This window comes from Dendrobates tinctorius, unplaced genomic scaffold (assembly GCF_039654945.1).
Source record: "Dendrobates tinctorius isolate UK_male_01 unplaced genomic scaffold, ASM3965494v1 ptg000138l, whole genome shotgun sequence".
Lineage (NCBI taxonomy): Eukaryota > Metazoa > Chordata > Amphibia > Anura > Dendrobatidae > Dendrobates > Dendrobates tinctorius.
Genome location: NW_027361806.1, coordinates 18,094,267 through 18,637,329, shown reverse-complemented (window position 1 = coordinate 18,637,329; position 543,063 = coordinate 18,094,267). Strand labels below are relative to the sequence as shown.

The 543,063-nt window shown below is 43.6% G+C and overlaps 2 protein-coding genes and 1 long non-coding RNA gene across 11 annotated transcripts; 2 read left to right on the top strand and 1 right to left on the bottom strand.

Annotated features, from left to right (window-relative positions):
- The first annotated feature begins 9,531 nt into the window (after positions 1–9,531).
- Positions 9,532–49,426, top strand: LRRC40 (leucine rich repeat containing 40). The gene is made up of 15 exons (XM_073544775.1): positions 9,532–9,867; positions 15,474–15,655; positions 16,386–16,459; positions 16,552–16,681; positions 17,569–17,692; positions 18,219–18,361; positions 18,883–19,055; positions 31,269–31,359; positions 32,627–32,678; positions 35,666–35,774; positions 46,141–46,248; positions 47,764–47,874; positions 48,206–48,283; positions 48,725–48,910; positions 49,204–49,426. The coding sequence occupies exons 1-15, from the start codon at positions 9,717–9,719 to the stop codon at positions 49,307–49,309; spliced, it is 1,818 nt and encodes a 605-aa protein (XP_073400876.1). The 5' UTR covers positions 9,532–9,716; the 3' UTR covers positions 49,310–49,426.
- Positions 49,427–67,337: 17,911 nt separating this feature from the next.
- LRRC7 (leucine rich repeat containing 7) lies at positions 67,338–513,115 on the bottom strand. 9 transcript variants are annotated; one of them, XM_073544765.1, is made up of 28 exons: positions 512,729–513,115; positions 430,068–430,168; positions 256,341–256,543; positions 230,054–230,171; positions 220,568–220,646; positions 219,091–219,180; positions 216,208–216,264; positions 194,474–194,537; positions 192,606–192,680; positions 190,469–190,613; positions 185,652–185,724; positions 183,044–183,173; positions 180,291–180,406; positions 175,142–175,211; positions 170,620–170,719; positions 169,686–169,813; positions 148,894–149,094; positions 148,395–148,517; positions 147,931–148,042; positions 146,754–146,919; positions 140,412–142,071; positions 125,095–125,130; positions 124,795–124,929; positions 112,077–112,193; positions 105,283–105,537; positions 93,123–93,215; positions 90,883–90,957; positions 67,338–69,592 (listed from the first exon to the last, which is right to left on the bottom strand). In XM_073544765.1, the coding sequence occupies exons 2-28, from the start codon at positions 430,165–430,167 to the stop codon at positions 69,485–69,487; spliced, it is 4,629 nt and encodes a 1,542-aa protein (XP_073400866.1). In that variant the 5' UTR covers position 430,168; positions 512,729–513,115; the 3' UTR covers positions 67,338–69,484. The 9 variants fall into 9 exon arrangements, with proteins under 9 accessions (XP_073400866.1, XP_073400874.1, XP_073400868.1 ...); XM_073544773.1 differs by having other exon boundaries at positions 90,883–90,940; XM_073544767.1 differs by having other exon boundaries at positions 105,283–105,498.
- LOC141048777 (uncharacterized) lies at positions 416,617–466,946 on the top strand. Its single transcript, XR_012220140.1, has 3 exons — positions 416,617–416,779; positions 464,800–464,950; positions 465,258–466,946. It is a non-coding gene; the product is annotated as an uncharacterized lncRNA (long non-coding RNA).
- Positions 513,116–543,063: the final 29,948 nt, after the last annotated feature.

Genomic DNA, 543,063 nt, shown 5'->3' with positions numbered 1-543,063 from the left:
AGCCGTCCGTCAAATCGACTTTAGTCAGAATGCAACACAAACGCCTCAAAATTCCCGTCAGAAACCGTGGCCGTATCCATAGGCGTTTCTGCTCAACAAAACGCTCCAGATTTTGACTACTGTAATCGATACGCTGCTCCACGCACAAAAATTTGACGAAAACATTTAAGTATTTTTATTTATTTTACAGACAAAAAAAGAAAATCAAAATAAAAAAAAAACCCATTGACCCGAATCATCGCTGGCGCTGACATCTTTATCTTGTGTTTGTTGAGTTGTTTTTTTTTGCCCCAAAATTTTCATGATTGTCTTTAACCCCTTAACCCCCGGAGGTATTTTCGGTTTTGCGTTTTCGTTTTTCCCTCCCCTTCTTCCCCCCCGCGCCATAACTTTTTTATCTTTCCGTCAGTATGGCCGTGTGAGGTCTTGTTTTCTGCGGGACAAGTTGTACTTTAAACGACACCATTGGTTTTACCTTGTCGTGTACTAGAAAACGGGAAAACAATTCCAAGTGCGGTGAAATTGCAAAAAAAAAAGTGCAATCCCACAACAGATTTTTTTTTTTTTTTTTACCACATTCACCAAATGCTAAAACTGCCCTGCCATTAGGATTCTCCAGGTCATTACGAGTTCATAGACACCAAACATGAAAAAAAAATTCCAAACTTTGATTAAAAAAAAAAATTGCGCCATTTTCCGCTGCCCGTAGCGTCTCCATTTTTCATGATCTTGGTTTGGGTGTGGGCTTATTTTTTTGTGCACCGAGCTGACGTTTTTAATGATACCATTTTGGTGCAGATACGTTCTTTTGATCGCCCGTTATTGCATTTTAATGCAATGTCACGGTGAACAAAAAAATGTAATTCTGGCATTTTGATTTTTTTCTCACTACGCCGTTTAGCGATCAGGTTAATCCTTTTTTTATTGATAGATCGGGCGATTCTGAACGCAGCAAAAACAAATATGTGTATCTTTGATTTTTTTATTGTTTTATTTTGAATGGGGAGAAAGGGGGGTGATTTGAACTTTTATTTTTTTTTAAACTTTTTTTTTTTTGTTACTTTTGGCATGCTTCAATAGTCTCCATGGGAGACTAGAAGCTGCCATAACCTGATCGGCTCTGCTACCTACAGGGGATGATCAGTTCGCCTATATGTAGCTGAATTACTCACTTGTTTGAGTGCTGACCACTGGGTGGCGCTCACAGCAAACCGACAGTGACAACCATAGAGGTGTCCAGGAGGCCTTTGGTTGTCATGCCAACCCACCGGTGACCCGAGATCACGTGACGGGGTCACCAGTCTGGCGAATTTCCAGTACGATTGCCGCAAGACCATGTTAAATGCCTCTCAGCGTTAGCCGCGGGTGGATCGCGATTCCACCTGCGGCTATTCCGGGCACATGTCAGCCGTTCAAAATAGCTGACATGTCCCGGGAAAGATGTGGACTCACCGCCGGAGCCCACATAAAAGGGAGGGAGTCTGTCATCGGCGTACTATTACACCCGGTGTCGGAAAGGGGTTTACCTTTTAGGAGCAAAAAGAAAGTCGCGTATTCACACTATGGGCAAATAAATTTCAGATGAACATAAAATAATTCCAGGAGGCGACCTACAGACATTTGGGGAAGGTTTCCAAACCTTTTCATCAGGACCACACCACAAAAGCTAGACTGCAGTTTGCCAAAATGTACGCGAGTAAGCCAAAATCCTTCTGGGAAAGAGTCTTGTGGACAGATGAGACCAACAGAGCTTTTTGGTAATGCACATCATTCTACTGTTTACTGAAAACGGAATGAGGCCTACAAAGAAAAGAAGGAGGAAGTGTATCCAGCTCCAGGTAAAACCAATGCACTTACTGATGAAAAAAATGCTTAAAAATTACATCCTTGACAGGAAGGGGGTAAAGGGGTAGGCAAAGCAACGCCTTTCGAAAGCAACTTCGGCATTCTTTGTCACACCTCCCATTACTCAGTGCGAGCAGCCACTATATCCCGGCGCTAATTACAAACAGGTGTAACATCCTGAGTCATACGATGTAAGGTGAGTGACCGCAGTCCAGAACGGATGATGCAAAAAGGCAATTCCCATAAATACAAAGGTTGTATGTTAGCAGAGAAAAGACAGAAAATAAGAAACTAAAATCATGCAAAATGGTAAAATCCAATAACATCAAAACGAGAATCATAAGATTTATAATGACACATAATTTCCTTGCGCCTATTCAAACCAACAGGGGTTCGGGTATCTAGGTTATAGATCCAAAAAGCTTCCCATATGATTACCACCCCATCCACGGACGCCTAATATTATTGTCCCATACAATGTATAGATGTGTCAACACGTTTCTGCTAGTGTGTATCCACTGGGCACGTAAAGAGGCTAATTCATTACTCTTACTTAATAGGAGTATGAATATGGCACTCTAGCCCTTAAATAAGCACTCCTCCTACCATCAACATTTTTATCCTCAATATATTGAAGTCATCATATTATACTGCACTGTGTACTTACAATTGCTCATTTTGCTTTTTACCCCTTAGGTCTATGACATCACATGATTAAAAACTGACAAGCTGAATCCTCCTAAGCTCTATGTAGAAACAGGAGGTCAGTTTTCCCAGTATAACACATATGTCACTGCAAAAATCTACAGCATGGGAAAGGGGCAGATATTTGGGTCAGGAGTTGAAGATGGGAGTATAAATGCAGGAACAAGAGACCCCTTGTTGCTACAAAGAGCAGAGAAAATAAGAATTATATGGGTAGAAAGGCAAAATTAGCAATTGTAAGTAAGTACACAGTGCTATATGACAGCAATATCTTAAGAGGATAAAAGCTTTGATGGGAGGAGTGCTTTAAGTTGCGTATGAATGTACCATAAATAAAATAAAGATATATATGCTAAACCAGGGGTGGGAATTTAGTGTTCCCAAGGGGCCACGCAAGAGACTGTGACTGTTGTAGAAGCCGAACCAACAGGCTGAAAGTAAGTCTGCTAAATATGAATATAAACATATTACATAATTATTATTTGATATTACGGTAATTGTGTCACTTAATATTGAGCAGAATTAAGTACGGTGACATCCCCATATATACAGTATGACCCACACACAGCCGCTCATATACAGTATGAGTTCCCATATAGTCTCCCTATATACAACGAAACCCAAAAATAATGTCAAAATTGCGTTTAGTTTTTTCCCATTCCATTACAAGGCAATTATTAAAAAATACAACTTATCCCATGAAAATTGAGCCTTGGTAGCGCCTTGTTGATGGAAAAATAAAAAAGTTTATGGCTTTTAGGAGAGGAAAAAAGCGAAAGAGCAAAAACTGAAAGTTTCTGGGGTTATTGAGTTAGGTGCATCCATTCTTAACCCTTTTAAGGACAGAGACAATTTTTGGATTTTCATTTTTTTCCTCTCATTCAAATAACTATCGCTTTTTTATTTTTGTGTCCCCACAGTAAAATGAGGAATTTATTTTTCTGAGATGAATTCCAGTTTTGTAAGACACAGTTTATTTAACCATACTATGTCCTGAAAAACGGGGAGAAAAATCCAAGTGCAGTGACAAAAAACACAATTCTGCCGTTGTTTTGGGGTTTTATTTTTATGACATTATTGGTGCAGTGAAATTGGCCCGACATGATTTTCCAGCTCTGTACGATCGCGGTGATACCAAACATACGGTATATCGTCTTTAGTGGCTTAACCCCTTTCTGACATTGGACGTACTATACCGTCCATGGGACCCGAGCCCATATGACCATGGACGGGATAGTACGTCATCGCGATCAGCTGCGCTCACGGGGGAGCGCAGCTGATCGCGGTCGGGTGTCAGCTGATTATCACAGCTGACACCCGGTACTATGTGCCAGGAGCTGTCACGGACTGCCTCCAGCACAATAACCCCTGGCACACTGTGATCAAACATGATCGCAGTTTGCCGGGGGCATAGGGAAGAATCGCTGCTTCCCTGAGACCCTCGGAACATTGCGATGTGCTCACGTTGTTCCGAGGGCCTCCTTCCTGCAGGCCCCCAGATCCAATATGGCCATGGGGGCCTTCGGGGTCCTGCAAGTAGGCGGCCTTCTCAGTGCCTGCTGAGAAAGCCTCCTGCAGTGCCTGTCAGATCGCTGATCTGACACAGTGCACTGCGAAGTGTCAGATCAGCGATCTGACACTATACATTGATGTCCCACACTGTGACAAAGTAATAAAGTAAAAAAAAAACAAGTGTAAAAATAATTTTTTAAAAATTCCTAAATAAATAAAAAAAATCCCTAATAAATTCTTTTTTTTGTAAATAAAAAAACAAAAATAAGAGTACACATATTTAGTATTGCTGCCTCCGTAACAACCCGCCTATAAAACTGTTCCACTAGTTAACCCTTTTAGTGAACCCCTTCAAAAAAAAAAACAAAAAAAAAACAAGACAAAAAACAATGCTTCATCATCATACCGCCGATCAAAAAGTGCAATAACACGTGATCAAAAAGACGAATATAAATTCATGATATGCTGGTTTTTGTTCATTCTGCATCCCAAATATCGGAATAAAAAGCAATCAAAAACTGTCACATGCCCGACAATGGTAACAATAAAAATGTCAACTCGTCCCGCAAAAAATAAGACCTCACATGACTCTGTGGGTCAAAATATGGAAAAATTATAGCTCTCAAAATGTGGTGATGCAAATACAATTTTTACAATAAAAAGCGTCTTTTTAGCGTGTGACAGCTGCCAAACATAAAAACCCACTATAAATAGTAAATCAAACCCCCCGTTATCACCCCCTTAGTTAGGGAAAAATAATAAAATTTAAAAAAAAATGTATTTATTTCCATTTTCCCATACGGTTAGGGCTGAGATTAGGGGTGTGTTGGGGTTAGGGTTGGAGTTAAAATTGGGGGGGTATTCACTGTTTGGGCACATCAGGTGCTCTTCAAACGCAACATGGCGTCTGTTCTCAATTTCAGCCAATTCTGCGTTGAAAAAGTCAAACGGTGCTCCTTCCCTTCCAAGCTCTACCATGCGCCTAAATAGTGGTTTACCCCCACATAATGGGGTGTCAGCCTACTCAGGACAAATTTTACAATAACTTTTAGGGTCCTGTTTCCCGTTGGAAAATAAAAATTGGGGGTGAAAAGATCATTTCTGTTGAAAAAATATGATTTTTTAATTTTACGGCTGTATGATATAAACTTATGTGAAGCCCATGGGGGTTCAAAGTTCTCACCACACATCTAGATGTGGCACATCAGGGGCTCTCCAAATGCGGTATGGCGTCAAGCCAATTCTGCGTTGAAAAAGTCAAACGGCGCTCCTTCCCTTCCGAGCTCAGGTATCAGGGTACTCAGGACAAATTGCATGATAACTTTTCCAGTCCAATTTCTCCTGATACCCTTGGTTGAAAAAAAAAAATAATGGATCAGACGTAATTTTTTTGTGAAAAAAAGTTAAATGTTCATTTTTTTTTAAACATTCAAAAAATTCCTGTAAAGCACCTGAAGGGTTAATGAACTTCTTGAATGTGGTTTTGAGCACCTTGAGGGGTGCAGTTTTAGAATGGTGTCACTTTTTGGTATTTTCTATCATATAGACCCCTCAAAGTGGCTTCAAATGTGATGTGGTCCCTAAAAAAAAAATGGTGTTGTAAAAATGAGAAATCGCTGCTCAACTTTTAACCCTTATAACTTCCTAACAAAAACAATTTTTGGTTCCAAAATTGTGCTGATGTAAAGTAAACATGTGGGAAATGTTATTTATTAAGTTTTTTGAGTGACATACCTCTGTGATTTAAGGGCATAAAAATTCAAAGTTGGAAAATCGCAAAATTTTCAAAATTTTTGCCAAATTTCCATTTTTTTCACAAATAAACGCAAGTTATATGAATTAAATTTTACCATTAACATGAAGTACAATATGTCACGAGAAAACAATGTCAGAATCACCGGGATCCATGGAAGCGTTCCAGAGTTATTACCTCATAAAGGGACAGTAGAACTGTAAAAATTGGCCCCGTCATTAACATGCAAACCACCCTTGAAGGTAAAGGGGTTAAAAAATGCAGAACATTGTAAAAAAAATTAGGTTAAATAAATAAATTTGGTTTGTGACACAATTTTTCAAGATCTGTAATATTTATATTTTTCTGTTAATGGAGTTGTGTGAAGGATGTGGGCAGTGGCAGATTATAATGTCAATCTGGGCAGTAGCCCAGGGCCCTGTGGTGTGGGGGGGCCCACCAGCCCAGGGTAAATTGTCCCATTATAATCTGCCACTGGCTTCAGGACGTGCAACTTTACCGTTCACCTATACTGGTTACCAGGGATGCTGTCTCTTTAAATTAAAAAACCCACTCATTTAATCAAGCTGCACACTTTACGCATGCGTTGTCCCGTGCTGCCCAGTTGCATTACGGGAATTGTAGTCCCCTCCGCCTTGGAACATCACTGCTTGGGCCGCTCTGTGACACTACAGTTCCCGTGGTGCTTTGCATCTCAGGTGGGCAGACCATTGCTGTAGTAGATACTAAACTAACTTGAATGCGGCGGTGGGAAGGGGTTGTAGTAATCAGGGAGGGAGATGTGTGATACCCGGTAGCTGCTCTGCACCCAACAACGGCGCTCAGCGGTAGTGTAAGTATCTCCCTGTGACCATTGCTGGGGCTGTGGCTGCATGGCAGTCATCCTGTGTGATCGCGGTACATGGCCGCTTACTAGCGCTCTGCTGTGTGTCATAAGCCTGGTATAGTGTATACAGTCATTGTGGTGTAATGCACACATTGCGGCTCTGGCTTCCATTTATTGCGAATACATGTGGTGCTGTATACCATGTGCCGCTGCCTGTATACCATGTGCTGCAGCCTGTATACCATGTGGTGCTGTATACCATGTGGTGCTGTATGCCATGTGCCGCTGCCTGTATACCATGTGCTGCTGGCTGTATACCATGTACCGCTGGCTGTATACCATGTGCCGCTACCTTTATACCATGTGCCGCTGCCTGTATACCATGTGGCTGTGTTATATACCATGGGGGGTACATTATGTTCTATGGGGAGGCCACATTATATTCTATGGGGAGGTGGGCTGTATTATATTCTATTCGAGGCTACATTATATTCTAATGGTGGCTGTTTTATATTTATTATATTCTATAGGGGGTGATTACATCATACTCTATGAGGGGGCTACATTATATGAGGAGGCTACATTATATTCTAGGGGGCTAGATTATATTGTATGGGGGCTTCATTATACTTTTTGAGGGGGCTACATTATATTCTATTGGGGCTGCATTATGCTATATGAGGAGGGCTAAATTGTATTCTATGGAGGGGCTATATTATACTATATAAGGGGCTGCATTATATTCTATGGGGGGCTGTATTATACTCTATGAGGAGGCTGCATTATATTCTATGGGGGGTTACATTATATTCTGTGTGGTGGCTGCATTATACTATAAGGGGTGGCTGCATTATACTATAACAGGGGGTCTGCATTATATTCTATGGGGGGTTACACTATATTGTATGTTGGGGCTGCATTATACTCTATGGGTGCCTGCCTTATACTATATGTGGGCTGCATTATACTGTATCGAGGACTATGGGAAATACATTATACTATGTGAAGAGCTATGGGAAGTGAATTGTGCTACATGGATGAGTAGTGGTGTATTATACTACATGGAGCACTATGAGGAGTGTATTATACTATATGGAGGACTATGGAGAACATTATACTATATGGAGGACTATGGGGTATAAACTGTAGATGTGCTGTTGATAACATGATACTGTATGGGGACAGATTGATCCATTAGTGATCGTTCTGTCCCCATCATTCTTTCTCAGACGGTGGAAAGAGGCCGGGAAACAAGTGTTGAATGATTTCAGCATTGTCGATCACACTCGTTTAGTGGCCTGAACTCAGCGCATGTAACTACAACCGAAATGCTTCTGTGTGATGTGCAATATGTGAGTATTTGGGGCCCCATTTTAAGCTTTGCCTAGGGCCCCACTTTGCTTAAAACCGGCCCTGATTGCGATTTAGAGGGACCTGATTTACCTTTATTGATTTATTGGGCTACTGGACCTCCATGTACTGGTTGCTCAGCTGATTGGGGAAGGGGTGGAGCCTTGCACATTGGAACAGGTTAATCCGATCGGGTCGGTGGCACCTGGTGCAATTTTTTTTTCTTCCTAACTGAAGGGTAAATTGACTAGATCAAGGGATGTTTGACAGGTTATAGTTTCACTCAGCAACTATTTTTCTGGAATAATCTGTTTCAGGTATATGGTCACCCCGTCACATGACCGGGGGGCGATTGGTACTAGAGGGAACGGTGTGATTGTTACCTGTGGGGACGGTGTGATCGGTACCAGGCTGTGGGGACGGTGTAATTGGTACCTGTGGGGACGGAGTGACCGGTACCTGTGGGGATGGTGTGATTGGTTCCTGTGGGGACGGTGTGATTGGTACCTGTGGTGACGGTGTGCCCAGTATCTGTGGGGACGGTGTGATTGGTACCTGTGGGGACGGTGTGATTGTTACCTGTGGGGATAGTGTGATCGGTACCAGGCTGTGGGGACGGTGTCACTGGTACCTGTTGGGATGGTGTAATTGGTACCTGTGGGGACGGAGTGACCGGTACCTGTGGGGATGGTGTGATTGGTTCCTGTGGGGACGGTGTGATTGGTACCTGTGGTGATGGTGTGCCCAGTATCTGTGGGGACGGTGTGATTGGTACCTGTGGGGACGGTGTGATCGGTACCAGGCTGTGGGGACGGTGTCACTGGTACGTGTGGGGATGGTGTAATTGGTACCTGTGGGGACGGAGTGACCGGTACCTGTGGGGATGGTGTGATTGGTTCCTGTGGGGACGGTGTGATTGGTACCTGTGGTGACGGTGTGCCCAGTATCTGTGGGGACGGTGTGATTGGTACCTGTGGTGACGGTGTGCCCAGTATCTGTGGGGACGGTGTGATTGGTACCTGTGGTGACGGTGTGCCCAGTATCTGTGGGGACGGTGTGATTGGTACCTGTGGGGACGGTGTGATCGGTACCAGGCTGTGGGGACGGTGTCACTGGTACGTGTGGGGATGGTGTAATTGGTACCTGTGGGGACGGAGTGACCGGTACCTGTGGGGATGGTGTGATTGGTTCCTGTGGGGACGGTGTGATTGGTACCTGTGGTGACGGTGTGCCCAGTATCTGTGGGGACGGTGTGATTGGTACCTGTGGGGACGGTGTGATTGTTACCTGTGGGGATAGTGTGATCGGTACCAGGCTGTGGGGACGGTGTCACTGGTACCTGTTGGGATGGTGTAATTGGTACCTGTGGGTTAGTGGACGGTGTGATTGGTGGTATCTGTGAGGAGACTGTGACCAGTTCTTGTGCTCGATCAGCACTGACAGTCTGACAGCAGCAGTAATGACTACAACTCCCGGCATTCCCTGGTACAGTCAGGCTGTGAGGGTATCCTGGGACTTGCAGTTTCCGGACTGTAGCAGCGGCTGTAGTCTGTCCCTCTCCGTACCCCGCTCTCCCCCTTTATCTGTGCGGCAGGTCGGGTCGGTCACATGACTGTACTTACCAGGCTCGTGTATTCACCTCACGCAGCCGCAATATCAGCCGCGCCGCTCTCCGGCGCCCTCTAGCGCCTGCTCCGGCCAGTGTCGGGCGCGTTACCTGCAGTCATGTCTCGCTTCAGGAGAGGCGGAATAACCGGGGATCCCCGAGCTGGGTTCCGAGACCAGAAAGACAAGGAGCCAGCCGTCCCTCAGGGACTGATAGCGGCGGCGAGGAAGAGCGGACAGCTGAACCTGTCAGGAAGAGGCCTGGGCGAGGGTGAGGGCAGGGGCTGTGGGTGCAGGAGTCGGGGGCTGTGGATTGAGACCCCCATGAAGTCACAACTTGGTGTCAGTCACATGATGTCACGATGGTGACACGACCGGTGGAGAACGTGAACCAGCTGCACTTTGAACCCCCACATTTGCCATCATTGGGGCGAGGTGGTGGTCGTACATCACAAGTATGCACAGCCCCATTTTGAGGCCGGGATCAGACACATTGAAAACGGATCATTTGTGTCCTTAAGTTCCTGACTTGGTCGTGTCCGCCTGACGCGCTGAGTCTCCTGTGTGTGACCCTCATGTGTTGTCCGCCTGACGCGCTGAGTCTCCTGTGCGTGACCCCCATGTGTTGTCCGCCTGACGCGCTGAGTCTCCTGTGCGTGACCCCCATGTGTTGTCCGCCTGACGCGCTGAGTCTCCTGTGCGTGACCCCCATGTGTTGTCCGCCTGACGCGCTGAGTCTCCTGTGCGTGACCCCCATGTGTTGTCCGCCTGACGCGCTGAGTCTCCTGTGCGTGACCCCCATGTGTTGTCCGCCTGACGCGCTGAGTCTCCTGTGCGTGACCCCCATGTGTTGTCCGCCTGACGCGCTGAGTCTCCTGTGCGTGACCCCCATGTGTTGTCCGCCTGACGCGCTGAGTCTCCTGTGCGTGACCCCCATGTGTTGTCCGCCTGACGCGCTGAGTCTCCTGTGCGTGACCCCCATGTGTTGTCCGCCTGACGCGCTGAGTCTCCTGTGTGACCCTCATGTGTTGTCCGCCTGACGCGCTGAGTCTCCTGTGCGTGACCCCCATGTGTTGTCCGCCTGACGCGCTGAGTCTCCTGTGCGTGACCCCCATGTGTTGTCCGCCTGACGCGCTGAGTCTCCGCTGTGTGACCCCCATGTGTTGTCCGCCTGACGCGCTGAGTCTCCTGTGCGTGACCCCCATGTGTTGTCCGCCTGACGCGCTGAGTCTCCTGTGCGTGACCCCCATGTGTTGTCCGCCTGACGCGCTGAGTCTCCTGTGCGTGACCCTCATGTGTTGTCCGCCTGACGCGCTGAGTCTCCTGTGCGTGACCCTCATGTGTTGTCCGCCTGACGCGCTGAGTCTCCTGTGCGTGACCCCCATGTGTTGTCCGCCTGACGCGCTGTCTCCTGTGCGTGACCCTCATGTGTTGTCCGCCTGACGCGCTGAGTCTCCTGTGCGTGACCCCCATGTGTTGTCCGCCTGACGCGCTGAGTCTCCTGTGCGTGACCCCCATGTGTTGTCCGCCTGACGCGCTGAGTCTCCTGTGCGTGACCCCCATGTGTTGTCCGCCTGACGCGCTGAGTCTCCTGTGCGTGACCCTCATGTGTTGTCCGCCTGACGAGCTGAGTCTCCTGTGCGTGATCCCCATGTGTTGTCCGCCTGACGCACTGGGTCCCCTCTGCGTGACCCCCATGTGTTGTCCGCCTGACGCGCTGGGTCCCCTGTGCGTGACCCCCATGTGTTGTCCGCCTGATGCGCTGAGTCCCCTGTGCGTGACCCCCATGTGTTGTCCGCCTGAAGCGCTGAGTCTCCTGTGCGTGACCCCCATGTGTTGTCCACCTGACGCGCTGAGTCTCCTGTGCGTCACTCTCATGTGTTGTCCGCCTGACGCACTGGGTCCCCTGTGCGTGACCCCCATGTGTTGTCCGCCTGACGCGCTGAGTCTCCTGTGCGTGACCCCCATGTGTTGTCCGCCTGACGCGCTGAGTCTCCTGTGCGTGACGCTCATGTGTTGTCCGCCTGATGCGCTGAGTCTCCTGTGCGTGACCCCCATGTGTTGTCCGTCTGACGCGCTGAGTCTCCTGTGCGTGACCCCCATGTGTTGTCCGCCTGATGCACTGAGTCTCCTGTGCGTGACTCTCATGTGTTGTCCGCCTGACGCGCTGAGTCTCCTGTGCGTGACCCCCATGTGTTGTCCGCCTGATGCGCTGAGTCTCCTGTGCGTGACTCTCATGTGTTGTCCGCCTGATGCGCTGAGTCTCCTGTGCGTGACCCCCATGTGTTGTCCGTCTGACGCGCTGAGTCTCCTGTGCGTGACCCCCATTTGTCCGCCTGACGCACTGAGTCTCCTGTGCGTGACCCCCATGTGTTGTCGCCTGACGCGCTGAGTCTCCTGTGCGTGACCCTCATGTTCTCCGCCTGACGCGCTGAGTCTCCTGTGCGTGACCCCCATGTGTTGTCCGCCTGACGCGCTGAGTCTCCTGTGCGTGACCCCCATGTGTTGTCCGCCTGACGCGCTGAGTCTCCTGTGCGTGACCCCCATGTGTTGTCCGCCTGACGCGCTGAGTCTCCTGTGCGTGACCCCCATGTGTTGTCCGCCTGACGCGCTGAGTCTCCTGTGCGTGACCCCCATGTGTTGTCCGCCTGACGCGCTGAGTCTCCTGTGCGTGACCCCCATGTGTTGTCCGCCTGACGCGCTGAGTCTCCTGTGCGTGACCCCCATGTGTTGTCCGCCTGACGCGCTGAGTCTCCTGTGCGTGACCCCCATGTGTTGTCCGCCTGACGCGCTGAGTCTCCTGTGCGTGACCCCCATGTGTTGTCCGCCTGACGCGCTGAGTCTCCTGTGCGTGACCCCCATGTGTTGTCCGCCTGACGCGCTGAGTCTCCTGTGCGTGACCCCCATGTGTTGTCCGCCTGACGCGCTGAGTCTCCTGTGCGTGACCCCCATGTGTTGTCCGCCTGACGCGCTGAGTCTCCTGTGCGTGACCCCCATGTGTTGTCCGCCTGACGCGCTGAGTCTCCTGTGCGTGACCCCCATGTGTTGTCCGCCTGACGCGCTGAGTCTCCTGTGCGTGACCCCCATGTGTTGTCCGCCTGACGCGCTGAGTCTCCTGTGCGTGACCCCCATGTGTTGTCCGCCTGACGCGCTGAGTCTCCTGTGCGTGACCCCCATGTGTTGTCCGCCTGACGCGCTGAGTCTCCTGTGCGTGACCCCCATGTGTTGTCCGCCTGACGCGCTGAGTCTCCTGTGCGTGACCCCCATGTGTTGTCCGCCTGACGCGCTGAGTCTCCTGTGCGTGACCCCCATGTGTTGTCCGCCTGACGCGCTGAGTCTCCTGTGCGTGACCCCCATGTGTTGTCCGCCTGACGCGCTGAGTCTCCTGTGCGTGACCCCCATGTGTTGTCCGCCTGACGCGCTGAGTCTCCTGTGCGTGACCCCCATGTGTTGTCCGCCTGACGCGCTGAGTCTCCTGTGCGTGACCCCCATGTGTTGTCCGCCTGACGCGCTGAGTCTCCTGTGCGTGACCCCCATGTGTTGTCCGCCTGACGCGCTGAGTCTCCTGTGCGTGACCCCCATGTGTTGTCCGCCTGACGCGCTGAGTCTCCTGTGCGTGACCCCCATGTGTTGTCCGCCTGACGCGCTGAGTCTCCTGTGCGTGACCCCCATGTGTTGTCCGCCTGACGCGCTGAGTCTCCTGTGCGTGACCCCCATGTGTTGTCCGCCTGACGCGCTGAGTCTCCTGTGCGTGACCCCCATGTGTTGTCCGCCTGACGCGCTGAGTCTCCTGTGCGTGACCCCCATGTGTTGTCCGCCTGACGCGCTGAGTCTCCTGTGCGTGACCCCCATGTGTTGTCCGCCTGACGCGCTGAGTCTCGTGTGCGTGACCCCTCATGTGTTGTCCGCCTGACGCGCTGAGTCTCCTGTGCGTGACCCCTCATGTGTTGTCCGCCTGACGCGCTGAGACTCCTGTGCGTGACCGCCATGTGTTGTCCGCCTGACGCGCTGAGACTCCTGTGCGTGACCCCCATGTGTTGTCCGCCTGACGCGCTGAGTCTCCTGTGCGTGACCCTCGTGTTGTCCGCCTGACGCGCTGAGACTCCTGTGCGTGACCCCCATGTGTTGTCCGCCTGACGCGCTGAGTCTCCTGTGCGTGACCCCCATGTGTTGTCCGCCTGACGCGCTGAGTCTCGTGTGCGTGACCCCTCATGTGTTGTCCGCCTGACGCGCTGAGTCTCCTGTGCGTGACCCCTCATGTGTTGTCCGCCTGACGCGCTGAGACTCCTGTGCGTGACCGCCATGTGTTGTCCGCCTGACGCGCTGAGACTCCTGTGCGTGACCCCCATGTGTTGTCCGCCTGACGCGCTGAGTCTCCTGTGCGTGACCCTCGTGTTGTCCGCCTGACGCGCTGAGACTCCTGTGCGTGACCCCCATGTGTTGTCCGCCTGACGCGCTGAGACTCCTGTGCGTGACCCCCATGTGTTGTCCGCCTGACGCGCTGAGTCTCCTGTGCGTGACCCCCATGTGTTGTCCGCCTGACGCGCTGAGACTCCTGTGCGTGACCCTCGTGTTGTCCGCCTGACGCGCTGAGACTCCTGTGCGTGACCCACATGTGTTGTCCGCCTGACGCGCTGAGGCTCCTCCACGTGTCCCTCGCGTGTCCGCCTGATGTGCTGAGGCTCCTCTGTGTTTCCGCCTTAACGTGCTGAGGCTCCTCAGCGTGTCCCTTGGGTGTCCGCCTGACATGCTGAGGATCCTCCGCGTGTCCTCCTGACGTGCTGAGGCTCCTCCGCGTGTCCCTCGCGTGTCCGCCTGATGTGTTGAGGCTTCTCTGTGTGTCCGCCTGATGTGTTGAGGCTTCTCTGTGTGTCCGCCTGACGTCCTGAGGCTCCTCCGCGTGTCCCTCGCATGTCCTCCTGACATGCTGAGGATCCTCCGCGTGTCCTCCTGACGTGCTGAGGCTCCTCCGCGTGTCCCTCGTGTGTCCGCCTGATGTGCTGAGGCCCCTATGTGTTTCTTGCATCCCTTTGTGCACTGTGCATGATGGCTCTCTGTGTTCCGTGTCTGGTCCGGAGCGTCCATGGATGGAATATACGATCGTCTGACCAGACCCTTCTACAGACCCCCAGTAAGGACCTGTAACGAGCAGGAAGCTCCAGCATTGGGGCCATTTTTACATTTATTGCTACTTTCTTTTTATTAGACAAAAACATTTTTTGTTCCCCCCCCCAGAAAATAATCACAATAAATGCAAAAACTCATCCAACACGGTCGTCTCCATAGTGTGTGCACCGCCGTGGGATGTCATGGACGCATTCTAGCCATTAAAGGGATTCTGCGCTTTATATAAAAACCCGTCCATATGATCTGCCATATTGGTTTACATTAGTGCATGTTCCTCCTGTATAAAATGCATAAAAATCTGATGGCAGAGACACTCATGGGAAAGAGTCCTATGTGATTTATAACCCCCACTAGCGCCTGTATATACCGGGCAGCAGCAGGGCCTGAGCACACAGGGCCGTATTCGTCTGACCTTAGGCTTCATTCTAACATCCATTTTTCTCAGAACACAAGCTCATTACAGTCTATGGAGCTGTTCACATGCAGGTGGTTTTCTGCAGGCCATGATTCTGCAAAAAATAACGTTTTTAGTTTTGATCAGTCATGGATCAACCTCACTCCTTCAATCAGCTCTTTAAAAAATAAAAAAAAAAGCAGCGCACACAGATGTCTTCAGGGTGTCGTCGTTTAAAAAAAAAACAACCCGGAATATTTATTTAGTCTTTCATTGCCACACTGTTGGTTTAAGGAAGGATTTGATGAATGTTTGCCAGCGTTTTAGCACGGAATCTCTCTGCTTTTCTCTCCTAGTTCCATTGAGCGTCTGGAGAATCAATTTGGACACCCCGGAGGAGGCTCACACCAATGTCCAGTTCGATGCTTCTGACCGCTGGTGGGAACAGACCGATCTGGTGAAACTGTTTCTCTCCTCCAATAAGCTGCAGATGCTGCCCGATGATCTCAAGCTTCTTCCTGCCCTCGTGGTGCTCGATGTGCGTATGATTTATCATAGAGGTGAACGGGATCAGAGGCAAAATATAGTGTAAATCACATACCATAGAAGAAAAGCAGGAGAAAGGCACAGCTGTATGACCTCGGGTTAATGAAGCTCCACACACATCAGGGAATACGGGTACCACTTCCGAGGAAAAAAGTCTGTGTATCCATAGAGAAGAAAGCAGATAGGCACAATCCGTCACGTGCAAAAAATATCCTTTATTGTGGCATCATATTACCAACAGCAGGCAGATAAAACGATGGAGCAAATACAGACGATGATCGTTTCGCACTTGCATTGCGCTTCAACAGGTCCACAATACAGGATATTTTTTGCACGGGACGGATTGTGCTTATCCGCTTTCTTCTCTAAAATATAGTGTAAAATCTTTCCCAGGATCCCCCCTCCATCTACCATGTGGTTATGTATAATCCTGACCCGGCTCGGGTCCATGTGCTGATGTATGGTGAGGGCTCGTAAGTGCTTCACTTCTCAGACCCACTGCGGTTCAACTGGGATGACAGAGATATAAAGCACAAATGCATATATGCAGCCGTGACAGCAGATTGTAGGGGTACATTAGTGATGGATTCACAGTAACCCCTTTCAAGACACTTTTTCATTTTGGTACTTTTTTTTTTTTTTATTCCTCCCAGACCCATAACTTTTTTAGTTGGAGTAACACTACAGACAGGTCGAGCGTTAACCCTCTGCTGTTTTCACAGGTTCATGACAATCTCCTGTCGGAGCTTCCGCAGGCCGTTGGAGAGCTGGTGAACCTGCAGAAGCTGAATGTCAGGTACATGTGGTGACGGACATCCTTTGATTACCATCCTCTATTAAGCCTTCTCATCATATATTTTTCATACTGATTTCTTGCATTTTCTCCAGTCACAATAAGCTGAAGTCGCTGCCCCAAGAGCTGACGCAGCTGCAGCATCTCAAGAGCCTCCTGCTCCAGCACAACCAGTTGGAGGAAATGCCTGTTGCACTTGGACGGCTGGCTGATCTGGAGGAACTGGTATGCTTTTTTTATTATTGAGGTTGTAGGAAACTAAAGTCACCTCCTATTATATAGAAACACAATTATAATGTACAGGAGTCATAATCATGCATTGCAGATTCTTCATGTGAGGTGCTTTGTCCTGCCGACGTTATTTGTGCACTAGCGGTCCAATGGTCTTGCTCTGCTTCCGGGGCTCCCAAATTCGGTGCAGTAACCTGTCCTGTAGGATGCTATGTGATTGTACAAGGCATGTTATATAAGGGAGACTAGGAAGTGGTGGATGTATGAAACCTATAGATGTGAGCAGTCTGTAGCATGGAGGTTGGCAGGTCCATGCTGCGAATCAGGAGAAGGACCTACAGTGGTGGTTTTGTAGACCGAAATAAAAGATAGGTATGGCTCTAAGGGATTAAAAACATCCTGTCTGTCTGCCACGTTTCCAAATTTTGTGCCATTTTATTGGAGGTTGCTACCCTATAAGTTAACGATGTTGTCGCCTTTCAGAAAATTTTAACCACTGGCTGCAGTATAAAATAACAAACCTTTTCTTAAATCCCTTTCCCCAGGCTTGCCCTGAGCCCTCTGTCCCTGAGCCGCTCTATTAATGTGTCCTGTTGCAGCTAATAGCAGACATAGGAAGCAGCGACAGAGACTCTGCGCTGGACACGGGGAAGTAAAGATCAGATTATTTTGAAACAAACTACAGCTGGGGAGAAAGATTATCTGAAAAGTGACAACCCCTTTGAGGTCCAGCCCTTTAACAAGCTTTGCATCATGACTATAGATATGATCCAGGCCAGATCCCCCATCTCATGACAGGTTTGCAGCATTTAAAGTAATTCACTGGGTGCTTTACTGTAAGATTTCTGTCATAATGGGTAAAAAGTTTGTCCAATTTTCAGGATCTTTCCAATAATAGTCTGCGGGACATTTCGGGATGTCTTGGAGGTCTCATTCACCTCAGTCGGCTCAACTTGTCCAACAACAAGCTGAAAGCCCTTCCTACCGAAATCAGCTCCTTGAAAAGTAAGATGTAATATAGGCCGTGCTTGCTTACACTCTCCGTACCGTGATAACTTATGGTTTGGGGAGTAACCCATTAGTTATCCTCTCTCCATAGGACAGGGGATAACTTGCTGATTGCTGGGACCCTCTATGATCTTGACAAAAGGATCTGAGAATCGGTTCCTGCAGAATTGGCCAGAGTTGTGGATGCCTAAACTGTACTCCATTCATTGTCTATGAGACTAGCGGAACGCTGTTGTCTGTTTTCCTCAAGACAGTGAATAGAACCGAGGGGTCTAGGGCCACATTCTCGTATCGGTGGGGGTCCCAGCAGTTGGACCCCTGGAGATCAGCGGGTTATCCCCTATTGTATGGATAGGGGGTAACTTATGACTTTGAGAATAACTCTTTTATTTTGGAGTATATTTTGCCATATGCCTGAGTTTTGCTAACCTATACAGGCCTAGAGTTAAATCTTTGTCTTTAGTGTGGGACACTACGTGCGGGAACTTCTAAGTCATTTTACTGTTATCTTTGATTCCTGAAGGCCTAAGACAGCTGGATTGTACATCGAACCTGCTGGAAGATGTCCCCACATCATTATCGGGAATGGATTGTCTGGAGCAGCTGTACCTAAGGCAGAACAAGCTGACATTTCTGCCTGAGCTTCCCAACTGCAGGCTCCTGAAGGTGATGTGCGCGCTCGCCGCTGAAGGTGATGTGTGTGTGTGTGTTGTGCGTGCTGCTGACGGCGATGTGTGCGTGCTCCTGAAGGTCATGTGCGCACTCGCTGCTGAAGGCGATGTGTGTGTGTGTGTGCGCGTGCTGCTGAAGGTGAGATGTGTGTGAGTAAGTGGGGTTTCACCAATCCTGAGAGGTTGTGTCCTCTCCTTTAATGGCGTTGTAATTGGAAGACACTGCTGCATTGAAAGTATGAGACTGACAGCGACAGTCGAGCGCTGTACTCTAATATCTCTGTCAGTGCCTGAGCCTTTGAATAGAGCGGCCCTGTACATGCGCATCCTCCCTGGAAGTGAGATCTATTCTCATGGTCTCTGAAGTCCCAAGTGGACCCCAGTGATCACCTGTCCTGTGCGAAAGTCATAAGTTGTGTCAACACCTCTTAATGGATGATCCTTGTAGGCCATTGTGTAACATTTTAATAATTCTTATTAACCGATAATCTGATCCACACCACATTAACCCTTCAGGAGCTGCATGTCGGTAACAATCAGGTCCACACGTTGGACCCCCAGCACTTGTCTCACCTAAGCTGTCTCAGCATATTGGAGCTGCGGGATAATAAACTAAAGCGCTTACCCGATGAAATTGCTTTACTGAAAGGACTGGAGCGGCTGGACTTAACCAATAATGACCTGGGCAGGTGAGAGACGTGACCGCAGCGTTACTATGTGATGTATATCTGCGAACTGGGGCGGAGAGGGGGCCACCAAATCGGGAGAATTTACAACTGACTGACTGAAACAAGAACACGAGTAAGAGCGACTACATGAAGACATTTGTAGTGGGAAGAGGCATCATTAGAGGGGTCCTGCTCCCCTTTAGAAGAGCTTACATAGCAAAGCGATTCTTAATTAAAAAAAAAAAAGATGGTTTTGCAACTTAGAGAAATGCAGTACACTGCAGAAAGGATGTGGATTTTTGTCCGCGCTGCCCAAATAATAAATTTCCAAGATGTAGTAGAAGTTCAATAGTGGTTTAATCGACGCGTTTCAGGGTTAATACGACTCCTTCCTCAGGAAATTCCACATATAACTACAAAGTTAAGTTGGGCAGCGCGGACAAAAATCTGCATCCTTTCTGCAGTGTACTGTATTGTCTGGTCGGTGACCGACCTGTGGTTCTATGGCAGCCTATCCTCACTACATGTGCTTTGACCACCTATTGCCAGGTGAGCAGTTTTTTACGTAAAAGTGCTAACTTATTGTTAGATAAGACCCTATTTGCGCTTTGTGTCTCCCTTGCCTTATCTGCTAACTTAGAGAAATGGTCAGAAATTGGAAATATGAATAAAAACACCCTGAAAGCTCCTTACAAGTCAGATTTATTGAACGGTATGTTTTAATAAAAAGAACAAACACATGAAATGGTTCACTTTGACCTACCCATAGGTAAGCACAGCTGCTGAATACATCTAAAACATTTATCCGATTACTTATTAGTGTGGTTTAATTCATTGTTTGTGTACGGTTTTTTTTTGGGGGGGGGTAGTTTGCACTTCTTTGAACATTTTGCACGCTGCTGTACTGTATATGCAGACAGATGTAGTGAAAAATGCTACAGAGTAAGAAACTTTTGCAAATAGACGTGTTTAATAGTTTGAATCTTGCTAGTTGATAAAGTGAATCCCTGTCTATGGTTTAATAAACGAATTTAAAAAAAAAAAATTCAAAGTGAATGAACAAAAGAGAAATGTAAATCTCATCAGTATCTGGTGACCACATCAATTCTTGTAGGTAGACTTTGGCAGGAGGTTGTTCCAAATATCTTGGAAAACTGACCCCAGATCTTCTGTGTAAGAGACTTGTGCGGATCCTCCATCTCTTCATGTGATCACAGACAGATGGGGTGATGTGAGATCAGGGCTCTGTAGGGCCGGATCATCCATTCCGGTACTGAAGATGGTTCTGTAGCCAGAAGTCATTTTCATGGAGGAACTGCAACCAAAAATGAACTTTCTACATGGAAACAAGAATATGCGAGTCAACTATGCTTGAAAACATCGGAACTGGGTGCAGAGAAATGGCAGCAGGTGCTCAGTACTCTGGATCGAGGAGTAAAATGTGAAATATTTTGCTGTAGTAGAATTGTTCACTGGAGAGCGACTCAATAATGAGGAGGCAGGAGCAGTGAAGGGGGTGGAGGGTCCAGCAAGTTTGTGGCTGCATTTCAGGAAATGGAGTTGTGGATCTGGTCATGATTAATGATGTCCCCAATGCTGAGATATACAAGCAGATACTTATCCATCATGGAAGCCGTCTGATCGCTCCAAATGTATTCTTCAGCTGGACAACAACCCAAACCTCCAGCCAATGTCATTAACCCCTTCACCCCCAAGGGTGGTTTGCACGTTCATGACCGGGCCAATTTTTATAATTCTGACCACTGTACCTTTATGAGGTCATAACTCTGGAACGCTTCAATGGATCCTGGTGATTCTGACATTGTTTTCTCGTGACATATTGTACTTCATGTTACTGGTAAAATTTCATTCGAATAACTTGCGTTTATTTGTGAGAAAAACGGAAATTTGGCGAAAATTTTGAAAATTTCACAATTTTCCAACTTTGAATTTTTATGCCCTTAAATCACAGAGATACGGCACACAAAAAACTTGATAACTAACATTTCCCACATGTTTACTTTACATCAGCACAATTTTGGAACCAAAATTTTTTTTGGTTAGGAAGTTATAAGGGTTAAAAGTTGACCAGCGATTTCTCATTTTTACAACACCATTTTATTTTTAGGACCACATCACATTTGAGGTCACTTTGAGGGGTCTATATGATAGAAAATACCCAAAAGTGACACCATTCTAAAAACTGCACCCCTTAAGGTGCTCAAAACCACATTCAAGAAGTTTATTAACCCTTTAGGTGCATCACAGGAATTTTTTTGAATATTTAAAAAAAAAAATGAACATCTAACTTTTTCACAAAAAAAATACTTCAGGTTCAATTTTTTTTTATTTCACCAAGGGTAACAGGAGAAATTGGACTGCAAAAGTTATTGTGCAATTTATCCTGAGTACGCTGATATCTGATATGTGGGGGGGAACGACTGTTTCGGCGCATGGCAGAGCTCAGAATGGAAGGAGCGCCGTTTGACTTTTTCAATGCAAAATTGGCTGGAATTCAGATCGGACGCCATGTCACGTTTGGAGAGTCCCTGATGTACCTAAACAGTGGAAACCCCCTACAAGTGACCCCATTTTGGAAACTAGACCCCCTAGACTAGACTAGATATGTGGTGAGAACTTTGAACCCACAAGGGCTTTACAGAAGTTTATAACGTACAGTGGTACAATTAAAAAATCATATTTTTTCCACAAAAATGATCTTTTCACCCTCAATTCTTATTTTTCCAAGGGTAACAGGACCCTAAAAGTTATTGTGCAATTTGTCCTGAGTACGCTGATACCCCACATGTGGGGGTAAACCACTATTTGGGCGCATGGCAGAGCTCGGAAGGGAAGCAGCGCCATTTGACGTTTTTGGCTGGAATTGAGATCAGACACCATGTCGCGATTGGAAAACCCCTGATGTACCTAAACAGTGGAAACCCCCCACAAATGACACCATTTTGTAAACTAGACTCCCCCAAGGAACTAATCTAGATGTGTGGTGAGCACTTTGAACCCCCCAGTGCTTCACAGAAGTTTATAACGCCCGGGCGTGAAAATAAAAAATTCGTATTTTTTCCACAAACATGATCTTTTAGTCACCATTTTTTTATTTTCCCAAGGGTACCAGGAGAAATTGGGCCCCAAAAGTTGTTGTCCAATTTGTCATGAGTATGCTGATACCCCATATGTGGGAGAAAACTACTTTATGGGCACACGTCGGGGCTCGGAAGGGAAGTAGTGACGTTTTGGAATGCAGACTTTGATGGAATGGTCTGCGGGTGTCATGTTGCCTTTGGAGAGCCCCTAATGTACCTAAACAGTGGAAACCCCCCACAAATGACCCCATTTTGAAAACTAGACCCCCTAAGGAACTTATCTAGATGTGACGTGAGCACTTTGAACCCCCAAAGGCTTCACAGAAGTTTATAATGCCAGGGCATGAAAATAAAAAAATCGTATTTTTTCCACAAACATGATCAATTAGTCCCCAATTTTTTTATTTTCCCAAGGGTAACAGGAGAAATTGGACCCCAAAGGTTGTTGTCCAATTTGTCATGAGTACGCTGACACCCCATATGTGGGAGAAAACTACTGTATGGACACACGTCGGGGCTCGGAAGGGAAGCAGTGACATTTTGGAATGCAGACTTTGATGGAATGGTCTGCGGGTGTCATGTGCGTTTGGAGAGCCCCTGATGTACCTAAACTATTGAAACTCCCCACAAGTGACCCCATTTTGGACACTAGGCCCCCCACGGAACTTATCTAGATGTGTGGTGAGCACTTTGAACCCCCAAGTGCTTCACAGAAGTTTATAACGCTCGGGCGTGAAAATAAAAAAATCATTTTTTTCCACAAAAATGATATTTTTGCCCCCAATTTTTTATTTTCCTAAGGGTAACAGGAGAAATTGGACCCCAAAAATTGTTTTGCAATTTGACCTGAGTAGGCTGATACCCTACATGTGGGGGTAAAACACTGTTTGGGCGCATGGCAGAGCTTGGAAGGGAAGGAGCACCATTTGACTTTTTCAACTCAGAATTGGCTGGAATTGAGATCAGACGCCATGTTGCATTTGGAGAGCCCCTGATGTGCCCAAACAGTGGAAACCCCCAATTCTAACTCCAACCCGAACCCCAACACACCCCTAACCCTAGCCCTAACCCTAATGGAAAAATGGAAATAAATACATTTTTTTTATTTTATTATTTTTCCCTAACTAAGGGGGTGATATCGGGGGGTTTGATTTACTATTTATGGCGGTTTTTATGTTTGGCGGCTGTCACACGCTAAAAGACGCTTTTTATTGTAAAAAGATGGATTTTTGGTTCTTACCGTAAAATCTCTTTCTTGGAGCCTTCATTGGGGGACACAGATTACCATGGGGTGTATGCTGCTGCTGCTAGGAGGCTGACACTATGCAAAAAACAAGAAAATTGACTCCTCCCCGGCAGTATACACCCACCGACAGATACCAAGTACCTCAGTTGGTGAGAAAGCAGTAGGAGAAGCCACGGAACTATAACATATGTACCAACCCAACAAGGGACTCAAGGACCCAACACGGTACAACTTAAACAGGGAGGGTGCTGTGTCCCCCAATGAAGGCTCCAAGAAAGAGATTTTACGGTAAGAACCAAAAATCCATCTTTCTTTATCGCCTTATTGGGGGACACAGATTACCATGGGACGTTCCAAAGCAGTCCCAAGAGCGGGAACAGCAATAAGGAACGAAAGAACAGGAAGGGCTTAGGTCGGCCGATGCGCCACCGCCGCCTGCAGGACCTTCCTACCAACGACTGCATCAGACGAAGCCTGGGTATGAACCCTGTAGAACCTCGCGAACGTATGCAAGAATGACCAGGTCGCGGCCCTGCAAATTTGCAGAGCCGAAGCCTGGTGTCGAACGACCCACGAAGCTGCCACCGCCCGGGTGGAGTGAGTCCTCACTCCCGGAGGCGGCCGTTTTTCCTGAAGACGGTATGCTTCCAGAATAGTAGAACGAATCCAGCGAGCGATCGTGGATTTGGATGCCGGAAGCCCTTTCCGGTGACCAGAGATGACCAGCAATGAATCGGATTGACGAAGTGAAGCAGTCCTAGCGAGATAAACACGCAAGGCTCTAACAACGTCCAGTTTGTGGAGTGACTTCTCAAGAGGGTGAGAAGGAGCAGGACAAAATGATGGAAGAACGATATCCTCGTTGATGTGGAAGGAGGATACCACCTTTGGGAGAAAAGAAGAAACGGGCCTGAGGACGACTTTATCCTGATGGAGTACCAGCTAAGGAGAACGACATGACAGGGCCGCTAATTCAGAAACTCTTCTGATGGATGTTATGGCAATCAGAAAGGTTACCTTCCATGAAAGAAAAGACAAAGGGATGTCCTGGATGGGCTCAAACGGCGCTTTTTTGGAGAGCGCTAAGAACGAGATTGAGATCCCACGGTTCTATCGGTGAATGATGAGGAGGGGCCACATGAGCGACTCCTTGGAGAAATGTCTTAACCTGCGGTAAAGAAGCGAGCTTCCTTTGAAAAAGGATAAACAAAGCGGAAACCTGGCCGTTGAGGGTACTGAGAGACAGACTCGAATCTAAGCTAGGCTGGAGAAACCCAGTATGGACGGAATAGAAAAGGACATTGGAAAGACTCTTTTATCGTCGCACCAACGGAAAAAGGCCTTCCAATGCCTATGGTAGATGCGGGAAGTGGCTGGTTTCCTGGTTTTGACCATCGTCTGAATCATCTGGTTGGAAAAAAAACCTGATTCTCTTAAGGTTGCGGCCTCAACGGCCATGCCGTTAAATTCAGAGACCGAGAAGTCTCGTGGTAAAGGGGGCCTTGCGAGAGAAGATCCGGACGGTCTGGAAGCCTCCAGGGGACGTCCACGAGCATGTTCACCAGTTCCGCACACCAAGGCCTTCTTGGCCAGTCTGGAGCCACAAGAAACACTGGCACGCCTTCCGATTTTATCTTCTTGACCACTCTTGGAATCAAGGCAAGAGGTGGAAACAGATAAGGGACTTGGAACTGGGACCACGGAATTACTAGGGCGTTGCAAGCGACGGTTAGAGGGTCCCTGGACCTGGCTACGAAACGAAAGTTTCGAATGTGGAATGTGAACAGCGGAGATTGCTGGAACGTACTGTACTGCCCAGCGCAGTATCTTGGCCACTTCGGACATCACTTGGTTGCTGCGCGTGCCGCCATGATGGTTTATGTACTCCACAGCCATGGCGTTGTCCGACTGAACGCGGACCGGCTTGCCGACGAGAAGAGGTTGCCAGCGAAGAAGGGCCAGGAAGATTGCTCTGATTTTGAGAAGATTGATAGGGAGCAGAGCTTCCTGTGGATTCCAGCGTCCTTGGGCCGTTCCCTGATGGAAAACCGCTCCCCAACCTAGAAGGCTGGCATCGGTGGTAATGACTTGCCACTGGAGCGGGAGGAAGGACCTCCCCTGGAGGACTGATGTAGGCATTGCCCACCAAGTCAGGGAATGCCTCACTCTGAGAGGGAGGAAAATCGGGCGGTCTAAAGACATCGTCGTCTTGTCCCAAGCTGAGAGGAGGGACAGCTGAAGGGGGCGAAGATGAAACTGTGCAAAAGGCACTGCCTCCATGGAAGCCACCATCTTCCCCAGAACTTTCATGCAGAGCCGAAGGGGAATGGGCTTCGGCCGTTTGAGAGCTTGAATCTCTTTGGACAGAGACGCAAATTTTTCCCTCGGAAGAAACACCCGGGCCAGATTCGTGTCGAATTCCATGCCTAAGAAGGTCAGACGCTGAATGGGTCTGAGAATGGACTTTTCTTTGTTGACTAACCATCCGAGACGGCCGAGGGTATCCAGGGTTATGTGAAGACTCAGGAGAGTCTTGACGGGACGAGCCTTTGAACAAGAGATCGTCCAGATAAGGGATGATGAGAATCCCCCTGGATCGAAGGATGGTCATGACCGTCACCATCACCTTCGTGAAAACACGGGGAGCAGAGGCTAGGCCGAAGGGAAGAGCCGTGAATTGATAGTGATTTCCCTGAATCACAAACCGAAGATATTTCTGATGTTGCAAACAAACAGGGATGTGAAGATAAGCATCCCGTATATCCACAGAGCAGAGGAATTCTCCGGGTTCCATTGAGGCTATCACTGATCGAAGAGCCTCCATTTTAAAGTGGAGAATCTTCACATGGCGATTGAGCAACTTGAGGTCCAGGATTGGTCGAAGCGTCCCGTCTTTTTTCAGGACTACGAAAAAATTTGAGTAGAACCCTGAAAACCGTTCGTCTGAGGGAACGGGGACAATCACTCCGGCGGAAAGAAGGGAGGAGACGGCTTGAAAGAAACCTGGAACGTGGGACCGCTGTCTTGGGGGTCGAGACAGGAAAAAACGTCTGTTTGGCTGGGAAGCAAATTCGATCTTGTATCCAGATGCGATGATTTCCCTGACCCAAGCATCGTCGACAACAGACAGCCAAGCGTCCGCGAAAAAGGAAAGTCTGCCTCCCACCCTGGAAAAAACTTCCAGGTGGGGGTGACCCGTCACTTGGAGGAGAACCTTGCTGGGTAGATTTTTCTGTGGATGAGAAGGCAGGAAAGGGCCTAAACGGCCGGAAACCCTTTCTGTTAAAAAAGCGTTTTGGCCTAGACTGAGGGAGAGAAGTGCTCTTACCACCAGTGGCATCCAAAATTATTCGATCTAGCTTGGCTCCAAAGAGCCGAGAACCAAGGAAAGGCAGATTGGTACGCGACTTTTTAGAGGTGGTATCTGTATTCCATGACTTTAGCCAAAGGACTCGGCGTACGGCTATTATGTTGCTGTTAGCCCTTGCTACGCACCCAGCCGCATCCAAAGAGGTATTTACCCACATGATTAATTTGATCTGCTAGATCTGCCAGCTCGTCCTGGAGAGCTGCCGCTAAGATGCCTCTGCGAAGAGTATTTGCCCAAGCTGAAATGACTTTTGCCACCCAGGAGGAAGCGAAAATAGGACAGAGAAAGGCGCCGGATGCCTCAAAAATAGACTTAGCCAGAGATTCTATCTGCCTGCCTGTTGGATCATTAAGCGATGCCCCGTCCGGAAGGGATAGAACCGTCTTAGAGGCTATACGAGAGACGGGAGGATCCACCTCGGGGGCTTTGGTCCATTTTGTGAGCAGATCTACATCAAAGGGATACAGGACATCTAAGTACCTGCGGCCTGAAAAGCGTTGTTCAGGGTGCTCCCAATGTTTGGTTAGAGTAGTATCGAACTCCTTGTGGTTTGGAAGGGTTCGGGATGGAGGCCTCGCTCGTTTAAATGGAACAGAACATTCCTGAGGAGGAGGTTCGACCTGCTTAATTTCCAAGGTTTGGAAGATGGCAGAAAGAAGACTATCGACCATATTCCGCGTTTTAGATATATTATCTGCTTCTGAACTGGATCCCGATTGGGGATCGTCGTCAGACCTAGGGCCGTCCTCTGAAGACGGAGAAGAACACCTGGGAGAAGCCGACGGGCCTAGCGAACTGGAAGACGAGCCAGACAGAACATGCTTCCCAGAAATCCTACTCGGCCTGTCCCTCTGAAGGTCGCGGTCAGGTGCGGATGACTCACCCTGAGAGGCGGTCGGTGCACAGGTGACTGTAGATAGCTGAGGCTAACGTTCTAGGACCTGGACCAGGGACTGAGAGACTTTAGTCAGATCGAAGACCGACTGGGACATTGCAACGGCCCACTCTGGGAGAGGGGAAGTGCCCTCATCCCGGGAATCGGTGTGCTCCTGAGAGGCCGACATAGCTGAAGGGCTGCAGGACAGGCAGAGGGGAGACGACTGACCTGACGCCCACTTCCTTTTACAGCGTGCACAAGCGTAGTGGATAACGGTGGGCGTGAAAGATAGCGCCGTTGAAGGGTTAAACATAGGTATGTTGAGCACAATGGCTGCACTAAAGGCTGCACTAAATAGTAGGGCTGCAGAGGAGAGACAATTTTTCCATTAAGCGCCGAGCCTACCGAAGTTCTGACGAGCTGGACCCTGACGTGTCCCCCAAGCAGCGCAGGAAGCCAGTGAAATTGCAGAAGGAAGCTGGCTGTGATCTCGGTGGGCGGTACGTGGCGTCGTGGCGACTAGGCAATGGCAGAGGAGGGGCGCGGTAAAAATGGAGATTGACATCCTTAAAAAGAAAGTAACGCTGTGATTATGTGAAATGGGCGCGAGAAAAAAGCGCGCCCAGAGTGGAAATTCACGCCCAGAGAAAAGGGAGCGCGCTCAGAACAGGGAGGAGGGAGCGCGCTGAAAGTGAAAGTGAAACCATGTCTCCCTCCCCGCCGAGCTCTTATACTGATGCCCGCGGCGCCGATAATAAAAGGTGAGCCTGCGTTGAACCGCTTCTTACAAGGACCCCCCTGTGTCCTAGTAGACCTTGTGTGCCTTTTTCCCTGATCCTCGTATTACCGGAGCGTGGCTGCGATGTGAGGCGCGCGGCTGCAGTGGGGGAGTAGAGGCGGGAAATTCAAAGTTTGAAACCACTGCTTGTGAAAACATACGAGGCTAAAGGGATCGTTCGGATCTTACCTGACGTCCCTGAAGAGGATGACCGCAGGGGCATGCATAGCAGACAGGCCGCTGGGAGAGGTCCTCTTACCCGTGTCACGTAGAAGACGGCGTCCTTTTGTTGGGAGCAATGGCGACTACCGTCTTCCTCTCAGCCCTGTCCTGGGATAGGGATGAGGAGTTGTTTTGGCAAGGACCGGCCACCTGTCGTCCGCCCATAGCAGCGAATGGTGATATGGAAAAAGTCCTGCCTGCGATACTGAGAGTTGCGATGTGGGCGACACCACACTGCTCGCTCAGCCGCATGATATGGGAAAGCAGGGTGAACATTTACCCCCTGTTTCCCGATGTAGAATCTGGAAAATAAATGGGAAAAGATTAATACACACACACAAAACCTAAAAGAAAATGGTTAGATGCGGATCTGGGGAGATCCCGGTCTGCCTCCTACAGACACTAAGCACAAACTGAGGTACTTGGTATCTGTCGGTGGGTGTATACTGCCGGGGAGGAGTCAATTTTCTTGTTTTGCATAGTGTCAGCCTCCTAGCAGCAGCAGCATGCACCCCATGGTAATCTGTGTCCCCCAATAAGGCGATAAAGAAATAGTTTTTGCATCACCTCATATTGAGAGCTCTAATTTTTCCGTATTTTGACCCACCGAGTCATGTGATGTCTTATTTTTTGCGGGACGAGTTGACGTTTTTATTGGTACAATTTTCGGGCACGTGACATTTTTTGATCGCTTTTTATTCCGATTTTTGGGACGCAGAATGAACAAAAACCAGCGTTTCATGAATTTCTTTTGGGGGGGGTGCGTTTACACCGTTTCGCGTGCGGTAAAATTGATAAAGCGGTTTTATTCTTCGGGTCAGTACGGTTACAGCGATACCTCATTTAGGTCGTTTTTTTATGTTTTGTCGGTTTTATGCAATGAAAACTTTTATATAAAAAATAATTTTTTTTGCATCGCTTTATTCTGCGAGCTATAACTTTTTTATTTTTTTACGGATGATGCTGTGTGGCGGCTCGTTTTTTGCGGGACAAGATGACGTTTTCAGCGGTACCATGGATATTTATATGCGTCTTTTTGATTGCGCGTTATTACACTTTTTGTTTGGCGGTATGATAATAAATCATTATTTTTTGCTTTGCTTTTTATTTTTATTTTTTAAGGGGTTCGCTAAAGGGGTTAACTAATAGGACAGTTTTATAGGGCGGGTCGTTACGGACGCGGCGATACCTAATGTGTACTTTTATTGTTTTGTTTTGTTTTTATTTCTAAAAAATGGATTTATTTGGGGGAATATTTTTTTTTTTTTTTCTAATTTATTTGGCGATTTTTTTTTTTTTTTTTTTTAATTCATTTTAACACTTTTTTTTTTTTTTTTTTTTTTACTTTTATTAAATAGTCCCAGGTGGGACATCACTGTCCTGTGACAGATCGCTGATCTGTCACATCACAGATCACTGTGACAAATCAGCAATCTGTCACAGGCACTGCAGAAGGCTTCCTCATGCCTGCGCTTTGCAGGCACTGAGGAAGCCAGCTTCCTGCAGGCCCCCATCGCCATCTTGGATTCGGGGGCCTGCAGGAAAAGAGCCCCCGGCAGCAGCGCTGCACATTGCGCTGCCGTGGGGGGCTCAGGGAAGCACGGAGGGAGCCCTCTCCCTGCCGATGCTTCCCTTTAACTCCCGGTACACCGCGATCGTGTTTGATCGCGGTGTACAAGGGGTTAACGTGTCGGGGGCGGTCCGTGACCGCCCCTGACACATTGTGCCGGGTGTCAGCTGTGATAATCAGCTGACACCCGGCCGCGATCAGCGGCGCTCACCACGTGGGCGCCGCTGATCGCGGTAGACGTACTATCCCGTCCATGGGCATAGGGGCCCTGGTCCCATGGACGGGATAGTACGTCTCATGTCAGGAAGGGGTTAAGAATGAGGAGCCTTGATGATCCGGCCCCGGACCCCTGATCTCATATCATCCTGTCTGTCTGGGATCAGATGAAGAGACAGAAAGGTCCGCACAAGCCTCATACACAGAAGATCTGGGGTCAGTTCTCCAAGATGTTTGGAACAACCTCCTGCCGAGATCATCCATAACCTGCATACAAGTGACGAGAAGAAGTGATGGAGTCGACGGGCGGCCACCAGATACTGATGATGGAGGTGACAGGAGGCCACCAGATACTGATGACGGAGGTGACGGGCGGTCACCAGATACTGATGATGGAGGTGACGGGCGGTCCCCAGATACTGATGACGGAGGCGACGGGCGGTCCCCAGATACTGGTGACGGAGGCGACGGGCGGTCCCCAGATACTGGTGACGGAGGCGACGGGCGGTCCCCAGATACTGGTGACGGAGGCGACGGGCGGTCCCCAGATACTGGTGACGGAGGCGACGGGCGGTCACCAGATACTGGTGACGGAGGCGACGGGCGGTCACCAGATACTGGTGACGGAGGCGACGGGCGGTCAGCAACTATTCATGGAATTTATTTTGTCTTTTGATCATTCACTTTGAATTTTGTTAATTCATAAAAATAAACTATTAACAATTCTAATTATTAAAGCTTCTTCCTCTGCAGCATTTTGCTCACCTCATCCTAAAACTTTAGTGCTGTTTCTTCTTTGAGGTAGTTTCAGGTATGACCTCTTTTGCTCTTATTGCTGTTTTTTTTCCTTGCAGTCTGCCCAGTTCTCTTGCAAATCTGCCAAATTTAAAATCCCTTCAGCTGGAGGGCAATCCCCTGAGGGGCATCAGGAGGGACCTGCTGAGTGTAAGTAACACTGCAGACTCTATACATTTTGGGTGCATTCTTCCTGGAGCTGTATATAATGCTGGTGTCATATATAAGGGTTTTATTACGTCTTAGGAGTTATGGTTGGGTCCATCTGCGGCAGACGTGCTGCTGCTGCCTGATATTCATAAGAGCTGCAGTTGGTTTGATTTTATTAACCCCTTAATGACGACCAATACGTCTTTTTACTGACCTGAGATATAAGAGAACAGCATCCCCACACAGGTGACAATCCAGCAGCTGTCGGCTGTACACTGACAATTTGATGCATTAGCCCCTGTTTAACCCCTTAGATGCTGCTGTCAAAAGTGACTACATCATATAAATGGTTAACAGTGTGGGGGCTTCCTATTTAACCCCATTGGCACCCAGAGATCATGATTGTGTGGTCCTGATGTTTGCCATGGCAATTCACAGCCAAATAGCGGCCTTAACATCTCCTGGCTATAGTGGCCTGTTCAGAAGTTAGCAACACTTAGGAATGTAAAAGTCTATTTTTACCACCTATCATGCCACTTTGCATTAATTCCTGAATATCACTTGAAGGTTTAATACATTGACAGCAGTTTTCATTATGTTGAGGGGTGCAGTTTTTAAAATGGCATCACTTTTGGGTGTTTTCCAGTATATAGGACCCTCAAAGTCACTTCAAACCTAGATAGGTCCCTAAAAAAAATAAATGTTGAAAGTTTCCTTGAAAAAAACGAAAAATTACTGCTATATTTTTAAACCTCCTAAAATACTAACAAAAAAAATAACCTTTTACAAATTGTGCTGATGTAAAGCAGACATGTGGGAAATGTTATTTCTTTTATGTTTTTCTGTGGTATGGCTATCTGGATTAAAGGGATAATCATTGAACCTTTGAAAATTGCACTTTTTTTTTTTTACATTTGTCAAATTTTTAATTCAAAGAATATCTAAACACAAAACATATCGACCTAAATTTACCATTATCATAAATTATAATGTGACAAGAAAAAACAGTCTCAAAATCATTGGGATTCTTTTAAGCGTTCCAGAGTTATCACCACATAAAGTGACAATGGTCAGATTTCAAAAATGTGGCCCAGACACTAAGGGGATATAATTAATATATCCTGTTTGTTTTTTAGAGATACAAGTTTATTCATATATTATTCATTATATCAAAACCTTCTAGAGCAAGATTTCCCTCTTCCATAAATATTGGTGAAACTCTGGGAAACTAGTAATCTAATTATTTTGTGCCGTTTCCAAATTTTAGAAAGGTACCCAGGAACTACTGAAGTATTTGAGAGGCAGAATGCAAGTCCCAGGTAATCCTATTCTCTAGCAGGTTGGGAAGTGATATTATTATTATATTTTTTATTTGTTTTTTTCCCTCATTCGCTTGCTGAGTTTCATGACATGACCTGATTCACAATTGTGCATGTTGACAAGTGTGATCAGAAACTATAAAGCGATCCTGTGAGCTATCAAGGTGGTGTCAAAGGTCGACCCACATATTGCATGAGTAAAGTTCACTTGATGTTTAACAAAGGTGGAAAGTTTTGGCAATGCTAAGGTGTAGAAAACATAATCCCTCTTTAACTACCAATTTTCATTTTTCCACTTTTGTTTTCCTCAAAATCCGTATGAAAACTTTTTTTTCTTTTTTTTGCAAGTTTGTTTTAGGATACCATTCACTTTACGATCCAAGTGTCACAAAGTGGAAAAAAAAAATGACAGTTTCACATTTTTTTCGGTTCTATTTTCATGGCAGTCATCGTGTGGTAATAATGATCAGGCAGTATGATTCTCAAGTCAGTGCCATTACTGTGATTATTTAAGTTCTGTCATGGATTACAAGGGGCAGTTAAAGGGCTTTTTTAATCTTATTAGGTAAGGTAAACTTGCAAAAATGCTTGTAAAAACAAACAACTTTACAACTAAAGGCCCCGTCTCACTAAGCGATCTCTGTAGCGAGATCACTGCTGAGTCACAACTTTTGTGACGTAACAGCGATCTCACCAGCGAGATCGCTGTGTGTGACAGCAATCAGCGAGCGGCCCCCCTGCCGGTATCGCTGATCGCTGGAAGAAACGTCTGGACATTTCTTTGGTCGCTGGTCTCCCTGTAGCCAGCACGCATCGCTGTGTGTGACAGGCGGGAGACCAGCGATCAGGTGTAAAAAATAATAAAAATATATAGTTATTCTCACCTTCCGACGTCCCGTTCAGCCATCCCGCCTCTCTCCACGCTCCGGTCCCAGTGATCCTTTGCACGAATGACCGCGAGACTTTGTTATCCCTCGAGACCGTGACATCTCGCGGTCATTCTCGCAAAGGATTACTGGGACCAGAGCATGGAGAGAGGCAGGATGGTTGAACGGGACGTCGGAAGGTGAGAATAACTATATTTTTTATTTTGACTCTATTTTTTACAGCGATGGCAAGCGATGCCGGGCGTTCAGCATCGCTGTGCTGATCGCTGGTGAAGCTGTCTGTGTGACAGCTCACCAGCGATCACATAGCGACTTACTAGCGATCCTGACACCTTGATATCGGTGTCGGGATCGCTGGTAAGTCGCTTAGTGTGACGGGGCCTTTACGTCTCCTTAAAAAATCCTCTTCAAAAATTGAGGGATTTTTATTGTTGTAGTTTATGGTTACCTAGGTTACCAGCCACCTCTGCAGTCTAGGAGTGTCCGGTTTTTTAGATAAGGAGTAAATGCCACTTGTAGGCTCTAGGCTTTGGAGCCTACCAACGCTGCTGTAAGGACCAGCGATGTGACCATGCAGCTGCAAGTCTGAAGTGTCCATCAACAGGAGTGCACCATCCCTCTGAAAACTGGGAGGCTGGGAACGGTGAGCTCCTGAAGACAGAAGATTGACAAGCCCTTCAGGTGATTAATCATCAGAGATGGGTTAAACGACGGAGCTAGCTGTATAACACAGCCAGCACCCTCTGTGCGTGGAACAGATTCGGCTCCTGAGTTGACACCGTACACGTACACCCGCCCCGTACCTGTGACGTGTATGTAATATAACAAGGATGTTGGAAAGAGATATGAAAGGAGAGACAAGCGGCGCAGAGTGTAAGTGTAGGTGTATATTCACTGCAAGAAGATATATATTGTTGCACTCACCCTTTGGATGTCTTGTATGTACATTCAATTGATCCGTATGATGGATCCCCACTCCTTATAATCTTCCGGTATGCAGCACAGTTGCAGGAACTGTGCCAGCCTTGATCCAAGTATTGATTAAAAAAAAAAACAATATATCCTTTCTTGGCGCTTCCGGAGGACTAGGATAGTTTAGAGGTTGAGATGATTTGCTCAGTAACAAATTTATTAGGACACTTTAATAGGAACAAAATAACGCGTTTCAGCCCACAACGGCCTTCATCAGGTATAATATGTGCTTTTAAAATTTTTTTTAAAAGTTGTCTTTATAGGCTGGCATATAAACACATAGCAGGGGTGTGCCTCAATTGATTGGGATTAACACCCCACCACAAGTGGGTCAGTGTGAACTTAAACTAAAGGCACCGTCACACTAGGCGATCTCGCTAGCGAGATCGCTGATTTTGTGACACATCAGCGATCTCGCCAGCGAGATCGCTGTGTGTGATGGGGATCAGCGACCGGCCCCCGTGCCGGTTATCGCTGATCGTGCTCGAGCGGCCTGGGCCGTTTTTCGATCGCTGGTCTCCCGCTGCCCAGTGCGCATCGCTGCGTGTGGCAGCGAGAGATCAGTGACGCTAGACGCTGGTTGCTAATGTAAACGTCGGGTATCCAGGAGCCGCGGCTCCTGGATACCTGCTGTTTACCTTGGAAACTGGCGTACACGCTGGTTTCCAAGGTAAACGTCGGGTATCCAGGAGTCGCGCGGCTCCTGGATACCAGACGTTTACATTAGAAACCAGCGTCCAGCTTCGCTGGTCCTGATCGCTGGGGCTGTCTAACGGTGTCCCAGCCATCCAATCATGTCGGATCGTTGGTGGGATCGCTGGGACATCGTTTAGTGTGACGGGGCCTTAATCCTGGTATATCAGAATGGTATAATGGTATATGAGGGAAAAAAAAACAGAGAACAAATATATAAAAAAATATATATATGCAAAACTTATTATAAATTGGAAAATTACACAGTGAATCCTGTAATTCTTTCCACAAGTATTTATAAAACAATTAAATTATATGTATGTAATATATAAATCACAGGTTGTTGAGGTGTTAAGCACACTTACTCTTGTATAAGACTCCAAAAACTGATTAAAGATATTTGTGCCCAGGATAAGACATTTGCTTGTATTGCAGATCCAAAGTCTGTGCCAGGAAATGCACCTGCACAGACGGCCATGACGATGCCAAGTGATGCCCTTGTGAATACTCATGCCATCGCCACATTGAAGACTCTGGAGTACAGGTAGAATAATGCTGTAGGGTTTTTTTTTTTTCACAGTTTTTATGTAGGAAAAATAAAAATACATAAAACAGATTTGGTGAACAAAAACAAGTTCCCTTTGCAGTGGGTCATTGAGACACATGTAGAATATTCTCTTCTTGTAATAATAATTTAGGCAATTTGTACTGAAAAGAGTCTAATCTTTTATATCAAAGACAACCAAAAAGGAGGGCGATTAGGGGAAAGTTAGGGATGAAGAGAAATACTGGGCCTGAATGTCAATAAAATTAACCCCAAGCTGACAGGTTATCAGCCAGAACTCCTGGAAGTTTGCTTACTTTTCGATAAGTTTCTGATCTGGCGGATCTGTATGACCTAAGGGGTCTTAAAGATACCCAACCCTTGCCCCCTTCCTCAACAAAAATGAGGGGGCTGGAGGCTCGGGGGGGGGGGGGGGGGGGACATAGCAATAGGGATTATTCTAGTAAGTGGTGACGGATTTGCTCATAAGATGGAAGCATTGTCTTGGACGCCTCCACAGTATGATGGGGCTGAGTTTTCTTAGACTAGAAAGGAAATTGAATATTTAAGGGCCTAAGTAGAAAGGACTCGATGCTTTCCCGCAGGGATACCTCCAATTTCACATTTATAATAGCGGGAAAGACGTGGATCTGATGAAGCACGAGTCTTCTGTGGCCATGCATTTGTTTCTTGATACAAGGTGTTGGCTCAAATAAATATGCAGATAATTGCTTTGTGTCCTAATATCTCTGGGTCTAAATTGAGCATGGTGATAACCTAAAATATTATATTTATATTGCTAAGTGTCCATTTTACTGAATCCATACGCTCAGTCCAGGAGAGGGATTTGGAGGAGAGGGATCAACCATTAGTTTGATTGGAGGTGGAGATTCGTTTTGGTTGTGCCTTGAATTCAAAAGTGGAATTTTTTTTTTTTTAATCCTTTCTGGGGTTTTTTTCAGATGGATCCACTAAATGTGATCTAATGTCATTAGACAGACCATTACAATTTGGTTTTAACAGCAGACATTGGGGCTGCAAAGTAAGCAGGCGACTTGCATATCAAGACAGGTGGAGACAGGCCGGCCGACTCTGCACTCTAACAGGCAGGTCCTAAATGGGAGACCCCACTATATAACGTCCCAATGAGAGGAAAGTAGGAATGAGGTTATATCTGGGCACATAAACAGCCAAGGATAGTGAGTAACCTATTATATTATCCATATGATCTTGGAGGGATGGGCATGATGAACCTCTTGGCATATCACAGAGCATTTGTTCTAACTGGACTCAGGGACTGGTGGCATATGGACAGGGACCACAGATGGCTTCAAATTGAAATATTCTATGCTAAAAGGAACTCTCCTCGCCTAGTTTTGGAAGCTGAAGCTATTAAGATTAGCCAGTATACACCAGGTTTGCCAACAATGGTAGCCGCATTACAGTATTGGAGGAAATTGGCCCCGTCCCTAATTAAAATCCCCCTAAGTATTGTGTCTTTGAGAGCTCTTGAGGCGCATATTCCATATATATACTTACAAGTCTTGATAACGGCAGGGATTAGGAACCTTCAGGACTTGATGGAGAGCTCTGGGATTCTGCCCTTTGATCACTTAGTATCCAACCACCCAGGTATACGCAGATATTTCTATCAATACTTACAGATACGCCATCGTTTGTCAACTGCATCGGAATCACCCTTTTTTAACTCCAAAATAGATCGCAGAGCTAATGGATATTTCTTAATACCAGTATCCGGCCCCAAAGGAGTGTCCATTTTATACAAGGCTCTGAATGATCCTGATGTGGATATAAAACTTCCTTATATGTCTCTCAGGGATCGTTCACTGGGTATATCCCTGGAGCCGGGGGCTTGGAGAGATGCTCTGGGAGAGGTGTTACGGGTCTCATCATGTCTTAACCATCTTGAACAATTGAAAAAAATTCACCTTCGTTGGTATAGGTTTCCGGTATAAGTGGCTCACTTTGGCTCGGACTAATCCCCATTATGTTGGAGGAGATGTGGGCTTCCGGGGACACTAGAACACATGTGGTGGGACTGTCCAGCTCTGAATAATCTATGGAAGGACATTGCCAGATTAATACTAGAAGTCCTTGGGGTAGGCCTGACGCTGTCTCCTAGCCTGGTAGTCTTACATATTGGAACAGAGGAGTTTCCGCATATGATTAGGGGGGGCCTTGTCTCACATACTGATAGCAGTTAGATTGCTAGTGGCGGCTAAATGGAAATGTGCTGCAGTTTTGACCATTACAGAAGTAGTTGAAAAAATTCCACTGTGAGCATGAATTAGCCCTTACACAAACCGCCTCTGCAAAAAAGAAGACTCAGCGTATATGGGATCCCTGGCTGCAAAGCCAGTATTCAAATGTGTCGAGGTCATGTGATGTATAACATACGTTTGAAAACTGGTTTGTTATGATTGAGTCACCGAGGAGGAAAAATAAAACACAAGCTCAGCCGAGAAAATCAGAGAGGTTGGAAACTAGCAGATTGCAGACCCCTAATCCTATCACACAACTAGCAGTAGCCGTGGAGTGTTCCTACGGTGATCCTAGACACCTCGTCACAGCCAGAGATCTACATAAGCCTAAAGAGAGAAAAGGGAAAAACTGACTGCCCCAGAGCAGACCCCAAAGCAATAGGCAGCCCCCAACATATAATGACGGTGAAGCAAGATGAAAACACTAACACAGATAGAAAGATAGGTTGAGCAAATGATGGGGCCCAAGCTAACTAAAAAGGACAGGATAGAAAATCTGCTGTCTGCAATCCGAGAAAACCCTGCTCAAAAATATTACCAACACAACTGATAAGCAAAAAGGACCCTTAAGTCACTAGACTTCAAACCCTAAATCAGCACTCAGAATATTCTGGAAGCAGAGCAAAAGAGAACACTGATCAAGGAAAAAGAATCCAGCACACCCCCGGCCGGGGATGGCTGAACTCCGAAAAACAAGGTAAACAAAACCAAAACTAATAAGTTCAATAGCAGAGCAAAAACTTATCTTTGGGAAGCAGGAATCAGACTGGTCTCCAAGAATCCAGCAGAGAAATCACCAGCGACTCAGAAGGGCGTCGGCTGCCTTATCCACTCTGAAGTTCCCGTTACCCAGTCACCATCCACCTGACCAGGTGTTTGGTAATCAGCCTCACTACCTTCCTTCACCAGAAGAGGGAGATCCTCGGACACAAAAGATGAATGAACAGATGAGCTCACAACACTGGTTCTACTGTTTTGGTGTTTGGGGTTTGGGTCCTACCTTTGAAATACATCCGATGGCAAGAGACTTATTACACTATCATTCCGGGAGTTAAGCCTGAGTTGTTTTTTTTCTCCTTCGCCTCATTGGGGGACACAGATACTGTGGGTGTATGCTTCTGCCGCTAGGAGGCTGACACTAAGTGAAAAAAGTGGTTATCTCCACCTCCGTGGTATACACCCTCGCCCCTATTGCGGGCGGAACTCAGTTTTTTGCTTAGTGTCCATGGAGGCACACATGTCTGGTTTTGCTCCAGACTTTCCCTTTTTTTTTTTTTTTCCATGAAGATGAGACAAGGGCAACGGATCCTATTGAAAGGGTCCGATTTCCCCAAAGCATCAACGGGCGAGCACGTGCGAGTGTCCCTCCACGTATCCTCTCCCGCGACGTGGGACACAATGCCGGACTTAGCCCTGACCACCCCTAGGTATTGAAACCATAGGCTGTACAGAGGCACAAGACTAGTCCGTGCGGGCCCCACTGCTCTACCAATGCTTAGACTGCAGTGCTGCAAGGCGGTGGACGGTCCCTCTCCTCACCCCCTGAAGGGGTTAGATGGAGCTAGGGTGCCTGCACCATCCTATTTTGGCAAGGCCCCCTCACATACCTGAGCTGGGAAGCTGAAGAGGATCGACAGTGAGGAGAGGGCCTGGGAGGGCTCCTGCGGTAAAGATCCGGGGATGGAGCCCTTAGCTGTCAGATGCCACCGGCCAGTGGCTGATGAGCGGTTTGGAGAGGTCCGCGCCTGTAAGTAGCGCCATTTTTTGTGGCGCCATGGAGTTTGCGCCCACCCCGTCGCAGGCAGGGGATAAATTGAGGCCGCGGCTTTAGCTGAAGCTAGGCCACGACTGGAAGTTCCGCCTCCGGGCCGCGTGTCACTTCCGGCGGCCCGCCCCCCAGGCCTGGGCGGCAGTGGATAAATTTAGTCCACGGCTTCGGAGCGCGGCTAGGCCGCCCCTGGACCGGTTTATATGCTGGCGGTCCGCCCCACAGCTGGTGGCGTGCGATTTTTTTGTGCGGAGGCGTCCAGGAATGGGGGGGGCACAGGACGGGTAAGTGCTGCCCGGGAGACCACAGTGAAAACGAGGTGCTACCTCCTTCCCCCCCATCCCCAGCAGCGGACAGATACAGCATGTCCGAAAAAGCAGCATGCATCTCTTGTCAGGCTGCGTTTCCGCGGGCGCAGAGCAAGCGATTATGCAAAGCCAGCAATTCCAAACGCGCCCAGGAGCCCTCCCCTGCGACTGCGACCGTACCCACAATGCTGGTGTGGGCAGACCGCAGAGGACAAGGCTCGGGATTCCCGCTGTGCAGCACCCGGAACCCGACGCATAACAGAACCTCAGTGTCCGTCCTCCCCTGCGACCGCGACCAATGTGCCAAGTCCCCCAGAGTGGGCCCTATCACTGTCACAGTTCATGCAATTGAGTCCCTTCAAGCCCCAGATGGGGGAAGGGACAATGGCTCGCCAGCCTTAGAGGGGACCTCCACCTCACAAGAGCCTCTCGCCTGCAGGGGCCGCTCTCACTCCAGGCAGACCCGAGGGGAACGAATCCACACAGTGTCACCCAGTCCATCCGGTGCCTTGGCATCCGTAAGTTCTGCTTCTCGCTCCCCGTCACCAGTGGTTGATAGCGAGCAGACCTCAGAATTCGACTCAGACGAGCCCCTTGACCTGGACGCTCCAGGGTCGCGTGAGACAGTGGACAGCCTCATAGAAGCCGTCAATCAGACCTTGGGGATTGAGGATGATCCCGCAGCGGCTACAGGGCATAAGATGGCGTTTAAGCGAGTGAAGCGGCCGCACAGAATTTTTTCCTCTCACCTTGAGTTTGAAGACATAGTGCAGCGACACAGGGAACGACCAGACAGGCGTTTCTCGGGTCAAAAGGCACTCGAAGCAAGTTATCCATTTTCCCTGGACCGCCGTAAAAAATGGACAGAATCCACCGGTGTCGCGCCTAGCCACTATAACCCTGTTATCCGGGCCTAGCGTTTCCTCTATTAAGGATCCCACGGATCGCCTCATAGAGAGCTCAGTGTGCTCAGTATATGAGGCGTCAGGATCAGAGCTCTCTCCCTTGTTCGCAGCAACTTGGGTAGCCAAGGCCATGATCTCATGCTCAGAATCATTAAACAAGGTCGCGCAGGAGCAAGAGCATACCTGCAGAGAGATCGGAAATCGCGAGTCAGATCGCAATGGCCGGAGATTACGTAATCATTGCGTTTTTGGATGCGGCCAATTGCTCGGCACTTGCGGCCGCTAACGCAATTCTATCAGAAGAGCTCTATTGTTAAGGACATGGCATGGCCGTGGAATCTTGAAGTTGGATAAACTTATCTCTGACTCCACAGGAGGAAAGAGAGGTTTTCTTCCTCAACAAAAGGTCAAACCGCCTTTTCGCCACCCTTTTCAGGCACATTTTTGGCCTTTCGCAACCCCAGGTGGACCACAGTGGCCAATTCCGCCGCTTCAGGCCGCCCCAACCAGGATAGGGGCGGCAGGTCTCAAAAGAACCAACCCATTGGGAGAATGCGAACTCAACAACAGCCAGATCGAGGGGATCCAGATCCCAAAGATCGTCAGAAAAATGACTCAAGGCGCTTGCCAGATAACACCAGCAAGGTGGGCGGCAGGCTACTCTGGTTTCGCCGCGTCTGGTTCAGTGTCACGCACGACGCATGGGTAAAGGAGTTGGTGGCCTCAGGTTACAAAATCGAATTTGTCAGATACCCTCAAAGACGGTTTTTTTTCTTTCTCCTCTTCCCAGTGTGGATATCCAGGCAAGGCCTCTGTTGGAGCCATCGAATCGTTCCAGCGCAATGGGATTATTGTTCCCGTGCCAGAGCACGAAAGGACTCAGGGCTTCTATTCCAACCTGTTTGCGGTTCCCAAAAAGGACGGGTATGTCAGACAGATTTTGGACCTCAAACATCTGAACAAATTCATCAGGATCAGGCATTTCCGGGTGGAGTCTCTCCGTTCAGTCATATCGGCCATGGAGCAGGGAGAATACTTGGCCTCGATCGACATCCACGACGCATATCTGCATATTCCCATCTTTCCTGCTCAACAAAGGTTACTGTGTTTGGCCATCAACAGTCAACATTGTCAGTTCGTGGCGCTTCCTTTCGGGTTAGCCACGGCTCTCGCAGTGTTCACAAAGGTTATGGCAGTTGTCATGGCCATACTGCATTCTTGAGGCTTAGTCGTCTTGCCTTACTTGGACGACCTATTGGTCATAGGCCCTTCAATACGGGCACGCGAGGAAAATGTCAGCATCACGCTAGATACTCTTGCCTGCTTAGGGTGGCTGGTCAATGCGAAGAAGTCATCCCTTGTGCCAGCTCAGAGGATCTCCTTCTTAGGAATGATCTTCGACACTTGCCGAGGGTTGGTAATTCTCCCTCAGGAAAAAGCCCTATCTCTCCGGCAGGCAGTCCGGACTCTTAGCCAACCAGTCCCTCATACCATTCGTTTCGGGATGAGGATTCTAGGGAAAATGGTGGCAGTAATGGGATCGGTACCGTTCGCCCAGGTTCATTTTCTCCCCCTGCAGCACGCCCTCTTGGCAGCCTGGGATAAGAATCCTTTCACACTTGATCGGCGGTGCCGACTGTCCTCTCAAGTCAGGCAGTTGCTCGGATGGCAGATAACAAGTTCGTCTCTGACCCAGGGGAAACCCTTCCTCCCAGACCATTGGTTGGTGGTAACAACCGTCGCCAGTCTCCTCGGCTGGGAAGCGGTGTTTTGCCACCATACAACCCAGGGACGGTGGTCGCCACAGGAGGCACATCTCCCGATCAACTTATTGGAGATACGAGCGATTTGGCTGGCTCTGCAGCAGTTTCATCACTTCTTAGCAGGCCGCCCCGTCCGGATTCAATCGGACAACGCCACGGCGGTGGCTTACATAAATCACCAAGGGGGCACCCGCAGCAGAGCAACTATGCGCGAGGTGGGGCACGTTCTTCAGTGGGCTGAAGCAAACCACCCAAGTGATTTCGGCAGCCACATCCCGGGTGTGTAGAACTGGGCGGCAGACTTTTTCAGCCGGCGGGGTCTTGCATCCGGAGAGTGGTCACTACATTCTGAGATCTTCCAGCATATTTGTCAACTGTGGGGAACTCCGGATGTGGAACTGATGGCTTCCAGGGTGAACGCCAAGGTACCCACATATGTCGCTCGGGCCAGGGACCCGCAAGCGATCGCTGTGGAGGCGTTGGTTCCGCCATGGAAACAGTTCCGCCTCCCATATCTGTTTCCCCCGCTGCCACTACTTCCGAGAGTTATCAAAAAGATCAGGATGGAAAGGGTTCTGGCGATTCTGCTGGCCCCGGACGGGCTCGTCGAGCGTGGTACGCAGACCTAATGCAGCTGCTCGCCAACGTTCCTTGACGACTGCCAGGGAGCCCAGATCTACTTTCTCAAGGGCCGATCTGCCACCCGAACTCAGGGGCCCTGTGTTTGACGGCATGGCCGTTGAATCTTGGATTCTAACCCAGGCACGGTTCGGGAGCAAGGTGGTCGCTACAATGGTTAGCGCCTGGAAGCCGGCTTCAGTACGAATTTACCACCACACCTGGAAGGTGTTTCTTTGCTTGATGTCGAGGCCGCGTTGTTTCTCCGCTGAGATTCTCGATCCCCAACATCTTGGCTTTTCTTCAGTCGGGCCTAGACTCGGGCTTGGCCCCAAGTTCCCTCAGGAGACAAATATCGGCCTTATCCGTCCTGTTCCAGCACAGAATTGTTACCAATTTGCAGGTGAAGCCTTTCATCCAGGGAGTCTCCCACTTGGTACCTCCCTATAAGGCGCCTATGGACACCTGGGACCTTAACCTGATCCTAAGTGTTCTGCAGGAAGCTCCATTTGAACCGCTTCAGGATATCTCCTTCAGGTACCTTTCCTGGAAAGTGGTGTTCCTAGTGGCCATCACTTCTATCAGGCGAGTTTCAGAGCTGGCGGCCCTATTCTGCCGAGCTCCGTTTCTCACTTTCCATAAGGATAAGGTGGTGCTCAGACCAGCCCCTCCTTTTCTGCCGAAAGTCGTGTCCTCATTTCACATTAATGAGGCTGTTGTCTTGCCTTCATTTGGTCCAGCACCGGTGCACCGTATCGAAAAGGCTCTTCACACGTTAGACCTGGTAAGAGTCCTCCGGAGGTACGTGTCGCGGACGGCGCCCTTACGTCAGACGGACACGCCGTTCGTGCTCCCTGAAGGGCGCAGGAAGGGACTCGCTGCCTCAAAATCGACGATAGCCAGATGGATTCATTTGACTATTCAGGAGTCCTACCGCATTAGAGGCACGCCGATCCCAGCAGGGATCAGAGCGCACTCTACTCGGGCAGTGGGCGCTTCGGCATCAGGCTTCAGTGGAACAGGTTTGCAAAGCAGCAACCTGGTCCAGCCTGCACACATTTGCCAGACATTATAATAGTCATACTCAGGCCCCGGCGGATGCGAGCCTGGGTAGAAGGATCCTCCAAGCAGCGGTGGCACACCTTTAAACAAGAGGTGCATGTATGTTTTGAGCTCATTTTCTGCTCCACCAGTTGAGAGTTCCCCTTCCGTTCTCCCTCTGGTGGTGACGGGGGCTGGTGATTCTGTTATGAACGGGTAGCCGAGGAGAAAATAAACAACACAAGCTAAGTCTCAGAAAACCGAAGAGGTTGGTAACTATGCAGACTGCAGATCCCTGATTCTAACCACACAACTAGTAGCAGTCGTTCATAACACATGTAGCTTGGATCGGTGAGTCAATCTCCCACCCAGGGACTGCTTTAGGACGTCCCACAGTATCTGTGTCCCCCAATGAGGCGAAGGAGAAACATGGATTTTTGTGATAAACTGACCGTAAAATCCTTTTCTCCGAGACGCTCATTGGGGGACACAGCACCCACCCTATTAGCCAGTTGGCTCTGTTTTTGTTTAATACGCTTTTATTTCTGTGATATAAGGGTGGTCCTTTTCTGGACATGTGGTGCCTGTATTAATGCTGATTTTTTTGTCCTCCTACTGCTTTGGCACCAAACTGAGTTCTGCCTGCAATAGGGGCGAGGGTGTATACAACGGAGGAGGAGCTAACCTCCTTTTTTTAACTTAGTGTCAGCTTCCTAGCGGCAGAAGCATACACCCACAGTATCTGTGTCCCCCAATGAGCGTCTCGGAGAAAAGGATTTTACGGTGAGTTTATCACAAAAATCCATGTTTTTCCTGTTTTAATTTTAATGCAAGACATTTACTGTATGTTAATGCTTATGTCTTCTTCTGTCATGTTATGTGCTAATGTTGTAGCACTGATGTTTTTTATGTCAGTTTTTGTTAGTCATGTTTAAACACCAATAAAGATTGGATCAAAAAACTGCGCTGCTGACGAGAACTGAGTTGCAGGATAAAATCAGCGGATTTTATTAAAAGATTTACAGGTCAATGCGTTTCAAGGTCACACACAACCTCTTCATCAGGACAAATACCTAACCTTAGGTTTTGTCCTGATGAAGAGGTCATATGACCTTGAAACGCATTGACCTGTATACCTTTTAATAAAATCCGTTGATTTTATCCTGCAACTCAGTCCTTATCAGCAGTGCAGTTGAAGACACCTCCTTCCTACTTTCCATTTACCCTGGGCACATTTGTGACCGGTGTCCTGCAGCAGCTGTTTTACGTGCCTATCTCAGGTTGCGATTTGCGACCCCATCAGATGAGTGGTCTCGCATTAATATTCTCCCATTATAATCAGATAAAACATTATTACTCTCCTTTCTGTCTTCTAGTCCTTTTTTGCCCTAATGACAGGACATATGGAAATGGTATATCATTATGTGATTGTCCCCTACCTCCTTGTAGTTCTTCCTAATATCATGTAGTGTGATACAGAGAAAGGCAAAATCTGTCTGTTAGGTTGTATAAACTGATGGAAAAATCGAGTTCTGTTTTGTCCATTAGAGACTTCAGTGCGGTCAGTCTCCAATTTTTGCATATATGTCATGTTTTATGTGTGACCCAGAACAAATTGCAGAAAAGCTGTGACAGACCCTGGTACGTGGAGGCTAAAGTCTGATTGTTATTTTTCTTCCAGTGAGAAGCAAGCTGCGTTCATTCCTGATGCCGTATTTAACGCCATTGGGAGTTCCCACATCACAATTGTAAACTTCTGCAAAAATCAGCTGACTGAGGTCCCTTCCAGGTAAAATGCCACGTATGATGTTCCGTATAAACCTGTCTCTCCACTACATAAAACAGGACATATAGTAGCTGCTATCCAGCACTCCCAGGAATGTCAGACGGGAGCAAGTGCATTTTTATTTTAAAGAGGTAGGCCTGAAACAAGTTATCCCTAATCCATTAGATAGTGGATAACTTGCTGATCACTGGGAGTCTGACTCCTGGAGCCCCTAGCAATCCTGAGATCGGGCTCTGCAGCCCCTTCTGTAATCGAGCAATGTTGCTCGTGCTCAAGCTCTGCTCTGCTCCATTGTCAATAAGGCTTCCGGAGAAAGCCGTCCTGCACTCTGCTATTTCCAGGAGGTAGGTTGATCGTGTGCACCTCTGCTCCATGCAAGACGTTTATAATAAATGTATATGTATCACTCTTCTGTTGTAAAATGGATGAACTACAGTAAGGTGTCAGAATCTTTCCAGGAAATCCTTGTAGTTTCCCTCACCAAACCTCTTATAGATGAATGAGGTTTATGAACACCAGCGATATTGTAAGAATTGGTAAAATATGGGAAGTAGAATCCAAATGATATTCTGATATCTTTACGAGCGCCGGGGGAAGCAGCGGATAATTTCCCAGCACTTTCAGAGTCGAGAGCCTACCTCGTCGAGAGTCCTTGACACGAATTTTAAAACCTTCCCACTTAGTGTAGAGAGATTTCCAGGTTTTCTCCTGGGTGTCTTTACCTTGCAGGGATGGTTTATCAGCTGCACTTGTAGCTGGTTTATTTTTTCATCAGCTTGTCCCAAAACAGAGAGGAGGAGTTTGCATAGTGCACTTGACATGGGGGCGGCTTTAGTCCTCGGGTGGTCAGAGCGCTGATGTGCAGGGACGAAAACAGTGAGATGATAGTGGGCATAACTCACTGCAGAGATTCAGATCCTTGAATTTATTGGTAAGTTGTTGCTCTAGAATTGCTGTTATTTTCTCCTTTACACTTAAAAAGCTTTTATGTAAAAAATATCGCCAAAGTGACCGGTATGGTCCTGGTAGATCCAGCCTTCATTACCGCCAATCATCATGAGAGTAAACTGGTGATTTAGAGCAGTATCCACTCTTAAAGTTTCATTGCACATCAACACAATTTTACCATGAACAGCCTGATCACCAGGGGTGGCGCTGTGGAAAAGAAAATGTGCACCAGGCAAAACTGCTACCCCTTTATTCTCACTATTGTTTGGCTTCTCAGAGGCTGATCTTAGCAATATGCCATAATTTATGACCAATGATTTTCAGGATAAAGGGTGTTCACAGATCTCGGACCCCTCTCTGATAGAGGCTTCAGTGGATCTCGGTGTCAGCTCTCATTTTCTTGGCTTCTTTCAGCTTTTACATGTACAGCTGCCTTTGTGGATTGGAAAATGTGAAATGTGGCAAATTTTCAAGGCACGTCTCAGATGTTACTAAAGGAAGTTCAGACCTGAGAAGTATCGTAAGAGACAGCGTTCACGGGTTATGTCTCACTTTTTGTTTTATTCACAGGATTCTAGAACTGAAAGACTCCCTGTGCGACGTCAGTTTTGGCTTCAATAAAATCCCGACAATCCCCCTCCATCTGTGCATGCTGCAGAAGCTGACACACATAGACATGAGGTGAGTGCTGCCGTGTGCTATATGCCATGATGAGCTCTCCGGCTCTGTACAGTCGTCTTTGTCCGTGGACTGTGGTGGTTCCCAGAGTGGGGCAACCACAGCCTGTAGATGAGGGGAGAAAAGACTCTTTTTGCAAATGTTCTCTATCCTAAGTGCATGTCCCTGTTTTTTGGCTGCGGGATAGGCTACCATGGCCTAGATCGGCACATGACCTGGTGACATGAAAATGCAAGGTGGCAATTTATTGTTCACTGCCCGGTGTGATATCCATGTATTACCGAGTCTATATATTCATATTGGATAGTTCTCTATATATATTTTTTATATTTAGGAATAACCTTCTTGTGTGTCTCCCTGATGAGCTGGAGGCGCTGATTCGGCTGCAGTCAATCATCCTTTCTTTTAACAGGTTAGTAAATCTTTTCTCTGTTTTGCCACTGCTATGTATTCTGGTGGATGGGACCTTTACTGCAAATGATTGGACCTGACAATCCAGAACACAATATCCTGGAACTTATCAGGGAAAGGGCTTATTGATGTTGTGCTATCCTTTTGTGCTGCGGAGAGCACACAGACCAATAATAGTTTATGTGCCAGTGTACATGAGCAATTTACCACATGGACCGACTGCAGCAATTGAAGAAAGCTCTTGTTCCCGGTTGAGCGTGCATACAGCGGCATACTTGCCCATACGCTTCCTATTGAGCCTGATACCCTGCATGAGCATGCACACAGCAGTGTATAACGTTTAGTAAGAAACATTTTTATCTAAGTTGTACTTACAAGTAAAGCATACAGTAGTAAAATTGTCAAATATCCTGGTTCTTATTCTTGCATTTTTTTTTTTTAGATTTAAAACATTCCCTGATGTTCTGTACCGGATCCCCACCCTGGAGACCATACTCATCAGCACCAATCAGATCGGATCCATCGATCCTTTCCAGCTAATCAAACTTACCAAACTTTCCACCCTGGACCTCCAGAATAATGACCTCCTGCAAATCCCTCCAGAGCTGGGGAACTGTGAAAGTCTTAGGTGAGAAGTGAAGTTGAAGGAAGAATTATGTAACCAATATTGGCAATACTTTTGTCTAAAAGGGATTGTCTTATGAGATGAGGGTCAATCCCTTTAATTCTTGGCTGTCCCCCCTTGGTCGCACCTGTCATAGTAAAGGTTCTTGCCTGGCAATTGGTCAGCAGAAGACCAAGCAAGCGATCTTCCAAAATATCTGCTAATTTATGGAGCAGCTTCGTCCTGGCTAATTGAGAGAGGGGTAATATTATTAATGTTTCTGAATGGTCTTAGTAATAATGTTTTCTTGTCCACAGATCTCTGAATCTGGAAGGAAATCCCTTCCGAACTCCCCGAGCTGCTATATTATCCAAAGGAACGGCGGCCGTTCTGGAATATCTGCGCAGTCGTATTCCCACCTGATCAGCGTCTTAGGACTCATATGTTGGTGTGACCACATACACAGTGATGGTGGAGTACCTGGTATACTGCCATCTCTTATCTTCATATTGTTTGTATCCAATACAGCCATAATCCAGAGCAACCGCCTCATAAAGTTTCTAAAATGTAATAAATGGAGCCAAAAATTAAAGGGATGGTAACGGGGTTAGAAAGCTTATAGCCGTGCTCTTAGAATCAGCGCCTCACATGTCCAGAGGTTATTGCATTTTAACCTAATCTATTTTAATGGAATAGATGCAATCTATAGCAGATGTGGCTCTATTTCTGAAAGAAAGTAGCCATGTTTTTCTAATAATGAACAACCTCTTTAAAGGGGTTGTCCGGGCTTTTCACATAATCTCAGTACATATCTGGGCTGCAGAATTATGACAATAAGTAATTTACTTTCTGTCACTAGTTTGCACGGTTTTCTAGATATTCTGAACAGAACGTCCAAGGGGGGGGTGTTATGGCATTGAAATGAGAACTAGTCGTAACCTCCTACTCTACTCCAAACATGCCCTCTATAGCAACAACCCCACCCTCCATAGCTACAGGCCCTCCCCATCCACATGAAGAAGCCCTCATCACACAGTAACAAATCCTCCCCCTCTAGCAGCCTCACTGCAGAGAGCAGACCACCCAGCTGCTCCTCCCCCAGACACACAGTGATCTATGGAAAGTGAAAGTAGTGAGGAGGGAAAAATCGTCCTGTATTCTGGGCCACTCCATGATTACAATACATAACTCATTATCAGTGATTCCTTCCCTCACTGTCCCAGGCTGCTGGCAGCAGTGAGAACAGACTGTGTGATGGCCAGTGATGGGGGTCTGCAGCTTCTAATCTGCACAGGGGATGGCAGTCACTGATGTAATCTGTTCTGTGACAAAGCCTCTGCTGTGTGAATGAGACAGCTCTGTGTCACTGATGTCTTCACACAGCAGCAGATTTGGTGCAGTGTATGTGTGAGCACTGTGTCTCTAATGACACAAATACTGATGGGAGCAGCCTGTCCAATCAGCAGCTGTAACAGTGTGAAGTGTTGGGGGGGTGTATGTATGGAGATATATATGATACTAAGGATTCTGATACTATAAATAAAGGGCTTGTTTGTGTTGTTGAGGAGCCCTTCCTTCATTCCTTCCTAGCTTTTCACTATTCCTTTCTGACTCTGGCATACCTCCAGCCTGTGTAAGGTGTGTACCTATATCCTATCGATTTATAATGTTTCTAGCAGAAATACATAACCGGTGCACGCGGACCATTCACCTCTGCCAGTGCTGGGGAAGACCAGCTGCAATTTATTTATGTATTTTCCCATCACCTCTGGGCAATTTTCTGTTTTTTGTTTTTCCCTCTCCTTCTTCCATAACTTTTCTATCAGGGTCAGAAAGGAATAGTGAAAAGCTAGGAAGGAATGAAGGAAGGGCTCCCCAACAACACAAATAAGCCCTTTATTTATAGTATCAGAATCCTTAGTATCATATATATCTCCATACATACACCCCCCAACACTTCACACTGTTACAGCTGCTGATTGGACAGGCTGCTCCCATCAGTATTTGTGTCATTAGAGACACAGTGCTCACACATACACTGCACCAAATCTGCTGCTGTGTGAAGACATCAGTGACACAGAGCTGTCTCATTCACACAGCAGAGGCTTTGTCACACAACAGATTACATCAGTGACTGCCATCCCCTGTGCAGATTAGAAGCTGCAGACCCCCATCACTGGCCATCACACAGTCTGTTCTCACTGCTGCCAGCAGCCTGGGACAGTGAGGGAAGGAATTACTGATAATGAGTTATGTATTGTAATCATGGAGTGGTCCAGAATACAGGGGAGGATTTGTTACTGTGTGATGGGGGTTTCTTCATGTGGACAGGGAGGGCCTGTAGCTATGGAGGGTGGGGTTGTTGCTATAGAGGGCATGTTTGGAGTAGAGTAGGAGGTTACGACTAGTTCTCATTTCAATGCCATAACACCCCCCCCTTGGACGTTCTGTTCAGAATATCTAGAAAACCGTGCAAACTAGTGAGAGAAAGTAAATTACTTATTGTCATAATTCTGCAGCCCAGATATGTACTGAGATTATGTGAGAAGCCCGGACACCCCCTTTAAATCATATAAATATTTTCAGTAGTAGAGCGACATAGAAGGCAAGTTGTATAACTCACCCACTTGGGGGAATCATACACAACATGGACCCTTTTTGGGGTCATGTTGTATCTGTTCTGTGACGTCTTCACAAGCATCCACCAAAATATTAAATGTATTATTTAACAATTATGGTGACTTTTTTAATCGGCACTTTATGTTAAATGTAAAGTAATCCTCTACTTTTGTACTTGCTATTTGCTTTATATATAAATTGACCAGCGTTCACATATCTTGCTCCAAACTGGCTAAAGAGATCTGCACAGATCCTACAATGCATTACGACATTGAAGAATACAGCTGAAGATGCTCTGCATAGACACTGAACCAGCAGGATATTGCTGTTAGATGTGAGATCAGAAATTCAAAAAAGCAGAATTGTGAATGCAGCTCTGGTTGTGAATAGAGAATATGGCATGCTATAAGTCAGGATCCCAATGAGATAAGTGTATTTGCACCAATAGTCAATATTTTAAAGAAGGTTATACTGTAAATGAAGTTCTGCTTTACTGACAGATATTTCATCTTTTAATTTTTGTTAAAATCACAGGTTTCTTCCATCATCCCTAAGTGACTTTTGCAGTTTTTTTAATTGCTGTTCTCCTTCAAGGTGGAACACAGAGGTAAACGTGGAAATAAGCACACTGAGCACTTATGTAAAGGCAATATGTATATTTATAATATGTCACTAGGGGGCGCTCACTGCAGACACTTTATTCAGCATCCATTGGATTCAATGATACACCTTATGCGTGGATCTCCCTCTAGTGGTGGATGCAAGCAACGCAAATTTTATTACAAGTGCTTGTTGTGTTTCTATGTGAATATACTGGAAAAGTGACACATTGCTGAAGTTTTAAAGGATTTTCCTGCGGTAGCAATGGATGGCTCGTTACGTGGGTTGGTTGCTGATCAGTAGATTTGAGGATTGCAAAAAATGAACAGGCTGAATGACTGATACTGTGCAAGGCGCTATTGGGAAGGAGCTGTGATGCTCAACAAACAGGGACATGGCGTCACTTGCTAGAATATGTAGCAGCCAGAATATGGGGATAGTACATCACAGCACACATACCTGCTCTTTATAGAGCTGCTTATATCAAGTTCCTATTTAAAGGGACAGTATGTGCTGTTAACTTTTTTTTTTTTTATAGTTTTAAGATTTGCTCATTTTTCATTGCTCCGTTAAATCTAAAATTAAAAATCTCAGTCCTAAAAAAAAATATATACACACTCATATATAAACAGTTTTGTGTGCATAGTTCTCATGCAGACAAATGTGTTGCCATTATTACAGACTAGAACAAGCCCAGTGTGCAGTCTAATTTTGAAGCTATATACCACTATACTCCCTGCGTCCCTTCTTCTACACTTTGAGTATTAAGCAGTTCTGTTTTTATTTTAGAGATGTAGAAGCAATGCAGAAGAATAATTCAGTAGTCAGTAAGTCCTATGTGTGAACAACTTTTTAAAATATTTTTAATATTAAAATAGTGCAGTTTTCATTTTGTCCACAAGATGTCACCACAGTAACCACTTATCTCTTTACAGTATGCTGCAAAACAAGATTTATCTTGATTAAACAAGCTTTAAAATTATATTATTTCCTTCCATATTTATGGGGGCCTTGCATGATAAAAAAAAAAAAATCACTGCTGAAATACTGCAGTCTTCATACTGGCACTAGAAGTAATCACTCAGATCTTGTTTTACAGCCTGTGGTGAAGATGTGGTGACATCTATTGGCAATTGTGAAAACTGCAATGATTTATCATTGTTTTTTGATGATGCAAGGCCCTAATACATATGGATGGAAAAATATTGTGAAGTCCTAGAGCACAATGTAAAACAAAATCAAATAAACTTAGACAAAATATTGTGACTTCCGTATTTATTTGGGCCCTGCATAGAAAATCAGGAGTTCTTCTATCGACCACTAGATGTCACTGACTTGGTTATTTTTAGATCATTTACTGCCTGTTCTCAATCAGATTTAGCAAGATGAATCACACAGAATAAAAACCAAACATCCACCAACTTGTACAATAAACTGACATTTTATTTTTGTACAATACTTTTTTTATTCTTTTGTATACGATACTGAAAAAGAGTTAGAACTTCAAAGCCTTAAAAATGGGGGGTGCTGTACACTGCACAGCATTGATCAAGTCCCTGTATTTGTTTTTATATACAGAAAGCGTCTCCAAAAGTTTTTGCACACATCCCTCATCATAAAATCATGTAAGTCTACTCTCTGCCATGTGCAAAATACCCGACCAGAAAATCGATTGCACAAAATCAATAAAGTGTAAAATATAATATATAGTCTCTGTCCCCTCCCCCCCTGCACATCGTACAGTAAAAGCAGCGTTCAAGTTCAGTAAATTTTCTATACATCAAAAAAAACGTGTAATACATTCACAAATTGTTGGTGTGAAGCGGAAACCTCTCCGCTGTCACCACCTCGCCTATATTTACATCCATGAAATGAAAAGTACATTGGTCTTTATTATCATATCGCATTTCTGAAACACTTACAAAATGACAAATCTTCAGATTTATCCCAAAACCACAACTTTTTTTATGTTAAAAAAAAAAAAAAAAAATTTCCAAAAATTGCCTGCATCAATGTTACACTTTTTTTTGTACATTTTCTTTTCTACTCATCGATTTTATATTTTTGGATTTATGTGTATAAAAATTCTGATCTGGAATATTTTTTTTTTTAAATAAAAACAAATATTAATTTGTTGCAATTTGTGGATCCAGAGACTTCATTAATTTAGGAGGATTACAGAAAAAATACAATTCTAGTAGGATTACCAAAGAATCGCCTGCTGGCAGGATGGAGATGAGGACTATCTGATCTGCACAAATGCTGAAGGTCTTTCATGCAATGATTAGCAACGTGGGAGATGTGAATCCTACGGCCTCTCTTATGTCCTTATGCCATGTTGTTCACTGCAGTCTATTGCTCTCTGCGATCAGCCAGCAGTGATCTGTTGCTCTCCGCCATCTGCAAAGAGCATGTTTGCAAAGCAGAATCCAAGACATTTTGATCATGTGCCCAATATGGCCACTTTGGTTGGTGGGTTAGCTAATTCCCAGCCTTTGGGCCCAAGATTAAGTAGTAGAGGAACACATCGCTGCAGGATCTGACTACAGACATTTTGCTCATAGTCTGTATCCATGAAAACACATAGGTCTGCAGAGGGGGCTGTACACGCAAAATGGAGAGAGAGATTTAATTACAATAATTTTGGTATGTTGTTCCATTTTTTAATTTAGATGCATCAAACCAATAAAAATAGTAAAGACTTGAATATATCTACTTAACTCCAGAAATCTGCCTCTCTTCCCAGTAATTCACCACGGTGGGACGGCTGTGTGGTTGGAAATTGACACAAGATTACTTGAGCATCTGGATGGGTTTTATTTGCCTCCTGAGACATTTAATTGAGTCTTTGTTGGAATGAGCATAATCTGGCCATCGGCACCACCTATCGCACGGATGTACATTACCTGACATCACATGGAAGGACCGGCGGCAGCACAAAGCCAAGCTGCGTTTTTGTTTTTTTTACTGTCTGGCTTTTTGAGGCAGCGGATGTGAGTGCTCATTATGAGCCGTCTCCTCTGTAGGCGTCTTCAGGTGAATTATGTTCATCCTCGGTGGCCTCGTTCAGACCTTCTGATGTCTTTGTGAGAAAATGCCTCTGAAATTGGGCACCAGTCCACAAGCAAAAGCGCACATCGGTCCAAGAGCAGTCGCAGTACGCAAAGAGAGGCCACTTTAATTTGGGATACATTAAACCGCTCTGACCTTGGAAGGGAAATGTGTCCTGGGAATATAATCAATGGTCCCTCCTGTAATGGGTTTCTCTATAAAAAGTTGAATCACTTTGTAATGACTTCACATTACTGGACCTGTTCTGTCCTGACGTGTGCAGTCTCAATGGAGCAGAGGCGTGCGAGCAGCACTGGGCTGTCTGGTTGCCCCATTCTTGAGATAGGCAGGGCCCCCTAGCAATAGGCAAGTTATCGCCTGTCCTGTTGGATAACACCAATGCTTCAATTCATTCACTGGACATAACAAATAAAAAGCCTGAGGCTGCACCACTGAGAGGATCTGACCCCTGACCCGAGTTGGATCAAAATCGTCATCTACAAAAATCACATCCTCTAGCCAAGTCGGGTATAGATGATATTCTGAATGACCAAACACAACACTAAGGTCATAACAAAAATCAATAGGAAATGTGCTCAGAATATCAGTAGTACAGCCTCAGGCGTTGGAAATGGACAAGAACGTAAAATATTTTACCAACAGATTTCTAACAGCACAGTTATATCTATGAGGCTCAGCCAGACCACCGTATAACACGGACGACGATCGCAATGCACGGACTGGCCGGCAGCTCTCATGACCAGTGCGTGACAGCTGCATAGAAAAACATGCTGTAACGCTTGAGTGGGGAAAGCCGCCAGCCAGTCCGAGCACTGCGATGCGATTGTCATCCGTGTTATACGGCCGTCTGACTGTGCCCTAAGACACACAATATCCTTGTAGGAGGTTATTAAAGCTGATCTGTCACAACCCGAATCACAATACAAGTTGCAAAAATAATTCGATTGATCTTAGATGTGATGAGGTAGGTGTGGTCACTATTAAAATTAAATTCAGAATGGCAGTATAATCGTTTATCACAGTTTACCTAAAGCTGCACCTGATTGACAGCTCCTCAGTGTCTCTCTGGCTACGGCTTGTACTGAGCGCCGTGTCCGTCACACTGGATAGCAGAGATTTCATTCTATTGCCAAACTCATAAAATGCTTATTTTAATACCTAAAAATCTATAGCAAAATGTCCCTATAATCCAAAGTAAGGACATCAGCCTCATCAGGTCTAAGATATATTTAATAATAAATGCAGGTTATATTGTGATATCTGGAGACAGATCTGCTTTCAGGTAGTGGTGGGCAACTGGCGACCTGCGGGGGATGCATATGGTCTGCAGGTCTGCCACTTAGCTGGCATATTTGTGACTCTTCTAGTTAGGCCAGCATCACATAGTAATATGGTGACGAGGACAAAAGCTGCAAGAAGGGGGTCAGATTACGAAAACTGGGGTTTCCTGCCCCTGTGTGAAGCTCTGTACAGCTAGAACATGCACTACAACTCCCATCATACTCTAGCTGAGCTCCATACTCCTCTCCAGCAGGTCCATAGCAATTGAATAGAGTATAGGTCCACAGAGAGCTTTCCCGAGCCGGACCGTCAGGGGAGCCAAGGGTGTGTCCAAGCTCAAACCCTGAAAAAGTAGTAAGTAATCCCCTATTACAGTATATCAAACACTCTGACTTATAGGGGGGGCTTGTTGCTGTAATCTATATAGGGGTTTGATGGGAGCGGTGGAGGGTCGGTAGCGATCACTGGACTCGTCTGTACAAGTACAGTACCTTGCGAAAGTATTCGGCCCCCTAGAACTTTTCAACCTTTTCCCACATATCATGCTTCAAACATAAAGATACCAAATGTAAATTTTTGGTGAAGAATCAACAACAAGTGGAACATAATTGTGAAGTTGAACGAAATTTATTGGTTATTTTAAATTTTTGTGGAAATGCAAAAACTGAAAAGTGGGGCGTGTAATATTATTCGGCCCCTTTACTTTCAGTACAGCAAACTCACTCCAGAAGTTCATTGTGGATCTCTGAATGATCCAATGTTGTCCTAAATGACTAATGATGATAAATATAATCCATCTGTGTGTAATCAAGTCTCTGTATAAATGCACCTTCTCTGTGATAGTCTCAGGGTTCTGCTTGAAGCACAGAGAGCATCATGAAGACCAAGGAACACAACAGGCAGATCCGTGATACTGTTGTGGAGAAGTTTAACGCCGGATTTGGATACAAAATGATTTCCAAAACTTTAAACATCCCAAGAAGCACTGTGCAAGCGATCATATTGAAATGGAAGGAGTATCATACCACTGCAAATCTACCAAGACCCGGCCGTCCCTCTAAACTTTCATCTCAAACAAGGAGAAGACTGATCAGAGATGCAGCCAAGAGGCCCATGATCACTCTGGATGAGCTGCAGAGATCTACAGCTGAGGTGGGACAGTCTGTCCATAGGACAACAATCAGTCGTACACTGCACAAATCTGGCTTTTATGGAAGAGTGGCAAGAAGAAAGCCATTTCTCAAAGATATCCATAAAAGTGTTGTTTAAAGTTTGCAACAAGCCACCTGGGAGACACACCAAACATGTGGAAGAAGGTGCTCTGGTCAGATGAAACCAAAATTGAACTTTTTGGCAACAATGCCAAACGATATGATATGTTTGGCGTAAAGGCAACACAGCTCATCACCCTGAACACACCATCCTCACTGTCAAACATGGTGGTGGCAGCATCATGGCTTGGGTCTGCTTTTCTTCAGCAGGGACAGGGAAGATGGTTAAAATTGATGGGAAGATGGATGGAGCCAAATACAGGACCATTCTTGAAGAAAACCTGTTGGAGTCTGCAAAAGACCTGAGACGGGGACGGAGATTTGTCTTCCAACAAGACAATGATCCCAAACATAAAGCAAAATCTACAATGGAATGGTTGACAAATAAACGTATCCAGGTGTTAGAATGGCCAAGTCACAGTCCAGACCTGAATCCAATCGAGAATCTGTGGAAAGAGCTGAAAACTGCTGTTCACAAACGATCTCCATCCAACCTCACTGAGCTCGAGCTGTTTGCCGAGGAAGAATGGGCGAGAATTTCAGTCTCTCGATGTACAAAACTGATAGAGACATACCCCAAGAGACTTGCAGCTGTAATCGCAGGAAAAGGTGGCGCAACAAAGTATTAAGTTACAGGGGCTGAATAATATTGCACGCCCCACTTTTCAGTCTTTGAATTTCCACAAGCATTTAAAATAACCAATAAATTTTGTTCAACTTCACAATTGTGTCCGACTTGTTGTTGATTCTTCACCAAAAATTTACATTTGGTATCTTTAAGTTTGAACCATGATATGTGGGAAAAGGTTGAAAAGTTCCAGGGGCCCGAATACTTTCGCAAGGCACTGTATTTGCATCATATAGCTGTCACTAATGAGGGCAGCAGAAACCCCTAAGAAGGCGAGCCCACAGGAACACAAGCCTGCCGGACTGCTGTGAATTGTGGATGGAGCAGGGGGCCGCGTCTGAGACCCTCTTCATGTGTTCAGATAACTCCCACTACTATAAACCTGGTGGGGGCTGCATTATAAGAGGAACTATAGCAAATGACAATCCATCACCGCTGCTGACAAAGGCTCCATGAGAAAATATCAAATCCTCGCCGGCATTGTAATCCAGGCTCAATGACAATTCAGCTGTCTCAATAACAATTTGCGAGAGAGAGAAAAAAAAAATCCAAGTACAGTCGTGTTCCTCGTCTTCTGAAATTGTTACCACGGAAACCGCTGCAGAGACAAATGGTGAAATGGGCAAAGCAGCGAATGCAATTTCAATGTTAATCTCAGTTGTTTAAGAAACAGCAACTTCCAATATAAGAGATGACCGATCGGCGCGGCCGGGGGCTGAATGTCACCCGTCCTCATTGCTCCGCGCTGCGTATCGACTTTCACCTGTAACATTCACTATGAAATGATAAATATTTCAAGCAAAATAAGTGACGTCCCCAGGAAATATCCATTTACTCTGATTGCATTTTTTGGGGGATGGGTATTTTTTGTGAAGAAATAGTCAGGAAAAAAATCCATCCTTCATCAACTATTCTTCGAATGTTTAAATTACTTGAATAAAGAAACGAACATCACAGAAAAAGTTACATCAGCGTGTAAATATATGTATGGGATTACTGATCCTGAGTTACATTCCTGTATGATACTCCAGAGCTGCACTCACTATTCTGCTGGTGCAGTCACTGTGTACATACATTACATTACTGATCCTGAGTTACATCCTGTATTATACCCCAGAGCTGCACTCACTATTCTGCTGGTGCAGTCACTGTGTACATACATTACATTACTGATCCTGAGTTACCTCCTGTATTATACCCCAGAGCTGCACTCACTATTCTGCTGGTGCAGTCTCTGTGTACATACATTACATTACTGATCCTGAGTTACATCCTGTATTATACCCCAGAGCTGCACTCACTATTCTGCTGGTGCAGTCTCTGTGTACATACATTACATTACTGATCCTGAGTTACCTCCTGTATTATACCCCAGAGCTGCACTCACTATTCTGCTGGTGCAGTCACTGTGTACATACATTACATTACTGATCCTGAGTTACATCCTGTATTATACCCCAGAGCTGCACTCACTATTCTGCTGGTGCAGTCTCTGTGTACATACATTACATTACTGATCCTGAGTTACCTCCTGTATGATACTCCAGAGCTGCACTCACTATTCTGCTGGTGCAGTCACTGTGTACATACATTACATTACTGATCCTGAGTTACATCCTGTATTATACCCCAGAGCTGCACTCACTATTCTGCTGGTGCAGTCTCTGTGTACATACATTACATTACTGATCCTGAGTTACCTCCTGTATTATACCCCAGAGCTGCACTCTCTATTCTGCTGGTGCAGTCACTGTGTACATACATTACATTACTGATCCTGAGTTACCTCCTGTATTATACCCCAGAGCTGCACTCACTATTCTGCTGGTGCAGTCACTGTGTACATACATTACATTACTGATCCTGAGTTACATCCTGTATTATACCCCAGAGCTGCACTCACTATTCTGCTGGTGCAGTCACTGTGTACATACATTACATTACTGATCCTGAGTTACCTCCTGTGTTATACCCCAGAGCTGCACTCACTATTCTGCTGGTGCAGTCGCTGTGTACATGCATTATATTACTGATCCTGAGTTACATCCTGTATTATACTCCAGAGCTGCACTCACTATTCTGCTGCTGCAGTCACTGTGTACATACATTACATTACTGATGTTGAGTTACATCCTGTATTATACCCCAGAGCTGCACTCACTATTCTGCTGGTGCAGTCACTGTGCAATTTGTTTATTAATTAAAACATTAGATGCCTGTAATAAAGACTGAATTTCCTAAAATGCAAATCGCCATAGTAACGTGCAGATGCTGAACAAGCAGGGAAAAGGAGAGTTTCAATTTGATGCCTGCAGAATACTGAGTCTGGCATTTAGGATAAGTTCAGAGTAAGTAATGTAATGTATGTACTCAGTGACTCCACTAGCTGAATACTGAGTGCAGCTCTGGAGTATAATACAGGATGTAACTCCGGATCAGTACAGGATTAGTAATATATGTAAATAGTGACTGCACCAGCAGAATAGTGAGTGTAGCTCTGGAGTATAATACAGGAGGTAACTCAGGATCAGTAATGTATGTACACAGTGACTGCACCAGCAGAATAGTGAGTGCAGCTCTGGAGTATAATACAGGATGTAACTCAGGATCAGCAATGTATGTGCACAGTGACTCCATCAGCAGAATAGTGAGTGCAGCTCTGGAGGATAATACAGGATGTAACTCAGGATCAGTAATGTATGTACACAGTGACTGCACCAGCAGAATAGTGAGTGCAGCTCTGGAGTATAATACAGGATGTAACTCAGGATCAGTAATGTATGTGCACAGTGACTCCATCAGCAGAATAGTGAGTGCAGCTCTGGAGGATAATACAGGATGTAACTCAGGATCAGTAGTGTAATGTATGTACACAGTGACTGCACCAGCAGAATAGTGAGTGCAGCTCTGGAGTATAATACAGGATATAACTCAGGATCAGTAATGTAATGTATGTACACAGTGACTGCACCAGCAGAATAGTGAATGCAGCTCTGGAGTATAATACAGGATGTAACTCAGGATCAGTAATGTATGTACACAGTGACTCCATCAGCAGAATAGTGAGTGCAGCTCTGGAGTATAATACCGGATGTAACTCAGGATCAGTAATGTAATGTATGTACACAGTGACTGCACCAGCAGAATAGTGAGTGCAGCTCTGGAGTATAATACCGGATGTAACTCAGGATCAGTAATGTAATGTATGTACACAGTGACTGCATCAGCAGAATAGTGAGTGCAGCTCTGGAGTATAATACAGGATGTAACTCAGGATCAGTAATGTAATGTATGTACACAGTGACTGCACCAGCAGAATAGTGATTGCAGCTCTGGAGTATAATACCGGATGTAACTCAGGATCAGTAATGTAATGTATGTACACAGTGACTGCATCAGCAGAATAGTGAGTGCAGCTCTGGAGTATAATACCGGATGTAACTCAGGATCAGTAATGTAATGTATGTACACAGTGACTGCACCAGCAGAATAGTTTGAGCAGTATTAAGGGCGTTTTTGCAACTGCATTTTTACTACCAAGACATGCAGAAATGGTGCAGAAATTCCTGCATCCATTTACTGAACATGTGCACATAGCCTTAGTGTAGTTTTATTCAGTACTATTCACTCTTCAACAATGACTTTACAACACAAGAATGAAAAGTTGTGGAATTTTGAAAATCATAGAATAGGCATGTTAACCCCTTCTTCCAGAGCCATAACTTTTTTATTTTTCAGTCAATATGGCCATGTGAGGTTTTTTTTTTTTGCGGGACAGGTTGTACTTTTGAGCGACACCATTGTTTTTAACATATCATGCACTGGAAAAAGGGAAAAAATTCCAAGTGCGGTAAAATTGCAAAAAAAAAGTGCAATTCCACAGTTTGTTTTTTTTTTTTTTTTTTTACCATGTTCACTAAATGCTAAAGCGGACCTGCCATTATGATTCTCCAAGTCATTACGAGTTCATAGACACCAAACATGTCTAGGTTCTATTTTATTTAAAGGGAATCTGTCACCCCTTTTTTGAGATATCATATAATGATATCATTGAATTGTGTGTCACATAAGGATTCTCTTAGTACTTTTGCTTCCCCCTGACCCCGCACCTTTCATTCATAAATACATTTTTTATATCGGTTCAGATGTATGTAAACTGCCGCTGTCCGGTCCGATGGGCAGGGCTTATTCACCTGCTCCCCCCTCCCTGTCTTGCTCTACGCATTTCTTCTTGTGTAGAGCAAGACAGGGAGGGGCGAGCAGGTGAATAAGCCCCGCCCATCAGACCGGACCGCGGCAGTTTGCATACATCTGAACCGATATAAAAAAAAAAGGTATTTATGCATGAAAGGTGCGGGGTCAGGGGGAAGCAAAAGTACTAAGAGAATCCTTATGTGACACACAATTCAATGATATCATTATATGATATCTCAAAAAAGGGGTGACAGATTCCCTTTAAGTGGTGAAAAAAAAATCCAAACTATTGTTAAAAAAAAAAAGCGCCATTTTCCGAGACCTGTGGTGTCTCCATTGTTCGTGATCTGGGGTTGGGTGTGGGCTTATTTTTTGTGCGCCGAGCTGACGTTTTTATTTATATCATTTTGGTGCAGATACGATCTTTTGATCGCCCGTTATTGCATTTTATTGCAGTGTAGCGGCGTCCAAGAAAAGCATAATTTTGGAGTTTAAATTTTTTTTTCCTTGTTATTCCGTTTACTGATAGGGTTAATTCTTTTTTTTATATTGATAGATCGGCCGATTCTGAACTTGACGATACCAAATATGTGTGTGTGTGTTTTTTTATTGTTTTATTTTGAATAGAGCGAATTTGAACTTTCATTTTTTTACTTTAATATTTTTAAAAACATTTCTTTTTGCTTCAATAGTCTCAATGGGAGCCAAGAAGCTGCAGTTGTCTGATCAGCTCTGCTACATACAGGCGATCATCAGGGCGCCTGTATGTAGCAGAAATGCTCACTTTCTATGAGCGCCGGACTAATGGGCTGTGCTCATAGCCATCCGGCTATGAAAATCATAGACGTGTGCTGGAGAACTCTGGTTTTCATGCCAACTCATCAGTGACCCGCGATCACATGATGAAGTCACCGATAGGCGGGATTTCTGGCACGCTTGCCGGAAGAACGAGTTAAATGCCGCTGTCAGAGATTGACAGCGACATTTAACAGGTTAACAGCCGCTGGTACATCACGATTCCATGCACTGCTGTTAGGCACATGTCAGCTGTTTAAAACAGCTGACATGTGCCAGAAAAGATGTCGGCTCAGCACGTGAGCCCTCCATCAAAGGGAGGGATTCGGACATGAGCGTACTATTACGCCCAATGCCAGAAAGGGGTTAATGATCTGCAAATAATGAAAAAATTGAAGCAACATTTTCAAAATGTCTAATTTTTTATAGTCTTAAGCAAGAGCACCAGGTGCATTCCATCACTTACAACCTTGTCTGCTATAAATAAGGTTATTAATGGTTTTCTGAAGAAGGTTCTGCCACGCTGAATGCACTTGGACAAATCATCAAGATCCACTTCTGGCAACTGACAGTACACAAGCAACATGCTGCTCAGTGTTGTGTTGAAAAATTATCCATCATGTGATTTTTCATAATTTCTTCTTGGTGTTTCAGTTTCAATGTTGAGGAGAATCATAGTTTGATTTTTGTACATAGGGGAAGTATTATAATGGTTATATTATAATAATAGTACATATTCTTGTACATAGGGAGCAGTATGATAGTAGTTATATTCTTGTATATAAGGGCAGTATTCTAGTAGATATATTCTTGTACATAGGGGGCAGTATTATAGTAGTTATATTCTTGTACATAGGGGGCAGTATTATAGTAGTTATATTGTTGTACATAGGGGCAGTATTATAGTAGTTATATTCTTGTATATAAGGGCAGTATTATAGTAGGTATATTCTTGTACATAGGGGGCAGTATTATAGTAGTTATATTCTTGTACATAGGAGCAGCATTATAGTAGTTGTATTCTTGTACATAGGAGCAGTATTATAGTAGTTATATTCTTGTATATAGGGGCAGTATTATAGTAGTTATATTCTTGTACATAGGAGCAGTATTATAGTAGTTATATTCTTGTACATAGGAGCAGTATTATAGTAGTTATATTCTTGTATATAGGGGCAGTATTATAGTAGTTATATTCTTGTACATAGGGGGCAGTATTATAGTAGTTATATTCTTGTACATAGGGGCAGTATTATAGTAGTTATATTCTTGTACATAGGAGCAGTATTATCGTAGGTATATTCTTGTACATAGGGGCAGTATTATAGTAGTTATATTCTTGTACATAGGAGCAGTATTATAGTAGTTATATTCTTGTATATAGGGGCAGTATTATAGTAGTTATATTCTTGTACATAGGGGGCAGTATTATAGTAGTTATATTCTTGTACATAGGAGCTGTATTATAGTAGTTATATTCTTGTACATAGGGGCAGTATTATAGTAGTTATATTCTTGTACATAGGGGCAGTATTATAGTAATTATATTCTTGTACATAGGGGACAGTATTATAGTAGTTATATTCTTGTACATATGAGCAGTATTATGTTATATCTTCAGTTTATACCCCTGAGACTCATAATTACAGCAATTTCAGCCTATAGAATCCCACTGATTAGGAGACCCATCACTGTTAATTACATTTGATAATATTTCTAAAAGTGTACTACTGTAACAGGTAATAGTCACGATAGATACACACGTGCTCAAGCTTGTTGGTCCCCCTCATTTAATGACAAAAAAACCCCACAATGGTGACATAAATAACTTGAATCTGACAAAAGTAATAATAAATCAAAAAATCTATGAAAATTAACAGATGAAGGTCAGACATTGCTTTTCAGCCAGGCTTCCACAGAATTTTAAAACAGAAAACTCATGAAATCGGCCTGGACAGAAATGATGGTTCCTTAACTGAATATTTTGTTGCACAACTTTTTGAGGCAATCACTGCAATCAAACAATTTCTGTACTTGTCAGTGAGACTTCTGCACCTCTCGACAGGTATTTTGTCCCACTCCTCAAGAGCAAACTGCTCCGGTTGTCTCGTGTTTGAAGGTTGCCTTTTCCAGGCGGCATGTTTCAGCTCTTTCCAAAGATGCTCAATTGGATTTAGGTCAGGGCTCATAGAAGGCCACTTCAGAATAGTCCAATGTTTCCCTCTTAGCCATTCTTGGGTGTTTTTAGCTGTGTGTTTTGGGTCATTATCCTGTTGCAAGACCCATGACCTGTGACTGAGACCGAGCTTTCTGAGACTGGGCAGCACATTTCTCTCTAGAACCCCTTGATAGTCTGGAAATTTCATTGTACACTGCACAGATTCTAGACACCCTGTGCCAGATGCAGCAAAACAGCCCCAGAACATAACAATGCCTCCTCCATGTTTCACAGTAGGGGCAGTGTTCTTTTTTTGATATGCTTCATTTTTCCGTCTGTGAACATAGAGCTGATGTGCTTTGCCAAAAAGTTCCATTTTTGTCTCATCTGTCCATAGGACTTTCTCTCAGAAGCTTTGTGGTTTGTCAACATGTAGTTTGGCAACTTCTAGGTTTTTTTTTTTTAATTTTTTTTTTCAACAATAGTGTTCTCCTTGGTCGCCTCCCATGAAGTCCACTTTGGCTCATACAACGATGGATGGTGCGATCTGACACTGATTTTCCTTGAGCTTGAAGTTCACCTTTAATCTGTTTAGAAGTTTTTCTGGGCTCTCTTGTTACCATTCGTATTATCCGTCTCTTTGATTTGTCATCAATTTTCCTCCTGCGGCCATGTCCAGAGAGGTCGGCTACAGTCCCATGGAGCTTACATTTCTGAATAATATGTGCAGCTGGAGTCACAGGAACATCGAGCTGCTTGGAGATGGTCGTATAACTTTTACCTGTAATATGTTTGTCTATAATTTTCTTTCTAATCTCCTGAGACAACTCTTCCCTTCGCTTCCTCTGGTCCATGCTGAGTGTGATACACACCATGTCACCACACAGCACAGCGAGGATCTGTAGCCTCTATACAGGCCACTCACTGATTCCAGGATTGTAGACACCTGTGATTTATCATGTCCCTTTTGTCACATAATTTTCAGGGGTACCATGATTTCTGTCCAGGCCTATTTCATGAGTTTTATTTATTTTATTTTTTTTTAATTCTGTGGAAGCATGGCTGAAAAGCAATGTCTGACTTTCATCTGTTCGTTTTCATAGATTTTTTATTTATTATTACTTTTGTCAGATTCAAGTTATTTCTGTCACCAATGTGGGTTTTTCTGTCATTAAACGAGGGGGGACCAACAATTTTGATCAAGTGTGTAAGCCCCCCACTATCATACCTCCGTGTGCTGACTTACACATTACTTTTTTATTCTTTTGTAGATTCACCAATGATAAAATAACAAATGTCTTACAGAGAATCTCAAGAGTCTTGACTACGCTGCACACAATATTGAGGGCTGACAGATTGTCCTTTTAGATTTGATGTCCCTTTTTCTCCATCTTTTTCTATACCCTACTAAAATGCTGTCAGGGACCATGTAAACGTAAACCGTTTTTTTTTTCTAATTCCATATAATCTTCCTGGATTGTAAAGTGTATCTCCAGTTGAAGTGTCATCCCTGTGATCAAATATCAATGGCCTATCCTAAAAATATTCTAGGAATATTAAAGTGCCATAAAAATGTCTCTCTCTATGCGACACAGACTGTCTGTTGTAGAGCAAATTACAGAAAAAGAAACTGTAAGAAGAGCGAAGAGTCGTTGATTCTCTCACTATACTCTGCAGATGTAGCTCACAGGAGTGCAGTTTTGCTTTCTATAGATAGCATACATTCATAAATGTTCTCACCCCTATGTTTAAAAAAAAAAAAAAAAAAAAGACCAAAAGTAAACATAAGGAAAAAGAAGGAAAAAAACAAAAAAAAAACAAACAGGCTACAAATTTCTGGCTGTTACATTGTTACTAAAGATCTGAATCAATTTTATTCAAAATCTTCCACAGAAGCGCTTCAAAGCATGGAAAAATATCCTAGTAATAAACAAAGCCAAAAGGGTAAAACAGATCACATGCCGTTGAATAGCTAACAGTCCTCGGTGCTCCATCTTGCCACAACATAAAAAATATACAAAGATTTTATAAACATTAATGAGCTCCATTTCACCCAGAGAAAAATAATAATTCTTGAGTCTTAACATTCATTGAAGTTCATAGGATCGTTGGGGAGAGTAGAGGAAGCAGTCCGTACACCGGTGGGAAAGCTTGCGATTGAAGTAGAGGGCAACGGCTCCAATGCTGACGGTCAACTGATTAATTGCATCTTCAGGCCTTGATTTCTGGCACCGATACCAATGACTGATGCATTTTTGGACCGTAAAATGATTTTTTGTATTGTAAACAAAAAAAGATAAAGGGTATACACTTCTTTAAATATTTTCTGTGCCGTAGCTCCTTCCATCTGGTGTTCCCCACCAACGTCTTCTGCCATGTCACATTGTATAACGGTGCACCTACCCTTTAATGGACTTTTTTCTAATTTAAAATAAACCATTATTACGATGCACAATAAAAAAAAAATTATATTGTGGTATCGTGTTACCCAGAAAAATCTATGTAAATGTATCTATGCCAAAAAATGCTAGATACCTTTATTGGTGAGCACTCCTGGAATACTTTTTTGGCATTAAAGAAAAAAAATGGGAAAAAAAAAAAATATTGTTTAGGTTATCGTGATTTTTATTTCTTTTAAATTAAATTTAGCTCCTTATTGGTACGGTTGGTGATATCCAATATGTCCGCCACAAGGCTTGGTACTAGGGGTAGATTAAGAGTAATTTGGGCACACTCTGCCATTAGAGGTCATAGGTCACTTGCCAAAAACTGAAGCCATGACATACTGTAACTGTCATGGCCTTAGAAGTCCACACTTTGTGTACAACCCATTAAACATGTAGCAGCAGTGATCTGCTGATCGAGGAGAGGAAGTTGCTGATAGCTGCTCATTTCTCCAGCAGCGGCCACTACAGGAGAAATGCAGTATTGCATGTGGTCATTTAACTGAATGGCTCTCCCTTTAATAAATACATAGACTGGATCTGTCAGAGCGGGGGCCACTGCCTGTTAGTGGCTCTCCAGTATATCCCAGTGGGGCATATAGATGCAATTTATTGAACTAAGACAACCTATTACCCATCTGGCCATTCCTTAATGTCTGAATGATCAGTCAACTATATTTAGTACACAGCTTTCCTAGAATCCTGAGCATAACATTTGCCTTATCAGGATCCAGATGAGTGTAGGTCATGGGCAGACATATTCATTATCAACCAAATATTTTTTTGGGGGGGATTGTCCATTTTATGCCGACCCTCTATGCCCCCCGATCTTGGACCTATTTCCATATTACCACCCTGTACAAGTGAGATGACCTAACGAGCTCTCCTCTATGTCTTAATGAAGTCAAACTAATTAAACTCAATTAAGTCTAAACATTTAAAGTGGTTTCCATAAGGCATACGTATCTATTGTTTTATTATATATATATATTTATATGTATAAAAAAGGGAAATATTAATTCAGCATAACATCTACATCTTTAATAAATACTTTCTTATCAATTTCTTCGTAAGTTAAGAAAATATTCTTCTGCTTTGTAATCTTTTTTTTGTATACAAGTCAAAATATGACTTGCGATTCCTTCTAGATAATTTTTTATGTTCTGTATAAAAGGCATATACAATGTTGAGGCAGTGCTTCATGGCGGGTTTTTTTTTTTTCAGGAACCAGAAGAGCAGCTCGTGTGCTTCCACGCTCGCTATATGGTAAAATCCGCTTTGGGAAGAAACATTATTGGTTTTATAAAATTGCACCAAATGCTCAGCCTCAGGCTAATGGTAAAATAGATACAATATAATATCAGAATACGCGTTAGGTTTCCTATGTGTCTCGCCTCATCATGTGTCAGTCAATAGGCAACATTTATCCTACATTTGGCACTGAACTTTGCCATTGATCCAGCAATTGGCAAAAAAAAAAAAAAACGTCTTAGAAGAAGGAGATCTGTCTGATATCATTATCAATTATAAAAATATTTAGACAGTAAGCTCACGTTGAATTACAAGGTCCACTGTGGTTGGAAAGTTCTTCAGGAGCGAGACAGCCATCTCGTGCTCCATATGTACAAAGCTGTGTCCGTTCACCTATAATGGAAAGGAAATGTATCAAAAATGTCCCATAACACATATGTCATCGATCCATGTATCTCCAATTAATCTATATCATATGCATTTGGCAATCATATTATCTATACATTTATTTAACTATGATAAAGTAGTGGAGCAGCACAATAATATGCAACAGTAGGTCATGCTAAAGCCTCCTAGACATGTACACGATTTGTCAATGAAATATAATGTAAGTGGACTTTTATTACCCATGTTGTGACGTTTTGGTCCCATCACCGAACTCATAGATAGATATCTATCTTCTATACTAAACTATTGGGTTCCAGGGACTGTCTGGTGGCGTTAAGTCACTAAAATAAGAGTCTGATCTGGAAACTAAACCATTGAACTACATGGACTGTGAGACATTAGATTATTGGAAGTCAAAGTTTGCAAAGCACTAAACCACCCAAACTCCGGGGAATATGGAGCTTTAACCAGGTGCACATCAAGAGCTAGTTCTGGCACTAAACCACCGGACGTTAGGTAATGGCACATCAGGCACTCTGGAGACACCAGGAGATAGGTCTGTCACTAAACTACTGGACGTTAAATAACAGCACATCAGGGACTGTGGAGACACCAAGAGATAGGTCTGGCACTAAACTACCAGATGATAAGCTGCGGCACATCAGGGACTGTGGAGACACCAGGAGATAGGTCTGTCACTAAACTACTGGACGTTAAATAACAGCACATCAGGGACTGTGGAGACACCAAGAGATAGGTCTGTCACTAAACTACTGGACGTTAAATAACAGCACATCAGGGACTGCGGAGACACCAAGAGATAGGTCTGGCACTAAACTACTGGACGTTAAATAACAGCACATCAGGGACTGCGGAGACACCAAGAGATAGGTCTGGCACTAAACTACCGGCACTAAACTACCAGATGATAAGCTGCGGCACATCAGGGACTGTGGAGACACCAGGAGATAGGTCTGTCACTAAACTACTGGACGTTAAATAACAGCACATCAGGGACTGTGGAGACACCAGGAGATAGGTCTGGCACTAAACTACCAGATGATAAGCTGCGGCACATCAGGGACTGTGGAGACACCAGGAGATAGGTCTGTCACTAAACTACTGGACGTTAAATAACAGCACATCAGGGACTGTGGAGACACCAAGAGATAGGTCTGGCACTAAACTACCGGCACTAAACTACCAGATGATAAGCTGCGGCACATCAGGGACTGTGGAGACACCAGGAGATAGGTCTGTCACTAAACTACTGGACGTTAAATAACAGCACATCAGGGACTGTGGAGACACCAGGAGATAGGTCTGGCACTAAACTACCAGATGATAAGCTGCGGCACATCAGGGACTGTGGAGACACCAGGAGATAGGTCTGTCACTAAACTACTGGACGTTAAATAACAGCACATCAGGGACTGTGGAGACACCAAGAGATAGGTCTGGCACTAAACTACCGGATGATAAGCTGCAGCACATCAGAGACTGTGGGGACACAAAGAGCTGGTTCTTGCCATAAACCACTGGATCCCGGGGAATAAACTACTGAAAACTAAAAACTATCTGAAGCCTGTAAGCAGAGGACACCTGGGTCACTAAAACACTGACCCTTCTGGGACAGGTGAACTGGCAATAACTCACAGGATGCTGAAAGTTGAGCTACGTTATCAGTCCAGTAATTCCTATGGAATAGGAAAAAGTGCTGCCATCTGCAGAATGCCTGCTAAACCTGGACTGTACGAATAGGGACTTTTTATGTAATTCTCTGTGGTTGTTGAGTTTAATATAGCAGAATTCATGAAAAGGTATCATTGGTCACACAGCAGCCATGGACGCAACTGTGCAACAAAATCCAAACGTGTTGTATTGCAAGCTTACGCTTATTAGTTGTGTTAGCAAGTCCTGGCCACCAGATGGCAGCAGTGATATTAGGAAATCTATACATCAAGATTTATGTTTTCATTATGTCTAAGGCCTCTTTCACACATCAGGTTTTCGCCGTCAGGCGCAATTCGGCTCTTTTGACAAAAACCGGATTCGGCGAAATGCAATGCCGGATCCGGTTTCCCCCCATTGTCTTGCATTAGCACCGGATGGCCATGCGCTTCGTCCGGTTTTCACCGGATCGGGCAATGTGTCGCAATCCGGCGTCTGGAAAAAACGGCTACTGTAACGTTTTTTGTCTCCGGCGAAAAAGCCGGACCCGCCGGATCCGGCGCGTCCGGCTTTTTCACACAATGAAAGTCTATGAGCGCCGCAATGTGCCTGATCCGGCGGCCGGATCCGTTTTTTTGGGTCTGAGCATGCTCAGTAGCTCTGCCCACAGCACACATATATAAAAGCATGACAGTGGGACCCTCAGCCACACCCAACATGCCACCCAAGACAGGAACCAGCCGCAGGAGAAGGCAGGAGGCAACTGCACCACCACCACCCCAAATGGAGCAAAGCGACCATGCAGAAAACCGGAGGGGAGTCCACCAGCAGATGACAGACGGTTATTATCAAATCCCCCCATTCCTCAAAACTAGGGCCATGGAATATCAAGATATTCATTGGCCCTTTGTTTCTCTTTATTCAACAGCCACCCAAGAGATGCAGCAGCACTGGCAGCAGCAGCACCACCCACAGCCATGGAGTCTGGCCAGCAAGAGGACACCACATCTTCTTCTGGGAGCCCTCCCTCGCATCGTCAGCGTTTGACGGTAAGTTTTTATTTCCAAAATCCATCATCTCTGTAATATATGTCTATTCATTGGCTTTTATTTCAAAACAGGAATCACAAGCTGAAGAGGAGCTCCCAGAAGAAGAAGGAAGGGGTGGACAGACACCTGGAGTGGGCTCACAATTCGTAAGTTTCCTGCATCAAACGCAGAAACACAACATCACACTACACACAACACATAGAAAACAATGTACCGCAGACATCACACAGCAAACAAATGCCTACATCCAAAGACATAAATTGTTTTCTTTTCTTCTCTAGTCTTCCCAATCTGGTGCTCGGCCAAGAGGTCCTCGCAGTGCCTCCCAGGGTCGTCGGCGACAGCAACGCGGCGGTCACCAGCGTGTAAGTATAATATTTAAGTTAAATTTTGGTACACTTTTTATTTCATGTCTTAAGTGTGGTGACTAATTTTGCTATTTTTCTCTTTTACTTTAACAGCCTTCACAGCGTGCTCCCGACTCTGACGGTGAGGATGGAGGAATTGATGTTGACCAGCTAATCGATCTCGTCAGAGAAAGGGAGCCGCTATGGAATATGGCTGACCGCCGCCATGCTGACCTGATTGTTACCCGACGGGAGGAAATCTGTTCGCTCCTTGTGGACCGCTGGGAGGACCTCGATGCTCGGGCCCAGATTAAAGAGCGTAAGTATATACAGTACCGGTTGCTTGATGTAAACCAGTGTTTCCCGAACTCCAGTCCTCGTGGTCCCCACGGATCATGTGTTCAGGATTTCTATTTACTATGGAAATCCTGAAAACATGACCCCTGGGGACCACGAGGACTGGAGTTTGGGAAACACTGATGTTGTATACTAACCCCTTTGTCCTTTCTCGTTTCAGGGGAGAGAATTGTGAAGCTGTGGCGGTCTGTGAGGGATCGTTTCAAGAAGGAGTTCAATAAAGAGATGCGGGCCCCGAGTGGATCTGGAGGACACAGGAGCAAGTACTAGTACGCACGAGCCCTGTCGTTCCTCCGGGATACAATGGTCACCAGAAGGTAAATATTACACACCACATGTGACAAAAAAATGTTTAGATGTAACAATTTTTTTTCAGCCAGGGCCATATCATGTCACTATTTTAATTGTTTTTTTTTCTCTTTATTCCACAGCACGGTGAGCAGCACTCGGGAGCCTGCACGATTGGACCCTTCTGAGGCGATCCCTGAGGAGACCGGCACCGAGGGACACTTCGACCACCCCGGTACATCTGCACCTTCCCACACATTAGACCCATCTGTCCAAACCACCAGCGCAGGAGCATCGTGGCCGACAACATTACATGGAGCTGCTCGTGAGGAGATCGCTTTCCCTTTACCCCACCCTTCTGCCCCTGCCACCTCTAGTACACCTGCGGGTACTGGGCGGCAGCGGCAGAGGGGTCAGGAAAAGACTTATGCGCCAGAGTTCTTGCATCTGAATGCATCTTTACAGAACTGTCTACAAGTCTTGTCAGAGCAAATCTCTGCAGGCTTTCAGCAGATCAACTCCAGCATTCTGGAGGTGAAGACACTTCTGCAAACCATGCATTCAGAAGCAAGATCTTCGCCAAACCACACCTTTTTCAGGTCTATTGTGGAGCTCTTGGAAACGCTCTCTCCTACCCAGCAGATGCATGTAATGCATTCGTGCCACGGTGCTCTCCAGCACGTTACCTCCCAACCTCCTCCTCCCACCCCAGTAGTTCCTCCACCTGCACCCCCTCCAGCCACTTTCCATCCTCCCCCTCCTATTACATCTGCACCCCCTCCAGCCACTTTCCCTCCTCCCCCTCCTATTACATACCAGCCACCTCCCCAGTACCAGCAACCTCCCCAGTACCAGCAACCTCCCCAGTACCAGACATCTCCCCACTTCCAGCAACCTGCCCCGTACCAAACTCCTTCCCCGTACCAAACTCATTCCCCATACCACTTTCCATCCACATCATCTGCTCCTACAGTCCCTGCCCAACCCTCCACTCCACCGCCCACCACCTCTTCTGCCTCCCACATGTCCACCCATTCTGTAGCTTTTTCCACACCTTCACCTCTAACTGTTCCTTCCCCACCACGATCCCAGTCCTCTCTCCACACTCCCAGTGTCGAAGTGTCCCGCAGCCCCTCCAGCAGTATTTCCACCCCACACTACACAAATTTATAAAAATGTGTGTTTTTAAATAAATGACCAATTTTCTGGTTTAAAAGGTTTATTAAAAAAGTTTATTTAAATTTCAAAAAAGTTTTATAAAAAAAAAGTTCAATAAAAGTTAAATTATTGTTTTACACTGGTTGTCTGTCATTTCTTTCTGCGGCGAAATACGGTAAAAAAAAAAAGGTTAAATACAGGGTATTTAAAAGGTGAAATGGTATTCAAAACCAGGTATATAACTGTGGGTAAATTTGACCTTTTTGCCACAGTTGTGTTCCTGGTTGTGTTTGAAGCAAAGTATTTCACCTAAAAAGTTGTGTTTATTGTTGGTGATTTCCTAACAATGTACACAACTTTTGTTAAAAGGTGAAATACTTTGCATAAAACACAACCAGGTACACACCTGTGGCCTAAAGCTAAAAATAGAGACCATGACAAGATAGCCAACTTTGGTTGGCAAAGGTATATACTGTTGGTACAGAAGGTACACAAGTTTGGTTAGGGCACAAATCTTTCACACTCTGTCATCCTGCCAGTGTACTCTGCCTTGAGGTGACATAAAGTATAGTGCAAAATTGTCCCTCATTACTGAAACCGTCACAGAACTTCTAGTGGTAATGTCCTGGTAATCTTGCAAGGTGGTTTCTTCAGAGGTGTCCTCAATGGAAATGGGTTCCTTGCAGATAACAAAATTGTGGAGTACCACGCACGCTTTGATCACCTCGTCCACAGTTTCTGTCTTGAGGTTGATCGCAGTCAATAGGACCCGCCATTTGGCTGTCAGAATACCAAAGGTACATTCCACCATTCTTCTTGCTCTTGTGAGGCGGTAATTAAAAATGCGTTTTGTTCTTGACAATCCTCTGCTACCGTACGGTTTCAAAAGGTGTTCTGACAGCTGGAAGGCTTCATCCCCTACACAGACAAATGGCATAGGTGGACCAGATGTTTGCGGCAGCGGTCTAGGGGGTGGGAACTGGAAGGTGTTTCCATACAGTTTACGCCCCATGGCAGACAGTTTGAAAACTTGAGTCATTGGAGCGGCCATAGGCCCCAATATCAACAGCAATAAATTTGTATTCCGCGTCAGCGATGGCCATGAGGACAATGGAGAAATATTTCTTGTAATTGAAATATTCCGATCCCGATCCGGCTGGCTTTACAATGCGGATATGTTTCCCGTCCACAGCGCCCAAGCAGTTGGGAAACTGACATATCTGTTGAAACTTTTCTGAAATTTCAATCCACCTCTCTGTTGTGGGCTCTGGTAAAAACTCTTCAGCTAAGGAGTCCCACAGTGCACGGCATGTGTACTTCACAATTCCAGATATGGTGGAAATCCCGAGTCTGTACTGGAAATGCAGTGACGAAAGGGATTCTCCAGTTGCAAGAAATCTGTGGGGAATTAAAAAACAATAAATTAGTTTTAAATCACAGCATTACATACCAAAACTGACCTATAACACTTGGAGATACAAACTACCACCAACAAGATTGCAGTGAAAGTGTGCTCTGATGCGATCACATCCAATAAATGTGTCTTACCTTAAAGTCACCATCAGACGCTCTGCGGGTGAAACAGAGAAGCGGCAATAGGTGTCCGCTTTTCTTATGAGGTGTGCAATGCGCTCCACCAAGTAATCAAAATTCTCCATTTTCATCCGAACATATCCAAAAAATTTCTCCGGGTTTCGTCGAAGGTCCATGCAGAGTGTAGAATAGACCCCACGCGTCATTCTCTTGGCTGTGATGGGGTGGATCCACAAACGTCGTCTACGATGCCTGATGCGCTGCTGTCTCGCTCTCTCCTTCTCCAGAACAATCACCCTCAAACGATTCGCCTCCGCTGTAAAATCCACCACATTCTTCAAAATATTTCCAATCACAACATCCACCTTCGCCAGTCACTTGCTCTTCTCTCCAACCTGCACTTTCTCCTCTACAACCTGTCAAAGAAGGGCTGTAGGAACATGCTATATATAGTTTTTCAGTAGCCAATCCCGTTCGGAAGGCCACAAGGGGCGTTTTTAAAAACCGGATCCGGCGTAATCCATCGAAAACGGATCGAAAACCGGATGAGACGGATCCGGTTTTGGCTGTCATGCGCAAGACGGATCTAGCAGAAAACCGGATCCGTCACATCCGGTTTTACAAAACATTTGCCGGATCCGGCGCAACGTGCCTGACGGCGAAAACCTCATGTGTGAAAGTAGCCTAAGGGATAATGTTTCTCCTTGTGGATTGTGACATGTCAAACCTGGCGTCAGAGTGAGGAGACCTAAAAGCCATGCATGCCCCTCTGGGAAAATAAATATGCAAATTGTCTCTTGAGAGAGGAAGAGGACTAGAACTCGGACTCCACCTATTGGAAGCAGCAATCCTAAAAGTCATTATCGACCCTTCAGCGAGCCTTGTAATATGACTTAAGATAAATGCCAAAGCAGAAACTCAATTTGCAGACCCAGCGTTTTGGGGTGTTGATCCTCGTTAGTGCAAAGTATGATACCTGATTTGGCTAGTTGAAAGGCCATGGACTAAGGCATAAGGTTTCTTCTGTAGAGAGTGACATGTTAAGCCTGGCATGTCAGAGTGAGGAGACTTATAAGCCGTGCATGCTGTTCTGGGAAATTAAATATGCAAATTGTCTCTTCAGAGATGAACAGTAGAGATGGGCAGACCCCTGGATGTTCGGGTTCGACTGAACAGTTAATAAAAAGTTCAGATTTGGGTGCCAGAACAGTACCCGAACCCGGACCTCATTCACTCGAATGGGGGGCCCGAAGATCCAGTGTTTGCCACGCTGTCATGTTGTATCAAAACGTTAATAGAAGAGAAAATTATCTGTACAAACATGGAAAACTATACAAAAAAATCAGAGGCCAGGAATGTTGCTAGATAGACAGCTGGATGCATAGTTCACACATTCAGAGTTCAGGAGCATTAGCCACACTACCCGGACATGGCAGAATGACGAATTTGTCACTGGCTGACACCAGATTATTGAGGAGGCAGGTGCTCAAAAACCATTGGGTGACTGCATAATATCTGCAGCAAGATTTGGTGGAAGCAGGTGCTGAGGACACAGCTGTATTATGTAACTGGTGACTGCTTTTTTTCATTTTTTTTTCTTTTTTTTTTTTTAAATCCCTGTATTCTGAGAGCTATATCTGTTTCATCTGTCATTTGTGGCCGCCATACCAGGTCATGCTTTATTTTTTTATTTGATGCTTCAGACGAGTTGTATTTTTTAATGTACCTTAATAACGAAGTTATTTAAGACTTTTGTAGTGTATCTAAAGGCAGACATTGTGGATACAACCCAGCTTTCCCAGAATGAGATAAAACAAGGCATCAGCTGAGCAGGATCTTATAAAAATTCCCTGTGACATAAATAATAATCTAAAATATTTCTCATCCACAAGAACCCGGCAACATGCAAAACAGAAAGCAGATGGACCTGATTATAGTTAATGATGCCCTTATGCTCCAGTTTTCATTTGTTTAGTTACGGATCTGTTTTCTACGTGATTTCTGTTTCTCTGCTCCTAAGGCTATGTGCACACGTTGCGGATTTGTTGCGTTTCCGCAGCTGTTTTTCCGCTCGGAAATGCTCCAAAAACGCAATGGATTACTTAAGCAACGTTAATCAATGGCATTCCTGAAGTGTTGTGCACATGCTGCGGAAATTTCCATCCATATTTGCAATGTTTTATTTTCCACTGCATGTCAATTCTTTTTGCAGATCTGCAGCGTTTTTCACCCATTGACTTCTATTGATTCAGTCAAAACCTGCAGCCAAACCGCAGGTGTAAAAGGTTTGTGGATTTGCTGCAGATTTGCTGACAAAAATACTGCAGAATTGTCAAAGGAAATCTCAGAAGGAGGAAGATTGTGTGGATGGAGAATATGTGCGTGTCTGTCTGCAGGAGTGTGCGGGTGTGTACCCATGCGACAAACAGCCCATAGTGATTGCACTTAGGCATGATCTGATGGGACTACTACTCCCATCCGGCTATGTCTGCTGTCACATATAAAAGACACAGCATGAGCCGATGATGGGAGAGTAGTCTAGTCATTCGGCGCCTGGGTTCAATTGTAAAAAAATAAAATCAAAACATTGACGTAATCACATACAATATACATACTCACCGAACACCTAATCCCCGACGCCCGCTTCTCCTGCAAGCAATCAAAAATAATAAACCAACATATACTCCCTGTCCACTGTGGTCCATTTCTTACCGAATGTCCCACGTCGATGTTACCCGGCCTCCGGCGATACACTGACAGGAGGTAATCGCTACCGCAGTGTATCACTGAGCCGCCGTCGGAGTTCACCGGAGTACATCAGCTCCGGCGCTCTCACGGCACCGCTGCATGAGAAAGTTCTCACACAGCAGTAGTGCCATGAGAATATTGGAGCTGATGAACTCCGGTGAACTCACGGCAGCTCAGTGATAAACTGCAGGAGGGATTACCTCCTACCAGTGTATCGCTGGAGGCCGGGTAGAGCAGTCACATCTCCCAAGATGACTGAGATCGTCGAGGGACACTCGGTATTAAATGGACTACGTCGGACAGGATAGTATTATATGTTGGTTTATTATTTTATTTTTGTTGCAGGAAACGAGGGAGTCGGGGATTACACGTTCAGTAAGTATGGTTAATTAAGATTCAATAAAGGAGTCTGTTATTAATTCAAATAAAGAACTTTATTCTGGCTGTGTGTTTATTTTCCATATAACTATAGGATTAGTAATAGATAGGTGTCTTATAGATGCCTCTCCATTACTAACTTGTGGGCTTGATGTCACCTGACAATACAAAGGTGATAACCCCTCAAATATGAACCCCACTTGCCACCGCTACAGGGTAAGTGGGAAGAGCGAGGCTAAGTGCCAGAATTGGCGCCTCTATAAGATGTGCCATTTCTGGGGCGGCTGAGAGCTGATGTTTTTAGCTTGGGGGGTGCCAATATACATGTCCCCTTCCCAGGCTATTAATATCAGCCCACAGCTGTCTGCTAGCTTTTGTTGGTTTGATTTTATAGAGGGACCCCATGTCAATTTTTTTTCTGGGGTTCCCCTGTAAACTAGCCAATAAAGGCTAAACAAACAGCTGTGAGCTGATATTAACCCCTTTCCTACATTAGACGTACTATTCCGTCCATGTGACCTGGGACCTAAGTCCCAAGGACGGAATAGTACGTCATAGCGATCAGGGGCACCCCCCGTTGGGAGCGCCGCTGATCGCGGCCGGGTGTCAGCTTCTTATCACAGCTGACACCCGGCACTATGTGTCAGGGGTGGTCACGGACAGCCCCCGGCATGTTAACCCCTGGCACACCGCGATCCAACACGATCGCAGTGTACCGGGGGCATAAGAGAGAAGCGCACAGGGAGGGGACTCCCTCCGTGCTTCTCTGAGACCCCCGGAACAGCGCGATGTGCTGTGCTGCTCTGGGGGCCTCCTTCCCTGCAGTCCCCGGATCCAATATGGCAGCAGGGAGCCGGCTTCCTCACTGCCTGCAGAGCGCAGGCGTGAGGAAGCCTGTACAGCGCCTGTGTCAGATCGCTGATCTGTCACAGCGATCTGTGATGTGTCAGATCAGCGATCTGTCACATGACAGTGATGTCCCCCCTGGGACAGTGTAATAAAGTTAAAAAAAAGTGTAAAAATAATTTATAAAAAAAAATCGCTAAATAAATAAAAAATATATATTTCCTAATAAGTTCATTTTTTGAAAATAAAAAAAACAAACAATAAAAGTACACATATTTGGTATCGCCGTATCTGTAACGACCCGCCCTATAAAACTGTCCCACTAGTTAAGCCCTTTATTGAACCCCTTAAAAAATTCAAAATAAAAAACGAAGCAAAAAATAAAACTTTATCATACCGCCGAACAAAAAGTGCAATAAAGCGCGATCAAAAAGACAGATATAAACAACTATGGTACCGCTGAAAACGTCATCTTGTCCCGCAAAAAATGAGCCGCCACACAGCGTCATCAGCGAAAAAATAAAGTTGTAGCTCACAGAATAAAGCGATGCAAAATAATTTTTTATATAAAATTGTTTTCATTGCATAAAAGCGCCAAAACAAAAAAATGACCTAAATGAGGTATCGCTGTAACCGTACTGACCCGAAGAATAAAACCGCTTTATCAATTTTACCGCACGCGGAACGGTGTAAACGCACCCCCCCAAAAGAAATTCATGAAATGCTGGTTTTTGTTCATTCTGCGTCCCAAAAATTGGAATAAAAAGCGATCAAAAAGTCACGTGCCCGAAAATGGTACCAATAAAAACGTCAACTCATCCCGTAAAAAATAAGACCTCACATGACTCTGTGCGTCAAAATATGGAAAAATGATAGCTCTCAATATGTGGTGATGCAAAAACTATTTTCACAATAAAAAGCGTCTTTTAGCGTGCGACAGCCGCCAAACTCGTAAAAACCGCCATAAATAGTAAATCAAACCCCCCGTTATCACCCCCTTAGTTAGGGAAAAATAACAAAAAGAAAATTTATTTATTTCCATTTTCCCATTAGGGTTAGGGCTAGGGTTAGGGCTGAGATTGGGGTTAGGGGTGTGTTGGGGTTAGGGTTGGAGTTAGAATTGGGGGGTTTCCACTGTTTGGGCACATCAGGGGCTCTCCAAACGCGACATGGCGTCTGATCTCAATTCTAGCTAAAAAAGTCAAATGGCGCTCCTTCCCTTCCGAGCTCTGCCATGCGCCCAAATAGTGGTTTACCCCCACATATGGGGTATCGGCATACTCAGGACAAATTGCACAATAACTTTTGGAGTCCAATTTCTCCTGTTACCCTTGGTAAAATAAAAAAATTGAACCTGAAGTAATTTTGTGTGTGAAAAAAAGTTAAATGTTCATTTTTTTTTTTAAACATTCAAAAAATTCCTGTGAAGCACCTGAAGGGTTAATAAACTTCTTGAATCTGGTTTTGAGCACCTTAAGGGGTGCAGTTTTTAGAATGGTGTTACTTTTGGGTATTTTCTATCATATAGACCTCTCAAAGTGGCTTCAAATGTGATGTGATCCCTAAAAATAAAATGGTGTTGTAAAAATGAGAAATCGCTGGTCAACTTTTAACCCTTAAAAATTCCTAACAAAAAAAAAATTTGGTTCCAAAATTGTGCTGATGTAAAGTAAACATGTGGCAAATGTTACTTATTAAGTATTTTGCATGCCGTATCTCTGTGGTTTAAGAGCATAAAAATTCAAAGTTGGAAAATTGTGAAATTTTCAAAATTTTCACCAAACTTCCGTTTTTTTTCACAAATAAACGCAAGTTATATGAATGAAATTTTACCACTAACATGAAGTACAATATGTCACGAGAAAACAATGTCAGAATCACCGCGATCCATGGAAGCGTTTCAGAGTTATTGCCTCATAAAGGGACAGTGGTCAGAATTGTAAAAATTGGCCCGGTCATGAACGTGCAAACCACCCTTAGGAGTAAAGGGGTTAATAGCCTGGGAACCTTTATGACTATTTCCTCCTTCCCAAAATATTAACATCAGCCGTCTGTGGGAGCCCACGCAATTTTTATTTTTTTTTTTTAATTTTTTGAAAACTAAACAAATATTGCGTTTCACGCAGATTTTGTGTGTGTGTTTATTTAATGCTCCGTTTTATTAATGAGGGCATCTGGCTGACACCCGTTGATTACTAAACCTCGGGCATGGCGTTACATATACAGTACAAACCAAAAGTTTGGACACACCTTCTCATTCAAAGAGTTTTCTTTATTTTCATGACTATGAAAATTGTAGATTCACTCTGAAGGCATCAAAACAATGAATTACCACATGTGGAATTATATAATTAACAAAAAAGTGTGAAACAACTGAAAATGTCTTATATTCTAGGTTCTTTGAAGTAGCCACCTTTTGCTTTGATTACTGCTTTGCACACTCTTTGCATTCTCTTGATGAGCTTCAAGAGGTAGTCACCGGAAATGGTCTTCCAACAGTCTTGAAGGAGTTCCCAGAGATGCTTAGCACTTGTCGGCCCTTTTGCCTTCACTCTGCGGTCCAGCTCACCCCAAACCATCTCGATTGGGTTGAGGTCTGGTGACTGTGGAGGCCAGGTCATCTGGCGTAGCACCCCATCACTCTCCTTCTTGGTCAAATAGCCCTTACACAGCCTGGAGGTGTGTTTGGGGTCATTGTCCTGTTGAAAAATAAATGATGGTCCAACTAAACGCAAACCGGATGGAATAGCATGCCGCTGCAAGATGCTGTGGTAGCCATGCTGGTTCAGTATGCCTTCAATTTTGAATTAATCTCCAACAGTGTCACCAGCAAAGCACCCCCACACCATCACACCTCCTCCTCCATGCTTCATGGTGGGAACCAGGCATGTAGAGTCCATCCGTTCACCTTTTCTGAGTCGCACAAAGACACGGTGGTTGGAACAAAAGATCTCAGATTTGGACTCATCAGACCAAAGCACAGATTTCTACTGGTCTAATGTCCATTCCTTGTGTTCTTTAGCCGAAACAAGTCTCTTCTGCTTGTTGCCTGTCCTTAGCAGTGGTTTCCTAGCAGCTATATTACTATGAAGGCCTGCTGCACAAAGTCTCCTCTTAACAGTTGTTGTAGAGATGTGTCTGCTGCTAGAACTCTGTGTGGCATTGACCTGGTCTCTAATCTGAGCTGCTGTTAACCTGCGATTTCTGAGGCTGGCGACTCGGATGAACTTATCCTCCGCAGCAGAGGTGACTCTTGGTCTTCCTTTCCTGGGCCGGTCCTCATGTGAGCCAGTTTCTTTGTAGCGCTTGATGGTTTTTGCCACTGCACTTGGGGACACTTTCAAAGTTTTCCCAATTTTTCAGACTGACTGACCTTCATTTCTTAAAGTAATGATGGCCACTCGTTTTTCTTTACTTAGAATTTGTATTATGGCAAGAAAAAAGCAGCCAACAGTCTATTCAGTAGGACCATCAGCTGTGTATCCACCAGACTTCTGCACAGCACAACTGATGGTCCCAACCCCATTTATAAGGCAAAAAATCCCACTTATTAAACCTGACAGGGCACACCTGTGCAGTGAAAACGATTTCCAGTGACTACCTCTTGAAGCTCATCAAGAGAATGCCAAGAGTGTGCCAAGCAGTAATCAAAGCAAAAGGTGGCTACTTTGAAGAACCTAGAATATAAGACATATTTTCAGTTGTTTCACACTTTTTTGTTAATTATATAATTCCACATGTCTTAATTCATAGTTTTGATGCCTTCAGAGTGAATCTACAATTTTCATAGTCATGAAAATAAAGAAAACGCTCTGAATGAGGTGTGTCCAAACTTTTGGTCTGTACTGTATATTCACTTATATTTGTTTTGTGTGTGTAAACATTATAAATTTGAACATGGTATGTAATGAATGACATTATGGTCTTCAATGAAGAATGAAAAAAAAGAGGTTGGACAAGGAAATAACATCACAATTTTTTTTTTTTTTTTTTTAAATAATGTATCTTTATTTAACTCTATGGATTTACAAAACCGCATGAAAAATCACAACAAAAACGCATTAAAAAAAGCACAGATTTTCCACTGCATCTTCTGCCAAGAGGTGCACAAATTTCTGCAAGCAAATCCGCAATGTGCGCACATAGCCTAAAATGTAACTGAAAATGCAAGTGTGAACAGAGCCTAAACTTTAGTTACCAAGAGTTGAGTGGTAACCGATGGATCTAGAAGCCACTTATCTATCTTTCCCCATACAATTAGCATGCATGCTCAGCTAGCAGAAAGGTGTTTTTCTTATCAATTCACTGAGGATAGACCGCCATCCCCACTATAAAACGGGGTCCCACTTGTGCAGGGAAGAGCGCAGCACTCGTCCGCTTCTATTGGACCCACAGCTCTTCACGTTCCTCCTTGTTCTGCGGAGGGATAAGGGGCTTAACCCCTGTTCTAGTAATCAGTGAGGTCCAGCAGTAAAACATTTATTATCTATTCTGTGGGAAGGAGATTGCAGGATTATTCTCATCATGTTAAATAAGTAAAATTGCTCCTAAAAACAATCAAATTTGCAATTTACTTATTAAAAAAATCTCTGTTCTAAAGCAATGGAGGGATTTTTAATTTAATTGTTTACGACTCATTGCATAGGTTACCGGCCACCTCTGCAGACTAACAGAGGTGGCCAGTTTCTTAGGCAAGGAGTGCAGCGCTTACGTGCAATTTGGTAGAGAGCTTGTAAGTGCTGCTCTGAATCTGGATCCAGACAACTTGTTGCCACTACTCTCCTTCCCTGCTGCAGAATCTGCACTGATACATTGTGGCAAGAAGAGGATATGTTTCCAGGTGCCGACCACCCTGTCTGCCTCAGTTACAGGATGCCAGATTAAAGGATTTATTTCAATGGGACAGAGATCCTCAAACCCATGCAATAAATGGAATCAGTAAAAAAAATTACTTTAAAGATGTGACTTTCTCGGGGAGGGCAGTAAATTAGACGCCGTTACTTGCTGCTCCTTATACGTGCTGCCAAGAAACTGCCGAGCTCAGGAGTCTTCAGGACGGCTGTTTAATGGCTGTAAACTAATTTAATATGCGTTACTGCAAAGCATAATTGGCAGAATAACATGGCCGGCTCGGATACTGCGGAGGAACCTTCTGCCGCGCACGGATTTGCATACAGTGTTTTACTGTATAAACAGAGCCGGGCGTTCGCCTTAGGAAAGTGCGCGGCCGCGGCATCCAGGGAGAGCGGCGCTCTTCAGGCTTGAAGGTCGCGCTTATTTCACGGTTCACCTACGCAACGCAACAATATACCACTTACATCGACGGAGAGAACTTTTCAAAAGAAATAATGAGCTCGGCCGTAAAAGCCGATCGTCTCTGCTTAAATGTTATTTCCACGTAACCTTGACACATTTCAATAGGAATGCCATCAGTCAGGCATGTTACCTAGCAACTAAAGACCTTGCACCGTCCTGTTTTGTGGGGATTTATAAAGACGAAACGCTCTATGTTTACTAACACAAAAAAAAAAAAGGATTAACCCATTCTGGGGGTTCACCTCAACAACCAATCAAAATACATTTTATATTTGTACAGCGTTATTTTTCTGTGCCGATAACGTTTCCTAATATATCTTCATAGGCGCGAGGGCGGCTTTATTTTATTTATTTAATCTTCTGCATAAAGTTATGTGATCAATTTATGAAGGAGCTCAAGAGCTCACTGCATACAGTCCATACATTGGGCTCCATAATAACACAGTATGCAGAACGCTCCCGAGCTCCCTCTAGTGGTGGTTGGCAGACAGACAGAATTTTATATTTTTTATATTTTTTTTCCTAAATTTACCTAAATTTAATTGAACGATCTTAATAAATTACTTTTATTTTCCCTCAATACTTGTATTACCCTTTTTCTATAAATGTGTATTTCACAGTCCATCTGCCATTTTGTTTGCTCCTTCATCTAAAAGGTGAAATCATCTCTCAAAGTATGCTAAAACACATTTACTTAAGGGGTTGAAATTGAAAACTACAACTTCCATGATGTCCCACAATCTGGAAATTAAATAACCAAAGAAGGTAAGGAAAAAGAGCATAAAATCCATCCAAGCACTTCATGGATAGAAATGTAAGTCAGACATAAACTATACTTCTAAATATCGGTGCACAAATATGCCGATTTCTGTGTGCCCACCAGCTACAACAAAGTGACCCTTTTTGATGGGACCCCAACACTTTCTATCAGACATGATTTTCCCAGGCCAAAAGTCTACAAATTTATATGGCAGGTAGGACCCAGCACTAACTAAAATGGCATAAGTCTACGTTCACACTGCATATTTTTCTTGCTATCAAAAGCATCCGTTTTCAAGCAGAAGATGCTTCAGAAATCGCTCCTTTCCTTTGCCTTTTCTTTTTAATCCTGAAGTGCCTTTTTTTAAAGATTTTTTTGGTTGTCTCTAGAGCGTTTTTGAATTTTTTTTCCTGTTTTTTATTTTGCATTTTTTGGGGGTAAACCTCTTAGTGACCTTTTTTTTTATTACAAATTAAGAAGACGCTAGTGTTATTTTTCAGCAAAAATGCTGACAAAATGCTCAAAAAGACGCCCTGACCTCTTTGTAGCCTTCAGCATTGACTTGCGTTATTAAATATATTGCTTCCATATTTAGTTAGCACTCCTCCCATCAGCGTAAGGCTCTGTTTACACCTGCCAACCAGTGGCACTAAATGTCCACCGATAAGCAACTTGTTTTCTTACACAGGCACTTCACATGCACACAGAAGGACCTGCTATTATTCTCATACACAGAACGATGTGCTGCTGAGAATGATGATCTTTAGTGCAAACCAAAAGATCATTTCACCCGACGAACGAGTGTTTTGCTTATTCGTTAGGTGATTGGCAGTCCTTAACATTTGTAGGCTTTTGGCCTGGGAAAGTGACGTTTGATAAAGTTAGGGTCCCATCAGAGAGAGGTCACACTGGCCGGGCACTGAAGAATTGGCCAGTTTGTGCCCTAAGTACCCCATTGTATAAGTGCTGCTGTATTATTTGATATGTATAGTATGCGATCATAGCAGCTTTCACCTATTCACTCTTCATTCTGGTAGGAGGTGCTTGTTATTTTGTATCTAGTTATTTATTTTACTCACTTATATAGATACATTAATGTCTCAGCACTTTCCATACATCATAATCTCTGTCCCCATTGGACCTCACAAGCCACATTCACTATCAGAATGTGTTTGGAGTGTGGGAGGAAACCGGAGAACCGGAGGAAACCTACACGGACACGGGGAGAACATGCAAACTCCTTGCAGATGTCTTTGGAATTTGAGCACAGGACCACAGAGATCAAAAGCAACAGTGAAAATCACTAAGTCACCATGTTATCATTTACATAAAAACAAAATCTGACCAGCACCTCCTAATAGAATAAAGCAAGTGTGAACAGATATCAGCTGCTGTGACTGCAGTAAATACAGACCGGATATTGTTTGCCTCCATACTCCTCCTCTCATCCACCTGAGACTGCTTTTGATAGACCCTGGATCCTTGCTGCCCTATACATTTGTACAATTTTGGTTTGATGGAGTTAGGGTACCATCAGAAAAAGGTCGCCTTGTTGTGGCTGGTGGGTTCTCACGAATTGACCAATTTGTTCCCAAAGTACCTATATTTTATAAGTAAATTCTATATGGCATTAATGTAGTTTATATTCCATGTATTCAATGTTTGCATATTTCTCGTTGCATAGAGAGGCTGCTGCACGTCGGTGTGCATATAAAACAGTTATTGCGGTTTTTACCTGTTCACATTTGCTTCATTCTCTTTCAGATTTGTATTGTTTATCAATCTATTTATAGAGAAATAAAGCAGCACAAAATGCAACAACAAAAAAATGTTTTTAGACTCCCGGTGCGAGCCTCCTGGACTAATAATCTAATAATCTAACAAATATGTAAAGATAAAAAGAGGCAGCACTCCATTAATAGGCACATGGGTTAATAAAGTCCACACTTCTTGCCTATTAATGGAGTGCTGCCTCTCGTTATCTTTATCTATCTATCTACATTGGGGAAAATAAGTATTTGATACACTGCCAATTTTGCAAGTTTTCCTACTTACAAAGAATGGAGAAGTCTGTAATTTTTATTATAGGTACACTCCAACTATGAGAGACAGATTCTTAAAAGACAAATCCAGAAAATCACATTGTATGATGCTTACATAATTAATTTGCATTTTATAGCATGAAATAAGTATTGGATACAATAGAAAAACAGAACTTAATATTTGATACAGAAACCTTTGTTTGTAATTACAGAGTCAGACGTTTCCTGTAGTTCTTGACCATGTTTGCACACACTGCAGCAGGGATATTGGCCCCCTCCTCCATACAAATCTTCTCCAGATCTTTCAGGATTCGGGGCTGTCACTGGGCAACATTAAGTTTCAGCTCCCTCCAAAGATTTTCTATTGGGTTCAAGTCTGTCAACTGGCTAGGTCACTCCAAGACCCTTGAAATGGTTCTTACGGAGCCACTCCTTAGTTGCCCTGGCTGTGTGTTTTAGGTTATTGTCATGCTGGAAGACCCAGCCACGGCCCATCTTCAATGCTGTTACTGAGGGAAGGAGGTTGTTGGCCAAAATCTTGCGATACATGACCCCATCCATCCTCCCTTCAATACGATGCAGTTGTCCTGTACCCTTTGCAGAAAAGCACCCCCAAAGTATGATGTTTCCTCCGTCATGCTTCACGGTTGGGACGGTGTTCTTGAGGTTGCACTCATCTTTTTCTTCTTTCAAACACTGAGTGGAGTTGATACCGAAAAGTTCTATTTTGGTCTCATCTGACCACATGACCTTCTCCCATGCCTCCTCTAGATAATCCAGATGGTCACTTGCGAGCTTCAAACAGGCCTGGACATGTGCTGGCGTAAGCAGGGGAACCTTGTGTGACCTGCACGATTTTATTCCATGATGGCGTAATGTGTTACTAACAGTAATGTTTGAGATTGTGGTCCAAGCTCTCTTCAGGTCATTGACCAGGTCCTCCCATGTAGTTCTGGGATGATTCTTGACCTTTCTCAGAGTCATCCTTTCCCCACGAGGCCAGATTTTGCAAGGAGACTCAGACCGAGGAATATTGACAGTCATCTTGTGTTTCTTCCATTTTCTAATGTGCCAAAAGTTGTTGCCATCACACCAAGCTGCTCGCCTATTGTCCTGTAGCCCATCCGAGCCTCGGGCAGGTCTACAATTGTGTCCCTGGTGTCCTTAGACATCTCTTTGATCTTGGCCATGGTGGAGAGGTTGGAGTGTGATTGATTGTGTGCACAGATATCTTTTATACAGGTAACGAGTTCAAACAGGTGCAATTAGTACAGGTAATGAGTGCAGAGTAGGAGGCTTCTTAAAGAACAAGTTCTGTGAGAGCAGAATTCTTACTGGTTGGTCCGTGATCAAATACTTATTTAATGCAATAAAATGCAAATTAATTATGTAATGATCAGACAATGTGAATTTCTGGTATTTATTTTTAGTTTGTCTCTCACAGGTGAAGTGTACCTACAATAAAAATTACAGATCTCTCCATTATTTGCAGGTGGGAAAACTTGCAAAATCGGCAGTGTGTCAAAAACTTGTTTTACCCACTGTATCTATTATCTATCTATCTATCCTGCTCAAAAAAATAAAGGGAACACAAATGGTCTGTTGCAAATGGAATAGTGTTCCCTTTATTTTTTTGAGCAGTATATTATCTATATATATATATATAGATCTATCTAATCTATTTATCTATCTCCTATGAATTGATCCTTAAGGCTGTGTGCCCACGTAAGCGTTTTTTTGGCGTTTTTTAATTGTTTTTCCTGGTAGAAATGCTTCAAAATCGCATACAAGAAGTATCCCATTCATTTTAATGAATTCCGTGCTTTTTGGGCACATTGATGCGTTTTTTTCAGCGAAAAAATCGCTTTGTGGTAAAAAACGCAGCATGCTCATTAATTTTGTGGAAAAGTCCGCGTTTTTACCTGTTTTCTATGAGACTGAAGACGCGCGGAAAACCGGAAAAAAACGCACGTTTTCTGGGAAGGAGTCCAGTTTTCAAGCAGAAATTTTCTGCATACGTGGGCACATAGCCTAAGGGTTGAGGTCTTTTACTTGCGATTTACAAATCATCCTTTCTCGTTTGCATCCTCCATACACAATCTAAGGTTACTGAATTGAATACAATAATGGGAGCACTTGTTGCCAGGCTGCAGAATACAGGCTGCCATGAACTTCAGAATATTGGATGCATTCGAACATCTATGCAAATTACCATACTATAAGAGGAATTACTATCTGTGCATGGAGCTACACTCTGTACCCCCCATTTCCTCTACCTAGTATTTCTGGGGACTCAGGAGACATAGTGGGCACGGTACCCTGGGCAATGGAAAGAAAGGTAGTGAGCCTGATTATCAAGCACCTGAGCCTAATGATGATGACTGGCTGAGTGGAGTGACTGACTGGATATAAGGCCGCCGACGCCCTTCTGCCCTGCGGGTGATTTCTCTGTGGGATCCTTGTGTCCATGATTTAATCCAGCCCCGGTTCGGACACCTCTAGGTCAAGGGTATAGGAGTTACTCACCCTTCACAGGTAGAGGTCTATTACCTTTAGGGATCTCAGTTCACCTTTGGAAATTGCATGCATTCACCATATACGGTATATGTTGCCCGATCCCAATATACCAATGTACTGTCCTTTACATCTGAGGCTGGGACAAGTCTTGGCAAAATGCTGCCTAAATGTGTGAGTTGTGGAATCATTTCCAGACGGTCCTGGGGCCAGGTTCACATTTTCCCTTGCAAACGCTGGTAAATCGGAATGAATCCAAATCCATAGAAGTAAGTTAGGAGAATCGTACCTGTAGGATCTTATCCCCGGGCCGGAGCACACCGTATGCTGGTCCATCAGGTTGAACCCTAGTAACAAAGATACCCTATAAGTCAGAAGTAACAGAGGTTAGGAGTCTTTCACTAGTCCTCTACACTGAATACTACTCAAGCTTGATGCCTCTGGGTGTCCAGCAAAAGAAATGGAGACGGCTAATACCAGAAGATGTGATGTTAGGAGGACGATCAATGACACGGACAGGATACACAATGGCGACCTTGACTGCACACAGATGGTCATTCACATGGGGCTACTATGGATCTGATGATCATATGGAGAACAGTAATCAGTTGCCATCCCCCATTACTGTGCTTGTTGATCCTGGCTCAGTAAATTCATCCCAGTGCATGCTTACTTAATCAGACCCAGGCTTTTACATAACCATTCAATCTGCAGGACCATGCATAGGGATGGATGTCTATGTCCAACCCTGTAGCTTTTAGCAGCGCTACAGTGCATCCAACACAAAAAAAATACATATTTTTTCATGTGGTTTTGCTTTAAAATACCCTACAGTTTTGTGTAAACAGCTCCTATGCAGACCTTACGTGTCTCCATGGTAACAGACTACAAACCAGTCACTGTAGTCTGATTCAGCAGGCTGGTGTTATACCACTTTTCTTTTTATTAACCTGCAGGCTGTAGAAGAGGAAGCAGATGATAGCCAATAATTCCTGACCATGGGATCTGACTACACTGGGTTTGCATGTAGTCTGTAACCTTGGAAACACAAAGATCTGTGGAGGAGCTGAAGTCACATTTTAGAGTTTTGTTTTTTTTAAATCACGCATATGGTCAATGTTGCGTGGTATTTTATTTCTGTACTGGAATAATAACAAATTGGATGCAAAAGTATTCCTAAACCATAAGGGAAAAAAAAAATCTAAGGTATCAAAAGGAGTCTATCCAAAAACAATACTTTTGAAAGTTAATTTATATGGTTCGACAGCCTACATCAATCCCTGGAGGTGATCCGATCAATATACCAAATATAAAACCTGTGCACCTGTCCTTAATCTTTAGATTGCTGTCTGCAAACCCTGTCATTATCATAAGGGTATAGTGCCCTACTAAGGGAAAAGACTAAACTGGTCATATTGGATTTTACAGGTTGGTTTCATTGTGTCCCTACCCCCTTACTACCTTCATATAGAATTAATAATTATAAACTCATGGACTTGATTGATTCATTTAAAAACAGTTACAAAAAACAAAAACACAAAACAAAAACAGCACAAAACATAGCAGCACAGAGGAACAAGAAACTGAAAAAGAAATTTGCCTCTTTTGTTTCTGCCATATCACCCTCTAAGGGAGGGGGTGCGCTTATAACAAATCTATGTGGTCTGATTGTTAACGTATCCCATAATACCATGGTCCACATAGAAGTGCATTAAGGAAAGAGCGGACTGCCTGAAAACTGCAGGACTGCATCTGAAACGCTGTATACTGCAGTATGTGTAGAAACGCTAAAGTTTGTCTTCTTTTCCAGGACAGAGATCTCCAAGGATCATGTAACCAGTCGTACACCTAGGCCATTAGATTTGGCGCCAGATCACCGATCATTTGTAATTTTCTCCGGCCGCCAGATGTAAACACAATGAGTGTAACTGCAACGATTACTCTGTCCTATGTGTGGCACCCACTGCCACGTACAGCAGATCAGTCCCTGATCAAAAGAATAAGAGCTCATCTGCAGCAGCCAGCGGAGGCCTCTACAACGGTTTGCAGCTCCATTGGGAGTGTTTACATCCACTGTCACCGGAGCTTATAGCAGCTGATCGTGGAGGTGCTGGGTGTCCGATCCCCGCGGTCTGATATCTATGACCTATCCTATCCATAACTTATCAATATGCTATGACCCCTTAAAGCGGCTACTGTGAATAATTATCATGGCTGTAGAAGCAGTCAATGAGACTACTATGTGGACCATGGGGAGGTGATCAGATGTCAGGTTTATTAGTGAACATGTGCATGGCTCGCCACCTACATTGGTGGAAGGGTCATACCAAACATGTCTCCAAACTTCAGAGGTGCATGTCAGAGCATCATTACTATCTATGATTCTGTATTTTGGGTGAACGTACCTTTCCTTCAGTTCCTATCTACTTGTAATGACTAAGTTCTTTACCTGCACTTATCATAGCAGGATCCTTTCAATGGCATAAAATGAATAACTGTGGTGGTGATACAGTGATGCCCCCCACTCACTTTATCGGATGGTTTGAACGGATTTCCTTGTCCACTTAATCCACCGCTGATACTGAAGCCGAGGCCGGGATTCTTCTCTATCCTCACACAGTACTGGGGAGAAATGGAGGAAGACAGTCACAGGTATGTCAGGTATGAGGAGTATGACCACATTATCTACGGTAAATGCTCACATTACAAATTTTCTCACTGGGTGTAAAGGGTTTGTAAAACTTTTATGTAGATGCAAATCTCAGCCATAAAGGGAAAAGATGGAACTCTGTTTTCCCTAGGCTCTGAGGCTCCCCCTAGTGGTGGCTGTGTGAAGCCAGAATCTTCTCACTTACCCCTATATGACTGTGTGAATTATAGCAGGAGATTTGGGTCTCTGTACGAGCTCCCTAGTAAAATACATTATCAAATTTTTCTGAATGGAATTTTGGATTTCCTGCATTTATATGAGTTATACCACAATCATTTTTTTTTCTTTTTCAAAGAGGTCTGTACATTCATAACATCTAAAAAGAGATTCCCCTAGAAATCTACTGTGTGTTTTGTTTTCCTATACAGTCATCACTTATCTTATTCAGGTAATTTCTGGACAGAGCAGACTGTTGTCCTTTTCTGAGACCAAGGCCTTTATTTATTTTTTTTTTCATTGACTTTAGTGGATTTTATTCTGTTTAAAATGCATCCCAACTTTTGATCATCCTGTTAATTTTAGAGCCAGCATGCTGAGCTGATGAAATGGCAATGTCCGCCATATACTGTCATGGATGAAAGTGTTTACGCTCTTGAAATTGTTCCAGAAAATGAAGTATATCTCCAAGAAAATTATTGTAATTACACGTTTTGTTCTATACATTTTTTTGTATATAATTTCACACAAAACCCCAAAAATGGGCCTGACAAATTTGATTATAGGTACTGAGTTCTTTTCTTTGTAGGTCTCATTCCATTTTCAGTAAACACTAGAATGATGTGCTTTACCAAAAAGCTCAATCTTGGTCTCATCTGTCCACAAGACGCTTTCCCAGAAGGATTTTGGTTACTCGCATACACTTTGTCAGACTGCAGTCTAGCTTTGCTATGTCTGTGTCAGCAGTGGGGTCGTCCTGGGTCTCCTGCTTTAGCATTTCATTTCATTCACATGTGGATGGATAGTTCGCACGGACACTGATGCACCCTGAGCCTGCAGGATAGCTTGAATTTCTTTGGATCTTGATTGGGGCTGCTTATCCACCAACCGGACTATCCTGTGTTACAACCTTTCATTAATTTTTCTCTGCTATCCATGCCCAGGAAGATTAGCTACAGTGCCATGGGTTGTAAAATTCTTGATTATGTTGTGCACCGTGGACAAAGGAACATCAAGATCTCTGGTGATGGACTTGTGACCTTGAGATTGTTGATATTATTCAACAATTTTGGTTCTCATGTCCGCAGACCGTTCTCTTCTGGGGTGGGGTGGCGACTGACAAGCCACCGGCTGTAACAGGGAGTACGAGGCGGGCGACGGCCCGACTCTTGCCACGGACTGGAGCGGGGAACTAGTGGCTGCCGTCTGCAGTGAACTGGCCGCAGCCGCCGTTGGGAGTGGGGCGGCTGCGGGCGGCGAGGGGTAGGCCGCAGCCGCGGGCTGGAGTGAGGCGGCAACGGCCGCGGGCAGGCCGCAGCCGTGGGCTGGAGTGTGGCGGCAACGGCCGCAGGCATCCACGGGCAGGCCGCAGGCTGGAGTGTGGTGGCAACAGCCGCAGATGTCCGCGGGCAGGCCGCGGGTTGAAGCGGAGCAGCGGTTCTCTGACGGCCGACTCGGCGGCGTCCCCCTGCGGTCCAGTGTAAGTGTCCCTCTTGCTTCTGTCCTCTCGGGCCTCTGTACGTCGCTCTGGCTCTCACACACACCCACGGTCTCCTGCTCCTTCTTCCCCGTTCTGCTGACTCACTCTGACTGGCGTTCTCCTCCCCTTTTATATTGGCTCCTCCCCCAGCCCATCTGTCAGTCTCAACGGTCCGGCCCTGAACTCTGTCCCCCGGAAACAACCTGCCCCGGAACCTAGATGACGGTCCCCTTGGTTCCGGCCCGGACACTCGATGGGGGCCCCTTCTCCCACACTTCCCCATCCTGTATGCTCGCCAGTCCTCTGGCGAGGGCCTTAGTCGGCTTGAAGTGGTCTTTGGAGACGACAGTTCTTGTCGCCATACGAATTGGTCCTGTTCGAAACGTTCGGGGGGGTTTGTCAGCTGTTGACCGCTCGAAGCGTCTGAGTTCAACTGTGGTGGAGCCTTCTGGGGTGGTGGAGGGTGGTTGGCTGGTCGACTCTGGCGGGCTGACTGAGTCTACTGCCATGTCCCTACTTGGAGGGTCCACTGATATGACTGGGCAGTCCTCTTCGTCATCTAGGTCCCAGACTGTTGGCGGAGGGTCGGGGACCTGAGGGATAGGCTCGGGTCACGTGGGGTCGGTGGATGCACATGGACGTAACATATTACGGTGCACGGTACGAGTGAGGGGTACACCGTCCTTCTCAGATTGTATTTCATACACAGGTCCATCGGGGCTTACTCTGCATAACACTCGATAGGGGTTTTCCTCCCACCATGGGTCTAACTTGTTTTGCGGCCGCTGATCTAGGACGAGTACTCGATCTGCAGTTCGGAAGTCAGTGGGTGGAGGCAGCGCTCCCCCTGGGTGCTCCAGGTCCTGAAGTTTTGTATGGACGATTCGGTGGAGGGTTTGTAGCCGATGCTGGTGGTTTCGGACCCATGATGATACTCCGGTCCAAGGTTGGGGTTCTTCTGGGTTTAAGTCCACTTCCGTGATTCCTTTGCCTTCTCGACCAAATAGCAGCGAGTAGGGGGTGTATCCGGTCACCCGATTCACCCACACCATTTCAGGGACATACTCAGGCCAGCGGGCCTTTCGGTCACTCTCCAGCGTGCGCAACATTTGGATTAATGTCCGATTAAATCGCTTGCAGGCTCCGTTTCCCTGCGGATAATAAGGCGTAGTTCTGGACTTGTCGATACCATAGAGTCGATGCAATTCTTCCATGACTTTTCCTAAGAAGCACGCTCCCTGGTTTGAGTGTATTCGTTGCGGGCAGCCGTATACTTGGATGAAGTTTTTACAAATTGCATAGGCGGCCGACTCCGCAGATTGGTCTCGGGTGGGGGTGACCACGGCGAACTTAGTGAAATGATCCACCATGACGAGACAATGTTCATACCCCTGGTATGCGGGACCCATGGTTAAATAGTCCACCGTTAGGAGCTCAAGGGGAGCTGAAGTCACTATTGTTTGCACCGGGGCTCGTTGTGCGGATGGTTTGACGAGCTCACATGGGCGGCAGGTCCGGCAAACTTCTTCCACGGCAACGTGCAAGCGTGGATGGTAAGCGATCTGTTGCAACCATTGCAAAGTCTTTTGAGCACCAAAGTGAGCCCCCTTTTCATGGGCTTCCCTAGCCAGCTCGGCTAGTAGGGCTCCAGGCACGACCACCTGCCAGGTTGTATCAGACGACATCCATGACACTGCTTTACGGTACAATAGCCCTTTCTTGATGGTGAATTTTTCCCATTGGCGTAACATCAACAACATGTCCTGAGTCAGAGTCTCTGTGAATCAGTGGGCAGTTTGCCGGTGGTCACCCATCGGCGCAGGAGCCCAATTTCTCCATTTTCCTTCTGCTGTTGGATCCATTTGTCCCGTGGTTGCTCCAGCATCCCTGTGAGGGTCCTGAATGGGATGCCTCCTTTGTGCTCGCTGTAATCACGGCATGGATAAGGGCGAACGGCGTCTCTTCCCCTTCCAATTCGTCGACTCGACTCCTCCCTGGAGTTGTATGCCGAGTTCTGGAGAGGGCGTCAGCATGTACATTTTCGGCCCCTCTTTTATAGAAGATCTTATAATTGAACTTGGCCATTCGAGCCACCCACCGTTGCTCCAGGGCTCCCAACTTGGCATTTTCCAGATGGGCCAGCAGGTTGTTGTCTGTCCGCACTACTACCTCGGAGCCCGCCAGGTGCTCTGCGAATCGCTCCATCATGGCTCACACTCCCGCTAGGAGCTCGAGCTTAAAGGAGCTGTAATTGTCAGGGTTACGCTTGGAGTCATGCAGCTGTAACGAATGGAAGCGGAGGCAGAGATGGTAATGCGCTGGGTCCTGGATCCGGTTAGTTGGTAAGGAGTCGATTCCAGTGATCTTCACACAGTCCTTGGACTCAGATGGCTGTAGGTGGAACGGGATGGCTTAGGCCCATATGGTTGCTGATATAACCAGGTAACACAAGATACTGATATGCTGTGGAAACAGAGAGCATTAGACAATGCACAGAGACTGCAGATGCAGCGCAGACAGGTTAGCATGAGGACCGGATGTAGCAATGATAGATACTCATTGCTCTGGCGCTCTCCCTATGGAAGAGAGGCCAGAAATAGCAGCCAGTGCGCTGCCATTGGTTGACTGCATTTTTTGAATAATGCAAGCCGCCCCTTTAAGAAGGCAAGAGAGTGGGCGGGCGTGCCCTAATAGTCTTAGCTGCAGATCTCCTCACAGGACGCCAGGAGGAGGAGGCAGGAGGAAGGACAGAACGCTGAGCAGCAGCATGAGAGGCTCGAGGTGAGTGCCCAGAACGGAGAGCAGCGGCAGTCCTGGGCACAGCGCCAGGACGAGGGCCAGGTGTAACAGCGGCAGACCTGGGTGCAGTGCCAGGACGGGGACCGGGTGTAACAGCAGCGATCGGCTACCATAGGCGATCACTTTCTCCCGACCATCCTGAACCTGCGACAACACAGCCCCTAGTCCCTGGAGGCTCCCGTCAGTGTGCAGTATGAACGGTTGCGAGAAATCCGCATACGCTAACACCGGGGCTCCTGAGAGTGCAGCCTTAAAGTCTTGAAACGCATATTCTTACAGTTGCTGCCATTGAATTTTCCGTCCATTCGTCCCGGCAGGAGCCCCCTTTAGCAGGTCCTGCAGGGCTCGGCGTGCAAAATTCTTCACGAACCGACGGTAATAGCCGGCCAACCCCAGGAAGGCCCGCACGTCTTTCACCGTCTCGGGGGTAGGCCACCCCTGGATGGCAGCAATCTTTTCCAGGCACGGCGAACGCCCTCAGCCGAGACTACGTTCCCCAGATATTTGATCTGGGTGCGAAACAGGTGGTATTTCTGGGGCTTTACCTTAAACCTGTACTTCTGCAGCCGGCCGAGCACCTGCCCCAACCGCCGCAGGTGGTCCTCAAACATGGCGGAATAGATGATGATATCATCCAGATACTGTATATCAAAGTGGCTTCGAAGTTGAGATCTCCCAGACACTGCTCTATCAACCGCTGGAAAGTTCCTGGGGCGTTGGCCAGCGCAAACGGCATTCGGTTGAATTCAAACAGTCCCATAGGGAGAATAAATGCCGTCTTGGCTCTGTCTTCCTCCGACATTGGCACCTGCCAGTACCCACTGGCCAGGTCTAGAGTAGAGAAGTACGTTGCTTTTCCCAAGGCGGACAGAGACTCTTCTATGTGGGGCAGCGGATACGAGTCCTTAATGGTGCAGGCGTTCAGCTTCCGATAGTCCACACAGAACCGAAGGGTACCATCCTTTTTGCGGACCAGCACGATGGGAGCCGCCCAGGGGCCCTGGCTTTCTCGTATGACCCCTTTCCGGAGCATTTGTGCTAGTAGAGATTTCACCTCCTGATATAGCTGTGGAGGGATTTGTCGATATCGTTCCCAGACTGGGGCCGTTCCTGCTGTGGGGATTCCATGTGTGATGGCGGTGGTACACCCAAAATCATCCTCGTGGCTAGCGAATACTTCGTAATACTGTCCAAGAAGTGTTTCTACCTGGAGATGCTGGGCTGATGTCAGGCCGGAGAGTTCGGCCCGCATTCTTTCCAAGACGGTTCGACCTTTCTCCTGGCTCGAGGTTTCGGCCATTTGTATGGTTCGTATCGTTACTGCCCACGGATCCTCGGGTTGCACCTTTAACTGGACCGCCGGGACTGGCGGCACCTCCTCCAAAGGCTTTACTAGCTTGGCCACTTCGGCCTGGGGCTTCAAGACGATATCTTGGTCTTCCAGGTTAACGCAGCGCACCAGGACGGTCCCTCCTCGCACCGTGGCCAGGGAGCGAGCTACCAGTATGCCAGGGTGCGAGCTACCAGTATGCCAGGGTGCAGACGTTCCGAGAAGCATGGCTCTACCTGCATCTCCACGCCCTCCAATGGTATCGGGGTGCGGATCGGTAGGGCCACCACTGTCTGCCCGGGGGGAAGCTCGAGCGGGGGAGCCGCAGGCGCGATGACTTTGCCCAGCGCCTCGCCCTCCTGGCAGTCCTGGAGTACTCGCGCCTCCTGCACCAGCTGCTGGAAAACCTGCCCTTGGGCCGTGCGGGAACCCCACTGGTTCAAGGGTCTCTTGCGTGGGGTCATTGAGGAGTAGATTGCCAAACTCCCACAGTATGTTCATGCCCAGGATAACTGGATGATGGTGGTTAGTTTCTCCTTGGGTCAGGACCACTCCCCGGCGGCCAAGAGATTTACCACACAGCGTCATTTGTAGCCATACCACTCCGGCGACAGGTACTGGAAGTTGGTTAGCGGCTACCAGTCTTATCATGGATCCCCACTGGGGCCTTGCTGCTTCAGGGAAATGCTGCCGAAAATAAGTTGCCGGCATGGTCGTCACTTGTGACCCCGTGTCCACTAGGCACCATACGGCACGGCCCTCGACCTCTGCCCATGCCACTAGACATTTTGCGACCAGATTTTCGGGACTTCCACCACCCCTCGTTGTGTATTCTGGCTCCGAGCGGCATCCCCCCTGCCCGGAGCCCTCTAGTTTAATGGCCGTCGGGGTGGGTATCTCCCACGCCGCGGACACTCATGTGAAGTGGCCCGGCTCCCCGCACTCATAACACCGGGATTGCGAGGTACGGCCACGCCGAGCATTGGAACTAGGCCGCCCAGTTGTGGATTCGGTTCTCCTTTTCACTTTGGCCAACTTGCCTCTGATGTTCTTCAGCTCTTGTCTCATCTCTTCGATCCACTGGGGTTCAACAGCGCTTACGGAAGCCTCCATGCCCCGGACCTTTCCCACAGGGACCGTCATTCCCTGCTCCTGCTCTCGTACTCGTGCCTGACTCCCCACCTCAGAGAAGGCCATACGTGGGTTCACCCGGACCTGCTCCCGCAATGCCTGCTTGATTAACCGGTCTTGGAGTCCAGTCACTATCAGGTCACGTAAGGTAATGTCGATGGGTCCCACCCCCCACACCGTCCTTCCGTTCGATGGAGGACATTCATATACTGGGTGATGGTCTCCCCCTCTCCCTGCATTCGACTGAACAACCGGGTCCTCAACTCTCCCGCATTGGTTGGATCCCCATGGGTTTCTTCCAGAATCCGCAAGACCCTAGCAAAGGTGTTACGGTGTCCCGGGGGCCTCAACATTACTGAATTCCGGGCCTCCCCATCTAAGGCCATGAGAGCTACCTTGGCTTCTAAGTCAGGGGTCATCGGATGCATGCGGAAGAGCCCTCGCATGTGCTCTGTCCAGCTCCACAGCATGGTATTAGAGCCTGAAAACCGTGGCAGGTTGCTTAGCATAGCCCCTAAAGAAATGCTGGACCGGGGGCCTCCGTTACCTGCGTCACCTACGGCCCGACTTGGTCGGGTGTGCCGCTGTCGGCGCTCGGAGACTGCATCCTGCCGACTACGCCAAATGCGGTACCGGCAGGTACGCGGGATGCAGTGACGAGACGCGAGACTTTATGCTTTTGGTGATAACTTTTTATAAGTATAGATCAGGTGACTAGTCTAAGCAACCAAACGGGTAACAGGGATTGTCCTCGCAGGGACTCAACACAAGCAAACACGGATATATATGAACACGACTACCCCGGCAACGGCCGGTCACTATAGGAATGCGGTATGGCCGACTACGGGTCCTTAATTATATAATGTCACTTATCCGTCCTGACGTCTTCGGCGTCCTGGGTGATGGTTCTTCGCTGGACCCAGCTGCTGAAGAACTGGCGAAGTCTTCGAGCGTTCCGAGGCGAAGCAGGGGCACAACAGGCCCCGGAAGAGTTCTTGGACAGGTGGGCCGCAATCCCCGGACGGGGGTAAGCGGTCGCGAAGTGGGGTGGTGATTGACAAGCCACCGGCGCAGGCTGCAGCTGCGGGCTGGAGTGTGGTGGCAACAGCCGCAGGTGTTATGATTGAGTCACCATAGGAGGCAAAAGCAGAAATACAAGCTAAGTCCAGAAAACCAGAGAAGTTGGCAACTATCAGATTGCAGACCCCTGAACCTATCAACACAACTAGCAGTAGCCGTGGGGGGTTCCTACGATGCCCTAGACCCCTCGATCACAGTCGGAGAAATACATAGGCCTAAAGAAAGAAAGGGGAAATCTAAACTGCCCCAGAGCAGACCCCAAAGCAATAGGCAGCCCCCAACATATAATGACGGTGAAGCAAGATGAAAATACTAACACAGACAGAAAGATAGACTGAGCAAAGACGGGGCCCCAAAACTACCTAGATAGGAAAGGAAAGGAAGGCTGCTGTCTGCAATCTGCCAAAACCCTATCAAAGACAAAAGCCAACCAGCTGATATGAAAAAGGCCCTGAAGCAGCTAGGCTTCAAAAACTGAATCAGCACTCAGGTATTTTCAGAAGACAGAGCTAAATGAATTCAGCACACCCCAGCAGGGAATGGCAAAATCCAGAAAAACAAAGCAAAAACAAAATCAAAGCACAAAAGCAAAAGGCTGAGCAGCAAACTTAGCTTTGGAGGAGCAGGAATTCAGACTGGTCTCCAAGGATCCCACAGAGAAATCACCCGCAGGGCAGAAGGGCGTCGGCAGCATTATATCCAGTCCGTAACTCCACTCAGCCAGTCACAATCATCAGCCTCAGGTGTTTGACAATCAGGCTCACTACCTTTCTTTACCAGAAGAGGGAGTTCCTCGGGCCTCAGTAATGAAGGGGAAAATGAACTCACAACACGCAGGCGTCCGCGGGCAGGCCGTGGGCTGGAGTGTGGCGGCAACAGCCGCAGGTGTCCGCGGGCAGGCCGCGGGTTGAAGCGGAGCAGCGGTTCTCTGATGGCCGACTCGGTGCCGTCCCCCTGCGGTCCAGTGTAAGTGTCCCTCTTGCTTCTGTCCTCCTCTCGGGCCTCTGTATGTCGCTCTGGCTCTCACACACTCCCACGGTCTCCTGCTCCTTCTTCCCCGTTCTGCTGACTCACTCTGACTGGCGTTCTCCTCCCCTTTTATATCGGCTCCTCCCCCAGGCCATCTGTCAGTCTCAACAGTCCGGCCCTGAACTCTGTCCCCTGGAAACAACTTGCCCCGGAACCTAAATGACGGTCCTCTTGGTTCCGGCCCGGACACTCGACGGGGGCCCCTTCTCCCACACATACAAAAGAAATAAAGTTGTGTCTAACAAAACGTGTAATTGCAATTATTTTCTGGGAGAAATACTTAATTTTCCTTTGCTGCATGTACAGCAGATGTGTGCACTTACTCAGGAGTTGAGCCCACTCCGTACAGTGCGGGTGTCGGCTGTGTTATACAGCTGGCACATCTCACAACAGTCACAGCATCAGACTGCTTAGGAATAGGAGGGGCTGCCTCTTGTGGTCACCGGCCCCTTGTGATGTGATCAAGGAGTGCTGATGAGTTTCTGCTGTGTTAATCTGAATAAATAATATCTCATAAGATTTATCCCCTGTAGTGAATGACGAAACAGTAAAGTGGAAGAATTGATGTTTTTTTGTTCGTCACCGCCTATGTAAAAAATTTTTAAAAAGATCAGCAAGTTATACGAACTCAAAAATTAATTGAAAAGAAAACCATACAACTTATACTGCAAAAAAAAAACTTCATATAACTTTATCAGCTATAGTATAAAAAGGTTATGGCTATTAGAAAGCAAAAGAGAAAAAAAAAGTAGAAAAAGAAAAACAAAATGAAAAATTGAAAAATGTATGTGTCTCTAAGAGAGTTAATATATCTTTATGGGTATTAGAGCTCCAAACTCTCTTCATAGACATAATTTTTAAATATAACACATGAGCTACCTGTAGCTAACACTAGGGAGCTCACTGTACTATTATTGAGTCCAATGTATAAACAGTATGCAGAGAGCTCCCCCTAGTGGCAGCTGCATGCAGTCAGAATGTTATCTTTTAAAATGGTGTAAGCGCAGCAAAATAAAGCATTGGTGGCATAATGATGTACTAATAAATTAATTCAATATTTTTTGTGGATGGACATTCACTTTAAGACTATCAGGCAAAAATGTAACTCTGGACTAAGCTGCTATTCTACAGGAATGTCTGTTCCCACCAAAAATCATACACTTGCAGACAATATAAAAATTATGTCCAAATATGATACAAAATACATTTTTAGGATTGGTGCTTGAGGCGGAATTAAAAAGATATGAAAGCATAGATCAAGAGAAAACTGTCAATTTTATGGCATTTCCTATAATTTTATCAGGACGTAATAAAGCGGATCGCCTGAGTCTTAAGTGCGGTCAGTGTCTTTGCCCTGGACGGCTGATTTACGGCTTTGATAAAGTGTGTGATTACACACTGCACAGCTCACAGCATCTGCACCTTATATTAAATAAAGATGTAATGTGACATCATATATAGATAATCTAGAACAACGGCATCTCAAGAGGAAAAGCGTGATGGAAAATCAGAAGGAAAAAATGCTAAAAGAAAAAATAAACGAAAACTAAAATGCATGCTAAGGCTATGTGTACTTAAATGTCTGTCATCCTTTATACACTTTCCTATTTTGGGCTTTATATCTGCATGAATTTTTCCAGTTTTTTTACATGGCGGCACACTGAGACAGAAAACTCTTTATTCTTTCTTTGAGAGAATGTCTTTTTGCAGTATGTATGAGTTATAATTTTAATTGCAGTATTTTTGGACTTCATATAAATTGTTAATTAACTTTTATTAACTTTTTTCTAGTGGGAATTAAAGGGAATCTGTCACCCTTCTTTTGGACTATGAGCTGCCGGCATCGACATCAGGGGCTTATCTACAACATTTTGTAATGCTGTAGATATGCCCCCGATGTAACCTCAAAGATAAGAAAAAAAAGTTAGATTATACTCACCTCAGCGTCCGGTCTGCTCCGATGGGTGTCGCGGTCCGGTCCGGCACCTCCCATCTTTATACAATGCTGTCCTCTTCTTTCCTTCCTGTCGTGGCTCCGGCGCAGGCGCACTGCTCTGCCCTGTTGAGGGCAGAGCACAGTCCTGCAGTGCGCAGGTGTCGGGAGAGGTCCGGCACCTGTGCACTGCAGTATTCTGCTCTGCCCTCTACAGGGCAGAGCAGTGCGCCTGCGCCGGAGCCACGACAGGAAGGGAAAAAGAGGACGGCATCGTATGAAGATGGGAGGCGCCGGACCGCAACACCCATCGGACCAAGAACGGACCGCCCCCCGGTGAATATAATATAACTCCTTTTTCTTCTCTTTCAGGTTACATCGGAGTGTTATATACAGCATTACAGACTGCTGTAGATAAGCCCCTGATGTCGATGCCGGCAGCTCATAGTCCAAAAAAAAAGGTGACAGATTCCCTTTAAAGAAAAAAAAAAGCAATTCTGCCATAGTTTGAGCTTTTAAGATTTTCATCATTCGATACTTGTTATAAATAATTTATTCTATAGGTTGGTGTGCGTTTTTTATGTATTACTACCTTTGCACAAAACTAGCACATTTATAGAGGAAAAAGAGCAACGTTTTACTGTAAATGGGTAGTTACAAATATAATAATACTATAAAAATGCAAGGAACTGCATAGAATTCTGAAGCTGAGCTTGCTCCTTACGCAGCGGGAGATTACTGTTATACAAAGCTAGGCTCCAACTACTATGGTCGAGATGGGAGATAATGGTGATCCTGGCCAGTAAACCACTTAGTTGCAATAGTCAATAGGCATCTAGGCGGTTAGTCAGTGGTAGTTGACCCAGTCTTTCTATGTGCCCCGTGCCCCAATTGGGTGGTGCTATGAACTGTAATGTAAGTGAAGGGGCTAATAAAGACCCCCAGCTGTGCCATCTTTGTACTCATCCTTGGTATTAGTATGTCCATAACACTCCACAATATTAAAATTAATATATAAACAGAGGCAAGAAGTGATCCCACCTGCTCAGGATATCCATCCATACTCCTCTGTCCTTTTGTTTGTATCAAGCAGCGTCCGGACTGAGGGCCTCTTTGTGCAGCTGGGATCTGGATGGGCAGTGGAGATTGGTACTGCTGAATGGTCACTTTGTTCATGCCAGCGTCATAATGCGGTTGCTCCCTTGACCTGTGCTGCAGGCTCTGCGATCCCATCAGCGTTTGGATATGGCTACCTGCCTGTGGGTAATGTAACCCGTTAGGCAAAGCTTCAGGAAGCTGAAAAGAAGCAATTGTTACAGTACATCTCACTCGTTCTGCTAGAAGGGGACCTCTCGTGTGCATGATACCTGACCGTCATCCACCCCCTTCAGACATCTATAGAAGTTCCCGATCTATGGATGCAAAGGAGGCTATGCTACCTGCTACACTAAATGGGCCAAGATTGTCCCTCAGGAAACACTCAAGAAGGATCTGGGCCACAGTTGCCCAGAGACTTTTGATTTTTCACCCATCACAATGTTACGTTACTTCAGGAGCAATCTCTAAACTTGGAGGGGGCCTCTCATTTTTTTCCAGGGTATCATCTGAAAAATTGGCAATGGCAAAGAGGAGGATTTTAATTAGGGGTGCAAAGTCCTAATCCCATCAAAAAGACATGCAATAAGGCATGAAACCACACCCACATAAAGTCCTAATATCAAGAGAACAAGCAAAAGAGAGTTCCTAACCGAGACGGAAAGTTGAGACACTCGGGGTTCATTGGAATAATAACCCAACATTTTGGGTAGGCCTGGAGTCGAAGTTCTCCTCACCCATAAAGGGGCTATCTCAAACAATAATTATACACAGAATAGATGATAAATGATCGCTGCATATTTGGAAGCCAAGACCCTTACTATTGTCAAGAACAGTGGTCCCAAAGTTCCCTACATATGGAGCAATAATGAGCATATGTGACCAGCATGCCTTTAGCCAGACGGTCACACATGCTCACTACCAATCCAAATAATGGGGGTCCCAAAATCCCTATGTCAGTGGAGTAGAAGTGAGTATGTGTGACCAGTACTCTCATGGACGATATATTGAGTTGCTGTCAAACTTGCTCCATTCACACAGGGACTTTGGGTCCTCCCATTCTTATGATCGGTGGGGTCTGCAAAATAGATTATAATTTTATCCATGTCATTTTAAACATTCTGGAAAACAAGTGACCGCCCCGTGGGTGGTGGAAGTTGCACAGGTTTGGATTTTAATTGTAACGTCAACCCACCTATATTGACCCAACTATTTGGGTAGATCTCCACTTCAAAATTATAACTCATCGGCAAAGCTGGTGCACTGGTCATCAGATCATAATTTGGAATATTGTGGGGGTTTTTTTTTTTTTTTTATATAAATTCTTTATTTAAGAATTTTTTATCAAACAGGAAAAACATAAAAGAAAGAATACATGGCATCTTTTCCATGTCATGTAGAACAAGTTACTATTTGCATGGCCAAATGTATTCAGAAACTAAACAGAGGTCACTAACTAAGTGAGAGTAGAGAGGTAGAGGGGGTTGACACTTGGGGGAAGTTGGAGGGTGGGGTTAAGGGTTTCAGAGTGTCCTGCTTAAGATGATAATGCTGAATAAGAGGTTTGAGAGTGCAGTCTTTCCGACGAAGGTATAGACATGAGGAAATGTTAGGATTGTAACGGGTTATGAATTTTCTTCTGGTGGTTTTTCTGAAGTAATTAGCCATCGGGTCCAGGAGTCAATAATTTTTGAGTTTTTGGAATTAAATAGTCTAAGTTTTTCATATATGCCTATTTGATTTGTTTCTTTTAACCATTCTTTACATGAAGGGTTTCAGCTTCTTTCCAATGTCGTGCAATGGGTTATTTTAGCGGCATTGATCAAGTGAGGAATTAGTGGTTTCCTTCTTAGCAATATATTGGAAGGGTCCAAGTTGAGAAGAATACAGACTGGTATTATTGGTAGGTCTATATTAAGGACGGGTGTTATTGGTATGTCTATATTAAGGACGGGTGTTATTGGTATGTCTATACTAAGGACGGGTGTTATTGGTATGTCTATACTAAGGACGGGTGTTATTGGTATGTCTATATTAAGGACGGGTGTTATTGGTATGTCTATATTAAGGACGGGTGTTATTGGTATGTCTATACTAAGGACGGGTGTTATTGGTATGTCTATATTAAGGACGGGTGTTATTGGTATGTCTATATTAAGGACGGGTGTTATTGGTATGTCTATATTAAGGACGGGTGTTATTGGTATGTCTATATTAAGGACGGGTGTTATTGGTATGTCTATATTAAGGACGGGTGTTATTGGTATGTCTATACTAAGGACGGGTGTTATTGGTATGTCTATATTAAGGACGGGTGTTATTGGTATGTCTATATTAAGGACGGGTGTTATTGGTATGTCTATACTAAGGACGGGTGTTATTGGTATGTCTATACTAAGGACGGGTGTTATTGGTATGTCTATATTAAGGACGGGTGTTATTGGTATGTCTATATTAAGGACGGGTGTTATTGGTATGTCTATACTAAGGACGGGTGTTATTGGTATGTCTATATTAAGGACGGGTGTTATTGGTATGTCTATATTAAGGACGGGTGTTATTGGTATGTCTATACTAAGGACGGGTGTTATTGGTATGTCTATATTAAGGACGGGTGTTATTGGTATGTCTATACTAAGGACGGGTGTTATTGGTATGTCTATATTAAGGACGGGTGTTATTGGTATGTCTATACTAAGGACGGGTATTATTGGTATGTCTATACTAAGGACGGGTGTTATTGGTATGTCTATACTAAGGACGGGTATTATTGGTATGTCTATACTAAGGACGGGTGTTATTGGTATGTCTATATTAAGGACGGGTGTTATTGGTATGTCTATATTAAGGACGGGTGTTATTGGTATGTCTATACTAAGGACGGGTGTTATTGGTATGTCTATATTAAGGACGGGTGTTATTGGTATGTCTATATTAAGGACGGGTGTTATTGGTATGTCTATACTAAGGACTGGTGTTATTGGTATGTCTATATTAAGGACGGGTGTTATTGGTATGTCTATATTAAGGACGGGTGTTATTGGTATGTCTATACTAAGGACGGGTGTTATTGGTATGTCTATACTAAGGACGGGTATTATTGGTATGTCTATACTAAGGACGGGTGTTATTGGTATGTCTATATTAAGGACGGGTGTTATTGGTATGTCTATATTAAGGACGGGTGTTATTGGTATGTCTATACTAAGGACTGGTGTTATTGGTATGTCTATATTAAGGACGGGTGTTATTGGTATGTCTATATTAAGGACGGGTGTTATTGGTATGTCTATACTAAGGACGGGTGTTATTGGTATGTCTATACTAAGGACGGGTGTTATTGGTATGTCTATATTAAGGACGGGTGTTATTGGTATGTCTATATTAAGGACGGGTGTTATTGGTATGTCTATACTAAGGACGGGTGTTATTGGTATGTCTATATTAAGGACGGGTGTTATTGGTATGTCTATACTAAGGACGGGTATTATTGGTATGTCTATATTAAGGACGGGTATTATTGGTATGTCTATACTAAGGACGGGTGTTATTGGTATGTCTATATTAAGGACGGGTGTTATTGGTATGTCTATACTAAGGACGGGTGTTATTGGTATGTCTATACTAAGGACGGGTGTTATTGGTATGTCTATATTAAGGACGGGTGTTATTGGTATGTCTATACTAAGGACGGGTATTATTGGTATGTCTATATTAAGGACGGGTGTTATTGGTATGTCTATACTAAGGACGGGTGTTATTGGTATGTCTATACTAAGGACTGGTGTTATTGGTATGTCTATACTAAGGACGGGTGTTATTGGTATGTCTATATTAAGGACGGGTGTTATTGGTATGTCTATACTAAGGACAGGTGTTATTGGTATGTCTATACTAAGGACGGGTATTATTGGTATGTCTATATTAAGGACGGGTGTTATTGGTATGTCTATATTAAGGACGGGTGTTATTGGTATGTCTATATTAAGGACGGGTGTTATTGGTATGTCTATACTAAGGACGGGTGTTATTGGTATGTCTATATTAAGGACGGGTATTATTGGTATGTCTATATTAAGGACGGGTGTTATTGGTATGTCTATATTAAGGACGGGTGTTATTGGTATGTCTATATTAAGGACGGGTGTTATTGGTATGTCTATACTAAGGACGGGTGTTATTGGTATGTCTATATTAAGGACGGGTATTATTGGTATGTCTATATTAAGGACGGGTGTTATTGGTATGTCTATATTAAGGACGGGTGTTATTGGTATGTCTATATTAAGGACGGGTGTTATTGGTATGTCTATACTAAGGACGGGTGTTATTGGTATGTCTATACTAAGGACGGGTGTTATTGGTATGTCTATATTAAGGACGGGTGTTATTGGTATGTCTATACTAAGGACGGGTGTTATTGGTATGTCTATACTAAGGACGGGTATTATTGGTATGTCTATATTAAGGACGGGTGTTATTGGTATGTCTATACTAAGGACGGGTGTTATTGGTATGTCTATATTAAGGACGGGTGTTATTGGTATGTCTATACTAAGGACGGGTGTTATTGGTATGTCTATACTAAGGACGGGTGTTATTGGTATGTCTATATTAAGGACGGGTGTTATTGGTATGTCTATACTAAGGACGGGTATTATTGGTATGTCTATATTAAGGACGGGTGTTATTGGTATGTCTATACTAAGGACGGGTGTTATTGGTATGTCTATATTAAGGATGGGTGTTATTGGTATGTCTATACTAAGGACGGGTGTTATTGGTATGTCTATACTAAGGACGGGTGTTATTGGTATGTCTATATTAAGGACGGGTGTTATTGGTATGTCTATACTAAGGACGGGTATTATTGGTATGTCTATATTAAGGACGGGTGTTATTGGTATGTCTATACTAAGGACGGGTGTTATTGGTATGTCTATATTAAGGATGGGTGTTATTGGTATGTCTATACTAAGGACGGGTGTTATTGGTATGTCTATACTAAGGACGGGTGTTATTGGTATGTCTATATTAAGGACGGGTATTATTGGTATGTCTATACTAAGGATGGGTGTTATTGGTATGTCTATATTAAGGACGGGTATTATTGGTATGTCTATATTAAGGACGGGTATTATTGGTATGTCTATATTAAGGACGGGTATTATTGGTATGTCTATATTAAGGACGGGTGTTATTGGTATGTCTATACTAAGGACGGGTATTATTGGTATGTCTATATTAAGGACGGGTATTATTGGTATGTCTATATTAAGGACGGGTGTTATTGGTATGTCTATATTAAGGACCTTTTTAATAAATGCTTTAATATTTACCCAAAATTGTTGGATTTTTGAGCACTCTAGCCAAATGTGTGTTGGGGTACCTCTTTCTCCGTTGCATCTCCAGCATAGAGAAGAGATAGAACTGTTGATTTTAATTAGTATATCCGGAGTTCTGTACCATCTTGAGATCATTTTGTAATTAAGTTCTTGAAACTTCAAGGAAAAGGCTAGCCAATGAGTATTTTTAAATATTGTGTATATTTCCTCAGTGTGGAATTTTTTTGTTTAGCTCTAATTCCCATTTTTTTTATAAAGCCTGGAATATCATCTGTTTTGGCTAAATTTCTATTGATTTTAGCTATTATTTTCCCGTTACCTTTTGTGTTTATAAACAGTTTAAGGAATGGCGGGATTGGTTGTGGAGCAGAGATATTAGGGAGATTAAGTTTGATTTCCTCTTGCAGTAACTCTATTTCAGCGTCGTTCAAGAGAGTGAATTTGTTCTTACACTTGTTCTTATGGACAAAGGAATCTATTGGCATCTATGTGGGAGATTGAGGACAAGAATTTTTTTTTTGGAGAGTCCTATATCTGTTGGGGATCAGATGCAAAATAGGAGTGATTTGGCATACGTTTGAAATTAGATTTTTGTTTTTATTGGCTTTGTGCCATAATCTGAGGGTTATGTTGGTATAAGGGTTTTTGATATTGTTATATTTGAATCTATTAAATGAGGTAGGCCATAAATAGTGTGAGAAACCTCCATTAAGGAATATTGGTTTTTTTATGGTTTTTACATCAGTAACACAACTGACCATAGCGCAGCAATACAGGTGTCATATGTAGTCAGACCCAAAAAAATCCAAGAAGGAAAATTCCCCTTTATACTATACGCATTAGTTGATGCTTTTCTTGTGTTATTTTTAAAGATGCCTTTGAATAGACCGGGCACTCGATGTATTTCAGCGGCACACAGTCTGCGGTGAATTAGAAGACTTTTGTATTGTACGGGGGGCTGCACCCTGAGGGTCTGAGTGAAGCTATTAATTCAGATGCCCGCTGTTGGCTCTCAGCAGCAGCGTTACAGTATAGACCTCATGCAGTCAGTGCATTACATGGGGCGATGCATTCATGTGCCACCTGTAATTAGATTGGTCACGGCTCACGCAGAGCCAGAATAAATAAGAAAGCGAAACACAACATGGAGGAAATCCTGCACAAAGCACCAGAGGTTACAAAACTGGGTTTTCGTTGCTATGCAGATCATGTTGCAATCTGCGAAATAATTTATACAAGTTTGCGATTTGTTTTTGGTGAATTAAAGGGGTCCTAATGTTACTTTTATTATAGGGTCTTCCAATACATCGGTCTTGGCCATGGGATGGACGCACAGATATAAGGTTGCATCAGGGTTTTTATGGGGAGGGGGGTCAATACTTGTCACTCATGTACCTTCTTAGTGACCGTTTCAGGTGGTACGTCTCTTCGTCCAAGTGGATACGGATTCCACTGACTGATAGATATATCTTCTTGCCCGTTGTCTAGGATGTTGCTCTGCTGCGATGGAGTCTGCGTGTAAGAAAACCAAAACGTCACTAAATGCAGAAAAGAAAAGTAGCAATAAGAAAACCAGGAGTAACTTCTAAACCAATGCAAAGTGTAGGGATGGTATCATCAGTACTTCTCAGACTGGCAGGATAGATCGAGATATGAGATAATGATTGATAAGTGATAGAGATAGTTAATGAGACATAGCCAATAAATGGAGGAATAATAAGATAAATAGGTGATCGATAAACCGATACAAAGATTGGATAGATTTTAATAAAATCTGAATCAATACCTATAATTCTGCTTATTTTTTAAAACTTTATTCTGACTTGCAAATAAATATTATCCCATGACGTTGGCGATTTGATTTGTCCCCTCAGGATAAAGTAAAATGAACTCCCATGTATCTGCTGAATCACAAGACGCGGACAGAGTGGCACCTCGCCTCACAACTATGTGTGATTCGGGTAAGGATATTTTTAATTTCTGATATATTTGCTAAGGAGACAACACCTTCCCCCACATGGCTGCGAAAACACTTGACGAAAAGCAAGTCTCACTGTAATATCCAATATTTCTGGAAACACAAGACCCTCTGCGGGTGCGCAGCTTACTAATATCTCATACATCAACATGGACCCAAATATCTGCATTGGCATAGATAGGGGTTGAATACTTTTGCCACACACTGAACTCCCAGCAGCACCATTCCATTGCATCTCCTAGGTGGCAGAATGTGACCTTAAAATATTAAGCAGGACATGAGTTGGTTTATGACTAAGGAAAGGAAGATAAAGAAATATGAAGTAAAGTCTGCTGTGACCCGTGAATCTGAGACTTAGGACTAACAGCCCCTGAACCGCTAAATTACTGCGTGCTGATTCATCCGGTTCCCAATTACAGATGACAGCGGCAGCTTCTGCCTCCTACACAGGATTATTACCAGTTGTGCCACGCTGGAGTTTGATCTTTCCCGACCAGAAGAAATTTTATGATTTTTCATTTTACAATATATCCTCACAAGTCATTTTTAGAACAGCTCGACAGTGACCGATTCTGATACAGAGCGCCAATTCCCATGCACAGACACATTAATAATATACATACTGCCTGCAGCCACCACTAGGGGGAGCTCAATGCGTGCTGTGTTAACCCCTTCATGCCGCAGCCCATTTTCTTTTCCATTTTATCCTCCCCTTTTCCCAGAGCCATAACTTTTATTTTTCTGTCCACATCTATTTTATCTTGTGTCCACTCCTAGGGGGCTGCAGATTGTGGAGAGTTGTCTGACAGGGCTATTTGTACACTGTGTGTCACCACTTCATCAGCATCAAAAGAAGGCCTGTGTTTGCAATTAACAATATCAGAATGGCAGGAGAGGATAGGAAAGGCTGCGGCTTCATTACCCCTTCCCACTTACCATCCCTAGCAGAGATTGTGGACTGCACAGGGCACCATCCATCATAGTAAGCCCTTGTCTTGGTTCATGCCACCAATCTCCTTCTTCCCAAGACAAGAATGCTGGAAGCTTCATTCTCCCACCTTCACCATCCCTGGTAGAGAATACGGTCCGCTGGATCCTTTTTTCTTATTACTATGGTTCACACTGTGAGCTGTAGTCCCACCCTATAGGGTCCCTACATTTTTTGTCTTACCAATATTAGCACAGAAAAGGGTCCGGATCACAAGGTTATTAAGCTTCGGACATCAAGTTCGGCTTGTATGGGACTTGGGCCACAATGCCTTATTAATTAAAATCCTATTCATTTTTGGAGAGTGGTTTGTGGCCACCAGAGAATTACACAGATGTATCTATTACATGGAGAATTAATCACATAGATCAATTACTATTGCAACTGGGGGACTGATACTTAATAACGAGGGAAGTCTCATACATTCCTATATAAAATGTATATTATCACACGATGATACCTTCTGTTACTTTTAGAAATCTGACCACCAGCATTGTGAGCTGCGGCTACAAAAAGGAACTGGGCTCAATGTCAAGTCTACATGCCGAAGAATACATTGATAAATACACATTCAGTTGCCAAAAAATATGATGTGTTTAGGGATAAAATTATTCTTATCATAAAAATGCCTCATGTGTCCCATAAAGGGGCATACAGATGCTTGTAACCAATCTATGGCTAGAACATAAGCCATCCTGACATGGTAACTGTTCTGCGGTCTCTTGCTGCACCGTCTCTAAAAAAATAAGTGCAAATATAGGTACTAGAGCCTGGGAAACCACTAGGAACTTTTGACCAGAGATAATGGCACCATTAATCATGTGTTTTTTTTCTCATCACCTTTGCTTCGTAAAGATTACCCCACTACAGTTTACAATCACTCCACCTAATGTGGCACTAGGGTGTGAAAAGGCACTAGTTATGGGGGCAATCTGGACAAAGCTCCCTATTAAGAGACAGACCCCAGTGTTCCTGCGCGGATTCTCCTCTCCACTGTTGTACATCAGGTTTGCCTTTCTTAACCCATCATGAGATGGGGTGCAGCATCTCACCTACTACATATTTATTTGGCCAGATGACATAAAAGTGATAGACTGATGATGATACGTTAGCTTTGATCATGGGGCTTCCTAGAGTAACAGACAGACCACAGATACAGAAATACAGATGGCAATACACAGTGTATCTGCTTACTATATAACCTGAGGATCTCTACGGGAGGGTATAATAAGCTACACACATAGACACACAGTGCGGAGACAAAGAGGGTCAAGGGAAGTGAGAACTCTTATAATATAGATATTAGATAAACTCCTCAACATTGAAATTGTAACACCAAGATGGAAAAGTGAAATTATGGAAATAACAGGATGGAGACATTACTGATCTGCAAATGATTAAAAAATGGAAGCAATTTTTAAAACATCTGGATTTATTCAGTCTGGAGAATAAGCATCATGTGCACAAATCCCGGCACTTACAGCCTCGGCTGCTATCATTTAGATACTTAGCGGTTGTCTGAGAACTGTCCTGCCAAACTGAATACACTTGAGAAAATCATCAGGATCCGCTGCTGGCAGCTCCTGTGTAATTGCCGACCAATGAAGGCCCTGATGTGCTTGGTGGAGACAAGTGCGGAGACTCTGTAGACCATGGTTACAAGTTTAGGTCACACAGGCTGCTCACAGTAGTACAAACAACGAACAAAAAAGGATTCATGGAACACTTTCATGTTCCCTCATGAAGTCCTCTTTATGACATTGCCCACATGGTCTCCAGATTGATCTTTCTATCCAAGACTAAAGTAGGACTCATCACAGAAAATGACAGACCTCCAATATCAGCCTTCATTGAGGTCCTGCTCTGCACCATGATGGCCTTTGAGAGCGGTGGCATGAGGTCAGTGGACCCCTGTAGCTGGACGTCTCACTCATAACCCAGTGTCATGCAAACACTTTTTGATGGTTTGTGTGGTTTCGGTATTTGACATGAAAATTTCACTTGTACTGAATAGATCACTACTCGCTGTTCATCCAGTCTGCCGAGACCATGTGGGCAATGTCATGAAGAGGTCTTCAAGAGGGAACATCACACCAGTTCTACTACTGGGATTATAGTGGGGTCGCAAAATGTACAATAGCTGGATCCCTCTAGTCTTCATTCCACGTTCACTAATAACTCGATGTTACATTGATTTGGCACGGCCATTTCTCCAGAGTGTTCCAGCAGCCGTTTTTCAACACAACTCCTGGCCTCAAGTTGCTCATGCTACTGTGAGCAGCATGTGTGGCCTAAATGTGCTACTAAGGCTGCAGCGTCTCCGGATTTGTCTCCCATCTATCACATTTGGGAAATCATTGATCGGCAATTGAACAGGGAGCTACCAGAAGAGGATCCCGATGATTTGCCCGATTGCATTCATCTAAGCATAACATTCCTCAGACGACAATGAATGATGGCCGTTGAGGTTGTAAGTGCCGGGATTTCTGTGCGTGGTGCTCATAGTCTATACTGAATAACTCCAGATGTTTTGAAAATTATGCTTCTATGTTTTCATTATTAACATGTCTATCGAACCTGTGATTTTCATAATTCTACAACTTTTCCCTATTGGTGTTGGAATTTCAATTTGAGGAATATATGTTATATAAGTGATGCAGTGACCCCCTGTGACAGCTAGGGGGCTCTGTATGGGCTGCTCGGGATATGCATGCAGGCATTCCCTTTGTTGTGATGAGAAAATGGTGAGCGGCAGGATTATAAATGGCCGATATGTATCAAAAGGGTGGGAGCCTTGTGATGGAAGCTGGATCGTGTATTGATCAGCAGAGGTACTGCTGAGAGTTTGCTGCAGTGTATTGGGAAAGCTTCCAGGTGACTTGGTGAGATGGGTGGGACCAGTCACCTACAAACCCACCCAGGGGCGTGTGTTGTGAGTTCATTTTCCCCTTCACTACTGAGGCCCGAGGAACTCCCTCTTCTGGTGAAGAAAGGTAGTGAGCCTGATTGTCAAACACCTGGGGCTGATGATGATGACTGGCTGAGTGGAGTTAATGACTGGATATAAGGCTGCCAACGCCCTTCTGGCCTGCGGGTGATTTCTCTGTGGACTTCTAGGAAACCAGTCTGATTCCTGCTCATGTAAAGCTAAGATTTCTGCTTTGCCTTTTTGCATTAGTGTTTTGTTTTCCTTGCTTTTCTGGATTCTGCCATTCCCTGCTGGGGTGAGCTGAATCTCCTTTTGCCTGTTGCTGTGTCTTCAGAATATTCCTGAGTACTGACATAGCCTTTTTGAAGCCTAGCGTCTTCAGGGCCTTTTTTACTGTCAGTTTGTTGGCTCTTATTTTCATAGGGTTTTTTCACAGATTGCAGACAGCAGCCTTCCTGTCCTTTCCTATCTAAGCTAGCTTGGGCCCCATCTTTGCTCAGTCTATCTTTCTGTCTGTGTTTTGTTCTTTCTTCTTGCTTCACCGTCATTATATGTGGGGGGCTGCCTTTTGCTTTGGGGTCTGCTCTGGGGCAGTTTAGATTTCCCTTTCTGTCTTTAGGCTACGTAGTCCTCCGGCTGTGATCGAGGGGCCTAGGGCATCGTAGGAGCCCCCCACGGCTACTGCTAGTTGTGTTGATAGGTTCAGGGGTCTGCAATCCGATAGCTGCCAACTTCTCTGGTTTTCTGGACTTAGCTAGCATTTCTATTTTTGCCTCCTACGGTGACTCAATCATAACAGAATCACCCGCCATACCGCAGATCCTAGGGTACTCAATTGCAGGAAAGAATTGTATAAAAAAAAAAAAAAGTGTGTATATTTTTTCCTCTATATCTCTGAGGCCGTAGGGGGAATTTTTTTTTCTCTCAATGGAGATAAAGCAATTGTCTGATCGTGTGGAGCAGCTCGCTGCGGAAGTGCGGGGAATTTCCGCCTACCTTGCTCATTCACATGCTGCTGAACCAAAGATTCCTACACCTGATGTATTTTTTGGGGATCGGTCTAAATTTTTGAATTTCAAAAATAATTGTAAATTATTTTTTGCCTTGAAGCCTAACTCGTCAGGGAGCTCCGCGCAGCAGGTTAAAATTGTCATCTCTTTGCTGCGTGGCGATCCCCAGGATTGGGCGTTTTCTTTGAAACCAGATGATCCTATTCTGACTAATGTGAACGCATTTTTTCAGGCCTTGGGGTTGTTGTATGACGAACCTAATGCCATTGATCAGGCTGAAAAGACCCTGCTGGCATTGAACCAGGGTCGTGATTCTGCAGAATTGTACTGTCAAAAATTACGAAAGTGGGCAGTACTTACTACCGGGAATGATAATGCCTTGGCTGCTCTCTTTCTGAAGGGGTTGTCAGAAGCCGTAAAAGATACTATGGTGGGATTTCCTGTTCCCTCTGGTCTTGACGATTCTATGTCTGTAGCCATTCAGGTTGATCGGCGTTTGCGCGAACGCAGAGCTGCACGAGAGGTGTTGCCACCTGTTGAACTGATGTCTGAACCTATGCAATGTGATAGAGTTTTTTCCAGAGAGCAGCGTCAGGAGTTCAGAAGGCGTAATAAGTTGTGTTTTTTCTGTGGAGATGCCTCACATATTATTTCTGTCTGTCCTAAACGCGAGAAACGCCTTGCACACACGTTTTCTGTTGGTGGTGTTCAACCTAAGTTTCTTCTGGCTATTACTCTGATCTGCTCCCTGTCCACATTTTCCGCCAAGGCTTTTGTGGATTCGGGAGCAGCTCTAAACCTAATGGACTTGGATTTTGCTAAACGTTGTGGATTTCCGATGACACCTCTGCAGACGCCTATCCCTTTGAGGGGGATTGATGCTACTCCTTTGGCTAAAAATAAACCTCAGTTTTGGACCCAGGTGGTAATGCGGGTCGCCCCAGACCATCAAGAAAATTGCAGATTTTTGGTGTTACATAATCTGCATGATACTATTGTTCTGGGGTTTCCCTGGTTACAAATTCATAATCCAGTTTTGGATTGGAAATCTGTGTCTGTGGTGAGTTGGGGTTGTCGGTGTGCCTTTAGTGAGGCTCCGGTGTTTTCCACCTCTCCTCAGTCGTATGATGTTCCTGATTATTTGGCGGACTTTTATGATGTATTTAGTGAGAATGAGTCTGCGTCTCTGCCTCCTCATAGGAGTTATGACTGTGCAATTGAACTGAGCCCGGGGTGTAAATTTCCCAAGGGTCGGCTCTTCAATTTATCTGTACCCGAGCACGAGGCTATGCGATCCTATATTAAGGAGGCATTGGAGAAGGGTCATATTAGACCATCCTCGTCACCCTTAGGTGCCGGGTTTTTTTTGTAGCCAAAAAGGATGGATCATTAAGACCTTGTATTGATTATCGTGCTCTCAACAAAATTACTGTTAAATATCAGTATCCGTTACCACTTATTTCTGATCTATTCTCCAGAGTTAAAGGTGCTTGCTGGTTTACCAAGCTTGACCTCAGGGGGGCGTATAATCTTATTCGCATTAAGCATGGGGATGAATGGAAGACGGCGTTTAATACTCCGGAGGGACATTTTGAGTACCTGGTGATGCCTTTTGGGCTCACTAATGCCCCTTCTGTCTTCCAGTGCTTCATGAACGATATTTTCCGAGATTTTGTCGATAAATTTTTGATTATCTATCTGGATGATATTTTGATCTTCTCCAAGGATTGGGATTCTCATGTGGAACATATTCGGACTGTGTTCCGGATCTTGAGGGAGAATTCCCTGTATGTCAAAGGATCTAAATGCCTTTTTGGAGTACAGAGGATTTCTTTTTTGGGATTTATTTTGTCCCCGTCAACTATTGAAATGGACCCGGCCAAGGTACAGGCCATTTACGATTGGGTTCAGCCCACTTCTTTGAAGGCCCTCCAGAAGTTTTTGGGTTTTGCTAATTTTTATCGGAAATTTATAGCAAAATTTTCTAGTATTGCCAAGCCATTGACTGATTTGACTAAGAAGGGTGCTGATGTGTTAAATTGGTCTCCGGAGGCTGTTTCTTCCTTTCAGGAGCTGAAGCGAAGATTCACCTCCGCCCCGGTTTTGCGGCAACCTGATGTCTCACTTCCGTTCCAGGTAGAGGTGGATGCTTCTGAGATTGGTGCAGGAGCTGTTTTGTCCCAAAAGGATCCTGTAACATCTAAAATGAATCCCTGTGCTTTCTTTTCCCGAAAGTTCTCTCCATCTGAACGTAACTATGATGTGGGGAATCGGGAACTGTTAGCCATGAAATGGGCATTTGAGGAGTGGAGACATTGGTTGGAGGGAGCTAAGCATCAAGTCGTGGTCTTCACTGACCACAAGAATTTGATTTACCTAGAGTCGGCTAAGCGCTTGAACCCTAGACAGGCTAGATGGGCCTTGTTTTTTACACGTTTTGATTTTGTGGTTTCTTTTCTTCCTGGAACTAAGAATGTCACAGCTGACGCCCGCTCTATGAGCCTCTTTGCTGATTCTCCTGTGGTGACCAAGCCTGCTAACATCTTAGGCGAAGGGGTAGTTCTTTCTGCCATCTCGCACGATTTGAGACGTGCTCTGGAAGAGTTCCAGGAGGACAAACCTGAGCGTTGTCCCAGTGGAAAGTTGTATGTTCCTGACCAGTGGAAGAAGAGAGTGATGTCTGAAGTTCATTGCTCTGCTTTGGCTGGTCATCCAGGTATTTTTGGTACTAGAGATCTGGTGAGTCGGTCTTTTTGGTGGCCTTCCTTGTCTCGTGATGTCAGGAATTTTGTGCAGTCCTGTGGGACTTGCTCCCGGTCTAAATCGTGTTCTCGCTCTAGTGGGTTGTTGATGCCTTTGCCTGTCCGCAAGAGGCCATGGACACATATTTCAATGGATTTCATCTCTGATATGCCTGTCTCTCAAAGGATGACTGTTATTTGGGTGATTTGTGATAGGTTCTCTAAGATGGTTCATCTTGTACCACTCCCTAAGTTGCCATCTTCCTCTGAATTGGTGCCCCTGTTTTTACAACAGGTGGTTCGCTTGCACGGGATTCCTGAGAACATTGTATCTGACAGAGGAGTCCAGTTTGTGTCTAGATTTTGGAGAACTTTCTGTTCCAAGCTGGGAATTCAGTTGTCCTTCTCCTCTGCTTTTCACCCTCAGACCAATGGGCAGACAGAGAGAACAAACCAGACCTTGGAGTCATATTTGAGATGTTTTATTTCTGCTGATCAGGATGATTGGGTTTCATTTTTGCCCTTGGCCGAATTTGCTTTAAATAATAGAGCTAGTTCTGCCACTTTGATGTCACCTTTTTTTTGTAACTTTGGGTTTCATCCTCGATTTTCTTCAGGGCAGGTGGAGCCCTCTGCCTGCCCAGGTGTTGACACTGTGGTGGAGAGAATGCACCAGATCTGGGACCAAGTGGTGGATAAGTTATCTCTCTCCCAGGAAAAGGCCCAGCGGTTTTCCAACCGACATAGGACCATTGGTCCCCAGTTTAAGGTTGGTGATATGGTGTGGTTATCATCAAAAAATATTGCTATGAAGGTGGCTTCTCCTAAGTTTAAGCCTAGATTTATTGGACCTTACAAGATTTTGGAGATTATTAATCCGGTCTCTTTTCGTTTGGCTCTTCCTGTCACATTTAAAATCCATAATGTGTTCCATAAATCTTTGTTGAAGAGGTTTGTTGAACCTGTTGTTCCGGGGGTTGCACCTCCAGACCCTGTATTGGTTGAAGGTAACATGGAATATGAGGTAGAGAAAGTACTGGATTCCCGTCTGGCTAGACGGAGACTCCAGTATTTGGTTAAGTGGAAGGGTTATGGTCAGGAGGATAATTCCTGGGTCTCTGCCTCTGATATTCATGCCAAAAGATTGGTGCGTGCCTTTCATCGGGCTCACCCTGATCGCCCTGGTGGCGTGGTTGAGGGTTCGGTGACCCCTCCTCAAGGGGGAGGTACTGTTGTGAGTTCATTTTCCCCTTCACTACTGAGGCCCGAGGAACTCCCTTTTCTGGTGAAGAAAGGTAGTGAGCCTGATTGTCAAACACCTGGGGCTGATGATGATGACTGGCTGAGTGGAGTTAATGACTGGATATAAGGCTGCCGACGCCCTTCTGGCCTGCGGGTGATTTCTCTGTGGACTTCTAGGAAACCAGTCTGATTCCTGCTCATCTAAAGCTAAGATTTCTGCTTTGCCTTTTTGCATTAGTGTTTTGTTTTCCTTGCTTTTCTGGATTCTGCCTTCCCTGCTGGGGTGAGCTGAATCTCCTTTTGCCTGTTGCTCTGTCTTCAGAATATTCCTGAGTACTGACATAGCCTTTTTGAAGCCTAGCGTCTTCAGGGCCTTTTTTACTGTCAGCTTGTTGGCTCTTATTTTCATAGGGTTTTTTCACGGATTGCAGACAGCAGCCTTCCTGTCCTTTCCTATCTAAGCTAGCTTGGGCCCCATCTTTGCTCAGTCTATCTTTCTGTCTGTGTTTTGTTCTTTCTTCTTGCTTCACCGTCATTATATGTGGGGGCTGCCTTTTGCTTTGGGGTCTGCTCTGGGGCAGTTTAGATTTCCCTTTCTGTCTTTAGGCTACGTAGTCCTCCGGCTGTGATCGAGGGGCCTAGGGCATCGTAGGAGCCCCCCACGGCTACTGCTAGTTGTGTTGATAGGTTCAGGGGTCTGCAATCCGATAGCTGCCAACTTCTCTGGTTTTCTGGACTTAGCTAGCATTTCTATTTTTGCCTCCTACGGTGACTCAATCATAACAGGCGTGTGTCTGAATGTCCAGGGTAAAGCCTGTGTGTGTATCACTGGGTGTGTTGAAATAGGACCTTTAGTGAGGTCATGTCCATGTGATCCATACCTCACCTGTGGCTGTGGTTATGGACCATATAAGGTGCCTGAGGTCTGGTCACATGGGAGAGAGTGTGTGTACCTGAATGGTTCAGGGTGCAAGGTGCTGGAGGGTCTAGGTGTTGGAAGGTGTGCTGCCTTCCTGAATAGCACCTGCTGCGACCTTAGACCTGGTGAGGCCGGTGTGTTGGGAGTCACTGGGAGTAGGGACGGATCCCTGAATTGCACCCGGTGAGGCGTGAGTGTTGGACGGTCTCAGGAGGGGACGGACGTCCTGAATAGCACACGCTGAGGCCCTAGACCAGGTGAGGCCGGTGTGGTGGGAGACCCAAGGAGTAGGGTTGGATCCCTGAACAGCACCAGGACCGGCCACGTGTGTGAGCAGAGTCTGTGACGGCCTGCGTTTGGGGAAGCCACTGCCCGACTGTGGTTCTGGAACTGTGGGGCGGCCTAGTGAATAAGGCACTGTCCGGATCGGTGAGCCCAGTGCGGCCACTTCCCCGGGAGAGAGGACTACCAAAGAGTCAGCATCTGGAGCAGGAGCTCCTGCGAAGTAACCCCGGACATGGGGATATAACTGTTGGTGCCTGTGATATTCTATGGACATTAATGAACGGTACGGCGTGCGGTCGCCCACGGTAACTGGACAGTGAGGAGGCCCAGCGTGTTTAGGAACTGCAAGGAAAGGCCATATGTTGAAATGTTATGGACTATGTGTAAGCCTGTGAAGTATAACATGGCTTACGGTGCGGTTTATGATGCCATAATAAACTGCATTGGACTGTTTTAAGTGAAAGTGTTCCTGTGTGCATCAATATCGCAGCCAAGTGAGTGTCCCCCAACACACTCAGTAAGCGCTACCTTACAATATATATATATTCTTCAACATGTTTTCCTAAGTATAACATCACCTATCCAAAGAGAAAGGGAAAATGCATGATTCTAGGGGAAGCAAGTCACCCATCAGCATAACTTCACTGCAGAGTTGAAGATTAAATGGAGCAGCGGGCCAACTTGTGACCTACAGCTTTATTTATCTATCTATCTATCTATCTATCTATCTATCTATCTATCATAGTAATTTAAGTATTCATCTAATGTAACAGTCCTCTGTAGAAATTGAATATAGATGTAGGTCACATTCTTCTATTTATTAGTGACTGCCGCTGAACTGAAGCTAATTAGACAGTATGCTTTCAGTCCAGCTAATGGAGGACAAGGATAGAGCCCAATTTACCCTAAAATGCCTGCAGAGAAGCTTCCACGTGGCTGGACAGCAATGCTTAACATCTTTCCCAGAATAAGAGCATACAGCTTAGAAGGAGATTAACTTTTAATGTAAAAATATATATTTTTTTGTATGTATTGAGGTATTGTCACTCAGTATGTTTGGGCACTGCTTCTACTATCCATAAGGGAGCCATGTGCTTTCACATGGTTGCATTGTAAGACATTTTTATTGTGCAGAGTATGACTGGATATTTGAAGTTTCCAAATACTGAAACTTAGATAAGTGTTTTTCACGTTAAGATAAGTTGTTCCGAAATGCTTTGATACTTGTGAAATAAGTCTTCAATGGTCTTGGTTAACAAACACTTACATTTTGGTCATTGGAAATTGCCTATACAATCTAGATAGTTGGATTTTTGCTGAGCCAACTGCTGAAAAGCCCCAAGTCTAAATGGGAGAGGAATTGTCAGGCACATGGAAGATCAGTTATTAAGTATTGTGATGTCTAATTTTTTACCTTCAGGTGAATCGAGCCTTACATCAGATGCACCTGTTCAGCAAATGAGCAACTCTTTACTTACTAGCCTCATAAGCTTTGCAGCACCTTCTGCTGATGCTAGCATTATATAAGTACATTAGTCAGAAGCTTAGATTAAAAGCATAAGCTTCAACAATGAGATGAATGCAATGTCCCCATGGTTGTCCCTAAAATTATCACTACAGACAATCCTGGGGTATACATTACCCCCATGGCTGTCCCTAACATTATCATGTACAACAGTGAATAGCTGATACCTTGCACAATAAGTTTGCCAAATGATTTCATTGTATGACATAATGCTTATGTGTAAGTATTTTTAAAAAAGTTTATGTGAAAATATTGCAATCATGGCAAAATAAATAAATCTCCCATTGCTGTCTCCAAATGGGAACATATTTCTAATCAGAGGCTAAATATGTGTCATAAACCTGTCTCTTTTACAAAACCCTACAGCTCTAGCAAACAGCAAATGATCACAATGTTGCTCACTAGCAGCTATCAGGGATCTTATTTGCAATGAATCTCACTCTAGACATTTTTTGTAGAATCATTTAGATCTATGTTCGTTCAGCCATATACTTACGTAGTAGAGAGGTATATCTTGGTAGTTAGCTGAGTGAGGCATGGTATAAGTCATGCTTTTGCCATCATGCATTGCTGGGAGGTTTCCAGAGTGCAGCATGCCAAGGCTTATGGTGTTGTGCTTATATGCAGCATTCTGAATGGAGACAATGGGGTGACAGGGTATGAACACACATGCTGCACTTCAAACTGCACAAACAAGGCTAAAAGAGTTAACAGAGGTGAAGCACATTCTGGGTTAGACATTAGCAAACAAAGATCATAACACACCGATACATTACAATAAGACTGATACACTTACAGAACTGACATAGAGAGATCCATTCTGTTTAACTGCCTGGAAAACCACAATGCAGGATTTAGTGTTTACTGGTGAAAGCTCAGACTCACAATACGGAATAACAGTCCAGTTATAAGAATTATGTGTAGAAAATGAGCGTATTCCAAACTCTATAGTGATTCATTCTCTATTTTCCATCATACAAAACAGTTTTTAGACAACAATCTTGTACATAGGGGGCAGTATTATAGTAGTTATATTCTTGTACATAGGAGCAGTATTATAGTAGCTATATTCTTGTACATAGGGGCAGTATTATAGTAGTTAGATTCTTGTACATAGGGGCAGTATTATAGTAGTTATATTCTTGTACATAGGGGGCAGTATTATAGTAGTTATATTCTTGTACATAGGAGCAGTATTATAGTAGTTATATTCCTGTACATAGGGGCAGTATTATAGTAGTTATATTCTTGTACATAGGTGCAGTATTATAGTAGTTATATCCTTGTACATAGGGGTAGTATTATAGTAGTTATATTCCTGTACATAGGTGGCAGTATTATAGTAGTTATATTCTTGTACATAGGGGCAGTAATATAGTAGTTATATTCTTGTACATAGGGGGCAGTATTATAGTAGTTATATTCTTGTAAATTGGAGCAGTATTATAGTAGTTATATTCATGTATATAGAGGCAGTATTATAGTTATATTCTTGTACATAGAAGCAGTATTATAGCAGTTATATTCTTGTACATAGAAGCAGTATTATAGTAGTTATATTCCTGTACATAGGGGCAGTATTATAGTAGTTATATTCTTGTACATAGGAGGCAGTATTATAGTAGTTATATTCTTGTACATTGGAGCAGTATTATAGTAGTTATATTCTTGTACATAGGGGACAGTATTATAGTAGTTATATTCTTGTACATAGAGGCAGTATTATAGTTATATTCTTGTACATAGAAGCAGTATTATAGTAGTTATATTCTTGTACATAGGGGCAGTATTATAGTAGTTATATTCTTGTACATACGGAGCAGTAATATAGTAGTTATATTCTTGTGCATAGGAGCAGTATTATAGTAGTTATATTCTTGTACATAGAGGCAGTATTATAGTACTGTAGTTATATTCTTGTACATAGGGGGCAGTATTATAGTAGTTATATTCTTGTAGATAGAGGCAGTATTATAGTAGTTATATTCTTGTACATAGGGGGCAGTGTTAGGCTAGGTTCAGATTTGCGTTCAGAATGGCTGCCTACATCCCCTCTTCTTCCTCTCTGAAGCTCCATCTATGCTCTGCCTACTTCTGTATGCATCTCGCGTTTCCCTGCGTACCTATCTTTAATATTGGGTACACAGGGACATGCGGATGCGTCTGCATGCGGCGATTTGACATGTGCGCCGACCGTACAAAAACGCAAAATAGCCTTATAGTAGTTATATTCTTGTACATAGGAGCAGTATTATAGTAGTAATATTCTTGTACATAGGAGCAGTATTATAGTAGTTATATTCTTGTACATAGGGGCAGTATTATAGTAGTTATATTCTTGTACATAGGAGCAGTATTATAGTAGTTATATTCTTGTACATTGGAGCAGTATTATAGTAGTTATAGTATGTATATAGGGGCAGTATTATAGTAGTTATATTCTTGTACATAGAGGCAGTATTATAGTAGTTATATTCTTGTACATAGGAGCAGTATTATAGTAGTTATATTCTTGTACATAGGAGCAGTATTATAGTAGTTATAGTATGTATATAGGGGCAGTATTATAGTAGTTATATTTTTGTACATAGGAGCAGTATTATAGTAGTTATATTCTTGTACATAGGGAGCAGTATTATAGTAGTTATATTCTTGTACATAGGAGCAGTATTATAGTAGTTATATTCTTGTACATAGGAGCAGTATTATAGTAGTTATATTCTTGTACATAGGGAGCAGTATTATAGTAGTTTTAATCTTGTACATAGGGGCAGTATTATAGTAGTTATATTCTTGTACATAGGGGCAGTATTATAGTAGTTATATCCTTGTACGTAGGGGGCAGTATTATAGTAGTTATATTCTTGTACATAGGTGCAGTAATATAGTAGTTATATTCTTGTACATAGGGGGCAGTATTATAGTAGTTATATTCTTGTACATAGGAGCAGTATTATAGTAGTTATATTCTTATACATAGGGGGCAGTATTATAGTAGTTATATTCTTGTACATACAGTAGGTGCAGTAATATAGTAGTTATATTCTTGTACATAGGGGCAGTATTATAGTAGTTATATTCTTGTACATAGGTGGCAGTATTATAGTAGTTATATTCTTGTACATAGAGGAAGTATTATAGTAGTTATATGTATATTCTTGTACATTGAAGCAGTATTATAGTAGTTATATTCTTGTACATAGGGGCAGTATTATCGTAGTTATATTCTTGTACATAGGGGCGGTATTATAGTAGTTATATTCTTGTATATAGGGGCAGTATTATAGTATATTCTTGTACATAGGAGGCAGTATTATAGTAGTTATATTCTTGTACATAGGGGCAGTATTATAGTAGTTATATACTTGTATATGGGGCAGTATTATAGTATATTCTTGTACATAGGAGCAGTATTATAGTAGTTATATTCTTGTACATAGGGGCAGTATTATAGTATATTCTTGTACATAGGAGGCAGTATTATAGTAGTTATATTCTTGTATATAGGGGCAGTATTATAGTAGTTATATTCTTGTACATAGGAGCAGTATTATAGTAGTTATATTCTTGTATATAGGGGCAGTATTATAGTATATTCTTGTACATAGGAGGCAGTATTATAGTAGTTATATTCTTGTATATAGGGGCAGTATTATAGTATATTCTTGTACATAGGAGGCAGTATTATAGTAGTTATAGTCTTGTACATAGGGGCTTATACTCTTATACTTATAAACATCCACTAATATATGACATATTGGTCTCTTGTGTGTACTTATACTTATAATGACCAGTACAAGCAGCCTTAGAAATGATAAAAGCATATACGACAAAGTAATTTGTTCGGCCTCTTACTCTCCTTATCCTGTATGTCTTTATCATACTGTATGTCATTGTCTGCTTTCAGTTTACTATTATACTCAGTTTTAAAATAAATCATTTTCATATTCAATATGCATGTGTGACAGATATGGTCAATATTGTAAAGTACTAGCAAAGCTTTTCTTATTGTAGCTTGTTTGGCAGTTTTTATATTTGCTATGCGTAGATGCTTCCAAGTTTCTTCCGTGTAACTTCCATTGTCTTTAGCTGAGTGTGACTACTAATACACAGCTACTATGCATGAAATCTTGGGGTGGACTTCCTGTAATTTGATTTATGACATCTTTCTGATACAATATGGCACTACAGTCTACAGTGTCGACCCCAAGAAGACAGAGTGCCTATTTAATTTGTCATTTTAACTCTTAACTGGCTGGAATAACCATACCAGGAACACTTGCAGTAATGAGTTGACCAGCTGACTGACTTATCTGTTCATCAAAAGTCCCATTAAAACTTGGTGGACTATTTATCCATGCTAGATGCAAATACCCTTTTTTCTTTAATGTCACTTACACAACGTCTTCCTGGGAAATAAACGATGTATTCTCAATCACTGAAGTAGTGTCATTGATTGATCCACATATCTAAGGTGTTATGATATATTGTTAACCCCTTAACCCCCGGAGCGTTTTCCGTTTTTGCGTTTTCATTTTTCGCTCCCCTTCTTCCCAGAGCCATAACTTTTTTTTATTTTTCCATGAATATGGCCATGTGAGGGCTTATTTTTTGAGGGACGAGTTGTACTTTTGAACAACACCATTGGTTTTACCATGTCATGTACTAGAAAATGGGAAAAAAAGTGCAATCCCACACTTGTTTTTTGTTTGATTTTTTACTAGGTTCACTAAATGCTAAAACTGACCTGCCATTATGATTTTCCAGGTCATTACAAGTTCATAGACACCAAACATGTCAAGGTTCATTTTATCTTAGTGGTGAAAAAAAATTCCAAACTTTGCTTAAAAAAAAATAAATTAAAAATTGCGCCATTTTCCGATACCAGTAGCATCTCCATTATTCGTGATCTGGGGTTGGGTGAGGGCTTATTTTTTTCCCGCCGAGCCAGTGTTTTTAATTACACCATTGTAGTGCAGATACGATCTTTTGATTGCCCATTATTACATTTTAATGCAATGTTGCGGCGACCAAAAAACGTAATTCTGGCATTTTTACTTATTTTCTCGCTACAACGTTTAGCAATCAGGTTAATCCTTTTTCTATTGATAGATCAGGCAATCCTGAATGCGGCGATACCGAATATGTGTATGTCTGATTTTATTTTTATTGTTTTTTTTTTTTAACTGGGCGAAAGGAGGGTGATTTGAACTTTTATATTTTTTTTACATTTTTAAATAATTTTTTTTTTTACTTTTGGCATGCTTCAATAGCCTCCATAGGAGACTAGAAGCTGCCACAACCTGATCAGTTCTGCTACATAGAGGCGATGGTCAGATCACCTCTATGTAGTAGAATTGCTCACTTGCTATGAGCGCCGACCACTGGGTGGCTCTCACAGCAATCAGGCACTGACAACCATAGAGGTCTCCAGGAGACCTCCAGTTGTCATGCCGACACACCGGTAACCCACGATCACGTGACGCGGGTCACCTGTGTGCGTATTTCCAGCGTGATTGCTGGAAGTGCTTGTTAAATGCCGCTGTCAGAGTTTGACAGCAGCATTTAACTGGATAATAGCTGCGGGTGGATCACGATTCCACCCGTGGCTATTGCGGGCACATGTTAGCTGTTCAAAACTGCTGACATGTCCTGGGAAAGAGGTGGGCTCACAGCCGGAGCCTACATCAAAGGGAGGGAGTCCAACATCGGCGTAAATATACGCCCAATGTCGGAAAGGGGTTAAAAACCATTATCAGTCAATTGATGCTAGTTGTAGTTAGGCAACTTTTGGAAAATCACTAGTTTAAGACCACTAAGGTGAGGAAATCTGACTAAGTGGTTGACATGACTGTCCTTCAGCACTGGAATACATGGAGTAATTTGCACTATGACATCCTGTCCCTGGTGTTCATATGTTCTCTTCCCTAATCCAACAAAAAAAATACGATGGACGCTATTTACTGCCAATAGGTTGCTATGAGCAACAGTTTTCCTTGCAACCAATCACTAAGCATCTTTCATTTCACCAGAGCTGTTTAAAACATGAAATATGAGCTGTGATTGGTTGATATGAGCAACAGTTTTCCATGTAGACAGTTGTGGTAACTGAGTCCTATTATTCTTATCATTTCTATGGTGTTATCGTCCTTCTTCTGTAAAGCAGGAAATAACACAATTTATTACCGTGCCGACACAGACCACCCTCTGACACAGACTGCAGGGGGAGCCCAGTATCACACAGGATAGGATTAGACACAAGGCTCAGCAGTCAGTATCACACAGGATCGGATTAGATACACAGCTCAGCAGTCAGTGTCACACAGGAGAGGATTAGATACACGGCTCAGCAGTCAGTATCACACAGGAGAGGATTAGATACACAGCTCAGCAGTCAGTGTCACACAGGAGAGGATTAGATACACGGCTCAGCAGTCAGTATCACACAGGAGAGGATTAGATACACAGCTTAGCAGTCAGTATCACACAGGATTAGATACACAGCTCAGCAGTCAGTATCACACAGGAGAGGATTAGACATATGGCTCAGCAGGCAGTATCACACAGGATAGGATTAGATACATGGCTCAGCAGGCAGTATCACACAGGAGAGGATTAGATACACAGCTCAGAAGTCAGTATCATACAGGAGAGGATTAGATACACGGCTCAGCAGACAGTATCACACAGAATAGGATTAGATACACGGCTCAGCAGGCAGTATCACACAGGAGAGGATTAGATACACGGCTCAGCAGTCAGTATCACACAGGATAGGATTAGATACACCGCTCAGCAGTCAGTATCACACAGGAGAGGAATAGATACACGGCTCAGCAGACAGTATCACACAGGATAGGATTAGATACGCAGCTCAACACACAGTATCACACAGAATAGGATTAGATACACGGCTCAGCAGTCAGTATTACACAGGATAGGAATAGATACATGGTTCAGCAGACAGTATCACACAGGATAGGATTAGATACACGGCTCAGCAGACAGTATCACACAGGATAGGATTAGATATATGGCTCAGCAGTCAGTGTCACACAGGATAGGATTAGATATACGGCTCAGCAGTCAGTATCACACAGGATAGGATTAGATACACGGCTCAGCAGACAGTATCACACAGGATAGGATTAGATATATGGCTCAGCAGTCAGTATCACACAGGATAGGATTAGATATACGGCTCAGCAGTCAGTATCACACAGGATAGGATTAGATACATGGCTCAGCAGACAGTATCATACAGGATAGGATTAGATACACAGCTCAGCACACAGTATCACACAGGATAGGATTAGATATACGGCTCAGCAGTCAGTATCACACAGGATAGGATTAGATACATGGCTCAGCAGACAGTATCATACAGGATAGGATTAGATACACAGCTCAGCACACAGTATCACACAGGATAGGATTAGATATACGGCTCAGCAGTCAGTATCACACAGGATAGGATTAGATACATGGCTCAGCAGACAGTATCATACAGGATAGGATTAGATACACAGCTCAGCACACAGTATCACACAGGATAGGATTAGATACACGGCTCAGCAGACAGTATCACACAGGATAGGATTAGATACACGGCTCAGCAGACAGTATCACACAGGATAGGATTAGATACACAGCTCAGCACACAGTATCACACAGGATAGGATTAGATACATGGCTCCGCAGTCAGTATCACATAGAATAGGATTAGATACACGGCTCAGCAGACAGTATCACACAGGATAGAATTAGATATATGGCTCAGCAGTCAGTATCACACAGGATAGGATTAGATACACGGCTCAGCATACAGTATCATACAGGATAGGATTAGATACACGGCTCAGCAGACAGTATCACACAGGATAGGATTAGATACACAGCTCAGCTGTCAGTATCACACAGGATAGGATTAGATACACGGCTCAGCAGTTAGTATCATAGAATAGGATTAGATACATGGCTCAGCAGACAGTATCATACAGGATAGGATTAGATACACGGCTCAGCAGTCAGTATCACACAGGATAGGATTAGATACACGGCTCAGCAGACAGTATCATACAGGATAGGATTAGATACACAGCTCAGCTGTCAGTATCACACAGGATAGGATTAGATATATGGCTCAGCAGTCAGTATCACACAGGATAGGATTAGATACATGGCTCAGCAGACAGTATCTTATAGGATAGCATTAGATACACGGCTCAGCAGACAGTATCACACAGGATAGGATTAGATACACTGCTCAGCACACAGTATCACACAGGACAGGATTAGATACACGGCTCAGCAGATTGTATCACACAGGAGAGGATTAGATACACTGCTCAGCAGACAGTATCACACAGGATAGGATTAGATACACGGCTCAGCACACAGTATCACACAGGACAGGATTAGATACACGGCTCAGCAGTCAGTATCACACAGGATAGGATTAGATACATGGCTCAGCAGACAGTATCACACAGAATAGGATTAAATACACAGTTCAGCAGTCAGTATCACAAGAACAGGATTAGATACACAGGTCAGCAGACAGTATCACACAGGATAGGATTAGATACACGGCTCAGCAGACCGTATCACACAGGATAGGATTAGATACATGGCTCAGCAGACTGTATCACACAGGATAGGATTAGATACATGGCTCAGCAGACAGTATCACACAGGATATGAATAGATACATGGCTCAGCAGACTGTATCACACAGGATAGGATTAGATACACAGCTCAGCAGACTGTATCACACAGGATAAGATTAGATTCATGGCTCAGCAGACAGTATCACACAGTATAGGATTAGATACACGGCTCAACAGACAGTATGACACAGGATAGGATTAGATACACAGCTCAGCAGATGGTATCACACAGGATAGGATTATATACACAGCCCAGCAACACGATGTGCCAAAGGAGAGGACATTTGCATTCCAATAATTCCGCTCATTCCAACTGATTTGCCTTTTGATTTTAAACGCCTACAGTTTCCAGTTCAGCTGGCATTTGCAATGTCCATTAACAATGCTCAGGGACAGTTCTTGAAAGTAGTAGGGATTGATTTGCAATCTCCATGCTTTTCTCATGGTGAACTTTACATGGCCTGTTCAGGAGTTGGAACTGCCAAAAATCTATTCATCTTTTCACCGAAAGGAAAAAACAAAAATGTTGACCTTGTGATGTAACTGACACATTTCAAAAGTGTGAAAATAGTGCAACACTAATAATAGACTAAAAAAAATCTCCACTAAAACTTTTTCAGAAAACTTTCCTGAAGTTTGGCCAATCTTAAAGTTTCCCTTATATAAAAAGTAACTGCTGACTACAAAGTTACTTAACTGCCATTTACAGTGGGTAAGGAAAATATTCAGACCCCTTTAATTTTTTCACTCTTTGTTTCATTGCAGGCATTTGGTAAATTCAAAAAAGCTCATTTTTTTTTCTCATTAATGTGCACTCTGCACCCCATCTTGACTGAAAAAAAACAGAAATGTAAACATTTTTGCAAATTTATTAAAAAAGAAAAACTGAAATAACACAGGGTCATAAGTATTCAGACCCTTTGCTCAGACACTCATATTTAAGTCACATGCTGTCCATTTCCTTGTGATCCTCCTTGAGATGCTTCTACTCCTTCATTGAAGTTCAGCTGTGTGTAATTAAACTGATAGGACTTGATTTGTAAAGGCACACACCTGTCTATATAAGGCCGGTTTCACATTTGCGCTTCAGGGCGCAGCGACGGCCTGCGCACGGCCGCCGCTAAGCCCCGCCCACTGCCGCGCCTCCGCCGGTAGCTCCGCCTCCGGGCGCATGGCACTGCATGCGTCCCCTATCTTTATCACTGACGGTGCGCCGACCAGCGCCAAACGCAACCTGTTGCAATTTGGTTGCGCTCGGCGCACCGTCAAAAGGACCCAGGCGCCGCCAAACGCATACTGCGCACGGCCTGCGTCCTCAGTGATAAAGATAGGGGACGCATGACGCATGCAGCGTCATGCGCCCGGAGGCGAAGCTACCGGCGGAGGCGCGGCAGGGGCGGGGCTTAGCGGCGGCCGTGCGCAGGCCGTCGCTGCGCCCTGAAGCGCAAATGTGATACTGGCCTAAGACCTCACAGCTCACAGTGCATGTCAGACCAAATGAGAATCATGAGGTCAAGGGAACTGGCCAAGGAGCTCAGAGACAGAATTGTAGCAAGGCACAGATCTGGCCAAGTTTACAAAATAATTTCTGCAGTACTCAAGGTTCCTAAGAGCACAGGGGCCTCCATAATCCTTAAATGGAAGAAGTTTGGGACCATCAGACGTCTTCCTAGACCTGGCCATCCAGCCAAACTGAGCAATCATGGGAGAAGAGCCTTGGTGAGAGAGGTAAAGAACCTCAAGATCACTGTGACTGAGCTCCACAGATGCAGTAGGGAGATGGGAGAAAGTTCCACAAAGTCAACTATCACTGCAGCCCTCGACCAGTCGGGCCTTTATGGCAGAGTGGCCCGACGGAAGCCTCTTCTTTGTGTCAACATATGAAAGCCCGCATAGAGTTTGATAAAAGACACATGAAGGACTCCCAGACTATGAGAAATAAGATTCTCTGGTCTGATGAGACGAAGATAAAACTTTTTGGTGAGAATTCTAAGGGGTGTGTTTGGAGAAAACCAGGCACTGCTCATCACATGCCCAATACAATCCCAACAGTGAAACATGATGGTGGCAGCATCATGCTATGGGGATGTTTTTCAGCTGCAGGGACAGGACGACTGGTTGCAATTGAAGGAAACATGAATGCGGCCAAGTACAGAGATATCCTGGATGAAAACCTCTTCCAGAGTGTTCTGGACCTCAAACTTGGCCAAAGGTTCACCTTCCAACAAGACAATGACCCTAAGCACACAGCTAAAATAACAAAGGAGTGGCTTCAGAACAACTCTGTGACCATTCTTGACTGGCCCAGCCAGAGCCCTGACCTAAACCCAATTGAGCATCTCTGAAGAGACCTGAAAATGGCTGTTCACCATCCAACCTAGCGGAACTGGAGAGGATCTGCAAGGAAGAATGGCAGAGGATCCCCAAATCCAGGTGTGAACAAGTTGTTGCATCTTTCCCAAGAAGACTCATGGCTGTACTAGCTCAAAAGGTGCTTCTACTCCACACTGAGCAAAGGGTCTGAATACTTAAGACCATGTGATATTTCAGTGTTCTTTTTTAATAAATTTGCAAAAATTTCTACATTTCTGCTTTTTCCGTCAAGATGGGGTGCAGAGTGCACATTGAGAGAAATTTAACTTTTTGAATTTACCAAATGGCTGCAATAAAAAATGAGTGAAAAATTTAAAGGGGTCTGAATACTTTATTTACCCACTGTATTACATATGGGTAATCAATGGTATTTAGGAGTGTCAGGTAACATCCAACTTTGGAAAAACAAAAAAAGTGCACAAAGTGTGTCTGAATTTACCCTTGAAAGAACAGTTACAAGAGCATATTGCCATTGGATGTCTAGTAGATTCCACCAAAATAATCAATAACTTAAGCCTGAATGATTATTAACCCCTTCCTGACATCCGACGTACTATCCCGTCCATGGGACCCGGGCCCCTATGCCCATGGACGGGATAGTACGTCTACCGCGATCAGCGGCGCCCACGTGGTGAGCGCCGCTGATCGCGGCCGGGTGTCAGCTGATTATCACAGCTGACACCCGGCACTATGTGTCAGGGGCGGTCACGGACCGCCCCCGACACGTTAACCCCTTGCACACCATGATCGCGGTGTACCGGGAGTTAAAGGGAAGCATTGGCAGGGAGGGGGCTCCCTCCGTGCTTCCCTGAGCCCCCCCACGGCAGCGCAATGTGCAGCGCTGCTGCGGGGGACTCCTTTCCTCCAGGCCCCTGAATCCAAGATGGCGACGGGGGCCTGGAGGAAGCTGGCTTCCTCAGTGCCTGCAAAGCGCAGGCAAGAGGAAGTCTTCTTCAATGCCTGTGACAGATTGCTGATCTGTCACAGTGATCTGTGATGTGACAGATCAGCGATCTGTCACAGGACAGTGATGTCCCACCTGGGACTATGTAATAAAGTAAAAAAAAAATAAAAAAAAAGTGTAAAAATAATTTAAAAAAAAAATCGCCAAATAAATTAGTAAAAAAAAAAATATTCCTCAGTAAATTCATTTTTTGAAAATAAAAAAAACCCAAAACAATAAAAGTACACATATTAGGTATCGCCGCGTCCGTAACGACCCGCCCTATAAAACTGTCCCATTAGTTAACCCATTTAGCGAACCCCTTAAAAAATAAAAATAAAAAACGAAGCAAAAAATAATGATTTATTATCATACCGCCAAACAAAAAGTGTAATAACGCGCGATCAAAAAGACGCATATAAATATCCATGGTACCGCTGAAAACGTCATCTTGTCCCGCAAAAAACGAGCTGCCACACAGCATCATCGGCGAAAAAATAAAAAAGTTATAGCTCGCAGAATAAAGCGATGCAAAAATAATTATTTTTTATATAAAATAGTTTTCATTGCATAAAACCGACAAAACATAAAAAAAACGACCTAAATGAGGTATCGCTGTAACCGAAGAATAAAACCGATTTATCAATTTTACCGCACGCGGAACGGTGTAAACGCACTCCCCCAAAAGAAATTCATGAAACGCTGGTTTTTGTTCATTCTGCGTCCCAAAAATCGGAATAAAAAGCGATCAAAAAATGTCACGTGCCCGAAAATGGTACCAATAAAAACGTCAACTGGTCCCACAAAAAATAAGACCTCACATGACTCGGTGGGTCAAAATACGGAAAAATTATAGCTCTCAATATGTGGTGATGCAAAAACTATTTTTACAATAAAAAGCGTCTTTTAGCGTGCGACAGCTGCCAAAAATAAAAACCGCCATAAATAGTAAATCAAACCCCCCGTTATCACCCCCTTAGTTAGGGAAAAATAATACAATTAAAAAAATGTATTTATTTCCATTTTTCCATTAGGGTTAGGGCTAGGGTTAGGGCTAGGGTTAGGGTTAGGGCTGAGATTAGGGTTAGGGGCGTGTTGGGGTTCGGGTTGGAGTTAGAATTGGGGGTTTCCACTGTTTGGGCACATCAGGGGCTCTCCAAATGCAACATTGCGTCTGATCTCAATTCCAGCCAATTCTGAGTTGAAAAAGTCAAATGGTGCTCCTTCCCTTCCAAGCTCTGCCATGCGCCCAAACAGTGTTTTACCCCCACATGTAGGGTATCAGCCTACTCAGGACAAATTGCAAAACAATTTTTGGGGTCCAATTTCTCCTGTTACCCTTAGGAAAATAAAAAATTGGGGGCAAAAATATCATTTTTGTGGAAAAAAATGATTTTTTTATTTTCACGTCCGAGCGTTATAAACTTCTGTGAAGCACTTGGGGGTTCAAAGTGCTCACCACACATCTAGATAAGTTCCGTGGGGGGGGTCTAGTGTCCAAAATGGGGTCACTTGTTGGGAGTTTCAATAGTTTAGGTACATCAGGGGCTCTCCAAACGCACATGACACCCGCAGACCATTCCATCAAAGTCTGCATTCCAAAATGGAACTGCTTCCCTTCCGAGCCCCAACGTGTGTCCATACAGTAGTTTTCTCCCACATATGGGGTGTCAGCGTACTCATGACAAATTGGACAACAACTTTTGCGGTCCAATTTCTCCTGTTACCCTTGGGAAAATGAAAAAATTGGGGACTAATTGATCATGTTTGTGGAAAAAATACGATTTTTTTATTTTCATGCCCGGGCATTATAAACTTCTGTGAAGCCCTTGGGGGTTCAAAGTGCTCACCACACATCTAGATAAGTTCCTTAGGGGTTCTCGGTTCCAAAATAGGGTCATTTGTGGGTGTTCCCACTGTTTAGGTACATTAGGGGCTCTCCAAAGGCAACATGACACCCGCAGACCATTCCATCAAAGTCTGCATTCCAAAACGACACTACTTCCCTTCCAAGCCCTGACGTGTGTCCATACAGTAGTTTTCTCCCACATATGGGGTATCAGCATACTCAGGACAAATTGGACAACAACTTTTGGGGTCCAATTTTTCCTGTTACCCTTGGGAAAATAAAAAAAATGGTGACTAAAAGATCATGTTTGGGGAAAAAATACGAATTTTTTATTTTCACGCCCGGGCGTTATAAACTTCTGTGAAGCACTGGGGGGTTCAAAGTGCTCACCACACATCTAGATAAGTTCCTTGGGGGGTCTAGTTTACAAAATGGTGTCATTTGTGGGGGGTTTCCACCGTTTAGGTACATCAGGGGTTTTCCAATCGCGACATGGTGTCCGATCTCAATTCCAGCCAAAAACGTCAAATGGCGCTGCTTCCCTTCCGAGCTCTGCCATGCGCCCAAATAGTGGTTTACCCCCACATGTGGGGTATCAGCATACTCAGGACAAATTGCACAATAACTTTTAGGGTCCTGTTACCCTTGGGAAAATAAAAATTGGGGTGAAAAGATCATTTTTGTGGAAAATATATGATTTTTTAATTGTACCGCTGTACGTTATAAACTTCTGTAAAGCCCTTGTGGGTTCAAAGTTCTCACCACATATCTAGATAAGTTCCTTGGGGGGTCTAGTTTCCAAAATGGGGTCACTTGTAGGGGGTTTCCACTGTTTAGGTACATCAGGGACTCTCCAAACGTGACATGGCGTCCGATCTGAATTCCAGCCAATTTTGCATTGAAAAAGTCAAACGGCGCTCCTTCCATTCTGAGCTCTGCCATGCGCCGAAACAGTCGTTCCCCCCCACAAATCAGGTATCAGCATACTCAGGACAAATTGCACAATAACTTTTGCAGTCCAATTTCTCCTGTTACCCTTGGTAAAATAAAAAAATTGAACCTGAAGTATTTTTTTTGTGAAAAAAAGTTAGATGTTCATTTTTTTTTAAATATTCAAAAAAATTCCTGTGACGCACCTAAATGGTTAATAAACTTCTTGAATGTGGTTTTGAGCACCTTAAGGGGTTCAGTTTTTAGAATGGTGTCACTTTTGGGTATTTTCTATCATATAGACCCCTCAAAGTGGCTTCAAATGTGATGTGGTCCTAAAAATAAAATGGTGTTGTAAAAATGAGAAATCGCTGGTCAACTTTTAACCCTTATAACTTCCTAACAAAAAAACATTTTGGTTCCAAAATTGTGCTGATGTAAAGTAAACATGTGGGAAATGTTAGTTATCAAGTTTTTTGTGTGCCGTATCTCTGTGATTTAAGGGTATAAAAATTCAAAGTTGGAAAATTGCGAAATTTTCAAAATTTTTGCCAAATTTCCATTTTTTTCACAAATAAACGCAAGTTATTTGAATGAAATTTTACCACTAACATGAAGTACAATATGTCACGAGAAAACAATGTCAGAATCACCGAGATCCATAGAACCGTTCCAGAGTTATGACCTCATAAAGGTACAGTGGTTAGAATTGTAAAAATTGGCCCGGTCATGAATGTGCAAACCACCCTTGGGGGTGAAGGGGTTAAAGAATAATTATTGAAACGGTGAATTCCAAAATTGCAAAATTTTCACCTATCCATATGATTGGTTTTAGTTTACTGATCGCCAGGGTCTTATGGCCCCATTAAACCCAAGGACAGGGCTCAGGACTGCTCCATTAGAATGGAGCAGTGCCAGCATGAGCACCATTGTTCATAGGGTTGCCATAGACAGCAGAGCAGGAAACCAGCAGTTGGACCCTAAGTTGCCAGAAAGCTGTGAATAACCACTTAAAGGGGTTGTTCATAAATAACATTGAGTGCATGTCCATAATCCAGATGATAAATGTCTAATTTCTGGGGTTATGGCTATTACAAAATACATTTGTCTTGAGAATGGGGGTCCTAATGTTCTTTATGTGAATGAAGTGCTAGTGAGCATGTGTGACCACCACTCCTATAGACAGTTAATGAAGCAGCGGTCGCACATGCTCACTAATGCATTATTCCTCTTGAGGAATTTGTGACCCCTGTTTGTATACGACAATACTTTGTTGGCTTTTACAAGTTAATAAATATTGTGATAATGAACAGGTGAAACTATGAATAAGTTCCGTTAATTAGACATACCCTATCCAGTCTTCTAGCTTCTATGTGTCTGAGTAGTTGCTGTCTCCAGTCTGGTGGCATTTTATTGCAGCCATCGTCTACTTTTCCCTGATTCTGCCTGCTCTTCATGTCGCTGTCGGAGGTCTTATCGCCATAGTTAACCAAGTTATAATCAGACGGTATTTTTTCAAGCAATGCTGCCATTGTTGGCCTAGCAGAAACCGGACGGGTCTGAGCAGTCCCATAGGTCTCAGTGCTGTAGCTCCTTGCAGACAATGGCCGTCTTTGCGTGAGAGTTTTGACTTGATAGCTGCTTCCTTGAGACTTCATGTCTGGATAGGAGCTGTGATCATCTTCATAACGACCATTTCTTTTTAGAAACTGAGATTCGGCCACTGACATGCTGCTTTGTCGTTCAATAGCCCCAAGGAAGGGAGGCCTGCCATACCGGTCAGTCTGTGGAAGTTCATGTGGCTCGCTCACCCTTCTATACATTTGCATCTCTGTGGCACTTGCCAAAGAGTCTGCCCTTTTCAAGAATCCTGGCCTTGATCCTTGACTTGTAAACTGAGGAGGAATGGAATCTTCATTGACTGAAGGTTGAGAAAAGGAAAACATCTGTTCCATGGGTGGGTATCCTCTGTAGGCTCTGGGGCTGATCAGATCTTTTGCCATGCTCTTTGTTTGCTGAGAGGAGTAGTCAGGGTTGTATGAAAATGGAGGAGGTACTCTCTTCTCTGGTTTAACTTCGACAGCACCTGTTGGGTTAAAACTTTGGTCAAACTGGTAGACTTTCTTGGTGGTAGGCTTCTGTTGCTGCCCTCTGCTAGTTCCGTAGCCCAACATCTCATCATCAAGCATTGGCACTGACTGACTACGAGACATACTTTGCTCCTGCAACAAACCCAAGTCTGGTCTGGCATGGCTTCCGTGCATGATGTTTCTTGGATCATAATTTTGTAAGGGGATGTTGTACACTTTGAATGCCCCAATATCTATTTCATCTATACTCTGAGACTTTTTGAACCTGCCCGTCTTCAAGTCCTTCATTAACGGCGAGAGTCTTTCGGTACTTTTGCTCACTGATATGGTATTTTTGGCAGACTCAGGACGGCAATGGCTATGTGGAAATACATTTCCTATGTTCCGGTTAGAGCTGGTGTCATGAAACTCCCACGATGGGCCTGAAGAGAATGTGCTTGGATTTTCTAATGACTGTGGCTTATGTTCTTTTCGTTCCGGCAATGGACTATTGACGGGGGTGGTTTCAAGTTTTGAAGGAAATGCTGTCCTGTCTTCAAATGGACTGGGAGTCCGAGTCCAATTTTGCCAAGGATTGCTTGGTGAAACATCTGCTTCTTGAGAGTTTCTCTGTGATGGCTGCTCCAACTCCAGTGGTATTCCAATAATTCGGTCTTGCCTGATTAATGGCCGCCTTCCGTGTGAGGATGTGCTTCTTGATTTTGAAGACAGCATTGGGTTACCCCCTGCATTCTCCACAGCATTTTCTTCGGCCACGAATCCGGTGTTGTCATAGTGCGAGCTGTTGTTCCAGTTTTCGGTGAATGAGTCATTGAGGTTCTGGCGGTCATTGCGCTGCTGAAGATTTCCTATAGGAGCTGTCTCCCGCTGGCTCAGCAATGGCTTTGTTTCAAGGGGTTGTGGAAAAGACTGAGTCAGTCTGAAAAAAAACACAGGAAAAAAAATATCAGTTTCCATTGTGTAATATTGTAACCAGACAGTCAGAGACAACTTGCACCATCTTGACCACAGAGAATGCCGATTTTTTTTTTCCCAAAAACAGCACCTCTCTTGTCTTTGTGGCCTTATCTGATATTGCAGCTTAAACTTCCTCCTGCTCTGCACAATTTAGTTAAAGGATTGCTATAGCGTCACTCACCTCACCAGCAGCTGAGCAGCACAAATGCCATCTCATTGACCGGTGATGGCCAGGATATTGTGCCCCTGTGCTATTCATTAGTATAGGATGCATGCTTATTGATCTTTGCTAATCATAAGAGGTGACTTAGATGCCGGCAGGTCGGAGCAGGTTTGCATACCATTGTGTTGTGAGTTCATTTTCCCCTTCACTACTGAGGCCCGAGGAACTCCCTCTTCTGGTAAAGAAAGGTAGTGAGCCTGATTATCAAACACCTGAGACTGATGATGATGACTGGCTGAGTGGAGTTACTGACTGGATATAAGGCTGCCGACGCCCTTCTGCCCTGCGGGTGATTACTCTGTGGGATCCTTGGAGACCAGTCTGAATTCCTGCTCTTCTAAAGCTAAGTTTTCTGCTCGGCTTTTTGCATTTGTGCTTTGACTTTGTTTTGCTTTGTTTTTCTGGATTTCTGCCATTCCCTGCTGGGGTGTGCTGAATTCCTTTAGCTCTGTCTTCTGAAAATACCTGAGTGCTGATTTAGTTTTTGAAGCCTAGCTGCTTCAGGGTCTTTTTCCATATCAGCTTGTTGGCTTATGTCTTTGATAGGGTTTTGGCAGATTGCAGACAGCAACCTTCCTTTCCTGTTCTGTTTAGTTAGCTTGGGCCCCATCGTTTGCTCAGCCTATCTTTCTATCTGTGTGAGTGTTTTTTCATCGTGCTTCACCATCATTATATGTTGGGGGCTGCCTTTTACTTTGGGGTCTGCTCTGGGGCAGTTTAGATTTCCTTTTCTGTCTTTAGGCTATTTAGCTCTCCGGCTGTGATCGAGGGGTCTAGGGCATCGTAGGCACCCCCCACGGCTACTGCTAGTTGTGTTGATAGGATCAGGGGTCTGCAATCTGATAGTTGCCAACTTCTCTGGTTTTCTGGACGTAGCTTCTATTTTTGTGTCTGCCTCCTACGGTGACTCAATCATAACACCATTGATACAATGGCCACTCGCTGCTGATGTCCTGTGAAATCATTTTGCTCAACTTTAGTACATGGGCAGCCGGTATCATGCTCCTGGCCTTTTCATTAGAATAGGATGCCTGCACCATATCTAACGATACCGGATGAGAAATCTGATCTGTGCTTACCTCCCGATGTGCAAGTGAGAGGCCCTGGACCAAACAAGGTGTGGGTGAGAGGTCTTTTTTGTGAGCTGACATAAATTTAAGAAACATACATGGTGCAGTCTACGCAGCTAAGCCCTAGTCATCCACAGCGGGTTGTCCATTCTAGCAAGCAGGATCAGAGATAATTCCAATCCCAGTTGTTTCTTGCTTCATGCAACAGGAAGAGCAAGTGGTGCAAAAACGACAGGCCTCATCAATACTGCTCACCTCCTGATGCAGAAGTGAGAGGCACTGGTGCAACCCTTTAAATTTTGGGGTGGGAGGTCATTTGAGGTGCCATCCATTTATAGTACTTGCATGACATAAGAGTAGGAACTGAGCCCCTGACATCCACAGCGGATTGTCCACTCCAGTTTGGCCAGGATCAGAGCTGGTTGCAATCCCATCAGAGCTGTTACAGCAGGGTCGCCTGCTCTAACAGCCAGGATCAGAGTTGCTTACAATCCCAGCTGTTAGAGCAGGATCGCCTGATCTAACAGCCAGTATCAGAGCTGCTTGCAATCCCATTTGTTAGAGTAGGGTCACCTGCTATAACAGCCAGGATCAGAGCTGGTTCCAATCCGAAAGTTATATGTACAACAAAATGATGCTTTTGAAATACAGACACGCATCTACAACTTTGTGTGTCTCGGCTTCCGGCTTATTTAAAGGACACCAGAGATACTATCAAAAGTTTTGAATTGGTGAAGTGGGCTCATAATTGTTTTTTGGGTACTTTGGATATTAAGTCCTTGTACACTGTCATTGATCAAGAAAAAGGGTGTGATGCTGCTGATTATTTTCTTCACAAATTCAAAATTTTCAATCCCCTTCAAATATCTTTTATAGTAGATAGTATGAGATTCATTTTAAAACATAATTATTTAATTTATTGTAGTCAGTTCTAGCTGCAGACTTGGGGCACGGCTATGGGTACAAAATTTGCCCCAAGTTATGCAAATTTATTTGTTGGAAGGTGGGAGGAGTCCAATATTTTTTGTAATGGCCATTTGAGAGAGGGATTATTATATTGGCGGCGCTTCATTGATGATGTGCTTTTTATTTGGCAGGGGTCCCAGACTAGTTTAGATTCCTTTTTGAAAGAGATTAATGACAATTCGTTTGGTTTAGAATTCACCTCCAGTATTAGTCCCACTAACATCAATTTTTTGGATCTTAATATTTTTGTGGAAAATAACTCCATTTATACCAAATGTTATCATAAGGATGTGGACTGTAATAGTTATATTCATATGAATAGTTGTCATCTCCCTTTGTGGCTTTCAAATATTCCAAAGAGCCAATTCATGCGCATCAGACGCAATTGTACTAAAGATAGTGATTTTGATATTGAAGACAGTTTTTTACAAGCTCAATTCGTAGAGAAAGGGTATGATGTATCCATTGTAGATCAAGCAAGACTTGTAGCAAAATCGGCTTCTAGGAGTAGGCTGATTAATGGAGAGAAACAGGCCTTGGATATTCCGGATATTAAACAAGAGATTGGTAAATTACCCTTTATTACTCAATTTCACAATAATCCCAGAGCTTTTACCAAGATTATTCAGAAATATTGGCCCATTCTAAAGAAAGATAAATTGGTGGGTGAATTTTTGCCTGAGAAACCCAGGTTTGTTTACAGAAGGGCTCAAAATATTGGCAATTTGCTAGCACCCACCCAGAAAAAGGGTTTAATAAATGGTAGTAATATATCAAATGGGAAATACTCCAACACTACTGGGGGCTTTACCCCGTGTGGTAATTGTTCATGCTGTGTGAAGGTGAGAAATAAGAGAATCACGCAGACTACTTTTTGGAATATGGAAAAAACTGAGATGTTCCATATTAAGGACAATTTAACATGCCACTCTACGGGGGTCATTTATATAGTAAAATGTCCCTGTAATAAGTTTTATGTTGGTCGTACGAAAAGAAAACTAAAAGAGAGAATAAAAGAACATTTGAACAATATCTCTAAGGGATTTTTAGGACATCCACTGTCACGCCATTTCGTGGAGAAACATGGCAAGACAGGCATGGGGTCCACCTTTTTTGGCATTCAAAAGGTTCAAAAAAATCCGAGGGGTGGTGACTATATTAAGAGTATGTCGAGGGTTGAATCCAGGTGGATTTTTACATTGGATAGTTTGGTGCCAAATGGGCTTAATCATGAAATCGAACTTTATGCTTTGTGATCCATATACATTATCCCTTTTTTTCTTCTTGTATGTAGGATTCTTTTCCCTATAATAATAATAAAAAGATCTTTTCTGGCTTCTCTGCAGTTAAGAAGGACTGCCCCCTCTGGATATTATTTAGTATTTATTATTTATTGTTGGAATTATAACTACCAACTGAAACATTTTGGAGGGTGTGGAGTCTGGGTTATTTGTATTATAACTGATTTTAAGTAATCTGTATTCGGTTTTAATGGTCATAATTTTTGTTTGAATAAAGTTTAGTTTTTTATTGTTTTTTCAGTAATATTCATTCTGGAGGCATTGCGCTACATAATGGGTTAAGTGTGCGTCTTTTTCTTGTGGAGGCAGGGGTATATAGAGTGTGGGCGATAGTGCAAGATCCATACCTTTGAGGAAGGGGGACGGCTCCCCCGAAACGCGTCAGGATTGGTCCTTGCACGGTGACGTCACCACCCACAACTCACGCCCCTCGCCAGTCACGCCCCTTGCTCACCACGCTACTGTTCGGCGGCGCCATCGGCCGTGGCTGCCCGCCGCCCAGGGGGACGCGCTATCTTGCAGGGAGCTGGTTCTTTTTGCAAACGGGAGGACTCTCCCTGTTTTTTGCTTCAGTTCAGAGACTCTTCTTTCTAATAATCGTGATTTTAAGAGTGTTATGATCAGCTACAATCAGTCTTCGCAATAGTGAGTAATGTTTGTCTTTTAAAGTTTGACTGCCATTTTTAGTTTGTTTTTTCATTTATTTATCACACAGCGTTTTAAGCGCGGCCACTTCCAGTTTAGTCGCAGTTGTTGTTTTCAGTGGCAGATAGCACACAATCTGCCAGGTGTGCCAGCAGCTTATGCATTGACTGTGTATTTGCAGCGCCGGTGTGTATTTGTCTTTTTTTGAAATACAGAATTTGTTCCACAAAAATACAAGCCCTCATGAAGATATATCAACAGTAAAAAAGGAGTATTTTGGAAGTGGAGATGAAAAGTGAAAAAAACGATGTCTCGCACGCTGTGTCCTTAAGGGATTAATGACAATTCTGGACCCATTCCATCACTGCCCATTGGTATATACCCAATCTCGGCTGTGACTGTACCCACATCAGTAGGTGTAGCTGAGGATTTGACAAACCTGTTACCCCACAATGAGCTATTTACAGCCTCCTTAGCAGTAATCTGCACTTTCACACGCGCATTAGATGATCCAGAAGAAGCTTGGGAAGGTGAGTAGTCAGAATAGGTCCCTGATGACACACTGTTATGATGGTGCTTATCCATCTCTGAATCATCTGTGGACTCTGTAGATACAAAAATTAGGTTTAGTGAGGCAGCGTCAGACACTTTTTGGAAATCTCTAATTGTGAAATGCCATTAAAAGCCTCCTCTACATTCGATATATATGTCGTGAGACACCACTGGGAAAACTGGGGACTAGCACCAATAAATGGACATCACCATTTCTGAAATCTGTCATAAATGTAAACCTGGCCATACACGTAAAATAATTGTAAGTCTGGGTTCAAACCTCGTCTTGTACCTCGTTTATGACCTAGGTGGCGGTTTCTGTCCAAATATGATACGAACAATGTGGTATAAGTGGTATTCAGACATCCCCGTAACAGAGTAGAAGTCAGTGGCTTTATTGTTGGCTTTAGTCTGGCTGCTTTAAAAATGAAAAGGTAGTTGAGAACGGGAACCAAGACATCGTGTGAACCGGCCTAACACTCTTTTGTCCAACGATTATTTTTCTTGACTCCATAAAACTGCAAGCTGAGCTCAAAATATGTAGCCATGTTTATTTTAATGGGGACAGGCAAATGACCCCACAGCAGTGGAAAGTAAAGTATTGGGCAAGCCCAAATCCAACATGTTCGATCCTTCGTATTTTATGATTGCTGAAGTCATGTGAGTGTGGGGTTGCTACCATAAATATTAGACTGTTGGCCAATCCTGCTGAAAAACAATTCACCAAATTGTGTTTTACATACTTGGGCACCAATAGTCAAGTTTTCTAAATTTAAGGTCCCATTAACCAAACTGACTGCAGATGGATTTTGGCCAAACTAACGGGTACCTATGAATTAGACATCATCGATGTACCCAGTGGCATGACTAGAAGCTTGTAGGCCTCAGAGCAAACTCTTCAACAGGCCCCCTGTCTAAAATGGGTTATTAATACTATTGTTTTTCTCATATGGTCCAAAAATACTTTCTGGGCCCATTAGACTCCAGGGGTGAATGCAAGCCCTGCACCCACTATAGGTATGCCCCTGGATGTATCCTAAATAAAGTTATATAATAAATTCTACCTTTCTTATCTTTTCCAAGTAGCACCAGTTTTGGTGGATACAGTGGGGTCTCGATCAGTGATGGACGCAGTTCAGCCATGCGCATTTCAGTCGGACGATGTACAAAGGGCTCCTGAAAAGCGAAAAATTGCTCATGAAAGGGCAAAGTGCTTTATGTAGGGCAATCACCTGGCGCTAAGACCAAGTAACAATTGGCAGAAGTCATAAAGAACTTTTCTTCCACTAAAACCAAACACCTGAAATATAAGACTGAAGAGGGAATAGCTTATCCTCTTGTAAGAAAAAAACCCTTAAGCCATAACAATGAAAAATGATGAGCTCACGCATTTTAGCCTCCAATTCATACTTAGTCTGCATTCACACGTTGCGGATGCAGTGTTGTTTTGTACGTAGAGTCGCAACATCTTTTTCCGCGTTTTATAAAAACAACTCTGAATAATAGGGACTCAGGAGAAGGGTGGTACCTCTGATCTTTCTGAGTGCTCTTCCTTCTCCTTTCTCTTTGGGACTTCTACGGAATAACTTCGGATATTTCCGGCATCGGATATCTGGGTCTTTTGGAATTCTTTATGTTCCCGATTTGAAACCTAAAAATAAAGTCAAACAATTAGAAATTAAATTTGCACCCTAGTGCTAAGTGTGGTAAACATTAACATTTGTCAAAAAGTTGAATAAAAAGATGACATCATGTAAAATCCTTATAGAAAACTGGATATGTGACTGTTCGTTGGCTTGACCATGTTGGCACACTATCTTCAGGGTCTATCACTGGACAATATATAAATAAATGGCTTCACCCAACCACTAACCATGAGTGGAGAAAAAGTTTTTGTGTTATCATTCATATTCTCTGAAAAAAGGCCAAAAAAGCAAAAATTCTGCCGGAGTATGTAAACTTTTGAGCACAACTGTTTGTGCGCCACTTGGCTCAGGCATTTAATACAGAAGATATTTTTGAATCACCTCGGACTTCATGTCTTTTGTAGACATCGGCCACTTATGTTCATATTTTTCCTTGAGATTCTGCTCTGCAGTTGGGGTAGGGATGGAGTTTTCCAGAGAAGAGCTGTGACTTGCTTTTCCGACCATGTTCTGAACAGACTTCACCATATTTTTTAGATCTTCTGGGTACGGCGTTGGGTATCTCTTCAGATTGATTTCAACCTGGATTTAGAAATGAAGGATAGCAAGAAAATGGTATCTCAATTTTTGAAAGTTAGAAGTATAATGTCACCTACTACGTTCCATCAGATGCAAGCCAATGCCTACTGGTGACAACAGTAAATCATTGCTGCAGTTTTATCCATTTCTTGCTTAGGTGAATCATGATCCTCAAAACGAGAAGGAAAGAATTTGCAGCCTTCCTTCTGAAAATAGATTTTTCTGTTGGGTTAAGCTGGAGGTAAGTGAAGAACAGGGGCTTACAAGGGTCCATTAAGGTTTTGCAATTACCAATGCAAAGTCCACATTTCACTTCTAACATGTTGCAGTTTAGTCTAATGTATTTTTTGCATACTGCAATACTTTAAAATAAGGGTATAGATATGTCTGGCACTGTTTATAGAAAAAAAAAACTAAAGTGGAACCCTTTTCTTCCAACCCCAGACAAATCCCTTAATCATCACTACAAAAATTGATATTGCCTAAATCATTATCAAAAGTCTTACAAGTGCTGTATCTTAGCTCCTTTATGCTGCAACTATTATTTTTTTGCACTTTTCTTCCTTCCTCCTCTTCTTCCAAAAGGATAACCTGGTCTAATTTATTGTGGGGGCGTGTCCTTCTTTCTCCAGTGTGTTGTTGTCTGCTTATCAGTGGGCAACATCATACAGAGGGAAGAAGTACATGCCCCCCAGTGAAAACTCTGTGAAAACACCCACTGGGACTTTAACTAATTGGATGCTGAATACTTTGATTGCTAATATCTATACAACAGAGAGGCAAAATAAAAACAACAAAAATGTTCTATTCAGCTCTGCAGCTTTTATTTCATCAAATGTCTATGAAAAATTTGGTGAAAGGTCCTCTTTAACTACTTAATGATAATAATAATAACAAGTATAAGTTTGGCATCGCTGTAATAGTACTGATTTGGAGAATCATGTCGCCAGTTAATTTTTACAGCACAATTAACATTGTATTTTGGAACCCTAAAAATCAGATCAGATTGATCTTTAGGTTTATTTTTCATCATGAGCCCCAACTGGAATTTTTACCCATTTCTCAGTAAGTTAAATGGTAAAGTAAATGGTAAATACACCTCAGCCTGCAAAAAACAAGCCCTCATACGTCTATGTAGACTGAAAAATATAAACGTCATGATTAGAAATGATCGGTTATTCATCAGTTGTAACACAGGATCGTCCACTTCATCAATCCAGACAACAATCGTTGGTCATTTCCATTACCTATGATCTAATGTGCTCTAAGTAGATCTGTTTTTCTCATGACAATTATTGATGCAAAATGTTCACACCCCAACCAATAGCTTTATTGAGCACAAATTACAAGCAGGAAATGTCCTCATTAGTAAACCTAGACATGGTGCAAATTTATGTGCACATTCCATGGGCCACGACAATCCTCAGCCGCCGTGCACAAGAGCAGGAGAACCCCCTCTTGTCTGCTGGCATCCGCAGATCTTCATTTGATTTGCTGACCTCACTGTTGTGTATGATGTCAGGTTAGAGGTGATTCTCCCGTGCAGTGGCTACAGACAACTGTCATGGTCGATCCAATGGGTTGTGCAAATTGATTTGTACCAAGTCTATAAATGAACAATAGTACATTTTTAAAGAGTGAAGTAAAGGCTGATTAAGCTGAGCAGATAATCTATAAATTGCTGCACAGGTGACTCCTACACTTCGATCTTTATCTGAATCTGAGCTTTACTGTTGGTATTTAGCAAATGTCAAATCTGAAAGAGGAATTACTGCAGAAAGACTTTCTATGTTGTGAGTAAATAATCATAATGAGCCTTAAAGACATAATGCAAATAAATGACCACTTTGCAATGCTCAGAAGATCAACCGCCAGTCCATACAGTGGCACGTAAAAGTGTGGGCCCCCTTGGTAAAAATTACTGTTATTGTGAACAGTTAGCCAAGTTGAAGATGAAGTGATCTCTAAAAAGCCTAAAGTTAAAGATGACACACATATATAGTTAACCTTGTGGCAAACAACAGCAGCCATGGGTTCTTCTAAGCAGCAGCTGGAGGCCCAGAAAGCCAGAGAAGGCTATAAGACGATAGCAAAGCATTTTCAAGTTGTCCTTTTCCCAGTTCAAAATATAATTAAGAAATGGCAGTTAACAGAAGCAGTGGAGATCAAGATAAGGTTTGGAAGACCAAGCTAAATTTCAGTGAGACTTACTCATAGGATTGCTAAAGAGGCAAATCAGAACCCCCGCTTGAGTGCAAAAGACCTTCATAAAGATTTAGCAGACTCTGGAGTTGTGGTACATTGTACTACTGTTTGGAGACACCTGCACAAACATGGCCTTCATGGAAGAGTCATCAGAAGAAAACCTCTCCTGCATCCTCACCATAAAATTCAGCGTCAGAAGTGTGCAAAAGAACATCTAAAGAAGCCTGATGCATTTTGGAAACAAGTCCTGTGGACGGATGAGGTAAAATACAAGTCTGGCCACAATGATCACAGTTATGTGTGGAGACATATAGGCACAGAATTTCAGGAAAAGAACATCTCGCCAATCATTAAGCATGGGGGTGGATCAATCATGCTTTGGGGTTGTGTTGCAGCGAATGGCATGGGGAACATTTCACGGGTAGAGGGAAGAATGGATTCAATGAAATTTCAATAAATTCTTGATGCAAACAAAAAACCATCTGTAAAAAAAAAAGCTGAAGGTGAAAAGAGGATGGCACCTACAAATGGAAAATGATCCTAAACACATGTTAAAATCCACAATAGACAACCTCAAAAGGCGCAAGCTGAAGACTTCACAATGGCCCTCACAGTCCCCTGATCTGAACATCATTGAAAATCTGTGGCTAAACCTCAAAATAGCAGAGGATGCAAGACGACCTGGGAATCTCACAGAACTGTAAGGATATGTGCACACGTTGCGGATTGAGCTCAGAAATTTCATGAACAGATTCCGCATCTCTTGGCAGAATCCGCATGTCAAAATCCGCACGTTTTGTATGCGTCTTTTATGCGGATTTTGTGCAGATTTAATACGGATTGTCATGCGTTTTTTGGGCTGCGGATTTCTATAATGAAATGGGTGTAGAAATGCAGCGGAATCCGCACAAAGAATTGACATGCTGCGGAAAATAAAACCCTGCGGATTCCGTGCGGTATTTTCAACAGCATGTGCACAGCATTTTTTTTCCATTGCTTAACATTGTATGGTCAAACACTTGAGGATCTGCAGCGATTCCACGCAGAAAATCCGCTGCGGATCTGCAACAAATCCGCAATGTGTGCACATACCCTAAGAATTTTCCAAGGAAGAATGGATAAAAGATCCCTCAAATAAGAATTGAAAAATTCTTGTCTTTATGTCCCGGAACACAGCGAAATACTTCCGGAACATAGTTCACCGGCGCGTGCGCACTAATGCTTTTCGGCTTTGCCCGCAGTTGGGCAAAGCATACTGCGCGTACGCGAGTCCAGATTGCAATGCGCATGTGCGTAATATGCAGGCCAAGTACGGAAATTCACAGAAATATTGCGGACAGTGGCCATGGAGGGGTGGAAACACCGCCCATCGGACCGAACCCAGGTCATTTAAATACCGCGCCAAAATGAGTTGACAGATTCCCTTTGATGAATTTGGTGCCTATTTAGTGTCATGATCTCAGTGCGGGTTTGACTCGCACATGTGGGGTTAATGTCTGGAACCAGTGCTGATGACTGGCACTTCTGGGGTTAAAGGTTATGATCCCAGTGCAGGCTTACCTGCACACCTGGGGCTCATTATTGTGGCCTCTCCCTGGTTCTGGGAAGGCTTCTTATGGCCTCAGGAAGCTCCTATCCCCGTCAGTTATACTTTCGCCCTTGGCAGAGTGTGTTGACCCCTGAGTGTGTTTCTGCTGTGTTCTTGTTTGCCTGATAACTTGGTGTACGACTCGGCCTGTTCTCTGGATACTGCTTCTTGGATTCTGCTTGGTATCTTCTATGTCTGTTTGGCTTTGACCACTGCCTGTCCCCGACTATTCGTTCTGTATCATCCCTGGTACTTTACTGTTATCTCTGTGTATGACCCGGTTTGTCTGACTTTGAGTATTCCTTTATAGTATTTTGCCTATATCTGGCAGCAGGACGCTAAGTCCCACCCCCCTGCAGTCACATGACCGTAGGTCCTTTACTGCTCACTGACTTCAGCTTCTCCAGGTCCTGTTTGCCTGAACTATCCAGCCGTGTCTGACCCCGGGCCCCTCTGCAGTGTGGGTGAGTCCTTGCTCAGCGGTGACTGCATGCCAACCCTAACAGGACCGTGACATGATAACTGAACCTTAAGTTTATTGGGTTTTTTTTTTCTCTGCGGAGAAATATGGATCCCATACAATCTCTGGCTGAACAGATGAGTCAGTTGTTTCAGGGCTCATCTCTGGAGCAGCAAGCTCTTGCTCATTCTCAGCAGCAGGTTTCTGAGGCAGTGCGGGGGGCTTTAGCTGCTGGGTCTCTGGGGGCTGGGGCGAGTGATGTTGTTTTGGTGTCTCCAGAACCACCTGTTAAACTGCCTCACTTTTTTTCTGGGAACAAAAAGGAGTTCAGGGTCTTCATGGAGGGGTGCAAACTCTTCTTTAGTTTGAGGCCACGTTCCTCTGGGGACGAAAGTCAGAAGGTAGGAGTCATTATGTCTTTATTAAGAGGGTCCCCACAAACTTGGGCTTACTCCCTTCCTCCCACTGCCCCTGAGAGAGTATATGATGAGCCTGACCGAGTGCGATTGGCAGAGGACATGGTGATGAGTGTCTGTCAGGGGAAACACTCGGCTGAGTGGTTTTGCACTGAATTCCGCCGCTGGGCCGCAGAGGTCTCTTTTGATGCTGCCGCACTCCGAGGACTCTTTCGCAGAGGCTTGTCCGAGCGGCTACAGGATGCCTTTGCACTACATCCCCCACCTAACTCTCTCGAGGACGCCATGACCCAGGCCGTCCGGATGGGCCACAGGTTGTGGGCCAGGGGGGTGATGCAGGTGGAAACTCCATTGCTCCCTAGTGGAAAAGAGACTGTTTCTGTGCCCATGGATGTAGGGGCTCTCTCCGTGAATGAAAAGGAGAGACAACGCCGGAGAGAAAGGCAGTTATGCTTTTACTGCGGTAAAACGGGACATTGGAAAAGGGAGTGTCCTGATTGCCCATCCTCGACCCGGTCGATGGGAAACGACTAGGTCTGGGTAGTCAGCGGGGAGACTACTCAGACCCTCAGGTACCCTTTTCCTCGTTTTCTAAGGTGTTGCTTCATGTGGAACTGTTAGTGGACGATTGTTGTTTTCCCTCTACAGCTTTTGTGGTCTGCGGATCATCCATCAATCTTATTGACTCCCAATTGGTCACACGCTGTAAGATAGGGCCAGTTAGACTCAAGGTTCCGATCAAGGTGGTGGCCATTGACTCCTCCCCCCTCACTAAAGAGGGAATTCTCTTTATGTCTGACTTGTTTTCGCGCAGAGTGGGCGCTGCTCATGTGGAAAGCTTAAGTTGTTTGGTTCTGGACAATCTACCAGCAGGATTGGTGTTGGGCATATCCTGGTTACAACGCCATAACCCAGTTATTAACTGGAAAACGGGGGAGATTGTTCAATGGGGGTTTAATGATTCAGTGTTATGTGATAAATCTGCACTACTGGTCGAACCTGTTAAATCTGTATCTGTGTCATCTGTCGAGCTGGAAGGTATTCCGGAGTACCTGAAAGACTTCGAAGATGTATTATCTGAAAGCGAGGCCGAGACGTTGCCGCCACATAGACCCTTTGACTGCGCTATTGAGTTAGTCCCGGGGGCTAAATTACCTAAAGCCCGTCTGTTTAATTTATCTGGCCCTGAGCGCTTGGCCATGAAAGATTACATTGCTGAGAGTCTTCGCAAAGGACACATACGTCCCTCAGTCTCACCTGTGGCGGCAGGTTTTTTTTTTTGTGGAGAAAAAAGATGGCGGTTTACGTCCCTGCCTCGATTTTCGTGAGCTCAATAATATTACTGTACGAAATACGTACCCCCTTCCGTTGATTCCCAATATGTGAAACCAACTTTCAGGGGCTAAATGGTTCTCCAAACTGGATCTTCGGGGGCATATATTTTGATAAGGGTCCGGGAGGGCGATGAATGGAAAACCGCGTTCCTCATGACTGAGGGACTGTTTGAAAATTTAGTCATGCCGTTTGGTCTTACCAATGCCCCCGCCATATTTCAGAATTTCATCAACGTGGTATTCTCGGATCTCATTGGTCGTTTTGTTGTCATTTACTTAGACGATATTCTGATATACTCTCCCGACAGTCAGTCTCATCTGAATAATGTACGAACCGTTCTCCAAAGACTGAGGGAAAATCATCTGTATGCCAAATTGGAGAAATGTGTGTTTTTTGCTCAAGAATTGTCTTTTTTGGGATTAATTGTATCCTGTGAGGGTTTTCGCATGGACCCCAAGAAGGTGCAGGCCATTGCGGATTGGGTGCAACCCCGAGACCTTAAGGGTCTTCAGCCCTTCTTGGGGTTTGCCATATATTACCGCAAATTTATTCGGGGGTTTTCACAGGTGGTCAAACCTCTCACAGATCTTACATGTAAAGGTGCGGATGTGAGAAACTGCTCCTCGCTCGCAAAAGAGGCCTTTGCGACCCTGAAAAGATGCTTTATGTCTGCTCCTGTGTTAGTACAGCCAGATCCGTCCAAACCATTCGTCGTGGAAGTGGACACCTCCGAGGTGGGGGTGTCCCAAGGGCCTGCCACTCTAACCAACCCCAGGCAATGTGCTTTCTTTTCCAAGAAGTTCTCTGCTGTGGAAAGAAATTACGACGTAGGCAATGGAGAGCTTCTTGCGGTCAAATTGGTGTTTGAAGAATGGAGGCACTTTTTGGAGGGGGCCAGTCACCCGGTTACTGTGATCACCGATCACAAAAATTTGTCATACATTGAGTCTGCTAAAAGACTAATGCCCAGACAGGCCCGTTGGTCTTTTTTCCCGTTTTCAGTTTACGATTACATTTCGTCCAGGGTCTAAGAATGTCAAGGCTGACGCCTTATCACGCAGTTTTCAGCCGGTGTCTCCCCCTGAGCCACCGTCCTCCATTCTTCACCCTGGGGTTGTGATAGCAGGGGTCTCATCTGAATTGGAACGAGAGATTCAGGGGGCCCAGTCGCTGGCTCCGGCGGCCAAGCCGGGGGGTAAGTTGTTTGTCCCAGAGCAACTTTGCCTGAAACTCTTGCAGGAGTTCCATGAATCCAAGCCGAGTGCTCACCCTGGTAGTTCAGCCACGCGTCTGGCGGTGGCTAGGATCTTTTGGTGGCCTACCCTTGGTTCGGACATAAAAAAAAATTCATTTCTGGTTGTGGGGTCTGCGCTCGTTCTAAAAGCTCTCATAGCCGGCCGGCAGGGGAGCTGATGCCCTTGGCAGTGGCCGAAAAACCATGGACTCACTTGTCCATGGATTTTGTTACCAATCTCCCTCCGTCTAAGGGTAATATGGTGGTATGGGTAGTGGTGGACAGATTTTCTAAGCAGGCTCATTTTGTACCCCTGTCCGCACTACCGTCAGCTGAGACTTTATCCAAATTGTTTGTGCAGCATGTGATCCGGTTGCATGGGGTACCCCTGAATGTGGTGTCTGATCGTGGTGTGCAGTTTGTGGTTAAGTTTTGGCGTATTTTCTGCAAAAAATTAGGGATGTCTCTGTCCTTTTCCTCTGCATACCATACTGAGAGCAATGGTCAGACGGAACGCACTAATCAGTCCCTGGAACAGATCCTCAGGTGTCTAACCTCTGCTAGACAGAATGACTGGTGCGATGCACTGCCGTTGGCTGAATTTGCCTTCAATAGTCTGGTGAGTCAATCCACGGGTATGACTCCTTTCTTGATCAATTATGGGTTCGGTCCTCATTTTGGTGAGTTTTCTCGTCTGGACTCGGGGTGTCCCAGGCTGAGGGCTCTGTTCAGCGATTAAAGAATACGTGGGCGGAAGTCCAGCGGAATATATCTAGGTCTCAGGGCAGGTATAAGTTTTTTGCGGACAGGAAACGAACACCAGGTCCCACGTTTCAGGTTGGAGAGAAGGTTTGGCTCTCCATGCGAAACATTAAGTTGAAGGTTCCTTCAGCCAAGTTGGGGCCCAAATTCATTGGCCCATACAAGATTGTGGAAAAAATCAATCCAGTGGCGTATAGGCTGTGCCTTCCACCTTCTTTCAAGATCCCTAATGTCTTCCATAAATCTCTACTGAAACCTTTTGAAGCAGTCCGGGGAGACTCCGAGTCCGCTGCTCCTCCTGTTTTGGTCGAGGGGCAGATGGAGTACAAGGTGGGTCATATCGTAGATTCCAGTTGGTACGGAGGTCGGTACAGTACCTGGTTCATTGGAAGGGGTGTGGACCGGAAGTCAGGTCCAGGGTGCCGGCCCGGTTGATGCATGCTGATCGCCTGGTGCGGGCTTTCCATGCTAGGTACCCGGGCAAGCCTGGGGTCCAGAGGCCCCCCATTGAGAGGGGGGTACTGTCATGATCTCAGTGCGGGTTTGACTTGCACATGTGGGGTTAATGTCTGGAACCAGTGCTGATGACTGGCACTTCTGGGGTTAAAGGTTATGATCCCAGTGCAGGCTTACCTGCACACCTGGGGCTCATTATTGTGGCCTCTCCCTGGTTCTGGGAAGGCTTCTTATGGCCTCAGGAAGCTCCTATCCCCGTCAGTTATACTTTCGCCCTTGGCAGAGTGTGTTGACCCCTGAGTGTGTTTCTGCTGTGTTCTTGTTTGCCTGATAACTTGGTGTACGACTCGGCCTGTTCTCTGGATACTGTTTGTTGGATTCTGCTTGGTATCTTCTATGTCTGTTTGACTTTGACCACTGCCTGTCCCCGACTATCCATTCTGTCTCATCCCTGGTACTTTACTGTTATCTCTGTGTATGACCCGGTTTGTCTGACTTTGAGTATTCCTGTATAGTATTTTGCCTATATCTGGCAGCAGGACGCTAAGCCCCGCCCCCTTGCAGTCACATGACCGTAGGTCCTTCACTGCTCACTGACTTCAGCTTCTCCAGGTCCTGTTTGCCTGAACTATCCAGCTATGTCTGACCCCGGGCCCCTCTGCAGTGTGGGTGAGTCCTTGCTCAGCGGTGACTGCACGCTGACCCTAACAGGACCGTGACATTTAGATGAGCCAACATGGCCGTTAAACGGCTGTTGATCCAGATTGGCTTTGTACAGTCTGATGGCTAGTCATTTAATGGCTGACCAGAGATTGATCTGCTGCTGAAAATGATGATTTAATATTGGCACAAACGATCCAATCACCTGACAAACGAATAATTGCATGTTTACAAGTCGTTCCTGATTATCAGCTTGTCTAAATGAGTCTTAACTCCAGCCTATAAAACGCCGGTCCTAATTAATTCCCTCATTATCTATTGATCGTGCAGGACTTCCTAATTGAACATTTCAGTTCTGTCAGGTGCAGCCTCGCAGCCTCAGCAATGATAATCATTAAGGTCCTTGAAGTATGGCAGGTGTACATGACTCATCACGCCACCAGAATGTATTGCACATGAAGCATTGAAAAATAAGTCACAACATCCTCAGATTAATTATATATTTAAGAAGAAGAGACACAAGAGAAGTGTGTGCCGAGACAGATTGCCTGAGATACACTTGAGAAATTAAGAAATGTTAAGGAGAGACGTGACATTGCATATTGATATCTAAATGAGACTTTTTTCATTTTTTTTATTAATAAAAATATAACAGTACAATCAAACGTTAAAAAAAAGTATTGAAAACTTTTATAGAAAATATTCCAAAAAGTTTCAGCAAAAGTTTGGTAAAGTCTCCAATATAATGAAATGTTGCCTGTCCATAGGAGCTTCAATCTAGATGGAATGGGAGGAATGATATTAAGTGTAATATTTTCAGGGAAACCGCTCCTTGTTTTGGCAAGGGGGTTTTGAATAAAGTGAACCAGTCACCCAAATATATTGAGGCTAACTCTGATCTAGAGTGACCAGGCCGGCTTGTATATGGCCCACAGATTATGGTTATGAGATAATACATATTCAAGGCAAGCTTAAAACTGGGACTGTAAGCAAGTAATGGTCTGAGCTGGGGCAGGGAGTTCCAATGACTGGGTGCAGCACAGGAGAAGTCCTGTAGAAAGATAGGATGAAAGTTTTGGGTGATTGGATTGGTAGATAAGAGTGGAGATGACAGACAGTACAGCATTGTGGAGAGCTTCGTAAACTAATAGCAGAAGTTGGAATTTACAGTAATTCTGCAGAACACTCTTGGTTCTTCCTGGAAAACAATGGGTCCGAACGGGTATCAGTCATATCAGTATAATGCGGTACAATGCCCAGGAGCACGACACAATGTCTACACTTCTCAATGTGTAGACAGCGCTGTCCATACAATGCGTGACAAAAGCTGCCGCATAGTGTTAAAGTACTATTACCATACATCATTCATGTAACACCATCAAAACAGTACCAGAAACAACTACAGAAATAATAGAAACATACAGTGCTAAACTAATACTGCCACACCTACATAAATAACACCATGATGTGCTGAATTAGTACTTTGATACATTCTATTGTTGTACTCACTTATGCACATATATTCACACTCGCTACATACAGAAATACACACATATGCGCACAAATTACACACAAGCATGAACACATACTGCTTACTCGCTACATACAGGCATGCACAAATGCTGCTTACTCGCTACATACAGGCATGCACACATACTGCATACTCGCTACATACAGGCATGCACACATACTGCTTACTCGCTACATACAGGCATGTGATAGGAACTGAAGGAGTTAAATTGAGTTCTGTCTATGTTGCATTCTCTTGTTTAAAACCTTATCTGTTCTTTGAGGAGATGTCTCAGACATCTCCCTTGTGAACCAAGGTCAAATACCTCTGCTTTTTCGCCTAAATGACTTTCTTTGTCGAAAACAAGTTGTAAAATCATTTGTACTGCGCATGTCTGTAAAATGTTTAAATTCTTTACTATAAAAGACGGAAGCCTAACTGATAAGCCAGAGGCGTCTTGGCAGGCATCCCGAGTGGTATTATACAGCTGGTGTCTGTGTAGTTCTTCTCGACGGAGCTGATTTAATTAGAGACATATGATGCTTCACACCTAAGAACATCGGTCCTTCAGATGAAAGAGTAATCTGAGGGATCCCGACAGTTTCCTGGCGCCCGAAACAGGGACCTGATATAGGCACCTCTCCAAGACTACCCGATCTACAGACCACTCCAGTTACTGATGAAATTGTGAACAGCAGACCTAAACACCTGGCCAGGTAAGAGATCAATTTTTCTCTTCTCTGCTCTTCATAATCTATCATTATAACTAAGGTCCGTATAAAGGGGAATCTAGTAGAGGAGGGGGCCGTAAAATCAGGTCCACATAAGAACTCTGAGGAAATCGGGTGTGACACGCATATGTAATTTCTGCTCGAATGAGAGGTTACTGTAGGTTCTGTGTGTGCACAGCTATTTTTAGAAAAAGAGCTGATGCAAATCAAAATGGGAGAGGTCTGACATTACGGAATATAAGGCTGGGTGAACAGTTCATACTGCGCAGCCCGGACGGACAAGTTTTTCACAATAGACGGTTCCGCACTAGGAATAGAGGAGGTTGTTGAATGGCTACTTTGATTTGAAAGGTTGTGGAAAGTAGAAAAATAAGCTGCACAGTAGGTATTCGTTCAAAGAGTGGTGATATTGCCTAACTGGGCCATGTGACAGCGTCCTTTCGGGGAGGTCACCGCCTAAGCTTAAATCAACACCCTTTACGAATAAACCTTGTGACAGATAAGAGTGTGACCGAATGAGCACAGGACCGTGAAATGAGCCTGTGACAGGATATGACTGAAGAACCCCAGTAGATGGATACTTTGTTTACAATCCTGTGTGTTGTGGGAGTATTTCTGTTCGGATGCTACATAGCATATAAGTACACGAAACACGTAGTACACCGAGGAACAGACACTCCATTTAGCCTGTTAGCACCTTAGGAAGAAGGTAACGAGGTATAGTAGAGCCTAGTCTTGAGCTTACCCAATACACCACCTAAGGCAGGGGACTAACAGGAAGACAACAAGAGAGACAGGATAAGAATAAAAGATAAGATGGGGAACAGTCAGGGAAAGATACCTGAAGAAGGAAATCGGTTATGTGATATAATTGAGGATAGATATGGAAGTAGTGCAGCAAAGAACCTGGAAAAAGTATTAATCAAATCCAAAGTGCAAGATAGGCAGGCTGTGTGAATCCTTGTATATATGTCTATGAGAACCTCTGAATAAGATGAGAGATGAGTAAAAAAAAAAAAAAATCAGTGAATGAGCACGTATGAATGAATCATCACACATCATTTTTGTGTCAAGAGATTTGTGACCTTTCTAGTTGTGGTGGAATCCCGGACAGATGCGTTATAGATATTTCAAATCTACATCTGAGACTGAATGAATTGAGTAATGATATAGTTCGTGTTATATGTGGCATTACATTGTAAAGTTTCCTGAATGCATTTGGCCAGAAAAAGGGCAAGGCATGGTTAATCTCATTATACAGTTATCTGCCCTTACAGTGAAATCCCGTGATTTTGAGTTTCTTTGTAGAAATTGATTTTGATAAGTCTAAAGAACTACAGAATTCTGTGAAGGACGACGCTGCATTCTGATGGGAGGGGTGAAGGATGGCGCTGCGTAGTTTTTCTTCTCCCTTCGCTCTTATCTCTGCTGAGTGTGAGCTGTGCTCAAAATTCTCTGTAATTCTATCCGTAAGGTACACGCTGAAAGATTTGTGCATTTTAAAGCAACAGTACTTAATTGAAGATTGGAAGTTAAAAGTAAGATATGGTGCCTAATTTAGAAGGGAATTGTAAGTGATTGCTTGGTCATTAATGTGTTTGAACCTGCTTCTAGTTGTGTGATTGATTTGTATAGCAAATTGTGTCAAATTACAAAAGACAGAGAAGGAAGGAAGCAGTAAAACAAGTGGGACAAATATTGAAAAAGGCAAAAATACCAGAGTGTGAATGTTTGGATGTACAAAAAGGCACAGACAAGTGAAGAAAATAGCAAGTGAATAAATGATGCTTGAGAATGTGCAGCAGTGTGGAAGGTGTATTATGAATGTTTGATTGACAAAGTGTAACCAGAGACCCAGACAAAACAGATGGACTTGTAAACACTGTGGTCAGACTCAGACAAACCCAGACTGAATAGCTACTTGTGTGACCTGTGCTACTGACCTAAGAGAATTGCACTAAATCTTATCCAGACAAGATCATAAGAAGCTGACATAATAGTGTGGATAGTGGGTAGTGGGGACATTGGCCCTTGAGGAGTAAGCTGACAGTAGACATCAGACGGCCAACCCCATCAGGACCTAGAAGTGTGACTAGAATAAGAAAGATACAGGTGTATTATCCCTGGAGCCCCTCTGACCAGCTAGCTTTGCTGAAGCAGCTGCCTGCCCCTGAAGACCAACCATTCCCGATTTACAGACACATAAAGGAAGTACAGCAGACATATAAGTGTACCTGGGCAGACATAGAGAGGTTGGTGAGTTTAAAGGCAGGTGACGCACTAGATCATATAATTAAGACACACACAGATGTGACAAAGAATCAGGCTTGGGGCATGGATGATAAATCTGCACGATCTGGGGAGACGTACTGTGAGTCACTAAGACAATGGGCTGCAGTGGAACAATCAGAGCAGTCTGTACTCCTGACTAATGTGACACAGCAAAGAGGAGAGAGAGTAGAGATATACCTTGGACGGTTACAGCTGAAATGGGCAGACATGGGGTACATTTGCATAAACCCACTTGATGTTAGAATACTGGTGAATGCATTCATTGACGGTATGAACAAAGACTTACGAGACGCAGTACAGACAGCCAGACCTGAATGGAGACATGTAGATCCGAAAGACCTCCTTAAGGTAGCTAAAGAAATTGAGCAAACAAGGACAATAAAACGACCTGTCATGTATGCTGGAGCACAAGGAAAAAAGTGGAGACGTAATAGGGAAGGCATGTGAGATGACACTGACGTTTCTTTTGACAATCTATTCCCCACATGACATCCATGCCATACTCCTACAAGTTCAACCAAAACATCTGTCTATGGCCAGACAGCTCCGACTTGAGTGTGCTCTACTAATTCCTGAGTATGTCACTCCTCAAAAGATGTAACGTTCTGAATCCAGCCACCCTCCTGCCTGTGGATTCAGAAAAGGCGGAATTGGTGACCGTATTGGCAAGTGAGGAAGGATACTTTGACATGACGCATGAACATGTCTGCATAGAACTGATGAGTCAGGAGACAGTTGGGTTTGCACACATTCATGAAAAACCTGTTCCTAATGCAGACTTTGAGTTTCTTTTTTGTAGATGGCCCCAGATACCACCAGGATGGGCGATTCTACACTGGATATGCAGTAGTATCCTCACATGAGGTAATCCGAGCGGAACCACTCTCTCCTCACATGTCGGCGCAGGAGGCAGAGTTGAAGGCACTCACTGAGGCGTGTAGAGCCGCTGCAGGTAAAGTCGCTAATATTTTCACAGATTCGAAGCCCATTAAAAATGCAGAGCTGGTGAAACAATTGATGGAGGCATTGATGTTACCAGTCCAGGTTGGCATTGTCAAGGTAAAAGCACACACAAAGGTGACTCCGTGGAGGTAGAGGGCAATAGAAGGGCGAACGAGGCTGCTAAAATAGCACAAGGCGGCCTAGAGAGAGCAGTGGACGGTGGCGGGGAGTCAGCGTATTCCAGCCACATTGGGTCTAGATGTCCTGAAATCCCTCCAGCAAAAGGCTGCCCAAACAGAGAAGGTACACCGGGGGAGACTGGGAGCTGAGCTGAACTCAAATGGAGTATGGGAGAATAAGGATAAAATGTGCCCACCAAAGTCCCTGTTCCCAATCATGGCGCAAGCAGCACATGGCCCCAATCACACCTCAAAAAGTCACATGTGTGCCATGGTAGATGCCTTCTGGATCGCTCCTGGCTTCAGTTGCGCAGCCGCCAAACTTGTACAATCATGCCTCATCTGTGCACAGCACAACCCAGGTAAAACAGTAAAAGTCCCTAAGAAAGCGACACCTAGGCCTCTCTACCCGTTTCAGAGACGGCAGATTGACGACATACAGCTACCAAGGTAGGAGTGTATGCAAATATCCTAGTATGTGTAGATCTCTTCTCTGGATGGCCAGAGGCCTACCCGGTGAAAACGGCTACAGCTCGAGCCACTGCAAAGAAACTGGTGATGGAACTAGTACCACGATTCGGTGTCCCTGAAACAATTGAATCAGACAGAGGTACACACTTTACTGCTGAGGTAATGCAAAATGTAATGCAAATGATAGGTGTAGAACAAGCATTTCATACACCCTACCACTCACAGAGTTCAGGGAAGGTAGAGAGAATGAACGGGACACTGAAATTGAAAATACAGAAAACCATGGAGCAGACCCATAGACCATGGCCAGAGTGTCTCCCATTAGCATTATTCTCAGTAAGGTACACACCCACGGGGAAAGCTAAACTGTCACCCTTCGAGATACTGTTTGGAAGACCACCGAACACAGGGTTGTACTACCCACAGGTCTTAACACTCAATGTGGATAATTTGACAAGTTATGTAATCCAGTTGCAAAAGCATTTAACTCAAATGCATTCTCTAGTTTTCTCTTCCACTCCAGATCCAGATAGTGTGGAAGGAACTCATTGTCTACAACCTGGTGATTACGTATATGTCAAGAAACACTCCAGAAAGACCCTTGAACCCCGATATCAAGGACCTTACCAAGTACTCCTAATAACGCCTACTTCTGTTAAGTTGGAAGGACGACCAACCTGGATCCACGCATCGCATTGCAAACTAGCCACAGGAGTTAACAAAGCATAAGAGTGCATAATGTTTTGGTTTGGTTTTGTTGCATTATCTGTAATAATGGTAGCTGCGTGGGACAATCTAAATTCTCCAATGTCCTTGAATAATAAGTTTATACAACATCATGAAAAATTACTGAATGATTGGTCAAATCATTTGCTGGATCTGCACACATTCACCAGTATCAGCCACTAGTATTCCGTTCCTTGTTATTCCTGTGCCACCCGAGGAATTATTTGCCTGGACCAGTTGTTCTGATACACTTGCTAATAATGCCACAAATAATGTGAAGTTATGGAACACAACTGTTGGAATATCTATTGTGGGATGGGTAGGATACCCTTGGTGGCAGGGTAATCTTTCAGGAAGTAATACATACCTTCAATATCTGGCATATAAAGGGGGGGCTTGGGTACCCAGGAATAGAACTCGATTAACCTACCTGGGGCAAATTCCAATGTATGGCCTACAAGTTAGTTTTAATGTAACTTCCCACTCTACTGATGCCTTCAAACCAATACTGCTAGAAAGAAGGTTGCATAACACGTCCTGGGAGTATTCCAATTTATTTCCCCAGGGCAATAATGAAACTTGTTTTAATATTTCAGGTAATATACCTTGCAACGAGTCATCTGGATATGAGAAAGGAACTCCCACCTGTGGAAATCCCGATGTAGGGTATTGTAGCCCTTTAGGACAACTTCCAAATTGGTGTATGCTTCAGAATGTATCTGCGTTCATAGATTTAGTTCATAGACTGGTATTACAACATTCAGCCCTATGGGACCTACCTAGTGACATGTACTGGGTATGTGGAGACAATGCATATAAATGGTTGCCAGTAGGGGTAAAAGGTGCTTGTACTCTGGGTCGTTTGACTCCAGCTACCTTTGTTATTCCGAATGACCAGTTGAATACTCAGAGCATACCTAAACACACGTTGTACAAAAGAGCTGCTGACAATACACCTCGCCTCTCTGGGAGACCACATATAGTGCAGATGAGTGTGGCCAATAAAATTGTCAGCTCTATTTTTATTTATCCTATGATTACTCAAATGTGGGATAAATTAGTCAGGGCTACAGATTACTTAGATGACCAAATATGGGATATATTGGATATATTGAACACCACCGTTGCTGTCCAAAATCAGCTTATTATAGTCACTAATCAGCATACCATAGTATTAGATTATTTAACTGCAGCGCAAGGAGGGATGTGTCAAGTCATCGGACCCGCTTGCTGTCATTATATAGATCCCATCAGTAGTTTAAAGTTAAGATCAAAAATAGAGGATGTTCAAAAACTTAGAGATCAGTACAATAAAGACAATGATCGTACTAAGGATAGTTGGTGGTCAGATACATTCTCCTTTCTTAATCCAGCTAATTGGTTTAAGGGTATTGGAGGCTGGATAGCTGGGATTATACTAAGTCTATTACGTATTGTTGTTTGTATCTTCGTAATATATGTGCTATTGAAACTTGTTTTTTGGTGTATCTCTGTATGCAAGAAAATATGTAGAAATAGATAAGGAAGTTTGACTGTAAACAACAAGAATTTAACTATTATTCCTTTGAGTCCTAGATTGACATCTCATTTCTGGCATGAAGGAGCGTACTCTTGCAATGATGGACTTGGCTTCAGTATCTGGGGGATGGAGAAGGTAGAAGACCTGTCTCCCTTGGGCAACCCGTCGGCCTGGGATAGTACCTGGTGAACGAGCCACTATCCGCTGTTGTTGCAGGATCCAGTGTTCCAGATTGTGGAAAATGAAGATGTCAAAGGGGGGAATGATAGGAACTGAAGGAGTTAAATTGAGTTCTGTCTATGTTGCATTCTCTTGTTTAAAACCTTATCTGTTCTTCGAGGAGATGTCTCAGACATCTCCCTTGTGAACCAAGGTCAAATACCTCTGCTTTTTCGCCTAAATGACTTTCTTTGTCGAAAACAAGTTGTAAAATCATTTGTACTGCGCATGTCTGTAAAATGTTTAAATTCTTTACTATAAAAGACGGAAGCCTAACTGATAAGCCAGAGGCGTCTTGGCAGGCATCCCGAGTGGTATTATACAGCTGGTGTCTGTGTAGTTCTTCTCGACGGAGCTGATTTAATTAGAGACATATGATGCTTCACACCTAAGAACATCGGTCCTTCAGATGAAAGAGTAATCTGAGGGATCCCGACACTCGCTACATGCAGGCATACACATATACTCGCTACATAAAGGCATGCACACATGCTGCATACTCGCTACATACAGGCATGCACGTATACTGCTTACTCGCTACATACAGGCATACACACATACTCGCTACATACAGGCATGCACACATGCTGCATACTCGCTACATACAGGCATGCACGCATGCTGCATACTCGCTACATACAGGCATGCACACATACTCTCTACATACAGGCATGCACACATGCTGCATACTCGCTACATACAGGCATGCACACATACTCGCTACATACAGGCATGCACACATGCTGCATACTCGCTACATACAGGCATGCACACATGCTGCTTACTCGCTACATACAGGCATGCACGCATACTGCTTACTCTCTACATACAGGCATGCACACATGCTGCATACTCGCTACATACAGGCATGCACACATGCTGCATACTCGCTATATACAGGCATGCACACATGCTGCATACTCGCTACATACAGGCATGCACGTATTCTGCTTACTTGCTACATACAGGCATGCACACATGCTGCATACTCGCTACATACAGGCATGCACACATGCTGCTTACTCGCTACATACAGGCATGCACACATACTGCATACTCGCTACATACAGGCATGCACACATACTCGCTACATACAGGCATGCACACATACTCGCTACATACAGGCATGCACACATACTCGCTACATACAGGCATGCACACATACTCGCTACATACAGGCATGCACACATACTCGCTACATACAGGCATGCACACATACTCGCTACATACAGGCATGCACACATACTCGCTACATACAGGCATGCACACATACTCGCTACATACAGGCATGCACACATGCTGCATACTCGCTACATACAGGCATGCACACATGCTGCATACTCGCTACATACAGGCATGCACACATACTCGCTACATACAGGCATGCACACATACTCGCTACATACAGGCATGCACACATACTCGCTACATACAGGCATGCACACATGCTGCATACTCGCTACATACAGGCATGCACACATGCTGCATACTCGCTATATACAGGCATGCACACATGCTGCATACTCGCTACATACAGGCATGCACGTATTCTGCTTACTCGCTACATACAGGCATGCACACATGCTGCATACTCGCTACATACAGGCATGCACACATACTGCTTACTCGCACATACAGGCATTCACACATGCTGCATACTCGCTACATACAGGCATGCACGCATGCTGCATACTCGCTACATACAGGCATGCACACATACTCGCTACATACAGGCATGCACACATACTGCTTTCTCGCTACATACAGGCATGCACACGCTGCATACTCGCACATACAGGCATGCACATATACTGCTTACTCGCACATATAGGCATGCACACATACTGCTTACTCGCTACATACAGGCATGCACACATACTCGCTACATACAGGCATGCACACATGCTGCATACTCGCACATACAGGCATGCACACATACTGCATACTCGCTACATACAGGCATGCACACATGCTGCATACTCGCACATACAGGCATGCACATATACTGCTTACTCGCACATATAGGCATGCACACATACTGCTTACTCGCACATATAGGCATGCACACATACTGCTTACTCGCACATATAGGCATGCACACATACTGCTTACTCGCTACATACAGGCATGCACACATACTGCATACTCGCTACATACAGGCATGCACACATTCTGCTTACTGGCTACATACAGGCATGCACACACAATCCCTGTACTCCTGCACCCGCACACAATTGCACATTCTCCACATACATCCATACTGTAGATAGAAACAACTTCGGAATGTATTCTGTGTTCTGTAACTACACAAGGAAATATTATTCGCTCTCTCTTGTTTTGCACACCATCAGATCTGGAATCTCCTTCCTCTAGGAATCCAGTCACAGATTGATGCTGTTAATTGAATGCAATACATATTTCCACATTATGGCGTATTTACATAGCAAGACACATTATGATAGCGATGTATGAACCCAACACATTATACAGTGCACATGATTCTCCCTGCTTAGGAAATGGGCTAATCTGAGATTTTCTTGGTTGCACTGGTAACCTCTTACAGAGAGACCTACATTAGTCGTAAGTTGTATAGAATAAAAAGCAGGAGCCACAGAAAATGTGTGTCCTATTTATAAATGAAGAAAATGTCTGTTCATTGAAAGAGAAAATTGCTGGCCTTGATGAGATGAAAAAAGATGGTTGGCTGCTTAATATGGTGCACGTTCATGAGTTATGCCTATCTGAATGGGGTCCAATATGCCAACCAACCCGTGAACATAAGTGGCGCTGGTTCCGGAAGAAAGCAGCCATGTTTTTCATTGCATCGTAAATACAACACCAGCACATTCATTCAGTGGCTGCTAATGTCGGCTTTAACCTTGAACTGACCTTGACTTTTCCCGGAGCTTCTTCTTCTTCTTCTTTTTTGTCTTCAAACTCAAACGCCACAGTCATCCTTTGCTGTCGCTGCTCTTCCCAGAGCGTGGGGTTAAAACTGTCACTGTCAGACTGGAAATCTGCATTAGAAGCAAACATTGACTCTCTCACATGTGACTGACAGATAATGATTACGGCTGTCAAAAACAGATTGCCGTCTCCCAACCTTTGCTGGCCCAATTACGAGCGAAACACTAGATGGAAAAAAAAACAAAACAGTTCCTACCATATGTTCACATCATTAGCCTCAGTCAGTTGTTAACCTCGCGGAGTGTTATTAGTCAGCAACATATGGATACAGATTATATAACATTATTCCCACGGGATTAAAAAATTCACAAGAAATATTGGTCCTTGGTTCGTCCCATACTCCTAAGGTCAGAAGTGCGATATGTGCTACCATGAAGTCCAGAGCAGCAAAATCTCATATATTAGAAATATTAGGTCCGTGGTCTAATCGAGTATTTTCATGGTGTGCGCGAAAAAAAATGCATGAGTCGCTGCGGCTGCTTGTCTCGCAGCTGTTCGAAAGCCGTAACATATGCAGGGATTGCCTAAAAAAACAGATAATCCCTGCATGTGTTGTGGCTGTCGAACAGCCGCGAGACATGCTGCCGCAGCGATTTGAACATTTTTTTCGAGCACGCCGAAAACACTCCATTAGAACACGAGCATGCTCAGATAACACCTTAGCCGAGCAGGCTCGATCATCACTAGTCACAACAAGATTTTTTAGCCTTTAGATAGAAACAAACTTTTCATTCACCAGAAAGAATCAGAGACCTTAAAAATTAAATAGGAATCGAAACACAGTATACTGAAAAGTTTCAAAACTTTGCCCCGTAATGCCAGAAAGATGAAGATTGGCAGCTATAGAAATCCTTACCTTCATCCCCACGTGGCTGCTGCGGGAACATGTAATTAGTTAATACTCTCTGCTTGGTGTCAGGATGAGCCTCCGTCTGTAGAGGGATGAGAGCTTTGGACTGGAAGGAAAAAAAGGAATAAGTTATTTTCCACTTTCACTTCTAAAACCTTTCTATTTCTTTCCTAAAGCCAAATGAAATGGAATCCGTCAGCAGATTTTTGCTATATAATCTGAGAGAAGCATGATGAAGGGGCAGAGACCCTGATCACAGCGATGTGTCACTTACTGGGCTCTGTGTTGCTTGCTAGGTGCCTCGTAGTCAACTGCTCTGTGTAACCACCACTGATGAGCAGTTTTCTGCCTATGTACAGCGTAAACAGGAAGCTGCTAATCAGGTGGTTAAGTCGGGTTATACAGAGCTCAGCATTCTGAGCACTGCTAGTTCTGCAGCTGAAAAAACAGTGATTGCATGAAAACGACAGTATGCAGACCAACAAGTGACCGCTGAAATCAGGGTCACAGCCCCTACATCATCATGCTGCTCTCAGATTATATAATAAAAACCTGCTGACAGATTCCTTTTAATTCTCAGTTGGCTGATATAAATAAAAAATGGCCCATAGTTGCCAATATTATCTGATGAAACGTTAAATGGAAGAGCACAAAACATGATTAAGTTATAATATGGAGGGAGATGGCATCTCACAAGTATAATGACTTGGCAAACTGAGTGCATTAGTAGATGTCCCCACAACATGTTAAAGTGGCTACTGTGTCCTATATATATCTTCATCTATATCTATATCTTCTATAACCTCTATCCTATATACCCTCATGTATATCTGTATACTATATACCCTCCTCTATACCTGTATACTATATACCCTAATCTATATCTATGATATACCCCTGTGAGAAAGTTAACGCGAAATGTGCATCGGGGCTGTCCTGCGGCATTCTGCATTTGCACTTTATTATGGGTAAGCTTGCCTTGTTGTTCTTATTCATATGCACATGCACTTTGCTGGTATATTGTTTGCTGCTTGATTATGAACATTGTGAGGCTGTGACTGGTGACATATGCAAGGGTCGCTAAGTGTCCCCCCCAAGATGCGCGCAGAGGTGTATTGAGGCCGCGGGAGTGCATTGCAGTCACAGGAATAGCTGTGATTGCAATGCAAAATAATAGTAAATGTTGGTCTTGGGAAAGCAATTCGTCCAAGGCAGATTTAAGAAAACCTGCTCTGGGCTTTTATTTTTGAAACGGACTACAGGATGGTAGTGGAGCAGTCCGTTTCCTTCCCGGCTGTGTTTTCCATGTGGCCTACGGCCATAGGTTGCTTGCACCCCTGAAGTAGAGAGTTGGGTGTGTCAGTTTGGTTTTTGCAAGCATGCAGAGCAGAAGGCTCTGCAGAGAGCTCCACCTGTTTGAGGTAACACAGCCAATTGGAGCCAAAAGGCCTGGCACGCCTCAGTGTACACGGTGGTGCAGTCGCCCACGGCAACGGGTCTCAGAGGTAGACTGTCCTGTGCCCGGCTGCGATCCGGAGGTGGACTGTTTTGTGCCCAGCTGCGAACCGGAGGTGGACTGTTCTGTTTCCAGCTGCGAACCAGAGGATATAGTGTGCTGTGTATTTTTGTGAGTACGCTGAACATTAAAAGAGACTTTGCTTTGCTGGGTCACTGCCTCATCACTGCACTGTTTGGACACTGCTGCACTACAGCATACAAGGGTTATATGATACTTGAATCTGGGTGCTATGCACTTTGAGCTATCCTTCTCCTCTCTCCCCATAACTGACTTAACAACCCTTCTTTTTGTACATAACAACTTATTATTACATTTTCTACCAATCATTGTTATTTCCATATTGTTATCTTTAGGTTCACCTCTCTTTGTATTGTATGTGTCTATGGTATATAATGTTTTTTTTTTTAATAAAGCTATGACAATTGATTATATACATTTGAAGTCAACACTAGTTTTTCACTATACCCTCATCTATAGCTGTATCCTATATATCCTCATCTATATCTGTATAATACATACTTTCATCTACAGCTGTATAATATACAGTTTTGCTCAAAAGTTTACACACCCCAGCAGAATTTTTGCTTTCTTGGCCTTTTTTTCAGAGAATATGAATGATAACACCAAAACTTTTTCTCCACTCATGGTTAGTGGTTGGGTGAAGCCATTTATTGTCAAACTACTGTGTTTTCACTTTTTAAATCATAATGACAACCCAAAACATCCAAATGACCCTGATCAAAAGTTCACATGCCCCGTTTCTTAATACCGTGTATTGCCCCCCTCTAACATCAATGACAACTTGAAGTCTTTTGTGGTAGTTGTGGATGAGGTTCTTTATTTTCTCAGATAGTAAAGCTGCCCACTCTTCTTGGCAAAAAGCCTCCAGTTCCTGTAAATTCCTGTGTTGTCTAGCATGAACTGTGCGCTTGAGATCTCCCCAGAGTGCCTCAATTATATTGAGTATATATAAACTTGGCACACACCAAAGGTTTCTGATGCAGAAAGGTGATTTTTAATTATACAACAGTACATACATACACAGACGTTTCGGTCTAGGACCTTCATCAATGTACGATATATTGTACTGTGAGATTCTTAGTGACTGGGCTTTGTGAAATAGACCAATCCTGTGAGGAGGCAAATGAAGCCGTCCCACTGCGTGGTGATTTGTGGAGTGTGGACGCAAATCACACTCCACAAATCACCACGCAGTGGGACGGCTTCATGTGCCTCCTCACAGGATTGGTCTATCTCACAAAGCCCAGTCACTAAGAATCTCACAGTACAATATATCGTACATTGATGAAGGTCCTAGACCGAAACGTCTGTGTATGTATGTACTGTTGTATAATTAAAAATCACCTTTCTGCATCAGAAACCTTTGGTGTGTGCCAAGTTTATATATATTTAGTTTACGGATTGGGATCCTACTTGGGCACCACCTACAATTCTCAGGGTTGTGCCAACGGTTTTGTTCTTACTCAATTATATTGAGGTCAGGAGACTGAGATGGCCACTCCAGAACCTTCACTTTGTTTTGCTGTAGGCAATGACAGGTCAACTTGGCCTTGTGTTTTGGATCGTTGTCACGTTGGAAGGTCCAAGTACATCCCATGCGCAGCTTCCAGGATGATGATTACAAATTTGCCTCCAGTATTTGCTGATAACATGCTGCATTCATCTTTCCTTCAACTTTGACCAAGTTTCCTGTGCCTTTGTAGCACACACATCCCCAAAACATCAGCGACTCACCTCTGTGCTTTACAGTAGGAATGCTGTTCCTTTCATCATAGGCCTTGTTGACCTCTCTCCAAACGTAACGTTTATAGTTGTAGCCAAAAAGTTCAATTTTGGTCTCATCACTCCAAATTACCTTGTTCCAGAAGGTTTAAGGCTTGTCTTTGTGCTGTTTTGCGTATTGTAGGCGAGATACTTTGTGGCATTTGCGCAGTAATGGCTTTCTTATGGCGTCTCAACCATGCAGCCCATTTTTCTTCAAGTGCCTCCTTATTGTGCATCGCTAGTTTTCAGATAGTCCAGTATTTCAGCTGATGTTATTTGTGGGTTTTGCTTTGCATCCCGAACAATTTGTCTGGCAGCTGTGGACAAAATTTTTGTTGGTCTACCTGACCGTGGTTTTGTTTTTACAGAGCCCCTGATTTTTCCATTTGTTAATCACAGTTTGAACACTGCTGACTGTCATTATCAATTCCCTGGATATCTTTTTGTATTCCTTTCCTGTTTTATACAGTTCAACTGCCTTTTCCCGTAGATCCGTTGACAATTCTTTTGCTTTCCTCATGACTCACAATCCAGAAACATCAGTGGCTGGATGAAAGATGCAAGAGTCTGTCTGGATCCCAGAAACTCACTCAGCTTTTATGCACACACACTGATTACAAGCAAACAGGTCATAGGTGAGGATGTTACCTTTAATAGACATTCAAAGCCATTCGTGTCAACTTCTGTGCATGTTATCAGGCCAAAATCACCAGGGTATGTGAACTTTTGATCAGGGTCATTTGGATGTTTTGGGTTGCCATCATGATTTAAAAAGAGAAAACACAGGAGTTTGACAAAAAATGGCTTCACCCAACCACTAACCATGAGCGGAGAAAATGTTTTGGTGTTATCATTCATATTCTCTGAAAAAAAGGACAAGAAAGCAAAAATTCTGCCAGTGTATGTAAACTTTTGAGCACAACTGTATATCCTCATCTATACCTGTATCCTATATACCCTCATGTATACCTGTATCCTATATACCCTCAACTATACCTGTATCCTATATACTCTCATCTATACCTGTATGTATATCCTCATCTATATCTGTATCTTATATATCCTTATTTATACCTGTATCCTATATACCCTTATCAATATCTGTATCCTATATACCCTCATCTATATCTGTATCATATATACCCTCACTTATATCTGTATACTATATATCCTGATCTATATGTGTATCCTACATTTCTACTCATCGATGTATGCATCGTTTACCTGATTGTCAGAAAGCCACAGAGCAGCAAGTTCTTTAAGTTTCGTAAAGCTGAAGGGCAAATTCTTTAGCCTGAAAATGAAAATCCCAAAAAATAAAATTACTGAGGGATAGGAGAACTTATGCTCATGGATAACGTTGGAATCATTGCTTCACATACTGGTTCTGAAGAAGCTTTGAAGCATGAGTCTAAGGCTACGGCCACACTATCAGTATTTAGTCAGTATTTCACATCAGTATTTGTAAGCCAAAACCCGGATTGGGTCAAACATGCAGGATTGGTGCACTTGTTTCTATTATACCTTGTCCGCTGATTGTTCCTCACCTGGTTTTGGCTTACAAATGCTGAGAAAAAATACTGAACAAATACTGATAGTGTGGCTGTAGCCTAACTCTTAAAGTTTTCACTATGCCCATCATCAAAGGGTCGCTGTAATCTGCTATTAAAGTCAGACCACCTTACTCTTCCACTGGAGGCTGCATAGATGGCCTATTATAGTCAATGGCAAGCATGTGGCCTCCAGAGAAAGACAAGAGGACCTGACAGGTTGCACACGGGGGATATAATGGCATATTTAATATTACTGTCTCTCCCCTTTAACCACAACATTGATAGGGTACAGCGCTGAGCTCTACATGGAATGGCACTGAGCTACATACAGCATGGGACTAAGCTAAATAGAGCATGGGACAGAGCTACATACAGAACGGGATTGATCTACATATGTGGCGCCCCTGAGAGTTCAGTCGCCACAGAGGTACTGCACCTCCTCCTGAGGTGTGGTACCCCACCATTCAGGTAAGGTGGAGACCCCTGACCACGCTCCAACACCTGCATCCCACACAACATAGTAGTGTAGCAAAGCACCCTTTGGTGGCTCCCTGCTTGGAACACGAAGCGTGCTGGGAGGTGGGTGGAGTTAGTTGGCACCAAAAAGAGTGGGAAGAGTTTAGGATTTGGTCAGTCTGACAGAGTCAGTGGAGGAGTGAAGATCCCCTGAGTGGGATGGATGAAGGAAATGCTGCAGCCGACCTCAGTGATCTGGGTCCGCTGGCACAGGAAAGAGACATTGATGGAAAGCCTGACTCTCTCCATAAGAAAGAAGGATTAGTACGGAATGTGAGGAGAGGAGGACTAAGGATTAGGATTAGAGCAGAACCCTTCCCAAGTTCACAGCGCAAGGCCGGGGTCCAGTCCCCGAGGTTGTATGGATACTAATGGTCCTGCAGCAGACACCGGAGGAATAGAAGTTGTCACCACTTTATTCCCACACAAGACTTGAGGGCACAACAGCAACAATAGTGAGCCGGGACTTGGTAGCAAGGAGTCCCCGAAGCAGGCTACAGCTGTCTGCCGCACAAGTAGAGTTCATAGGAACATCTGACAGGAGGAACTCCAGTGTAACTCAGTGCTGTGAGTACTTCACTATAGGCGCAAAAGGGAGACCTTCAGAAAAGGCACATATGTTGGCGGAGTGTTGGAAGGGAGTACTTCATCCTGCCTGGAAGTTGACTGAGCCCCTGACCTGGAGGACACGGCACCGAGGCGGGCACCTGTATGCTCAATAGACTGTGAGTAAAGCTTTGGAACTACATGCCCTGGTGTCCTCTGCTTATTACTGCGCCAACTCACTCAGCCCTGCTACATCTCGGTGCCAGACACTACACTCTCTCCCTTCACACCTATCTTCTTTATCTACTCTGCCCTGGGACTACAGCCCTACCTGTGGAGGGCTACACCATCATTGCTGCACCACACCATCTGTCCCAGAGGATCTGTCTGCAGCGTCGGCTTAACATCTTCATTGCCGAACACCACAGGTGGCGTCACGAATCATTCACTTATAAACTTTAATCATCATCATCCACTCTACTCCCCCTTTTACAATGGACGCCAAGGGCCACAGACCGGGTCACAGCTACCGTGACGGCTCCCATTGAACTCCACGGGCCCGGCTCTGAGTTCCCCGCCGCCCTGGGTGAGGGTGATCCACATACATCATGGCACTGAGCTACATACAGCACGTCACTGAGCTACACACAGCACAGCAATGAGCTACATACATCACGTCACTGAGCTACATACAGAACAGGACTGATATACATACAGTACGGCACTGAGCTACATATATCACGGCACTGAGCTACATACATCCCAGTACTGAGCTACATACATCCCAGTACTGAGCTACACACAGCACAGCAATGAGCTACATACATCACGTCACTGAGCTACATACAGAACAGGACTGATATACATACAGTACGGCACTGAGCTACATATATCACGGCACTGAGCTACATACATCCCAGTACTGAGCTACATACATCCCAGTACTGAGCTACACACAGCACAGCAATGAGCTACACACAGCACGTCACTGAGATGCATGCAGCACAGCACTGAGCTACATACAGCACGGCAATGAGCTACATACATCATGACACTGAGCTACATACATCATGACACTGAGCTACATACAGCACGGCAATGAGCTACATACAGCACGGCAATGAGCTACATACAGCACAGCACTGAGCTACATACAGCATGGCACTGAGCTACATACAGCACGGCAATGAGCTACATACAGCATGACACTGAGCTACATACAGCACGGCAATGAGCTACATACAGCACGGCAATGAGCTACATACAGCACGGCACTGAGCTACATACAGCACGGCAATGAGCTACATACAGCATGACACTGAGATACATACAGCACGGCAATGAGCTACATACATCCCAGTACTGAGCTACATACATCCCAGTACTGAGCTACACACAGCACAGCAATGAGCTACACACAGCACGTCACTGAGCTACATACAGCACAGCACTGAGCTACATACATCATGGCAATGAGCTACATACAGCACGGCAATGAGCTACATACATCATGACACTGAGCTACATACAGCACGGCAATGAGCTACATACAGCACAGCACTGAGCTACATACAGCACAGCACTGAGCTACATACATCATGGCAATGAGCTACATACATCATGACACTGAGCTACATACAGCACAGCACTGAGCTACATACAGCACGGCACTGAGCTACATACAGCATGACACTGAGCTACATACAGCATGACACTGAGATACATACATCATGACACTGAGCTACATACAGCACGGCAATGAGCTACATACAGCACAGCACTGAGATACATACATCATGACACTGAGATACATACAGCATGACACTGAGATACATACAGCATGGCACTGAGCTACATACAGCACAGCACTGAGCTACATACAGCACGGCAATGAGCTACATACAGCATGACACTGAGATACATACATCATGACACTGAGATACATACATCCCAGTACTGAGCTACACACAGCACAGCAATGAGCTACACACAGCACGTCACTGAGCTACATACATCATGGCAATGAGCTACATACAGCACGGCAATGAGCTACATACATCCCAGTACTGAGCTACATACAGCACGGCACTGAGCTACATACATCCCAGTACTGAGATACATACAGCATGGCAATGAGCTACATACATCCCAGTACTGAGCTACATACAGCACAGCACTGAGCTACATACAGCACAGCACTGAGCTACATACAGCACGGCAATGAGCTACATACATCATGACACTGAGATACATACAGCACAGCACTGAGCTACATACAGCACAGCACTGAGCTACATACAGCACGGCAATGAGCTACATACATCATGACACTGAGATACATACAGCACGGCAATGAGCTACATACAGCACAGCACTGAGCTACATACAGCATGACACTGAGATACATACATCATGACACTGAGATACATACAGCACGGCAATGAGCTACATACATCATGACACTGAGATACATACATCATGACACTGAGCTACATACAGCACGGCAATGAGCTACATACATCATGACACTGAGATACATACATCATGACACTGAGCTACATACAGCATGGCAATGAGCTACATACATCATGACACTGAGCTACATACAGCACGGCAATGAGCTACATACATCATGACACTGAGATACATACAGCACGGCAATGAGCTACATACATCATGACACTGAGATACATACATCATGACACTGAGATACATACAGCACGGCAATGAGCTACATACATCATGACACTGAGATACATACATCATGACACTGAGCTACATACAGCATGGCAATGAGCTACATACATCATGACACTGAGCTACATACAGCACGGCAATGAGCTACATACATCATGACACTGAGCTACATACATCATGACACTGAGCTACATACAGCACGGCAATGAGCTACATACAGCACGGCAATGAGCTACATACATCATGACACTGAGCTACATACATCATGACACTGAGCTACATACAGCATGGCAATGAGCTACATACAGCACGGCAATGAGCTACATACATCATGACACTGAGCTACATACAGCACGGCAATGAGCTACATACATCATGACACTGAGATACATGAGGCACGGCACTGAACTACATTCAGCTTGGCAATGGAGCTACATGCAGCGTGGTGCTCCCTGACAAAGCTGCGGGTGAAACGTGCGTAGGGTTCTTGGACTGGGCTACACAAATTTTCCCTGTTGGACACATCACTAGATGTAAGTACAGTCCATCTCTATAAGAAGACACAGGTCTTCTTTGGACAGTCTTAGTATGTAGCTGATAGACCAGGATATTTCGGCACTTATTTATATTCACTAACTGCCATGTGTTTGCCTTGCATACTATGTGTGTTCTGGTCCATCTTTTTAGGAATACTCTGTTTTTGTATTTAGTCATTATTATTTAAATATCAATAAAGATGTATATTTAATGAGATTTTACTGCATTAATTCTTCTCGTGTTGGTATTACTATATCGTTATAGTCTCAACTTGGGACAATGCTGGATGAGAATCGCTCCAATCTGGAAGTTCAGTTTTCACATTTTTTTTTGGTAATGGGACTCCTTTAAGAGAAGAGGCATCCTAATGTCACAGCAGCACAGAATGAAGAATGAGTGGTTAATTGCCAAAATCCTGAAATGAGGTTGAGGATGGGATGAACTTCTCTCAGACGCTCTCAGGCCTTCACGATGGTGGCTTAATTTCCCCTGTGCGTTAGTTAATGACCACATTATGACGGTACCTGTTATCACTCAGATTCAGGACTCTCAGTTTCTGCATTTGGCCAATTTCTTCAGGGAGAAACTCCAGCTTGTTCGACCGAAGTGACATCACCGTGACATTCTTACAATTGCCAATCTAGTGTGAAAAGATAATAACTGATATTCCATCCTTTGACACTTTCAGGATCTCTGCTAGTTGTCAGTGAATGATAAGTTTTTTTTATGTTTCGGTGGAATCTTGACATTTTGATACAAAATATCAGGGAGGGAAAATACTGTATATCAATCTGAAGTCCTGGCTGTGTCCGCCTGCCAGACGTTATTTTCCCAATGCAGGTCTTTAATAGTAATAGTCATTTCTCAGGGAGCAAAGGGACCTTTGGGGCTCCTGAGTCTCCAGGGCCCAGGTGCAATGGCAACCCATTCCCCCTATTATAGTTACGTCCCTGGTACTAGCAATCTGTCCTAATTATTGCGTTTTTTTGGTGTTTTCATCTATTTTAATGCAGGTTTTTTGTGTGCAGATTTCATGCATCTTGTGTTTTTTTAACTGTGGAAACAATGCGATTTTTACACGCACTTTTCAAGCTCTCCATAAAAGCCTATAGAAAAAGAAAATCGCACCAAAAACCACACAGTTCAGTCTTTAAACGCACAGTGGGCCTGAGCTTTCCCACTTTGCTTAAACTGTAAGGCTAAGTACACAATAGGCTTTTTTTTGTCTTTTTTTGTGTTTTTTTATGCTAATTTTCAGCTGCATTTTACAGTACTAGCAAAGCCTATGAGTTTTCAGAAATCCCATGCACACACACTGTTTTTTGTTATCAGTATTTTGTGCTTTGTATGGTTTTTTGGACATAGAACATGTCACTTCTTTCAAAGTTTTTCACCCATTGAAAGCAATGGATAATGAAAAAAGCAAGTACAGTAGTATATGAAACCCATTTATTTGTGTGATTTTTCCAGGTTTACCACCTTGTCTTGGTTACCTGAGATGGCAGTTTGGATTAGTACAGTTTCATTAAATTAGTGATGCGTACAAATTAAACATTGGCCCACAAAGGTCTGAAATTGACCAATGCCTGTGGCTGACCAAGGTGTGAGATTGCACAATCTCCTGAAAAATACACCAAAAACACACAAAAAATGCACCAAAACATATATTTTGGATGCTGCTTCTTTTCTGACAAGAGTGCAGGTTTTGCGGCAGAAAAAAAATGCAGCAAAAACGCCTAGTGTGAACTTAGCCTAAAACACTGACTTTTAAATACAAAAAAACCTGCAGAAGACAAAAAACTCAGTGTTTATGCAACATGGGATCGTGGCTATATGGGATATATTTCCTTGCTGCCTAATAGTGGTGAACAGATAAATAGTTCATAGATACAATCTCTGTTTTTAATTTCTGCACATTTTCACAGGTGTTTTTTGTTGGGATTTTTTTGACATTTTAATCATTACATTAAAAGTATAAATTTTAAGGGAATGTCTATGTTGGGTAGTTTTTTTTATTTATTCCCTTGTGAGCAACATATATTGTTAGCTAAATGAGGTGTTTCCAGTGTGAGTCATGTGGATCAGGAGAGCAGACTGTCAGTCATTACATGTCTCACACTGGTAATTCCCCCTTTATTTAAAATGAGATCTGGAGGCAGATTCTCAGGGAGATCTATGTCAGACCCATAGATCTTAACAGCTCATTTACATATTAAGAAAAATGTGGACGTCCGTGGAATAAGACATCGGATCGCGGATGATAATAATGTATCGTTTTATTCAACTTTCCAGGACCTACATGCCCATACAGACGGCTTAGGTGGGTTGATCCTACTGACAGATCCTCTTTAACAAGATCTGTGTCAAGGGATTTTCCTTTCTAGAAAGTTTTAATATTGACTCCTTCACTCTGTAATGGATCGGTGGACAACTTCTTTAAATTTTCAATAGGATAGCATTGTTTTCTTATTTGCATAATGGGTGTGTGTTAGTCTGGACTTACTCAGGGGCAGGACCTAAAACCTATGATTTCTAGCAAGTACAGACTGGGGCTGAAATTCAGTCCTGGCATTTGAAATCACACAGGCCCATGAACCAGATGGGGGATATACTACTAATATTATCCTGGATGGAGGAAAGGAAGATTTACTACAAGACCAATATTTCTAATGATACCCGTGGCCTGATGGGATAAGTGATGGAGTCAGCGACTTTGTGCTCCATCACAACTCTTAACAGTAGGGGTGTCTTGAGAACACCGATTCTGTTAACAACATAGCAGACAAGGCAGCCAACAACCGGACAGGCCCTTCTGGCATTTGCCAGAATTGCCAAATGGCCAGTCCAGCCCTGATTTCTAGTATAGGCCCCCGAGGTGGAAATCTAGTATTCCTGGCGTGGTAATATAGTTACATGTAAAATATTAAACCTATTGTAGTTTTAAGGATGGGCCTATGTTAGTTACTGGAAAACCACTTTAAAGAATATGGGCAACCCTTGCAATGCTAGCATTAAACAACGCTCCACTTGATATGCCCAATGGTATTAGAACATTCCCCTTTCAATTTCTAATTTTTGCTGCAATCACCATGATTTCTAAGAAAGGTTTTGGGTTTTTTTTAATTTTCAAAACTTTTCAAAAACAAAATCTGCTACAAACTTCCTGAACTTAGTGAAAAATGAAAGTCACTGCCTAGACATCATGGATCCACGCTCATACATGTCTTTTGCTTGCGTGTCATCCACCTAATTTTGGAGAATAGTTTGGTTTCCTTACCTCCCGAGGAAGTTCTGTCAGGAAGTTTTCATCTACGGCCATGGTGCGAAGACTGTGCAGGTATCCAATGGTGGCAGGCAAACTTTCCAGTTCATTACAACTGCAATCAAACTCTTCTAACAAAGATAAACTGAAAGTTTAGAAGAAGATTTATTCAGCAACTCCTGAGACGAAACGCCCACCTCCACATGTATCATGACCAGATGGTACAATCACATCAACAAGAAATGGAGGACACATCGCTGATTTAACACTTATCTGTTTAACATATAGTGGAAATTTTGGCATTTTTACATGTTGAAAATTTCCACAAATTATATATTTGATGTGGCAATAAAGCTGAAATGCCGCAAATATGCAGCGGAAAATCTTAGTTTATTTTCCGAGAAGTAGCGCCACCTTATGGCTGTGTCTGATATTGCAGCTGAGCCCTTTAATTTAAAAAAAGAGATAAAGACCCCCATTCAACAAATCCTAAGGGGCATCTGTAATGGATCGCTCTAAGTGTGGGTATTCACAAGCTGCACTAATGCACCAGATACATTCATATAAATAACTTAGAGATGTTGTTTAATTTAGAAGATAGGTTTTCAGAAAAAGGACATATCAAATTAATAGTCATAAGAGGCGGACAATTAATTTTATTAAGCCCAGTGTCATTCTTTATTTCTTCTTTGGAGGAGCTGCAGGGAAGTTAAACACTTGCTTGTAAGTTTCCATACAGATTGCAGTCCTGTTAGGACACCCTGCAATCAACTTATTTTTGGAGGATTATATTACCAAAAAGGGATTCTGCAAAATGTTCAAAGTGGAAGTGTATTACTATTGACTAATGTCTGGTAATGGGAGAGGTATAACGATCAATAGCAAATCAGTTCTTAAAAGTGTTGATAACTGCACCAAGAAGAGTGTGCTGATCTTGTACTAAATAGGTACTTTCAGGCTATTGTCGGCAGCATGTGATAGGGCGAGACCACAATATAGGCAGAAAAATAACTTGCAACAGCCAATTAGAGCAAGATCATGAAAGAGCTGCAGGATCAGACTGTGTTTATCTTGGTGGGAAGAAGTGACCTGACTTTTCATGAGATTATTAGTGATGCTCAGGCTGTATGCAATAAACCAGTGTCATGAAGAGGCCGGTAATAGAACAACTGATATAAAATCAGATAGTGGAAGCGCTGTCAGTACCAGGAGAGGAGGGTGTTGATCATGGAGGAGAAAGTGACCTGACCACTCCAAGGGGCTAGAACATGAGGTGGGCATGAAGGGAACACCAGTCAATCGGATAATAAAAATGATAAAAGCAGGAGACACGTGTACTAATTTTGTGAAAGACGGCGACCTGACCATTCATGTGCTTATGTTAATGAGTATACAGCTGCAGGCATAAGAAAGGATACGGAAGGGCACGCAAAATAACACCTTTACAATATGTTAAATTACTTAAAAAATATTGAGCTATGAAATGAAAGAAAATAAACTTATATTAAATTACCACGAGACTAACTCAGCCCGTATACACAAGTAACATGGGAATAATAATAGAGAACGATGCAGACAGCAGATCCATACAAAGGGAGCATTTATTTTTTGTAATATGAATTCAGTAATGCTCAATGCCCAAATGCAAAAGCAATTCAAGCAACACTGAAAGCTTAAAAAGAATCCGCTGTGACTTTATATCAAATAATAGAGCGCTTCTTCTGAATTTCTATCATGGCATCTGAAAGGAATGTGTTGTGGGGAAATTCAGCGTCTATTGCTTCACATTCTAGGACGCAAGTCGCTCCAAGAAGCTTTGATTCCTCCGTATCTTAATACTCAGCATTCATCCATTGTATGTGCTCAAAGGCAATCAGAGCTGTGACATGATTACCAGGAAAAGGGAGAACACGTCTTATATGTCAGGATCACTGTGACTCATCTATCTATCTATCTATCTATCTATCTATCTATCTATCTATCTATCTATCTATCTATCTATCTATCAGCTATCATGTATCTATTATCTCTTTATTATCTATCTATCTATCTATCAATCTATCTATCATCTATTATCCATTATCTATTATCTATCCATCTATCTACTGTATCTATCAATCTACCTATTATCTGCTATCTATAATCTATTATCTATCATCTCTCTATTATCGATCTATCATCTATTATCCATTATATATCTACTGTATCTATCAATCATCTACCTATTATCTATCTGTTATCTATAATCTATTATCTATCTATTATCGATTATCATCTATCATGTATCTATTATCTCTTTATTATCTATATCTATCTATCTATCTATCTATCATCTATTATCCATTATCTATTATCTACCCATCTATGTACTGTATCTATCTATCATCTAGCTATTATCTGTTATCTATAATCTATTATCTATCTAATATCGATCTATCATCTATCATGTATCTATTATCTCTTTATTATCTATCTATTATCCATTATCTATTATCTAGCCATCTATCTAATCATCTAACATCTATCTATTTATCTATAATCTATTATCTATCTATTATCCATTTATCCATCCATTCATCTAACAAGACATCATCTTTTTATACGTTTATCTTTTTATACTCACTTTCCAATTGTATTTGGTAGTGCTACAAGTTGATTGTCATCTATTTTCAGAGTGGTGAGTTTTTTCAGCAGACCTGTTAAAAATAAGCAATATAGTTCACTCAAAGTCGGAGAAAAAATGTTGAATATACAAGAAAACATGCCCCATGATGCCCCTTTATCAGGCGTGACCAATGTGCCTTATGTGTCTGCCCTCCTAAGGCAAGGATCAATACTGGACTGGTGGAAGGGTCTGAGGGAAAGCTAATGGTACTTGGGGTAAGTAAGGGGCTCATATTCTCTTGCCCCTGGCGCTGTCAACCTGCAGCATGCCACAGGGTCTACTGGAGAGTTTTACTGCATTCTGTCAAAAATGTGGATTTATTAGGGAATCTCCCGTTTCCTGACATCATAAAATATCCACAGCAGAGATCAGCCACAAAGAGAATCTTGCTCTGTCTGTGGAGGACTGATCACATCCATTCTTTACACTTACAGCTCATCGATTGCAACGGGGATTGTGTAATGCTTCAACTTTCCTGCGGTGGCAGTGCAGGGAGACTGAATACTTTTTATTGTGTTTCTCCACTGATCACAGTTGATCACTGGAGGTCCCTGTAGCAAGAAACTATAAGAAACTATATCATCAGCTTATAAAACCCAAGTAGAAACAATGTGTGCATATACCCTAATGAAAATAAGTAAAAAAGTAAGCGCATTTAATGCACTTGCTTTTTTACTTATTTATTTTCATTAGGGTATATGCACACATTGTTTATTTCCTTGGGTTTTGTTTGCTTTTATGGCCAGTGTGAACATGCTTTTACATCATGCATGTCATTCAAGTCTACTTCAGTTCAGTTTTTTTGTTTTCATCATCAGCTCATAGTCAGGAGACACTACTAAGTAGTATTTTCAATGCAGCTGTGGATGTGAGTAGAGGAGACACTAAGGTCAGAACAATGGAAGTATAACACAGGTACATATAAAGGGAATTCATATATGTGTACGGAAAATCTGTTCAAATTACAACAGTACAACCTAAAAGTAAAGATAATGCGGCTTCCTCCTAGAATTCTGACATTTGACCAAAGAACGGGACACTAACAGTGTCATTATCATCTCAAAGCTCCCTGGTAATGAGAAAATCAGTCTATTTTTATTTTACTTACTAAGGGTGAGTGCACACAGTGCGGATTGAGCTGCGGATTTGCAGGTAAAACCACAGGTCATTTTGCCTGCGGATTTGCCAGCGGTTTTCCCCTACGGTTTGACACCTGGACAATGGAACAGGTGTCAAACCGCTGCGGAATCCGCAGAAAGAATTGACATACTGCACTGCGGTTTTGAAACCCCATTGATTTGCATTGTACTGTACAATGCCTGAGGATCCGCAGCAAAATCCGCACCGTGTGCACATACCCTAATATAGCGCCATCATGCTCCAGACATTATGAGCACTGTCCCCAATAGGGCAATCTACATTCGCTATCATGATGTATTTTGGAGTGTAAGGCCATGTGCACACGGTGCGGATTGTGCTGCGGATTTTTCAGAGCGGATTTGCAGGTAAATCCGCAGGTAAAATGACCTGCGGTTTACCTGCGGATTTGCCTGCTGTTTTCCCCTGCGTTTTGACCAGGGCCGCCATCAGGGCATTACTGCCCTGACTGGCGTATGGGGCCCGGTGGGCAGAGGGGGCCCGCATCGGGCCCGGTCTCCTCTGGTCACCGGACCCCTACCGGTAGGTAAACCGGGCCCTTGGCGCTGCCGCAGCTAAATGCTATTGACAATGCGGGCCCGCACATCAATAGTTAACAGCCGCCAGCCAATAGGAGGCTGGCAGCTGACATCAGCCGCAGCGCGCACCTCGCCGGCGTCTGACGTCACTGTCAGTCGCCGGCTGGGACGCGCTGCAGTGTGGGGGGAGCGCGAACGTCGCCCGCCGCTGGACCGCGGCCAGGTAAGAAGAACTTTTTTAAATTTTTTTAAATTTTTAAGAGCGGCAATCCGGAGGGCCAGGGGGAGACTGAGACATGGGGGCAGAATGCTGGACATGGGCAGAATGCTGAACACTGGGGCAAATTGCTGGACATGGGGCAGAATGATGAACACTGGGGCAGATTGCTGGACATGGGGCAGAATGCTGGGCATGATGGAGCAGATTGCTGGACACGATGGGGCAGAATGCTGGTCACGATGGGGCAGAATGCTGGACACGATGGGGGTAGAATGCTGGACACGATGGGGCCAGAATGCTGGACACGATGGGGGCAGAATGCTGGACACGATGGGGGCAGAATGCTGGACACGATGGGGGCAGAATGCTGGACACGATGGGGGCAGAATGCTGGTCACGATGGGGCAGAATGCTGGACACGATGGGGGCAGAATGCTGGACACGATGGGGGCAGAATGCTGGACACGATGGGGGCAGAATGCTGGTCACGATGGGGGCAGAATGCTGGTCACGATGGGGGCAGAATGCTGGTCACGATGGGGGCAGAATGCTGGTCACAATGGGGGCAGAATGCTGTTCACGATGGGGCAGAATGCTAGACACGATGAGGCAGATTGCTTGACACGATGGGGCAGATTGCTTGACACGATGGGGCAGATTGCTTGACACGATGGGGCAGATTGCTTGACACGATGGGGCAGATTGCTTGACACGATGGGGCAGATTGCTTGTCATGATAGGGGCAGAATGCTGGGCACGATGGGGCAGATTGCTGGGCACGATGGGGCAGATTGCTGGTCATGATGGGGGCAGAATGCTGGGCACGATGGGGCAGAATGCTGGGCACGATGGGGCAGAATGCTGGGCACGATGGGGCAGAATGCTGGTCTCAATGGGGGCAGAATGCTGGGCACGATGGGGCTGAATGCTGGACACGATGGGGCAGATTGCTGGACACGATGGGGCAGATTGCTGGACACGATGGGGCAGATTGCTGGACACGATGGGGCAGATTGCTGGACACGATGGGGGCAGAATGCTGGACATGATAGGGGCAAAATGTGACAGTGAGACACAGGAGGTGGCTGAATGGACACGGGGGCAGAATGTGACAGTGAGACACAGGAGGGGACAGAATGTGAGGCACGGGGCCAGAATGTGACAGTGAGACACAGGAAGGGGCAGAATGAGATATGGGGCATGATTGGAGATATGGGGCATGATTGGAGACACAGGGGGCAGGATCAAAGACATGGGGGCATGACTGGAGACACTGGGGGCAGGATTGGAGACAGATGGGGCACGGTTGGAGACAGATCGTGCAGGATCATGGGGCCGGATGGATACGGTGGAGACAGATGGGGCATGATGGGGAGATCATATGGGGCAGAATGGATACTTATGAGGGCGGGATAGGAGAACGGATGGCTGAAGCCAGGAATGAGACACACAGGGGCTAGGGTGGGGGATATTATTACCACAGGGTCTAATTAAGGGATATTATTACTGCAGTGATGTATTTATTTTATTTTTTGAGTATACTGTTTTAAATGGGGGGGGAGGGCGGTCCTGTTAATGTGTTGCCTTTTTTTCTTCATGTGATGTAATGTAGAAGTTGGGAAAATTAAGTAATATGTTCTGCAAGCGGAGCTCTAGGTAACTGTGTTATTTCCTGCAGAGACGAGTCCTGGCTGGAAGACGTGATGGCGGTCTGTGCTGGATGAAAGATGAAAAGCAAAGATGAAGGACTTCACCTAGAGACATCACTGGTGAGTTAGTGTGTCACCTATACATGACACTATACACTGTATAGAGGCCTTGTGTATAATGTCATTGATCACTGTATTAGCTGTACGCAGACACTGCATACTAAGTACAGATCTCCTGTGTATAATGGCACTTATGGTGATAGTATCATGTTTTTTTTTTTTTATTACTGATCAGTATTGTAGTATTCAGTCACTGTGGTGGTAATATGTGGTCTGGTCATGGTGCGGTGGTGTTCCTTGTATGTGATTATTTGGTCACTGTGGTGGTAATATGTGGTCTGGTCATGGTCTGGCGGTATTTGTTCCTTGTGTGTGGTATTATAGGTCACTATGTGGTCTGGACATGGTGCGGTGGTATTTTTCCCTTGTATGCGATATTATTGGTCATTTTAAAAATTGAAAAATAGATAAAAAACTAAATTGTATCACATATTTTAACAAATATTTAATAGGTTACAGTAGAATAGCGCTCGGCCAAAAGAGTCTACCCTGTTATGGTGGCGGCTTAAAAAATCTTTTGGTCAAAACAAAAGCTGCCGGCTATATGTGTGATCTGGTGATGGGAACTGTTAATGTGTGATTGGTGAGAAGTGGAGTTTTTCCAAGAGAGAGCAGTGGGACTGTGGACAGTTCGAGGGGTGGAGGCGGGGCTGGGGTGGAGTCTGGACGGAGAAAATTTTACCAATATGGGGCCCCGAAATTCCTAGTGGCAGCCCTGGTTTTGACACCTGTACAATGGAACAGGTGTCAAACCGCAGCGGAATCCGCAGAAAGAATTGACATGCTGTGGATTTAAAACCACGGAAAAATCCGCAGCATGTGCACTGCAGTTTTTAAAACCCATAGACTAACATTGTACTGTACCTTGCTTGCGGATCTGCAGCGGATCCGCAGAGGAAAATCTGCAGCAGAATCCGCACCGTGTGCACATACCCTAAGAGGAAACAGAAGCCCCCTGGATGAAATCCACACAAACACGGGGAGAACATACAAACTCCTTGCAGATTTTGTCCTTGGTGGGATTTGAACCCAGGACTCCAGTGCTGCAAATTAACAGTGCTAACCACTGAGCCACTGTGTAAACCACTGAATAAAATATTATGTCCTTACCTATAGAGTCAGGCAAGTGTTGCAATAAATTGGAGGAAAGGAGAAGATCTTCCAAGGACTCGCAGCCGGACACCTCCATGTCTATGCTCTCGATCCGATTCTTGGACATGTCCAGGTAGATGAGCTGTTTCAGTTTACCTATAGACTTGTTAGACACACAGAATTTTTTTTAGCCGGCCATAGGTATGGGCAGTTTACATTAGATAGAGTGCTGCCTTCCTTTTCATTTTTGGAAAACACAGATGCAGCCAACAGCACACAGATTAATGGGATGCACGCTCCAGAAGTCCCGGGACCCTGCAGGACCAATGACTCACAGAAAACATAAAGGAGGAACAGCATCTGATCCGGGTGAAAAGATTCAACTCGTTTATTCTGCCATCAGTACAACGTTTCGACCATAACATGGTCTTTTTCAAGACCATGAAAAAGACCATGTTAGGGTGAAACGTTGTACTGATGGCAGAATAAACGAATTGAATCTTTTCACCCGGATCGGATGCTGTTCCTCCTTTATGTTTCCTTTTCATTTTTGTCTAGATAGATAGATAGATAGATAGATAGATAGATAGATAGATAAAGAAGGCAGAAAAATAGGTAAAAAAAAATCTGAATATAAAGATAGGCAGCAATCCATAGCTATACTAATGAAAAAGGGTCTATTTTTATTTGCCCACTAGTGTTAATGTGATGTTTCAGCTCCAAACACAATCCTGAGCCTTCTTTAAGCTTTTTTCGTTTCAATGGCTCCTGAAGCAGGGACCTTCTCTTCCTCACGCTATACATTTTGAACATTTGGGTAATCATCCTGCATCTTCCACCTACATTTTTTTCACCATGCTTCCTTAAGGCTATGTGCCCACGTTGCGTGTTAAAACGCACACTGAAAACCGGACTCCTTCCCAGAAATTGCGCATTTTTTTTCCCGCGCGATTTCACCGCGATTCTGTTTGCGATTTTGCCGCGATTTTCTCAAGCACTTTCCAAGCGATTTGAAGCATCGCTTGGAAAGTGATTGACAGGTTGGTCACACTCGTCAAACATAGTGTTTGACAAGTGTGAGCAGCTTTTTACTATTGAGGCCGCCTATGCAGCATCAATAGTAAAAAATAAAATGTTAAAAATGATTAAAAAAATAAAAATTCGGGGTATATTTACCTTCCGACGTCCCGCACTGCCATCCCGGGCCTCAGCGTTCCCAGCGATGCCTTGCGAGACCTGTGATGACGTTGGTCTCGCGTTGCTATAGTGATCTCACGAGACCGCTAGAGTCACGCGAGACTACGTCATCACAGGACCTTGCCGCAAGGCATTACTGGGAACGCTGAGGCCGGGAATGCAGCGCGGGACGTCGGAAGGTAAATATACCCCGATTTTTTAAATTTTTTATTCTTTTTTTTTTAGGGGTATGGTACCCAGGGCCAGGAGGACAGTCTCCTCTCCTCCACACCGTGGGTACCAACCGCACATGAGACGCTTAACTTCCCGCATGGTGGGCATAGCCACATGTGGGAAGTAAGTGATTCTCATGCATTCCTATTGGTGCGGAATCGCGGCAATTCTTTGCGATTCCGCACAAAAGAATGAGCATGCTGCGATTTTTTCCGCGATGCGATTCCGCCGCGGAAAAAAGCGCAGTATTAGCACAGCATGTGCGGAATACCATAGGAATGCATGGGGGGCGTTCTGTACACGATTTTTAAACGTTTTCGCGCCAAAAATCGCGGCAAAAACGCTTAAAAATCGCATCGTGGGCACACAGCCTTAATCTATTCTGTCATTCTGCAATGAAGTGATCGCACAAACAATGATATGGTATAATTTCGGATGCATATACAGTATTTAGGGTGGAAAAGACGAACTCTCCATTGAAGTAGTATAACGAAGCAGTCGATCTCTAATAGGACTGAACCTGCACATTTCATTCAGTGTCATTTCCCTTTCACAACGTGGAAATTAGGTAAAAAAATGAATCCAAAGCCCATTAAAGAGCAAACAGAAGATTCCACTGTGTCAGCCACATTCTGTGCTTGTCCTGTACTACTCAAGCAAGGATTTTACACTAATCTTGCTAGTATCACATCCTTTCCAAAGACCAGATACCCAAACCAGCATGAGCACAGTGTAAAATGATTACCCCAGGCATCGTCTGAAGAGAATTGTTATCTATCCACAATTCTTTTAAATTCTGTATTTGTTCCACACCCTCGGGCTGCAAGAGATGAGAAACCCTGGTTATTACATGTTTATACAACAGGCCACAATAAACACATGACAGGAACACAAGTCCAGTATTGTAAATCACATATCTATATCCAGTAGTGTGGACACAAAGTACAGCAGAGCTGATCTGATTCACGCTAAAGTGTAACAAAAAGACAAATGCCGTATGTTTCTGATTTTGCTAATAGTTAGCTTTTGTACAATACTCTTGTTCATAGGGCAGAATTATACATAGGGGTAGTATTATAGTAGTTATATTCTTCCACATAGGGGCAGTATTATAGTAGTTATATTCTTGTATATAGGGGCAGTATTATAGTAGTTATATTCTTGTACATAGGGGCAGTATTATAGTAGTTATATTCTTCTACATAGGGGCAGTATTATAGTAGTTATATTCTTGTACATAGGGGCAGTATTATAGTAGTTATATTCTTCTAGATAGGGGGCAGTATTATAGTAGTTATATTCTTGTACATAGGAGCAGTATTATAGTAGTTATATTCTTGTACATAGGGGCAGTATTATAGTAGTTATATTCTTGTACATAGAGGACAGTATTATAGTAGTTATATTCTTGTACATAGGGGGCAGTATTATAGTAGTTATATTCTTGTACATAGGGGGCAGTATTATAGTAGTTATATTCTTGTACATAGGAGCAGTATTATAGTAGTTATATTCTTGTACATAGGAGCAGTATTATAGTAGTTATATTCTTGTACATAGGGGGCAGTATTATAGTAGTTATATTCTTGTACATAGGAGCAGTATTATTGTAGTTATATTCTTGTATATAGGGGGCAGTATTATAGTAGTTATATTCTTGTACATAGGAGGCAGTATTATAGTGGTTATATTCTTGTACATAGGGGCAGTATTATAGTAGTTATATTCTTGTACATAGGGGCAGTATTATAGTAGTTATATTCTTGTACATAGGGGGCAGTATTATAGTAGTTATATTCTTGTACATAGGAGCAGTATTATAGTAGTTATATTCTTGTACATAGGAGCAGTATTATAGTAGTTATATTCTTGTACATAGGGGGCAGTATTATAGTAGTTATATTCTTGTACATAGGGACAGTATTATAGTAGTTATATTCTTGTACATAGGGGCAGTATTATAGTAGTTATATTCTTGTACATAGGAGCAGTATTATAGTAGTTATATTCTTGTACATAGGGGCAGTATTATAGTAGTTATATTCTTGTACATAGGGGGCAGTATTATAGTAGTTATATTCTTGTACATAGGAGCAGTATTATAGTAGTTATATTCTTGTACATAGGGGCAGTATTATAGTAGTTATATTCTTGTACATAGGAGCAGTATTATAGTAGTTATATTCTTGTACATAGGAGAAGTATTATAGTAGTTTTATTCTTCTACATAGGAGGCAGTACTACGGTAGCATAATTTTTTGTACTTAGGGGTAGTTATTACAATTATTTTGTGTTTGTACAATGGGGCAGTAGTATTGAATATGCAACACAATTCCACACAATAAGTAATATCCCAAACTAGCCGATATGTGTGAATTATTTTCTAAAATATAAGTTACGGTAACGTCGGAAGCGCCATTGTTTTCTCCCTGTATTAGATTATCCTGGAGGTATCGCCTTCTTTCTGCTCCAGATATATAAATCCATGTTATGGCTAACTTACATATACTGTATGTTTTCAGTAGAAGGAGAGCCCTATCTACCATCTCAGCACACATTAAAATGGTTCCAGTAATGTTTCTAGAACAAGAAAAACACTTTACTTCTTCTTACCAGCTCACTGAACTCATTGTTGCCCAGGTCAAGTCTCTCCAGTTGGGCCAGCTTGCTCATTGACCTGAAAAGTAAGTGACAGAAAGAATGAGATATGCAATACTGTGAAAGATTCCCCTTTAAGCAAGAATATAGAAAATGTAAGGTTCAAGTTATATATACAGAAGTTCTACCTATCTATCTTTCTTTGTTATTTATTTACCTACATCTATTGATTGATATCAGATCTGCATCTTATCTATTTCATAGTCATCAATATATCATATCATTTTACAATCAGCAATAAAGGTTCTGAACGATTACACAAAACCATGAACCAATACCCAATACAAGGGCGAGTTCATTATTTAAAGGGAATCTGTCAGAAGGTTTTTTTTTTGCTATGTAATCTGAGAGCACCATGATGTAGGGGCTAAGACCATGATTCCAGCCATGTGTCCCTGATTCCTTCATCCATGTTCTTTTTATTACTAACAAACTTTCCTTCCTCGCCATCACCGAAACCTGGCTCACCCCCTCTGACACAGCCTCTCCTGCTGCACTCTCATATGGTGGATTCCACCATTCCCACACCCCCGCCCCAGCAGCAAGCATGGTGGAGGAGTTGGTTTTCTCCTGTCAGATAACTGCTCCTTCACCCCAATCCCACTGCCACCCTCTGTTACCCTCCCTTCCTTTGAGGTGCACTCTGTGCACATCTACTCCCCCTCCAACCGGCTGTCATATACCGCCCTCCAGGGCCAGCCACCACCTTCTTTGACCACGTCACCACCTGCCTACTTCATTTCCTTTCCACTGATATCCCCACTATCATCTTGGGTGACTTCAACATCCCCTTTGACACTTCCCTCTCAGCTGCCACTAAACTTCTATCTCTCACCTCCTCCTTCGGCCTCACTCAATGGTCTTCTGCAGCCAAAGATGGCCACACACTAGACCTCATCTTCAACCGCTTCTGCTCCCTATCCAGCTTCTCTAACTCACCTTTTCCTCTCTCTGACCACAACCTACTTACATTCTCTTCCCTCTCCTCCTCAGGTCCACAATCCCCACCACAAAAACTTGCACATGCTCGCAGAAATCTTCAACACCTCGATCTACACTCACTGTCTGAATCCCTCCTCCCTCTTACAGACATAAGTTCCCTACACAATGCGGATGCCGCTGGCGCTCTATATAACACTACAATAGCTGTACCTTTGGAATTCGTTGCCCCTCTCAAACATACCAAAGCCCGCAAAATCAACAGACAGCCCTGGCACACCAGTCTGACCAAAGAACTGAGGCGGGCTTCCAGGGCTGCTGAGCGGAGAAGGAAAAATTCCCACTCCAATGAAGACTTCATCACATTCAAACAGTCCCTCACTACTTTCAAGGACACACCCGCTGCAGCAAAACAAACCTACTTCTCATCTCTCATATCCTCCCTGTCTCACAACCCTAAACAGATATTCAACACCTTCAATTCTCTCCTCCGCCCCCCAGCACCTCCTCCCTCCCCACTCATCTCTGCTGAAGACTTTTCCTCATTTTTCAAGGAGAAGATTGATAACATCAGAGACAGTTTTGGTCAACAACCCCCAGTGCCCTTCCTCCTAACTGCCCTGCCCTTCTCCTCCAAAACCAACTTCTCCACCATTACAGAAGATCGACTCTCCACTCTACTCTCAAGATCACATCTCACTACCTGTGCACTTGACCCAATCCCATCCCACTTTATCCCAAACCTCACCACAGTCTTCATCCCAACCCTAACCCATCTCTTCAACCTATCACTAACAACTGGTGTTTTCCCCTCAAGCTTTAAACATGCCTCAATCACACCTATCCTCAAAAAGCCCTCTCTAGACCCATCCTCTGTATCTAGCTATCACCCTATATCACTTCTCCCCTACGCCTCAAAACTACTGGAACAACACATCCATCTTGAACTATCCTCCCACCTCTCTTCTTGCTCCCTCCTTGACCGATTACAATCTGGCTTACGGCCACACCACTCCACTGAAACTGCCCTAACTAAGGTCACCAATGACCTACTAGCCGCCAAGGCCAAGCCGCACTACTCTGTCCTCCTCCTCCTGGACCTGTCCTCTACCTTTGACACAATGGACCATTCCCTATTACTACAGACCCTCTCATCTCTTGGTATCACAGACTTGGCCCTATCTTGGATTGTGTCATACCTAGCAGACCGGACATTCAGCGTCTCCCACTCACACACCACCTCCTCACCGCGCCCCCTCTCCGTTGGAGTCCCGCAAGGTTCAGTCCTAGGGCCCCTGCTCTTCTCCATTTACACCTTCGGCCTCGGACAGCTCATAGAATCTCATGGCTTTCAGTATCACCTCTATGCTGATGACACACAGATCTACATCTCTGGACCAGATATCACCTCCCTACTAACCAGAATCCCTCAATGTCTGTCTGCTATTTCATCCTTCTTCTCCGCTAGATTTCTAAAACTAAATATGGACAAAACAGAATTAATCATCTTTCCCCCATCTCACGTGACCCCCCCAATGGACCTATCCATTAAAGTAAATGACTGCCCACTCTCCCCAGTCCCACAAGCTCGCTGCCTCAGGGTTATCCTTGACACTGATCTCTCTTTCAAACCACATATCCAAGCCCTTTCCACTTCCTGCCGACTTCAACTCAAAAATATTTCACAGATCCGTACATTCCTCAACCAAGAATCTACAAAAGCCCTAGTCCATGCCCTTATCTCCCGCCTTGACTACTGCAACCTCCTGCTCTGTGGCCTCCGCTCTAACACTCTCGCACCCCTCCAATCTATTCTAAACTCTGCTGCCCAACTAATCCATCTGTCCCCCCGCTACTCCCCGGTCTCTCCCCTCTGTCAATCCCTGCACTGGCTCCCCATTACCCAAAGACTCCAGTTCAAAATCCTAACCATGACATACAAAACCATCCACAACCTGATTCCTCCATACATCTGTGACCTCGTCTCCCGGTACTTACCTGCAAGAAACCTCTGATCCTCACAAGATCTCCTACTGTACTCCCCTCTTATCTCCTCTTCCCACAATCGCATACAAGATTTCTCCCGCGCATCCCCCCTACTCTGGAACTCTCTACCACAACATATCAGACTGTCGCCTACCATGGAAACCTTCAAATAGAACCTGAAGACCTACCTCTTCCGACAAGCCTACAACTTTCAGTAACCACCAATCCACCAAACAACCAGCTCTACCCTCGCCTACTGTACCCTCACCCATCCCTTGTAGATTGTGAGCCCTCGCGGGCAGGGTCCTCTCTCCTCCTGGACCAATCGTGACTTGGATTGTTTAAGATTACTGTACTTGTATGTATTGTGTATACCCCTCCTCACATGTAAAGCGCCATGGAATAAATGGTGCTATAATAATAAATAATAATAATAATGTGTCACCTACTGGGCTGCTTGTTGTAGTTTTCATAAAATCCCTGTTTTCTCAGATGCAGATCTAGCAGTCCTCTGAATGCTGAGCTCTGTATAACCCCGCCCATACCACTGATAGGCAGCTTTCTGTGTTCACTGCGTATAAGCAGAAAGCCGCTAATCCGTAGTGGTGGCGGGGTTACACAGAGCAGGAGAAACACATGTCACAAGACCTATAGTGATGATCTATTGCTGATAAAACACTGATTTTATTGAAACAACAACACACAGTCCATTAAGTCACACAGCGCTGTGATCAGGGGCTCTGTTCCTACATTTTGTTACTTTAAGATTCTATAGTAAAACTGTGCTCACAGATTCCCTTTAATGTCTTGCCAAGCACCATTCGAACGCTAAATGAAATCTGTCTTCTGTAGCCTCCCCCTCGTGGTGGCAGCAGGAAAACAGAATTTTAACATTGCACAATATTACAATTTAGGGGATTTGGAACTCTGTAACAGAAAATGAACTTCTGATAGATCAGAATTCTGGAACTAAAAACAAAATGACGTTCACAGTTGGAGACAAATGTTAAAGGAGTTGCTAGCAATACAAAAAAAAAAAGCCTACTTTCTTACAAGAACAGTGTAACATCCCTATACAGATTTTGTGTAGCATTACATGTCAACCTCATAGATTTCAGTTAGGTGAGTTGCAATGATAGACAGACACATCCAATACACAGATGTGGTGCAAGTATTGTAAAAAAAAAAAGTCAGCCACGTTTTTATAATTGTGTAAAATTCTTTTTTAATAGTATTTTCTCATTAAAGACCACACTTATCTAAATATGGCCACTGGGGCAGTCAGTTGATTGCTCGGAGTCTCATTATTGGAACCCCTAGTTACAAGCTGTCACAGAGAGCCAGGAATTTCATGTGATATTGCATGGAGGTCGTTAGATGACTGGTCATCCATGCAATACTACAATGGCTAAAATGCACCAGAATGGAAGCAGCTGAAGGAAAGCAACTCTCAGCTGTGACTCGTAAAGGGTGGTCTCAGGCAGATAGGCAGATGGTCTCCATTTTAATGCTATATGACCTGATAGAAAATATAGACACGAGTTGACTTCATGAGACCTCCCCTTTAACTTTAAGGACCTGCTTAACCAAAATCCATATTGTAAGGTTATTGTTACATTATATCTGGCCATTTATCCATATTTCACTTTTTAGGTCGAGTTATAGTCAATAATTCAGACCATGCTCGGCTTGCTTTTTGGCCTCTACATACCAATTCTATAGAAAACTGCACATGAGACAGATCAAACTGATCCATGATCAAAGGCAGAGAAGGGATCAAGCGTTCACAGAAGCCATCTCCCCGACTGCGGCACTGACTTTGTGCAGTAGTACCTGCGAACGGATAAGTAGAAAAGGTCAGTATAGGATTTTAACAAAGTGAGAATATATGACAGAGTCGGCAAACAGAGATTCTGAATGCAGGACTACAGATTAGAAGATGCTTCTAACAAACGTTGTGAAGTTTCCAGACATCAAAATATGGAAGTTTTACTATAGATGTCAGGGACTAGTAATTGTCTAAATTATCAGTCAAAGTCATAGAATATTCTAAAAAGTGCAATAAAGATCTATACCACAGAAGTGAGATGATAAGAAGATGAAAGATCAATGCATCAGAATAGGAAGTAACCGAGAATTTAACCAATGCAAACACTGCTTTTTAAAGAGTATTTATTTTGTCCACCTGGGAAAGTATTACAGTACTTACATTATTTAATATAGGGGCAGTATTATAGTAGTTATATTTTTATACATAGGGGAAGTATTATAGTAGTTATATTCTTATACATAGGGGCAGTATTATAGTAGTTATATTCTTGTACATAGGGGCAGTATTATAGTAGTTATATTCTTGTACATAGGAGCAGTATTATAGTAGTTATATTCTTGTACATAGGAGCAGTATTATAGTAGTTATATTCTTGTATATAGGGGGCAGTATTATAGTAGTTATATTCTTGTACATAGGGGGAGTATTATAGTAGTTATATTCTTGTACATAGGGGAAGTATTATAGTAGTTATATTCTTGTACATAGGAGCAGTATTATAGTAGTTATATTCTTGTACATAGGGGGCAGTATTATAGTAGTTATATTCTTGTACATAGGGGCAGTATTATAGTAGTTATATTCTTGTACATAGGGGCAGTATTATAGTAGTTATATTCTTGTACATAGGGGAGGTATTATAGTAGTTATATTCTTGTACATAGGGGGCAGTATTATAGTAGTTATATTCTTGTACATAGGAGCAGTATTATAGTAGTTATATTCTTGTACATAGGGGGCAGTATTATAGTAGTTATATTCTTGTACATAGGGGCAGTATTATAGTAGTTATATTCTTGTACATAGGGGCAGTATTATAGTAGTTATATTCTTATACATAGGAGCAGTATTATAGTAGTTATATTCTTGTACATAGGAGCAGTATTATAGTAGTTATATTCTTGTATATAGGGGGCAGTATTATAGTAGTTATATTCTTGTACATAGGGGGAGTATTATAGTAGTTATATTCTTGTACATAGGGGAAGTATTATAGTAGTTATATTCTTGTACATAGGAGCAGTATTATAGTAGTTATATTCTTGTACATAGGGGGCAGTATTATAGTAGTTATATTCTTGTACATAGGGGCAGTATTATAGTAGTTATATTCTTGTACATAGGGGCAGTATTATAGTAGTTATATTCTTGTACATAGGGGAGGTATTATAGTAGTTATATTCTTGTACATAGGGGGCAGTATTATAGTAGTTATATTCTTGTACATAGGAGCAGTATTATAGTAGTTATATTCTTGTACATAGGGGGCAGTATTATAGTAGTTATATTCTTGTACATAGGGGCAGTATTATAGTAGTTATATTCTTGTACATAGGGGCAGTATTATAGTAGTTATATTCTTGTACATAGGGGAGGTATTATAGTAGTTATATTCTTGTACATAGGGGGCAGTATTATAGTAGTTATATTCTTGTACATAGGGGCAGTATTATAGTAGTTATATTCTTGTACATAGGGGCAGTATTATAGTAGTTATACTCTTGTACATGGGGGAAGTATTATAGTAGTTATACTCTTGTACATAGGGGCAGTATTATAGTAGTTATATTCTTGTACATAGGAGCAGTATTATAGTAGTTATATTCTTGTACATAGGGGCAGTATTATAGTAGTTATACTCTTGTACATAGGGGCAGTATTATAGTAGTTATATTCTTGTACATAGGAGCAGTATTATAGTAGTTATATTCTTGTACATAGGGGCAGTATTATAGTAGTTATACTCTTGTACATAGGGGCAGTATTATAGTAGTTATATTCTTGTACATAGGGGCAGTATTATAGTAGTTATACTCTTGTACATAGGGGCAGTATTATAGTAGTTATATTCTTGTACATAGGGGGCAGAATTATAGTAGTTATAGTCTTGTACATAGGGGGCAGAATTATATTAGTTATATTCTTGTACATAGGGGGCAGTATTATAGTAGTTATATTCTTGTACATAGGGGCAGTATTGTAGTAGTTATACTCTTGTACATGGGGGAAGTATTATAGTAGTTATATTCTTGTACATGGGGGCAGTATTATAGTAGTTATACTCTTGTACATAGGGGCAGTATTATAGTAGTTATATTATACATAGGAGCAGTATTATAGTAGTTATATTCTTGTACATGGGGGCAGTATTATAGTAGTTATATTCTTGTACATAGGGGCAGTATTATAGTAGTTATATTCTTGTACATAGGGGGCAGTATTATAGTAGTTATATTCTTGTACATAAGAGGCAGTATTATAGTAGTTATATTCTTGTACATAGGGGGCAGTATTATAGTAGTTTTATTCTTGTACATTAGAGGCAGTATTATAGTAGTTATATTCTTGTACATTAGAGGCAGTATTATAGTAGTTATATTCTTGTACATAGGGGCAGTATTATAGTAGTTATATTCTTGTACATAAGAGGCAGTATTATAGTAGTTATATTCTTGTACATAGGGGCAGTATTATAGTAGTTATATTCTTGTACATAAGAGGCAGTATTATAGTAGTTATATTCTTGTACATAGGGGCAGTATTATAGTAGTTATATTCTTGTACATAGGGGCAGTATTATAGTAGTTATATTCTTGTACATAGGGGCAGTATTATAGTAGTTATACTCTTGTACATAGGGGGCAGTATTATAGTAGTTATACTCTTGTACATAGGGGCAGTATTACAGTAGTTATAGTTTTGAGCATACTGTATATAAATATTATTGTTTTGCTATTCTTGTATACAGGGGTAAGTATTATAATAATATTTGTCTGTTTTCAAATTATCGTTCCTATCCAAATTACAGTAGGTAAGTCTGGTTGGAGGAAAAGTCCCCTGCATATTTCTCGCCATGTGAACACTGACTTAGGAATATTTACTGTATAGCTGATAGTAGACGTAATTTGCCGTACCGCAGCTCAGCCAGACGGCTGCCCTTATAATCATGTACGTAGAGTAGAATTTGCTAAAATCACTAAGAAAATCAAAACAAATTAGAAAAAGCTAAATATGCATCAAAATCTGGTTTCAGTTTGTACAAAATATAACTGCTACATTGGCTGAAATAATTCCTGCCGTTTGGCTCATGTCGAGCTCTTGTAGTCATTTAGAAGAAACATGCTGAATGTATAATAAATGTAGGAAAATGTCATTTCCAGCATCAGCAAGTAATTCAACTTTGCTGTAAAACCTGTTACTATGGAAACTTTCACTTCTGAATCCTAAATCTTAAGATCTGTCACATTGACAAAAGCAATCCAAATATCACAGCTGGGAGCCTATGTCACCTGTACAACCGAGAGGGAAATACTCCATATGTCTATGTATTGTATGGCTTCACATTAGTCATTGTGGCGCCATATGGATGGGATGGTTAAACAACATTCCTTCCGCAAATCAGCCCTATTCAATGTCAATCAGCTCTTCCAGAAAGCTTTTCCCTTCCAGGATCATCATATTGCAGTCAGGTCATGACGGGAGTTTTACAAAATCATTCTCAGTGCCGTGAAATGGTGAAATAAACACAAATCCAACACAGTCTTTTGGTTTTAGCTTTTACACCATTCAGTGTGCGGTGAAAAATGACCTGAGATTAGGACGCTGATGAGCGGCACACGATTACGGCAATACCAAACTTACATTTTGCCTACATCGCCATTTTCTGAGACTCGTAACTTTATTTTTTTGCCACTGTAGGTGTGTTTTTATTGATTTATATTTTTGATGGAGATTTTCAGAGGCCAAAAAAAAAACAGCAATTCTGGAGATTCCACTTTTTTGGGGGGCAAATAATTTTATATTTTGACAGATTGGACTTTTATAGATGGGGATATACGAAAGATGTTTATTTTTTTTTTCTTTTTAATTGGGGAAAAGAGGAGTGATTGGAATTTGTATTTTTCATTTTTTATTTGTTTTTTCTTACTTTTCACTGTTTTAGTCCATTGAGGGGATTTGACGTCACCCCGCGATTGCATTGCAGAGGGGGTCCATGGGCACCCAGTTGACACTACACAACTTTAACTCTGATGCCCTATCTTTAGGATAGGTCACAAATATCTGATCGGCACACGACACCACCACGATCAGCTGTTTCCAGGCTTACCGGGGGATTTGTGAGGGACCCGGCTGAGGATACTATGCAGTAAATGGAGCTGTGCTGTGCAGCTCCGTAATTTCCCAGCACAAGGAACAGCTGATCGGCGAGAGGTGCCAGGTGTCGCATCCCCACCAATCAAACATTGATAACTTATCCTAAGGATAGGTCATCAATGTTAACGTCGTGGACAACCCCTTTAAATGCTGCTTTCAATGTTTAATATTCCTTACACTTGCCAGTCCTACTCTAACATGAAAACCACAGAAAGAGGAAAGAATCCTCCAATATTGTGTTCACACAGGGAATGCAAAGCATATGGTTCACAGCCTCTTAGTAACACCATATAGGGGGGCTGTCCAGTACTAACTGTAATGCATCCCATGTGAACAGAGGCCACAGTTTACAGAACCATTTGGGCCCAATTGCACCCCCTATATGGTGTTACTAAGAGGCTGTGAACCATATGCTTTGCATTCCCTGTGTGAACATTGCCACATACGGATTATTTTTTTGCACTGGTGTGCCACACGGCCAATCCCTGATTGTAGGCTGGCTGTTTCATTAGGTATTATTGCACCTGTGCAGTTGCCATTTTACTTGGGTCCGCTGCACCCTGCTAGTGCATTTGTATTGAGGCCTGTCTATACAAGTAAGCATCTCTGCCTGTTTTGGTTTTTTCAATGTTTAATAGCAGCATTTATTGCAAGAAGATAAACAGCAGGGATCAGAGCTAACTCTGTACTCTGCAGGAAGAGGTAAGTGCTGGCGGTATAACACAACAGGCAGCCGCTGAGTAAGGAGGGGGCAAATCAACTGAGTCCCCACCATAAACTTGCACCCGACATAAGCTGTACATATATGATGAAAGCCAAGAAAGGGTTAAACCTGGCCGACAGCCTTACCTCGGGAACACCAATAAACTCTAATACTGCCGCTATACACAGGCGGGAATCTCCATTTTGGTCAGGAATACGTAAACCTCATCTCTTTAGTGATCTGATATATAATCTCCAGTTGGCCACTGTCACCGAATCCCATAAGGCACCGCAGCAGTCCCACTTGCACAGGCGCAGTTCGTGAACAGCCTTGCAGCCACAAACTGCGCCTGCGCAAGTGACATTAACGTCACCGCTATTCTCGCACAGGCGCAGTAACAGCCATGTTGTTACTACACATGCGCGAGAATAGCAGTGAAGTCAATGTCACTTGTGCAGGCGCAGTTCGTGCGAACTGAGCCTGCGCAAGTGGCATACACGTCACCACTATTCTCGTTCATGCATAGTAACAACGCGGTTGTTGCTGCGCCTGCGCGGGAATAGTGGTGACATACATGTCACCGCTATTCCCGCGCATGCACAGGAACAGCTGCATCGTTACTATGCATGCGCAAGAATAGCGGTGACGTCAATGTCACTTGCGCAGGGGCTGTTCGTGCGAACTGCGCCTGCGCAAGTGACATACACGTCACCACTATTCTCGCGCATACGTAGTAACGACGCGGCGTTACTGCGCCTGCGTGGGAATAGCGGTGACGTGTATGTCACTTGCAGTTTGTGGCCGCAAGGAACAGCCACTGCGCCTGTGTGGGGATTACCTCAGGCTGCAGTAAATTCCGCCCGCCCCACATACACACCTGTTTTTCAAAAATCTACATAACTACCGCATGTCAAACTAGCATTCATTGATGAAGGAATGTAACAGCAGTGCCACTTACTGAAGTGCAGGTTTTTACACACAACAAAGCTTCCTCAGTTCCCCAAATAGGCTCTCATACCCGCCTGTACACAGCCCGGCAGCCAACATGGCTCCTCATAAAAAATACAATAATCAACATGGAAAAACAAAGGCTCAGGCACTACGTCAACAGCAACGTCATGCTAATGAGTCTCCTCAACAAAAACGCCATCGTCTGGACAAAGACAATGCAGATAAACGTAGACGACTCGCTCAGGAGTCACCTCGCTCTAAAGCTATTAGATTGGCTATTCGACAACAAAAACGCTGCCACAATACACACTCCGTAATACACACTCCGTTTCCACATTTCTTCCACAACCACAAGGTGACGCATCACAATCTGAACACCACACCACAGATTCTACCACACAGCACACAACAAGGAAGAAACAGTGCACAAGGGGTAAAAGACGTCAAATGACCCAACACATACAATCCAAAAATACAGAGGACTGATATAAAACAGATTTGTTGGAATGCGCAAACGGTGTGAGACATGTCCGCTGCTCCTGTCAACACCACTAAGCATACACAGATGTTAATTACACCGCACTCCCGATGAGATAGCATCAGGCCTTTTTCTATTCTGATATAAGCCCAAAGTTGCTGAGATTGTTTCCATGCTGAAGGGACAAATTTGGAAAAATTGGGACTGTTGGCTGCTATACCCCTCTTTGATATGGATACATGAAAATCGCTTTAAAACTTTTGATGCACGATGACAATAATCTATATTTGTTTTTCCATCATAGCTTTTATTTTGCAGCTTTTGTTATGTTGCATTGTTTTTAGATGAGTATATCATATGTTTAATTTCCATTCCGTAAAATGTTCCCATCAACCCTTCAAAAATCAACACGGAAATATGCCGAGGTCTGACAGAACATTAACATTATGAGGGAAATTGATGAGATCGTAAAATAAAGTGAAAAAGCTGAGTTTACAAGGGTCGATCTGGAAAGGCGAGACAATATAGATATATAAAGGCATTTAAGAGCCGGAGTAAAATCCTGACAAAGCTCCTTAGATTGTTCACCAATTAGGATTTTATGATTGTTATAAAAATGTAAAAGACCTTCTAAGAGTCAAACACTTTAATATAATCCAAAAACCTGGCTTCTCAGGTTCTAAGCAAATACAACAGCAGGACTAGCCTACATTGGGGGTTTCCTGTGGAGCGGTTTTTACCTGACTATGACTGTAAACTGAAGATCTCAGATGAATGGACTAGTCTATATTATTGCCAGACATGAGACACAAATATAAAAACTGTTAAGTATCAAACTAACAAAAAATATACATGAATAAAAACAATAATAAAACTAGGTAAAAGAATATAACTACTATAATACTGCTCCTATGTACAAGAATATAACTACTATAATACTGCTCCTATGTACAAGAATATAACTACTATAATACTGCCCCTATGTACACGAATAGAACTACTATAATACTACCCCTATGTACAAGAATAGAACTACTATAATACTGCCCCTATGTACAAGAATATAACTACTATAATACTACCCCTATGTACAAGAATATAACTACTATAATACTGCTCCTATGTACAAGAATAGAACTACTATAATACTGCCCCTATGTACAAGAATATAACTACTATAATACTACCCCTATGTACAAGAATATAACTACTATAATACTGCCCCTATGTACACGAATAGAACTACTATAATACTGCTCCTATGTACAAGAATAGAACTACTATAATACTGCTCCTATGTACAAGAATATAACTACTATAATACTGCCCCTATGTACACGAATGTAACTACTATAATACTGCTCCTATGTACAAGAATATAACTACTATAATACTGCTCCTATGTACAAGAATATAACTACTATAATACTGCTCCCTATGTACAAGAATATAACTACTATAATACTACCCCTATGTACAAGAATAGAACTACTATAATACTGCCCCTATGTACAAGAATATAACTACTATAATACTGCCCCTATGTACAAGAATATAACTACTATAATACTACCCCTATGTACAAGAATAGAACTACTATAATACTGCTCCTATGTACAAGAATATAACTACTATAATACTGCCCCTATGTACACGAATGTAACTACTATAATACTGCTCCTATGTACAAGAATATAACTACTATAATACTGCTCCTATGTACAAGAATATAACTACTATAATACTGCTCCTATGTACAAGAATATAACTACTATAATACTACCCCTATGTACAAGAATAGAACTACTATAGTACTGCCCCCTATGTACAAGAATATAACTACTGTAATACTGCTCCTATGTACAAGAATATAACTACTATAATACTGCTCCTATGTACAAGAATACAACTACTATAATACTGCTCCTATGTACAAGAATATAACTACTATAATACTACCCCTATGTACAAGAATATAACTACTATAATACTTCCCCCATGTACAAGAGTATAATTACTATAATACTTCCCCCTATGTACAAGAATGTAACTACTATAATACTGCTCCTATGTACAAGAATATAACTACTATAATACTGCCCCCTATGTACAAGAATATACTGTAACTACTATAATACTGCCCCCTATGTACAAGAATATAACTACTATAATACTGCCTCCTAGCTGTGAGGTTGTGTGTCTGTGGTTCTCCTCATGTCTGGAGCAAGCCCAGGGAGGGGCCACCCTGGGCGGGGAAGCTCCCCAAGCAAGGCCCTGGCTTCCAGGCCTACACTGGGAGGAAACTCCCATCCTTCTCATGTGGATGGAAATCCCAGAGTTGCCTCTGGGGAAAATAAACCTCAGAATGGAAGTCCCAGCAGCATGGAGAAAGATCCTGTGTTGAAGTTCAGCACAGGAAAGAAACAGGAGAAAGTTTTGTCTGTGTGCAAGGATGGTGCAGTTAAACAGTCGGTGCAATTAAACAGTCGGCCGGTCAAGGCAAACAGTGTCCAGAGCATGGAAGGAAATCCCAGAAGGCATCTTCTGCTGAGAACCTGAGTGCTGGAGGGCAGGTGGCTGCACAGAAGGTGAGGCAGAGTCCATCACCAGCTTCAGGTGTGCAGCTCACTCCAGGCAGACAGAGACGGACATCTCTGGAGAAGCAAACACTCCAGGAGAACCTTCAGCTGGGACATGTGGTGACCAGTATGGCGAGCTCTGGACGCACGAGGTTGCAGGCTGGTGGCAGTGGTAAAAGTGTTGTGGAGGCTGGAGCCACAAAACCAGCGATATTAAAAACCAACGTGTCAACCCCTAAAGCAAGACCCCAGCAGGAGCCGCCGCGAGCCCCAGAGCTACAGCTGGCAGAGGAGATACCAGGACTGGTCAGGAGGATGGGTGAGTTGCAGCAGCAGAGGAATCTTCTGCAAATGGAAATAGACTGCATTTACAAGTTGAAGGCTGCTAATCCTGGGGATCACTCTGTATATGACCAGAGACTGAATGCACTGGGGGTAGAGCTGGCGACTGTGGTGCGGGACATGGACTGTGTGCTGGCGAGGATGGGGCCCCTGGCAGAGACATATAGGAACCAGGAGCGGTTTAGGTTCTGCGTGCAGGACTCTGCGGGTTCCCGCACAGACATTGTCCCAGGGGGGAACCGGCAGCAGGTACGGCCGGTGCTGCAGCCCGCTAGCTTCTGTTTTAAGGAGGGTCAGATACTGCACCAGCAGCCGCAACTACCTGCGGCAGACCCCAAGCAGGAGCAAGAGGCTCAGATCCCAGCGGTACCACAAGTCCCACCATACCCAGCACAACAGCAAGACAGTGGACATGAGACTACATCTACTGTTGGAGCCCAGGAGAGCACTAATTCTGGGGATATTGATACTGTTCATGTGGGGTTGGGGGCTGAAGGGGGTACAGAGACTGTGGTGGACATTGCGCATCCTGATGACGCTATTGAGATTGATGATGATGATAATAATAATAATGTGCAAAATGTCTGTGATTTCCCCCCTTTGGTTTACAGCACACAAGGTGCAACAGGCCCCTCCGCTGCAGACCCTCGCCCTGTCAGTCAGCCCAGTGTGGCCCCACAGGTCCCTCCCAGTAATGTTTGGAGCCACGGCGCTCCGTCCTTTACCTCCGGCGCCAATTACACCGGGCAGGCTTTCAAAAGGAGGAATGTGGTGCGGTTCAGGCACAGAGGTGCCAAGGAGGATCTGCCAGAGAGGAGGCTGGTGGTCAGGGAGCTTCTGTGCCGCCAGATGGGGTTTGTGCCGGTTAATATCTTGGCGGTCATCAATCTGCCAGACAGACAGGGCTATGACATCAGCTTTAAGCTTATGTCTGATCTGGACAGATTCTGGGCCAATTTCCCCAAGTTCAGGGACGCTGATGGCTGGAATAAGTTCAGCTTCATTCCAATATCTAAGCCGGATACCGCCACGGTTAATATCATCTTTTGGAATGAGGCTGTTCCCCCGCAGGACATTGTGGTGTGGCTCCGGAGGCATTGTGACCTTGTCTCCGACCTCACCAAAAACAGGGATGAGGACGGTATATGGACCGGTGGATGGAAGGTGCTGGTGAAATTGCGCCAGCACAACAACATCACGGCTCACTTACCCAACTCCTTCTTTATCGGGAGGGAGAAGGGAGTTTGCTTCTACCCTGGGCAGCCACGAAAGTGTTTTAAGTGTGGTAAAGTGGGTCACCTGGCAAACACCTGTACCGTGGTAAAGTGCAACCTGTGCGGGGAAGTCGGCCACTTAGTGGCAGATTGCCAGAACATCAAGTGCAACCTCTGTGGGGAGGTCGGCCACTCTCACAGGGACTGTCCTGATGCCTGGCACAATATATGCAAGCTCCTTCCTGATGAGGAGTTAGTGACAGGGACAGAGGCTCAGGAGGAGGAGGCTTTAATGTCAGGGACAATACTGACCAGGTCAGAGGTCCACCAGGGGTCCGCTCAGGTAACATCAGAGCAGCTTTGCACAGTGGGTACAGAGGGGAGCATGGAGGTCGTCCCTCAGGTCCAGCAGCCACATGTAGCCACCACTTCAGTATCACCATCTCTAGCTGAAGAAAGTGGCTGTAATCAGGTTAAAAGGAAAAAAAAGGACAAGACCTCCCGTAAACCTGAGGAGGAGTATGTCACTAGCCAGGGTGGCAGGAAAAAAGTCCAGAGTTCGGCAGGTGTGAAGGTCGTGTCCAATAAGTTTGATGTTTTGTCTGAGTCTGATGGGGACTTGGAGGAAGAGATAAAAAGAATAGAGACTGAGTATGACAGGGACGTAGCGGACCATCCCCCTACAAAACGGAAGCCCGTACCTGCTGACACTGAGATACAGTCTGACATGGAGACCGGTGGTAGTCAGAACATCTGTGACCCAGACTTATGATGACGGCTTTTGCATCTCTGCTCCTCTGTTGTGGTATTGTGATGGCAGATTTCTCATTAAAAGTAACATCAAGTAATGTGAACAGCATTAAGGTGAGGAGGACGAGGCACGCTGTCTATGACCATCTCCGATACCTGGACGCAGATGTCATCTTTCTGCAGGAGACGCGGCTGACGACTCAGGGGCTCATGAGGGAGGCTGAGAGGGAATGGCGGTCTGGTCCCTCTTTTTGGTCACTGGCTGTGGAGCCGTACGCCGGGGTCGCCATTCTGTTTAACACCAGGGATGTGACAGTACATAGGATGACGGAGGTGGTAATGGGAAGGTGTCTGGTCCTGGAAGTCACTGTCCATGGGAGGCGACTCCGGCTTATTAACATCTATGGGCCACAGACGGTGACTGACAGGATACAGGTATTTAATGATGTCAAGCCTTATCTGTTCACCTCTCTTCCAGTGATAATGGCGGGGGACTTTAATGCCATACTGACATCAGGTGACAACTCCTCTGGTAGAACCGTGACGAGGGATGGTAGGATCTTGAATAACATAGTCCTGCAGGCCGGATTAGGGGACGTCTTTAAACGGGGAGGACGAAAGCCAAAATTAACCTATTCCTGCTCCAATAGAAGCAGTAGAATAGATCTGGCTTTTGTAAGTCCCATGGAAGTCATTGGTGCCATGAGTGAGAGAGTCGTCCCATACTCAGACCATCTTGCCCTATATTTCTGCCTCGGGGCCACTAAGCGAGTTGATGTTGGTAGGGGGTTATGGAGACTCAATTCTAGCCTCCTCCATGATGTCTCTGTCCAGAGTTGTGTCCACTCCCTTTTGCAGGGTCATCTACAGAGAGTGGACTTCTATGACAACATGGCCGACTGGTGGGAGGACGTCAAGGATGATATCAGATACCTCTTGAAGAGACTGTCAGTTAAGAAAGGCAGGAGTAAGTATAGCCAGTACCTAAGGCTGCGCAAAGAATTGGAGTCACTCTATTCGGAGGGCGAGGGTAACAAAGAGAAGATCGACCGGTTGAAATCTGAGATAAGGCAGTATAAGTACAGCAGGTATACCTCCTTGGTTCTCAAACGGGATTATGGGGTCTTAGGGGCACCTGATCCCTTTGAGAATTGCCGGGAGCGGGTGGCCAATAAATTGGTCACAGGTCTCATTGACTCCCAGGGTGTGTTGCAGGAATCTCGGGAGGGTATCCTGGGGGTTGTGAAATCTTATTATACTGACTTGTTTCAGTGGAAGGCTTTGGATAAACATAAAATGACTCAATTCTTGGAGGCAACTCCAACACCTGATATTAATGATCTGGACTTTTCTCCTTTGACAGCAGAGTTAACGGTGGAGGAGGTTAAGGAGGCCATTGATAAGTTACATCTGAAGAAAGCACCAGGTCCGGATGGTATAACAGCAGAATTTTATAAGAAATTCAGAGACCTCCTGGCTCCAATTCTTGTGGATGTTTACAAAAATTGTCTAGAAAATCACCTGATGCCTCCATCCATGAGAGTGTCCTCATTAATTCTGCTGTCTAAAGGTAAGGAGCCAAGCGACATCAAGAACTGGAGGCCAATTGCCCTCTTGAATGTTGACAGGAAGATTCTGGCAAAGATCCTGTTTTCTAGGTTAGTCTGTTTGTCCCCGGCACTGTTGGTAGGCTCTCAGTTTGGCACGGTAAAAGGGTGGAACATCTCTGGAGCAGTCATCTCGATACGGGAGATGTTTGAGAGATGTAAAGCTCTGCGGTGTGGGAGATATGTTGTCAGTCTGGACCAGGCTAAAGCATTTGACAGAGTTGATCATGATTATCTGTGGGCCACTTTGTCAAAGTACGGTATTCCAGGACAATTTGTGGATTGGCTGAAGACTTTGTACATAGAGGCGGTGAGCTTTCCTCTGATTAATGGTTGGCAGGGTGGCACTTTTGGAGTTGAGGCGGGGGTGAGACAGGGCTGCCCGCTGAGTCCACTCCTGTATGTTTTTGCCATAGACCCGTTTTTGAGGTCACTGCAGGAGTGTAACTTTTGGGGGGTGCCGGTCCCCCACTGCTTGCCTCTGAAGGTGGTTGCCTACGCGGATGATGTGACGCTGGTGATATCTAATCCTCATGAGGAGCAGATGTTGTCTGCGGCCATTAGAAGTTACTCAGAGGCCTCCGGGTCTCTGGTCAACCTTGAGAAGAGTCAAGCTCTGTGGACATTGCAATCTGACCCAGACTTTGATCTGCCGCAGTTTGTTAAGGCCTCCACCCATATTAAGATCTTAGGGGTTAAATTTGGGAGGGACGATAATGCCAGCCTAAATTGGGAGGAAAAATTGGAGACCGGAAATGCAAAGGTTCAGCGATGGAAGAACTGGAGGCTGACTTACAGAGAAAGGGTTGCTATGTTGAAGACGTACCTGGTCCCCGTCTTCTTGTATGTCTCTGTTGTTTTTCCTTTGCCAGAATCCTTCTCGGCGAGGCTCCTCAGCCTGTTCTTCCAGCTCTTGTGGGGGAACAGGATGAACCTGATAAAGAGGGGAATAACGTACCTACGGCGGAGTGAGGGCGGGCTGGATATGTTGAATCCAAGGGTTTTCTTTGACTCCTTGTTTCTGAAGGTAAATTTTGGGAGCATGGATTCAAACAGTAGCTCCCTGTGGGCGAATAGTATCAGGTATTGGATATTGCCTTTTGCGGAATCTTGGGTGCGAGGCGGCAGTCTCAAGAGGAGGAGATGGACAGGTGACCACCTCCCCCAGTATCTGGAATATGGTCTGAAATGTGTCAGGAAGTGGGGACTGGAGAAGTCCTACATTGAGAGTAATACGAGGAAAGATCTGTGTGCTCATATATGTAGGACTTTCTTCCACTCTCCACTGGCCCTAAGGGATTGTGCCACCAAGACTCTTCAGGACAGTCTCCGATTCCTCAATGGGAGGCGACTTCCAGCAAAGTTTTTTGACATTGCTTGGCTGTCGCTACATGGGAAGCTCTTTGTGAGGGGGAACTTAAAATATTTAAGTGTTTTGGATCGGAACTGTCCCCTTGGTTGTCAGCAGGAGGAAACCATGGAGCATTTTATTTGTGATTTGCTGGGGAGGTAGGGAAATATGGACGGAAGTATCGACCAAGCTGAAAATCCCCAGACTGCTGTCCCTGAATTACCCTGACATTGTCTATGGTGTCCCATCCACTGACGGTAACATCGACAGGGGGACAATGTACCTGATCATTACCACCATTAAGTATTACCACTGGCACATGAGAACCCGAGTGTCCCTCCACAGCGAGCCCTTCCATCCCGTCACCGCAGCCACAAAGATACTGTCCGAGCTCAGATGGATAAGAGCAATAGAGATAAAGAAAAGTCAGAGTAATGAGAGACTATGGAGGAATGTGTCTGTGGGATAATAACATGATCGTGTTACTAAAAGTGTTTATTTCATATTCTTCCTTCCACAGGAGTGAACTCTAAGTTACCTTTATTCCTAATGTATTAATTTAGTTATATAATTGTCTGATGCATTCATGAAAATTTATGTTTTGTATTAAGGAAGAATTATGTTTATTTTAATTGTATTTGTTGGTTTTATACAATAAAAATTGCCCCCTATGTACAAGAATATAACTACTATAATACTGCCCCTATGTACAAGAATATAACTACTATAACACTGCCTCTATGTACAAGAATATAACTACTATAATACTGCCCCTATGTACAAGAATATAACTACTATAATACTGCTCCTACAGTATGTACAAGAATATCACTGCTATAATACTGCCCATATGTATAAGACTATAACTACTATAATACTGCTCCCTATGTACAAGAATATAACTACTATAATACTGCCCCTATGTACAAGAATATAACTACTATAATACTGCCCCTATGTACAAGAATATAACTACTATAATACTGCTCCTACAGTATGTACAAGAATATCACTACTATAATACTGCCCATATGTACAAGACTATAACTACTATAATACTGCTCCCTATGTACAAGAATATCACTACTATAATACTGCCCCTATGTACAAGAATATAACTACTATAATACTGTTGCTATGTACAAGAATATAACTACTATAATACTGCCCCTTATATACAGGAATATAACTACTATAATACTGCCCCTTATATACAGGAATATAACTACTATAATACTGCTCCTATATACAAGAATAGAACTACTATAATACTGCCCCTATGTACAAGAATAGAACTACTATAATACTGCCCCCTATGTACACGAATGTAACTACTATAACACTGCCTCTATGTACAAGAATATAACTACTATAATACTGCCCCTATGTACAAGAATATAACTACTATATTACTGCTCCTATGTACAAGAATATAACTACTATAATACTGCCCCCTATATACAAGAATATAACTACTATAATACTGCCCCCTATGTACAAGAATATAACTACTATAATACTGCCCCTATGTACAGGAATATAACTACTATAGTACTGCCCCCTATGTACAAGAATATAACTACTGTAATACTGCTCCTATGTACAAGAATATAACTACTATAATACTGCCCCTATGTACAGGAATATAACTACTATAGTACTGCCCCCTATGTACAAGAATATAACTACTATAATACTGCCCCTATGTACAGGAATATAACTACTATAATACTGCCCCTATGTACAGGAATATAACTACTATAGTACTGCCCCCTATGTACAAGAATATAACTACTGTAATACTGCTCCTATGTACAAGAATATAACTACTATAATACTGCTCCTATGTACAAGAATATAACTACTATAATACTGCCCCTATGTACAAGAATATAACTACTATAATACTGCTCCTATGTACAAGAATATAACTACTATAATACTGCTCCTATGTACAAGAATATAACTACTATAATACTGCTCCTTATATAAAAGAATATAGTTTTGTTGTATTTTTGCACGTCACGCAGCACAGATCGATACTTTCTGCACGCTGCACTATGTCCTACAATTCTGGGCTCCCTTTAAACTTGGTAACTAATCTTTCCAATTGTGCGCTGATAAATGAGTCTAATAAAACAAGAGAAGACACGGCAGCCAGAGAAGCATCTTAACATAATTAATCTTCTTGTGGGTCACACTGTAAATAGAATATCCTCAAATAGAAATGGGAAATTGATTAAATGCTTGAGCTACAACATGTCCATCACTACAGATGATTTATAAGGGGGTCACCTGCAAAGTCAACGAAGAAACCAATTCTTAAAAAGTCTCTTTATAACAACAGCTCAATTGTTTCAATTGGGAATGTATACAAGAAAATCTATTGGCCAAAATCTTCTGGATTTCCATGTAATTATATTTTAGGAGATTCAACATGGCGCTAAGCCTGTGATACAACATTCCGCACTCGAGGCACATGCCTTCATTGCACCTCCACACCTGCTTCTGTTTAGGGAGTATTTTCATGGACTTATTAAGAGAAAAACACAAAAATACTAAAATACTTATCATACTGACTTACTTTGGTAATGTTTTCAAATGATTTTCTCTTAACTCCAATATTCGCAATTTGCTTAGCCTGCAGAGAAGAAAGATCACAGTGAGATGCACAAACATACAAGCACATTTCTGTATATACAGGCAAAAAGGATTGAAATACAAAGAGAATGAGAAGAATAGTAGAACGTTTTCTGTTGAATGTGTGACTGCATATACAGTGGCATGTAAAACTTCGGCGGCACACACAGAACTTACCGCCCTTGTGCATGGAACGCATATTCAGTTTACTGCGCAGACTCTAGTGCCCTGACAGCCTCGGTTAATGTCCTGTGACCGCCGCCAACAGGTGCAGGTGATTACGGGTTCATTAGTAAGTGCACTTACTAGTATATACGTTTGACATGACAGACCACATTATGACTTCCCCTGACGAAGCTACATGGGCTAGCGACACGCGTTGGGATGGGACTATCAGGCCCTTTTTATCTCCACAGGGTGGCAAGTATGCGTGATGGATGGGCTGTTGTATAACTATACCATTTTATATGCACTTTCTAATATGGGTGTTCATATGATATGTTCTATGCATTTTGCACTTTATCCATGTCTTGTCATATAACTATTACCATATTATAGTGCTTCTTATCATTTATAGCATTATAACACAGCTCACATTCTTCGGATCACATTGCTGGTATCTGAGGATTGTTGGTGTCATATTTGTATTCTGTTTCATACTTATTGCATGTTTATTGGTGTCCACATGTAGTGGAGTAGTATTTATATATTTTAGGGTTTATTGGACCCTTTTGGCCTGTTTGTGTGTGCTCCTATAGTGAGTGCCTTCATGTCTTTGGTTTTTAATGTGTTTTTTTTGTGCACTCAGTGTTTCCAATAATGCCTTTTTCACTTTGTATTTCTTGGTGTGTGCGCACTGTTATTTGCGCAACTTTTCTTTCTTTGTATTCAATGTGAGAAAAACTCGAATTGCACTCGCTACAATGTTAGTCAATGAGGCAGTGCTCATCGAGTTTTTCCTCACCTGAAATTGGGGTGAAGAAAAATTCACAGCATGCTGTGTATGGCAGCGTAAAACAGCAGATACTCACCAATGAAAGTCAGTGGGTGCGATAAAAAAATTGCACAGCACATGGACCATGTGTGTACTGTGTGATTCTCCTGCACCCATAGGAAACCTAACATTTCTTCAACTGAGTCCAGTAAATTCACAGTGTGAACAGTCAGATTACAACAGAAGAGATATATAGATAGAATAATAGAAAATAATGGAGTGGGGTCCCCCATATTATTCTTAACCAGCTGAGGGAAAGCCAACAGCTGGGGGCTGATATTTATAGCCTGGGAAGTGGAGCTTCTCAGGCTATTAGTATCAGCTCACATCTGTCTACTTAGCCTTTACTGGTTATTAACAAGTGGTGACCCTCCTCTTTCACCATTTATAAATATTCAAAGAAAAATGATAAAGCAAAGAAATTCTCACCTGTTCACTGATAATCCATTTGTCCCATGGCATCCAGGGCTCAACCTGGCATCCAGGAGACCCTGAGCTGCCCGTGAAGAATGCAGCTTCAGTGCCGACATCCGTAAGGTGGCTGGAGTTTATAACCGATGAACTCTGGTCACCTCACTCACGTCACCGCTCGTTTCGTGAGACAATTAAGCAGCATTCTTCATGCGAAGCTCATTGTCTCCTGGATGCCAGACTAAATGGTTACATTTTATATGACCGCTCAGCAAAGCATCGAGATGTAGCCGAGTAGGGCTAGTCATGGGACAAATGGATTATCCGCGGACAGGTGAGGATTTGTTTCTTTATTTTTATTTGGACATTAATAAATGGGTAACAGAGAGTCGGGGAGCTATTATTTCAAATAAAGGACTTTGTGTGCTTTCAATTAAAGGATTTTACTTTGTGTTTGACTTTATGACATTTGACTATGTGGTTAGTAACAGGGGTGTCTTATAGATGCCTCTCCATTACTAACCCCTGGCTTTGATGTCAGCTGGCATTACAAAGCTGACATCAACCCCAATACTCTTAACCCACTTGCCACCACACCAGAGCAACTGGGAAGAGTGGAGGCTAAAAGTCAGCATTGGCACATCTAATGGATGCGTCATTTCTGGGTACTTGAAGACTGATGTTTTTAGTCTGGGAGTGGGCCAATATCCATGGCCCCTTTCTAGGCTATTAATATCAGCCCGCAGCTGTCTACCTAGCCTTTGCTGGTTATTAATTATAGGGGGGACCCCAAATCATTTTTTGGGGGGGTTACCCCTTGTTAATAACCAGTAAAGGCTAAGTATATAGCTGTGAGCTGATATTAATAGCCTGGGAAACTCCATGTTTATTACCCTCTTCCCAGACTAAAAACATTGGCCACCAGCTTTTGGCTTTTCCTCAGCTGGTTAAGAAAAATATTGGGGACGCCATGCCATTTTTTTCTTTTATTTATTAATTAGCTAAATACATGTACAGTAAGCTACATACGCACTGCACTGATTATATATCTCAATGACAGCTATCTATATATAACATTGTTTTATTAATTAATAAACTAGCTTGAAATGACACAGAGAATTACTGTATGCAAAAGCTGATGTTAAAAATGTATTGCAATCGCATGTCATTCAAATGCTAGGGGAGGGAAAAAATGCACATGTGCATAGCACTCGCATGGCATACAGATTCTAGATGAGACTACATGAGGAAAAAAAACGCATGACACTCTCCAACTTTTTGGGCTGAGAATCTCAGCTACTTTTTTTATGCAAATGTGAGCAAACCCTAATGGTCAATGTGAAAATAACTCACACTAAATATCACAGAGAAAAAAGGGATTGTCACACTATCAGAACGATCAACAGTTCACCGTCAGCTCACCTTCCAAAATTGGCTGGAAGATACTCAAGAAAGGCATCATTAAGGTACAGCTGAGTTAAATTAAGAAGCTGCGTAAAGCCATCCGGTAACCTTCAAAAAGGATGAAGCAAATGAAAGTAATCAGTTATTACAAGTAATCATGATCAGTAATGTCACACTGTCACTATCATTGATCAACCCCAGGTAGACAATAACTGCTCCCATATTTATTATACCGGTACTGTGACCTCACTGTGTTTATTATACCTGTACTGTGACATCATTTTGTTTATTAACCCTGTATTATTACATCACTGTGTGAATTATCTCTGTACTGTGATATTACTGTTTGTGTTAGCCCTGTGGTATGATGTAAGAAGTGAGTGTAATATCCCTGTACTCTGTTATCACTGTGTGGCTTATCCATGAAATGTGCCATCAATGTCTTTATTATTTCTATACTCCAAACTGTGACATCACTGTGTGAATTATCCTGTACTGTGACATTGCGGTATTTATTATCTCTGTACTGTGACATTACTGTCTTTATTTTCTCTATACTGTGACATCAATGAGATAATTATCTGTATACTGTGACATCACTGGGTGAATTATCCTGTACTGTGACATCACTGTGTTGATTATTCATGCACTATGGTATCATTGTCTTTATTATTTATATATTGTGACATCACTGTGTGAATAATTCTGTATTGTAACATTGCAGCATTTATTTTCTTTGTGCTGTGACATCACTGTGTGTATTATCTCTGTACTGTGACATCACTGTGTATTATCTCTGTACTGTGACATCACTGTGTATTATCTCTGTACTGTGACATCACTGTATATTATCCCTGTAGTGTGACATCACTGTGTATTATCTCTGTACTGTGACATCACTGTGTATTATCTCTGTACTGTGACATCACTGTGTGTATTATCCCTGTACTGTGACATCACTGTGTGTATTATCTCTGTACTGTGACATCACTGTGTGTATCATCTCTGTACTGTGACATCACTGTGTGTATCATCTCTGTACTGTGACATCACTGTGTGTATCATCTCTGTACTGTGACATCACTGTGTGTATCATCTCTGTACTGTGACATCACTGTGTGTATCATCTCTGTACTGTGACATCACTGTGTGTATCATCTCTGTACTGTGACATCACGGTGTGTATCATCTCTGTACTGTGACATCACGGTGTGTATTATCCCTGTACTGTGACATCACTGTGTGTATCATCTCTGTACTGCGACATCACTGTGTATTATCCCTGTACTGTGACATCACTGTGTGTATTATCACTGTACTGTGACATCACTGGGTTTATGATCTCTATACTGCGACATCACTGTGATTATTATCTCTGTACTGCGACATCACTGTGATTATTATCCCTGTACTGTGACATTACTGTCTTTATTTTCTCTATACTGTGACATTATATGTTCACTGAAATTCATATCAGAGATGGGAGGTGTCTTACTTTGAGATTGGATTCACGCTGGCCTCTACTATTGTTAAACATTTACAGCATTTGATATTATCTGGAAATTCTTGTATACCTGGAGGAAGAAATAACATAATATGAATATTAGAATGAACAAACACTATTTTATCAATTGCAAAATATTACAATTCTGGTTGATATGAATGTTTTGCTTGCCCCTCCCCTCACACTCTGTTTACTACTTACTTGCAGCTCTAATGTATTCTGCTTGTTGTCTCAGTTGAAAGAAGACCAAAAATAAAGGACAATTCAAATTCTGATGATTCACAAAAAAATTTAAATCTCTATTTTTTTAGTATACTTTGTGTGCTATTTTCATTTTCAAAACCTTTGTTCGTTCGTGAATGAAAATATTCTTGAAAACATGTCATATTTATATCCAAAAGGTGCAAGGTTCTGAGAATCCAGGTGTCTAGTGATCTATTTCCACATTTATCTAGTTCCACAAAAGCAGAGGCAAAACTAGTATTGCTACTAGTACCCGTTCACAAACAGACAGGTGAGCCATGCTCCTGCGTGCAAATCTCTCCAATTGTTTTGCTTCTGTGTCACTGAATACCTAAATATTCAGGATTGAGAGTCCTCAGTAGTTGATACCTTTTAATGGCTAACTGAAAAGATGGTAATACATTGCAAGCTTTCGAGACTACTCAGGTCTCTGTAGTCACCTACAACCCAAATCTGGAGGTGCTAAGGGGAGCTGCACGGAAATTACAACCTTTACTACAAAAAGATGCCCGATTAAAATCCATTTTTCCAGACCCCCCACTACTGTGTTTTAGGCAGCCCCCAAATTTAAGAAGCATCATTGTCAGAAGCTCCCTGTCCTCTCCAACAGCTGCAGGAACCTTTCCTTGCAACCAGAAAAAATGTAAAACCTGTCCATTTATAATGACCACGGACAAGATAAAGATCCCCAACTCACATCAGGACTACAAGATCCCAGGTACTTTCACCTGCATTACATCTAATGTGGTGTACTTAATTATTTGTACTAAATGTCCAACTGGGGGTCTGTAGGTGGGGGAGACAGGGCAAAAGCTTAGAACAAGGATGAATGCTCATCGTCACACTATAAGAGAAAAAAGAATGGATCTACCTGTGGCAAAACATTTCTGTATCCCTGATCACAGCAGCATGGATATGAAATTACTGGTATTGAAAGGTAACTTCACATCTCAGAGAGAGAGACGAGTTTGGGAGTACAAATTTATGACGAACTTTGACACTCTCAGTGCTGGAATGAATGTGTCGCATGGATTTATGTCTTTTTACATCAATTAAGGAATTTCCTTTTAAAACCTTGCGGGGCAACACAGAACTAGACCCCAATCAGAGGACCATAAAACATCCAGACTCCTTATCTATGAACTGGTCCAATGTTTATATTTATGTTTCTCCCTCTCCCATATTGATAGTTCTGCTTCACGTCACTTGTCTCATCTATTGCATTTTTTCTGTGCTGTATTGTGCATAAATATGTGACTTCAGATTTTGTATTAGTCTAGCCTGATGAAGAGACCTGAGTAGTCTCGAAAGCTTGCAATGTGTTACCATCTTTTCAGTTAGCCATTAAAAGGTATCAACTACTGAGGACTCTCAATCCTGAATATTTTTCTATCCACTGGCTAACACGGTACAAAGATATACATCTTTCCTGTACTGAATACCTAGGCAGATTTGCTTAGTGCTTGAGCCGTCCTTTGGAGATGTTTTGGCGGCATTATTGGTGGCCACAAAATGTAGTCAAATTAAAGGGGTGCCGAATAGTAAAAATCTTCAGTTACTGAATATTAGTTGCACAACATCTGTCAATTGTCTACACATCCTAATAGATGCACCTTTTCTGGGTGGCTGTGGGCTGCTATTTTTAGGCTGGTGAGGGCCAATATACATGACCCCTTCCCAATCTTAGAGTACCAGCCCTGTATTGTTCAACATCTTTATCAACGATTTAGATGAAGGAATTGAGGGTAAACTGATTAAATTTGCTGATGCCACAAAGCTAGGAGGGATAGCTAATACTAGAGAAGAGAGAGAGAGGATTCAAAAAGATATAAATAAACTGGGAGCAGTGGCAAGCAACTAACAGAATGGTTTTTAACAGGGAAAAATGCAAAGTACTACATCTGGGCAATAAAAATGAAAAAAAGCATATACAGAATGGGAGGAATAGGGCTAAGCAACAGCACATGTGAAAAAGACTTGGGTCTACTAATATATCACAGACTGAATATGAGTCAACAGTGTGAAGCAGCGGCAAAAAAGGCAAATGCAATTCTAGGATGTATTAACAGAAGCATACAGTCTAGATCACGTGAAGTCATTATTTCCCTCTACTCCTCTTTGGTCAGACCTCATCTGGAATACTGTGTCCAGTTTTGGGCACCACATTTTAAAAAAGACATCAATAAACTGGAGCAAGTTCAGAAAAGAGCTGTTAGGGTCAGCGGAACGCACCAGATATAAATAATAGGAAGTGCGTTCGCCGCCCGGGGTCCACCGTGCAGTAGATGGTAAGACTGCTGCTGGACAATGGCAGGTGCACCAGAAGGTGAAGTACTGCACTGGGGTTAACGTCACCCGAACGCTAAGGGCGGCTCTGTTCAGACACAGAGTCGCTTGCCAGAAATAAATATAAAGCTGCTGGCCCTGTTAGCTTCACAGGAAGCTCAGCGGGTGGCGTTGCAGCCGCAACCGCCAAAAGACGCTTCTACCGCAGTGCGACAATAACTAAAGCCGCAGGCGTCAGTACCGGAGAACCGGGCACCGACGCACGCTAGTGTAGGTGCGGAAAGCACAGTGGCGTGTAGCTTGCCACAACCTGGAGCTGACTAACCCAACACACAGTCACCAATCGTATTATCCGAGGGAAGGGGTTTCATAATAAGTCAGTCACCAGTCCATGCATCCATCACCATACACACACAGCATAATATGCTACATTAGCACACGGCCGAGCCGCCATGCGGGCTTTTTATAGCCATGCGCTTCCAGGGCCTTCCAGTACCCTGGAAAGGACCAATCAGATCCGACGCAGGACCTGAGCATGTGACCCCTGCTCTCCAGTGAGAGGTCACCTTGCGGGCATGCCCAGTAGCACGGCACGAGGACTTAGCCTCTGGAGCGGTTCCCTGCAGAACAGGTTGCGCTACCATTGCTGCACCAGAGGTGGCAGCAATATCCAGGCTGTCAGAGCAAGTCTGAGCAGCACGCCTGGCTCGCCGTGATTGCTGAGCAGCACCAGGAGCGGTCGGAGGAGATTGGGAGACAGCTGGATGTCTTTCTCTGGATTCCCGCTGTGCAGTGTCAGAAATCCGACGCCTAACAAGAGCGACCAGAATGGTGACTGGTCTGCAAACCCTGTCTTATGAGGAAAGGTTGCAGGATTTGGAAATGTTTAGTTTGCAAAAGAGAAGACTGAGAGGAGACTTAATAGCTGTCTACAAATATTTAAAGGGCTGTCACATTGTAGAAGGATCATCTTTATTCTCATTTGCACAAGGAAAGACTAGAAGCAATGGGATGAAACTGAATGGGAGGAGACACAGATTAGATATTAGAAAAAACTTTTTGACAGAGTGATCAATGAGTGGAACAGGCTGCCACGAGAATTGGTGAGTTCTCCTTCAATGGAAGTCTTCAAACAGAGGCTGGACAGACATCTGACTGGGATGATTTAGCCAATCCTGCTTTGAGCAGGGGGTTGGACCAGATGGCCCAGGAGGTCCCTTCCAACTCTACGATTCTATGATTCCATTATTCTATGCTTTAACTTGACTGGTTGTCAAAAATGTAGGGGGACTCCACATAATTTTTTTAATTATTTAAATAATTTAAAAAAATGGCATGGCGGTCCCTCTATTTTTGATAACCAGTCAAGAAAAAAGTGACAGCTGAGGGTTGCAGCACACAGCTGTCAGCTTTATCTGTGCTGGCTATCAAGAATATAGGGGACCCAGGCCATTTTTTTCTTTTATTTATTCAGTACATACATGTGCATAAAGCTACACACGCACTGTACTAATTATCTTACTGACAGGTCCAATATGAGTGCAGAGCATCTCATGCAAAAACATCCAACTTTTGCAAAATTATATAAAAATAGAAAACACTCCAAGAATTACTAATACAAGTGGAGTTTATTTAGCCCATATGGCGTAGCGACGTTTCAGCTGAAATGAACCTTTCTTAAGCCGCTTATTAAAGGCTCATTTGAGCAGAAACATCGCCATGCCACATGGGCTAAATAAATTCCACTTGTATTAGTAATTATTGGAGTGCAGCCTGCTTTATATATATATATATATATATATATATATATATATTTTTTTTTTTTTTTTTGCAGTATTAGTATATATAGTTAAGTTGTAGTTCAATGAAGTCCGGCCATGTCCACAAGCTGGACTTTGCAAGTGGATCGACTTGGGAGCATTCAGCAGGCCCCTGACTCCTAAAGCACACAGAGGCACCCTATGATCTTACCAAGAATTGTACCATTTAAATGAAGCTGTCAGCAGCATTTAAATGGTTAAACAGCAGCATCTGGAGCTTGCTCGGGTCACTGTTGTTACATACAGTCTGATGCAACACAGACAGAATTTGCCAGTTATGGTGTGAGAGATCAGTTCCAGAGCTTGCACCATACACCCTATGCACCCACATTACATAAATTCAAGTTATATTGTCACAAAAAGGTTAAGAAAAAGTGAGAAAAATAATGAAATTCACCAATTTTTTAGATAGTTATATAGGTTGAAAAAAAGACCTAGGTCCATCAAGTTTAACCTTTCTCCACCAATTGATTTTCTTGGGTTGTCAGAACTATTAGTTACAATGATTGAATCCACAATATATTACTATATTCATTCGTACATCCTAAATTATGCAAAAATCCTGGGAAAAATCTGGGTGAAAAGCAGGTGGGCAGAAGCACAATGCTGATTTAGTTCCATTCTTATAAAATATGAATGGGCACAACAAGATAATGATTAAATAATTGATTTGTATGGTGCATGACCTGCATTATGGTATATAACAGTCAGGGGGTTCAATGATATTTAGAGAGGAGAAGATCAAGCATGGTGGGAAAGGAGGGAATGAAGAACCAAAGAGAAAGGGGATGAAATGCTCAGGAGGAAAGAAGAGGGCAATAGTCTGATTAAAGCTGCAGCTGTCTTATGATGTGTAGATTTCCCTTGGAGATACGCGGCTCCATTAGTGTCTCTCGGTTGTTTATCTTCGTCTACCGAAAACCTTCAGCGGAATGTTTCTTTGGCACGTGGTTATGTCTATGGCCATCTTTAGGCTAATGTTCCCTTTAAGCCAGATATAACCAGTCTCAGTTAAGTGCTTGCTCTTTTAATTTCCATTTGCAATTCCTTAGTAGGCTGCAATCCCAGCGATCGGCGGTGGCCTGGATAATCCCCTTCGACTTCACGTGTATTTCGTTAGGATTGATCGTTGTCTAAAAATATCCGCATTAAAATTTAGAGCGTGCCGACTCATAGCAGGGTAAAAATAAGGCCGTGTGTAAAGAAGAAAAGGACAGATTAATCCATTATTATGACACAGCGGAAGAGGAGCAGGAGACTGCTCTCTGCAATCCCCAGCTCTGATGCCGCAATCTGGATCCTGGGCTAAAATCAACATCTTCCCTTTATATGCGGAACGCTGGTTGTTCAATCAAGGCCAAGATTAGATCAGCAGCTAATTAAAAGTGGGACTATTAATTATCTCAGCTATTAGGACTAAACAATTATATTTCCTCCTCTGAACTGCTGGCTGCAATATATGCTACATGTGTTGTCTCAGTGAATCATTATCTCCCAGGATACAAGAAAGATTTGCTTTGTATCAGGGCTGAAGTGATACATTGTATCATCTAATGATTCAAAACAAGGACCTGAGAGGAGGCCCATTAATAGGAAAGGGACGGCAAATTAGTCAATTCTGCAAGGCCCCCTTTCACTGGTTGTATTGAATTGCAGTATTATGTAGGTAATATATGGTAGGTATGGTATTATGTATAAGGCTACTTTCACACTTGCGTTTTTTTGCGCTGTGCACCGTGCGCAGTGCAAGCGCACATAAAAAACGCATCATGCGTTTGTGTGCTTTTTTTGCGGGTTTGGGTGCATTTAAAAAAAAAACGCATGAGTTTTTTTGCACATACGTGCGCATTACCATGCGCACGTATGCGCATCCATAGACTGCAATGGGTGTTTGGCTGTAAAAAAGCGCATTGCGTGCGCATGCGTTTTTTGGGGCAAGTCGGACGCACAAAAAAAGCAACAGGATGCATTTTGTGCACCCGAGCACACATGGCAAAAAACGCATGCGCATACAAACGCGTACAAACGCATGTGTATGCGCACCCATGTAAAAGATAGGGAAAAAACGCATGCGCATACAAACGCGTGCAAACGCATGTGTATGCGCACCTATGCGCCCCCATGTAAAAGATAGGGGAAAAAACACATGCTTTTTTTGCGCTAAAAAACAGCGCAAAAAAAACGCAAGTGTGAAACCAGCCTACTATTGTTTTATTGTGCTCTATGGTGGTAATATGAGGGCTATTCATGGTAGTATTCTGTGGGCTTTATATGGTAGTAGCAACCTTGCACTACATGCCACAGTATGTGGACAGTATATGAAGTATTTTCCTTGCATTATACGGCCACGTTATGTAGACTGTATATGATGCTATTAACCCCACACTAAGTAATATTATGTGGACTTTATATGAAAATATTAACCTCGCACTATGTGGCCAGATTATGTGAATTGTATATGCCAGTAAATTACTGTGCAATTTACATAACAAAGCATTTTTTAATTTTACATATTTCTTACTGTTTACGTTTCATATAAAACAAATACTTGCAATGAAAAGCTATAAAAGGTTTTGTTCACAAACACATATATATATATATATATATATATATATATATATATAAACAATACAGCAGCACATGTACATGAATCCTGGCCATATGAAAACACAGAAAAACATTAAAACCATTCAATTTAGATAATAATCCTCAAAAAAATTGTTTCACTTAAAGTAAAAAGTATTGCAGGTGGCCGCAATCAGCTCTACCTGCCCCTAAATTGGTAGGCTTAGCCCGGTAGTGACATGTTTGTCCAAAATTGTAGGCGGTGGCCCAGAAGTGGCTTATGTACAGTAGAGCAGGGACCCATCAGGGGAGGTCACCTTGCCGTGGTTGATGGGCTTACATGAATTGGCCAATTTGTGCACTAAGAACCTTCATTTTCATATTACTGTAAGTAAAAAAAAATTTTTTGAAAATTATTATCTAAATTGAATGGTTTTAAATGTTTTTCTGTGTTTTCACATGGCCTAGATTGATGTACATGTGCTGCTGTATTCTTTTTCTCTATATTGTGCAGTTTTTGCAGCTTGCACGTGTTCACATTAGGAGGTGCTGGTCAGGTTTTTTTACATATATATATATATATATATATATATACACATACATATACATACACAGCTCTGGCAAAAATTAGCAGACCACCACATCAAAACCCTGTCATGGGCAGCTCATTCTCCAGACCTGACAGACCTGAACCACATTGAAAACCTCTGGAATGTAATCAAGAGAATGATGGATAGTCACAAGCCATCAAAGAGGAACTGATTAAATTTTTGCACCAGAAGTCGTGTGAAAGACTGGTGGAAAGCAGCCAAGATGCATGAAAGCTGTTTTTAAAAATCATGGTAATTCCAAAAAATATTGATTTCTGAACTCTTCCTGAGTTAAAACATTAGTCCTGTTGTATCTAAATGATGATGAACTTGTTTTCTTTGCACTATTTGAGGTCTGAAAGCGCTGGTTTTTTTTTTAATTTTGACCATTTCTCCTTTTCAGAAAAAAAATACAAAATGCATTGCTTGGAAATTCAGAGACATGTTGTCAGACATTTATAGAATAAAAGAGCAATTTACATTTTACCCAAAAATATAAAAAGAAAAATCAGACAAACTGAACATTTGGAAGTGGTCTCTTAATTTTGGCCAGAGCTGTCATATATATATATATATATATATATATATATATATATACACACACACACAATTCACTTGCAAATCTAGTCTGCATCTCATAGGACTTAGCAGCTCCGCTATGCCAGGAGACATCTAAAAATCAAGGGGTCACCAAGCCTTATAGAGACCTAGGCAGTGCTCATGCTTCCATTCTCTGCATAGTGTTCATTGACCAGTAGATAGCTGATGATAGAATAGACAGAAGTGGTAATAAACCACTCTGCCTTCTGCTCGAGGTCTCTGGCTGTGTCTGACTTCCAGGGCCTGGCCCCGCTTCCTCTCATAGTCATGTGGAATGCATAGTTCCTGGCCTTTCAATGTTTGTTTTCTATGAAATGCCAGTGGCTAGACTCTAATTCATCCTGCCTGTGGTACTTATTTCAGAAGGACACCTAGACGGTAAGGGTATGTGCATACGTTAAGTAACTGGTGCAGAAACTGCTGCATCATTTCGGTATCTCTTGGAAGGAAACATGTAGCGTAAGGATAGGTTCACATTGCGTTAGGGGCATCCCTTTAAAGGATCCGCTAAACGGATGATCTAACGCAGATGTCATTTTTGACATCATTTGTGACCATAGCGCTAACTTATGCGCTAACGCATGGTAGCAGTTCGTTACCATGCGCTACCATGCTTTAGCCCATACAGGTCTATGCACAGCGAACGCGTCCGTTCGCTGTGCGCTAGACCCGATGCACCCTCGAATGCTGTAGACCGCATTCGAGGGTGCATCATGAAGTAACGCATCATCGCTAACGCATGACAATTTTGGCATGCATTAGGATGCACCACTGTTAATTAACACACCCATTGCCCACATTAACGCATCCGTTACATAGCGTTAGTGCCGCTATGTAATGAATGCCGTCAGCGCATTGCCCACAACGCAATGTGAACCCAGCCTAAAATAGGTATGTTTTTGCTGTGTTTTTTGTGTGTTTTTTTACATTCATGTTTGTTACAGATTTTCCCCCTACTCATTATTATGGGTGAAATCTGCAGCAAAAAATGCTGAAAGAACCGGCATGCTGCAGATTTACTGTGAGTCTGCCAGTCCCAAGCAAGCAGCCTGCGCCCGTCAGGACACTCATCCCATTTTCTGTAATTAGGAAACAGTTCTGGTTTTGTGAAACCGATGTAACGTGCACAGGCCACTACTGTAACCTAGGGATGCCAGTGGACGTACAGATTTTATATGCAATTCCTAATAATCCGTCATTTATTTCTAATTTCATACAATCTTTCATAAACTGTCGGCATTTGTTGTGCGCTTATGGAAGATTTCATGTCGCCTGGAATATGGAGATGACAGATAAATGTTATCTTGAATACTAGTAAGCTGACACGACACGACACTGACAGACCGTCACATAAAGGATAAGGAGGAACGTACCATTTTTACTGATATCCAACTCTTTCAGATTCACTAAGCTGGCAATGGTTGCTGGCAGGTTGGAGAGATCGTTGTCAGGCATGCTGAGCTTCCGGAGAGCCTGACAACTGAACAATTGCTGTCAAGGAAACATATGTAAAGTTAGTGCATGGGAAGGAGCATGCAGCAAGGGTTAAGTCACAAATCTATATCTCATGCATTCAGCCAGTCAGTAACCTGTGGTCGGCCAAAGGCAGTAGAACCATAACTGGCAGAACGTCCTCACAGCCATTCTCTGCTCTATAGAATGAAGAATAAAGACCAGAAAGAAGGAGCCGAGAGTTCCAGAATCACCAGTATCCTGGCGCATTCTGGGAGCCAGAAGAGCAGGAAGTGAGGTGGAGCGTCAGTCAATATTTGCAGTGCAGGAAGTGAAGTCAGAAAAGGCCGCCCCCCCCCGGGTGTTTTGGCAACTTTAGTTGTAGACCCCAGTAACAGAGCAGTTAATTTCAGTGGTGTTACAGGGAATCTGTCACCACATTAAAGTTTAGAGAAACGGAGGCACAGATTTATTAAACAGTTTTTTGCCAAAATTCTGGAGTTAGACTGAAACTCAAAGTTTCATCAAAAATTTGCAACTTTTGGAGTCCTGACAAGTCCCACTAACTTTTTGAGAAGCAGGCAGAGCTCAGCCGCTTGGGGATGTGGAGGAGTGCGCCCACTAATTCATAGTAAATCTAATATATAAAGCTCAATGTGGATGTGTATGCATGTATGTGTGTATGTCCGGGATTGGCATCTGCACCGTCACAGCTACAGCCACAAAATTTTGCAGTCACACGTCTGGACCCCGAGAGCGTCATAGGCTATGTTGTGAGGCGAAATTTTAACCCTTCGCGTTCCAATTCACAAAACAATTTTGCCCCTATCTACATAATGGGGAAAAAGTGAAAGGAAAAGTGTTGGAGGCAAATGGACAGCTGCCAGATGTGAAAAAGGGGGACTTAAAGAACGAAAGCGATGGCGCCAAAGAGTATACACCGTACAGTTGGTAAGGTGGGGCCCTGACATGGGATACTCACCACACACGGGGATATGAACACACACACAAAATGCGCCACACACTACCACGTGCTTCAACACATATACCACCCTCAGCGCACATTTCACCACACATACACCAACCTCGCCAAATAAAAGTCGCCACTCAAAACTCGCCACGCCATCCCAGAGCTGTTTAAAAGATGAAAAATGAGCTGTGATTGGTCGCTATCAGCAACAGTTTTCTTTGTAGACAGTTGTGGTAACTGAGGCCTATTATTCTTATCATTTCTATGGTGTTATCGTCCTTCTGTAAAGCTGGAAATAACACAATTTATTACCGTGCCGACACAGACCACCCCCTGACACAGACTGCAGGGGGAGCCCAGTATCACACAGGATAGGATTAGACACAATGCTCAGCAGTCAGTATCACACAGGATCGGATTAGATACACAGCTCAGCAGTCAGTGTCACACAGGAGAGGATTAGATACACGGCTCAGCAGTCAGTATCACACAGGAGAGGATTAGATACACAGCTCAGCAGTCAGTATCACACAGGAGAGGATTAGACATATGGCTCAGCGGGCAGTATCACACAGGAGAGGATTAGATACACAGCTTAGCAGTCAGTATCACACAGGATTAGATACACAGCTCAGCAGTCAGTATCACACAGGAGAGGATTAGACATATGGCTCAGCAGGCAGTATCACACAGGATAGGATTAGATACACGGCTCAGCAGGCAGTATCACACAGGAGAGGATTAGATACACAGCTCAGCAGTCAGTATCATACAGGAGAGGATTAGATACACGGCTCAGCAGACAGTATCATACAGGAGAGGATTAGATACACGGCTCAGCAGACAGTATCACACAGAATAGGATTAGATACACGGCTCAGCAGGCAGTATCACACAGGAGAGGATTAGATACACGGCTCATCAGTCAGTATCACACAGGATAGGATTAGATACACCGCTCAGCAGTCAGTATCACACAGGAGAGGAATAGATACATGGCTCAGCAGACAGTATCACACAGGATAGGATTAGATACGCAGCTCAGCACACAGTATCACACAGAATAGGATTAGATACACGGCTCAGCAGTCAGTATTACACAGGATAGGAATAGATACATGGTTCAGCAGACAGTATCACAAAGGATATGATTAGATACACGGCTCAGCAGACAGTATCACACAGGATAGGATTAGATACACGGCTCAGCAGTCAGTATCACACAGGATAGGAATAGATACATGGCTCAGCAGACAGTATCTCAAAGGATAGGATTAGATGCACAGCTCAGCACACAGTATCACAAAGGATAGAATTAGATACACAGCTCAGCAGTCAGTATCACACAGGAGAGGATTAGATACACGGCTCAGCAGACAGTATCACACAGGTTAGGATTATTTAGATACACGGCTCAGCAGACAGTATCACACAGGATAGGATTAGATACACGGCTCAGCAGACAGTATCACACAGGTTAGGATTAGATGCACGGCTCAGCAGACAGTATCACACAGGATAGGATTAGATACACGGCTCAGCAGACAGTATCACACAGAATAGGATTAGATACATGGCTCAGCAGACAGTATCACACAGGATAGGATTAGATACACGGCTCAGCAGTCAGTATCACACAGGATAGGATTAGATACACGGCTCAGCAGTCAGTATCACACAGGATAGGATTAGATACGCAGCTCAGCACACAGTATCACACAGAATAGGATTAGATACACTGCTCAGCAGTCAGTATCACACAGGATAGGATTAGATGCACGGTTTTTATGCGCAATATAATCATTATAATTTGTTATAACTAACCAGTTGGTTACTATGCCCAGGCAACGCCGGGCTCTTCAGCTAGTTACTCGACAAAAGTGGCGGTGTGAAATGTACTGGAATCCCTGACTAGTATACATTTCTTGTCATGGCAGCTAAACAATGTGCCAAATTCACTAAGAAGTGTAGAAAATACCTTGAAGAACCTGCACATTAGTTTATTAGTTTTATTAGTTGCCGTGTCAGGTCCCCTCAATGTAATACACAACCATGAAGTCCCATCATTTCAAGTAATGATTGATATGTAATAATGAGAGTAGGTCCATGGGCCGAGATCCCCACTTATTGCTACAATGAGGGGGCACAAGCACGCTGAGTGATGTGCCGCTTAGGTTGCAATCAACTTTCAATTTGTGCAATGAATAGGCCCATAATTCTTATGGATCTATACATATACCCATACATGTCTCTCCAAATATACTGCATACAGTGGGGCAAAAAAGTATTTAGTCAGTCAGCAATAGTGCAAGTTCCACCACTTAAAAAGATGAGAGGCGTCTGTAATTTACATCATAGGTAGACCTCAACTATGGGAGACAAACTGAGAAAAAAAAATCCAGAAAATCACATTGTCTGTTTTTTTTTCATTTTATTTGCATATTATGGTGGAAAATAAGTATTTGGTCAGAAACAAGCAATCAAGATTTCTGGCTCTCACAGACCTGTAACTTCTTCTTTAAGAGTCTCCTCTTTCCTCCACTCATTACCTGTAGTAATGGCACCTGTTTAAACTTGTTATCAGTATAAAAAGACACCTGTGCACACCCTCAAACAGTCTGACTCCAAACTCCACTATGGTGAAGACCGAAGAGCTGTCAAAGGACACCAGAAACAAAATTGTAGCCCTGCACCAGGCTGGGAAGTCTGAATCTGCAATAACCAGCTTGGAGTGAAGAAATCAACTGTGGGAGCAATAATTAGAAAATGGAAGACATACAAGACCACTGATAATCTCCCTCGATCTGGTGCTCCACGCAAAATCCACCCCGTGGGGTCAGAATGATCACAAGAACGGTGAGCAAAAATCCCAGAACCACGCGGGGGGACCTAGAGAATGAACTGCAGAGAGCTGGGACCAATGTAACAAGGCCTACCATAAGTAACACACTACGCCACCATGGACTCAGATCCTGCAGTGCCAGACGTGTCCCACTGCTTAAGCCTGTACATGTCCGGGTCCGTCTGAAGTTTGCTAGAGAGCATTTGGATGATCCAGAGGAGTTTTGAGAGAATGTCCTATGGTCTGATGAAACCAAACTGGAACTGTTTGGTAGAAACACAACTTGTCGTGTTTGGAGGAAAAAGAATACTGAGTTGCATCCATCAAACACCATACCTACTGTAAAGCATGGTGGTGGAAACATCATGCTTTGGGGCTGTTTCTCTGCAAAGGGGCCAGGACGACTGATCCGGGTACATGAAAGAATGAATGGGGCCATGTATCGTGGGATTTTGAGTGCAAACCTCCTTCCATCAGCAAGGGCATTGAAGATGAAACGTGGCTGGGTCTTTCAACATGACAATGATCCAAAGCACACCGCCAAGGCAACGAAGGAGTGGCTTCGTAAGAAGCATTTCAAGGTCCTGGAGTGGCCTAGCCAGTCTCCAGATCTCAACCCTATAGAAAACCTTTGGAGGGAGTTGAAAGTCCGTGTTGCCAAGCGAAAAGCCAAAAACATCACTGCTCTAGAGGAGATCTGCATGGAGGAATGGGCCAACATACCAACAACAGTGTGTGGCAACCTTGTGAAGACTTACAGAAAACGTTTGACCTCTGTCATTGCCAACAAAGGATATATCACAAAGTATTGAGATGAAATTTTGTTTCTGACCAAATACTTATTTTCCACCATAATATGCAAATAAAATGAAAAAAAAACAGACAATGTGATTTTCTGGATTTTTTTTTCTCAGTTTGTCTCCCATAGTTGAGGTCTACCTATGATGTAAATTACAGACGCCTCTCATCTTTTTAAGTGGTGGAACTTGCACTATTGCTGACTGACTAAATACTTTTTTGCCCCACTGTACATATCCGAGAAAGGTGAAGAAAACAATGCCAAACTAGCACAACGCCCATCAATTCCAACCTGTTGTATTAGGGATCAATGAGGGTTTTAGTACCTGGATCCTAACCAATCAAAACTTCTCAAATATCATTATGGCTTCAAAAGAAACGCTACAGTTAGAATCTATGCATAAATATGCAAATATTTTGCGTTACTTTTGATCTTAATGGGTTGCTCCACTACTTTTACACTGATGACCTATCCGTAGGATAGCTGCACAACTTTAAAAAAGAGAAAGATCTCACCGTACTTGATCAATGCATGGCTTATTTCATCGTAGTGAGCGCCACAACCAATGCTGCTGACCCGCAGAGAAATCCAGATGGGATCGTATCAGACTGATGGGGGTCTGACGCCTGACACACCCACCAACCAGCTGTACTCAGTGTAAGCTTGGTCCAGCTGTATGTCGGCCAAGGAAATCCGGCGTCGCTGATTGGTCGCGCTAGGCCGGCCGCGACCAATCAGCGACAGGCGCAGTCCGGCCGCGAATCTCACGTAGCTGATTGGTCACGGCCGACCAGGTTCGACCAATCAGCGACAGGCGCAGTCTGGCCGCGAATTGGCGCGGAATTCGAACGACGCACGCCACCCCTACCGTCGGGAGATCTGTGGCGCTAGCCGCTGATCTCCCAACGGTTGCCGCGGATCAACTCCTGTCGTTCAGAGGTCATCGGCGACGCAGCCGGGAGATGACCGGCGCTAGCCTGATTGGTCGCGGCCAGCCGGGCGCGATCAATCAGTGATAGGTGCAGTCCGCCCGCGAATTGCAACGGGATTTAAACCACGCTTTTCTGATTGGTCGCGCCCGGCGACCAATCAGCGATATTGTTGCGGAATTTAAAGGCCCCGCTTTATAACGAGATCGCGAGCAAGATCGCTGAAATGTCACAGATTTTGTGACGCAACAGCGACCTCGCCAGTGATCTCGCTACGTGTGACACGCAGCGGTGACCGGCCCCCCCCCCTGCTGGATATCGCTGATCGTGCTTGAATGTCCTGGGCCATTGTTTGATCTTCGGTGTCCCGCTGGCCAGCGATGCTCGCTGTGTTTGACGCCGTAACAACGACGAGCGACCTCATTGAAGCACGTGTATCGAGGTCTGTATCATCAGAATAGTTGCTGTGTGACAAGGTCCCAACGACCGCCGAGGATCGCCGTATCGTTGCTGCGTCGTTGAATAGATCTGCCTGTCTGACAGCTTACTAGCCATCATGTAGCGACGCACCAGCGATCCTTACTAGGTCGTATCATTCTCGGGATCGCTGGTGCATCGCTAAGTGTAACGGTACCCTAACCCTCACTCACAGCGCAACGTAGTTCACATATTCTAGAATTCCTGATGAGTTAGAATCGGGCCACCATCTAGTATCTATATATCTAGCTTTAATAACTTTGTGTCTGTAATGGTAGTTCCCTTTGCTCCAAGGAAGCACAGAGCCTGTGCAATGGTACAACCTGAGTTACCAGCAAATTCAGAGACAAATCGTTTCTAAGACACCAGAGAGATGATTCTATGCCTTTATTCATCCAAAATGAATGCTAAAAGCAACATTTTGGCCAGCAAACAGCCTTTTTCAAGCATAAATTAAATGGAAGATGAAGCTTAAAGGGAACCTGTCACGTAATTTTTAGCATCTAAACTGTCCTCAGTGCATTGTTAATGATGCAATGTGCATCACTAACACATTTTTTTCATTAAAAACGGCGCTGTAACCATGTGTGTAAAGCACTTTATATAGTTAGATCGGACTAGCTCACTTACTTATAGGGGAGTGCTTCATTTTGTTCAGTCACGGTTGCCGCTGCCCAAGTAATTTGAATGATGTTACTGGAGTTGCGCCAATGTCACTCAAATCTGTCTTGAAATCCCACGCATGCGCCGTGATGAGAGGCTCCCCACAAGCACACTGAAGTAGCCAGCTTCACTGACTGTCAGCCCATGCGCACACAGTCAGTGAAACTGGGGACTAGACTACACACAGCTTCAATGTGCACTTGCAAGGGCGAGGTGCCGCTTGTCACGGGGCATGCGCGGCTCCCTGATCGACACTGCGCAAGCAAGGCTCCACAATACGTACTGCGCAAGAGCATGATTTTAAAAAATGAATCCAGTGACATCGGTACAACCCCGGGAACATCACTCAAATTGCATGGGCGGCGACAACCGTGACTGAACAAAAAGAAGCACAGCCCTATAACTAAATGAGCAGGTACGATCTAACTACAGTTAGGTCCATATATATTTGGACAGAGACAACATTTTCTAATTTTGGTTCTAGACATTACCACAATGAATTTTAAACAAAACAATTCAGATATAGTTGAAGTTCAGACTTTCAGCTTTCATTTGAGGATATCCACATTAAAACTGGATGAAGGGTTTAGGAGTTTCAGCTCCTTAACATGTGCCACCCTGTTTTTAAAGGGACCAAAAGTAATTGGACAATTGACACCAAGGCTATTTCATGGACAGGTGTGGGCAATCCCTTTGTTATGTCATTCTCAATTAAGCAGATAAAAGGCCTGGAGTTGATTTGAGGTGTGGTGCTTGCATTTGGAAGGTTTTGCAGTGAAGGAAATATGCGGTCAAAGGAGCTCTCCATGCGGGTGAAACAAGCCATCCTTAAGCTGCAAAAACAGGAAAAAACCCATCCGAGAAATTGCTACAACATTAGGAGTGGCAAAATCTACAGTTTGGTATATCCTGATATCCTGAGAAAGAAAGAAAGCACTGGTGAACTCATCAATGCAAAAAGACCTGGGCGCCCACGGAAGACAACAGTGGTGGATGATCGCAGAATAGTCTCCATGGTGAAGAGAAACCCCTTCACAACAGCCAACCAAGTGACCAACACTCTCCGGGAGGTAGGAGTATCAATATCCAAATCTACCATAAAGAGAAGACTGCATGAAAGTAAATACAGAGGGTTCACTGCACGGTGCGAGCCACTCATAAGCATCAAGAATCAAAACGCTAGACTGGACTTTGCTAAAAAACATCTAAAAAAGCCAGCACAGTTCTGGAAGAACATTCTTTGGACAGATGAAACCAAGATCAACCTCTACCAGAATGATGGAAAGAGAAAAGTATGGCGAAGGCGTGGTACAGCTCATGATCCAAAGCATACCACATCATCTGTAAAACACGGCGGAGGCAGTGTGATGGCTTGGGCATGCATGGCTGCCAGTGGCACTGGGTCACTAGTGTTTATTGAGGATGTGACACAGGACAGAAGCAGCCGAATGAATTCTGAGGTATTCAGAGCCATACTGTGTGCTCAGATCCAGCCAAATGCAGCCAAACTGATTGGTCGTCGTTTCATACTACAGATGGACAATGACCCAAAACATAAAGCCAAAGCAACCCAGGAGTTTATTAAAGCAAAGAAGTGGAATATTCTTAAATGGCCAAGTCAGTCTCCTGATCTCAACCCAATTGAGCATGCATTTCACTTGTTAAAGACTAAACGTCAGACAGAAAGGCCCACAAACAAACAGCAACTGAAAACCACCGCAGTGAAGGCCTGGCAGAGCATCAAAAAGGAGGAAACACAGCGTCTGGTGATGTCCATGAGTTCAAGACTTCAGGCAGTCATTGCCAACAAAGGGTTTTCAACCAAGCACTAGAAATGAACATTTTATTTACAGTTATTTAATCTGTCCAATTACTTTTGGTCCCTTTAAAAACAGGGTGGCACATGTTAAGGAGCTGAAACTCCTAAACCCTTCATCCAATTTGAATGTGGATACCCTCAAATAGTGTCAGACTGAAGGACATGGGGCCCACCAGAGGATTTGATAATGAAGGCCCATATTTCTACCCCACCCAAGGGGCCAATAACAGCTGCAACGTTTGCACTATGAATGCTCCTGAAGAAGTCAGGGCCCACCAGAGGATTCTCCGGTTCTCTGGTGGGCCAGTCCAACCCTGCCCTCAAATGAAAGCTGAAAGTCTGAACTTCAACTGCATCTGAATTGTTTTGGTTAAAATTCATTGTGGTAATGTCTAGAACCAAAATTAGAAAAATGTTGTCTCTGTCCAAATATATATGGACCTAACTGTATATAGAGTGCTATTTGCACATGATTACAGCACCATTTTTAATTAAATGCTAGTGATGCACACTGTATCACTAACAAGCGCGCTGGGGACATTTTAGATGCTAAAAATCACATGACAGGTTTCCTTTAATCACTTTGCGTTTTGTATTCGCTATACAAGTTTTGTTCACGAAAGCAACAATACAAACAATACAGGGTGTTCACTTTGTTTAAAATCACTGAAGACATTAAGAACTGGTTTAAGTTAGTTTGACTAAAGTTGGCAGAATCCATGATTTACAGCCTTTGTTCTTAAAACCCACATATCCTCTTTTTTGGTAATGTACTAACCATTTCCCTGTTTCCTGTGGGTACAGCAACCTCTGTCTCGGTATCTAACACCAGACAAGCCTTGTAACATTAAGGCTACGTTCACACGTAGCGGAACTCTCGTGGAAATTACCTTAACCTTTGGTTAAGTCGTCAATGTCTGATTGGTGAGGGTGCAAAACCTGGCACCCCCGCCAATCAGCTGTTCCTGGTGTTGGCAGCATCTGGAAGTAGTAATTTATTGAGCTGCACAGTTCCGTCGACTGTATAGCGGCTCTGGCTGGATAATGCATATCTGTCCCCTATTCAAATCAACAGGGGGTGGATGCGCAGTACCCGGCTGTGGCCATTACTCCATCATGTGCAGCTCAGTAACTAGGCAGTTCCGCCCGAGACCGGGAACAGCTGTTCAGAAGGAGTTCCAGGTGTTGCACCTCCAAAAGTCAGACACTGATGACCTATCTTAATTATAGGCCAATAATGTTAAAGCTGCCGTGGTCAACCCCTTTAAATATAACAGCAAACAGGACCCAGCTCAACCAGCAGTCTGACTATATGACTCAGATCACTGATCAGATATATTCTAATCTAGAACAACCAGGGCTACATGTCAAGTCTATTAATAGGGATATTATTGGTACTTCACAACGGGAACAATCAGGCGATAAAGTTCAATCTATTATATTAAGTTTTAGATTATCCCTGCTGCCATAATAGATCAGGCATTCAGGACAGATGTCATATTCATTGTCACAGCTGTTATCCAGAAAAACTGAAAAAATGTCATGGCATCGTATGATACACAGATCGATATGTACTCAGACCTGGAAAATGAACTGCGCCGAGGCTCCCATCTACCGCGTAATTAAAATATAGCAAACCACATGCTCGACAGTAGAGAACGGAGCGATGCTGATACTGGGGGTGGGGGCAAGACATTACTTACATAAAAGAATTTAAAAGGGAATCTTTAAGCTTGGTTGCATTTAGTGCATTTCCATGGAAAATAAGCATAATGTTTTAGTTTATTTTCTTTAAGTGCTGTTTATGTTTTACTATTACAAACGTTCTTCGAGGCGACCATATCGGATTCCTTCTTGCAGTTTCTGTATATAGATGTAGGGCGTATGGCAGCTGCAATGAATGGGAATCAGTTGACAGAAAATGTTGGGAGAAATGAAGCCCAAACCCCAGGTAGACGACCGGGTGAGCTTAAATTTCTGTATATAAAGATGGTATAGCCAGACTGAAGAATAATAGAGGTATCATTAGAATCTCTGCCAGCTAATAGATGACTTTGCTGACTTCGCTATTAAGATGATTGTGCTATCACCACCGTCTAATAATCATGAGATGACTCCGCCAATGATAATGAAATGACTCAGTCTACACAGCAAAGCTGAAAAGCGAGATGCGGGAAACAACATCCTGCGTGTGCTCTGGTGGCCGATGTGAAAATAGAATCTTTTTAGGTTTGATTTTCATAGAGATATTCACAAAAAGTAACAACAATGTACAGAACAAAAAAATAAAAAGAGAATTCTACTTGGTGTAATTTCCCTATAATGAAGTATGAGCTCTGTCTGACTATTGAAAACGACGCGAGTGACGTTTTGTAGCTCTTTAAAAGTAGGAGAAGAATCAATGAAGATTGAAAGTAATCACAATTACCAGCAAGTTCTCAGCTAAATTATTTTTCAGAGGCCGTGAAGGGCTTATTGTAAGTAATCTGGCCAGTTTATTAGGCAGTAAACAGGATCGATCATTATTTATTGGATGGGAGGATGCGGACATGAAATCACAGTGAGGCTAAGTGCACATGTACCAGAACTCTCGCGGAAATTACCGAGAGAATTACGGAATTCCATTCCGTGGGAAAATCGCATTTTAAATTCCCGCGATTTTCCCGCGGAAAAACTAGCATTTTGCAAGCGTAATTAGCTTGCAAAATGCTAGCGTTTTCCAAGCGATCTGTAGCATCGCTTGGAGAACTGATTGACAGGTTGGTCACACTCGTCAAGCATAGTGCTTGACAAGTGTGACCAACTTTTTACTACTGAGGCCGCCTATGAGGCATCAGTAGTAAAAGATAGAATGTAAAAAAAAAAAAAAAAATAGTGTTATTCTCACCTTTCAACGTCCCGCGCATCCGTTCCCAGTAATCCTTTGCGACAATTACCGCGATGACGTCCGTTCTCGCGGGATCGCGATGTCTCGCGGTAATTCGCGATGACGTCGCGCGAATGACTGCGAGACTTCGCGATCCCGCGAGAACGGACGCCATCGCGGGCTTTTTCGCAAAGGCTTACTGGGACCGGGAGCGTGGAGAGAGGCAGGAAGGCTGCGCGAGACGTCGGAGGGTGAGAATAACAATATTTTTTATTTTAAATTCTATTTTTTACAGGGATATGGTACCCAAAACCCGGAGGACAGTCTCCTCTCCTCCGGACCGTGGGTACCATCCGCAAATGTTCTGCTTACTTTCCGCATGGTGGGCACAGCCACATGCGGGAAGTAAGCGGAACAATGCAATCCTATGGGTGCGAGATCGCCGTGATTCCGCAAATTAATGAGCATGCTGCGTTTTTTACCGCAAAGCAATTCCGCCGCGGTAAAAACCGCAGCATTAGCACAGCATTGCGGAATCCCATAGGAATGCATGGGATGCTTATTTTTCGCGTTTTCACAGCAAAATCGCGCAGTTAAAACCACCGCGGAAACGCGAAAAAAACGCCACGTGTGAACTCAGCCTGAGGCTTTGCTCACATCACCTTTCTTTTTCTGGACACCGGTTTTTGGAATGGCGCAGTCGATTGCACTATTCTGAACGATGACAGGCAGTCAAAAATATATAGGTGTTTCTTTTTCTTTATTTGCAACATATTCCTGTAGTGCCTGTGATGTTGTGATATGTTATGTGGGTATCATTTTGTGTCTATTTATATTTTACGGATTTCCATAGTGTTCTCTTGTTGCCCTGTATCATTCCGTGTATTCTCCATATTGTCTAGAGTCTCAATTACCTTCCAAAAGTTTGATAGTTGAATTAGCTCACTTAGGGTACCGTTACACTTAGCGATGCACCAGCGATCCCGACAACAATATGGATCGCTGGTGCATCGCTAAGTGGTCGCTAGTGAGCTGCCACACAGGCAGAGCTCACCAGCGACATAGCAGGGGTCAGGGTCGCTACTTACCTGTCAGACGCGGCGATCCTGACGTCCTCCCGCCCGCGTCCACGCGTCGCTCGTCGGCGCCACAGGAAGCGCCCAACGAGAAATGGTTCAGGACATTCTCGTGCGACCAGCGATGAGCAGCGGGGGAGCCGGTCGGAGGTAAGTATCAGACATAGCGATATCGCTAGCAATATCGCTGCTACGTCACAAAATCGGTGACGTTACAGCGATATTGCTAGCGATATCGCTATGTGTAACGGGGGCTATACTGTCTGCAGCCTGACTGTATCTATGCCTCTTGATGAACCCCCTGTAGTGCCTTAATCCCCAAGGCACCTTGTCAAGTTTGGGAGGCCTGAAAACTGCCCCAACCTGTCTGACTACCCCTGGATATAAGGAGGGGGCTGGGGAGGACAGGGGCTGGACAAGTCAGACCCTTTGTGGTGATGATCGTGTGAAGACAGCACGTCAGAGAAAAGGAGAAGCATATGGACCCATTTTATCCTATGTCTGCTGGATTATTGGACTCTCATCTCTTTGGACATTCATCCTGTTACTGAACTGCATTCGTGTTCTGGACTATTGTATCCTCAGTGTGGTGGATTGTTTATGGACCTTTTAGTTTTGCCTATAATATAGGTCTTAGGATTGTTCACACTTCCCTCGCTCTGTTGATTGTGTGGTATTGGAGAAGGACCTCGTGACATGCCGAATACTGGTGTGTAGCATCCTACAGAAACATTTAGCACCAATATATATATATATAATATCCGACATTAGAGAGCAACAATAATTCTACAATTTATACAAGAGGAGTGAGGGCTCTTCACTCTGCATCGGTCATCAGCCAGTATCTGTGTGTGTATGAATACTGAGTGCTACTGAGTGCATGGAGGGTGAGAGAACAGATGATAGAAAGGAGTAGATCACAGAGTGACGTTAGATTGGTACGGTGAAGTGATAGTCTAGGCCTTTCTAAAGAGATGTGGATACTTACTGGGGATAAACCAGATTGTCTGGTATAGTGCATTCCAGAGAAATGATGTAGCATCAGAGAAGTCCTGGAGACGGAGTGGGAGGTTCAGATTACAGAGGATGTTAATCTGAGATCAATAGCAGAATGGAGTGCATGTGTAGGGTGATGGACAGATATGAGGTGAAGATGTAGGGCGGTGCAGAACTGTGGGGAGCTTTGTGGGTGCAAGTGATAATTTAATATTTTTCTCTGTAGTGGATAGATAACCAGTGCAATGGCTGGCACAAGGTGGAGGCATGGGTGTAGCAGCAGGTCAGAAATATGACCCAGACTACTGCATTCAAAATAGACTGGAGAGAGGTTTATTAAGAGGGAGATCAATTAGGAAAGTTGCAACAGCCTAGGTGAGAATGAATCAGAGCAGGGACCGAAGTGAAATTGTGCCAAATGTTGCGATTTTCGGCCAAAATCATGTGGAATGGATAAACTGCCCACAAAGCAGAAAAAAATACAGGAAAGAACATACAACATAAATGTCAGAAAAGGCGCAATAGATTAATGAATATAAAATGCTAAGGAAGAAAGAAAAAGTGGCGCTCACCATAAGTGTATTGTAGCTTTTTTTTAAAATAAAAAATGTGGCCGCTAGGAAGCGGATGTACGTAGTTGACCTCCATTTCGTTGTGCTGCCAATGAATTGGGTGCAAGCAAAAAAAGAGGCACAAAACTTAACAAAAATAGCGCAAAGGGAATGATGAATTGGGGGCCTATATATTGGAGTTATAGGATGACAAGTATCTCGCCTGGATCTGGTAATTCTCGTTCTCCTGACAGAAGTACAGTTGTTTGCAATAATTAGCATTTACTCATGTCCTGTGAAGCTGGGGGTGAGCTAGAAGACAAGGTTAGATAAATGGGACAGTTGCAGAAATTTCTGTAATAAATCTGCCATGTGATAATTCACTCGTAGTAATGACAGGAATTATGACTACTTCAGGCTCCAGCAGACAATGCAGCTAAGCTGGAGTCACTAATCACAATGGAGCAGAGCGAAAAAGAAGGCTCCAGAACCGCGCATCCATTGTATTCTTGCTTCCCTGTGACAGACTCTAGTCCAAAATATATCAGTGTAACCACATTACTTCAATATCTCATGAATACGAAACTAAATCCTTGCAGGGTGTTAAAATAATCTTACAGCAGGTCTATTAGCAGATTTCACAATACAAACTGCATATATTTTAGATAGCTCTCTTGTACCCCATGGGACTGGTGTACTTACTTTTTTATAATCTATGTCAGAATGGTTGTATAATAATTGTTAGGCTACGTTCACATGTTCAGTATTTTACATCAGTATTTGTAAACCAAAATCAGGAGTGGGTGATAAATACAGAAGTGGTGACGAGTTTCTATTATAGTTTTCCTCTGATTGTTCCACTCCTGGTTATGGCTTACAAATAAAGATGTAAAATACTGACCGAATACTGAGCGTGTGACCGTGGCCTTAAGGGACACTGTCACACAGCTTTTTCTATCCAATTGAAGAGCAGCATGATATAGGGACAGATACCCTGATTCCAGCGATGATCACTTACTGGGTTGCTTGCTACAGTTTTGAAAAAAAAAATCAGTTTTATCTGCAGCAGATCTATTAATTCTGAAAACTCTGTATACCCCACCCACACAACTGATTGACAGACTTCTATGTACGCTGTGTATAGGCAGAAAGCTGCCAGTCAGTGGAGGGGAGGGGTTATGCAGAACTCATAAACATGGAGCAGATTTACTACTTCTCTAGTAATAATCTCCTGCTGATAAAACAATATTTTTTTTTTAATCAAAACTAATGCAAGCATCCAAGTAAGTGACACATCCTTGGAATTAGGGTCTCTGTCCCTATATTATTCTGCTCTTAGATTAGGTGTCAAAAACCTGGTGACAGATTTCCTTTAAGTCTACGTTTCCACAATGAGCTTTTGGTGACTTTTTGACGCTGCACCATTTTTACACCTACTGTATTATTTAAATTAAGTTACTTACGGTTTTTCATTGCTTTTTTTGTGCATTTTTAACATGCGTTTTTATTGCGTTTTTGACAATGTCTCTGTGGATTAAGCTTTATTAACATTTTTATTTAAATATAAATTTAAAAATAAATATATTATTTATTTATACAATTTATAAATTATATAAATTATATAATTTACTATATTATTATATAATATAATTATATATTTGTATAATTTATAAACATACATTTATGAAATATATCTATTTTATTATTATTTTATGTATTTATTTATTTATGATACATTTACCGTATTTATAAAAAAAAAAAAATATACAGGAATGATATATATCTTTGTACTGTGTTAGCCAGTAAATAGAAAAACATTCAGAATTGAGAGTCCTCAGTGGTTGATAACATTCATACTCCTTATCTATGAACTGTTCCAATATTTATGGCCATAACTGTCTCTCACTCTCCCATAATGATAGTTCTGCTTCACATCACTTGTCTTATCTATTGCGTTATTTCTGTGCTGTGTTGTGCATAAATATAATCAGATTGTGTATTAGTCTATACGCCTGATGAAGAGACCTGAGTAGTCTCGTAAGCTTGCAATGTGTTACCATCTTTTCAGTTAGCCATTAAAAGGTATCAACCACTGAGGACTCTCAATTCTAAATATTTTAATAAAATATAATATTTGTAATAAATATTTACTTTTACACTTTTATTTAAATTTTATAATTTAAATAAAGCTGCTTTGTTTTTGATACTTCCCGTTATTTGGCTTTGACAAAACTTTACTGACATACTTAAGTGCGGATTACATGCTTTTTATGCATATCCGCAGAGGAAACCCACTAAAAGCACGCCTGCATTATGTGCATTCTTAATCTGCAGATTTTCCGCATCTAATGTTAGTCTAAAAATCTGCACATAAACTCTGCGTACCTACAAGAGAAGTTGACATACTGCGGATTTGAAACACGCACCGCAGGTCAGTTTACGCTGAGTAAAAAAAAGCAGAATGAGCAGGAGGTGTTATAAATCGCATCCACTTCGCTGGAACTGTAAGATGCTGCATTTTTGGTGCAGCAAAAAATGTGTATTATCGAAAATCCACCAAAAGCTCAATGTTGGAACGTAGCCTAAAAGTTTAATCTCAGTGTCCCTCCTCCTTGCTGCTGTTGAATCTACACCGACTCACTCTGATTGACAGTTCCTCAACCCCTTCCCTGATGCAGATTCCATACATCTAGATTAAATAAAAGCTCCTCAATGTCCCTCCTCTCTGCTGCAAATCTAAACCCATCTAGTGTAACCGAAAAGTCCTCAATGTCCCTCCTACCTGCTGCTTGCTGAAATCTGACACTGGTCATTATAAGCTGCAGCTGATAGGCTGATTTGGAGATACTGAATCAGGCTGGGTGGGTGGAGACTGAACAGCTGTCAGGCTGAGAGGGTAGAGACTGAACAGCTGTCAGGCTGGGTGGGCAGAGTATGAACAGCTGGCAGGCTGGGTGGGCGGAGAATGAACAGCCGTCAGGCTGGGTGGGTGGAGACTGAACAACTGGCAGGCTGGAGGGCGGAGACTGAACAGCTGTCAGGCTGGGTGGGGGGAGTATGAACAGCTGTCAGTCTGGGTGGGTGGAGACTGAACAACTGGCAGGCTGGGGTGCAGAGACTAAACAGCTGGTAGGCTATGTGGGTGGAGACTGAACAGCTGTCAGACTGGGTGGGCGGAGGCTGAACAGCTGTCAGGCTGGGTGGGCGGAGTCTGAACAGGTGGTAGGCTATGTGGGTGGAGACTAAACAGCTGGCAGACTGGGTGGGCGGAGACTGAACAGCGCTAAGTGGGTGGTCTGAACAGCTGGCAGACTGGGTGGGCGGAGACTGAACAGCTGGCAGGCTGGGTGGGTGGAGACTGAACAGCTAGCAGGCTGGCTGGGCGGAGACTGAACAGCTGGCAGGCTGGGTGGTCGGAGACTGAATAGTTGGCTGGCTGGGTGGGTGCAGAATGAATATCTGTGAGTCAGGATTATACAGTGGGTGGAGATTATACAGTCACTCTAAAATGGATTTTAGCAGTAAGTACATCATCCTCTTCAGGTCTAAAAGATTAATTTAGTAATGTATTCATTTTATAAGCTAAACATTTTTTAACAGATCTGCTTTAAAATCTGTCCAATAACAAGAAAAATACTCGAGCTTGCTTGTACAATATGGTAATGTTGTCTTGTCAAGAACCTTAGTTATGAATGTGGCGCAAATCATTGAATATTGTCACAAAATCATATTTTCTATGTGAAGATGATCAAATTGGGAAAATAAATGAAATTTCTGCCACATCGTGATCTGTTTGAACTCAGCATTATTTTATGGGCAGACAGAAAAAAAAAACTACAAAGCATAAACTCCAACTCATAAAAATACATAATACATCAAGATGCAAACTATCAGGACGGGAGATAAGCGTTTTGTGTCGTGGAGGAAACGCTGATTTGTATGCAGTGTCATGTAATGTTTATTCAGAGATGTAAAAAAAATTACAAAAACTTGTTGCAGCCTCCATATGCATTAGTGTTTAGATATTAGAATTTGTTTTATAGGCCACAGCTGACTCCAGCCCTGATGGCTCCTAGAGGAGATGAAGACCTGGGGATGGCTCCTTCCCATGCCAGGGAATGACTGCAGAATGTGAGATGTATCTTATTAAGTGGAGATCAGGTCACCTTGGAAGTCGGTGTCGTGTCTTGTACACATTTTATTTTATCCTTCTGTGCTGTGACTTGAATTTAGTATAAACTACGGTTGAAGGCAACAATGTAGCAATCACTTCATTTTATTGGGGGACTGTACTTTAGGGAAGACTCTGGGAGGTCTCTGGATGGAGCATAACCTTAGTAGGTGCAGGTCTACAGCTGCACCTGGGCCCTGGAGCTTGGGGGAACCAGAAGACCCCTTTAGGGGAAAACCAATACTATTAAAGACCTGTGATATTTGAAGACCCTATTAGAGATTTTGTATTGGAGTCATGTCTTAACCCCTTCACTACCAAGGGTGGTTTGCACGTTAACTCCCGGGCCAATTTTTACAATTCTGACCACTGTCCTTTTATGAGGCCATAACTCTGGAACGCTTCCATGGATCCCGGTGATTCTGACACTGTTTTCTCGTGACATATTGTACTTCATGTTAGTGGTAAAATTTCATTCATATAACTTGCGTTTATTTGTGAAAAAAACGGAAATTTGGCGAAAATTTTGAAAATTTCGCAATTTTCCAACTTTGAATTTTTATGCCCTTAAATCACAGCGATATGGCACACAAAAAACTTAATAAGTAACATTTCCCACATGTTTACTTTACATCAGCACAATTTTGGAACCAAAATTTTTTTTGTTAGGAAGTTATAAGGGTTAAAAGTTGACCAGCGATTTCTCATTTTTGCAACACCATTTTATTTTTACGGACCACATCACATTTGAAGTCACTTTGAAGGGTCTATATGATAGAAAATACCCAAAAGTGACACCATTCTAAAAACTGCACCCCTTAAGGTGCTCAAAACCACATTCAAGAAGTTTATTAACCCTTCAGGTGCTTCACAGGAATTTTTTGAATATTTTAAAAAAAATGAACATTTAACTTTTTTCACAAAAAAAATATTTCAGGTTCAATTTTTTTTATTTTACCAAGGGTAACAGGAGAAATTGGACTGCAAAAATTATTGTGCAATTTGTCCTGAGTACGCGGATACCTGATATGTGGGGGGGAACCACTGGCTGGATATCCTTAAAGACAAAAATGTCCAGGAAGGATGGGAAATCTTGAAAAATGAAATTCTCAAAGCACAGTTGTTAACAATTCCGAAAAGGGGGAAGAATAGGAAGCAGTTAAGGAAACCAGGATGGATGAACACAGAACTTAAGCACATGCTAAAAAGGAAGAAAAAAATGTTTATAAAATGGAAAGAGGGAGGCATATCTAAAGAAGAATATAATGCTGTCTGCAGAACCTGCAGGGCACAAATCAGATTATCTAAAGCTGAAAATGAATTGAGGCTTGCAAGAGATGTCAAAAGCAATAATAAAGGATTTTGGGGATATGTCAAAAGTAAAAGAAAAGTCAAAGATGCTATAGGATTTTTACAGGATGAAAATGATGAAATGGTAAGACAGGATGTTGAGAAGGCTGAACTTTTAAATTCCTATGTTGCATCTGTTTTCTCTCAGAAAGGAAATGTAACATCAACTGTTATTCACTGTCCTATTAAGGGAATAGAAGAATCCAGGATATCTATAAACAGAAAGATAGTGAGGAAACACTTAGCTAGCCTAAATGAATTCAAGTCTCCAGGTCCAGATGAATTACACCCCAGAGTACTGAAGGAGATAGCAGAAGAAATTTTTGAACCCCTCTCCATAATCTTTGAAAATTCTTGGAGAACAGGAGAAGTGCCAGAAGACTGGAGAAGAGCAAATGTTGTTCCTATCTTCAAAAAGGGGAAGAAGGTGGACCCAGGTAACTATAGGCCGGTGAGTCTGACTTCTATACCAGGAAAGATCTTTGAACAAATTATTAAACAACATGTATGTCAATACCTGGATAAGAATGAAGTGATTAAAAAAAGTCAGCATGGGTTTGTAACTAATAAGTCATGTCAGACTAACTTAATTTCCTTCTATGATGGTATCACTGATTGGGTGGATCAAGGAAATGCTGTAGATATAGTATATCTTGACTTCAGCAAAGCATTTGACAAAGTCTCTCATACAATCCTTATTGAAAAAATGATTAAGTATGGAATGGACAAGACAACTGTTAGGTGGATTCATAACTGGCTTAGTGATCGGACCCAAAGAGTGGTCGTAAATGGCTGCACATCCAGTTGGAAGAATGTCTCAAGTGGGGTACCACAGGGCTCTGTCCTGGGCCCTGTATTGTTCAACATCTTTATCAACGATTTAGATGAAGGAATTGAGGGTAAACTGATTAAATTTGCTGATGACACAAAGCTAGGAGGGATAGCTAATACTAGAGAAGAGAGAGAGAGGATTCAAAAAGATTTAAATAAACTGGAGAAGTGGGCAGCAACAGAATGGTTTTTAACAGGGAGAAATGCAAAGTACTACATCTGGGCAATAAAAATGGAAAAAGCATATATAGAATGGGAGGAATAGGGCTAAGTGACAGCACATGTGAAAAAGACTTGGGTATACTAATAGATCACAGACTGAATATGAGTCAACAGTGTGATGCAGCAGCAAAAAAGGCAAATGCAATTCTAGGATGTATTAACAGAAGCATACAGTCTAGATCACGTGAAGTCATTATTTCCCTCTACTCCTCTTTGGTCAGACCTCATCTGGAATATTGTGTCCAGTTTTGGGCACCACATTTTAAAAAAGACATCAACAAACTGGAGCAAGTTCAGAAAAGAGCGACCAGAATGGTGACCGGTCTGCAAACCCTGTCTTATGAGGAAAGGTTGCAGGATTTGGGAATGTTTAGTTTGCAAAAGAGAAGACTGAGAGGAGACTTAATAGCTGTCTACAAATATCTAAAGGGCTGTCACATTGTAGAAGGATCAACTTTATTCTCATTTGCACAAGGAAAGACTAGAAGCAATGGGATGAAACTGAATGGGAGGAGACACAGATTAGATATTAGAAAAAACTTTTTGACAGTTAGAGTGATCAATGAGTGGAACAGGCTGCCACGAGAAGTGGTGAGTTCTCCTTCAATGGAAGTCTTCAAACAGAGGCTGGACAGACATCTGACTGGGATGATTTAGCGAATCCTGCTTTGAGCAGGGTTTGGACCAGATGGCCCAGGAGGTCCCTTCCAACTCTACGATTCTATGATTCTATGATTCTATGATTCGGCGCATGGCAGAGCTCAGAAGGGAAGGAGCGCCGTTTGACTTTTACAATGCAAAATTGGCTGGAATTGAGATCGGACACCATGTCGCGTTTGGAGAGTCCCTGATGTACCTAAACAGTGGGAACCCCCCACAAGTGACCCCATTTTGGAAACTAGACCCCCCAAGGAACTTATCTAGATATGTGGTGAGAACTTTGAACCCACAAGGGCTTCACAGAAGTTTATAACATACAGTGGTACAATTAAAAAATCATATTTTTTCCACAAAATGATCTTTTCACCCCCAATTTTTATTTTCCCAAGGGTAACAGGACCCTAAAAGTTATTGTGCAATTTGTCCTGAGTACGCTGATACCCCATTTGTGGGTGTAAACGACTATTTGGGCGCATGGCAGAGCTCGGAAGGGAAGCAGCGCCATTTGACTTTTTTGGCTGGAATTGAGATCGGACACCATGTCGCGTTTAGAAAGCCCCTGATGTACCAAAACAGTGGAAACCCCCCATAAATGACACCATTTAGGAAACTAGACCCCCCAAGGAACTTATCTAGATGTGTGGTGAGAACTTTGAACCCCCAAGTGCTTCACAGAAGTTTATAACACCCAGGCGTGAAAGTAAAAAAATCATATTTTTTTTTCCACAAAAATGATATTTTTGCCCCCAATTTTTTATTTTCCTAAGGGCAACAGGAGAAATAGGACCCCAAACGTTGTTTTGCAAATTGTCCTGAGTAGGCTGGTACCCCATATGAGGGGGTAAAACGCTGTTTGGGTGCATGGCAGAGCTTGGAAGGGAAGGAGCACCATTTGACTTTTTCAACGCAGAATTGGCTGGAATTGAGATCAGACGCCATGTTGCGTTTGGAGAGCACCTGATGTGCGCAAATAGTGGAAACCCCCAATTCTAACTCCAACCCTAACCCCAACACACCCCTAACCCTAGCCCTAACCCTAGCCCTAACCCTAATGGGAAAATGGAAATAAATACATTTTTTTAATTTTATTATTTTTCCCTAACTAAGGGGGTGATAACGTGGGGTTTGATTTACTATTTATGGCGGTTTTTATGCTTGGCGGCTGTCACATGCTAAAAGACGCTTTTTATTGTAATAATAGTTTTTGCCTCACCACATATTGAGAGCTATAATTTTTCCATATTTTGACCCACCGAGTCATGTGAGGTCTTATTTTTTGTGGGAAGAGTTGACGTTTTTATTGGTACCATGTTCGGGCACGTGACATTTTTGATCGCTCTTTATTTCATTTTTTTGGGACTCAGAATTTACAAAAACTAGCGTTTCATGAATTTCTTTTGGGCGGTGCGTTTACGCCGTTCTGCGTGCGATAAAATTGATAAAGCGGTTTTCTTCTTCGGGTCAGTACGGTTACAGCGATACCTCATTTATGTCTTTTTTTATGTTTTGTCGGTTTTATGCAATGAAAACAATTTTATATAAAAAATAATTATTTTTGCATCACTTTATTCTGCAAGCTATAACTTTTTTATTTTTTCACTGATGACGCTGTATGATGGCTCATTTTTTGCAGGATAAGATGTCGTTTTCAGCGGTACCATGGTTATTTACATGCGTCTTTTTGATCGCACGTTATTGCACTTTATGTTCGGTGGTATGATAATAAATCATTATTTTTTTACTTTGTTTTTTATTTTTATTTTTTAAGGAGTTTGCTTAAGGGGTTAACTAATGGGACAGTTTTATAGGGCGGGTCGTTACGGATGCGGCGATACCAAATATGTGTACTTTTATTGTTTTGGGTTTTTTTTATTTCCAAAAAATGAATTTATTGGGGAATATTTTTTTTTTTTTTTTAATTTATTTAGCGATTTTTTAAAAATTATTTTTACACTTTTTTTTTACTTTATTACAATGTCCCAGGGGGGACATAACTGTCATGTGACAGATCGCTGATCTGTCACATCACAGATCACTGACAGATCAGCGATCTGTCACAGGCACTGCTGCAGGCTTCCTCATGCCTGCGCTCTGCGGGCAGTGAGGAAGCCAGCTTCCTGCAGGCCCCGGGAGGTCCCCGCCGCCATAATGGATCTGGGGACCTGCAGGAAAGGAGCCCCCCGCGGCATCGCTGCACATTGCGCTGCCGTGGGGGGCTCAGGGAAGCACGGAGGGAGCCCCCTCCCTGCCGATGCTTCCCTTTAAATCCCGGTACACTGCGATCGTGTTTGATCGCGGTGCACAAGGGGTTAACGTGTCGGGGGCGGTCTGTGACCGCCCCTGACACATAGTACCAGGTGTCAGCTATGATAATTAGCTGACACCTGGCCGCGATAAGCGGCACTCACCACGTGGGCGCCGCTTATCGCTATGACGTAATATTCCGTCCAATGAAGGAAAGGGGTTACTTATGACTGTTGTGTTTGAAACTGTTAAACTGTAAAGCGCTGTGGAATATGTTGGCGCTATATAAAGATTATTATTATTATGCTCTGTACTTGTTGTAGCTAAATGGGAATATTTACAAATCCTGCACAAAACTTTGTATAAAAACCTTTGAAATTGCAAAAACTCTTATTGTCGCTCTTATTCATTCTTGTATGGACTACTACAACTGTCTTCTGATCAGTCTCCCTCTAACCATTCTCCTCTCCAATTAGTCCTGATTGTGGCAGCCAGGGTCGTATATCTGTTCAGCCGCTACACCAATGCCTCTGTGGCGCCCTGCGTCTTTGCCACCACAAAAGGGTTAAATATGTACTGTTTTGCATGTGTTTTGTGAGCAATGGGAGTTATGCTTTCTCTGCTAGAGACCACAACACACACACACAATTTACACCACTCCCTCACTTGTCTGAAGCTGAGAGCTTTGCAGACATACCCTAACTGGGAGGGGGAGGGGCCGGGGAGTAGTCTCAGTGAAGAAGAAGGAGGAGATGAAGAACTCTTGGAAGCCATGATGACACATGCGCTCGATCCTGGAGTGAGAGCTAATAAGCATCAGGGTGTCAGCCCCTAGGCCATCCATGCTTTCAGAGCAGGGTGGTGAGCTGAGAGACTGTGTGGATTTATACAACCAACAGGAGAGTGTTTTCCCCAGGAAAACTGCAGCGGACTAGGATCAGTAAAGGACAGTGCAAGTGGGAACTTGAGCTGCTCGCACACAGGATCCATGCTGCAAGTTGCCAAAGGAGAAATACATAGTGAGTAGAGGCTATACTGGATGTTTTAGACTCTGATAAGCCTTGGTCCCAGAAGGGATTAGAATAGCAGGAAGCTTACACTGAGTCACAGCAGCAGAGTGAAGGATAACTCCCATTCTGCAGAACAGACTGTAACCTGGTGAGAGTTGTAATATCTCCTCTGAACTGCACCTGAACTACAGTAAATGATAAAGTGAATTTTCTTGCCTCCTGCCTTATTACTCTGTGCCTTCTACTTCCATCACAATCTCTGGGGGTCTGCCCTGGTTGGAGAAGGTTAAACATCTGCACTGCCAACACCATCTACTCCCCCATTGATCATCTGCAGTGTTGGCTATACTACAGTCGAACACTCCAACTGGCATCACAAATCAAAACATAAACTTTATCCCCATTCAATTCAACCCCTTTTACATGACCGCCTGAGGCCACGGAGCGGGTCACTGCCACTGTGGCATTTCCCATTGAAGTTAACGGGCCTGGTACAGAGTATCCCACGGCCTCTGGGGCGCGTCACCTCCACCCTGTGCCAATCATTACATTGGTTGCCCATCCGCTACAGAATACAATACAAACTTATCTCTCTCACATACCCGCTGTTTACCCTGGATACGAGCATGCTCGCTGGTCCTGATCGCTGGTGAGTCTGCCTATATGACAGCTCACCAGCGATCAGCTAACTATGTCTCAGCGATCCCATCCACGTCGGATCATTGGTAGGATCGCTGGGACATTGAAGCGTGTAACGGGGCCCTAACTTGTGCTCTCCGTTCTGCAACTGATCTAAGACTTAACATTCTCCATAATCCGATTTTGAAACTTCCATCTCTAAGACTTGTCTCGTGCTGTGTCAGTTTTCTGGAATGCACTACCTCAGAGGATCCGACTAATACCTAGCCCCCACATTTTTAAATATGCTTTAAAAATATATCTCTTAGACAGGCTTATCTGCTCACCTCACTAACCGAACTCTTCACTGTTCCCTCCTAAATATTAATCACAATCTGCTCCCTCCTATTCATCTGTCTCAACACCCTCCATGCACCCAATAGCACTTGGTGACTGCACTTAGCCAGATCCTGCCTGATGACCGGACCATGAAGATTATTTGAAATGCACCTTTTATTATAACGATGGCTGGACCATACACAAAAAGCACTTTCTGCCTTTTTGTCCCATTTCTTTATAGATTGTAGCTTGCGTGCAGCAGGGCCCTCACTCCTCCAGTAGCTGCTGAATTATGTGTTACGTTACATTGTATTTATGGTCTGCACATGTCCCCGCTTAATTGTAAAGTGCTGCAGAATATGTTGGCGCTATATAAATAAAAATTATTATTATTATTTATTATTATTATTATTATTATTATTATTAACCACTAATTGGCTGTAGGGGTCACCTGATGCCCCTACTGGAAAAAGGAAGCCAGGAAACTGTAACAAAGTTTCTGAGCACAGTGGTTGGGAGTTCCCGACCTGAGACCCAAGTGAAATGCAACACCAGTTCTCTACATGGTGGCTAAAAAATTAACATTCAGGGGTCTTAGCCATGATAGCTTATAACAACTTAGTCCAAGTGATGTCAATGTTTCCATAAAATTAGTCAAAATTGCAGTGCCTATCTACACATTGCACCTACACAATAGTGCCACCACAGTACAGTGTCCATACATAACGCAACCTAATGTGAGACCTATGTCCAGAAGAAAGGTCTGAAGTATTACCTTGGGTAATTCTTCAATTTGATTGGCATCCAGATATAGTTCTTCCAATGTTCTTTCAAAGCTGAACACCTCCTTTGGCACCTGCTGTAGGCTGCAGTGGGAGTAATCCAGAACCGATATTATCTCCTCTTCTCCTCGAAAACATCTGCACGGGACGAGCCGCCCAATGATCTTCCTCTTGGTCGTCATCTCCAGGCACTGCACTGAAAAACAAAAAATTAAAAATGTTAAGTTTTGCTTCTCCATTCATGGTTCTTTTTTTATCACTAGGACATAGGTAAACTTTTTGTCAGTAAAGGAGTCTTTTCATATTTGATATTTCTGGTGTATTAGATGTACCATACAGTACATGTCATCCTAAAGACACATGAAAATCCACAATAGACGACCTCAAAAAGCACAAGATGAAGGTTTTACAATGGCCCTAACAGTCCCCTGATCTGAATATCATTGAAAATCTGTGCCTAGACCTCAAAATAGCAGAGGATGCCAGACGGCTCGAGAATCTAAAAGAAGTGGAAACATTTTCCAAGGAAGAATAAATGAAAATCCATCAGACAAGAAATGAAAGACTCTTGTATGTCTACTAAAAAGCATTTACAAACTGTGATACTTGAAAAAGGTGGTGCTTACTAGGTACTAACTATGCAGGGTGTCCAAACTTTTGCATGTGCACATTTTCCTTTTTGTAATGTATAAAATGTAAAAGATGAAAAAAATTTTTTGCCTAAAATATAAAGAAAATGTGTCATCTCTAACTTTAGGTCTTTTAGAAATCATTTAATCTTCAACCACAATAGCAGTAATTTTGACCAGGGGTGTCCAAACTTTTACATGTCACTGTATCTACATTGAAGGCTCATATCTATACCAGCTGACCAGAATACCTTTGTCCTAGCAACCCAAGCTTCTTGCATAATGTTGGTTATAACATTACTTTCCCATGGTTTGTATGCCTGCATTACAAAACATCGGATTGCACGCATCCATTTTGCCGCTAAACCGTGGAACAATTCAGCACCTTACGTGGCTGGGGTTCCCTCACGTGTATTCAGCTGCATCATCTAGTCTCACCCTTGGTCCACATTCAGATGTCAGTGATATTTCTTCTACAAAAAAAAAAAACATTGATTTTCATCCGTGTGCTGTCTGTGATTTTCACAGACTTGAATTGGACATGTCTCCATTAAACGGACATCTGAACAAGGCCATCATAAACTGAAGTTTGTAAGATCAGATGATTAAAGCGGATGTCCAGAACTGGAACAAAACGTTCTCAATAAACAGCACCACATCTGTCCATAGTCTAAGCTTGTTATTGCAGCTCGTTCAAGTGAATGACTCCACCAATGGACAGCTGTTTTACAAATCTTATCTCTCAAAGAAACGGTTGGTTCTGAGTCTAAAACTCCCATAACTGTGCCAACATAAAGGGGTTGTCCAAAACTTTTTTGATAACCCATCCTTAGAATAAGTCATCAATAACAGATCGGTGGGGGTCCGACATGTGGTACTCCCATCGATCATCTTTGTGTAGTTGGACTTACACAGTGTATAGAGCTCCGGACATCACATAGTGGCCGTTCTCTGTACTGCCGATCAGCGCTGATTGACGTGAATGTGATCTGAGGTGTAGTACCCAGAACGTGCACTGTGCATGAAGCTGTGGTGTCTCGGCTCCTTATACTGTGTACATGCAGGTAGAGAGGGACCTGAATATAGCTAATACTGTCTGTGTGTCGGACCCCCACCAATCTGATATTAACAACATGGAATGAAGATGAAGACAGGTCTTCACTATGTAAGTACTGGGCAGCCCATTATAAGCCATGTTCACATTTGCATTTATAGTTACATTTACTGCTTCTGTGAAGGCTTATGTCGCAAAATACAGTATATCACATTAATATGTAGCACTCTAATAAATAGTGCTGTAATAAGGAGCACTGTAATAAGCAGCGTTGTAATAAGGAGACGCCCCCTGAGGAAGTGACATCAACGCTCACGAAACATGCGTCGGGGTACTTGGCCGCGGTCTGAGCAGGAGTCACCTTTATATGGTTAATTAATCCTTTGATTCAATTACTTTTTTCTATATGATATAATGAATGCCATTGTTATTGTATATCTGTTTGGGCCACTTATAAGCATGGTGCCTATTGGATCTGTTCATCCAGTCCTTCCTTCCTTTTAGTTAGGGGGCTGTGTGGTTTTATCCAATTTGTTCACCTTGGGGCCATATAACAATTGAGTTACTGCTAATTTGATGCGATATTGTTATTTAAATCCTGTTTTCAGCCCTCGGTCACAAACTTATTATCACCTATGTGGATCACCATTCTTTTGTAAATCCATATGTATGCTTTGAGATAAAAAAAACAAAACTTTTTATAATTGTTCAATGTATTTTTAGACCAAATTTTGTAGAAATAATCTGTATTTTGTGATATATAGTGACTCAGGTTCTCCTTTTCTGAGTTGTAATAAGCAGCGCTGTAATAAGCAGCATTATTTTGGCCTCTAAACCCCAACAATATAATAATATCAGTAGTTCCCAGACCAAGTCAATAATCCCATTCACTGGCATTTATATCTAATAGCACTATGTAGCTATACATGTGACCCTACAGGTAGAGATGTAGCTGTACATAATATAGATCTATATGTCACTCAGGTCCGCTGACGCTAATCGCAACCATTAGTAGTCGCTTTCCAACTTTTGTGAAAGAGATGGAGTCCTTATATAACTCAGAATTAGCTGAAGAGAATATTAACAGGATTTACTAATGAGGATGTCTAATTTACAGGCATTTTGCTTTTTTGGGGGAAGGAGTGCCCTTTAGTTGCTCAGTGCCGCTAAACTTCATTAGTGATTGTTTTTCTTGTCTGACATTTCTCACCCGACCTTCTAAACTATGACTAATTTCAGGAAATCATCGCTAGAGCTAAAGAGGTCTGAAAACTGTTATTAGAGCCGGACTGCATCAAGTGAAGCCAACAATAAAAGAGAGGTCAGACGGGGACATCAATGAACGCCGCATCATCAGCCTCAACTTTACTACCAAACTTCAAAATGGCCACCACAATCCAATGGGGAGGTTGTCACCAAGTTTTAAGAGTTCCTAAATGTCAAGTCTTCCCAACCTTGGTGAAAAATACCACCAGTTCCCCGCATGACTGCAAGGCTAAAATGCCTGTCCATTCCAAAACCGTGGCTGACAACCTTTCTGGAATTGGCAGTGGTGGCCAAAGTGGTTGTCAACTTGTTTGCAAAGAAAAATATGTATCTGACAGAAGATGATGCACCTCGGTGCCTTATGTTGTGGATACTACAACATAAGCCAGTTTCCTACTCCACACTGATGAGGGGCAATACCCCGAGACAGCTGTCTGTGGATGGATACCATGTTTTGGCATAGGTGGTTTCCTTCATTGGAGACTGCCCTTCCCGTGGTTGTTCCTTCCCGGGGAAAGACCTGGCTGGTCATTGCTTGCATTGAGAAACATGTGATGGTGTCTCCACGGCTTCTGTTTTGCATTTTATTATGTTGTGGATTAGCAGTGCAGATTTCATACAGCAAGTTTGCAGCAATTTTCAGTATTAGTAAATGGAGTTCTCAAACTTATTCAATATTTAGTAAATGATGTAGTCTGAAATCCACAACCAATGAAATGCACGTTTACACATGCAGATTCTGTCTGTGAATTTTTTACAGATTTGTAACTAAAACCACAGTGGAAATTTTCTGTAACGTGTGGACATCAGTCTTACAGCATAATTGCCAACTCTTCCAAAATGTTCTGGAGGCTCCTGGAAACAGGGGAGATCTCCTGGGCCCACTGAGAAGTTGGCAAATCTCTTAGGTGTCGCTGAAACTGACCGAAACGTTCTGGAAAGCTACGTTTCCTGAAAGTTTCTTAAGCCCAACATGGGGATGCTCAATCAGTGCATCCAAATGCAAATTCACGGGGCCTGCAGTGGACATGGCCTAAAAAAGTGACATGATAAAGAAAAGCACTGAAGCACGTCACCAAAATTTGGAATTATGATAGATATGGGTGCTGGCTGCAGAGTTCTTAAGCTAAAAATGTATTTTCTTAAAAGAGATGGCCACCGATGGGGACAGTGTTTTTTTTTATTAAATGCATGTATTTTGGGCTAAAATAAGTTTTGCAATTGGGTGTCATCAAATAATTTGCACCATTTGCCTCCTACAGCCACTGTGTTGTTCTGTTTATTATTATTTATTTTTATTTATTTTTATACTCACTTATATAGTGCCATTAATTCCACAGCACTTTACAGACATTATTATCACTGTCCCCACCAGGGCTCACAGTCTAAATTCCTTATCAGTATGTCTGATGACATACCCATCATAGTCCATAGTCCTGTTCACATGTCTGTGCTAAGCCTACAATCTGCAGTATCCACCAACCCACCAAACCGCTGCACGACCAGCTCTACCCTCACCTAATGTATTCTCGCCCATCCCGTTGTAGATTGTGAGCCCTCGCGGGCAGGGTCCTCTCTCCTCCTGGACCAGTTATGACTTGTATCGTTTAAGATTACTGTACTTGTATTATGTATACCCCTCCTCACATGTAAAGCGCCATGGAATAAATGGCGCTATAATAATAAATATTAATAATAATAATTTGCAGCCTGTGTGCTTTGAGCGCCCGACAGGGCCGTGGGGACTCGGTACCGGGCCGGTTCTTAAGGGGATGTGTCACGGCAGCAGTGACCAGGTCCGTGGCCCTGGGGGCGTCCAATGAAAAATGATGAATAAAGGGGAAATAAAGTTTATAAAAGATAATTTGTGACGCCACCTGTGGTATTTGGCAATTAGGAGATGTTAGCCGACGCTGCTGAGGAGACCACTGGGGATGATGGTGATGCAACAGAGTTGTTACAGCTCTCCACAGGTAGAGCTAAACCCCAGGGCAGTTGTCGTGAAATAGATGGTGATAATGGTGGTTGTACTGCAAGGCAAGTGACGCAGTAAATAAATTGGAAGACACACCATTGTGCAGTCTTCACAGATTTTACTCACAGTTCTGATGTTACAAGTTCTGTGTCCTCAGGGTCGGTGGTCCAGCCAGCTCTCAAGTAATTTGGTGTACATCATGTCAGAACCCCCTTCCGATGTTCCTTTCCTGGCCGTCTCACTGCACTGGCTCCCTCCTTTCCTGCCCTGCGTTTTCACATACAGTGTCCCAAGCCAGCAGCCCGGATCTTGTCGGGCGAGGTGCTCTAGGTCCCCTGGATTCAGTGAATGTGTTGGATGTTAGCTAGCTGAGTCCTTAGTTTCTCCACTAGTCTGGGGCCGGTCCCCTACTGCGACCTGGTCCCTCCATCCGACTATGGTCGGCGTGGATGTGGGCCCCATGGGTGGACTAATTACCCGTGCCCCTAGGACCCTTTCTTCCTCTCTTTCACTGAAGCTCATCTTTCTGTTCTTCTTTCTTTCCTTTCTCTCTTTCTGCTGGCTGCTGGTCTAGAGACGAGCTCCTCACTGCTCGAATCCCCAGCTCCAACTGAACTCTTTCCCTCCAACTGTCACTTCCTTCAGCTCCCCCTGCTGCTTTCTCCACCTACACCCTGTGCCTAGCTCCTCCCGGGCCCTGAGAGGTATAGTGTTGGATGCAAGTATCTGAGTTCTGGGTAGTGCCCCCTCCTTACCTGAGAGCGGAATACCACACCTCTGGATGAGGTGCAGTACCTCTGTTTCAACTGAACCCTCAGGGGCGCCACATGTCCACAACAAATTACGGAGACGTGTCCATTTTCATTTAAGTCACGGATCAAAATCCCCTATGCAAGTTAAGGTCTCAGTAGAAATAAGGAACAGCACAAAGTGTAAAATCTATGTGCCGCCCATTTTTAATTTTGCAAAAAAATTTTTTTTTATAGAAAAACCTTTGCAATTTTTTTATTTTTATTTTTTTCACATATATGAGAAAATCACTGATGGTAAAAACACAGTGAAGAAAATCTGATCTAAATCCAAGATGGATATTGGTCCTTTTTTTCCCCACAATCTCCCGACAGAACAAGCTTGTAACACATTTTGCAGCTGACAATGAGCATTGTTAACAAGGAGCCTTAAAAGTCATTCCGGCAACCGAACTTTTCGGTCCGAGCATGGACCGCTAATGCACGCCCGCGGCTCTCCCGACCTAAGCGCGACTGCTTCATATATTTCTATGAATGTGTCAGTCTCGGGTGGGGAGACCGTGGTCAGTCCGTGCATTGTGGTCTGATCTTGGACCGATTTGCATGGATATCTGAATGACCCCTATAAAAGGCAAAAGGTGCGACAATTTTTTAATAAATCCCAATTGCGAAATTTACTTTTGGCAAAAAATCCTAAGCATTTAAGTGAAAAAATAATGAATTTGAAGATGTCCACATCATTTAGAGAATGAAGATCACAGCTAAGCGCAATGCTTTCTCTATAAGATTCAAGGAGCCGTGTAACATAATATCCGACCCAGAGACCTACAGACCTCTAAACATGGTGGAGGGTCGGACATGGACTTCCAGGCTGCTGTCTCCAAATGGCACCTGCATGAGAAGTTCCTTCTGGAGAGAGCAAGTTTGCATACTGGCAGCACAGTGATGGGTAATGCAGCACTAAACTGTGTTCCAAATTATTATGCAAAAAGAGTTTAGGAGTGATAAGGTTAGAATTTTTTTGTTAGTCATTTACACTCATTGCTGGTGATGTGTGTCAGGGCTCTTTATATCACTGAAAGCAATTGCAGATACCTGTGCAGATTAGTTTGGCAGGTGTGTCCAAATAAAGGCAAGACTACTTAAGAAGGCTGTTCCACATTATTAAGCAGTCTACATTTTTTGCCAAAATGGGAAAGAAAAAGGATGTGTCGGCTGCTGAGAAGCAACAAATTGTGGAGTATTTAGGTCAAGGCATGACTACAATCAACATTGCCAAGACACTTCATCGTGATCATCACACAATCAAGAAGTATGTAGCTGATTCCCAGCACACACGTGTGCGTGCTGATAAGGAAAAATTGAGGACTCTTTCCAACAGGCAATTGCATCAGGTTAAAAGAGCAGCTGCAAAAATGCCTTGTCATAGCAGCAGACAAGTTTTTGAAGCTGCTGGTGCCTCCACGTCCCCGAACAACAAGATGCAGGGTCCTTCAGAGGTTTGCAGCTGTGCGTAAGCAATCCTGTCACCCACCTCTATCCACTGCACACAAGCAGAAACGGCCCCAGTGGCCAAACGAGACATGAAGACTGATGAGTGCCGTGCAACGCTCGATGGTCCAGATGGATGGAGTGGAGGATGGCTGGTTGATGGACACCCCATGAAAACACGGCTAAGGCGCCAAAAAGGAGGAGGTGGAGTAATGTTTTGGGCTGGAATCATGGGGAGAGAGATTGTCAGCCCTTTTAGGATCCCTGAAGGGGTAAAGATTAGAGTTGAGCGACTTTTGTTTTTTTATGGTCGAGTTTCGTTTCGTGAAACCCAACTTTTCCAAAAGTCGGGTCGAGCAAGATCGGCCGATTATAGGGAAAAGTCGGGGTCGTCCCGAAACACGAAACCCAATGTAAGTCAATGGGGAATAAAAGTCGGCAGTGAGAGGAGGACAGGAAACACACCTACAGTGCTCATTTGAATGCTAAAAGCATCAATTCTTCTTACTTAAGCTGGTCAACCTTAATTAACTTCATAATACAAGTTACGCACTGAAAAATGGGGGTTATTTGGCTAAAGTTGTGGGGGGGTAGGGCTGGCTCCAGGTTTTCATGTGCCCTGGGCGAAAGAGCGCCCCTTTAACACATAATACCACAACTCATCATGCTCCGATACGGCAGAGAAATAGCGGTATAGTACAATGAAAAATACTTCACTTTTTACATCTCATGACGAGGCCCATCTATTTCTCCATACAGAATCATTGGTCCCATATAATGTTTGAAACAGTATATGATGAGCTCCACATAATGCTACAGTATATGTTGGTCCCCATGGATGAAGCTCCACTGTCTTATGGGCCCAAATAATGCTCCAAACATAATGGGCCCCATTTCTAATGCTCTAGTGTATAATGGGCCCTGTAAATGCTGCTCCAGTGTCTGATGTCCACCTTTGGAATGTTCCAGTGTATGGTGGGCCCCATCTATCATTCTCCAGAGTATAGTGCTCCCCAAAAATTGCTGTCCCAACATTGAAAACAATGAAATAAGTCTCCTCGCTAGGGAATCCCTGTACTAGTCTGGACTCCTCGTCGTCCCCATCTTCCATCTCACTGCACAATATTTCAACCTTGCAAGTGCTGTGATCCTGAGCAAGCAGGGGGGCCCACTCGTTGGCGACGGCACTGGCACAGGGCCCCTGATAGTACGGTGGTGTGTCTGATGGCGGGTGGGCCGAACCTGCACTTTCATCTGCAGCTTCCTCTTTGTCACCGTGTAAGATGGAACTGTATATGGGAAGGGTAACCTGAGTTTCATCAGGGTCAGATTCAGTCCGGGTAGCGTGCAAGGGGAATGTAGTGGTCTGGGTCAATGTACCAGCAGATTCATCGAGCAGTGGCTGGGCATCAGTGCACTTGTGTCGCCCCCAGGAGTACGGTCGCCACAGTGGCATTACCTTCCTCCTAGGGAGTGTGATGTCATGCTTGGGAGCAACGAAGGATCTCTCTAGCAGGTTAACTGATTGGGCGGCGTTATTCCCACGAGTCATGACCCTCCAAACAGCGTTCATGAAGGCAAAGTGTTTGTTTTACGTGGGCAGTATGGTTGCAAAGCTGAACCTTAAAGGAATGTCCAGAAGGGCACCACCAGGAGTGGAGCCTACGGCGTAATTTGACTCAACACGGGCAACCTCAACCATGCCAGCTACAGAACAGATGCACACATTGCAAGCTTAATTCCGTTAACGAACGAGACTCCGTCATGCCCCGCGGTCCGAGTCCGGCTTACTAGAGGGACACGTGAGGCTCTGGCACATGAGATTGGCCAATAACTGGTGTGTCATGCCCTTACATGTCCGTGGCTGCATGTGCGCTACACTGAAAAAGCCAGCGTTTGTCGCTTACATGTGCAGCTAACCCGCTGAACAACGTTAGTGATGGGGATCACTGATTACAATTATTACTCGCGAACGATGATTTCCCAGTAAGTGCAGGTCAACCGCAGTTCCGGAATTAGGCCTAACCGTCGTTTCTGAAAAAAATGAAAAACTTACGTGTGCAAACCACAGGTGCTGTAGCTTGCTTAACAGCTCGCCAGCCATTCTCACGCCCAGTATGGGTTACACATGATTGCACAAAGGTGAGAAAGGGTACCGTATCCCCGGATAACATGTATGGATAGCGTACACATTCAAAAGATATGTCTATACATCAGGAGGCAGGCTCAGACGGTGTTAGGCCCAGTATGGCTTGCACGTGATTGCACAAAGGTGAGAAAGGGTACCGTATCCCCGGATAACATGTATGGATAGCGTACACATTCAAAAGATATGTCTATACATCAGGAGGCAGGCTCAGACGGTGTAAGGCCCAGTATGGCTTGCAAGTGATTGCACAAAGGTGAGAAAGGGTACCGTATCCCCGGATAACATGTATGGATAGCGTACACATTCAAAAGATATGTCTATACATCAGGAGGCAGGCTCAGACGGTGTAAGGCCCAGTATGGCTTGCAAGTGATTGCACAAAGGTGAGAAAGGGTACCGTATCCCCGGATAACATGTATGGATAGCGTACACATTCAAAAGATATGTCTATACATCAGGAGGCAGGCTCAGACGGTGTTAGGCCCAGTATGGCTTGCAAGTGATTGCACAAAGGTGAGAAAGGGTACCGTATCCCCGGATAACATGTATGGATAGCGTACACATTCAAAAGATATGTCTATACATCAGGAGGCAGGCTCAGACGGTGTCAGGCACAGTATGGATTTGACGGCCCAGACTACACAGCGGAGGAGCAGGGAGAGGTAAAGATTGCAAATGCTGGGGCCCTGCCCAAGCAAGGGGGGCCCACTCGTGGGCATCGGTACTGGCACTGGGCCCCTCATAGTACGGCGGTGTGTCTGACGGCGGGTGTGCACCACCACCGTCAGAGACACATGATTGCACTATGAGGGACCCTGTGCCAGTGCCCGCGCCCAAGAGTCGGCCTACCCACCTGTCCAGGGCAACGGCACTCGCACGGTGTCGTGCGCTAGGTGGTGACCCCGGCCATGGGGGGGGAGGCAGCACAGTTAGGGAGTTTTAGAAAGTGGCATATGTTGATGTTGGACATTCAGCTGATGCAAAAGGCGAAATAGGTCAAGACCCAGGAAGAGGTGGACCAAAGCAAGCCATTTTTCTGTCACCATATGTGTCATCAGGGGAAGGTGGGACAAAATCCTTGGAAACCCATGCGTGGTTCATTTTAATGAAGGTTAGATCATCCACATTTTGGGTTGACAGACGGGTCCTTTTTTCTGTCAGGAATGATCCAGCTGCACTGAAGACTCTTTCCGATAGCACACTTGCAGCTGGGCAAGCGAGCTCCTGTAAGGCATATTGTGCCAATTCAGGCCAGGTGTCCAGTTTAGCAGCCCAATAGTCAAAGGGGAATGACCTGTGTGGGAGAACATCGATATGGGAGGAAAAGTAGTTTGTAACCATAGTTGACAACTGCTGTCTCCTGTCACTTTCCATCGATGCTGTATTACCAGGTGTGTAAGCGGTACTTGAAAAATCAGTCCACAACATTGTCATGAAACCCCTGTCTCCAACGCCACTTCTGCTGTGTGCACCATGAACACCTCTGCCAAGCTGTCCCCGGCCCGTACGGCTCGTGTGAGAACCATCACCGCTGCTGTGTGCTGGGAATGCCTCAAGCAACCGATTTACCAGAGTTGCTTGTTTATTAGCCAATATTAGGTCAAGGTTCTCCTGTGGCATGATGTTTTGTAATTTGCCTTTATAGCGTGGATCCAGGATGCTGGCCAACCAGTAGTCGTCATCGTTCATCATTTTGGCAATGCGGGGGTCCCTTTTTAGGATCCGCAAGGCATAATCTGACATGTGGGCCAATGTTCCCGGTGTCAATGATGCACTGCGAGTGCTGGTTGGAGGAGCACTTTCTGGCAAATCCACATCCCTCCAGTCACGCACAAACCCTGTACCAGACCTTGCCACGCCAACATTTTCACTTGCCCCACGAGATGCATCCTCCTCCCCTAAGTAATCATCCCCATCATCATCCTCCTCCTCCTCTTCTTCCTCCAACTCGTCCAGGAGAGGTCCCTGAGCAGACAATGGCTGAATGTCATCAAGGATTCCCTCCACCTCTTCCTCCTCGTCAACATTGGCTGCAGACGCCTGCTCCTTAAGGTGCGTCAAAGTTTGCATGAGCAGACGCATAAGTGGGATGCTCATGCTTAGGATGGCGTCGTCTGCGCTTACCAGCCGTGTGCATTCCTCAAAACACTGAAGGACTTTACAAAGGTCTTTCAGCTTCGACCACTGCACACCGGTCAACTCCATGTCTGCTCTCAAAGTGCCTGGCCGTGTATCCTCCCACAAATGCATTATGGCCTGCCTCTGCTCGCACAGCCGCTCCACCATGTGCAGGGTGGAGTTCCACCTTGTTGCAATGTCGATAATGAGGCGGTGGTTGGGAAGGTGGAGCAATCGCTGCAGCTTCTGCATACGAACGGAGTGTACAGGCGACCGGCGGATGTGCGCGCACAGTCTTCGCACCTTATGGAGCAGGGCTGTTAACTCCGGATAATTTTTGAGGAAGCACTGCACCACCAGGTTCAAGGTGTGAGCCAAGCAAGGTATGTGGCTGAGTTTTGAAAGGGCTATGGCTGCCACAAAATTACGGCCGTTATCACTAACTACTTTGCCTGCCTCAAGATGTACACTGCCCAGCCATGACTCAGTTTGTCGCTTCAAGTACTCGGCCAGCACCTCGGCGGTGTGTCTGTCGCCCAAACACATCATCTGCAACTCAGCCTGCTGACGCTTTCCACTAGCTGCTCGATAGGGGGACACCTCGTGTTCAACAGTGGCAGCTACAGATGGAGTGCTCGTACGACTGCGCTCTGTGGACGAGCTTTCGCTTCTGGAGGAGGAGGAGGAGGAGGAGGGTCGAACGCCTACAGCCAACTGTTTCCTATACCGTGGGCTAGGCAGCACTGTCCCACCACCACTGTCCCCTGTGGACCCTGCATCCACCACATTAACCCAGTGCGCAGTGATGGACACGTAACGGCCCTGGCCATGCCGACTGGACCATGCATCAGTTGTGAGGTGCACCTTTCCACTCACTGACTGCTTGAGTGCATGGACAATGCGGTCTTTCACATGATGGTGGAGGGCTGGGATGGCTTTGCGAGAGAAGAAGTGGCGACTGGGTAGGTCATAGCGTGGTACTGCATAGGCCATGAGTTCGCGGAAAGCTGCGCTTTCCACCAACCGATAGGGCATCATCTCAAACGAGATTAGTTTGGCAATGTGGGCGTTCAAACCCAGTGTGCGCGGATGAGAGACTGAGTACTTTCTTGACCTACTCATAGTGTCTGGGAGGGTGAGCTGGACTTGAGAGCTGCATATGGTGGAAGTAGCGGTGGACAGGGCGGACTGAGAGAGGGTTGATGATGGTGATGGAGTTGGTGTTCTTTCTGATGGCCTAGATTCAGTATTTCGTTGATATAACAGTGGGATTCCCTGACTGCTGTGGCCTTGCAACGACACCTCAACATTTGCTGCTGTGCTAACCGGTGGGCTTACAGTGGGGGAAACAATGTAGCGTTGCTGACTACCTTCTTTGTGATCAGTTGCACATGTGGCACTTGAGGTTTGGTGTTGTGTCCACGCTTGCAAGTGCATGCTGGTTAAATGTCTAAGCATGCAACTGGTATTCAAATTTTTCAGATTTTTCCCTCGGCTAAAGGTCTTTGCGCACTTCTTACAGATAACCTTGGCCTGATCATGAGGATTTTGTTCAAAAAAGTGCCACACTGCACTCTTCCTACTTTGGCAGACATTTTGCGGCCTAGCACGCTGTGATGTTTTGACCCTCTGGACAAACTGTCCAGCAACTCTTTTGATTTTTGGAACCTGTCTTTGGAGTGCTCCGGGCCTGCCAGATAACAGCTGTTGCGATGTTGATGTCTGCTGTGGATGCTCCTCATCTGAGCTATTGGAAGCAGCACCCTCTTCCCCCAATGGATGCCAATCTGGGTCAACAACTGGGTCATCCATCACCTCCTCTTCAATGTCATGTGCACCTTCCTCTGTGTCACCGTGTATGGTGGTATAGTGTGCGGGAAGGGGCACCTGAGTCTCATCAGGGTCAGAATCTGGCTCTGTACACTGCAAGGACAATGTAGTGCTCTGAGTGAATGTACCAGCAGAATCATCTATCAGCAGCTGTGCATCAGTGCACTCCATGTCAGATTCATCTTGGCCTGGGTAATTCACCATTTCACTTGATAATCCAGGCATGGTATGTGAAAACAGCTCCATGGAGTAATCAGTAGTATGGCCTGCGTCATCCTTCAATCTTGGTTGGGGTGAAGGACACAAGGAAAGGTGTGGTTCATGAACATGAGCCTCCAATGACGACTCAGTGCTTTTACTTTTTACAACTTCAGAAGAGGAGGCGATAGAGCTGGAGGCTGAGTCAGCAATGTAAGACAAAACTTTTTCCTGATGCTCTGGCGTTAAAAGCGGTTTGCCAACTCCTAGAAAACTAAGCCTTCAAAGCCTTATGGAGCCAGACGATGACGCAGGCTCAACACCTCCTGCATTCGGTCCTATTTTGCTTTTGCCACTACCATCAGATCCACCACCAACACCATCATTACCAGCTGCCAACCCCCGCCCAATTCCACGGCCTCTTCCACCAGCCTTCCTCATTTTTGGTAGAAATGTAGACAAAATCCTACAAACTATATAGTAATGTAAAACAAGGTACAAGGTGTCTATAGGACAGGGGAGATTTAGATTTTCTGCAGACACTTGTGGACACTGGACACTTGGATTGTGTGAGGCCCACTGAATATCACAGCGCTATGTCACAGGCTCGATGGCACAGGTGTGAAAAAAGTGACTACAGGATAAGGGAGATTTTGAATTTCTGGGAGATTTTGAATTTCTGCAGACACTTGTGGACACTGGACACTTGGATTGTGTGAGGCCCACTGAATATCACAGCGCTATGTCACAGGCTCGATGGCACAGGTGTGACTACAGGATAAGGGAGATTTTGAATTTCTGGGAGATTTTGAATTTCTGCAGACACTTGTGGACACTGGACACTTGGATTGTGTGAGGCCCACTGAATATCACAGCGCTATGTCACAGGCTCGATGGCACAGGTGTGAAAAAAGTGACTACAGGATAAGGGAGATTTTGAATTTCTGGGAGATTTTGAATTTCTGCAGACACTTGTGGACACTGGACACTTGGATTGTGTGAGGCCCACTGAATATCACAGTGCTATGTCACAGGCTCGATGGCACAGGTGTGAAAAAAGTGACTACAGGATAAGGGAGATTTTGAATTTCTGCAGACACTTGTGGACACTGGACACTTGGATTGTGTGAGGCCCACTGAATATCACAGTGCTATGTCACAGGCTCGATGGCACAGGTGTGAAAAAAGTGACTACAGGATAAGGGAGATTTTGAATTTCTGGGAGATTTTGAATTTCTGCAGACACTTGTGGACACTGGACACTTGGATTGTGTGAGGCCCACTGAATATCACAGCGCTATGTCACAGGCTCGATGGCACAGGTGTGAAAACAGGATAAGGGAGATTTTGAATTTCTGCAGACACTTGTGGACACTGGACACTTGGATTGTGTGAGGCCCACTGAATATCACAGTGCTATGTCACAGGCTCGATGGCACAGGTGTGAAAAAAGTGACTACAGGATAAGGGAGATTTTGAATTTCTGGGAGATTTTGAATTTCTGCAGACACTTGTGGACACTGGACACTTGGATTGTGTGAGGCCCACTGAATATCACAGCGCTATGTCACAGGCTCGATGGCACAGGTGTGAAAAAAGTGCCTACAGGATAAGGGAGATTTTAAATTTCTGCAGACACTTGTGGACACTGGACACTTGCATTGTGTGAGGCCCACTGAATATCACAGCGCTACGTCACAGGCTCGATGGCACAGGTGTGAAAAAAGTGACTACAGGATAAGGGAGATTTTGAATTTCTGCAGACACTTGTGGACACTGGACACTTTTGGATTGTGTGAGGCCCAATGAATATCAGAGCGCTATGTCACAGGCTCGATGCAGCAGGTGTGAAAAAAGTGACTACAGGATAAGGGAGATTTTGAATTTCTGCAGACACTGGACACTTTTGGATTGTGTGAGGCCCAATGAATATCAGAGCGCTATGTCACAGGCTCGATGCAGCAGGTGTGAAAAAAGTGACTACAGGATAAGGGAGATTTTGAATTTCTGCAGACACTTGTGGACACTGGACACTTTTGGATTGTGTGAGGCCCACTGAATATCAGAGCGCTATGTCACAGGCTCGATGGCACAGGTGTGAAAAAAGTGAATTGTAGAATTGGGCAGAATAGGAATCTCCCTAGAGTGTAGGTCTGTAAGAACGGAACAAGTCCTCCACTTATCCTTCCACAGTGACACACAGATAGCTTCACTGTGGCTGTGATAACAGCCGTTACACGGTACTGTGTGAGGAGCGTACACCGCTGTATGGTGTGAATAAATGCTCGCTCAGTACCTTAGCAGGACAAAAAAAAAATTGGGATTGCTCTTAAAAAAGCAGTTTGCAGAGCAGTGGGGAAACAGCAATGCAGCTGTCAGGAAGCCTTAGAAGGCAGCCCAACAACCAACACCGCTGATCCACCACAATATAGCCTCCCCTTGCACTGCACACACAGTGACTGGTGTGTTGCACAGGCAAAATCGCTAGCAGCAGAAGCAGTTTTTTTGTCTTCTTCCCTGCCTAACGCTCTCCCTACAGAATCAGCAACCTCTCCCTATGCTAAGATCGGCAGAAGTAAGATGGCGGTCGGCGTGCACGCCCTTTTATAACCCCTGTGACGCCCACCAAAGGAAGCCAATCACTTGCATGCCCTTCTGAAAGATGGTGGCGACCCCTGCCTATGTCATCACGTCGCCCACAGTGTCCGTGGATCCTGATTGGCTGAAAAAGAGCGCTAAACAAACTTTTGAAACGCGACTTTGGCGCGTAAGTCACCGACCTCGTGGCCGACCTCATCCTAGGGTCGGGTTTCGTTTCATGAAACCCGACTTTTGAAATTGTTCGACCCGTTTCGCTCAACTCTAGTAAAGATGAACTCCATAATCTATGTGGAGTTTCTAAAACAGCACTTCCTGCCATGGTTCAAGAGGAAGAACCGTGCTTTCCACAGCAAGATCATTTTCATGCATGATAATGCACCGTCTCATGCTGCAAATAACACATCTGCATCTCTGGCTGCTATGGGCATAAAAGAGGACAAACTTATGGTGTGGCCACCATCTTCCCCTGACCTCAACCCCATTGAGAACCTCTGGAGCATCATCACAAGGAGCGTCTATGATGGCGGGAGGCAGTTCACATCTAAGCAACAGCTCTGGGAGGGGATTCTGTCCACATGCAAAACAACTGAAGCACAAACTATCCAAAAACTGACAAATTCAATGGACGAGAGAGTTCAGAAGTGTCTTTCCAACAAGGGGTCCTATGTGCAAATGTAACATCACCGAGAAGAAAGTTTTGACTTGAAAACTGTCTGATTTCATTTTGTAATAAGCTGATAATGCTTATCATTTCACAATTCACCATTTTTTTGTTCAAAATAAAAATAAAAAGGTTGAAAACTCTGCTGCATAATAATTTGGAACATGCATTGTGAGTGTTTCTTATTTTTAAAAATATACTGTTTTCATAGGCAGTTTGTTCAAAAACATTGCAAATATACTAGAATATTAGATGACTGGAAAATAACAATGACTGCAATTCATATAGGTAATGTAGAGAAAATATGAGGAAATATTTTTTGCATAATAATTTGGAACACAGTGTACAGGGTGACGACACTACAAACATATCTTCATATCTCAGTTTCCTGGTGTGCAGGTCAACAGTCAGGCCATGCTGGGTGTTGTAGTACAACAGCAGCAGCATAGCCACACGTTGGATCACTGATCTAAGCATGAGTGATGGAGGGATCCAGATAGCCTGCATGTAACCCGTGGATTTATGGCTCTGCATCGCTTTCTATTGGGCGCACTGTGCAATTCTTAAGGGCCAGATGTTGATTGAGTGCAGGTATACATTTACCGCACTCACCTGAAGCAATTATGGTGACGTCTTAAGAGCCACTCTTTCCTCATTGTAAAGCACCTGGAGTAGATGTTACAAATTAACATGACAAGAGTTCCATCGCTCCCTTAGAAATGATGTCGGACTAATCATAGACACTTTGCCTGATGAAAATCGCTCAGCAGCATTGATGTGATCTCCATGTACCTGTCGCAGCGCACACTGATGTCCCCGGTGACAAGTCACAGGATAATTGCATGACTCAAATATTGTAAGGAAATCACTGGGAGGATGTGAATGGAAGCAGGTGCATGATCTATATTTACTATGGAAAGCATTGTGCTCTGTGATGTCATCTCTGCGCTGAATAAACCCCTTAGCCCATTACTCCCCTGCTCCAAACCTACAGCGATGTGTATAACCTGGAGATCTGCTTGGTAATATGGTCTCCAGCACTTTTCCAGCATTTTCTGATTAGCTGATTAGGTATTCAGCTATGGGATCACCATATTTTTTCACCTCATTACTCCCTGAAGAAACGCGCTTAAGGCAGAGTTCACACGTGGCGTTTTTTTCACGTTTCTGCGGCGGTTTTAACCGCGCAATTTTGCCGCGAAAACGTGAAAAATAAGCATCCCATGCATTCCTATGGGATTCTGCAATGCTGTGCTAATGCTGCGGTTTTTACCGCGGCGGAATCGCTTCGCGGTAAAAACCGCAGCATGCTCATTAATTTGCGGAATCGCGGCGATCCCGAACCCATAGGAATGCATTGTTCCGCTTATTTCCTGCATGTGGCTGTGCACACCATGCGGAAAGTAAGCAGAACAATTGCGGATGGTACCCATGGTCCAGAGGAGAGAAGACTGTCCTCCGGGCTTTGGGTACCATATCCCTGTAAAAAATAGAATTTAAAAATAAAAAATATTGTTATTCTCACCCTCCTGCGTCCCGCGCAGCCTTCCCCCTTCTCTTCACGCTCCCGGTCCCAGTAGTCCTTTGCGAAAATGCCCGCGATGACGTCCGTTCTCGCGGGATCGCGAAGTCTCGTGGTCATTCGCGCGACGTCATCGCGAATTACCGCGAGACGTCGCGATCCCGCGAGAACGGACATCATCGCGGGCATTTTCGCAAAGGATTACTGGGAACGGCTGCGCGGGACGTCGGAGGGTGAGAATAACACTATTTTTTATTTTTTTTTACATTCTATCTTTTACTACTGATGCTGCATAGGCGGCCTCAGTAGTAAAAAGTTGGTCACACTTGTCAAACACTACGTTTGACGAGTGTGACCAACCTGTCAATCAGTTCTCCAAGCGATGCTACAGATCGCTTGGAGAACGCTAGCATTTTGCAAGCTAAATACGCTTGCAAAATGCTAGTTTTTCCGCGGGAAAATCGCGGGAATTTAAAATGCGATTTTCCCGCGGACTGGAATTCCGGAATTCTCGCGGTAATTTCCGCGAGAGTTCCGGTACGTGTGTACTTAGCCTTAGAGTCTTAGGGTGTGTGCACACGTTGCGGATTCTGCTGTGGATCCGCAGCGGTTTTGGTCCTGCGGATCCGCAGCAGTTTCTTCTGTGTTGTACAGTACCATTAAAATCAATGAAAAACAAAAAACGCTGTGCACATGCTGCGGATTTTTCTGCACGGATTTGCTGTGGTTTCTAATCCGCAGCATGTCAATTCTTTGTGCAGATACCGCAGCGGTTTTACACCTGCTCCATTGTACAGGTGTCAAACCGCAGGCTAATCCGCAGATAACCTGCGGCTTTTGCAAAATTCGAGCAGAAAAATCCGCAGCACAATCCGTAACGTGTGCACTTACCCTTAGGCTGCGCGCACACGCTGTGGATTCTGCTGCGGATCCGCAGCAGAATCCGCTGCATTGTACAGTACCATTAAAATCAATGGAAAAAGAAAACCGCAGTGCACATGCTGCGGAATTTTCCGCGTGGATTTGCTGCGGTTTCAAATCCGCAGAAAGAATTGACATGTCAATTCTTTCTGTGGATTCCGCTGCGGTTTACCTCCTCCATTGTAGAGGTGATAAACCGCATGGCAAACCCGTAGGCTAATCTGCAGATAAACCGCAGGTCTTCTGACCTGTGGATTTACCTGCGGATTTTACTGAATCCACGCGGAAAAATCTGCAGCGCATTCCACAGCGTGTGTGGACGTACCCTAAGCCGGAGGAATAGCGAGACTACAACCACCATCATCAGTGTGTATTTTCCTTCTGTGTATGCCCTTCCATTTGCCATACTTAGTTAATGTCTTTGTGTTACATTATTGTTTTTAAATATTTCGGATGGTCACTTTGCTAGTGAGTTTGATTTTAACATATCTACTTACTTGTTTTCCTGGGTTTGGAGGATAGCGTCTTTTTATTTTTTGGCTAGTAATTATCCGATTCACCTGCACGGTAAGACTATGTGCACACGATGCAGATTTGCTGCGGATCCGCACTGTGATTTGCAGTACAATGTAAATCAACGGAAAAAAAAAAGCTGTGCAGATGGTGCAGAAAAATCAGTGCGGAATTGCTGCGGATTGAAAAGAAGTGCATGTCACTTCTTTTGTGCGGATCTGCAGTGTTTCTGGACCCCTCCATGATAGAAATCCGCAGTGGCAAAAACTGCAGAAAATCTGCAGAAAATCTATGGCAAATCCGCACAAAATCCACATAAAAACAGCGGCAAATCCGCAGCTGCGAATTCTGCCAGGAGATGCGGAATTTGTGCAGAAAATTCTGCACCACTTTTCCACTGTCCCATGTTGGTTGCTTTCTGCTCCAGCTAATTAACGCCATTTTTAATAGATCCCCCTTTCAACTCAGAACATCTCCATGCGGTGATGGCTGCAGCAGACTCACCCTTTAATTTGCACTAGTTTTATAAATCGTTCTGGGCTAAGCTTACTAGAATTCTGAGTAGGACATTTCTTCTCCGCAGCCCCCGGCTGTTGTCATTATTTAGAAGGTGTAAATCCCGCTCCCGCGTTATTTGGGCATCATTCAGGAGTGGATAAAGTATAGTTTTGTGTGTATTAGTGTTTCCTTTGTTTGCATCGCAGCCTTCACAAATAATAATAAACTGCGTAAAGGCTTTTTAAATTCTTGTGCGCTGACATGTTTACTGTCCTGGAGATGCCGCTATTTAATGTGCGGAGAGGAGAGGATCTTGTTATAGCAAAGTTTTACTGTGTATCCATACATCAACTTTACAACTCAGAGAAGGCGAATATTCTGCCGCCACAGAAATGAAACAAAGCCAGGCAAAATAAATTCATGGTAAACATTATGCGGTGCCGTCCTTCAGTTTGTTATATCACGCAGATGCAGCAGTGCCATCTATGAGATGGAACAAAAAGGAGTTTGTCATATAAGACATGGCGATGTCACTAATCCTGGTAAATATGTAGAAAATATCCCAAATGTATCACTGTGACTCATGTTGGGTGTTAACTTGGCTGCACTTTTGTCTAACTTTGCACCACCTCTTGTTTCGTTTACTTTGTGCCACATTTTTGCACCTAATTTGCATTACTTTTTTCTGCTAAACCATGCCCCTTCTTTCTAATCTACTTCCCATTATTAAAATTAGGTATAAAGAGTATCTAAATGTGAAGCAAAAAAAGAAGAAATATGCAGCACTCACCAATGTAGCTGAAAAACTGTGAGTCTTTATTTCACATAATTTCCATCAAATGTGTGGACATGCAGGACGTGGAGGAATGCTAGGGGAGGGAGGTGCCGGACAACGGCCGTTTCGCAATTACTCGCTTCTACGGGTCCAGTCCTGCAGCTGGTGTGACTCCAGGATCAGCACGGGATCAGTAATGTAATGTGCACAGTGACTGCACCAGCAGAATAGTGAGTGCAGCTCTGGAGTATAATGGCAGGCACTGTACTGAGTAAGGAGAGTGCCACTGACTGTTGTGCCTTTCCTCCCCTCCCCTTCCCTCATAGGTAATGGAGCTTGCCCACCCCACGTCTTGGTGGGGCGGGGTTTTAAGTTTATGGGGCCAATGGGATCAGGAAGGGGTTAGCACAGCCCCTTCCTGTGGATATATATCATTGGGTCTGAGGCCGCCCTCCCTCTTTCCTCCTGTGATCGATCCTGGAAGTGCTTGTAAAAGCACTGTCTGGTAATATGGCAGATCCTCTTATCGAGGCTCTGCACTTGCGGGTGCAGCAGGAGGGAGAGACATGGCTGCATAGCGTAATGGCGGGGATCGGCGCTCACCTGTCAGCTTCCCAGGCTCCTGGCTCCTTGGGGGTTCCTGGCCCGGTCACCGCTTCCCCGCGGGCTGGTCCGGCCGCAGCCGCGGTAGTTCATCCTGAGCTGCCGGAGGCGGCGGGGCCGTAGGGAGATAGGTGGTCCGCGCGGCGTTCCCGCCCTCCATTGCGGCTGCGAGATGCCTCGCCGGTGTCGGCCGCTGTGTCCCGGCGGTGCGTGGCGAGGCGGAAGTCCCCGCCCCCCGACTTCCGGTCCTGTGTCTCTGGGCGAGCGGCGGCATCTGCACATGGCAGCAGAGCGCGTCGGTCCACTGCGGAGCCGCTGCAGTGCCTGAGGCTGAACGGGGGTTTGGAACAAGTGCCCGCTATAGCGGCGGTAGTGGGGAGCGGGTTGGTTTTGCCTCCAAAGGGGGTTAATTCTGTTGGTGTTTAGAATGGGGGGAGGCACAGTGCATCTTCCTCTGCTTCAGCGGAGGAGCAGGGCAATGATCAGCCCTCTGGGCCCAGGGGGGGGAGCAGATTATGGCCACGGTCGCACAGGGATCTGTATCAGGGGTCACCCAGCCACAATCACCCCCCACAAGATTGGTTCCACCGAGTACTACCGTGCTTGGCTCTGCCCCACATGTTAGTAGCGTTCAAGGGGATTTGATCCAGAGCACGGCTCCGGCTCCTCCCGTTGCCATTGGTAGCGGGGAGGCTTTCTTGGCGGCGGCTGTAGATGCTTACCCCATAGAGGGGAGGCGGGACAGGCGTAGACGCCGGAGATCCTCCTCCTCTTCCCTTTATTCTTCATCCTCGCAGTCGCGTCATCACGGGCGCCATGCCTCGCGGAGGCAAAAGAAACCAAGGCACTCAGGCCGCAGTGCGTCCTCTCGTGGTCGCCGCCGCCCCTGGTCCTCGAGATGTGGCTCTCCATCTTCAGTGTCAGAGGTGTCAAGCGCGTCAGTGAGTCCCAAACATGCCTGTAGCCCTCCTCCTGCGCGTCGGGAGTCGAGGGTTCGATCAAGGACTTCCAACCTGGTTGAGATGAGCGCACCTCCCGAGGCTACAAGTCACCGCATCAGCATTCAGGCGGGCTATCCGGGAGCCGGAGTTCCTCCATCTATGGGAGTCCCTCCTCCAACGGTGAATCCGGGTGAGTGTTCTTTGTTGGGTCCTCCAAGCGTGGATAACGCAGCTGTGATATCTGTGTTGAGAGCGTTAATCAGGTAATTGCCCTCCACAGCTGGTACGGGAAAGGAGTGCAATAAGGTTGATTCCCCGCTTGCCGGAGTGTACAAGGATGCCATGTTTTTCAGGGTCAGTGCGCTAGGGTCGCACATAGATGACGATACTAAAGATTTGGAACAACGATTATATAGATATTTGGTCGTTGATTTCGGTGGATCAATACACCGTAGACAAGGAAAGGAGGCCTGTTGAGAGGTTTTCGGAGAGAGTGCGCCAGAAGTTGGCAAAAACTATGAATAACTGGTTGCAGGCCTTTGCTGTATTGGGTTGCGTTATAGGTCGGAAGCACCCGGGTCGATGCTCGGAGTTGTTTATCTATAAGGATATGATTTAACTCATACAAGGCTCACGGTGGGTCAGTGTGGTGGAGGTATGATGAGGAATTCAGGAGGCGGTTAGCTCTCCATCCTGAAATTGGTTGGGGGGGTAAAGGCGACCGAGGTTTGGTTGCGCCTTATGATGACGCAGAAGCAGCACCCCTTTCCATAAGCGGCCGCTGGACAGGGTTCAACAGGTTCCAGTTCAGTGGTCATGCGGAGACCCGGTACCTGTTGGTTGTTTAATGTGGGACACTGTCGGTTTTACGGTCTCTGCAAATTCAGGCATGAGTGTTCCTCATGTTGAGGTTCCCACCTGGCGTCTAGGTGTTCCCGCCCCGCGGGAAAGCTGCCAGCCAAGCCGCAGCAAAATGAGAGGAAGGACACCGGTGAACGTAGTCGCGATGGAGCCGTGGTTAGAACAGTATCCTAACAAGGAGGCTGCAGGTCAGCTGCGTTTTGGATTTTCGGAAGGTTTTTTCATTCCGTTTAAATTGCATAGGTCCCCCGGTTTTTCGACAAACTTGAAGTCTGCTCGCAAACATACGGATGTTCTATTGGCAAAAGTGCAGAAGGAGGTAGCAATGGGTAGGATGGCCGGTCCGTTTTTGTCCCCGCCTTTTCAAGATTTTAGAGTATCACCTTTGGGAGTGGTTCCAAAGAAAGATCCGGGTTCCTTTCGATTAAAAGGGGAAGAGTCTTGAGGAGATCATTTGCATATTCCCAGTGCCTTCTGGGATAAGTGAAGAGTCTCCGCGAGCTCAACGATCACTGGGTTTTGGCCGTTGCAGCTGAAAAGAGATCGGAAAACCACGCGCCGAATTTTGGCTCATATTTCATCGTTTTTAACAAATCTCAATATGGAAGAGGCCAGGAGCCATTTGGTGAGCTGCATTTCTTGCTACATGTTCACAGACTTACCAGTGGAAAAGCCAAACTTCACATGCCACAAATGCAATGTCCCTGTTGGAGGAAAAGTTGCAAAATCTCGAAGAGAGGTTAGCTACGTTGAAGATCATTAAGGAAGGTGAAGAGTTCTTAGACAGAGCAGAATTATCTCTTCATGTTACAGAAAGAGAAGAAATTCGAAGTGCACCTGAAGAAACAAAGGAATGGAGACATGTGACCCAGAGAAACAGGAGGATCAGGAGACAGTCAGCACCCATACTTCTCAGGAACCAGTACCAGGCTCTCACGCAGGAAAACGATGAAGAAATACATCAGGATAAGACTTTGCCCACAAACAGCAACCTTGTACGCCTTCAGAGTCCTCCTGGATGGAGAAAGAAAAATGTTGTGAAGAAGAAACGGAGAGTGGTGGTCATGGGGGATTCCCTGTTGAGAGGAACAGAGGCCGCTATCTGCAGACCGGATATAACTTCAAGAGAAATGTGCTGTCTTCCAGGTGCAAAAATTAAAGATGTGTCTGACAGGATATCAGGACTCTTCAGACCTACAGATGACTACCCATTCCTGCTACTACATGTGGGGACAAATGACACCGCAAGAAACGACCTGGAAACCATCTGCAGAGACTTTGAAGACTTAGGCAAGAAAGTGAAAGAACTGGGAGCGCAGGTGGTCTTCTCTTCCATCCTCCCAGTGGATGGCCATGGAACAAGGAGGTGGAATAAGATTCTGCAGGTGAACAACTGGCTACGTCGATGGTGCAGTCAGCAACGATTTGGATTTATGGATCACGGAGTGAATTACCTTTACGATGGACTACTTGCTAGAGATGGGGTGCACCTTACGAAGACTGGAAAACATGTATTTGGAAGTCGCCTTGCTACACTTGTAAGGAGAGCTTTAAACTAGAACAACATGGGAAGGGAAGGAAAAGACCAGAAAAAGCCATACACCTGACAAATGCTATTGAGAACTCTGCTATTAGAAGTGAAAAGGAAGAACAAAGACAAAAGAATCTAATTAATAAAAATATTGGAGAAAGAGGAACCAATCACAAACTAAAATGTTTCTATACTAATGCACAAAGCATGGGCAACAAACAAGGAGAATTGGAACTACTAACACAGGAAAAGAAATATGATGTCATTGGAATCACTGAAACTTGGTGGGACAATACACATGATTGGAATACAAGGCTAGAAGGATACAACTTATTTGTAAGAAACAGACTTGATAAACGAGGAGGAGGTGTCGCATTGTATGTTAGAAACGCGTATATCTGCACAGAGATTGAAGCTTCAGAGACTGGGAGTTCTGTGGAAACTGTTTGGGTAAGAATACAAGGACAGAACAATGGAAAGGACACCATTGTAGGCATTTACTACAGGCCGCCTGTGCAAGCTGAAGATATGGATGAACTCTTTATGCATCAAATGGCCAAGTTCTCCAAAAAATATGACATAGTTGTCATGGGAGATTTCAACTATCCAGACATTTGTTGGGAATCTCTCTCAGGCAAAACTAACAGGTCAAGGAAATTCTTATCCTCTCTTGCTGACAACTTTATCTTGCAAAAGGTAGGGGAGAAAACAAGGGGAACTGCTACCTTGGATCTAATCCTTATAAACAGGGAGGAAATGGTTGAGGAGGTAAAAGTGGCTAGGACCCTAGGAGGTAGCGACCATGCTATTTTAGAATTTTGGATAACTAGAGGCGGAAGACCTGTGAAGACTCAGACGTCAAGGTTAGATTTCAGAAAGGCAGATTTTAAGGGATTCAGAAAGAGAATTGGAGGGATCCAATGGCTGGATATCCTTAAAGACAAAAATGTCCAGGAGGGATGGGAAATCTTGAAAAATGAAATTCTCAAAGCACAACTGTTAACAATTCCGAAAAGAGGGAAGAATAGGAAGCATTTAAGGAAGCCAGGATGGATGAACACAGAACTTAAGCACATGCTAAAAAGGAAGAAAAAAATGTTTATAAAAAGGAAAGAGGGAGGCATATCTAAAGAAGAATATAATGCTGTCTGCAGAACCTGCAGGGCACAAATCAGATTAGTAAAGCTGACAATGAATTGAGACTTGCAAGAGATGTCAAAAGCAATAATAAAGGATTTTGGGGATATGTCAAAAGTAAAAGAAAAGTCAAAGATGCTATAGGATTTTTACAGGATGAAAATGATGAAATGGTAAGACAGGATGTTGAGAAGGCCGAACTTTTAAATTCCTATTTTGCATCTGTTTTCTCTCAGAAAGGAAATGTAACATCAACTGTTTTTCACTGTCCTATTAAGGGAATAGAAGAATCCAGGATATCTATAAACAGAAAGATAGTGAGGAAACACTTAGCTAACCTAAATGAATTCAAGTCTCCAGGTCCAGATGAATTACACCCCAGAGTACTGAAGGAGATAGCAGAAGAAATTTTTGAACTCCTCTCCATAATCTTTGAAAATTCTTGGAGAACAGGAGAAGTCCCAGAAGACTGGAGAAGCGCAAATGTTGTTCCTATCTTCAAAAAGGGAAAGAAGGTGGACCCAGGCAACTATAGGCCGGTGAGTCTGACTTCTATACCAGGAAAGATCTTTGAACAAATTATTAAACAACATGTATGTCAGTACCTGGATAAGAATGAAGTGATTAAACAGAGTCAGCATGGGATCGTAACTAATAAGTCATGTCAGACTAACTTAATTTCCTTCTATGACGGAATCACTGATTGGGTGGATCAAGGAAATGCTGTAGATACAGTATATCTTGACTTCAGCAAAGCATTTGACAAAGTATCTCATACAATCCTTATTGAAAAAATGACTAAGTATGGAATGGACAAGGCAACTGTTAGGTGGATTCATAACTGGCTTAGTGATCGGACCCAAAGAGTGGTCATAAATGGCTGCACATCCAGTTGGAAGAATGTCTCAAGTGGGGTACCACAGGGCTCTGTCCTGGGCCCTGTATTGTTCAACATCTTTATCAACGATTTAGATGAAGGAATTGAGGGTAAACTGATTAAATTTGCTGATGACACAAAGCTAGGAGGGATAGCTAATACCAGAGAAGAGAGAGAGGATTCAAAAAGATATAAATAAACTGGAGAAGTGGGCAGCAACTAACAGAATGGTTTTTAACAGGGAAAAATGCAAAGTACTACATCTGGGCAATAAAAATGAAAAAAGCATATACAGAATGGGAGGAATAGGGCTAAGCAACAGCACATGTAAAAAAGACTTGGGTATACTAATAGATCACAGACTGAATATGAGTCAGCAGTGTGATGCAACAGCAAAAAAGGCAAATGCAATTCTAGGATGTATTAACAGCATACAGTCTAGATCTCGTGAAGTCATTATTTCCCTCTACTCCTCTTTGGTCAGACCTCATCTGGAATATTGTGTCCAGTTTTGGGCACCACATTTTAAAAAAGACATAAAAAAACTGGAGCAAGTTCGGAAAAGAGCAACCAGAATGGTGACCGGTCTGCAAACCCTGTCTTATGAGAAAAGGTTGCAGGATTTGGGATTGTTTAGTTTGCAAAAGAGAAGACTGAGAGGAGACTTAATAGCTGTCTACAAATATCTAAAGGGCTGTCACATTGTAGAAGGATCAACTATATTCTCATTTGCACAAGGAAAGACTAGAAGCAATGGGATGAAACTAAATGGGAGGAGACACAGATTAGATATTGGAAAAAACTTTTTGACAGAGTGATCAATGAGTGGAACAAGCTGCCATGAGAAGTGGTGCGTTCTCCTTCAATGGAAGTCTTCAAACAGAGGCTGGACAGACATCTGACTGGGATGATTTAGCGAATCCTGCTTTGAGCAGGGGGTTGGACCAGATGGCCCAGGAGGTCCCTTCCAACTCTCCGATTCTATGATTCTATGATTCTATGAATTCACCATTTGTCGCACCCGAAGGGGTTTTCGGTGAATGATTGCATTTCTCCCGATGATGCGTCAGTATCTTACACATCATTCGACAGGGTGGTGGCTTTGATCAGGAGCGCGGGGAAAGGAGCATGGTTAGCAAAGTCTGATATCGATTCGGCTTTTCGTTTGTTGCCAGTGCATCCGGATTGTTTTCATTTGTTGGGGTGTCAGGTAGAAGGAGAGTTTTATTTTGACATGTGTCTTCCTATGGGATGTTCTATTTCGTGCTATTATTTTGAACTTTTTAGTTCTTTTTTGGAGTGGGTGGTGAGATGGAAGGCGGGAAACAGGTCCGTTACTCACTACCTGGATGATTTCCTTTTTGTCGGTCCAAATGACTCGGATATGTGTAACAGGTTGCTTTCAACATTCACGTCAATCGCGCAGAAATTTGGTGTTCCTCTGTCCCCGGAGAATACCATTGGTCCGGTACAAATTTTGTCGTTCCTTGGCATCAAAATCGATACGGTAGCGATGGTTTATCGCTTACCCATCGAAAAGATTCAAAAATTGGTCTCGTTGATTGAGGGTTTCATGGCAGTTCGGAAGGTTACCCTTTTGCAGATGCAATCATTGCTGGGATTGTTGGTCTTTGCGTGTAGAGTCATGCTGGTAGGTAGGGTGTTCTGGCGACGTCTTTCATTGGCTACAAAAGGAGCCTCTAGCCACACCACAGGGTGCGGGTCACAAGGGCCATGAAGGCGGATTTGGAGGTGTGGCTTTACTTTTTGCAAACATTCAATGGCCACACTTGCTTCATGTTACCGTGCCGGACGGCACAGGACTTGAATTTGTTTTCAGCAGGGGACGGAGTTGTGGGTTTCGTGACAGGATTTGGTAATCGACAGTGCCGGGAGAATTGGCCAGAGTTTTGGTTTAGGTTGGGTTTTGGTCATGACAGGACCCTATGCGAGATTTTTCCAATCGTCGTCTCGATTGAGTTGTGGGGTGATTTGCTGTGCAATCAAGAAATTCATTTGAGGACTGTTAATCCAGGGGTGTCTCGCTGTATCAATCACATGTCATCCAGGTCTTCGCCAGTTTTGGGCCTTCTGCGTAGACTGGCTCTGCTATGTTTGAAGTTCAACATTTGGCTTCGGGCTCAACTTGTACAGGGCCATGATGGTTTGTCTTCTAACCTTTCTGATTTTTCTGATTTTCAGGTTTCCAAGGTTCATGGTCCCAATCCTCTTCCGGAGGTTTTCAGTTGCCCGCCGCTTCTGTGGGATGTGGTCGGGAACAGTTGATGTCCCTTGTTCATTCCTCGGTGTCCCAGTTGACGTAGTGAGCATATATGGTAAGGTATGGAAGGAATGGTGCCAGTTGGCGGGTCACAGGCCGGTTCAGGCGTGCGAGAATTCGAGATTGCAAGTTACAGTTGAGTACTTGTGTCATCTGAATAATAAGGGTTTATCGGGCACGTCAGCGCAGCAGCGCTTGTCAGGGGTTGCCTTTTATTTTCAGCTATTAGGATGGTCTGATGTTACAAAATGTTTTATTGTTAGGCAGGCGATAAAGGGTTGGAGGAGGGTTCAGCCTAGTTTTGAGTGCCGGCGTCTCTTCTTAGCCGACTCATAGCTATGGCAGATGTGGTGTGCAGTTCCGCGTTTGAAGCAGCTCTTGTGTCCGCTGCTTTTAGATTGGCATTTTTTGGGGCCCTAAGGGTTGGGGAATTGGTTCCGCGTTCAAAGCTTGATTTGGGTCTGTGGTTTGCGGTTTGAGGATGTGGTTTTTTTGGAGGGGTCGGTGCGCGCGAGAATCCGTAAATCAAAGACTGATCCGTTGGGTCGGGGTTCCTGGGTTTTGCTGCATGCTGCCAAATCCTCGATGTGCCCGGTCACTTTGCTTAAAGCATATGTGGCTATGAGAAAAGGGGGTAGTTTTTTCTTAACGCATGCAGATCATTTACCTTTAACCAGGTACCAATTCCAGGCCGTGTTTAACAAATGTTTGCAGGGGTTAGGAGTTCTAGCTGGTGAGTATGGGACTCATTCATTCCGCATTGGGGCCGCTACGGAAGCGGCGAGGGAGGGTCTTCCTGATGCTGACGTTCAAAGGATTGGGAGTTGGCGATCAGCATGCTTTGCCCGTTATATTCGTCCGGTTTTGTTATATTAACGGTTTCTTTTCCTGCAGGTTCCGTCAGACCGACTGTCTGGTTGCTGGGACATTCTTACATTTTCTAGGCTGCGCAACGGGCTGAGTGTCGCCCAGGTGGACGGTACCTTGGATTTTGTGACGTGGCCTTCATGTGGAGAGGCATTAGGGGCTTGCAGTGGCCGCAAGTTTTACCAGAGGTTGTTTCGATAGCAAGAGGAGCTCGGGGGCCGATCATTTTGGTCCTACATGCGGGCGGAAACGATCTGTGCTCATACAAGGTGGCGGAGCTCTTAACTATGATGCGGGCTGACATGGAACGCTTTCATAGTTTTTTCCAGGAACTGGTTCTAGTTTGGTCGGAGACTGTCCCGAGGGCGGTGTGGCAAGGGGCTCGTGATGGTATGGCAGTTGAACGCACAAGGAGGTTGATTAATGCATGTATCTCTAAGTTTGTGCGCGACAGGTTCGGTGTGGTCATTCGACACAGACAAATGGAGGGGGATAATAGTGCCCTGCTACAGCCTGACGGGGTGCATTTGAACGATATCGGGCTCGATATCTTCTTATCCGGTTTGCAAGATGGTGTAGAGCAAGCTTTGCTATTGATGGGTGGGGATCGGAGTCCTGTTTAAAAACAGGATCCTCCGTGGCGGTGAAAGAAGGAATGGCACAAAGTTATGGCTTGCTGGCTGACTTGCCTGCGAATACAGAGCAGGGCATTTGGCAGCGAGCACGTCTTAAGTGAAGTTATGTGCCTCTTTGATGGTTGTTTAACAAAGCATTCAATAAAGCTGTGATCAACCTTCACCCATCATTTGGTTTCTGAGTCTGATTTAATTTGGTTAGGTGGGGCAGAGGAAATGCGTGTGGGACTTTAACCCTGGGTCACAACAGTCTACAGGGTGTAACTGAGGATCAGTAATGTAATGTATGTACTCAGTGACTCCACCAGCAGAATAGTGAGTGCAGCTCTGGGGTATAATACAGGATGTAACTCAGGATCATTAATGTAATGTATGTACACAGTGACTGCACCAGCAGAATAGTGAGTGCAGCTCTGGGGTATAATACATGGTGTAACTCAGGATCAGTAATGTAATGTATGTACTCAGTGACTCCACCAGCAGAATAGTGAGTGCAGCTCTGGGGTATAATACAGGATGTAACTCAGGATCAGTAATGTAATGTATGTACACAGTGACTGCACCAGCAGAATAATGAGTGCAGCTCTGGGGTATAATACACGGTGTAACTCAGGATCAGTAATGTAATGTATGTACACAGTGACTGTACCAGCAGAATAGTGAGTGCAGCTCTGGAGTATAATACAGGATGTACACAGTGACTGTACCAGCAGAATAGTGAGTGCAGCTCTGGGGTATAATACAGGATGTAACTCAGGATCAATAATGTAATGTATGTACACAGTGACTGCACCAGCAAAATAGTGAGTGCAGCTCTGGGGTATAATACAGGATGTAACTCAGGATCAGTAATGTAACGTATGGACACAGTGACTGCACCAGCAGAATAGTGAGTGCAGCTCTGGAGTATAATACTAAGAAAACTCAGCATCAGCACATGATTAAATAATGCTCACAAAGCATTTGCAAACATAGATGATCATCCAGGATATGGAATACAATGGGTGAAGGCTCAGACTGACCTATAGAGGAACAGGTGAATCCCCCAGTAGTCCGTTGAGCAGGAATAGGCTACTTACCCCCCAAAATGAGCAGTAGTTGGTCCCATATAGATGATTCACTATGTACAGACAAAATCAGCATCCCATCATTCATTCAACAAATTACATAGGTTACTATTGCATAGACATATAGGTAAAATTGTGAAAGAGAATAATGTAATATTTACATGTAGCTGAACAGTGGACCCTCAGAGTCCCTCACCACCTCAGTCAGACGCTGAATGGGTGCATTTATATTATTTCATGCAATCCACCAAGATTGTTCATAAAAAGTTTCTGAATATTTTACAAAAATAATGTAAGGAACTCTAATGTTTCCCTTTAAATCGGGAGTGAGGGACTTCTGTATTCGGAGCTGTATTCATGAAGAATTGCAGCATTGATTCATTGCTATAGAATTGACAGATTTGCAGTGAAACCCATTTGAGCAGCGAGGACAGCGGCAGAGATCATACTGGGACAAGCCTCTCTCCATTCAAAGCCGACCTATCATCGGGCGACACTCTTTAATATGACAGCGCTATTACAGTGATCGATATGCTGTATTATTTGTTTCCCTCTGTGCTGCGCTCATTTTAGATAAAGCCTTTTTTAGATGCTGTACCTGTGCCGTGTTAGAAGCAGACGTAGCTGCCATCCAAGATTTAAGGGGATATTAAACTTTACATGTTAACCAACGGCACCAGGAACGATATTAACGGAAATGTGTCATGCACCTATCTTTCGTCTTGGTAATTAGATTCAATGGGTAAAATAAATAGAAAAAAAATGTGTTTTTTTTTTGTCTTTTTGTATGTTGTAGCGATTTCTGTGGGAGCGACTGTGTTGAAGGTATACACCTCCTTACTGTATAGATTGTGGAGCAGGCTGTGTGTGCTTTACGGCTGCTGAAATTAATGGGAGTTAATGGAATAACGCCTCCACCTCAGGGACAAGCGAGTGGCAGGGGGCTTCAGACGGAACGTAAGCTGTATGCAATGTTTCAAGGTTTATTCTTACTTGGCTAAATAAATATGAAAAATAATTAAAAAATGTTCTTAATGAAAACTCAGTTCAATAAATTTTCAGTTTCCGAAGATACCTTTCCTTTACCTAATAAACCAAATATATCTGCCGGTGACCTATGGGTGCACTTCCCTAGGTCCCAATACAAAATATTTATTACGGGCAATGACTTCATATTACATGGGCTTTAAAGAGATCTCTAATATTATTGAACTGGGAAGACACTAAAACATTTGCAAACGAAAAATTAGTTTTTTTTCCACTATGATAAATGTTGCAAATGAATAGAAACAATGGAGTAAAGAGTGATATTTAACGAGACAGCATTTGATGCACTGCCGATTTTGCAAGTTTTCCCACCTACAAAGAACGGAGAGGTCTGTAATTTTTATCATAGTGACACTTCACTTGTGACAGAATCTAAAAAAAAAAAAAAATAGAAAATCACATTGTATGATTTTTAAATAATTAATTTGCATTTTATTGCATGGAATAAGTATTTGATCACCAACCAACCAACAAGAATTCTGGCTCTCACAGACCTGTTAGTTTTTCTTTAAGAAGCCTCCTACTCTGCACTCATTACCTGTATTAATTGCACCTGTATGAACGCGTTACCTGTATAACAGACACCTGTCCACACAATCAGTCAATCACACTCCAACCTCTCCACCATGGTCAAGACCAAAGAGCTGCCTAAGGACACCAAGGACAAATTCGTAGACCTGCACAAGGCTGGGATGGGCTACAGGACAATAGGCGAGCAGCTTGGTGAGAAGGCAACAACTGTTGGTACAATTATTAGAAAATGGAAGAAACACAAGAGAACTGTCAATCTTCCTCAGTCTAAGGCTCCATGCGAGATCTCGTCTCCTGGAGTAAGGATGATTCTGAGAAAGGTCAAGAATCATCCCAGAACTACACGGGAGAACCTGGTCCATGACCGGAAGAGAGCTGGGACCACAGTCTCAAACATTACCGTTAGTAACACACTACACTGCCATGGATTAAAATCCTGCAGGGCATGAAAGATCCTCCTGCTCATGCCAGAAAATGTACAGGCATGTTTTAAAATTGCCAATGACTATCTGGATGATCCAGAGGAGGTCATGTGGTCAGATGAGAACAAAATAGAACTTTTTAGTATCAGCTCCACTCACTGTGTTTGGAGGAAGAAGAAGGATGAGTACAACCCCAAGAACACCATCCCAACCGTGAAGCACGGTGGGGGAAACATCATGCTTTGGGCATGCTTTTTTGCAAAGGGGACAGGATGACTGTGGGTCGCCCGCCAGGGCCGTGGGGTACTCGGAGCCAGGCCCGTTGATTTCAATGGGAGATGTCACAGTGGCAGTGACCAGGTCCGTGTCCCTGGGCGTCCATGTAAAAAAGGGTAGAGTGATGGGAATAAAGTCATTGAGATGATTTGTGACGCCACCTGTGGTTTCTGGTCAGTTTGACCAGCGCTGCAGGGTTGCCTCTCTGGGACAGATGGTGTGGTGCAGCAATGATGTTGTAGCCCTCCACAGGTAGGGCTGTAGTCCCAGGGCAGAGTAGATGAGGTTGGCAAAATGAGGAGATAGTGAGGAACAGATGGTGCAGTGTTTGGCACAGAGACGTAGCAGTGCTGAGTGGGTTGGCGCAGGAAGAAGGCAATGAGACAGATGAATGCAGTTCCAGTTCTTTTACTCATGTTCTTGGCACAGACAGGTGCCCGCTTCAATGCTGCGGTCTCCAGATCAGGGGCTCAGCCAACTCCCAGGCAGATGGAATTAACCTTCCCAGCTCTCCCTTTCGTGTTCCTGTCCTGAACGTCTCCTCACTAGTGCTTATTTGAGGCACTCACAGTACTGAGTTACACTGAAGTTCCTCCTTTCAGATGTTCCTTAGAACTCTACTTGTACGGCAGACAGCTGTAGCCTGCTTCGGGGACTCCTTGCTATCAAGTCCCGGCTCACTCACATTGCTGTTGTGCTCCCAAGTCTTAAGTGGGAATAAGGTGGTGACAACTTCTATTCCTCCGGTGTCTGCTGGAACATTAGTTTCACAAACAGCCTCGGGGACCAGACCCCGGCCATGCGCTTAGAACTTGAGGAAGGGCTCCACTCTGACCCTAGTCCTTAGTTCTCTTCTTCTCCTTACGTTCCACACTAATCTTTCTTCCTTCTGGAGAATCAGGCTTTCTATTTCTCTTTCCCGTGCCAGCAGCTTCAGGTCACAGAGGTCTGCAGCAGCACCTCCTTCACTCCATCCCTCTCACGGGATCTTCTCTCACAGACTGACCTCGTCCTAATAATCTCCCGTTCTCTTGTGCAGACTAAGCTCCACCCACCTCCCAGCACTCTTCGTGTTCCAAGCAGGGAGCCACCAAAGGAGCTTTGCTACACTACTATGTTGTGTGGGATGAAGGTGTTGGAAGCTGGTCAGGTATTACCATCTTACCTGGGGAGTGGGATACTACACCTCAGGAGGAGGTGCAGTACCTTTGTGGTGACTGAACCCTCAGGGGCACCACAACTGCATCATACTGAAGGGAGGATGCATGGGGTCATATATCGTGAGATTTCTGCCAACAACCTCCTTCCCTCAGTAAAAGCATTGAAGATGGGTCGTGGCTGGATCTTCCAGCATGACAATGACCTGAAACACACAGCCACGGCAACTAAGTAGTTTCAAGGTCCTGAAGTGGCTTAGTCAGTCTCCAGACCTGAACCCAATAGAAAATCCCTGCTGCAGTGCGTGCAAACTTGGTCAAGAACTACAGTAGACATCTGATCTTTGTAATTGCGAAAAAGGATCCTCTTGCAAATACTAATTTCTGTTTTTCTATTGCATCAAATACTTATTTCATGCAATAAAATTCAAATTCATTATTTAAAAATCCTACAATGTGATTTTCTGGTTTTTTTTAATTTTTAGATTCTGTCTCTCACAGGTGAAGTGTACGTATGATAAAATTACAGACCTCTCTATTCTTTGTAGGTGGGAAACTAGCAAAATCAGCAGCGTATCAAATACTTATTTTCCTCACTGTATGTTTGACCCTGACATGCTTTTTCTATTTGCATCATATTGGTAGTGGTGACTAAGGATATTTGGAGGTTTAATGGCAAGGCCAGCAGTTTTGAAACAGTATTCCACAAGGTCCATGTACCGGAGTGTTTGGTTCATGCCCATCCCTGGGTGCACCGTTCTGATGTGGACACAGATGTAATAAAGCTTCCACTAAAACAAGCAGAAACCAAAATCCAGGCTACATTGTCATTAAATGAAAGAATAAAAGATATGGTAAATCTCTGCCAGGAGAAAAAAGAGCAAGGAGCAGCGATGCGGCTCAGTGAAGGGAATGAATATTGACTTGAACACAAGTAGTTTCTAAACTGCAGCAAGAAGTAAATGAGCAAATGTTCCATGTAAACCCAAAGCATCGAGAGGACGGATGTTTGTGTGGCACCCCTGAGGCTCAGTCGCCACAGAGGTACTGCACCTTCTCCTAAGGTGTGGTGCCTCACCATCCAGGTAGGTTGGAGGCTCCTGACCACGCTCCAACACTGTGAAAAATGAGGATGAATGAACTCATGGAGATCAACATCCCACACTGCGGAGACACCATCACATGTTTCTCAACGCAGTGATGCTAGATCATTGCCCCCTTCCCTTATGGGAAATATGCAAAAGCATGTAAATCAAGAGCCGCGGAGACACCAACACATGTTTCTCAACGCAAGCAATGACTAGCCAGGTCTTTCACCGGGAAGGAACAACAACGGGAAGGGCAGTCTCCAATGAAGGAAACCACCTATGCCAAAACATGGTATCCATCCACAGGCAGCTGTTTCGGGGTATTGCCCCTCATCAGTGTGGAGTAGGAAACTGGCTAGTAGGAGCAATGCCTAGTAAAAGACTGTGAATAATGAGGATGAATGAACACATGGAGATCAACATCCAACACTGCGGAGACACCATTGCTCCTACTAGCCAGTTTCCTACTTGCGTTGAGAAACATGTGATGGTGTCTCCGCGGCTCTTGATTTACACGCTCCAACACTCGCACCCCACACAATAGAGTAGTTCAGCAAAACCACATTGCGGCTCCTTGCTTAGAGAGAAGCAGAGCACCTTTGGTGGTTCCCTGCTTGGAACACTAAACGTGCTGGGAGGTGGGTGGAGTTGAGAATACATAAAAGAGCGGGATGGTTTAGGATTTCAGGTCAGTCTGAGGGAGGAAGTCACTCAGAGAGGAGTGAGGAAAGGAGATCCCTGGAAGAGCGATGGAGGAAGGAGTGCTGCAGCTGCCTCAGTGATCTGAGCCAGCTGGCACGGGAAAGGAAAGAAGGAGAAAGACATTGAACCGAAGCCTGAGCTTCCATAGGAGAGAAAGACAAGTACGGAATGTAGGAGTGAAAGGGAACACAGAGGACGTGGGTTAGAGGAAGAACCCTGCCTAGAAGTTCTAAGCGCAAGGCCGGGGCCCGGTCCCCGAGGTTGTATGAACACTAATAGTTCTGCAGCAGACACCGGTGGAGTAGTGGGCTGTAAATGCATTACTCCCATCTAAGACTTGAGGGCACAACAGCAACACGGATAGAGAGCCGGAACTTAGGAGTAGAGAGTCCCCGAAGCAGGCTACAGCTGTCTGCCGTACAAGTAGAGTTCTTGGGAACATCTGTCAGAGGAACTCCAGTGTAACTCAGTACTTGGAGATCTTCACACTTAAAGGCGCTATAGAGGAGACGTTCAGAAAAGGCACATAAGTTGGCGGAGTGTGGAGGGGAGCATTCCATCTTGCCTGGAGGTTGATTGAGTCCCTGACACGGAGGACACGGCACAGAAGCGGGCACTACAGACTGTGAGTAAAGCTTTGGAACTACATGCCCTGGTGTCCTCCATTCCTTCCTGCGTCCGTCCGCCTGGCACTGCTACATCCCCTGCGCCAAACACTACACTATCTAAGTGTCTCCACATCTACCCTGCCCTGGGACAACAGCCCTGCCTGTGGAGGGCTATAACATCATTGCTGCACCACACCATCTGTCCGGGGGGATCTGTCTGCAGCGTCGGCTCAACACCTCCCTTGCCGAACACCACAGGTGGCGTCACGAACTATTCATTTAACTACATTCCACCATTCACATCTTCCTATTACTTGGGCGCCCAGGGCCACGGTCCGGGTCTCCGCTGCTGTGACACATCCCACTGACACCGGCCTGGTACCAAGTACCCCGTGGTCCTGGGAGGGCGACCCATTTGATCTGTGTCCAAAGGCTGCATGTGATAAAAGTGAGGGTGGGCAAGTATCCAGCTGCAAAGAGTGCTACTAGGAGGGTAGTGCAAAAGAGAATGCAAAAGAGAGGGCTAGTGTAAGAGGGAGCTGAGAGTGCTACTGGGAGGGCCGGTGTAAGAGAGAGTGCTACTGGGAGAGCTAATGTGGGAGAGAGTGCTACTGGGAGGGATAGTGTAAGAGAGAGTGCTACTGGGAGGGATAGTGTAAGAGAGAGTGCTACTGGGAGGGCAAGTGTAAGACAGAGTGCTACTGGGAGAGCTAGTGTAAGAGAGAGTGCTACTGGGAGGACTGGTGAAAGAGAGAGTGCTACTGGGAGGACTGGTGAAAGAGAGAGTGCTACTGGGAGAGCTAGTGTAAGAGATAGTGCTACTGGGAGAGCTAGTGTAAGAGCACTACTGGGAGGACTTGTGTAAGAGATAGTGCTACTGGGAGAGCTAGTGTAAGAGAGAGTGCTATTGGGAGGGCTAGTGTAAGAGAGAGTGCTACTGGGAGGGCAAGTGTAAGAGAGAGTGCTACTGGGAGGGCAAGTGTAAGATAGAGTGATATTGGGAGGGCTAGTGTAAGAGAGAGTGCTACTGGGAGGGCAAGTGTAAGATAGAGTGCTACTGGGAGGGCTAGTGTAAGAGAGTTGGCTACTGGGAGGGCAAGTGTAAGATAGAGTGCTACTGGGAGAGCTAATGTAAGAGAGTGCTACTGGGAGGACTGGTGTAAGAGAGAGTGCTACTGGGAGAGGTAGTGTTAGAGATAGTGCTCCTGGGACAGCTAGTGTAAGAGAGTACTACTGGGAGGACTTGTGTAAGAGATAGTGCTACTGAGAGAGCTAGTGTAAGAGAGAGTGCTATTGGGAGGGCTAGTGTAAGAGAGTGCTACTGGGAGGGCAAGTGTAAGATAGAGTGCTACTGGGAGGGCTAGTGTAAGATAGAGTGCTACTGGGAGGCATAGTGTAGGGGAGAGAGTGCTACTGGGAGGGCTGGTGCAAGAGCGAGTGCTACTGGGAGGGATAGTGCAACAGAGAGTAATACAAAGAGGGCTAGTGTACTGGAAATGGCTGATGGGAGGACCAGTGCAACAGTGAGGGCTACAGGAAGAGCTAGCCTATTAGAGAGGGCTACTGTAAGGGCCAGGGCCGTCATCAGGGCATTACTGCCCTGACTGGTGTATGGGGCCTGGTGGGCAGAGGGGGCCCGCATCGGGCCCAGTCTCCTCTGCTCACCGGGCCCCTACCGGCAGGTAAACCGGGCCCTTTGCGCGGCGCTGCGGGCGGCAGCTAAATGCTATTGACATGCGGGCCCGCCGGCCAGAACGTCAATAGTTAACAGCCGCCAGCCAATCGGAGGCTGGCAGCTGACATCAGCCGCAGCACGCACCTCGCCGGCGTCTGACATCACTGTCAGTTGCCGGCTAGAGCGCGCTGCAGCGTGGAGGGACAGAGCTTTGCCCGCTGCTGGAGCGCGGCCAGGTAAGGAGAACTTGTTTTTTTTTACAGCGACGATCCGGGGGGCCCGGGGGCAGAATGCTGGACTGGAGCAGATTGGGGCAGAATGCTGGACTGGGGCAGAATGCTGGACTGGGGCAGAATGCTGAACATGGGGCAGAATGCTGGACTGGGGCAGAATGCTGAACATGGGGCAGAATGCTGAACATGGGGCAGAATGCTGGACTGGGGCAGAATGCTGGACTGGGGCAGAATGCTGAACATGGGGCGGAATGTTGGACTGGGGCAGAATGCTGGACATGGGGCAGAATGCTGGACTGGGGCAGAATGCTGAACATGCAGCATGCTGAACATGGGGCAGAATGCTGGACTGGGGCAGAATGCTGGATATGGGGCAGAATGCTGAACATGGGGCAGAATGCTGAACATGGGGCAGAATGCTGAACATGGGGCAAAATGCTGGACTGGGGCAGAATGCTGAACATGGGGCAGAATGCTGGACTGGGGCAGAATACTGAACATGGGGCAGAATGCTGAACTGGGGCAGAATGCTGAACATGGGGCAGAATGCTGGACATGGGGCAGAATGCTGGACATGGGGCAGAATGCTGAACATGGGGCAGAATGCTGGACATGGGGCAGAATGCTGGACATGGGGCAGAATGCTGGACTGGGCCAGATTGCTGAACATGGGGCAGAATGCTGGACTGGGGCAGAATGCTGAACATGGGGCAGAATGCTGGACTGGGGCAGAATGCTGAACATGGGGCAGAATGCTGAACATGGGGCAGAATGCTGGACTGGGGCAGAATACTGCACATGGGGCAGAATTCTGGACTGGGGCAGAATGCTGGACTGGGGCAGAATGCTGGACTGGGGCAGAATGCTATGGACTGGGGCAGAATGCTGGAGACTGGGGCAGAATGCTGGAGACTGGGGCAGAATGCTGGAGACTGGGGCAGAATGCTGGAGACTGGGGCAGAATGCTGGACATGGGGGCAGAATGCTGGACATGGGGACAGAATGCTGGACATGGGGGCAGAATGGAGATACGGAGCATGATTGGAGACAGATGGGGCAGGGTTGGAGACAGATCGCACAGGATCATGGTTCAGGATGGATACGATGGAGATCATATGGGGCAGAATGGATACTCATGAGGGCGGGATGGGAGAACATATGGCTAAAGCCAGGAATGAGACACACGGGGGTCAGGATGGGGGATATTATTACCATAGGGGCTAATTAAGGGATATTATTACTGCAGTGATGTATTTAATTTTTTGAGGATATTGTTTTAAATGGGGGGGCGGTCCTGTTACTGTGCAGAGCGATACTATATCGCCTTTTTTTCTTCATGTGGTGTAATGTAGAAGTTGGGAAAAAATAAGTAATGTGTTCTGCAAGCGGAGCTCTAGATAACCGTGTTATTTCCTGCAGAGACGAGCCCTGGCTGGAAGACGTGATGGCCATCTGTGCTGGATGAATGAAAAGCAAGGATGAAGGACTTCACCTAGAGACGTCACTGGTGAGTCAGTGTGTTACCTATACACTGACACTATACATTGTATACTATATACAGAGGTCCTGTGTATAATGTCACCAGTGATCACTGTATTACCTGTACACAGACACTGCATACTAAATACAGATCTCCTGTGTATAATGCCACTTATGGTGATAGTATTATGTTTTTTTATTAATGATCAGTATTGTAGCATTCAGTCACCATGTGGTGGTAATATGTGGTCTGGGCATGGTGCGGTGGTATTTGTCCCTTGTATGTGCTATTATTTGGTCACTTTGTGGTGGTAATATGTGGTCTGGTCATGGTGCGGTGGTATTTGTTCCTTGTATGTGATATTATTCGGTCACTATGGTAGTAATATGTGGTCTGGTCATGGTGTGGTGGTATTTGTTCCTCGTATGTGATATTATTCGGTCACTATGTGGTGGTAATATGTGGTCTGGTCATGGTGTGGCGGTATTTGTTCCTTGTATGTGGTATTATAGGTCACTATGTGGTGGTAGTATGTGGTCTGGACATGGTGTAGCGGTATTTGTTCCTTGTATGTGATATTATTGGTCACTTTAAAAATTGAAAAATAAATAAAAATATACCTAAAGTGTATTGCATATTTTAACAAATATTTAATAGGTTACAGTAGAGTAGAGCTTGGCCAAAAGTTTCTACCCTGTTATGGTGGCTGCTTAAAAAAATCTTTTGTCCAAAGCAAAAGCTGCTGGCTATATGTGTGATCTGGTGATGGGAACTGCTAATGTGTGATAGGTGAGAAGTGGAGTTTTTCCAAGAGAGAGCGGTGGGACTGTGGACTGTTTGCGGGGTGGAGGCGGGGCTGGGTGGAGTCTCAAGGGGGCCCCGAAAATTTTGCCAGTATGGGGCCCCGAAATTCCTAGTGGCAGCCCTGGTAAGGGCTAATGCAACAGCAAATAATATAAAGAGGGTTAGTGTACTGGAAATGGCTAACGGAAGGGCTAATGCAACAGGGAGGGCTATTGGTAAAGATAGTACAACAGATAGTGTTACCAGGAGGGCTAGTGTACTGGAAATGGCTGACGGGAGGGCTAGTGCAATAAAGGGTGCAAGAGAGAATGCTATAAGAGGGGCTAGTGCAACAGAGTACTATATGGTGGGCTACTGTAACATAATGCTACAGAGAGTGATGAGGCAACAAAGCATTACAAACAGGACTAATGTAATAGAAAAGGCAATGTAGAAGGCTAGTGCAACAGAGAATGTTATAAGAAGGGCTAGTGCTACAGAGAGTGCAAAAAAAAGTGTTACAGGATTGGCTAGATCATCAACAGACAGTACTACAGAGACGGTTAGTGCAACACAGTGTTAATGAGAGTGCTACTGAAACAGAGAGCGCTACCAGGAGAGCTAGTGTAATAGAAAGGTCTATAAAAAGTAATACTGTTCAATACTGCAAGCAATAGTTACAGAGTATACAGCGGTAATAGAAAACAGTACAGAAAGTGCTACTATAAAGGAGTTCATAACAGAAAATAGCATCATAACGGAAAATACTATAGTCAATGCTAGTCTGTAACACATAGTACAACAGCGCAGGATACTACAACAGCTCAACTGCAAGACTGAACTGCTGCAAGAAAAAGTGTGACTGCAGTGAAGAGCACTATGGCGAGGACGAGGGCCACTGAAAGTGTCATGTGGAGCCACACAAGGACCAAAGCAGATCTGTGAAAATCATTATGGGAATGGAGATTAGAGAGTATTTTTCCTTTCACTCGGTACACAGCACTTTACTGTGGAGACATCACTCTGTATTCTGGACACCTTGGAGAAGAACTGTGAGGGCTTTAGGACTGGGTGAGGTTAGAATCGTGGCTTAGCGACAAAACAAACTGTAATATCCTCTTTCGTGTCTTTCAAAGTTGGGAGACACCGTACACTACTGCAACAGAAAATGATTCTGCGGGACTGATCATAATTTGCAATAATTGAGAGTAGAATGTCCTCAAATCTGAGTAGATTTTTTTTTTCATCTTGCATCATGCATATTTGCTTTAGCCAATACAGGTCAGTTCTCATTCACTGACAGCAAGCAGGATATTGAAAATGGCGATAAATAAAAACGGAAAGACTACGAGAAAGTTGGAGAACTTTTTATCATGCAAAGATGAGGCTTTATTGACCAAAAAGGAAACTCGGTCCGTAACCAAACATCTTGCAGATTTCAATTTAGGGCCCACCGGTCTGCACGATACGATACTGAGCTAAAACAGTGACAAAGGAAAAATGTAATATCATGCACAAAAGCAATGGCTCCTTGTTAATGTCTTTTAGACAAAAAAAAAGTCATTTCTATATAGTAAAGTTGAGAAAGTCAGTGCTGCCACATTTAATCTCACCAAATGAATGTGTGATTGCGTCTCTCTCACAATGTGCGGGTGGGTGAGAGGGGTTGTTAGTGCTACATTTAAATCGATCGTTCTCTTTGGAGGTTCTGTATTCCAGCCTCATTCTGCTGGCTCGACGCTTTATCAAGCCAATTTCCAATGAAGCAAGGAACATATAATGAGAGGAGATTGTGTCATATCCTCGCCTGGTTCCTCTAACAAAGCTGTTAGGGTCTAAATAAAATAAAATTAATCGCATTGGAAAAGTTAATGCAACAAATTGGAGTGTAGAGTGGCAGCTCTCTTAATGCAGGAAAAATGAGATTATTATATGAGCTGAAGAACTGGCAGGAGCAGAGCTCTATGCCTCACAGAAGAGGGAAACAGCGCCACACTTCTCCAGGGACTGAGAAGAGCCGGCACCAATTCCAGGCTAAGCCTATAGACAAGAGAGGTGATGATGAGTTTTATCATAAGAAAGAAGAAAGCCCTTACCATCATATAGAGGGATTACACAAATAATTCAATAAAAAGCAAATTCCAGCCACAACTAATAAAAACTTCAATGCCTCAGTATAACACTACCACTATATGTAACAGTGTAACTGCAAAAAACTCCCTATCTACAAGAATATAACTACTGTAATACTGCCCCTATATACAAGAATATAACTACTATAATACTGCCCCCTATGTACAAGAATATAACTACTATAATACTGCTCCTATGTACAAGAATATAACTACTATAATACTGCTCCTATGTACAAGAATATAGCTACTATAATACTGCCCCTATATACAAGAATATAACTACTATAATACTGCCCCTATACACAAGAATATAGCTACTATAATACTGCCCATATGTACAAGAATATAACTACTATAATACTGCTCCTATGTACAAGAACATACTATAATACTTCTCCTATGTACAAGAATATAACTACTATAATACTGCCCCTATGTACAAAAATATAACTACTATAATACTGCTCCTATATACAAGAATATAACTACTATAATACTGCTCCTTATGTACAAGAATATAACTACTATAATACTGCCCCTATATACAAGAATATAACTACTATAATACTGCTCCTATGTACAAGAATATAAATACTATAATACTGCCCCTATGTACAAGAATATAACTACTATAATACTGCCTCTATGTACAAGAATATAACTACTATAATACTGCTCCTTATGTACAAGAATATAACTACTATAATACTGCCCCTATGTACAAGAATATAACTACTATAATACTGCCCCTATGTACAAGAATATAACTACTATAATACTGCCTCTATGTACAAGAATATAACTACTATAATACTGCTCCTATGTACAAGAATATAACTACCATAATACTGCCCCTATGTACAAGAATATAACTACTATAATACTGCCCCCTATGTACAAGAATTTAACTACTATAATACTGCCCCTATGTACAAGAATATAACTACTATAATACTGCTCCTATGTACAAGAATATAACTACTATAATACTGCCCCTATGTACAAGAATTTAACTACTATAATACTGCTCCTATGTACAAGAATATAACTACTATAATACTGCTCCTATGTACAAGAATATAACTACTATAATACTGCTCCTTATGTACAAGAATTTAACTACTATTATACTGCCCTTATGTACAAGAATATAACTACTATAATACTGCTCCTATGTACAAGAATATAACTACTAAAATACTGCTCCTTATGTACAAGAATTTAACTACTATAATACTGCCCCTATGTACAAGAATATAACTACTATATTACTACTCCTATGTACAAGAATATAACTACTATATTACTACTCCTATGTACAAGAATTTAACTACTATAATACTGCCCCTATGTACAAGAATATAACTGTCAGGAACACCGCACTGCACTTGCTCACTGAGCCAGGGCGCGTGTCCTGAGTACAAAGACTGTGCACAAAGATACCTGCGGAGCGAGCAGCAGTGGTGACAATGCATGCTCCAGGACCTGAATCACGTGACTGCTGGGGGCGTGGCCTAAGCTCCACAGAGCTAGGAGCTGCAGGGAAACTCCTAGAAGGGTAACTACAGGACAATGTTACCAAGGAGCATAGACAGAGACAGACACCAGATCAAGCCGGGTCAAAGCACGAGATAGCAGGACAGTACCAAAGGGCTTAGACAGAAAGAATAGTCAGGACGTAGCAATAGATCAGAAAACCAGAACAGGTATTAGACGGTACAATAGGGGTAAACTGTAACGGAGTAACGATAGCCAAGCCAGGAGGTCAGAACCAGAAAAGACAATGGTACCAAAAACGAGAGACGGAGTACAGAGTGAAGGAACAAGCCGGGTCATACACGGGAAGCAAACAAACAATGCAGAGTACACACACCAGGGGTCAGACACACCAGAATAACAGTATAACTGACAGAGAATGCCAGTATAGAGTGAGCATAAATACCCCTCCCAGATCCAAAGAGAGGCCGGCAATGTTAACCCTGTCAGAACAGGACATTAACCATGTCCTAACCATGACAGTACCCCCCTCTTAATGGGGGGCCACCAGACCCCCAGGTTTCTCAGGGTACCTGGCATGAAAAGCCCGCACCAGTCGATCAGCGAACCCACGATCGATCCTCAACGGAATATCCCTTCCAATGGATAAGGTACTGAAGTCTCCGGCGCACCCACCGCGAATCAATGATGCGCCCTACCTCGTACTCCAGTTGACCCTCTACCAACACTGGTGGAGCCACGGATGAGGGATCTTCTCTAACTGTCCCCATAGGTTTTAATAGGGACCTGTGGAAGACGTTAGAGATTTTGAAGGAGGTGGGCAACTGTAATCTGTATGCCACCGGGTTGATCACCTCTACAATCTTGTATGGGCCAATAAATTTGGGGCCCAACTTCATAGAGGGTATTTTAAGTTTGATGTTACGAGTGGACAACCAGACTTTTTCCCCCACTGTCAACGCAGGAACCACCCCCCTCCTCCTGTCTGCAAAATGTTTGAACTTCTTCTCTGCTTTGGAGATGTTCCCCTGTACCTCCTTCCAGAGGGTTTTTAATTGTACCATCCCCTCGGCACCAGGGCAATCCGAATCCATACGGGAAAATTCCCCAAACTGCGGAACAAACCCATAATTGACCAGAAAGGGAGGCTTTCCGGTAGACTGATTAACCCGACAGTTGAATGCAAATTCTGCCATGGGCAATACCTCACACCAGTCTTCCTGTCTGGAGGAGGCCAGGCATCTCAGAATCTGCTCCAATGACTGGTTGGTGTGTTCCGTTTGTCCGTTAGATTCCGGGTGATAGGCAGAGGAGAATGACAACGTGACCCCCAACTTCATACAAAACGCTCTCCAAAACCTGGCCACAAATTGCACACCCCTGTCCGACACCACGTTCACAGGCACTCCAAGCAGTCGAACAATGTGCTGTATAAACAAATGAGCCAAGGTTTCAGCAGATGGTAACGCAGGTAATGGCACAAAGTGGGCTTGCTTAGAAAATCTATCAGCCACTACCCATACCACTGAGTTGCCCTTGGAAGGTAGAAGGTTAGTGATAAAGTCCATGGACAGGTGTGTCCATGGTTTATCCGGAATTGGCAAAGGCACCAATTCCCCTGCCGGCCGGACCTGAGAGCTTTTAGAGCGCGCGCACACCCCACAAGTATTCACAAACCTTTTTATATCAGTACCCATAGAGGGCCACCAAAAACCCCTAGCTACTGCCCCCCGGGTAGCTGCAATACCAGGGTGTGCACTTAACATAGAGTCATGAAATTCTTGAAGGAGTGTGGGACGGAATTGTTGGGGTACAAACAATTTCCCTGGGGGTTTATTCCTGGGAGCTTGTGCTTCCAGAATCTCTCTCTGTAACTCAGAGGAGATTTCGGCTACAACCACTCCCGATTGAAGAATGGAGGAAGGAGGTTCTGGAGGGGACACAGAATCAAAACTTCGGGATAAGGCATCTGCCTTTACATTTTTAGACCCTGGTCGGAACGTGATGGTAAATTGAAATCGAGAAAAAAAGTGCCCACCGAGCCTGTCTGGGGGTCAATCTCTTAGCAGACTCGATATAGGCCAGGTTTTTATGATCAGTGACGACCGTAATGGGATGAGCGGCCCCCTCCAAAAAATGCCTCCATTCTTCAAAGGCCAATTTAACTGCTAACAGTTCCCTGTTACCGACATCATAGTTTCTCTCGGCCGACGAGAACTTCGTAGAGAAAAAGGCACAGGGTTTGAGGTTAGTCAGGGTAGAGGGGCCCTGTGACAATACTGCCCCCACCCCCACCTCCGAAGCGTCGACCTCGACGATAAAAGGTCTTGACGAATCGGGTTGTGCCAACACAGGGGCTGTAGTAAAACACTTCTTTAATGCCAGGAAGGAATTTTTTGCGGCCACAGACCAACTTTTTACATCTGCCCCTTTAAGAGTGAGGTCCGTCAAGGGTTTTACCACCTGCGAGAACCCTTTAATGAACTTCCTATAATAATTAGCGAAGCCCAGAAATCGCTGCAACCCCTTCAGTTCATGAGGCTGCACCCAATCTGTAATGGCCTGAACCTTCCCTGGATCCATGCGGAATCCCTCCCCGGATACAATTACACCCAGAAAAGACAGTTCTTGCATAAAAAATGAGCACTTCTCCAGCTTAGCATACAAATGGTTCTCCCGGAGTCTCATAAGCACCGTACGCAGATGATGCAAGTGTGACTGACTGTCCTCAGAGTAAATCAAGATGTCATCCAGGTAAATGACTACATAACGTCCAATCAAGTCAGAAAAAACAACATTAATAAAGTTCTGAAAAACCGCAGGAGCATTAGTGAGGCCGAAGGGCATAACCAGGTTTTCAAACAGCCCCTCAGTTGTCAGGAACGCTGTTTTCCATTCGTCCCCCTCCCGGATCCTTATAAGGTTATAAGCCCCTCATAGATCGAGCTTAGAAAACCATTTGGCCCCCGTGAGTTGATTGCATAGATCAGGAATCAACGGGAGAGGGAACGTGTTCTTAACAGTAATTTTGTTCAGTTCTCGAAAGTCGAGGCACGGTCGCAACCCACCATCTTTTTTCTTTACAAAGAAAAACCCCGCTGCCACGGGTGAGACCGAGGGCCGAATATGCCCCTTGCGAAGGCTTTCTTTAATGTACTCTTTCATAGCTTGGCGCTCAGGCCCGGACAAATTAAACAAACGAGCCTTGGGTAATTTGTCTCTAGGTACTAAATCGATAGCACAATCATATGGTCTATGTGGTGGGAGCGCCTCGGCCTCGCTTTCGGAAAACACATCTTTAAGGTCTCTCAGGTACTCCGGAATACCCTCCAGACCGACAGATGACACAGATACAGATTTTATCGGATTGACAAAAGGAACCGGGTTACAACACAGACCATTATCATTACATCCCCAACGGGTGATCTCCCCCTTCACCCAATCAATAAGAGGATTGTGGCGTTGCAACCAGGGCATTCCCAATACCAGTCCTGCAGGCAGATTATTCATAACGAAACAACTTAAATTTTCCACATGAGTGGAACCCACTTTCATAGAAAAAACTTCAGACATAAAACAAATTCCATCCTGGGTAAGAGGGGATGAATCCACAGCCACAATTTTAACAGGGTCTTTTAACCTGACTGTCCCTATCTTATTAAGAGTCACAACTTGGGCATCAATCAGATTAATGGAGGAACCACAGTCAACAAAGGCGGTGGTCATAACAGGACCGCCAGCAATTTCCAATTCAACCTGGAGGACCATTTTTATACGTGAGAAAAAATGTACCTGAGAGTCTGGACAACCTCCTCGATTGTTGCCCAGACTCAGTCGTTTCTCTGAAGGTTTCTCTGAAGAAGGGCAGGAGGGACAATTCCTTTTCCATTGTCCAGAGGCTCCACAGTAAAAACATAGTAGGTTGTCCCCCCGGCTTGCCTTCTCTCTTTCTCCTTAACCGAGACTGACCCAATGTTCATGGGCTCAGATACGGGTGAAGTGTCACACAATTTGGGGTACAAGGGAGACTCTTGTTGCATCATTCCTCTAGCACAGAGTCTCCGGTCCATACGGACCGCCTGCATCATGGCGTCCTCCAGGGTATCAGGAGGCGGATGTAATGCCAGAGCGTCCTGCAGATGGTCAGAAAGGCCCCTGCGAAACAACCCCCTCAGGGCGGCGTCATTCCAGGATACTTCGGCGATCCAGCGTCTAAACTCTGAGCAGAACCATTCAGCAGAGTGCCTTCCCTGTGTCACACTCATCACCATATCCTCTGCCAGACGCACTCTATCAGGCTCGTCATAAATGTGCCCCAGAGCCTCAAAGAACAAGTTCACTGACATACGTTCAGGAGCAGAGGAAGACAGAGAGAAAGCCCATTCTTGCGGAGCCCCCCGAAGTAGGGAAATAATGACCCCCACCCTCTGGAACTCATCCCCGGTGGAGCGGGGCCTTAGAGAAAAAAAAAGCTTGCATCCTTCTCTGAAAGACCTGAACTCCTTTTTATCCCCTGAGAAGGGATCGGGCAATTTGACTGGAGATTCGGGGGACGCTAATGACACATCCCTACCCCCAGAACTAGAAGCCCCTGCATCGACAGCCCCCTGCACAGTAACCACCAACTGTTGCTGGGTATGGGCCATCGTGCGCTGTTCCACATTGAGTTTATGGAACATTTGGGTCAGGTGCTTGACCTGATCAGCCAAGGCTTGTATGGGATCCATGAGGATAACACACACTTTTTTTTTTTTTTCCTTCAGAGGAAAAAAAAAATGAAACGGTCAGTTATAATGTCAGGAACACCGCACTGCACTTGCTCACTGAGCCAGGGCGCATGTCCTGAGTACAAAGACTGTGCACAAAGATACCTGCGGAGCGAGCAGCAGTGGTGACAATGCATGCTCCAGGACCTGAATCACGTGACTGCTGGGGGCGTGGCCTAAGCTCCACAGAGCTGGGAGCTGCAGGGAAACTCCTAGAAGGGTAACTACAGGACAATGTTACCAAGGAGCATAGACAGAGACAGACACCAGATCAAGCCGGGTCAAAGCACGAGATAGCAGGACAGTACCAAAGGGCTTAGACAGAAAGAATAGTCAGGACGTAGCAATAGATCAGAAAACCAGAACAAGTATTAGACGGTACAATAGGGGTAAACTGTAACGGAGTAACGATAGCCAAGCCAGGAGGTCAGAACCAGAAAAGACAATGGTACCAAAAACGAGAGACGGAGTACAGAGTGAAGGAACAAGCCGGGTCATACACGGGAAGCAAACAATCAATGCAGAGTACACACACACCAGGGGTCAGACACACCAGGATAGCAGAATAACTGACAGAGAATGCCAGTATAGAGTGAGCATAAATACCCCTCCTAGATCCAAGGAGAGGCCGGCAATGTTAACCCTGTCAGAACAGGACATTAACCATGTCCTAACCATGACAATAACTACAATAATACTGCCCCTATGTACAAGAATATAAGTATTATAATACTGACACTATGTACAAGAATATATCTACTATAATACTGCCCCCTATGTACTAGAATTTAACTACTGTAATACTGCCCCTATGTACAAGAATATAACTATTATAATACTGCCCCCTATGTACAAGAATATAACTACTATAATACTGCTCCTATGTACAAGAATATAACAATTATAATACTGCCCCCTATGTACTATAATTTAGCTACTGTAATACTGCCCCTATGTACAAGAATATAACTATTATAATACTGCCCCCTATGTACAAGAATATAACTAGAATAATACTGCCTCTTATGTACAAGAATATAACTACTATAATACTGCTCCTATGTACAAGAATATAACTACTATAATACTGCTTCTTATGTACAAGAATTTAGCTACTATAATACTGCCCCTATACACAAGAATATAGCTACTATAATACTGCCCATATGTACAAGAATATAACTACTATAATACTGCTCCTATGTACAAGAACATACTATAATACTTCTCCTATGTACAAGAATATAACTACTATAATACTGCCCCTATGTACAAAAATATAACTACTATAATACTGCTCCTATATACAAGAATATAACTACTATAATACTGCTCCTTATGTACAAGAATATAACTACTATAATACTGCCCCTATATACAAGAATATAACTACTATAATTCTGCTCCTATGTACAAGAATATAAATACTATAATACTGCCCCTATGTACAAGAATATAACTACTATAATACTGCCTCTATGTACAAGAATATAACTACTATAATACTGCTCCTTATGTACAAGAATATAACTACTATAATACTGCCCCTATGTACAAGAATACAACTACTATAATACTGCCCCCTATGTACAAGAATTTCAACTACTATAATACTGCCTCTATGTACAAGAATATAACTACTATAATACTGCTCCTATGTACAAGAATATAACTACTATAATACTGCCCCTATGTACAAGAATATAACTACTATAATACTGCCCCCTATGTACAAGAATTTAACTACTATAATACTGCCCCTATGTACAAGAATATAACTACTATAATACTGCTCCTATGTACAAGAATATAACTACTATAATACTTCCCCTATGTACAAGAATTTAACTACTATAATACTGCTCCTATGTACAAGAATATAACTACTATAATACTGCTCCTATGTACAAGAATATAACTACTATAATACTGCTCCTTATGTACAAGAATTTAACTACTATTATACTGCCCTTATGTACAAGAATATAACTACTATAATACTGCTCCTATGTACAAGAATATAACTACTATAATACTGCTCCTTATGTACAAGAATTTAACTACTATAATACTGCCCCTATGTACAAGAATATAACTACTATATTACTACTCCTATGTACAAGAATATAACTACTATATTACTACTCCTATGTACAAGAATTTAACTACTATAATACTGCCCCTATGTACAAGAATATAACTGTCAGGAACACCGCACTGCACTTGCTCACTGAGCCAGGGCGCGTGTCCTGAGTACAAAGACTGTGAACAAAGATACCTGCGGAGCGAGCAGCAGTGGTGACAATGCATGCTCCAGGACCTGAATCACGTGACTGCTGGGGGCGTGGCCTAATCTCCACAGAGCTAGGAGCTGCAGGGAAACTCCTAGAAGGGTAACTACAGGACAATGTTACCAAGGAGCATAGACAGAGACAGACACCAGATCAAGCCGGGTCAAAGCACGAGATAGCAGGACAGTACCAAAGGGCTTAGACAGAAAGAATAGTCAGGACGTAGCAATAGATCAGAAAACCAGAACAGGTATTAGACGGTACAATAGGGGTAAACTGTAACGGAGTAACGATAGCCAAGCCAGGAGGTCAGAACCAGAAAAGACAATGGTACCAAAAACGAGAGACGGAGTACAGAGTGAAGGAACAAGCCGGGTCATACACGGGAAGCAAACAAACAATGCAGAGTACACACACCAGGGGTCAGACACACCAGAATAACAGTATAACTGACAGAGAATGCCAGTATAGAGTGAGCATAAATACCCCTCCCAGATCCAAAGAGAGGCCGGCAATGTTAACCCTGTCAGAACAGGACATTAACCATGTCCTAACCATGACAGTACCCCCCTCTTAATGGGGGGCCACCGGACCCCCAGGTTTCTCAGGGTACCTGGCATGAAAAGCCCGCACCAGTCGATCAGCGAACCCACGATCGATCCTCAACGGAATATCCCTTCCAATGGATAAGGTACTGAAGTCTCCGGCGCACCCACCGCGAATCAATGATGCGCCCTACCTCGTACTCCAGTTGACCCTCTACCAACACTGGTGGAGCCACGGATGAGGGATCTTCTCTAACTGTCCCCATAGGTTTTAATAGGGACCTGTGGAAGACGTTAGAGATTTTGAAGGAGGTGGGCAACTGTAATCTGTATGCCACCGGGTTGATCACCTCTACAATCTTGTATGGGCCAATAAATTTGGGGCCCAACTTCATAGAGGGTATTTTAAGTTTGATGTTACGAGTGGACAACCAGACTTTTTCCCCCACTGTCAACGCAGGAACCACCCCCCTCCTCCTGTCTGCAAAATGTTTGAACTTCTTCTGGGCTTTGGAGATGTTCCCCTGTACCTCCTTCCAGAGGGTTTTTAATTGTTGTACCATCCCCTCGGCACCAGGGCAATCCGAATCCATACGGGAAAATTCTCCAAACTGCGGAACAAACCCATAATTGACCAGAAAGGGAGGCTTTCCGGTAGACTGATTAACCCGACAGTTGAATGCAAATTCTGCCATGGGCAATACCTCACACCAGTCTTCCTGTCTGGAGGAGGCCAGGCATCTCAGAATCTGCTCCAATGACTGGTTGGTGCGTTCCGTTTGTCCGTTAGATTCCGGGTGATAGGCAGAGGAGAATGACAACGTGACCCCCAACTTCATACAAAACGCTCTCCAAAACCTGGCCACAAATTGCACACCCCTGTCCGACACCACGTTCACAGGCACTCCAAGCAGTCGAACAATGTGCTGTATAAACAAATGAGCCAAGGTTTCAGCAGATGGTAGCGCAGGTAATGGCACAAAGTGGGCTTGCTTAGAAAATCTATCAGCCACTACCCATACCACTGAGTTGCCCTTGGAAGGTAGAAGGTTAGTGATAAAGTCCATGGACAGGTGTGTCCATGGTTTATCCGGAATTGGCAAAGGCACCAATTCCCCTGCCGGCCGGACCTGAGAGCTTTTAGAGCGCGCGCACACCCCACAAGTATTCACAAACCTTTTTATATCAGTACCCATAGAGGGCCACCAAAAACCCCTAGCTACTGCCCCCCGGGTAGCTGCAATACCAGGGTGTGCACTTAACATAGAGTCATGAAATTCTTGAAGGAGTGTGGGACGGAATTGTTGGGGTACAAACAATTTCCCTGGGGGTTTATTCCTGGGAGCTTGTGCTTCCAGAATCTCTCTCTGTAACTCAGAGGAGATTTCGGCTACAACCACTCCCGGTTGAAGAATGGAGGAAGGAGGTTCTGGAGGGGACACAGAATCAAAACTTCGGGATAAGGCATCTGCCTTTACATTTTTAGACCCTGGTCGGAACGTGATGGTAAATTGAAATCGAGAAAAAAAGTGCCCACCGAGCCTGTCTGGGGGTCAATCTCTTAGCAGACTCGATATAGGCCAGGTTTTTATGATCAGTGACGACCGTAATGGGATGAGCGGCCCCCTCCAAAAAATGCCTCCATTCTTCAAAGGCCAATTTAACTGCTAACAGTTCCCTGTTACCGACATCATAGTTTCTCTCGGCCGACGAGAACTTCGTAGAGAAAAAGGCACAGGGTTTGAGGTTAGTCAGGGTAGAGGGGCCCTGTGACAATACTGCCCCCACCCCCACCTCCGAAGCGTCGACCTCGACGATAAAAGGTCTTGACGAATCGGGTTGTGCCAACACAGGGGCTGTAGTAAAACACTTCTTTAATGCCAGGAAGGAATTTTTTGCGGCCACAGACCAACTTTTTACATCTGCCCCTTTAAGAGTGAGGTCCGTCAAGGGTTTTACCACCTGCGAGAACCCTTTAATGAACTTCCTATAATAATTAGCGAAGCCCAGAAATCGCTGCAACCCCTTCAGTTCATGAGGCTGCACCCAATCTGTAATGGCCTGAACCTTCCCTGGATCCATGCGGAATCCCTCCCCGGATACAATTACACCCAGAAAAGACAGTTCTTGCATAAAAAATGAGCACTTCTCCAGCTTAGCATACAAATGGTTCTCCCGGAGTCTCATAAGCACCGTACGCAGATGATGCAAGTGTGACTGACTGTCCTCAGAGTAAATCAAGATGTCATCCAGGTAAATGACTACATAACGTCCAATCAAGTCAGAAAAAACAACATTAATAAAGTTCTGAAAAACCGCAGGAGCATTAGTGAGGCCGAAGGGCATAACCAGGTTTTCAAACAGCCCCTCAGTTGTCAGGAACGCTGTTTTCCATTCGTCCCCCTCCCGGATCCTTATAAGGTTATAAGCCCCTCATAGATCGAGCTTAGAAAACCCTTTGGCCCCCGTGAGTTGATTGCATAGATCAGGAATCAACGGGAGAGGGAACGTGTTCTTAACAGTAATTTTGTTCAGTTCTCGAAAGTCGAGGCACGGTCGCAACCCACCATCTTTTTTCTTTACAAAGAAAAACCCCGCTGCCACGGGTGAGACCGAGGGCCGAATATGCCCCTTGCGAAGGCTTTCTTTAATGTACTCTTTCATAGCTTGGCGCTCAGGCCCGGACAAATTAAACAAACGAGCCTTGGGTAATTTGTCTCTAGGTACTAAATCGATAGCACAATCATATGGTCTATGTGGTGGGAGCGCCTCGGCCTCGCTTTCGGAAAACACATCTTTAAGGTCTCTCAGGTACTCCGGAATACCCTCCAGACCGACAGATGACACAGATACAGATTTTATCGGATTGACAAAAGGAACCGGGTTACAACACAGACCATTATCATTACATCCCCAACGGGTGATCTCCCCCTTCACCCAATCAATAAGAGGATTGTGGCGTTGCAACCAGGGCATTCCCAATACCAGTCCTGCAGGCAGATTATTCATAACGAAACAACTTAAATTTTCCACATGAGTGGAACCCACTTTCATAGAAAAAACTTCAGACATAAAACAAATTCCATCCTGGGTAAGAGGGGATGAATCCACAGCCACAATTTTAACAGGGTCTTTTAACCTGACTGTCCCTATCTTATTAAGAGTCACAACTTGGGCATCAATCAGATTAATGGAGGAACCACAGTCAACAAAGGCGGTGGTCATAACAGGACCGCCAGCAATTTCCAATTCAACCTGGAGGACCATTTTTATACGTGAGAAAAAATGTACCTGGGAGTCTGGACAACCTCCTCGATTGTTGCCCAGACTCAGTCGTTTCTCTGAAGGTTTCTCTGAAGAAGGGCAGGAGGGACAATTCCTTTTCCAATGTCCAGAGGCTCCACAGTAAAAACATAGTAGGTTGTCTCTGCGGTGCCTTCTCTCTTTCTCCTTAACCGAGACTGACCCAATGTTCATGGGCTCAGATACGGGTGAAGTGTCACACAATTTGGGGTACAAGGGAGACTCTTGTTGCATCATTCCTCTAGCACAGAGTCTCCGGTCCATACGGACCGCCTGCATCATGGCGTCCTCCAGGGTATCAGGAGGCGGATGTAATGCCAGAGCGTCCTGCAGATGGTCAGAAAGGCCCCTGCGAAACAACCCCCTCAGGGCGGCGTCATTCCAGGATACTTCGGCGGTCCAGCGTCTAAACTCTGAGCAGAACCATTCAGCAGAGTGCCTTCCCTGTGTCACACTCATCACCATATCCTCTGCCAGACGCACTCTATCAGGCTCGTCATAAATGTGCCCCAGAGCCTCAAAGAACAAGTTCACTGACATACGTTCAGGAGCAGAGGAAGACAGAGAGAAAGCCCATTCTTGCGGAGCCCCCCGAAGTAGGGAAATAATGACCCCCACCCTCTGGAACTCATCCCCGGTGGAGCAGGGCCTTAGAGAAAAAAAAAGCTTGCATCCTTCTCTGAAAGACCTGAACTCCTTTTTATCCCCTGAGAAGGGATCGGGCAATTTGACTGGAGATTCGGGGGATGCTAATGACACATCCCTACCCCCAGAACTAGAAGCCCCTGCATCGACAGCCCCCTGCACAGTAACCACCAACTGTTGCTGGGTATGGGCCATCGTGCGCTGTTCCACATTGAGTTTATGGAACATTTGGGTCAGGTGCTTGACCTGATCAGCCAAGGCTTGTATGGGATCCATGAGGATAACACACACTTTTTTTTTTTTTTCCTTCAGAGGAAAAAAAAAATGAAACGGTCAGTTATAATGTCAGGAACACCGCACTGCACTTGCTCACTGAGCCAGGGCGCGTGTCCTGAGTACAAAGACTGTGCACAAAGATACCTGCGGAGCGAGCAGCAGTGGTGACAATGCATGCTCCAGGACCTGAATCACGTGACTGCTGGGGGCGTAGCCTAAGCTCCACAGAGCTAGGAGCTGCAGGGAAACTCCTAGAAGGGTAACTACAGGACAATGTTACCAAGGAGCATAGACAGAGACAGACACCAGATCAAGCCGGGTCAAAGCACGAGATAGCAGGACAGTACCAAAGGGCTTAGACAGAAAGAATAGTCAGGACGTAGCAATAGATCAGAAAACCAGAACAAGTATTAGACGGTACAATAGGGGTAAACTGTAACGGAGTAACGATAGCCAAGCCAGGAGGTCAGAACCAGAAAAGACAATGGTACCAAAAACGAGAGACGGAGTACAGAGTGAAGGAACAAGCCGGGTCATACACGGGAAGCAAACAAACAATGCAGAGTACACACACCAGGGGTCAGACACACCAGAATAGCAGTATAACTGACAGAGAATGCCAGTATGGAGTGAGCATAAATACCCCTCCTAGATCCAAGGAGAGGCCGGCAATGTTAACCCTGTCAGAACAGGACATTAACCATGTCCTAACCATGACAATAACTACAATAATACTGCCCCTATGTACAAGAATATAAGTATTATAATACTGACACTATGTACAAGAATATAACTACTATAATACTGACACTATGTACAAGAATATATCTACTATAATACTGCCCCCTATGTACTAGAATTTAACTACTGTAATACTGCCCCTATGTACAAGAATATAACTATTATAATACTGCCCCTATGTACAAGAATATAACTACTATAATACTGCTCCTATGTACAAGAATATAACAATTATAATACTGCCCCCTATGTACTATAATTTAGCTACTGTAATACTGCCCCTATGTACAAGAATATAACTATTATAATACTGCTCCTATGTACAAGAATATAACTGCTATAATACTGCCCCCTATGTACAAGAATATAACTAGAATAATACTGCCTCTTATGTACAAGAATATAACTACTATAATACTGCTCCTATGTACAAGAATATAACTACTATAATACTGCTTCTTATGTACAAGAATTTAGCTACTATAATACTGCCCCTATGTACAAGAATATAACTACTATAATACTGCCCCTATGTACAAGAATATAACTACTATAATACTACTCCTATATACAAGAATATAACTACTATAATACTGCTCCTATGTTCAAGAATATAACTACTATAATACTGCTCCTTATGTACAAGAATTTAACTACTATAATACTGCTCCTTATGTACAAGAATTTAACTACTATAATACTGCCCCTATGTACAAGAATATAACTACTATAATACTGCTCCCTATGTACAAGAATGTAACTACTATAATACTGCCCCTATGTATAAGAATATAACTATTATAATACTGTCCCTATGAATAAGAATATAACTACTATAATACTGCCCCTATATACAGGAATATAACTACTATTATACTGCCCCTATGTACAAGAATATAACTACTATAATACTGTCCCTATGTACAGGAATATAACTATTATAATACTGCCCCTATGAATAAGAATATAACTACTGTAATACTGCCCCTATGTTCAAGAATATAACTACTATAATACTGCCTCCTATGTACAAGAATATAACTACTATAATACTGCCCCTATGTACAAGAATATAACTACTATAATTCTGCACCTACTGTATATACAAGAATATAAGTACTATAATTCTGCACCCTGAACAAGCCATGAGTTTGGGAAGTCAAGGAGTCTGAGGTCATAAGCCAAGTGGGAACATCATATACAGAGGGGCGAGACAAAGGGGTAGTCAGGTCACAGTCATGGGTCAGAATTCCATGAAGGTAGCAGATCAAGACAAAGGGCTTAGAAAAACGGATGGTTAAAGGCAAATCCAAGATGAAACTCAGAGCACAGAGCGAACACACACTAGAGCTAAGCTACAACTGGCAATGTTCAAGTCATTAATAGCCAGCAAAATAGCTAGGTAATCACCCAAAAAGAGCGACGCCTGGAGGAACCCCCACAGGCTCGGCCAGATTGGGCAGCTGACCTGTCACTCACAATCCTGACAGCTCAGCACGCCCCTGAACACGTAGGGCCGATCAGTTGTCACTGATGGCGTCCTCAGGACATTGTGAACGGTGGAATTATGACAGGGCACTAACAAGGTGGAGTTTTGGTACTGCTATGGAATGGTAATATTAAAGGGGTTGTCCACTACTTGGACAACTTTCTCAATCACCAAGTTTCCCTCTTATAAAATAATAACAGCTGTTGTCACCTGTGGTGCAGGCGCGGTTCCAGTGGCATCGGTGTCAGCTCACCCAGGGCTCTCGTGATATTATGTTACACGATCCCCACAGCCAATCAGTGAGAAAGTACCCGTAGCGCTGACTTCCTCTGGATATTTGATTTGTCCAAGGGAGGGGACAGTGATGAGGCCGCTGATTGGCTGCAGGGGTCCCTGGACAGAGCCAGTGCCAACACTGCTGAAACGGTGGCCGCACTAGAAAGGAGTATAGCTGTTATTATTTTATAAGGTAGAAATATGTTGGTTAAGAACATGTTGTCCAAGTATTTGACAACTCCTTTAAAGATGAGCTGGTCAGACCTTTTCAGTTCGAAGATGGACTCAAAATCAACACAGAAACCTCCCGCCAGTGTTTAGAAGACATTTTCTTAAAGCAGTGGTACAGGAAAAAGTCTGCCGTTTTCAAGAAAACCATGATTTTTTTGCAGGACAAGGTTCCATCACAGCATCGACGTCTCCACTGCCTGGTACCAAAAAAGGCCTTAATGATGAAAGAATAATGACCTGGCCCCTTCCTCACCAGCCCTAAACCCTAGGGAGAATTTGTGGCCCTTCTTACACAGGAGATTTCCAGTTCCCCCTCTGGAAGGCTGTGGTTGGAGCTGCCCAAAAAGTTGATCATCAATAGAAGTTGACACACTCCACGGATGGAGATTATGACTGTTATTGACCAGAAAGGCGGCCATATTACTATATTGGGCTCTGAGATTTTTTTTGAAATATGAGAAATGTCTTTTTATACGTTTTAACTTGTTTGGTTGTTCTCACTTCAACAGATCAAAATAAACATTATTTACTTAGTCGCATAATAATTCTGCACACAGAGATATTCTTCTGAGAAAGACAAAACTTCACTGTTACTTTCTGAAATATTCAGGTTTATTAACCTTTTGGATTGAGTGACCACTCTGGACTTCTTGTTCAATAATATAATGAATCACGCAAATGGCCTAATAATTCTGCACACAGTGTATCTACATATATATAAACGCCTTATCATGTCTGTAACCGAAATCCCGCTGCGCTGACTGGTCACGGCCGCCAGGCCCCCGCCAGGCCGCAACCAATCAGCAACAGGCGCAGTGCGCAGGCGCAATCCGCAATTAGCAGGATGCATGCCACCGCTACCGTGCTGTTGGGAGATCAGCGGCGCTGGTCGCTGATCTCCCGACGGTTGCCGCGGGTCATCTCCGGGCGCACAGGCGTCAGCGGCAACGCAGTCGGAGATGCCCGGCGCTAGCCGGTACCCAGGGTCCGGAGGAGAAGAGACTCCTTCGGACCGTCGGTACCATAAACGTGTAAAAAATAGAATTGAAGTAAAAAATGTGATATACTTACCATCCGACGGCCCCCGGAATCTGTCCCTCCTCTCCACGCTGCCGGCATCTTCCGTTCCCAGTACTGCTTTGCGCAAAATACCGCCGATGACGTTGCGCTCTTGCGAGAGGACGTCAGCAGAGGTCTTTGGCGCAAAGCAGTACTGGGAACGGAAGATGCCGGCAGCGTGGAGAGGAGGGACAGATTCCGGGGGCCGTCGGATGGTAAGTATACGACATTTTTTATTTTAGTCTGCCGCTGGCCATATTCTAGAGTACCCGATGCTTTAGAATCGGGCCAGCAGCTAGTATATATATAAGTATTTAATGCATATTGTGTCTGTGCTTCTTTTATGTACTGTAAATGATCATGTTAATATATGATAATATATATTTATCTAATAATACTTAGAATGCTTTGAAGCTGAATTTCTTTTCTGTAAATGTAATGTTTTCATTTAGATTTCCACAGATATAAATGATGGAAATCCAGAGTAATGCAATGGGGACAGCATCAATTAGAGCAGGTGATCTGACCAGTAGATGGCGCTGAGTGCTCCTCAGTAACTCGGGGTCCTCTAGGATTAATCTGCCCTAGATTCTTTTAAGGCAATTAGCGGAGCGCTCTTATTACCTACGTTTAGATTTTCCAGTACGGGAGAGGAGTTTTTTTTTCTTTGCAATTGAAATAGCAAATTTTAGAATGTGAAGGATTTAAATAAATCTCAGAGGCTGCAGAAATGATGGGACTACATGAGGCCAATTACCACGTATAAACCATATATCTTATGGTGACATTGCGGAATATTCCTGTCCGGGTTTTAATTACCAGACGAAGATGCTGTTTTGCCACCCGTATGCAATATCTGAATTAATAATTTCTCCGCAGTGTAATTGTATTATAAATGCTTATCTTCCACTGTGTGGTAATTTTAATCATGCACTACATAAACCATCCTAATGGAGAATCATTGCTGAGGATTTCACTGTAAGCACAGGCCAGTGCTGCTATTGTCAAGTGGCATTTAAGAGGTACTCCAAGTAAAAGATTAAAACCCACTCTGCCCCCTATCTCTCACCTTGTATGCAGAGCATCCATAAGTAACATCTGGAAGGCTGCAACCATATCAGTGCATACAGCATGTGCCCCCTCAGAAACCGGTATAGGGAATGACTGTCATTTCCTACACAGGGACCTATTCAGATCACTGCCCCCTAGGATCACAGGATTGTAGCTAAACTTGTCTTCAACTGGGTCAAAACTGCACTAACTTTCTACTCCGGCCAGTGCAAAGTGGCTTTTTTGCACATCTTTGGCCCCAAGAACCTGGACCACATGCTCGACTTGCTCTCCCCCTACTAAGGACGCTGTCAGATGGCCATATAACACGGATAGCGATAACATTGCAATGCTCGGACTGGCCGGTGGCTCTCCTGACCTAAGCGCGGCAGCATGTATTTCTATGCAGCTGTCACACTCGGATCAGGAGAGCTGCCGGCCAGTCCAAGCTTGTGATCGTCGTCCGTGTTATACGGCCATCTAACTGCACCCATCTCCTGGCCAGAGCAACCTGCTGGACGACACATAGGTGAAAGTTTAGGTTATCACTATTACTGGCATTCAGTTCTTACCAAGAATGTTGCATTAAAGGGGTTAAATGTCATGTCTCCAAACTGTTAACCTGAAGATACAGTGGCATGTATAACTTTGGGCACCCCTGGTCAAAATTATTGTTATTGTGAACAGCTAAGCAAGTTGAAGATGACTAAAGTTAAAGATGACACATTTCATTTGTATTTTAGGCACAAATATATATATATATTTTCATCTTTTACATTTTAAAAATTCCAAAAAGGAAAATGGGCCTATGCAAACATTTGGGCACCCTTGGAGATTTGTGTGCGCAAATAACTTTGACCAAGGTTTCAGGCCTTAATTAGCCTGTTAAGGTTATGGCTTATTCACTATCATCATTAGGAAAGGCCAGGTGATGCAAATCTCCCAGCTTTATAAAAATCCAGCCTCCCTAACTCTGTGCCATAAAACAGCAGCCATGGGTTCTTCTAAGCAGCTGCCTAGCACTCTGAGAATTAAAATGGTGGAGGCCCGCAAAGCATAAGAAGACTGTAAGATAGCAACGCGTTTTCAAGTTGCCCTCTCCTCAGTTCGAAATTTAATTAAGAAATTCTAGTTAACAGGAACAGTAGAGGTCAAGGTAAGGTTTGGAAGACCAAGCAAAATTTCAGTGAGAGCTGCTTGTTGGATTGCTAACGAGGCAAATCAGAACCCCCGCTTGAGTGCAAAAGACCGTCAGAAAGATTTTGCAGACTTTGAAGTTGTGGTACATTGTTCTACTGTTCAAATACACCTGCACAAATATGGCCTTCATGGAAGAGTCATCAGAAGAAAACCTCTCCTGCTTCCTCACCATAACATTCAGCATCAGAAGTATGCAAAAGAATATGTAAACAAACCTGATGCATTTTGAAAACAAGTCCTGTGGACCGATGAGGTTAAAATAGAATGCTTTGGCTACAATGATCAAAGGTACTGTATGTGTGGAGAAAAAAGGGCACAGAATTTCAGAAGAACATCCCACCAACCATTAAGTATGGGGGTGGATCAATCATGCTTTGGGGTTTGTTGCAGCCAATGGCACAGGGGAAAATTTAATGGGTAGAGGGAAGAATGGATTTAATGAAATTTCAACGAATTCTTGATACAAACATAAAAAAGCTGAAGTTGAAAAGATGAAGGGGATGGCTTCTACAAATGGATAATGATCCTAAACACACATCGAAATCCAAAATAGATGACCTCAGAAGGCGCAATCTGAAGATTTTACAATGGCCCTCACAGCCCCCTGATCTGAACATCATTGAAAATCTGTGGCTCAAAATAGCAGAGGATGGAAGACGCCCCAGGAACCTCACAGAACTAGAAGAATTCTCCAATGAAGAATGGATGAAAGTCCCTCAAACAAGAATTGAAAGATTTTTGGCTTGCTATAAACAGCGTTTTCAAGTTGTGATACTTTCAAAAGGGGGTGCTACTGGGTACAAACCATGATGGGTGCCAAATCTTTTGCATTGGCCCATTTTCCTTTTCATAATTTTTAAAATGTAAAAAATGGCAATATATATATTTAAATTTAAATATAGGCTTAAAATACAAAGGAAATGCGTCATATTTAACTTTAGGCCTTTTAGAGATTATTTAATCTTCGATTTGCTTAACTTTTCACAATAACTGTAATTTTGACCAGGGGTGCCCAAACTTTTACATGCCAATGTATAGGGTTACAATGCTGTCCGGCCAAAGAGGCTACAAGAAGATAAATAACTTTATTCCATGTGGGAGCCGCTGGCTTTCAGTCACAGAGGCGTGCACGGAGTGGCTACTGTTATGATTGAGTCACCGTAGGAGGCAAAAACAGAAATGCTAGCTAAGTCCAGAAAACCAGAGAAGTTGGCAGCTATCGGATTGCAGACCCCTGAACTTATCAACACAACTAGCAGTAGCCGTGGGGGGTTCCTACGATGCCCTAGACCCCTCGATCACAGCCGGAGATATAAATAGGCCTAAAGAAAGAAAGGGGAAATCTAAACTGCCCCAGAGCAGACCCCAAAGCAATAGGCAGCCCCCCACAAATAAAGACGGTGAAGCAAGATGAAAACACAAACACAGACAGAAAGATAGGCTGAGCAAAGACGGGGCCCAAACTAACTATATAGAAAAGGACAGGAAGGCTGCTGTCTGCAATCCGTGAAAAACCCTATGAAAATAAGAGCCAACAGACTGACAGTGAAAAATGCCCTGAAGACGCTAGGCTTCAAAAAGCTATGTCAGTACTCAGGCATATACTGAAGACAGAGCTACAGGCAAAAGGAGATTCAGCTCACCCCAGCAGGGAATGGCAGAATCCAGAAAAGAAAGGAAAACAAAAACTAAACACAAATGCAACAGGCAAAGCAAAAAACTTAGCTTTAAGAGAGCAGGAATCAGACTGGTGTCCTAGGAGTCCACAGAGAAATCACCCGCAGGGCAGAATGGGCGAGGCAGCCTTATATCCAGTCTGTGACTCCACTCAGCCAGTCATCATCATTAGTCTCAGGTGTCTGATAATCAGGCTCACTACCTTTCCTTACCAGAAGAGGGAGTTCCCCGGGCCTCAGTGATGAAGGGTAAAATGAACTCACAACAGGCTACAGTCATCACTCGATGGAGATGTGAAACAAGATGACAGTTAATATCTAAATGGCAAATATTTAATATTTAACAGCCGATTCATCAAGCCCTTTTCGACAGTTTTCTGGAACAAAACTACCGTACTTGGCATGTTACAAAATATGCATGCAATTCACAGCTAAGCAAAAAAAGTGCAACTTTTGGCGTTTTTACACCTATCTGAGCACTTTCTGTCCTTTACTTTATCTTTCTGCAATATATTCACTGCAACTTTGCAAAGTCCCCCCTATATACACAGCTCTGGCAAAAATTAAGAGACCACTTCCAAATTTTCAGTTTGTCTGATTTTTCTCTTTATATTTTTGAGTAAAATGTAAATTGTTCTTTTATTCTATAAACTCCTGACAACATGTCTCCGAATTTCCAAGCACCAATTTTTGTATTTATTTTCAGAAAATGAGAAATGTTCAAAAATAACAAAAAAATGCAGACCTCAAATAATGCAAAGAAAACAAGTTCATCATCATTTAGAAACAACAATACTAATGTTTTAACTCAGGAAGAGTTCAGAAATCAATATTTTGTGGAATAACGATGATTGTTAATTCCAGCTTTCACACGTCTTGGCTGCTTTCCACCAGTCTCTCACACGGCTTTTGGGTGACCTTATGCCACTCCTGGTACAAAAATGGAAGCAGTTCTTCTTTGCTTGATGGCTTGTGACTATCCATCTTCCTCATGATTACATTCCAGAGGTTTTCAATGGGGTTCAGGTCTGGAGATTGGGCTGCCCATGATAAGGTCTTGATGTGGTGGTCCTTCATCCACACATTGATTGACCTAGCTGTGTGGCATGGCGCATTGTCCTGCTGGAAAAAAACAGTCCTCAGAGTTGGGGAACATTGCCTGAGCAGAAGGAATCAACTGTTTTTCCAGGATAACCTTGTATGCGGCTTGATTCATAAGTCCTTTGCAAAGATTAACCTGCCCAATTCCAGCCTTGCTGAAGCATCCGCAGATCATCACCGATCCCCCACCAAATTTCACAGTGGGTGCAAGACACTGTGGCTTGTACACCTCTCCAGGTCTCTGTCTAACCATTAGACGACCAGGTGTTGGGCAAAGCTGAAAATTAGACTCATCAGAGAAGTTTACCTTACTCCAGTCCTCTAGGGTCCAATCCTTATGCTCTTTGGCAAACTTCAGCCTGGCTCTCCTTTGCTTCTCATTGATGAAAGGCTTTTTTCTAGCTTTACATGACTTGAGCCCTGCCTCTAGGGGCCTGTTACGAACTGTTCTTGCCGTGCACTTCACCCCAGCTGCCATTTGCCATTCCTTTTGTAGGTCACTTGAGGTCATCCTGCAGTTGCTGAGTGACATTCGAATAAGATGACGGTCATCCCGGTCAGTGTAGAGTCGTTTTCGCCCTCTGCCGGTCTGTAGCTTCATTGTCCCCAATATCTGCTGTTTGACCTTGTTGTAATGGAATGCTGTCTTAGAAATTTTAAGGAAGGAGGGAATATGACGCTCACTGTATCCCTCTGATAGTAAAGCCAGAATTGAGCCCTTTTTTTCCTCACTCAAGACTTTTCTTTTCAGCTCCTTTGGTATGGTTAAAAGTTATTTTTTCATTCCTATTATTTTAGGATATTACTAGCACTTGTTTTGCCATCCAGCTTGTCCTATTGCAAGAGGATTGTGAACCCCACAGCAGGGTTTTTATACTTTCCTTCGTTAAATAAGATTTGGTTCAGGTGATCACCTAATCAGAAGCACATTAAGTAGAATGAGGTGTCCTCTGGTTGGAATTCAACTGACATTGCAATGGAATGGCTGTCAGACATGGAGAGAAGCAGATTTTTATAAAACTGTGCAGTGGTCTCTTAATTTTTGCCAGAGCTGTATATATCTTCCAGGTGTTCTCTTCTGCATACAGTAGTTGGCGCTAGAGCTCTAATTTAAAAGGGGGTGAAATCCATAACTAGCAAGAAGGACAGGGTGAGCTCCATGGCTATCAGAGCACATTTAGCTCCCATGGTTTAAATAATTTTACATTTTCATAGATTGGACTTTAATGCATCTGACATGCCACATAGGGATTTTTTTTTTAAATTTCTCTATTTTTGAATATTTGCTGTTTTTAGTGACATTGACACTTTTCTATGAAGACCAGCAGCGGAAACCAGTCAATGTTACTGCCATTGTCAATGACCTGACAGTAACATCAAGGTCAGTGGCCCAACTAGAGACTGATGGGCCACGATGCAAATTTTGGACCTGGCCCCCCACCCCCCACATATTAGTCAGATGTATGGGCCCTTGTAGCATTCTAAATCCTATAAGAATATAAATGTTGTCTCCCCATCCCCCATTACATAGTAATGAACCCCATCATTGGCCCATTCTGGTATATATGTCCTCCATCCTGGGCCCCTTCCCGGTATATATGTCCCCCATCCTGGGCCCTGTCCTGATATATATGTCCCCATCCTAGTATATATGTCCCCGTCTTGGTATATATGTTCCCCATCCTGCTATATAATGTTCCCTATCCTAGGCCCCTTCCTTGTATATATATGTTCCCCTTTCTGGAAAATATGCCTCCCATCCTGGGCCCCTTCAAGATGTATCTATCTATATATATATATATCTTCCCCTTCCTGGTATATATGTCCCTCATCCTGGGCTCCTTTCTGATATATATATCCTGGTATATATGTTACCCATCTTGGTATACACGTTCCCCAACCGGATATATATGTCTCCCATCCTGGGCTCCTTCCTGGGATATATGTCCCTCATCCTGTGATATATGTCTCGCATTCTGGAATATATGTCCCCCATCCTGGGATACATGCGCCCACAATTGCAACTGCGATTGTTACACCCCTGATCGAAATGGCTTATGGAGTTGTACGGGTCTAGGACAAAAGTCTGCAGTCACTCTATGTGACTGTGCAGCCTGGTGAATCGTGGCAGCTTCAAGTGCTCACCCTACCATAATTTCCCAGTATTCCTTGTGCTATTCTTCCGTCATGTGACCACATGTATGTGATTTGCATACTTGTGATCAGGTGTTGACTAGTCTCATTCGGCAAACGAGTCTAGTAGGCATGTGACTATCACAGGAAATCCCAGGTAATCATCACAGCACTTGCAACGCACACTGTCACAATTCTGCATCATTTTCTCGACTTTCGTCCCATACTGGGTGAACCCCTTTAAACAAGCATTCATAGAGAGTAGCTTTGGTCGCTGCTGCAAATGCGATTGTATAACTGTATAACATACTCTCGTACTATTATATCCTACATGATATTCTACGTCAGGAAGGGGTTAGAGGATCAGTTTAGATTAGATAATTTTGGGTGAATGGATTCAGGGCTCCCATATATTAGATAAATATACAAAAAGAATTTCTAATTCTGGAAAACCCAGCTAGTATATACATCACATGCATAGATTATTCATTATATATATATTTATAATCATGTAATACTTCGTATCACCAGTGGTGGCGCTGCAGAAAAGTTGAGTACTTGTTGGATGCTCTACCTCATTTTATATGAATGTTAAGGGTCCTGGTAGTTAGAATTCCTGTAATCAAGTGACAGATTGTCCATATCGATGATCCTATTGTTCTAGGGCCATTGTCCCTTTAAAAACGCATTAGCTAATAAGATCCAGCAATATGGAGACTGCGGATTTTCAAAGATCTCGCAATCTGCAATGAGGAACACATATATACACATATGGGGCTTGGATGCCAGAATAAGAAGGATACATCAGCCGGGCGTTAGATATAATACAACACTTGATAGAATATAGCAGAGCTGAACGCTGCTCCACTGAGGCTTCATTGCCAAAAAGTCTTTAGAGTTTGTACTCGCTGCTAAAAAACGGAGAGACGTACTTTACCTTTTCCTGGCAATGGAGAACAGAGGGGGTGATTTTCAGAAGCGCATTATTTCTCTGTTCATCACAGCGTGTGTGTGTATGTGTTCTGCAGCCAATGATAAGATTCCCTTAGAGTAATGCGGCACTACAAAACCTACAAAAGAAAATTCTCTCTCATGTCCTCGGATGGCACCGACCCAAATACGCCAACCACAAGTGTGTGGGAGGGAATATCATTATAGTTACTTCCTTTACTGCATGGAGGTATCACCGAACATTAAATGTTAGGATATTTACCCCTAAAATCTAAGTCTGTAACGTGCCTATTGCCTCATTAGAACTGGCTCTTCCTGATCTGAAACAGTTCAGAGGAGCTGGATGCTGAGATCATCAGCTGTCTCACTCATGCTGCTCCTTCTCCCCTCTCTCAGCATGAGACTCACACAGGTAGATTTACTGCAGCACCATCCCCTATTTATTATTATTATTTATTTATATAGCGCCATTAATTCCATGGTGCTGTACATGGGAAGGGGGGTTACATACAAAGTTATAGATATCGTTACATACAAAGTTATAGATATCGTTAACAGTAAACAAATTTACAATGACGGACTGGTACAGAGGGGAGAGGATCCTGTCCTTGGGAACTTACATTCTACGGGATAGTGGGGAAGAGACAGAAGGTTGGGGGTGCAGCAGCTCAGGCGGTGGTGAGGCAGCAGAATGGTTATTGCAGGCTGTAAGCTTTCCTGAAAAGATGGGTTTTCAGGTTCCGTTTGAAGGATCCGAGGGTGTTGGATAATCGGACGTGTTGAGGCATGGCATTCCAGAGGATAGGGGATATTCTGGAGAACACTTGGAGGCGGTTGTGGAGGAGAGTAGGAGGTCTTGGGAGGATCGAAGATTACGTGAGGGAAGATATTGGGAGATTAGTTCAGAGATATAGGGAGGGGAAAGGTTGTGAGTGGCTTTGTAGGTCAGTGTTAGTAGTTTGAACTGGATTCGTTGGGGAATTGGGAGCCAATGGAGGGATTTGCAGAAGGGAGAGACAGGGGAGTAGCAAGGAGAGAGGTGGATTAGTCGGGCAGCAGAATTGAGGACAGACTGGAGTGGTGCAAGAGAGTTGTCAGGGAGGCCACAGAGAGTGTTGCAGTAGTCAAGGCGGGAGATGATGAGGGCATGTACAAGTTTTAGTAGACTGAGGACTGAGGAAGGGACGGATTCTGGAAATATTTTTGAGTTGGAGGCGGCAGGAGGAGGCAAGAGTTTGGACGTGTGGTTTGAAGGACAGGGCAGAGCCGAGAGTTACTCCGAGGCAGTGGATTTCAGGTGCGGGAGAGAGCGTGATGCCATTTACCATAATAGACAGATCGGGTAGGGAAGATACGTGAGATGGAGGAAAGATAATGAGTTCAGTTTTGTCTACGTTGAGTTTTAGGAAGCGAGAGGTGAAAAAGGAGGATATGGCTGATAGACACTTCGGGATTCTGGACAGCAGAGAGGTGACATCTGGGCCAGAGAGGTAGATCTGAGTGTCATCTGCATACAGGTGGTACTGGAAGCCATGGGACTTTATGAGTTGTCCTAGGCCAAGAGTATAGATGGAAAAAAGTAGGGGCACTAGAACAGAGCCTTGGGGGACTCCAACAGAGAGGGGGCGGGATGTGGAGGTAGTGTGGGAGTGGGAAACGCTGAATGTGCGGTCAGAAAGGTATGAGGAAATCCAGGACAGGGCAAGGTCTTTTCATAGAATCATAGAATCATAGAATCGTAGAGTTGGAAGGGACCTCCTGGGCCATCTGGTCCAACCCCCTGCTCAAAGCAGGATTCGCTAAATCATCCTAGTCAGATGTCTGTCCAGCCTCTGTTTGAAGACTTCCATTGAAGGAGAACTCACCACTTCTCGTGGCAGCTTGTTCCACTCATTGATCACTCTGTCAAAAAGATTTTTCTAATATCTAATCTGTGTCTCCTCTTTTATGCCAAAGAATCTGTAGCAGTAGGCAGTGGTCAACTGTGTCAAAGGCAGAGGACAGGTCAAGCAGGAGGAGGATGGAGAACTGTCTGTTAGCTTTGGCTGTAAGTCATTAGTAATTTTGGTCAGGGCAGTTTCAGTGGAGTGGTGGGGGCGGAAGCCAGATTGCAGGATGTTGAGGAGGGAGTTAGATGAGAGGTGGGAGGAAAGTTGAGTATGGACATGCTGTTCGAGGAGTTTGGAAGCAAACGGGAGCAGTGATATGGGGCGATAGCTGGGCATAGCAGTTGGGTCAAGGTTTGATTTTTTGAGGATGGGTGTTATGGTGGCATGCTTGAAGGCAGAGGGGAAGGTACCAGAAGTTAGGGATAGGTTGAAGAGATGGGTTAGGGCTGGAATGATCATGTTAGTGAGGTTGGGGAGCAGGTGGGAAGGGATGGGTTCAAGTGCACAGGTGGTGAGGCGTGATTTGGAAAGGAGATGAGTAAGCTCTCCTTCAGTGATGTTGGAGAGGGAGGTTATTAGGGAAGGGCAGAGGTCTGGTATGTGGAGCGGTTTGGGTGGTGGAACTGTAAAGGTTTGCCTAGTTTGTTCGATCTTGATTTTGAAGTAGGTGACAAAGTCCTGAGCAGAGATGAGGGGAGTTGGAGGTGGCAGTGGTGGGCGGAGGAGAGAGTTAAATATGCTGAACAGTTGTTTTGGCTTGTGGGATAATGAAGATACAAGGTTTGTGAAATAGGTCTGTTTAGCAGAGGTGAGGGCTGATTTAAAGGCAAGTGTAGCTTGTTTGAAAGCAGTGAAGTAATCTCGCAGGCGTGCTTTCTTCCAACGCCGCTCCGCGACCCTGGATGCTTGTCGAAGTTTTTTGGTGAGGTTGTTGTGCCAGGGTTGCCTATTGGTTTGTCGCACTTTGCCATGCAGGAAAGGAGCGACTGAGTCTATGGCTGATGTGAGGGTGGCGTTGTAGAAAGCGGTGGCACTGTCCATGTTGTGGAGTGAAGATATGGAGGACAGAGGTAGAAGAGAGTCTGATAGTCTGTGGATGTCTAGGTGTGCGAGGTTTCTGCAAGGATGTGCTAGTGGCTGGACATGGGGGGCAGGTGAGGAGGACAAAGATGAGAAGGTGAGTAGATGGTGATCAGATAGGGGGAAGGGAGAGGTTGTGAGATTAGATAGGGAACAGAGGCGAGTGAAGATGAGGTCTAATGTGTATCCATCTGTGTGGGTGGCTGTGGAGGACCACTGAGTAAGTCCAAAGGATGAGGTAAGTGACAGGAGTTTGGAGGCTGCAGGCTGGTGGGTGTCAATGGGGATGTTGAAGTCCCCCATGATGATGGTGGGGATGTCAGAAGAGAGAAAGTGGAGGAGCTAGGTGGAGAATTGGTAGATGAAGGCAGTGGCTGAGCCCGGTGGTCGGTATATGACAGCCATTTGGAGATTAGAGGGAGAGTAAATACAGACAGAGTGAACCTCGAAAGAAGGGAGGGTGAGGGTTGGATAGGGTTGAAGGAGCAGTGTTTAGAAAGGAGGAAACCCCTCCTCCACCTTGTCTGTTGCCACGGCAAAGAGTGTGGGTAAAGTGGAGGCCGCCATAACTCAGTGCGGCCGGGGAGGCCGTGTCAGGGGGTGTCAGCCAGGTCTCAGTGAGGGCCAGGAAGGAAATTTTGCGGGAGGTAAAGAGGTCGTGGATCACATGGAGCTTGTTGCAGATGGAGCGAGCATTCCAAATTGTTCCAGAAAGAGGGTGCGGGAGGGAGGAGGTCAGTGGTACAGGTTTTAAGTTTGAGGGATTGCAGTAGTTTCTCTTAGTGTGAGAAAGATAGGGGTGAGGATTAGTGGGATGTATGAGGCAGGGGGGGGCCAGGATTGGGGGATATGTCACCAGCAGTTTAAAGAAGAAGAGAAAGGGAAAGCAGGTGGGTGAAGGAGAGTGATCGTCTTGTATTGTATTTTAGTAGGAGAGGTCTGAGGTTAAGTAGTATGTCTGCAGATGAAGAGAAGTGGGGGGTAAGAGAGAGGGGGAGATTGTTATTTGGTTCAAGGTTGCAGGTCCCTACCTCCTCCTTTTCCATTACAATAGACAGATTCTTTGTGACTGAGTTCTGAACATTCACAGAGAACATGCAAACGCCAATTCATATATGACATTTCATATAAACACACGTACGTATAAAATTCTACTTTCATACTATGTAAATGGGCCGAGACTCATTTGTTCAACAAAGCAAAGAAAAATATTACATTAGCTCCCCCTGCCCAGGAAATGTGCAATCTAATAAGGGAGCGTTGCACGGACAGAGACAGCGGGTAGCTCCCAGGTAAAACTGATCAGGTAGAAGGCAGGAAGACATCCAGCGACCGACTATAAAATCATTATTTATTAGTGACTATTAAATATCAAAATGGAAAAATAAAAATAAGCATACTATGGCTATGTGTTTCGAGCACTAAGGCTCTTTTTTATTTTTCTCTTTTGATATTTTAATAGTTACTAATAAATAATGTTTTTATACTCCTTTCCATTCTGGCTGCTGGATGTCTTCCTGGCTTCTACCTGATCAATCATTGATTGAACAATCATTTGCACTCCTGATGACCCCATACACACTTTCAATGACATCAGGAAATGGCGCTGTTCGATGCTGTCATGCACGTCCGATTGCTGTAAGCATGTTCTTGCATGTAGTAGGTGAGCTTACAGACTGATTGTGTGACATTCTTTATTGCTCACATTTCCATCTAGAGCTGTCACCAAACTTTGCAAATCTAACTCCCATATTGCAACTAGTTATATCAACTGTTGCTTTGGGCGGAGCCTGCCTGGATTATGACTCTGTCTACCTAACAATCAACCCATGGAACAAAGGTAAGGTAAGACAAGGTGAAGTTATGTGCAGAAAACATCTTTTTCAGGCGATCAAAAACATCTATTTTACAGAAGACACTACAGAAATTACTCTTTTTCTCTGGAATTGTTTAAACCTGTGTCAACTTTTTTTTAGCTTTTTAATTGAATCATGATTTTTTAAAATAATTTTAATACTTTTTTTAGTCGTTTTTTTAATCCCAATAAACATCGAAGAAGCTTTTTTTTAGCCTTTCCATTTACATCTATTATAAAGTATTGAGTGTCTTCCAAGCAGAAAATACCTGAAGAATGGTCAGCTCAATTCTTTTAACCACTTGGCATTTTTGGAAGCCTGAAAGCATTAAAAGAAGCTAAAAAAAAGCCTAAAACATGAAGAGCCAATCATTTTTACATGGAAATAAATAGGACGATTGTGATTCTAGTTACTACTCATGGACATGCCATGAGGTGGAGAATTCAAGGAGTCCAAGGTCAAAAGCCAAGAGGCTATGTCATGAACAGAGCGGTGAGACACTGGCGTAGTCTGGTTATAGTCCATAGTCAGAATTCCAAAGAAAATGGGTCTAGGCAAACAGATGGTCAAAGGCAAATCTAAGGTCGGTCAACAAAGATCAAAATACTAGAACTCAAAGCACAGAGCAAACACAAAACATATTGAACAGAGATACAAATGACAGAGATGAAGGGCAGACAGCCAGCTAAATAGCCCGGGAATTATTCCAAACAGGAGACACCTGTAGGAAACTCAGCACGCACGGCTCTGAATGGGTGACTGGACTGTCACTCACCACACTGACAGCTCAGCATGCCAAGACTCAGATTAGATGGCTGAGCTATCACTCACCACACTGAGAGGAGGAATTGTGACAGTACCCCCTCTGCTAGGGGTGGCTATCAGGCCCGCAGGTTTCCCAGAAAACCTAATATGGAAGGCCCTGACCAGGCAATCAGCCTTCATACCTTGAGCATCACCGGGCAACTCGCGATACTGAGCAGAGCTACAAATGTCAAAGATAAGAGGCAAACAGCCAGCTAAATAGCTCAGGAATCATTCCGAACAGCAGACAACAGTAGGAAACCCAGCACGCCCGGCCCTGATTGGGTTTGAGAGACTGGACTGTCACTCACCACACTGACAGCACATCACGCTCAAGCCTCAGATTTTACATATCCTAATTAACATATGACCAACTCATTTTTTTTTTTAAATGGGAAATATGAGAAAAAAATAATGATTCATGATTTGCGCTGCACACCATAAGGCATGTGGAGATGCTTAATTAGAAGTTATGCAGAATACCTCATACACCGTACATGGATTACACCGCAGTTAGTATATAAGAAAAATAAAGTTTTGGTTAAATACCCTTTATCAGGAGCGTCTGTAGTGGTAAATGATCTCGAAAATAGAAAGGTCCACGATATGCCATGGGCCTCTACAGAGCAAAAAGTCAAACCAGGACCAAGTATTATATAAAGTAAGTGACGTAAACAGTAACATTTTCAGAGCATTTATCACTACAGACATGTCTGACGAATGGTATTTACCCGAAACGTTACATTTTTTATATACTGACTGTGGTGTAATCAGTGGATATGAGATATTCTGAATAAATCCTAATTAAGCATCTCCACATGCCTTGTGGTGTGCAGACCCTTCCTCTTACTATGGATCTACCAGAGCTCAGTGATTGGCTCTAAAGAGATCAGCACCCTACACATATTCTTGCCGTCTAGTAAGGGTGTGCCACCTACCCCATTGATTATTTGCCTTTCAGCATAGAGGCTGAATTATTTTGAGCAATTGACAGGAATGTTTTAAGATTGTCTTAATGAATCAGGACCTATATGTGAAAACTAAAAACTGCTTATTTGGGACCAACTGCCGCTATCTATCTGGGCAAAATCTAATATTCAGAGGGTTGTGGTAGATCGGCTCTCTTGGGTGCACATAGAGGCAGACTCAGGAACACTGTCTCTTTAAATCTTCCACTGGTTTATTGACAGTACTGCATAAACCAGTGTAATGTTAGCAAAACAAATTTGGCCTTCCTGGCCTAACAGGAAAACAAAAACACAATCTATGGCACAGTCCTTGTTGCAACGGGAATCCTGCTTCAGGAACAAACAACAAAATGTTTAGCTTTCCTTAACATGAAAGCTCAGCTCCAGAGCTTGCACCTCCAGGCCTCTGGGTTCCTCCCACTTTCCAGCTGTTCAATCAACATAGCACTAAACATGGCTGATTAACCCCTTTCAGCACTTGGTGTGCTGGAGTTTTTCCTAGGTTGTTATCACTGAAGCTAACACCCTTAGTGAAACATACCTCCTCTCCAGTACTTTGCCATTGACTTTGTCACAGGGTACAGAATGCTTTTATATGGGAATTCTTTGGGATTATTTTGGATCTCTTTGGCTTCTTTATGTGGTCGCAGTGGAGAACTACACTGTGTGCAGAATTATTAGGCAAGTTGTATTTGAGAGGATTCTTTTTATTATTGAATAACAACTATGTTCTCAATCAACCCAAAAGACTCATAGATATCAAAGCTTAAAATTTTTGGAAGTTGGAGTTTGTTTTTTTTTTAGATTTGGCTATCTTAGGAGGATATCTGTTTTTTTCAGGGGTAACTATTACTGTGCAGAATTATTAGGCAACTTAATAAAAACCAAATATATACCCATCTCACTTGTTTATTTTCACCAGGTAAACCAATACAGCAACACAAAATTTAGAAATAAACATTTCTTACATTCAAAAACAAAACAAAAAAATCGGTGACCAACATAGCCACCTTTCTTTACGATGACACTCACCTTCCTTCCATCCATAGATTCTGTCAGTTGCTTGATCTCTTTACGATCCACATTGCAATGTGCCGCAGCCACCACAGCCTCCCAGATACTGTTTGGAGAGGTGTACTGTTTTCCCTCCCTGTAGATCTCACATTTTATGAGGGACCACAGGTTCTCTATGGGGTTCAGATCAGGTGAACAAGGGGGCCATGTCATTATTTTTTCTTCTTTTAGACCTTTACTGGGCAGCCACGCTGTGGAGTATTTGGATGCATGTGATGGAGCATTGTCCTGCATGAAAATCATGTTTTTCTTGAACGATACCGACTTCTTCCTGTACCACTGCTTGAAGAAGGTGTCTTCCAGAAACTGGCAGTAGGTCTGGGAGTTGAGCTTCACTCCATCCTCAACCCGAAAAGGTCCCACAAGTTCATCTTTGATGATACCAGCCCATACCAGTGCCCCACCTCCACCTTGCTGGCGTCTGAGTCGGAGTGGAGCTCTCCGGCCTTTACTGATCCAGCCTTGGGCCCATCCATCTGGCCCATGAAGAGTCGCTCTCATTTCATCAGTCCATAAAACCTTAGAAAAATCAGTCTTAAGATATTTCTTGGCCCAGTCTTGACGTTTTATCTTATGTTTCTTGTTGAAAGGTGGTCATTTTTCAGCCTTCCAAACCTTGGCCATGTCCCTGAGTATGGCACACCTTGAGCTTTTTGATACTCCAGTAACGTTGCAGCTCTGAAATATGGCAAAACTGGTGGCAAATGGCATCTTGGCAGCGTCACGCTTGATTTTCCTCAATTCATGCGCAGTAATTTTGCACCTTTTTTAATCAACACGCTTCTTGCGACCCTGTTGGATATTTGCCATGAAACGCTTGATTGTTCGGTGATCATGCTTCAAAAGTTTGGCAATTTCAAGACTGCTGCAACCCTCTGCAAGACATCTCACAATTTTTGACTTTTCAGAGTCCGTCAAATCTCTCTTCTGACCCATTTTGCCAAAGGAAAGGAAGTTGCCTAATAATTAAGCACACCTTATATAGGGTGTTGATTTCATTAGACCACACCCCTCCTCATTACAGAGATGCAAGTCAACTGATTTACATAATTGGCAGTTGGCTTTCAAGCCTATACAGCTTGGAGTAGGACAACATGTATAAAAAGGATGATGTGATCAAAACACTCATTTGCCTAATAATTCTGCACACAGTGTATTTATCCATGTGATATTCTATGACAGTATGTAGCTAGTATTCATAAGGCCAGATTTGCCCTTTGAGGATATTCGCCTCATTTATAAGTAGATTTCAAGCTTTTCATTTCATTTGGTGAGAATAAGAGCTGTAATTTCCGCTCACATAACCCATCGCCAACACATACGCTCCAATATGGATGCCACAGCTGGCGAGAATGTTTTCATATACTCCCAATACACGCTGTGCAAACTTATGATTATGAAAAGCTGAAAGTTACAGAGCTGTGAAAACACTAATTTGCATGTCTGCTATATACACACAGCGTGTGACAACTGTCACCATTAAAGCGAAATCATCATGCACTTAGCATAAAAAATAATTCAGTTCAATTTTGCCATCTCCTCTCTTTCCAGGGGTTTATGAGCTATCTTATTGTTAGTATCCAAAACTCCAGTGTTAGTCAGATAGCTGTCACATAGAGCTAAGTGAATCAATTTTTAGGGCAATTGGAAGAATTGCAATACCTGCAATTCATGATGAATTGATTATCAAATTTCAGTTTTGGGGAAATAAAGGTGAAGCTGATGAATTTGAAAATCAAAAGTTTTTATTATCTGTAGTGTCAAATATTAGCAGTTATAATCTTGTACATAGAGAACAGTATTATAGTAGGTATAATCTAGTACATAGGGGGCAGTATTATAGTAGTTATAATCTTGTACATAGGGGGCAGTATTATAGTAGTTATATTCTTGTACATAGGGCAGTATTATAGTAGTTATATTCTTGTATATAGGGAGCAGTATTATAGTAGTTATATTCTTGTACATAGGAGCAGTATTATAGTAGATATATTCTTGTACATAGGGGGCAGTATTATAGTAGTTATATTCTTGTACATAGGGGCAGTATTATAGTAGTTATATTCTTGTACATAGGGGCAGTATTATAGTAGTTATATTCTTGTACATAGGGGCAGTATTATAGTAGTTATATTCTTGTACATAGGGGCAGTATTATAGTAGTTATATTCTTGTATATAAAGGGCAGTATTATAGTAGTTATATTCTTGTACATAGGGGCAGTATTATAGTAGTTATATTCTTGTACATAGGGGCAGTATTATAGTAGTTATATTCTTGTACATAGGGGCAGTATTATAGTAGTTATATTCTTGTACATAGGGGCAGTATTATAGTAGTTATATTCTTGTACATAGGGGCAGTAATATAGTAGTTATATTCTTGTACATAGAGGGCAGTATTATAGTAGTTATATTCTTGTACATAGGGGGCAGTATTATAAGTTATATTCTTGTACATAGGGGGCAGTATTATAGTAGTTATATTCTTGTACATAGGGGGCAGTATTATAGTAGTTATATTCTTGTACATAGGGGCAGTATTATAGTAGTTATATTCTTGTACATAGGGGCAGTATTATAGTAGTTATATTCTTGTTCATAGGGAGCAGTATTATAGTAGTTATATTCTTGTACATAGGGGCAGTATTATAGTAGTTATATTCTTGTACATAGGAGCAGTATTATAGTAGTTATATTCTTGTACATAGGGAGCAGTATTATAGTAGTTATATTCTTGTACATAGGGGAAGTATTATAGTAGTTATATTCTTGTACATAGGAGCATTATTATAGTAGTTATATTCTTGTACATAGCGGCAGTATTATAGTAGTTATATTCTTGTACATAGGGGCAGTGTTATAGTAGTTATATTCTTGTACATAGGGGCAGTATTATAGTAGTTATATTCTTGTTCATAGGGAGCAGTATTATAGTAGTTATATTCTTGTACATAGGGGCAGTATTATAGTAGTTATATTCTTGTACATAGGAGCAGTATTATAGTAGTTATATTCTTGTACATAGGGAGCAGTATTATAGTAGTTATATTCTTGTACATAGGGGCAGTATTATAGTAGTTATATTCTTGTACATAGGAGCATTATTATAGTAGTTATATTCTTGTACATAGCGGCAGTATTATAGTAGTTATATTCTTGTACATAGGGGGCAGTATTATAGTAGTTATATTTTTGTACATAGGGGGCAGTATTATAGTAGTTATATTCTTGTATATAGCGGCAGTATTATAGTAGTTATATTCTTGTATATAGGGTCAGTATTATAGTAGTTATATTCTTGTACATAGGGAGCAGTATTATAGTAGTTATATTCTTGTACATAGGGGCAGTATTATAGTAGTTATATTCTTGTACATAGGAGCAGTATTATAGTAGTTATATTCTTGTATATAGGGGCAGTATTATAGTAGTTATATTCTTGTACATAGGGGCAGGATTATAGTAGTTATATTCTTGTACATAGGGGCAGTGTTATAGTAGTTATATTCTTGTATATAGCGGCAGTATTATAGTAGTTATATTCTTGTATATAGGGGCAGTATTATAGTAGTTATATTCTTGTACATAGGGAGCAGTATTATAGTAGTTATATTCTTGTACATAGGAACAGTATTATAGTAGTTATATTCTTGTATATAGGGGCAGTATTATAGTAGTTATATTCTTGTACATAGGGAGCAGTATTATAGTAGTTATATTCTTGTACATAGGAGCAGTATTATAGTAGTTATATTCTTGTACATAGGGGCAGTATTATAGTAGTTATATTCTTGTACATAGGGGGCAGTATTATAGTAGTTATATTCTTGTACATAGGGGCAGTGTTATAGTAGTTATATTCTTGTATATAGCGGCAGTATTATAGTAGTTATATTCTTGTACATAGGGGCAGTATTATAGTAGTTATATTCTTGTACATAGGGGCAGTATTATAGTAGTTATATTCTTGTACATAGGAGCAGTATTATAGTAGTTATATTCTTGTATATAGGGGGCAGTATTATAGTAGTTATATTCTTGTATATAGCGGCAGTATTATAGTAGTTATATTCTTGTATATAGGGGCAGTATTTATAGTCCACTTTATATAGGGACTATCCTTTGATGTATTTACTATTAACATCTGTTGGTATTTACTTTTGGTCATACATGTACCTTGCATAGGACTTTAGTACAGTGTTTATTCACTATTTCTTAACACATATATAATTCCTCTTTTGGCTCAAAAGTATGCAATTTTATTATTCTTTTTTGGGAAGCATTTAATTTGCCTCTTTTGATTGATATGCACTTTTTATTGGGCCTTTTGAATATTTGGGATTATACCTTATAATAGTTGTGAACCTCTTTTGTGCAATGGATGTATACTACCTTTATTCTATACCTTAAATATTTTGCGGCTTTTATTTGTATTGTTGTCCCTGCTCATTAATTCTGAATTACATCGCAGCCTCACTCTTCAGTTCCTGTCTGGGTTAGCACATTGGGTAATTTAACGGTGAAGACTTCTGTGAGCCTTCATACACAGAGCAATGCACGAAGCTGCGGAATCTGACTCACTGCCATCTACATCAATTATTTCTTACTGCCTAGGAGTAATTTAGTGTGAAAACACTAACTACAAATAGAGATTGGAAATGCAAATGAGTGTTACTTCAGGGTTTAGCGATCAAGCAAACGTTGAATATGTTCATGCAGATGAGCGTGTATGAAGACTTCTTACCTCTGCACATAGCATTCACTTGGTATGTCTCTTAACTAACCCCCTGCTTTACCCCAGTGTTATTTATGACCTTGTTTACTTTGGCTTGATCATATGCATCTGGTCCACTCTTAATTATCTGACCAAGAGGAGCACAGACCACTCCTCTCAGCGTCACACCTGAATGCACTTTGTAGCACATATATTGCATAGCACAAGTCTGCCAAGACTTTATTCTGCAGTGTGTATCCTAGAAGTGTGTATCTTAATAGTGTGAGATGATATGAATTAATCCAGAATTGAACCAGAAGTGAACAGAAGGTAACTGGAAAGAGTCACTGTAACCAATGTTTCTGTTTATTTCCACTCTAACCCCTATAATCCTTCACTTTCTGCTAACCCCACTAATCCCTACACCTAGTAAGGAACTGTTCATCTCTTCTTCAATCCTTCCAATCCATCTCGCCTCTTCCTCAGATCTGTTTCTCATCATACAATCCTCTGTCTCCAAACACAGACAGCCCCCTCATGCCCTCTCCTGCTCCCACCTGCTAACACTCTGTCTGCACCTCCGCACTGCCGGGATATCTCTCCAAATCCTGGTCCTCCTCACCACATTCCCACAGTCATTTCTACCTCCCATCCACACCCAATCACAACTTTCCATAACCACTCCAACCTTATACACATTCGCCCAGCCCCAGCTTCCCCAGTCCCACTAACAGGAGCTCTGTGGAACGCTCGCTCTGTCTGCAACAAACTTTCTTTCATCCATGATCTTTTTATTACTAACAAACTTTCCTTCCTCGCCATCACCGAAACGTGGCTCACCCCCTCTGACACAGCCTCTCCTGCTGCACTCTCATATGGTGGATTTCACCTTTCCCACACCCCCCCGCCCCAGCTGCAAGCATGGTGGAGGAGTTGGTTTTCTCCTGTCAGATAACTGCTCCTACACCCCAATCCCACTGCCGCCCTCTGTTACCCTCCCTTCCTTCGAGGTGCACTCAGTGCGTATCTACACTCCCTCCAACCAGCTGTCATATACCGCCCTCCAGGGTCAGCCACCACCTTCTTTGACCACTTCACCACCTGGCTACTCCTTTTCCTTTCCACTGATATCCCCACTATCATCCTGGGCGACTTCAACATCTCCATTGACACTTTCCTTTCAGCTGCCACTAAACTTCTATCTCTCACTTCCTCCATCGGCCTCACTCAATGGTCTTCTGCAGCCACTCACAAAGATGGCCACACACTAGACCTCATCTTCACCTGCCTCTGCTCCCTATCTAGCCTCTCTAACTCACCTCTTCCTCTCTCTGACCACAACCTACTTACATTCTCTTCCCTCTCCTCCTCAGGTCCACAATCCCCACCTCAAAAACTCGCACACCCTCGCAGGAATCTTCAACACCTCAATCTACACTCACTGTCTGAATCCCTCCTCCCTTTTACAGACATAAGTTCCCTAGACAATGCGGATGCCGATGCCGCTCTATATAACACCACAATAGCTGTAGCTTTGGAATCAGTTGCCCCTCTCAAACATACCAAAACTCGCAAAATCAACAGACAGCCCGGGCACACCAGTCTGACCAAAGAACTGAGGCGCGCTTCCAGGGCTGCTGAGCGGAGATGGAAAAAATCCCACTCCAATGAGGACTTCATCACATTCAAACAGTCCCTCACTACTTTCAAGGCCACACTCGCTGCAGCAAAACAAACCTACTTCTCATCTCTCATATCCTCCCTGTCTCACAACCCTAAACAGTTATTCAACACCTTCAATTCTCTCCTCCGCCCCCCAGCACCTCCTCCCTCTCCACTCATCTCAGCTGAAGACTTTGCCTCATTTTTCAAGAAGATTGATAACATCAGAGACAGTTTTGGTCAACAACCCCCAGTGCCCTTCCTCCTACCAGCCCTGCCCTCCTCCCCCAAAATCAACTTCTCCACCATTACAGAAGATCGACTCTCCACTCTACTCTCAAGATCACGTCTCACTACCTGTGCACTTGACCCGATCCCATCCCACTTCATCCCAAACCTCACCACAGTCTTCATCCCAACCCTAACCCATCTCTTCAACCTATCACTAACAACTGGTGTTTTCCCCTCAAGCTTTAAACATGCCTCAATCACACCTATCCTCAAAAAGCCCTCTCTTGTCCCATCCTCTGTATCTAGCTATCGCCCTATATCACTTCTCCCCTATGCCTCAAATCTACTGGAACAACACGTCCATCTTGAACTGTCCTCCCACCTCTCTTCTTGCTCCCTCCTTGACCACTTGCAATCCGGCTTCCGGCCACACCACTCCACTGAAACTGCTCTAACTAAGGTCACCAATGACCTACTAGCTGCCAAGGCCAAGCGACACTACTCAGTCCTCCTCCTCCTGGACCTGTCCTCTGCCTTTGACACAGTGGACCATTCCCTATTACTACAGACCCACTCATCTCTTGGTATCACAAACTTGGCCCTATCTTGGATTGCGTCATACCTAGCAGACCGGACATTCAGCATCTCCCATTCGCACCCCGCCTCCTCACCGCGCCCCCTATCCTTCGGAGTCCCACAAGGTTCAGTCCTAGGGCCCCTGCTCTTCTCCATTTACACCTTCGGCCTTGGACAGCTCATAGAATCTCATGGCTTTCAGTATCACCTCTATGCTGATGACACACAGATCTACATCTCTGGACCAGATATCACCTCCCTACTAAACAGAATCCCTCAATGTCTGTCTGCTATTTCATCCTTCTTCTCTGCTAGATTTCTAAAACTTAATATGGACAAAACAGAATTAATCATCTTTCGCCCATCTCACGTGACCCCCCCAACGGACCTATCCATTAAAGTAAATGGCTGCCCACTCTCTCCAGTCCCACAAGCTCGCTGCCTCGGGGTTATCCTTGACACTGATCTCTCTTTCAAACCACATATCCAAGCCCTTTCCGCTTCCTGCCGAATTCAACTCAAAAATATTTCACGGATCCGTACATTCCTCAACCAAGAATCTGCAAAAACCGTAGTCCATGCCCTCATCATCTCCTGCCTTGACAACTGCAACCTCCTGCTCTGTGGCCTCCCCTCTAACACTCTCGCACCCCTCCAATCTATTCTTAACTCTGCTGCCCGACTAATCCACCTGTCCCCCCCTATTCCCCGGCCTCTCCCCTCTGTCAATCCCTGCACTGGCTCCCCATTACCCAAAGACTCCAGTTCAAAACCCTAACCATGACATTCAAAGCCATCCACAACCTGAGTCCTTCGTACATCTGTGACCTAGTCTCCCGGTACTTACAACCTCCGATCCTCACAAGATCTCCTTCTGTACTCCGCTCTTATCTCCTCTTCCCACAATTGTATACAAGATTTCTCCCGCGCATCCTCCCTTCTCTGGAACTGTCTACCACAACATATCAGACTCTCGCCTACCATGGAAACCGTCAAAAAGAACTTGAAGACCTACCTCTTCCGACAAGCCTACAACTTGCAGTAACCACCGATCCACCAAACCACTGCACGACCAGCTCTACCCTCGCCTACTGTATCCTCACCCATCCCGGTGTAGATTGTGAGCCCTCGCGGGCAGGGTCCTCGCTCATCCTGTACCAGTCGTGACTTGTATTGTTTAAGATCACTGTACTTGTATGTATTATGTATACCCCTCCTCCCATGTAAAGCGCCATGGAATAAATGGCGCTATAATAATAAATAATAATAATAATAATGAAGGCGGCTTTATGTATAACACAATGGTTCCTATGAAATGTAGCAATATGCGGCATTTTATTTTAAGCAGTATAACTTACAGAAATAGTCTCTGCCACTTAGTAGGACCCCTTTACATTCATTATACCTAATATCTAACATTACAGTGCTGAAATACGGGACACTTTTGTAATTACTGAAATATCTTCATGCAGTTGCCACTAATAGAAGCTCATTTGCTCTGATTCTGTTTCAGGACCTCTTCAATGAAAACCTGACCTGACAGTACTGCTCTCATATCTGATGGTTTGCTACAATGTATTAGTGTCATTTTGTGACAGTCTTCGTTAAGGGACAGGGGCCTCAAACTGTCCCTGCAGCTGGCACCCTAACTATCCATGTCCTGGGGTACTCTTGAGGGTAGAGAGGCCTGGGTCTCCGACCTTTCTATGCTCCTGTTAAGCCGTGATCTGTCCCCTCCCCCACCGTATGAGACATGGGACAGAAATATAATGTAAACAAGACACAAAGACAAAAAAATGATAACAGAAAACCTCCATCATATAAAAAGCACTAACAATAGGGAGAATAGGGACAGGGAGGAATAAACTAAATGGGAAAAGGGACCAGGAGATAAATACACTCGTACTACAGCAAACTACCAATAACTATTACAACAACACCACTCCAACTACTTAGCTTTAGCACTTATGACAGGAAGACAAGTCTTTCACAGGCAGGGACAAAACACCCAGAGTCAGTATACATAGAGGGAGCAAATGCTAAGCAGTTGCAGCTGAGAACAACCAGGCTGTATGGTTTCAGATAGCATGGAAAGAGTCCTTAACCCTCTCAGCACCGAAGGAAATGCAATCCATTTAAAATAGGACCTGAATCCCACCATCCTTAAAGAAGTGTGCGATTCATTACCTGACATGACCGTCTAACTCCAGGTGCCTAGGTGGCTGTGACACCCTTGTGACAACTAGTATATATAATACTAGCTTAGCCTGTGCGAAATTTTCGCACATTGGTCGTTGGGGGCGCAGGCAATTTCAGCAAAAGCAAGCTGGTCAAATGTAAATGCATTTCATGAGCTGATGAACACAGACAGGTATTTATATATGTAGATTGGTAATACAATAAATTGTTTTGGTAAGTAGAGGCCAAAAAATGTTTTCCGGTTGAGGTGCCACCTGCAGGTCATCGTGTCTTTCTGCAGGTTTATGAAAATTAATGTTTGAACTGTATTTAGTGATAAAATTGTGAATGTGTGGTTTGTTTGGCTGTTTTGTTGCTGAAGGGAGCAAGTTTACCTTTCAAATGGTGTATCGTGTGTGGGGCGAAGTAATGAGCGAAAAAGCAGTGCCTGTTTACACATGTGTTGGTAGTATTCTTTGGGGTACTGTGGTGCCACCTGCAGGTCAGTTTTCCTTACTGCAGGTTCATGAAAATTAATGTTTAAACTGTATTTTTTGATCAAATCGTGGATGTGTAGTTTGTTTGGCTATTTTCTTGCTGAAGGGGGCAAGTTTACCTTTCAAATGGTGTATCATTTGTGTGTGAGGGTGCAGTATGAACAGGGATACAAAGGACTCACCGAAAAACAGTGATTAGAAATAACAGAATAGATTCCGAGCACAAGTTTCTCTACTAACCTGCTCTGCCGGCTGATATGAAAGTCTACGTCATGTTAAATGGTCTGTGATTTTGGCTATAATGAGGTGGAATAAGTGGTGTTTCATTATGTATGACATTCAGATACAAACTTTAATTTGGTAAGCAGATGTACCTTTAAGAAAATGGCTTCACAGAGGAATCTAGTTAAACAACTCATACCACAACTGTTTCCTTATCGGTAAAAATGTCACTTGGAATTGTATTGCCATTGCAAATAAAGAACCATAATTGATTTTTTTTTTGCTAAGGTTACATGCTGATATTTTCTCTATAGGGAATCATTTAAGTTATATTTTGTTTTTTTCACAGCTAGGGGCGACTGACTCTGGAGACTTAGTCTACTGTATTGTTACAGTTCTGTTATATTAACTAGAAATGTGTCGCGATCGTAAAATAGTCTCAGTCTACATGCATAAAAATGCCAACTTCTGAACGACAGCTGACATTTTTTAAGCCTGTGAGTAGATATAAGAAAGTAGCTTATTGCCCTCCTAAGACCCCAAAGCAAAGTTTCAGCAAAAATCTGGGTGTCAAGGTGTTCCAGGGGCTTAGTGCAGTCTTTCTTTATTGAGGTGATCTCAATCACAGAGGTGGAAGAGCAATTGAGGATAGAAGACTATTTTTATCAAGATCTTTGCTTGATTTTAGTGAATATAAACATTTATTTTTTTAAATCCAGAGGCAGATAACTAGGCTGATGTTATAGGGAGTAAACTAGGCAGCTGTAAAGAGTCACCCAGTCCCTTGTAAGTTTGTAAACCCTTCAAAATTTTACACATTTCTGCATAAATTTAACCTAAACCTACATCAGATATCCACAAAAGTAAAAAAAAAGTACATAAAGAATCAAAACAAAAGAAAATAGTCAAAAAAAATTAGACGTCACTTTTTAATTTAGGAAATTGATTCAATAACAATGTGAAAGAAAAAAATATATGAATCATAAGAATTTGAAGATAACTGAAAGGTGAAATTAGAGTCTGGAGTGTTCAATCAGTGGGATGACAATTATTTGTGAGTGGGTGATCTGTTCTATTGAAAAGAACCAAGATGTATCAAAGTCTCGTATTACTATATATTGTATATCATGCTCAAACAAACGACATTTCTGACGACCTCAGAAGAGAAGTTGTTGATGCTCATAAGGCTGGAAAAAAGCCAAACCAGTCAGACCAATTGTGTACAAATGGAGGAAATTCAAGGCTATTAATATTCCCTCCTGGAGTGGTTGACCAACAGAGATCACTCCAAGAGCAAGGTATATAACAGTCCATGAGGTCACAAAGGAACCCAAGGTAACCTCTAAGCAACTAAAGGCCTTTCTCACATTAGCCAGTGTTAATGAGTCCACTATAACAAGGACACTGAGCAACAATGTTGTACATGGCAAGGAGAAAATCACTGTTCTCCAAAAGAAACATTGCTGCCCATTTGCAGTTTGCAAAACATCAACTAGACAAGTCAGAAGGCTATTGAAACAATGCTTTGTGGACAGATAAGACCTAAATAATGCTTTTAAGTTTAAATGAAAAGCTATATGTTTATAGAAAGAAAAACACTGGATTACAGTATAAGAACCTCATGTCATCTGTGAAACACGGTGGAGGTAGTGTCATGGCTTGGTCCAGTTTTGTTGCATCTGGACTAGGACAGCTGCAATCATTGATGGAACAATTTATTCTGTATTATACCACATATTCTAAAGGGAAATGTCGGGATATCGGTCCATGAGCTAAAAAACAAGAGCGCGTAGGTCGTACAGCAAAAAAAAAAAAAGACCCAAAGCACAAGAGTTGTCCTACAAACAAATAGTTAAAAAAAAGAATAAGGTTGAAGATGTGGAAAGACCTAAAGCCAAAGATTTATGGGAATAAGCCACCAACATAACATAGTCGAAGCCGATTTGTCAGGATGAATGAGCTAAAATTCCTGCAAGCCGATGTACAGAACTAATCAACAATTACTGTAAATGTTTAAGAAGTAGATAAGGCTGCACAAGGCGGTCACAACAGATACTGAAAGAAAAAGGTTCACATACTTTTACACCTGACAGAAATGTGATATTAAATCATTTTCCTAGTTTGAGGTCAACTTTATGGACAAATATGTAAAATTTTGAAGGGTTTACAAACTTTCAAGCCTCATTGTATATCTGGGTCTCTTACCAGGAGGCTTTATTACCTAATCTAGGAATATATTATTTTCCTAATCTTAACCACAAGAGGCATTATTATTAACTCAATGACCATAAAAACCCCCCACCATAACCACCCTATACCATGCATACAGTATCACAAATGGCTCCAAAACTATGCAGTGTATTAGAGTATTAGATGAGCACTATATGGTAGTTGTTATGCATCTGTCCCGCATTTGGACTCTATTCGCTTCACCCGGTCTGCTAATCTCTGTTGATCTCCACATCGGGCTTTGCAAATTGCCCAACGTGATCCCACGTAATCATCTGCCTGGGCCTATATAAGACCTCCCAAGACACACCTGCAGCTTCGAGGACCTCTGCTACCTGCCTGCAGTACCTCTGCTACTTGTCTGCAGTCTTCAGAACATCCCCTGTCTGCCTGCAGCTTCCAGTACCTCCACTACCTGTCTACTGTACCTCGGTTACCTGTCTGCAGTCTCCAGGACTGCTCCTGTCTGCCTGCGGCTTCCAGTACCTCCACTACCTGTTCCCAGTCTCCTGTTCGCCTGCAGCCTCCATGGCATAACATTAGCTGTCTCTCTGTATAAGAGCAGTATGTGGCCAATGTTTAGGAAAATCATTTGTGCACTGAATCACGGCTGTGAATAACAGTATTATTGGAGTACTATATGGCAGTGTTATGTATACAATGTATCATGGACCTCCATGGGCCACCCTTGTATATAAGACATATTTGTGGGCCCGGTTTAGGCTGTTTAGGATAATTATTTTGGCACTGAAATGTGCTAATACATGGTCACTGTATGTGAGTATTAAATGAGCGTTATGTGGGCAATATATTTTTAGCATGCTATGTATGATGTGAGTTTTGAACGGTGTTAACTTAAGGATGATGCATAGGAGTATTATTTAGCAAATAAAAATGTGGAATAAAAACAAATTTATAGACCAGCAGTGATAAATAACAAAGCCAACACACATTTACCAATAGTGCCAAATTTTTAGGAAAAGTTGGGAAAAATTGTACCAAATATTTTAAACTGGCAAACACTAGATACTACAGGTCACACCACGATACTGGTACCAGTTCTTTCCTTTGCAGCACATCATGGTTATGGACGTGTTGTAAAAGAATATTTTGCACCAAAAATTGTGGAAGTCTGTAACGAATCTGCATTATATCTACCGTAACCATTTTTTCTCCTTATATTATGTTGCAAAGCAGCAAAAGACATAGCCCATGCTTACTTTTTTAACCTTTTATTAATGGTGTGCATCTACAGCTATGAGACTGGCAAGACCACCATGAAAATGCCATGTGTGATGGTTGTTTTAAGAGCTAAAAAATATCACTCAGTACTGTAGAAGTGATTAATTTCCTATCTTTTATGATTGGTTACATTGAAGCCTCGGTTTTTTCGTTTATATGTAGTCATTTCTTAGAAGTTTAACTGCAGATGTGGTATAAACCCAGACCAGAACACATGATCATTTATTATACTTTATAGACACTAACAGGAGATGCTGGCAGACATAGCAGATATTGATTTTTACTTGATAGTACGAGTTGGAAGACACAGTTAGAACTGACAGAAAACAATCCATCCTGGTGGTGTCAGGACAGAAAGGCAGAGTGATAACTGGATTAGATAATGGAAGTCACAAGAACACATGCATATCACCCTCCACCCCCCTCCATCCAAACATCAAGAGAAGATATACAGGACATAATCACAACTTATAAAAATGATCATGCACATTACAAAACTGAGGATACATATAGATACAAAATCTAAATATAAAAATACATTTAGCATTACTTTGCAAAGCATCAGATGAAAGGTACCAAGCTATTCTTTTTAAAACCTGCTTACACTCAAATGGCATTTTCCTGAGAAAGCTTCTGTCCACAATCCATCCAAAGGGTCACTCAGCCTCAAAGTAATATGACTACATATTAGGATCTCCCAAGAGTGTGACAGTAATGACGTAGAGGCAGTATTATAGTAGTTATATTCTTGTACATAGGAGCAGTGTTATAGTAGTTATATTCTTGTACATAGAGGCAGTATTATAGTAGTTATATTCTTGTACATAGGGGCAGTATTATAGTAGTTATATTCTTGTACATAGGGGGCACTACTATAGCAGTTATATTCTTGTATATAAAAGCAGTATTATAGTAGTTATATTCTTGTACATAGGGGCAGTATTATAGTAGTTATATTCTTGTACATAGGGGGCACTACTATAGCAGTTATATTCTTGTATATAAAAGCAGTATTATAGTAGTTATGTTCTTGTACATAGGAGCAGCATTATAGTAGTTATATTCTTGTACATAGGAGCAGTATTATAGTAGTTATATTCTTGTACATAGGGGGCAGTATTATAGTAGTTATATTCTTGTACATATGGGGCAGTATTATAGTAGTTATATTCTTGTACATAGGGGGCAGTATTATAGTAGTTATATTCTTGTACATAGGAGCAGTATTATAGTAGTTATATTCTTGTACATAGGAGCAGCATTATAGTAGTTATATTCTTGTACATAGGAGCAGTATTATAGTAGTTATATTCTTGTACATAGGGGGCAGTATTATAGTAGTTATATTCTTGTACATATGGGGCAGTATTATAGTAGTTATATTCTTGTACATAGGGGGCAGTATTATAGTAGTTATATTCTTGTACATAGGAGCAGTATTATAGTAGTTATATTCTTGTACATAGGGGGCAGTATTATAGTAGTTATATTCTTGTAAATAGGAGCAGTATTATAGTAGTTATATTCTTGTACATAGGGCAGTATTATAGTAGTTATATTCTTGTACATATGAGCAGTATTATAGTAGTTATATTCTTGTACATAGGGGCAGTATTATAGTAGTTATATTCTTGTACATAGGGGCAGTGTTATAGTAGTTATATTCTTGTACATAGGGGCAGCATTATAGTAGTTATATTCTTGTACACAGGAGCAGTATTATAGTAGTTATATTCTTGTACATAGGAGCAGTATTATAGTAGTTATATTCTTGTACATAGGGGGCAGTATTATAGTAGTTATATTCTTGTACATATGGGGCAGTATTATAGTAGTTATATTCTTGTACATAGGGGCAGTATGATAGTAGTTATATTCTTGTACATAGGGGCAGTATTATAGTAGTTATATTCTTGTATATAGGGGCAGTATTATAGTAGTTATATTCTTGTACATAGGGGCAGTATAATAGTAGTTATATTCTTGTATATAGGAGCAGTATTATAGTAGTTATATTCTTGTACATAGGAGCAGTATTATAGTAGTTATACTCTTGTACATAGGGGGCAGTATTATAGTAGTTATATTCTTGTAAATAGGAGCAGTATTATAGTAGTTATATTCTTGTACATAGGGCAGTATTATAGTAGTTATATTCTTATACATAGGGGCAGTATTATAGTAATTATATTCTTGTACATAGGAGCAGTATTATAGTAGTTATATTCTTGTACATAGGGGCAGTATTATAGTAGTTATATTCTTGTACATAGGGGCAGTATTATAGTAATTATATTCTTGTACATAGGAGCAGTATTATAGTAGTTATATTCTTGTACATAGGGGCAGTATTATAGTAGTTATATTCTTGTACATAGGGGCAGTATAATAGTAGTTATATTCTTGTATATAGGAGCAGTATTATAGTAGTTATATTCTTGTACATAGGAGCAGTATTATAGTAGTTATACTCTTGTACATAGGGGGCAGTATTATAGTAGTTATATTCTTGTAAATAGGAGCAGTATTATAGTAGTTATATTCTTGTACATAGGGCAGTATTATAGTAGTTATATTCTTATACATAGGGGCAGTATTATAGTAATTATATTCTTGTACATAGGAGCAGTATGATAGTAGTTATATTCTTGTACATAGGGGCAGTATTATAGTAGTTATATTCTTATACATAGGGGCAGTATTATAGTAGTTATATTCTTGTACATAGGGGCAGTATTATAGTAGTTATATTCTTGTACATAGGAGCAGTATTATAGTAGTTATATTCTTGTACATAGGGGCAGTATTATAGTAGTTATATTCTTGTACATAGGGGCAGTATGATAGTAGTTATATTCTTGTACATAGGGGGCAGTATTATAGTAGTTATATTCTTGTACATAGGGGGCAGTATTTTAGTAGTTATATTCTTGCACATAGGGGCAGTATTATAGTAGTTATATTCTTGTACATAGGAGCAGTATTATAGTAGTTATATTCTTGTACATAGGGGCAGTATTATAGTAGTTATATTCTTGTACATAGGAGCAGTATTATAGTAGTTATATTCTTGTACATAGGAGTAGTATTATAGTAGCTATATTCTTGTATCTAAAGCTGAAAATGAATTGAGGCTTGCAAGAGATGTCAAAAGCAATAATAAAGGATTTTGGGGATATGTCAAAAGTAAAAGAAAAGTCAAAGATGCTATAGGATTTTTACAGGATGAAAATGATGAAATGGTAAGACAGGATGTTGAGAAGGCTGAACTTTTAAATTCCTATTTTGCATCTGTTTTCTCTCAGAAAGGAAATGTAACATCAACTGTTATTCACTGTCCTATTAAGGGAATAGAAGAGTCCAGGATATCTATAAACAGAAAGATAGTGAGGAAACACTTAGCTAACCTAAATGTATTCAAGTCTCCAGGTCCAGATGAATTACACCCCAGAGTACTGAAGGAGATAGCAGAAGAAATTTTTGAACCCCTCTCCATAATCTTTGAAAATTCTTGGAGAACAGGAGAAGTGCCAGAAGACTGGAGAAGAGCAAATGTTGTTCCTATCTTCAAAAAGGGGAAGAAGGTGGACCCAGGCAACTATAGGCCGGTGAGTCTGACTTCTATACCAGGAAAGATCTTTGAACAAATTATTAAACAACATGTATGTCAATACCTGGATAAGAATGAAGTGATTAAACAGAGTCAGCATGGGTTTGTAACTAATAAGTCATGTCAGACTAATTTAATTTCCTTCTATGATGGTATTACTGATTGGGTGGATCAAGGAAATGCTGTAGATATAGTATATCTTGACTTCAGCAAAGCATTTGACAAAGTCTCTCATACAATCCTTATTGAAAAAATGACTAAGTATGGAATGGACAAGGCAACTGTTAGGTGGATTCATAACTGGCTTAGTGATCGGACCCAAAGAGTGGTCGTAAATGGCTGCACATCCAGTTGGAAGAATGTCTCAAGTGGGGTACCACAGGGCTCTGTCCTGGGCCCTGTATTGTTCAACATCTTTATCAACGATTTAGATGAAGGAATTGAGGGTAAACTGATTAAATTTGCTGATGACACAAAGCTAGGAGGGATAGCTAATACTAGAGAAGAGAGAGAGAGGATTCAAAAAGATTTAAATAAACTGGAGAAGTGGGCAGCAACTAACAGAATGGTTTTTAACAGGGAGAAATGCAAAGTACTACATCTGGGCAATAAAAATGAAAAAAGCATATATAGAATGGGAGGAATAGGGCTGAGTGACAGCACATGTGAAAAAGACTTGGGTATACTAATAGATCACAGACTGAATATGAGTCAACAGTGTGATGCAGCAGCAAAAAAGGCAAATGCAATTCTAGGATGTATTGACAGAAGCATACAGTCTAGATCACGTGAAGTAATTATTTCCCTCTACTCCTCTTTGGTCAGACCTCATCTGGAATATTGTGTCCAATTTTGGGCACCACATTTTAAAAAAGACATCAACAAACTGGAGCAAGTTCAGAAAAGAGCGACCAGAATGGTGACCGGTCTGCAAACCCTGTCTTATGAGGAAAGGTTGCAGGATTTGGGAATGTTTAGTTTGCAAAAGAGAAGACTGAGAGGAGACTTAATAGCTGTCTACAAATATCTAAAGGGCTGTCACATTGTAGAAGGATCAACTTTATTCTCATTTGCACAAGGAAAGACTAGAAGCAATGGGATGAAGCTGAATGGGAGGAGACACAGATTAGATATTAGAAAAAACTTTTTGACAGTTAGAGTGATCAATGAGTGGAACAGACTGCCACGAGAAGTGGTGAGTTCTCCTTCAATGGAAGTCTTCAAACAGAGGCTGGACAGACATCTAACTGGGATGATTTAGCGAATCCTGCTTTGAGCAGGGGGTTGGACCAGATGGCCCAGGAGGTCCCTTCCAACTCTACGATTCTATGATTCTATGATTCTTGTACATAGGAGCAGTATTATAGTAGTTATATTCTTATACATAGGGGCAGTATTATAGTAGTTATATTCTTGTACATAGGGGCAGTATGATAGTAGTTATATTCTTGTAGATAGGGGACATTTTTATTATAAAAACCCAAACATAAATACAATTATAATAAAACAAAAATCATCCAGTATTACAAAACACAAACCACTTAGGTAATATATACGCAGCACTAATGATCAGATCATATTCATAAATAAATTAAAGTGTCCACACCTGGGGATGGAAAAAGAAAGTTAGAGGGAAAAAAACCCAAAAAAAACCATTATCATATTTTCTAACTGAACTTTACGTTTCTCCATAACGTTATGTTTCTTGGACTCCTTCCAACTTCTAGTGATTTTATCCACCGGAGTTCTGACATAACCTGATTAGCTGCAGCGGTGTGATCGAACGGCTCATTGTGCAGTGACACCCGGGTTCTCATGTGCCAGTGATAGTATTTGATGACACTGATTATAATGTACATCGTCTCTCTGTTGATGTTACTAACAGTGGAGGGGACACCATAGATTATGTCAGGATACTTTAGAGTCCGCAGTCTGGGGATTTTTAGATTATCTGACACTTCCTCCCAGATCTTCCTCCCTCCCCAGCAATCACATATAAAGTGCTCCATAGTCTCCTCCTGCTGACAACCAAGGGGACACGTCCGATCAGAGACACACAGATGTTTCAGGTTCCCTTTGACGAAGAGCCGACTATGCAGTGAAAGCCAAGTGACATCAAACAGTTTAGGAGGTAGCCGTTTCCCGTTTAGGAACCTAAGGCTTTCCTGCAGGGTGGTGGTGACACAATCTCTCAGGGCCAGTGGAGAGTAGAAGAAAGTCCTACATACACGAGCATACAGGTCTCTTCTCGTACTGCTCTCAATGTAAGACCTCTCCAGTCCCCACCTCCTAACACACTTCAGACCATAGTCCAGATACTGGGGGAGGTGGTCACCTGTCCATCTCCTCCTCTTGAGACTGCCGCCCCGCACCCAAGATTCTGCAAAAGGCAATATCCAGTACCTGATACTATTTACCCACAGGGAGCTACTGTTTGAGTCCATGTTCCCAAAATTCACCTTTAGAAACAAGGAGTCAAAGAAAACCCTTGGATTCAACATATCCAGCCCACCCTCTCTCCGCCGTAGGTATGTTATTCCCCTCTTTATCAGGTTCATCCTATTCCCCCACAAGAGCTGGAAGAACAGGCTGAAGAGCCTCGCTGAGAAAGATTCTGGCAAAGGGAAAATGACAGAGACATACAAGAAAACGGGGACCAGGTAAGTCTTCAACATTGTGACCCTTTCTCTGTAGGTCAGCCTCCAGTTCTTCCATCGCTGAACCTTTGCATTTCCGGTTTCCAATTTCTCCTCCCAATTTAGCGTGGCATTATCATCCCTCCCAAATTTAACCCCTAGGATCTTAATATGGGTGGAGGCTTTGGAAAACTGCGGCAGATCAAAGCTGGGCTCAGTATCTAATGTCCACAGAGCTTGACTCTTTTCAAGGTTGACCAGAGACCCGGAGGCCTCTGAGTAGCTTCTGATGGACGCAGATAACATCTGCACCTCACAAGGATTGGAGATCACCAGTGTCACATCGTCCGCATAGGCAACAACATTCAGAGGCGGGCAGTGGGGGACCGGCACCCCCTGAAAATCGCACTCCTGCAGTGACCTCAGAAATGGGTCTAGGGCAAAAACATACAGGAGCGGACTCATTGGGCAGCCCTGTCTCACCCCCGCCCCAACTCCAAAAGTGTCACCCTGCCAACCATTAATCAGAGGAAAGCTCACCGCCTCTCTGTACAACGTCTTCACCCAATCCACAAATTGTCCCGGAATACCGTACTTTGACAAAGTGGCCCACAGATAGTCATGATCAACCCTGTCAAAGGCTTTAGCCTGGTCCAGACTAACAACATATCTCCCACACCGCAGAGCTTTATATCTCTCAAACATCTCTCGTATCGAGATGACTGCTCCAGAGATGTTCCGCCCTTTTACTGTGCCAAACTGAGAGCCTGCCAACAGTGCCGGGGACAAACAGACTAATCTAGAAAATAGGATCTTTGCTAGAATCTTCCTGTCCACATTCAAGAGGGCAATCGGCCTCCAGTTCTTGATGTCACTCGGCTCTTTACCTTTAGACAGCAGAATTAACGAGGACACCCTCATGGATGGAGGCATCAGGTGATTTTCTAGACAATTTCTATACACATCCACGAGAATTGGAGCCAGGAGGTCTCTGAATTTCTTATAAAATTCTGCCGTTATACCATCTGGACCTGGTGCCTTCTTCAGATATAACTTATCAATAGCCTCCTTAACTTCTTCCACCGTTATTTCTGCTGTCAACGGAGAAAAGTCCAGATCATTAGTATCAGGCACTGGAGTTGCCTCCAAGAATTGAGTCGTCTTATCTTTATCCAAAACTTTCCTCTGAAACAAGTCAGCATAGTAAGATCTCACCACCTCCAGGATACCCTCCCGTGAATCCTGCAATACACCCTGGGAGTCAATGAGACCCGTGACCATTTTTTTGGCCACCCTCTCCCTGCAATTCTCAAAGGGATCAGGGGCCCCTAAGGACCCATAATCCCGTTCAAGAACCAGGGAGGTATACCTGCTATACTGATACTGCTTTATCTCAGATTTCAGCCGGTCGATCTTCACTTTGTCATCCCCGCCCGCCGAATACAGTGACTCCAATTCTTTGCGCAGCTTTAGGTACTGGCTGTACTTATTCCTCCCTTTATTAACTGACAGTCTCTTTAAGAGGGATCTGATATCCTCCTTGATGTCCTCCCACCAGTCGGTCATGTTGTCATAGAAGTCAACCCTGTCTAGATGAAGCTGGATAAGGGAGTGAACACGGCTCTGAACATAGGCATCATCCAGGAGATTGGAATTGAGCTTCCACAACCCTCTACCAATGTCCGGACGGTTAGAGGAACCCAAAGAGAAGCACAAGGCAAGGTGATCAGAGTAAGGGACGACCTTCTCACTCAGGGCGCCGACAGCATCAGTAGGACTGACAAAAGCAAAATCTATCCTACTGCTCCTGTTGGAACATGAATGCGTGAATTTTGGCTGTCGCCCACCCTGTGTGAAAACGTCGGTCAATCCTGCCTGCATTATGACGTTATGTAGGACCCTACCGTCCCTGGTCACTGCCCTGCCCGAGGAGCTGTCACCTGATGTCATTATGGCATTAAAGTTCCCCGCCATCACCACTGGAAGAGAAGTGAAGAGGTAAGGCTTGACGTCATTAAACAGCTGGATCCTGTCAGTCACTGTCTGTGGCCCATAGATGTTAATAAGCCGGAGTCGCCTCCCATGGACAGTGACTTCCAGGACCAGACATCGTCCCATGACCACATCCGTCATCCTATGCACAGTCACATCATTGGTGTTAAACAGGACAGTGACCCCGGCGTAAGGCTCCACAGCCAGTGACCAGAAAGAAGGACCGGACCGCCATTCCCTCTCAGCCTCTCTCATAAGCCCCAGAGATGTCAGTCGTGTCTCCTGCAGGAAGATGACATCTGTGTCCAGATATTTGAGATGTTCATACACCGTGTGTCTAGTTCTCCTCAGCTTAATGCTATTCACATTGCTCGAGGTCACTGTCAATGAGAACCCCGCCATCACAGCACAATATAGAAGGAGCAGAGTAACAGCCATCATCATGAGTCAGAGATGTTCTGTCCACCACTGGTGTCCATGTCAGACTCTACCTGAGGGTCCACAGATAAGGGCTTCCGCTTTGGCGGGGGGTGGTCCTCTATGTCCCTGTCACACTCAGCATCAACTTTCCTCAACTCTTCCTCATAATTGTCACCATTGGGCTCAGATAAAACTCCATACTTGTTGGACACGACCATCACTCCTGCAGAATTCTGAACCTTCTTACTAGCACTCTGACCAGTGTCATATTCTGCCTCAGGTTTACGGGAGGATGTGTTCTTTTTCTTCCTTTTATTATTATTAATGCTCCAGTCATCAGATACAGACAGCGATGCTGAAGGGGGGGCTATCTGAGGCTGCTGGACCTGATGGACGACCTCCATGTTCCCCTCTGCACCCTGCTTCTCTGGTGCTGCCTGAGTGGACTCCTGGTGGGCATCTGAGCTGGTCAACATCTCTCCTGACATTAAACACTCCTCCTCATGTGTCCCTGCCACCACATCCTCATCCTCCTGAGCCTCTGCCATCACTAACTCATCAGGGAAGACTCTGCAGATGTTGTGCCAGGCGTCTGGACAGTCCCTGTGAGGGTGGCCCATGCTACCACAGAGGTTGCACCTAACGTCCCGGCAGTCTGCAGCGACATGGCCAATTGCCCCACACAGACTGCACTTCACCACAGTACAGGCGTTAGCCAGATGACCTTTCCCACCACATTTGAAGCACTTTCTGGGTTGCCCTGGATAATAACACCTTCCCTTCTCCCTCCCAATGAAGAAGGAGTTGGGTAAGTGGGCAGTGATGTTATTACATTGCCGTAATTTTACCATGACCTGCCACCCCATTGTCCAGATACCATCCTCATCTCTGACCTTGGTGAGTCCAGAGACGAGGTCACAGTGTCTCTGGAGCCACACCTCGATGTCCTGTGGAGGAACGGCCTCATTCCAGAAGGTGATATTCACTGTGACAGTGTCTGGCCTGGAGATAGGAACCAACACAAACTTATTCCAGCCCTCAGCATCTCTGAACTTGGGGTAATTGGCCCAGAATCTGTCCAGGTCAGACATGAGCTTGAAGCTGACCTCGTAGCCCTGCCTGTCCTGAAGATTAGACACTGCCAGTATTTCCTTTGCTACAAACCCCATCTGGCCGCAGAGCAGCTCTCTCACCACATACCTGCGTTGTGGCAGATCCTCCTTGGCACCTATGTATTTAAACCGCACCACATTAATGCGCTTGAATGTCTGGCCGGTATACCTGGCGCTGGAAGCAGAAGCGGGCAGCCTGTAACACTGGCCGTGTCCGCTGCTGGGGGGTCCCGTCCTGAACATCAGGGGTCCTGGCCTCTACAGCACAGTCCTGCTTATAGGAGGCGAACCGCTCGCGGTTCCTGTAGGTCTCTGCCAGGGGCCCCATGCTCTCCAGCACAGATTCAGTGTCCTGCACAACACTCGCCAGCTGTACACCCAGTGTGTTCAGTCTCAGGTCATACGCATCATTAATGGCAGGATTAGTGGTCTTTAGGTTATAGATGAAGTCTACCTCCATTTGCAGCGCTTTTTTTTGCTGCTGTAACTCACCCAGTTTTCGGACAAGTCCCAGTATCTCATCCGCTAGCTGCAGCTCGGGTGCACGCGCCGGCCCCACAGGATTAGTCTTGACCACGGGTACAGGGGTTTTGAAGACAGTCTTGTGGGGGTCCACCACGGATGGTTTTGTGGCCCCTTGGCTGGATGCAGGCTCCGCAGCAGGTTTATCGCTGCCACCTGATTGCGACCGTGTGCGTCCTGACCGCGCCATACTGCCATGCTGCTGTAGGTTCTCCTGCATTGTCTGCCTTTCCAAAGACGTCCGTCTCTGCCTGGAAGCAGCAGAGGTGATCTGCACAGCTGGGGCCGATCTCACCTGTGCACCTGGCAGGAGCTGCTTACTGACTGGGGAGCTACAAGACTTCACATTCAGCTGGATTCCATCACTCACTGACACATTGCCTTCTTGTTTCTTTGCTGGAACTGGAGAAGGTTTTCCTCCCAAAACTTTACTCACAACTGTTTCCTTCTTCATAGAACTGCTGCAGCTTTGACTCGCTGCATTCACTGGACTCACAGCGGCTTTGGGATTAACATTCCCATTAGAAGCCTGGGAGGCTAGTCCCAGTGTAGGCCGGGAAGCCTGGGCCTTGCCAGGGGAGCTTCCCCGCCCAGGGTGGCCCCTCCCCGGGCTTGCTCCAGACATCAGGAGAACCACTGACACACAACCTCACAGCTAGGAGGCAGTATTATAGTAATTATATTCTTGTACATAGGGGCAGTATTATAGTAGTTATATTCTTGTATATAGGAGCAGTATTATAGTAGTTATATTCTTGTACATAGGGGAGTATTATAGTAGTTATACTCTTGTACATAGGGGGCAGTATTATAGTAGTTATATTCTTGTATATAGGAGCAGTATTATAGTAGTTATATTCTTGTACATAGGGGCAGTATTATAGTAGTTATACTCTTGTACATAGGGGGCAGTATTATAGTAGTTATATTCTTGTATATAGGAGCAGTATTATAGTAGTTATATTCTTGTACATAGGGGAGTATTATAGTAGTTATATTCTTGTACATAGGGGCAGTATTATAGTAGTTATACTCTTGTACATAGGGGGCAGTATTATAGTAGTTATATTCTTGTATATAGGAGCAGTATTATAGTAGTTATATTCTTGTACATAGGGGAGTATTATAGTAGTTATATTCTTATACATAGGGGCAGCATTATAGTAGTTATACTCTTGTACATAGGGGGCAGTATTATAGTAGTTATATTCTTGTATATAGGAGCAGTATTATAGTAGTTATATTCTTGTACATAGGAACAGTATTATAGTAGTTATATTCTTGTACATAGGAGCAGTATTATAGTAGTTATACTCTTGTACATAGGGGGCAGTATTATAGTAGTTATATTCTTGTATATAGGAGCAGTATTATAGTAGTTATATTCTTGTACATAGGGCAGTATTATAGTAGTTATATTCTTATACATAGGGGCAGTATTATAGTAGTTATATTCTTGTACATAGGGGCAGTATTATAGTAGTTATATTCTTGTATATAGGAGCAGTATTATAGTAGTTATATTCTTGTACATAGGAGCAGTATTATAGTAGTTATACTCTTGTACATAGGGGGCAGTATTATAGTAGTTATATTCTTGTACATAGGAGCAGTATTATAGTAGTTATACTCTTGTACATAGGGAGCAGTATTATAGTAGTTATATTCTTGTACATAGGAACAGTATTATAGTAGTTATATTCTTGTACATAGGGCAGTATTATAGTAGTTATATTCTTATACATAGGGGCAGTATTATAGTAGTTATATTCTTGTACATAGGAGCAGTATTATAGTAGTTATATTCTTGTACATAGGGCAGTATTATAGTAGTTATATTCTTATACATAGGGGCAGTATTATAGTAGTTATATTCTTGTACATAGGGGCAGTATGATAGTAGTTATATTCTTGTACATAGGGGCAGTATGATAGTAGTTATATTCTTGTACATAGGAGCAGTATTATAGTAGTTATATTCTTGTATATAGGGGCAGTATTATAGTAGTTATATTCTTGTACATAGGGGCAGTATAATAGTAGTTATATTCTTGTACATAGGGGCAGTATAATAGTAGTTATATTCTTGTACATAGGAGCAGTATTATAGTAGTTATACTCTTGTACATAGGGGGCAGTATTATAGTAGTTATATTCTTGTACATAGGGGGCAGTATTATAGTAGTTATATTCTTGTAAATAGGAGCAGTATTATAGTAGTTATATTCTTGTACATAGGGCAGTATTATAGTAGTTATATTCTTATACATAGGGGCAGTATTATAGTAATTATATTCTTGTACATAGGGGCAGTATTATAGTAGTTATATTCTTGTACATAGGGGCAGTGTTATAGTAGTTATATTCTTGTACATAGGGGCAGCATTATAGTAGTTATATTCTTGTACACAGGAGCAGTATTATAGTAGTTATATTCTTGTACATAGGAGCAGTATTATAGTAGTTATATTCTTGTACATAGGGGGCAGTATTATAGTAGTTATATTCTTGTACATATGGGGCAGTATTATAGTAGTTATATTCTTGTACATAGGGGGCAGTATTATAGTAGTTATATTCTTGTACATAGGGGCAGTATTATAGTAGTTATATTCTTGCACATAGGAGCAGTATTATAGTAGTTATATTCTTGTATATATGGGGCAGTATTATAGTAGTTATATTCTTGTACATAGGGTGCAGTATTATAGTAATTATATTGCTGTACATAGGGGTAGTATTATAGTAGTTATATTCTTGTACATAGGAGCAGTATTATAGTAGTTATATTCTTGCACATAGGGGGCAGTATTATAGTAGTTATATTCTTGTAAATAGGAGCAGTATTATAGTAGTTATATTCTTGTACATAGGGCAGTATTATAGTAGTTATATTCTTATACATAGGGGCAGTATTATAGTAATTATATTCTTGTACATAGGAGCAGTATTATAGTAGTTATATTCTTGTACATAGGGCAGTATTATAGTAGTTATACTCTTGTACATAGGGGTCAGTATTATAGTAGTTATATTCTTGTACATAGGAGCAGTATTATAGTAGTTATATTCTTGTACATAGGGCAGTATTATAGTAGTTATATTCTTATACATAGGGGCAGTATTATAGTAGTTATATTCTTGTACATAGGAGCAGTATTATAGTAGTTATATTCTTGTACATAGGGCAGTATTATAGTAGTTATATTCTTATACATAGGGGCAGTATTATAGTAATTATATTCTTGTACATAGGAGCAGTATTATAGTAGTTATATTCTTGTACATAGGGGCAGTATAATAGTAGTTATATTCTTGTATATAGGAGCAGTATTATAGTAGTTATATTCTTGTACATAGGAGCAGTATTATAGTAGTTATACTCTTGTACATAGGGGGCAGTATTATAGTAGTTATATTCTTGTACATAGGAACAGTATTATAGTAGTTATATTCTTGTACATAGGGCAGTATTATAGTAGTTATATTCTTATACATAGGGGCAGTATTATAGTAGTTATATTCTTGTACATAGGAGCAGTATTATAGTAGTTATATTCTTGTACATAGGGCAGTATTATAGTAGTTATATTCTTATACATAGGGGCAGTATTATAGTAGTTATATTCTTGTACATAGGGGCAGTATGATAGTAGTTATATTCTTGTACATAGGGGCAGTATGATAGTAGTTATATTCTTGTACATAGGAGCAGTATTATAGTAGTTATATTCTTGTATATAGGGGCAGTATTATAGTAGTTATATTCTTGTACATAGGGGCAGTATAATAGTAGTTATATTCTTGTACATAGGGGCAGTATAATAGTAGTTATATTCTTGTACATAGGAGCAGTATTATAGTAGTTATACTCTTGTACATAGGGGGCAGTATTATAGTAGTTATATTCTTGTACATAGGGGGCAGTATTATAGTAGTTATATTCTTGTAAATAGGAGCAGTATTATAGTAGTTATATTCTTGTACATAGGGCAGTATTATAGTAGTTATATTCTTATACATAGGGGCAGTATTATAGTAATTATATTCTTGTACATAGGGGCAGTATTATAGTAGTTATATTCTTGTACATAGGGGCAGTGTTATAGTAGTTATATTCTTGTACATAGGGGCAGCATTATAGTAGTTATATTCTTGTACACAGGAGCAGTATTATAGTAGTTATATTCTTGTACATAGGAGGAGTATTATAGTAGTTATATTCTTGTACATAGGGGGCAGTATTATAGTAGTTATATTCTTGTACATATGGGGCAGTATTATAGTAGTTATATTCTTGTACATAGGGGGCAGTATTATAGTAGTTATATTCTTGTACATAGGAGCAGTATTATAGTAGTTATATATATTCTTGTACATAGGGAAGTATTATAGTAGTTATATTCTTGTACATATGGGGCAGTATTATAGTAGTTATATTCTTGTACATAGGGTGCAGTATTATAGTATTTATATTGCTGTACATAGGGGTAGTATTATAGTAGTTATATTCTTGTACAAAGGAGCAGTATTATAGTAGTTATATTCTTGCACATAGGGGGCAGTATTATAGTAGTTATATTCTTGTAAATAGGAGCAGTATTATAGTAGTTATATTCTTGTACATAGGGCAGTATTATAGTAGTTATATTCTTATACATAGGGGCAGTATTATAGTAATTATATTCTTGTACATAGGAGCAGTATTATAGTAGTTATATTCTTGTACATAGGGCAGTATTATAGTAGTTATATTCTTATACATAGGGGCAGTATTATAGTAGTTATATTCTTGTACATAGGGGCAGTATTATAGTAGTTATATTCTTGTATATAGGAGCAGTATTATAGTAGTTATACTCTTGTACATAGGGGTCAGTATTATAGTAGTTATATTCTTGTACATAGGAGCAGTATTATAGTAGTTATATTCTTGTACATAGGGCAGTATTATAGTAGTTATATTCTTATACATAGGGGCAGTATTATAGTAGTTATATTCTTGTACATAGGAGCAGTATTATAGTAGTTATATTCTTGTACATAGGGCAGTATTATAGTAGTTATATTCTTGTAAATAGGAGCAGTATTATAGTAGTTATATTCTTCTACATAGGGCAGTATTATAGTAGTTATATTCTTATACATAGGGGCAGTATTATAGTAATTATATTCTTGTACATAGGAGCAGTATTATAGTAGTTATATTCTTGTACATAGGGCAGTATTATAGTAGTTATATTCTTATACATAGGGGCAGTATTATAGTAGTTATATTCTTGTACATAGGGGCAGTATGATAGTAGTTATATTCTTGTACATAGGGGCAGTATTATAGTAGTTATATTCTTGCACATAGGAGCAGTATTATAGTAGTTATATTCTTGTATATAGGGGCAGTATTATAGTAGTTATATTCTTGTACATAGGGGCAGTATAATAGTAGTTATATTCTTGTATATAGGAGCAGTATTATAGTAGTTATATTCTTGTACATAGGAGCAGTATTATAGTAGTTATATTCTTGTACATAGGGGCAGTGTTATACTAGTTATATTCTTGTACATAGGGGCAGTATTATAGTAGTTATATTCTTGTACATAGGGGCAGTATTATAGTAGTTATATTCTTGTACATAGGAGCAGTATTATAGTAGTTATATTCTTGTATATAGGGGCAGTATTATAGTAGTTATATTCTTGTACATAGGAGCAGTATTATAGTAGTTATATTCTTATACATAGGGGCAGTATTATAGTAGTTATATTCTTGTATATAGGGGCAGTAATATAGTAGTTATATTCTTATACATAGGGGCAGTATTATAATAGTTATATTCCTGTACATAGGGGCGGTATTATAGTAGTTATATTCTTGTACATAGGGGCAGTATTATAGTAGTTATATTCTTGTACATAGGAGGCAGTATTATAGTAGTTATATTCCTGTACATAGGGGCGGTATTATAGTAGTTATATTCTTGTACATAGGAGCAGTATTATAGTAGTTATATTCTTGTACATAGGGGGCAGTATTATAGTAGTTATATTCTTGTACATAGGAGGCAGTATTATAGTAGTTATATTCTTGTACATAGGAGCAGTATTATAGTAGTTATATTCTTGAACATAGGGGCAGTATTATACTAGTTATATTCTTGTACATAGGGGCAGTATTATAGTAGCTATATTCCTGTACATAGGGGCAGTATTATAGTAGTTATATTCTTGCACATAGGAGCAGTATTATAGTAGTTATATTCTTGTACATAGGGGCAGTATTTTAGTAGTTATATTCTTGTACATAGGGGCAGTATTATACTAGTTATATTCTTGTACATAGGGGCAGTATTATAGTAGCTATATTCCTGTACATAGGGGCAGTATTATAGTAGTTATATTCTTGCACATAGGAGCAGTATTATAGTAGTTATATTCTTGTACATAGGGGCAGTATTATAGTAGTTATATTCTTGCACATAGGGGCAGTATTATACTAGTTATATTCTTGTACATAGGGGCAGTATTATAGTAGCTATATTCCTGTACATAGGGGCAGTATTATAGTAGTTATATTCTTGCACATATGAGCAGTATTATAGTAGTTATATTCTTGTACATAGGGGCAGTATTATAGTAGTTATATTCTTGTACATAGGGGCAGTATTATAGTAGTTATATTCTTGTACATAGGGAGCAGTATTATAGTAGTTATATTCTTGTACATAGGGGGCAGTATTATAGTAGTTATATTCTTGTACATAGGAGCAGTATTATAGTAATTATATTCTTGGACATACCAGCAGTATTATAGTAGTTATATTCTTGTACATAGGGGGCAGTATTATAGTAGTTATATTCTTGCACATAGAGGTCAGTATTATAGTAGTTATATTCTTGTACATAGAGGTCAGTATTATACTAGTTTTATTTTTGTATATCTGGAGCAATATTATAATTATTATTTAATTATATTACAGAATATTTAATTTGTTACATTCTTTCCCACATTTCAATTTTCCTTATTAATATGTTAGCGGCACTTGCTTTAAAGCTGAGAAATAAAACAAATGGCACATATGAATTTATGGTTGCTTTAAGAAATCGATCAATGTTTTCCTAGTGATTATTAGCTTATTCTTTGAGATCTATTATATATAAACTATTCTTCACTTTGAGTTGTGGTTGTAAGTTTTGAAGTAATTACAAGCTCTTCTTTTGCATTATCGATAACGTTTATCTCCAGAAATTCTAGGTGTTATCTCTTGAGGATCCATATTCTTATGTGGATAATTTCCTGCGCAGATCCCTCATTGTTGATCGCTTGTGACGTGCTCCAACATATTTTGCCATTGTTCTCATAATAGCACTTGAGAATTCTAGGTCTATACTCTGTCATTACGGATACAAACCTTGAAAGCGTTACATTGTTACAAAGGAAAATTGGAAGAAGATGTCAGGGAGGATCTGGTCGAATAGAAGAAATTGATGGTGTCAATGCACTCGATATAGAATGAGCGGAGTCTCCGCATCGTGATTATAGGTTAATGGTAATTTTGAGAATTGAGTCGTCCCATGATGAAGTGGGAAGATACTATGAAAGAACAGCCCACACTCAGGCGTTCTTAGCACATGCATTAAAGTGTAACCCATTCTTTGAATTAGCGTCTTGCAATCCCATATTTTGTCTTGTAGTGGCAGCTGTCGTTTATCTATGTGGTTGGCTACACTTTTCCCTGCAGATGTCAGCTGTTTGCTGGTGTTTTCAGTAGACATAACTTAGGAATATAGGAGGATCACTGTACAGCAATGGTGCTTCAGTGATCTGCGATGCCATTTGGTTTTGGCAATCAGCCATATGGATACAAGACTTATTGTTTAACAGATTATAGGTGCATCTCACAAAATTTGAATATCATCAAAGCTATCAAAGCAACCTGGGCTTCCATAACCCCTCAGCAGTGCCACAGGCTGATAGCCTCCATGCCACTGTCACGGCCCCCGTGACCTCACCTCCCCACTCCTGCGCCGCAGCCTCTCACCACCCGACAGCCGCAGCGTCCTCCTCTGACTGGTCCACGGCCGACCGCGTCACTGTCCGCTATGCCTATGCACCGTAGATCGCGGACCGCGTCTCCCTTCTCCTCCTTGTGCTCCGGCGGTACCCTGACCCAGAAGCACCGCCGGACCAATAGGAGGCTATGCCTGGGTATTTCAGGCCACCCTCCTGTAATGGAGGCGCCTGATCTTCATGTTACTAAGCATATTAGGCCCACTACTCTTGTCAGTCTATGGTGATCTCTCTCCCTTGCTTGTCCCTGCAGTCCCTGTTCCGGTCCAGTATTCCGTGTCCCTGCTCCGTCCTGCAGTCCTACTCCGGTCCTGCTTCCTGTGTTAAGACATGTAAATCAACAGCCGCGGAGACACCATCACATGTTTCTCATTGCAAGCAATGACTAGCCAGGTCTTTCACCGGGAAGGAACAACCACGGGAAGGGCAGTCTCCAATGAAGGAAACCACCTATGCCAAAACATGGTATCCATCCACAGACAGGTGTTTTGGGGTATTGCCCCTCATCAGTGCGGAGTAGGAAACTGGCCAGTAGGAGCAATGCCTAGTAAAGACTGTGAAAAATGAGGATGAATGACCTCATGGAGATCAACATCCAACACTGCGGAGACACCATCACATGCCTCTCACCACCCGACAGCCACAGCGTCCTCCTCTGAATGGTCCGCGGCCGACGGCGTCACTGTCCGCTATGCGTATGTACCGTAGATCGCGGACCGCGTCTCCCTTCTCCTCCTTGTGCTCCGGCGGTACCCTGACCCAGAAGCACCGCCGGACCAATAGGAGGCTATGCCTGGGTATTTCAGGCCACCCTCCTGTAATGGAGGCGTCTGATCTTCATGTTACTAAGCATATTAGGCCCGCTACTCTTGTCAGTCTCTGGTGATCTCTCTCCCTTGCTTGTCCCTGCAGTCCCTGTTCCGGTCCTGTCTTCCGTGTCCCTGCTCCGTCCTGCAGTCCCCCGGTCCTGCTTCCTGTGTTGTCCCGTGGTCCACTCCTGCTGTCCTACTCCGGTCCTGTTTCCTGTGTTGTCCCGTGGTCCACTCCTGCCGTCCTACTCCAGTCGTGCTCCTTGCTGCCTGTACCACTCCTGCCGTCCTACTCCAGTCGTGCTCCTTGCTGCCTGTACCTCTCTCCTGCAGTCATGCTTCAATCCTGTCTCCCGTGTCCCGCTCTGTTTAGTTGCTCCAAGGTTCCCGCCTGCAGTCCTACTCCGGTCGTATCTCATTTAGTCGTAGTCCACTCCTGCAGTCCTACTCCGGTCCTATCTCCTGTTGTCGTGGCCCACTCCTGCAGTCCTACTCCAGTCCTGCCTCCCGTGTCCTGCACCGTCCCTTTGTCCCATGGTCCTCGCACACAGTCCTACTCCACTCCTTGCAGAGCCACCCCTCTTGGTACCGGCTATCATGGTACTCGAACCTCTGGGCCTGCTCCTAACGATCCCTGTATATGGATCGGCTTCACTTGGCTGCTCGCCCAGGGGCCCTCGGTGCCACGGTCCACAGGGTCCACTCCAGCAGGCTTGCCTTGCCCAGCCAGGACGCTTACAGCCATGCCGCACTGATGCAGTAATTGATGCCAAAGGAGCCCCAACCAAATATTGAGTGCATTTACTGTACATACATTTGAGTAGGCTAACATTTCGAATTTTAAAATCATTTTTTTCAAGCTGGTGTTATAAAGTATTCTAATTTACTGAGATAATGACTTTTGGGTTTTCATTGGCTGTAAGCCATAATCATCAACATTACTAGAAATAAACACGTGAAATAGATCACTCTGTGTGTAATGACGCTATAGAATATAGGAGGTTCACTATTGGATTGAAGAACGGAAATAAATTAACTTTTTGATGATATTCTAATTTTGTGAGTAGCATCTGTAGATAGAAGTCAATAACTCCTGGCTTACTGAAAATAGACGTATGGTTATTAAGATAAAATGCTGTGTCGTTACAGCAGCCTTATACAAATTTATGATTTACAACTTTTCTGTAAAGTCGCAAACAATTGCAAGCTCACTCTGGTAAAGGCTTGGTGCAAAAAGTGGAGTAATATTTCTAGACAGAAATCATAAGATATGAAGTTATGCAAAATTTACGACACGCTGTGACAACACTTTGATAAATTCAAGCGCAGATAACAGTAATGCAACCACAATGAAAAGTGACTTTTAATATGGCCCGGACAATACACATCGCCCGTAATCTATATCTATTATAACACTAAGGAACAAATTAATCTATTATCTATCTATAATTTCGCCATATTTTATCTATCCATCTATTATTTATCTATCTATTATCTATTCATCATCTACTATCTATTAATCTATTATCTGTCGTCTATGATCTATTTATCTGTATAAGCATTTTTGGCTTCTTGTTAAAATTCCCATTTCATATTTCACCTGTCAACATTGGCGTCGTGTAAAAGCAGTGGAGCGGAGGATAGGATGTGGTCTCGGCAGAGGGGATAATTATATTTTGCGACCTTTCATCTGCGATAAAACAACACATTACAAGTCAAGAGTTTCATAAAAAGAGGCGACTAACAATCATCGGTGTCAAAATACCTGGAATAAATAAGTCTCGACAGGAGCAAAGTCCAAACAAGATGCAAAGTCCAAAATGTGTAAGTCCAGATGATTAGATTTTATAAAAATTTTACACCTGAGAAGATGAAGGCCAGTGAGAGAATAGCAGGAGCGGAGGTGTGTGCTAAAGGGACTACTTATCTAATGTCAGATGAATATTTCCTGCAAATCACATTCATAACACATAATGAGAACATCCAATAGTCCCTTCATGTGGACGCATCAGATTTCGGGTCACAATAATGTAGCTTTCTAGTTCATTTTCAAACTTGGAAAATGGGTAAAAAATTTCCAAGTTGTAGGTGTAAGAGTAGAGGACTGTACTGTCATGTTCCTATCCCTTAAGACACCAAAAGCATTATGTGAATAGTGTTGTGCATCTTATATATATCATGTCATGAAATATGTTCTGGTGTGATATATTATGACAGATTGTGAGAAATGTGATATGCATATTGTATTCATAATATAGGATGTGAGAGTAAGGCATAGTATAAGTATTGATAGGATAAATATAATGTAATACATAGTATGTAGTGTATGGAAGTTCTGCCCAGCAACAGACAGCAGGGTCAGAAATAGTTGTGTTGGGACTAGCCCACAGGGGGGAGGGCTTAGTGATAGGGACTATCAAGCTTGCCACCTGAATATAAGGGATAGCTGCCTGGTGGGTACTCACCGGCGGCTGTGGTAGAGACTTGCCTGGAAGTCTGGCACCAGGGACAGCCAGTGACGGCGGGGAGCGGTGAACCAGGGCGGTGCTAGAGATGCTGCAGGAGCTAGCCGCCCACTAGAGAAGGTCAGATAACCGGGAGAAGCAAATAACGGTACACAGGCAACAAGCACAAATCGCAACAGGGTCAGAACCGGATCAAAACTAAACAGACACACTTTAGCACAGGCAAAGGGCACAGGCACACCAGGGTCGACACACTTAGCCAAGGGTCAAAGTATAACCGACAAAGGATGGCCCCACAATGAGGCTATAAAAAACCTCAGAGAAACACAAAACGAGGCCATCCGGGTTAGCCTTTAACACACCCAATCCATTCACCAGCAAACCATGACGGGAACAGGACGGTGCTTCCTGGAGAGAGTTAGTTAGAGTTTGGAGAGTAACAAGTGTGCAGTGCTGCCAAGGAGTGATCCACAGCAAAGAGACGTACGGACAGGGATAGCGAGATCCTGAAGAGAATTACCGATGAGACTGAGTGACCTTCTGGAAGGAGTTAGCGAATAAGTCACCGAGTCACGAGAAAACCGAGAGTTTGCTAGTGCCTGAAGTAATGGGTCTAAAGAGGACTGAGAGTGTGGGACTAGTGGGAGTTAGATAAACTGCAGGGCCCTGGAGTAGCCTATAGAAGAAGAAAACAGTAGCAATGAAAAGATTTCTTAATGTGAAGGAAATGTGTTTAAGACTGTGCACTCGCTATCCCTTGTACATACCCCTTAACAAGTTCAGTAAAGTCACCACGTTTGAATGTAAGTCTCCTTTATTACTCTGTGGAATTTGTGGTCCTGGCCAGCCAATACCATCTCCTAAAGGCAACCTGTATGGGCGTAAGGCCCAACCACTACCAACACCAAGCCAGGACCCGCACGATTTTCCTGTAAAGTGTGATGGTGTTATGGACTCAGACCCCGATACTAGAGATGTATCACTTCCAAACTGTGACATCTGTTTTTCCTTACACCCATAGACTTGAATGCTGCCATTTTTTTCATAGACAGATTCGGTCAGTGAAAAAAATCGGTCAACAGCACTGCCTCATTGAATTACATTGTTCAATGTGCAATCTGATAAAAAAAAAATTGCTTAGCCCATTCCCAATCTGGAATGGTACGAGGCAGGGGGGCCCACTTTCACCCCTCCTATACATACTAACAATGGAGCATCTCGCAACTGCAATACGTAGCAACCCTTCAATTAAGGTATAAAACGCCAATCAGAAGAGCACAAAGTGACACTATTCACAGATGACATTCTCTGATACATCACCTCCCCTAAAACTAGTTTACCAAATATCATCTCGGAGTTGCATAAATTTGGCCTTTTAAGTAATTTTAAAATGAATTCTCATAGATCCTAGATATTAAACATATCATTACAGCCAACCATGGCAGACCAGCTAGTCACCTCATTCCCCTTCAAATGGCGCTTTGATTCTATCGCCTATCTTGGAGTCAAAATAACAGCTAAAGTGTCCCAGTTATCCAGTATGAAGCGAATTTTAAGATGGCCTTACATAAAGCCGAATCGGATCTAGAGAAATGGCACAAATTACAGCTATTGTAGTTGGGCAGGGTAAATGCAATTAAAATGGATTTACTACCACATCTTCTATATTGTTTTCAAACAATTCCTTTATACTTACCCGTTTCCTTCTTCTCTCGCCTCAAAAAAGCAATTACTCGATTTGTTTGGTCACACAATCGAGCACGCGTTCCCTATTTTTTATTAAGTAGATCTAAACAAGATGGTGGAATTGGCCTTCCAGATTTCGCATTATATAGCTATGCCTCACTTGGTACATGTATCCTAGACTTATTCCACAACAAGAATAAGAAGAAGTGGGTCAATCTAGAAAACGACCTTAACGGTCGTGATGCTCAAGTAGTCCTTTGGTCTACAAAAGGAGAAGGGGGAAGCGCTTCTTTACCCTTCCTTACTAGAAACATTATTTTATTCTTCAAACAAGGAAATGGGGTCTTCAAATTTGTACATCCCCTGGACCACTGACTCCAGTATACGACAACCCAGCTTTCCGTGCAGGGACAGGTAAGGTGAACTACTTAAACAAACACAGAAGCTCACGATCCATAATATACGATTATTTAAATCAAACCGGAATAAAGTCTCTCCAGGAGATATTTTTGGGTGAGGAACCGCCTGGAGGTACATGGTTCTTCTATGAAGAACTGAAAAGCTTTATCACTAACATAGCTAAACAAACTGATATTAGTGGAACACTCACTCCCTTCAAAGCGCTTTGCATATCAACGAGCCCTCCAGACCATACTGTCTTTCTTTTGTACAAGCTTTACCAAGAGGGACTAACTCCTTTACATGATTTTCCAGTATTTTTCTTAAAGTGAGAGAATGATTTGGGGAAACTCCTATCACCCGAGGACAGATCAAAGATCCTTTTGTTTACATTTTGGTTGTCATTATGCTCGGTATCCCAGGAGAGGAGTTATAAGATTCTATCAAGGTGGTATAGATGCCCCTCCTTTATTCATTCCATGTTCCCAACAACTCCAGACACCTGTTGGAGATGCTTTAAAGAAAAAGGTACTTATGCTCATATTTGGTGGGCTTGTCCGCCCATAAAGAAATTACGGTAAGCAATTTTTGAGCTTTACAACAGATTATCTATCTTTAAAATCAGACCCTCAATGGAGCTGGCTTTATAATCCTTAAAGGGAATCTGTCACCCCATTTTTGGCCTGTAAGCTGTGGCCAACGCCATCAGGGGCTTATCTACAGCATTCTGTAATGCTGTAGATAAGCCCCGATGAAACCTGAAAGATAAGAAAAACATGTTAGATTATACTTACCAGGGGGCGGGTGCAGTGGGTGTCGCGGTCCGGTCCGGCGCCTCCCATCTTCATACGATGATGTCCTCCTCCTTGCTTCTCCCTAGGCTCCTGCGCAGGTGTACTTTCTCTGCCCTGTTGAGGGCAGAGTAAAGTACTGCAGTGAGCAGGCGCCGGGAAAGGTCAGGGAGGTCCGGCGCCTGTGCACTGCAGCACTCTGCTCTGCCCTCAACAAGGCAGATAAAGTGCGACTGCGCAGGAGCCGAGGGAGAAGCAAGGAGGAGGACATCATCGTATAAAGATGGGAGGCGACGGACCGGACGGTGACACCCATCGGACCGGACCGAATGCCGGGGTGAGTATAATCTAACTCTTTTTTCTTATCTTTAAGGTTACATCGGGGGCTTATCTACAGCATTACAGAATGCTGTAGATAAGCCCATGATGGCGGTGGCCACAGCTGATAGTCCAAAAATGGGGTGACAGATTCCCTTTAAGTGATATATCGATCTCCAAGTTTAAGAAGGGTCTTCTCAGACATTTCCTCACCGCCACTGTGGTACTAGCAGGTACGCAGGATGCAGTGACGAGACGCGAGACGGTCTTGTGTTTTTGGTAACAACTTTTATAGGTTTATAGGTAACTATCCGCAGGGATAGTCTAAGCAACCGAACAAGATAACAGGAATTGTCCTCGCAGGGACTCAATACAAGCAAACACAGAAATATAAGAACACGGCTATGTCCGGCAAAGCCGATCACTATAGGGCCACGGTATGGCCGACTACGGGTCCTTAACTATATAGTGTCACTTAACCGGCTCGATGTCCCTCGGCGTCTCGGATGTTGGTTCTTCCGCGTAGCAGCCGCTGGGTCCAGCCGCTGAAGATCTGTCACAGACTTCGAGCGTTCCGATGCTCCGGTGAAGCAGGGGCACGACAGGCCCCGGAAGAGTCCTTGGACAGATGGGCCGCGGCCCCCGGATTGGGGCAAACAGCGGCGATGAGGGGTGGCGGCTGGCAGGCCACCTGCGCAGCCAGCGACTGCAACGGAGGACCCACGGCAAGCAACGGCCTGGCCCTTGCCACGGACAGGAGCGGGACAGTGGTGGCCGCGGACGGCACTGAACTAGCCGTGGCCACGGGTAGAAACGGGGCGGCTGCGGGCGGCGGGAGACAGGCCGCAGTCGCGGGCTGACGTGAGGCGGGAATGGCCGCTGGGACCCGCGGGCAGGCTGCAGCCGTGGGCTGGAGCGAGGCGGCAACGGCCACGAGTGACCGCGGGCAGGCTGCAGCCGCGGGCTGGTTGATGCAGGGCAGCGGCTCTCGGACGGTCGTCTCGGCGGCGTCCCACTGATGTCCAGGGGGAGTGTCTCTCCTGTCTCTGGCCTCCTTCCTGGCTAAGGTGAGTCGCTCTGGCTCTCAGTCGCTCCCACGGTCTCCTACTCCTTCTGTCCCGTACTGCTGACTCACTGTGACTCTCACTCCCCGCCACTTTTATACCGGCTCCGCCCCCAGCCCATCTGTCAGTCTTACCAGTCCGTCCCTGAACTTTATCCCCCAGAAACAGTTTCCCCCGGAACCTAGGTGACGGTCCCCTTTGGTTCCGACCTGTACATTCGGTGTGGACCCTCTCTCCCACACCACTAGAAATTTGATTCCTCAGCTCTGGAAACAAGAGAAATCGCTTTCTCGTTCTGAATTTATGGCAGAACTCAATAACATCTACAGAATGGAACAAATGATAGGTCAAGTAACGGGAAATCCTGATAAGATCTATAACACTTCGGCTCCCTGGTTTGCATTTAAGGAAATCCCAGATCTAAGGCCCCGTCACACACACAGTGATCTCGCTAGCGAGATCGCTGATTTTGTGACGCCACAGCGATCTTGCCAGCGAGATCGCTGTGTGTGACGGGGATCAGCGACCGGCCCCCCTGCCGGGTATCGCTGATCGTGCTCAATCGGCCTGGGACATTTTTTCATCGCTGGTCTCCCAATGGCCAGCACGCATTGCTGCGTGTGGCAGCGAGAGACCAGCGATCAGCAATGCTGGACGCTGGTTTCTAATGTAAACAGCGGGTATCCGCGGCTCCTGGATACCCGATGTTTACATTAGAAACCAGCTAGCTCGCTGGTCCTGATCGCTGGAGGGGCTGTTTATGTGACAGCTCACCAGCGATCAGCCTAACGATGTCCCAGTGATCCCATCCATGTTGGATCGTTGGTGGGATCGCTGGGACATCGTTATGTGTAACGGGGCCTCTAGACTCTTGGCTGTTTGGATCTTAACTCACACTCATGAATAGAATATATGCCCTCATAACACAGATAAATTAGGCTGAGTTAGTTCCGTCCACGTAGAACCGATTAACTGGGCCTTCGTTCCCTCTTCCGGCCTATTGGGAGGCTTGGATCTGCCCGATGGGGAGATTCCAATTTCAATTCCTTGTTCCCCATCCCAAATAGCCTTCTCCTTTCTTTCCCTCTCTACCTCTCCCTCTTTCTTTCTCCTCTTTCTACCTACCTTCTCTTCCATATCTGAAGCTTTATATATCATACTTCCTTATTCATGAATAAGTTCAGCTAAATAAGGTTAATAAATCATAATTTATTTTTTCTGTGATAGATTGTAATGACTCTAAGCAATTAAGTCACTGAGTAGAAGTTGTCGGAGATCTTGTTTCTAAATATAGACATAAATCTACTGTAAATGACATTTCTCATAATTACATGATTGTGATCAAGTTTCATCCAGGCTCATTTTTGAGATAGTAGTGTTTTATTGTTTACTCAATAAACTTGATTTACACAAAAAAAAAATCGCTTAGCACTCATCCGATTTATACATTGGCTGTTTTCAATAAGTGATGGACCCTACCAGTCCTTTTATATCTGTAGGCTCTTAGCCCAGGAGACGCATGTGTGACAAAGATTAGGTTTAAGGTCCCATCAAAGAAAGTCACGCCTTGTTGTGGCTAATGGGCACACAGGAATTGGCCAATTTGTGTGAAAAGTACCTTAATTTTATAGGTACCGGTATATTCTATATAGCAGTAATGCAGATTATATTTCATATAATCAATGTTTGCGGACAACTTGGCACTTACAGAGGCGGCTGAATTCTGATAGATAGATAGATAGATAATAGATAGATAGATGATAGATAGATAGATATGTTCAGAAAACAAGATCTCTCATCATCCTCTTCTCCACCAGGAGAGAAAACACACAGTCTGCATCATATTTGTGTCTTGTTGCACACGAGTAATGATTAATTTGCGCCTGTAAACTATTAAAAAAACAAGGTAGCCTTTCTGCAGGATGCAAGCAGTGGTGTGCACCTTGCCTGTGATCTTCTTCTCTGTAGAGAGCAGAGTACATGGTGGGTAATATACAATGTGCCAATAATTGCTCTACGGAGGCGCACATGCTACAGGGAGGATTTGCAGTCTGGTGTCATTCCTCAGCTAGCAGAAAGCATCCAAAGAACATATTGTGGTGGCTGCGGAGCCAAACATTCCCACTCACAAGTTCACAATTGTTCTTATGTATCATTCCTCCATCTGACTGTGATGCAATGTAACAATCCCTCCATTCTATACAGCATGGACTTTTACTGCAACGTTATCCAGCTAGTGGAAGAGAACTGACCACTAACCATTGACCATTTTAATCATCATCATCTTCATTCACAGACAAAAAAGTTACTACAATTCCGAGCAGATCGCTACAATAATGCAAAAAAAAATGTCAATGATTGACTCAAAGGATCTGGTAGGAAGTGGAGGATGTGAATCCAATCCTGTGATATAGATCATGCAGTGCAATCATTCTGATGTTCTCCACATGCTCACTCTGTGCTTTACACTTACTGGAAACCATCAGCAGGTAGGTAAGCTGCAGGTAACAGATCACAGCAGAGCTTGGATAATACACTGCTTTCTAGTCTACTGACTCATGCGTTGTCAAGCAAACAATGGGTGACTATGATGAACTGCTACCTTCAATGATTTACATTAATGATGCACAAACCGAATTATACCCATAGTATGGAAATGAAACTGTGCCCCCAGAACTTGAGAGGGATATCAGATTTTACTGCAGGTTTAAAGGACACGTTCACACGTTCAGTATGTGGTCAGTATTTTACATCAGTATTTATAAGCCAAACCCAGGAGAGGCACAATTAGGCCGGAGTCACACTAGAGACAAAGGACGAGTGCTATGCGAGAAAAAAAATCACATGGCACTTGGACCAATGTTAATCTATGGGGCAGCTCCCATCATCCGTTTTTTTAAAATTTTCTCGCCCGTTTTATACGAGCGGAGGTAATCACAGCATGCTGCGATTTTCACAGTATCACGCCCGAGACTCGCCAATGCATGTCTATGGGTGCGAGAAAAAATGGATTACACATGGACCATGCGTATGACTTGCGAGAAATACGCACCAGTGTCCTTTAGAAAAGCCGGCAATTCAGTGCGCTATACAGTAAAATATATATATATATGTGTGTGTCATTGCCACACATATATATATATATATATATTTATATTTCATAGAGATATAGATAGCAGAATAGGTGAGAATTCAATTGTCGGCATCTGTAAAATCATTACAGAACCTGACAGGATATGAGACATGGTTTACGTACAGTAAACCATTGCATACCCATTAGATTTATATGTCCCTCACTAATAATGTAGTAGTGTGTGTAAACTTTTGGAGCTGTAGGTGTTAAATTAAAGGATTAATTCACGGAAAAAAACTTGTGTGGGCAATGTTCTCCACCAGAGAGGGCAAGCCAGTGACTGAGGGCAGAAATTAATAGCCTAGAGAGGGACCATTGTTTTTGGGCACCCCCTGGCTAAAAAAAAATCTGCCCCCAGCCACCCCAGAAAAGGCGCATTTGTAAGATGCGCCAATTCTGGCACTTGCCCTCTCTATTCCCATTGCCCTGTAGAGGGTGGCAGATGGGGTAATAAGGGGTTAATGTCACCTTGCTATTGTAAGGTGAAATTAAGTTTGGTTAATAATGGAGAGGTGTCAATAAGACGCCTATCCATTATTAATCCACTAGTCTGAAAGGGTTAAAAACACACACACACACACACACACACACACACACACACACCTTAAGAATAAAGAATTTTAATGAAATAAATAAACACATATTTTTTCCATCTTTATTTCACTCCCAATCCAATCGAAGCCATCGTTCTCCTGTAAAAAATCCAAAATAAAAAAGCAACAATATCCCATACCTGTCCGCCGTACAGTCAAGTCCCATACTGCAATCCATCTGAAGGGGTTAAATTGTTTACAACCAAGAGCGGTGCTAATGCGACCGACCGGCTGTAAACCACGGAGGAATGAGGGAAAAGCTGCCTGCGTAGCCTCCCTACCTGACCGGAGATGAACACATTAGCCTGGGAAAGTTTCTGAACATTTTCCCACGCTGTCAGTTCACCGCAGGTCAGGCGGGGAGTCTGCGCAGCCTCAGTGACTACCACTCACTACTAACATTATTAGTGAGGGACATATATAAATCTAATGGATATGCAATGGTTTACTGTATGTAAACCATGTCTCATATCCTGTCGGGTTCTGTAATGATTTTTACAGATGCCGACAACTGAATTATCAGCTATTTTGCTATGTACCTCTGTATGAAATATAAATATATACTGTATATACGTGCCTCACTGACTCATATATATAGCATTACAATGAGGGCCCATTACTTTGCTATGGAGTGGTATCTCTTGTATGCACAGTATACCATTGGCATCATGATGTAAAGAAAAATGTTCCTTCCAATTCGCTGACAGCAAGCAGACTATATATATATATATATATATATATATATATATATATATATATATATAGTATATACACATCTATATATATTGAGGATGCCTATTAATAATTATGGGTGTCTCAGAAGACCTGACAGCATCCCGGTCATCCATGAGGCCGTGGTTTCTACGCTGCAGCATTGTGTGTATTATTAATCTTGTGTTCTACGCTTTTTTGCCATTTTGTAGCCATCCACATGAAACATTGTAGCACTGTACATAAATTACAGCTTATCCTAATTAAATTCAAATATATATCACATACGCTGAATTCCCCCGGGTTGTTGTGCTGCATTAATTGGCATCTGGCTGTGATGTATTCGCTGGGCTTTCCATGAATATTAGCAGAATGGGACAGTTTGCAGATCACTTTTTTAAAAATTATATTGTTTTACCCAAAACCATCACTCCAAACTGCCACCCACTGTCTCCCATCTATCGTGCTGTCTAGGGAAAGCGGAGATTAACATGATGTACAGGCTGCGCTCATGGAAAGGATGAGATCCGGAGAGTATACGTAAGGCTTTTTATTCACACCGAGTTTTCGCACCGGACCGAATAACATTTGTTTTTTTATCTTGATAAAACACCTGTGAATAAAACACCTTGCTTATACTCTTCAGATCTCATCCTTTCCATGAGCGCAGCCGGCACATTGTGACAATCTCCACTTTGCAAGCTTATGTCTGGATGACACTTTCCTCCAGCCATAGGGCTGAAGCTATGGCACATCAAGCTTCTACAGGTGTTGTGTCTGCACACAACTCCTACAGGTGAGTGTTACCATCACTTTCACCCCCCATTTAGTTCCTTGCGGTACTGCCCTGTCTCTGTGCCTTTGTCACATCCAGGTCTTCCTAACTTGATGTCTATTGTCAAGAGTAATCAGTCTGTAGCAGCAGAGACCCAATGAAGGATTATAGAAAGCTATGTCGGGTCTTGCATCTCTATAGGAAGTGATGTCAGGTCTTTGTCTCTCTACAGGAAGTGATGTTGGGTCTTACATTTGTTTAGGAAGTGATGTCAGACCTCTGTATCTCTACAGGAAGTAATGTCAGAGCTTTATCTCTCAGCAGGAAGTGATGTCAGGCCTTTGTATCTCTGCAGGAAGTGATGTCAGGCCTTTGCATCTCTGCAGGAAGTGATGTCAGACCTTTGTATCTCTACAGGAAATAATGTCAGAGCTTTGTATCTGTACAGTAAGTGATGCCGGATTTTTGTCTCTCTACAGGAAGTGATGTTAGACTTTTTTCTTTTCTACAGGAAGTGATGTTGTATCTTTGTCTTTGTACAGGAAGTGATGTCGGACCTTTGTATCTCTACAGAAAGTGAAGTTGTTTCTTTGTGTCTCTACAGGAAGTGATGTCGGGTTTTTGTATTTCTACAAGAAGTGATGTTGAATCTTTGTATCTCTGCAGGAAGTGATGTCAGGTCTTTGTATCTCTGCAGGAAGTGATGTCAGGTCTTTGGATCTCTGCAGGAAGTGATGTCAGGTCTTTGTATCTCTGCAGGAAGTGATGTCAGGTCTTTGTATCTCTGCAGGAAGTGATGTCAGGTCTTTGGATCTCTGCAGGAAGTGATGTCAGGTCTTTGGATCTCTGCAGGAAGTGATGTTAGGTCTTTGAATCTCTACAGGAAGTGATGTCGGGTCTCTGTATTTCTACAAGACCTGAGGCAGGTTTTTGCCTTACTACAAGAAGTTTGTGCCTGTTTTTTTAAACTCTACAGGAACTGATAAAGGCTTTTGTTTGTTTCTTTAAAGTAAGTGGGGGGCAGGTCTTTGTCTCTATATAGGAAATCAGAGCAGGAAGTCTACTGGAAGTGAGGGCAGGTCCTTGTCTGTAAGTGTAGAGTATCTTTGACTTTTTGTTCCTACTATCCTGTTTGTCAAAATGACAAGTGTACTTGAAAATGATGGTCCAGTCATGTAGAAAATCAGCATGTTCAGTTGGCTTTCATTCAATGTGCACAGGGGCCTTTAGGATGCAAGCTCTTTGCATATTTTGCTCATGATTTTTCACAATCGTTTTGTAAGCATGTCCTAATGATAGGGAGAGTGATGAATTCCCCCTATGTGTGAAATCAGCCACTGAGAGGGCAGATTTGCTATTGTGGAGCCTGGCAGAGCTCAGTACTATCTCATTATCCAGTGCTATAAGAAATAGATAATTAGGATTTCTACAATCCTGATAGAACACGCCTCAAGGACTTTACCGAGGATTTTTGGCTGTGGATGGGAACGCTCTTAGCTTAATATGCAACCTAGGTTCTGCATTAACTGAACAAGATTGAGTTGCATGCTCTTAGCTCTTCATGGCAGCGGCTTCTTGGAAAGCTCTGCAGAGAGGACGCGGAGTAGTCCTTGACTGAGTTTATACATTTACGGTACCCAGCGACCATATTTATTACTGGCATTTATACACTGCATCCCATCCTCATTAATACCAGCAGTGGATATACAGGGCTGACCCTCCAAGTCCGACTTTGTATCAAGTGCTATATTCCTAATATACACTGAGTAGAGCAGCCACTTAATAAAATATAATAGAGATGTCACCACTGATGATATATCTGGACTGGGATCTGATAAATCCATAATTGATTTTCCATACTAAGACAGTGCAATAAAAATCATATCAAACAATTTTCCAACTTGCTGTGTGTTTCAGTGTCTCATAATTTTCAAAACATATATTGCCTGTGGATGCAAACCTTCATTTTAGGAGTCAGTGGATGAAAATCTGCATTGATCATGATCTGAGTGCAATGGATAGGATGATGGAGTTCCATCTCATAGATATGAATTAAAAATGTCTCCATTCATTGACAGCAAGCAGAGGCATTGATCATGACGAATAATTGAAGTGGAGCAACTGGGTTGATCTTGCAATGCAGGTCCAACTACAAGTCCTTCAACCATTGGTCACCAAATCAGTGGTTGGAATTCGGCCTAAAGGGTTTAGTTCCGCTCATTTCGGCATTAGAAGTGGGCGAAGCTGATGATGCCAAACACCTGTAGACGTCTGCATGATCGTGGCCTATTATAATGAATGGGAAACGGGCACGATAACTTCTGATCATGCACCCGTCGGCAGGTATGTGGGGTCGGAACATCATCATGTGGAAGTGATCGCCGCTGGATAACCCCTGAAAGCTATTTAAAGTATTTTACTTCTGAAGTTTTAATAGTCTTTAGAATATAAATGTTGAGCAGAAAAGTAACAGAACACATTGTCAAAAGCCGCATAAATAAGTGCCCAGATGAGAAAAGCTTCTATAGAAATGATTTAGCTACATTGTATCTCACCCCCCATGAAGTCTGTGTAAAGTGCTGCATACCCAGAGGTATCCTATAAATAACCCCATACATAACGGAGCACAAAGCCGATCTCTGCACTTCACATAAAACTCTATTGCATTGTTCCCTGAGCAAAATTAATTCTGCACTCCACTCTGAAAGGCTTCCTGCGGCTCCGCGTGCTGCACACAGCAATTAAAGCTATGATTGCCGATACGACTCCAATGGTAAATTGCTTATTCATTTTACCAAAGTAACCTGTATTAACATGTAGAGCGCTTACAGTAAAGGGTGGGGGTATGTACAGGAGCAGAGATGACACTTTAGGAATCCGGATTGCATGCAAATATTCAGCATCTGCGATAATGAGCACTCTACTCACTATATTCAGACCATGGACACTGTAAGGGCGAATTCTCAGAGGCCGAATTGCTGCATGTTTTCTCTGAAATTTGCACACAGAAAATGTGCAGCAGAATTTTAAAACCATGTTCACACCACACAATATAATGGCAGTGTGTTTTTTGACACTTTTCTATTTTCAAATCACTGGAAAAAAAAAAAACGCAACATGATTGCATCATCTATGTTCACTAATCAAAGTCATTCTATGTGTAAGTGTGCGTGTGTAGCCCATTCACTGTCCCCACCTATCGCCCACTCCCTCAAGATGGCTGGACCACCACTGTACATACACCCCTGTCCTCTGTATCTCCCCCACCTCACTGTAGAGTGTCCGCTCTCACCAGCAGGGGCGGCTTATGTTACTTTAATTATTGTATTGTTATCATTGTTACTTTTGACTTGTGTTTTGGAACTGTTAAACTGTAAAGCACTGCGGAATATGTTGGCGCTATATAAATAAAGATTATTATTATTATTATTATTAATTTCACAACATATCATACAGGCCATAATCCCACATAGTGTAATCACTGCCCTCATTCTGCTGAGACTGTTTAGGGGCAGAAAATCTGCTGTGTTTCAAGAAAATTGGATGTGATTGTATGAAAACTTATACCTAACGTGCATTTAATGATGCTGTAGAACGATTTGTGGTTCATTTTTTTCCCTATAGACTTGTATGGGGAACCTGAAAAAAGCATGGCAAGGTACAGAACCCCTGAGTTTCTGCTCTACAAGACACAAAAAGTGCTGCATCAAATCTGCACAAAGATGAATAAATAGAAAGGGGAAAATGGCAAAAACTGCAGCAAAAAAACAAAAATATTCAGAGCAGCTTGCTATTGTGCACTTTGGTGCAGACACCTGCAGAAAAAAGTGTTGGAAAAAATGCAGCGTTTTATCACAAGCCCTAAGGCCTCATCCAGTTGTCCATTTTTCATGTACTTGTTTTATCTGTGGTTTTGGTTATGAAGGACAGAACACGTACCCATTATAGTCTGTGGGGCTGATCCAAAGTCTGTGTTTTTTTGCAGACGAGTAGCCTACAAAAATTTACAGGGACATTTGTGATCAGAGGTGTGGGTCGAAATTACCCATACAAGTTTATGGGTCCATGAAATTCACAGATATCCTATGGATGCGTGCTGACCATGATGAATATTGCAATAGATAGGAGAAGCTTTGTTTTATTTATTTTTTCATTAGTTAAAATCCCCAATGAAACGGATGGTAAAAACTGACAACGGACCAAACACTGATGACACTGGCGTCCAAAATCACTGATGTCTGAATGAGGCGTTACACGGTACACAAATTTTCTTCATGGAATTGGAACCATTAGGGCTTGCTCACACTTGAGATTAAATCAGACGAATGCAATCTGATAAAAAAAACGGATTACATTTGGACCAATGCAATTCTATGATTGTGCTCTCAATTGTTTTCTTTTTTCAGCTCCGATCGGATTGTGATCGGACTGAAAAAAAATAAACGCAGCATGCAAAATTCAGATCACATACATCCATATAAGTCTATGGGTGCGATTCCTGCAGACTGCGGCTAAAATTAATTTCTCCGTCTCCGCGGCTTTGCTCCGATCCTCTCAAGGAGGTGTGTGTCATTAGCATATCACGATATAATGTTTTAAAAAACTTTCAGCGTTTTCACACAATGAAAATTTGAAAGAAAAATTCATATGATTTGGTTTGCCAATGCAGATTTCCTGCATTTTTTCTGATTTTTTTGTATAAAATATTGTGCAGCAAAACCACAGTGTCCCTCAGAGTCGGAAGATCTCCGGGGTTTCGGCTAGTGTGTGTAGTTGAGACCCTGGATATCAGGGCCAGATCTTCCAGTCCCTGATCACAAAAAAAAGTATTCAAGTCGAAGGAGAGAGAAATGAGGTCCCAGAAACCACAGAAAATGTACCGTATATACTCGCGTATAAGCCGAGATTTTCAGCCCATTTTTTTGGGCTGAAAGTCCCCCTCTCGGCTTATACGCGAGTCATATACCGGGGGTCGACGGGGGAGAGGAAGCGGGGGTGTCAGATCATACTTACCCCCTCCTGGCACGGTCTCTGCAGTCCCCCCGCTTCTCCCACAGTCTCAGGCACCCTCCTTCAGCGGTCACGTGGTACTGCTCATTAAAGTCATGAATATGCGCATATTCATGACTTTAATGAGCGGTACCATGTGACCGCTGAAGGAAGGAATAGCTGCCGGAGAACGTGGGAGAAGCGGGGCTGCAGAGACCGCTCCAGGAGGGGGTAAGTATATGTGATATTTACCTGTCCTCGGTCCACCGCTGTGGCTGCTCTGTCCTCCACATCCTCTGGCTATGATGTTCAGGTCAGAGGGCACGGTGACATAGCTAGTGCGCACCGCACCCTCTGCCTGAACAGTCACTGACAGAGGGACCCGGAAGACAGAGCGGCGAGCAGCAATGGACCGGGGACAGGTGAATATCACCAGTGGCGGGGTCCTGAGCCGGCGGTGACTCCGGCACCTGTCCCCCATAGCGCGCCAGTGTCCCCGCCTGCTCAGGACACCGGCACCTGGCCCCCAGCGACAAGAGGTGACTATGTCATTTTTTTATTTGCAGCAGCAGCATATGGGGCCTATTCTATGGAGCATCTTATGGTGCAGAATATGGGGGCATAATGTATGGAGCATCTTATGGGGGCATAATGTATGGAGCATCTTATGGGGGCATAATGTATGGAGCATCTTATGGGGGCATAATCTATGGAGCATCTTATGGGGGCATAATGTATGGAGCATCTAATGGGGCATAATGCATGGAGCATAATCTATGGAGCATCTTATGGGGCAGCATATGGGGCATATTATTCTATGGAGCATCTTATGGGGCCATTATTAACCTTTGTGCAGCATTATATGGGGTGTATTTTGTATGGAGCATCTTAAGGGGCCGATCATGAACTGTATGGAGCATTACATGGGGCTCCTGATTCAATATGGATATTCAAAAACATTTAACCTACTGATGTCTCAATTAGTTTTATTTTTATTGGTATCTATTTTTATTTTTTAAATTTACCTGTAGCTGCTGCATTTTCCACCCTAGGCTTATAAACGAGTCAATACGTTTTCCCAGTTTTTTGTGGCAAAATTAGGGGGGTCAGCTTATACTCGGGTCAGCTTATACACAAGTATATACGGTAAATCAAATCTCCCTTTGTGACCTCCTTATTTAGATAAAAATTATTTTAAAAAAGTTTTAATTTTTTCCATTCTTTGCAGTTGGAAATGGTGTTAGGGTTGTAGAATCATAGAGAATCATAGAATCGTAGAGTTGGAAGGGACCTCCTGGGCCATCTGGTCCAACCCCCTGCTCAAAGCAGGATTCGCTAAATCATCCCAGTCAGATGTCTGTCCAGCCTCTGTTTGAAGACTTCCATTGAAGGAGAACTCACCACTTCTCGTGGCAGCCTGTTCCACTCATTGATCACTCTGTCAAAAAGTTTTTTCTAATATCTAATCTGTGTCTCCTCCCATTCAGTTTCATCCCATTGCTTCTAGTCTTTCCTTGTGCAAATGAGAATAAAGTTGAGCCTTCTACAATGTGACAGCCCTTTAGATATTTGTAGACAGCAATTAAGTCTCCTCTCAGTCTTCTCTTTTGCAAACTAAACATTCCCAAATCCTGCAACCTTTCCTCATAAGACAGGGTTTGCAGACCGGTCACCATTCTGGTCGCTCTTTTCTGAACTTGCTCCAGTTTGTTGATGTCTTTTTTAAAATGTGGTGCCCAAAACTGGACACAATATTCCAGATGTGTTGTGTTAGAGTTGGAGTTAGAATTGGGTTTTTTTAAAAGTAAAAAAAAAATAAATGATATGACGGCTAGTGTTGATCGCTTGTGCTCACTTCTCGAGGTTGCAATGGGTGATCGGGTATGAACCGAGTATTGTAGATACCCACATGTTTTTTGGGGGGTTTCTAACAGCAACTGAAGTGTTAATAAACTTCTTGAATGTGGTTTTGAGCACCTTGAATTTTTAGAATGGCGTCACTTTGGGGTATTTTCTGTGAGATGGCTCCTTAAAGTCACTTCAAATTTGAAGTGGTCCCGAAAAAAATGGTTTTGCAAATTTTGTTGGAAAAATGAGAAATCGCTGATCAACTTTTAACTCTTCTAACTTCATAACAAAAAAATTATGTTTCAAAAATTGTGCTGATGTAAAGTAGACATGTGGGAAATGTTACTTATAACTATTTTGTGTGACACCACTCTCTGATTTTAGGGCATAAAAATAAAAAAGTTTGAAAATTGCAAAATTGTCAAATTTTTGGCCAAATACATTATAAATAAATGCAAATCATATGGAAGAAATTTTACCACTATCGTGATGTACAATATGTCATGAAAAAAACATTCTCAGAATTAGTGGGATCCATTGAAGCATTTCAGAGTTATAGCCACGTATAGTGACAGTGGTCAGAATTGTAAAATTTGGCTTGGTCACTAAGGGCTTAAATCTTCAGCATGTCAATTCTTTCAACATTTTTGCAGCGGTTTTCACAATAAAAGCAATAACAGTGAAAAAAAACGCTGCAAAAAATGCAACTATACGATTTTGATTAGCTATAATGAAAATGAATACTAAACAGCTTCTTTACTGCCAAGAGAGCAAGTTTTGCCTGTAAAATAAATGCAGCAAAAAGGCATGTGTGAACATAGCCTTAGAAAAGTAATGTATGAGATGTTATCCAGCAGGGGGCAATAGTGAGTTTGGAGAGGATCAATGGGAATTTCCATTACTCTTTGGGTTAGGCTGCATTCCCACGATGAGCTTTTGGTGTGTCTTTTTTTGCTGCATGATTTTTTCATTTTTTGCTGCATGATTTTTCTGCGTCAAAAACTCAGCATCTTACTGTTCCAGTAACGTGGATGGGATTTATAGAAATCTCCTGCCCATTGGCCTTTTTTTGCGCAGCAAAAACTCATCTGTGGTGCACGTTTCAAATACGCAACATGTCAATTTCTCTTGCTGCTAGATTGAGTTTTCTGTACAAAATTTCTCCATTGACTTACATTAGGCGGAAATAAAGTTTTGTCAAATACCAGGAAGTATCAAAAACAAAGAAGCTTTATTTAAAAAACATGACACACCAAAAAGAGACAGAAACCGCAACATCAAAAACGTGATAACAATGCAAGTTAAAAAACCAAGCACACAAAAAAAATTGCAAGTAACCTAATTCAAATAATAGGTGCAGAAATTCTGCAACATCAAAAACTCCACAAAAACTCATAATGGGAATGTAGCCTTAGGCCGGAGTCACACTGGCGAGGAATACGGGAGAGTGAGAGGCGCTAAAAGCACGCATTAGACATGGACCAATGATTCTCTATGGGGTCACTCGCACCAGCCGTATATTTCTCCTCCGTATCCTCCGCTCCGTGCCACTCGCAGCATGCTGGGACTGTCAGCGTACTACGCCCGTAATACGCCAATGCAAGTCTATGGGTGCGCCAAAAAATACGGATTACACACTGAACACACGTGTGACCTGCGAGCAATACTCAGGTCTTTTGGCTGGTGAACAGGAAATGGGCCAATCCATCATCAGGAAGCGTAGACATGTAAATGAGCTCAAAAAGCGCTCCAGACATCCAGGAAGTACGCCTCCACGGAGTACAGCAGCAGCATGGCGTCCACTTACATAAATGTGGAGATGCTAATTGTGCTGGTGCAGGAGCGTCCAGAAATATGGGACCCACGCGACGCAAACTATGCGAACCGCACAAGAAAGGAGGCGTCATGGAGGCGCATCTGTCGCCAGATGTACCATGACTTCGGTGACAGACCACGTGATGAGCAGCAGAAAATTCGTAAGTGCAACCATAAAAATATAATTAACGTTAGCGCGCGCTATAAAATGACTCTACAATCAGCCCCCCCCCTTCCTGTGCATGTAATTTTAGCCTCATGAGGCCGTTACATTAGGATGTGACACATGGCTTCACACAGCCATAATTAGGGGTTAGGCCACAAGCTCCTCATCCTCCTAGCCACTAAAATTAGTTTCAGGGGAGCTAATGAGACCCTGGGTATCGGCCCAATTACATATGCCACCATGGGTAGAACGCACACCCCATAAGGCCCCATGCCTAGACTACTGTTTGAAAATGTGACCTCTCAAATATGTGATTTTGACAATCTTTCCTGTCACATTGCAGTGGAAGATGTGATGAAACGGTGGAGAAGCATCTGGGACCAGTACCGCCGGGAACGCCAGCAGCGGTCCAGGAGTGGGGATGCGGGATATGTCAAGCGGAAATATATCTACTATGACCGGCTGAACTTCCTCGCCCCAATTCTGGCTCTGAGACCGTAAGTACATACCTCACACCACATGACACAAAAACATTACACAAATACTTTACAGGGACAAAAATATTGATGTATTTTTGCCTCTGTTCTATTTCATAACAGAACTCAATCCAACCTTACGGATCGAGGAACCGCCTCAGAGGCAGAGCCCATTATTGATCCTGTAGGGGATGAGGTGGCTGGCCCATCTTCTCCCCCTACAAGAAGGATGGCTGAAGAGGAGGCATCACAAGAGCACACAATGGCTGCCCGACACAACACACCACCAGGACGGTCTGCTGCTGCCACCTCACCCATCCTGGAAGAGCCGGGCAACTTGAGCAGCAGCCCAACTGCCCAGATCAGGCCCTCCCCACAGGCTGCTCTAGCAACACGGCGAATAAGAAGAAGGCGCCAGGTCGCCATTCAAGAGAGCCGGACCAATGTGGACACTGGGGTGCTGAATTACTTGTCCAGAGTCACTACAGATGATGGTGAGGAGGCCTATGCATGTAGCCTCACCCTTTATCTCCGTGCCCTTACCCGTGAGGTCAGGCTCCGTATTAGGGGGTGTATTCAGATCCTGCTTGATGCAAGCACCCCCCCAATACCCCATATGAGGTGTTTGAATTTCTGGAGAGGTGGCAGCTCTCACCAAGAAATTTAATGCGCATGAGACCATCCACACAGATGCTTGCTCAAGCAGGGTCTGAACAGCCCCTAATACGTGGGCCAACACCTCAACCCCTTCCTCCCCCTACCCATCCTTCTATTCCGCAGCCCCAAATGTCTTCATCAAGCCAACCCCACCAATATGGCCACTTGTACCCACCCAGTGTTGGAGGCTGGTCCCAACCTGGTTGGGGACGATCTGACTATCTTGGTGGGTATGAGCCACGGGCCTACCATAGCCAACAAGAAGCCCCTCACCATCATCATTATTACTCTGGGCAGTATCACCAACAGGCCCAGGAGGCTGGACAACAACAGCATCATGGGCAACAGTATGGCCCCACACAGGGCGATGTTGGCCACAATGTCCAGCAGCACCCACAGGCTGTTCCTCCCCGTTCCCCTTCCCTTACATATGAGGATTTATGACTCTAAAATTTGGAGATGTCCAGTGACATGTAACTGGTGCTTCTAATCTAGAGAAAAAAACAGGTGTTCTCCTTCACCAACATTTAGAACATAATTTAACACTCACATTTTTAAACAATGTTTTCCAAACATATGAAACAATCCATCATGACAGGCAACGCGACCTCACGCCTTTCACACAGATATTACATGTGTGTATAAAAGAGAATATTGAAATGCGCTATACTGTTACCTGAAAGGATGAAAATACACTAATCACTTGTTAATGCATAGGAAAGGCGTGCTTGCCTTTAGTTAAGTAGTCAACTTTGTTATTAGCATTCTCTAGTAAACCAATTTGAGGCGACCAGCATTCAGAATATAACGCTCTCTCTATGTCTTAACAAGTGAGTTTTGTATTTTCATCCTTTCCAGTATAGCATGCTTAAATATTGTCTGTTCTACAGACAGGTAATATCTGTGTGAAAGCTGTGAGGTAGCCTTGCCTGTCATGGTGGAATCTTTCTATGTTTGGAAAACATTATGAGGAAATGTGAGTGTTATCTTATTGACTTTATTTTGGTGATGGAGCTCACCCTTTGTTGCCTAATCCAGGTTAATGTAGGCATGCAGCAATGTTGTTATTGCATAATGTTTGGTGCATTTTTTTTCGGTAATGTTAATGTTACACCAAGTTAAAGAAGGCACAAAGGGTCATTTTGGCCATTGCCAAATTTGTGTTCTGGCAAAATTATGTTTGCCTTTAAGCAAAACAAAAAAAAAAAAAGGCAAAACTAAAAATTTGTCTACTCTAGTTAACGTCTCTGTGTGATTTCTCACGATCCCTCACAACATACTTACAGACACCAACCAATGCAAAGAAACACTCATAGAATCATAAGGGGTGGAGTAATATATATTTAGACACACTTTGAAAAAAACAAATTATAACATAGACACAGCATTCTCTTGCCAAGAAGTAGCCCCCTCAGGTGAGATAAAGTAATTCGTGAATATATCACGCACTTTGAGGCCAGAGAGCGGTCTACGTTGAGGGATGATAGGCGGTCTCACCCTGTGCACATTGTCCGGCCTACGCACAACACCATCAGAGGAGGAGCAATCATGTATCCTGGTGAAGTTATGCAGAACCACACAGGCTTTCACAACTTCATTCACATTTTGTTCACTCAACTGAATGGCAGACTGGAGTACCCGCCATTTGGCACAAAGAATCCCAAAGGAACACTCCACCAGTCGCCTAGCACGTGATAGTCGCAAGTTAAAAATTCTGCGCCTGTGGTCAAGGTTGCGCCGGGGATATGGCCTCATGACATTGCGCGATAACTGAAAGGCCTCATCTGCCACAAGGACATAAGGGACTGATTGTTCGGGGGAGCCTGGTAGCTGGCGTGGTGGTGGTAGATCCAACTGGTTGGTGCGTAGCCGCCGAGCCATTATGGAAGTATTGAAGACTCTAGAGTCTCCCGTCCTTCCATAGGCTCCAATGTCCACAATTATAAACTTGTATTGAGGGTCTACCAGAGCCAACAATACAACAGAAAAGTATTGTTTATAATTGAAGAATTGGGAGCCAGAGTTTGGCGGCTTACGCACCCGGATATGTTTGCCATCCAGGGCCCCAATACAATTTGGAAACTGGCAGTCCTCCTCAAAGTCCCCTGATATCCTCAACCAGTCTTCCATCCTGGGCTCGGGCATGACCACTTGATGGAGTCTTGTCCAGATTTCTGTACATGTAGACCTGACCATGCCAGAAATGGTAGATCTTCCAATGAGAAACTCATGGTGGAGGGCGGCATAAGACAGGCCAGTGGCCAGGAAGCTGTACAACAACAGAAATTGATAAGTTTAGAATGCCAAAAGTCCAAAAACATCAGTTACATGCCGACCAAACTTGGTAGGAATTGAGATAGAATAACACACACATATTTGGTGGCACAATGACTAAGTGATATGCAGTACTTATTAGATGTAACATTCTGGTGTGTAAGTTGAAACATATTTGGAGTAAGATGAGGGCATTAAACTTAGTCGAAGAAGGCAAAAACACATACTTTAGCGCACACATCCTGAACATAGAGAATGTGGTTGTGTAGTACATACCGTATTGTGAGTAGAAGTCGCTCCTCTGCAGATATCGCTTTGCGCATCCTTGTGTCCTGAAAGGTTATCCCAGGGCGCAATGTCTCCAAGAGTCGATCAAATGTGGAAATGCTCATGCGACAGTACTGGTAAAATTTCTCCGGATGCTCCCGCAGAGAAGAATAGAGGCGGTGAAAATGACCTCTTGTGAGTTGTTGCCTCAAAAGTGGATGGACCCACATGCGTCTCCTCCTCCGCAGATCCACTATCACTGGGTATGGTTGCCCAAAGCGCCGTGACAAAAGCCAGTTAAAGAGAACCTGCTCGGTTGTATTGAATCTCAGACCCTCTGCCATGCTGCACAAAGAACACCAACACACCTCGTGAAAGCAAGGTGACAAATGGACAGAATGTAGGCATCCACCTGTTTCTGAGTGTCTAAATAGGATGCAGGCTAATGATTTAAATTGTTTGCAGGCCTCAAAACCGTTAAATGTCCATTTTGCAAGGCTGCGAGAAAATCTCACCATACTGATGCCATACGGATTACATACGGATGCAGACATGCGCAAAATACGCGACCGCACCTTGCTTACGGATGACCTATGGAGCACTATTTAGGGGTCATTCTTCCGTATTACACCTGTAAACTACGGACCGTATTTTGCACAGGTTAGTGTGACCCCGGCCTTATACTCATGTGCGCGGCCAGTGCCATTCCAGCAGTGTCTGCACTGGCTCTCCCTGTGCTCTCGTGACATTATTATGTCACGTGATCCCAGTGGCCAATCAGCGCTGGTTTCACTGCCTCCTTTGGACAAATCAAGAAATCTGGAGGAAGTGAGAGCTGCTACTGCTCTGTCACTCCTTCTGGGTGTCAATTACATCCGTAGAAGAGGAAAGTGAAGCCAGCGCTGATTAGCTGCAGGGATCATGTGACCTAACAATGTCACATGAGACCTGGGAGAGCGGGCACCGACACCGCTGGAAATGCGGCAGCACGGAAGGTGAATATAAGTGTTATTATCTTACTGGAGGGAAACAAGAATGCAAAATGGGGTGTTCGATTAGTGGACAACCCCTTTAAAAAGAGATTCTTTATGGACTCAAGAAGAGTGAAAAAAATTACCTCCACAACCAAACTCCCATCTGAGCTTTTTTTACATTGTCTGGAGTTCTAATATCTGACCCCTTTAAAAGATTAGAAAGACTCAATTTTCCCAAGACATTTTATTCTAGATTCTTTGCGCCCTTTCTATTATATTTAAGGCGTTGCTGAGCAATAGCAAAACAAGTTTGCCTTGTTCCAAACCTCTTATCTGTCCACAGGTTGCGTCAGGTACTGTAGTGTAAGGCGGCCAGGGTGGTAGTTGTGGCAATGAGCTGTAGTGTTCCCACACTCTGGCGCCCCATAGATGAAATGCAAAGTCCTTTCTGCTGCATATGCAGCATGTGCCACAGCACACTTACAGGCTCTGTCAGATTCCCCTCAGCCGCTGTCATGTCGGCTCTGCATCCATGAGCTCCACAAACCACTTCAGAGACGAGGTCTTTTTTCCAACAGCTTTACTTTACTGGACAGCAGCATATTCATCACACGGGCAGCACAATTCACATAGAGCCACGTATTCTGCACTTTCCCTGCCTTCCGGGCAGACTCTATTCTCTCTGTAATCTCCCTCTTTCCTCCCGTCATTCTCTGCCGTACCTCTAGTCAAACTCTGTTCAATCCGTGCTTTCCTTTTCCCTGCCATCCAGGCAGCCTCTTTGGATAGTCCATGTCCCATCTGTGCCTTCCACGTCACCAACTCCCTGTCAGCCCCTCGTCCAGTTCCAATTGGGAAAGGTGCCAGGAATGCCATCTCAGCTGCTCCAGCCCCGGTATTAGACCCCGGATCCTTCTTGGGGATGGTCCTGTTGAGCTGGTGCTCGATTGCACTATTCTCCACCTGGAGCCCCTTATTGCCGTTACAGCTTTATCCCCAAGGCCAGCAATCCGTCTGGACTCAATACTACATGCACCCTGCACTGGGCAAGGATGCCCAGGCTTCTGCCTGTAATCAGAAAGCGCCTGTCCTATACCTCCCTGCTCTATGCTGCTCTGCTCTTTGACCCCCTCCCATTTGCTTAACCCCTATGCTGCCAGCATCTAACACTTCTATCTATTCTCTAATGTGCCCCCCTCAATTCTAACCCCACTGTTACTCTATGATAACTTCTATCCCTAATCCTAAACATAGTACATGACATTACAGTGCATAGATATTACATTTCACCATAATAACAATAAGGTGGCGAATGTAGTCATATGAAGAGCTTCCAGGGGAAAGAGGCATGTGAGGTTCCCCACTACCTCCTTATAGTAGCTCCATGGAAGTGGATGGCACAGAGCTGCAATACCACTCACAACCTGTACGCAAGAGAGGCGATGTTTATGGAAGAAATAATCCATGCTTTTATAATCCTTTACATCCTCTTTAAATGGACGTTGCTGCACTGTGGTCTCATACATACAATCACATTTGGGATCTATATTATGCAGGTCCCTCATATTGTGCTCATGAAAATCAATGTGGTTCTCCATATAAAAATATGATTACAATCACCAATGTAGAATTTGCATAAAAATATATGCAGTACACTCTATTACATGGCCTATGCTGGGCTGAGGTTATTCCCTATAGTAGATAGGGCTTTAGGGGGCTGGAGATGCCCTCTTTAGGGTACAAGTTTACATAGAAGCTGTATTCCCTCCAATAATACACAGGTATGTAAAAATAACAGCGATGACATTTCGAGATTCCTGCGCGGCACTCTTAATCCCTGCTCTCGCTGTAATGAAAGTGTTAATTTTAATGGATTGTTCATGGCAGCGAGCGCTGAGTACAGCCATCTGTGATCTGACATTTGCATAACCCAATGTAGGTTACAGATTGTTGGCTTTTAAGAATTTCGTCATTAATGTATTCCCCGGTGAGACGATCATTTCGCTTCATAATTTGACCACACTTTGATGTATAACAGCGCCCAGTATAAATGTCACTGGACAACGTGCATCACCAAAATCAAACCCTAATGTCTCCCCCATTTGACCCTTTGAAGACTTCACAAATATCTTATCATATCACTAGTATAGGGCACATTACTGTCAGGGACAGCTCTCCACCTGACCAGAGGGTAGGTCTGATATTGCAATCTCAGCTCCTTCAGCACCAGTCTAAAAACTGCACCCCTCAAGGTGTTCGAAACCACATTCAAGAAGTTTATCAACCCTTCAGGTGCTTCACAGGAACTGAAGCCCCGCGGAAAGAAAAAATGAATATTTTACATATTTTTACTAAAATTTCAATTCAAGCCCAAATGTTTTTATTTTCACAAAGGTAACAGAGAAAATGGACCTGAAAATTTGTTGTGCAATTTCTCCTGAGAGCACCAATACCCCAAATGTGGGGGAAATCTACTGTTTGGGCGCACGGAAGGGCTCGGAATGGAAGGAGTGACGTTTTGGAATGCAGACTTTGACAGAATGGTCTGCGGGCATCATGTGGCATTCGGAGAGCCCCTAATGTGCCTAAACAGTGAAAAACACCCACAAGTGACCCCATTTTGGAAACTAGATAACGACTCTTCCTGCCTTGCTGCAAGATTTGGCAGGCACCATAATGAGATCGCTGCAACTGCGGTTGTGGTGGCACATTAAAAATATAACGTTTCCATACGTCCAAGGTTGGTAAGTGCCTACCAACCAGGACTTATGAATACTAGTGATGGGCAAACCTGAACAGTAAAGTTTGGGGTCACCTACTGTTAGGGAACAAACCCTGAACACTGAGTTCTCCAGCAAGTCCGTGTTACTGTTCGGGTTCAGCACATCAGGTGTTTTAAACGCTGTCATCTGCATGACAGCGCAAGAAATACTGGTGGCACTGATCGGTGGTAAGTTATTACTGCCGGACAGTGCGCTGCGGTGAGCCGGTCACAGAGGCGTTGGCTGATGAGAGCACTACTTCCATCCGCTTACGCCTGCTGTCGCTGATAATTGGAGGATGACGAAGCTTTGGAGAACGGTCACACTCCTTGTCATCCGGCTTACACTGACAGGAGTGATACACTCTTGTCAGTTTCTAGAGTTGACCTCTGTTGATAAAGTTTGCCGGAGTTCATAGTTGAACCCCTTGTGAACTCTCTTATGGCACCGCTGCGTGAGAACTTTCTTACAGGAGCTCAGCGCTGTACACTGCAGGAGTGATTACGCTCCTGTCAGTGTAAGCCACATGACAGGGAAAGCGGTCACTAATGTGACTTCTCTAAAAATCATCCAAATTATCATGGGACATTATGGGTTAGCTGCACTTCGGAGATGTGGGAGATATGGTTGTTTATTATTTTTCTTTTTTCTACAGGAGACATGGGTATCGGTGAATTAGGCATAAGGTGAGTATTTTTGTTGTTTATTATTTTCTGTCTTTTTAACAGGGGACAATGGCATCAATGGAATGGGCGCAAGGTGAGCATAAATTTCTTTTTTATTTTTATTTCCAATAAAAGGAGTCTGTGTCATTTATTTCAATTAAAGGTCTTCATTCTGGTTTTGTGTTTATTTCAAAACGTACTATGGGGTTAGTAATTGGAGCATCTTATAGATGCCTCTCCATTTCTAAAATTTTGAGCACTTGATGTCATTGGCTATAAAACAGGTGACATCAACCTCACAACCACTACCCCACTTACCACCGCCACAGGGCAAGTGGGAAGAGCCGGACAAAGCACCAGAATTTGTGCATTTAATAGATGAGCCTTTTCTGGGGCAGTTGCGGGCTGATTTTTTTTTTACTTGGGGGGCAATATCCATTGCCCCTTACCAGCCTGAGAATACAGGCCCCTAGTTGTCTGCTTTAGCTTGGCTGGTTGTCAAAAATAGGGGGACCCTACGCTGTTTTTTTAACATATTTATTTCAATAATTTTTAAAAATGGCGTGGGGACTCCTCTTTTCTTGATAGCCAGCCATGACAAAGCCGATAGCTGAGGGTTGCAGCTCGCAGCTGTCAGTTTTGCTATGTTGGCTATCAAAAAATAGAACAGACCCCATGCATTTTTTTTAATTTATAGCACAGACGCTGGCTGATAAATACTCCCATCAGCGTCATCTGCTCTTGCTGTCATTAGCGACAGCAGGCATAGGCTGATGGGAGTAGTACTCACATCAGCCGATGCCCCGTGACTGGCAATAAACATTTTACCGCTGGTCACAGCTTCTGGCACATGCTGTCATCTGGCAGCGTGGAAACTGCAGCTCTCTGACTGGCGGTAATTATCTTACCGCTGATCAGAGACAGTGTTTGCCGCACTGTCATTCAGATGACAGCGTGGCAAACAACGGATGTTTGGGTGCTGTTCTGGTACCCGAACTGAACTTTTAAAAAAAAATGTTTGGACGAACCTGAACATCCAGGGGTTCGCTCATCCTTAATGGATACAGTCAATGTCGTGAAGGGGTTAAAGGAAAAAGTAGCGTTACTGGGTAGAAATAGTCAGCGATGCAGGTTCTTCAGTGTTATGGCCGCTCATTGGAGCAGTTTTTCCTGCTGGCTAAGAGCCCTATAATTATAAAAAAAAAAAAATCCCCAATATGAATTGTACAAACCAGTCATCCCAGGGGCAGATGTAGGTCGGTCTGGTCTTTTGCAATAATGGTCACAGACCTTTTACTGACCACCAAATATATATTTGTCAATTTTAGGCACTTAGGTTTGTCGATCTAGAGCAACTTCTGTCAAATTGGGGTACATAAACATCATGGAAGACCCCTTTGCCTGCAGTCTTCCTCTAATAGCCAGAAGAGATCTGCTGCAGAAAACTGTTCTCACCCCAAAGTGCTGGGGTATTCAGAGAATTTGAGTTGGCACAAGGTAACACATCAATACAGGGAAATCCCAGATACATGACCATCTTCTCCACAAAGATAGTAACTGCCTTGTATCGCCTTACTTCAAACCGTTACCTTCCCCATATTCAGGCAATAATGCTGCAAAACCAGAGCGGTGGACCTAATAGTTCTCTTGGGAATGTTACCAGGATGGTTTAAAGGTAATGTCCTGGCTGGAGTCACTGTGTCTTTAATGGTAATTAATTCCTAGAATCTGATAATCCAGGATGACTCATAATCCATCGTCAACCACATTGTTATGATTTTACTGCCTTTGATTCCTGATATAACATTTGTGCTTCATGACAAATTGGTTTCTTATGGCCTTCAATATTTGCAGCCCATGGCTGTCACTTGGAAATGTCAGCACATTTTAGTCATTTCCTTGGGATAATTTCCTTTCAACCATTAATAAACTATGAAAGTTACTTAAAATTGAAATCTATGCAATTTAAGTATCAGCAAAACTTTTAGTTCTGGATTAGAAATAGATACCAGATACATGATCAATACAAAGAAAGTGAAGAATCCGAAAAATAAAAAAGAAATCTCCCTCACATTCTAGAATACCGCCATACCATAACTAGATGTATCTAAGGATAGGAAATACAAAATCTGGCAAGTTTTATTTACTGTGTACATGAGAATCAGGATCATCAATTGCAATAATAATCAGACACAGTATCTAGTGATCAATATAAAGAGTTATCCCCTTGAATATATCCACAATAAAAAATAACTGCATAGGTAACCACATTGAAAATAAGGAAAAAAACAAGGCCGACCTCTAATGTTCACACACAGTGCCTAGATTAAGTATACCGTGCCCTAATACTCCCACAAGTGCCCTCTTACTTGTCACTTCCTACTGCTATTTTTTTTAAATAATGTGTGTATATATAAAGCTCTGGCAAAAATTAAGAGACCGCTTTCAAATGTTCAGTTTGTCTGATTTTTCTCTTTATTTTTGAATAAAATGTAAATTGTTCTTTTAGTCTATAAACTTCTGACATGTCTCCGAATTTCCAAGCAACAAATTTTGTTTTTTGTTTTTCTGAAAAAGAGAAATGGTTCAAATTAAAAAAACTAAACCCAGTGCTTTCAGACCTCAAATAATGCAAAGAAGACACGTTCATAATCATTTAGAAACAACAATACTAACGTTTTAACTCAGGAAGAGTTCAGAAATCAATATTTTGTGGAATTACCATGATTTTTAAAAACAGCTTTCATGCATCTTGGCATGCTTGCCACCAGTCTTTCACACTGCTTCTGGCGCAAAAATTTAAGCAGTTTTTCTTTGTTTGATGGCTTTTGACTATCCATCATCCTCTTAATTACGGTACATTCCAGAGGTTTTCAATGGGGTTCAGGGCTGGAGAATGGGCTGCCCATGACAGGGTCTAGATGTCGTGGTCTCTTAATTTTTTCCAGAGCTTTATATATACATTATAGACCAAAAGTTTGGACACACATTCTCATTCAAAGAGTTTTCTTTATTTTCATGACTATGAAAATTGAAGATTCACTCTGTAGGCATCAAAACTATGAATTACCACATGTGGAATTATATTGTCAGGAACACCGCACTGCACTTGCTCACTGAGCCAGTGCGTGTGTCTTGAGTACAAAGACTGTGCACAAAGATACCTGCGGAGCGGGGTCTCGGTGGTGACGATGCATGCTGCAAGCTCACAGGACCTGAAGCACGTGACTGCTGGGGGCGTGGCCTCAGCTCCACAGAGCCAGGAGCTGCAGGGAAACTCCTAGAAAGGTAACTACAGGGCAATGTTACCAAGGGGTATAGACAGAGACAGAAACCAGATCAAGCCGGGTCAAAGCACGAGATAGCAATACAGTACCAAAGGGTTAGACAGAATGGATAGTCAGGACGTAGCAATAGATCAGAAAACCAGAACGGGCAATAGATGGTACAATAGGGACAAACTGTAACGGAGTAACGATAGCCAAGCCAGGAGGTCAGAACCAGTAAAGACAATAGTACCAATATGAGAGACGGAGTCCAGAGTGAGGGAACGGACCGGATCATACACAGGAAGAAAACAAGCAACGCAGAATACACGCACACCAGGGGTCAGACACACCAGAGCAATAGTATAGCTGACAGAGAACCCTGGTAAAGAGTGAGTATAAATACCCCTCCCAGATCCAGAAAGAGGCCATGAACACTTAACCCTTTGAGTGCAGGGCAAGAACCCTGTTCAAACCATGACATATATAATTAAAAAAAATTGTGAAACAACTGAGAAAATATGTTTTATATTCTTGGTTCTTCAAAGTAGCCACCTTTTGCTTTGATTACTGCTTTGCACAGTCTTGGCATTCTCTTGATGAGCTTCAAGAGGTAGTCACCGGAAATGGTCTTCCAACAGTCTTGAAGGAGTTTCCAGAGATGCTTAGCGCTTGTTGGTCCTTTTGCCTTCACTCTGTGGTCCAGCTCACCCCAAACCATCTTGATTGGGTTCAGGTTTGGTGACTGTGGAGGCCAGGTCATCTGGCGTAGCACCCATCACTCTCCTTCTTGGTCAAATAGTCCTTACACAGCCTGGAGGTGTGTTTGGGGTCATTGTCCTGTTGAAAAATAAATGATGGTCCAACTAAACGCAAACTGGATGGAATAGCATGCCGCTGAAAGATGCTGTGGTAGCCATGCTGGTTCAGTATGCCTTCAATTTTGAATAAATCTCCAGCAGTGTCACCAGCAAAGCACCCCCACACCATCACACCTCCTCCTCCATGCTTCACGGTGGGAACCAGGCATGTAGAGTCCATCCGTTCACCTTTACTGTGTCGCACAAAGACACGGTGGTTGGAACCAAAGATCTCAAATTTGGACTCATCAGACCAAAGCACTGGTCTAATGTCCATTCCTTGTGTTCTTTAGCCCAAATAAGTCTCTTCTGCTTGTTACCTGTCCTTAGCAGTGGTTTCCTAGCAGATGTTTTACCATGAAGGCCTGCTGCACAACGTCTCCTCTTAACAGTTGTTGTAGAGATGTGTCTGCTGCTAGAACTCTGTGTGGCATTGACCTGGTCTCTAATCTGAGCTGCTGTTAACCTGCAATTTCTGAGGCTGGTGACTCGGATGAACTTATCCTCCGCAGCAAAGGTGACTCTTGGTCTTCCTTTCCTGGGCCTGTCTTTATGTGAGACAGTTTCTTTGTAGTGCTTGATGGTTTTTGCCACTGCACTTGGGGACACTTTCAAAGTTTTCCCAATTTTTTGGACTGACTGACCTTCATTTCTTAAAGTAATGATGGCCACTCGTTTTTCTTTACTTAGCTGCTTTTTTCTTGCCATAATACAAATTCTAACAGTCTATTCAGTAGGACTATCAGCTGTGTATCCACCAGACTTCTGCATAGCACAACTGATGGTCCCAACCCCATTTAAAAGGCAAGAAATCCCACTTATTAAACATAACAGGGCACACCTGTGAAGTGAAAACCATTTCCGGTGACTACCTCTTGAAGCTCATCAAGAGAATGCCAAGAGTGTGCAAAGCAGTAATCAAAGCAAAAGGTGGCTACTTTGAAGAACCTAGAATATAAGACATATTTTCAGTTGTTTCACACTTTTTTGTTATTTATATAATTCCACATGTGTTAATTCATAGTTTTGATGCCTTCAGAGTGAATCTACAATTTTCATAGTCATGAAAATAAAGAAAACTCTTTGAATGAGAAGGTGTGTCCAAACTTTTGGTCTGTACTGTGTGTGTGTGTGTGTGTGTGTGTGTGTGTGTGTGTGTGTGTGTATATACACACACACACACCCTTTCTAACATCATATATATATATTTTATAAATATACAGTATAGATATATATATATACACACACACATACATATGGTATATATAGGTAAACTGCACTGTTCAGCAGAAGTCGCCTGTACGCACTGACTTTTCCCCCTCGATCAGCAGATACCATCAGTTGGTGCTGGAATTTTACTTGCCACCAGTAAAATTGGGAATATCGATAGTTATTTAATCCCAAAATATTCACATTTATAGAAATAATGTCCATTTATTCTTGTTAGGTTATTCAGATCCTCACTTTTATACAATAGCTTTTATCTGCAAACAACCTGAGGCTGATGACACATGTGGCAATCGATACCAATAATGTGAAAGATACAAAGTAAATGCCAGCTGCTTGTATAAATATTTGTCTTCCACAAATTAAATAATGAGAAAGCACAAAAAACCCCACAAAACAATGAAAACCTGCTTAACAAGGAAGAGAAGGTAATTAGATGATTAGTGAATAGGGTACCGTGCAGTAGATAAAGAGGTGCAGCAGCTGCTGTCTGTAATGAAGGAATGTGCCTCTAAGACATAGAGAGGAAATCTACTGAATGAGAACCATCATAACAGGTCTTTATAGCAATGAAAGCATTGTTTTTCTGATACAGAGTTCCAGATCTCCAAAATATTGTTTTATTTTTATATAATTCCAAATTTAAAACTGCAAAATCGAAATTTAATGGATTTAAAATCTGAACTAACCAGTAGGAAGATAATGAGCACTTAGCTCCTGAGCACCCCCTAGTGGTGGCTGCAGGCAGACAGAATACATTCTCATTTAACGGGGTTATCCAAAACGGTTTTCTTTTTCGTATGGGGCTAAGCGTTTATCTAATTACTTCGCTGTGCTGCTCTGCACCGATCTCGCTCAGCCCCTGTAGGTGACTTTCTGCTTCATGCGATGTCTCATCAACAGGGCAGTTCTATCTCTTCTGCTCTGCTCTGTTGATGGGACTGCTGAAATTATATTAATTTACAGGTGGCTCAACCTAATTCAGCAGGGAGCCATCATTCAATATGAAGTCAGCAGTGACACCCAGGAAGCAGCAGAATGGCCTACAGGAGCAGTCCGTGACCGAGCTGAGTCAGGAGAAGTACAGGAAGGTAGTTAGCAACTACCTGCAGATAAGTGCTAAGCCTCATTGGCCCCGGATAAACCCTTTCTAGGTAGAGTGATGCAACCATTTTCTCTCCATCCAAGGAAAATGGTCTGATTATGCTAATCAGACTCTGATCAGAATTTGAGAGTGGGATCCATTTTTCTCGAAGGTGCAGTGAAAAAAAAAGTTAATCCATTCAGTCAGCCAAGGAAAATCAATGTCATCCAAGTGTGCTCCAATGTTTTCTACGGAACCATAGACTTGCATTGCCGATTTTGCTCTGACATGGACATGATTTGTTTGTTTTCCCCCCCGGAACAAGGAAAAAATTGGACATGTGCACACCCCATGCGCAACAGGCAGGTAAGTTGCAGTTACTAGAGATGAGCGACTTTGCCTTTTTTCGGGTCGAGTCGGGTTTCATGAAACCCGACTTTCTCCAAAGTCGGGTCGAACGAAATCGGCCGATTATTGTGAAAAGTCGAAGGCCGACTGAAACACGAAACCCAATGCAAGTCAATGGGGAAGAAAAGTCGGCAGTGAGTGGAGGACAGGAAACACACCTACAGTGCCCATTTTAATGCCAAAAACATCAATTCTTATTACTTAAGCTTGTCAGCCTTAATTTACTTTATAATAATAGTTAGGCACTGAAAACTGGGGGTTATTTGGCTAAAGTTGTGGGGGGGTAGGGCTGGCTTCAGATTTTCGTGGGCCCTGGGCCAAAGAGTGTCACTGGGCTCTTTTAACACATACCACAATTCATGATCCTCTGATACGGCAGAGAAATAGTGGTATAGTACAATGAAAAATACTTCACTTCTTATATCACATGACTGATATCCATTTTAAATTCTCCAATAGCTCCAAAAACGTACAGTATATTACTCCATACAGTATTATGGCCACCGCATAGTGCGCTATACAGAGTAATGAGGCCCATATATTTCTCCATACAGAATCATTGGTCTCATATAATGTTCCATACAGTATATGATGAGCTCCACATAATGCTACAGTATATGTTGGTCCCCATGGATGAAGCTCCACTGTCTTATGGGCCCAAATAATGCTCCAAACATAATGGGCCCCATTTCTAATGCTCTAGTGTATAATGGGCCCTGTAAATGCTGCTCCAATGTCTGATATCCACCTTTGGAATGTTCCAGTGTATGGTGGGCCCCATCTATCATTCTCCAGAGTATAGTGCTCCCCAAAAATTGCTGTCCCAACATTGAAAACAATGAAATAAGTCTCCTCGCTAGGGAATCCCTGTACTAGTCTGGACTCCTCGTCGTCCCCATCTTCCATCTCACTGCACAGTATTTCAACCTTGCAAGTGCTGTGATCCTGAGCAAGCAGGGGGGGCCCATTCGTTGGCGACGGCACTGGCACAGGACCCCTGATAGTACGGTGGTGTGTCTGACGGCGGGTGGGCCGAACCTGCACTTTCATCTGCAGCTTCCTCTTTGTCACCGTGTAAGATGGAACTGTATATGGGAAGGGTAACCTGAGTTTCATCAGGGTCAGATTCAGGCCGTGTAGCGTGAGAGGGGAATGTAGTGGTCTGGGTCAATGTACCAGCAGATTCATCGAGCAGTGGCTGGGCATCAGTGCACTTGTGTCGCCCCCAGGAGTACGGTCGCCACAGTGGCATTACCTTCCTCCTAGGGAGTGTGATGTCATGCTTGGGAGCAACGAAGGATTTCTCTAGCAGGTTAACTTATTGGGCGGCGTTATTCCCACGAGTCATGACCCTCCAAACAGCGTTCATGAAGGCAAAGTGTTTGTTTTACGTGGGCAGTATGGTTGCAAAGCTGAACCTTAAAGGAATGTCCAGAAGGGCACCACCAGGAGTGGAGCCTACGGCGTAATTTGACTCAACATGGGCAACCTCAACCATCCAGCCACAAAAAAGATGCACACATTGCAAGCTTAATTCCGTTAACGAACGAGACTCCGTCATGCCCCGCTGTCCGAGTACGGCTTACTAGAGGGACACGCAAGGCTCTGGCACGTGAGATTGGCCAATAACTGGTGTGTCATGCCCTTACATGTCCGTGGCTGCATGTGCGCTACACTGAAAGGGCCAGCGTGTGTCACTTACAGGTGCAGATAACCCGCTGAACACCGTTAGTGATGAGGATCTGGGATTACAATTATTACCCACGAACGATGATTTCCCAGTAAGTGCAGGTCAACCGCAGTTCCAGAATTAGGCCTAACCGTCATTCCTGAAAAAATGAAAAACTTACGTGTGCAAACCACAGGTGCTGTAGCTTGCTTAACAACTCGCCAGCCGTTCTCAGGCCCAGTATGGATTACACGTGATTGCACAAAGGTGAGAAACGGTACCGTATCCCCGCATAACATGTATGGATAGCATAGTGTACACATTCAAAATATATGTCTATAGATCAGGAGGCAGGCTCAGACGGTGTCAGGCCCAGTATGGATTGCACATGATTGCACAAAGGTGAGAAAGGGTACAGTATCCCCGGATAACATGTATGGATAGCATAGTGTACACATTCAAAATATATGTCTATAGATCAGGAGGCAGGCTCAAACGGTGTCAGGCCCAGTATGGATTACACGTGATTGCACAAAGGTGAGAAAGGATACCGTATCCCCAGATAACATGTATGGATAGCATAGTGTACACATTCAAAATATATGTGTATAGATCAGGAGGCAGGCTCAGACGGTGTCAGGCCCAGTATGGATTACACTTGATTGCACAAAGGTGAGAAAGGGTACCATATCCCCGGATAACATGTATGGATAGCATAGTGTATACATTCAAAATATATGTCTATAGATCAGGAGGCAGGCTCAAACGGTGTCAGGCCCAGTATGGATTACACGTGATTGCACAAAGGTGAGAAAGGGTACCGTATCCCTGGATAACATGTATGGATAGCATAGTGTACACATTCAAAATATATGTCTATAGATCAGGAGGCAGGCTCAGACTGTGTCAGGCCCAGTATGGATTTGACGGCTCAGACTACACAGCGGAGGAGCAGGGAGAGGTAAAGATTGCAAATGCTGGAGCCCTGCCCAAGCAAGGGTGGCCCAGTCGTGGGCGTCGGTACTGGCACTGGGCCCCTCATAGTACGGCGGTGTGTCTGACGGCGGGTGTGCACCACCACCGTCAGAGACACTTGATTGCACTATGAGGGACCCTGTGCCAGTGCCCGCCCCCAAGAGTCGGCCTACCCACCTGTCCAGGGCAACGGCACTCGCACGGTTTCGTGCGCTAGGTGGTGACCCCGGCCATGGGGGGGGGGCAGCACAGTTAGGGATTTTTAGAAAGTGACATATGTTGATGTTGGACATTCAACTGATGCAAAAGGCGAAATTGTTCAAGTCCCAGGAAGAGGAGGACCAAAGCAAGCCATTTTTCTGTCACCCTATGTGTCATCAGGGGAAGGTGGGACAAAATCCTTGGAAACCCATGCGTGGTTCATTTTAATGAAGGTTAGATCATCCACATTTTGGGTTGACAGACGGGTCCTTTTTTTCTGTCAAGATTGATCCAGCTGCACTGAAGACTCTTTCCGATAGCACACTTGCAGCTGGGCAAGCGAGCTCCTGTAAGGCATATTGTGCCAATTCAGGCCAGGTGTCCAGTTTAGCGGTCCAATAGTCAAAGGGGAATGACCTGTGCGGGAGAACATCGATATGGGAGGAAAAGTAGTTTGTAACCATAGTTGACAACTGCTGTCTCCTGTCACTTTCCATCGATGCAGTATTACCAGTTGTGTGAGCGGTACTTGAAAAATCAGTCCACAACATTGTCATGAAACCCCTGTCTCCATCGCCACTTCTGCTGTGTGCACTACAAACACCTCTGCCAAGCTGCCCCCGGCCCGTACGGCTCGTGTGAGAACCATCACCGCTGCTGTGTGCTGGGAATGCCTCAAGCAACCGATTTACCAGACTTGCTTGTTTATTAGCCAATATTAGGTCAAGGTTCTCCTGTGGCATGATGTTTTGTAATTTGCCTTTATAGCGTGGATCCAGGATGCTGGCCAACCAGTAGTCGTCATCGTTCATCATTTTGGCAATGCGGGGGTCCCTTTTTAGGATCTGCAAGGCATAATCTGACATGTGGGCCAATGTTCCCGGTGTCAATGATGCACTGCGAGTGCTGGTTGGAGGAGTACTTTCTGGCAAATCCACATCCCTCCAGTCACGCACAAACCCTGTACCAGACCTTGCCACGCCAACATTTTCACTTGCCCCACGAGATGCATCCTCCTCCCCTAAGTAATCATCCCCATCATCATCATCCTCCTCCTCCTCTTCTTCCTCCACCTCGTCCAGGAGAGGTCCCTGAGCAGACAATGGCTGAATGTCATCAAGGATTCCCTCCTCCTCTTCCTCCTCGTCAACATTGGCTGCAGACGCCTGCTCCTTAAGGTGCGTCAAAGTTTGCATGAGCAAACGCATAAGTGGGATGCTCATGCTTAGGATGGTGTCGTCTGCGCTTACCAGCCGTGTGCTTTCCTCAAAACACTGAAGGACTTTACAGAGGTCTTTCAGCTTCGACCACTGCACACCTGTCAACTCCATGTCTGCTCTCAAAGTGCCTGGCCATGTATCCTCCCACAAATGCATTATGGCCTGCCTCTGTTCGCACAGCCGCTCAACCATGTGCAGGGTGGAGTTCCACCTTGTTGCAATGTCGATAATGAGGCGGTGGTTGGGAAGGTGGAGCAATCGCTGCAGCTTCTGCATACGAATGGAGTGTACAGGTGACCGGCGGATGTGCGCGCACAGTCTTCGCACCTTCTGGAGCAGGGCTGTTAACTCCGGATAATTGTTGAGGAAGCACTGCACCACCAGGTTCAAGGTGTGAGCCAAGCAAGGTATGTGGCTAAGTTTTGAAAGGGCTATGGCTGCCCAAAATTACGGCCGTTATCACTAACTACCTTGTCTGCCTCAAGATGTATACTGCCCAGCCATGACTCAGTTTGTCGCTGAAAGTACTCGGGCAGCACCTCGGCGGTGTGTCTGTCGCCCAAACACATCATCTGCAACACAGCCTGCTGACGCTTTCCACTAGCTGCTCGATAGGGGGACACCTCGTGTGCAACAGTGGCAGCTGCAGATGGAGTGCTCGTACGACTGCGCTCTGTGGACGAGCTTTCGCTTCTGGAGGAGGAGGAGGAGGAGGGTCGAACGCCTACAGCCAACTGTTTCCTATACCGTGGGCTAGGCAGCACTGTCCCACCACTGCTGTCCCCTGTGGACCCTGCATCCACCACATTAACCCAGTGCGCAGTGATGGACACGTAATGGCCCTGGCCATGCCGACTGGACCATGCATCTGTTGTGAGGTGCACCTTTCCGCTCACTGACTGCTTGAGTGCATGGACAATGCGGTCTTTCACATGATGGTGGAGGGCTGGGATGGCTTTGCGAGAGAAGTGGCGACTGGGTAGGTCATAGCGTGGTACTGCATAGGCTATGAGTTCGCGGAAAGCTGCGCTTTCCACCAACCGATAGGGCATCATCTCTAACGAGATTAGTTTGGCAATGTGGGCGTTCAAACCCAGTGTACGCGGATGAGAGACTGAGTACTTTCTTGACCTACTCATAGTCTCTGGGAGGGTGAGCTGGACTTGAGAGCTGCATATGATGGAACTAGCGGTGGACAGGGCGGACTGAGAGAGGGTTGATGATGGTGATGGAGTTGGTGTTCTTTCTGATGGCCTAGATTCAGTCTTTCGTTGATATAACAGTGGGATTCCCTGACTGCTTTGGCCTTGCAACGACACCTCAACATTTGCTGCTGTGCTAACCGGTGGGCTTACATTGGGGGAAACAATGTAGCTTTGCTGACTACCTTCTTTGTGATCAGTTGCACATGTGGTACTTGAGGTTTGGTGTTGTGTCCATGCTTGCAAGTGCATGCTGGTTAAATGTCTAAGCATGCAACTGGTATTCAAATTTTTCAGATTTTTCCCTCGGCTAAAGGTCTTTGCGCACTTCTTACAGATAACCTTGACCTGATCATGAGGATTTTGTTCAAAAAAGTGCCACACTGCACTCTTCCTACTTTGGAAGACATTTTGCAGCCTAGCACGCTGTGCTATTTTGACCGTCTGGACAAGCTGTCCAGCAACTCTTGATTTTTGGAACCTGTCTTTGGAGTGCTCCGGTCCTGCCAGATAACAGCTGTTGCGATGTCGATGTCTGCTGTGGATGCTCCTCCTCCTCATCTGAGCTATTGGAAGCAGCACCCTCTTCCCCCAATGGATGCCAATCTGGGTCAACAACTGGGTCATCCATCACCTCCTCTTCAATGTCATGTGCACCTTCCTCTGTGTCACCGTGTATGGTGGTATAGTATGCGGGAAGGGGCACCTGAGTTTCATCAGGGTCAGAATCTGGCTCATTACACTGCGAGGACAATGTAGTGCTCTGACTGAATGTACCAGCAGAATCATCTATCAGTGGCTGTGCATCAGTGCACTCCATGTCAGATTCATCTTGGCCTGAGTAATTCACCATTTCACTTGATAACCCAGGCATGGTATGTGAAAACAGCTCCATGGAGTAATCAGTTGTATGGCCTGCGTCATCCTTCAATCTTGGTTGGGGTGAAGGACACAAGGAAAGGTGTGGTTCATGAACATGACCCTCCAATGACGACTCAGTGCTTTTATTTTTTACAACTTCAGAAGAGGAGGCGATAGAGCTGGAGGCTGAGTCAGCAATGTAAGCCAAAACTTTTTCCTGATGCTCTGGCTTTAAAAGCGGTTTGCCAACTCCTAGAAAGCTAAACCTTCGAGGCCTTGTGGAGCCAGACGATGACGCAGGCTCAACACCTCCTGCATTCGGTCCTATTTTGCTTTTGCCAATACCATCAAATCCACCACCAACACCATCATTACCAGCTGGCAACCCCCGCCCAATTCCACGGCCTCTTCCACCAGCCTTCCTCATTTTTGGTAAAAATGTACACAAAATCCCACAAACTATATAGTAATGTAAAACAAGGTACAAGGTGTATATAGGACAGGGGAGACGTCGAATTTCTGAACACACTTGTGGACACTGTTGGATTGTGTGAGGCCCAGTTAATATCACACCGCTATGTCACAGACTCAATGTCGCAGGTGTGAAAAATGTCACTATAGGACAGGGGAGATATAGAATTTCTGAACACACTTGTGGACACTGTTGTGTGAGGCCCAGTTAATATCACACCACTATGTCACAGGCTCAATGTCGCAGGTGTGAAAAATGTCACTATAGGACAGGGGAGATGTAGAATTTCTGAACACACTTGTGGACACTGTTGTGTGAGGCCCAGTTAATATCACACCGCTATGTCACAGGCTCAATGTCGCAGGTGTGAAAAATGTCACTATAGGACAGGGGAGATGTAGAATTTCTGAACACACTTGTGGACACTGTTGTGTGAGGCCCAGTTAATATCACACCGCTATGTCACAGGCTCAATGTCGCAGGTGTGAAAAATGTCACTATAGGACAGGGGAGATGTAGAATTTCTGAACACACTTGTGGACACTGTTGTGTGAGGCCCAGTTAATATCACACCGCTATGTCACAGGCCCAATGTCGCAGGTGTGAAAAATGTCAATATAGGACAGGGGAGATGTAGAATTTCTGAACACACTTGTGGACACTGTTGGATTGTGTGAGGCCCAGTTAATATCACACCACTATGTCACAGGCTCAATGTCACAGGTGTGAAAAATGTCACAATAGGACAGGGGAGATGTAGAATTTCTGAACACACTTGTGGACACTGTTGTGTGAGGCCCAGTTAATATCACACCGCTATGTCACAGGCTCAATGTCGCAGGTGTGAAAAATGTCACAATAGGACAGGGGAGATGTAGAATTTCTGAACACACTTGTGGACACTGTTGTGTGAGGCCCAGTTAATATCACACCGCTATGTCACAGGCTCAATGTCGCAGGTGTGAAAAATGTCACTATAGGACAGGTGAGATGTAGAATTTCTGAACACACTTGTGGACACTGTTGTGTGAGGCCCAGTTAATATCACACCGCTATGTCACAGGCTCAATGTCGCAGGTGTGAAAAATGTTACTATAGCACAGGGGAGATGTAGAATTTCTGAACACACTTGTGGACACTGTTGGATTGTGTGAGGCCCAGTGAATATCACACCGCTATGTTACAGGCAGAAATTGGCTAGTGTATGACAAACTACAAGGTGTATATAGAATTGGACAGAATAGGAATCTCCCTAGAGTGTAGGTCTGTAAGAACGCAACATGTCCTCGACTTATCCTTACAGAGTGACACACAGATAGCTTCGCTGTGGCCGTGATAACAGCTGTTACACGGTACTGAGAGAGGAGCGTGCACGTACACCGCTGTCCGGTGTCCGTAAAATTGTCAAGCTCCGTGTTTTTTAAGTATACAGACTGACACACGCTGTCTCGCTATAGTTTTGAATGTGATCAAACAGCAAATATACTTAACTGTTTGAAAAGCAGACAAAACTAGAAGGTGTAGGTCTGTAAGAACGGAACATGTCCTCGACTTATTCTTACAGAGTGACACACAGATAGCTTCGCTGTGGCCGTGATAACAGCCGTTACACGGTACTGTGTGAGGAGCGTACACCGCTGTATGGTGTAAAATAATGCATGCTCAGTACCTCACCAGGACAAAAAAAAAAATTTGGATTGCTTTTAAAAAAGCAGTTTGCAGAGCAGTGGGAAAACAGCAATGCAGCTATCAGGAAGCCTTATAAGGCAGCCTAACAACCAACACAGCTGATCCACCAAAATATAGCCTCCACTTGCACTGCACACACAGTGACTGGTGTGTTGTACAGGCAAAATCGCTAGCAGCAGAAGCAGTTTTTAGTGTCTTCTTCCCTGCCTAATGCTCTCCCTACAGAATCAGCAGCAGCAGCAGCTCTCCCTATTCTGAGATCAGCATGAGTAACATGGCGGTCGGCGTGCACGCCCTTTTATACCCCCTGTGATGTCCCCCAAAGCAAGCCAATCACTTGCATGCCCTTCTCAAAGATGGTGGTGACCCCTGCCTATGTCATCACGTTGCCCACAGTGTCCGTGGATCCTGATTGGCTGAAAAAGGGCGGAAAACAAACTTTTGAAACGCGACTTTGGCGTTAAAGTCGCCGAGCTCATGGCCGACCTCACCCGAGGGACGAGTTTCCATACATGATACCCGACTTTACCAAAAGTCGGCGACTTTTGAAATTTTTCGACCCGTTTCGCTCAACTCTAGTTATCACTAACTACCTTGCCTGCCTCAAGATGTAGACTGCGCAGCCATGACTCAGTTTGTCACTGCAAGTAGTCGGCCAGTACTTCCACGGTGTGTCTGTTGTTGCCCAAACACATCATCTTCAACACAGCCTGCTGACGCTTACCACTAGCTGTGGATGGAGTGCTTGTGTGACTGCGCTCTGTGGACGAGCTTTTGCTTCTGGAGGAGGAGGAGGGTCGAACGCCTACAGCCAACTGTTTCCTATACCGTGGGCTACGCAGCACTGTCCCATCGCCGCTGTCCCTTGTGGACCCTGCATCCACATTAACCCACTGCGCAGTGATGGACACGTAACGGCCCTGGCCATGCCTACTGGACCATGCATCTGTTGTGAGGTGCACCTTTCCACTCACTGATTGCTTGAGTGCATGGACATTGCGGTCTTTCACATGCACGTGGAGGGCTGGGATGGCTTTTCGCGAAAAGACGTGCCGACTGGGTAGGTCATAGCGTGGTACTGCGTAGGCCATGAGCTCGAGGAAAGCTTTGCTTTCAACCAACCGGTAGGGCATCATCTCTAACTAAATAAGTTTGGCAATGTGGGCGTTCAAAGCCAGTGTACGCGGATGAGAGGATGAGTACTTTCTTGTCCTACTCAGAGTCTCTGGTAGGATGAGCTGGACTTTAGAGCTGCATATGGTGGAACTAGCGGTGGACATAGCGGACTGAGAGAGGGTTGGTGATGGTGGTAGTGTTGCTGATGGCCTAGATTCAGTCTTTCGTAGCAATAACATTGTGATTCCATGACTGCTTTGCCCTTGCGACAACACCTCGACATTTGCTGCTGGTGGTGTGCTAACCGGTGGGCTTACAGTGGGGGAAGCGATGTAGCATTGCTGACTACCTTCATTCGGAGCAGGTGCACATGTGGTACGTGAGGTTTGGTAGTCCGTCCACGCTTGCAAGTGCATGGTGGTTAAATGTCTAAGCATGCAACTGGTATTCAAATTTCTCAGATTTTTCCCTCGGCTAAAGGTCTTTGCGCACTTCTTACCGATAACTTTTGCCTGATCATTAGGATTTTGTTCAAAAAAGTGCCACACTGCACTCTTCCTACTATGGAAGACATTTTGAGGCCTTGCACGCTGTGCTAATTTGACCGTCTGGCCAAGCTGTCCTGCAACTCTTTTGGTTTTTGTAACACGTTTTTTTACTGCTACGGTCCTGCCAGATAACAGCTGTTGCAATGTCGTTGCCTGCTGCGGATCCTCCTCCTCCTCTTCTGAGCTATTGGCAGTGGCACCCTCTTCCCCCAATGGATGCCAATCTGGGTCAACAACTGGGTCATCCATCCCCTCCTCTTCAATTTCATGTGCACCTTCCTCTGTGTCACAGTGTAAGGTGGTATAGTATGCGGGAAGGGGCACCTGAGTTTCATCAGGGTCTGAGTGAATGTACCAGCAGAAAAATCTAGCAGTGGCTGTGCTTCAGTGCACTCCATGTCAGATTCATCTTGGACAGGGGAATTCACGATTTGACTTGCTAACCCAGGCATGGTATGTGAAAAGAGCTCCATGGAGTAATCGGTAGTGTAGCCTGCCACATCCTTCACTTTTGGTAGGGGTGAAGGACACAAGGAAAGGTGTTGTTCCTGACCAGGAGTGTTGTGAGTTCATTTTCCCCTTCGTCACTGAGGTCTGGTGAACTCCCTATTCTGGTGAAGGAAGGTAGTGAGCCTGATTATCAGGCACCTGAGCCTAATGAGGATGATTGGCTGAGTGGAGTCACGGACTGGATATAAGGCTGCCGACGCCCTTCTGCCCTGCGGGTGATTTCTCTGTGGACTTCTAGGACACCAGTCTGATTCCTGCTCCTCTAAAGCTAAGTTTTCTGTTTTGCCTGTTAGCATTTTTGTTTTACTGTGAGTTCATTTTCCCCTTCGTCACTGAGGTCTGGTGAACTCCCTATTAGGGTGAAGGAAGGTAGTGAGCATGATTATCAGGCACCTGAGCCTAATGAGGATGATAGACTGAGGAAAGACGGGGCCCAAGCTAGCTAGATAGAAAAGGACAGGAAGGCTGCTGTCTGCAATCCGTGAAAAACCCTATGAAAATAAGAGCCAACAGACTGAGTGAAAAAGGCCCTGAAGACGCTAGGCTTCAAAAAAGCTAAGTCAGTACTCAGGAATATTCTGAAGACAGAGCTACAGGCAAAAGGAGATCCAGCTCACCCCAGCAGGGAATGGCTGGCAGAATACAGAAAAGCAAGGAAAACAAAAAACAAAACAAAAATGCTAACAGGCAAAACAGAATACTTAGCTTTAGAGGAGCAGGAATCAGACTGGTGTCCTAGAAGTCCACAGAGAAATCACCCGCAGGGCAGAAGGGCGTCGGCAGCCTTATATCCAGTCCGTGACTCCACTCAGCCAATCATCCTCATTAGGCTCAGGTGCCTGATAATCAGGCTCACTACCTTCCTTCGCCAGAATAGGGAGTTCACCAGACCTCAGTGACGAAGGGGAAAATGAACTCACAACACAGGAGCCTCCACTGACGACTCAGTGCTTTTATTTTCTGAAACTTCAGAAGAGGAGGCGAGAGAGCTGGAGGCTGTGTCAGCAATGTAAGCCATAACTTGTTCCTGAAGCTCCGGCTTTAAAAGTGGCTTACCTACTCCCAGAAAAGAGAGCCTTTGAGGCCTTGTGGAGCCAGACAATGACGCAGGCTCAACAACTCCTGCCTTAGGTGCTATCGTGCTTTTGCCACTACCAATAGATGCACCACCACCACCATCGGGACCAGCTGGCAACCCCCGCCCACTTCCATGGCGTCTTCCACCATACGTCCTCATTTTTGTGAAAATGTACCCAAAATACCACCAGCTATATGGTACTGTAAAACATGGTTAGAAGGTGTATCTACTATTGGTGAGAATTTGAATCTCACTATAGATTTGAGGACGCTGAACTATTGTCTCAGGCACAGGAGAGATTACACCTCAATGTAACAGGCTGAAATTGGATGGTGTATGACAAGGTGGAGGGTGTCTATAGGATTGGTGAGAATTTGAATCTTACTATAGATTTGAGGACACAGAACTATTGTCTCAGGACCAGGAGACATTACACCTCAATGTAACAGGCTGAAATTGGATGGTGCATGACAAGGTGGAGGGTGTCTATAGGATTGGTGAGAATTTGGATCTCACTAGAGATTTGAGGACGCTGAACTATTGTCTCAGGCACAGGAGAGATTACACCTCAATGTAACAGGCTGAAATTGGATGGTGTATGACAAGGTGGAGGGTGTCTATAGGATGGGTGAGAATTTGAATCTCACTATAGATTTGAGGACGCAGAACTATTGTCTCAGGACCAGGAGAGATTACACCTCAATGTAACAGGCTGAAATTGGATGGTGTATGACAAGGTGGAGGGTGTCTATAGGATTGGTGAGAATTTGAATCTCACTATGGATTTGAGGACGCTGAACTATTGTCTCAGGCACAGGAGAGATTACACCTCAATGTAACAGGCTGAAATTGGATGGTGTATGACAAGGTGGAGGGTGTCTATAGGATTGGTGAGAATTTGGATCTCACTAGAGATTTGAGGACGCTCACAATGATGCTCTCAGACCAAGTATGGACGCAGGCAGCCTAATAAGTAGGACTGCTGCATACACAAAAGGGTGGAAAAATGAATGCTTGGTAACTGTGCAGAAAAGAGGAAGAAAAGTATTTTTGCTTTTAAAAAAGCAGTTTGCACAGCAGTGTGCAAACAGCAGTGCAGCTATCAGGGAGCCTTATAAGGCAGCCTAATAACCAACAGAGCTGATGCGCAAAAATAGAGCCTCCCCTGTCACTGCACACAAAGTGTTGTGTTGTAAGTGGAAATCGCTAACAGCAGAAGCAGTTTTTTGGTTCTTCTTCCCTGCGTAACGCTCTCCCTACAGAATCAGCAGCAGCAGCTCTCCCTATGCTAAGATTGGCAGAAGTAAGATGGCTGTCGGCGTGCACGCCCTTTTATAGCCCCTGTGACGCCACACAAAGCAAGCCAATCACTTGCATGCCCTTCTCAAAGATGGTGGTGACCAATGCCCATGTCATCGCATTGCCCATGTGACGGACTCAGCTCCTGCTGAGACCATTTTTTGAGTGGACCCTCTGGGTCATGGCACCCACCCGCCGAGGGCGAGCTTACCTTGTGAGAATCCACCCCCTGTACAGGGAGTGTCAGGGGCAAGACCAAGGGGGTGAGCCACCATGACTGCTGGGACCAGACGGCCGGCTCAGGGGACACTAGACGAGTGTCTGACGACAAGGACGAGCAGGAAGCAAGACGAGACAAGACGTAGGTGCAAGGTAACTTCATTAGGATAACATACAGAGTAAACAAGCAAACGTGCAAGGTGCGCGCGTGGGCACGCCAAGGTCCATAGAATGGTACGTGCCAGGTGGCACGCCTAGGTACAGGTATCAGCACGATGGCATCGGACTCCGGACTGCTGGCAACGATCGACATCATCAAGGCATCAGGCTGCGGATATCAGTACCGGACGTCAGGCCGCAGTCATCCAGCTCCTGATCTCTGGCAGTGATCGGCAGGTTCCGGGCATCCGGCAGGCAAACCAGGTTCCAGGCAAGGAGGCACGACAGATATCCGGGCATGGTGCGTGATAGGGAACACGCCGAGGTCCAAGGCTAGGTGCGTGTGTAGGGGACACGCCAGGGTTCAAAGCTAGGTGCGTGTGTAGGGGACACGCCAGGGTTCAAGGCTAGGTGCGCGTGTAGGGGACACGCCAGAGTTCACAGACAAGACACGCCAAGGCATGAGACAGAGTGCGAGTGTAGACACACGCCAAGGCACAAGGTACGAGACAGAGTCCTGAGCGTGCAAAGGGCACGCCAGGGTCAGGTGAGGCAGAGTCCTGCGCGTGCAGAGAGGCATGCCAGGAACAGAATTCAAGGACCAGGTTAGGACCTGTGCGTGCAAGAGGGCACGACAGGGTACATGGCCAAACTTGCGAGTACTATTATAGAAGCACGGGGAGGTATGCCATGGGCAGGCGAGGGCCTGCACGTGCTTTAGAGAGCACGCAGAGCACAGTGCGGAAACAGCGTGAAGTGCAAGGGAGCACAGAGGGCACGGCTGGGGCACTGGCTAGCTGATCCGGCTGCGGCACAGACTGACGGGCAAGACTCCAGCGAACCCGGCTGAGGCATGGCAGGCGACACAGCTGTCACTGACCGACGAGCACGGCTGAGGCACAAGCAGGCGGGCACGGCTAGGGTGTGCACGGCTGAGGCACAAACAGGAGGCTAGGAAGGCCAGGCGCATGCAAAGAGCATACGAAGAAACAGAGCAAGGGAAGACAAGACGAGAAACAAGGCAGGGCTTAAGCAGAGTACAGAACCAGGAACGGAAGCAGATCAGAGCAAGAACAGAGCTAGCAGCGGAGCGTAGGCCGAAGCCCAGAGCCGGGCCAAGGGAGAACCTTGGGACTAGCCTAGAAACGTGCAAGAGAGCATAATAGGCAAGAGTCTAGCAGCGGAGCGTAGGCAAAGCCCAGAGCCAGGCCAAGGGAGAACCTTGGGACTAGACATGGAAAAGAGAGTAGGAAGGGTGCGTGTGCCAGGGAGCACAACAGAGCACCATAGGAGAGAGCGAGGCAGAGCAAGCAAAGACCATAGGGAGGAACAAGGCAGAGCAAGGCAAGGTACGGAACAAGGCATAGCGAAAGCAGGCAAGGCAGAGAAACAGAAGGACTACAAGTCCAAGCAGGACAAAGACGAACATGGCACAAGAGACAAACATAAGACAAGGCACGGGACAAGAGATGGAGTACGAGCACGGAGCGTGTGCAGAGAGGCAGGACAGAGCAGAGTGCAAGGGCACAGAATAGAGGGAGCGCCCCACAGACCAAGCAGCCATGCAGGAACAATACTCAGGCCCAGAGCATAGGAAGGGGCGGCCTGATATAGGGCATAGCACCTCCTCTTCCAGGTCAGGATCAGGGCAGCACTTCCGGGTTCAGATCCACAGGATAACAGAGCGTAGTCACATGATCGGAGATCCAGACATGACGAGACTGCAGAATCAGTGCTGAAACCTAGACAGGTCACATGATCAGAGTTCTAGACATGAGTGCAGAATCAGTGCTGAAACCTAGACAGGTCACATGATCAGAGTTCCAGACATGACGAGATGATTACTGAACCAGACAGTGCAGGATCTTTAGGAAATGTCACATGATCAGCGTTCCAGACATAACGAGATGATTGCAGAACCAGACAGTGCAGGATCCAGGCAGGGACACATGATCAGGGGCTCTGGACAAGACGAGAAGATCACAGAAGGCAGAGCAGAAACGCAGGCATCCTGCAGCTCAGACATGAGGTGAGTGTGCACACTGCTCTAACGAACATGCAGGACAGCAGACAAAATATGCACATCGCTCCAGCAGTTCTTGAGACAAAACAGACATGGCAGACATGACAAACATGGCGGACATGACAGCCCACAGTGTGCGTCCTCCATCATTGGCTGAAAAAGGGCGCTGGAAGCATCTTTTGAAACGCGACTTTGGCGCTCTGGTCGCCGACCTCACACTATGGTCGGGTTTCATTTCATGAAACCCGACTTCAGCGAAAGTCGCCGACTTTTGAATATGACCGACCCGTTTCGCTCAACTCTAGCAGTTACCTGTCTGTTAGTGCCTAGTTACATTTTTTGTTTATCCATAAAGTTCCAGATATCCCCTTTAACCCCTTTACCCCCCAAGGGTGGTTTGCACGTTCATGACCAGGGCAATTTTTACAATTCTAACCACTGTCCCTTTATGAGGTAATAACTCTGAAATGCTTCCATGGATCCTGGTGATTCTCACACTGTTTTCTCGTGACATATTGTCCTTCATGTTAGTGGTAAAATTTCATTCATATAACTTGCGTTTATTTGTGAAAAAAACAGAAATTTGGCGAAAATTTTGAAAATTTCACAATTTTCCAAATTTGAATTTTTATGCCCTTAAATCACAGAGATACGGCACACAAAAAACTTAATAAGTAACATTTCCCACATGTTTACTTTACATCAGCACAATTTTGGAACCAAAATTTTTGTTTGTTAGGAAGTTATAAGGGTTAAAAGTTAACCAGCGATTTCTCATTTTTGCAACACCATTTTATTTTTAGGGACCACATCACATTTGAAGTCACTTTGAGGGATCTATATGATAGAAAATCCCCAAAAGTGACACCATTCTAAAAATTGCACCCTTCAAGGTGCTCAAAACCACATTCAAGAAGTTTATTAACCCTTCAGGTGCTTCACAAGAATTTTTTGAATGTTTAAAAAAAAATGAACATTTAACTTTTTTTCACAAAAAAAATTACTTCAGGTCCAATTTTTTTAATTTTACCAAGGGTAACAGGAGAAAATAGACTGCAAAAGTTATTGTGCAATTTGTCCTGACTACGCTGATACCTGATATGTGGGGGGGAACCACTGTTTCGGCGCATGGCAGAGCTCAGAAGGGAAGGAGCGCCGTTTGACTTTTTCAATGCAAAATTGGCTGGAATTCAGATCGGACGCCATGTCACGTTTGGAGAGTCCCTGATGTACCTAAACAGTGGAAACCCCCCACAAGTGACCCCATTTTGGAAACTAGACCCCCCAAGGAACTTATCTAGATATGTGGTGAGAACTTTAAACCCCCAAGGGCTTCACAGAAGTTTATAATGTACAGCCGTACAATTAAAAAATCACATTTTTTCAACAAAAATGATCTTTTCACCCTCAATATTTATTTTTCCAAGGGTAACAGGACCCCAAAAGTTATTGTGCAATTTGTCCTGAGTACGCTGATACCCCATATGTGGGGGTAAACCACTATTTGGGCGCATGGCAGAGCTCGGAAGGGAAGCAGCGCCATTTGACTTTTTTGGCTGGAATTGGGATTGGACGCCATGCCGCGTTTGGAAAGCCCCTGATGTGCCAAAACAGTGGAAATCCCCCACAAATGACACCATTTTGGAAACTAAACCCCCTAAGGAACTTATCTAGATGTGTGGTGAGAACATTGAACCCCCCAGTGCTTCATAGAAGCTTATAACGCCCAGGCATGAAAATAAAAAAATCATATTTTTTCCACAAACATGATCTTTTAGTCCCCAATTATTTTACTTTCCCAAGGGTAACAGGAGAAATTGGACCCCAAAAGTTGTTGTCCAATTTGTCCTGAGTATGCTGATACCCCATATGTGGGAGAAAACTACTGTATGGGCACACGTCGGGGCTCGGAAGGGAAGTAGTGACGTTTTGGAATGCAGACTTTGATGGAATGGTCTGCGGGTGTCATGTCACGTTTGGAGAGCCTCTGATGTGCCTAAACTGTTGAAACCCCCCACAATTGACCCCATTTTGGAAACTAGACCCCCCCACGGAACTTATCTAGATGTGTGTTGACAGCTTTGAACCCCCCAGTGCTTCACAGAAGTTTATAATGCCCGGGCGTGAAAATAAAAAAATCATATTTTTTTCCACAAAAATGATATTTTTGCCCCCAATTTTTTATTTTCCTAAGGGTAACAGGAGAAATTGGACCCCAAAAGTTGTTTTGCAATTTTTCCTGAGTAGGCTGATACCCTATATGTGGGGGTAAACCACTATTTGGGCGCATGGCAGAGGTTGGAAGGGAAGGAGCACCATTTGACTTTTTCAACGTAGAATTGGCTGGAATTGATATCAGACGCCATGTTGCATTTGGAGAGCACCTGATGTGCCCAACCAGTGGAAACTCCCCAATTCTAACTCCAACCCTAACCTCAACACACCCCTAATCTCGGCCCTAGCCCTAACCCTAGCCCTAATCCTAGCCCTAACCCTAGCCCTAACGGCAAAATGGAAATACTTTTTTTTATTTTATTTTATTATTTTTCCCTAACTAAGGGGGTGATAACGGGGGGTTTGATTTAGGCCATGTGCACACGATGCAGATATCTAGCGAATCCGCAGCGGATTTTACCGTGCAGAAATGTTGCATATCTGCATTGTGATGTACAGTAGCATGTTAGTCAATAGAAAATAAAAAAAAACGCTGTGCAGACGCTGCGGATTTTTCCGTGCGGTTTTCTTGTGGTTCAAAATATGCAGCATGTCACTTCTTTTGTGCGGTTTTCCACCTGCTCCATTCTCCAAATCCGCAGGGGGAAATCCGCACAAAAACCGCAAGAAAACCGCAAGAAAAAAGAAAGAAATCCGCAGGAAAAATGCTGGTTATTTGACCTGCAGATTTCTACAATTCTGCGCAGAAAAATCCGCAGGGCTAAAAAGTACGTCTGCACTCAGCCTTACTATTTATGGCGGTTTTTATATTTGGCAGCTGTCACACGCTAAAAGACGCTTTTCATTGTAAAAATAGTTTTTGCATCACCACATATTGAGAGCTATAATTTTTCCGTATTTTGACCCAGTGAGTCATGTGAGGTCTAATTTTTTGCGGGACGAGTTGACACTTTTATTGGTATCATGTTCAGGCACGTGACATTTTTTGATCGCTTTTTATTCCGATTTTTGGGACGCAGAATGAACAAAAACCAGCATTTCAAGAATTTCTTTTGGAGGGTGCGTTTACACCGTTCCGCGTGCAGTAAAATTGATAAGGCGGTTTTATTCTTCTGGTCAGTACGGTTACAGCGATACCTCATTTATGCCTTTTTTTATGCTTTGGCGCTTTTATGCAATGAAAACAATTTTATATAAAAAATAATTATTTTTGCATCGCTTTATTCTGCGAGCTATAACTTTTTTATTTTTTTGCTGATGATGCTGTATGGTGGCTCGTTTTTTGCGGGACAAGATGACTTTTTCAGTGGTATGATGGATATTTATATGCGTCTTTTTGATCGCGCGTTATTGCACTTTTTGTTCAGCGGTATGATAATAAATCATTATTTCTTGCTTCGTTTTTTATTTTTATTTTTTAAGGGGTTCACTAAAGGGGTTAACTAATGGGACAGTTTTATAGGGCGGGTCAATACCAAATATGTGTACTTTTACTGTTTTTTTTTTTTTTAATTTCCAAAAAATGAATTTATTAGGGAATATTTTTTTTTATTTATTTAGCGATTTTTTTAAAATTATTTTTACACTTTTTTTTTTTAAAAACTTTATTAGGTTGTCCCAGGGGGGACATCACTGTCCTGTGACAGATCGCTGATCTGTCACATCACAGATCACAGTGACAGATCAGCGATCTGTCACAGGAATAGACGCAGACTTCCTCATGCCTGCGCTTTGCAGACACTGAGGAAGCCAGCTCCCTGCAGGCCCCCGGAGGTCCCCGTTGCCATCTTGGATTCGGGGACATGCAGGGATGGTGCCCCCCCGCAGCAGCGCTGCACATTGCGCTGCTGTGGGGGCTCAGGGAAGCACGGAGGGAGCACCGTCCCTGCCGATGCTTCACTTTAACCCCCGGTACACCGCGATCGTGTTTGATCGTGGAGTGCAAGGGGTTAACATGTCGGGGGCGGTCCTTGACTGCCCCTGACACATAGTGCCGGGTGTCAGCTGTGATAATCAGCTGACACCCGGCCGCGATCAGCTGCGCTCCCCCCGTGAGCGCAGCTGATCGCGCTAGACGTACTATCCCGTCCATGGGCATAGGGGCCCGGGTCCCATGGACGGGATAGTACGTCTGATGTCAGAAAGGGGTTAAGCAACCATTACCGTGCACCTGCACTGTCCGTATATCCTCATGTTATGTGTGTTTGAGTAATCCTTATATGCACTTGCACTTCATATTTATATGTGGTTTTCCTCTGCTGCCCTAGGTGGTTTATGCTGTTGATGCTGCTCCGACACCTCTTCTTTTAAATAACCTTGCATGTATTTTTAATTATGTCTTGTACTGAATGTTTTTTAATTAGTCCTGTCATCTTGGTGTCCTTAATAAAATTATGAATTTGCTAATGAATATTGGATTATTCATACTTTTTTTAAACTCTAAGTAGTTTCTCAGTTATACAATGTTTTGTCTACTTGAGTAGTGCTTTAAATTGCAGCCATTTACGCGGCTACATTTTGGGATATATTCCTTCTATTGTAGGTTTGAAGCTTTATTCCATCTATTCTGCATATTTGGGGGTTGCAACAAAAGTAAGGACACAACACAGCAGAAAACAGTAGAATTTTTTTTTTTACCAAGACTTTTTGCTCTATTGTTTTTTAGATATATGGGAATAATACAAATATTACTTGCAAAACTTTACACTCCCTGTAAGTATGTATTAGTTTCTCGCTGTAACCTTAACGTCCCCCTATCTTCCCAGTGCTATTACACGGTGAGAAAATCAATGTGGCTATGTTGGTAAGTGAGCCCAATGTCCTGACGGTTGGTGATTCTGAACATTCAATGTAGAGTCATTTGCAAACAGAAGGGATCACTGCAGGACTAAAATAAATGCACTTTTTCACCTGTTCCTTTGACTTGCAGCCAATTGGAAAACTTACAAGGTCTCTGTTTGCCTAGAGATATGGAACATCAATTATGAATTCTGGAAAGGTATCAGCTGGCTCTGAGGTACAGCCGATGCTTGTGCGGAGCCAGATCCTGCAAGATAATTGTGACCTGCTTTTAAAGCCTACACATAGGGAGTAAATCCTCCATAATGAATAATTTGGACTGTCCGGCAGTAATATCTCATATTAGATGGCCAGAGATTTTAAGGTTATCTGGTTAATGAAAAAACAATGAAATATCAGCAATGGGGAAGTGCAACTGAGAAAATACAAGAGGTAACCAAAATGTTGCCAAAATTACATATTATATAGGAGTTTATATCGCTAGAACATAGTAACATAGTTATTAAGGTTGAAAGGAGACTTTAAGTCCATCTAGTTCAACCCATATCCTATCCTAACTTGCCCTAACATGTTGATCCAGAGGAAGGCAAAAAAAACCCCCATGTGGCAAACAGTAAGCTTCACATTGGGGAAAAAATTCCTTCCCGACTCCACATACGGCAATCAGACTAGCTCCCTGGATCAACGCAATATTAAGGAAACTAATATATATACCCTGTAATATTATACTTTCCAAGAAAGGCATCCAGTCCCTTCTTAAATTTAAGTAGGGAATCACTCATTACAACATCATATGGCAGAGAGTTCCATAGTCTCACTGCTCTTACAGTAAAGAATCCGCGTCTGTGACTATGCTTAAACCTTCTTTCCTCCAGACGTAGAGGATGCCCCCTTGTCCCCGTCACAGGTCTAAGAGTAAAAAGATCATTAGAAAGGTCTTTGTACTGTCCCCGCATATATTTATACATTGTAATAAGATCACCCCTAAGCCTTCGATTTTCCAAACTAAATAACCCCAAGTGTAATAACCTGTCTTGGTATTGCAGACCCCCCAGTACTCTAATAACCTTGGTCGCTCTTCTCTGCACCCGCTCCAGTTCAGCTATGTCTTTCTTATACACCGGAGACCAGAACTGTATACAGTATTCTAAGTGTGGTCGCACTAGTGACTTATATAGAGGTAAAATTATGTTCTCCTCATGAGCATCTATGCCTCTTTTAATGCATCCCATTATTTTATTTGCCTTTGCAGCAGCTGCCTGACACTGGCCGCTAAATGTGAGTTTGTCGTCCACCCATACACCCAGGTCTTTTTCAGTGACTGTTTTGCCCAGTGTTTTACAATTAAGCACATAATTATACATCTTGTTTGTTCTACCCAAGTGCATGACCTTACATTTATCCCCATTAAAGCTCATTTGCCATTTATCACCTCAAGATTCTAGTTTACATAAATCCTCCTGTAATATAAAATTGTCCTCCTCTGTGTTGATTACCCTGCGGAGTTTAGTGTCATCTGCAAATATTGAAATTCTACTCTCTATGCCCCCTACAAGGTCATTAATATGTCAAAAAGAAGCGGGCCCAATACTGACCCCTGTGGTACTCCACTGCTAACCGTGACCCAGTCCGAGTTTGCTCCATTAATAACCACCCTTTGTTTCCTATCCCTGAGCCACTTACACATATTTTCCCCTATCCCCATTGTTCTCATTTTATGTATCAACCTTTTTGAAAAGTCCATGTACACCATGTCCACTGCATTCCCTTGGTCCAGTCCAGAACTTACCTCTTCATAAAAGCTTATCAGATTAGTCTGACAGGAGCGGTCCCTCGTAAACCCATGTTGATATTGGGTCATGAGGTTATTCTTCTCCAGATACTCCAGTATAGTATCTCTTAGAAAACCCTCCAGGATTTTACCCACAGTTGAGGTTAAACTTACTGGCCTATAATTTCCAAGTTCAGTTTTTGTCCCCTTTTTGAATATTGGCACCATATTTGCTATGCGCCAGTCCTGTGGTACAGACCCTGTTATTATGGAATCTTTAAAGATTAAAAATAATGGTCTATCTATGACTGTGCTTAATTCCTGCAGTACTCGGGGGTGTATCCCATCCGGGCCCATGGATTTGTCAATTTTAGTGCTTTTTAGATGCCGCCGTACTTCCTGCTGGGTTCAGCAGGTGACATTTAATGGAGAATTTTTATCCCTGATCATGTTATCCGTCATGGGATTTTCTTGTATAAATACTGTTGAAAAAAAGTCATTTAGCATATTGGCTTTTTCCTCATCCACCATTTCACCCAGACTATTTTTAAGGGGGCCAACACTATCATTTTTTAGTTTCTTACTATTTATGTAGTTAAAGAATATTTTGGGATTATTTTTACTTTCTCTGGCAATGAGTCTCTCTGTCTCAATCTTTGCTATCTTGATTTGCTTTTTACAGAATTTATGTAATTTTCTGTATTTATTTAATGCCTCATCACTACCTACTTGCTTTAATTCTCTAAATGCTTTATTTTTATCTCTTATTGCACCCCTTACAGCTCCATTTAACCATAGTGGACTCCTCCTATTTCTCGCATGTTTATTCCCATACGGTATATATTGTGCACAGGTCCTATTCAGGAGGATAATAAACGTCTCCCATTTTCTTTGTGTATTTTTATGTCTCAGGATATCGTCCCAGTTAATTGCACCAAGATCATCTCTCATCCGTTGGAAATTTGCCTTCCTGAAGTTTAGTGTCCTTGTAACCCCTCTACTACACATCTTATTAAAGGATACATGAAAACTTATTAATTTGTGATCACTATTACCCAAGTGACCCCCAACCCTTACATCTGATCTGCGGTCTGGCCTGTTGGTTAATATTAGGTCTAGCAGTGCCCCCCCTCTTGTGGGGTCCTGGACCAGTTGTGACAGGTAATTGTCTCTCATAGTTGTCAGACACCTATTACCTTTGCCAGAACTGCAGGTTTCGGTTCCCCAATGTATTTCGGGGTATTTGAAGTCCCCCATAATAATGACTTCTCCTTGAGTCGCTGCTTCATCTATTTGCTTTATGAGGATATTCTCTGTTGCTTCCATTATTTTTGGAGACTTTTAACAAACCCCTATCAGTAATTTATTATTTTTCCCCCCTCCCCTTATCTCTACCCACAGGGACTCTACATTCTCATTAGATTCATATATATTATCACGCAGGATGGGTTGCAAGGATGATTTTACATATAAACACACGCCTCCCCCTCGCTTATTTGTTCGGTCATTTCTGAACAGACTATAGCCCTGTAAATCATCCGCCCGGGTCCTGGCTCTCGTCCGGCCATGTCTCAGATATCCCCACCATGTCATAATTATGCTCCAACAACATTAACTCCAATTCCTCCATCTTGTTGGCGAGGCTTCTGGCATTAGTATACATGCACTTTATGTATCTCTCTCTGTACCTCTATTCTTTCTTAAATTATTTACTGTTCTAACCCCACCCCCCATGCCACCCCCACCCCCAATGTCATTATTTGTGCCCAGGTCTCTATCTGCACTGTCTTCCCCTCCTATAAAATGAATACTGTCCCCCCCATCCCTAGTTTAAACACCCCTCCAACCTTCTAGCCATTTTCTCCCCCAGCACAGCTGCACCCTCCCCATTGAGGTGCAGCCCGTCCCTAGCGTAGAACCTGTAGCCAACTGAGAAGTCGGCCCAGTTCTGCAGGAACCCAAACCCCTCCTTCCTACACCAATTCCTGAGCCACTTATTAACCTCCCTAATCTCCCGTTGTCTCTCTGGCGTGGCACGTGGTACAGGAAGTATTTCCGAAAATACCACCTTGGAGGTCCTTGCTTTAAGCTTGCAGCCTAATTCCCTGAAATCATCTTTAAAGACCTTCCACCTACCTCTTTGTCATTTGTGCCAATGTGCACCATGACCGCTGGATCCTCTCCAGCCCCTCCCAGTAATCTGTCAGCCCGATCAGTGATGTGTCGGACTCAGCGCCAGGTAGGCAGCACACCGTTCGATGATCCCTGTCTTTGTGACAGATTGCCTTATCTGTTCCCCTAATAATTGAGACTCCAACTACCAGAACCTGTCTGGCCTGCCCTGCTCTCCTATTTCCCCCCTTACTGGAGCAGACACTCCTCCGGCTTTCAGAGGACATGCCTTGCTGCAGCAGTGCTGCCCCTGTACTGACACTCCCCTCATCTGCCAACCTACCAAACTTATTGGGGTGTGCCAGATCAGGACTAGCCTCCCTGGCACTCTTCCCTCTACCCCGCCTTCTAACTGTCACCCAGCTGGCTACTTCACTGTCCTGCAGCTCCAACCTAGCATCCCCCCTCATCTATCCCATTGAGCGTCTGCTCAGTGAGTAGAAGACTCCTTTCCATATTGTCTATGGATCTCAGTGTTGCCAGCTGCACATTTAGATCCAGTATCTGGGCTTCCAAATGCACAACGTGCTCACATCTCGCACAGCAGTATGCACTCTTGACCGGCTGTTCAAGGATTTCATATATGCGGCAAGACGTACATTGGATGGCATTGGCAATAGTGGAGCACATCCTAATGGGGATTGCACCAGACAGAAAAGATAAGTAAAAATAAATAAAAAGTATTATTAAAATATAACAGTAATTCAGTAAGACCTCCCTTGGAAACTCCCTGAATCCAAAGTCACTGAATCACAAGTCACACACTTACCACAGTTCGCACTTACGCTCAGGTCACACTCAGCTCGTTCACACTCGCTCAGGCAGAAGATTTAAAAGAAATTTTTTTTCCCTTTTACCAGCAAACCACCCTGCTGCTCAATGCACTTCCAAGAGTGCAATATCTATCTATCTATATATCTATCATCTATTATCTACCTACAATCTATTATCTATTATTTATCTATCATCTCTGTATTATCTATATATTATCTATCTCTTATCTATCATCTATTATCTCTCTATTATCTGTCAATTATCAATCTACTATCTATCATGTATCTATCTATCTATTATCTATCTACAGTATCTATCTATCTATCTCATATCTAGATCAGTCTTAACTTTTCATCTGTTTTATTTTAGCTCTGATACATTTTCCAATCTTACTTCAACTGACAAATATCTTAAATGCTTTTCTCTTACATGAATGCATCATTTTTACTATCACCACAATTTCAGGAAAACATGCTGTATGAATAAAAGATATGGTTTCGCCATAATGCACCAAGTGCCTGTGCTTGGTTTGAACAGTTATTTTGTGCTGACAAATTTCCATCAAATTGCAGAACTTGAAGCATTTGTGGGTAAAGTCTGCCTAAATCCTGCCTCTCTTTCGGGATTTTTAAGATACAAGATTGACATTGACTTCTGGTCAACAGAGGTCCATAATTTTCGACCACAACCTATTTCAGACTTTGCGAATATAGCTGTATTATCACTCAAACACAAAGCTGTACAAATCTGTAATATGGAGTCAGTATAAGTATACGGACCTTTAATGAACCTCCATATGACTCTGAATTGGATGCCATATGTACAGAGGTTCTAGAGGTTTTCTCTACCACCATACATCACCCAACAGAGGGTGGCGGACAGGCTCAGTGTTTACAACTCAGTATTGTGCAAAGACCAAAGGATGCAAAATTATACAGCATCAGATACCTAATAGTGAAAAACGAAACACTAACTTTGACAAAACCCAAAAACAAAAGTCCAAAAGCTCAAAACTTTTTGCATTCTTCCGCCGATGCTGTAACATTAACACGAGACGCCTCTCGGCAAGTGTTATTTCTCAGTTACATTAGCCCTTTTTGACAAAGGAGAGCTGTAAATAGGACCATCTGGTCACATCAGATTTAGGGAATTTATCCAAGAAATTTAATTTGAGCGCGGCTTGAAATAAAAAGAAATCTATAATGCCAATTATGATCATGGAGAAATGACTCGGAAGACAAACCGATGGAATGCAGATTCGTTCACCTTGATAATATCGCCAAGAACAAAACGATACAGTATCTACAGTATCCTAGATGCCGGATCAAATCCCACAGGACCCCCGCCATATAGAGGTCCCACCACCTAACACACTCTGCACATACACATCCTGGGGAAGTTGCAATATACTGTATGGTAGTATTGTTATATGTGCACTGTGGTCCATACTTGTCAAAAAATGCCATCATTTACATCAATTCTTTATTTTACTCGCTTCAACTCCGCCGTATATATGAACTGTCTCTCCTTAATGACATACTTGGTGCATATGACGTCAGCACAAGTTACAAAGCATGGTAATGTGAGATAAGAGCGGGAGAGCAATGCCTCACATGCCAATGAGTTCATTTTAAATTTTGTGCAAATTGCGATGTTTTATGCTTGTTAAATATGCTTGCGATGAAAAGGTATGTTTCATGCTTTTTTAAATACCGCTACTATCTTTAAAAAAAAAAAAAAAAAGTTGTATTTCAAGCCAAAAGATTATCCGCGTCCCTTGTCTCATCATTTCTAAGCTCTAGTTAAGTAATAGTCACCTCACTGAAAATAAATCGAGAGAATCCGCCAAAGTAATTTTATAAAAACTACTACTAGTTCCTAGTACTACTCTATGCTCACTTGTTTGTACGCATCATGTTGTATATACAGTATGTTTCGCTTTGTAGTGCTCGATCTCTTGTAAAAGTTATATTTTAACAGACCCTTAATATTAAAATCAATCGGGGAATTAATCAAATAATCGTGCGTCAAACAGCACAGTTGATTACAGCCTCAAGTCATGCAGTTTTGTGCACAGCCAGTATGATAAGTGTCCCCCGCTATGTTTTGACTTTATGGCACTGTAATGCTGGCACTATAAGGCACGATGTAATGATATTATTACATAGGTGCTATATAGCATTTCATGTTACGACACGTAAGGAATATCTGAAATCATTACGTGAGCACTGTATGCTACACTAGCATGACACTATATATGGTGCTATAATGTGTGCACTCCATGATATGGTTATCTTCTCCCACATTGGCACTCCTATGTAAGTGCCAAATAGAAATATTAAGTGGGTACTCTATGGTACCGTTATCTGTTCCTCTTACAATGCAGTTGTGTACGTCATGCATGGAAATGTTATCTTTTAACTATTATGTAAGCACTATATATCAGTATTATTTTGGCATTCCATTTGGTACTGTTATCATTTTGTCCTATGAGGGTATTATGTAGATACTGTATTGGAGCATTATGTGGGCATTGCATGGTACAGTTATCTTTTCACTTTACCACACTTATTTATGTACTATATTACAGTATTATTTGGGTACTCCACGGTACTGTTATTGTTTCGTGATAGAACAGAATGATGTAGTTATTGTATTAGAGCATTATGTGGGCATTGCACGGTACTGTTATCTTTTTGCAGTACGACGCTATTATGTAAGCACTATATCGCTCTATTATTTAGGGCACAATATTGGTACAGCACGGTTATGTAGATAATGCGTGGTTATTTGGTGCTGAGTTGTTTATACCACCAGATGACACTGTTATTTTACTTCTTATAAAACAATGGGAGGAACAATAGAGAGACGCAACACGCTTTACCTAGCAGTCTGCACACACATTTTTCTGGCATTGCCCAGAGGCTTTATCATTTCCCTTTACTTAACCTCATAGAATAAAAAGGATAAAGTTCAGGTGGAAAACAAATTATCAAACTTTTTCATCGATCTCCCAACAATAATGCACAACATAACTGTCCACGCGGAGGTGAACATACCCTGCAGAACCCACAGCTATTTCTTGAGATTATTCCAAAACTATTCTCATCAATATTTAATTCAAGAAGACTCTCGCACCGAACATAAAATTATCCAGATATTAGTAACAGAAAGGTTAGAACAGTTCTAACAGGAAGTGCAGCCATATTATCAAAAACACATAGAAATACCGTCATTTGTCAGACAGATACAATGATAATTGCCCATCGTTTTATGAGAAAATAACTTAAAGGCCACAACCAATATGGCTGTACTTTCTTGTTGTCACTTTTGCGAAATCTCTGTAACCAAAGAAAATTAAACTATCAAACTTTGGCAACTATGGATTGCTGTTTGACTTACTAATATATGACTAATTTTTCATTTCAGTTGGTATGATCCTTTATTTTTATCATTTTAAGTTAAGTTCTGGAAAAAAAATATGAGAAAAAAAAAACAATAACACATTTTTTGTTTCATTTATACATTTATTATGTGAACCCCCTCCACTGCCAATACATTTTACAATAGCAGTCAAAGTTTTTAGGGATCAAGCCAACTTACACTCTTCTTCCGGTCTTTTCTTCACGGAGGCGAGCATCTCCTGCACTGTGGAGTTTCCTTGATATGGTGCAGGATCTTTACACATCCTGAGGTTCTCCATTCTAGAAGAAATGCAGATCACCTGGCATCAGTGAAGGTCCAGTAACATTGAGTGCCCTCCATATAATCAAACTGCCCAGTCCTCCTACACCACAGCTGGTCCTATACTTAGATACTTGGACACAATAGTCATTCTTGACCAACTTGTTCCAAAATTTCACTGTGCAGGCTTTTAAAGATGGTCCATAAAAATGAGTCCTGTCTAAGGAGTAACGTACGATCATCAAAAGCTTTACTTTGAATTCAGTCTAATTCTTTTCTTCAAATCCTATGTGTAGATAAGTGGAGTTGAGATGCTCATTGTCTCAGCTGAGCAGCCCCATTACATAGTGATCAAAAACTATACAAGAAAAAGTAACATGGGCAATAACCTAGGCTATTTCCTTCAGTCATCCTACTTGTTCATAGGTAAGAAGGCATTAGTGACCTAGCAAGATTTTGTTGATAATGTCTATAACTGGATGTGTGTATTTGTACTGGCACCTTGACTGGCAACTAAATAGAGTAAGAATCCTCAAGGCATCAGCTTGTCAGACAGAGATGAGTGTGATGATACTATGTTGGTCAATGCTCCTCCGAAAATTTCAGGCCTGTCGTCTGTTCATCAGAACAACAAAATCACCTGACAAAGATGCTGGTCTGAAGTAGTGCTTTGTACGTTGATAAAACTCTTGGCCGACATAGTCTAACTATTTCATCCTTATTAGACTAGCTGGTACCCCCGAACCTATTTCTCTTTTTGTTTGTCTCCAGACATGGATACCAGAAGACTATCAAAAAACATCAAAAATCAAGATGATAATCTCTGCTTTAGAGATGAAACATCACATGGAAATGATGTTTCCCATAAAATACCTAAAAGATTCTGTATTTTTCTTAGAGGTAATCTGACCACTTGCCGAAACTCGTCTAAACTGTCACCATGTATTTAATTCCCTATTAAAGTGAATCCGGTCACCAGTTTTTTGGATTATAAACTATGGCCATCACTTTTTAAGATCATGTAAATGGCGTTCCTACAACCACTTTATATCCTCGTAGATGCCCTGCATATAGTGTTTTATACATGCCCCCTTGCTGTATGTAGATCGTGTGATCCGCTCTGATAGGCACATCCAGATTACGATCAGCGCCGTGGCAGTCGTTTCAAATGCAACTTCTTCTACTCAGATGGAAGGCGATGACATCTCTACATCATCCACACAGTACTTGGAAGTCTTGAGATGGCACAGTGGAATCAGAGACCGGCAGCGCAAAGTCATATAATGTGAATGCGATGGCTCCACTTGTCTCTGATTCCACTGTGCAGGTGCAAGACTTCGAATTTTGTGCCGGTGCTGTAGAGAAGTCATCCCCTTCCTTCCAGATAGAAGTGGCCATTGAAGGACTGAAGCGCCACTGATCGCAATGTGGATTTGCGCATTAAACCGGACCACACAATCTACATACAGTGCGGGACATGTATAAAATACTTTTTCAGGGATATGCAGGGGCACTCATGAGATTATAAAGGGGTTGTAAAAAACAATGTTCATGATTTTAAAGGTGATGGACATGTTCCTTTAATCCCTTGCCTAACAATCCCAGTTTGTCTAATTAATTTCTGAGTATGGCAAAAAAAAAATCAATTGTGTAGAAAGTCATATGCCAATTAGTGGGTGCTTAGTTTTGGGGGCGTTCTTTTCCCCAGACTAGTTATCCCACTAATCATATTATCATGCCCCTGTGGGTGTCAGTAACATGATATTAATGAGTAGCATCACCGCACTTTCAAATAATTGTATGCCATATCCTAAAATCAATTAGACAATAAAAAAGGATTGTTAGGAAAGTTATTAACAGAGCAATAAATACATGGCCGCCGTTTAGGGGACCTGGGTAAGCTGTCAGGTTCCCTTTAACTCTCAAGAAGGATAGTAAAAAAACGGTCAGTGGTAAATCAGATGTGTCCTCGCTTACCTTACCTCTTGGCTCAACATACGACGAGAAAAAAATATGATTTCACTATACGCTGTCGGGATATGGTTATGCTTTGTGTCCACATGATTGTAAATTATGTGAATTGCAGCTTGTAAAAGGGTTTATCAGCCGTTGTAATAATGTATTGATTTGGTTTTCTGGAGAATTTTGCATCCCTAGTGAAACTTGTGTAACGGAAAGGAGAACATATCTGTATAGTGGTATAAATATTAACTAAGGTCACCATAAATGTTCCTTACAGAAAACCATTCATGGTGGATCTGATGAGGAATCATTTTGCAAATATTTTGCTTTCAGAATTGTTGGCTATCTGTGGTTTAGCTACGGTATAATGTTTTGTCAGATATGTGATCTAATAATTTCGCTCTTTTTGCAAGAAGCCAGCAGAATTGTGAATACAGCTATATACTCGAGCAAAAAAAATAAATAATAATCCTAATCAAAATAAGTTCCAAATTCTGTTCTAATTTCATAATATATCTTTAAGCAGAGTCATACAAAGCTCCAAATTAACTGCAAATTAAAAGGGAGCCTGTCACTCAACTCATACTGCCCGAACCACAGGCAGCATGAATCACAATTGAAGCCAGGTTATATTATATTCTGAAACGCCGGAGCAAAGTCAGTGTATTTTCATCAATAGAAACAGAAGTGATAATGATGATATTCTTCTACAATAACATTTACAAAAATTAAATTCTAAATGAAATCTTAAATTCTGGTTGCCAGCATCCTCCACTAGGGGGAGCTTATTACTTAACTGCATACAGTTATATTATTGAACTCAGGGCATAAGCAGTTTGCAGTAAGCTCCTGAGCTCCCCCTAGTGTTGGCTACAGACAATCAAATATTTATCATTCAAAAGGAACCTGTCACTAAACTCATACTTTCCTAACCACGGACAGCATCAATCGCAGCCTGGCTACCCGACTGCAGCCAGATGTATTTTTATCTGAAATTCTCTGGCATGTCAGAGAAAACAGAATTTAAAGAGCTGTCTGGGGACTATAGTAAGAGACAAGTCTAGTCTGGTGTACATGGGGAGACCTGTCAATCACCAGAAGCTGTGTGAGGAAAAGCCATCGCTTTTAAACTATGTTTTCACTGGACCACATCTCTCCCTTTCTCTGAAGCGCCAGGACGTTTCCATAAAAATTATACCAGGCTGCAATCATGCATCCAGGCTCTGATTCATGCTGATCTTTATTTGGGATAGCAGGAATCGAGTGACAGGTTCCCTCTAAATGCTAAATATTTGTCTGCAGCCGCCACTAGAGGGAGCTTTCTGCGAACTGTTTATACACTGAACTCAATAATATAACTGTATGCAGTCAAACGCTAAACTCCCTCTAGGGGAGGCTGCAGACACCCAGATTTTAATTAAGAATTACCTTTTTATAAATGTAATTGCAAAAATATATATAATTAGCAATTCTGTTTCTATTAATGGAAATCTACTAACATTGATCTCATGATGGTGAACGCAGTATATTGAGCCACATCTGCAGAGTACTATAAGAAGCATCTGATAAAAAGGGAATTGAAAAGCTCATATAATCCTGCTGTCACCACTCACTGCAGACTTCTATGTGTATCTCTCCATAGAGAACAATTAGTCTTTTTCCACTTAAAGTATGTGCTGAGCTCAGCAAGCTGCTGAACACAGATCAAAGTTTGCGTGTTATGGACAAAGAGGAAATATGCTGTAAGCCCTAAGGAGTAAAAGGTATAGCGGAAAGCTGCAAAAGTTTTCTTTTTTTCACTTGCATCTTTGATGATGTAGTTCCAGGGTAGTACTATAATCTACAAAACACTACAAAAATACCAGAAATAAAGTAAAAAAGTTTGTTGCTGCGAAGTAAAAATGTATTGCACTCTAGGGATCCACTTGCCTTTGAGTTATAGTTGCAGAATAACCTCAGAGCTTTCCTATGAAAAGTCAAAAATACAACTGTGGATTGCTGAATCTTTTGAGACTGGGGTCAGGACACAAACTTTTTTTTCCCCGGTAAATCCAAGATTGAAGGCTCATATCGTATCTGCGTTGGGCATTATGACACTATGCAGCACTAGTCTTAATGTCAAAACAATACAAAATTTGGCAGAATGTCAATAGACTCCATTATACATCAAAGGAGTCTTTCATTCACTGTTTGGATTAATTGTGTGACTATTCCGACACCGCAACATGGCCTCAAGTACTAAGCAGACCATTAAGGATTTCAAGGTTTTTTTTATGCCAGGTTCACACAGAGCAGTTGCCTATTTTAGTCAAAGCCAGGAGTGAATTCAATATGGAGCAAATGGAAAAACTTCTCTTTTTTTTTTAAACTATTCTTCTCTGTTCAACTATGTGAATCTGAAATGCTAAGTTTGTATTGGTATGGAGTGCATTTATATTACATTTTCTTTTGGCTTCTTTTAGTACTTTTTACATGACATGTGCCAAATTCATGAAAAATTACTAAATACATTTAGGAAACTCTTCCACAATGTAGACCAAATTACATCTTATCTATTAGTTTGCTTATTAAAATCAGCTTTACTTATTTAGATTATGATATCTTATAGATGTCTTGCCTTGGATCAAAATGTCTTCCCAAATTCAACAAGCAAAAGAAAATGATGACAACTAAAGTCATTTCCCAAAGTTCTTCCAAAGTTCAGACATTAACTTAAAGGTTGACCATTTCCCAGGAAGCATTGACTTCCCATAAGCTTGGAGACATGGAGGACTGGTACCTTCCATGTTCCTATGCTCAACTGTATAAGATATGACTTCCTTTATGTCCTTAGGGCTCTGAATACCCAAGTCCAGTGGATTTTGATTTATTACCAGTTACAATTTAACCTCCACAGAACTTCACAAAGTTTGTAGATAAATGGCCAATGTATAACGAAAATCTTGTGAGACCCATGAAGGTTCGTCCTCAAGGTTTCAGGTATAATTTTGATGATTAGAAATACTGCATGGACTTCATGATTCCCCTTTGTAGTCAAGTGACAAGCTGGTTGGAGTATTCATGATCCTTATTTCTGTATCCTTGGTTGCCCTTCATCCTCTGAAACCTTTTTGTTCAGTGCTTTCAATGATAAATGTCTCTTCCAGTCATCGTAGCATTTTAGAAGGTCCAGCTTGATTTTTTTTGCGGAATCTTTAGGTGGTTTTATACTTCATAATAACAGATCTTGTCCAACTATCAGTGATTTATATATATACAGTGAAGGAAATAATTATTTGATCCCTTGCTGATTTTGTAAGTTTGCCCACTGACAAAGACATGTACAGTCTATAATAAATAAAATCCAGAAAATCACATTGTATAAATTATATACATTTATTTGCATTTTGCAATGAGAAATAAGTATTTGATCCCTCTGGCAAACAAGACTTAATACTTGTTGGCAAAACCCTTGTTGGCAAGCACAGCAGTCAGATGTTTTTTGTAGTTGATGATGAGGTTTGCGCACATGTCAGGAGGAATTTTGGTCCACTCCTCTTTGCAGATCATCTCTAAATCATTAAGATTTTGAGGCTGTCACATGGCAACTTGGAGCTTCAACTTCTTCCATAAGTTTTCTCTGGGATTAAGGTCTGGACACTGGCTTGGCCACTCCATGACCCTAATGTTCTTCTTTTTGAGCCTCTCCTTTGTTGCCTTGGCTGTATGTTTTGGGTCATTGTTTTGCAGGAAGAACCAGCCACGATCCATTTTTAATGTCCTGGCGGAGGGAAGGAGGTTGTCAATCAGGATTTTACAGTACATGGCTCCATCCATTCTGCCATTGATGCAGTGAAGTAGTCCTGTGCCCTTAGCAGAGAAACACCCACAAAACATAATGTTTCCACCTCCATGCTTGACAGTGGGGACGGGGTGCTTTGAGTCATAGGCAACATTTCTCTTCCTCCAAACATGACGAGTTGAGTTAATGCCAAAGACCTCAATTTTTGTCTATCTGACCACAGCACCTCCTCCCAATCACTCACAGAATCATCCAGTGTTCATTGGCAATCTTCAGATGGGCCTGCACATGTGCCTTCTTGAGCAGGGGGACCTTGCAGACACTGCAGGATTTTAAACCTTCACAGCGTAATGTGTTACCAAAATGGTTTTCTTGGTGACTGTGGTCCCAGCTGGCTTGAGATCATTAACAAGTTCCTCCTGTGTAGTTTTAGGCTGATCTCTCACCTTCCTCATGATCAATAATACCCCACGAGGTGAGATTTTGCATGGTGCCCCAAATCGAATTTGAATGACAGTCATTTTGTATTTCTTCCATTTTCTTACTATTGCACCAACATTTGTCTCCTTCTTACCCAGCGTCTTACTTAAGGTTTTGTAGCCCATTCCAGCTTTGTGCAGGTCTATGATCTTGTCTCTGACAACATTAGAAAGCTCTTTGGTCTTGCCAATGTTGCAGAGGTTAGAGTCTGACTGATTGAGTTTGTGGACAGGAGTCTTTTATAAAGGTGACTATGTAAGACAGCTATCATTAATGCAGGTCATGAGTTGATTACGAGTGTCTATCTGGTCTGTAGGAGCGAGAATTCTTAATGGTTGGTAGGGGATCAAATCCCCGGTCATCCAGGTCAGTAGAGAGTCGTTTTCGTCCTCTGCCGGTCTGTACATTTGTTGTCTCCAATGTCTGCTGCTTGACCTTGTAATGGACTGATGTCTTAGAAATTTTAAGGATGGAGGCAACATGACGCTCACTGTATCCCTCTGCTAGTAAAGCCAGAATTGAGCCCTTCTTTTCCTCAAGCAAGACTTTTCTTTTCAGCTCCATTGGCATGGTTAAAAGTTATTTTTTCATTTCTACTACTTTTGGGATATTACTAGCACTTGTTTTGCCATCCAGCTTGTCCTATTGCGAGACGATTGTGAACACCAAAGCAGGGTTTCTAAGGCTATGTGCACACATAGTTTTAGGTCCTGCGGATTTTTCCATGCGGATTTGGAAAAATCCGCAGGTAAATTCTCAGGTCAAAAGACCTGCGGTTTACCTGCGGATTAGCCTGCGGTTTAGCCCTGCAGTTTCTCACCTATACAATGGAGAAGGTGTGAAACCGCAGCGGATTCCGCACAAAAAATTGACATGCTGCGGATTTGAACTCGCAGCAAATCCGCGCGGAAAAATCCGCAGCATGTGCACAGCGTTTTTCAGATTACCATTGAAAACAATGGTACTGTACAACGCACCTAAATCTGCTGCGGACCCGCAGAGCCTGAAACGCTGCGGATCGGCAGCAGAATCCGCACCGTGTGCACATAGCCTTATACTTTCCTTCGTTAAATAAGATTTGGTTCAGGTGATCACCTAATCAGGAGCACATTAAGTAGAATGAGGTGTCCTCTGGTTGGAATTCAACTGACACTGGAATGGAATGGCTGTCAGACATGGAGAGAAGCTGATTTTTATAAAACTGTGCTGTGGTCTTTTAATTTTTGCCAGAGCTGTATATACACATAACATATAGATGAAAAATATGGAGATATTGGATATAAATGGACCTATTCCACCAAAATATAGGGTGTTACAGTGAAGAACTTTCAGCCAATGTTGGAGGTTTGGATAGGCAGCTGAGTTCTTGGGTGGGAATATATTTGTAGCACAATAGATCAAAGCCTTAAAGCTGTGAAATCCAGCAATTTTCCTTGGACAATTTCTAACGATCACCATCAATCAATAGCTGCAAAGACCTGTTATGCTACAGAATATCTAGTGATGCAGGATATGCTGTATGTGTCCTCTATAAATCTCCATTGTGTCCTGACAGTCACAGAAATGACCAACACTGTAGGCAACAGTTCTACAATGTATTACGGTAATGTTATGACAGATCAGCTAAGTTTTAAGACATCAGTTCACTATTTTTCTTTGTGATTTCAAAAAACTGAAGCAACACTTTGACCATGTTCTCTAGGTTTTCCACAGGTCCATGGTGTCGTCATGTAAACCACTGTCAGCAAATATCCATAGTTAATATTACTTCTGCATAAAATGACATATTACGGTGTATAATCATACTAGCCAACCTTTTACAACCACTAGCTGATGCAGTGAAGAAATCGTGTGCATATTGCCATGCCTCGTAGTCAGCGCCCAATGTCACCTCCTCCAAGACCCATTTCTTGCCCCTCAAATGTGTGAAGAGGCTCCAGGGCTCTGTGTGAGGACAAACTCTCCAGGTGAAAAATGAGGATGAATGAACTCATGGAGATCAACATCAAACACAAGCAAACACATGTTTCTCAACGCAAGCAATGACTAGCCAGGTATTTCCCCGGGAAGGAACACCATGCTTGAGTTGAGAAACATGTGATGGTGTCTCTGCGGCTTGTGTTTTGCATGTTTTACATATTTCCCATAAGGGATGGGGGCAGTGCTCTAGAATCACTGCGTTGAGAAACACGTGATGGTGTCTCCGCAGTGTTGGATGTTTATCTCTATGAGTTCATTCATCCTCATTTTTCACAGTCTTCTACTAGGCATTGCTCCTACTGGCAAGTTTCCTACTCCACACTGATGAGGGGCAATACCCCGAAACAGCTGTCTGTGGATGGATACTATGTTTTGGCATAGCTGGTTTCCTTCATTGGAGACTACCCTTCCCGTGGTTGTTCCTTCCCGAGGAAAGACCTGACTAGTCATTGCTTGCGTTGAGAAACGTGTGATGGTGTCTCCGCGGCTTGTGTTTTGCAAACTCTCCAGGTATCACGGACTACAAACCATCCATAAGTGCTGTTTTTTGGAAGGGTTCGGGAGGTAAACCAGGAGATGTGCCAATTCTACCAGGAGTCTGGAGGACTTCCCCCATCAGTCTGGAAGTATATTTATCACTAGCTGAAGAGCCCGGCGTTGCCTGGGCAAAGTAACCAACTGTGTTTAGTTATAACAAATTATGATTATATTGCACATAAAAACTGTGCATCTAATCCTATCCTGTGTGATACTGACTGCTGAGCCATGTATCTAATCCTATTCTGTGTGATACTGTCTGCTGAGCTGCATATCTAATCCTATCCTGTGTGATACTGACTGCTGAGCTGCATATCTAATCCTATCCTGTGTGATACTGACTGCTGAGCTGTGTATCTAATCCTATCCTGTGTGATACTGTGTGCTGAGCTGCGTTTCTAATCCTATCCTGTGAGATACTGACTGCTGAGCTATGTATCTAATCCTCTCCTGTGTGATACTGACTGCTGAGCTGTGTATATAATCCTATCCTGTGTGATACTGACTGCTGAGCTGTGTATATAATCCTCTCCTGTGTGATACTTACTGCTGAGATGTGTATCTAATCCTATCCTGTGTGGTACTGACTGCTGAGCCATGTATCTAATCCTATTCTGTGTGATACTGCCTGCTGAGCCGTGTATCTAATACTATTCTGTGTGATACTGTGTGCTGAGCTGCGTATCTAATCCTATCCTGTGTGATACTGACTGCTGAGCCGTGTATCTAACACTATTCTGTGTGATACTTACTGTTGAGCTGTGTATTTATTCCTATCCTGTGAGATGCTGACTGCTGAGCTGTGTGTCTAATCCTCTCCTGTGTGATACTGACTGCTGAGCTGTGTATATAATCCTATCCTGTGTGATACTGACTGCTGAGCTGTGTATATAATCCTCTCCTGTGTGATACTCACTGCTGTGTATCTAATCCTATCCTGTGTGATACTGACTGCTGAGCCGTGTAGCTAATCCTATCCTGTGTGATACTGACTGCTGAGCCGTGTATCTAATCCTATCCTGTGTGATACTGGGCTCCCCCTGCAGTCTGTGTCAGAGGGTGGTCTGTGTTGGCACGGTAATAAATTGTGTTATTTCCAGCTTTACAGAAGGACGATAACACCATAGAAATGATAAGAATAATAGGCCTCAGTTACCACAACTGTCTACAAAGAAAACTGTTGCTGATAGCAACCAATCACAGCTCAGCTTTCATCTGTTAAACAGCTCTGGGACAGAGTGGAGCGATTTGAGTGGCGACTTTTGTGTTTCGACTTTTATGTGGCGAGGTTGGTGTATGTGTGGTGAAATGTGTGCTGAGGGTGGTATATGTGGTGAAGGACGTGGTAGTGTGTGGCACATTTTGTGTGTGTTCATATCCCCGTGTGTGGTGAGTATCCCATGTCAGGGCCCCACCTTAGCAACTGTACGGTATATACTCTTTGGCGCTATCGCTCTCATTCTTGAAGTCCCCCTTGTTCACATCTGGCAGTTGTCAATTTGCCTCCAACACTTTTCCTTTCACTTTTTCCCCATTAGGGCAGTTTCACACGTCCAGATAATTCCGGTACCGGAGCTATCTGTGTCCGTGTGTATACGTATGCCATCCGTGTGACATCCGTGTGCTATCCGTATGTCCGTGTGTACCATCCGTGTGCTGTCCGTATGCTGTCCGTGTTTTTGAAAAATTATTTTCAATGTTAACCCTTTGACTTTTAAAAACGCACACGGATCGCACACGGACAGCATCCGTGTGCGGTACGTGTTTACACGGACCCATTGACTTGTATGGGTCCGTGTGATCCGTGCTGTTGCACAAAAACGGACACGTCAGCGTCTTTTGCACACGGACACACGGTCTGTGAAAACACGCTGACATCTGCATAGACACATTCATTCGAATGTGTCTACGTGTGTCAGTGTCTCCGGTACGTGAGAAAACTGTCACTACACGTACCAGAGACTCTGAAGTGTGAAACTGCCCTTATGTAGATAGGGGCAAAATAGTTTGGTGAATTGGAATGCGCAGGGTTAAAATTTCGCCTCACAACATAGCCTATGATGCTATTGGGGTCCAGACGTGTGACTTTGGAAAATTTTGTGGCTGTAGCTACAGTACGACGGTGCAGATGCCAATACATACATACACTTTTTCCCCATTATGTAGATAGGGGCAAAATTGTTTGGTGAATTGGAACGCGCTGGGTTAAAATTTTTCCTCACAACATAGCCTATGACGCTCTCGGGTTCCAGACATATGACTGTGTGGTAGGGGCCGGGGATGGGGGGTGGACTGCTGCTAGCCAGAGGAGGCAAAGACGAGACGGAGACAGAATCCAGTTGTAACAGTTCCGGATTTTATTCGTCGCCCTCCTGACAACCACAACCACACACCGCAGCTTCTTTACAGCACTCTATCTCCAGGCCCCGGTACCTGCACCTTTGCTCCAGTCGAAGTAACGTCCCTCACGGATCCTTCGCTGGGGCTGTCCTAGACCAATCTACCGCCAGCGCTTCACCTGCCCGAGGTCGTCGTTCAATCGGTACCCCCGGGGCCTCGTCTGTCCTGCGGTCCGTCGGGTCAGGGCCACCCCTCTGACTGTCTCTTCTCTGTCAGTCCCCTGGTCGAGCTCTTCCACTGTTTCCGGTCTTCTGTCCTGAGTCTTCCTTTCCTGAGCTCCTCCCGAACTGGACTGTCTGGAACCCCAACCAGTTCTATTTATCCCCTCTCTCAATGGGGAATTCCCCTCCTGGGTTCCTATCTCCCCACCCCCCATGACTAAGCGTTTTCTTGAGCCATAAGCTGATGTTCAGTCCTCAACTACTCTCCCCTGCCATCTTGTGGTTATTTCTCAGTACTACACCCTCCTATCTACCTTTCCCAGTTGTCATCCTTCTATCCTGTCAATCTCCGCCTCTGGTGCACAAACCGTCCCCTCCTACTACCAGTCACTTCTGTCCGTCAAGTCACCTTCCCCACAACTGTGCCAAATTTTGTGGCTGTAACTGTGACGGTGCGGATGCCAATCCTGGACTACATACATACACACCCACATTGAGCTTTATATATTAGATATTCACTAAACCGTTATATGTACCCGGCTTTAGATTAAACCAATGGTGTAACTAACAGAACATTTTTACATGTCCAACATTCACATTCTGAGTATGGCCTGCAATGTCTAAACCGGCGCATGTCTTCTGACTTGAACTCATTAACTTCATGCATACCTAAGAGGCTGTTGAACTTAGGTCAGGAGACCCATGGCCAGTCCAGCCATCGCAATCAGTTCTCATACCTTGAATACTAGATGTGGGAACCCGGCCTTAGGATCCCAAGGCTGACGCTGTACTTGGGCCCTGTTGGATACTGTGGGTCCTGAAGTAGTAATACTGTAAGTGGTGCTTAATTAAAGCATTTTCCATTGGAACCCATAAATACTCTGAAATAAAAAACAACCTATCATTGTTGCCATAACAGCTGAACTGGTAAATGAGGCCTATGTCTCATTTTCAGTGCAATATACATGCTAAATTGTCGCCCTCTTGTGACTGTAAGATACCAGCCGTGTAGTCAGGTATTTACTAGCACTGGCATACTAACCAACATTTTAACCCAAACAGGATCAGCTACAAAATCTCCCACTTTTGGACGTTTTTGCATAAGTTCCATGCACTTTGTGGGTCAACACTGTAAAAAAAGAGGACAGTCGGAAGCTCAGGTCAGAAGCTCATCTGTCAATATTCTGCTGATGGCAAAAAATGAAAGCTGGCACGCTTAGGCCGGCTGCGCTGCAGGTATGAAGAGCCTTGGAATTCCAAAATGGTTTTTATTAATACCTATTCGTTTCTGTGCTGCAGCGGCGCTTTTCTAAATGCAGGAAAGACAATTTGTGATTCTGCACAGCAAATGCACAGACCCCAAATTTCCCTAATATTCTTATACTGAGCAATTGCTATTTATGCAGTTATCTAATATAATATTTAAAGATGCAAATTCTTTTTACGTGCTTTAGTCAACCTGGTAATGGTCCATAAAATGAAAAATCATTTAAAAATGTTTAAAGGCCTCTTCCAAGTTATTTCTATTTTAAACCACTTTGCGGTTCATATGTTCAGTCTTTTCAGTCTTTTTTTTACTTGAGGCTTTGAAAAACGCATGGTGGAGAAAAAAAAAAAGTGCATGTCACTTCTTTGTAGTGGTTCCTGAAGAAATCGGCTCCAGAATTCTCACTGACTAATCAAAAAGCTATAAAAAAACCGCTTTAGGAAATATCTTTTAAAACTGCTCCAGGTAACAAAAATCTCCTACAAAAACTCCCCAAAAATAGGAGCGCAGTGGACCATACATTTGTGCTCACCTGAAGCATGCCGAAACAGACGCCACACAGAGTTACTCTGCCATGGCCACCCATTGGGGGTGCCATCTAAATCCCGTTTTTCCGGGCTTGCAATGAAAGCCCCAACGGAGTCATGGCAAAATGCAATGTGAACCCGGCCTAAGCCACAGTTGCATTAGAAATTCCTTTCAAATTGCTTGCTTATTGATAATGCTCCGGCGCATTTCCAGTTTAATTTGCATATGACAACTACACTAGAATTCTCAGGACTTCACAGCCATATCATTGCTTTTAAATGTAAAAGTTTTGTCAAAGCAAAACTAATGCATGAGAGAGTAAGAGCTTGAACCTGATTGATTGTCACGCAATTCCTCCACATTTCTCATCAATTCATTTGGGTAAATCTGCACCAATGTGATCAGTAGGCTATGCTGAGATATATGGTTCCCATATACTAATACTGTTCTATCTGTTCTCTATACTCTGTAATTGTGATACATTAATACAAGACACACAGTATTATTTTTTTCATATGAAGACACAACTAGGGAAATTAAGTTTCCCAAAAGGACAAGATGAATGAGAATTTCAACACTGCCAATAAAATCATTTACATACCTCTTTGAGCTTGGAGACTCCGAGCTGGCAAAGATGCTTTGAAAAAGCTTGCCAACATCAGAAAGCAGCTGCACTACAGATCACAAAACTGCAAACATGCTTACAGCAGGGGAAGAAAGGCAGCAAATGAAGAGAAGAGCGAATTCAAGGCTTGTTTGCATGTGTTACGGAGGATCTTGTTTATCCTTTCTACTAACACAAAGAGACTTAATAAAGTTGTCAGCAAACATCTAACCTGCTGGGTCCCTTTAATGGCCAAATGGGAACATTTTTATAGAGATACAGGCACAAAATGAAAATTCATGAATAAGGACATATGTAAAATAAAGATTCTGGAGAATATCATTGTAATATCCTTCCCTATTCTTTAAAGACCTGTAGCCTATCCTTGTTTGGTATAGACTGTATATACTATAGAGGATCTGTCAGCTCCCCTATGTGGTGTAGTATATAGAGGATCTGTCAGCTCTCCTGTGTGGTGTAGTATATAGAGGATCTGTCAGCTCTCCCGTGTGGTGTAGTATATAGAGGATCTGTCAGCTCTCCTGTGTGGTGTAGTATATAGAGGATCTGTCAGCTCTCCTGTGTGGTGTAGTATATAGAGGATCTGTCAGCTCTCCTGTGTGGTGTAGTATATAGAGGATCTGTCAGCTCTCCTCTGTGGTGTAGTATATAGAGGATCTGTCAGCTCTCCTGTGTGGTGTAGTATATAGAGGATCTGTCAGCTCTCCTGTGTGGTGTAGTATATAGAGGATCTGTCAGCTCTCCTGTGTGGTGTAGTATATAGAGGATCTGTCAGCTCTCCTCTGTGGTGTAGTATATAGAGGATCTGTCAGCTCTCCTCTGTGGTGTAGTATATAGAGGATCTGTCAGCTCTCCTCTGTGGTGTAGTATATAGAGGATCTGTCAGCTCTCCTGTGTGGTGTAGTATATAGAGGATCTGTCAGCTCTCCTGTGTGGTGTAGTATATAGAGGATCTGTCAGCTCTCCCGTGTGGTGTAGTATATAGAGGATCTGTCAGCTCTCCTGTGTGGTGTAGTATATAGAGGATCTGTCAGCATTCCTGTGTGGTGTTGTATATAGAGGATCTGTCAGCTCTCCCATGTGGTGTAGTATATAGAGGATCTGTCAGCTCTCCTATGTGGTGTAGTATATAGAGGATCTGTCAGCTCTCCTATGTGGTGTAGTATATAGAGGATCTGTCAGCTCTCCTGTGTGGTGTAGTATATAGAGGGTCTGTCAGCTCTCCCGTGTGGTGTAGTATATAGAGGATCTGTCAGCTCTCCTGTGTGGTGTAGTATGTAGAGGATCTGTCAGCTCTCCTGTGTGGTGTAGTATATAGAGGATCTGTCAACTCTCCTGTGTGGTGTAGTATATAGAGGATCTGTCATATCTCCTCTGTGGTGTAGTATATAGAGGATCTGTCAGCTCTCCTGTGTGGAGTAGTATATATAGAGGATCTGTCAGCTCTCCCGTGTTGTGTAGAATATAGAGGATCTGTCAGCTCTCCCGTGTGGTGTAGTATATAGAGGATCTGTCAGCTCTCCTGTGTGGTGTAGTATATAGAGGATCTGTCAGCTCTCCTGTGTGGTGTAGTATATAGAGGATCTGTCAGCTCTCCTGTGTGGTGTAGTATATAGAGGATCTGTCAGCTCTCCTCTGTGGTGTAGTATATAGAGGATCTGTCAGCTCTCCTGTGTGGTGTAGTATATAGAGGATCTGTCAGCTCTCCTGTGTGGTGTAGTATATAGAGGATCTGTCAGCTCTCCTCTGTGGTGTAGTATATAGAGGATCTGTCAGCTCTCCTCTGTGGTGTAGTATATAGAGGATCTGTCAGCTCTCCTGTGTGGTGTAGTATATAGAGGATCTGTCAGCTCTCCCGTGTTGTGTAGAATATAGAGGATCTGTCAGCTCTCCTGTGTGGTGTAGTATATAGAGGATCTGTCAGCTCTCCTGTGTGGTGTAGTATATAGAGGATCTGTCAGCTCTCCCGTGTTGTGTAGAATATAGAGGATCTGTCAGCTCTCCTGTGTGGTGTAGTATATAGAGGATCTGTCAGCTCTCCTGTGTGGTGTAGTATATAGAGGATCTGTCAGCTCTCCTGTGTGGTGTAGTATATAGAGGATCTGTCAGCTCTCCTGTGTAGTGTAGTATATAGAGGATCTGTCAGCTCTCTTGTGTGGTGTAGTATATAGAGGATCTGTCAGCTCTCCTGTGTGGTGTAGTATATAGAGGATCTGTCAGCTCTCTTGTGTGGTGTAGTATATAGAGGATCTGTCAGCTCTCAAGCGTGATATATGTGCAGCTGCACCAGGGCCAGGAGGTGAGGGGGGCCCGCTGCTACCAGCAACTACTTCGGCTGAATGTGCATCCAATGAGCGCTGGCTTCCTGTGCTGCAACACACGCCGCTAGCCAATCAGAGGCCGGTAGCTGAAGTCGGTGTACCGTGACTGGGGGCGCATGTCAGTGACGTCATACACCATGACGGGGATGCCGAAGTCTAATACAGACTCCGATGCTGGTTCTAGACGATGACTCTGCGGTGTGGGGGAAAGTGAGTAGTATCATTTGTTTTTAATGTATTTCAAAACAGGGCACATTATACCAGGATACGGATACGAGGATGAGGGACATTGTACCAGGTTCGGGCACATTATAGCAGGATATGGAACAAATATACCAGGATGGGGGACATATATACAGGTATGGGGCACATATACAGTATACCTGGATGGACCATATATATACCTGGACCGACAAGGACATATTTATGAGGATGGGGGAAATATATATGAGGATGAGGGACATGTATACTTGGATGGGTCATGTATATGTGGTGTTTGCAGGTACGCAGGATGCAGTGACGAGTCGCGAGACAATTAGGTGCTTTCTATATTAACGTTTATAAGACTAGAGGGAACTTTCCTCAGTCCCGGCCTGATCACCAAAAGGGATAACACGGATTGCCCTTGCAGGGGTTCTATACAAGCACACACAAACGGGTAGAACACGACTACTTCCGGCAACAGCTCTCCCGTTTGGTGTAGTATATAGAGGATCTGTCAGCTCTCCTGTGTGGTGTAGTAAATAGAGGATCTGTCAGCTCTCTTGTGTGGTGTAGTATATAGAGGATCTGTCAGCTCTCCTGTGTGGTGTAGTATATAGAGGATCTGTCAGCTCTACTGTGTAGTGTTGTATATAGAGGATCTGTCAGCTCTCCCGTGTGGTGTAGTATATAGAGGATCTGCCAGCTCTCCCGTGTGGTGTAGTATATAGAGCATCTGCCAGCTCTCCTGTGTGGTGTAGTATATAGAGGATCTGTCAGCTCTCCTGTGTGGTGTAGTATATAGAGGATCTGTCAGCTCTCCCGTGTGGTGTAGTATATAGAGGATATGTCAGCTCTCCTGTGTGGTGTAGTATATAGAGGATCTGTCAGCTCTCCTGTGTGGTGTAGTATATAGAGGATCTGTCAGCTCTCCTGTGTGGTGTAGTATATAGAGGATCTGTCAGCTCTCCCGTGTGGTGTAGTATATAGAGGATCTGTCAGATCTCCCGTGTGGTGTAGTATATAGAGGATCTGTCAGATCTCCCGTGTAGTGTAGTATATAGAGGATCTGCCAGCTCTCCCGTGTGGTGTAGTATATAGAGGATCTGTCAGCTCTCCTGTGTGGTGTAGTATATAGAGGATCTGTCAGCTCCACTGTGTGGTGTAGTATATAGAGGATCTGTCAGCTCCACTGTGTGGTGTAGTATATAGAGGATCTGTCAGCTCTCCTGTGTGGTGTAGTATATAGAGGATCTGTCAGCTCTCTTGTGTGGTGTAGTATATAGAGGATCTGTCAGCTCTCCTGTGTGGTGTAGAATAGAGGATCTGTCAGCTTTCCTGTGTGGTGTACTATATACAGGATCTGTCAGCTCTCCTGTGTGGTGTAGTATATAGAGGATCTGTCAGCTCTCCTGTGTGGTGCAGTATAAAGAGGATCCATCAGCGCTCCTGTGTGGTGTAGTATATAAGGGATCTGTCAGCTCTACAGTGTGGTGTAGTATATAGAGGATCTGTCAGCTCTACAGTGTGGTGTAGTATATAGAGGATCTGTCAGCTCTCCTGTGTGGTGTAGTATATAGAGGATCTGTCAGCTCTCCTGTGTGGTGTAGTATATAGAGGATCTGTCAGCTCTCAAGCGTGATATATGTGCAGCTGCATCAGGGCCAGGAGGTGGGGGGGGCCCGCTGCCACCAGCAAATACTTCGGCTGAATGTGCATCCAATGAGCGCTGGCTTCCTGTGCTGCAACACACGCCGCTAGCCAATCAGAGGCCGGTAGCTGAAGTCAGTGTACCGTGACTGAGGGCGCATGGCAGTGACGTCATACACCATGACGGGGTTGCCGAAGCCTAATACCGACTCCGATGCTGGTTCTAGACGATGACTCTGCGGTGTGGGGGAAAGTGAGTAGTATCATTAGTTTTTAATGTATTTCAAAACAGGGCACATTATACCAGGATACGGATACGAGGATGAGGGACATTATACCAGGATCGGGCACATTATAGCAGGATATGGAACAAATATACCAGGATGGGGGACATATATTCGGGTATGGGGCACATATACAGTATACCTGGATGGACCATATATATACCTGGACCGACGGGGACATATTTATGAGGATGGGGGAAATATATACGAGGATGAGGCACATGTATACTTGGATGGGTCATGTATATGTGGTGTTTGCAGGTACGCAGGATGCAGTGACGAGTCGCGAGATAATTAGGTGCTTTCTATATTAACATTTATAAGACTAGAGGGAACTTTCCTCAGTCCCGGCCTGATCACCAAAAAGGGATAACACGGATTGCCCTTGCAGAGGTTCTATACAAGCACACACAAACTGGTAGAACACGACTACTTCCGGCAACAGCCGGTCACTATAGAGCCGCGGTATGGCCGACTACAGGTCCTTAATTATAAAGTCATCTTAGCCGTCCAGATGTCCCTCGCCGGTTGGGTTGGTGGTCTTTCGGCGTAGTAGTTGCTGGGCCCAGTTGCTGAGGCGATGACGAAGTCTTCGCGCACTCCGGCGCGCTGATGACACTGGAGCCCCACAGGCTCCGGTGGTGTCCTTGGACGGTTGGGCCGCAGCCCCTGGCCTGCGGCAAGTGGCAGCAATGTGTGGTGGTGAATGACAGGCCACCTGCGCAGCTAACGGCTGCGATGGGGGGGTCCGCGGTCAGCAGAGGCCCGGCCCCTGCTGCAGACCGGAGCGGGACAGTGGGGGCCGCCGGCGGTACTGTACTTGCCGCGGCCACTGGTGAGAACAGGGTGGCTGCGGGTGGCGGGGAACAGGCCGCAGTCGCGGGCTGGGGCGAGACGGCAGCGGCCGAGAGTGACCGCGGGTAGGCCGCAGCCGCGGGTTGAACTGGAGCCGCAGTGGCCGCGGGCTGGAGCGGGGCAGCAAGTCCCGGATAATCACCTCAGTACCGTCCTTCTGGAGTCCTCGGTGAGCGTCCTCCCTGGCACTGGTGAGTCGCTCCCGCTTTCAGCCGCTCCCACGGTCTCCTGCTGTCTCCGTGTCGGTCTGCTGACTCATCATCCCGGGAATTCCCCGCCTCTTTTGTACTGGTCCCTCCCCAGCCCATCTGTTTGTCACAACGGCCCGTCCCTGAATTCTGCCCCCAGGGACAGTTTCCCCCAGAACCCAGATGATGGCTCCCCTGGTTCCGGCCCGGACACTCAACGGGGGCCGTTCCTCCCACATGTATATACCTGGGTGGGGCACATGTACACCTGCATGGGGGACATGGACATGTATATGAGGATTAGGGACATGTATACAATGATAGGCAACATTATACGTGGATGGGGGGCATACAGTGGGGCAAAAAAGTATTTAGTCAGTCAGCAATAGTGCAAGTTCCACCACTTAAAAAGATGAGAGGCGTCTGTAATTTACATCATAGGTAGACCTCAACTATGGGAGACAAACTGAGAAAAAAAAATCCAGAAAATCACATTGTCTGTTTTTTTTTCATTTTATTTGCATATTATGGTGGAAAATAAGTATTTGGTCAGAAACAAGATTTCTGGCTCTCACAGACCTGTAACTTCTTCTTTAAGAGTCTCCTCTTTCCTCCACTCATTACCTGTAGTAATGGCACCTGTTTAAACTTGTTATCAGTATAAAAAGACACCTGTGCACACCCTCAAACAGTCTGACTCCAAACTCCACTATGGTGAAGACCAAAGAGCTGTCAAAGGACACCAGAAACAAAATTGTAGCCCTGCACCAGGCTGGGAAGACTGAATCTGCAATAGCCAACCAGCTTGGAGTGAAGAAATCAACTGTGGGAGCAATAATTAGAAAATGGAAGACATACAAGACCACTGATAATCTCCCTCGATCTGGTGCTCCACGCAAAATCCCACCCCGTGGGGTCAGAATGATCACAAGAACGGTGAGCAAAAATCCCAGAACCACGCGGGGGGACCTAGTGAATGAACTGCAGAGAGCTGGGACCAATGTAACAAGGCCTACCATAAGTAACACACTACGCCACCATGGACTCAGATCCTGCAGTGCCAGACGTGTCCCACTGCTTAAGCCTGTACATGTCCGGGCCCGCCTGAAGTTTGCTAGAGAGCATTTGGATGATCCAGAGGAGTTTTGGGAGAATGTCCTATGGTCTGATGAAACCAAACTGGAACTGTTTGGTAGAAACACAACTTGTCGTGTTTGGAGGAAAAAGAATACTGAGTTGCATCCATCAAACACCATACCTACTGTAAAGCATGGTGGTGGAAACATCATGCTTTGGGGCTGTTTCTCTGCAAAGGGGCCAGGACGACTGATCCGGGTACATGAAAGAATGAATGGGGCCATGTATCGTGAGATTTTGAGTGCAAACCTCCTTCCATCAGCAAGGGCATTGAAGATGAAACGTGGCTGGGTCTTTCAACATGACAATGATCCAAAGCACACCGCCAGGGCAACGAAGGAGTGGCTTCGTAAGAAGCATTTCAAGGTCCTGGAGTGGCCTAGCCAGTCTCCAGATCTCAACCCTATAGAAAACCTTTGGAGGGAGTTGAAAGTCCGTGTTGCCAAGCGAAAAGCCAAAAACATCACTGCTCTAGAGGAGATCTGCATGGAGGAATGGGCCAACATACCAACAGCAGTGTGTGGCAACCTTGTGAAGACTTACAGAAAACGTTTGACCTCTGTCATTGCCAACAAAGGATATATCACAAAGTATTGAGATGAAATTTTGTTTCTGACCAAATACTTATTTTCCACCATAATATGCAAATAAAATGAAAAAAAACAGACAATGTGATTTTCTGGATTTTTTTTTCTCACTTTGTCTCCCATAGTTGAGGTCTACCTATGATGTAAATTACAGACGCCTCTCATCTTTTTAAGTGGTGGAACTTGCACTATTGCTGACTGACTAAATACTTTTTTGCCCCACTGTATATGCCAGGTAGGAGCACATTATACAAGGATTGGGCACATTATACCTAGAAAGTGACCAGGATGGGGAACACTATAGCAGGAAGGGGAGAAAGATGGGGACATTATACCAAGAAGGGGTCAGGTTGGGAGACGTTATCCCAGGAAGAAGCCCAGTATGCTGGACATTATTACTGGATGGGGCGTTCCATATTATGTATCATCCTCTCTAGTTATTTATGGGACAGTGTCTAATTATTGTTACGGTTTTGCAGCAAAGGACTAGGGTAGGAGGGGGGAAAACTGACCCTGCACTGCGACTAGGCTGATACCCCAGGATGGAGTGGACGACCCATTCCTTGTGAATAGACCCACCGACGATCCTAGGTTAATCTCAAGTGAAGACCTATAGATAGGGGGAAGGGAGGTCCCTGAAAGATCTAAGAACTGGGTACAAAAACGGGTCACCTCCTAATAGAAGACAAAGAGAAGACTGCAGAAACAAACTGAAAACAGAAACTAAGACTAGCAGAACCAGAGATCCCAGCACTGCACTAATTAAACACACAGAAAGCAAAGCAAGGCTCCAAGCCAGACTTCAAGAGGATTAACACTGTTGTCCAGCAAGGAATGGGAGACAGGTGCAGGTTAATAAAGGGTGATACAATCACCTGACCAAAGACAAACCCAGCAGCAGGGGAGAAAGACCAGCAGCCAGAACACTACAAGAAAATGGCGGAAAGTCACAAACTGAGCAGATTCTAACAATTATGTAGCGGACAGTGTGTACAGTTATGTACAGTGGTATCCCATTATTACATAATATCACATCTTGCTATGCAGTATATAGCACTGTTCCTTACATAGCGTATTATCATTTATTTTTGCTATTTACATCGCCCTATCTTTATTACATAGAGTCCTCTTTTGTTAGCTATAAAATGACTGCTGATAGAGCAGCATCTGACCAGAAGGCCAGTCCATCAGCTCCTTCATCAGTAAAGAAGCTTTCCCATGCTCCACCAGCCTTTATTTCAGTTTATATCTAACAAGCTAGGACGGTATGTGGTAAAGAACATGGCGCTAGATATAATCCGATATGTAAGGGACGGTGTCGCACACAACAAGTGACGGCACTGTGTAATAAGGGTTGTCAAAATACATAATGAGAGGAGACTAGGTAATATACATAATTATATGTATATTTATAGCTTGGTCAACATAATGGGCCAGGGCCCAAGCATAATTCTTGCACAGGGGCCCTGAGCTGTCAGTTTCTACCCCTGGCCGGTAGTATTCATATAATTGTGACCAAACATGATGGTACATACAAACACGTAACTGGCTTATAATTAGAAAGGTGGGAAAGTGTACAAAGATCCTAATTAGCAACAGACATCTTTCCCTTTACCTTTCGTTGTCTTAGCATTTGAAATAGTGCTTTCAATGACCCTGAACAAAAAGAGATATCAAAAGCGCAGACAAAATGATCAAAGAAAATGTTGACTGCCGTTATGCACCTATGTCATATCTCTATTTAGCCACAACACCTCCATACGCCGGCATGAAGTGATATTTACTCTACGTGACACATTTAATCTGAGTTTTGGAGCTGTTCCACTGTATCCTAGGGCGCGATACAATGCCAAAAAACATTGTACAAGATGCAAATGCCATTTCAATTAGTCTTCCATTAAACCTGTCACCGTGGGGTTTTACAAGCACCTGGGCCTCGGCACTAAACATGCAACGTTTCACATATTTTTCCTTAATATATTGTATCCATGCAATTTACAGCTGAAATAATGTGCCTGATGTGCTGGAACGTAAGGTAAAGTAAAATTATGGCCAGTGACCTGAAACGACGCGGACCATTAGTCCAAGCACCACACTGAGGAAGATACAGAAGTTCAATGACATCTCATTGATGATGATTTATTGAACTATGGTGGATGGGTGGTGGGTAATGTCCAAACTGTGGAAAATGCAAAACATAATGTTGCAAATACTGTAGGTCCTCCTCAATCACTGTAGGCTACGTCTTCCATTTTGATATTGGTTCAAGAGATAAACCTGCTATCTACTGGTCATGTGGTGAGTTTTTCTTAGGCTGCACCTATATTTTTGATAGCTGTTGGCAAAATGTTTGGTCTTAACCCCTTTGCCCCAAAGCCTGTTTTCACCTTCCTGACCAGGCCAAATTTTACAATTCAGACCAGTGTCACTTCATGTGGTAATAACTCTTCAACGCTTAAAGGGAATCTGTCATCAATTTTTTTGCCTATCAGCTGCGACCACTGGCATCAGGGGCATATCAATAGCATTCTGTAATGCTGTAGATATGCCCCCGATGTTACCTGAAAGAGAAGAAAAAGTAGTTAGATTATACTCACCAAGGGTCATTCCGGGTCCGGTTCGGGTCTGGAGGGAGTCGCGGTCCGGTCCGGCGCCTCTCATCTTGCAGCGATGACGTCCTCTTCATTCCTGGCTGTTTTATTCCACTTTTTATTGTAGCAGTATGATGAAAAAGCAGGGATTTTTTTACACTGTTTTAGGATGTTCACTGGGGGGTTAACTAATGGGACAGTTTTATAGGTCGGGTCATTTTGGACGCAGCAATACCAAATATGTGTACTTTGTTTATTTTTGTTTTTAGATAAATATAGATTAACATTTATTTATTTTGTTTTTGTTCTTTTACTTTGTGATATTTTTTTTACAGTTTAAATTTTTTTTTTTAAACGTTTCTCTTACTTTTGGCCCAGGATGGGACCTCAGCTATCACCGCATTATATTAGATCAGGCAATTGCACACAGTGAAGAGGTGTGTGAGCTCCTGCTCTGAGCCACCATCCCTGAGTGACCCTGTGGCCATCTTTCGACCTGGACACCCCATGAAGACCAACGCATTGTGTTGTGCCAATCGGAGAAGAGAGGGAGCTCCCTCCCTCTGCTATGCCAATTGATGTCGGTGCCACTATTGACAGCGGCATCATATGAGTTAAACGCCTGCGATCTGCGCCTTCAACAATCGTGGGCATTGCTGCAGTGTGTCAGCTCTCATATTGCTCTTAGACCCGCTTTTGACCGTGCCGGTGCTCGAAGTGAGCTCTCACCATAAAGAATAATGTATAAATGTGTGGTTAGTGAAAAATGAATGACAAAAAGTGATGTGAATGAGCCTGTTTTATTTAAATAAATAATTTTAGGCAGATCTCAGGGCAACTGATACTTAAAAAAAAATCAAAACTTTAAAAAGAAATAGAGCACATCAGCAAAACTGAGTGACGAAGAACGTCTTTCCCTGTCTATACCCTGAGTAGACTTATTAGACACTGACATATCCCTGAATAAGTCCCACTGGGGGAGCTGCACCATGATGACTCGGCCACATCACATCAGCACAATGACAGGTTCAACTGCACAAATAGAAAATGCAGACATACTATCAGCAGCGAGCATCAGCGTGTCAGCAAACTTCTTCTCATATGTTCTGTGGACACAACAATCCCGAAAATAAACTTGCATCTATCTATTAGCCATCTATTATCTCTCTATATATCTATCTATTATTATTATTATTATTATTAATAATAATTATAGCTCCATTTATTCCATGGCGCTTTACATGTGAGGAGGGGTGTGCATAATAAAAACATGAACAGTAATCTTAAACAATACAAGTCACGATTGGTACAGAAGGAGAGAGGACCCTGCCCGTGAGGGCTCACAATCTACAAGGGATGGGCGAGGATACAGTAGGCGAGGGTAGAGCTGGTCGTGCAGCGGTTTGGTCGATCAATGGTTACAGCAGGTTGTAGGCTTATCGTTAGAGGTGGGTCTTCAGGTTTTTTTTTTAAGGTTTCCATGGTAGGCGAAGGATGGGGGGTAGGGGGGATGCACGGGAGAAATCTTTTATGTGATTGTGGGAAGAGGAGATAAGAAGGGAGCAGAGAAGGAGATCTTGTGAGGATCGGAGGTTGCGTGTGCAGGTAAGTACTGGGAGACGAGGTCACAGATGTATGGAGGACACAGGTTGTGGATGGCTTTGTATGCCATGGTTAGGGTTTTGATCTAGAGTCTCTGGTTAATAGGGGGGACAGGTGGATTAGTCGGGCAGCGGAGTTTAGAATAGATTGGAGGGGTACGAGAGTGTTAGAGGGGAGGCCACAGAGCAGGAAGTTGCAGTAGTCAAGGCAGGAGATGATGAGTGCATGGACTAGAGTTTTTGCACATTCTTGGTTGAGGAATGTATGGATCTGGGAAATATTTTTGAGTTGAAGTTGGCAGGAAGTGGAAAGGGCTTAGATATGTGGTTTGAAGGAGAGATCAGTGTCAAGGATTTCTCCGAGGAAGCGAGCTTGTGGCACTAGGGAGAGTGAGCAGCCATTTACTTTGACCCCTTCGTGAATGGGCCAATTTTTAAAATTCTGACCAGTGTCACTTTATCTGGTCATTACTCTGGAATGCTTCACCAAATCCCAGTGATTTTGAGACTGTTTTTCATGGCACATTATAATTTATGATAGTGGTAAATTTAGATTGATATTTTTTGTGTTTATTTATAAAAAATATCAGAAACTTGACAAAAATGTACAAAAAATTGCAAATTTCAGACTTTGAATTAATATCCCTTTAATCCAGATAGTCATACCACAGAAAAACATTAATAAATAACATTTCCCTCATGCCTGCTTTACATCAGCACCATTTTTAAAACGCTAATTTATTTTGTTAGCCTTTTAGGAGGTTTAAAAATGCAGCAGTAATTTTTCATTTCTTCATGGAAATTTACAAAATTTATTTTTTTGAGGGACCTATCCAAGTTTGAAGTGACTTTGGGGGTGCTATATATTGGAAAACCCCAAACATGATACCATTTTAAAAACGGCACCCCATGACATATTGAAAACTGCTGTCAGGTAGTTTATTAACCCTTCAGGTGACTTTCAGGAATCAATGCAAAGTAGTATAGCCGGAATGAAAAAGTGTTTGTTTACCACCTAAACTTCTGAACCAGTAGCTATAGCCAGGAGTCTCTAAGGCCACTATTTGGCCATGAACTGCTATGGCAAACATCAGTACCGCACAATCATGATCTCGGTGTGTAAAATAGATTAAAGTGCAAGCCCCCACAATCTATTAACCATTTATTTGATGTAGTCACTTTTGACAGCAGCAACTAAGGGGTTAAACAGATATGGATGGTGCCAACACTGATCATTTGTGATACAGCAAGTTGTCAGATATAGTGGACAGCCGAAAACTGCTGGATTGTCACCTGTATGGGGATGATATTCCCTTATATCTCAGGTCAGTAAATATACATATTGGCTGTCATGAAGAGGTTTTAATGGATAGGTCTGTTGGGGGAGTCGAGTGAGATGGGGGAAAGATGACGAATTCTGTTTTGTCCATATTAAGTTTTAGATATCTAGCGGAGAAGAAGGATGAAATAGTGGACAGACATTGAGGGATTCTGGTTAGTAGGGAGGTGATATCTGGTCCAGAGATGTAGATCTGTGTGTCATCAGCATAGAGATGATACTGAAAGCCATGAGATTCTATGAGCTGTCCCAGGCCAAAGGTGTAAATGGAGAAGAGCAGGGGCCCTAGGACTGAACCTTGTGGGACTCCGACAGGGGGCGAGGTGAGGAGGTGGTGTGCGAGTGGGAGACGCTGAATGTCCGGTCTGTTAGGTCTGATGAGATCGAAGATAGGGCCAAGTCTGTGATGCCAAGAGATGAGAGGGTCTGTAATAATAGGGAATGGTCTACTGTGGTTGTGCTCGATACTGAGCCAGCCACATCCCATCCATTTGGTCCGTCAGGAGTCGCTCTCATCTCATCAGTCCATAAAACATTTTTAACCCTTCACGACCTTGGGATTTTCCGTTTTTGGAGTTTACATTTTTTGCTCCCCTTCTTCCAAGAACCATAACTTTTTTATTTTTCCATCAAGATGGCTGAGTGAGGGCTTGCTTTTTGCAGGCCGAGTTGTAATTTTGAAACACACCATTGATTTTACCATATACTATATAGAAAAATGGTAAAAAAAATTCCAAGTGTGATGAAATTGTAAAAAATGTGCAATTACACAATTGTTTATTTGTTTTTTTTACCATGTTCACTAAATGCTAAAACTGACCTGCTATTATGATTCTCCAGGTCCAGGTTCTTTTATTTATGTGGCGAAAAAAATTCCAAAGTTTGTAAAAAATAAAAAGGAGCTATTTTCTGAGACCAATAGTGTCTCCATTTTTCGGAATCTGGGGCTGAGTGAGGGCTTATTTTTTGCACGCCAGACTGGCATTTTTATTGATATAATTTTGGGCTAGATGTGATGTATATTCAGCTATTTCATTTTATTGCAATGCTGCAGCAGCCAAACAAATGTAATTCTAGCATTTTGAATTTTTTTTCCTCGTTATGCCGTTTATTGATCAGATTCATTCTTTTTATATCTTGATAGATCGTGCGTTTCTGAATGCAGCGATACCAAATAATTGTGTTTTTGATTTTTTTAATTGTTTTATTTTGAATGTTTAAAAACTTTTTTTGGTACTGTTTACTTGCTTCAATAGTTTCTTTAGGAGATTTGAAGCTGCAATCATCCGATCTCTTGAGCTACACGGAGCAGGGCTTGAACCCTGCTACGTGTAGAAAAATCATCCTCTGCCATGAACCCCGGTCATGGGTTGGTGCCCATAGCAGATGAGCAACAAGTTGACAACACAGGAACATACAAAATTTTTGTAATGCTAAACAAACATTTCTTATACTAAACTTCCCAATGTGGGAGGTACTCATTCTTGAACGTTGCAAACAATTCTTAATTAACTATCTAAAATCTTAAGTCAAAAGTGCAATTTTCAATACAATACGTAATTCAAAGTGCTATTGTCTGTTACTATCACTTCAGTATTCTTCATCACCACATTTCTTTCCATCTTTAGTGCACATTTTCTACTTTCTTTTAACTCTGAGTGACAACCGTGGTGCCTGGTTCATCATCTACATTTTCAATTCTTTATTCTTTATTCAAATCTCTCATCTCTCTATCAAAACATTCCTAATTCTATATAAAAGCCATTTCCTAGTTACCAATACTCTCATAAGACACATCATTATCAAATACTTCATATGAAAACTTTCAACAATTCTTGTAAACGCTGGACACCGCTCCCAGACGGGATCTCTTGCAGTGTCCTTTGATTGGAGTCATACTCCAGATGAGCTAGACCTTATCTTCACAAAGTGTCCATGTAAAACCAAGAGAGGGCACCTAAAGAGGTGCAAACTATTTACAATAGCAGTTCTGGACCATTCAGCGCTCATGATCTCTATAGTTCAAATGGAAAGGCTGCCAACAAAACAGCAACACTGGAAAAAAAACAAAACTAAAACATAATAGAAAACAAAGCACAACTGTGCAAATACTCTCCTGGGTAACAAGATTTACTAATGGTTGTTGCTCCCTCCTGGGGTTCTGGAAGCTGATGACTGGGAACTGCTACCAGATGAGAGAAACGCATGGGCAGTCCTCAGGTACTCTTCCTCCAGTGGGTTGAAGCTTGCGGCCTTCTGTACCTTTGGCTGTAGGACTGGTACGGCTCCAGCTTGGCACATGGGGGCAGTGGGCGGTCCCTGCCTGTAGGTCTTGATGAGATCCTCCGGGACTCGCCTAATGTTCATAGTGTACCAGCCTCTCAGACCTTTGTGTCTGGTGAAGGTCACGTGATCTCCCGGGCTCAGGTTCCTGGCAGGGTGCCCTTTTCTCAAATGAGGTTCCACGTCTCTCCGGTTAAGAAACAGATCGGAGATTCGGCTAGGGTCATGGATAAAGCCGAACTCCCTCTCATGATTCACATTCAGGACGTGGCCCCAACCTGCCACATCTCTGGGACCATAGTGACCGGCTCTGACCTGTTCCTTCCGGTCCAAATCTGGACCTAGTACCGCTAGCCAGCGCTGCTCCCTCTCCCGGTGTTCAGCTGCCAGTTGCCGGGTGGTAACTTGACAACTAGCCCAGTTCTCATCATCCTCCCGTTCCTCCCGGGACCGATCCAGGCTGGTTTTGTATCGCGGCGCCACCGTCAGGGGTTCCGGTGTTTCCCCCCGGGGACAGGTATCCCGCTCCCAGACCAGATCTAGCACGACCTGGCCAGCTGCTGCGACCGTGGTACACCCCAGGGCCTTCCCAGGTGTCGGGGCATCAGACGTACCTGGAGCCTCCTGGCGGTGTGGTCTCTGCTCCGGTGCAGGCGTAGTGGCGGTGGGCGCTGCCCGGTGGGACACCGTGGACGGCGGTGGAGCTAATGGCGGCTCCGGGTCCGCAGGGGTCTCTGACGGGACCTGCGCAGCCGCATCAGGTCCGGGCGGGAGCTCCTCTTCCTCCGCTTCAGCTCCCGCGGCCTCATACAATTCTTCTTGTGGCGGCAGCGAAGGGGCTCCGGATGCTGCCAGTGGTGTGATGGCAGCGGCAGGCTCCACGGAATCTGCCTGGGGAAGCTCCAGTGCAGCAGCGGCGGTTACCGCCGGTGTAGGCCCCTCCTGGGCGCGCTGCCAGTTCAGCCTCCACAAGGCCTCCTGCTTCAGTCGCAAACATTGGGTCGGCCGGGCAATCTCCTCCTCCAGCTGCCATCGATTCATATTAGAAGCAGGGTCCGAGCCTTCAGCCATGGCGCCGGGGAGATCCGCCTCCCCGCGCTCCGCAGGCCTCCTTCCCTCTTCTTCCATCATAGCGTTCTGGCATTCTTCTTCCTGCCTCGGCCCTTTTCCTGCCACTGGCTTCTGCCCCTCCTTCTTGGGGCGGCGTCTTCTTCCAGCTCCTCCATACCAAGCCAGTATACGAACCCCTCAGGGGGTGGGCCATGTTGCTGTCACATAGTAATTCAGGCAGGGGAGGCCCAAGACTGTTCGCGGTCTTTTCCTAGGACCTCCCATATGGTCACGCCCTTCTTCTCCGCGCCAGCGGCCATTTTTAATGTTCATTTTACAGTCTATTAAATTGGGTCTTCTGCACATTCTCAAAAGTTCCAAGTCCAACAAATCTTAGGCACACAGAACCCGATGGCATCGGGTCTCATCATCCTGTTCGTGACGCCAAGTTGGGTCGCCCTCCCAGGGCCGTGGGGTACTCGGTACCAGGCCGGTATCAGTGGGATGTGTCACAGCAGCGGTGACCCGGTCCGTGGCCCTGGGCGCCCAATGTAAAAAAAAAGGGGAAATTGAATGGTGGTGTGTAGTTAAATGAATAGTTCGTGACGCCACCTGTAGTGTTCGGCAAGTGAGATGTTAAGCTGGTGGTGTGTTGCAGCCAAGATGGTGAAGCTCCCCACAGGTAAAGCTGTAGCCCCAGGGCAGTGTAGATGTGGACTCAGAGGGGAGGCACAAGCAGTGTAGAAGCTGGTACCCAGATGTAGTGGTGCTGGGAGCATTGGCGCAAGAATGAATGGAGGACACCAGGGCTTGTAGTTCCAAAGCTTTACTCACAGTCTGTAGTATACACAGGTGCCTGCCTCCGTGCCGTGTCCTCCGGGTCAGGGACTCAGTCAACCTCTAGGCAAGATGGAATGCTCCCTTCCAACATGTGCCTTTCTGAACGTCTCCTCTATAGCGCCTTTAAGTGTGAAGTACTCCTAGTACTGAGTTACACTGGAGTGCCTCCTGACAGATGTTCCCAAGAACTCTACTTGTACGGCAGACAGCTGTAGCCTGCTTTGGGGACTCCTTACTCCTGAGTCCTGGCTCTCTATCCAAGTTGCTGTTGTGCCCCAAGTCTTAGATGGGAGTAGTGCATTTACAGCCCACTACTCCACCGGTGTCTGCTGCAGGACCATTAGCATCCATACAACCTCGGGGACCGGGCCCCGGCCTTGCGCTTAGAACTTCTAGGCAGGGTTCTCTCCTAACCCACGTCCTCTCTGTTCCCTTTTACTCCTTCATTCCGTACTAATCTCTCTCTCTTATGGAAGATCAGGTTTCAGTTCAATGTCTTTCTCCTTTTATCCTTTCCCGTGCCAGCAGACCCAGGTCACTGAGGTCTGCTGCAGCACCTCCTTCCTCTATCCCTCTCTCAGGGATCTTCTTTCCTCACTCCTCTCTGAGTGGCTTCCTCTCTCAGACTGATCTGTAATTCTAAACCTTCCCGCTCTTTTATGTATTCTCAACTCCACCCACCTCCCAGCACGTTTCGTGTTCCAAGCAGGGAGCCACCAAAGGTGCTCTGCTACTCTCCAAGCAAAGAGCCACAATGTGGCTTTGCTGAACTACTCTGTTGTGTGGGGTGTGAGTGTTGGAGCGTGGTTAGGGGTTCCCACCTTACCTGGATGGTGGGGCACCACAACTCAGGAGGAGGTGCAGTACCTCTGTGGCGACTGAGCCTCAGGGGTGCCACACTTGTTTCTTGCTCAGAGGTGGTCGGGCTCAGCCTCCTCACCTCGGCCATGTCTCTGAGCACTGAACACCTTGTACTTCTCTGTTTTGCTCCGTGGTAGTTGGGTTTGGCCTCCTCACCTCATCCATGTCTCTGAGCACTGAGCACCTTGTACTTCTGTGTCTTGCTCAGTGGTGGTCGGGTTAGGCCTACTCACCTCGGCCGTGTCTCTAAGCACTGGACACCTTTTACTTCTGTGTCCTGTTCAGTGGTGGTCGGGCTCAGCCTCCTCACCTCGGCCGTATCTCTGAGCAATGGACACCTTGTACTTCTGTGTCCTGCTCAGTGGTGGTCGGGCTCAGCCTCCTCACCTTGGCTGTGCATATGAACACTGAGCCCCTTGTACTTCTGTGTCTTGCTCAGTGGTGGTGGTGTTCGGCCTCCTCACCTTGGCCGTGTCTCTGAGCACCTTGTACTTCTGTGTCTTGCTCAGTGGTGGTCGGGCTCGGTCTCCTCACCTTGGCCATGTCTCTGAGTACTGATCATCTTGTACTTTCGGCCTCCAGAGAGTCTGCAGCTCTGGAATATGAAAGCATTGGAGGATAATGGCTTCCTGTTCGCTTTACGTTTACTTCTCAAATCTTCGGCACTTAATGCGGCTTTTGCTCTCAATCTTTTATATCATTTTTATTTATATTGTTATATACCTCAGTAATAAATACCGCCTGGTACTGACATTACTACCGATATTATTACTATTAATAACAATAATAACCATCATCCTTCTTATTATTATCATATAATACAATTGAACACTGTTAATCATTACTGCCTAATAATTCTGCCAATACTTTAGATTTATAACGACAATTATAAGATAGCATTAACAATAATATATTGTTATTGAACTATGAAAAAAAAAGTTGTGCACTGTAATTATACATTAGGGACCTTCATACGCCTTAATTAATAAATCTTGTAAGCGTTGTGCTTACTAGGCAGCGCTCAAAAATTCTATGTAGTTGCTTAGCAACATGAATCGCGAGCATGGAGTGACACCAACTGATCTACACGCACCTGAGCGCTGTCAATCTCTGCAGAGCGGAAAAAGAACCATGAGGCCAGTTTCACACGTCAGTGTCTCCGGTACGTGTAGTGACAGTTTTCTCACGTGCCGGAGACACTGACACACGTAGACACATTCTAATGAATGTGTCTATGCAGATGTCAGCGTGTTTTCACGGACCGTGTGTCCGTGTGGAAAATACGCTGACATGTCCGTTTTTGTGCAACAGCACGGATCACACGGACCCATACAAGTCAATGCGTCCGTGTAAACACGTACCGCACATGGACGGCGTCCGTGTGCTATCCGTGTGCATTTTCCAAAATATAGGGTTAACGTTGAAACCAATACCAGCCAGGTGTCTAGACATTGCCTGCAAAAAAGTTGGCTCACAGTCTGGACAGTTTTTGGAGTGAGGTGAAGTTGGACTCTTCTCACAGTGGTTGCAAGTTTGTGGTTTGGTCATTTTTCACAAAATTATGGCCCCACGTGTGGACACAGAACAGCTTATACGTCTGGTGGAGCAACATCCCGGACTTTGGGACACTCGATCTGACGGATACCGTGACAGGCTGGCCATAGAACGTGCTTGGTTTGCTGTAGCTGAAAAGCTCTACCCCAGACCTGGTTGGGCCACATATTCACCAGCCAAGCAGGCAAAGTTTGGTAAGTTACCCCATAGATGTTCCTTTTTAACAATCAAATTCAAAAATGTTTTGATATGACCGGATTTTACATGGTTAGATTTGCAAGGTGACATGTGCAGCAGAAACACACATTAGCTTAATAGTTTTTGCATTTGTCTCTTCAATCACATCATTTATATTACATTTAGTCCTCGGTTTATAGTCTGATCCCTATATTTAATATACTAATTCATCATTACCCACGCTTGGTGAAAACTTTAAAAACATGCAGTGTGTGTCCGGGGCAGTATTTTTGTGTTGCTCACTAGCTTCATGTCTGTCACACTTTTGTTGTAGGGATACTACATTTGTAAAAAAAAAAAAATTTACCTTGCTAAATCAATGGCTACTTGTCAGACATGTGTTAACAATGTGAAGTTTTGCACTGTTCCATGGGCTAACAATTGTGTTATATCATTTTTAACAGTGTATAAAACCATATCTGCACAGATGTCTCACATTTTTGGGGCTTTGGCCTAACTAGGCTGCCATATTTAGCCATGTGTGAATTTCCGGAGCAAATTGAAAAAAAAATTTATCCTTGCAAGTGTAAATTACGTTGTTTAAATAAGAAGGTGATCGCCTATGACTTAGTTTACATGTAAGGATCATCATGTGCTTCATACTACTATTAAGCGCCCATACACAACATAGTGCCAAAAAATAAAACACACTTGGACTGTTTGTCACATTTGTTGGTTGACCCACCACTGAATCTGTCTGAGTGTGCTAAATTGAAGATTTAGACTTAATTCTGGACACCACACAACATATTTTACACACTGCAAGCCCTTACATATGTCTGCTGGTAATTTTTACTTGTGTGAAGGTTTGTGTTGCTCTACACACCACAAGTCTGGCAGGCTATGTTGTTTCTAAGCGGATTTTAGACATGGGCATGGTGAACAAACAGCACATTTTGGGTCACAGCATGGATGAAAATGGTCACACACTTCTTAGTCTTAGTGTCCAGGCCAAAAGTGTTTGGACATTTTTGTGAAAATAATGTACCGCGCTCCCCAACTGCATATAAATTGGGCTCCAAAATTTACTTTCTGTTTCACTTCTAAACACATTTTGCCTTTGGAGACCAATTTGTATGCAGTTTGGGAGCGCGGTACATTATTTTCTCATTTATCTATGTTTTATTTTGACAGTTTGAGCAGAGATTATGTTTAGGTACCACCAGGCCGTCTCTTGTAGTGGTCAGCACCAGTGGATTTTTTATTGTTTTGATATTTTTGTTAAGCCATCATGATCCAGAAACCAAACATTAAGAAATACAACATAGCTGAAAATCTTATGTTGATATTGAAGTAATATTTTAATGTTGTGCTTTCTGTAATGTTTGCATTTTTAACACTTTACCAACAGTTGATTTGGTCAAACGGCGTTGGCGCTCAGCGAGGGACCAGTTCAGGCGGGAATTTAATCCCCTCCCCTCCACTACCGGTGCTTCCAAGAAGAGGCAATATGTGTACTACCGCAATTTAGCTTTCCTAAGGCCAATCTTGGAGCTAAATCCGTAAGTGACTCTGTGTGTTTGCCAAAACATAATAACCTTACAACAACACTGTTTTTAGTACAAAAATTTATTTACAGAAATGTTTTAAACGGCCCCCCAAAATTGTGGACCCATTGTTCCATAATATTAAGAATGTTCAAATTTTACACATACACAAGTGGATACTGTATGTGAAAATTTGAAGCGTTTCCATAGTCAACAAACACCCACCTTCATGTTTTCCAAAATTACCACAATGTAACTAGTTAGTTGATTTAGTGTTTGGTGTCAATTATTTATATTTATGCCACAATGTCTTTTCTCCTAGGACGTATAACAACCTGGATGACTCAGATGATTCGCCCACCCCAGAGAGATCATTGGCATGTACCTCAGCCTCGGAGACCGAACCCCCAGCGGACCCCACTCCACCAGCACAGCCTGAACAGGTGTCTGATGCCGGTGAAGCCTCCACTGATGCTGCTCAGGGAAGCACACAACAATCTGGTGAAACAACATCACAAGCAGCAGCCCCAGCGCCACAGGCAGCATCAACATCATCAGCCCCAGCAACACAGGCAGGATGAACAGCCAATGTCCCTCACTATCTTGCCCACACTCTCAGAGATCAACAAAACAGGCGACATGAAGACACACGAATGTTGCCTGAGCTGATTGATGCGTGAGTTTTAAGCATCCTGAATTCCCTGACACCCGAAAATTCAGTAGAGCGGTTTTGTAGGTCCCGCTCCCACTGCCTAGCAAAAGTTCCTGACGAACGGCAGGAACGTGTAAGGGGTTGCTATATTGACACTCATTGCTGCATGTCAGGGAGAGCAGGAACCCAACCATGTTCTAGGGCCCATAGAACAATGGCGAGCTGGCCAGCTTCCCATACAAATGGCATCTGATACCAACATCAGAGATGTGCCAAATGTTGGAACACTATCCTCACGGGCCGAACCTATCACAGCAACACAACAAGCTGAGAGCATGGCTGCATCCATTCCTTTGCCTCCAGCTCCTTCCTCGAGCCAACATTATGGCCAAATGTCCGGCCCTTATTCTGGCCCTCCTGCTCCTTCCTCAAGCCAATATTATGGCCAAATGTCCAGCCCTTATTCTGGCCCTCCTGCTCCTTCCTCAAGCCAATATTATGGCCAAATGTCCAGCCCTTATTCTGGCCCTCCTGCCTTGAGCCAACATTATGGCTAAATGTCCGGCCCTTATTCTGGCCCCCCTGCTCCTGCCTCTAGCCAGTGTTATGGCCAAATGGCCGGCCATGCTTCTGGGCTTTAGCTCCTGCCTCAAGACATTCTTCACGAAAAAGGTCTCGCAGTTTTTTGGTTCCTCCTTCCCGTGCCTCCAGACATCATTATGTCCAAGGGTCTGCCCCCACCAGCACCTATAGCCAACAATCTCAAAACGTGCCTTCCATCATCTCTGTGGATGATAGTAGTGCTGTTAGTTTTGCCCATCCACAGCATTATACTCTACCAGCAAGGCAGCAGACACCTGTGTTTGAGCATTTTGTTACACACAGCCATTTGACAAGAGGTGAGAATACCACATCACAATCCTATGCCAGCCAGATATCTGAATCAGAAAGTACTTCAGTTCAACCACAACATGTCCAGTCATCCTTTTTGGGAGTGTCTTTGGAACCACAACCTTATCCACCATCTCTTTCCCCTACAATGTTCATATCCACTCCTCATCAAACACCAACACTCCAGGGCCAATTGTCTCAAGGTCAAATGGGCACACACTCTGCCGGCCCAGAACATGAAAGCACACTCAATCCCAGTGACGAGTCTTTCTCTAGTCAGTGATTTAGTTGATTTGTAACTAATCTTGCTAAATATGTTGAGGACTCCAAAAATGCAGCCAGAACAACATTCCCAAAAATTATAAAGGTGCTTTGTTTTAATAGGCCATCACATTGAGTGTTTGGCTCCTGTATAGCCTTTCATTATCTGGAATAGTTTTGATATCGGCCTAAATGTTTGGTATATGTCTGGGTGTGTGTGGGCTTGCACCCTTTTTTTTTTTTGGGTGGGGGAGGTTGGAGGTGAGACTCTTGTTGTATTGTAAGCTAAATACATAGCTTTATATTTTTTCTGTTTGGAATGGAAAACTAATTTTGAAGCCATATGTTGGAACCAAAAATAAACAATTTGTTTAATTGTTCCTATGTGTTTTGTTTTATTTTTACAAATGAATCTGTTACCTCAAACAGGCATGAAAACATTCACATTTAGTACATAGTTTATTGTGTAAAAACTAAAATGTAATGGCACACAGCAATTGCTAAAAATGTAGATATAGCCAATCATCTTTATTAAATGTGTGTACGTTTTGTTCACATGGCCAACAATATACATTACTGGAAATATACTATAATTAAAGAAGGTACAATCATGGGCACACAGTTTGTTCACACTTTGCCAGACTGTTACAGCTCATTCACACTAGTGTCAACTTGTGAAATGCTACACAAATCCTAATGTATTGGCATTTACACCTATATTGAGCAATGATAGTGTGTGAATTTATTATTTAGCTAGCTCGCATTGGCTTAGGATACTAATGAAAACAAGTTTCAGCATGCTGCTAGAGTAATTTTTAAGAAGAAGATAAGACACAATAGAAGTCCCTGGCTCAAACAAGTTCAGCAATCCAACACTTACATTAGGTGAGTGCTGTTGGTATTGGACACACCAATTGCATTGTCAATGGTGGCAAATCATGTGGCGCAGATAGTAAGCACAATGACAGCTTGCAATATCAATGAGATATATGTATGTATATATACACATATTTCTGATATAAAAACATATGTTGACACTATACATACATAGATGTATATATTTTCTACACTCACAAGGCAACCATTACTCTGGCGGGTTGGGTGCTAGAACATCAGGAGATGACAGGATAGAAGACATGCTTTGCACACAGTTCAAATATTTTTAATGTGCAGATATATATATATACACTCACTGGCCACTTTATTAGGTACACCTGTCCAACTGTGTGTTAAGACTTAATTTCTAATCAGCCAATCACATGGCGGCAACTCAGTGCATTTAGGCATGTAGACATGGTCAAGACAATCTCCTGCAGTTCAAACCGAGCATCAGTATGGGGAAGAAAGGTGATTTGAGAGCCTTTGAACGTGGCATGATTGTTGGTGCCAGAAGGGCTGGTCTGAGTATTTCAGAAACTGCTGATCTACTGGGATTTTCACGCACAACCATCTCTAGGGTCTACAGAGAATGGTCCGAAAAAGAAAAAAAATCCAGTGAGCAGCAGTTCTGTGGCCGGAAATGCCATGTTGATGCCAGAGGTCAGAGGAGAATGGGCAGACTGGTTCGAGCTGATAGAAAGGCAACAGTGACTCAAATTGCCACCCGTTACAACCAAGGTAGGCAGAAGAGCATCTCTGAACGCACAGTGCGTCGAACTTTGAGGCAGATGGGCTACAGCAGCAGAAGACCACACTGGGTACCACTCCTCTCAGCTAAGAACAGGCATCTGATGGCTACTTTCAGCAGGATAATGCGCCATGTCATAAAGCTCGAATCATCTCAGATTGGTTTCTTGAACATGACAATGAGTTCACTGTACTCAAATGGCCTCCTCAGTCACCAGATCTCAATCCAATAGAGCATCTTTGGGATGTGGTGGAACGGGAGATTCGCATCAGGGATGTGCAGCCGACAAATCTGCGCCAACTGTGTGATGCCATCATGTCAATATGGTCCAAAATCTCTGAGGAATGCTTCCAGCACCTTGTTGAATCTCTGCCACGAAGAATTGAGGCAGTTCTGAAGGCAAAAGGGGGTCCAACCCGTTACTAGCATGGTGTACCTAATAAAGTGGCCAGTGAGTGTATATATATATATATGTGTCACAGACTCAAGTGTGCAAAACTATTGAGCTTGGGCAATTTCTATTGAAATTTGCAATGTCAGTATGTATGTCCAAGCTGATCATCATGTGTCACAATAACATTCCAAACCACACACAATGCTTCAGGGTGGTCTTTACTTTTGCAGACACATTCTTTCTTGCTGCCAAAACATACTTTCCTACAAGTAAGCATTAGCCTAACCCAAGACATAAATTAACCAAAATGAGGTATTAGTTATTTGGTATAGCTAACCATAAGACTTTGAGAAGGCCAGGTTTCTGTTACTAACATAAAATTTAAGGCCGCAACCAACATCAAGGGACCATTGTCTTCTGAGTCCCTAAGAAAATTATTAGCCAAATGGCACAAAAATGTCATAAAGACACTTAGAAAATTAAGACATATGTAAAGCTAACATTAGTTGTTCATCTCAGTTTGCCATGGCACACTACCCGCTGGTGTTAGAAAATAATCAGCAAAAAGATTCCTGACTTGAAGGCCAGACTGAGCAACTTGGGTAGCACGCTGACCTTCCTCTGGTAATGTCACATTTACCCCTCTCTCCTCATCCAAATCATCCAAGGATGGTTCTTGTTTTCTTGAAAAATTATGCAAAATCACTGCTGCCTTTATGACTGCCTGCACATTGTCTGGATGCATCTGGATTTGTGTTTCAAAGATACGCCATTTACTAGTAAAGATCCCAAAAGCACACTCAACCAATCAACGTGCTCTCATGAGTTGCATGTTAAAAATGCGCCTACGGGTGTCCAAACATCGATGTGGAAATGGGTGAAGAACATGCCTGGACAGTGCAAAACCCTCATCAGCAACCATAATAAATGGTGCAGGTGGGGATGAGGCTCCAGGAAGCACACATGGTTGGGGAATATTACAATTTTGCTCAGCAAGTCGCCTAGCTAATCTGGAATATCGAAAGATGCGAGCATCAGAGGCACTCCCATATGCCCCAATGTCAGCAATTACAAAGCAGTGGTTGCTGTCTGCTACTGCCAGCGGCACTACGGAAAAATATTTTTTCTAATTAAAGTAACGAGACCCTGATTTTGGGGGCTTCTTCACACGAATGTGTTTAGCATCAAGGGCACCTATGCAATTAGGGAACTCTGTGGCTTCCATGAACCCCTGGGCAATCCTCACCCAGTCTTGTGTGGTTGGCTGAGGCATGAATCGGCTCTTCAGCTTGTCCTATATGGGATCACAGGTTGAGCGCACAATCCCAGATATGGTTGACATTCCAAGGAGGAACTCAAAATGGAGGGAAGAAAATGAATTGCCAGTAGCCAGGAATCTGTTCACAAAACAATAGTTTAGGTGTCTAAGAATACTAAAAAGGTACAGAATATGATGGAAAGGAAAACAATCCTAACATAGTGAAGCTCAGACAGCACATATAAGTATAACAGATATGTTGAATAAAATCTAAAGAACAACCATGAAGGAAGCACGTAGGTGTAAGTTAGAATAGCCAGGTCTGACATTTGGCATGTTACTAGTTTGGTTGAGGGTAATAGGTTTAGGTTAATAGTAATACGTCATAGACAAATTGTTTTTTGGCCTGTAGTTGTAGGAGAATGTTAAGCAAGACATGTATGGCTGTTTAAATAATGTTTAGTGCGTAACCTAGGGAAATCGAACATTACACAATATCATGTGAAAGCCTGAGTCAAATGTGTGATTTACAAAAGTTACCTCAAGGTTACTAGCAAACGCTCCTCCGGAGAAATGCTTGGTCCCATGCAGGTGTCTTGTCTGAGAAGGTAAGGACGCAAAAACTCCAGAATTGTGTCAAATCCAGAAATGGATAGGCGACAAAAAGCCACAAACTTCAATGGGTATTGGCGAAGTTCAACATACACTTGGTAAAATGACCATGTGACCCACGGAGTAATAGTATAGGGTGAACCCATAGTCTTTTTTTTCCCCGTGGTTCCTGACCAAGCATAAGTTGGCGAACCCCAAAGCGATGTGACACAAGCCATGCCAACCACAACGCCTCATTTGAAATATACATATTTGTGAGGCCTAAGGAATAATAACACACAACCCTAGGCTAATATGTTATTGTATTAACGCTTTTGTCAATTTTTGAAACACTCATCACTAATGGCTCACACCTTTCCCATTTTAAAGCATTAAATTGACGCTTTAACCCTTCATTTGGACATAGAAACCTTAGGTTTGGATACGTATTCACACGGACAGAACACGGATGACACACGGACAGCACAAGGATGGAAAACACGTACACACGGATCGCAGGCGGATGACACACGGATGGTATACGTGTCCACACGGACACGGATTGCTCCAGGACCGTGTTTACTGGTACCGGAAATATCTGGACGTGTGAAACCGCCCTGATAAAGATTCTTAGAGAATGTTCACATGTGTGAAAGGTCCTCGTTAAAGGGATTGCCTTAGGCCTTATTCAGACGTCCAATTTTTGCCTACAATTGCTATGCGTATTTTTCACACATAGCATTCGTACCTATGATATTCTATGGGACTGCTCAAGTATCCGATTTTTTTTGTTGAACGAGTGGTCCGCAGCAAATATCAAAGACATGTTTGATTTTGAACCAAGGGTTGGATCAAAAATCGGCAATGCAAGTCAAAGAGTCCGTGAAAAAAATTACATCCGAGTGTGGTCTGATTTTCACGGACAAGAAAATTATATCAAGCTCGTACATAATCGAGCCATTTTTCTTGTATGCGAAAAAATCTTATGTCTGAATGAGGCCTGACTCTGGCAGAACCTATGCAGTCCATGGATTACATGGACGGCCATTGATCTTAATGGCTGCTGTAGGGATTTAGCTGGTTGGTAGTTGGCAGCGTTCACACAGGGACGCAGTTTCTTGTCAAAACCAGAAGGTTTATTACCTCCATATGCTTCCAGCCGAACATAATAACAAAACAAAGAGTCCATACAGCAGTATGAGAAACAGAGCGGTTCAGCTGCCCAATACTCAAAGTCCAGTACTCAGCCTCTTGCAGAGTCTAAGCATCTTACACAGGTCTCCCGTCTGGCATACACAGGTTCTCCACCTGGCGTACAGCGCTCCTCCACCTGGCATACACAGGTCGTCCGCCTCTCATACACAGGTCCTCCACCTCGCATACACAGGTCCTCCACCTCGCATACACAGGTCTTCCGCCTGGCGTACACAGGTCCCCCACCTGGCGTACAGAGCTTCTCCACCGGGCATACACAGGTCGTCTGCCTCGCATATACAGGTCCTCCACCTCGCATACACAGGTCCTCCACCTCGCATACACAGGTCTTCCACCTGGCGTACACAGGTCCTCCGCCTGGCATACACAGGTCGTCTGCCTCGCATATACAGGTCCTCCACTTTGCATACACAGGTCCTCCACCTCGCATACACAGGTCTTCCGCCTGGCGTACACAGGTCTTCCGCCTGGTGTACAGAGCTTCTCCACCTGGCATACACAGGTCGTCTGCCTCGCATATACAGGTCCTCCACTTTGCATACCCAGGTCCTCCACCTCGCATACACAGGTCTTCCACCTGGTATACACAGGTCCTCCACCTCGCATACACAGGTTCTCCACCTTGCATACACAGGTCTTCCGGCTGGCGTACACAGGTCCTCCGCCTGGCATACAGAGCTTCTCCACCTGGCATACACAGGTCGTCTGCCTCGCATATACAGGTTCTCCACCTCGCATACACAGGTCTTCCGCCTGGCGTACACAGGTCCTCCGCCTGGCGTACAGAGCTTCTCCACCTGGCATACACAGGTCCTCCACCTTGCATACACAGGACCTCCGCCTCGCATACACAGGTCCTCCACCTCGCATACACAGGTCTTCCGCCTGGCGTACACAGGTCCTCCGCCTGGCATACAGAGCTTCTCCACCTGGCATACACAGGTCGTCTGCCTCACATATACTGGTCCTCCACTTTGCATACACAGGTCCTCCATCTCGCATACACAGGTCTTCCGCCTGGCGTACACAGGTCCTCCGCCTGGTGTACAGAGCTTCTCCACCTGGCATACACAGGTCGTCTGCCTCGCATACACAGGTCCTCAACTTTGCATACACAGATCCTCTGCCTGACATACACAGGTCCTCCGCCTCACCTACACAGATCCTCCGCCTCACATACACAGGTCCTCCGCCTGGCATACACAGGTCCTCCGCCTGGCATACACAGGTCCACCGCCTGGCATACACAGGTCGTCCGCCTCGCATACACGTTGTCCGTCTCGCATACACGTTGTCCGTCTCACATACACAGATTGTCCACCTTGCATGCACAGGTCATCCACCTGACATACACAGGTCCTCCGCCTGGCATATACAGGTCGTCCGCATCGCATGCACAGGTCCTCCGCCAGGAATACACAGGTCCTCCACCTGGAATACACAGGTCTTTTGCCTGGCATACACAGGTCCTCCGCCTCGCATACACAGGTCCTCTGCCTGGCATACACAGGTCCTCCGCCTCGCATACACTGGTCCTCCGCCTCGCATACACTGGTCCTCCGCCTCGCATACACTGGTCCTCCGCCTCGCATCCACAGACCCAAATACCAGAGCTGCACCTCCTGGATTGGAGGGTGGGAATGACTACATGATCATCTTATCTAATCATTCCTAACAAACATGGGCCCTGTAGTGGTCCTATTAACCCTCTCAGCGCCACCTATTGAGGATTCAGCCAGCTGCTTATCTACATTGCTACGTAAAACTAAATTTCCCCATCAAGAAACAATGGATGGCTGACCATAACTTTCCTGAACAATATAAAAAAATCCCTGATGGTTTGCCTTCCTTCCAATACTCGTGTTGGTAACTTAGGAACATTTTAATTTCACTCACGTTTCTGTTCAACCATGAGTAACCGCCCAGTTGTCCAAACAACCCCATCCCTTTAGGCAATTTGCTGGGACTGTTGGGTTAAATCAGAACAGGTCTGGCATATTTGGCACAGTTGGCAGATATGGGTTTGTGGCATGATTACCATAACAGCCACATTAGCTTGATGAACTAAAAATTAATCTTGTGCTCATCATGAAAACAAAATAAACATAATAATTCATAATAAAAGCCACTAATGAATAATAATAATAATTTGACCATGGTAAAAAAAAAAAAATTCAACATGGTCGGATTTACGACAATCCAATGGGCCTTCTATTCTTATGAAATTGTGGTGTGGCCGCCATTCTATGGCTTCATTGTGTTGCTCTGTGGCCTCTGTCGGAGTTACATTGTATACTCTTACTGTATTTTTCACATATCCATGGCTGTAACAATGGGCGGCCATGATAAGAGAGCGGAGGAGAAGTCCTGACCTCTTTAACGCACATTTACAGGCATGTGTCAAACGCAACGAAAACCTTGACAACAGTCATTACGGCGTGCACTTTTGTTTCCATAGAAACCAACACCAGGTAGGAGCTGAACGGCGCTTGAATGCTGCTCCAGATGACTTAAAATTCAGCAAGCATTAAAATACCAATACTAACACCGAGGTGAAACAAAGAAAACCCCAACACACTGGCCCAGCGGGTAAAGCCGGGGCTCCGCGGTGACGGGCGATATCACGACAAATGTATCCTTATCGAATTGCATGAAATTAGGTTTCTTGCAACAACAGTATCACATATTAAAGGCTGCACCCCCAAACGGCAGAAATTGAAATGAAAAATGGAAATGACTTTTGTGCAATATGAGATCGCCTTGCGATATAGAGCAGCGTGATGTCCAAGCCGAAAAACTAAAACCCAGGTTGCGCCAATAGATGCTGCATGACTCCCTGCTGCCAATCATGGGGGATTTAAAAAAAAAATGTATTTGGATAATTTGATATATTTCCACACAAACCCATGCAGTCCAGCTCTCCGCAATCTAAGTAATGCCCATCCTGATCCTACTGGATCATAATGAGAATTTCTGATCCATCGTGAGGATTGACACACAGCCAGAGAAGAACCAGAATGTTTCATGGCCTTTTATTGAGACAAGCAGCCTGGTGACAGATGAATTCAACCATCGTCTCAAGACTGCTATGAAATAATAACATATCGCTATATTCCCCAGACTGCCCGAGACATCAGATCCGGAGGTGACTTTACATCAACTGAGCTGCAGCCAATAAAAGTGACATAAGTGGGAAATATTGTGTCTCTGCCTCCATCAAGAATATCTGCTCTCAGTGAAGCATCTGCGCACCTGGTGTGACATCAAGCTAACTAACGCTTCCATATATTACACAGAGCGTGGAGGATTACAGAGGTGACGTCCTGATGTGAAGATGACTCCTCCAGAAAATCACTTCTTTTGGGATGATGGATTTTGCTATCTTCCAGATTTTGTGTCAGATACAGACACGTGAGCTACCACAATGCACTCCCCTCCAATATCAGCAGGTCTGTGAGTGCAGCTCTGAACAGAGAAGAAAACGATAAAGGAACAAGTTGAAAAGTTCTTCACTATTTTATGCAGAAATTAATCACTTCCAGACTATGCAATTTGAAAAATAGATGCCCAAATAAATTCAGGGTGGGGATCCAATCGCTGGAGTGAAAAAGTGCCCCTTGGATTTTTTGCTGTGCACGATGCTACTTCTAGTCCTAATAAGCAAAAAACAAAAGTCAAAGCAACATAGGTGTTTATTTTACAGTTTACTTACTGCCTTCAGCTTCCATACAGGCTATGCATCTCCTTGGTAATGGACAGCAAATAAACCGTGCGTAGGGCAATCCTGCAGTCTCATTCTTTCTTCCATGTCCCTAATTTGTGCTAATGTATATTTAGTCGGTCATTTAGAATTAGATATCACAAAGATTATGGCAGCAGGATCAGGCAACATCATGGCTTGTGTGCTGATGTTACCATTGAGACGCATAGGAAGGGAAAGAAAAGTTTTATTAAACACCTAGTACAGAGTTCCAGCATATTTTTAAAAGCCATAGTATGGGGTTACACGACCAATTTTCTCTCATCTGAAAAATAGGGCTGTTTATGTTAATTACACTCCGATCAGAGTTTGATCAGTGTGATCCCATTTTCTCGGATGTGGAGAATGAAAAAAAAAATTCTCTATCTTCTCCATTCTGTAAACCCATGAAAATTGGACCGCATGTCATCCGAATGTGGTCAGATTTTTCCACGGACACAAACATGAATGGCCGAGTGTCACACGATAATCGGATGCAATTCAGGCAATCTGCAATTATTTCCTCGGACCAACGGTCAGAGGGAAATATTGGACATTTGCACGGCCCCATAGAATAACATTGGGACGAGTGCTATCCATCAAAACAATGCATAGCACTGGTACAATTTTTACATCTGTGTGCACTAGCCTTTAAAAACAAAAAGTGGCAATGGTAACTACTACAGAATGTAGTTAGCCGATGAGTACATGTGAAGAGAAAGTCCTGAGGTTTGTAATCTTTGCAAAGGTGAAATCTTTTCCCCTGTACTGATGTCTCATATTCACTGTTGCATTTTAGCCTTAGACTAACAAAAACATCTTGAGATGTCTGCAGCCATCAATAGGGGAGCTTACTGCATTATGTTTGTACATTGAACTGAAAAATTAAGCACATAGTAAGTTCCCTCTAGTGGTGGCTCCCAGCATCCGGGCAGTAGTACTACCAAACACAGGTCACAATTGTCCTCCTCTGCCTCCCGCAAATGTATTAGTGGGAAGTAAATGGAAGACGTTATGGCATATATGGCACATCACTTTTCTCAGTCACAGCAAGATGTTGTTACCTCTGACAGCAACACCATCAGTTTGAGTCAGTGTTCTGCACAGACCAATCTGCCTGGTCGGAAATGTCTAAGACAGAAAATGTTTGGACCATTAATAAAAAAAACATGAAATGTAATGTATGTGAGTACAGTGTTTTATGTAATAGGCTGTTGGTTACTAGCAGGTTACCATGCTTTTCTATGGTGAGGTCATTTTGACATTGCAAATGCATTGTCTTTGTTAAATAGCTAGAAAGGGGTTATAGTCCTAGGAGACCTTATAGTGTTATAAATGTCTTTTCATGGTTATTGGAGCTTGCAATTTCACAGAAACCTAATTTTTGGAAAATTTATTCTAACCTGGAGACCTCAAATTTCAAAAAATTCGATCATCACAAGCCCTAAGTCCTATATAAGGGTTTTGCAACTTCAAGAGATCAAGCGGTAGAGATCATTTCCTGACATGTTTTACCCAGTTACCCTCAAACATCTATTGATATTCTCTTGTCCTCAACTCTAAGCTGACAACTATACCTGTATTCCCTTACCTATTAAAACATACTGTATTTAATCACAGAATTTTGGATTTAACAAGATGGATATTTACTTTAAACAGTCCCTGTTGTTTTCATAAACTTAGCATAACTAAATGAATATAATAATATATCACAGAGATATATGCTTATTTTTAAATTTAAGAGCCACTTCTTTTCCTGCCTTCTGCCTCCTCAACATATTCAATCTGAAATACATTGAAAATACATCTAGGTTAAAAGAAGATGGGCACCTAGCTCATTGAGGAATCAGTAAACAGCTGCCTATTGAAGGCTAGAGAGGAAGGAGGAGCACAGTGAGAAAACAGATAGACCGTGACACAGACAGATCCTGCTGCAACTTTATACTAAATGTTTGTCTAATTTATGAGCTGGATTCACATCTACACTGCTCTGTAATGTCCTCAATGTTGCTGTTTCTGAATATGTGTGTCATAGAAAAAAAAAAAATCAAAAATCCACAAGACACATTCATTGAAGTAGGGACTCCACATTGAACAAATGTGATTAATTACAAGGGAAGAGAGAAACTAATTAACTGATGAAGCAGGGACCTCCTGTAGTTACCAGGTAATTAAAGCAGGATATCTGCTGGGAAAAAGACACCAAGACTGAGATTTGTTTAACTAGAGGGGTAGATGTTCTGGGGCTTCCTTTTGTTCTGTGAATCTTCCTGCACTTTTTGTATCCGATGACCAGATATAAATATTTGGGTTTGCATCAATCTAATAATTATGGGATACAGATTTTTGGCGTCTTAGCAAAAAGACGAAGAGAATACATTCACTCTCATCACTGTAGGGCCATTAGAACCTTTCCAACTTAATAACGATCTGATGGATGATGCTATCTATATCATATTTCATATCTATAGAAAGGTATAAGTGCGATAGGAAATATGATGACCATATCTCATGCCTGGGACCTTCAGGTGTGACAATATCCTGTAAGTTGAGGATCTCATAAAATTCTGAAGGGACGAGCACATCCCACAACCATCTCCCCATATGAGATAATCAAGGTGATATATGTGTGCATAACTTTGATCTAATAAAGAGCAGATGTTGGGTTTGGTCCTTTATCAGTCCTTGGAAAGTACAGCTTGCTGTGGGTTCTGTCCGTTTGATCCTAAGGAGTGCTTTCGTCCTCTAAGCTCTGAGCTATTTCCTTGACATCAAGTTTAGTCATTTTTTTTCATTATTGCTTTTTATTTCATGTAATTTTATATGCTGTGTTTTGTCCCCATTTTGTATCATCTTTGTATATTTTTTTTATAAACACTGCCTATAATTATATAAAATGTAACAGCTCTGTTCCTCTTGCTCTGTAAACTGCACCCCTGAAGCCATAGGCTACCTGTAACGGGTGTCCAATTGGCCTGTATAAACGTTTGTTGGTGGCTTCTAGTAGTTTTGTTATTGTGGAGCTGGCAGTGACCGTACCGCAGTATATATAATATGCCATGTGTTATAGTCAGAGGTGTATTTACCATACGCTCACTAAGAGTTCCCCAATAACCGGCCTAGCAGTGGAAGCGGCTGCGGCCTCGTCCATCACTCGTCAGACAATTGTATAATTGTTCTGATTGGAGGAAGCAGAGATGTGTGCCTTGACATGTTGGTGGCATCGGTAGGATCTGCGTGACCCCATCACCCCCCAGCTGTTATCCATGACAATGTGCTATATAGAGGTAAGGGAGCAGGAATCCCTCAGATCTCTGTGCGTGCTGAGTATGGGAGATATCATAGTAACTAATCTCCATCCACTAGCTCTGAAAAAACTGAAAATTAAACATAGAGACTGCAGAGGGGAAAACTGGTGAAAAATGCAGTATACATGTCATATGATGGCCGGAAATAATGTTATTCTTCATGTATACACGCATGAGCGCTTATTCTGTAAAATGATAAGCATGCTTTAAGGTAAGCATTCGCATAGTAGGCTGCTTTAAACTCAAGACATTAGCGCTAATCACCACCATTGCAACAGAATCTAAATTGTCCCCGTATTTGAAACATCAACTGTTTGTGTGTCTAATTCTAAGCTGCCGGCGCGGGGAAAAGCCTACCTGATGAATGGACACAACATTACAAGCTGATTCAGAACCCGTTTATCACCTTCTGGCAAGAAGCGCAGCAGTGAACTCTCAGCAGCAGGACTCCTGGTGCAGCTGCAATCCCTGATTTCCTCTCGATGTTCTTCTTATTGTTTATACGTGGGATTAATTATTCATTACAGAAAAGCAATCACGTTGCATCAAATCCAGACACAAAAGTGGAATCATGTTATTCCAAGGAGATTTCAATAATACGAGCTGATCAAGTTTCTCCGTTTTCTCAAGTTGTTTAATTGGACTCGCTGGGGTCTTATTAGGAAGTTAATAAAGTCAGATGTCAGACTGACATGCTCAGGATGCCTGGCGCTCACGACAATGTCACTCCATCCAAATATACCCAGACCGCTTCATGGTTATGTGTTCCAGTGACTACACAGAGATCTTCATCAGAAGAGAGAGGGGGACGGGGCTGTTACACCCGAAGCCAGAAATCCTTCCACTAGTGATGCAACCTGTCTATACCACATAATGATTTATGTCTAAATCAAAGAGCTATTCCAGAAAGCCTCCATGGACCGCAGAAACAGAGGCAGCATTGCTTACCGATGATAATCTCATGTTTTATTCATTCTCTGGTTTCTTATTGCACTATTTCTATTTTATGTTTGTGTTCTATTATAAATCATGGCATTCCAAACTAATAGTACAGCTTGAACTGATCTGCTGAGGTCACGAGTACAATGTCAGACTGCAGTGAAGACTGACAGGAAATAAAGAGGAGGAAATCTGCAAGTGTTGTGGAATGCTTGTTGCCAGTTATCGATTTATCTGTTTTCTACAAGATAAGTCATATTTGTACAGTGATGCTTGAATGTTTTTGAAGCCTTCAGAATTATTCATATATTTGCATAAATTTGATCTAAAACTACATCAGTTTTCACACACTTCCTAAAAAACAGACAAAGAGAAACAAATCAAATATATAAGTGAATTGTATTAGGCTTTTTAAATTTTTAAGAGTTAGGAAAGAGATTCACTTTCTTATGCCTGTGAGTGACAAAAGTATGTGAACCTCTGCTGTTAGTGTCTGTTGTGTCCTCCTTGCACAGAAAAACAAACTGCATCTAAACAATTATGGGAATTACTGACTAGTCCTGCACATCGGCTCGGAGCAATTTTAACCTATTCCTGCCTACAAAAACAGCTATATCTCAAATATGCAGGGTTTTTCTCCCATGAACTGCTTGCTTCAGGTCCTTTCACTGATAACAGTAGAATTAAGGTCAGGACTGTGACTTGGCCATTCCAAAACTTTACTTTTATTCTGTTGAAATCATTCTTTTGTAGAACAACTCTTGTGCTTTGTGTCCCTTTCTTGCTGCGTGCCACACGTTATCTTGAGAGTCAGCTCATAGATAGACGGTCCGTAATTTTTCATTTTTTAATTTGCTACTCTAATTCAAAATTCATTATTTCACCGTCGTGACCCAGATGCAGCAAAACAGGCCCAAATCATGACACTACCACTGTGTTTCACAGATGGTATGAGGTTTTTATACTGTGATGCAGAGTTTTTCTTTCTCCAAACATAACGCTTCTCATTTAAAACAAAAACCTCTATTTTGGTCTTATCTGTCCACAAAACTTTGTTTCAATAGTCTTCTGACTTGTCCAGGTGAACTTTAGCAAACTGCAGATTGACAGCCACTTTCATTTTGGTGATAGGTGACTTTTTCCTTGCAATTATGTCATGCACATCAATGCTATTCAGTGTCCTCCTGATGGTGGATTCATGAACATTAACATTAGCTAATGTAAGAGTGACCTTTAGTTGCTTAGAGAGGTTACCTTGGGTTCCTTTAACCTCACAGACTATTATAAGACTTGCTTTAGGTGTGATTTTTGTTGGTCGGCCACTCTTGAATTACCTCCATTTGTCCTCTGTTAACCTTTTACCATCTGAAGAGCATTAACAACTCCTCTCCTGGGTTCCTCCATAATCTCCTTTGTTCGTGCCATGATACACTTCCACAAACATGTTGTGAAGATCTGAATTTAATAGATCCCTGTCCTTCATATAATACAAGTTGCCCACTCACACCTGATCATCTTCCCATTAAATGAAAACACCTGACTCCAGTTTCACCAACACATTATATATGCTAATCCTAAAGGTTCATATACTTTTGTTACTCACAGACATATAATATTGGATCATTTTCCACAATTAATAAATGCAGAACAAAACCCCCTAATTTTTCAATTATTTGTTTTACTGGTTTCTTATTAACCACTTTTAGGACTTGTGCGACAATCTGATGTATGATTGGGTCATATTTATACAGAAATATGGAAAATTCTGAAGGTTCACAAACTTTCAAGCAACACTGTAGATATTCTGTGCTTTATTAAATAACCCTGAATCACAATATTCATTGCATGTTTCAGAGCAGGAGAAGCCTTTTTACAAACATGTCATCTCTTAAAATCTTTCTGAAAAGAGCACTTTCCTGCTGGAGAACAGAAGCTCGTGACCTGTGTCTGGTGGAGTGTCTGTATAGTGAGAATGCGGGAGAACAGGCAATGAATGCACAGGACGGTTTTTCACTAAAGATCAAACAGTGGCAGATTCACTGATACAAACGAAGGGGAACCGTCCAAAATGCCCACATATGAAAATGGCACTTTCTGCAGTCAAAGCGGGTCAGCATTCTCTATCACAGCGCTCTTATGAAGTGTCACAATGGGAAGACGACTGAAAATATAACCATAGCAAGGGTAAAAACACACACAAAAAGAACAAAGCCAACAAGGGTGAGAAAGTCTTCATGTTTAGCAGAATTAGTAATGAGGAAAAAAATGACTTAATTTCATTTGGTAAAAAAGCTGATGCTGATTAATTTCTTATCACATCTTCATATTTTGGACCACAGAACTTTAAATCCCTTACATAGATGAACATTTAAATTCGAAAATTGTGGCTGCCTGTAACCACCACTAGGGGGTGCTTATGAGCCCAATATGTACGATATTTACATTGAGTTCAATAAAACAGTGAGCTCCCTCTAGTGGTGGCTGCATGAAGACTGAATTTTATCCTTTACCCCTAACCCTAGTGTCCAGATGCACTTACTTTATTTAATTGTTCTGAAGGGAATCGATCCAAATCAAAAAGGTACCTAACTGGCATTTATCATGAGCTCTCCAGACCCTAAAGCTTCATAAAATGGGATAAAAGGTGTTTAAAAATAAAACACAAAATTCTCAGCTGTCCTAGGCTCTCGCTAGTCCTTACATAGTTGTTGCATCTCCTCTGATTGGCCTCATGGAGTGGAGGAATGGAGAGCGTGGTGTAAGGACTTGAGAGAGGCTAGGTCAAGTGAGTACAATGTGTTTAAACATTTTTTTCTTACTGTTAGTAGATTGAAACTTTGTTATTTCCACCCAGAGACTAAAAGTCTAATCATGTACAACTTAAACAGAGCACTACAAACAGGTGGGCAAAACCCGGACAAAAGGAAATAATGGGAGGGCGAGCAAAACACGTATATAATCAGAACACTATGAAAGAACAAAGATGCATGCAGAAATACACTGCACATCACAAATATCAAAATAGATTCTATTGTTAACAAATGTAAAGAAGTAACAGAAAAAAAATGTAAAAAACAGTAATTGCCTCTTCAGAGAAGGAGAACTTGAACTCTAGTGCCACCTATAGCAATCCTAAAAGTCAAAAGTCTTTCTTTTGGTAGAGGCAGTTTTATTTCCTGGAGGAGCAATGCATGGCCTATAAGTCTCTTTACATTGGCACGCCAAGCATGTCACCTGCCACAAGAAAAGACGCTATCTCTTAAACCCCAGTCAGAGGCCTCTCATACAGTCAAATCAGATCTCTTGCTTTAAACTGAAGAAACTGAAGAAACACATGTCAATAGAGTTTCAGGTTTGGCTTCTATCCTAAGTCATATGACATGGATCGTTAAAGGATTTTAGTGAATTGTAGGATTGGTACTTCCAGTAGATGATACTAGAGTTCAAGTCCTCGTCCTCTCTGAAGATGAAAATTTCCTAGAGGAGTATTGGATGGCCTATAAGTCTCCTTGCACAGGCATGTCACTCTCCACAAGGAGAGACATTACCTGCTAAACAGTGTCACATAATTGTGAACCCATCGGACTCCTTATAGGCCACATGGCAACAATACGAGTAGGATGTCAGTTTCACACAATCCTGCTCTTTCCAGACATGCTTGTGTTTCCACTTGCTTTTTCTTTATCATGAATGATGTTATATTTATGTCTCATACTGGTAATTACTTTGGATAAATCTGTTTTATTCAGATATACAAATCTTACAGATCTTGTTTCATTAAGATTTATCTAAGATCTCTGTACATCTACAATCTATATTTTTATTGTCAGGTCTGTCTGAATATATGGAGTCTTCATTTTGACCAGCCATTACTTATACAATGTTTGTATTTGACCTTTGATACATTCTCCTTTTGTTACTTGCTATCCTGCATTATGCCCCTGATATTGGGTCAGTTAGGGTATGTCTGTGCACACGTTGCAGAATCGCTGCAGATTCACAGGTGATTTACAGTACAATGGAAAACAATGGAGAAAAGAAATTGCTGTGCACATGCTGCGGAACATTCTGCACAGAATCCGCAGCGGTTTATTTTAAGCAGCATGTCAATTCTTTTTGCGGATCCATTATAGAAGTCCTCAGGGGTAAAAACGCATGGCAATCCGCAAAGAATCCGCAGTAAATCCGCACAAAAAACGCACAAAAAGCGCGGATTTTGTCGTGAGGATTCTGCCAAGAGATACAAATTCCGTGCAGAAAATTCTGCAGGCAAATCTGCAACATGTGCACATACCCTAAGAGTATTTGACTTTATCTACAGGACTATTTTTGTTTTTGATCATGATGTAACACTGTTTAGTGTTTTTTTTGTTTTGCTTTGTTTACTGTTACTTTTTACATTTGTTATCAATAAAACATATTTTATATTTGTGCAGTGTATTTCTGCATAGTAGGCAAAGACAAAAAAAAAAAAAAATAGCACCCGGTGATTTCCTCCTGTAGCTGTTTTTTTCTCTTCACCTGCATTTACAATTGGATTCCAACCACATTGAACCTGGCACCCGTGGTCCGGTGATACTCTGGTGAGCACTGAGTTAATTCCTTTCCCCCTTTCCTCTGTTGATTTATTTCCGCATGTATCTTTGTTCTTTCATATTCAACTGACACAAAGGTGCACTCGGTGTAACAAGTCCTATGCCTTTGTAAGTGGGATGTTACCTGGAAGTTTGCATATAGTGACAGCAAATTTGAAGCAGAGATCATGAGAAAATGAAGTATTATTAAATGTATGTGTTTATTATAAAAATAGAAAGTTTTTAACTATTAGGTTTGGAACTTACTAGGGCTAGTCTCATAACCACGAGTTGCTGAGAACTGACCAATCAAAGTCTACAAAAATGGGCACAGCGGAGCCCTCAGCTTTCTCCAAAAAGACAAAGTATCTTTTACCTCCAACTCCTACTACATTGAAACACAGGAGTCATTCTGTGGATAGGTGATTAAGTTGTGATTGTGGGACCACCCCTTTCATATATCACACTGAAATGTCTCTGTACATGGCAGCAATTCTGATAATAGCCATGCAATGCAAGGCTCTGGGTCATCAATCTTTCCTGTAAGGGACACCTTGGACAGAATATAGAATACAGGCTCGATTTTGGTTTAGGCGATTGGACCACAGTAGTAGATCATCCTCTGGAAATCCCTGGTTCACAAGTTCTTGCTATACCAGAAACCATGAATTCCCCGCCACCTCAGCTGACCTTCTAATGCAAAGATCTTTATACTCAGGGTGGTCTACACAATTGGCTACACACAAGGCAGTGCCCAAGTGCCAGCCAAAGAGGATGTAACGTGGGCACAATGATCTCACTATCCTGAGCTGCTGCATCCAGACACTGGGACACAAGCCAATAGACCATCACTTGGTGGTCACTGTCCAGAGGTCACAAAACTTCACAAATCACGAATCAAACTATAAAAACAAACTGTTTAAGGAGTTACCTATGGGTATCGGACCAGAGAAACTCATTATATGGCAGGTGCAATCTGCCTGTACAGATGGTCCACAGTACTGTATTGCAAAAATGCTTCATTCAGAAGGGTTTATCGTTTTGTATAACCTTTTTCAGTAAGTAGATCACGTAATCTGTGGGTTATCCCGGCAGCAAGTGTTAAATTTCCCTACAGTGCCTCAACAGGCGAAGTGAAGTATTACACCATTCTTCTTATTTAAATGATTAGACTGCCCATGTAATCCATAGAGAGAGGAGATTCTCCACAGTAAATGATGCTCCTAAAATGAACAAATAGGAATCCAGCATTTGGGCATTAAAATGTCTTATAAACCTGTCAAAAAAACCCTTTTAGTGTAGGTCCACAAGAGTTGGATTTGTACAGGTAAACCCCTCAGTCATGGAAATGACATTTTACAAATTGCACCCTCACATGGACATTTTCCTTCATGCAAATTGACCTGTGATTAACATTCTTGAGTCTGCGACTTGTCAATTTTTTATGCAGATATTCACCCATGATTTCACCCCTTTTAATGTTAGAGAATAAACATGAATATTGTGGATTTGCAGCATAAAAATCAGCAATGTGTAAACCTGGCTTTAGATTATCCGTTCTAGAAGCCTATTGGTGAATACAATCGGAAATCTAGCAGACCAACCTCCGGAGATTTGCTCCCCCGTGTGACTATCCAGCAGGTATATAAATCCTCCTTGTTTCCACTGCAGATATTTAGCATAACCGTGTGAAAAACTGTCACCCGTGAGAACACTCTCTAATGCGATGCTATTTCTAGGGCATTATATGTACGGAGCATGGAGGCAGCTGTTGCCATGGTAAATAAAAGTCTCTTTACCGAGTGCCATGGATGGGTTCTATGCAGTGTTACTGAATCTGTTCTGCACAGTTTTCTTTCATGTTTCCCAAGGTTAAGAAAGTCACAAGAGTATATTACATCCTGAATGATACATGGACATGAGACTTTGATATTTCAATTAAAGAGATTGAATATGTTTATTAGGAATGTGAGTTCATAATAAGTAATGGAAAATGACAGTGCAAGGAACATAGTCAAGGCTGGCAGTGGGTAAGAAGTCACCCCCAATGTGGGACTGGGGTCATTTTTGCCCACTAGAGGAGATGATTCTGAGGGTCACAGAACATGCGCTAATCTACTTTATATTGCATAACATTGTATTGGATGCTTCTGTTTTGGGGCCCGTTAGTGTCTCCGAGCCAGGACCCATTTGGAGATACTCTGGGGTTGGCCTGTCTGATGTTGCATATGAATGTGCATGGCAGTGATATTAGTGTATCATGATGGTGAATGGACTTGTGATGATAGCAAAGCATGTGTATGGATATGTGGTAATAATTAAAACAGACTATACAATGTGTCTGTTATGGACTGGTCTGGGTTGGAGTAATGGTATTGCAACCACTAGGAACAGCACCGGTAGGTAGCGCAGTCAGGGATAGCCAAGGAGTGGATACACGGAAGCAGCAGTATAATCTTAGAATGAAGAAGCAGGTGAAAGGCATCTTGACTAGAGGCTGATAGCTCAATAATCTTGCAAGGAAGGGAGTGCAATGCCAGGTGTCACGGTCCTGTTAAGGTCGGCGTGCAGCCACCGCTGAGCAAGGACTCACCCATGCTGCAGAGGGGCCGGGGTCAGACACGGCCGGATAGTTCAAGCAAACAGGACCTGGAGAAGCTAAAGTCAGTGAGCAGTGAAGGACCTACGGTCATGTGTCCACAAGGGGGCAGGGCTTAGCGTCCTGCTATCAGAGATAGGCAGAACACTAATACAGGAATTCTCAAAGTCAGACAAACCGGGTCATACACAGAGATAACAGTAAAGTACCAGGGATGAGACAGAACGGAGAGTCGGGGCCAAGTAGAGATCAAAACCAAACAGACATAGAAGGTACCAAGCAGAATCCAACAAGCAGTATCCAGAGAACAGACCGAGTCATACACAGAGTATCAGATAAACAAGAATACAGCAAACACACTCAGGGGTCACCACACTATGCCAAGGGCGAAAGTATAACTGACAGGGATGGGAGCGTCCTGAGGCTATAAGAAGCCTCCCCAGAGGCAGGGAGAGGCCACAATCATAAGCCCCAGGTGTGCAGGTAAGCCTGCACTGGGATCACAACCTTTAACCCCAGAAATGCCAGTCATCAGCACTGGTTCCAGACATTAACTCCACGCGTGCGAGTCAAACCCGCACTGAGATCACGACACCAGGTTTAAATAGGGTGTTCATTTAGGGTGGAGGCAATCAGGAACTCAGGGCAACACAGACAATCAGGAACAACACAGGTACAAGTATCTGGGTTAGCACAAAACTGTCCAGCGAAGAGCTGCTGCCTGGTGTACAAGAGCTGCTGGGTTCGAGTCCTGACGGTATCACTGCTGGTGACAAGGAGCCAAGCAGACATTAAATGTGTAACCAGGGTGAGGGAGGGAAATGGTTTAGTGCAGAGATTTTTTTAATTTAGACATCCAAAAAACCTGCCACATCCAAAAACTCAGGTGTATCCTATAGTATAATATATGGTATATCCTAGAATCCAAAACTTCTAGTGCATCCTACCCTACAGTAAATGAAATCCAAAACTCTGATACAGTATATACTATGATCCCAGACCTCTAATATATCTTGTGATCTGAAAATATCTAGTGTATTGTATAAGCCAAAAGATCATTTCTTTCTTATAATCAGAAAATTCTGCTTTATTGCATAGCCCACGTTCTCGGATAAATCTTATCCTCCAAAAACACTATGATGTTTACTATAACTTACAAACTCTGGATCTTCCTAAAGCCTAAAACATGTAGCGTTTTCTATAGTATAAAAACTTAGGTGTAACGTATAGCCTCAAAACTGTAGAGAGTATCCTTTCATCCAAAAAGTCTGGTGTATCACAATATCCAAAAACTTTGGTACGTCCAATAATAAAAATAAATCTGGTTTATTGTAAAATCAAAAAGCTCTAGCACATGCTATGATCTGGTGTATCCTATAACCCCACACCTCAGAGGCTTGATATAATCCAAAACCATTGGTATTTCCTACAGACCCAAAATTTTATGGCTTCCTGCAATCCAAAAAGTCTGGTGTAGTCTGCAACCCCCAAACTCTTCTTAAATTCTTTAAATCAAAAGTTGAAGTGTGTGTTATAATTCAATAAATCTATATATCACATAATCCAAAAATGTGGTTCTATCCTATAATCTTAAATAACTCAGGTCAATTGTATAACACAAATATCTGGTAAACCATACAATCTAAAAATCTCTGGTACATACCAAAGTCCCCAAAATCTGATACAATTTATAATCCAAAATATTCTTGTTTATTATATAATCCAAAACCTGTAGTAAATGATATAATCTAAAAATGATGGTCACACCAACAAGCCATGCAGGTTCATTTCTCGGTACATTGTGTACTCAGTCATTGAAATGTCTCCAATCTCAGCAAAATCCGTATGAAGACTTCATCAAAAATCTCTTCCATAACTTTTGTGTAAAGAAGCATGTCTCTATCAAGGAGGTTAATTGCCCCCTGAAGAAAACTACCGCTTACTTTTTTCTTTTACCATTGTAATCTGCTATAAGCTTACCCATCAACACCTGGCCTAAATGAAGGTTATGGATTTCTGCAGTAAGGCTACTTTCAGATTTCCGTTTTGAAGCATCAGGCGCGATGCGGCAAAAAATGTAAAAACCGGATCCGACGCCTGTTGCCACCAGATCCGGCTTTTTTCCCATAGACTTACATTATCGCCGCATTGCGCCTGATGGCCATGCGGTGTGTCCGGCTTTTGCCGGAAACGGCAAAAAATGCATGTCTGGTGTCTGCAAAAAAACGTTCCATGCAACGTTTTTTGACAGCGCCGGACCGCATTTTTGCATAGCGCATGCGCGAAGACTCTTTCTCCCTCTTCCTCTCCTGCACCGTATCCGGCAAAAACAGATGATCCGGCGGGCTGTGGCTTCTACCGGATCCAGTTTGACAATTTTTCGCCGCAGCCCGCCGGATTTAAAATCCGGAAATTTGAAAGTAGCCTTACAAGACTGTTTTATCGAGTGAAGAACTTTCTCTAAGTATTGACTATTCCTAAAACGTTTAGAAATCTGGGAATTGTGCTCCAGGTACTGTATGATTCAATGCTGGCTATTCACCGGTGACTTTTCAGAAGTGGGAGGCAGACCTCTACAGTACAATTATTAATGCCCTTCTGTCTGCAGAAATAATGCATATTTGTAGATGGCTTTCAGTGTAATTATATTTCCACTAAAATTATATTCCATAATGAAAACCTTTTAATCTTTGTTTTTATTATTGCTTTACCAACACATGCATTATTAAGACAAAGAAAAGCCCCAATCCCAGAAAAAGATCCATACTGGGGTGCAGTCTGGTTACCCGCAGTTAATGCATTTATGACTCTCATATATAGGTTCAACATTCTGCACTGATTCATTTCATAATATGTTCTTATAGTGATTAAAGCTTTGATATTCCGATACAGAGATCCAAATCCGCAGCATAGACAGAGTAAAATCATACATTTCTGTCTGATTGCAGCCACCACTAGAGGGAGCTCAGGAGCCTACTGTACTCATTGATCTCATTAATAAAGTAAGTGCCCCCTACTGGTGTCTTCCAGAAGGCATTATTTTGTTATTGGCTGTGCAGGGAATTTGGAGCTCAGTATTGAAAAAACAAAGCTCCATCTGCTCAATAATATATTTTTAGAAATAAACCAGCACAATACCATGATAATAAGGGATGGGAATTTGTTTTAAATGTCTCCTCCACGATATAACATAGCACTTAAAGGAGTATTCCAGTCTAAATAGATTAAAGCAGGGGTCACACTAAGCGAGATCGTTAGCGAGATCGCTGAAAAGTTACCGATTTTGTGACGCGACAGCGACCTCGCCAGCGATTTCGCTACGTGTGACACATAGTGGCGACCTGGCCCCCCGCTGGATATCGCTGATCGTGCTCGAATGCCCCAGGCCATTTTCTGGTCGTTGGCGTCCCGCTGGCCAGCACGCATCGCTGTGTTTGATGCTGACGAGCGAACTCGTTGGCGACGCAGAACTTATGGACGCAGGCGTGAGTCGTCAGAACAGCTGCTGTGTGACAAGGTCCCAACGACCGCTGAGGTCGTTATACGGATCGCCGCATCATTGTGTAGATCTGCCTGTTTGACAGCTTACTAGCGATCATGTAGCGACACACCAGCGATCCTTACCAGGTCGCATCGTTGTCGGGATCGCTGGTGTGTCACTTAGTGTAACGGTACCCTAACACCTATCCAATGAATAGTTGATAAGCATTAGATTGGTGCGGGTCCTATCTCTGAGAACTTTAATGATCACTACAATGTTGACTTATTTACTTACTTATCTCCATTGGTTCTCCTTTGGCTCTTAGATTTTGGCCAGAAATAGTTGAATGGACAGACTAGGCGAGCTTATGCACTGCCACTACCTTCTAAGGCTACTTTCACACTTGCGTTTTTTTGCGCTGCTCTGCGTGCGCAGTGCAAACGCGTATAAAAAATGCATCATGCGGTTTTTATGCGTTTTCTTGTTTTTTGCGCATGTTTTTTTTTTTAAAAAACGCATGCGTTTTTTTGCGCTGACGTGCGCATGACCATGCACACGTCAGCGCTCCCATAGACTTGAATGTGTTTTTGGGTGAATTATGTGCGCATTGCGTGCGCATGCGTTTTTTGAGACAGGTCGGACGCACAAAAAATGCTAAGTATGGGAAAAAAACGCATGCGCATACAAACGCGTACAAGCGCATGGCAATGCGCACCCATGTTAAGTATAGGAAAAAACGCATGCGCAAAAACGCAGCGCAAAAAAATGCAAGTGTGGAACCAGCCTAAAGCCCCCTTTACATTTAGCAATGCACCAGCGACCCCGACCACGATACGACCCGGTCAGGATCGCTGGAGCATCGCTAAATGGTCGCTAGTGAGATGCCAAACAGGCAGATCTCACAGAGATGTAGCGACGCAGCAGCGGTCGTTACTTACCTTTCAGACGAGGCGATCCTGACGTCCTCCCGCCCGCGTCCACGCGTCGCTCGTCGGCGCCAACAAGAAGCTCAGCAGGAAGCAGCCGACGAGAAACGGTCCAGGACGATCTCGTGCAATCAGCGACAGATAGCGGAGGGCCGGTCGGAGGTAAGTATCACACATAGCCATATCGCTACCAATATCGCTGCTGCGTCACAAAATCGGTGACGCTTTAGTGATATTGCTAGCGATATCGCTATGTGTAAAGCCCCCTTAAGTCTATGGGTATGATAATCACACAGCGGAGCACAGTCCAATACTTCATATCGTCCATGCCATGAACTTAGAATGAAGCAGCAGACATTTGCACAAGATACAACAAAAACGCAGCAAAAAAATAAAGCCGCAAAATCAGCTTTTTGTAAACAGCTTCTTTACTGCCAAGAGAACTGTTTTTGCCTACAGCAAAAATGCAACGTGTGAACATAGTGTGGCTGTATTGGAAAAGATTATATTGATGGTTTGACTTGATTCTATCACTTTAGTCTTCTGGGTTCCTTTGCTTTAGACTTTGAGAAGAAAGTGACCAGGAACTGCAAGGTACAAGGACATGCCGAGCTAGTTACCTTTCCATTAGGACATGCTCACTACGCAGACACTTGTTTTGATGCTTATCTTAGCTTTTGTGTGCAGCCATCCCAGAAGATTTGAGAGGGATATACAAGATAGACAAAGAATAGTTGAGTCCAAATGAAATTTCAAGATATGCAGATAGAGAGTAAGGTCTTCTCTACCTGGCCCGCTGCTCTACAACAGGGAGGATGCTCCGCCAAATATACAGAATGAATATAATACGCATAGGCTATGTGCACACGTATGCAGAAAATTTCTGTATGAAAACCGGACTCCTTCCCAGAAAACGCGCGTTTTTCGCACATTTTCCGTGTGTTTTTTGGGCAAAAAACACGCTTTTTTTATGCGTTTTTAGCTAGAAACGCGGATTTTTCCACAAAATTAATGAGCATGCTATGTTTTTTTTACCGCAATGAATTTTTTTCGTGGAAAAAAACGCATCATTATGCACAAAAAGTGCAGAATTCATTAAAATGAATGGGATGCTTCTTGTAAGCATTTTTAAAGCGTTTTTGCCGGTAAAAACGCTTAAAAAAACGCTTACGTTTGCACACAGCCTTATTGATACTGTACATTAACTTTTGATATAAAGTACATCTTTTGTTATCTTATGTTCTTGTAATCTCTTGCATGTATTTTTCATTTTAGTAAATTATTATTTAATTTAACCATTGTGTGAATTCATTCAGTTTTGTATTTTCAAACACATTATAAAACAGTTGCCAAGGACCTTGTTTCCCAACCTCCATCCTGAGACCCCCGCCGAAAGCACAAGTGCCCCTCGACAGGTGCAAGTCAGGCGACAGGAGCGCACAGAGCAGAGTGTGAATTCAATAGCGTACGAATTTAATCAAAAGCTCGGCGCGTGCTCCAGCAGGAGCTGTGCACTCCTGTTACCTGAGCTGTGCACTCCTGTTTCCTGAGCTGTGCACTCCTGCTACCTGAGCTGTGCACTCCTGCTACCTGAGCTGTGCACTCCTGCTACCTGAGCTGTGCACTCCTGCTACCTGAGCTGTGCACTCCTGCTACCTGAGCTGTGCACTCCTGCTACCTGAGCTGTGCACTCCTGCTACCTGAGCTGTGCACTCCTGTTACCTGAGCTGTGCACTCCTGTTACCTGAGCTGTGCACTCCTGCTACCTGAGCTGTGCACTCCTGCTACCTGAGCTGTGCACTCCTGCTACCTGAGCTGTGCACTCCTGCTACCTGAGCTGTGCACTCCTGCTACCTGAGCTGTGCACTCCTGCTACCTGAGCTGTGCACTCCTGTTACCTGAGCTGTGCACTGCTCAGGGAACTTTTGGTAGTCGGTGGAAGTCTCAGAACTTGGCCTTCTACTGACTTGCAGGCAATAAAAGTGACTACAACACTTAAAAAAAACTGTTTAGATGCTCTTTAAATAATGGACCAAAATACAATAAAAAATGGGGATGCAAGAACAAGATATACAGATGAACCTTCACTGCACGTCGATATATTTTCATACTATAAGCATCAAAGATCAGAGAGCCAAGGGCAGAAAGAAGGGCATGGGACCTGAGGTTTAATCAAGTATTGCAGACGCATCATGAATGCATCAGAAACTTTTCTGCACTTTTTCTGCTCTTTCATGTACATTTGATGAGCTGAGCATGCTTCCTTCATTAAAGTGAGCAGAGTTCCATCTACCGCATGAAAAGGAACCTCCTGCTGCTCAAATATGGGGACAAACTGACAGCAACAGCCTGAAAAGTAATTACAAGAGACACTGGCATCCCACCGAGAAGAACTACAAGGAATACTAATCTCAGCGTTTCTGCTGTTTAGAATATATACAAGAAAGTAAATGCAAATGAAGTGCAGCTCATAAATAGCCCCAAGCCTTGCAGAACTGCTAGGAAGAACCTACCCGCCTCAGGACAGCTATGCCTTCATTGGTACCATAACATTACATTTTTATACCATTCCAAGAATAGACTCTAAGAAATCTTCTGTTAAAGCTCATGGACAACCAAGAACATCATCAAGAAGAAGGTCATATATCATTCTGGAAACCTTCTAGCTGTATAATCAACTACTATGCAAGTTCTGGTCCATGCCCTGAAAACAGTAGCCACATATGTTATGTATGAAGCCATGACTAAGCTAGCAAAGCAGCCTACTCATTTTTAAGTGTTATTTCCATTTTAGCAAGTTTTCACCTACCCACTTTAAAATCTGCCTCTTAGAGCTTACTTTGAATGAAAGTGGGTGTTCTCAGTGTGAGACATGTAATGACTGACATTCTGCTCTCCTGATCTACATGTCTCACACTGGAAACACACCCCTTTCATCTAAAATAAGCTCTGGAAGCAGAATTTCAGCAAGCTCTATGTGCATCCCAGAGATCTTACAGATCATTTACATATTATGAAAAATGTGGATTACTCTGGAATTAAACATCAGATCGCAGATACCAAGGTATCATTGTATTCAACACTATGACCTACATACCCATATAGAAAGCTCAGGAGGGTTGATCCTACTGACAGATTCCCTTAGGGCAAATTAAAAGGTACTATAACCATGATGAGAAGGGTAATTCAATTCCATTATTTGCATGGCCTTTGGCATTGCCCTAATGTCAAATGTTGCGATTACCCCTTTCTTGCAATTTCTGCAAATAGAAATAGATGGAGATATATGGACAAGAAGTCCAGATAGGGGTAACAAAGAGGTGATCTGTCACACCGTGTCACATATGATGCTAAAGGGGTTGTCCCTTGAGAAAATACTGATGACCTATCTATAGTATAAGTCATCAATGTCATATTAGTGGGGATCTGACACCCGTCACTTCCACCGATCAGCGGTTACAAGTTGCGGCTTTACCTAGATGTAAGCACATGGAACGGAGACGCACTGTGCAGCTGTGTTCAATGCGTCGTGTGTGTCTGATACTGGGTAATCAAGAACAGTTTCTATCAAAAGAGTAAGACATCAATATTTTCTTAAATGACAAGCCGTTTACGTTTATCAATCTGCATATTATTTTTTAATGATTTCAGCTACAGCGGCCCATGCATTCATAAGATACTATGGTAGCAGGGCTGCATTGATTCCAGAAACAGCGCCACTTTTGTTCAAAGGCAATGTCTGGTAATACATCTCAGTTCCATTTACTTGAAATTGCAATAACAAAAAAAAAACACCTTTTTCTTGTAATCCTGGACAACTCTTTTTGGGATGTAATCGGAGCTCTAGATTGGACAATGGAGTCACAATCCTTACTTTCAACAGAAATCAGAAGTTAGATTTTACTTTACCCATATTGCGATGGAGTATACAATCTATTTCCTCCATTATAGATAAATACACCACTGACCAAAAGCAATTTCATGAGCAATGACTTGACTGACGTTTTTAGATTGTGGGAAGGAACCAGAAACTTAATAAAAACATATAAATCTTTTTTGAATAGCCAGAACATAGACTAGGGCACCAGAGCTGCAGAACCAAACAAATTACAGTGTCAGCATGCCTCCTATTGTAGACTAGCCTCTGTCATGTAGATGAATCGGGGGCACAAATCTCCACTATCCTGCTAAAAGGTATCGGTATAATGAAAATGTATCAATGAAAGGTCACCAAATATTGACTAGATTGGATACAACTGTAGTAAACCATTCATCTCTGAGAAATAATGACCATTCATCCAAGACTATGGCCACTACCATGCACCAATTATAGAGAAATTAAGCAGGCATGCTATAGATCAGGAGCACTTGTGCTTCATCTATTTGGCCCTAGGTAGCCAATAGCTATTTAAAGTGAAATGCTCATTGCCTTCCCACTGAAGGATTTGTTTGTCTCCAACATTGGTATTACTAACTCCTAAAATGTGCAATATTTTTGCATTATTGCATTTTATCATAAACAGTCCAATAAACATACCAAAGTTAATAATTATTTTGACTCCACTTTATGCCGTAGGTCTTTGTCTTTTGCACATGAAAATCTACACAGTGATGTCGCAGTACAGGGATAATAAACCCAGTGATGTCACAGTGCAGAGATGATAAACACAGTGATGTCACAGTACAGAGATAATAAACCCAGTGATGTCACAGTGCAGAGATGATAAGCACAGTGATGTCACAGTACAGAGATAATAAACCCAGTGATGTCACAGTGCAGAGATGATAAACACAGTGATGTCACAGTGAAGAGATAATAAACACAGTGATGTCACAGTACACAGATAATAAACACAGTGATGTCACAGTACAGAGATGATAAACACAGTGATGTCACAGTACAGAGATAATAAACCCAGTGATGTCACAGTACAGAGATAATATACACAGTGATGTCACAGTACAGGGATGAGAAACACAGTGATGTCACAGTACAGAGATAAGAAACACAGTCATGTCAAAGTACAGAGAGGATAAACACAGTGATGACATAGTACAGATATAATAAAATAAACCCAGTGATGTCACAGTGCAGAGATGATAAACACAGTGATGTCACAGTGAAGAGATAATAAACACAGTGATGTCACAGTACACAGATAATAAACACAGTGATGTCACAGTACAGAGATGATAAACACAGTGATGTCACAGTACAGAGATAATAAACCCAGTGATGTCACAGTACAGAGATAATAAACACAGTGATGTCACAGTACAGGGATGAGAAACACAGTGATGTCACAGTACAGAGATAAGAAACACAGTCATGTCAAAGTACAGAGAGGATAAACACAGTGATGTCACAGTACAGATATAATAAAATAAACACAGTGATGTCACAGTACAGAGATAATAAACAGTGATGTCACAGTACAGAGATAATAAACACAGTGATGTCACAGAACAGAGATAATACACACAGTGATGTCACAGTACAGAGATAATAAACACAATGATGTCACAGAACAGAGATAATACGCACAGTGATGTCACAGTACAGAGATGATAAACACAGTGATGTCACAGTACAGAGATAATAAACCCAGTGATGTCACAGCACAGAGATAATAAACACAGTGATGTCACAGTACAGAGATGAGAAACACAGTGATGTCACAGTACAGAGATAAGAAACACAGTCATGTCAAAGTACAGAGAGGATAAACACAGTGATGTCACAGTACAGATATAATAAAATAAACACAGTGATGTCACAGTACAGAGATAATAAACAGTGATGTCACAGTACAGCGATAATAAACACAGTGATGTCACAGAACAGAGATAATACACACAGTGATGTCACAGTACAGAGATAATAAATACAGTGATGTCACAGACCAGAGATAATATGCACAGTGATGTCACAGTACAGAGATGAGAAACACAGTGATGTCACAGTACTGATATAATAAAATAAACACAGTGATGTCACAGTACAGAGATAATAAACAATGATGTCACAGTACAGAGATAATAAACATAGTGATGTCACAGAACAGAGATAATACACACAGTGATGTCACGGTACAGAGATAACACAATGATGTCACAGTACAGAGATAATAAACAGTGATGTCACAGTACAGAGATAATAAACACAGTGATGTCACAGTACTGGGATAATACACACAGTGATGTCACAGTACAGAGATAATAAACAAGAACAGAGATAATACGCACAGTGATGTCACAGTACAGAGATGAGAAACACAGTGATGTCAAAGTACAGAGAGGATAAACACAGTGATGTCACAGTACAGATATAATAAAATAAACACAGTGATGTCACAGTACAGAGATAATAAACAGTGATGTCACAGTACAGAGATAGTAAACACAGTGATGTCACAGAACAGAGGTAATACACACAGTGATGTCACAGTACAGAGATAATAAACACAATGATGTCACAGTACAGAGATAATAAACAGTGATGTCACAGTACAGAGATAATAAACACAGAGATGTCACAGAACAGAGATAATACACACAGTGATGTCACAGTACAGAGATAATAAACACAGTGATGTCACACTACAGGGATAATACACACAGTGATGTCACAGTACAGAGATAATAAACCCAGTAATGTCACAGTACAGAGATAATAAACACAGTGATGTCACAGTACAGAGATAATAAACCCAGTGATGTCACAGCACAGAGATGAGAAACACAGTGATGTCACAGTACAGAGATAAGAAACAGTGATGTCACAGTACAGAGATAATAAACACAGTGATGTCACAGAACAGAGATAATTCACACAGTGATGTCACAGTACAGAGATAATAAACACAATGATGTCACAGTACAGAGATAATAAACAGTGATGTCACAGTACAGAGATAATAAACACAGTGATGTCACAGTACAGGGATAATACACACAGTGATGTCACAGTACAGAGATAATACACACAGTGATGTCACAGTACAGAGATAATAAACACAATGATGTCACAATACAGAGATAATACACACAGTGATGTCACAGTACACAGATAATAAACACAGTGATGTCACAGTACAGGGATAATACACACAGTGATGTCACAGTACAGAGATAATAAACCCAGTGATGTCACAGTACAGAGATAATAAACACAGTGATGTCACAGTGCAGAGATGATAAACACAGTGATGTCACAGTACAGAGATAATAAACCCAGTGATGTCACAGTACAGAGATAATACACACAGTGATGTCACAGTACAGGGATGAGAAACACAGTGATGTAACAGTACAGAGATAAGAAACACAGTCATGTCAAAGTACAGAGAGGATAAACACAGTGATGTCACAGTACAGATATAATAAAATAAACACAGTGATGTCACAGTACAGAGATAATAAACAGTGATGTCACAGTACAGAGATAATAAACACAGTGATGTCACAGTACAGGGATAATACACACAGTGATGTCACAGTACAGAGATAATAAACACAGTGATGTCACAGAACAGAGATAATACACACAGTGATGTCACGGTACAGAGATAATAAACACAATGATGTCACAGTACAGATATAATAAACACAGAGATGTCACAGAACAGAGATAATACACACAGTGATGTCACAGTACAGATATAATAAACACAGAGATGTCACAGATCAGAGATAATACACACAGTGATGTCACAGTACAGGAATAATACACACACTGATGTCACAGTACAGAGATAATAAACAGTGATGTCACAGTACAGAGATAATAAACACAGTGATGTCACAGTACAGGGATAATACACACAGGGATGTCACAGTACAGAGATAATAAACACAGTGATGTCACAGACAAGAGATAATACACACAGTGATGTCACGGTACAGATATAATAAACACAATGATGTCACAGTACAGATATAATAAACACAGAGATGTCACAGAACAGAGATAATACACACAGTGATGTCACAGTACACAGATAATAAACACAGTGATGTCACAGTACAGGGATAATACACACAGTGATGTCACAGTACAGAGATAATAAACACAGTGATGTCACAGAACAGAGATAATACACACAGTGATGTCACAGTACAGAGATAATAAACACAATGATGTCACAATACAGAGATAAAAAGTGATGTCAGAGTACAGAGACATTGCACATAGTGACGTTACATTATAGAGATTATGCAGACAGTGATGTAAGAGTGCAGGAATAATACACACAGTGTTGTCAAAGCACAAGGAAAATAAAAACATTGGTGTCTCAGTACAGGTATGATAGACACAATGATGTCGTAGTACAGGTATAGTAAGGACAGTGACATCACAGTACAAAGATAAAAAACAGAGTGATGTCATAGTACAGGGACAATAAAGATAGTGATGTCACTGCAGAAACAATAAAGACAGATAAATCAAGGTATTGTGAAGAAACACTGATGTCATTGTACAGAGATAATGGAAACAGTGATGTCAAAGTAAAGAGCTAATATAAACAATGATGTCACTGTACAGAGATAAATAAACAGAGATGTCAGACTACGGAGATAATAAACAAAGTAAACACAATACAGAGATAATAAACACAGTGATGACACAATACAGAGATAATACTGTATCACAGTTAAAGGATGATAAAGACAGTGATGTCACAGTACAGGAATAATAAACACAATGATGTCACATCACATGGATAAATAGTGATGTCAAAATATGGAGGTAATAAACACAGTGATGTCACAGTGCAAAGATAATGCAGACCATGGTGTCACAGTACAGAGATAATGCACACAGTGATATCACAGTACAGGGATAATATAGACAATTATGTCACACTACAAGGATAATAAACACAGTGATGTCACAGCACAGGGATAATTCATACATTGATGTCTCAGTGCAGAGATAATAAACACAATCATGTCACACCACACATATAAATAAACAGTGATGCCATAATGCAGAGATAATAAACAGTGATGTCACAGTAGAAGGATAATAGACCATTTTGTTACAGTATAGCGACAATACACACACTGATGTCACAGTGTAGAGATATGTCACAGTGTAGAGATAATACACACACTGATGTCACAGTACAGGAATAATAAAAAGTGATGTCACAGTACAGGGATAATACACAGAGTGATGTCATAACACAAGGATAATAAAGACAGCATCTCAATTCTGGGACAATGCATTTGATGATCACACAGTATAGGGCAAAAACAATTACAGTATGTATCCATAATCAATAATGCACACATTGATGACTGTTCAAATATGAAACTCATCCCATACAAGAAGTATAATGAAAAACATTGAACTACACAGTAAAACATACATGAGGTAAAACATACATGAGTTCAAAGTATTATATTGCTAGAAAAGAAGCGGGCGGCGCCGCTGTTACCGTACTTGGATCCGTGGCTTGCAGCAGGCAGTGAGCTCACATCCAGGACTCCCGGGTGCTTGACCTCGTAGCAATCAACTTGTGTATTCCAGATAGAAAAGGGTCGCACTCTACGGGGTAGTTGTGAATCTTTATTGACACATAATTACATGTCACGTCGGGGATGTGATAGCAAGAGTGTCAAAAGGCTGACAACGGCCGTTTCGCGCTACTTGAGCGCTTCCAGGACCCGTGGAAGCGCTTGAGTAGCGCGAAACGGCCGTTGTCAGCCTTTTGACACTCTTGCTATCACATCCCCGACGTGACATGTAATTATGTGTCAATAAAGATTCACAACTACCCCGTAGAGTGCGACCCTTTTCTATCTGGAATAAAACATACATGAGCTCTACAGGTGAGCGAAAGGTTAGTCCAGCGGCCATGTCAGTAGTTCGTGGCTGCTGGACAAGAGAACTGCAAATCACCTCCTACCTGCCAACATCCGCAGCGCCTCTTTTGATTAGTAGATCCTACATATCAAAAGACACATCTAATATTCTGACAGGTAGGAGAAGGTTCAAAGAGCCAATAGATTGACTACTGACATGGCTGCTGGACCAGGGTACTGCAAATCGATTTTCTCATTTTTAATAAAGTCCATTTAGCTTTTCCATGTCCCCTTCCATCAGTCATTGTGATCATTATCTACATCTTACTTGGAGATGGGTCCCAATACCCATATAGCTTTAGCTATAGGTAACACCAGGATACAATGTTGTGATGTGTGGTCATATAGCTTGGCCTTCCATTAGTGGCTTTACATTAAGGACCTTGACTATGCTGTGAGTCATACTTTAGCAACAGATGGAAAGCCACAGTTTTGGAGACCACTACCATACATGATTACTATGATTGCATACTATAAATGCAGAACTCAGGTCTATCCCACGCTTGTCCAGGAATAAATATGATGCTTTACTTACATAAGGCTCAGATTTTATTTTTAAATGACCTGATCCAACATGTTCCATCACATGGTCCTCGTTGAAGGCCACTCTCATCCTACTACCTAACTGCTTCAACACCGCAATCAAGTCTTATCTGGCAGGGTAAGTGTACAGAAGGGGCTCCCATTTGTGACCTGCCGACATTTATAGCTGTAGATTGTACTGTTATTGGTTTGCCTCTGTTCTTATACAGTCAGTCCTGACAGTACTAGCAATTTGTGTCCTTTTTTTTCCAATCCCACAGTACAAGCGTGGGAGGTAAATTCTGCCTGGAAGACGACGGCATGAAACGTTTATTCCATCGTCTATAAAATCTGAAAGTATCATGTGGAATAGAAAGAATGGCTCCCGTATGTGTAACATAAGCCGAGGTCCTCACATAGCCACAGAAAGGATGTAGCTCCCAGATGGGTTAAGACATTCAGGCCAAAGAAGGCACATATTGCAGTAAGCTGTGACCTGACCTGGATTTCCAATAGCTATAGCGCCATAGAACTTCTCAAATCACCAAAATCCATCAGTCGGCTATTTATTAAAACCAGCAAAGGATTGCAATTCGCATCATAACCACTCAGTGGTCACATATATACTAACTCCATAGTCACATAGGCACATACATCATAAATATCTCTCAACAGAGTATCACAAGATCATGTTTTTTTCTTTCAAAGCTGTTTCTCTCAGGATATATCCATACCAATTTAGAACAATGGTAAAGAAGGATACACCTGGATATACCTGCATCTCTAGTAATTAGTGTTCAGCGCAGACAATCAGAGCATGGAAATGTCTCAAAAATGGCTATTAGCATTTAGCAGAGCAAATCAGAGAGTAAGGAAGGTTAAATTCACCTGGCTCTGATGTCCCCTTCAGTAGTCACTCTCCCTGGGTCTGCTGGACCTATATACAGGTGCATCTCACAAAATTAGAATATCATCAAAATTTTAATTTATTTCAGTTCTTCAATAGAAAAAGTGAATCTCCTATATTCTATAGAGTCAATACACACAGAGTGATCTATTTCACGTGTTTATTTCTGTTAGTGTTGATGATTATGGCTTACAGCCAATGAAAACCCAAAAGTCATTATCTCAGTAAATTAGAATACCCTATAACACCAGCTTGAAAAATGACTGTAAAATCTGAAATGTCGTCCTACTGAAATGTCTGTTCAGTAAATGCACTCAATACTCGGTTGGGGCTCCTTTTGCATCAATTACTGCATCAATGCGGCGTGGCATGGAGGCGATCAGCCTGTGGCACTGCTGAGGGGTTATGGAAGCCCAGGTTGCTTTCATCGCAGCCTTCAGCTCATCTGCATTGTTGGGTCTGGTGTCTCATCTTCCTCTGGACAATACTCCATAGATTCTCTATGGGGTTAAGGTCAGGTGAGTTTGCTGCCAATCAAGCACAGTGACACTGTTGTGTGTAAACCAGGTATTGGTACTTTTGGCAGTGTGGACAGGGGCCAAGTCCTGCTGGAGAATGACATTTCCATCTCCAAAAAGCTTGTCGTCAGAGGGAAGAATGAAGAGCTCTAGAATGTCCTGGTAGACGGCTGCGCTGACTTTGGTCTTGATAAAACACAGTGGACCTACACCAGCAGATGACATGGCTCCCCAAACCATCACTGATTGTGGAGACTTCACCCTAGACCTCCAGCAGCTTGGATTGTGGCCTCTCCACTCTTCCCCCAGACTCTGGGAACTTGATTTCCAAGGTCTAGTGTGAGTTATCCACAATCAGTGATGGCTTCAGGAGCCATGTCATCTGCTGGTGTAGGTTCACTGTGGTTTTATCAAGACACCGTTGTTACGCTTCAGTCTATCTCTGCCCCTGCTGGTAGACGTAAGTGCTCCATAAGAGACAGCGGTAATATAATGGGGTACAGTAGATTAGGGGTGTGATTACATATTATAATAGCTGAAATATTATGTAGTAGCTATATATACAGAGTTAGCATTTTATAATGAAGAATATATATACGGTATATATTTATATATATATACATACCGTATGCATGTATATATCGGGCAATGTTATCAGATGACATAATATAATGGTGAGTGCTAACCTCTAATAACGAGGCTAGGAATTGTAATAATGAGGTACAGAAGTGTAGGCAGCAGCTTTTGTGCTACAGCCCCCTTCCCCCACGGCACATACAGTATATATGTACATACGTGCAGTGGTGCAGTGGAGGAAGGGGGCTGTAGCACAAAAGCTGCTGCCTACACTTCTGTACCTCATTATTACAATTCCTAGCCTCGTTATTACAGGTTACTCACTAATATATTACCGTCCATATGTCATCTGAGAACATTGCCAAATTATCCACAATAGAGATAATACAATAACTTCTCAGGCTGCGTTCACATGTTGCAACCAAGTTGTGTTTTTGTTTCCCAAAAATCACAGCGAAAATGGTTATATGGCAAAAAAACACAACCTGACAGCAATGTGAATGCAGCCTAAGGCTGGGGCTAGACGGACACAGGTCACATGGTCAAAGGTCGCTCTGTGCCGCTGCTACATCACAGCATAATACAGGTAAATAGGGTTACATTGTGATCCCCTTATTACCGTAACTGTGACACAAAAAGTTTGAACCAGTTGGAATTTTTGTAACTTGCTTATTGTGGTCAATATACCATTTGAGTTGCAATGTGACCCAATTCACCAGTAGCACACAGCGATTTGTAGTCATTTAACCCCAGCCTAAAAGTTACTGCCTATCCCAAGGACAGATGATAACGTGCAGATCACTGGGGGGGGGGTCGCCTTGATAGCCAAGTACAATGCTTGTGTGGCGCCCCTGAGGGTTCAGTCGCCACAGAGGACCTGCACCTCCTCCTGAGGTGTAGTATCCCACTTCCCAGGTAAGATGGAACACCTGACCAGACTCCACCACTCACATCCAACACAAAAGACTTTAGAATAGCAGAGCACCCTTTGTGGCTCCCTGCTTGGAACACAAAGAGTGCTGGGTGGTGGGTGGAGCTGAGATGACTCAAGAGAGCAGGAATGCTAGGAAGTAGTCAGTTGGTGAGAGAAGATCCCCAGAGAGGGAGGGAATGAAAGCAAGTGCTGCAGCAGACTTCAGTGACCTGGAGCTGCTGGCACGGGAAAGAGCAATAGAAAGCCTGATTCTTCAGAAGGAAGAAAGATTAGTGCGGAACGTAAGGAGAAGAGAACTAAGGACAAGGGTCAGAGCAGAGCCCTTCCTCAAGTTTGAAGCGCATGGCCGGAGTTCGGTCTCCGAGGCTGTTTGTGAAACTAATGTTCCTGCAGCAGAATCGGAGGAATAGGAGTTGTGACCACTCTGTTCCACCAAAAGACTCGAAGACACGTGGCAACCTAAGTGTGAGCCGGGTCATGACAGATGGAGTCCCCGAAGCAGGCTACAGTCACTTGTCATGCGAGTGGAGTTTGAGTAACATCAAGCAGGAGGAATTTTGGTGTAGCTCAGTACTGCAAGTACCTCAGATAAGCGCTAGAAAGGAGAAGTTCAGAACAGGCATACGAAAGTGAGTGCTGGAGAGGTTGATTACATCTGCCTGGGAGTTGGCTGAGCCCCTTGTCTAGAGACCACGGCAATGAAGCGGGCACCTGTCTGTGCCAAGAACGTGAGTAAAAGAACTGGAACTGCACTCAGCTGTCTCATTGCCTTCTTCCTGCGCCATCCCACTCAGCACTGCTACATCCCTGTGCCTAACACTGCACCCTTTCCCTCAACACCTATTACTACTGCCCTGGGACTACAGCTCCGCCTGTGGGGAGCTTCAACATCATTGCTGCACCACACCATCTGTCCCAGAGAAACAACCCTGCAGCGCTGGTCAAACTGACCAGAAACCACAGGTGGCGTCACAAATCATCTCAATAACTTTATCCCATCACTCTACCCCTTTTACCTTGACCACCTGAGGTCACGGACCGGGTCACTGCCACTGTGACATCTCCCATTGAAATCAACGGGCCCGGCACCGAGTACCCCACGGCCTCTGGGGACGAGTCACTTGGCTTTTCCTATCTCTGCCTGTCTCATAGAGAATGACGTATGCAGGCATTTCCACCACTCCATTTCATCCAAACATTTCAGAGTCCCATTGTCAGTACTGGTGGGGGGGGGTCTTGGTGATCACCTCACTTATGCAGTACATTAACTTTTAATGCTGGGCAAAAAAATCTTTAATGATTTTTGGGGAATTTGGAAAAAAAACAGAAAAAAAATAGAAAGAATAAGAAAAAGTTTCATCCCCTGACCTCAGTGCTACCAGACAGGTGTGTGTCACACTGCTTTTAAAGGGCTTATCCTCTCTAGAAGCAGCACCCATGACAATGGGCTGGCATCTGACTGCTGAAACCCCTTCCACCCATCATGACCAGTTGTCTTTGATGGGGATTCTACTCATGTTTGCTATTATGGAACTACAGTATGTGTGATCATGTTTTGCAGGACTAAAGATATTCTTTGCAGTGACTTTCCGGTGAGAATAATAAGGGGGTTCTGAGCTGGGGTCTTCCATACGTCCTTATAGTACAATAGGATTACCAATAGAACAGCTCTGTACTGTCTGCACTAATGGGATAATTCTGCTGTCATGTCACAATAAGGATGGTGTAAGAAGAGGAGTCGAGACGGAGTCAGCGGTGTGCAGTGCCCTTTAAGGCCAGAACTATCGGGGCTGTCACCACTGTTGGCGTGGGAGATTTCCTCTGAAAGGGAGAGACCTTTCTGTCAGACAGCAGGGGGTGCGGGGTGTATAAGGAGACCTGAGCAAGGGAACAGGTCAGACTTGGCAGGAAGGCGACAGGACTCCCTCTCCGCTGCTTACACTGACAACTCCACTTGCTCCAGACCTCTGTGTGCTGACCTCGAGACTTCTTGTGATGCTATTAAGTTACCGTCTGTTCTTGCACTTTTGAATACCCCTGTTTTACCCGAGACACAGGACAAACTGCTAGGAGACTACTCCGAAAGACTGCGGGCTGTTGCAGCGTGTACACATGCTCACGACCCGTGCCGGCACCATTTCTGAGGAATCTACATAAAGGACTGTATCCACGTTCTGGCGCACCCAAGTCAAGCAGGACTGAATCTATCAGTACTGTCGGGCGGCAGTGTTACTCATTTCTCCGTAGCAGAGCCAGAAACTTTGTGCATCATTTGAGATGCTACCGGGAGATTTTCCAGCCTTCCCCTTGCCAGAACTGTAACCCATAAGTTTTTCCTGTTTTCTTGTATTTTCCTTTCCCTTATTGCCTTTCTCTCCCTGCCTGGAGTACTACTTGTTATTGGTTGTACAGTAAATCCTTGTTAACCCCCTCTCTGTCTCCGGTTACTCACTGCATCCCACGAACTGTTTGTTCCTTACAACTGCACCATACAATACTGTATGTCGATACATTCTGCTTCTTGCGTAGCCGGAAGGGATAAAACAGCTGTCACTAAACAAGTCGAGAATGTTCTGCTATACTGTCACACGGCGAGTTTATTTATAAAGCGTAACTTACTGGCTGCATTGTCAATTAAGCATTGATTCCACTAGAAAGAATTTCGAGCCGGCAGTGGCCACTCGGCGGAAGATATTTGTCATTTTTAAAACGATATACTGCACAGAGGCCACAGCTGTATGCTGTGTATTCCGTGTTTCGGTATATGATGGTTATCAATGTACTGCTCAGTCTATCAGCAACCTAACAGCCATGGAGGTGTAGGTGCAGGACTCGTCACATGTAGGGTATTGCTCACCTAAATCCAACCCGTAATCTTTGCACACCAGGTCTCAAACTTTTGCTACTGATTTTCAGTTTGCATTGCTGAGGAGGATGCATGGGAGAAATTACCCCATTCAATCTAAGTCAGGTTAATACGATGGCTATATGCAAAATCCACGGGAATAAGAAGAATTCTACTCATTCCAGATGACTTTTTTTAACATATTCCCTTGCATAAAAACCATGTAGTGGAAACCTATTTACATGTATGATATGTGTATTTTGGTCATATTTCAAGCAGATTTTGGGCCAGAATCTGATCCTGTGTAACATAACCTTATGCTAAATCCACACACGGATTCCTACATAAATCAATGATGAAACTGCTGTAAAATCTGCTTGCGGATTCAGCTGTGGACTTTACTGCGGATTCACAGCAAATATTGCACCTACCACAATGAAAATTGGGAGATCTGTAGTGAAATTGCACAACAGAAATTGACATGATGCAGATTTGAAAATCTACATATTAATGTCCATGCAGAAAATTTCTGGAGTGTGTGGATGAGATCTGTGAATTGTGATTTTCATGCCCATAATCCACTGCAGCTTTTTTCTCCTGTGTGCACTTACCCTTAAGAGACATGCACTTGTGTGACCACGCAAACAAAGTACCACACAGGCAGGGTGCTACTACTGTTTTGTACACAAAAACGTCACTGAAACCACTGTTCATAAGGAAAGTGCTCTTTCAAGCAGAGATCTTGAAAACCATAATGAATTATTACAAAAAGTGCATTGCATAATCTGAAAACATACTCATCCTGATGTAACACCTCAAGTGGGGCCCAATGATCTACATCAGGGGAATGGCACCAAACTTAATATAATTTCTAACATTTGAACCACTAAAGAATTGTCTTCCAATTTAGAAACTCTTTAATAAAGTTAGTCTGCTGAAACTGGTAAACCCTTTTAACCCCTTGATCGCACTTTAGACTCCACATACTTAAAAGCAGCTGCTCCCCCACAACCCACATTAATGCCTCAATGATCCTGCTCTCTGTGTATATCACTGCTATGGGGTCCTGCTTATGTTCCTGACATGGAGCTCTGCGGATGTCCCTGTTATGGGGTACGTAGGATGTCAGTCTTTGGAAGCTCTCTGGATATCATTTTTATAACATCCTTCAGATGTCACTGTTATGGGGTCCACTGGTTGTCCTGTTCTGAGGGTCCGCTGGCTGTCAGTTTTATGGGTATCTGCTTGCTCCCATTGTTATGGTGGAGAATTGGCTGTCACTTGGATGCGAGTTATCTGGATGGCGATATAATGGGAGGTTGTGTGTCTGGTGCAGGAGTGAGGTCCTTTGTGGCTAGTATTGTTATGAGGGTCCTGTAGCTGCTTCTGATATTGGAACCTTTTGTAGTCCTGTTATGGAAGTTTTGTGGCCATAATATTTATGGGTGACCTCTTGCTGGTACTGTAATGAGTGGTCTTGTAGCTGGCATTCTTATGGTGATCCAGTTACTGGCACTATACTATAATGAGGAATGATATGGCTATCATTGTTATGACTTATGAGGGTCCTGTAATTGGCACTGCAATAAGGGGTCATGTGGATAGCATTGTTACAACAGTCCTGTATCTGGCACTGTAATAAGGGGTAAAGTGGCTAGTATTGTTGTAAGGGTCTTGTAGCTGGATAAATGTGGCTAGCATTGTTATAAGGGTCATGTAACTGCTAATGTAATAAGGGGTCAAGTGGCTAGTACTGTTGTAAGGGTCCTGTAGCTGGCACTGTCATATGGGGTCATGTGGCTAGCATTGTTGTAAGGGTCTTGTAGCCGGCACTGGAACAGTGGGTCATGTGGCTAGCATTGTTAGAAGGGTCCTGTAGCTGGCACTGCCATATGGGGTCATGTGGCTAGCATTGTTGTAAGGGTCCTGTAACTGGCACTGCCATATGGGGTCATGTGGCTAGCATTGTTGTAAGGGTCCTGTAACTGGCACTGCCATATGGGGTCATGTGGCTAGCATTGTTGTAAGGGTCCTGTAACTGGCACTGCCATATGGGGTCATGTGGCTAGCATTGTTGTAAGGGTCCTGTAACTGGCACTGCCATATGGGGTCATGTGGCTAGCATTGTTGTAAGAGTCCTGTAGCTGGCACTGCCATATGGGGTCATGTGGATAGCATTGTTGTAAGAGTCCTGTAGCTGGCACTGCCATATGGGGTCATGTGGCTAGCATTGTTGTAAGGGTCCTGTAGCTGGCACTGCCATATGGGGTCATGTGGCTAGCATTGTTGTAAGGGTCCTGTAGCTGGCACTGCCATATGGGGTCATGTGGCTAGCATTGTTGTAAGGATCCTGTAACTGGCACTGTAATAAGGGGTCATGTGGCTATCATTGTTGTAAGGGTCCTGTAGCCGGCACTGGAACAGCGGGTCATGTGGCTAGCATTGTTAGAAGGGTCCTGTAGCTGGCACTGTAATAGCACACCAGACAGGTCAGTGATAAAGTTGTGGAAAAGAGTAAAACAGGGTTGGGTTATAAAAAATAGCCCCAGCTCTGAATATCTCATGGAGCACTGTTCAATCCATCTGTCTTCTGTATTCTATCTATAGATCTATCTATATCTATCTATCTACAGTATGTACTGCTCATCATATCTATACATGTAGCTAAATTCTAGACACATGCAATAGAATTTCCCCATGCAAGAACATAATATGGGACCCTTGTTCTTCCATAGATCATCAAGAGCACCTTTAAGAATCTCAAACAATTCACCTGTTAACTAACTAAACAAGTTGCCTGTTCATTAGCTCAGTCAAGAGCTAATGTTAAAGTGACAGTGGGCCCCCTAACCTAATGGGCCTTTTTGCAACTGCACAGCTCACACATATGATAAGTCTAACCTTGATGTCATATCTATCTCTTTATAGCATGTCCATCTATTTGCACCTTAGGCTCACATATGTATTTACCATCTGACATCTTATTAATTATATACAAGCATTCTTCATCTTTAATCCATCCAGGCCAATATACATTGCTTTTGTCAAATTACTGCCAAACTCCTGAAATTGACTTTACATTCCCATGCACACAATCTTTAAGAGTCCTGCTGCCCCAGAGAAACCAAGCATTGATCATCTCCTTTGCATATACATTGATTGCCCAAATCTGTATTCCAAAAATAGATGCACGGGCCCAATGGGAATAAGGTAGCTGAAAGCATCTGTGTTGTAAATGAAGCTGTGGAATCACTTGCGGTCGACCATACAGGGAGCCACAGCGAAGGATTATTAAAATGTTTAGTTATACAAGAAAAAAAAAGATATTCTTCGCCATCATGAACTCTTTCAACTCTTTTCATACTCAGGGTAATAGGGGCAACTAATATTTTTCTTGCCTGGGGAAGCTATGCATTATAGACAAATGTATGTAGGAATCAGATCATCCAAGAAGTAGTACTCCATATAGGTATGAGAATGGACATAAGCAATATTTCTGCCGATAGGGGATTTGATATTGAGGTTCATTCCCAGATCACCCCATTAAACAGCACTGCCACATCTGCTGCCGTAGGTAAATTAATGATTAGTATGCAGAATCTCTATGTAATGGGGTTTCCCTCAGCAATGCACATATAACACGAGTCTCTTCTGTACTCAGCACCACTGTCTGGACAGCTCCTCATCGAACCTCCCATTCTGTAGCCATCCCATACACATAGCATCAAACCCCCTGGAAAGCCATCTCCAGGCAGAACTGCAGCCTCTGTTGCCCAGATACATTCCTGATGTGAGACATCACTGTATTATCACACAGAATCAGACACAAAGACTTGGTATGGCATGATAGTCTGAGAACAGCGAATATCCCATAGCCAGCACTTTCCTCATTCACTGGACAATTAACCGTAAGATATAATGCCCGTTGCATATATTTCACCAAATATCAGGGTGCCCAAGATCTGGGAGGCACAGACTGTAGGCCCTCACTTCTTGCAGCCTGTGTCAAAGACCCTCTAACTGGTAATCTGATACATTAGAAGAAAAATGTCTTTATAACACAGATCTGACAGTGTCCAGCAAATTGGAGAACACTCATCATAATGCCTGTTGCCACTTTAGACCTTGGTAACATCTGAACAGATCACATATATTATTAATATTAATAATAATAATAATAATAATAATAATAATATACTGATAATAGTAGTAATAATATTACAGGACATGCAGTACCCACCACATATCTCTCAAGATACATAATCATCATGACCCATAGGCGTGCATGCATTGTGTGCCTCCCCCCAGACATGGTTGACACCTGGACAGCAGCCTCTTCCATATACCCACCAGAACCTTAATGTAGGGATAATAATAACATTTTTATAGAGAACCCTTAGCACCATCACATATATCTCCAGACGCATTAAATTCCATAGTGGTATACACATTGCAGTTCGTGCCCCTTAGAAATTAGTGAAACCTGGGCAAAAACCCTATCTCTTCAGAAGAGGTCAGATAAGTATATTGGAGGGATGATAATATTATTATAGGAGTTCAAAATGCCCCCAAGCTATCCATTAGAGTCTACAGTGGTACGTCTGCAGCAATGGCCCAAGTGGGGCAGGGGGCACAGGGATAGAATCCCCCAACCATCCATCCAAGACCCATTACTAGCAGATAAATTGTGATATTGGATGGGTAATAAAATAATACAGAGAACACACAGAATCCACTGCAAATTGCTCCCGACCCATCTGAATCCATAATGTGCATGCACCTCAGTGTGTGACCCCAAGACATGGGTGACAGTAGGGTAAATCCCTCATCCCCCTCCTTTCTCCATCTATCTGACCCAATACCCTATTAATACATGACGTAAAATCTATATGCCCACCCCACAGCTCAGGGTCCATAGTGGCACATGCATTGCAATGTTTGCCCCCTAGACCGGGCTTAAAGTCTGGGCAGCAGCTCCTCAGCCCCTCCTGTACCGAACAAGTGCATCCTCACACAGGAGGGTGAGAGCAGATTTATTCCAGGGAGCCACAGTGCCCATTTCACACCTCCCAGTGCAGAGTGCTGTATGCCCTGCAGTGAATGCTGTCAGACTTGGTGCCACCAGGGCAGACCCCCCCAACCAGGAGCCGGCACATATATACTCACATTGAAGGGATGATAAATTGCCCATTAGTGCCCGGTGCAGCTCTGCTATTCCTAGTGGTCTGGTGGTCCTCAGGGAATGTAGATGGGGGTCTACAGGGTGTCCTTCAGGTGCATCCACAGGCTAACCCCCCATAAGGAAGAGGAGTGGGACAAGCTGCAGCAGAGCTCCAGAGTAGCATGGCATGATACCACCTAATGCCAGCTGCCGAGAGTGGGGGGGCTCATCCTCTGCCACCTCCATCCAGGTGCATCACTCCCAGGGTCCAGAGCATGTGTGCCCGGGGACAGGGGGAGTCTCCAGCAGCCACAGTGCCCGGGCAGCGGTGACAGCAGCGGCGGCGGCAGCCTCGTTCCCTGCTCGCAGCCTGTGCAGCCCCTCCTGCCCCCGCACCAGCCGCCCCCACACTCCGTGACGTCACGCCGCCCACCTCCTCTGCACACACCTAGGGGGCTTCTTCTGCTTGTATAGAGGGTCTCTCCCTCAGCTCCTGCCGCAGCCCCGGCTCATTGCAGACGAGTATCCGTCCTCCAGAGCTTGGAGCAGCTGCAGATTGTCCTAGTCACAGCTCCTCAGCCTGATGGTGGGGATTATACACTGTCTACTGACTACATACTGACTACATACTGACTATATACTGACTATATACTGACTATATACTGACTATATACTGACTACATACTGACTACATACTGACTACATACTGACTACATACTGACTATATACTGACTATATACTGACTATATACTGACTATATACTGACTACATACTGACTACATACTGACTACATACTGACTATATACTGACTACATCCTGACTATATACTGTATACTGACTATATACTGACTACATCCTGACTACATCCTGACTATATACTGACTATATACTGACTATATACTGACTACATCCTGACTATATACTATATACTGACTACATCCTGACTATATACTGACTATATACTGTATACTGACTACATCCTGACTATATCCTGACTATATACTGACTACATCCTGACTACATCCTGACTATATACTGACTATATACTGACTACATACTGACTACATCCTGACTATATACTGACTATATACTGACTACATACTGACTACATCCTGACTATATACTGACTACATACTGACTACATACTGACTATATACTGTATACTGACTACATCCTGACTACATCCTGACTACATACTGTATACTGACTATATACTGACTACATCCAGACTACATCCTGACTACATACTGACTACATACTGACCATATACTGACTATATACTGTATACTGACTACATACTGACTACATCCTGACTACATACTGACTACATACTGACCATATACTGACTATATACTGTATACTGACTACATCCTGACTACATCCTGACTACATACTGTATACTGACCATATACTGACTATATACTGTATACTGACTACATCCTGACTACATCCTGACTACATACTGTATACTGACTATATACTGACTACATCCTGACTACATACTGACCACATACTGACCATATACTGTATACTGACTACATCCTGACTACATACTGACTACATACTGTATACTGACTATATACTGACTACATCCTGACTACATCCTGACTACATCCTGACTACATACTGACCATATACTGACTATATACTGTATACTGACTACATACTGACTACATACTGACAATATAATGACTACATCCTGACTATATACTGACTATATACTGACTACATCCTGACTATATACTGACTACATACTGACTATATACTGTATACTGACTATATACTGACTACATACTGACTACATACTGACTACATACTGACTACAAACAACAAAAGTCCCATAAATGAGGGATATGAAGGAGACAAGGGACAACCCAGCTCCAACACCCTAAAGCAAGCTCAATAACATGTAATACTTAGGAGGAAGAACATGAGAGCACGCAATAAGTTCCATATAGAAAAAATATAAATGTGACCGGGGTCATGGGCTATTTGAAGGCCCTACCGGGATCTTCCTACTCACTTTCCTCCTTGATAAAGCGGCGGGGGACGTCGCGAAACGCGCGTCGGAGGCCCCACTACTGGACCCCCCCCGTTTCCCCTCCCTGGTGAGTTGTCATTTATTTGACTTTGTACCACTACCAGCTTTCTTTGATACTATTGGCAGTGTATTTTTGGCATTTGTATTACTAGCCTCTACCAGCGCTCTTTGATACTATTGGCAGTGTATTTTTGGCATTTGTATTACTAGCCTCTATCTCCATGGCTATTTATTTTACATCAGCAGGGGTGGCTTTTTTCTGATGGTCATCTATCATGTCCACCAGCACTTTGATCTCTGCTGTTAGCGTGTATTGATACTGGTAATACCAGTTACCGCTATTGTGATTTGTGGATTCTACATTTGCTGGGGCGATCTTTAGTTCCTGGACATGATTTGAGGCCGTCAGTATATTCTCACCTGGTTTTCCATCTGGAGGGGATTTGGTCGGTACATGGGATTTATGGTCCATATTGTTTATGAGCACATCTTGTTTTATTCATCTTTTGTAAACTATTTAATAATAATAATAAAAAATTTATATTTTTTCTATATGGAACTTATTGCGTGCTCTCATGTTCTTCCTCCTAAGTATTACATACTGACTACATCCTGACTACATACTGAATACATACTGACTATATACTGACTATATACTGACTGTATACTGACTATATACTGTATACTGACTACATACTGACTATATACTGACTACATCCTGACTACATCCTGACTATATACTGACTACATCCTGACTATATACTGTATACTGACTATATACTGACTACATCCTGACTACATACTGACTACATACTGACCATATACTGACTATATACGGTATACTGACTACATCCTGACTACATCCTGACTACATACTGTATACTGACTATATCCTGACTACATACTGACTACATACTGACCATATACTGACTATATACTGTATACTGACTACATCCTGACTACATACTGACTACATACTGTATACTGACTATATACTGACTACATACTGACTACATACTGACTACATACTGTATACTGACTACATACTGACTACATACTGACTACATACTGACTATATACTGACTACATCCTGACTATATACTGACTACATCCTGACTATATACTGACTACATACTGACTATATACTGTATACTGACTATATACTGACTACATACTGACTACATACTGACTATATACTGACTATATACTGACTGTATACTGACTATATACTGTATACTGACTACATACTGACTATATACTGACTACATCCTGACTACATCCTGACTATATACTGACTACATCCTGACTATATACTGACTACATACTGACTATATACTGTATACTGACTACATACTGACTATATACTGACTATATACTGACTGTATACTGACTATATACTGTATACTGACTACATACTGACTATATACTGACTACATCCTGACTACATCCTGACTATATACTGACTACATCCTGACTATATACTGACTACATCCTGACTATATACTGACTACATACTGACTATATACTGTATACTGACTATATACTGACTACATACTGACTACATACTGACTATATACTGACTATATACTGACTGTATACTGACTATATACTGTATACTGACTACATACTGACTATATACTGACTGTATACTGACTATATACTGTATACTGACTACATACTGACTATATACTGTATACTGACTACATCCTGACTACATCCTGACTACATCCTGACTATATACTGACTACATCCTGACTATATACTGACTACATACTGACTACATACTGACTATATACTGACTACATCCTGACTACATCCTGACTATATACTGACTACATACTGACTACATACTGACTACATACTGACTATATACTGACTACATACTGACTATATACTGACTGTATACTGACTATATACTGTATACTGACTACATCCTGACTATATACTGACTACATCCTTACTATATACTGACTATATACTGACTACATACTGACTATATACTGTATACTGACAATATACTGACTACATACTGACTATATACTGACTATATACTGACTACATACTGACTATATACTGTATACTGACTACATACTGACTACATCCTGACTACATACTGACTACATACTGACTACATCCTGACTATATACTGACTATATACTGACTACATACTGACTATATACTGACTGTATACTGACTACATACTGACTATATACTGTATACTGACTGTATACTGACTACATACTGACTATATACTGTATACTGACTGTATACTGACTACATACTGACTATATACTGTATACTGACTGTATACTGACTACATACTGACTATACTGTATACTGACTGTATACTGACTATATACTGACTATATACTGTATACTGACTGTATACTGACTACATACTGACTATATACTGTATACTGACTGTATACTGACTACATACTGACTATATACTGTATACTGACTGTATACTGACTACATACTGACTATATACTGAATGTAATAAGCAGGAGAAAGACATAGTATATGTGGGGGCAAACTAGCCTAAACAAGTGTAAAAAATCATATTTCCACATACACATAAGTACATTAAATATATTGGGACTTAAACAGGAAAACTGCACAATTTATGAAATAGCACCAAGGAAAAAAAGCAGTCAGAGAATCCATAAAATTAACAATTTTATTGAAATCACATATATAAAAAAGGACACAACAGTACATGGAATGGGGAGGAGAAATATCAAAACGTACACAGTGGTGCAAAGGATCAAAACACACTGTATCCACAATCCCAGGATTTATATAAATAATCAATATATCAATATATATCCCCGGTAGGGAAATTAAAGGCAGCTTAACATGGGCACACCAATGGATAATCAATATCTATCCCTAATAAGGGTTTAAACAGTTCATCATAAACACATCAGTATATAGGCTAGAAGCTCAACCCTCACTGCTGCCCACAATTCCCCAACAAGGCACAATAGAGAAATCTACAGAGCAAATGCTCAAAAGAAGCGCCCTGACAGCATCATCAGTATTAAGGCAGCATCAGTTGCATAAGTGCCCAGAGGACAAGCCCCTATACGGCGGATGCTAAAAATAAACATTGCAGTACAAGTGCTGTGAAGGCATCATTACCCGGGTCTAGTGAAGGCGGTGTGGTAGATCCAGTCCCCAACGCGCGTTTCGGAGCCGTGGCTCCTTCCTCAGGGGGCGTGACTATATACTGACTATATACTGACTACATACTGACTATATACTGTATACTGACTACATACTGACTATATACTGTATACTGTCTATATACTGACTATATACTGACTACATACTGACTATATACTGTATACTGACTACATACTGACTATATACTGACTACATACTGACTACATCCTGACTATATACTGACTATATACTGACTACATACTGACTATATACTGTATGGAGCCAATGATATCCGACAGCTCAAGCTATGGATGGTTCATAAACTGCTCTAAACATGTGATTAATACTGATACATAGAAAGATAGATGGTGATAATAGCCAATAGATTCAGTGATAGCCGCACTTCCAAAACTGACACATGGACTGACCTGATTCTCCGGATCGGAAAACCTTATTTTATATTGAAAGGTATCATTCAGAAAAGAGGCACTAGAAAGATCAGCAAACCAAAGCCATTTATTAAAATCAATAGGTGAAAAAAAAAACAACTTTTGCAGCAACATAAAAGTGGGCAACATTACATATAGGGGCTGTAGTTTCAATACCAGGATGCCATTCTCATCAGGAATAACAGTACAAATTCACACGCATGTCATATAAATAATAAAAAAAGGCTCTAAAATAAGGCGCCCTGTGACCTCATTAGCACAACGGAACTGACAGAGGTTTATTTATCCCATACTGATATAATCTAATCCATGTTGGTCGATGTAATGCAGAATAAATCTCTATCTTTGGTTTAGAAAAATATTTAGAATTGAGAGTCCTCAGTGATTGATACCTTTTCATGGCTAACTGAAAAGATGGTAACACATTGCAAGCTTTCGAGACTACTCAGGTCTCTTCATCAGGCATTGACTAATACAAAATCTGAAGAATCACATATTTATACACAACACAGCACAGAAATAACACAATAGATAAGACAAGTGACGCAAAGCAGAACTATCATTGTGGGAGAGGGAGAAACATAAATATTGGACCAGTTCAAAGATAAGGAGTTTGGATGTTTTGTTGTCCTCTGATTGGGGTCTCCTAATGTGTTGTGATGCCCCCACAAGGTCTTAGGAGCAAATTCCTTAATTGATATAAAAAGACATAAATCCATGCGACACATTCATTCCAGCATTGAGAGTGTCAAAGGTCATCATGAGCTTGTACTCACAGACCCTCCTGTCTCTGAGATTTGAAGTTACCTTTCAATACCAGTAATTTCATATCCATGGTGCTGTGATCAGGCTTACAAAAATGTTTTGCCACAGGTAGATCCATTCTTTTTTCTCTTATTGTGTGACAATGAGAATTCATCCTTGTTCTAAGCTTTTGCCCTGTCTCCCCCACCTACAGACCCCCAGTTGGACATTTAGTACAAATAATTAAGTACACCCCATTAGATGTGATGCAGATGAAAGTACCTGGGATCTTGTAGTCCTGATGTGAATTGGGGATCTTTATCTTGTCCGTGGTCATTATAAATGGACAGGTTTTACATTTTTTCTGGTTGCAAGGAAAGGTTCCTGCAGCTATCTTTGTTTTATGAAGACTTGATTTCGCTGCAGATGATTCCCTGTTCCAGTTTTATGCTAATGAGTTGAACATACAAGGTGCTCTGCCCTGCAATTACAGCTGTCCAGCCCCTCTGATTCTTTCCCCACCCGCCGCCGACCTCCTGTCTCTGATTGACAGGCGTCTCTTCTTACTGACCTGCTCCCATGCACAAGATGTCATGCATACACTATTATTCCCGGGGGTGGCACGTGCGCAGATCTATCGTCCTGCTCGCGCAACATCATCAGGAACTTATCGCGCTTGTGCTGCTCCTGGCAATGATATCACCCGCATGAGATCTCAAGTGGAGAGCACGTCACAAAGAAAAGAGACCTTTAAGCCGTTGACAGTAGTCCAGCACCTGAAAAACACGCTGTGTCCACATACCCTAATGGGATATGTAGGAATGAAATGATTTCAGTTCACTAGACCTGTTGCCTTTAGTTTATGAGAAAGTATCAATCTAGCAGCCATTTTAGCCAACATCTGGTCATACATAGACTCCTGCTCTGAATCAGCCCATCCTGGCAGAGAGGTTGGGAGACCTTCATCCCTACGAGCCCTGAACTCTGCGTATCAGTCACTTCCGTCCACTACAGACGTAACGGGCCCCAAGTGCGGCTTCATGGATGCGCTTGTTCACATTCCAAATTAATAACTTAGCCTTACTGTACTGAAATATTTTCTTGCCACAGGTCATAACCTGATGAGATCACCACTAACCAGAGGTTTATTTGGGATGTATCCTGTAGACCAGAAACTTCAACATAATTTGCAGCCTATAATGTTGACAGACATTAAATGGAAAGAGTTCAAAAGGAAGAAATTAGTGCTGCTATGGAGGACGTGGCTAGCTGCTCCACCTTTCTAGATATCTAGTGGTTGTCTCAGTTAATATATTGATGACATAATACTAGAATAAGTCATCAATGTCTGACCAGTGGTGAACCAGATGTTGTGACCCTCTCAATTGCTAACGCTAGAAAAGTTAAATTACCCTTTGTCTCCTCTTTGCTATGCCAGCTTTTTCACTGGACTTCATTATAGAAACTTTTAAGGATCCTTTGAAACAGGTCAAGACATTTTCTAACATTATAATGGTATTCCAAAGATAAATCTACACATTTACACACTGTAGTGGCACAAGTGCAGGGCACAGATGATGCCTGGCCTCGTACACCCCACTTCTCTACTCATGCACTGTTGCCACCACAGCTGACATGTAATGACATATTCTGACCTGTGGATAGGGAATCATTATTTTTTTCAGAATAACCCTTTAAATTCTTTTGCAAGAGCCTAGTGTAGCTAATGTAGCTGCTTGACTAGAGTAGAAGACATGTTCAAAGTGCACTGGGGAGGGAGTATAAATATACTTAAACTGCTTCTTCTAAGTGCATTGACACCCCCCCAGTGCACCTGTACCCTGATTTGCATATGGCTTTCTACACTAGATTTCTCATGACTAACACATCACATCAGATCTCTACAAAAAAACGTATCATTCTTATTGGAAGACAAGCACCTATACAGCAATACCTCTGTTCTTTATATAAAAGCTTATTGACACAATCCCTTTAATGGAAACATTAGGTCATTTACTTATTTTAATCCACACATTTTAGAAGGTGCAGAAAGGGTTACAAACAATATATCCATATAAAAATGGCTTCCCCATTTTCTTACTAAGTTTTAGTCTTTGGCTGAACTCTTTCCTTATTTCCTCTCCATCACAAAGATTAGAAATTGTATGGAGGAAAGGGGCCCATAACCCTTATTTTTCTGGGTCCCAAGTTCCTTTCAGTCTTCTTTTTGTATCCCACTCCATAATATTAATTTAGCAAAGTAAGATAAAGTATATCTCATAAGTTATTGTAGGGAGTAAGGGGGATGAGTTTTTTACCCCTTCAACCGAGCAGTCTGGTGTGACAGGGCACTGCATAAAATGTAGCTCTCTAGTCATCTTTTGGCATCATGCTTATCCCCATTTTTTTTATCAACCAGCCCTTCGGACAACTACATAATTTAAAAGTAAGCGACACTTGATAGTTGCTTGTATAAAAAAAGCTGCAGAAACTATGAGGAGGGGATTTATGAAGCGCTATGTGCCTATATTGTGGCACATTGTTGTACTTTTTCGATCAAATTATATTAATTTATTAAATCATGCATGTATTTATTTGACACATTTTTTCATTAATTTAGTCCTGGAGTAAAATGTACTCATTTTAAATCTTAACTTGATGCATTTTCTTCCAGTGAAGTTTTGATTAAAAGCCTCATATGAAACACCACTACTAGTAAATTTCCCCAGGTGTCACTGCAGGTGGCAGAAAAGCCTTTTAACAGTACTACTACCAGGGAATAGGACATGTAACAATTACAAATTACCAAAGATATTACTATTATGAGACCACTGGCAATGACTTGAATATATTAGCAAAATATAAGGAAGTTTCTTAGATAGGAGGGGTTGGAGCCTACCTTTCAAGAAACTCACCTTAATTGCGGACACTGTCATATTTCAGCAGGTTTTGCTTTAATTATCTTCCACATTTAGTATTTTTGTAAAAGTGAGCATCTGCAGCTTTAGCATTGTTTCTCATTGATGTGTATGTCCATGTGGGAGGGCTCAATATATTGCACTATAGGAACGAAAGAGCGTAAAGAGGGTCTTATCCGATGATAAAGATAAAAACGTGTTAAGAATCTACTCACCTGCTGTAGGAGAGATATAGCGCATAAAGTTATTGATCAGCTGCTGCACGTCCAATGGGTCAAATAAGTGACCGCCGAAACATTAACTCCTGTGGAACTTTTTTGGACTTTGTGCGCTGCTTGACATAATATACAATTACTAATACATTAAAAGATCAATGTTTTTTTATTCTTTTTCACAACGCGTTTCGAAGTATGAGCTACTTCTTCCTCAGGGGATAGCATACATCCCCTGAGGAAGAAGTAGCTCATACTTCGAAACGCGTTGTGAAAAAGAATAAAAGACATCGATCTTTTAATGTATTGTTAATCGTGTATTATGTCAAGCAGCGCACGAAGTCCAAAAAAGTTCCACAGGAGTTGATGTGGGAGGGCTGACTTTCTACAGAGCAATATATAAGGAACACAACAGTTCACCCCATTTGGAATAGGATTCCTGTGTGAAGTCTACTTTGTTTTTAAATCTCATTAGAAAGGTCTTTCCTAGAATCGGTTTTCCAAGAGATTGTGGAATTCGTATCTCAATCGGAGCTGCTTGTCAACTGACATTACTCCTGAAGTACCTACAAAGCGTGACGCAAGAACTAACATGTCAGTACAATTCATAAATCACACATGAGAGATGTGCATATCTGGAAATCAATCTGCAAATTCCGGCAGGCAGCACATACGGCAAATACTGCAGTGGAGAAGGCTTGTTCCATTGACTGAAGAATCTCGAAAACTAGAGGCACGAGAAACAAGCAAGAAAATAAAATGCTGCTCATATTTAAGTGACTAAGTACCCAAGTCCCTGTTGTCCCATGATATAGTGCCATGGCCATTGGACTTTAGTTGTTTTATAACCCAGTTGTCAATATACATGGGTGAGTAATGCCACAATTCTTGGTACCCAGTGGTTAATGCCATAGTCCCTGGTGCCAAGTGGTTAATGCCACAGTCGCTGGTGTGAAGTTGTTAATGCCACAGTCCCTGGTGCCAAGTGGATAATTCCACAGTTCCTGGTATCCATTGGTTAATGCATAATCAACAAACGATCTCATCACACTTAAAACAAACATTCTTTATTATATATGCATTAAAAATTACATGCAATCATAATGCCAGTGTCCATATGATAGGTAAATGATCGCTAATGGAAGATAGATGTGTCAAAAGACACTATTAGAAGTGCACACGCTATAATTAAATATGTAGAGTAGAGCCAAGTATAATTACCTTATACAATTACCTTATATACCCTAGAACGGTACTAAACAATGAGCAAAAACAAAACGATATGGCACTCCCGCTTAAACGTCGATTTGCCCTAATATAAACCAAACTAATAAAACACAATTTCCAAGTTTAAATTGCTAGGCAACCATGCTATATAACTAACCATCACATGCCATAAGATATGTACAGTGGACATAAAAGTTTACACACCCCTGTTAAAATGCCAGTTGTTTGTCATGTAAAAAAATCATACCAAGAAGAATCATTTCAGAACTGTTTCCACCTTTAATGTCCACCCATAATCTGAACAAATCCACTGAGAAACAAAATTAAATTGTTTTGATGAGAAAAATACAAATAACAAAAGGTAAAATAATGTTGTTGCATAAATATGAACACCCTCCTATACCTCCTATAATTCGGGATGTGGTTGTATTCCGAATTAGATAATCACATGTAGGTTATTTTCACACAGTGACACCATTGGAGCTTTTGTCCGAACCTCTGCAAAACAGAATTTGGATAAATGTGCTGATGGGGCCATTGACTATAATGATGCAGATGGAGTCACTGTGTGCTCTGTCGTGCATCATTTTTGGTCTTACTGAATATGCCTAGTAATCGAGCTGACTAAGTCTTGCTGCCGCCTCCAATCGGCGTATATGACCAATCATAATGTGTGACAGAGCACACAGTGACTCCGTTTACATCATTATAGAAAATGGCCCCATTAGTGCATTCACCTGAAACACGCTTTGTGGGGGTTCAGACGTAAGCTCCAACTAAGCCACTAAACATAGGGCCAAACACTTTGCAAACCTTGCCTTACATTCATGTTAAATAGGAGTCAGTACACAGCTGCCATCATTTACAGGGATTCTGTCAAACTCTAAAGTTTAGCTGTTCTACTAGGATTTTCCTGACAATTTCTTAGTTACATTTTACGGCAAAAGTCTTGGTCCGTAAACAACTTACAACACAGCAAAGGAATCTCAATGTTGAAAGTTATCAGTCGTGGGAAGGGTACAAAACATTTCCAAGGTTACATATACCATGGAGCACTGTGAAGACGTCATCAAGAAGTGGTTTAAATTTGGCATAATAGTGACATTATCTAGGACTGGACGTTCCTCAAATAATTGATGAAAAGACAACAAGAAAATTGGTCCTTCAGGCTGCCAACAACATTAAAGAAGCTGCAGTAATTTCTGGCAAGCACTGATTATGTACTGCATGTCAGGATCCTGACAGCGCCCGACGTACAGCCCTCGCTGAGCAGGGACTCACCAGTGCTGTAGGGGTCCCGGGGACAGTAACAGCTGGAAAGTACAGACACACAGGACCTGAATGCTGAAGTATTAGCAAGCAGGCACGGGACCTACGGTCATGTGACCACAAGGGGGCGGGGCTTAGCGTCCTGCTTGCTAAGATGGAAGAACACTCAGAGTCGGGCAAACCAGAGATCATACACAATATGGGCGAACGAGGTACAGGAGGGACAAGCAGATGGGAGGTCAGACGAAGCCAAAGGTCATACACAAGAGGGCGGTGCGGTACAAAAGGGACGAGCAGAGAGCAGTCGAGTCACAAGCAGAGGGTCATACACGAGAGGACGGTGCGGTACAAGAGGGTCAGGCAGAACTCATAACAGGGACAGAACCAGATCACAACCAAACAAGCAACAAGTTATCAGGCACAAGGCACACGTATACAAGAGGTCACTTAACTCAGCCGAGGGCAGGAGTATAACTGACACCGGACCCAGGTCCAGTGAGCATTAAATAGCCGCCCTCTGCCAGAGAGAGGCAGAAACAATTAACCCCCTGTCTGACCAGGACGGGCCAAAGCGAATCCCCGTCCTGGATCATGACAGTACCCCCCTCTCAATGGGGGGCCAGCGGACCCCCAGGTTTCTCAGGATACTTGGCGTGAAAGGCCCGGACCAACCGATCCGCATGAACCAATCGAGCAGGAACCCACGAGCGTTCCTCCGGACCGTAGCCTTTCCAATGTACCAGATATTGAAGGGCACGACGGACCAACCTGGAGTCGACAATTCGTTCCACCTCATACTCGGACTGCCCGTCTACCAAAACCAGTGGCAGGGAAGCTGATGGTCCCTCCCCCCGGACCTCACAGGTTTCAAAAGGGCCCTATGGAAAACATTTGGGATCCGCAGAGATGGCGGGAGACGCAACCGAAAAGCCACCAGGTTAACTGCTTCGGTAATTTCATAGGGACCTATAAACTTGGGTCCAAGCTTCGCGGAGGGGACCTTGAGCCTTATATTCTTGGTGGATAACCATACCTTATCCCCAACCTGAAACACTGGTCCCGCGGATCGTTTTTTGCCTGCAAAAAATTTATATTTATCCTGAGCCTTAGTAATGTTACTCTGGACCTCCCTCCATACCTCCTCCAACCGTTGGATCGTCTCATCCGCCTCAGGACACCCAGAATTCAAACGGGAAAATTCTCCAAAATGTGGACGAAACCCATAGTTGCAGAAAAAGGTAGATGTACCTGTAGACTGGTTAATGCGGTTGTTAAATGCAAACTCGGCCAACGGTAACACAGAACACCAATCATCCTGTCGGGCTGAGGTCAAGCAATGCAGAAATTGCTCCAGAGACTGATTGGTCCGCTCGGTCTGCCCATTAGACTCTGGATGATAAGCGGATGAAAAGGACAGACCAATACCCAACCTCTTACAAAAAGCCCTCCAAAATTTGGAAACAAATTGCACTCCTCTATCAGACACCACATTCAAGGGTACCCCATGCAACCACACCACATGCTGAACAAACAATCTGGACAATGTTTCCGCATTAGGTAGAGCTGCCAACGGTACAAAATGTGCCTGCTTACTAAACCTGTCCACCACAACCCAAACGACAGTATTACCCTTGGAGGGGGGAAGGTTGGTGATGAAATCCATGGACAAATGGGTCCATGGTCTCTCAGGAATTGGCAGTGGTACCAATTCCCCGGCCGGTTATGGGGGGTTTTCGCACGGGCACAAACATCACATGCAGACACATATTCCCCAACATCAGAGGCTAAAGAAGACCACCAGAATACTCTAGCAATGGCCTTCTGGGTAGCCGAGATCCCTGGATGTCCACCCAGAACTGAGTCATGGAACTCTCAGAGGACCTTGAGACGAAACTGAGCTGGCACGAAAAGTTTATCCACGGGCTTAGCCGAAGGTGCAAGAGACTGGGCTTCCCGAATCTCCCGTTCCAACATGTTAGAAACACCTGCCACCACCACCCCAGGCTGAAGAATGGAGGTTCCGGGGGGGACACCGGATCTAGACTGCATGACAAGGCATCAGCTCTGACATTTTTGGATCCTGGCCGAAAAGTGATCGAGAAGTTGAATCAGGAAAAAAAAAGTGACCATCTAGCCTGCCTGGGAGACAGCCTTTTAGCTGACTCAATGTAAGCTAGGTTTTTGTGGTCCATAATTACGGTTATAGGATGGACAGCCCCCTCCAAAAAATGCCTCCATTCTTCAAAGGCCAACTTTATGGCCAGAAGTTCTCGATTCCCAACATCATAGTTTCTCTCCGCAGGAGAGAATTTCTTCGAGAAAAAGACGCAAGGTCTCAAATTGGTCAAAGTGGCAAGTCCCTGGGACAATACCGCCCCCACCCCCACCTCTGAGGCGTCTACCTCGACAATAAATGGTTCAGACGGGTCCGGTTGAATAAGAACCGGGGCAGACATGAAACATTTTTTCAAAAACTGAAACGCCGCTACCGCTGCAGCTGACCAATTCTTGATATCAGCCCCCTTTTGTGTCATGTCTGTGAGGGGTTTAACCACCTGTGAGAACCCCCTTAAAAATTTATGATAATAATTGGCGAACCCTAGGAAACGCTGCAGAGCCTTCAAATCACAAGGTTGAACCCACTCGACAATGGTCTGCACCTTATTAGGATCCATGCAATACCCTTCTGCAGACACAATGAACCCCAGAAACGACAGTTCTTGAACACAAAATAGACATTTTTCAAGTTTAGCAAAGAGACAGTTCTCCCGGAGCCTTTGGAGAACTGCCTGAACATGACCAATGTGAGCCCGTTTATCAGGAGAATAGATCAGTATGTCATCCAAATATACCACCATAAAACGTCCAATAAAATCAGAGAACACGTAGTTTATGAAATTTTGGAAGACTGCTGGCGCATTGGTCAGACCGAAAGGCATGACCAAATTTTCAAACAAACCTTCAGTAGTGAGAAAAGCAGTTTTCCACTCATCTCCGTCCCGGACTCTGATAAGGTTATACGCTCCCCGTAAATCTAGTTTCGAAAACCACTTAGCTCCGGACAATTGGTTGTATAAATCAGGAATAAGTGGAAGGGGATACGTATTCCTCACAGTTATCTTATTTAACTCACAAAAATCGAGGCATGGGCGTAAACCACCGTCTTTTTTCTTTACAAAAAAGAACCCCTCTGCCACGGGAGAAACAGAAGGACGAATGTGTCCCTTACGGAGACTCTCGGAAATATATTCCTTCATTGCAGCCCGTTCTGGACCTGAAAGGTTATACAAGCGGGCTTTGGGCAATTTAGCACCTGGAACCAGGTCAATGGCACAATCAAATGGGCGGTGTGGCGGTAAAACCTCGGCCTCTTTTTCGGAGAAAACGTCCATATAGTCTTTCAGGCACTCTGGAATACCTTCCAGACCCATGGATGACACAGACACCGTAACAAGACATTTCTCAGAACAATAGGGACCCTATATAACAATGTCCCGAGATTCCCAATTAATCACTGGATTATGCACTTGTAACCAGGGGAACCCCAACACCAGTCCCGCAGGCAGGTTGTCCATAACAAAACATGAAATATGTTCCTGGTGCAAGGAACTTACTTTAAGGAGAAACTCTTCTGTACGAAACATAACGTCATTTTTAACCAGTGGTGTTTTGTCAATGGCAACAATGTGAATAGGAGTCTTCAACCTAACTGTCCCTAACTTACACCTGGATACCAAGTCAGAGTCAATAAAGTTTAATGACGATCCGCAATCCACGATGGCAGAAGTGAATGTGGAGACACTCCCACAACAAAGTTCCACTTGCAACAACATTTTTGAAAATGCAGAAAAGGGTACCTGAGAGCCTGGGTGATCTCCACGACAATCACCCGGGCTCAGTCGGTTGTTGGTCAGAGGACAGGAGGGGCAATCCTTTTTCTAATGTCCAGAATCGCCACAGAAAAAACAACATTTTCCCACGAGTCGTTGTCTTCTTTCTCTTTGAGGTCGATGGTCTCCAATGTAGGACTGGCTCCCCTTCCTTGGGAGAATAACGGTGTCTCAATCTGCATCACTCCCCTCGCCCGTAGCCTGCGATCCATTCGGATGGCCTGTGTCATAGCCTCCTCCAGGGAATCAGGCGGAGGGTGGAGAGCCAAGGCGTCTTTCAGTTGTTCAGACAGGCCTCTACGGAACAAACCACGGAGGGCGGCATCATTCCAGCAGACCTCAGCAGCCCAGCGTCTGAACTCTGAACAAAACCACTGGGCTGAGTGTTTCCCCTGGCACACACTCATCACCATGTCCTCAGCCATACGTATCCGATCAGGCTCATCATAAATATGCCCCAGGGCCTCAAAAAATGCATCCACTGTCACACGCTCAGGGGCCGTGGTCGGAAGGAAGAAAGCCCAAGCCTGTGGAGCCCCCCTTAACAGAGATATAATGACCCCCACTCTCTGGCTTTCACTCCCAGACGAGTGTGGTCTCGAAGAAAAAAAAAGCTTACATCCCACCTTGAAAACTGAATTCCTTTTTATCTCCAGAAAAGGTATCTGGTAACTTAACCGGAGACTCTGGGGAAATTAATGTAACATCCCGAGCCCCCGATGAAAAAACCCCCTGCAGAGTGTCAGCGATCAGCTGCTGAGACTGAGCCAGGACTCGTTGTTCTCCAAGGAGTTTCAGAGACATCAGAGTTAGGTGCTTAACCTGCTCAGAAAGAGCGTGCATAGGATCCATCACATACACAGGTGAATGGGAGCAGAGAAAAAAAAATGGTAATGGTCAGTTATAATGTCAGGATCCTGACAGCGCCAGCGTACAGCCCTCGCTGAGCAGGGACTCACCAGTGCTGTAGGGGTCCCGGGGATAGTAACAGTTGGAAAGTACAGACACACGGGACCTGAACGTTGAAGTATTAGCAAGCAGGCACGGGACCTACGGTCATGTGACCACAAGGGGGCGGGGCTTAGCATCCTGCTAGCTAAGATGGAAGAACACTCAGAGTCGGGCAAACCAGAGATCATACACAATACGGGCAAACGAGGTACAGGAGGGACAAGCAGATGGGAGGTCAGATGAAGCCAAAGGTCATACACAAGAGGGCGGCGCGGTACAAAAGGGACGAGCAGAGAGCAGTCGAGTCACAAGCAGGGAGTCATACACGAGAGGACGGTGCGGTACAAGAGGGTCAGGCAGAACTCGTAACAGGGACAGAACCAGATCACAACCAAACAAGCAGCAAGTTATCAGGCACAAGGCACACGTATACAAGAGGTCACTTAACTCAGCCGAGGGCAGGAGTATAACTGACACCAGACCCAAGTCCAGTGAGCATTAAATAGCCGCCCTCTGCCAGAGAGAGGCAGAAACAATTAACCCCCTGTCTGACCAGGACGGGCCAAAGCGAAACCCCGTCCTGGATCATGACACTGCATGTGACAGCCATCCCCCTTATTCTTCATGTGTCTGGCCTATTGGGTGTACAGAAGACTTTTATTTAAAGAAAAACATCCAAGCCCGGCTATGTTTTGCCAAAATCTACAACATGTCTGCAAATAGCAAGCAGGAAAATGTGTTATGGACTGATAAAACTGAGGCTGCACTTTTTGACCATAATTCCAAAATGTATATTTGATTCAAAACCTACAATGTGCATCACCAAAAGATCACTATAGCGACAGTGAAGCAAGGTGGAGGCAGAATTATGTTTTGGGGCTGTTTTTCGGCAGCTGGAACTGGTGCTTTAGTCAAGGTGAAACAAAACCTTCAGGCCTCTGCTAAAAAAAACTGAAGATGAAGAGAAACGTCACCTTTCAACATGACTTTCAAATTAACAAAAGAATGAATGCACCAACTCAGTCTGAGCCCAGACTTTAATTTAATTGAAAATCTGAAATCTTTCAATCTTCAATTGAAAACAATGGAGATGCTGTCGCAATCTGACAAATGCACTAATGGAAGGAAGAGTGGGCCAAGATTGCCAATTCTTGTGCACCGCAGACTCTCCGAATTCTCTGATACTGCTGGCAAGAGCGGGAGGTCACATCACCGCAAGTATGCGATTTACATAGCTCCGGCCATATTCTGACTAGACGTGTTTTGCCTTGCTCAATTCACTTGTATTGAGCAAGGCCAAGCACGAGTAGTTAGTACGGGACCTCATGCATACAAATCACATACTTGGAGTCACGTGACTGACCACCCTTGATGGCAATACCGGTGAACCTGATAGCATGTGGTGCCCACTCTTTCAGGAGTCCGAAGTCTGCAGTCACATAGGGTGACTATAGATATGTATTTGAAGACCAGTCAAGTCATGTAAACTAATTCTTTGCTGAAGTACCCTTTGAATTTCTGACAGCATTCAGTCTTTTTGGCTAGGAGTCTATCAGTATGGCACATCTAGAATTGGTGATCTTTGCAACCAAATCTGTCAGATTGTGAGGGTATCTTCTTGATCTAATGTTCTGCTTCATGGTGTGAAAAGGCTTAGTAACAACGCAGTCCTTGACAAATGATGATCCAGTTACTGATCATTGGTATCCAATCATTAGGGCCCTGTCACACATAGTGACTCACCAGCGATCCCGACAACGATATGAACTTGTCAGGATCGCTGGTGTGTCGCTACATGATCGCTGGTGAGCTGCCAAACAGGCGCGCACGCGGCGCTTAGAAACCCAATGTTTACCTTGGGTACCAGCTCCAGCTCGCTGATCGCTGGTCTCCTGCCTGCCACATGCAGCAATGCGTGCTGGCCAGCGGGAGACCAACGATCAAGTCCAACCCATGAGATCAGGAGTTTCCAGGTTTTTGAGTTCCTGGTGCTCAATACTGTAGTTTAGTGGGTTAAAAAAAATGTAATATTATGTACTCACAATGTAACTAACCGTTTTCTGCTATTATTGAGAGGCTCCCAAGCAGAGAACACCCTTTTAGCACTCATGAACCTTCAAATAAGAATATGAAAAAGGACTAATGCAGACCCTGCTCCCCCTTTAAGCACCTTCCATTTCAATATACCTTTCCTTTAAGGATTTAGGTCACTGGTTCCAATCGCCCAATGATTTTGACTTATTAAATATGTAGAGTGAACACTTGTGATCATCCAGTGGATAATTTTCCACAGATCCTGCTGCTCCTAAGCGCCTCCACCACTCGCTCCTGTGAACTCACAGCAATTCTGTATACTCATGTCTTCATTAAATGGTGGACAGAGACAATCTCCCAGGCGAGGGACAAATTTAGGTTTTCCTAAAATACTACAATGAGTTTACTGCCGCTCTCCGCCTCTTCGGCAGGTAATATAAAATGTGGAGCAGAATGGAAACCAGAGCAGAATCCTTGTAAAAATGAACAGATCGACCTGAAGATTCATAACTACATACAAGATTTATGAGCTGGAGGGATAAGTCCGCAGCTCATAGAAAATTCATGCGGCTGCATATTTTCTTCTCTTACTTTTCAGGACATGGGGTCATGGATTGTACATTACCATCATTAATGATTTTACAGCTAGCTGCTTACAGATAATATAGGGCTGTCACCTGTCAGTATACATGAAATTATCATATTCGGGTATTTCCCAGCATGATGTGAGAAGATCTAATGTGGCTTGGAAATGACAAGGAAATGCACAGATATATCAACAAGTGAAAGCACTGGTATGTAGCGTAATTGAAATAGCATAGATTTGCTTGAAAGCATTTTAGATAGATAAACATGAGATAGATGATAGATAATAGATATGTGATAGATGATAGATATATAACAGATAGATGAAAGATAGAAACAGAAAAGCAGGAGCAGCACCAGGATCAGGTGGGTGCCGAGCTTTCCTGGCAAAAACCAAAGCATCCAGATAAAAAGTGACGAATGGAGGCAGCACACCAAACAATATGGCAAAAAACAGCTGTTTATTAGCCCACAGTGGCAACGTTTCAGTTCTGAGGTATGAACCTTTCTCAAGCGGATGACATCTGAGTGCAATTCGATTTCCGCATATTGACAGAATGAAGAGGATGCAGACATTTTTTTCTCCATCTTTTCCTCATCGGAGAGAATCGGAGCTCACTATGATGACACTCTGACCAGAGTGTGATTTGCATAATCATTTTTAACAAGTTGCCAAAAGGCAATTGAACCCTAACTAAAGGCCATAAAATTTAACTTTTAATAAGACTATTAAAGTAAAAAACCTTTTAAAATCTGCATAGTCAGTACATGTCTGTGAACAAAAGTATACTGCTCATTCTATTAGAGTCATAGTTGTAATCAATGTCCTAACAAAAGTGTATTCTTTTAAGGGTAAGGATATCAGCTGCTACCTATATTATCTGGTTTAAAAGTGACCCTGTGCGGAGACAGGAGCTTGTTTTATTGGCTAGTTAGTGTCTCTATGGGTCACTTTCAACCAATTATATAGGTAGCAGTCTGCACCAATATATCCTTACCTTTATGGTTTTTAGATAGGGTTTAATTGCCTTTTGGTAACTTGTTAATAATCGTACAATTACTCTACGCCAGACCTGGGCAAAGTGCGGCCCGCAGGCCACATCCGGCCCTCTGCCTGTCTGAGTCTGGCCCGCGGACCGAGACAGCCGAGAGGCTGGAAAACTGCAACTGTGCCTGTCCGCTCACTGTCTCCATAGGCGCCGCTGAGTGCATTGGTGGAGGAGGGGCCTCCAGCCACTTACTCCACCAATCAGCGTGTGAAACAGCTGACGCGATGACGTCATGTCATCGCGTCAGCTGTGTGCTGCGGTGCGGAGAGTCAGTGCACCGGAGGCAGGGAGACAAGCAGATCGCCGGGGAACGAGACCCAGGTGAGTATGTGGTGTTCATTTTTTCATGTGTATGGGATGTTTGGGTGGGCATGGGGAGGCTATGGGGGTGCTGAGCTTTACAAGGGGAGACTATGTGGGTGTTGAGCTTTACAAGGGGAGGCTATGTGGGTGTTGAGCTTTACAAGGGGAGGCTATGTGTGACGAGCGTCAGCTTACGCTGAGTCGTTTCTTCTTTGAATGAGTGGACCCTCTGGGCCGTGGCACCCACCCACCTAGGGAGAGCTAACCTAGTGAGAACCACCCCCTATACAGGGAGTGTCAGGGGCAAGACCAAGGGGGTGAGCCACCACGGCAGCTGGTCCAGACGGCCGGCTCAGGGAAACAAGACAAGGCGAGACGAGACGTTAGTTCAAAGAAACTTCATTTAAGGAAGGCTTCAGGGATAACATCAGGTACAAACATAACCAGAACAGGGACAACATAGCAAGGTGTGTTCAAGGGCATGCCAAAGTCCAAGCATGGTACGTGCAGATGGTAGGCGGAGGCACGATGACATCAGACTCCGGACAGCAAGCGTAGATCAACCGGGACATCAGATTCTGAAGCTCTGTAGGCAGTCATCAGGATCCGGACATCCGAAAGTCAGCCAGGGTTCCATGCAAGGAAACAAGACAGGGTTAATGACATGATGCATGTCAACGGACACGCCAGGTTCGGGTTCACAGGACGGAGGCCTGCGCATGCCAAAGGGCATGCCAGGGACGGGTACAAGGATGGAGACCTGCGCGTGCGAGGGCACGCCAGGGACGTGTTCAATGGCATCAGCTCCGGACATCAGGCCGCAGTCATCTAGGTCCGGACCTCTGGCAGCGGTCGGCAGGTTACGGAATCCGGCAGGCAAACTAGGGTTCAGAGCAGAGCAAAGAGAGCAAAAGACTTTGTGCAAGAGTAGCACGAAAAGGCACAGTGCGAGAACCAGCGTGCGTGCAAGTGAGCACGGAGACCACGCAGCCGGTAACCACTATAGCACTGGACGGAGGCACGGCTGAGGCACACAGGCGAGCACGGCTAGAGGCAGCATGGTTGAGGCACAACAGACAGGCACAGGCGACCAGGCACGTGCACGGAGGCACGGAGCCACAAGTCAGGGCTAGGCAAAGATACAGGACAGAGACGCGTGCAGAGAGCACGACAAAGCCTAGTACGAAAAGTGCAAGAGCGCACAAAACATCAGAGGCAAGGCATAGAGTAGTAGACAGGACCCTGCGCATGCAAAGGACATGCTAGGGCAAAGTACAAGGCAAGGCCTGCGCGTACCGAGGGGCACGCCAGGGACAGGGCACAGAACGGAGGCCTGCACATGTAGACAGACACATCAGGGACAGGGACAGAGTCTAGCAGCGGAGCGTAGGCCGAAGCCCAGAGCCGAGCCAAGAGAGAACCTTGGGACTAGACAGGGTACAGAGCGGAGGCCTGCACGTGCAGAGAGGCACGCCAGGGACAGGGTACAGAGACGAGGCCTGCACGTGTAGGGAGACACGTCAGGGACAGGGTACAGAGAGGGGTACCTGAAGCCACAAGCAAAGCGAGACTGGAAACATGGAAAGAAACACGGAACAGAATCAGAGCAAACAAGGACTACAAGGCAAAGCAAGGCAAAGACAAAACATGGCACGAAGGACAAACACTAGACAAAGAGACGGAATACGAGCACGGAGCGTGTGCAGAGACGCACTACAGAGCAGAGTGCAAGGGCACAGAATAGAGGGAGCAACCCCACAGACCAAACAGCCATGCAGAGAGGCAACACAATACTCAGGCCCTGAGCATAGGAAGGGGCGGTCTGATATAGGGCATAGCACCACCACTTACGGGTCAGGACCAGGGAAGAGCTTCCAGTTCAGATCCTCTAGGATCACAGAGCGCAGTCACATGATCAGGATTCCAGACATGCAGGGATGACTGCAGAACCGGATAGTGCAGGATCCTAGGAAAGGTCACATGATCAGGGTTTCAGACATGCAGAAACGATTGCAGAACCGGACAATGCAGGATCCTAGGAAAGGTCACATGATCAGGGTTTCAGACATGCAGAGACGAATGCAGAACCAGCCTATGCTAGAACATAGGAAGGACACATGATCAGGAATTCTAGACATGACGAGATGGTCACAGAAGGCAGAGCAGAAATGCAGGCATCCTGCAGCTCAACAGACATGAGGTGAGTGTGCACACTGCTCTAGGGAACATGCAGGATAGCAGACACGAGATGCTTGTGCACACCGTTCCAGGGGTTCTTGAGGCAAAACAGATATGGCGGACATGACAGACATGGCGAGCATGACACTATGTGGGTGTTGAGCTTTACAAGGGGAGGCTATGGGGGTGTTGTGCTGCTCAAGGGGAGGCTATGGGGTGTTGTGCTGCACATGGGGAGGCTATGGGGGTGTCGTGCTGCTCAAGGGGAGGCTATGGGGGCCTCGTGCGACACATTGGGAGACTGTGTGGACTTTTGCAGTATGTGGGGAGGCTGTGTGGGGCTTGTGCTGTATATAGGGAGGCTGTGTGGGGCCAATATAGGGAGTGTCACGGTCCTGTTAAGGTCGGCGTGCAGCCACCGCTGAGCAAGGACTCACCCACACTGCAGAGGGGCACGGGGTCAGACACGGTCGGATAGTTCAAGCAAACAGGACCTGCAGAAGCTAAAGTCAGTGAGCAGTGAAGGACCTACAGTCATGTGACCACAAGGGGGCGGAGATTAGCGTCCTGCTATCAGAGATAGGCAGAACACTAATACAGCAATTCTCAAAGTCAGAAAAAGTGGGTCATACACAGAGATAACAGTAAAGTACCAGGGATGAGACAGAACGGAGAGTCGGGGCCAAGCAGAGATCAAAACCAAACAGACACAGAAGGTACCAAGCAGAATCCAACAAGCAGTATCCAGAGAACAGACCGAGTCATACACAGAGTATCAGATAAACAAGAACACAGCACAACACACTCAGGGGTCACCACACAATGCCAAGGGCGAAAGTATAACTGATGGGGATGGGAGCATCCTGAGGCTATAAGAAGCTATCCCAGAACCAGGGAGAGGCCACAATCATAAGCCCCAGGTGTGCAGGTAAGCCTGCACTGGGATCACAACCTTTAACCCCAGAAATGCCAGTCATCAGCACTGGTTCCAGACATTAACCCCACGTGTGCGAGTCAAACCCGCACTGAGATCATGACAGGGAGGCTGTGTGGGGCTCATGCAGTGTATATAGGGAGGTTGTGTGGGGCTCATGCAGTGTATATAGGGAGGCTGTGTGGGGCTCATGCAGTGCATATAGGGAGGCTGTGTGGGGCTCATGCAGTGCATATAGGGAGGCTGTGTGGGGCTCATGCAGTGCATATAGGGAGGCTGTGTTGGGCTCATGCAGTGTATATGGGGAGATTGTGAGGCTCATGCAGTGCATATAGGGAGGCTGTGTGGGGCTCATGCAGTGCATATAGGGAGGCTGTGTGGGGCTCATGCAGTACATATAGGGAGGCTGTGTGGGGCTCATGCAGTTATATAGGGAGGCTGTGTGGGGCTCATGCAGTGTATATAGGGAGGCTGTGTGGGGCTCATTCTGTATATAGGGAGGCTGAGTGGGGGCTCTTACAGTGTTTAAGGGGAGGATTATTTAGTTTTGCCCCCGGTGGCCATTAGAGTCATTACACATTGGTGTCTTTAGTTCTAGTTTTGCCCCCAGTGGTGGCTAGTATTATTACACGGGAATCACTAGCAGGTGTGATGGCTTTGGCTCTTGCCTATAAAGGAGAGTCAGGTGGTCTCACTCACTGTTGGCGATATTGCTCATTTCCAACCATCCTTGGTGGAGGAAGTAGCTAGAGAAGAGTTCCTTGCAGCTCAGAGTCCTGGTGTGGAAGGAGCAACAGTGAGGAGTTCCTTGCAGCTCTGACAAAGCTTTGGTGAAGTAGCAGCTATTCAGGAGGAAAGCTGCACTCAGGTGCTGGACTCTGTTGCTGGGAGCAATAGCAACAGAGCAAAGCTAAGTGGTTTTTCCCTGTTTGTAACTTTCCTTATGTGTGTTTTAGTGTAGTGGTGGGATTAGTTTCTGCACCATCCAATTAATTAGAAAGGGATAGGTACAGGGCGAGCTATGGTAGGGTTTTTAAGTATCCTGCTCGTCGCCAGGTGTGGAACCTGCCTAGGGACCGTCAAGAGTGTGGAGACACTGACTCAGGGGAGTGCAGGAGGTCTCCACGTCCCCGTTCCCTATTGCAGGGCCCTCTATTGTATCGGTTTCCCTGGAGTTTCCCTTATCTCTGTAAATTCACCCTGCTGGAGGTGGTGTATCCAGATACTCATGTAACTATTGAAATTCGCCTGCTGGAGGCGGTGTATCTGGCTCCACATTTCATTGTTTAAATTCGCTCTGCTGGAGGCGGTATATCAAGGGTCACGGGTGTCATAGAAATTCGCCCTGTGGGAGGCGGAGTGTCCAGTCACCCGTGACATCACAGGTTCAAACTATATTTAGGAGGATTTCGGCATACTTAATTCTGCTCAATATTAAGTGATACAATTAATAATATAATTATAAATAATATAATTATAATATATTGATATTAACATTCAGTAGAAATAATTTTGGCATATTGATTCGGCCTTCCATAACAATCACAGTCTCTCATGTGGCCCCTCAGGAAAATTAATTGCCCATCCCTGCTCTACACTGATTATTTGAATATCATCAGTTGTTAATTTGATTTGTATAATTGGCCCGATACTCTCGGATGAGGAGAATACACGATTGTCAGCACCTGCCCATATTCAATGTGCTCAGTGCTAATAAGCATATGATACTAGGTCCATCAACAGCAGCTTGTTGATGATTTCCAGAAAAAATAGTTGAAAGTATGAATGAAAGGAGAAAACATATATGAAGATAGAAGGTAGATATACAAAGCATAAATATAACAGAGCCCATGGTAAGTTTACCCTCACTTTAAAGGGAACCTGTCACCTGTTTTGGCCACTATAAGTTGCGACTACTGCCTTTCAGGGCTTATCTACAGCATTCAAATGTATAATGCTGTAGATAAGCCCTAGGTCCAACCTGAAAGATAATAAAAATAACCGTTCCCTGGCATCTCGCTCCTGCGCAGGCATACTTGTCTGCCCTGTTGAGGGCAGAGCAAAGTACTGCAGTGCGCAGGCGTCTCTTTGACCGTTCCGGCGCCTGCGCACTGCAGTACTTTGCTCTGCCCCCAACAGGGCAGACAAGTACACCTGAGCAAGACACGATGCCGGGGAGCAATGAAGCAAGCAAGGAGGGCGTCGTTGCAAGAAGATGGGAGGCGCCAGACCCGGACCTGCGACACCCATCGGACTGGACTGCCCCCCCGGGTCTGTATAATAAAAGTTATTTTTCTTATCTTTCAGTTTGGACTGGGGGATTATCTACAGCATAATAGAATGCCGTAGATAAGCCCTGAAAGGCAGTGGCGGCATCTTATAGCGGCCAAAACAGGTGACAGGTTCCCTTTAAGATTTGGACATGCATGCTCACAGTGACATTGATGTAGCACACCGCCCTCTGCACAAGCCTCTACAACATTATCTAGCTTTCTTAGCTGCAGGGTGTATGATTTCTACACCAGCGTAACTTAATAAAGAAATCTCTCTTGGCTTGTTCCCTGAGATCCATCACTGTAGAGCACGATCCTCGGGGTCCTGTGTGATGATGGGGTATAATAAAGCCAGAGATGGTAGAACTTTTATTAAAAACGAAAAGAAAACAAAGCCAACATTAATTATTCAGATGTTATAAAAGCGACTGGTCAAGAGGACACACGGACACACTGAAAACATCAGCATCCATTTCAATGGGGGGGCTGGTGCTTATTATACTGTTTACATCCCAAAAATGGGGAGATATTTAAAGGAAAACACAAGCTAAAATGCAATATCTTAGCCTATAGCTGACCCCAGCCGACATACTCAATTCATGGAGGCAGTATAGCTTCCATATAAAACCTAAGATAAAACCAAAGCGAATATCCTGCAATACATAATTAAATAAAAAATAGAGCATGAAAATAACAAAAAATACGTAGTTAACATAATTTTGATTTAAAAAAAAAAATGTATATATGGGACGCCTAAACCTCTAGTATTAAAACCTTACCATATATCAAATGACTGTGAATGTGGATAATGGCCGAGCAGGACAGAGACCCCGACTAGTGGATCCAGCAATGACGAGCTATAAATGTAATGTCCAGCTCAAAGAAAAAGTAGGCCACACTCTTATTTACACATAGTGCCAAAAACCTGAAACAAATACCTAAAGAAATAAACTGGAATACAAGTTGGTATGCATGCAACCTGAAGGTTCATGCTCATACTGGCCAGACAAAACCTAAAATAAAACAAAGTAAGTGAATGCCCTATAGTAAATAAATAAATAGCATTACTGCGTGAAAATAACAAAGGGCACTTAGTTAACTTAACATAATTTTGATATAAAAAAAGTAATTTTCACAGTCATTTGACATATAGTAAGGATTTAATACTAGAGGTTGGGATTGTCCTGAATAGGGTCTCCGTGACGTGGTAAGATGGTTTTTACATTTTTTTAATCAAAATTATGGTAGCTAAGTACCCTTTGTTATTTTCATGCATTATTGCTATTTATTATATATTTATTTATTATAGGGTATTCGCTTAGGCTAGTTTCACACTAGCGTTTCCTGGAGCTGTGGAGGGATGCGCACGGCCGCCATGAAGCTTCACAGCTTCCCTGTGAAATTAGCCTTACTTTGTTTTTATCTTAGATTTTGTCTGTTTATTGCCAGTGTGAACATGCACCTACAGGTTTCATGCATATCAAATTGTATTCCAGTTAATTTCTTTAGGTTTTAGCTTCAATATAGTAGCAGCCTGTGTCTGCCATGCTGATGACATAAACAGGATGGGCTACTAGAGGTTACAAATTGATCAAAGGTGAGATAAACTCTGTTGGAATGTTACAGGTTTTACATTTTTTCTGGATTCTAAAGTGTTTAAAAAAGTAAAAAATATAATAATCATCCTTTCTGGCCCTCACCTGTTCTTCTGCACTCCTTCCACCATCATGTCCAGTAGCCACACGCCGTCCACCATCTTATCTAGTAGTCACACGCTGTCCACCATCTTGTCCAGTAGTCACACACCATCCACCATCATGTCCAGTAGCCGCACGCCGTCCACCATCTTATCTAGTAGTCACACGCTGTCCACCATCTTGTCCAGTAGTCACACACCATCCACCATCATGTCCAGTAGCCGCACGCCGTCCACCATCTTGTCCAGTAGTCACACACCATCCACCATCATGTCCAGTAGCCACACGCCGTCCACCATCTTATCTAGTAGTCACACGCTGTCCACCATCTTGTCCAGTAGTCACACACCATCCACCATCATGTCCAGTAGCCGCACGCCGTCCACCATCTTGTCCAGTAGCCACACGTCATCCACCATCTTTTCCGGTAGCCACACGTCGTCCACCATCTTGTCTAGTAGTCACACGCCATCCACCATCTTGTCCAGTAGTCACACCCCGTCCACCAACTTGTCCAATAGGCACACGCCGTCCACCCTCATGTCCAGTAGTCACACGTCGTCCACCATCTTTTCCAGTAGTCACACACCGTCCACCATCATGTCCAGTAGCCACACGCCATCCACCATCTTGTCCAGTAGTCACACGCCGTCCACCATCATGTCCAGTAGCCGCACGCCATCCACCAACTTGTCTAGTAGTCACACGCCGTCCACCATCATGTCCAATAGCCACATGCCGTCCACCATCTTGTCCAGTAGTCACACCCTGTCCACCAACTTGTCCAGTAGTCACACGCCGTCCACCATCATGTCCAATAGCCACACGCCGTCCACCATCTTGTCCAGTAGTCACACGCCGTCCACCATCATGTCCAATAGCCACACGCCATCCACCATCATGTCCAGTAGCCACACTCCGTCCACCATCTTGTCCAGTAGTCACACACAGTCCACCATCATGTCCAGTAGCCACACGCCGTCCACCATCTTGTCCAGTAGTCACACACCGTCCACCATCATGTCCAGTAGCCACACGCCGTCCACCATCTTGTCCAGTAGTCACACACCGTCCACCATCATGTCCAGTAGCCACACGCCGTCCACCATCATGTCCAGTAGCCACACGCTGTCCACCATCTTGTCCAGTAGTCACACGCCGTCCACCATCATGTCCAGTAGCCACACGCCGTCCACCATCTTGTCCAGTAGTCACACGCCGTCCACCATCTTGTCCAGTAGTCACACGCCGTCCACCATCTTGTCCAGTAGCCACAATCTGCAGCTCACTTCTGCTTTTCCCCCTCCTTTAACCCTTGCACTGCTGACCTCGGCGGCTCCGGGTGTGGTGATTTCAGTCCCTGGTGTCATGATGGAAGTCCTGGACAATGACCAGCAGAACAGTTGTGTGTTTCTATGACTGATCCTATATGTACAATATGCCATGTTGTACTCGCACATGACATAACACGACTGCCCTCTACAGATAAGCAACACCCGACTGACAGGAAAGACACAATGGTGGCAGTCATTCCTCACACTGCTGAGGTAAAAGAAAGCCGAGCTCCGATTGGCTGCTTTACTAAAATCAAAGCTGAGCTCTGCTGAGGTAAAATAAAAGCTGAGCTGTGATTGGTTGCCCTGTTAAATGATAGTTGAGGTATGATTAGTTGCTTGGGTAAAATCAAAGCTGAACACAGCTGAGGTAAAATAAAAGCAGAAATGTGATTGGTCGCCCTCATAAAGGTAAGCTGAACTCTGGATGTGCTGCTAAAATAAAGCTGATCTCTGATGTGTTGCTATGGGCAACTGTAACTTTTGCTGTAGGACAGTTTTGATGAACAAGGCCGAAGAGCCTCATAATAATAATAATAATAATAATAATAATAATAATAATCTTTACTTATATAGAACCAACATATTCTGCAGCTCTGTACAATTCAACAGGTTATACATCCCATACAATGGGGACATTTTGCTGGTCCCATCTTATCAGTCCTTATACGCTGAACACAAAGGAGAATTACGAGAGACCGCCACGCCCGAGCGTTACAGTGTCTGACTATGGGGGATAACACCTGGGCTGTGCACACGTAGGATAGAAGCTGGAAGGGTGTGCTGCAATATAACACTACATACATCGGCGGCACTGTTATATTCTACATAGTTATATTCTTGTACATAGGAGCAGTATTATAGTAGTTATATTCTTGTACATAGGGGCAGTATTATAGTAGTTATATTCTTGTACATAGGAGCAGTATTATAGTAGTTATATTCTTGTACATAGGAGCAGTATTATAGTAGTTATATTCTTGTACATAGGGACAGTATTATAGTAGTTATATTCTTGTACATAGGAGCAGTATTATAGTAGTTATATTCTTGTACATAGGGGCAGTATTATAGTAGTTATATT

Coding starts and splice junctions, on each gene's coding strand:
- LRRC7 (XM_073544765.1), bottom strand. CDS start 430,167: ATGGAGAACCTCAGGATGTGTAAAGATCCTGCACCATATCAAGGAAAC. Junction 90,958..93,122: donor CGTTCAAACCATCCGATAAA/GTGAGTGGGGGG, acceptor TCTGACTTATAG/GGTATCTTTGTTACTAGGGT. Junction 69,593..90,882: donor CCGGGGATAAGATCCTACAG/GTACGATTCTCC, acceptor TTTCCATTATAG/GTGAACGGACACAGCTTTGT.
- LRRC40 (XM_073544775.1), top strand. CDS start 9,717: ATGTCTCGCTTCAGGAGAGGCGGAATAACCGGGGATCCCCGAGCTGGG. Junction 17,693..18,218: donor CGAAATCAGCTCCTTGAAAA/GTAAGATGTAAT, acceptor TGATTCCTGAAG/GCCTAAGACAGCTGGATTGT. Junction 48,911..49,203: donor GGGAACTGTGAAAGTCTTAG/GTGAGAAGTGAA, acceptor TCTTGTCCACAG/ATCTCTGAATCTGGAAGGAA.